General features: G+C 38.8%; 2 protein-coding genes and 1 pseudogene across 2 annotated transcripts; all 3 read left to right on the plus strand.

Moving 5' to 3' along the window:
* The first annotated feature begins 190,436 nt into the window (after window positions 1–190,436).
* LOC104846535 (large ribosomal subunit protein eL21-like) lies at window positions 190,437–235,865 on the plus strand (annotated as a pseudogene).
* A 344-nt stretch (window positions 235,866–236,209) lies between these two features.
* On the plus strand, window positions 236,210–382,603 carry CDH8 (cadherin 8). Its single transcript, XM_064273505.1, has 7 exons — window positions 236,210–236,300; window positions 252,741–252,860; window positions 280,306–280,473; window positions 284,432–284,619; window positions 287,841–288,094; window positions 318,412–318,548; window positions 381,030–382,603. The coding sequence occupies exons 1-7, from the start codon at window positions 236,210–236,212 to the stop codon at window positions 381,212–381,214; spliced, it is 1,143 nt and encodes a 380-aa protein (XP_064129575.1). The 3' UTR covers window positions 381,215–382,603.
* A 13,866-nt stretch (window positions 382,604–396,469) lies between these two features.
* LOC135228338 (cadherin-8) lies at window positions 396,470–463,339 on the plus strand. The gene is made up of 3 exons (XM_064273506.1): window positions 396,470–396,566; window positions 460,244–460,495; window positions 462,081–463,339. Exons 1-3 carry the CDS (start codon window positions 396,470–396,472, stop codon window positions 462,572–462,574), a joined length of 843 nt encoding a protein of 280 aa, XP_064129576.1. The 3' UTR covers window positions 462,575–463,339.
* Window positions 463,340–576,716: the final 113,377 nt, after the last annotated feature.

The following is a 576,716-nucleotide window of genomic DNA, read 5'->3' on the forward strand; positions in this document are numbered from 1 at the left end:
ATTGATTCTCCTTTGTAGGAGACCTTCCTTTTATCCCTGGCTGCTTTTAAAATTTTCTCTTTATCTTTGGTTTTGGCAAGTTTGATGATAATATATCTTAGTGATTTTCTTTTTGGATCAATCTTAAATGGGGTTTGATGGCCATCTTGGATAGATATCCTTTCGTCTTTCATGATGTCAGGGAAGTTTTCTGCCAACAGATCTTCAACTATTCTCTCTGTATTTTCTGCTATCTCTCCCTGTTCTGGAACTCCAATCACACGCAAGTTATTCTTCTTGATAGAGTCCCACATGATTCTTAGGGTTTCTTTATTTCTTAAAATTCTTTTGTCTGATTTTTTTTCAACTTTATTGGTGTCAATTTCTTTATACTCCAGCTCCCCCACTCTGCATTCCAATTGCTCAATTCTGCTCCTCTGAAATCCTATTGAGTTGTCTAATTCTGTAATTTGACTTAATCTTTTGGATTTCTGAATGCTGTCTATCTATGGATTCTTGCAGCTTATTAATTTTTCCACTATGTTCTTGAATAATCTTTTTGATTTCTTCAACTGCTTTATCAGTGTATTCCTTGGCTTTTTCTGCAGATTGCCTTATTTCATTTCTGAGGTCATCCCTGATGTCTTGAAGCATTCTGTAAATTAGTTTTTTATATTCTGCATCTGGCAATTCCAGGATTGTATCTTCATTTGGGAAAGATTTTGATTCTTTAATTTGGGGAGTTGTAGAAGCAATCATGGTTTGCTTCTTTATGTGGTTTGCTATCGACTGCTGTCTCCGCGCCATCTACAAGATATTATAATGATTTATTTTTTATTTGCTCACTGAGTGTTATCTTGTTTTGTTTTCTTTCAATATACATAGATGGGCTACTAGATTAAGCTGTCTTGATTGTTGTAACCTTTGAATCACTTATGTCTTATTACCAGCTGTTTTGGGCTATTAGCAGATATATAAGCCTAAGAGTCTATTCACTATTCTTGAGTAGAATCTGCTTTCGTGTCACCTAGTGTGTGGTGTAGATTGTCACCTATTCACTTAGAGGAGTAGTGGTGATAGTTGTGTGCACCAGATTCTAGTAGCAACAGACTCCGGGGGGGGGGGGTAGGATGCTGACAGGCTTCCCCCAAGTGCCAGTGAGGTAGATGTGTCTCTATTCCTAAAGCACTTTGGTGGGTGGGCTCTGCAGCTGTACCTTAGGCACCCAATGCACGTACCTCTACAGATTGGTAGTTGTCACTATCCTCAGACCCCTATGGCAGGAGGCTAGGTGGTTTGGGTGGAGCTTCAGCCCTCAGCTCTCAGTTGCGGGTCAGTGAGGCCTCTGTTTAATAGGTAGAGACATCAGACCTGGGAAACTTGTCTTTCCGGTAATCTGCTAAAACTTTTACAGTCGGATCACTATCACAATTGCCTTTGCATTATAATAGCCACCTTGTTCCCTGTAGGGATGAAAGCCCAAGACTACGGATCTCATTTGCTTGGCTGGAGCTGGTTCTGTATTTTTAGTTCAATTTCTAAAGTCAGGGAAGGATTTTTGGTCCCTGGGTTTTTTGTAGCTGCTTCTCTCAGGGCAGGAGAATGAGTTAGGAAAAGACAAAAACAAAACAAACAAACAAAAAACGCAGAGTACTTCACTCTCTGCCCCAGGAAATTCCAATGTTAATGAAGCCACCTGGGAAGGGGAGGGGAGGGATCAGATAGACAGGAGAGAGTAGCACCCAGGAATATAGACAAATTTACTTATCTTGCTTGGTGATGACTGTCTTATCTGAGATTCACGAGGGGCGTGTAGCCTCTGTGCATTGGCTGGGTGGAGATTGCCCCCGAGGGTCAGGCCCACGTCCTGTGCTTGTGCTGTCTCTGAAGCCGTGGTCAGTTCCTCCACTCCCAGTCCAAAGCTCCGCACCAAAGTTCCCCGGTTGGGACACCGCATTCCAGGCTCCAAAACCAGTTGCTGCCTCCCGGTGACTTCTCCTCTTGTCAGCCGCGTCGCCGCGCTGCCTGCATGCGCTGGCTGGGCTTCCCCCAAGGTCACTTCAGGGGGCTAGGGCCGCATCCTGTGTTTGCGCCATCTCAGGATGCTGTGCTCAGCTTCCCTGCGCCCATTTCGAAACCCGGCACCAAGGTTTTCTGACTGGGACGCTGGCTCCAGGCTCCGAAAACAGTCGCTGCTTCCCCGTGGTTGCTCATTCTCTCGTTAACCCCATCAGTGTGCAGCCTGCTTGCACTGGGTGAGTCTCTACGGAGGTTACCCCAGGGGGGCTAGGGGTTAGGGCTGTGTCCCGTGCCTGCCCCACCTCAGCAAGCCACAATTAGCTCCACCACTCAGCACCTGGGAACTGCGAGGATTCAAGGGTGTTGCACCGGTCGCTGGTTCCAGAAGCGGTTGCTGCTTCAGGATGCAGCTTTTTGCTCCCCTGTCTCTCAGGTCAACTCTTTAGATCTGTGTTTGATGGTCAGGGTTTGTAGATTGTCATGTATGTGATCGATTCACTTGTTTTTCCAAGTCTTTGTTACAAGAGGGATTGGAGGTAGCTTCTACCTAGTCAGCCATCTTGGCCCCGCCTCTCCACTTTTTCATTTTTTCAATCATGTGTTATTTTTTGTCTGCTGAGCTTCTTATAGCCCCTCTCATTCTTGGTAAGCGAGTATCTAGTACTTCTGTCCCTAATGTGGAACAAAGGAGACACATGTTGACATTTTGGTTCTGGTCAATAACTTACAATAGAAGTCAAGGCATCTCCTCAGAACACTCTATGCCCTAAACATCCCTTAGATAGAAATGCCAACAGAATTGTTTCATTGTTTTGAAGCAAAATTACTCAAAAGATTCAGGGTAACAGAATGGACTAGCTGGGAATGGCTGTGAAAAGACAGTAGGAAATATAGGAGGTCAGCAAAAGCAATGTATTCCCCACTGCCATAACCATCAACATATTCCCCACTCCCCTCACTGGGCTAACCTTTCCTGAGGTTCTGATCCCACTCCACCTGAAGACAGTTTCTGTGCAAATGAGAGATACCTCTGATCCCGGTATAGCAATAGCAATATGTGTTTGGGTAAGATCCAGGAGGTAGTGAAATAAGGAGTCATAAATTCCACAAATGCTTATGCTGCTAACAGAGAAAAATACTGGGGCCTCTGAGTGTTGCAACTGTTTCCATCTGTTCTCTTTATGTGTAACTGATGTAAGAAATCAGTGACTGCCAGAAGTCACTTGGTTTGCAATTACAGTGTTTAATGATATTAGTATAAGCTAGGAAAATGAGCTACTCTATTCTAGAGTGAAAAGTACAAATGAAGGTGAAATCAACTTGGGGGATGCTGTATTTCTTATGGCAGACTTTGTCATTACCTAAAGCAAAGAAATATTCTCACTTCCCTCGCAGAGCAGATGGAAAATCCCTAAGGTCTGCTGATATGAGATGATGGGAACTTTCACAAAAGCTCCTGAGTCCTCAAGGCAGGTCATAGAAGTGGCTTCACATCTCGCATGTGGGTTAAGTGGGCAATGTATATGAGATAAATATTATAAAGATGATCCTATTGCAGATTAAACTTTGACCCCGTAGTGCTTGTTCTGTGTCAAAATGCCTTGCTATAATATTCACCCTTACTTTCAATTTGAGTCTGGGAAGTCAGCCATCCTGAGGTTCTGTCTTTTACTCTGCCTCCCAACCAGCAGTATAACCTTCACATTAACTGAGTGCAACCTTTCACATTAACCAAATGCAAACCTGAGTAAACCATTTCAGGAAAATGAGAGTCAGAAAAATAATCTGTGGGGTTGGTATATTAATCCTTGTGTTGAATAATTCACAAAAATGATGGAATGGTCGAGACACAGACAGGCTATGGCTGATCTTGTAACCAAGCACTACACAAATATACTGTTATTGTTGGGTGCCATTGAGTCAGTTCCTACTCTTAGTGATCCCATGTGACAAAGTAGAACTTCCTCGTAAGGTTTTCTAGGCTGCTATCTTTATGGAAGCAGATCACCAGGTCTTTCTTCTTCAGAACCATTGGATGGGTTCAAACCATCAAACTTTTGGCCAGCAGCTGAGCATTTATCCACTGTGCTACCAGGGTCCTTTATAAACAGTCATAAAATAATCAGTGCATCTCCCAAACACAACTGAAATACACCACTCTCCTTATAGAATATCTTTTAGTGAGTAATGGAAGATGAATAAAGATCTACAAGACAAACAACTGTTTTCAATAAACATTTCATCTGCAGGTGGCAATGGATTTTAGCAAAAAATGTATGCATTCTGGAGAAATACAGATATGAAGTTAAATGTCCACTTTGTCACTCACTAATTGTTTGACTTATTTAAGCCCCTTAAATTCTGAGAGTCTAAAATTCCTAATTGCAAAATGGGAATAATTCCCACTAACTCATTATATCACAGTGAAAAGGATAAAATGAATACCTATAAGAGCCTGGCACACATCAGGTAATTAATAAATGTTATTCTGTCCCTTTGAGCCATCAAACTTTATTCTGCTAGTAGGATATGCTCTTCGGAGGGTCATTGAAAATCTAATGAAAGCTTTCTTATATAATTGTAGACAAATATAACAGTCACACATTTCTAAAAGTTCACAGAGGACTTTAAATCAATGAATGGGTTCATGCATTGTCCAAGGATCCCTGGCTTAGACACAGTTTAGAGACACAGAGCAGTGTAAAAGGCAGGGAGAATATTTGGAAAGTTCTGATAATTCTTCAGACAAATTAAGCAAGAATGGACAGAATATTTCAAGAAAAAAACTCAATAAAGCATATCTCTTCAAGTCTAGAGTACTTTCTTTCTAAAATGAACCACTGGAAAGTTAAGACCATAACTGGGAAACCAAAAGCACATATTTCCACCAAAGCATTTGGCTCTGTTGCACTGAGGTTACTGTTATCAAAGTGATAGTTACTGGCTTCCATTTCTCAAAATTAAATCCCTCCCTGGTTCTGAATCCACAGAGCATCTGGAACTGGTAGAGAACTTCGGGACCATGAAACCAGGCCCTTGGGAAATTATTACTTTTAAATCCCTACACTAAAATGTTTTTTGTTGATTTCTTTACATGTACTCTCCCTTTCAAGCCTCTAAATATTGAAACACATTTTGTTGCAGATTCTTTCTTATCTAGTTCACCCTATTAATGTAAAAATCATCTCAATCATTGTTTCCTTTTGCATTATTAAAACAACAAAATACTGGAGGAAAAAATGAAACTCAGCTCTATATACAACCTAGTTTCATATTTATTCAATGAATGGTTATCTTTTTAATAGCTATCAATCCTGTGGTTTTGCAAACAGTACTAATTGTCAGGCGTAGAGCAAGGTGGCAAAGTGAGTGGATGTTCCTATTTATTTCCCCAACAACTAATCCGTGGAACAATGAACACAAACAAGCACAGACTGAGATCTAAGAGCTCTAGATGGCAGCTGAGATATTGGAGAGTTGGGGTGAATCCAGAAGCAGAGGAGAGAAGGGATAGGAATGGCACAAAAGCTGGGAGAACCTGCCTACTAATATGGGAAGAACTTGCTCATCACAGTCATTATGTGGTTGGGCTGGGCAACACCCCAAAAGGAGAACACAAAAAGGAGCTGATCTGAGGATGCTGTAGCCGAATTTTTTTTTTTTAAGGTGGCACAAACTGGCTGTGGGAGTTCGCTTATGGTAGTGTCTGGGACCAGCTTAACCTGCCCCTGCCCCTCCCCCACTGCACATGTATATTGAATTCCAGATATCAAGCATACAGGACTCCTAAATCAGCCTAAAAGGAAAAAAAAAAAAAAAAACTTAAAGATAATAGTGCCTTCTAGTGGTTCTTAGGAGAAGATAAGAAGCTCACTGCCACTGGATCAATTCTGACTCATAATGACCCTGTGGGGCAGAGTGGAATTGCCCTGAGGGGTTCCCAGTAATGTGAGTCTTTGCAGAGGTGGAATACCACATCTTTCTGCCATAGAGCAACAGGCTCTGGTCTTTCAGTTGGCAAGTTGGCACTTGGCTGCTATGCCACCAGGGTGCCCGGTCAACAAATTTTCCCACAAAAAAACAGAATACAAAATTTAAAGTTAAAAAAAAAGATAACAGAATGCCCCAAGTTGAACAAAAAATAGTGAAACAGACAAAATGACAAGTGAAGAAGGACCAAAAAAAAAGCAAAATATGTAAGAAGAGGAAATTTCTCCTATGGAGACCAGACTAACACAAAGAACTGATAATTTTAAGACTATGGTGCTAAATATGTTTAAAGAAAGCAAAAAACACACAGAAAGCAAACTAATGGAGAACAGGAAACCAATGGAGGAACAAAATGAGTGACTCAGCAAGGAAATTGAAAACATAAAAAAAAGAGAGAGAGAGAAAACTACTGTAACTGAAGAACAAAGCAACTAAATTAGAAAAAGTAAGAGAAACACTGAACAATAAAGTCAAACAGACAGAAGATAGAATAAATGAGCAAGAAGACAAAATAACTGAACTTTTTAAGTCTCAAGAGAAACAAGAGAAAAGAAGAAAGAAAAAACGAACAAACCCAAAAGGAAATATGGGAGTCAATTAAGAAATCTAACATTAGAGTACTCACAACTGGACCAATAAGCAACAACATGATAAATAGAAAAAATATTGAAGTTGTCAATGATTTCACTTTGTTTGGATCCACAATCAACACCCATGGAAGCAGCAGTCAAGAAATCAAACAACATATTGCATTGGGTCAACCTGTTGCAAAAGACCTCTTTAAAGTGTTGAAAAGCAAAGATGTCGCTTTGAGAACTCAGGTGCACCAAACCCAAGTCATGGTATTTTCAATCACCTCATTTGCATGCAAAAGTTGGACAATGAATAAGGAAGACCAAAGAAGAATTGACATGGGGTTGGTGAAGAATGTCGATTATGCAATGGACTGCCAGAGGAACAAATAAATCTGTCTTGAAAGAAGTACAGCCAGAATGCTCCTTAGAAAAAAGCATGGCAAGACTACATCTCACATACTTTGAACATGTTATCTGGAGGGGCAGTCCCTAGAGAAGGACATCATGCTTGGTAAGGTAGAGGTTCAATTTAAAAAAAAGACCCTCAATGAGATGGATTGACCCAATGGTTGCAACAATGGGCTCAAATATAGCAAAGATTGTGAAGATGGTACAGAATTAGGCAGTGTTTTGTTCAGCTGTACCTAGGATTGTTTTGAGTCAGAACCAACTCGAAGGAACCTAACAGCAACAATGTTAGAATTATTGGAATCCCAGAGCACCATGAGAACAACAAAGGCATAGAAACAATTTTTCAAGAGATAATCAGAGAGAATTTCCCAGATCTGAATAGAGAGCTAAGGCTGCAAATACTGTAAGCTACACAAACCCCAATCAGAAGAGGCTCGAAAAGATAATCTCCAGTCCATATCCTAATAAAATTCTTGGAAACCAAAGACAAGGAGAGAATTCTGGAAAAAACAAGAGAAACACCCAACATAACATACCAATGGTCTTTCATAAGAATCAGTGTGGATTTCTCTCCCGAAACTCTAGAGGTCAGCAGACAATAGAGCAGATTATAAAATACTGAACAAAAATAATTGCCAACCAAGAATTATTTACTCAGCATAGTCATTCATAAATGAGGGGAAAATCAAGACATTCCCAAACAAACAAAAGCTCTGGGACTTTGCCAATACTAGACCAGCTTTGAGTTGGAATTGACTCAACGACAGTGGGTTTGGGTAAGTAGACCAGCTTTGCCAGTATTACTCAAGGGTGTACTCCAAATGGAAAGGCAAGAACATTAAATAAATACTTGTATCTATACATGTGGACTAAATAAATAAATAAGAGAGAGAGAGAAAGAGGGGTCTCCAAAAAATGCAACACAGGCAATCATAATGACCAAGTACATCATACTTTCAGGGAATACCAAAAAATCAAACCAAACCCACTGCCGTCAAGTCGATTCCGATTCATAGCGACCGTATAGGACAGAGTAGAACTGCCCCATAGAGATTCCAAGGAGCGCTTGTGGATTTGAACTGCTGACATTTTGGTTAGCAGCTGTAGCTCTTAACCACTAGGTCACCAGGGTTTCCTTCAGGGTATAAACTTAATAATTAAATCCTGCAAACAATACGACATCAAGTTTGTAAGAAATAAGCACAAAGTAAACATCAAATATATTGATGTCAGTAGAGACATACTAACAGAAACAGGGGTGAGAGGAGCGTATCAGGGATAGATTTACTACATTAAAGTTGTGTGTTAACTGTGGATCATATTTTAAACATAGTTGCAATTGTAAGTTGTGTAATATATGTGGTAACCACTAAGAAATCACACACACACACACAAAAATGCAGACGATAAGAAAGAAGAACACAAGACTACCTACAGACCAGTAAAAAGTTTTTTAGCTATGATATTTCTGATCAGTGCCTGATCTCTAAAATCTACATGATACTGCAAAAACTCAACTGCAAAAAGACAAATAACCCAATTCAAAAATGGGCAAAAGATATGAACAGACACTTCACTAAAGAAGACATTCAGGTAGCTAACAGATATATGAGGAAATGTTCACGATCATCAGCCATTAGAGAAATGCAGATCAAAACTACAATGAGATTTCATCTCTCTCCAACAAGGCTGGCATTAATCCAAAAAACACAAAATAATAAATGTTGGAGAGGCTGCGGAGAGATTGGAACACTTCTACACTGCTGGTGGGAATGTCAAATGGTACAACCACTTTGGAAATTGATTTGGCACTTCCTTCAAAAGCTAGAAATAGAACTACCATACGATCCAGCAATCCCACTCCTTGGAATATATCCTAGAGAAATAAGAGCCTTTGCACGAACAGATACATGCCCACCCATGTTGCAGCACCATTTACAATAGCAAAAAGATGGAAGCAACCAAGGTGCCCATTAACAGATGAATGGATAAATTATGGTATATTCACGCAATAGAATACCACCCATCTATAAGAACAGTGAGGAATCTGTGAAACATTTCATAACATGGAGGAACCTGGAACACATTATGCTGAGTGAAATTAGTCAGTTGCAAAAGGACAAATATTGGATAAGACCACTATTATAAGAACTTGAGAAATAGTTTAAACTGAGAAGAAAACATTCTTTTGTGGTTACGAGGGCAGGGAGGGAGGGTGGGAGGGGACATTCACTAGTTAGATAGTAGATAAGAACTACTATGGGTAAAGGGAAAGACAGCACATGATACAAGGGAGGTCAGCACAATTGGACTAAACTAAAATCAAAGAAGTTTCCTGAATAAACTGAATGCTTTGAAGGCCAGCATAGCAGGGCAGGGATCTGGGAACCATGGTTTCAGGGGACATCTAAGTCAATTGGCATAATAAAATCTATTAAGAAAACATTCTGCAACCTACTTTGAAGAGTGGTGTCTGGGGTCTTAAATGCTAGCAAGCAGCCATTTAAGATGCATCAATTGGTCTCAACCAACCTGGATGGAAGGAGAATGAAGAACGCCAAGGACACAAGGCGATTACGAGCCCAAGAGACAGAAAGGGCCACATGAACCAGTGACTACATCATCCTGAGACCAGAAGAACTAGACGGTGCCCGGTTACAACCGATGACTGCCCTGACAAGGAACACAACAGAGAACCCCTGAGGGAGCAGGAGAGCAGTGGGATGCAGATCCCAAATTCTCATAAGACCAGACTTAATGATCTGACTGAGACTGGAAGAACCCCGGTGGTCATGGCCCCCAGACCTTCTGTTGGCCCAGGACAGGAACCATTCCCAAAGCCAACTCTTCAGACATGGATTGGACTGGACAATGGGTTGGAGAGGGATGCTGGTGAAGAGTGAGCTTCTTGGATCAGGTGGACACTTGAGACTACATTGCCGTCTCCTGCCTGGAGGGGAGAAGAGAGGGTGGAGGGAGTTAGAAGCTGGTGAAATGGACACGAAAAGAGAGAGTGGAGGGAGGGAGTGGGCTGTCTCATTAGGGAGAGAGTAACTGGGAGTGTGTAGCAAGGTGTATATGGGTTTTTGTGTGAGATTGACTTGATTCGTAAACTTTCACTTAAAAAGCACAATAAAAATTATTAAAAAAAGAAGGGAGAAAGCAAAAAGGCTCATCACAAGAAAGCAGCCAAATACAAACAAAAACAGAACAATCAGAACTAAACAAAGAAGATACAAAACACTTAAAAAAAACAAATAGCAAAATGAGTGAGGCAGACACTTCATTTTCAGTAATAACCGTAAATGAAAACGGTCTAAATGCCCCCATGCAAAAGGCAGAGAGTGACAGAACAGGTAGAAAACAGCATCCATTCTTTTTGCTCTCTACAAGAAACACGTCTTCGATATAAGGACATAAACAGACTGAAAATAAAAGAATCAAGAAAAATATTCCATGCACCCAGTAAACAAAAAAAAGAGTAGGGGTGGCAATACTAGTAGCAGAGAAATAGACTTTAAACCAAAATATCTTACAAGAGTAAAGAAGGATATTACATAATAATAAAAGGAATGATCCAGAAAGAAGAAATAACAATTATAAGTATTTATGTACTTAACAACAATGCACCAAAATACATAAAACAAATACTAACAGGAAAGGAGAAATAGACAACTCTGCAATAATGGTAGGTGACTTCAACACAACACTTTCAATTATAGACACAACATCTAAAAAGATCACTAAGGACTTTCAGAACTTAAATAAAACCATTAGTCAACTGGACCTAATGGACATATATAGAACACTTCAACCAAAATCAGAACAATACACATTCTTCTCTAGTACACATGGATAGTTTTCCAGTATAGATCAGATGCTAGGACACAAAACGAGTCTCAACAAATTTAAAAACACTGAAATCATACAAAGCATCTTCTCTGACCATAACAGTATGAAGCTGGGAATCAACAACAAGAAAAATAAGGGGAAAAAGAGTACATGGAAACTAAATAATAACTACTAAAAACCATTGGGTCATAGAAGAAGTCAAAAGTGAAATAAAAAAAATTCCTAGAACCAAATAAAAAAACAACATATTAATACCGTTGGGACACAGCAAAAGCAGTACTTAGAGGAAAATTTATCCCATTAAATGCCTACATTAAAAAAGAAGAAAGATCCAAAATCATTAATTTAAACTGACAACTTGAACAAATAGAAAAGAAAGAGCTATAAAAGCCAAAAACTATCATAAAAAACAAAATAATAAAGATCAGGGCAGAAATAAAAGAAATAGAAAAAAAAATAGAAACACTCAACAAAACCAGAAGTTGATTCTTTGAAAGGATCAATAAAATAGACAAACCACTGGCAAGATTGACAAAAGAAAAAAAAAAACACAGAAGAGGAAAATAACCAAATTAAGAAGTAAAATTGATGACATTACAGCCAATCCAACAGAGATAAAGACCATAACTGATTACTACGAAAAACTGTACTCCAACAAATTTGAAAATCTAGATGAAGTGGGCAAATTCCTATAAACACAATACTTACCCAAAATAACACAAACGGGTAGAAAATTCAAATGGACCCATTACAAAAGAAGAGATTGAAAATGTCATAAAAAAGGCTGCCAACAAAAAAAGCCCAGGACCAGATGGATACACTGGAGAACACTACCAAATATTCAGAGAAGAGTTAACACCAATCCTACTTAATCTTTTCAAAAACATAAAAGAGGAAGGAACACTACCAAACTCTGTCTATGAAGCCAGCATAGCCCTGATACCTAAACCAGACAAAGACATCACAAAAAAGAAAATTACAGACCAATATCACTTATGAACATAGATGCAAAAGTTTTCAACAAAATTCTAGCCAACAGACTTCAGCAACGTATCAAAAAAAATCATACATCATTGTCATGGATTGAATTATGTCCCCCCAAAACTGTGTGTATCAACTTGGTTAGACCATGATTCCCAGTATTGTGTGGTTGTCCTCCATGTTGTGATTGTAATTTTATGTTGAGAGGATTAGGGTGGGATTGTAATACCACCCTTACTCAGGTCACCTCCCTGACCGAAGGTAAAGGGAGTTTCCCTGGGTTGTGGCCTGCACAACCTTTTATCTCTCAAGAGATAAAAGGAAATGGAAGCAAGCAGAGAGTTGGGGATCTCATACCATCAAGAAAGCAGCACCGGGAGCAGAGTGCATCCTTTGGACCTGGGCTCCCCGCGTCTGAGAAGCTCTTTGACCATGGAAAGATTGAGGCCAAGGACCTTCCTCCAGAGCGGACGGAGAGTGAAAGCCTTCCCCTGGAGCTGATGCCCTGATCTGGACTTGTAACCTGCTAGGTCATGAGAGAATAGACTTCTCTATGTTAAAGCCGTCCACTTGTGGTATTTCTGTTATGGCAGCACTAGATGACTAACACAATCATGATCAAGTGGGGTTCATACCAGGATTACAAGGGTGGTTTGACATTACAAAACCAATGAATGTAATCCAGCACATAAATAAAGCAAAGGAAAAGAAACATATGATCTTAGCAATTGATATGGAAAAGTCATTCAATAGAAGTCAACACAATTTCCTGATAAAATCTCTCAGCAAAATAGGAATACAGGTGAAATTTCCCAACATAACTGAGGACAAATATGCAACCTCAACAGCCAACATTATACTCAACAGAAGAAGGTGAGTCTTCCCTTTGAAAATGGGAACAAGACAAGGATGCCCATTATCAGCACTCTTTTCAACGCTGTACTGGAAATCCTAGCCAGAGCAATAAACAAAAAAGATAAATAAAAGGCATCCAAATTAGAAAGGAAAAAAGTTAAACTATCTCTATTTTCAGATGACATGATCCTTTATACACAGAAGACCCTAAAGATTCCACAAGGAAAGTGCTGGAACTAATAGGAGAATTTAGCAAAGTTACAGGGTACAAGATCAATGCACAAAAATCAGCTGGATTCCTCTACATAACAAAGACTGCTTCAAAAAAGAAATCAAGAAACAATACCATTTACACTAGCCCTCAAATTGATAAAATACCTAGGAATTAACCTGGGACATGAAAGATTCACCCAATGAAAATTATAACACTACTCCAAGAGAGTAAAAGAGACCTACAAAAATGGAATGATATCGTAAATTGGGAGACTTAATATAGTGAAAATGCCAACTCTACCTAAAGTGATCTACAGACACAATGCAATCTCGATACAAATCCCAACAACATTCTTTACTGAAATGGAAAAACTAATAATCATCAACTTCATATGGAAAGGAAAGAAACCTCGAATAGCCAAAGAAATATTGGGAGAAAAAAAAAAAAAAAAGCAAGAGACCTCACCCTCCCTGATATCAAAACATAATATACAGCCACTGTTATCAAAACAGCCCAGTATTGATTCAAAAATAGACATGTAAAAAAAAAAAAATAGACTGGTGGAATAGAGTTTAGAACTCTGAATTAAACCCAGCCACCTATGGACATTTTTGACAAAGTCCATTTAGTGGGGCAGAAAGTCTCTTTAATAAATGATGCTGGCAAGACTGGATATTCACCTGCCGAAAAATGAAACAGGACCCATACCTCACACCATACACAAAAACTAACTCAAAATGGATCAAAGATCTAAACATTAAACCTAAAACCATAAAATTTCTGGAAGAAAAGTATGTGGCCTCATCTTTTGTAAAAATAGAATAACAAACACTACAACAAATGCACAGATAGAAGATGAAACAGATAAATGGACTTCATAAAAATTAAAAGCCTATGCTCATCGAAAGACTTTATTAAAAGAGTAAATAGACAACCTACAGACTGGTCAAAAATCTTCAAAAACAACTTATCTGATAAGGGTCTAATCTCTCAAAACTACAGAAGACTGCAACAAATCAACAACAAAAAGACAAACAACCCAATCACAAAATGGTAAAGGACATGAACAGAATCTTCACCAATGAGGATATCAAAGCAGCCAATAAACATATGGAAAGATGTTTCTAATCATTAGCCATTAGGCGCCATAGAGTTGGTTCTGATTCATAGCGACCCTACATACCACAGAACAAAACACTGTCCAATTCTGCGCCATCCTTGGAATCGTTGTTATGTTTGAGCCCATTGTTGCAGCCACTGTGTCAATCCATCTCATTCAGGGTCTTCATCTTTTTCACCGACGCTCCCACCGATGCTCCACTTTACCAAGTATTATGTCCTTCTCCAGGGACCAGTCCTTCCTGATAACATGTTCAAAGAACACAAGACGAAGTCTCACCATCCTCACTTCTAAGGAGCATTCTGGCTATACTTCTTCCAAGACAGATTTATTTATTCTTCTGGTACCCCATGGAATATTCGACAATCTTTGCCAACACGTAATTCAAAGGCATTGATTCTTCTTCAGTCTTCCTTATTCATTGTCCAACTTTCACATGCATATGAGGTGATTGAAAATAACATGGCGTGGGTCATTCATACCTTAGTCCTTGAAGTGACTTCATTAGCCATTATAGAGATGCAAATAAAAACCACGATGAGATACCATCTTAGTCTGGCTATAATGGCACTGGATTAAAAAAAAAAAAAGAACAGGTAACAAATGTTAGTGAGGATGTGCAGAAATTGAAACCCTTATCCATTGCTAATGGGACTATAAAATGATACAACCACTATAGAAGACGAGAGGGTGCTTTCTCAAAAAACTAGAAATACAACTACCCTATGATCCAGCAATCCCATTCCTAGATATATACCTTAAACAAAAAACAAACAACAAGTTCACTGCTGTTTAGTTGATTATGACTCATATCGACCCTCTAAGACAGAATAAACTGCCACTGTAAATCTTTATGGAAGCAGGCTGCCACATCTTTTGCCTGCAGATCGGCTGGTGGGTTTGAATCACTGACCTTTTAGTTAGCAGACAAGTGCTTTAACCACTACATAACCAAGACTCCTCGGTATATAACCTAGAGATTTAAAAATAATGACAGGAACAGACATATGCACACCTATAGTTGCTTAGTACAATGGAATACTACTCAACTATAAAGAACAATGATATGTCTGCAAAACAATTTATAATATGGATGAACCTGGAAGGCATAATTCTAGGTGAAATAAGTCAAACATATAAGGACAAATATTGTATGATCTCTCTTTTATAATAAGACAAAAATAGATACATAAAGAGACCAGTGTTCATTGGTGATTATCAGGAAGAGGAGTGGGGAGGGAAAGTGTTCTTTAGTAGTAGAGATTAGCTATTTATTTATTTAGGTAACGGGAAAAATGGCATCAAATGTAGATGTAGTGAGCACAGCACAACCAAAGTAAAAATCAGTCTTTGAGCACATATGGGATGGGTATAGGCATATTGGTATATGGGTAGGTACTGGTATATAAAAACAGGTACATGTAAATAAAAATATATGGGTCCAGGTACATGTATTCACTGAAGACACAAATATGGACACTCCACAGACATAACCAAACACCTTACAAGACTGGTTTTCTGGATTTGAAAGTTTAGGACCATAGTTTCATGGGACAAATCAGTCAACTGGCATAACATAGTTCACAAAAATCATGATCTGCATCCTAATGAAGTGAGTAGGGTCTAGGGTCTTAAAAGCTTGTGAGTAGCCATCTAAGACACAACTATGGATCTCTACTCGCCAGGAGCAAAACCATAAGAAGGTAACCAAAAGCTCAGAGAAGAAACAAGTCTACACGAGCCACAACCTCATCTACCCTGAGACAAAACAACTAGATAATGCCCAGCTACCACCACTGACTGTTCTGACGGAGGTCACAATAGGTGGTCCTGGAAAGGAGAAAAATGTGGAGCAGAACTCAGACTCTTATTTAAAAAAAATAAAAAGCCAGACAAACTGGCACAGCAGAGAACAGAGGACTGCCTCCCTGAGACTATCACCCTAAGACATCTCTATCATAAAGACAATGTGTGAGTCATCTGTAAGTGACAGGATTTTCAGAATGAGTGAATGAGGTAAACTTCCTGGTTCAGCGCCAGGCAACTGGTCAGCTTTTTAATAAAAACATTTCCTTCTTTCCCTCCCCTGCCCCCCAAATCCTATCCTAGACATCCTTTCTCAGTTACTACGACCAGGAGAAGTCATCTATATGTCTGTAAACATCCTGACAAAACATACAAAAACTTTGTCAAAGAAAGATATTCAGTAGAAAAGAAAGATGTTGCTTGGTGTAATTCATCAGTTTCGTTCTACTCATGGCCTTACAAGCTCACTCGTAACAGGCAAGAAAACAGATGAATTTCATCACTCTTGCCTAACTTGCATGTACATGATACATAAATTATGTAAAAGGGTGACTTCTGGGCTGGCTTGCTTTCTCTTCAACTCATTTCCAAGCACCTTTTCAGAATTCTAAGAGCACGGCCATTGTTTTATGAAAAGAAAAGCATGTTTAACTGGGTTTTCAAGATAGATTTAAAAAAAAAAATCTAATCTGTAATAATAGTTAAAGCGCATTAAAAAACTAGTTGCCAATGGGTGGATTCCAACTCACAGTGACCCCATGTGTGGCAGAGTAGAGCTGTGCTCCATAGGATTTTCAAGATTGTGGCCTTTCCTTCTTGCACCAATCTTGAAAGTCTGTGAGATTTAAGACCTAGTTAATTCACCACAGATAAAGATAATTGGCGATCATGGGATTGGAAAATGAATTTTTTTTCATATGTGTGAGGCAAGAAAAAACAGGTTTGTAATGTATTCTGAATACTACTTAGATTATTTCTGGAAGGGCTGCACAGTTTCTATTTAGACAGAGAATGTCTTCTGCATGTCTCTCTATGTAGTTCTAGCTTACTGTTCAATTGTTTTGTCTCTGAGCATGGGCACAAGGGAACATGTGTAACTCACCAATTGAATGTATATTACATATACTCATTTATAATATATCTATACATATACATTTTACAACACTTTATACATATACGTTTTACATATACATTTTACAGTTTCCAAAATTTTACATACATATTTAAATTTTAAAACTTTTTCTCAGTAAGCTCTTATGGTGTAAAGTGAAAATTGGCACAATTGGACAAATTTTATATTGAGCGCTATAATGACAATATTTGGAAGATTTTATAAGGCAGAAAACAGTTTGGTAGAAATCATTTGGTCTTTGTTACTAAACAATATGCCAAACTAAATTCCAGAACTCAGCCTATGTTCCCTGGACAAATCATTTCACCTATTTTATTGTCTTAAAAATGGGGGCCATATAATCCACCTAACAGTTTTTTAAATAGATGATAAAATTGGTACTACACATCAGGTGCCAGGTATCCAGGGCTGGGCAACGTTTTGTTCTGTTACACATAAGGTTGCCATGAGTCAGAGCCAACTAACAACAGCAACAAATATCCAGCAAGAGTTCAGAAAGCGTTGATAGCCAACTCTTTGGAGTAGTTACAACATTAAGTGATGCAATCCACTATATTTTGTTTTCATTTTTTTTTTCCTTCTCAATGAACTACTTAACAGGTGAATTTTCGGGTATATATAAAATAACTGAATTCTGGAATAAAACCAAAAACCTGTTGCTGTCAGGCTGATCCCAACTCATAGCAACCGTATAGGACAGAGTATGATTGCCCCATAGATTTTCCAAGGAGCTGCTGGTGGATTCGAACAGATCTTTTTGGTTAACAGCTGAGCCCTTAACCACCGGGCCACCAGGGCTCCCTAGCTATGGAATGGGAGCCTTATGTGTTAATTTTGCCCCTGAGCTGTTACGATTCCAAGCAAATATCAACTATACTGAATAGAAAACATACAGCGTAAGACCTTTCTGACAAACCCCAGCTAGAACCGATATTTACAGATTTCTTGTGTGATCCTGAACAAGTTACTTGACAACACAGATCTCAGCTTGCACATCTTTAAAATAAACCAGTGACCTAAATCATCTCTAGTGCCCTTCTAGCTCTGAAATGTAATGATTACTAACTCCTGATATATACAAAAGATTTTGTTAAATAAATCCTCACTTTTTTTCCTGAAAATTGATTTTAAAATAGTGCAAAAATTCATAATGTGTATAGCTGGGAGGAAGTATGAGGGAGGACTTATGCTGTGTGCTGTCAAGTTGGTTCTGACTCACAGTGACCCTACAGGACAGAGAAGAACTACCCCATAGGGTTTCCTAGGCTGTAATCTTTATGGGAGCAGATAGTAGAGCCGCTGGTACGTTCAAACTGCTGGCTGATCTTTTCAGTTAGCAGCGAAGTGTTTAACCATTGTTCACCAGGGTTCCTGGTGGGAAGACTTAGGTCTTCAAATTTCAATTGGCACTTAAATCCTTAATCCTTTATCTATTAGAAGGAGTTAACTTGGAAAAGCTTTTGGTATGCATGCATCTTTTAAAAACAGATCTCTCTCTGTCTTCAGTGAAAAGGAACGTATGTCAAGTCGAAAGCTGTCAGCTACCATCAGGCAGTATTGTTCAGGGCTCACTGCCCCTTTCACATTGGTGCCAGGATGCATTTTAATTAGAAGTGCTTACAACCCTGATGCCCCTCTACCTGCCCGGTAGAAATGAATGCTACTATGTGCAGATGACAGTTGTCTTAGGTAAAAACAGCCAAACAGATCTCAGAAAATGGGCAGATACTTGTGAAATGACTCAGAAGCATGAGGAGTGAAGGAACCAATTTCATTGAGCAAATAGAGACATCCCAATGTCAGTGACCCAATTTCCATATGCATTATTCATAAAAGTCATCATTGTTACCCTTTTTGACACTTCCTTTATGCCAATTATATGGTGTACTTGTTATTTTACAGATGTAGAAATACAGATTCAGAAAGCATAAGATAACTTATCCTTGCCCCCAGAGAAAAGGGATTAAAACTCAGATCCTACTGGTATTTTACTTGATAAAATCTTCTGTTCAACCAGTTGTATAGTGCTTGCTGTTCTGGTGACAACACCATCCATTTGGGGAGGAAAATCTGAACAAATGAAAAAAAAAAAAAAACATTAAGGGAAGAAGTGAAAACAAAAGGGTGATTCAAAAAGATATGGAACCCAAAGGAACACAGTCTACATGAAAAGTGGAAAGAAGAAAGGAAGGAGGGAAAGAAAGAGGGAAGGAAGGAAGAAGGGAGGGGAGGAAGGAAGGAGGGAAGAAAGGAAGGAAGTAGGAAGGGAAGGAAAGGAGGGAGGAAGGGAAGGAGGGAGGGAGGGGCAGAGGGAGAGAAGGAAGGAAGGAATGAAGGGAGGGAGAGAGGAACGAAGGAGGGAGGGAAGGAGGGAAGGAAGGCAGGAAGGAAAAAGAGAAGGAAGGAAGGTGGGAGGAAATGAAGGAGGGAAGGAAAGAAGGAAAGAAAGTGGTAAGGAAGGAGGGAAAGAAGAAAGGAAGGAAGGGGGAAAAAAGAGAGAAAGCGATAACACAAGGCATTGAAAACTAATGTAGGAGAAAAGATGTGAGCCAAAAGGAAAGTACCAGAGATGGGCTGTTTTTATGATGATGCACACTGGGAAAGGAGGAGCAAGGGGATTTGCTTGTATGCATGTTAAAATCTAACTGTTTCCCTGAAGGAGTTTGTATTAGTGTCTCTTTTGATCAGTAAGTCAATGTTTCAACTGTGTTATCACTGCCTTCCTTGTGGCTTTTAATAATCATTCTTGAAATAGAAGTGTTTTTGCAAACATACTGGGAGCGCGTCTTCTCACTTGACTGATTATTTAATCCACCCTGAAGCTGTCTGTCTGTCTGCAGGACAAGGAGTTCATGCAGATTGAAAGCCTAGGAAAGCCAAGAATGGGGCTGACATCTTCGAACAAATTAATGTGCATAATGGCCCTGTCAATCTGCCCACTCCTCAGATTCCATTGTGTTAGTTTATACTAAACTCGATCAATCTCTCATTGGAGTTTCTCTCTTCCCCACACATCAATCACTTATCCCAGCTTGCTTGAGCTCCTACTAAGTACTAGGAAAGATGGTAGCCATGAAGAATGTCAGAAGCACTTCTACCACCCACTAGAAGTGTATAAATAATATTAGGCAAAAGGGTAGCTGTGACTTCAACCAACCAGGGAGCCAGGCTGCAAATGGTAAGAACCTTTTGAGGGTTGTAGACATGTGTTGCATTAGGATAGAGGAGGCAACTCCACTTAAGGTGGGGAGATCAAGGAAGCTTCACGGAAGATGTGGACTGGTAGGATTCCTAAAGGTAGGCCTGACGATGTGGGCCATTTCAAGGTGAGGGAAACATGTAACCTTAGTTGGCAAAATAATCTAATGGTCTAATTCTGAATGATTGTTAGCAGCTGTTTTGAGTGCAGCTGTTGCTGTTGTCAGGTGCTGTTGAGTTGTTATCTGACTAATGGTGACCACACGTGACAGAGTAGAACTGCCCCATAGGGTTTTCTTGTCTGTAATCTTTACAGGAGCAGATCCCCCAGTTTTTCTCCTGGGGAGTCACTGGGTACATTCCAACTGCAATCTGCTGGTTAGCAGTTGAACACTTAACTCTTGTGCCACCAGTGGTCCTGTCTTGAGTGCTATTCCAAGGTAAATTCTAAAAATGAGTCCATTCTTAGCCATGATCAATTAGATACGTCTGCCATGGTTACAGGATGAAGAGGTGTCTGTGTTAACTGCTATATTCAAAGAATTTAAAGAATCTAGCAGTCTATAGAGCCACAGTACTAAATTTGGAGTGGGGGGCGGTGATTTCACAGAGGAGGTATAAGAGAACTAGGGGTAGAAATAAAAGGTCTTTGGATGTCAGGTTGAGGGAATTATACACTGTGAGGAAATTATACACCCATATAGTTGGTACCCATTATGTTATGTGTGAAAATCCTATGGGACAAACCTACTTTGACTTAAGACAACGGTTATTTCATCCACATAGCTGTTGTTGCTGTTGTTAGCTGACATCAAGATAGCACGATAGAATGAAGCGTTGCCCTGTTTCTGCACCATCCCCACGATCAGTTGGGGATCTTACATTTGTGATCTACAGGGCTTTCATTGGCTGATTTTTGGAAGTAGATCATCAGGCCTTTCTTCCTACTTCATCTTAGTCTGGAAGCTCTGCTAAACCTGTTCAGCATCATAGCAACACGAAAGCCTTCACTGACAGACAGGTGGTAGCTGTGCATGAGTTGCATCGGCTGGGAATTGAACCTGGGTCTCTCCCATAGAAAGCGAGATTTCTACCACTGAACCACCAAGGCCCCCCTACAATTTAGACCCTCAGTAACTAATCATTGCCCAAATATTAACATCATGTCTTGGGTGCAGTTCATACTCAGTTAAAATAATGTATGTTCTCTGTTTCCCAGGATGTTTTAGTAGAGGCGATAGGATGGATGTCAGATATCCATAAGATATTGCAATGCACTATAAATACAATAGTTGTGGTGGAGAGATTATGAAAGGGCAGAGGTAGCAAAGTTTTCTTACAGGACCTGCCTGGTCAGCAAGCTGGACTTTGGAGATCAGGGAAGATTTCCATACATACACGCTGCAAGGGAAAATGAGAAGCAAATTCTAGGCTCAAGAGATGAGCAACCGTATGGAGAAAGGAAGAGCAGTGGATGCCACCATGTGCCTGCCTGACCACACCTGAGGTCACGTGTTACAATGGACTTGTCCACTTGAAATTGTCCACAGAATGCACTGATGTTTCTGACCCTATCACCGTGATGCATTTGGCCAACAGTTTGGAGCACCTGTCATTTGCCCAGCACTAAAGTAGACTCAGTGAAAATGATAAAGATAATAATATGTATTATTCATGCAATTCAGAGTGCCTGTTCTACAACCACTAACAATATAATAGGCAGGGAGATGTTATTGATGTTGTTTGTGTGTCACTGGGTGGATTCCAACTCATAGCGACCCTATATGACAGATTAGAACTGCCCCATAGGGTTTCCTAGGCTGTAATCTTTACACGAGCAGATCACCAGGTCTTTTCTCCCGTGGAGTAGATAGTCGGTTCATATCACCAACTTTCTGGTTAGCAGCTGAGTGCTTAACCATTGCTCCACTAGGGGTCTTTGGCAGAGTTATAGGGGCCAAATGTTTCAAATAAAAGAAGCATGCTTTCATGATGCTCCAGCTTGGTTCAGAGCTTCTGATTCCCTTGCCTGGACTATTACAGTATTATATAACAGTAGAGGGTAGAATCTCTGAAGTCACACTAGTTATGTGATCATGGGCAAGTTACCTAACCTCTTTCCTATGATGACAATCATAAAAATTCTCACCTCATAGGGATGTTATTGACAGTCAATGAGTTAAATGCCCTTAGAAGAGTGCTATATAAATGTTTGTTGTTGTATTGTAATTACTTAACTGGTATCTCTGCCTCACATAGCCCCCTAGCCAACCCATCCTTTACCCAACTTCCAGGGCTGTCTTTTTAAAAGGCTATCAGGGAAGTAATAGATGTACACCTACTGGATATTTTACACCATGAGAGGGACTTGTTCGACTCATGTTCAAGTTTCTTTGCATGGCAGATAAGGGCCCTCATGAGCTTTAATGTTCTTGGCACACACGATCCACGACCCTCACATTCTACTGTCCCATACATCCTAAGCTCTGGGCACATCTGGCTACTTGTTAGGGACACTAAATGACTTTCTCAAGGTTAGAAGGTTGAGGATATTCAGAGAGGTTAAGTGACACTTCCAAGGATACCATCTGAACTGGAAGCCTTCACCCTTTCCATCAATCCATTCTGCTGCAGCACTGGAGAGCTGTTGTACCAAGATCATGTGTTCACATTGTCTGTCTCTGCCACTTGACTGAGCTTTTGAGGGCACCTTGGCCCATTCATCTCTAAATCATCCACACCTGTTACTGAGTGGGGTACCAGCAGGAGGCTTAATGCGTGCTCAATGGAAGTGGGTAGTCATGTAAATATATTCATACATGCACTTATTTATACATTAATGAGACACTGACTTCTAGCAGGGTAATCAAATAAACTAAACACTATTACTTGTAAGCACCTACAAAACGCCTTAGCTCTTAATCAGGAAAGCTCACTGTGAAACTGGCAGCCATAACAGCAGGCAGACAGGGATGTCTGCTGCTCAGGGAGACTGTGATCCCCATACACCGAATGGTTCCCACCCTCTCTGCTTATCTGTAAGAGCTCTATATAAAATGACAAATTATTAACTTCTTAGGCTTAAAATTTCAGAAAAATAGAAAGGGTTCTGGCATTTTGTTTCTTGGTTTCTTGCTTTGGGCCCCACACATTAGCATAAACGACCATAAGACTATGTGTTGTGTGTGTAAAATTTTGTCTCATATATTTCATTATATTTTAGTACACCCCAATGTTGCGGGAGAAAGATGTGTGGCAATCTGCTTCCATAAAGATTACAGTCTTGGAAACCCTGTGGGGCAGTTCTACTCTAACAATGAGAGGGATAAGGGAAAGGTTATTTTTCCCAAATAACTGATGAAGGGACTGAGATTTAGGGAGATTAATAAAAAACAGTTGCCGTCAACTCCAACTCATGGCAGCCCCAGGTGTGTCAGAGTAGAACTATGCTTCATAGGGTTTTCAATGACTGATTTTGTGGCAGTAGATCACCAGGCCTTTCTTCCAAGGTGCCTCTAGGTAGATTCAAACCTTCAACCTTTTGTTATAGGCTGAGTGCATTAACTGTTCGTACCACTCAGGGACTCCTCAGGGAGGTCAAACATCATCTTTTACCAAGAGGCCGTGGAGGTGGTGAATGGGGGTGAGGGTAAAAACTATGTATGGATATCAAAGTAACATTGACAAAAGACCCCTGCCCTAACTTAGCATTCCATAATTGTGCTCATGAGGAACCTTTACATAGATCAAGAGACAGTTGTTCAGACAGAACAAGGGGATACTGATTGGTTTAAAGTCAGGAAAGGTGTGCATCAGGGTTGTATTCTTTCACCATACCTATTCAAATTGTATGCTGAGCAAGCAATCCGAGAAGCTGGACTATACGAAGAAGAACGGGGCATCAGGATTGGAGGAAGACTCATTAACAACCTGTGTAATGTAGATGACACAACCTTGCTTGCTGAAAGTGAAAAGGACTTGAAGCACTTACTAATGAAGATCAAAGACCACAGCCTTCAGTATGGATTGCACCTCAACATAAAGAAAGCAAAAATCCTCACAACTGGACCAAAGAAAAACATCATGATAAACAGAGAAAAGATTGAAGTTGTTAAGGATTTCATTTTTCTTGGATCCACAATCAACAGCCATGGAAGCAGCAGTCAAGAAATCAAAAGACACATTGCATAGGGCAAATCTGCTGCAAAGGACCTCTTTAAAGTGTTGAAGAGCAAAGATGTCACCTTGAAGACTAGGGTGTGCCTGACCCAAGCCATGGTATTTTCAATCGCATCATATGCATGTGAAAGCTGGACAATGAATAAGGAAGACTGAAGAAGAATTGATGCCTTTGAATTGTGGTGTTGGTGAAGAGTATTGAATATACCTTGGACTGCCAGAAGAATGAATAAATCTGTCTTAGAAGAAGTACAGCCAGAATGCTCTTTAGAGGCAAGGATCATGAGACTGTGTCTTACATACTTTGTACATATTGTCAGAAGGGATCAGTCCCTGGAGAAGGACATCATGCTTGGCAGAGGACAGGGTCAGTGGAAAAGAGGAAGATCCTCAATGAGGTAGATTGACACAGTGGCTGCAACAATGAGCTCAAGCATAACAACGATTGTAAGGATGGTGCAGGACCGGGCAGTGTTTCGTGCATAGGGTCGCTATGAATCAGAACCAACTCGATAGCACCTAACAACAGCAACAATCTTGACTGACTCATTTGGCAGGAACAAATTCACAGGGCAGGTAGAAAAGAGAATGGGGTGAGTGCTGTTACATTTTATCAAATAATAACTACTAGAACCTTATTTTTAAAAAGGCAAATGAATCAAAACAACAAAGAGCCATTGCTAGTTTACTTTTCCAAGGTCCTGTACCAGTAAGTGGCAGGGCATAGAATGTGTGTCAGGTTTTGACCGCAAACTCAAATACATTTCTAAAATGCTTTCCAGACTTGTATACTTCACATTGGGCAGTGACAGGAGATGTGTGTTCTGTACAGTTTTGATAACCCCCATACCAAGAAAGCAAATCAAACCCATTGCCGTCAAGTCGATTCCAATTCACAGCGACCCTATAGCACAGAGTAGAACTCCCCCATAGGATTTCCAAAGCTGCATCTTTTTAGAAGCAGACTGCCACACCTTTCTCCCATGGAGCAGCCGGTGGGTTTGAATCACTGTCCTTTCAGTTGGCAGCCAAGTGCTTAACTACTTAGGCCACCAGGACACCTTGAAAACCCACATAGGATCGCCTAAAACTCCAAGGGCCTGGACACACCACTCACATCAAAGGATCAAAAGGTAGCCAGATTCTGTGTTTAGCAATTTTTTTTCCTTCCTCTCTCCCTCATTTTTTTCTCTTCACTTTTCTTCGTAAAGTGCTTTTTTTTTTTTCTTCCTTACACAGTAGAGTGTTAGTAATTCAAACAAAAGGAAAACATAAATGGTACTTCAGTATTAAGTCCTGGGGGACTTAAGTGATTTATATTCTCTTTCTTCAGCAATATTTGCTGTAAAGCTACTGAAGGTAATATTTAGAGGAAGTGGATATTTTGCCACTATATCACCTCTTAATCCTCAGAGCATTTCCTTGATATCTATCAGCAGTTCATAAAGACTTTAACACTTTACGAGCAATATGTTGGCATCCCTTAGCAATGGCAAGGAAAAAAAATAAAAATAAACTTTCATTGAAGAAGACCACAAAGTCTCCCCAAATGAAATTGGGTGATAAACCAAATAAAAAAGGCACCAAAAAAAAAAAAAAAATGAAGGCAGATTTAAGTTTCCTTGCACACATTCTGCTTCAAATTTATATGCTGGGAAGATTTATTTTGATTTATTTAGTTAAGTCTTCCCCCCCAAAAAAAAGAAACTACAGTCAGATTTTCATCAACCTATGTTGAGGATGTTAACTGAAGTTGATGACTATTGTTTCAAAATATTGGAGGTGGGGAGAGAGATGAAATAGCATAATAATACTTGTACCTGAAGACTAAAAGTATATCTGCAATGTCCACAGGAAGAGGTTATAGCGTCCCAATTCTTTATAACTCCCAGGCCAGACATTTATATTATTAAGAGCTGATTTTATAGGAAATTAAAATAGAGAATTCTGGAACATTTATACTGAGTAAAAATTTAAGCCCAGGAATACTATTTTAAATGTATATACCTCCAAATTTAAGAGAATTTACTTGATGAAGGTGCTTTGAAAAAGGTGTTGATTTAATACATTTTCCCTAAGCAGCAGTCATTTATATAGCATTCTGACTGCTTTTTTTAATGTCTGTACACCACCTGCATGACTAAATATTTTAATCAACTCACTTCTTTAAAAAGAAAGTAAATATTTGTTTTAAAAGAGAACTTTATATCCATACCTAAAAGTAGGAAAATTCATTTGACTTGATGTAAATGCAGGTATTCCTGGGTAGCACAAATGGTTACGTGCTTTACCACTACCCAAAGGGTTGGTGCCTAGGAAGATAGGCCTGGCAATTTGTTCCTTCAGAACCCTATGGAGCACAGTTTTACCCTGCCATACGTGGGGTTGCCAGGAGTTGGAACTGACTCTGTGGCAAGTGTTTTGGTTTTGATTTTGCCATAAATACACAGTAAACTTAAAAATAAGTGAAATGAATGCAAAACAGTGTTCTTAGATTTTAACGAGGCACTTGGAGCCTGCTTAAGGCCCTGAGCCCAAGGCCAGCATTTACTTGCTGGAGAGATTGCACTGCAGGAAACTGAAATTTTTTTCTCTTGACATAACAGAGAGCTGAAAAGAGAACTGGAAAGCGAGTAACTTCCCCAAAATGTGATTCAATGGAATTTACTTCTATGTCTGTGACTGGTCTGAAATCATCACCAGGGGGTGCACTACCTGCTGCATGACAAACTGGAGTTTGAGCAAGTTCGGGCTGGAAAGCCATAGGTGGAAATCACGTTCTTGCCACCTACCAGTTGTGGGATTTTGGAAAGCTAATATCCTTTTCTGTATCTCACACTCTTCATCAGAAAAAAAATAAGTAAATAAAGGATGTAATAACACCTACGTCTGCAAACAGTTGCTAGGGTTAAATGGAATAACATTCCATAAAAAATAAAGCACCAGCAAATAGCGATTACTCAATTCTAGTTACCATCGACGTACGTTGCCCTTTCACTCTATCTATTCTGCAAACACTAAGACTCCATCCATTCCAATCCCCTGTCCTCCTCTTTCTCGTTTCCTTTCTTCACCCTGACATTTTCTTTACATGCCTTATTTCACCCCTCATTCCTTCTAGAACACTGAGACTTCTGCAGTCCTGGAGAAATCCCACTCAATATTTTGACAGCCTCTACAAGTATCTGCCTGTGCTAAGGAGATCTCCACTAGCAAAACAAACAAAAATGCATAAATGACAAAAATGAAAAAGATAAGAATAAAATAAAACCCAGGTGAACCACACCCCACATAGGCTTAAGTGGAAAGATTTTGAGAGCAGTGAGATTCTGTCCAGAAATGAGACCCTGAAATCACATCATCTGAGTGTAAGATCTTGGTTGGGGGGAAGGTCAAGTTCCTTTTCTTAAGGCAAAACAGCTTTAAAAGTCCCATTAGGCTCCCTTAAAAGGGCTGCTTGAACATCAAATATCTTTTGCAAAACACTTCATTGATTTAAGTGTAAATTAATCAGAAATGCATGGATTCCATTTCCCTTAGAATACACGCGGATTTTTTATCCAGGTGCAAATGCCCTTCCTGTTTCCCTCACTTAAAAGTTTGCAAGGGTGCTTTAGGTGCTCAAGACTGACGCAGAAGTGTTAAACCTTGCCCTCGAGCCTTGCAAAGCATGAGAAGGGGTGACTTTGGCATGCGATTTCTTTGGTCCTCTATATGAATACTAAAGGAATATGCTCTTTCTTAGAATTCCTAACAGAAAAGAAGTAATAAGCAATGCACCTTGATAATCTTTCTAGATTATAGCATGGCACAGAAAAAAAAAAAAAAAAGTCAATGCGTTCAAAGATCTCAAATTTGTTTCCCAGCTTCAATTCTGGCTAGAGGTATCCAGTTTTCTCATCTGAAAAATGGGGGTACAGGAAAGGACCTATTTATCTTGCAAACTGCTTGGGATAGAATTAGATGATAAATCAATAAATATTCATTGAGCATCTCTTCTGTGCTACTAAGGATTCCAAGAGAAATGAGTAAGTGCTTCCCTCTTGCCTTCAAGGAAGCTCTAACTCTGAAGAAAGAAAGCACTCAGAGAATCTATTTTAGAATTCCACCTTTCGGTTGGTATGATATGTGTGAGTCACAAGGGAACAGAAATAGTAGTTTCTGCCTGAGGGGTCAGAATAATTCCTAAATGGAAAATTGCCATGTAAACACTCGGGTACAAAATGATCAAGTACTAAGCCTGGTGGCGCAATGGTTAAGAGTTCAGCTGCTAACCAAAGGGTCAGCAGCTCAAATCTACCAGCAGCTCCTTGGAAACCCTCTGGGGAAGTTCTACTTTGTCCTTTAGGGTCTCTATGAGTCGAATTGACTTGATGGCAGAGTTGTTTGTTTTTAAGGGGTGAATGAAGGAGCTCTGGTAGCACAGTGGTTAAAGCACTTGGTTGCTAACAGAAAGGTGGGCAGTTTGAATCCACCAGTCACTCCTTGGGAGAAAGATGTGGCAGTCTGCTTCCATAAAGATTACAGCCTTGGACACCTTATGGGGCAGTTCTACTCTGTCCTACAGGGTTGCTATGAGTCAGAATTGACTTGATGGCAGCAGGTTTTTCTAAAGAGCAGATGAGGTCCTAGGTGGCGCAAATGGTTAATCTACTTGACTGATAACTAGAAGGTTGGAGGTTCAAGTCCACCCAGAGGCTCCTCAGAGGAAAGGCCTGGTGATCTACTTCCAAAAATCAGCCATTGAAAACTCCATGAAGCACAGTTCTACACTGACACACATGGGGTCACCAGGAGTCAGAATTAACTCGATGGCAACTGGTAAGTGGTAGATGCCTACCTACCTACCTACACATTGCCATCCAGTTGATTTCAACTCATAGCAACTCTATAGGACAGAGAACTGTCCCATAGGGTTTCCAAGGAGTGCCTGGTAGATTCGAACTGCCAACCTTTTGATTAGCAGCTGAGCTCTTAACCACTATGTACTTGGTGGCATTAAAATTATCATTACTACTAGTATTACTACTACTATTATGCAAATCACCGTTTGGGATCTGAATTATTTACTGATGCTCACTCCTGATTGTTGCTTCAGTTGCATGAGATTTTAATTTCTTTCAATTGTTCAGTCTTTTATTCTGTTATCCTCATTGTTCTATTTCTCCTCTGGAAGACTAAGTTTCCTGGGTTTTGTTTCTTTTCACTTTGCTTTGTCATTCTCTTTTCCCCCCTCTCTCTTTTCCAGTGAAATCTGTTATCCTCACAAGCTCCCCACACCAATCTGCTTGGCAATCTGATTTTTCTAACTCCAAATCCCGGTCTATTTCTAGCTGACTCTTGACAACAATACCATAGTTATCTTTACAGTCACATTCATTTGTTCATTCTCTTAAAACAAAAATACAATTTCTGAATGTCTATGATGTCTCAGGCTTTGGGCTAGGTTTGGCGTACACAGATGTGAATAAAGCTGTCTCTACTTTCAAGGAGCTCAGAATCAATCTAACGAGTGTGGCAGACAAACGTACAATGGCAGGTCAGAGTGTTAAACCATATGCCGCAGATGTGTGCAAGGAGCAACAGAAGCAGATAAGTGGGCAAGTGGGTGATAATTTAAGAGCAAAAGTCTCATTTGTGATCCATCTGGAAAGAGAAGATGGATACTATCTCATAGGGGCATAGGGTTCCAAGAAGGGACAAAAGGTGACCCTTTCTCTCTGCTCAGGGTGTGTCCCACAAACTGATCCCAATTTATCCCCAGAGTATGGAACCAAACTGCTGCGGTGCCTTTGAGTCAATTCTGATTCATAGCGATCCTATAGGACAGAGTAGAACTGACCCAGAGGGTTTGCAAAGCTGTAAATCTTTATGGAAGCAGACTATCACACCTTTCTTCAGCAGAGCAGCTGGCAGGTTAGAACCGCCAATTTTTCAGTTAGCAGTCAAGTGTTTTAACCACTGTACCACCAAGCTCCAAGCCTGGTGTCAAATTCAAGGAGTGTCTTTGGAACACTCAAGCCTATTTTAATCAACATCAGCACCATAACAAGGTCTCTCCAAATAAACAGTATGCAAAATCTATCTGGGTCACAGTGGTGGTTCAGTGGTAGAATTCTTACTTATTATGTGGGACACCAGGGTTCTATTCCTGGCCAGTGTACCTCATGCACAGCCACCATCTGTCTGCTGCAACGATGCTGAGAAAATTTCATCTGAGCTTCCAGATTAAGACTGACTAGGAAGACAAACCAGGCATCAGGATGGGGAAGGCTCATTAACAACGTGCCTTATGCAGATGACACAGCGTTGCTTGCTGGAAGTGAAGAGAACTTGAAGCACTTACTGATGAAGATCAAAGACCACAGCCTTCAGGATGGATTGCACCTCAACATAAAGAAAACAAAAATCCTCATAACTCGACCAATAAACACCATGATAAATGGAGAAAAGACTGATGTTGTCAAGGATTTCATTTTGCTTGGATCCACAATCAACAGCCATGGAAGCAGCAGTCAAGAAATCAAAAGGTGCATTGCATTTGACAAATCTGCTACAAAAGACCTCTTTAAAGTGTTGAAAAGCAAAGATGTCACCTTGAAGACTAAGGTGCACCTGACCCAAGCCATGTTATTTTCAGTAGCATCATATGCATGCAAAAGCTGACAATGAATAAGAAAGACAGAAGAATTGATGCCTTTGAATCATGGTGTTAGAGAAGAATATTGAATATACGATGGACTGCCAAAAGAACAAACAAATCTGTCTTCGAAAAAGTGCAAACAGAATGCACCTTAGAAGCAAGGATGGCGAGACCATGTCTTACATACTTTGGACACGTTGTCAGGAGAGATCAGTTCCTGGAGAAGGACATCATGCTTTGTAAAGTATAAGGTCAATGAAAAAGAGGAAGACCCACAACGAGGTGGATTGACATAGTGGCTGCAACAATGTACTCAAGCATAACAATCATTGTAAGGATGGCCTGCATCCAAATAAGCAGACGTTCTGGCTTTTTCTGGCTCTAGATCCTGCAGCTGCCTTCTGTTCATCTCACCTCCAGTTCTTGGGACTTAAGTTATCAGCTTTTCTGTAGATCTTGTGACCTGTAGATCTTCACAGCCTATGAGTGGAGCCCTGCTCACCAACCTGCTGATCTTGAGTTCACCAGCCCCTACAGCTACGTAAATCAGGAGAAGCCTAGCAGTCTTGCCTGTCGATCCTGGGATTTGTCAATATTCACAGCCTCTGAGCAAGAGCCCTGCTTTCTGACCTGCTGTTCTTGGGTTTGCCAGCCCCTATGGTTACGTGAATTGGAAGAATCCTCTATTCTAATCCATGGACTTGTGATGTTCCAGCTTCTACAATCATGTGAGCTGTTTCTTTGATATAAATCTCTCTCTATGTATATGTATACACTTTACTGGTTTTGCTTCTCTAGAGAACCCAGCCTGAACATGGAGAAAATATTGAAGTTGTCAAGGATTTCATTTTACTTGGATCCACAACTAATGCCTATGGAAGCAGCAGTTAAGAAAAAAGATGATATATTGCACTGTGCAAATCTGCTGCAAAAGACCTCTTTAAAGTGTTAAAAAGCAAAGATGTCACTTTGAGGACTGAGGTGTGCCTGACTCAAGCCATGGTGTTTTCAACAGCTTCAGAGGCATGCAAAAGCTGGACAATGAATAAGGAATACTGAAGAAGAATTGATGCCTTTGAATTATGGCATTGGCGAAGTGCATTGAATATATCATGACTGCCAGAAGAACGAACAAATCTGTGTTGGAAGAAATAGACAGAAAGTTCTTTAGATGCAAGGATGATGAGACTTTGTCTCACATCCTTTGGACATGTAATCAGAAGGGACCAGTTCCTGGAGAAAGACATCATGCTTGGTAAAGTAGAGGGCCAGCAAAAAAGAGGAAGACCCTCAATGAGATGGAGTGACACAGTGCCTGCAACAATGGGCTCAATCATAGCAATGATTGTGAGGATGGCACAGAACCGGGCAATGTTTCATTCTGCTGTACATAGCATCACTACGAACTGGAACCAACTCAATGCCACCTAACAACAACAACAACGAGAAGAAAAGCCTGGCAATCTACGTCTGAAAATTAGTAAAAATCCTATGCATCGCAATGGTCTGATCTGCAACCAATCATGGGAATGGCAGAGGCCTGTGCAGTATTTTGTTTCACTGTACATGGGGTGGTCATGAGTCAGGAATAACTCAACAGCAGCTAACAACTATATCAACAAAATCTATCCAAAATATAATGTTCTTGCTGTACGAATTCAGATTGCAAGCAATTCCCAGAATAGCCAAATGCTCCTCCTCAGCTTCTTCCCAGCCATTTACATCCAGATGGCTACCCATGAGGCCCTCTCATGTCTAAAACTGGTTAAGCCTCAGTCTCCAAGGTCTCCAGCTCTCAGATAATTAGATAAATAAAAAAATTACCAGAAGAGTCATGGATGGTGTTATGGATTGAATTGTGTCCCCCCAAAATGGATGTCAATTTGGCTAAGCCATGATTCCCAGTATTGTACGTCCACCACTTTATCATCTGATGTGATTTTCCTGTGTTGTAAATCCTACCTCTATGACATTAATGAGACAGGATTAGGGGAAGTTATGTTAATGAGGCAGGACTCAAGCTACAAGATTAGGTTGTATCTTGAGTTAGTCTCTTTTGAGGTATAAAAGAGAGAAGTGAGTAATGAGACAAGGGGAGCCTCACACCTCCAGGAAAGTAGTGCCAGGATCAGAGCAAGTCCTTTGGACCAGGGGTCACTGCACTGAGAAGTTCCTAGACAAGGGAAAGATTGATGAGAAGAACCTTCCCCCAGACCTGACAGAGAGAGAAAGCCTTCCCTGGGTGCTGGCACCCTGAATTCAGACTTCTAGCCCCCTGAACTGTGAAAGAATAAAATTCTCTTCATTAAAGCCATGACTTGTGGTATTTCTGTTATAGCAGCACTAGATAACTAAGACAGATGGGAAAATGAGTATGGGGTTATTTAAACCTACTGTTTTTGCAGGGTACTTCTCTTCTGAAGCCCTGAATTGGCTAAGGGGACACCAACCAAGTGTTCTGAACCCTAGTATGAAGCCTAGTGACCAGTCCTTTTCCCTGTCTGGAGGCCCCAGCTCTCCTGCCTGCAAACTGATCCCCGAGCCTGTTTCACCAGAGGAGGAGGAGAGCTCTCCTTCCATAAGGACCTGGGTCTTGACCCTATCTTTTACTTCCTTTTTTTCTCGGGACCCCATTATTTCTCCTTTAGGTTCTTAAACACAAATTATTGATCCACATTTCTCTAGCAGATAATGACACTGATGCAACCTCCCTTCTAACTTTAGCTGCCTTTGATCTCTTATTAGTGAAGAAAACCAAACCAAACTTGTTGCTGTCAAGTCAACTTAAACTCATAGCCACCCTATAGGACTGCGTAGAACTGCTCCATAGGGTTTCCAAGGCTGTAATCTTTACAGAAGTAGACCCCCACATCTTTCTCCCATGGAGCAGCTGGTGGGTTTGAACAGCTGGCCTTCCGATTAGTAGCCAAATGCCTAACCACTGCATCACCAGGGATCCTTATTAATGAAAACCTCATTGCTGTTGAGTCGATTTCAACTCATAGCGACCCTACAGAAGAGAGTAGAACTGCCCCACAGGGTTTCCAAGGAGCAGCTTTTGGATTCAAACTGCCAACTTTTTGGTTAGCAGCTGAGCTCTTAACCACTTGGCACCAAAGGGGGACAAAATAAGATAATACACAATTTTAAACTCCAAGGCAGTGTCTGGTGTGTGCAATGCACAAACTGTTTAGAACATGATGGCTTTGAAAAAGATGAAAGATGAGCTTGCCCGGAGCTCAGAATGTGTTGAGGAGCAGTGGATAATGCAATGGGAAGGACCGATTGAAGCCCGACCAAAAGTCCTGTGTAGCCACGAGACAAACTATATAATCAAGAGGAGTCTCCTGGCTGGAGGGCTCTTAGAAGGATCTGGTCTCTGCTGCTCATCTCCTCTTTTAAGGCAGTTGCTATTGAGTTGATTCCGACTCACAGCGACCCCATGTGTGTCAGAGTAGAACTGTGCTCCATAGTGATTTCAATGGCTGATTTTTTGGAAGTAGATTGCCAAGCCTTTCTTCTGAGGCACCTCTGGGTGGACTCAAACCTCCATCTTTTTGGTCCGCAGCCCAGCACATTTGCACGGCCCAGGAACTCCTTGATCTTTTTCGAAACCAAAACCAAACTTGTTGCTGTTGAGTTGATTCTGACTCAGCGATCCTGTAGGACAAAGAAGAACTGTCCCATAGTTTCAAAAGCTGTAATCTTTAAGGTAGCAGACAGCCATATCTTTCTGCCACTAAGCAGCTGGTGAGTTTGAACTACCACACTTTCTGTTAGCAACCGAGAGCTTAACCACAGTGCCACTAGGGCTCCTTGATCTTTAGGTAGGTGTTAATGGGCCCACTTGAGAGGGAACTAACATATGTACCAAAAGCTAGATATTTATCTTTCATTGTATCCTTTTCGACAACAACCCTGTGAGGTAAGTATCCTTAAACACAAAGGCAAATGAAATTTAGAGAATTTAATCAATTTACTAGCTTGCCCAATTTACAGTCAGTAATGTGGTCAACCAGCATATGAAACCAGGTCTCTATGACTCCAGATGTCTTTCACTTTCATGCAGCGTTCAGCTCCCACTAAAATAAAGGACTTAACATTTTCAAAGGACTGAAAATGTTTGGCTGTTGCATAGAGCTCAAATAGAATGGGTCACGAAACGGTATTGGAGAGATATGCAGAGGCCTTATTGAGATTTAGAGAAGTCAAATAAACTTCCTTCACTGTTTCTTCATCTGAAAAATTAGGGGGGTGTTGTAGAGATTAAATAAAATAATATATTTTAAACACTGGCAGATTATCTAATAGGCAAGATAAGCACTGTGCTTACCTTGCTTACCAGATCATCTGTAGTGAACAATTTCACATTTTTTCACCACTTGAAAGATTCTGCTTCTAGGTATGGCTGGTATCTATCTCTCTCCCAACCCACAGCATCCTCCTACAGAATCAAAGCTTCTTTTCACATTTATAATCCCTCACAGAGATGGACGACCCAGTAAGCAAGGTAAGTACAGATTTACTTTTGCTAATTTACTAATCTGCAGTGAACTATTTCACGTGTTTTTCACCACATCTTTGATCACCACTTGTGGTGAAAATGTGAAATCATTCACTACAGATTAGTAAGTAAGCACAAGTAAACCCATGCTTGCTTTGCTTACTGGGTAATCCACCCACGATTTTAATCAAATCCCATAGTGCCTGGTGACACATTAAACACTCAATAATAAGAATATCAACTACGACTGCTAGTTCCAGAAAAGTGAATTCATTCCTTATGTAATATCGGGGAGGGAAATAACCAGTGAAAAAATAAGGTCTTTTCTGGTCAGTCATGATGAGATAACTTTGGGGAAGAAAGCCAGAACATCATTACACAAAAAAAAGAATGAATAAAGCTTCACCAGGCTCCTTGATTCTGGCAAGTCGCATAGTTGGTTTATTCTCTGCTTTTGGAGAACCCAGGAGTCAATTTTACATATCTCCCGTTGAAATGGGTCACTGTTTCTGTTTGAGTTTGCCACCAGAAGATACCAGAGAAAGTTTCAGGGCACATCAAAATATATATGCATACTTTTTCCTTCTTCTTCTTAGTTATCTCCCTCTGATTCCCCAATAACCTTTGCTCCAAAAATCTGCAGCACAGAGATCTGCTCAGAAGAAGCCTTTGGGGCTGCATTAGTGAGCTAGACTCAGGGTACTGAAATAATTCAACCAACACAAAGCATAGTAACTATTAGACTGAACAAGGGCTAGGTGAAGGGAGTGAATGTAATCCACCAGAAAATGAAAGTAGATCCTGTCTAGATGGCATTAATTTAGATCTGAGTACCTGAACTATGTTTCCTCAGTCTTCTGACTTCCTCTTTTGAAGTTTATTCAGGTTATTAGCTTAATGTTTTTTCCTTGAACCATATTTGTAGGGATGTGGAATATACCGACATTCTTTACAGACCAATAGCTTGGGATCTTTTTTTTTTAAGAGTTAGCTACGTGACCCTACGCTCAGAAGTCAAAGCCTCACCTCAATTCCTTTCCTAGAAATGAAAAGTTTAAACTAGACAATTTCTAAGGGCCTTGTGGCTCTAAAAGCCTGTAACTACATAAAATCAAGATAGTAATATCTTCTTCTTACCTCAGGAGATTATTTCAAGGATCAAATAAGAGCCTATGTCTTGGAAATACATGAGAAACTATACGAATCTTAAATAATATTATCAGGAATATCACTTAACCTTGGAGTCAAGTACTGAGGAGTTAAACAGGACTTTGGACGCCATTTGGTTTCATTATTCCCAAATGGTCTCCAGAATGGTGCTTGTTATGCTGGATCACAATCACTGTGGTTGCTTAAAAAAAAAAAAAAAAATTCTCCCTGAAAAGTTTGATTTAGTTCCTTAGCCATCGAATTTGGAATGGGTATTTACAAAACCACATTGAATGAAGGATTTTAATTCTGTTTAGGAATACCTAATGTTAGTTCATCTTCTAATGTAACTGAGGAATATTTTCTAGAATGAGGCAACACATTGACTAAAGGTAGGCTATAATAGTTACTTCTTAGTAGTAGTTTAATATTGACAGGTGGAAATAAAAATAATTGATGTTGGTCAACTTGAGTTGAAATTCTACTCTTCAACACTTAGCACCTCTGAGCCTCAGCTTTCTCATGATTTAAAGGCTACCAACAGTACTACCATCCATGGTTCTTTATTGAGTAAAAAGATACCATGTATATAAAGAAACTAAGGGAATGTATAGTGATGTTTAGCTTGCCTCCTCCTTTACTTCTTTAAAATATCATACCTATTAGAGTTCGTAAAACACAATTCTGCATAGTAATTATATTATTAGGAAGTGACCTCCAGGTTATACACCAGGCGTCTAGCTATCCTGCCATCTGAACAGGCCCCAATGCCTAAGTTTGTTTACAGGTATCGCCTGTCTCCTCCTCTCTCGGAGACTTAGTGTTTAGTGGGTGGTGTTCTGGTTAGTAAAATTACCTTCTGCTATTGTTAACTTGTTTTAAAATTTAAATTGGGAGCTATGCCCAAATTTATGTCTTGCAGGAATTTTGTCTTACTATTTAGCTGTATTTATTCGTACACAGACGTTGTTTGCAAAAGCAAGTACATTTTTCTTCTCCAAGTATTCTTTTCCATTTCCTACCATTCCAAGTCTCTTGAGCAAATCCACTGTTTACAAAGGAACTGTTTTGACGACGTGTTTATGAAAAAACAGACCTGGACCATAGTTTCCCTGTGGATTACCAAAGAGAATTGAAACCCTGTTGGGGGATGCAGGATGAAAGACCAGTTCAACTGTATTATCAGATTGTATCCGAGGAGCTGAAATTGTTTTATAAAGCTCAGTTAGGCCTCATACTACCCCCCTGAGGCAAGAAAGACGTATTCTGCATTTTTCTGGAGACACAAACTTAAAACCCATCGAGAGGTTAATCAATTTGCGTCACGCATCTTATAGCTTGTCTGTGATGGAGTTAAGGACAAAATGGAATTTCTTTCTAGGGAGCAACTGACCTTCTTTTATTTGCCTGATTACTAGAGAGTATGAAACTTCTGGAAAATGATGATGAATGTCGAAAAGAAATCCCTGAGAAAGGATTAGCATTTGTTTCCCAGTTTAGTAAATGAGCGATTGGTTTTTCATGCAAAAGCAACAGAATTGTCTTTTGTTTTGCCAAGCACTTTGGTGGAAATGACCCCTTAGAGGGAGAGGAGAAAAGGAGGAGCAGAGTAATACAGGAATTAGGATAGCGATGGGCAGGATATTTCCTTTCTTTCCTCCTTTCACCCTCCTTCCACAGAGCAACCTGTGCAGATATTGCACGCTAGAGGGCACTTGAAGTAGTAGAAAAAAACCTCCACAGCCATTCTAAGCGAGCCAGTTGCCTAGGCAGGCAGGAGAAAGCAACCTAAAAACAGCGCCCGTTTTCCACAGGGCAGCATAACTTTAATAAACGAACAAACAACAAACCCCTTAGACAACATCATCCAGCTTTGACTAATAAAGAAATCCTGTTCACATTCTGAGAATGAGATTTCCTTTCGGCTTCTTGGACCATTTGTCAAACACATCTCTAACAGTATGTTCCCTATGTAACCAACTTGATAGCAACTCATCAGAACTATAAACTCCCTTCTGGGTATAATAAGAGATGACTTTTTTTCTATGTGTCCTGTAATGATACGTTCATATATTTGAAATTGTGGTAAACTTCCAAACCAGACTTAAAAATCAAGGAAATTAAATTAGTATGTTTTCATGTTGACTACAATATGTTATAACTCGTAGTACTTACAGAGGAGGGAAAAAGCTTTCCTTCTCCTCTTTCTTGTTCCTTTTTTTTTTTTTTTTGGTAACACAATAGGAACTGTTTTTATTATTTATTTTTCCTCTTTGTGGCTTCTGAGTTAAACAAGAGGGTCTGGAATTTAAATCTAGTAGCTGCCCTCCTTCAGGAAAAAAAAAAAAAGAAAACTAAAATGCTAAGTGTGTAGTCCACAAAACCTGGGCTGCTTTATTTTGATAGCTTTGTACCAGGCCCCTTCATCTATCTACCCCTCCACCCCGCCTTCCTCAGTTTCTGTTTAAAGGCTGAATTGGAGCTTATCTCTTTTCTAGCACCTGGGAAGATGGGAGATAATGCCATTTTGAAAACCTTCTCCAAAATGCTCTCAGCACAGATGTGGTTTTTCAGAGTGTTTACACCTCTATTTAACTGAAAATATAATGGCCAGCTCAAGATTAGTAATTACAGTCGATATTAAGAGATACAGTCCTAATTTCAGGGACGGCTAAAACCAGCAGCCAAGAAACGTAGAGTATCAAAACTCTAAATTGCAAGCTCAATGATGATCTTATCCCAAGAATTCATAATCACGTCTATAGAAATCAGCATAATTTTTCAAATCATATAGGAGACGTTGGCAAAGTCATCTCATAACACATTTAGTGTGCCTACACTTTTATTTCTTTTATTTTATGAAGTCGTATTGTCTTTTTTTTCTTTTTTTTATTGTCTTAGAACCAAAGGGTCGGCAGTTCGACTCCGCCAAGCGCTCCTTGGAAACTCTATGGGGCAGTTCTACTCTGTCCTATAGGGTCACTATGAGTCAGAATCCACTGGACAGCACTGGGTTTGGTTTTGGGTTTGGACTGTCTTAGAATATTTCAGGATAAAAATAAGTATTAATTCAACGTCACTTTTTTTTTCTTCTTCTTTTTGTCTTTATAAGTATCACCTGAGAAACCAATTGCCTCAGGCTAGTTCTCAAACGTTCGCATGCATCAGAATACCACAGAAGATTTGTTAAAACCCAGATATCTGGACCCCACCCAGCTTCCGGGCCTGAGAATTTGCATTTCTAAAAAGTCTGAAAAACCAAAACCAAACCAGCTGCCTTCAAGTTGATTGTGACTCATAGCAGTCCCATAGGATGGAATAGAACTGCCCCATAGGGCTTCCAAGGAGTGGCTCGTGGATTCCAACTGCTGACCTTTTGGTTAGCAGTTGAGCTGTTAACCACTGCGCCACCAGGGCTCCTACTAAGTCCCAGAAGGATGTTAATACAGAGACTGGCCCAGGGATATCAGTTTGAGAACCACTGGCCTAAAGGCGTCCCTGTAACTGCTCACATTCACTTAAATTGAGGACCATCACAGCTTTTCATGATTTTAGTACAAGACTGGTTTAAAGCCAACTCATAAACTTAAAAAAAAGAAACCATCCTAAACTTATTTACATGCTTCCAAACTTGCCAAAATGCCTCTTAACTTTTTTTTCATTCTTATGAATTATGATCCAATATTATAATTGAAAAAAATATAAAATTAAAAGGACATATTTTTATTTATTTTTCAGGTTTCTTCCTCAGGATTGCATAACACCAAAATGTGTGAAAAGAACTCTGCACCCATGGAAAATATTACATATTAATTTGTGTGCATTTATGGTTTGGCTTTCTTAATATTTCAGATTCTTGAAGTTTTTGCTTTAAATGATAATACATACCTCCAGCAGTCAGCATAGTGTGAAATCCCATCCTTCATGAAATCCTCACTCCTGAACCCCACCTTTAGGAAATATCCCATGAATTCATTTAATTCATCTAAGAGTAGCTCAGAAGTTTTCAGCAATCATACCATAGTAAACATTTTTTATTGTGCTCTTTTTATTGTATTTATTTTTGCTGTTGTTTTGTGCTGAAGAATGAAAACCAGAAAATTGTGTTTTAAAGCTGTAAATAATAGCTATGTTTCATTCTGTCATTACTGGTCTTAGAGTCTTCCTAGCTCCCCCCACCCTTTCCAGAGCTCTTAATTCCTACAAACCAGCTGACTCCCTAAATCTCCAAGTAACCAGCCACCTGGTTGACTGTCTCTCTCCCTTAGTCGAAATTATGACAAAGGTTCCATCCATAGTGAAAAAGAAAAGTGTTTCTTTACTACACGGAGTCTCTCTCCAGCTCATTCACTCACAACCACGGTCGACTCTTCTACCAAACTGTCTGCCTGTCACTAAGATCCAGCTTCATCCCACTTTACATCAGTTGGCCAAGGTTATTCTAAATACAATCCTCCCCCACCCCAACTCCTCCAAAGATACTCCTGCCCTATCAGCTAATTCCTCCCTGCTTCCTCCCTATAAATGCCTCACAACACATGCAATTTCAGTTGCCATTCTACAAACCCTATGTAGCACGGACCTCTTCCTGCAGGGAGCCTGTAACCCTGGAGAGGGTGTTGAAAGGAAAACACATTTCATAAGGAGGTAGGCGCTCACCATCGTGAAATTACACTGCATCCTATTAAGAGTGGGTGGAACTGTGAAAGAGGCAAATGCCTTGTCTTTTAGCATCCCTGATTATTTTAGAAATATCCTCATAGGGCTTTTAAACATTGTCCTATGCCTCTTTGACACTGCTTAATCATCCAGACCTCCACTAAGAATAACCAGGAAATTCCTGCCGCACTGCTCTGAGCAGAGATTAGCAGGTGTAAAGAGGGCTCCCACGAGTTCTGCACGACCAGAATTCAATGAAGACAACCTACAGAACTGCTCTGAGGATAAATGAGTGGCTAGTGGGTTTCTACCTCCGACTTTTTTGGTAAGCAGTAGAGAGCTTAACCACAGCACCACCAGGGCTCCTAAATGTGGATAGGGTGAGTCAAAATAAACTCATTCTTAACCCAAGAGACCCGAAACTACAGAATTCTCACCCTCTTCTTTTGGTCAGCATAGTTGTTTTTCTTTAAGAAAGCGAAATTTAAGAATAGTGTCCCAGCTCTAACACTCTGGCTTCCTTTTGAGACCAGTTTGCTATCTGTGACAGTTCCTAGGCTTCAGAGTAACACATGACGTTACATGTTGGGAGGTACCACAAGGAAAGGTTCAGTCCATTTGTCCAAAGTAAAAATGAATCTCCGAAAATCAAGTACAATCCAAGGTGGGATGTGTTTCCTTGCCCACCTGGTACTGTCTGGTCTAGCCACAGGTATAATTTGATTGAGGTTTGATTGTTCTCCTTTCCCGCAAGAGAGAATTAGCTAATTCCAGAATACCCTGTAACCAGGCATAGTCTGAGAAAAGAACAGAGTTTCTTAGTGACTACCTGGGGGAAAAATACTTCTAGTCCTCTTCACCTCTCCCTTTCTGAAAGGATTCACTAAGTTTTTTGCCCCTAAAAAAAAAAAAAAAATTTTTTTAACAGCTAGCATGTGAAACAGACAAGATATTACACCAGTAGTCAATATTTTTTTTCACCATTTAACAATGGCACAATGGGATGTTAGATGCAGCACACACACACACACAAATGTCAAATTTGCATAAATGTTATAAGCATATTGTGCCTATTTTCTCATTCTGTTCACTCTGTCTCATTAATTCAAGTCAGACGGCAGAACTCTGCAGACTGTGTGTCTGGTCTTCACCACCGTTTCCCCTTTCCCCTTCTGTTTTGGCTTCTGCCCCCAGCTGGTGGGATCTACTCTCAGAGTTCTCTTCTAGGGGGCAGAGAAGGGACTGAATCAGGGTCTTCTGGGGAGAGGAGTTAAAAATAAATATAAAATCGTATATTTTAGTAATTTTTATTAAAAAGTGATCAAAGAGGCTGAATATTACTGTATCTTGTGCCCACTGATGAGAAAAGTCATCGGAACCTCGTGATTCTTATTTCCTTCTCGCGCTGACTCTACACCAGGGTTGGCCATTTCTCAGGATCTAAGTGGAGTCCATCAGAGCACTAAATCGGGCCATGTCTCTTGGTGGGGCAGGGATCTGTAAGGAGGTGCCCCAGAGGAGATCTGGAGGCTAGGATACACTAAGAAGATACAGCAAGCCCTCCTCTTATTACCCAGACAAGTTCTGCTCTTCTCTCCAAACTCATTCACTGTGCGCCCCTCGTGGCTGCCCCTCGGCTCTCCCTCATTCCATTCCCCAAAGGAGTAGAAGTACCGGGATATTAGGAACGGGACCCACCGACAGGACCGCGTCACACAACCTCGTTTACAGAACGTCTGAGTCATAGACAGTTGTCTTACAAACCCCTACTCTGTACGCAAGAGGACCTAGGAATCACGAGGAAGTAAGCTGTCATGCACACTCCCTTGCACTGTGTCGTCCTCTTCCTCCCACGGAAAACAGCTGTGGGTCCCGGAGACGCTTTTCAAGATAACGCTAGCCCCAGAGCTCAGGTGAGACCTGGAGAGAAAAAGCTCGCGGGTACCTCCTCCGCATCCTCTCATCTTCTGCCAGCCCTTTTATCCGGAAGCTTGGCCCCTCGCAGCCTGCGCTTACAGCACCAAGGGGCGCATCTTCACCCGCTGGCTCTGGCGGCGGAGACGCGCGGGGCGTGCTCGGGAGCGAGGAGCGAAAAGTTGTGCGCCCACTTGGTCGCGGAAAGAGAGCAAAAGAGCCAACGCGCGAGAGCGCAGGGGGAAAGCAGGGAGGGGGCGGGGTGGGGGACTGCTTCCATGAATTTCCAAGTGGTAGACCTGCCTCTGCGCTCTGCCCAATGAGATCCGTAAGGGGAGGCACCCGGCTCACTTTTCCACATCACTTCACAGTTACATTTGGCAGGCAGGCGGGCTCGCACGCCGAAGCGCTCAGCCCAGAATTAGTGGATTTATTTGGAATCTCCCTGCCGCCTTGAAGCTAGTCGGCTGCAGCGGGTTCGTGCACAGACGGGAGCGTCCCTCCAGCCGCTGCACTTTCTGCTGCGGACACCCAAAGCTCAGCGCGCTCGCCCCGCTTCTCCGCACCCAGCCCGGCAGCTCCGAGAGGCATGAACGGAATCCGGAGGCGCCTGCCCAGCGCGCGGGGACCGGCCGGCGCTCGCCGCCCGCGGGAGCCGACCCCGAGCCCCTGCAGCCATTTGTGAACCCGGAGGCTTGCCATTAGCCAACGCGGAGCCCCACAGGAGTAAGTCCTTCCTACCCCCTGATTTTTCTCAATGCTTGGAGGACAGTAAAGGGACCCTTTCCTTTAGGAATTCCCGTGCCCCTTCGGACCCCTTGCGCACCTCCTTCTCCCCAAATGATGAATGTGGGTTCCCAGCCCCGGCGTGCGATTGAGCTGCATCTTCTTTCACGATAGCCAGGGCTCCTGGGGACGCCTCAGGGCTTTTTGCCTGACAGTTTTTGCCAACTGCTCTGTCAGCGGGTCCTGTAGAGTAGCATGTTCTAGGCTGTTCCCCTCCAGTTCTCCTACCGGTCTCCTTGGGGTCGCCTGGCGCTTCCGCCGCTTCGCGATGCAGGCAGGCGCCGCTGCAACCGCGCGCCTCCACTGCGGGGTCCGTGCGGGGAATGGGAAGCACCAGACTCTGGTGCGGAGGAGGGCGCAAGCCCGAAAAGAAAGGTGGCAAAGGGGTTGGGGGATGCCATCTCGCTGGGGTTTTGCACCTCCTCCCCGGAGGCAAGGCAGGGCGACCCTCGTGGTGAGGCTGCGGACCACGACTCCGCAGCGAGAGCCCCCAGCGTGAGGCTTTCCCACAAGTGGCTGCCGAGCCTAGGGAGCGCGGAGCCGCAGCAAACTTGCCAGGTTCCTTGCAAACGCCCCTAGCTAAGACGCTGCTCCTGACCCGGGCAGACTCCCCAGGCAGTGCCCTCTCCGAGTCCTCGAGACTGCGGTCACAGAGGCCCCCTGAGCCGGATTTGCGGTACCCCTTCTAGCGCCCGCAGAGCCAGAGGCTGAGCTTTCTGCCATCTCGCCGCGCCTCATCCGCGAACCGCTGGTGGTGTGGGTCGCGCTCCTCGCAGGACAGAAGGAAAAGAGGGCTCTCCCGGGTTCTGCCGGCCCGTAACAGGTTTATAAGGGACCTACTCCCTTAGCTGGAGCTACGGCTAGGAAACAGTGCAAACGTGCGGTCTCCAAAGCTGATGCCAACAGGTATCTACGATTCCCTCCGCTTTTTCCCTCCCCAGGACCAAAGCCTCCCCAACCCTATCCGCCCGAAACCTCAAAGTTTCATCATGGTTGATCCTTCTCCGCAGGCACTGAGCTGGTGGCAAGTCAAGGACTAGCCGTTTGCCTCCGCCAGCGGAGATGGCAGCTGTTTGCTTGGGTTGCTAAATGTAAGAAATCAAACAACATTGTTTATTGTTGCAAGCGCACGGCTTTAGTCCGTAAATGGAAAATCAGGTTGGCAGCTGCTCACTTCAGGTCCAATTAAATGATAGAGCTTACAACCAAGCGAGCAGGAGGGAGAAAAGGTCCTTTCAACTTTACCACCGTTTCCTGAAGATTCCAAAAGAGTTTCCCTCTTGTAGAGGCACAATCAGACAATCCCTTAGGGCACCAGGGCTGCTAATCAGATCCGCCGGCGGCTTCCTCGGGCCGGGCTTCACAGAATTGGTGGGTTGGCAATGGGGGGGGGGGGGGAGGACACTGGGGAAGGTAGAGAAGAGCAGTGCCCTCTCACACCTGGCACCCTCGCGAAGCGCTAGGAGGGACGTGGGATCGGTTGGGGCCATTTGGAAGAGCCTGCCCTCTTTACAACACTCCTGACAGCCATCCCTGTGGTTAAAAACCCTCCCTGGGCTGTCACCTCCGGCTGCATTATAGGAGCTTTTCAACTGGAAAACTGTATGTGGGGAAAAAGATATTTCTGTAAAATTGAAGAGTGGGATTTTCCATCCATTCAACCTCGCTGCTGTACTTCACTGAATGCAAAATGAGCCCTGTCGTTCATGCTAAACACGGCTCAATTTCTCCCCGGCTGGCTGGCTGTTGCCTTTCGTCAGCGGTGTCCAGCTTTGCAGAGATTTCATCTGGAGTGCGTGTGTGAGTGCGTGTGTGTGTGTGTGTGTGTGTGAGAGAGAGAGAGAGAGAGAGATACTGAAAGGAGCCTGATACCTTTGAAAGATGTTCTCTGTGGGTTCCTTTTTTTTTTTTTTCCTTAATCATCATGTCCAGATAGGTTTTTCACTTCCCTGTGCCCTGTGGCAGAATGAACTTCTAGGGCCATCCCTCTTATTTAATAATTATTCCAATAGTACTCTTCTGTAATTCTGCTGTAGCGGATTGGAAGCATGGACGTGTCATGCTGTGACAGTTGCAGGATTTTAAATCACCTTTGATATTTTTGTTTTCTGGGCTCAGAAGAGGGCTTAGAATTGAGGAAAATCCCTTCTGAAAACCAGGAAAGAAGCCCTGCTGGGCACTAGGGGACTGTTTCAATATTTCACTCAAGACTGCCAATGTCAGTTTATCTTCCTCATTCCTGTTCCCCGCACCTCCCAAATAAGTATCCAGATATTCCCTGACTGGCACAAACAGGTCAACTATTTTACAGACGCTGGCTAATGTTCTCTGAGATCTGTGCTGCAATGCTGCCATTCAAACTCTTTAATCTTTCTCCCCTGCCACGTGGATCTTATATGTCTAATTATTATTTAAAAAAAAAGCAAGGATTCTGCTTTATAATTTACAGTCTCTTAAAGCCCTCAAGACTCTAGATGGGTAAATCTTTGCACACAGGACTCTTGGCTTTCTGGTGTCTGGGGTGCATTTCTTAAGCTCTTGAAGGTGTGTTAATTTAGCTGAAGATAACACAGACTATTTCATATAACCCTCTCCAGAATAGCAGCCCTATTTGCCTTGATGTGTACATGACAGCTCTGAAGGGAAGTTCTGACCCTGGAAAATAACTTTATTGTGGCTAGTGTGTAGAACTGTTTGTTGTCAATATAGTATTCAGCTAAAGCACCTCTTGGATGGTTTAGCACTGGACACATTTTTAAGAAGCCAGTGGTACCATGTTGGATGTAAAAAAAAAAAAAAAGGAAAGAAAATAGACCATTTTAAAAGTCATTTGTAAAGGCTATCATATAAATATACTCATAAATGTAACATTTCCTTGTAAACTATGCACAGCTTTTAAGGTCTGATACTCTTGTTAGCAGGGAGCATCCGATTGTTGGAGCAAAGCTTGGGAACTCCAAAGAATGAGAATATAGTGAGTCTATTCAAGAAATTTTACCGCAGGGCTTTGCTTTCCAGGTTCATTTCATTGTTTATTGGTGGGGAAAAAGGAACGCAAACAGAGAAGTTAGAATTCACACTTCATCAACTGTTCAAAAACCTTATCAATATAAGTAACTTGATGATTTGAAGAAAAACTAAATCTTTTTTTTTTTTGCTATTTGAGGTGGCACACCTTATGGCTTTATCAACATTCTATTTTGAGTGAATTTCCATTGCAAAACCAAAAGCTTTTGCCAGTAAAGTGATGTTCACTTGACATTTCCAACCACACTTTCCTGGATCATCAGTAAAGTTTTGTGTTTGACAAATCAGGGAACTAGCATAAACCCATTAGCCTTTCCCTTACAGATATAATTTAAGGTCCCAAGACTTCTTTTTGAAAATACCATGCTCAGTGAACTATTGATATCAGTTTCAATCATTTTATATTTCTTATGAAGTTATTCAGTCCAATGGGGGAAAAGTGCAGTTTGCCCAGTGTTTTCAGCACTGTTGGCATTTGCTATTGCAAGAGACTAACTTTGCTTTTTTTAGAAAAAGCTTTTAGCTTTGGTATGTTACATTCCACTTCTTACAGGGTGTGAAATTAAACCAAGAATGATCCTTGTTGCTCTCTCTGTACTATGTATTGCACACACACACACAAACACACACCCCTTACTTCTTGAAAATGTGCCCAGATGTTTACCAGTTCAAGTCTTACATTTTTATCATGTTCCCTTTGCCATTTTATTTCCTTAGTTGGCTTGATTTATCCTTCAGGAGTCTCAGATTTGCATATTAAGCAATCTTTAAAAAAAAATGTGCTTTGCTTGTGGTGCTGGAAACCCACCCCCACCCTATCTCATAGATGTTTATTTTTGAAATGGAACAATATTTTGATGAACCAAGGCCATTATCTGATTTGTAAGGCTTAATTCACCAACTTAACCAAAGGACCGTTAGCCCTTTCTCATTTCAGTCACAAAGGAAGTTATGATGAGCAATCTCTTTTCTGCTGAACCTGTGGTTCCGGCCTCTGGAACCCGCTTTAGATGTAACCATGAGGAGAGAATTAGTTGAACCTGGCAACTTCAAAAGGTCAAGAAAGAAATAAGTTCAAAGGATGCCATTTAGCTTCTTCTCTCATAGGTTGGCACTAACTAAATCTTCATTGCCACTTCATGGCAAAGTGCTGGGGCCAGTACTGTTTCATTTTCTACCATGTCCCAAGCTTTTACTTCTTGAGTTTTAAATGTCATGTGCTATTCCCTATCATAAACGTCATCCACCTTCTTGCTTTTAGACTTCATTTCTTTCCCCCAAGCTTTTTTAGTAGATAGAAACATACAGATGTAATTTTCCATATCTCTTTGGAAAACATTATAAAAAATAACACTTACGTCTCTAGCCTCCAAAGACTTTCTCTCTCTACCACCCGCTGCCAAAGATAATTGCAAATGCTAGAGCTATGACTGGTTACTAACCACACAGTTAGTGGTTAGTAAACATTCATTTAATGCATTAACAACTTAGCAAAGGCTATGCCCTCCCCCACGCCCTCGCCTGCACTATTTTTAATAGAGGTGGGGGCAGCGATAAATCATATCCATAGCCTCAACTTTCTCTATAAAAATTGCATAAATTGTCCCAAATTTGTTTTTAGACCCAGCTTTTCTCATATTTTACCATCAGTTTTACTTCTGTTTCACAAAGCGCTTTTTTTCTTCCTCATAATCATTTTTTGAATGTTAGGGGAATATCAAAATGACATAATTCAGCTTTGTAAAAAAGGAGAATGCCTCCCAGACTTGACTTGCTTCGAGGAATCCTATGAAACTCTATGTGATGCAAAGTTATAATTTATAGGGAAAAATGCTGTGACTATGGAATGGTTGCATGTGTAACCCAAACAGTGTCTGCACCTTTGCCTTGCTGGGAACCTATAAAAAATCACTGAGGGTGAACCTCCTCCTCCCTTCTTCCCTCCCTCCCTTCTTCCTCTCTTTCCTTTCTTTTTGTGTTTTAATGGATCCACTCAGGTTAACCTCAGGTGAATTGCAAGCCTGGGTGTGTTACAAGACTATACTGTTTTGCAATGATTTTAAGCAACAGGATACCTGTCTGTCACAGGCACAACCAGGAAAATGATTAGAGATGCCGTGATAAAGTGTTTCTGTTGATGTGTTTATTGACGTTTTAAGCATGCTGAATATGTTGCAAAGGAATCCTTCCTAGATATCTCACTAAAATGAAAATAAAATGTTATCGTAGCAATACATGTTCCATCAGCCATTAAAACAATATTTTTCATGGATTGTTTTTTCTAGATAGATTAATATCCAAAATATGATTATTTGATCCCTGATGTGATACATATAATATAAAATAAGTAGCTTTGTAGGGAGAAGGGAGTATAAATATTGTAAGGGAATGCTTTTCTTTCCTATGTGTGCAAACTCATCTCCAAAATCCTAGTAATATTCCAGATTTGATATAACAGTTTACAAGGGCATATCCCATTCTTTATTAGTCTATTGGTGCTTGAACTTGACAAATACAATTTTTTACTTTTCTGAGTCCAATTGGTTTTGGTTTAAGTCCAAGTATTTCCATCTTCAAAATGGGCATGCTCAAAGATATGAAAAAATATATATACCTGTTTTGATTAGGGAGGTAAACCAAACTCATACAAGTATTTAGATTTCATGAAAATAATTATGTAGCAACTGAAGAGAACATACTTTGTTGTATGCGTAAGCACTTCCCTTCGTGTTCATGTTCATCTACATGATATCTCATTATTTTTGTCAAATGGTCACCTACTATCTGTCTCACTGTCTATCCAACTATCATCTGTGTCTGTAGCTCGTGTTGCCAGTGTTGGTGGGTGGCTTTTAAGCTATAAAGCCTTTGAAACATAAAAGAATGACAGTAAGGCACACTTGTAAGGGTGGTTACTACACAGTATAATCTAATTGGCAGAATCTTGACTTATTACACTGAGAGTCTTGGCTGCGTTTCCATTTCAGTATAACTGACTCTGTAACTCTGGTTATGTGATATAGTGGTTATGATTTTAACCATTTCCACGTTTCTTAAGAGAGAAGGTAAAGCTTCTAATCTTTAACTGTCATCAGTAGTACTAATATTCTTTGAAATGACTATAAAAAGTGTTCTGAAATTTTTGGGTAGAAGACACTGCGAGAACTCAAGCTGCAATTAACCATTACCCTCTCTGAGGTCCCTTCTGAGTAGTGTTTAGATATTGCCTTGAACTCATCTCTGAATTACTAGGGATTCTCCACTTGGTTCATCCTCAGATGGATGTAAATGATTAGGAAATGCACTGGAACTTCTCTTGTGGAAGAGCAATACCAAGCTATGTTTTCGATGAGTTATTCTAATTTATTCAAAGTGAATCGCCTTGGCATGGATGTGCAATGCTTACTTACACTTTGCCTTTCAGGAGAAAATCATGGTGGACAATGACATGTTCTCTGAAAATGAGAGGCACAATTGGCTGGGGGGCAAAATAGAACCCTTCAGAGGCCTAATCACATTATGTGAAATTATTAACTGTAATATAAAAAATTATTACCTATGGGTTGGGAAAGCTATTCATAAAATTCCGTTTCATGTAGACCCACCTCGGCTCATGCATTTTTTTTTTTTTTAAATCAAGAGATGGAAAAAATTATTTTATTTCTTACCTGCCTATATATTATAGTGGAGCCGTGGCGGTGCAATGGCTAAGAGCTTGACTGCTAACCAAAAAGACTGGCAGTTCAAATCTACCAGTTGCTCCTTGGAAACCGTGTGGGGCAGTTCTTTTCTGTCCTATGTGGTCGCTGTGAGCTGGAATTGACTCGACAGCAACAAGTTTTTGTATTAGAACATTCAGATTTTCCCCATTGATACACAAAGCAAGAAATGGAAATAAAAATAATTTTAAAAAATTAGTCAATATTTTCTGGTAAGCACGAATACTAGATAAACATTAACTGTTGTTGCTCCAGTGACAAAGCGTTTTATACATAATTTATCTTATTTTATTTTTTTTGCAGTCCTTCAAGTTAAACCAAAAATCTGTTGCTGAGGAGTCAATTTCAACTCATAGTGACCTTTTAGGACAGAGTAGAGGTACCGCATAGGGTTTCCAAGGCTATAATCTTTACAGGAGCAGACTGCTGCTTCTTTCTGCCTCTCCTTCAAGTCAGATAGTATTAAACATAGCTGAGTTTTCTCACTGCCGATATTGAGATTCAAAATTTGCCCAGGTCAGTCATTTTATGAATTCAAACTACTTCTGTTTGAATCCGAAGTCAGTGTTCTTAACCACTAGCCTATGGAACTTCCCCACAATCCAGCTGTATTCAAGATTAATAAGCGTTAAATTGACTCAGATTGGTTGCTTTGATTTCGATGGCCAGCACAAACTGTATTCACTTATTAGGTCTTTGGCTATAATAGACAGTGATTTAAAGACAGCAAGGCATGTGGGTTTTTAATAGAGAAGTGGGGATTTAGATTAGACTTGGGAAAAGGACTTCCTGGTACTACTGTGTCTGTAATTGGCGGGAGAGGTGTGGGGCTTATGTTCATCTTTTGAGGGGGTTCAACGTGTCTCAGTGGCGCCTCAAGGAAGCCCAACAGAATAGATTCAACCTTCAATAACTAACCTTATGATTGAGGGAAGTTTTCTAAATAAAAGTCTGGATCTATATAGCGTTAGAAAGAAGGGGACTTATTTTGACCTTCTTGTTTTTGTCACTGGCTTTGTCACCCCTTTCTATAATTTCCCTAACAGATAAAAAAGCTTCTGTGTGAATAATGAACTTCTGACTCCATCTTGGGAAAGGAGGAGAAGGTTTCATTTTGTTTTTGTTCTATTGCCGAGGTAACCAGTCATTTTAGGACTTATGAAAACAAAAGCTTCAGGAAAAAAAGAGAAGCATGCCAATAAGAGAGCAATGGACCTGGCAAGTGTTGTCTTGGGTGTCAGAACAAGCAAATTTATGCTTTTAGACAGATAGACATCTGGATAAGTATATGGTCTGTTGCCAAAGAACGTTAGATGACCAGAAGGGTTATGGCTAAGGGGGGAAATAAACACACACACACACACAGAGAAATAAATGTTTGTGTGTACATGCCTGTGTGTACATAAATAATTTCAGATTCCTTTTCTATCAAGAGAATCTGGTCCGGAAACTCTGAAGGATTTAGGATAGGCAATTCTCTTGTACTATTTATATTTGAATACCTGCAAATATCATTCTCCTCTAAAATTCAAAGACCTCCCCGGCCTATTCTGCTTCAGCCGTTCTGGGCTTGGTGTGAATTGCACTGGGCCACACACTGAATTGCATCCCTTGTGCTCATGAAACACCACTTTGAATTCCATGTGCATTTACCTGTTTTGAAGCAGCCCGCTAATGGCTCTAAATTCAAGGTCAGAGACATTTTTAATGGAAACTCTCTGGTCCTGGGTGTCATTTTTGCCTCCATGAAATACTGTGGCCACTAAGCCCAGTGGGTAATAAAAGCATAATTTCCTGTCAACCACAATAATCTGTTGGATTGAATCCTGAAGTGCTTGTAAAAGCCTGTTTTTATTTTAGACTTCACGCATCAACGTGAGGCCCATCATTTGGAGCTTTAATCCACGTGGCTTACAGAAATCGATGGTGCAATATGTTTTTGCATAATGACTTAACATATCTGAGAATTGACCGGGTTCACCCTAACAAAATGTTGGGGTCAGCAGAGTAAGATCCAAGCTGTAATTAGAACTATCTCTAAAATGTAAGTATTAATGAAAAGTCGGATTACAAGTCTCTTACTCAGTAAAACATATCTTCTTAAAAAGGAATCCTAAGTACTCTCTTATATGTAAGAATCCGGAGAGACTGTAAAATCTCTTCTTCTCCCTATCTGGGTATAAATCAGTACAGCGGCATTATCATAAAGTGGATTGCTTGGTTAGACAGACATACAGTGGTTGGGAAATCTAAAAATGAATTGATTTTTTACCCCAGCTTTACAACCTTCCTCAATTTCTTCTTTGCGTAGAGGTAAGCAGTTTGTGTATGCAGTTGTTATTCATGTTTATTAATTCGGGTTAACAGTGACATAGCATTCCGCTGCCTCCCAAGAATTTCTGTAAAGCTATTTATTTAGTCTCTGATCATCAAAGAGTATAACGTTAGCTTCGCCCATGGAAGAGGTTGAAGCATACAAATAGTATGGTTGTGATTGTCACACTAGAATCCCAGTACTTTTCAAATGGCAAGATCGCCTTGAAAGCCAGGTCTCAACATCCCAAGATAGCATGCCTGTACATGTGAACACAGCACTTAGCTGGTCAACTGACTCGTGCATGTGAACGCGACAGTTAGCTGGCCAACTCCTAGTGCTACCAGTAAAGGATGAGGATGGAGGATGAGGAGGGGCAGTGCGTTATGAAAGCACCCAAAATCTTATACACCCCCACACACTGGTACAGGGCTTCCCACAGTCTGGTATGTGTGTGCACTCCTGTATGCACAGTGATGGTAAGTCATGCATGGCCATGGCATTAAATGATAGGGGAAGTGACTCCAACACACCACTGAACCCTTCAGGTTTCATCTAGGAGAAGGTCTGAGTTGGGAGCTGGTCTTATTCCTCCTTCAAGTGATCGGATCAGAAGCATCTGCACCACAAGAAAGACTGTTAGAAAGGCAGACTTTCAGGTCTCACTCCGGACTCACTGGATCAGAACCTGCATTTTAAAAAGATTTCCAGGTAATTTATTTGTGTATTAATGTTTCACTGAGGTATGCTGGAGCAGGCTCTTCCAGCCACCAGAGCCAGATTTTGAAATTTGTAGGAACTGTCTGAGACAGTTGACAGTCATGTTGGTAACTTCAGATCATCGCAGCGAGACTATGTATACCATGGAAGTGGAAACATGCTACATATCAGCATTTTTTTTTTTTTCTTTTGGGAAACCACTTGTTAAATGTTCACCAGCACGCCACTGCCTTTCACTGTTGCTCGTCTTCCTTTTTAACAAAGAGAAATGTCCTCAGGCATTGACAGGATCTAGTTCCCTGAAAATAAAACCTTAGTTAGAATATGAACCTTAATCGACTCGACGGCACTGGGTTTGGTTTGGGTTTTTTTGGTGCTTCAGTTTGCTTATTTCTAGATGGGAATGAAGGTAAAGTCAGCAAAACTTACATCACAGGGTTACGAACATACGTGTGTGCGTAGTCCTTCTTGGTGACTTATTTTCCAGGCACTTTCTAAATATGTACTATTAGTATTGTTGTTTTAGAATTACCTTCTATCTATGGCAAATACTATCAGCTTTCTGTTTTTAAGTAAACCAAGCTGGTTTTAAGAAACTATAAAGTAATAGGTGATAGAAGAACATTTTTTGGCACAATTTAAAAGTTAGCTTTTTCAAAGTGTTTTACCAAGGTTATTTCCTTTGATCCTCAAAATAAACCTCTTTGGTAGGTATTATTATTGCTATTATTATTATGAATTGTTCTCCAGTTATACAACTAGTAAGTGGACAAACTGGGGACCAATTAATAATAATAATTTAAACCAAGGCAGGCTGACACTAGATATTACTCACACGACCATCTCGCTATTCTGCCTCCGTAGAACTCAGACATGGATGGCTATTGAGCATTCTGGTATGGACTATAATAAAACAGGGTATGTTCAGAGAGAATAACTCCCTTTTCCTGGGGAAGTGTTAAGGCTGAAGTTCCACAGACAGAACAAAGCTCACCCTCTGTGTAAAATGGTCCAGCTCTTTCCTCATCAGCATGGCCTTCATCCTCCCACTTGCCACCTCTGGCAATATTTTTGAGCTCCTTCCTTTGTGTTGCCCCATTACTTTGCCTACACTCTCACTGCAGAAATCAAGAGTTTCACTCCTTGTTCATTTATTTGTCTCTGTTACCAGACTGCGAACTTCTCCGGGGCAGGGTCTATGTGGTCACCAGCCTCATCATCAGGTTTAGGATAACAGGAGTAACTGGTTCATTGAGTACTTTCCGAAAGCCAGCTGCTTTATATGTGTCTTGTTTCTGAATCACCTTGATGCCATGTATGGCAGGAATTGTTACCATTCTAATTTTGAAGAAGAGAAAACTGAAGCTCAGGGAACTTGAATATCTCGTCCATTGTTACAGAGGTAACTAGTGGGGTAAGCTGGGATTCAAAACAGGTGCTTTCCAAATGACATTATACTACTTCAGCACCCTTACCTGCCCTCATGTCTAGCAGGGAGCATACCATGTTGTATAGTGAATGAGCTATCAATGCTGTTTAAATAAATACATGGATTGGCAATTCAAATAGATGTGAATATTTTTGGGATTTCCTTTTGGGGCATTTTGAATTCCATTTTGCTTTAATTTTGAAGCCTCCAAAGGTCTGCTCTCACTCTGGGATGAGAGAAGGTTTTATCAAAAGTCTGCTTTAAGGGAAGACTTAATTTCCTGCCTGTGTTGCAATTCCCCCCAAATTGCATTTTTCTGGATTGTCTTTTCTTTGAGTTCGTTCCCTATTGAATGCTAGTCTTCCCTTCAGTTCCCAAAACTTGCAGTTTCTCCCCTAGGTACTTATCAGTGTGGGACCTCTTTTGAGGTACAAAGTTCTAGTGACTGAGCTCTGAGCCTGGGCAAAGAGTGACAAGCAGGGCGATTCCACTGGCCATCTCCTTAGAGCAGATACTGCCTGCATTTGTGGCCGAATCTGGGTCTGCCCCTTTCAGCTGGCTTCACTAAGGCCACTCACCAGCTCAGCCAACGTTGATGAGTTTCTCGTTTTCCCATCCTGAGCCAGAATGGAACCAAGGACCTAGAGGTGAAAAGGTTCCCTTCCCCATTATGAATTCCCTCAGCCACACTGTTCCCGATGGTGTCCTGAGGAATTATTTTCCCGTTTAATCTAATTCAGCAAGGCTTCTTTCTGGGAACCACAGTGAACATTATTTCTTTAAAAATAATTTTTTTTGAGAAGAAAGAAACACGTTTTGCACGCTGAAGGTAAGCAAAAAATGTATTTGACACCTCAGGTAATGGGGATTTTTTTGGCCATCCTGTTCTGACTCTTCTCAATTGAAAATTGTATTTTTACCATGTTTCATTCCCAAAGGAGCTTCTCATAATTTAAGTCTTCTGTGCAACTGTAACATTTAGAATGGGAGCCCTGACACTGTCCTGATGATAGTATACATGCTGGACATTACGGAATTTCTCTGTGGGAATATTCTAATTTTATTCACTCACTATTAGCATCCTGACCGAGAATTGCATTCTGCTAGAACTGGGTGATCTTTTGCAATGATTGTGGTAGCTGAGATTGTGAAAATTAGGGATGCTCCCCCTTTTCATTTGTTTTCCCCTTTAAAGGCTAGTCTCTTCATATAGTTAAGTGCAGAGAAAACTGGACTTCCACTTTAAAATGTTTTTTTTTTAAAAAAAATTTTACCTCTAAGAGTAGGTCTTCATTAGGGTCCCCAAAAAGTATACCCCCAAAATGCATTGCAGTTGAGATTCTATTCAAAGAGAAGTGTAGCAATGAACCAATCAGAAAAGAATGCAAGAAAGAAAGAGGGAGAAGGAGGGAAGGAAGGAAGGAAAGAAAGAAGGGAGAATTGGTATTACTTGCAGCAGTTCTTGATAAGTAACATCTATACAATATGAACACTAGAATCTAAATAAAGCTTAAAAGATGAAAGGAACTCTTAGCCTCCTGCTTCTTATGTCTCAGATCCACTCTCTTAACTCAAGAGTTCGGGACATGCCTGGGACTGATCATTCCGGTGCTTTTGAAAAGCAGTGGTTTTGCTTAAAACCTGCTCCAGCGGACCTTCATCTTTCTTCCTCCTTGTTTTTTGCAGGAAATTTCAATGACAAGGAAAGCCGATGGATCGTGGTCTTAGAAAAACTGCTTAGATTATGTCTGCTTCTCCTGCTATAAACACGTGGCAGAGCTGTAAGTAAATGCTCGGCACTGAATGATGAATTGGATGGCTGCAGACCGGAGGCAAAAAAAATAATTGTCTCATTTTCGTGGTGATTTGCTTAACTGGTGGGACCATGCCAGAACGGCTAGCGGAAATGCTCTTGGATCTCTGGACTCCATTAATAATATTATGGATTACTCTTCCCCCTTGCATTTACACGGCGCCGATGAATCAGTCTCAAGTGTTAATGAGTGGATCCCCTTTGGAACTAAACAGGTTGAGTGAAGAACAGCGGATTTTGAACCGTTCCAAAAGAGGCTGGGTTTGGAATCAAATGTTTGTCCTCGAAGAGTTTTCTGGACCGGAACCGATTCTTGTTGGCCGGGTAAGCTGCATTTTTAAGATCACCATTTCAGGGTCTGTTTGTGGTCTTCAGATCTTTAACGTAAAACTCCACACGGTTGTTGCTGTACTTAGCTGTAAATCCTTTAGGCCACAAGGCTGGGTAGTTTACCTATCACTTTCTTTAGGAATATGAATAATCCCAAGGCAACAGTTTTAAGTGTAGACAAACTAGTCTTCCGGGGAAGCTAATCTCCCCACTTCCTCCACCATATCAAAGATGCAGTAATACTCATAAAATACATAAACAAATAAGTTTTGGCTTCTGATTTCAGGAAAAAAATCTGCATGCCAAAGCTTTTCTCTAGCTTTTAGGACTTGAAGAGGTATGTGCTTTTGGTCAGTTTGAATTCTCAGTGCCTCAGGTCCAAAAAAGTTATTTTGAGGCCATGGATCTCCATTTGCAGATAGATTTTTTTTTTTTCTCCCATTTTTTTGTTTGTTTTCATCATTAACTTAGGGTGGAGAAAGGGAAATGCTTAGAATAGAGGTTTAAGAGTGTTTTGTACTGTAACGAGATGAACTCTCACAGGAAATTATCTCGGTCATTGCCAGGTGGAATCAGAAGTATGGAATCAGAATCTGTGTTTAGGCATGTGTGTATGTGTGTGTACGCATGGTGCGTTAGACTGGGTCATGTTTTGTTTCGTTGTTGTTAGCAGGTAGAAAAGTACTCCTTGTGTATACATGTGCTGCCTGCTTTCCAGAATCACGCTGTGAGTTAGTAAAGACTCTACATGTTTATTCCTCAGAACTATTCATAAGCGTCTGTTAATTTTGACACACACCGTCAGCCTAGATAGAATTCAATTACAAGCCTGCCAATGGCTGATTTTCCTGATAAGTTAGATGCAGAGATGAATCATGCAATGTTATTCATTTCCCAAGAGTGATGGTTTAAAAGAAAAAAAAAAAAAATGAGGGGAATTGAATATTGATCTTTAAGACTTGAGTTAACTCCTTGCGGTTTACTAGAAACTTCTGATGTGCATTTCTGCTTCTACCCTATTGTCTTGAAAACAAACTTTAGCGTTCCCCAAGGATTATTTTTTTTTTCGTGTTGCCTATGGCTCCGCTCAGAAGCTCTGGTGGCATAGTGGTCAAGAGCTATGGCTGCAAACCAGAAGGTCACCAGTTCAAGGCTACCAGGCATTCCTTGGAAACCTTATGGAGCAGTTCTACTCTGGCCGTACAGGGTCTCTGTGAGTCGGAATCGACTTGACGGCAATGGGTTTTGGTATGGCTACACTCAGACTAGGGAAGCTTGGATGAGAAAGTATCACAGGAAGCAATTTGTGCTTTCAAGATAGAACAGCCCCCTGGGTACCTAGAACTGACCTTGAGATTTGGAGGGCTGTGGAAAGATTGTGTGTCAACAGTAACAATAGCAAGGCTTATTACATACATAGCAATAAACTATCATGCAAATAGTACTTAGGTAGCATTATAGCTGAACAGACATCTGTGCTTGATGCTATGAGGCGTGGGGTGGGATGGGCGGCATACGGATGGACCCAATAAACACAGAAGACCTTAATTCTGTCTTTAATAGAGAGCTGTGGTTCACAAAAGGAAACATAATAACTAATTCCACTAATATTTATTGAGCCCTTTCCATGAGCCAGACATAGTTTTAGGTGCCTGGGGGCATATCAGTGAAGAAAACAGTGATCTCTTGTCCTTAAGAAACTCACATTCTGACCAATATTGAGTGTTTATTAAGTGTTGAGAACTAATATGAAGGCACTTTGTGGTCACAACTCTATTTGGTCCTAACACAGCCTCTCAACTTCAGCTTCTCTGTCTCCCTCCCTCTCTCTCTATATATGTATGTATAAATACATACACATATTAAAAAATATATATATACGTATGTATAAAACAAGCCTACACTCCTTATTCATAAGTCCAAAATGTAGAAATCTCTGACAGATTTTTTTGTATGCTTGATATAAGTTCAGGTAGCAGAAAAACCTAACCTGAACTGACTTGAAACTATTTATAGTCATAATGTCTCCCATTTGCTGTGACGGTTCATATATTTGGCTGCAGAAATGTTAATTTGCTTGATTACAGGATACTGCCTCAGACCCTGCTGAGGGTGTTACTTATTATACAGTTTATATACCTTAATATGTTTCTAAAATGTGAAAAATTCTGAATTCCAAGACATCTAGCTGAGTGTGTTTTGGATGTGGGCTTCCTGAGCATTATCTTTTTTTATTGGTACAGAGAACAAGGCTTAGATGGGTTAAGTAAACAAACCAAGATCATAGAGCTAGTATATTACTCACTCGGGTTAGAATTCTCTTGCAGATTCTCAAGGCCATAGTTTTACCCACCGTACCCTATTACATTTTAGTAACTAGCTACCCTGAGTTTTAACGTGTAATTTGAACTTAATAGTTACTGAGTATAGAATGCAAAACCCTTGCATTCCTACTTTCTGGATATTTAGAACTTCATTAACAAGCCCTAAGGCAGGTCATTTTTGTATGAAATTCTGGAAATACATACATACATAATAGATGGGTACTTCTTCCCTGTTTCTCTCAGTTAACCCTTTATGGGATAGTCGCCATTATGTTGTCTTATATAATGTAAATAATCAAACACTACGAATTGCCCAAGAGAACTTTCCATTTTTATTGCAATAGAAAAAGTAATTAAAGCCAGGTTTGCTTTGGACTCATAGTCTGATGACTAATTTCACCATCATTCGTTGAGTGAAGTAATAGAGTAGAGGCAAGTGGCCAAGGATTCGGCATCTCCTTTCCTGACTTTAGAATACTTGAGATGTTCATGTTTCTCTCAATGACGGAAATGTCAGTAATGAACCATAGGATTTTTAAGTGGCCAAAATTATCCTCTTGAGTCTCAATGACTGTTTTATAGATCAGCCCTTTCCCTGCTTTCTATTGTACTTCTTGTTAGTTGCCTTTGAGTCTGTTCTGACTCATGGCGACTCCATGTGTGCAGAATAGAACTGCTCCATAGGGTTTTCAAGACTGTGACCTTTCAGATGCAGATCACCAGGCCTGTCTTCTGAGGCAACCTCTAGTTGTGTTCAAACCACTAAGCTTTCAGCTGGTAGTTGAATGCTTAACCACCTAGGGACTCCTTCCCTGCTCCCTACATTGGCCAATTCAAACAATAGTTAAACTAATTTTTTTTTTTAAAGGAATTTTCTGGTAAACATTTCCAATCATACATATTTTCTCTTAAGATAATTACTCCTGAATTCTTTCAGCTTAGTGTTTGAGGATCTTAGGTTATAGCTGAGACAAAAATAGATTTGAGATAGACTGCTTCAGCTCATAAGTCAGGCTGAGTGTGGGGATGATCTGCATCTGCCAGCCCACCCATGCTTTACAGTGTTTTATCTCTGTGCACACTCTTCCACACCCAGTTCTTTAAACTGTTCCACCACCAAGCTTCTCCCCAGGAACTGGCTGAGGAGCGCAAGTTACTTAAGAGCATGCCTGCTCTTTATAAGACCCAGCTGTGAGTAACCACAGTGGGGCCTCGGGCCTGCAGGCTGAGTTCAAGCTCAAGGGCAGAGCCAGTTTTCATGTGATTGGCTCTTCAGAGCTTCCCATACATTCTTACATCATCCACCCTTCATTGTCACTGTATTGCTAGGCAGCTGGATGGAGAGGAAAGAGCATAAGCATAAGAGGTGGACTCTCCAGTGATCGGAATCTCAGTGGTGCCACTTTCTGACTGGGTGACTGGGAAATATACCCAACCTCTCCAAGGGTTTTCCAACTAAAATAAATTAGAGAATATACGAGTAGATAATATGATGTCTGCGTAGTACCTGGTACATAGTAATTGTGGTCATAATTGTATTCTTAATTGTGTATGTTTGTGTGTAGTTGGAGTAGTGGACAAACTAAAAAACTAAATGCAATACTGGGTGAGCACAAGAATCTGGGACCCCAGGAAGGGCACCTTCATCAGTCCCAGTTGGATAGGGCGAAGGTGATGTTAACAGTTGTATCTTGAAGGGTGACTATATTCCACCTGGGTGGGCCAGCTGGGTAGTTTCCACTGGTGGAACGGAAAGCTGGGTGCAATAGCTAGACAGGGAGGCTTATGCAAAGTTATGGACATAAAGCAGAACAACTAAGGATTTCCTCCGTCAGAAGCAACGTAAACCTTTGTAGTTCCTACTGAATTAAAGTTCAAAGTCATATCCTTAGAGAGGCCTTCCCTGTCCATCCTGTCCAGAATATACCTGCCTCTCCTCTCTTATTTCATACCCTTTGTCTATGCTTTATTTTTCTCTTCTTTCTGACAGCCATTCTCTAATATATGCTATACTTTATCTTGTTTATGGTTTATCTTCCACTAGAATGCAAATTCCAAACAGAAAGGGATTTTTGTCTTAGTTATTTACTAAGGAGCCCTGGTGGCACAGTGGTTAAAGGGATTAAGTAATAACCGAAAGGTCAGTGGTTCGAAACCATCAGTAGCTCAATGGGGGAAAGATGTGACAATCTGCTTCTACAGAGGTTTATGGCCTCCGAAACCCTACGGGGTCGCTAGGAGTCAGAATCGACTCAATGGCAGTGGGTTTGGTTGTTCTTTACTGTATAGCCCAAACCTAGAACATTGCCTACATATAGGAAGTACTTAATAAATATTTTGCCTGAATAGATTAGTGAATAATTCCCTTAGATAAGGAAGGTATTTATAGTGGTACAAACTCAATAAGATTTAATACAGTGTTTTTCAATAATGTGATCAGTACATTGCTTCCATGTTCTCTATTTCATATTGGTATTTTATACACCAGTTAGGTATACATATTGGTTCTATGTACTGATTTTTAAGTGTTTGAGGTAGTGATTGCGGAGAAGGTAACTTGTTGAAACCATTTCCTTTGAGGTGGCTGCCAGCATCACATCTATGAAACCTGTCTCCCCTCTACCTCCTTACCGGTGGTACGAAGTACCACAGGGTGGTGATTCTAGTATCTTCCAATCCGTCATCAAATGTGTGGTGCATACTATATCAGAAATCTGCTTTCTGGGTTTATGAAAAAACAACTACAAGCCAAAAGCACCCCACTTTTACCTCCAGTCCTTTGTGGAACAAGGTAGAGAGAGGCTTGTTCATAAATACATTAAGAAAACCCCAAACCCTTTGCAGTGGAGTCAATTCCAACTCATGGTGACCCCATGGTACAGAGTAGAACTGTTCCCTAAGGCTTTCTTGGGTGTAATCTTTAAGGAAGCACATAGCCAGGTCTTTCTTCCATGATGCCACTGGGTGGGTTTGAACCACCAAACTTTAGGAGTGCCAACTACGCCACCCAGAGACCTTCCTAAACATGTAAATATGAACAATCCTGTATCCTCACAGAACCTCTAGCACTGACCTTCTTTAACAATTCTGGCAGAGTACATAGTGGCTCATGGAACCCTTAACCCAAATATACTCTTGGTTTGGATCTTAGAAAAGAGACAGAGAAAACACTTGATGGTTTTAATAAATCTTGCAACCAGGACAAGGAGTATAAGCATTGTTGTAAAATGTGCATGAATGCTTTAAGGTGGACAACTTAATGTCATCATGAGAGCCCCTCACTGTGAGCCAGGAAGGTGCCTGACTGAGTCTTTTCACAAATATTTATTGAGCACCTATTTCTGTTACACATTCTCTTTGCCAATGGAATCTCAGCTCATAGCAAACACAGATCCATGCTCTTTGTCATGGAACTTACAGGCAGCTAGAGGGAGACCCAGGGGCCCTGGTGGCACAATGATTAAGCACTCAGCTCCTAACCAAAAGGTTGGCAGTTTGAGCACACCAGCTGCTCTGTGGGAGAAAGGCCTGGCAGTATCCTCCTGTGAAGATTACAGCCTAGAAAACCCTATGGGACAGTTCTGCTCTCTACCCTCTAGGATAGAGAATTGACTTGACGGCACCTAACAACAATAATGACAGAAGGAGACAGACATTAAAAAAAATCATGTGTACAAATGCCACAATAAACTGAGATAAGTGTTCAGAAGGTAAGGAACACAGTCCTATTGCCGCACACGCAATGGAAGCTGACCTATTCTGTGGGATGATGGAAGCTTTCCTGAGGGACCAACCTGGGAGACATTAATCAGGTAAGCCAGGGTTTGGGATGAAAAGGGAGAACATTCCTGGCCGAGGAACTAACTCTTTCAGGAGCTGAGAGTCAGGATAACTGGAAAACAGAGAACTAGGGTTGGAGCGTTTTGAGTCAAAGTGGAAAGATCTATGGGAATCTCTTGGAGATCTCACTTCTTTCTATTTCAAACTTGCAACAAAGTAGCTGGAAGAGAAAGCCACTCATCACCTCTGGGTCTGTTTCCTCAATTGTAAACGAATGATGGATTACAGAATTATATATTTAAGGTACATATCCCTATGGAAGGGGAAGAGAAAGCAATATAAATTTTTTTATATCTAGATATGAGAAGCCCAGGTGATGCAGTGGTTAAAGCGGTTAACAGCTAACCTAGAAGTCAGCAGTACGAATACACCAATAGCTCCGTGGGACAAAGATGTGACAGTCTGCTTCTGCTGAGACTTACAGCCTTGGAAACCCTATGAGGTCACTATAAGTTGGAATCGACTCCACAGCAGTGGGTTTTTTGCTTTTATATCTATTTTTTTTTTTTTTATACCTCTACCTACACACAAACACACACATACATGTGTGTGTGTAACCAGAAAAGTCAAACCAGTTGCTGTTGAGTGGATTCTAGCTTGTGGCAACCTGGTATGTATGTGTCAGAGTAGAACTCGCTCCATAGAGTTTTCAATGGCTACGATTTTTTGAAAGTAGATCACCTCTGGGCGGATTCGAACTGCCAACTTTTTGGTTAGTAGCTGAGCGCTTAAACATTTTCGCCACCCAGGGTGTGTATCTGTCTAGCTAGCTAGCCAGCTATCGTCTATTGATTCACAGCCCATGTCGCCGTAGCCCTTGTTCTGTGGTTCTGTAATCCTCATTTCTCATATGACTTTATTTCAAGGTGGGCGAGGGGATCCATTTGCTCTCTACCCATTGCCCTCGAGTTGATTCCAACTCATATTGACCCCATAGGACAGGGTAGAACTGGCCCATAGAGTTTCTAAAGAGTGCCTGGTGGATTTGAACTGCCAACCTTTTGGTTACCAGCCGTAGCTCTTAACCACTACACCACCAGGGTTTCCCTTTGCTCCCTTTGCTCTCTAGGTGGTCAGAAATCTTGTATCCTAAATTCTCTTTCTTATGTAAACTCCTCTCCTTGCCTTCCTCCCTTTCCCCCTCATACCTGGGCTTCTGAGCAGTTCCTTATTTGGATATAACTCTCTTGCTGGTGATGCCGCATCTATTTATAATTCTCTCCCTCCAAGGCACTGACTCATTTTCTCTCTTTAAATTTGACCTTCTAACCTTCCCTCTTCCCTGTAACTTGGAAATCGTTTGGGTGGTGCTTAGTATGAAGGACACGAGATGCCAAATAATTACACTATATTACAGTTTACAGTGTCAGCGGCCAGTGAGAAAATTACACTTGACATGCCATTATTTTTGCTGGCCGTTTGCATGTTAAGAGCACCAGGCCATTGGGCTACAGCCAAATTGTATCTTCGGCCTTATGAGAACAATTCGCTGTCAGCTCCTTGAAGCTTCTGCCTACTCAGACAGAGCCTTCTGCACCAATCAGTTGGCAGGAATGCAAGTCAGCATTGTGTGTCTCAATCCAGCCAAACAATGAGCAGTGTCTGCCTTTGCCCATAGTCCCGTCTTAAAATAGCAGGCATCCGAAGGGTACTGGGAATCTTCTGATGGTGATATAAATACATGGTATATTAGTCACGTAAATCATTAGAGACACTAAACACACACGCACACACGCATGCGTGCGATCTAGTAGCTGAGTTTTTGTGCATGGGTTAAATCTTGGGTTATCTCCGAATCTTTTCTTTCTGTAGTTCTGGACTCTCACTCTGTCTGCCTCATTCTTTACCAAGAGACCAGGTGAGGATGTGTAGATAATCTGTGCTAATCTGCGAATGCCCTGCAAGAGAAATCTAACTGGACTTGGTATAAAAGTCTTGCATATTTTATCAGTCCTTAGAGGATCATGTCATTGAGCCAAGTATTTTTCCCATTTGAAACAAAATGACAGCACTTGTGTTTATGGGTGAAATACCTAGATTATACAATTCTATTTTATGAATAAATGACAACAAAAGAGTATGAAAGAAACAAGCAGAGGATTCATTTGTATTAGAAATACGAAGCAGAAGGCAAAGCTCATAAAGAATTGGGCATAACGTAAATGGGCCACAGTGTAAATGGTGCACAACTGGGAAGTGATTTATTCATGTTCATGTGCTGGCATAGTGTGATGTCATTAAGTAATTATTAAGGTTTGTCACATGGGGAAATGATTGCAACATGATAAATACAAGAAGCAGGATATAAAAAGTGTGTATGATACAATTGTAACAATACATGTGTGATATGGTCACAGTTCCTGGAACATAATAGATATATGTCTGCAGGTGAAAAAAAATGTATACCCAAACCACTGACACACACTCATATACACACGCACATGAATATATATGTGTGTGTGTATACATGTATATTTTTCAAACATTTACAAAAACAACGAACCTCTGTGTACCCTGTTCATCTAGATTCAACAGTTTTCAACATTCTGCTGTTAATTTTTCAGTTGCCCCCTCATACACACATACACAGACACACACACACACAAACACACAAAATCATGCCAATACGCAGGGAGAATCCTAATATCTATGTCCATTACTTGCTGTTTTCTATGTAAAATTTTTCCCAATTTGAAACAACGTAAAACCATAAAAAATCCCAAATGGATGATCATATCTAATGAACAAATGATATCTAGATCACCAACATTAAAAACAAAATGAGGATTTAATTCCTGGCATTGATTTGGATTAATTACTATACCACAAATTGGTAAAGGGGAAACTGTAAGAAAATATGCCAATATGTTTGATCTTTGTTTCTAATATGTGTGATTGAATTATTTCCTGCATTTTTTATGATACGCTATTATTACATTTGGAAACGCTGGTGGCATAGTGGTTAAGAGTTTGGCTGCTAACCAGAAGGTTGGCAGTTCGGATCCACCAGACACTCCTTGGAAACCTTATGGGGCAGTTCTGCTCTACCCTGTAGGGTTGCTATGAGTCAGAACCAACTCGATGGCAACAGGTTTGGTTTTGTTATTACATTGTGCAATGTGATAAAATGAGAAAAAGTAAATGAAAATGGTATATCATCCAGTTTGCTTAAAATCAGTGTCATCAATCTGTAGCAAACTCTTGGGGAGCGTTATTAATGTGACACACACTAAAGAAATTCATTTGGTAAATAGAATCTTATTTAAAATCAAAGCCAACTACACCTGTGCTAAACACTTGGAGGGTCAATCTCATCAGTTAATAAATTAAAGTGCTAGAAATGTTTCATCATTTTTATGAAACTGTCAAGAGAAAAAGAACAGCCACAGCCTTGATCAACTGCTAAATGCACTCTCAAATCACCTACATTACTTTGGAATAGACCAAATTTTAACTGAGAATGAAGGTTTCATATTTGGCCTTGAATGAGAAACTACCGTAGGAGCCTACAAGTGATACAGGCAGCCTGCATATTGCTTGTAACCTGTCAATAAATATGAATAACGTAGAAAGGTTATTTATGGGATTATGTTATTTCAGAAAGGTAAAAACCTATAGTGTTTACAGGATTTCATTCACCTTTTAGACTCTGCATGCTTTTTAGACAGTGGTTACTTTACTGTTTCAGCGTTTCCCATCTATACATATCCTTTCCACCTTAAACCAAACAAACTACACCCATTGCCTATGAGTTGATTTCGATTCATAGCCACCCTCCCTATAGGGCAAAGTAGAACGGCCCCATGGGGTTTCCAAGGAGTGGCTGGTGGATTTGAACTGCTGACCTTTTGGTTAGCAGCCAAGCTCTTAACCATTGTGTCACCAGGGCTACAGTAGTTAACTTAAATTCCTCTCCCTTCAGACGGCAGTGTGAGACACACACACGCACACGTATGCACACACATGCGTGCGCGTACACACACACCCTCTTTGGCATACTTTGGTGATGTATTTTATGTCGCTAAGTCTTCAAATATTTTGAAATATGGAAAACCTTGTCAACATTCAAAGATGGGAATATTCAGTTAAGAGGTGGGCATGTTTTTCCATCAGCACTGGGTACCTCACCTCACATTTCAGTACATTTAGGAATTCTTTCAGATGTATCCTGGAGGAGAATACAATGCACTACCTTTTTATTATTCAGAGGGAGGTCTGCGGGCCAGAGGCCTCAGCTGCAAGCAGGAGCAATGGACGAGCAGAACTCCTTCCCCTAACTTACTGAATGGGGATCTGCATTTTACCAAGGTCCCCAGGTAATTTGTATACACATTAAAGCATTGGGATATAAATATATTTTTAAAGAAATCAATCAGTCAGTCCCAGGACGGCTTGAACCATGCTTTCTGCTCTCTGTCTTCAGCCTGAGTTCTGTTTGAATACCATAGTTAGGGAAAAAGGGTCATGGGGACTGGTTTTTGAAAGAGCCCCAAGCAAAGTTTGGGGAACAAGTCTCTGCTAAGTTTGAGGAACTCCTTTGGCCCTCCAGGTGATGGCGGATGCGACAGCCTGTGGCCCCCACAGGCTCCATTAGTGAGTGTGAACAGTTCCCTGCTCAGTTGCGGGGCCGTCTTCGTTTTCTCTATTTGTATTTCCCACAACGCAGCAGATGTGCTCTGAAATCTGCCGAGTTTCAAATGTCACTGGTTCTTCCACGAAGACAATTGTGGAATCCAAATAAGCCTGATCAGAAGTCTGAGGAACATTGGGGAGCAGCAGAGAATAAAACGCTAGACGCATATTTCTGTTTCTACTTAGTCCTAAAAAAGCCTGGCTACGTCTGTAGGGTTGCTATCAGTTGGAATAGACTTGACAGCAATGATTTTATGTCACGCATTGGGTTAGACCTTATTTGGTGGTGCAGTGGTTAAGTGCTCAGTTGCTAACGGAAAGGGCAGAGGTTCGAACCCACCAACTGTTTCATGGAGAAAGATGTGGCAGCCTGCTTCTGTAAATATTTGCGGCCTTGGAAACCCTGTGGGGAAGTTCTACTCTGTCCAACACAGTTTCTGTGAGTCAGAATTGACCCAAAGGCAAGGAGTTTTTCGGCTTTAGACTGTTTTTGCTATGAATATATGGAAATTGATGACCTTGTCTAGGGAAGTTAAAGTGGGAGGAAAAAAAAAGGAAATTTTGAGTAACAACCATAAACTGGTAGTATCTATAGAGTGTCTGCTCTATGGCAGTGACTTTGTAAAGTTTCCCTTGTTAAAACTTTGAATAGTTCAAACCCCTGATGAGTATACCATTATCGCCATGGCTTCAAACAGTTTAAACCCTTGGTAAGGGTACCAGTATATCTCCATTGGCAGATCGGAAGAGTCACACTGAAAAGAAGAGTCCTTCCTGTTGTTACAGGGTAGACAGAGCGAATGTGTGAGGAAACCAGGAGTCAAACCTGGGCATTGTGACCTCAGAGCTTCTGCCTGTAACCATGGCACCACAGTATCTCAATTGAGCCCCATGTGGAAGGTTACTGACATGGTAGGCTGCAACTCCTATCTGCAGATGAGAAAAATGAGACTCTTTAAGGTAAATCAAGGCCTTGTCACTAGAAGTTATAAGATTTAGTAAGGTTGGAACAGATGATTAGAGATGTCAACCTAATTTCAAGTCCCTGGATGGTGCACACAGTTAAGTGCTTGCCTGCTAACTGAGAAGTTGGCAGTTTGAATCCACCCAGAGATGCCTCAGAAGAAAATCCTGGCTATCTACTGCCCAAAAATCAGCCATTGAAAGCCCTATGAAACACAATTCTACTCTGAAACCCATGGGGTCACTATGATTCAGAATTGGCTGGAAGGCGCCTCTTTATTTTGCTGGTCGTCTGTTGCAAAGTTGCGACACACACCTGTTTCGTTGCCTTCACCTCCATACGCTTTGCTAGTAAGGGAAAAGCCTGTGTATAGACTCCTTGGCAGACCATAAATGTCCTTGAGGCTGTGTATGTGGTGTTTCTGTTTCAGTTACTTTATGGGGGATGACACGCCACAGCCTGGGCGTGGGCAGGACTGGTACCATATACACAGGATTTTGTGGTTTATTCTCTACATAGAGAGAGGTTCCAGCACAGAATCTACCTGTCTTTTTTGCTTGATCCTTTTTTTCAAGGTTCGTTTTTTGGCATCTCTTTTTTAGTTGTTGTAAAAATACATATAACATTTACCAATTCAACGTTTTTCAGGTGTACAGTTTGGTGATAGCAATTACATTAATCATGTTTTGCAACCATGATCTATATATTCACCATCAAATTGGGCAATGCTTGATCATTTATAAATATACATTTAAAATACTTGTAAGAATGAAGTATGACAAAAAGGATGTAGAAGGCATAAGAGGAGGAGGAAAACATTTGTGTTGAGCACTTCAGGCACCTTGCTAAGCGCATTAAATATATTTGCATATGTCATTATCCCTATTTCACAGTGGTGAAAACTGAGACTTTTGGACTGCAATAAATTCTCATTGGTCAAGTTAGTTTCTAACTTTGAGTTGAGCAGAGTTCATCACTCTTCCAGAGCTGTAACAGTAAATAAGGGAGATAACATTTGGCCAGAACTGGGCAACTTTCTGGGTTTCTTTTAACGTGAGGACAGCAGAGGAAGAATTGGTGGAGTGGAATGAAAAATAAAATCCTGTACGCATAGACAGGAACTAAAAGAAGACAAAACTCTTGTAACCTCCAGTTGCTTGAACTAATTGCGTTAATGCTGAATAATTTAGTAACAATTCTCAGTACCCTTGGAAACTGAGCTGGTGGACAGTCTTATGGAGGCTCCGGAGATGGAATCTATATTATATTGAGCTCTCTTCAGTGCCTCTTGTAACTCCGTGAAGCTTTTTTTCAAATGGATATTTGCTTCTCTGTTTCATCTCTTCCTTCCCAGCTGTTATCCTGGTGACCTTCCCCTGGGCAGCTCTGTCATGTCTTTTCTACCAGTGCCCCATGGCCACTGAGAATAACCCTCTCTGACTTCAGTGAATTCTCTGAGGAAAAATAATTTGGTGAAATAGGGAACACAGCTGTTAAAGATGACCAAATCCTGTAACTCCTCGGAGCACGTCAGACTCCCTAGCCACTCAAAGGCTTTATTTAGAATGTGGCAGGGTTATTTATAGTGAAATTTTTCTTTGTTTTTATTTTTTGTGCTTTTGGAAACCTTAAAGTATAAATGAATTTCTCATTGCAGTTTGCCTTTGTCATATTCTTGTGTGTGTATGTGTGTTTGTGTGTGTCTTCCTATTATTTTTCTCTTAAAGCAGCATTGCATTGGCACAGCTCATCTTCTGATTACATCCCTGCATTTGCAGGGACATTTATAACCAGCCTTGCGAGGTGTTTTCCAAAATCATTAGACATTTACAATGGCTGGTCCTATTGATCATGGCCACTGTTTCATCATCCCTTCTGCTTTTCCTGCCATTAAGCTCATACTGTAAAGGTCTTAGTTTTTTATAGCTGAAACCAAAATCCACATCCCTACTAGACTATGGGGAATGCATTTAAATGTTTCCAGTTCTTTATTCATCCTGTAAGTTGGATGAAAGACACAGAAAAGAAAGACACAGCAGCAAGAAGTTGGAAGACCCAACAATAAACCTGGAGACCCCTGCTCTGGTACACAAACACACACACACACACACACACACACACAGAGAATGAGGCGGTGAGACAGAGTCCAAGAAATACAAATTATAGAACCGAGTGGCAGTAGAGAATAAGACACAGACACTAAAATACAGAAAGTCTTTCTACAAATGATACAATGTAAGAAAGGAGCCTAAAGGCAGAGAGTGAGATAAAAAGTGAGAGATTTCCAGGGGAGCACAAAATGCAAAAGACCAAAAACAATGGCAGAGGGAAATGAGATAGAATGAAATTAATAAATGAGGAGAGACAGAGACAGAGAGAGACAGGAAGTAAGCAGAGAAAAGCCTTAAAGAGTAGATTCTGGGTCCACTGTGTGGTCATCAGGAGGCCCAGACTAATTTCTTTCAGCCCTGGACAGATGGATTTATGCATGTTTTTGGCATTTCTGATTATACCGTCTTTTTTTTTTTGCGAAGGAGTGCTTTTCGATTCTTAACACATGGCATTTGCTGAATAACTGACTGGCAGGGCTAGGCATGAAGTCAGAGCAATTCGAGTGAACCAACAAACATAATGATCTTTATTCCGTAACTTTTCTGTAGGCAAATTGGGCTTTCAAAGTTGTGCACATTTTAGCAATTGGTTCTTGAAATTCAGTTGTCATCACTTTATCTCATAATGTTTGGAACATAAGAATCTAACAAGGGGTCTTATGATGAAATTATCACATAGTTTATACTTAGAGACCACAACGCCAGAGGAGTGGTGAGGTGGGAAAAGATTATGCATCAGCTCTCTGGTAATTTGGCTCTTTTAAAAAGTTCTAAAATTATGGAATAGACTTCTGAAACATTGGAAAAAGATGAAGCTATTATATTTCTGGTATATTTGGCTATAGAAACTAATTAATGAATTAACTTAAAAAAAAATCTAAAATGGTCATGGAGAAGGCTGACAGTAGTTTTCTATTTCTGCTACTTTATAACAAATATATTTTAATGGCCTAAGAAAGAATAGACAAGGCAAAAGTTGGAGGATACAAGTAGGACCAAGGAACTGACAGTTTGAGTACCCAGTGACTTTGAGGAGCCCTGGTGGCACAGTGATTAAATGCTCAACTGCTAACCGAAAGGTCAGTTGTTCAAATCCATTAGCCACTCCAAGGGAGAAAGATGTGGCAGTCTGCTTCTGTAAAGATTACAGCCTTGGAAACCCCATGGGGCAGTTTTACTAGGTTTTCTATGAGTAGGAATGGACTTCAAGGCAACGGATTTGGTTTGATTTGAATGTCGTTCAGGATATACACAACCTTACTTAGCCCTCACGTGGATCCTATGACACAGAGCTCTTAACATCATCCCCTCTTAATAGATAAACCGAGGTCCAGAGATATTTAGCCACCACTCCAGGACGGCCAAGAAAGTGAGGAATAGGGGTTGGAATGCAGAAATGGCTGATTTTAAAACCTGTGTTTCCTCCTGCCCATAATGCTTTCTTCCCCTCACTTTATTTGATTCTTCCTTATGTTTCCTTGTATACTGACATGCTCTTATGGAATATGAAAAGGTTCTTAATTTTATACAACATATTTTGTTTTTCCAAATATTTCTTTTGGTTGTCCCAGCAACTCAGAGGTCCAGTTGGGGTAACTGAGATGATGTTAGATTCAAACTAGAAACAAGACTTGGTGGCATAATGGTTAAGTGCTCAGCTGCTAACTAAAAGGTTGGTGGTTCAAGCCCACTCAACTGCTGATCTGTTCCCATAAAGTTTACCACCCAAAAAGCAAACTTGTTGCCATAAAGTCAATTTCAACTCATAGCGATCCTATAGGGCAGAGTAGAACTGCCCCATAGAGACCCTAAACTGAAGAAATGAAACCCATTGCAGTCAATTTGATTCTGACTCATAGAGACCCTATATGACAGAGTAGAATTGCCCCATAGGGTTTCCAGAGAGCAACTGGTGGATTAGAACTGCTGGCCTTTTTGTTAGCAGCTGTAGCTCTTAACCACTACGCCACCAGAGTTTCCATAGAGACCCTACAGCTTAAGAAATCTTATGGGACAGTTTTATTCTGTCATATAGGTTCCCCATGAGTCAAAACTAACTTGACGGTACCTAACAACAACAACAGAAAAGAGGTCTTTTGACACCTACCAACCAACTAACCTGTTGCCGTAGAGTCGATTCTGACTCACAGCGACCCTGTAGGACAGTGTAGCACTGTGCCACATGGTTTCCAAGGAGTGCCTGGTGAATTCGAACTGCTGACTCATAGCGACCCTGTAGGACAGAGCAGAACTGTGCCACATGGTTTCCAAGGAGTGCCTGGTGGATTTGAACTGCTGACCTTTTGGTTAACAGCTGTAGCTCTTAACCACTATGCCACCAAGGTTTCCTCTGACACCTAGTCTAGTGTTTTCTTCAGTGACTATACAGCCTGCCCACAGACCTTTGTGACTCACTCAGCATTACAAAAGGTGTTTCTTCTGTGGGAATTCTTCCTCATCAGGAAGTATGTTGAGAACCCAGTAGCTACAGTTTGTATACAGCTGATATCTTAAGCCATCAGCTCCTAAATTTTACAGCAGCTTGTCACAGCTGCAAGCTAGGTAGGAAAGCGCTTTAAGTGCACCCTCTAATCACATGGTTTATGTGGTCTCTCTTAAATCCAGGGACTACTCCACTTACTGGCAAATGCAGACTGAGCACTTGGAGTAAGAATAGACACCCCTCCCATGGGATATCACTGAATGAGCCCTTCAAAAGCCTGAACTGCTTGTGGCCAGTTAGCTTCACATGATCCAGGATTGTGTTCCTTTACACTTCTTTCATACTTCCTCGCACTCAAGTTCTGAGTGATGCATAGGCCAGGCCGGGAAACCATTATATGCCAAATGTTGGGAAATTCTTTCACTAATCATCCAAGGAAGTCTTTGCAGGTTAATCTTTCAATAGTCATATTCACCTGGCTTGGATTTGGATGAAGGGTCTTGGTGGTACAGTGGTTAAGCACTTGGCAGCTAACCGTAGGGTCAGTGGTTCTAAGCCACCAGCCGCTCTGTGGGAGAAAGATGTGGCAGTCAGCATCCATAAAGATTACAGCTTTGGAAACCCTATGGGGCAGCTCTATCCTGTCCTATAGAGTCACTATGAGTCAGAATCAACTCAATGACAATGGGTAATGGTGGATTTGGATGGGAAGTGGTTGCCAAAGTTCTGTGCCACTTGACATTGCAAGCCTCGGGCAAAGAAGCTTTCTGACCTGGTAGAGAAGCTTTGTCACATTGACAAAGCAAACCAGGATGCCTGGGAACTGTTCCCTGAGATGAGATGAGATAGGGAAGTAAAATGTGGATCTGAAGACTCTTCTGTCCTGAGAGAACTTCTGCCATAGCTAAAGAAAGGATTCCTACTTGTGAGTTGGAGTCTTAAGAGTCTTTGCAAATGCAAATTCCTCTGGTTCCGCTACTCTGAAAGCCCCAGAAGGTTCTGGCTTTTTCTTGTACATTTTATTAAAGAGTCAACATAAGGGAAACTTCTCTATCCTATCCAGTCAGGAGTTGACTTAACTTTTCGTCCTTTCCCCTTAAAACTCTAAGGGTTAGAATTGAGGAGCTGAATGCAAATATTCAATATGAATGCTATTCCTGTTAAAGGAACCATGTTTACTATTTTTACAAGTTACTACTTAAGGATGTTAATAACCATAACTCAACAAAATTTGAACATAAGGCTTATTCTAAGTAGTTACCTTATATGTATATAGGGAGACCATTTTGATCCAAGAAAAAGTAAATAGCTTGAAGAAGCTAGGTACAATGAGGCTTATAAAGAGGAGAGAAAGGAGAAATATAGGTCAACCATTGGCAAATCTTAACACGATTGATTGAACCCTGTCCTCCCCTTTTTACTGGGATCAATTGATATGAGGTCACAGGATGGCCTCTGGCCCTCCACCCAGCCATTATCTTTTGAAATTCAAATTCAGCAAGCCAGGCTTCAAACATGAAAGGAAGGATTTGCAAACTTTGGGTGAAAGAAAAGCCACTGGCAGATTAATTTTGGGCAAGAATTTCTTTAAAATGAATGTTTGGTTTCCTGGCTAAGAAAAGCCCACAGTCAAAGCAAGAAACCTGTCATCAATTTATTTCTTTGACAAGGAGTAGTATTTCACCCAAGCCATACTCCTTATGAGCTATAGGCTCAGGTTTGCAGCTCCAGGGAGTGTAAACATTGATGTATATACAGAGACACACACAGGAAATTAGATGATGCTTAGCATCATCTGCACCCGGGGTGGTGCAGATGGTGCAAATGGTTAACACCCTCCACTGCTAACTGAAAGATTGACTGTTCGAACCCACCCGGATGCGTCTCTGAAGACAGGCCTGGCAATCTGCTCCCCAAAACTCTATGGAACACAGTTCTACTCTGACACACGTAGTGTGGCCATAAGTTGAAATTGACTTGACAGCAGCTGGTTAAGCACAAGTTTTCAACACAACTTCTATCCTTATCTGTTACAACTACAATGGCTAGACTATTTGTCTTGCATGTTTCTTCCCTGTGCTGAGTAGGTTGTACAAAACACTCTACCCTGCAACAACTGCACTGACCCCTGTTGGTCAGGAGTGCAGGCTCTGTTTCTTTTTAAATGAGTGGAAAGTCTCACCTCAGAAACAGGGCAATCTTGAGTATTGCGATGAGGAGTCTCTGCTGTGAACTACACAAACCTGGGCATCATATCTTGGCACAGGAGCCACATACTGCAACTTGTGATCTTGTGTGTGATTTAATCTTTTTAAGCCTTAGTTTCCTCGTATAGAAAATTAGCTTGTAAGGTTTTTCCTCTAGGGATGTAAGGATTAAATAAAGCAATAGATGTGGTATTTTAGTTCATTGAGTAGGCACTACATACAATGTTACTTGTTACAATTTTAAGTAGCTCACACCTTGGACTTCTCTGATTATTAATTAAAGCATTTTCTAACTGCCATCACCTAGCATTTTTTAAGTCCCTTCTCTCCATGGCCATATGTTACTCATCTGTGAGATGAGATGGGTGGCTTCAGTTATCTCCAGGACTCTTTGCAATCTAAAATTCTCTTTTTCTATGATTTGGAGCCATCCAAGCTGACCTAAGACTGAGCTTGAAGAAGGCATACATTTCAGGGTAGAAGGAACTTGTTTAACAGCCCTTTGCCTTCCAAAGGCCAAGGTGAAATTTTGTTACTTGCTATTTGATACTTAAAGAGAAGTAGAACGCTCAGAATGAAATGATGGGTATTCACTTTCCATAGGAGAATATTTCTACTAATTCAAACTGACACAGTGTAAACTAAGTTACTTATTTGAAGACCAAGGGGGAAGGTTTGAATATATATGCTCCCCAACCTTCAAGCTCCGCAAGCAGTAGCTCATCTAACGAAAGGGATCTGTGGGACACAGTGATGTTGAGTTCTGCCATTCTGCAGACCACCTTAGACTAATACCGGCTATCAAAAGACCATCTTTCCTTGAGCCGTGTGTGGGTAAAAATGATTCCCTGAAAAAAAGATACATTTCAGGCATTACAAAGTGTTCTTGGCATACAAGTTCAAAATCACCACCATCCCAGTCATAGGAATTACAGTGAAATATTACTTCTATAAAACCTTGTAAGGAGGTTGCATAAAAGAACAACGTTATTAAAACATACTTGATAAAAGCTATTACATTGCAGGAACTTAGTGCTATTCAATTACTATTTTCTTTTGTGTGAAATTTCAAAAAGGCTTGTTCTGCAAACTCCTTGAACAGATTAAAAAAAAAAAATCTATGATTTGTGGTAACTGGAATTAGTTGAAAGAGAAGCTAACCCTCAAAGGTACATTTTATAAATATTAGAGGGAAGGAATCCTTAGTTTCATAATTACTTAAGCATTTTACACCCACTCCACCACAACACGCACCACAAAATCCCCAAACCTACTCAGACGAACAATTATTAACATTGCTACTAATGGATATTTATTGTGCTGAACATTTCTGATAATTTTGTTTGCAGATAGAGTGATGGCTAAATCTGTTCTCTCTGATAATTTACCTTATCTTGTAAATTTGCCCGACATTTTAATGGATTCTTAGTTTTATGAAAATAGGATGTCTGACAAAATGAATTTTATCTCTAAACTATACTGTTACAGGTATTACAACTTTTGCTATGTAGTTGTCTCTTAAGGAAAATAGGAAATTTAGTTATGCTTAATAATAATATGAGCAGTTAAGGTTTTGAACGCTTTTATGCTAGCACTACAATGAACCAATGAACACTTAAGCATATCTCATTTAGTGCTCACAAAATCCATATGAGATATGAACTTCAATATATTCTAGTTTGTATATATAAACAGATTTAATAAGGGTGTATAATTTGTATAAGTTCGGTCAGCTGAAATTTGCTGAATCAAATCTCAAACAAAAATGTATTTGCCATCAAATTTGGTCTTAAGCTTTGATGATATATAGTCTCTCATAAAAGAAGTTCCTTTGGATAAGGTATTCCTATTATATCATGTTACCAAACTCACACACACAGTGGAGAAACTGATATGACCTTCCAATATTTACCTGTTTTTTTTTTTTTTCTCCCCCAAGTCAATTCAGTTGATTAGTAAAGCGTGGACATATTATTGGATAAAAGTGTTGTTTTCGTTGTTAGTTCCCTGTTGAGTTGATTCCGACTCATGGCAGCTCCATGTGTGCGGAGTAGAACTGCTCCATAAAGTTTTCAAAGCTGTGGCCTTTTGGAAACAGATCACCAGGCCTGTCTTCCAAGGTGCCTCTGGGTGGGCTCAAACAACCAACCTTTTGGCTAGTAGTTGAGTACTTTAACATTTGTGCCACCCAGGATAAAAGTAGATTGGTGTATTTGTTCGAAAGTATTTATCTGGGGACTTATCTGTGCCAAGGACTGTGCTAAGATGACTGAAAAAACACACAAGGACTCTGGATGAAATAAACATTTACTTGGAAGAAACAAGGCAGAAATAGTCAATAATGGACTATTTACTCTTTAAAACAACTTCACTCCCTTTTTTAAAAAAATATCCACTCATCTTCTTAGCAACTACAGTTCACCTACGTTATCCAGACCTCACATCACCCCTGGAGAGGAATTAACAATCAAAATCAGCTTGCAAGTGCAAGAGTTTCTCTCCCCACGACTCCTTAACAGAGCACATAGCTTGAAGCTAGTGCAACTTTCCAGACAGGAAGGGAGAGGATCACTATGTAAATCATTATCACTGACAAGTTAAGCCTACAGTCAAAAGCAGAATGTATAGTTTGTGTATTTTCCTCAGGCTATTTGTCTCCATGGGGTAACTTTTTGAAAAGAAATACATTCAGCAGGTTGATATCCACACATATACTCAAACACACACACACCATGTTGGACTGAAGGGCAGGTCTCCTGTCGCCTTGGATTAGCAGAATTCCAAAGCTTAAATTATCCTCCAGACTCCTGATGTCTGTCTCTCCATCCTATTTCAGAAATCCCAAGTAAAGGAGAAGAAGTGAAAATGCCATCTAGAATGGGTTGCTGTTTAACTCTCAGTGTACCTATGAAACTTAGGGTTGGTATCGAGAAATTGTTTGAGTCAATCTTCTCCATATGGGTGGTAAGATCTGCTGTTGTTCCAGACCGACTTTCTCTGTGTCATCAGGATCATTTTTTTAAATTTCAAAAGTGGGCCTATTATTCCCCTGCATGTAAAACCTCTGTGCCATTCATCAGCTATTTAGTTTAGTCTGCAATCTCTCTCCACCGTCAGTGAATAGAATGTACCATTATGTGACCTTAGAGGAGTCACTTAACCTCTGGATTGTTGAAAACATTAAGAAGGAGTAGAAAGGTAGGTAGGTAGGGAGGTATAGATAGATAGATGATAGATAGATAGATAGATAGATAGATAGATAGATAGATAGATAGATAGATAGATAGATAGATAGATAGATAGATAGATAGATGATAGATAAAAACAAACAAAAAATTGTTGCTGTTGAGTCAATAATCCCAACTCATGGTGACCCCAAGTGTGTCGGAGTAGAATTGTGATTCATAGGGTTTTCAATGGCTGGTTTTTCGGATGCAGATTGCCAGGTCTTTCTTCCAGGTTACTCTAAGTGAATTCAAACCTCCAACCTTTCTGTTAGCTGCTGAGTACATTAACTGTTTGCACCACCCAGGGACCCCAAAAAGATAGATAAAACCATTGCTGAAGAGTCAATTCCGATTCATAGCAACCCTGTAGGACAGACTGGAACTGCCCCGTAAAGTTTCCAAGGCTGCAGCCTTTACAGAAGCAGATTGCCACGTCTTTCTTCCACAGAGCAGCTGGCAGGTTTGAACTGCCAACATTTTTGGTTAGCAGCAGAGCGCTTACATATATAGAAAAAAAATAGCCCTTAGCGTAGTGCATCACAATAGTGTACACAATAGTGTAACTATTCACTATAATGATAATAAAAATTATTATGATTCACCAAAAAATAAATGGCACTAGAGCTACTACTAATATTGCTACTACCCCTTTTACTAATACCACCACTGAAATTGTGTCTACAGATATGACATGAGAACAGTTATGTTAAATTTTCTCAGCAACTAACGTGCAGAAACTGCACTCTGAGAAGTTAAATGTCATGCTGCATGTTAAGCGATGGTTTCTGGCAAAGACTTTTGTCTCTTCTTTATACCTTGCTGTCTTTCAGCCACCTCATTGAGCTGTGGGTAGATTGTGGGTAAACAGTAAATTCTGATTAATCGAAATATCTGTGCAACATTTTTATTAGACATATAGAAGCACCTTTAACAGGAAAAAAAAAGAGTCAGTGCTAAATAAATGCATTTTATCCTGTCTTTCTCTCACTGCTTTTGAAAACCAATCTACTCTGAAGAAGTATAATATGAGCTGTCTTAAGCCATGTGTTTCCAAGATACAGAAGGGAGTGGATTAGTTATGACTTTTTTCTGGGGGAAAAACAAAACAAATTTAGTTCATGTCCTTACAGTAATCGAATAAATACACTGTAAACATCAGAGTTACTTAGAAAGCTGTATGTACGTCTGTTACCTTTCCTATGACCCTTTTGAATCATAAGCACTACCAGGCACTTTTTGCACATTATCTTACTTACTTCTAATAATAAACTTAAAGTTACATGTTTTTGTTCTGGTTGCATAATGAGAAAGCTGGTACATTCCAAGAGATTAGGTAGATTTTCTGAGGCAGAGCTACATCTGCTTCCCTCTGCCTGACATTCGTCTGTCTGGCTCCAAAGCCTTGTTTCATTCATCATGCTGCCTCTGTAGAAGTAAGCAGCCTATAATATCCACTTTAAAAATATATATATATATATTTATATTTTGTTATTGTTGAGGAGTCCTGGTGGTGCAGTAGTTAAAGTACTTGGCTGCTAACCGAAAGGTCGACAGTTTGAACCCAGCAGCCACTCCACCTGTTGCTCCGAGGGAGAAAGATGTGGCAGTCTGCTTTTGTAGAGATTTACAGCCTTGGAAACCCTATGGGGCAGTTCTGCTCTGTCCTACAGGGTTGCTATGAGTTGGAATTGACTTGATGACAATGGGTTTTTTTTTCTTTTTTGGTTGTTGAAAATATACACAGCAAAGTGTACACCTATTCAACAGTTTCTACATGTACAATTAAGTGACATTAATTACATTCTTTGAGTTGGGCAGCCATTCTCACCTTCCTTTTCTGAATTGTTCCTCCTCATTAACATAAACTTACTGTCACCTACAAAAAAAAAAAAATTATTTATTTATTAACTACAGTTCCTATTTAATCTTTTGAGTTGCTGTTGCCAATTTGATCCCCTATAGATAGTTCTTACAAGAGCATAATGCTCAAGGCAGACATTTTTTGCTAGTTAAGCTAAACTATTGTTTGGTTTTAAGAAGACTTCAGGGGATATTTGGGTTTCAGGTTTAAGGATTATCTCTGGGTAACAGTTGTGGGGCCCATCTAGCCTCCATGGCTCCAGAAAGTCTGGAGTCCGTGAGAATTTGAAATTCTTTTCCTCATTTTCCCCCCTTTGATCAGAGTTGTTCTATGGAATCTATGATCAAAATGTTCAGTAATGGTAGCTGGGCACCATCCAGTTCTTCCAGTCTCGTGGCAAAGGAGGCAGTTGTTCATGGAGGCAATTAGTTACGCATCCCATATCCTCCTTATCCTGACTCTCCTTCTTCCTCTGTTGTTCCAGGCAAATAGAGACCAATTGTTGTACGCTGGGTGGCTTCTTGCAAGGTTTTAAGATCCCATGCCCTATGCAACAAACTAGGAGGTGGAACAGAAGCACTAAACACAGGATTAGGCCAGTTAACTGGAATATCCCATGAAGCTAGGACCCTAAACCTCCAAATCAAGGAACCAAATCACATGAGGTGTTTGTTTGTGCATAAGTAGCCTCAACAGCTACTCCTTTTTTTTTTTTTTTGGTCGTTGTTATAAAATTGTTTATCACACAACTTTAGCCAGTTCAGCTTTTTACAGGTGTATTACTTATTGACAGTTTTTAATAATTGGCTGTGCAACCCTACCCTTAATCAATGAGATTTTTCCATCACCGTAAACCAAAACTTAGTATCCCATAGGTGTTAACCCCCTTCCCCCCTCCTGCCCCTGGTAACCACTAAGAAACTTTAGTCTGTATACATTTTCCTTTTCTTGTATTTTTATGTAAGTGAGGTCATACAATACTTGTCCTTTTGTGATTGACTTATTTCACTCAGCGTCCAGTTTTCACAATCCTTTTGCTCTGAGAATTTCTGCCTCAAGATCTCAATCTTCCATTTTAATAGCCTCAGTGTTCAAAAGCTGTGATAACTTAGCAAAAGTAAGTGGCAGAGCTGTGTTCCAGACCCAAATCTGTGTGACCTTGAGCAAATTACTTCATCCTCTCTGGGCTCAATTTATTCATCTATAAATTGTTTGGCCATTTGACACATTGGGTTAAATGAGAAACCATATACAAGTACCCACCATGGCACCTTTCATATAGTATGCTCTCAAATAGTAGCTACGATTTTTATTATCCTTACCCTATTGATTATTGTCTCTATGAATCGGAATCGACTCGATGGCAATGCATTTTTTTTTTTTTTTACTGATTATTGTTAATAATCAGATCATGTGAGAAAAAAAAATTTTTTTTCTCATGTGAGGGCACCTTTAATCATTAAGCTTTTCATCCCTCTAAGCCTATTTATTGGTCGTGTTTGCTAATGAGCCTTTTGACCTTAACTGAACTTAACTGCTTTGTCATGGCTCAGTGTTTTCATTTCAGCTTCCATATTCTATTTATCCTTTCTAGTTTTTAGGGCTGCTCCCCACTCTCCTTATTGATTTCATTGAATCTTGTGATTCACTGAGTCACTTGAGTACAGGGTCTGGTCTTGGAGAAATCAGTCTTTGGATCCAGCAACTCAGTCCTCTTCCTAAGATCAAGTAGGTGTCATAAAGAAGAAGAGTCTTGAACTTTTTTTCCCAGCTGACAGATAACTTATTTGTGGGTGGAAACGTTACTACTCATCCCAGAGGTCCTTCGACTCATAAGGGGAAGTTGGGTACTTCAGCATTCTTAGTAATGCTAAACAGATGGTAGACATGAGTCACTCAATTACTAGAGGAGAGCTTAGGCACAGCTCAGAGGAATAAGCAAGAAAGGATGACACTGAAGTCCATACCAGCTTCCTTTTGTGTCTAGGAATGATGGGACCTGATTAGAGACAGCATGGTAGAGTGCAGAGTTTTATACCCATACAGTCCTGGGTTAAAATTCTGATTCGGCTACCAGCTAGCCATGCATTATTGTGCAAAAAACTTGGCTTTTTTGTACTTGCACCTCAGTTTACACATTTGTCAAATAAGAAAAATGACACCTGCAGAAATTTGGTAAACAGGTTTAGTCATCATCTGCCACAAAAGACCATTAGGTCCTCACTGGAAAGCACTCATGACCTTGGTGAGCTTGCTGCGCTCTTTCTGGTTTTTGAAATTGGACATTCAGAAACCTGCTTTTTAGCACATGGAGAGGAGTGGGTGTCTCTGGGGTAGCTTAAATGAATAAAGTCCAGAGAGGCTGAAGTAGGAAGAGCCATCTAAGACTCCAAACCCAGTTGGAACAAGGGGTATTACACCTAACGACGTCAAATGCTTGAAGCATATAACTCCCCAAACCCTTTACCTAGATTGACCAATTGTTCTCAATTTGCCTAGCTTGTTTTATCATTCTCTGTCTAGCTACCTATGCATAATATGATTATTTATTTTTTTTTCTGAATCGTTTGAAAGTAAGTTGGAGGCATTATATCTACTTACCACAAAATACTTTTGTTTATATCTCCTAACCATAGGATAATTATCATAATGAGGAAATATAATGTTGATACAATGCTATCATCTAATTCACAATCCATAGTGAAATTTTGTCAGTTGTCCCAATAATGCTCTTTGTTGATATTTATATTTCTTGGTCCAGGATGAAATCTGTGATTATACATGGTATTTAGCTGTCATGTCTTTTTAGTTTTCTTGGATCTGGAACAATCTCTCAATCTTTCTTGATATTTATATATTTGAAGATTACAGTGCAGTTATTTTGTAGCTTGTTCTACCATTTGCATGTCTGATATTCCCTTGTGAGCACATGTACGTTATGCATTTTGGGCAGAAGAACCAATAGAAATGATGTTGTGTCCTTCTCAATGCATTGTATCATGAGGCATATGATGTTGGACTGTCCCAGTATTGGTGATGCTGATTTTCTCACCTGGTTAAGATGGTATTTGTTAAGTCTCTCCACTGTAAAGTTACTATTTTCCCCTTAGTAGTTAATGAGAAATTAGATATTATGTGCTGATTCTATTCATTATAAAACTTTCATCGAATAGTTTTAGCGTCAGTTGGCTTTTTTCTAGCTCTGTTTTTCCTTCCATATTTGTTAGTATTTTCCACTCTAAGGAAGTCCATGATCATTTGACCACATTTCTCTGATAGGACAAAATCTCAGAAAGAACAAGAGAAAATATTGGCATGTAATAATTAGTGCATAGACTTTAAGTGTTTGGATAAATAACTGGTATATGAGTGCCTGACCAGTCATTTTGATGGCATGTATAATATGATACGGGCAGGGCCTGAAAGAAATATACATTGTGTTCTCATTCCGACAGAATGTTGTACCAGTCAGGTTTCTCCAGAGAAAAGAACCAACAGGGGATGTACATACACAGATTTTAATGAATTGGCTCACATTACTGTGGGGGCTGGCAAGCCTGAAATCTGCAGGGCAAGGCAAGGCAGCAGATGGGAAACTCAGGTAGGGTTTCTATGTTACAGTCTTGAGGCATCATTCCTTCTTTGGGAAACTTCAGTTTTGCTTTTAAGGCCTTCTACTGATTGGATAAGGCCCACCACATTATTTAGAATAATCTCCCTCACTTAAAATCAACTGACTGTAAATGTTAACAACATCTACAAAATACCTGCATAGCATCACCTAGAATAGTGTTTGACTAACCAGCTGGGCACTAGAGTCTAGACAGGTGATACATAAGATTAACCATTACAGATGTCTTAATTTTACTTCAGACAGTGTACCATAGGGCAAGATTGTGGACTAGTGGGAGAACCCATGGTCAATCAGCAAAGTGGCCTCCAGGAGACACTAAGTTGGGGTAGCTTGGATTTGACATTAGTGATATAGGCTATATCTTATAAAATCTAAATCTTGAGAACAAAGAGATTAGAAAATCAGAGAGGGATTATTCTTAAAAAAAAAAAGAAGACAAAACAAAAAGTAACCTATATGGTCATGCAATATTTATTTGAAGAGTATGAACTTCCTATATGAAACCAAGCAAAGTGGGGATTGAAATACCTAAAGTTTCAGGATTGTTTAAATTGTAGACCCTATCAGCAGTATAATAAACTACGCTTGTTACCATAATATAATTCAATTTGTCTTTTGAAAATTATTTCATAAATTTAGTTAGTACCATACTGTGGATTTAGGTAAACATTTTCTTACTTATCTGCAGCCGTCTTGTCTAGATCCTTGTTTGTGGGAAACGTCCACACGTGTAGAATGAAAGCTGCTACAACTTTACAAAATATTAATCTTATATGACTTCGTATATTTCCAAGTAAAATCTACTGAAGTTGAGCATTCTTTAAATGTGCTGTTTTATGTCTCCCAGGAATGCACTGTTCCTCTTTTAAGAAGAGGGAGTGACAGAGCACATCATTGTTCACCTGGGTACAGGTAGAAAAAAAGCTTAAGTGCTATCATTCTCTGTTAAAGGCAGAGTTTGCCCGCATATAAAGTGAGGTTGCTTGCCACTCCCTGCAGTGGTAGTGATAGGACTACGTTGCCCAATTAGAAGGCATGATTCTTCCATTCAGTTTCAACCTCAACCCTGGTGCTGTTATTATTATTTTTTTTAATCTCTGCTTTGGGGGGATTGGATTGGATGATCTGTCAGGTACTTTCTAGCTCAGATATTCTAAGATAAAAAATAGGAAAAAAAATACTAGTAAACATTTCCACAGGCCTTGAGTTTGATGAATTTATCTGCGAGGATGGAATAGGTTTATTTATCTTTGTCTGGAGGCAAAGGAGACATATGTCTTTAAGCTGCATAGCTGGGCTGTCTTTTCAGCATGATTTAAAAATACAGGACACTTTCAGATAGGATTAGGATCAGTAGGAGCCATCTGAAGATTTCATCAATTCTTGTTGTAAGGGTAAGTGGTTGAGAAGACCAAGGGTGGATGGATTATATCTCCTGAGTGGGGCAAGTAAAATGAAAACCATGAGGTTGAAAGCAGTTTGTCCTCCACCTTTCTTTTTAATACATCTGTTAATTTTGATTGAACAGTAATGAGAAAACATGTTATTAAATATGATTGTAGGTTTTTGCCTAGGAGGCAATGTGTTTATGTTAATGGTGGTGGAATAATTTGGAAGAGGATAGTGAATAATGTAATCACCGGCACTGAATTATACATGTAGAGATTTTTGGAATTGGCGGGTGTTTTGTTGTGTATGTTTTTATCACCATAAACATAAAAAAAAAATGATTGTAGGTACTCAGTCTGCCTAGTAGAATTGGCTCTGTTCCAATTTATCTGAGCAAAGAATGAGACATCCAAATGGTACCAGAAGCATCAAACATGCTTTCTCCCAGCATAGGCCCATCTATGTCTTTAGAATCTGAGAATTAGATAATCTTTTATGAGAAAACAGGAGTTCTTTTAAATAATCTCTACATGATTTTTGTTTTGTTTTCTTGTTTTGCTTTTCCTTCCTTCTTTATTATAGCTTGAGGTAGGTTCAATCCTAGGACGTTATCTCATTCGTAATCCTCTGCCACATGAAATACTTCCTATGTCTTACAGGGGAGAATGTTTTCTTTGTAGGTATACTAGGCCTATTCTCTCTTTAATAAAACTTCACCCATGAGTACCTTGGCCAGGAACAAGAGAGCTAGAGTGATTTCACACCAGTAATCACTTGTTTTGAAGCTCTGTGCATTTTTCTAAATCTCCCTGAGACCCAGAGTTAACCTTCAGATGGATCAGTTTGCTGAAGATATTGTGGAACACAATTAGAACTTCAGTAAGATTGTAGAAGGAAAAATGAACAAAAGTGGTGATGTGTTGTTCCTTTTCCCAAGGAGTGGCTGTAATGTGAGGAACAAATTGTTTTTTTTTTTTGTTTGTTTGCAGGGGAATAGCCCTGGTGGTGCAGTGGTTAAGAGCACAGATGCTGGCTAACCAGAAGATCAGGAGTTTGAATCTACCAGCCACTCCTTGGAAACCCTATAGGGCCATTCTACTCTGTCCTACAGGGTTGCTATGAGTCAGAATTGACTTGATGGCAACAGGTTAGCGGAGATGAAAGGAGCCCTGGTGGCGCAGTGGTTAAACTCTTGGATGCTAACCAAAAGGTTGGTGGTTTGAACTCACCAGCCGCTCTGCAGAGAAAACTTGACAGTCTTCTTCTGTAAAGACTACAGCCTTGGAGACCCTATGTGGCAGTTCTATTCTGTCCTATAGGGTCACTATGAGTTGGAATTGGCTCGACAGCAATGGGTTTTATGGGTAGGGGAGGTGAAAAAAAGGTTGAGAAACCTACACTAGCGTAGTGGTTCTGAAAGTTAGAATTGCATGGAGGGAGGGTTGGTTTCTGATTCAGTAGGTCGGAGTTGGGTCCTGAGAATTTACATTTGGGACAAGTTCCCACGTGATGCTGATGGTGCTGGTCCAGGGGCCACACTTTCAGAGCCACTGCCCTAATATACCCTGAAATGAGTAGTATCAGTAGCTTTTGTGTCTGTAATGGAGAGAGCATTGGATTGGGCTCATAAAGTTTTATTTATTTATTTATTTTTAATATTTGATTAGTCATCCAACATACTTTCCTAGGCATATACTAGGTAAGGCATGTGCTGTATGTACTCTCTGCTTTTTGATAGATAAGAGATTAATAAGGCTCAGCTCCTGTCTTCAAGGAATTTATAGTCAACCAGGGAGACAACCAAGGAAATCTACAATCTGAATACAGTATAGTACAAAGTATCATGGAGTTAGTACTGGTTGCTGGAAGGACACATGAGAGGGCTGGGTGACTTAATTTGCACCCGGGGCCTGTAGTGAGAATCAGCCTGTTGGGAGCAGAAATCTAAAATGAATTTGAACACCTTGTAGGACTTATTAAAGGGGGGGGATGTAGGACAGGAGGGTGCAATATTACAAGCAGAAAGGATAAAGGTTACAGTACAAATGAATTGAAACAAACAAAAAAAAAGTGAAATTTTAAAAAAGCAAGCAGTTCACTAAAACATGAGCCTCTTGCTCCCCCCGCCCCCCCAGCTTTATGCCTGAATTCACTTCCCAGCCATGAGAAGTTTTGCTTGAGAAGCTTTGCTTGATATTCTTAGCGGTTTGGGCTTTATTATGTGTGAGGAGAGGGAGGACCTTGCATTGGAGAAGCTTAACAAAGGGATAATGAGACTAGATTTCTATTATGAGTGCTCAGTAAATCATGGTACATAAATTCTGTGGACTACTATGAAGCTGAGAAAAAGAATGAGTTAGCTTTATATTGTATGGACATTTCCCTAAAAGAAGGCACAGCGTAGTGTTCCCAGGATGCTTTCATTTGTGTGCAGTGAAGAAGGGGGGGAGTACCTGCACTCACACATGCTTGTTTATGCATAGTCTATTTTTTTTCTGTGGCTGTGTACACATGTACAGGCACAAACACACACAATACAACTTGCTAACAGTAGTTGTTTGTGGAGAGAGAAACTGGAAGACTAGGGGTTTATGTTGAGGAGGGGAATTTTTTATTTGCATGTTTTTCCTTTCTTCTTCTTTTTTTTTTTTTTTTAAATATTTGGCCTTATTTTTAGATCTGCATGCTTTGTTTTGTTTTTTTAGTATTACTGCATATATTACTGCTATTACTACCAATCACAAAATAACTGCTGCATCCCAGCACTTTCTTGGTAGATGCTCAGTAAATATTGTTAAGTGAATGAGTCCTAGGACTCTAATTTCTTTTTCTTTTTGGCTTTTAAAAGAAAATATTTTTCCTGTGATCAAATGCTTATAACAAAACATTTACCATTCTAACCATTAAAAAAAAAAAATTGCATAGTGCTTTACGTGAAGTCGACAGCTCAAGTTAGTTTCTCAATCAAAAATTTATACACATTGTTTTGTGACATCAGTTGCAATCCCCACAATGTGACCGTACTCTGCCCCTTTCCACTCCAGGCTCCCTGTGTCCCTTTGTCCAGTTTTCCTGCCCCTTCCTGCCTTCTCGTCTTGCTTTTCGGTAGGAGTTGCCTGTTTGACCTCGAATATTTCACTGAGCTAAGGAGCACGTTCTTCACATTTGTTATTGCTTGTTTTATAGGGCTGTCTAATCTTTGTCTGGAAAGGGGGATTTGGGACTGGCTTCAGTTCTGAGTTGGCAGGGATGCCTCTAATTTCTTGCTGCTTTTGATTTTTTATTCTCTGAACTTGTTCTGAAAGGTATTCTTTTTTCTCACCTTGGTGTACAGCCCAAAGTGGGATATAGCCCCTCCTGTTTTATTCCTTGCAAAGATGACACATGAAAAAAGGCTATTGTGCCTAGCATGTTTTTTACTGAAAGGAGACAGTTGCAGGAATATATTCACTATACTGAATGGCCAACAGGTTCAAAAAGCAAAGCATTAGACACCCAGGCTTGCTTAAGAGAATCATGGTTGTCCACACAAAGGTGTAGAGAAGATCTGGGGATTGCCAGTTTTAGGAATCAGATTAAACATGTTGTCCCATTTTTCACAGTCTCCCTCTGGCCTGGCAGGGGGGTGGCAATGTTATTCTTCTCAGTACCATTTGGAATATAGAACAGTTAAACTTTCGAGACCTATATATGTGGGAGAATAGGGAAAGGGGTCAAGGGAAGAGGAGAGAGGCAAGGTTGATCTGGAATATTTCCCAAGTTTTTGCACATGGATAAAAGTACGTGACAGGATTTGAGTACCAGCTGTACCCCTAATTGGTTTGCTTTGAACAGTTCTCTTATTCTCCCAGATATTCTAGTTTTCCACCTGCAAAATAGATGACGAGATATCTTCCATCTGCCTTCAAATGTTGTTTTAAGTACCAAGTAAATTGAAACATGGGAAAGCATATTGTAAGCTTCCCCAGTGCTATAGAAATTTAAAGGGGGGTTAGTGCTTGCCTAAGTTGAATCTTTTACGTGTTAGATGCATTAGGTTTTAAGAGCAATCACAAGGTCCTGGTCACTTATATCCCTGCTACTTTTGGTTTCTATGGAAAAGTGAGAGCAGAAGTTTACAAAGAGGAAAATCTGTAGTACAGACAAGCAAGTGCCTCACACTCCGCCTGACAGATGGTAGTTCCTTAATAGATGTGAGTTTCCTTCTCTTCCGCCCCTGCTTTCCCAAAATGACTTAGAGATGCTAACTAGAGTGCTCTGGAGAAAATTGGATTCCTGAAATGGCTAGGCTAGTTTAGTGTATTTGTATGTGATTTAAATCTGAGTATTCTTAGTGAGGAGTCATTGGTTGGAACAATGTTAATATGCTTTGCTGCTAACCAAAAGGCTGGTGATTTGAGTCCACCCAAAGGCACCTCAGAAGGAATGCCTGGCAATCTATTTCCAAAAATTAGTCATTGAAAGCCCTATGGAGACCAGTTCTTCTCTGACACACATGTGGTCAGCATGAGTCAGAAAAGACACCACCACAACTGGTTTTTGGTTTATTCTTTGTGTGTGTGTGTGTGTGTGTTTTAGGTGAAAGTTTACACAGCAAATTAGGTTCACATTTCACAATTTTTATACAGATTGTTCTGTGACATTGGTTACAATTTTTGCAATGTGTCAGCATTCTCATTATTTTCATTCTGTTTGTTCTGTTTCGATTTGTTTAGCTTCCTTGCCTTCTCATCTTTGCTTTTGGATAAATGTTGACTCTTTGGTCTCATAGAGTTGATTATTTAATGGAATACATTCTTCTGGGGTAATAATGTTTATTTTATAAGCCAATCTATTATTTGGCTGAAAGGTGACCTCCAGGAGTGACTTCAGTTCCAAGTTATAAGGATATCTTAGGGCAATAGTCTCAGGAGTTCCTCTAGTCTCTATCGGTCTAGTGGGTCTGGTCTTTTTTAGGAATTTGAGTTTCGTTCTACATTTTTCTCATATTCTATCCAGGACCTTATTTTGTGACCCTGGTCAGAACAGTTAGTAGTGGAGCTGGGCACCATCTAGTTCTTCTGGTCTCAGGCATAGTTCATGTGGGCTATTAATCTTGTCAACTAGTTTCTTCTTTGAGTCTTTGGTTTCCTTCATTTTCTTTTGCTCCAGACAGGAAGAGATCAATAGCTGTATCTTAGATGGCTGCTCACAAGCTATTATACCAAAGATGCTACTCACCACATGAGGATGTAGAATATTATGTTTTGGGTTTTATTCTCAGTGAGGACATTGGAGTCATAGAGGTGAGGAGTCCAATCCTGCCTTTAAAATTATTCACCTAATGTGCAGCCCTAGACTTGATAATTCTCATCTTCTCTTACACGTAAAATGGGAATACCATCCACTTTAAAGGGATGTTAAGAAGATTTAAGCTAAAATATGTGAATGACTTGTTAGAGGACTAGCTAATAATAGGTCACTTGACAATTGGGATAATTAATCCATTAAAAAAAACCATTGGCATCAAGTTGATTCCAAACGATGGGATAATTAATAGTTATTATTAAAGCCAGGTTTAGTGGCCCTTTTCTAAAGCCGTTACAATAGCTTATGACTGAATCCATTCTGTAAGAACTTAATGATTACTCCCACATTGTACCAGACATTGTGTTAAGCATCAAATCTTTGTTTTCTCATCCGTGAAACAGGAATAACAACAGTACTTTCAGTTAGTCTTCCAATTTAAAGAGGTTGAATAGGCTTCTCATGTAAAAAAATCTAGTAAGTGGAGGAATATGGATTGAGTTTAATCTTGTGACCTACTAGGTTGCTAACTAGCATGCAATTCTTTACTTTTCTAAGGATGTTAGAAGAAGTATGCAGAACCCTGTATTCTGGGTTCTCCCAAAGACAAAATTCATTGCCTGGGACAAATCATATAATATCATAGGGTTGTCAGTTTAACTCAGACTTCAATTAAAGTTACACCCTTGCCACAATCTTGATAGATTATGGGAAAGACTTATTTAATGTTTATAGTGTGCTCTTTGATTGAACAGGAATACAAAAGAAAGCATGGAAACAAGCACACGCTTTTCATTCCCTGGACTCTAATGCAATTCAGTACAGTTAATTTATTTCATCACCTTCCTGATAAATCATGGGCGCTAAGGGTGGCCGTCTGAACACACAGCTGATTTGCAGCTGCAGGAACCGGGCCTTCTGGCTGCACAAGCAAATCTCTGAAAAAGATGTTCCAGGAAATTTGAGACGGGGCCGTTAGCACTGGTTTTATCTCTGGATGTATATTTTGCTCTCATTGGGCCCACATGCCCTGCTTTTTCTAGGGCACCAGATTTGAAGTTGCCATGGTTTTCAATGTCTCCCCACATTTTGGAAGTTCACCATTTTCTCAAACCTGGCTGCCCAAACTCTAACATCAACACCCCTAACCAACCTTCATGTGTGGGGAAACATGTTTCAATCAATCCTGGTATAGATGTTATCTGGAATATGTTGTACCACCCTTTGTCTAAAAATTACAATGCTTTAGAAACATTTAACCACCCTTGCCAAAGAGTACAGATGAGTGAAATTCTGACTTCAGCATCTCTTTGATTTTCCCTCTATTTTCTTTTTCTCCATTGGCCTTTGGCTGTGAGAACTAGTCTGTAAGCCAGTTCTTTTCCAAGAATGTGCAGAAGCGTCCAGGTACTGTCACGCCTCACGTAATCAAAGGGACTTCCCGTCTGTGGCCCAAACACAGACCAAAGAAAAATCACTACAGTGTTTTTAGTCTTTAACCAAGTTTTATCTGTACCCTGACTTGTTTATTCATTTTCTTGCCTCACTCTCAGAAAAAGCCAATTCCTTTTGGAATGACATTGTATTGATGCAGTGATCTCATATGTGAATATGACTGGCCTTGGTAACTTTCTTTATTTCCCCACTCAGCCTGAGATTGGGATTTCCTGGATAACATTTCACAATTTTGGAGGGGTGTGAGCTGCAGAGTTAGAATTTGCCAACAAATGGGTGGCTCACAGCCTTTATTTCTTATGCTGGTTAATAACAAAACAACATTTTCAAAACTTCTCAGCCAAAGGGAAAACATCCCATCCAACTGTGTTACAACAAATAGTAAACTTGTTTTCACCTGTAATTGGGTGTGTTTTGTGTTTATTTATTGGAGGCTTCTCTATCTTCTGAACATGCTGGGTTTTTGATTTTTTGTTTTGTTTTTGTTTTGTTTTTTGGTACTTGTAGCTCATCAAGGTTGGCCCTGGGAAGTGGCTGGCACTGTGACTAACTGCCTGCTTTCGGGGAAGGTTTTATAATGCTATTGCAAGAATATTTACAATTAAAATGCAAGGCTTGGTTTAAAGAGCACCTGTTTAATCAAGGATAGAAAGTTGTATTTTGTATATGCCACTAGGTGAAGAGCTGACTTGCATATCAAATCTGTCCCTGACTATGGCTCTGTTCTGGTAGAGTTTTTTTCTCTTTGGAAAATAATTCCTTGTGGAACTATTCAGTTAAAATTTGAGGGCAGGTCTTTCTGTATGGAGAGTTGCTTGGGCACTGATTAGGTTTTTTGTTTTGTTTCGTTTTTCCATCTAACCTTCTTATGTTTGTTTTCCTTTGCCTATCACAATGATTTCCTCCAGAAGCTTCATCAGATCTTACCTAGTGTATCAAGGGGCAGATAACAGTAATGTTATGAATATCCTGAGTGTTGTGATGATGGGGTGTTTTGTTAATTGAACAGTCTAATTCTCTAAGAATAAACATGGAGTGAATTGATCAGAGCTTGGGCTCTGAATGTATGAAGTCAGAGAGACTTGGACTATTTTCTAGCATTGTAAATTCAGGACCTTCTTCATTTGAAATGTTAGGAAAATGATATTACATACCTCACAGAATTATTGAGATAATTAAATGAGACAATGCATATAAAATCCCTGGGACACAGCTAACACTCAGTAACTGCTAGCTATTAGTATTAATCCAAATAATTTGAGAAGCGGGGCTATATGAAGAATGAGACATCGGGATTGGAGAAAGACTAAGTCATAAGCAGCCTGCAATATGCAGATGACACAACCTTGCTTGTTGAAAGTGAAGAGGACTTGAAGAACTTACTGATGAAGATCAAAAAACACAACATTCAGTATGGATTACACCTCAGCATAAAGAAAACAAAAATCCTCACAACTGGACCAATAAGCAACATCATGAAAAACAGAGAAAACACTGACATTGTCAAGGATTTCATTTTGCTTGGATCCACAATCAACACCCATGGAAGCAGCACTCAAGAAATCAATGTACTGCATTGGGCACATTGGCTGCAAAAGACCTCTTTAAAGTGTTAAAAAACAAAGATGTCACCTTGAGGGCTAAGATGTGCTTGACATGAGCCATGGTATTTTCAATTGCTTCATTTGCATATGAAAGATGGAAAATGAATAAGGAAGACCTAAGAAGAATTGATGCATTTGAATTATGGTGTTGACAAAGAATATTGAATATGCCATGGATTGGCAGAAGAAGGAAGAAATCTGTCTTGGAAGAAGTACAGCCAGAATGCTCATTAGAAACGAGGATGGCAAGACTTAGTTTCATGTACTCTGAACATGCTTCATGAGGGACCAGTCCCTGGAGATCATGCTTGGTAAAGTAGAGGGTCAACAAAAGAGAGGAAGACCGTTGATGAGATGGATCAACTCAGTGGCTGCAACAATGAGCTCAAGCATAACAGACTCAGTGCCTGCAACAATGAGCTCTAGCATAACAATGATTGTAAGGATGGCGCAGTACAGGGCAGTGTTTCATTGTGTTGTACATAGGGTTGCTATGAGTTGGAACCGATTCGACATCACCTAACAACATTAGTATTAACATCCAGTCAAAAACTATGGAAGGCTGAACAATTTTCAGAGACTGTTTTTGCTAATATAGAACACTGCACTGAGTATAATTTCAATAGTAAAGAGATTCATGTTTTTGGCATCCTATATATAACAACTATTGTGAGGATGGCTCAGGACTGGGCAGTGTTTTGTTCTGTTGTACACAGGGTTGCTATGAGTGGGAACAGGCTTGATGGCACCTAACAACAACAACAACATTATAATGAGAGAAATTTGAGACTACGGAATCTGCCAGATCTGTGTTTGAATCTCAGCTCCACTATTTATTAGTTGAGTTTCCTCTTCTTCCAAATGGAGGTAATAATGCTTATCCCTTAAGGTTTATTATAAGAAAAAGGGACATGGCGTCTCCAAATTTCAAAGCTCATGGTGAAAACCCAATACATTCTTACCCCTTTACACATTCCTCTTCAAACTCATTATGATTGCGTACCAGTGAGTGAAATGTATTGGAAAAACCTTCTTTCCTTATGTAGCATATTTTTCTTTACTTTTCTGGGAGTTGGGAGATGAAGGTATTTGTTTGGGAGTTCATTTGTAGGTTGTCATTTCTCATTGCTTTCCCATTTTTGTGAATGGTAGGCAGTCTGGCCTATCTGAGGTTTGTATCTGAAGAGTTAGTTACAGAAATAGGAAGTAGATAAAGTACATTAAGATTTTTAGACAAGTTCCCAGTATTCCATATCCTGATGTTCTTTCATCATCCTTTTAATTACAAATGGCCTTCTTAGACAAAAACACTCAAGGTATGCTTAACAGATCTTTCATAACCAATGGCCCATAGAATCCATGATCAGGCCAGAGTACCTCCTAATTAGGAGCCCCTAGGTGGTGGACAAAAGGAGCACTAGTGATGCAATGGTTAAGCATTGGGCTGCTAACTGAAAGGTCAGTGGATCAAACCCATCACCAGCTCCATGGAGGAAGATGTGGCAGTCTGCTTCCATAAAGATTTACAGCCTTGGAAACCCTATGGGGCAGTGCTACTCTGTCCTATAGAGTTGCTATGAGTCTGAATTTACTCAATGGCAGTGGGTTTGGGTTTTTTTGGGTTTGGATGGTACAAATGGTTTATGTGCTTGACTGCTAACCAAAAGGTTGGCAGTTCTGGTACACCCAGAGGTACATTGAAAGAAAGGCCTTGCTATCTACTTCTGAAAAATTCACCATTTCAAATCCTGTGTAGCACAGTTCTGCTGTAACACCCATGGGGTTGCCATGAGTCAGAATCTACTTGCTGGCAACTAATTTTACTGGTACTTCCTAAATTACATAATTTACCTTCACACTGTCTTGGACTCCCTGCCTCAAGCCCACATAGACACTTTGCCTCTCTTCCAGGCCCTGCTGTTATGATGACTCAGTTTGGATACTTTTCTCCAGTTCTCATTTAGATTTAGTTCTCATAATTTCAGGGATGGCTCAGTACTTTCTTCAAGCCCCAAATAGTACTTGTCCTTCCTTTCATTTGTTTATACATGATAGTCCTCGATGTTTTTTATAGGTGTTTCCAACGTGAAACAGAGAGCCCAGGAAGGTCATGAGTTTCTTATGACTAGGGATCTACTAGCAAAGACCATTTATCTGAGAAGTTACCCAGGATATTCAAACACCAAAAGAGTGAAGGGGGCTAGGGGAGTTGCATAGGGGAACTTAAAAACCTACTCTTGAGGCTGCAATGATTTTTCTTTCAATGCTCCTTTAGTTTTCAGCTCTTCATCTGTTGGAATGATGACAGTAACTATATTCAGCAACAAAGATATTATATGTGAGATTTTCAAGAAATCCAAATATTGGATACTATAGACTTTCAGAAATCTCAATGAAAATCAAATGATGCTTGTTGGGTTTATTACTTTAGCGTTTTCCTCAAAAGCAAATAAACCACCTTCCTTTGATGATTTTGTATGAGTCTAAACCAGTGCTGTTCAATAGAATTTGCTGTGATTATGTAAATGTTCTAGACTGTGCTGTTGAAATATGGTGGCAACTAGCCACTTATAGATACTGAACCTTTGGAACATGGGGAGTGCAACTGTGTAAATTGAATATTTCATTGTGTTTAATTGTAATTAATATAAATTTAAATGGCTACATGTTACTCTCAGCTACCATATTGGTTGGTGCAGGTCTAGAATTACAATAGTGTGTCTCATGGCTCTGTCAGAGAGCTGTTTAATTCTTAAATAGTATTTAAGAGTGATCATCTATGCAAAAGGAGTTCACCCTTGTAATTCACAATGAATACAGCCAGAGAGAATCAAAAGTCTCCACATTTGAGAAGGACTATCTTTTGAGCAAGTAAAACAGGGTGTGGATGCTTGCACTAACATATTTCAAGATTCATTGTGTAGAAAATATACACTGTAGTCCTGGCTCAGCGATAACCGAGTAGACCATAGAACCACATTAAACTCTCCAGAACCAGACCATGCCTACACAGAAAGTTGATAGACAACAGAAATAGCATTATAGGTCAGTCAGGAAAGGATGGACTAGTTGACAAATAGGTAAGGAACAATTAGTTATCTCTATGGGAAAAAAAAGGTTCCCTATTTTATATCATAAGTAAAGATACAATTTCAGATGAATGAAGGACTTCAGTGTCAAAGTTATAAGTTTTGAAACGCATGTGAGTGAACATCTTTATGTCCTTTGCTAGGGAAACGTCTAGTAAGCAACGAACTCAAAGCAAACTTTAAAGGAAAAATAATAAATTTTACTGAATTTAGATTAAGAATTTCTGCTTATCAGAAGGCATCATACAGAAAAAAAAAAAGAAATGGTATGTCCCACACATAATTGACAAAGGTTTTCTTTTTTATCAGAATATATTTTTAAAAAAATGAGTAAGTAGAGAATAAATAACCCAAATTAAAAATGATCAAAAGATACAGAGAAAGAAACATGTATTATCTTTAAACATAGACACACACAAAAAAAATACTTAACTCATTAATTATCATGCAAATGAAAAGTCACACATAGGTAACATTTCCCATTCAATACTATGCAAAAAAGTCAAACAATGCCAAGTGATAATGAGGCTGCAGAGAAAAGTAAACTCTTATAACTGATAGAAAATGTGGAAACTAGTTAAATACTTTTGAAAACAAGTTGATATTATCAAGAAAAATAGGAAAATTGAAGCTATGGCTCTGTGTCTATGATCCAGCAATTCCCCTTTGAGGTAAATATGCTAGAAACTCTTACACCTTTATACTGGAGCACTGGTAAAAGTTAGCTTTGTAAGGTTGAAAAGCAAAGCGAAACAAAACAACAAAAACCTTGGAACAATCTAGATGCTCACCTAATGCAGGCTGGCTAGATTTGGTATTGTCTTAAAATAATTCGATTAAAATAAATAAACTGCAGTTGCAAGCATCAACAGGAGTATATCTCAACAGAGTTGAGAAAAAAACAGGTCACAGAAGTATATGTGCAGTAAAATTTCATTGTATAATATTTACAAATGCAAAAAGAAATAGCATATTCTCTAGGGTTATACCTGTATTACCCTTTATCTGTTGCTGTTGAGTCAATTCTGACTCATAATTGGCCCTTAGGGTTGAAATATAAGGGGGGAAAAAAGCCATGTTAAATACAAAATTCAGGGTACTTGGTGATGCTTTTGGAAACCTGGTGGTATAGTAGTTAAGAGCTACGGCTGCTAACCAAAAGGTTCGCAGTTTGAATCCACCAGGTGCTCCTTGGAAACCTATGGGGGCAGTTCTGCTGTGTCCTGGAGGGTCACTATGAGATGGAATCAACTCAATGGCAATGGGTAATGGGTAACGGTGACACTTTTTCCATTGTCTCTTTCCAAAGATGTAGTCGATTTGATTTCTGTGTGTTCCATCTGGCGAGGTCCATGTATACAGTCACTGTTTATGTTGGTGAAAGAAGGTATTTGCAGTGAAGAAGTCGTTGGTCTTGCAAAATTCTATCATTCGATCTCCAGCATTGTTTCTATCACCAAAGCCATATTTTCCAACTACTGATCTTTCTTCTTTGTTTCCAACTTTTGCATTCCAATCACCAGTAATTATCAATGCATTTTGATTGCATCTTTGATCAATTTCAGACTGCAGCAGCTGATAAAAATCCTCTATTTCTTCATCTTTGGCCCTAGTGGTTGGTGCGTAAATTTGAATAATAGTCATATTAACTGGTTTTCCTTGTAGGCGTATGGATATTATCCTGTCACTGACAGCGTTGTACTTCAGGATAGATCTTGAAACGTTGTTTTTGACGATGAATGCCACACCATTCCTCTTCGAGTTTTCATTCCCAGCATAGTAGACTGTTTGATTGTCTGATTCAAAATGGCCAATACCAGTCCATTTCAGCTCACTAATGCCTAGGATATCGATGTTTGTGTGTTCCATTTCATTTTTGACAATTTCCAATTTTCCTAGATTCATACTTCATACATTCCAGGTTCCGATTATTAATGGATGTTTGCAGCTGTTTCTTCTCATTTTGAGTCATGCCACATAAGCAAATGAAGGTCCCAAAAGCTTTACTCCATCCACGTCATTAAGGTCAACTCTACTTTGAGGAGGCAGCTCTTCCCCAGTCATCTATTGAATGTCTTCCAACCTGGGGGGCTCATCTTCCAGCACTATATCAGACAATGTTCTGCTGCTATTCATAAGGTTTTCACTGGCTAATGCTTTTCAGAAGTAGGCTGCCAGGTCCTTCTTCCTAGTCTGTCTTAGTCTGGAAGCTCAGCTGAAACCTGTCCTCCATGGGTGACCCTGGTGATATCTGAATACTGGTGGCATAGCTTGCAGCATCACAGCAACACACAAGCCCCCACAGTATGACAAACCGACAGACACATAGGAGACTGTGGAACAGTCCATCAATTGCTCATATGCAAGTTCAAGCTGAAACTGATGAAAATCAGAACAAGACCATGAGAGCCAAAATATGACCTTGAGTACATCCCACCTGAATTTAGAGACCACTTCAAGAATAGATTTGACACATTGAACACTAGTGACTGAAGACCAGACCAGTTGTGGAATGACATCAAGGACATCATCCATGAAGAAAGCAAGAGGTCACTGAAAAGACAGGAAAGAAAGAAAAGACCAAGAAGGATGTCAGAGGAGACTCTGAAATTTGCTCTTGAGGGTCAAGCAGCTAAAGCAAAAGAAAGAATTGAGGAAGTAAAAGAGCTGAACAGAAGATTTCAAAGGGCCTCTCGAGAAGAAAAAGTAAAATATAATGACTTGTGCAAAGAGCTGGAGAAGGTAAGCCAAAAGTGAAAAACACGCTCCACATTTCTCAAGCTGAAAGAACTGAAGAAAAAATTCAAGCCTTGAGTTGCAGTAGTGAAGGGTTTCATGGGGAAAATATTAAATGACGCAGGAAGCATCAAAAGAAGATGGAAGGAATACACAGAGTCATTATACCAAAAGGAATTAGTCAATATTCAACCATTTCAAGAGGTGGCATACGATCAGGAACCGATGGTACTGAAGGAAGAAGTCCAAGCTGCTCCTGAAGGCATTGGCGAAAAACAAGGCTCCAGGAATTGATGGAATATCAATTGAGATGTTTCAACAAACAGATGCAGCGCTGGAGGTGCTCACTCCACTCGTCTGTGCCAAGAAATATGGAAGACAGCTTCCTGGCCAACTGACTGGAAGAGATCCATATTTATGCCTATTCCCAGGAAAGGTGATCCAACCGAATGTGGAAATTATAGAATAATATCATTAATATCACACGCAAGTAAAATTTTGCTGAAGATCATTCAAAAATGGCTGCAGCAGTAAGTATATCAACAGGAAACTGCCAGAAATTCAGGCTGGTTTCAGAAGAGGGCATGGAACCAGAGATATCATTGCTAATGTCAGATGGATCCTGGCCGAAAGCAGAGAATACCAGAAGGATGTTTACCTGTGTTTTATTGACCAGGAAAAGGCATTCAACTGTGTGGATCATAACAAACTATGGATAACACTGCAAAGAATGGGATTTCCAGAACACTTAATTGTGCTCATGAGGAACCTTTACACAGATCAAGAGACAGTTGTTCAGACAGAACAAGGGGATACTGATTGGTTTAAAGTCAGGAAAGGTGTACGTCAGGGTTGTATTCTTTCACCACACCTATTCAATCTGTATGCTGGGCAAAAAATCTGAGAAGCTGGACTATATGAAGAAGAACAGGGCATCAGGATTGGAGGAAGACTCATTAAGAACCTGCATTATGCAGATGACACAACCTTGCTTGCTGAAAGTGAAGAAGACTTGAAGCACTTACTAATGAAGATCAAAGACCACAGCCTTCAGTATGGATTACACCTCAACATAAAGAAAACAAAAATCCTCACAACTGCACCAATGAGCAACATCATGATAAACGGAGAAAAGACTGAAGTTGCCAAGATTTCATTTTACCTGGATCCACAATCAACAGCCATGGAAGCAGCAGTCAAGAAATCAAAAGGCACATTGCATTGGGCAAATCTGCTGCAAAGGACCTCTTCAATGTGTTGAAGAGCGAAGATGTCACCTTGAAGACTAAGGTGCACCTGACCCAAGCCATGGTATTTTCAATCACATCATATGCATGTGAAAGCTGGACAATGAATAGGGAAAACCTAAGAAGAGTTGACGCCTTTGAATTGTGGTGCTGGTGAAGAATTTTGAATATACCATGGACTGGCAAAAGAACGAACAAATCTGTCTCGGAAGAAGTGGGGCCAAAATGCTCCTTAGAGGCAAGGATGGTGAGACTGCATCTTACATACTTTGGACAGGTTGTCAGGAGGGATCGGTCCCTGGAGAAGGACATCATGCTTGGCAGAGTACAGGGTCAGCGGAAAACAGGAAGACCCTGAATGAAGTGGATTGACACAATGGCTGCAACAATGAGCTGAAGCATAACAATGATTGTAAAGATGGTGCAGGACCTGGCAGTGTTTTGTTCTGTTGTGCATAGGGTTGCTATGAGTCGGAACCAACTTGATGGCACCTAAGGACAACAATGGTGACCCTTATGGGGAAAGAGACAGATCCTATACTGGAGAGTCATATTGGGTGTTTCAAATATGTTAATATTGTTCTATGTCTTTAATCTGATTGATTAATTCATATTTTCCTTTTAGTATAATTTTTCACCTTTTATATGTTACATTTTTTTTACATGTAAAAGCTTTACTTTGATATAAAAGTGAAAATTGTAAAAATGGATACACTGTTATGACCGGTTATAAATTATAAAAACATACTTGAGCAACTATAGAAAACCTCTGGGCTCACTTAATAAGATAAGGAATATACCACTTTTTTTTCCCCTGCCTCAACCCCAGAGTTCCTATGCCTCACATTCCTACCTTAGTACATTCATGAGTTCTCTTATATCACAAACATTCAAGACCACTTACAAAAAGCTAAAATTTTTAGTGTTATATCTAGAAATAAGGATGGCTTTTGTCTATTGGTGCTCACTATGGACTGGGCCCTTTTTAAATAACGCTAACACATTAACTTACTGAGTTTTCACAACAGCCCTAAGAAAAAAAAAGGGTGCTGTTATTATCCGTCTCTTTTGCTGGTAAAGAAACTGAAACTCAGTTTAAATAACTTGTCTGATGTTCCTCAACTAGTGAGGAGAGGGATGTGTTTCTCACCGAGGGAATATGACTGCAGAGCATGTGCTTCAGCGTTCCCTTGTAATGATCTACACATACACCTGGTGGATTTGCATAAGAATGTAAATATGACCATTTATTTATTCAACAAATATTATTCAGAATTTCGCCTGTACCAGTCATTGTTCTAGAAGTGAATGGGCAGAGTGACGTCACGCTCCAACGAAAAGAAGAAGGAGAGAAGAATGGAGTAAGGCAGGGGAGAAGGAAGGAAGGAAGCATGCATGGTGTAAGGTTGGAAATTAATTTTCAATACTCTTTACTGCCTTGACATTTGATAAATTTGAGAGACCTTTGAATGGCCTAACTGAAAATTCCCCTCTCAACTGTGCTTCTGTGAATATGGTCCACTAGCCAAACAACTCTCCTTGCCATATGGGAGACCAAGCATACTGCTTGCTTATCCCTGAGTAGGCTTCAGTTCCCTGCCAGCCTGTGGATTTATTCAATAAACCAATCAGCTACTCCTGCAGGAACCAAGGGTCACTTTACCCTCTTGTTACTACAAAGCCTGCCTCCCACTGGGTCCACTTGTTCATGCTGCTCCTAAGTGCAGCCCTTGTGTGGTCCTGCATGGCCTGCTGTGCCTTACTCTCCTGGGTTGCCACTGTATGTGATGATTAACTGCTGTCAGTCTAATCTGTCCAGTGTCAGGTGTCATGTGTTTGAACTTCCCCATAATCCTAAAGTGGGAGTCCTCCCTCACCAATGAGGTGAAGAGGAGCTGATCCAAACAGCAAGAAAAGCTGGGAGAGAGAAAGAAAAAGGGAGAGATAAAGCAAAAATGGAAGGAAGGAAGGAGAAAAGAAGTAAAATGAAAGGAGTTATCATAGAATTTTATGTTTCTGTTTCCTACAGAGGAAAATTCACAAACCTCAGTAGCATAGACAAAGCCTTTCCATTTCTGGTTCCAGTTTTCTACATAACCTGAGATTCTTAGTTTATCATTTACTTCCCTGTTCCTGTTTTTTTCCCTGTTCCTGTATACGCAAGTAGTATACCCATTTATGTGGCTTTCTTCATGCTTCCACTTCTGCAAGGAATATCTTCCTCATTCATCTCTCTATCCCCAACACACATACACACACACACATATACACACACACACTCTCACTCACTTACTCACTCACTGTTTTACACACCCTTTTCAAGGCTCAGCTGAAAAGTTATATATTCTTTAAAGACTTTCCTGCCTCCCTCCTCTTAATCTCTAAGAAGAGTGGATGGATAATTCTGTACTCCCGTTGCATTTATAGACAAATAGAATAGACTGGAGGGCAGACTAACTCCACACATTATTTTAGAGGTTCTTTGTGTCCCCTAATTGACAAACAGTTTAGAAACTCAATGATTAGTTTTAGGAGCCCTGGTTGTGCAATAGTTAAGTGCTTGGCTGCTAACCGAAAGATTAGAGGTTAGAAACCACCAGCTGCTCCACGGGAGAAAGATGTGACTGTCTGGTACCATAGAGATTTACAACCTTGGAAACCCTATGGGGCAGTTCTGGTCTGTCCTATAGGATAGCTATTTGTTGGAATCAACTCAATGGTAGTGGGTTTGGTTGGGGGTTTAAAGAACACCAAAATGGAAGGTCATAGAACTGAGAAATATACCCTTGTTGAGAAATACAGGTTGAGGAAATCAAGATTGAATACATTTGTTATAGTATGAGAAAACAATGAGACAACCTAGAAAATAAAGGCAATATCATTGACAAGTGGCCCATGGTAAAACAGTAATGTGGACGCAATGTTATTCTTGACAATTTATTTGCATTCTTTGTTGGATAATGGTCAAGATGTCTTTCACTCTCAAATGATTGTAAATCTGATTAGTTCTGTTGTCAGGAGGCTAAATAAATAAATAAATAAATTATAGTAATAGCTAATATTTCCTAAGTGCTTTCAATGTTTCACTCACTCTACTAAATATTGTAGAAATATTAAAATATTATTTCATATAAACTTTGGCATCAGTGACATGGATCTAACTATTTACCGTATAGATAAGGAAGCTGAGTCACAAAGAGAAGAAGTAACTTGTTCAAAGTAACCCACTTGGTAAATTGCAGAACACTGGGTTTAAACGCAGATCTTCCCAAATCTAGTGTTTTTGTTCTTAGATATTTTACATCTCAGTGGAGAGTACATCTGTATTGTATAATGATTTTCTGATACTTTCTTTTAGCAGAAACTACCGTAATGCTTACTATGGGCTAAGCAGTGTTCTAAGCCATGAGTTGGCAAACATTTTCTACAAAAGGTTAAACAGTGGTTATCATAGACTTTGCAGCCCATACAGGCTTTGTTGCACCCATTTAACTGCCACTCTAGAGCAAAAACAGCCACAGACATAATGTATATGAATGACCACGGCTGTGTTCCAACAAAATTTTCTTTACGAAATCAGGATGTGGCCAGAATTGACCTGAAGATCATTGCTTGCTGACCTTGTTTTAAGTGCCTTATAATATTTCCATAATCCTCAAAACAAATCCCCAAAAAGATATTATTAGGATGGTATCAGTTTTACTTATGAGGAAAATGAGGTGGATAGGGTTAAAGCGGCTGGCCCAATGTTACACAGATGGTAAAGAGCAGAATGAGAGTGTGAAGTCATAGCGCTGTGTCCTAAGCCATTGCGTTGTACTGCCTGTTATGACCCCAAACCAAAAAAAAAAAAAAACCAAGCCCATTGCCATTGAGTTGATTTTGACTCATAGTAACCCTATAGGACAGAATAGAACTGTCCCATAGAGTTTCGAAGGAGCCCCTGGTGGATTCAAACTGCTGACCTTTTGACCATTATGCCATGGCATTAAATCCTAGTTCCAACGTGTCCCGTATTCTGGATCCCTGAATTTGTGCTATAGTATAAGGTACTTACTGCCTGTCTGGTTCCAGGGGCATCCTTGGTTCCCTACATGAAATTTTCATCCCAAGGTACACACTGTGAGCCGCTTTTCTAACCATCTATTTCTGGGCTTCCTCCAGGAGCAAAGTGCTTTCCCTATAATGTTTCTATAACATTGCAGTGCCTCGTTATAAAGTCCCGAATGCCTTTTCTCTTTTTTTTTTTTAATTTTTCTTGTGCTTCAAGTCAAAGTTTACAAATCAAGTCAGTCTCTCATACAAAAATTTATATACACCTTGCTATATGCTCCTAATTGCCTTCCCCCTAATGAGACAGCACACTCCTTCTATCCACTCTCTCTTTTTGTGTCCATTCGGCCAGCTTCTGACCCCCTCTGCCCTCTCATCGCCCCTCCAGACAGGAGATGCCAACATAGTCTCATGTGTCTACTTGATCCAAGAAGCTCATTCTTCACCAGTATCATTTTCTATCTCATTGTTCAGTCCAATCCCTGTCTGAAGAGTTGGCTTTGGGAATGGTTCCTGTCTTGGGCTAACAGAAGGTCTGGGAACCATGACCACCGGGTCCTTCTAGTCTCAGTTAGATCATTAAGTCTCTTCTTTTTACGAGATTGAATGCCTTCTCTTATCTTCTTAATCTCCTCTTTCTACTTCTAATACTCTAGCTTCAAATTTCTGATTGTTTCTGAATGGAGTGGATCGAGGTTTGCGCATTTCCTAAGTAAAATTCTTGTAGGGCTTGAAAGGAAGAGAATCACACATGCTAGAATTTCAACAAGAGGGACCACCCAAAAAAACCCACTGCCGTCAAGTCAATTCCAACTCATAGCGACCCTATAGGACAGAGTAGAACTGCCCCATAGAGTTTCCAAGGAGGTCCTAGCAGATTCTAACTGCCGACCTCCTGGTTAGCAGCTGTAGCACTTAACCACTATGCCACCAGTGTTTCCAGAGGGACTACAGATGAGCTAAATTATTCTGCCTCTACTATTTTATCAGGGTTTCTCCAGCAGGTATTAAAGTTTCTGCCATACTGTAGGTACTTAATAAGTGTTTGTAGAATACATTAGTGGGTGAATGGCATCTTTTTTTGATAGTTTTAAGGCATTTCTGAAATCAGGGGAATATTCACTGATTAGAACAATGGCTAATTATTATAGAAAAACTTGAGAATAATAATAATAAAAAGAAGCATAGTAACCCATGTTCCCCATCTTTTTTATTTTTGTAATAATATTTTGTTTTGGTGAAGGTTTACACAATTTAGATTGTCATTCAGCAATTTCTGTACAAATTGTTCAGTGACATTGGTTATATTCTTCACAATGTGTGAACATTCTCAGTATTTCCATTCTGGTCGTTCTGTTTCCATTAATCTAGTTTCTTTGCCCCTTACATTCTCATCTTTGTTTTAAAGTAATTGTTGACCACTTGGTCTCGTATGGATAACTTGGTAAGCGTATTCCCCATCTTTTATGTTTGGGTTGATACAAAGGCTTTGTTTTTATTGTTTCCCCTCCTCTGTGCCTATTACATTTGGTTGACGGAGGCTGGTTGGAATGTTGTGTTTTGAAGGATGCCTAGGCTACTTTCAGCCCACTGAGGACTTGTATCTTGATCAATTAGTAATGTCTGCCATATGTGCATGATGGTAGAGTTGAGGCACCCATGCAAAGTCTCTGTTGACCTTTGTCTATAATTTATGTTGCCTCATAAATAAAGATTTTTATTTGACTAATCAACTAGAAAAGCTGTAACCTAATGGCATGCTCTGTCTGCAGTGGGGCCGTACCAATGTTTCTCAAGTTCATTGCTCACTATGCTTCTGCCCCTTTATCCGCGGCAGTTGAGAAAGGGGTCTTTTTCCCCAGTTTCAAAAGTCCTGTGTGATGTCTTATCTTTAATGTCTGAAATACGTGTTGCCAGTAGCTGAGATTTATTGCAGTGATACCCTTGCCAAAGATACTTTCACTTCTGGCCCGTCATTCCCGGCTCTGGCTTTGGGCTGGGATTCTTTATTTCTCTTTGCTTTTTTTTTTTTATAAGTCCAGAAGCAAATTGCTTTTCAAAAGTTTGAACAGAAACTAGAGCAGCTTTGGATGGGTTAGAGATGGGGAAAATGGTTCATTTCATGAATAAATATTTGCCTGCGGCTCTCCACTTTGCAGACTCAAACAGGGATTAAAAGGTAAAGATTGGCAGGGGGGAGGTGAGGAGGCTTTTAGGCAAAAGCAGCATGTGTGTTACAGCTCCACACATAGAGAAGGCAATTTCCCCTTTCTTAACAAGTGAAATCAGCTATAAGTAGCCCTTTGTAGGTGCCACTAAAGAGGGGTGGTGTAGTTGAAAAAGCACAGGCTTTGAGCCAAAAATATCTGAATTTGTATCACTTACAAGCTAAAGGTTTCAGAATGCCAGTTTCCTCATCTAGAAAATGAGGACCAGTATGTGTGTAAAATGCCATGTCCAGGGCCTGACATACAGTAGGTGGTTCATAGTAAAGATTCTTAAGTTTGCGGTGAAGAAGGAATGGAATTTACTAATTACAAGGCAATTGTTGTCATCGTTAGTTGCCACCAGGTTGACTCCAGCTCATGGCATTCCCATGTGTGCAGAGGAGAGCTGATCTATAGGGTTTTCAAGGCTGTGACCTTTCAGAAGTAGTTCGCCAGGGTTATCTCCCAAGGGCCCTCTGGGTAGATTCTAGCCACTAACCTTTGGGCTGGTGATCAGACGATTAACCATTCATGCCATCCAGGGACTCCTACAAGCCAATTAAGAATATTCAATTTCAGAAGGCTAGTTTGAAGCATACATGTTGAAACATTTTATTTGGATAGATGTGTTTGCCATGCAAAAACATACCACTAGCACTAACACCCACAAAAATAATAGCAGCGACAACACCAACAGGTAACCATTCTCAGCATTTATAGCCAGGCAGCAAGGTCTTCAGCTTTTTACTAGGTGGGCCAAGGAAAACATGCTTTCCACAGAAAGATATTCACACACACACACACACGTAGACACACAGTGAGAATATGGTGTTTCAACAATACTAGGCTGATATGCTCACTAAAATGGTATATATCTTTTGAAGTAGTATAAAAAATTTAATAGAGGAGCAGAAGAGAATGTTGGAGTGTTCAAAGATGTACAGCTTCCTTGCCAAAAGAGAAAGAGATTGCAAACTATAGATTCTGGACTTAAACTGAGCTTGGAAGTAGGTAGATAGAGATTTGCAATGTACTGTGCTCATTTTCACATGACTGTGATATAATAACAATGAAACCAATACTAATGATAAAATAACAAACCCAACAATCACTAAAGCTAATATGTACTGAGTGCTTACTAGTGCCAGGCTCTTTAGAATCCCTTTAACAATCTATGTCTTGTGGTTGTGAAGGAAAAAAAAATGAATTAGTAAATACAGTTTTCCTACAGACTCACATTTCATACATGGCCAATTTAGTATTGGAATCTAAGAGTTTAAATGCCCTGTGGTGATGGTGTGGGCAGACATGATCTTAACCCCCTTGATTTACACAAGAGGAAACTCGCCATGATCCATTCACTTTACCTCCTAGAAGGTCTCACGGGGATTTGGGGGACATTTTTCTCCCAATCTGTATTATTGAGTTTCAGACTTGGAAAATGCTTCATTATAAGTATCACTTTTGAATTGATTTCAGTTGCCCTTTGCCTCAAACGTGCCTTTTTTTCATAGGTAAGAATTTCTCGTATCGAAAGCTTAGCCATCAAGTTTTCTTTCTTTCTTTTTCTTTTTTTTAAGATACAGGTCTTGGAGAAGAGGCACTTCTCTTTAAAATGTTCAGAACTCTCTGAGGTGAACAGTCTTGAAGAAATGTAAAATAATACCTCCTCATTATGGCACTTTTTTCCTCCACAATATTCAAGATCTGCCCTCCTTGACTTCTTGCCTCCTGCTGTCTGGTGTTATTTCTGCAGATGTTATTGAGCATTTATTATGCTCCAGACACTGTGCTTGGGGCTGGTGAATCAAGGACACATAAAGCATTCTCCCTGCCCTTAAGGAGTTGGCATCCCAATACATCTCAGAAGGTTAACTGCTGCATGAGGTGGGAAAAAAGAGTAGAATCCCTGAAAAGAATTTAAGTGACTTGTCTTAACCTCACAGTGGTGAGAGTTCGACTTTTTTAGACAGACGTTGCCTGGATTGCATGGCTGTGTGTTTTTCGATACAATTCTGCCTTCTTATATTATGGAGTTCAAAGCCCATTGACTGTATATGCTGTTAGGTATTCTGGCAGCCTGTGTTTATACCGGGTGTCTGCATTCCAGATTGCTTTATCAAATGGATTACTGTGCATTTTTTCTTAGATGTATTCGAATTATTTGCTGAGTGAATCCCCCAATGATAAGAGCAGGCTACCACCAGCATGGATAACAAGGCATTGTGCTTGAGAATCATTTAACTGTTTATAACTTTATTTGTAATCAAGATCTCCACCAATATCTCTGTCTTAGTCATCTAGTGCTGCTATAATAGAAATACCATAAGTGGATGGCTTTAACAAAGAGAAATTTATTTCCTCACAGTAAAGTAGGCTAAAAGTCCAAATTCAAGGCCTCAGTTCCAGGGGAAGCCTTTCTCTCTGTCATCTCTGGAAGAAGGTCCTTGTCCTCAATCTTCCCATGGTTGAGGAGCTTCTCAGGCACAGGGACTCCGGGTCCAAAGGATGCGCTCCGCTCCTGGTGCTGCTTTCTTGGTGGTATGAGGTCCCCAAACTCTCTGCTTGCTTCCCTTTCCTTTTATCTCTTGAGAGATAAAAGGTGGTGTAGGCCACATCCCAGGGAAACTCCCTTTACACTGGATCAGGGAGGTGACCTGAGTACGGGTGGCATTACAATTCCACCCTAATCTTTTTAACATGAAATTACAATCACAAAATGGAGGACAACCACACAATACTGGGAATCATGGCCTAACAAAGTTGGCACATATTTTGGGGGGGACACAATTCAATCCATGACAGTCTGTTATATCTTAGTTATATACTGATGTGTTCTTGGTGTAACTACTACCAGATGATAGGAAGTTCTCATCTTCATCATTATTTTGATCTGAATTTTGGTTGCTAACAGAATAAATAAATAGGGTTGCTATGAATTGGTTAACAGAATAAAACACTTTTGGTTGACTTAAGCAGAAATAGTGGGAGAACATCAAGAAACTGGAGTCACTTGACTCTTATTTCAGTAAATGATGTTTACATTCATTCTGATTTGCATTTGTTAAAGAAAACCTACAGCTCTTTGGACCCACACTCCAAATCTCCTTTGGTCTTTATAGCTCAGATATCTGCTGGAGCTCCTTCATTTTACTCAGGCACTCAGTGGAGCAGGGTAGGGAGAGGGAACATGGACATGATGAGCATCAGATGGCATTGGTCAGATGTCCTAATTCTTCCACTTTCTAGCTCTGTGACCTTGAGAAAATCTGTCTTCCAAAGCCTTGCCACTTCCCTTTATAAACAAAGTAATGTCCTTAAAAGAAAGCATTGTTTTAAGTGCAGAGCCAGATACGTCTTTTTCGCCATTGCTGAATACTGAACAAATGGACAAATAATCCATTTATTAAGTCAGCTACTCATCAGGGACAGATTACCGATAAGCAAGGTATGCACAGGCTTACTTGTGCTTGCTTACTAATCTGTAGTGCACAATTTCACTACAGATTGTTAAGTAAACACAAGTAAGCCTGTGCATACCTTGCTTACTGCAAGCTTGTATGTACCTTGCTTACTGCTTGATCCACTCCTGGTTATTAATAATAGCACCACATACCACATCGAGCGTGGATTTTTGTTTTTTTTTTTTTTTAATTTGCAATGATCAGATCTTAGAGACTGTTTCCATGCCATGATATTCATGCTATTCAATCCTTTTCAATATTTTAATCCACTGTTCACTATTACCGCTCTTTACTAATCAGTCATCTGCTCCATGGCTGTCCCTGTATTTGGCCAAATGCATACACTAAAACCTCCCAAGGGAGATGATCTTTGCCAAGATGAAGAGAGAGAAACTGAAGAGCAGAGAGTTCACCAACCTAGGTATTAAGTGGAACTTGAACTTAAGCCCACTCTCTATGTCCAAACCTACTTATTTTTTTCCTACCCCACCAATTCCATATCTGACAATAAATGCCAGAACTGTTCTGTCTTTCTGCTGTGGATTTCCAGTGTCAAAATGGTGATCAACTGTTTTCTTGCTAGAAGGATGTACATCTTTTTTACATTTTTATTTTTTAATCCAATGACAATTTCTACCCAATTCTATAGACTACCATCGTAGAACCTTGATGATCTAAAGGAAGACAAAGAGATTTTATGACTCCTTGAGATTGTCTCCAGCTTCTCCAAGAATAAAATGAAGTTCTTTTTACCATACTTCAATATACTTGACATCTTTTATTATTCTCAGGTCATTCCCATCCTTCTTCCTATAAACAGAGTCATACTACAAGCATTCTTTCATTACTCTTAAGATCATGTCAGAAAGAATCATAGACTTATTGCCAATGCACTCAGTGTAAAAATACAAAACCTTTCTTTTCCCTAAGCCCTCCGTGTATTTGTATCAGGAAATCAATGTGCTAATGGGGCACTGAGGACCGGGAGACTCGGAAGAACGTGGTGCACTTTGCCATCTGCCCAAGCAGATGGAATTGGGATTGAGAGCTCTCACCCTGATCTCAGATCTGCTGGGTATTATCATCTTGGATGTCATAACTCCTAGAATTACTGCCCATGAAAAAGGTACCACTTAAGACATTCAACCAAAACGTGCAGAGACTGTTTTGTGGCGGTATGGCTTCTACATTTTCTATGCTATCTAAGTTCTCGTGAGCTTTGGAAGTTTTAAAAGACTGAGAATATCTAGAATTTTCTTTCCATTGAGTCAGTTTTCAGACTGCCCAAAAGCTGTGATATCAGCGGTAACAGTGCCATGGAATGTTCCGAGTGACTCAAAACTTTCAGAAATGGGAGTCGAGGATTTCATGAAACTTTTTGCACCCTTTTTCGCATTGGTTCTTGATTTATGAGAGCCAGCTGCACCCTGCATGGCCAAGTATAACAGAATGTAGTGAATGCTATTATATATCTGAACGCCTCTTTCCTGCAACAGGCTGGTGTCCACCCCACTCTCATGGTGAGATCAGTCTGGCTCAGAAATGGACACCTGTGTTAACCTAATAAAACCTCCACCAACTAATTCTTAACTATTGTAAACTCAGTATATGTCCTCATCCTTTTCCAAAGCTTTCTTTTATTGCAGGCCAAATATATTTCCTCATTTTACTAATGTGTTTCTTTATGTTTTCGCTATCCAGAGTCTCATGAGTTATTATAAAGAAGTGTCAGCTAGCCCATTACTAGCTGTCTTGGTCAAGTTATTTACCCTCCATAAATCTCATATTGTTTAATTCTAAATGGAACTAATAATGCCTATACCGTAAAACTCCTATGATGGTGGTGGTTGTTAGTTGCCGATAAATCTGTTTTTGACTCGTAGCAATCCCATATGACAGAATAGAACTACCCCATAGGGTTTCTTAGGCTGTAATTTTTACAGGAGCAGATTGCCAAGTATTTCTCCCACAGAGCCACTGGGTGAGTTCAAACTACCAACCTTTTGGTTAGCAGCCAAGCACTTAAGCTTTGTGCCACCAGGGGTCCTTCTGTGGTCTTTAGTACCTGCAGATGGTTTACTATATCCTAGGCAGTGGGCTAGTTACTCAGTGGATGAAGCGTCTGAGAATAAGGCAAAACTGATAGACAAGGCAAAGAAGGGGCATTGAACTAAGGTCCCATTCAAGTATTTGAGATGGTGTCACTGGTTCTTGATGCACCAAGACTTAGAACACTTTCAAGTAAGTGCAGAATGATTAGATATCAGTATCTAAACTATAAATCTGAGGGCACTTTAATCTGCAACTGGAAGCAGACAAATTGTGGGGCTTCTCTCCAGATCAACATTCAGTAAATTATGTCTGTGGGTTTGTCATTTCTCACGACATAGTTTTCATGGACCACACTCCAGATTTCTTACCATTATATGAGTGATTCCTCTCTGTAGGGCACGTGTGGCTTTATTGGACCACGGGCTCTGAAGTGAAGGAGAGGCAGGACGAGCTCTGTGTCTTTTTCAGGCAGGAAGGACCATGTGCGTATTATTCAGGACTCTGAATTGTTTTACGGTTGTTTTCAGCCTAAAAATCACTTTTTCAGCTTAAGCTACTGTGAGTTGCATTTTAATTTACTTGACTCTAGCAGTTTCTGAAGCCAGATCCATTTCTGTTTGCAAAGGCTCATTCAGCCTTGTCTTAGCTCTGCATCCTTCTCCATCTATCTGTTCACCCATCCTCTCTGAGTGGATATCATTATGCAGGCTGCTTCTTCTAAGCTCCTGAGTAAGATGGTAGTAGGTACAGGCTAATCTGCTCTTTCGAACTAAAAAAATAATAGGAAAAGTGAGGCCCTTTATTATGTAGCACTCATGCATCTTTCTATGGAAGGATTCTGATTAGCCTTGGTTGGATGACGTTCTCACCCATAGACCAATCACATTGTCACAGAGAGGGGTAGTCTGAATGCTTGAGGAACTGTTGCTAGGTGCCGTCAAGTTGGCTCTGACTCACAGCAACCCTGTGTACAACATAATGAAACACTGCCTGGTCCTGTGCCATCCTCATATCAGTTGTTATGCCTGAGTCCATTGTTGTAGCCACTGTGTCAATCCATCTCGTTGAGGGTCTTCCTCTTTTTTGATGACGCTCTACTTTACCAAGCATAATGTCCTTCTCCAGGGACTGGTTCCTCCAGATAACTAGGAACTAGGTCCAATTAAGGCACACAAAATGAAACACACACACACACACACACACACACACGCATAGTGTGTGTCAGAGAGCAGAGAAAAGACACTTTTTCTTGCTAACAAAAGGTGGGGTTGGAGCAACACAGAAACTCTAGCAACATAGTCAACCTCGACCTTATTCAATCCATCTTTTCACTGGCCCTACCATTTCCCTTAGGAATAAGACATGATGCTTATGCTATCCCACCAAAAACCATGCGAACTACAAAAATATGAACTACCTGCAAGATGCTTCACAGGGAGGGCAATGAGTTTCCCATGTTTCCTCGTGCATTGAGGCACTTCATTCTTCTTGTTTCTTTCTTGGTTTTGAAGCATCTGCACTTTTCTAATTTTTCTCTCTTTTTTTTGTTTCATTTTCTATGGCTTCGATAACCTCTCTTCAACTTTCACTCGTGAACACAGACATTCTCCAGTATTTCCTGCTTGATTTTTTTTTTTTCCCTCATTTTTCCCTTGAGCTTGGATTTCATTTAGAGCAATATAACACACAAATATACATCTCTGAAGCAGGTCTCTCTTTTGCTTTCCTAAGTCGCATGACCGATGGCTCTACCTAGACATTCACATCAGCACATTAAGCTCAGATTATCTTGGTGTAATTGAAAGTCTATGGGTTATGGCATCCTACAGGCTGAGTGTAAATCCAGAATTCTAAATTTAGTAATGGGGCAATTCTGTAGAGAATAATATGCATTGTACAGCATGCTCAATGTGGAGATAATAATACATACCTTTAAGAAATGTTTGAAGGTCACGAATCTTATGTGTAAAGAGCAGAGCAGGCTGAAGAAAGTTACCATTTTCATTAGCACCTCAAACTAAGAGAATAGGTTTATTTCCCTGTCAGCATTCACATATTAGTTCCGGGAAAGCATCTTAATTGGTGGCCTTAGATTACATCACTATCCCTGAGTCCAAACAATGCTGTCTAGAAGGCAGGGCCATGCCTGATTAGTGTTTCAAATCAAAGGCCAGTAAACTATTTTTGTACACTAGATTTGTGTTTGTGCAGTTGCTCCTAGAGAGAATACAGTGTATGTTAATGGAATTAGGAATGATGTTATATGCATCATTGCACCCCCTCAGACCCCAACAGTGGTTCAGTACACAGTATATCTACTGGAAAGTCAGTAAATCTTTAAGTAATGAATACATTGGCAAATAATATTTTATTATATATTTGGGTTTATATATATACATAAAAATGTATGTTGTTACTTGCTGTCTAGTCAATTTTGACTCACAGCAATGCTATGTGTGCACAGTAGAATTTCACTGCATAGAGTTTTTAAGGAAGCCAATCACCAGGCCTTTTGAAAGCAGATCGCCAGACCTTTCTTCTAAGGTGCTTCTGGGTGAATTTGAACTGCCAACCTTTCGGCTAATAGCCTAGTGCTTAACCATTTGCACCACACAGGGACTCCATATGTGCATACCTAAAAAAAAATATAGTACATAGTATATATTTATGTATATATGTGTGTTTATGCGCTTATAAAAAATATACATGATCAAAATTGATCATGTCTGGTATTCACAGGATTATAGGCTATTAGACTTGATACAGACATAACAGGTTACTGAATGCATTCTACAAAAAAGTCCATATAGAATTTTTCTGCATTCTGGACATTCTTTTATATATTTCAAAATAAAATACAGGCAATATTCAAGGGGACTCACTACATGCCAAGAAACAGGATAGCACCATTATAAAAAAAAAAAAAGAAAAAAGATTACATGTGTCATTTTATCAATAACTCAGAAGAACAGATAATGCAAATAAAAACACACAGCAAACAAGTGGGAGACCCAAGATTTGAACCTGTGTCTTTATGCTTTTAATGAGGTAACACCCTGGGCTATAGAAATCTATCCTGCTGATTCACGATTTGTGTTTCATCCTGTCGTATTACACAGATGGAAATGCATTTGAACATTTAAAGCCTCTAGGGAAGTAGACTCCATCCAATGATGCCTTTGCCCTTGGAGGTGTTTTTTGTAGTGATTGTCTGTTTGTGTCTGGTTATGTTCCTTAAATTCTGAGAACTCCTGATGTTAGATGTCAATCCTCACTTCATACCATTCACTTAGCTAATACCAATTTCTATTTATCTTGACTCATTTTTCATTTAGGGGTAAACCAAAAAAAAAAAGGTTTTAACGTTTATCAACACAATCCCTTTCATTTCTCTTTCTCTTTAAATCAGTAATTCTGCCTGAGAAGGCTTGTTTCACTCTTTTCTTGTTGATCCGAACCTCTGGTCAATGCTTCTTAAGAATCTTGGACTCTTAAACATTGTGCTTTGATCTTTTGCCAGGAAAAATGGTCAATTGATGGTAAGGGAATATGGGTGGGTGGGTATGAGCTTCTCCACACCTTTTTCACAGCGGTGGGAGAGTGTTTCAGATGAGCAGCCTGCACCCTGTCAGGCCTCATGCTGCTTCCTCAAGCAGCACTAAAGGAAATGAACTAATGATAGCTGATGCTTGTGATGGGTAAACTCCCTCCTGCCGCTCCGAACTGGGATGTGAGTGAAAGCTGTAGGGGCCCGGGCCAACCCTGACAGAAACAGGTTTTTAACAGCATGAATTTATGAACCCAGTCAATGCAAATGAGGCTTTATTATGCTTGGAGTCTAAAAACGATGCCTCGTTTATTAAATTAAGCTGCAGAAATTCTATTCAGATAATGTTAAGTGATAGTTTATACTCTATAAGCTAAAGGCTTTTCTGTCTGTGATTCTGTTTGAGAGTGTTCTTTTACACTCTGCTTAAAATAGGAAGGGAATATAAAGATTTGAGAATGGGAAAGTATTGCGATTATAGCCAGGCAAAGCTGGGTTTGAATTGCAGTTATGCTCTTTATCTGCCTTAGGTCTCGCATCTTTTGTGTTAACCTTTAAAACCCACTGCCATCAAGTCTATTCCAACTTATAATGACCCTAGAGGACAGAGTAGGACTGCCCCATAAGGTTCCCAAGACTATAAATCTTTCTCATGTAGAGTGGCTGGTGGGTTTGAATTGCCGGCCTATTAGCAGCCAAGAGCATTAACCACTGTGCTACCAGGGCTCTTTGTGTTAACCTTTACCACCTTTAATTACCTATGTTATAAGAATGTGGTGAATGAGAATAGGAATGACATGTAAATAACTCAAGACCAGTTGCCACTGAATTGATTCTGACTCGTGGCAATCCCATGTGTGCTGAGAACTGCTTCATAGGATTTTCAAAGCTGTGACCTTTGGGAAACAGATTGCCAGGTCTGTCTTCCAAGGTACCCCTGAGTGGATTTGAATCACCATCCCTTCAGCTAGTAGTTGAGCACTTAATTGTTTGAGCCACCCAGGGACTCCTAATAACTCAATAGCCAAGTGTAAATAAAACAGGAAGAGACATTTTCAAATACATACCCTAGGTCAGTGTCTCTTAAATAGCCTTTTCTGTGTCATGTGTAAGAATTCCTATTCATGCATAATCTTTTTGGAGCCGAGTCAAGGAATCTGCATCATACTAACTTCCAAATCACTGTTACTCTAGTTATAAGAAACACTGGTCTTAAAGTCATGGCCTCTATTTAAATTCAACTGGACTGTAAATGGGGCCCTGGTTGCACACTGGTTAAGTGCTACGACTCCTAAACAAAAGGTCAGCAGTTCAAATCCACCAGCTGCTCCTTGGAAATGCTATGTGGCAGTTCTACTCTGTCCTATAGGGTCGCTGTGAGTTGGAATCAAATCCATGGCAAATGGGCTTGGGCTTTTTTTTTTTTTAATGATGTAAACCAAAACCAAACGAAACCCATTGCCATCCAGTTGATTCCGAAACTGCCCCATAGAGTTTCCAAGGAGCTCCTGGTGCATTCGAACTGCCGACCTTTTGGTTGGCAGCCTTAGCACTTAACCACTACGCCACCAGGGTTTAAGTAATGTGGATATCTTAATATCAGCATGAGATTTCTCATTTGGTTAATAATTAACAGCATTTATATGTTGGAAGGCAATGAGGTGGTATTGGAGAGAAAAAAAATTAAACCCAGGCACTATTGAAGTCAACCAGATGTGGGATCTTTCCACATATCTTTGTTTCACTAGCTGTATGATTTAGGCTTGTATTTTACTCCTTCCGAGACTCTTTCTTCCTCTCTAAAATACATCATCACATATTTGCATGTTTGCTTTGATTAAAATGAGATAGTGCATATTAAATGTCTTAGTACTGAGTTTGTGCATGGTGGTGATTATGGACTGAATCATGTCCCCCAAAATATGTGTTGTAAATCCTAACCTCTACGCTTATGGTTATAATCCCATTTGGGAATGGGTTATCTTCATTATGTTCATTATGTTAATGAGACAGGGTTAATCTAGGGTGTGTCTTGAGTCAGTCTCTTACAAAATACAAAAGGAGCAGATTAAGGAAGCAGACATGGAGGAAGAGAGATGCCAAGCTACATGAAGGCCATCCAGGAGCAGAAGCTCAGAAGAAACAAGGACCTTCCTCCAGAGCCGACAGAGAGAAAGCCTTCCCCTAGAGCTGGCACCTTGAATTCAGACTACTGAACTCTTACATTGAGAAAATAAATTTCTGTTTGTTAAAGCCATCCTCTTGTGGTATTTCTGGTTTAGTGGCACTAGATAACTAAGACAGAATACTGGAACTGAGAAATGGGGGTGCTGCTCCAATAGATACCTAAACTGTAGAAGTAATTTTGGGATTGGGTAATGGGTAAAGGCTGGAAGAGTTTTAAGGTTCCTAATGGTAAAAGCCTAGATTTCTCTGAAGACAGTGTTGATAGAATTATGAATGTCAAAGGCATTTCAGGTGAGGGCTCAAAAGGAAGTGAGGAGACCTATAGAGAAAGTCTCTATCATCCTAGAGAATACATATGGCTCCAGCAATAGAATATTGCTAGAAATATGGATGTTAAATGTATTTCTGGTGAGGCTTTAACAGAAAATTGTGAACATGTGATAAGACAATGAAGGAAGGGTGATGCTTTTTATGCAGTGGCAAAGAATTTGTCTGAATTATGTTCAAATGTTTGGTGGAAGGTAGAACTTGTAAGTGGTGAACATGGATATGTGATTGAGGAGATTTCTAAGCAAGATCTTAAAGGGGCTACATAGCTTTTCCTTGCTGTTTATAGTAAAATTTGAGAGGAAAGAGATGGACTTAAAAATGAACTCTACAAAATGAAAACAAAACTTAAAGATTTGGCAAATTCTGTTGTACAAACTAAGGACACATGTCCTAGAATGTTTACCAAGGATGTGGCTACACAATCTTTTGTTAAAGATATTAAGCCTTTGACTGATGGATCTAACCAACAATCACAGCAGAAAATCCATGACCTAAAACTGAAGGGAGCAGAGAAAGAACAAAAGGAAAGAACATTGTCTGCTTCTTGAAATTCTACAGGCAGGAAACATACCAAAGGAGCTGCATCTGTTGTCTTCCAGGAAAGGAAAAGGACTATCCCTGGAGTAGCTCAGAGATCAGCAGAACGGTTGGAAGGAGCATGGGAAGCAGGGTTGTACCGGTTTCAAAGACTAGAGTCACAGCCTCCAAGATTTAAGAGTCAGATATTCACTAACTGGGTTCTGGAGTGTGGGCCCGCTGTTCATGAATGCCAGGGGTGTGGGGCCACTACCCAAAGACGAGGCAGAAGAACATGGCTGCTGCAGCCAAGGGGGTGAGGTCACCACTCAGATGGACTGGGAGAATGGGGCTGCCCAAAGCCAAAGGAGCAGAGTTGCCATCCCAGTGAGCCTGGAAGGCAGAGCTAAAGCCCAGGGTCCAGGGGCCTCCACCCAGAATCCAGGGAGCACTACCAATACTCAGAGTCTGGAGGGTGAGGCCCCTACCTGGATGGTCCCAAAGAACAGAGGATAATTTAGAAGCCTTGAGAGCGAATATAAATTGTTCTGCTGTGTTTTGGATTTGCTGGGTGCCTGTTATTCTGTCTTCCCCTCCAGTTTCTCCTATTTGTGATGAAAATGTCTACCTGTGCCTGTTCCAGCATTGTACTTTGGAAGCAGATAAATTGTAGTCTAGATTTCATAGCTTCACAGATGAAGATGAATTTTCTCCCGGGATGGAATACGCCTAAAATCTCACCCTTATTTGATTTAGATGATTCAGAAGATGAGATTTTGGACTCAGAATAGATTTAAGACTTTTGGGATGATGTCATGGTGTGAATATGTCTTACAAGTGGTAAGGACATTAATTTTGGGGGCGGGAGCAAAGAGTGGAATGTTATATATTGAATTGTGCCACCCCCCCGCCCCAAATAATGTGTTGTAAATCCTAACTTCTATGCCTGTGGTTATAATCCCATTTGAGAATGAGTTGTCTTTGTTATGTTAAGGAGGCAGGATTAGTGTAGAGTGTGTCTAGAGTCTATCTTTTACAAAATATAGAAGGAGCAGATTAAGGAAGCAGAGATGGGGGAAGAGAGATGCCAAGCTACATGAAGTTCGCCCAGAAAAAAACAAGCTCAGAGACAAGGACCTTCCACCAGAGCTGACAGAGAGAGAAAGCCTTCCCCTAGAGCCAGCACTCTAAATTTGGACTTCTAGCCTCCTAAACTGTGAGAAAATAAATTTCTATTTGTTAAAGCCATCCTCTTACGGTATTTCTGTTATAGCAGCACTAGATAGCTAAGACTGTCGTTGCTTTGAAACACAATCCTAGTCTTCTCTCTCTCTAACTTGTAAAAAACTCGTTCTTGTTTGGATACAGATTCTATGATGATAAATTAATTATATAGTTGAGTGTTTAGGTACATATTTTTTTGTGTGTGTGTTGTTGTGCTGTTAGGTGCCATCGAGTCAATTCTGACTCATAGCAACCCTATGGGACTCAGTAGAACTGCCTGTAGGGTTTCCTAGGCTTTAATCTTTATGGGAGTGGATCGCCACGTCTTTCTCCTCTAGAGCTTCAGGGTGAGTTTTGAACTGCCAACCTTTTGGTTAGCAGCTGAGTACTTAACTGTTGCACCACCAGGGCTCCTTTGTATGTGTGTACGTGTTGTCAAATGATTACACTCTTCTCCTTTTTTCTTTATGTAAGTTATTTTGCTCTCAAATTACTACCAACCTCATATCTCCATGGAGACCTGGTGGTACAGTGGTTAAGAGCTATGGCTGCTAATCAAAAGGTTGGCAGTTCAAATCCACCAGACGCTCCTTGAAAACCCTATGAGTGCAGTTCTACTCTGCCCTACTGGATCACTATGAGTTGGAATAGACTTGACGACAGTAGGTTTAGTTTAGTTTTTCATATCTGCATGAAAGAAGCATACAAATCATGCATTGTTTTACACCCTTTTCAAAGCAACATTTTCAGTGAAGAGGTTCAACCTGATAAAATCAGTGAACGTGTGCTTTAATTGATAATTCTACCTGAATCTTGCAGGCACCTTTTTTCATCCCAGGAAGCCAGTTTTGCTAACTCTTTCATAGTACCACATTTCTGATCAAGGCATAAGGTGTTCCCAGAACAATTAGCTGTCAGGATCCAGGTGTAAACAGAAGGATAATTCACAAATATGCATTCTCCATACATGCTATGTTAAAGAGCCACTGAAGATGAAAAGAGTCAGCATATGTTATGGCCCATTTTCATGAAAGCGACTGCTTGCAAATGAGTCTACCTTGTTGAAAATGTACAGACACAATGCTCCCCAAAGTACACTAACACCACCCCTATCCTTGTCAGCATGTTTTACTGGGAAGGCAATCAGGTGTAGGGTGATTGCGTGTATCTGTTTTAGTTCTTTTGCTTTTCTATTTTTTTTTTTGAATTGAGTTCGTTTGGTGGCAGAGGAGTTGCTTTGTGAAGCAGCTGCTTTATGTGAGCTCATATAAGAATTTTGTGTTTAAGTTTCCAAGAGCCATGTCTTCTAGAAAAAGGGGCAGCTAGATACTGGATCTAAGAGAATTTGCTGTTACAAACTTGGGGAGTCAGAAAAGGGTTTTTGGTTTGAAAAATTTAATAAACAAGTACCAACAACAGCCCTGTGCCAGGCACTGTGCTGATCACTGAGGGGTGCAGGAGTTCCCCTATTGGAATGACTCCCACACTCTTAGAAAGGTGATTTGTGTTGAGGCCTGCCTGCGTTCCTAGAATGTGAGCATATTAATACATTAAGCAACAGAGTGGGAAGTTTGCGGAAAATGAAGAAATAAGATGCTGATAGAGAGCAGCAAATGAGTAGGAGGAACCTACTTTCGATGAGGTTTTATAAATGGACTGCTTTAACATTTAATCAGATCTAGTTGGCTACTTGAGGGAATTTGGACTTGCTGTTTCTTAGGTCTTGAACACTCTTGCCCTAACCTCAACCTCAAAGGCCATAGGATGAGCAGCAGCTGTGGGGAAAACCTGTTTCAGACACAGAGACCGGCATGTGGCAACAGTCTTGAGTTAGACCGAGGCGAGAAGGAATGAGGAATACATGAGGAACGAAATGACTTTTGGGGCAGGAGCCAGACAATGCAGGACCAAATATACAACTGTGAGGAATTTGGATTTTATTTGTTTTTGCTCTGGAAAACTGTCACAGGGATGGCAAAGGAAGGATGAGGTCTAATTTATATTTTAAAAAGATGAATTCATCTTCCGCAGAGCCCAGCGGCCATATGTGAGAAGAAAAGTAGCCAATAAACTGTCCAGAAGCCAATACATAATCCAGGAGAGTATTGAAGGTGATTTACAGAAGAGGAGATGGGTAGCTGATGGATTCATTGTAGACTTTGGCACAGACTGAGACTCAGAGAGGGGCAGTGATTTGTCCAAGGCTACAGCCCCAGCCACCACCGCCCATGTGTCAGTCTATTGTGCTGTGATGGCTTTCATGTTGCTCTGATCCTGAAAGCTATACCACTAATATTTCATGTACCACCAGCAAGCAGGGTCACCCTTGGGGGATAGTTCCAACTTCCTAAGTCAGACTAGGAAGAGAGGCCTGGCAATCTACTTCTTAAAATTAGCCAGTGGAAAACCTATGGATCACAACGGAATATTGTTTGATATGGTGCTGGAAGATGAGCCCCCTACATTGGAAGGCACTACATAATAGCCGTAACAGTGGACTTAAACAGTCCAATAATCATGAAGAGTGCACAGGTCAGGGCAAGTTTTATTCTGTTATGTATAAGTCAGCACTGAATCAGCGGTGACTCATGACAACTAAGAACAACAGTAGAATCAGTCAAGAGTTAAGGCAGGGCTACAGCCAAGTTTCTTTGCCCCTAAACCTGTGCTCATTATAAATCGATGAGGTTTTAAGGATTTTCTAGAGAGAGATGCCCATGGCTTTAATTGTATTGCCATTGGCTGCCTCTTGCTTGGTAGAGATTAGCAAAAGAGCCAGGCTTTCCTGGCTAGCTTAAAAGCAGGTTCTGAGCATTCATTTACATCTGATTTACTAGAAAAATTTCAGTTAAAGAAAACGGAAACAAAAATCCATTAACATCATCAGTATATTGTTTTTGTTAGGTGCTGTGGAGTCGGTTTGCGACTCACAGTGACCCTGTGTATGATAGAATGAAACGCTACTTGGTCCTGCGCCATCCTCACAATCATTGCTTTGTTTGAGCCCATTGTTGCAGCCACTGCGTCAGTCCATCTCGTCAAGGGTCTTCCTCTCTTTTGCTGACCCTCTCTACTTTACCAAGCACGATGTCCTTCTCCAGGGACTGGTCCCTCATGATAGTATGTCCAAAGTACATGATATGAAGTCTCACCATCCTTAGTTCTTACTAATATGTTGTTTTGTGACATCGAGTTGATTCTGACTCATAGCTATCCTATAGGACAGAGTAGAACTGCCTCATAGGGTTTCCAAAGAGCAGCTAGAGGATTTCAAACTCTCAACCTTTTGGTTAGCAGCCTGAGCGCTTAACCACTTCACCATAATATATTAGGTTCTTTGGATATTTAGGAACTGTGAGAGCTTGCAAAAAGCTTTAGCGATTGGGTATTTTGCTATTTCCCAAATTATTTCCTCTTCTTTTCTCTTTGAGTCCTTATCACAAGGGAGAAAAAAGTCTCAGTTTATTGTTAGTCTTAGTCGTTTCTGTTAGCTGATGTTGAGTTGCCCCGACTCATGGTGAACCCATGCACAATGGAATGAAATGCTGTCTGATCATGGTCCATCCCTATGATCCTTTGCAGATTGGACTGTTGTGATCCACAGGGTTTTCATTAGCTGATTTTCAAAAGTAGATCACCAGCTATTTCTTCGTAGTCCGTTTTAGTCTGGAAGCTCTACTGAAAGCTGTTCAGCATCATAGCAACATGCAAACCTCCACTGACAAATGGGTGGTGGCTGTAAGTGAGGTGCATTGGCCGAATCAAACCAGGGGCTTCTGCCTGAACCCTAACTGCCACGCCACCAGGACTCCTCCTTAGTGTTTAAAATGTAGTGAGTGTTAAATAGAGAGATTAACACCTCTCTGGGCCTGAGGCACATTCTCTGTTTCTTAGAACCTTTGGCAGGCAACAGCATCTAGACTAGAATTTAGCAACAGTGGTTTGTTCTCAGTGAATTTATTTTTATGATAACATTTATTTATGGCATATGATACAGGTTTTCTGTTAGGGTAGTGATATAGAGTTTTCTTTGGAAATAAATTTGAGTAAAAACTCAATTTAAAGACAAGTTAAAAATATTTTAGATGGTTTATGTATGTAGCACGCATAACAGCATTTAGATCCATTGTGTCGGCTATCTCACCGATGGCAATGGTGAAAAAAGGGGCCTGGAGAGGGCAGGTGCTGTGGACCAGTGTCCTGTGCCCTCTCTCCACCCTCAGGCTGAGAAATATCTCTTCGCACTCCCTGTTTTGCTTTTCACTTGGGGGCGAGAAGCAGTTTCCCAAAGCAAGGTAAGAGTACAAGGCACAAGACAGCCAGCTGTCAGAAAATGTCCTCATAATGGGGGCAGGAGGAACTAATCTAAATGTTGATCAGAAAAAGACTTTGGGGGTAAATTATGCTGTAGCTGTACCAGGCACTGACATATAGCCACTAAAAGACCAAAATGATCTAGGTCCAATATTGTGAACAGGTTTCCAAGATAAATGGAAAAAAAAAAAAAAAGGCGTGAAGATGCTGCATGACTGTGCTTTATTTCTGCCCTTTGTACAAATAAAAGAAATGTGATCTGCATATGTACATGAGTGTGCATGGGAAATGTGCTCGTGAAGAAGTTGCCAAGCATTGCTCAGGCAGAGTGAGGGGGCTGGACATTGACAAAGGCTTCTTGTTTCATTATACACAGTTTTATACTGGTGTTCTATTTTGCCCCATGGTACCACGCTTTTTTCACCAAAAAGAAAAAAGGAAGAGCACACATTCAGTTATGGAAAGAAGGGAGTGAAGCACCCATTTTAAACCAAAATCCATTACAGTAGTAGAAGCCAAGCTGTAGACCAGCAGTTCAAGACTACCCAGGCTTGTGAGAGATGTGTTCTTAATGGCAGATCCACGTGGATTGCATGGCGATATGGAAACTGCTGAGTGCGTCACACTCATGATGGCATCTGTCTTAGTCATCTAGTGCTGCCATATCAGAAACACCACAAGCAGATGGCTTTAACAAAGAGGAATTTACTTCCTCACAGTAAAGTAGGCTAAAAGTCCAAATTCAAGGCGTCAGCTCCAGGGGAAGGCTTTCCCTGTCAGCTCTGGAAGAAAGTCCTTGTTCTCAATCTTTCCGTGGTCTGGGAGCTTCTCAGGCACAGGGACCCTGTCTCCAAACAATATGCTCTGCTCCTGGTGCTGCGTTCTTGGTGGTATGAGGTCCCCTGTCTCTCTGCTTGCTGCTTGTTTCTATCTTTTCTATCTCAAGACACAGTCTAATCCTGTAGGTTGAGTCCTGCCTCACTAACACAACTGCCTCCCATCCTCCCTCATTAACGTCATAGAGGCAGGATTTACAACATGTAGGAAAATCACGCAATACTGGGAATGATTGCCCAGGCCAATTGATACACACATTTTTGGGGGGACATAATTCAATCTATGACAGCATCCTCCTGCCTGCCCCCCCAACCCTGCCCTGCCCACTGCATATCCATCGAGGATTCAAGGCTAAGCGCACTAAGATGAAAACATGTTTCTTTAGTATTCATATTTTTCCCACTTTTAACACATTTAATATTATATTTCTCCTCTTTAGGAGGAGTCCCTGGGGGGTGCACACGGTTAACAGGGCTGCTAACGGAAACTTTGGTGGGTCCAGTCCACCCAGAGGTGTCTCAGAAGAGAGACTTGGTGATCTACTTCTGAAAAATAAGCCATTGAAAACTCTGTGGAGCACAGTTTTACTCTGACACACATAGGGTCACCATGAGTCGGTCCACTCGGCCGCAACTCATTTACCGGGACTCTTTACTAGGCACTCTTCTAGGTATGGGGGCGCAGAGGTGAACAAGACAGATCTTACCAAACTTTATATTTGATGTGAAACAAGCAATTTACATTCTAACAGAAGAGACAGGTATTTATGCAAGTGCTCTGTGCAAGGCAGGGTAAGGAGATAAAGAATAATAAAGAGAGGATTCTTCTGGGAGAAGGTAGCATCAGAGAGAAGACTGGAACGAAAGAGTTAGCTGTAAAAATTTTTTCTGAGGTGAAGAGGAGCTGGGCAGGTCTGAGGAAAAGGGAAAGAACTGGTGTGACATGATCACAGTGAGGCAGAGAAGAGAGAGGGACAGGAGGAAGCAGCAGGAGCAGAACCTCGTAGGGATTTGCCTGGGAAGTGTTGATGAGGATTCACTGCCACTTGAGATTTTGAGTGGGAGAGTGATGTGATTCAATTCATGTTACTTTAAGAGATCATTTTGTCTTCTTTGCAGAGAATGAGCTGTAGGGAGGCAGGGTTTGAAGCAGGGAGCCCGTTGGGATGCTACTCTGATTTTTCTTAGAACTTTCATCTTATGACTTTAAAGAATGCAAATCCCCAGAGAATGTGGATAAGGGAAAGTGAGTGAAGTGAGGTGAAGTATCTGGAACATAGCAGGGAGAGCACTGACAAGATTTTTAAAAAGTGCAAAGAATACTGCTCCGTTTGACCACAGAGATTTAGCCAGTCAAGGCTGTAATTAATGGTGGAAGATGGATGGATGGATGGATGGATGGATGGATGGATGGATGGATGGATGGATGGATGGATGGATGGATGGATGGATGCATGCATGGATGCATGCATGGATGCATGCATGGATGCATGCATGGATGGATGATGGATGCATGCAGGGATGCATACATGGATAGGTGGATGGAAGGAAAAAAGGAAGGAAAGGGGAGCGGGGGAGGAAGAAAAGCAAGCAAGCTGACTGGAAAAAAGGAAACAGCTCTGAATTATCAGTTATTTACCCATTCTTTCATTTACTCACACCATTGTTCTTCAAACGTTAGAGTGAGCACTAGGTTATGGGCTCAATATGCCATGCTGAACTGTTCAGAAAAAAATTCAGTAGACATTTATCGAGTGACTACAGTGTAATAGTTTCTGTGCCAAAGACAAAAAAAAAAAAAAAAAAAAAAGCTGATACGACCATTATCCCCTAAGAGCTCAGATTCTAGAGAGGCAGGACTGATGTCTTGGGTGTGTACTTGTGCGTTCAGATAGGGCCCAGTGCTCAGAAGTGCCCCGTGCTTAGTTTAACGCTCTGCTGTCACTGTCTTGAAATTCTTAATTGTTTTATCTTTGAACTTCTATTTGGTAAGTGAAGTCTGATGGGACAACGGAACATGCATGTAAGCGGAGGGGATATGGGGAAGAAAAGAAAATGCTTTATATTTTATACCTATAATGACATTTTTCTGCCTTTGCATTGGGCCATAGAAATTATGTAGCTGGCCCTGTGGCCAGGCATGTGGACATGCAAACTGGTAATTACAGTAGATCCTGGCCTTTCCCACGTGAGAGATGACCATGTGCGCAGGCACAAAGTGAGGCTCTTAAGTCAGGCAGGGGTTGGTGGTACAGGGGGCCAAAGAAGGGTTTCTGGGACAGGTAAGAATCCAGCTGATTTTTGAAGGAAAACTAGGAGTTGGCCAAATGAGTGAATGGAATTGAAGCAGTGAAAACAAACAGCATGTGTGAATGTGCAAAGTTGTGAAGGAGCTCCATGTGCGTGGGGATCTACAGTTGTCATTAAGCCTACCTTCTAGAGTCTGGCTTGGGGTTATATTGACTGGAGCTGGGGCTGAAAATGAAGGTCAGGGCCAGGTCAGAGAGAGTCCTCTGGGCCATGCTTTTGGGTAGAGCAACAAATTGTTTCTGAAATACTTCTCTTTAGTAGATAATCTCGGATGTACAGACAGTGCTGAAGGTTTTCAGGAGAGTGACAATTATTACTAGTGAGTATTATGTGACACTGTGTAAACCCTTCCATGGGCATTATCTTACTTCATAAGGTTATTGTCAAGATCATTGTTATTCTCTATCAAGGTGAGAGAACAAAGGATTGAGCCTGTTTCTCCCTAGCCAGGTGGCTGTAGAGAGATTAAGTGGGGAACTCAGATTTATGACTAAATATTTCAACTCCTGAGCCCATGCTCCTAATGCCACCATTTGTGCTTCCTCATAGAATGTTAGGTAAATGGCGGTGGTAAGAAAAGGCTTTGACAAATTACCAAGTCTTGACCTACATTATGAAGGGTGGTAGAATTTTAGTGTTTTGGTGTTAGAAATGAATGTGACAGTATTGGTTTATCATATTGATATAAAAATACATATTGATATAAAAAAAATTGATATAGCTCTGCTTTATTTAGCGGTTTTTCAACATACCACCACACATGTAGAGATAATTTCACCTTTCAAGAAGATTCAAAGAACTCTCATAACTTGACAGCTGCGTGCATGCTTTTCCTTTGGCTAAAGGGAACTTCCAAGCATTCTTTTATTTAGCTCAGTCTTTGAGGGGCCAGCCCACATAAACTATCATCAAAAAAAAAAAAAAACTGCAATTGATTCCAACTCATAGCAACCCTATCAACCTTACAGGACAAAGTAGAACTGCCCCATAGGGTTTCCAAGGATGTAATCTTTCTCCAGAGGAACAGCTGGTGGGTTTGACCACCAACCTTTCAGTAAGCAACCAAGTGCTTAACCACTATGCCACGAGGACTCCATGAGCTCCCACCAGCCCCAGAAATTCTCCCTGTCTCTTGCAGGCTGCTGCTTTGACTTCTTTTCTCCAAGGTTCCTTAGTGCTCTGTGCTTCCCTGTCTCTTACAATCCACAGGGTTTGTTTGCTTGGTTTACTTATCCATCTCCCCCACTAGACATGGCTTTCTTGAAGGCAGAAGCTCTTTTATTTCCTTAGGTTTAATATAGTCAGTGCACAATTAATACTCAAATGTGTTACTTTCAGTTATCCAAGTAGAGTTGGTCATTTAATGGAGTATCTAATATTAATATAAAATTGTATTGAGTGCCTACTTTCAGCCAGGCACTGTCCTAGGTTCTGGGAATATAAAGGTGAAGGAAAAACTTGTGATAAATAGAAGAACAGTGGTTAGTGGATGCTGGGTAATATTTAAGCTATCACCTAAAGGATGAGAAACCAGCTGTAAAAAGATGCAAGTTACAAAGTAATTTGCCTTATTCAGGAAGTCCGTGTGGCTGGAACAGAATAAATGTGTGTGTGTGTGTGTAAGTCTGTGTGAGTCTGTGTGTGCTTGTGTTCATATACCTGAATGTAGTTTCTCATATTTAAGTTGGTTCTTTGATTTCTATCCCTAAATCCTATACACTCCACTTTTGTTCCCGAGCCGAATGGCTACTTAAATAGTTTGGAGTCTCTTGAAGTCACATTAACTTGTGTTCTTTTTCACAGAAATGGTGAACCTGACAGATAGGGCGGGTTTCCAATGTGTTCCTTTTAAACTACACTCAGCTGCTGCTCCTGGCTCTTAAATCGACATTCTTTCTGGCTTCCTTGAAGGGAACAATCAGATAGACTGTAGGTGGTCTTGCTTAGACATTTGAAGCTTTATTCTTAGACAAATACTGTCAGGATATGCTTTGATTCCTGAAAGCTGCTAGAATCTTTCAGGGTGTGTGTGTGTGTGTGTGTGTGTGTGTGTGTGTGTGTGTGTGTGTGTGTCTGTGGGAAGGAGAAAGGACTATTAACTTTGATCTCTTGAGTCTCTGATTGTGTAATTAAGAATCAATTGGCCAAAACCTAATTTTGAATATATAACCACTTCCACTAACTTGCTTCTGCTGAAATGATTTGCCAAGCAATATTACATTAACACCTAATCTACTTTGAGAATCAGTTAGAAATACCAAATTACCCAGGTGCACCTAATGTTCTCAATTGAGCATCCTCATTGTGTTAAATGCATGCATGGGGTACAACAAACTTATTAATATGCCCACTGCTCTAGGAACATGGACTGTTTGGACTATGTTGTTGTTGGACTCCAGTTTTGACTGTAAAAACAAGTTGCCATCGAGTTGATACTGACTTATAGCGACCCTATAGAACAGAATAGAACTGCTTCATAGGATTTCCAAGGCTCAGAAGCAGCCTACTACATCTTTCCCCCATGGAGTGGCTGGTGGGTTCAAACTGCAGACCTTTTGGTTAGTAGCCTAACGCTTAACCACTGTGGCACCAGGGCTCACTGTTTTGACTGTAAGATGGATGAAAGTGGACATAATCATGTAATATTCAGCTTTAAGACTCTTCAAACCCCTCCCAGGCTGGACCTCCTGCCTGAAGTACTTCAAGCCCTTCTCTGTGGGTGCAGGGTGAAGAAAATCAATACCCATAAAAACACTGTTGAAACTGGAATGAGTTGCAGAGAATTGAGTGGTTTACTTAGATTTTTATTCTTTTTTTTTTTCTGTTTTGTTTTTGAAAAGTAAAATAACTCCCCTTTGCCAAGGAAGTACAAACTTATTAAACAACATCATAAAAATACTGTTCAGGGACTTGGTATTTTTACTGTAAAAATAGATACTGCTTTGTGCTTATGCAAACTAGGCTTAATTTGCCCTCATAAAATAGAATTTGCATTACCTTGGGTCTGCTGTTTGGCAATTAGATAACTTTAAAGAATATAATAGAATACAGTGTAAATTTACCTCCTTTCCTTCCTTCTCCTAAGATGGCTTTTATTGTAGTCTAGTGATTATTTGAGTCAGTTGTAGACATTTTCTAAGTTTACCTTAAGATTTTGCCTTGTGAGGATTTTGCTTTTCAAAGATTGTCTCTCCGGCTTTAAAACAAAACAAAAAAAAAAACAACATTCATGTTATGTAATGAACACTTTCAAGAAGTAGAACCAAAACGGATCTATCATTTTTAATTTTCAGTATGTAGCTATCTTAGTTAAGGGTGTGTGTGTGTGTGTGTGTGTGTGTGTGCGCATGTGCACATGAGGGCACACACTTGTACTTTTTGGAGGCAACTAATTTACTGAGTTGATGTTCAGTCTAATTACAGGCATGCCTAGGAGATATTCCAGATCACCTTAGTGAAGCAAATAAAGCAATACAGCAAGTCACACAATTTTTTGGTTTCCCAGGGCATATAAAAGCTATATTTACACTATACTGTACGTGGCATAGTGGTTAAGTGCTATGGCTGCTAACCAAAGGGTTGGCAGTTCGAATCCGCCAGGCGCTCCTTGGAAACTCTATGGGGCAGTTCTACTCTGGCCTATAAGGACGCTATGAGTCAGAATCGACTCGACGGCACTGGGCTGGGCTGGGTAGTCTATTACGAAACGCTGGTGGCTTAGTGGTTAAAAGCCACGGCTGCTAACCAAAAAGGTTGGCAGTTCAAATCCAACAGCTGCTCCTTGGAAACTCTATGGGGCAGTTCTACTCTGTCCTATAGGGTCACTATGAGTTGGAATCAACTCTACAGCAATGAGTTGGGTGGGTACTATATTAATGGAGCTCTGGTTGCTCAGTGGTTAAGCCCTAGGCTGCAAACCAAAGGTTGGTAGTTCAAATCCACCATTCGCTCCTTGGAAATCCTGTAGTGTAGTTCTGCTCCGTCCTATAGGATCGTTACGAGTTGAAATCGACTCAATGGCAGCACATTTGGTTTTGCAGGTAGTCTATTAAGTGTGCAAAAGCATGGTGTCGAAAAAAAGCAATGTACATACCTTAATCAAAAAATACGTTATTGTGAAAAAAAAAGCTAATCATCATCTGAGACTTCAGGGAATTGTAACCTTTTTGCTGGAGGAGGGTCTTGCCTTGATGTTGATGGCTACTGACTGATCATGGTGGTGGTTGCTGAAGGCTGGGGTGGTTGTGACAATTTCTTAAAATAAGATAACATCGAAGTTTGCCACGTTGATTAACTCTTCCTATCACAAAAGATTTCTCTGTAGCATGCGATGCTGTTTGGTAGCATTTTACCCACAGTAGAACATCTTTCAGAATTGGAGTTAATCCTCTCAAATCCTGTTTCTGTTTTACCAAAACTAAGTTTATGTAATATTCTAAATCTTTTGCTGTCATTTCAACAATGTTCATTGCATCTTCACCAGGCGTAGCCTTCATCCCAAGAAACCACTTTCTTTGCTCATCTATAAGAAGTAACTCATCATCCTTTAAAGTTTTATCCTGAGATTGCAGCAATTCAGTCACGTCTTCAGGCTCCACTTCTAGTTCTCTTGTTGTTTCCACCACATCTGTTGTTTGGTGCAGTCACCTTCATCACATCTGTTGTCGGTGCAGTCACCTTCATCACATCTGTTGTTTGGTGCAGTCACCTTCATCACATCTGTTGTCGGTGCAGTCACCTTCATCACATCTGTTGTCGGTGCAGTCACCTTCATCACATCTGTTGTCGGTGCAGTCACCTTCATCACATCTGTTGTCGGTGCAGTCACCTTCATCACATCTGTTGTCGGTGCAGTCACCTTCATCACATCTGTTGTCGGTGCAGTCACCTTCATCACATCTGTTGTCGGTGCAGTCACCTTCATCACATCTGTTGTCGGTGCAGTCACCTTCATCACATCTGTTGTTTGGTGCGGTCACCTTCATCACATCTGTTGTCGGTGCGGTCACCTTCATCACATCTGTTGTCGGTGCGGTCACCTTCATCACATCTGTTGTTTGGTGCGGTCACCTTCATCACATCTGTTGTCGGTGCGGTCACCTTCATCACATCTGTTGTTTGGTGCAGTCACCTTCATCACATCTGTTGTCGGTGCGGTCACCTTCATCACATCTGTTGTCGGTGCGGTCACCTTCATCACATCTGTTGTCGGTGCGGTCACCTTCATCACATCTGTTGTCGGTGCGGTCACCTTCATCACATCTGTTGTCGGTGCGGTCACCTTCATCACATCTGTTGTCGGTGCGGTCACCTTCATCACATCTGTTGTCGGTGCGGTCACCTTCATCACATCTGTTGTCGGTGCGGTCACCTTCATCACATCTGTTGTTTGGTGCGGTCACCTTCATCACATCTGTTGTCGGTGCAGTCACCTTCATCACATCTGTTGTTTGGTGCAGTCACCTTCATCACATCTGTTGTCGGTGCAGTCACCTTCATCACATCTGTTGTTTGGTGCAGTCACCTTCATCACATCTGTTGTCGGTGCAGTCACCTTCATCACATCTGTTGTCGGTGCAGTCACCTTCATCACATCTGTTGTCGGTGCAGTCACCTTCATCACATCTGTTGTCGGTGCAGTCACCTTCATCACATCTGTTGTTTGGTGCAGTCACCTTCATCACATCTGTTGTCGGTGCGGTCACCTTCATCACATCTGTTGTCGGTGCGGTCACCTTCATCACATCTGTTGTTTGGTGCGGTCACCTTCATCACATCTGTTGTCGGTGCGGTCACCTTCATCACATCTGTTGTCGGTGCGGTCACCTTCATCACATCTGTTGTCGGTGCGGTCACCTTCATCACATCTGTTGTCGGTGCGGTCACCTTCATCACATCTGTTGTCGGTGCGGTCACCTTCATCACATCTGTTGTCGGTGCGGTCACCTTCATCACATCTGTTGTCGGTGCGGTCACCTTCATCACATCTGTTGTCGGTGCGGTCACCTTCATCACATCTGTTGTTTGGTGCAGTCACCTTCATCACATCTGTTGTCGGTGCAGTCACCTTCATCACATCTGTTGTTTGGTGCAGTCACCTTCATCACATCTGTTGTCGGTGCAGTCACCTTCATCACATCTGTTGTCGGTGCAGTCACCTTCATCACATCTGTTGTTTGGTGCAGTCACCTTCATCACATCTGTTGTTTGGTGCAGTCACCTTCATCACATCTGTTGTTTGGTGCAGTCACCTTCATCACATCTGTTGTTTGGTGCAGTCACCTTCATCACATCTGTTGTTTGGTGCAGTCACCTTCATCACATCTGTTGTTTGGTGCAGTCACCTTCATCACATCTGTTGTTTGGTGCAGTCACCTTCATCACATCTGTTGTCGGTGCAGTCACCTTCATCACATCTGTTGTTTGGTGCAGTCACCTTCATCACATCTGTTGTCGGTGCAGTCACCTTCATCACATCTGTTGTTTGGTGCAGTCACCTTCATCACATCTGTTGTCGGTGCGGTCACCTTCATCACATCTGTTGTCGGTGCGGTCACCTTCATCACATCTGTTGTCGGTGCGGTCACCTTCATCACATCTGTTGTCGGTGCGGTCACCTTCATCACATCTGTTGTCGGTGCGGTCACCTTCATCACATCTGTTGTCGGTGCGGTCACCTTCATCACATCTGTTGTCGGTGCGGTCACCTTCATCACATCTGTTGTCGGTGCGGTCACCTTCATCACATCTGTTGTCGGTGCGGTCACCTTCATCACATCTGTTGTCGGTGCGGTCACCTTCATCACATCTGTTGTCGGTGCGGTCACCTTCATCACATCTGTTGTCGGTGCGGTCACCTTCATCACATCTGTTGTCGGTGCGGTCACCTTCATCACAACTGTTGTCGGTGCAGTCACCTTCATCACATCTGTTGTCGGTGCAGTCACCTTCATCACATCTGTTGTTTGGTGCAGTCACCTTCATCACATCTGCTGTTGGTGCAGTCACCTTCATCACATCTGTTGTCGGTGCAGTCACCTTCATCACATCTGTTATTTGGTGCAGTCACCTTCATCACATCTGTTGTTTGGTGCAGTCACCTTCATCACATCTGCTGTCGGTGCAGTCACCTTCATCACATCTGTTGTCGGTGCAGTCACCTTCATCACATCTGTTGTCGGTGCAGTCACCTTCATCACATCTGTTGTTTGGTGCAGTCACCTTCATCACATCTGTTGTTTGGTGCAGTCACCTTCATCACATCTGTTGTTTGGTGCAATCACCTTCATCAATTCTCTTAACTGGATAACTTGCTGCAACTTCTACATCAGCACTTGCTCTTTCACCTTGCACTTTCTGTCATGGAGATGGCTTCTTTCCTTAAACCTCATGAACCAACTTCTGCTACCTTCAAACTTTTCTTCTGCATCTTCTTGACCTCTCTCAGCCTTCATAGAATTGAAGAGAGTTAGGGCTTAGCTCTGGATTAGGCTTTGGCTAAAGGGAATGTTGTGGTTGGTTTGACCTTCTATTCAGGCCACTAAAACTTTCTCCATATGAGCAATAACGTTGTTTCACTTACCATTCGTGTGTTCACTGGAGGAGCACTTTTAATTTCCTTCAGTAACTTTTCCTTTGTATTTACAACTTGGCTAACTAGCACAAGAGGCTTAGCTTTCAGTCTGTTTTCAGTTTTTGACACGCCTTCATCACTAAGCATAATCATTTCTATCTTTTGATTTCAAGTGAGAGACATATGACTCTTCCTTTCACATGAACACTTAGAGGCTGTTTCAGGGTTATTAAGAGGCCTAATTTTAATATTGTCGTCTCTCAGGAAATAAGGAGACCCGAGGAGAGGGAAAGAGATGGAGGAAGGACCAGTTGGTGGAGCAGCCTGAACGCATACAATATTTATCAATTAAGTTTGCCATCTTGTATGGGTGTGGTTCATGGTGCCCCAAAACAATTACAATAGTAACATCAAAGACCACTGATCACAGATCACCATAACAAGTATGTTAAAAAAGTTTGAAATATTGCGAGAATTACCAAAATGTGACAGAGACATGAAGTGAGCACACGCTGTTGGAAAAATGGCACTGGTAGACTTGATCGACACGGTGTTGCCAGAAACCTTCAATTGGTAAAAAAACCCAACATCTGCAGAGCGCAATAAAGTGAAACGCAATAAAACGAAGTATGCCTGTATTAAATTATACATGGGAATTTATATTAGAGAAAATTAAACACATTTGAATCTTTTCTTCCTTTTATTTGAACACTAATACAGCTAACCTAAGAGGTCAGGTGCAATTATTCTTAAACTTAATGATTTTAGTGTAAAGAAAGAGACTTAAATTCTCTTAATACAGAATAGATCCAGTTCTACCTGTTGACTTAACTGCAGGATAGCTTTTTCTTCTGCTTCCTATTTTACTTATTTCATGTGGCAACTGTGATAACAGGATCATCTGTGTTTGGGCATTTAGTGGTCAAGTAGTGCTGTGAGTGTTTAAGCATTTGCCACATAGAGAACTTAATATTTTTGAGTTCCCCAGGAGCCCTGCTTGATACATCTTTACAGGAAACCAGCCACTGTAATGGAGGTGGCTTAATTTCTTACAGAATATTAAAAAAAAAAAAATGCAGCAACAACAACAAATTCTTTATTCTAGAATTTTTATGTTCAAAGTTATCCACAGTTCTGTGCAACCACTTTTTTTCAATCATTATGGTAACACTTTTCTTATAAGTTCAGTCAAGAAAAACAAGATCAAATGAGAGAGTAGATGAAGGCTATGTCAATGAGGTACTAGGAGATCTGAATCAAATGCAATAATCCGTTTGGTTATATGAATTTTAGTATTCTGCCTGGGGGGATAGCATGGTCATTGTTGGGTGGAATTCCATTTCTTATATTGTGCTTATTATGTCTGGGGCCTTGGCTAAGTCATTTTCTTAACTCTGTTTCACTTCCTCATCAGAGAAATGGGGACAATGCTTACTTTAGAAGGATATTTTTGAAATACAATGAGATAGTGGTAGCTCTTTATGTGTTAGCTTTTGATATTATTACTACTAAGCTGACTTTATAGATGTTAACATTATTGTTTAGAGTTTTCACTTCTTAGGAAGTTTAAGATTGGGACTCAGTTTCTAACAATCAAATAATTATGTGACCTTGAACTAATTTTCAGAAATAAATTTTTCTGTACACTTGTTTTGGGTATTTATCATGAGTCAAGTTTAGTCCTAGCTGTTTCAGATAAAAGATGTATAAAGCCCAGTCCTTGTCCTTCTGAAGAGCATCCTCTTAAAATCACTATTGGCTCTGGAACTGGAGGAGTTGTTTTGACACAAAATTCTGAATAGCGGAGAGGGTGAGGACTGTAACCAAGAGGGAAAAATACCATATCTAGCATCCTATTGCTTCTTTTTCCATAGTTACAGATGAAAGGTAGATAACCACCTTAGAAATGTGTTTTACAAGCCGTGGGAAGGCATGCCATGGGGAGATTTCTGCCTGGTGGACAAGACTACTCATTCATCTCTAAATTTAGGAGTCATATGTTCCAAATGTGGTACATGAGTCGGGATGATTGTGTGAGGTTGATGTGTGTAACATTAAAGAAAACTGAATGCCCTTACTGCAAACGTACTTAGCAGTATTTATTGTTTGAGTAAGAAAAGATTGGTTGCCTTGCCAGAGATTTTGGGAGATAAGAGCTGATACTTATAATTTTTTTTTTTTTTGCTTTTCACTGTACTTATTTTCATATAACTTTTTTTTAATTGTAGATTTTTAATGTTAACTTCTCTATCATAGCACGATACTATCTTTTTCCATTTATGGAGCCCTGGTGGCGTAGTGGTTAAGAGTTTGGCTGCTAACCAAAAGGTTAACAGTTTGAATCCACCAGCCACTCCTTGGAAACCCTAAGGGCAGTTCTACTGTTTCCTATAGGGTCATTATGAGTTGAAATCAGCTGAGTGGCAATGGGTTTGTTTTGTTGGTTTGGATTTTCCATTTATAACATTATACTAAACTTATTTTAAACATATTTAAATAAAGAACAACAAATGCAATTAATAGGAATCTGGTACAGAAAAAAATCAAGTTGATGGGGGGCAGGCGAAGAGCATAAGTTTTGGAAACATCACTCTCCTCTATGGAAATTTTACATTCTAAATATCTCTTTTCTCCATCCACTTTTCTCCCTTACCTCCTCCACTGTTGGTGTCCAAACGACCATCGGCTCTTATGAATTGTTGCAAAGGCCTTCTGAACAATCTTCTTCTATTCATTTGCTTCCCTTCCCTTACTTGATCATAGAGATGATAAGATTCGATTTGCATTTTGGGAAGATCATTCTGGAACACCAATGAGTTTTCATTGCTTACAAGACATAAAATCATAAGAATCCTTAATAGACATTGCACGATTTCACCGCTGCTTTTTTTTTTTTTTTTTTCCAGTTCAAACTTCTGTGGACCATGCACCCTCTCCAATGCTATCTGTCCTACCTCCACTCTGGCCTCCCTTCATTTCTTGGCTTTTCCTGGGTTTGTTTCCTGCAAGTTTTTGCATGGACGTTTCCCTGATCTGAATTCACCTCCTCTGCCATCTCCACTTCCAGCCTGTTAACTGCCAGTCCTTTGGCAAATCTCAGTTCAATATTTATTTGGGATACTTTTCCTGACACCCCTCTGTGAAGCCAAATCCCCTCATGCATTCTCATATGAGACTTCATACCTGTCTTTAACAACACCTAGCAACAAAAATATTTTTAAATCCACCTCCCAAATCAAACTGTACACCATTATTATTATGTTATTGGTATTCACCACTTAGTCCTAAGCACCTAACACAGTGTGGGAGCTCCAAAAATACTTATTTTTTAATTCATTAATGAGTGGAATTCTCCTGTGGTATTATTCTTCAATGCTAGTGCTGGTATATACTTTCTACGTAATAAACTCATGCCAAAATTTTACTATATATGGTTTATTATCCTGATGCATGTAAATATCAGGATAATTATTTTCAAAATTCCCAAAAAAGGTATTTTATTTCAACAGACAATTACTGAACATCAGCTCTAATGAGCTTTGCTCTGGAAGCTACACAGTTGAACAAGAAGTCATGACCACTGTCTTCAGGGTGTCTAATAATGTTCAGTAACTGATTTGGGGTTTATCCTAGTTCTCTTTACATCAAAGGTTTCTACCAGCTTATGCAATGAATGAATTCCAGCTAATCTGGCAAATTCCTGTGAAATGAATCCCATTTTCCCATCGACTTCCATTATTAAATTGCAAATACATTTGTTCTTTGTGAGGGGAATCTGCCATATTCTATTGCTTAGCACAGTGGCTCATTAGGAAATCATATCCCTTTAAATGAGTAAAGAGAAAGGGAGAATGGATAGGCATGATAAGAATTGTTAACATCCTGTGAAAGTCCTGAAGTTAAGGACAGAATAGGTGGCTCAGGAGCTTTTTCAGCCCAATAGCTTCAGTACAGTAAAGTGGGAGGCTCAGTGGAGAAGGAAAACGGCCGCGTTTGATTTGGAGTCCCAGTTTTGCCACAACAGCTGAGTGATCTAGGGGAATTTACTTAACTTCTTTGAGCTCTCTATTTCTCCAATGGAAAAAGAAGATAATAGGGGCTCTCTCATAGGGGTATTGAGAAGATTAAATAAAGTATATGTGTAGCACTCAGCATAATGTCTGGTACAGAGTAAGCACTCTTTCAAATGTATCTCCTGTTATTATTACTGGTATTCTTGTTGTTAGCCAAAGGCTAGACTGTGGAGTGTTTAGTGGCTTAAAGATATAAAGATCAAAAAATAAGAGTTGAACTGGTATTGGGAAGGAAACCAGGAAGTGTAGTGAACATGTTGTAATTCAATTTCTTCTGAAGGAAAGCCAAGAAAAGATGGGCTCACATCCTGAAGCTATATATATCTTTATATTGTCCTTTTTGGCACTAAGCCAATTTGAATCAGAGGCATTAGAGAGCTAGACACCCAGCCACACCTTTGTGATCCTCAGCATTCACTATATTCAATCTTTTCAACATTGATTCACTCAACAAACGTATATTGAACTTCTGTGCACATTTGTTAAATAGAGAAAAATCTAGTACCTGCCAGTGATATTTCCCTAAAGGTGTCTTTCTTAAGAAGAGCTGCTTCTGGGCTAAAAATATCCTACTCCCTGTCTTATCTCTAGCACCTTCTCTCAACAGAGAAGCCAGAGAGGAAAGAAAAAAATCCATTTGGGATCTAAAGGCCTTGCCTCCTGTATTACAACCTGTATCACTTACCGGGAGCGTGCTGTAGTCATCCTTTACAGATAGAAAGTGCTTTATCAATAATTTTGCTGTAAAACCTCATTTACAGGCCCCCAGCTGTCTTGATTTCAAGATCATTCAGGCTATACAAGCTGCAGGAAACCAGGGAGGAGGAAGCAGAAGTGTGATATTGTGGTTCATGGAGTTTAAGCTGTCTTCACTCTAACATTTACTCAAGTACATCCTGTGATAGGAAACCCTGGTGGCCTAGTGGTTAATAGTTACATCTGCTAACCAAAAGGTTAGCAGTTCAAATCCACCAGGTGCTCCTTAGAAACACTATGGGGTAGTGCTACTCTGTCCTTTAGGGTTGCTATGAGTTGGACTTGACTCCACAGCAATGGGTTTGGGCTTTTTTGGTATTTTGTGATATATTAATAGATGTTATATGAAATAGATTCTCCCATTGTCCACAAAACCCATGAGTTAATCATATTTTAACGTATTTCTTTACTATAGGATTACTCAGAAACTTAACATGCTGACATATGTCATGCATCTTTCAATTTAAGAATGCAGGATAAGGTAGACACAGTAGGGAAAGTTTCAAAAATTTATCTAGCTACTTTGGGTACAGGAGATTATTTAAAAATTTTTCACCTCTTGCCCACCACCACTTCCACCTCCGTGGAAGGAGTATGCTTCCCTGCTTCATTGATATGGGGGTTGGCTATGCAATTTTAAAGGAAGAGACTGACAGATCCATTACCCTGATCTCTAGGGAGACTTCAGTTCACCCTTTTATACTTCTTAATATCTTCTCTTTTTTATTATATTTTGTGTTATGGTATCAGCTCTACCCAAACAGGTCAGATCTTCTTTACAATTTGGTGCCATAACGACTGCTCTCACTTTTTAATTACTGCTGATCACTTGAGGTCTTAATGCGTAGCAGACACTAGAGTGAGTGAGTGAGTGAATGAATGATTAAATTCCCTTTGTTGAAGTTGATCTAGGGAAATAACGTCTGCCCTTTTGAGAACCTGTATCGTGGGGACCATGAATATGGGGCACTGTCTTCCTAGATGTATGAATAACTCATATGTGTGTGTGTGTCTGTGTGTGTGTGTGTGTCTGTGTGTGTGTGTGTGTGTGTCTGTGTGTGTAACAGGGGATGAAATAGGACCAAGTTGTGCAAGGTTTCATTTTCCTCCAATCAGGAACTTAGTTCTGTGATTGTGGGAGAGAACAAAGCTCTGAGCTCTTAGAACTTGAATGTCTCAGATCTGGAGATCTGCCTGACCTATTAAATTTACTTATCATGAGTTGAAAGTGACAGTCTTTTGCTCAAAATTTAAGACTTTCAAGGATTAATGCCTCTGCTTTTCTTGTTGAACCTGCCCTTGAATTATTTCCAGTTTCTCCTGGCATCTACTGTTTGGGAGCCACAGCCTTGTAAATTGACTAATATCAAGTCCCTGTTGAAATGTTAATACATCTTTAACATTGTTTGACATTTATTTTAATCATAGACATAACTGAGAATACCCTCGAGTAATGAATGAAGGCTTTTCAAGAATGAGTCGAAACAAACATATAGAAAGAGGGGAAAAAAACCCAAAACAATCAAACTTGAAGTCTGAAAAGGAGTGCAATGCTTTATTTCAAGGAAGAATGCATTACGGTCTCCCTCAGCTTTACACTACCTGAAACTTGAATTCCATTCAATTTTTATTTTCCATTGAATCATATATTCTTGGAGGAGAGAATTCAGCCTAGAATGAAAACTCCTTGAAGGCAGGGACAAAGTATTATTAATCATCCCTTTGTGTGACTCTCCTGGCAAATGATAGGATATAAGTAAACGTTTGTTGGATCTGTATGACTGAAAAGCAGCTGATTCTAACCCTGAATGGTACTGTCACAAAAATATGCACTTGGGGAATAATCAGAATTTTTCTTGACACATTTAATACCACTTTTATTCAAACTGTGTTAATATATAAAAAATAAATAAAACTCAATAGTTTACAGAAAAATTCATATTTGACTTATTTCCCCCTGATCATTATAATAACCCTTCTCAATCCTAAAGTCAAATATGCTTCAATTTGGAAATAATGTCCATAATAGCATTCATGTGTGGGAAATAAATAATGGTTTGATGTTGTTTTGATACTGTTTGGTAATACTATTTTGGAGTTGTCTTGAAATTCTTGGCCTTAGAGAAACAAACAGCTGTTTCAAACCCCTGAGCAAGAAAATACTCGATAAACTGGGGAAACAAACACACTGCTTCAATCTCAATGGAATCTTCTCCCAGTAAAGAGGAGAGCTGAGCACTTACCTGGGAAACAGATCACCAGATGTGGCCAATCTTACTTAGTTAACTGTTAACTTAGTTAACTGTTAACTTAGTTAACAGTCTGAGTCTACCTGGATCATCAATCACGTCTCTTCCTGTCTAAGAATCTTTCACCTAAGATTGTTCTGAACAAGACAAGAGAATACGAAAAGTGTTGACCTTCAGCAAATACCTTTTAAGAGGCAGCGTTGGGAAGATTTGGGGTCTGAGGATAGCTTTATCAGCTGTGCTTCCTTAGGCAAGTTACTCAGTAGCATTAAACTTTACCATCATCCTTGTTTTCCCTAAATTGCACCTTGTCCTGAGGATCAAGGGGACTAATGTCTATGAAGGGAAAATGTGGAAGAAAACTACTATGTATTGAGCACTTGTTGTGCCCTATGGACTGTACCTATCAAACCTGTTTCCTAACCTGTTGCAAAAGTATGGTGATACCTCTCTACTTCAAAGGAGAAAGTAGAGTCTTGAGCAAGCATCCGGTTTTGGAGCTTGAACTCAAGGACTGACATGCTGGACTGCAAAATTCATCCCCCCAATTGCCTATACAGTAATCTTGTTCAAACTTTTTTTTATGGAGTCTTTTGTTATTCAGTCTTTTGAAGAATCTTAGGCAAAAGAAGAAAAAGCACCCCTAGAGAGAACCTCTGCTAGTCTCCTCCAAAACAGTGAGGTGGGATTTTGGACACGAGTATGATTTAGCTTTCTTCACTGTGTGTGGGGGGTGTGTGTGTGTGTGTGTACGTGTGAGGTATTGTGAGTGGGCAGTGGGTGGTTGATGCTTCAAAGTACTAAACCAAGCCAGCTCTTGTCTAGTTGATTCCAACTCATGGAGACACCATATATATCAGAATAGGACTGTGCTCCGAAAGATTTTCAATGGCTGATTTTCAGAAGCAGATCACCAGGCCTTTCTTCCAAGGCACCTCTGGGTGGACTCAAACCTCCAACCTTTCTGTTAGTAGCCAGGTGAATTAACCATTTGCCTCGCCCAGGGTCTCTGAAAGTTGGAAAATGGGCTCAAAAGTTTGAGGCTCCTTTGACAGGCAGTGATTTTGATAATACTGAAATCTGTTCTCTCTGTATCTTATTGAAACGAAGAGAAATCACAAAGCATCCTTTGATTCACCCACATTTCTTTTCACATTTTGCAGCCATTCATTCTACATCCTTCCAAAGGATTTAGAAGAAAAATGGGGGGAAATAATGAAACAAAACAAAAAAATCGCCGTGCCTGAGAAAGCTCTTAGAAATCCTAGTTCTCTATAAACAGCTTGCTCCACCACCTTTTAGCAACATATTTCTCTTGATTCACACCAGCTGGTCGTTTCTAATTTCTCCTCAGTGCCTTGGAATAGCTATTTTCCTTGAAGCTAATCTTTCAGCCTTTGCAGATGACTCCTGGGTTTGTATTTCCTATAGAAGGTGTCAGGCCTCCTTAACTGTCTGCTGTTCTCTGTTCCTCCCGGTCAAGTTCTTAACTCTTAAACAAACTTAGATTTCACAGCTAACCTTTGGGAATGCATGCTCCTGCAGAATCACATAGCCTATGAGTTTAGGTAACCTTTGGGGGTAAGAACTAATGACAAAGAGGTGGATAAACTTGAATCCCTTTCTTTTGCCATGCATCTAGACATGGAATAAAACTGGCTTTCTGGCAGAACTGATTGAGACCTGAGTACCCTGGCACCTACCACTTCTCTCTGAGCAGTGACAACCACTTTGAAGGAGACACTGACTTTGCAACCATTCAGAGGCAAATTCTATTAACAAGTATAAAGCATACTTCTCATGTATTATTGTATTTAATCTTCACAAGGACCCTGTTGGATAGAGATTGGTATGCCCTTTTTAAAAACAATTTAAAAGAGGCTCAGAAAACTGCTAATATCACACAGCTCATAGGAGGAAAATGTCAGTTCAAACCCAGAATTGTCAGACTCAAAAGCCAAATTTTTTCCCCTCTAAGGCGCTAATTGCAAAGATCTGCCTACCATGGTGTCAGTGCCCAATTCTCCATTGAGGTAATTCAGGTGAACTGGCTTTACCTTTGAGCTTGTTGTCTTAGTTTTGGGGTCATGTTTTTTTCTGTCCTTTTATCATGGGTGGTAAATATCAGGAGTCCTGGTGGCGCAGTGGTTAAGCATTCACCTGCTAACCAAAAAGTCAGCAGTTCGAATTCACCAACCACTTCTTGGAAAACGTATGAGGCAGTTCTGCTCTGTCCTAGAGGGTTTCTAAGAGTTGGAATCGACTCGAAGGCAACAGTTTTTTTTTTTTGCGGGGGGGAGTGTTTATCATGGGTATGAGTTTAATGACAATTTTTTTTGTTGTTTTTACTCTTTATTTTTGTATTATTGACAGACATCCTTGAATTGGAGAAACCTCATTTAGAAAATGAGAAAATCCAAGCCATGTTCCTGTTTATTTTGCATTTATAAATATCATTGTTTTTTAAAATGCAAGTGCTTTGTTGTTATGTTTTTGAAGTTTTAACATAGGATTTATTCTTGTTTTATTTTTTGTGTGTGTATGTGTTTTAGGTGAAAGTTTACAGCACAAATTAGTTTTTCATTCAAAAATTTATACCTAAATTGTTTTGTGGCATTGGTTGTAATCCCAGCAATGTGTTAGCACTCCCCCCTTTCCCTTTCTGCCCTGGGTTCCCTGCGCCCATTCATCCGGTTTTCCTATCCAGTCCTGCCTTCTAGGCTTTGCTTTTGGGCAGGTGTTGCTCATTTGGTCTCATATACTTGATTGAACTAAGAAGCATATTCCTCATGTGTGTTATTTGTCTTATATTGCCTATAATCCTGAAAGATGGACTTCGGGAGTGGCTTCAGTTCTGAGTTAGCAGGGCATTAGGGGGCCATAGTCTCAGGGATTCCTCCAGTCTCTGTCAAACCAGTAAGTCCAGTCTTTTTTTGTGAAATTGAATTTTGTTCTACATTTTTCTCCTGCTCTGTCCAGCCCCCTCTATTGTGATCCCTGTCAGAGTGGTCGGTGGTTGTTGCCACGCATCATCTAGTTCTTCTGGACCCAGGTTGGTGGAGGCTGTGGTCAGATGGTCCCTTAGACCTTTGGACTAACATTTTCCTTGTGTCTTTGGTTTTCTTCATTCTCCTTTGCTCCAAATGTGATGTAAGTAGTAGATTCATCTTAGATGGCTGCTCACAAGCTTTTAAGACCCCAGGTGCTACTGACCAAAGTAGGATGTAGAATATTTTCTTTATGAACTATGTTATGTCAATTGACCTAGATGTTCCCCGAGACCATGGTCCCCAGTAATTCAGTCCCTTGAGGTATTTGGATGTGTCCAGAAAGCTTCTATGACTTTGCCTTGGTCAAGTTCTGCTGCCAACCCCCATATTGTGTGTTGTCTTTCCCTTCACCAAAGTTAATACTTGTCTACTATCTAGTTGGTGATATCCCCACCCCACCCCCCTCATAACCTTTTTTCTTCTTTTCTTTCTTTCTGTGTGTAAACATTTTTTCTTCTTTTCTTTCTTTCTGTGTGTAAACATTTTCTTGAGTTTTTATAATACTGGTCTCATACGATATGTGTCCTTTTGTGATTGGCTTATTTCACTCAGCATAATGCGCTCCAGATTCATCCATACTGTGAGGTGGTTTCATTGATTCATCATTGTGTGTAGTGTGAGGTATAGGTTCTGCTTTATTTTTTTACAGATGGACATTGAATTTTTGCCAGCACCGTTTGTTAAAAAGACTGTCTTTTCTTCCATTTAATGGACTTTGGTACTTTGTCAAAGATTGGCTGACCATAGCTGGGCAGATTTACGTCTGGATTCTTGATTCTGTTCCATGGGTCTATGTGTCTGTCATTGCACCAGTACCAGGCTGTTTTGACTAATGTGGCTATTTAGTAGGTTCTGAGAACAGGTAGTTTGAGACTTCCTACTTTGTTCTTTTTTTTTTTTTTTTTAATAATGTTTCCATATAAATTGGGTAATTAGTTTCTCCATCTTGTTAAAGAATGCTGTTGGTATTTTTGAATTGAGATTGTATTACATCTGTAGGTTACTTCAAGTGGGATTGATATTTTCCTATCCATGAGCACAGTATGTTTTTCCGTTTATGTAGGTCTCTTTTAGTTTCTTGCAATAGTGTTTTGTAGTTTTCTTTTTATAGGTCTTTTACATCCCTGGTTAGATTTATTCCTAAGTATTTTATATTTTTAGGGGCTATTATAAATGGTACTGTTTTCCTGATTTCCTTTATGAAGTTCTATTTGTTGATTTACAGGAATCCAACTGATATTTGTGCATTGATCTTATATCTTGCTGCTCTGCTGAATCTTCCTGTTAGTCCTTTTAGTTTTCTTGTGAAATCGTTGGGTTTCTCTATGTACAGTATCATATCATCTGTGTAGAGATAGTGTTACTTTTTCCTTTCCAATTTTTCCTTTATTTCTTTTTCTTGCCTTATTGCTCTTGCTAGGACTCCAGCAATGTTCAATAGGAATGATGATAAATGGCATTCTTGTTTTGTTCCTGTTTCAGGAGAGAAGCTGAAAGCATTCTTTGCTGAGAATGAAATTGGCTGTTGGTTTTGTATCGATGCCCTTTATTTTGTTGAGCAATTTTCCTTCTATTACTGTTTTTTTGAGAGTTTTATCAGGAGTGGGTGTTGGCCTTTATCAAACAACTTTTCTGCATCAATTGAAATGATCATGTGATTCTTTTCTTTAGTTCTATTTATGTGGTGGATTATGTTGCTTGATTTTCTAATGTTGAATAATCCTTGCATACCTGGTATGAATCCCACTTGATTGTGGTGTGTTATTATTATTATGGATATGATGCTGAATTTTATTGGCTAGAATTTTGTTGAGAATTGTTACATCTGTATTCATGAGAGATGTTGGTCTATAAATTTGTTGTTGTGTCTTTGCCAGGCGTTGGTATCGGGCTTATGCTGGCTTCATAGAATGAATTTAGCATTCTTTCCTTTTCATGCCCTGAAATAGTTTGACTAGTACTGGTATGAGCTATTCTCTGAAGGTTTGGTAGAATTCACCAGTGAAGCCCTCTGGGCCAGGGCTTTTTGTTGTCGCTGGAAGTTTTTTGTTTTTGTTTTTTTAATAGCCCCTTCAGTCTCTTCCCTTGTTATCAATCTGTTGAGATTTTCTATCTCAGTTTGTGTTAGTTTAGGTAGGTAACGAGTTTCTAGAAATTTGTCCATTTCCTTTAATTCTCAAATTTGTTGGAGTACAATTTTTTATAGAATTTTTTTTATAATCCTTTTTATTTCACTTGGTTCTGTTGTAATATCATCCATCTCATTTCTTATTTGGGTTATTTGTTTCCTTTCCTGTTTTTCTTTTCTCAATTTGGTCAATGATTTGTCAATTATGTTGATCTTTTCAAAGAACCAACTTTTGGTTTTGTACACTTTTTCTATTCTTTTTCTGTCTTCTATTTTGTTTATTTTGGCTCTAATCTTATTTCCTTTCTTCTCGTGGCTGTGGGCTTCTTTCGCTGTTCTCTTTGTATTTCCTTAAGTTGTAGAGGTAACATTTTGATGCTGGCCCATTCTTCTTTTTTGATGTGTGCATTTATTGCTATAAATTGATCTCTGAGCACTGCCTTTGCTGTGTCCCAGAGGTTTCGGTATGATATATTTTCATTTTCATTAGATCCTAGGAATTTCTTATTCTATCTTTGATTTCTTCTGTTACCCAGTGGTTTTGAGCAAGATGTTACTCAGTTTCCATGTAATTGATTTTTTTTTTCTTGCTCTTCCTGTTCTTGATTTCTACTTTTATGGCCTGTGATCAAAGAGAATGCTTTGTATTATTTCAGTTTTTTTTATTTTATTGAGGGTTGCTTTGTGGCCTAAAATGTGATCTATTCTGGAGAACATTCCATGTGTGTTGGAAAATAATGTATACATTGCTGCTGTTGGGTAGAGTGTTCTGTATATGCCTATGAGGTCAAGTTAGTTGATTTTGGCCTTTAGATCTAGGTTGAGTTTCTTCCCAGATGTCCTGTCCTTCACCGAGAGAGACGTCTTAAAGTCTCTTGCTATTATTGCGAAACCATCTATTTCTCTTTCAATGCTATTAGAGTTTGTTTTATGTATTTTGGAGCTCTGTCGTTGGGTTCATAGATATCTGTTAAGGTTATGTCTTCTTGGTGGATTGTCCCTTTAATCATTATGTAATGTCCTCCCTTGTCTTTTATGGTTGATTTTGCCTTAAAGTCTATTTTATCTGAGGTTAGTATTGCCATACCGTCCCTTTTTTTGTTACTGTTTGCTTAATATATATTTTTCCATCCTTTGATTTTTATTAATATATTTATATCTTTGTGTAGATAGCATATTGATAGGTTTTGCTTTTTTTTTAAATCCATTCAGCCACTCCCTGTCTCTTTACAGATGTGTATTTACCCATTTACATTCAGTGTGATTATCAATAGGTATGAGTTTATTGCTGTTGTATTGTTGTGCTTTTTTGTGTGTGTGTGTGTTGCTGACATTTTCTTTGTACCTCTTACTTTCCCATGCTGAGTTTCTTTTGTTTGTGAATTTTTTTTTTCATTATGATAGATTTTGTGTTTACTGAGACTTTATGTTTTTCTTTTTTATTCTGATAAGTAGGTTTGTTAACTTTCTTTGTGATTACCTTGAAATTTACCCTTAACTTCCTAAGTTTGTACCAGTCTTTTAGTACTTGATATCACCTTGACTTCCTCTCCATTTGAAAGTTCTTTACCTATACCATTTATTTCCCTTTTATTGTTTTGACATTGTTGTCATTTACAGATTAACATCTCTGTTTCCCTGTTTTAAGTCTTTTGGCTTTTTATTTCTTTTCTTTTTTTTTTTTTAATTGAGAGTTCTTTCCCTTAGGTTGGTATGTGGCTACCAGTTGTTGCCTGATGTTGTTTTTCTAACCGGATGACTTTCTTTAGTATTACCTGTAAGTTGGGTTTGGTTTTTATGAATTCCCATAATTTCTGTTTATCTGGAAATATCCTAGTTTTGCCATCATATTTGACAGAGAATTTTGCAGAATATGTTATTCTTGGTTAGCATTTTTTTTTTTCTTTTAAGGTTTTATATGTATCATCCCATTGTCTTCTTGCCTGCATAATTTCTGCCAAGTAATCAGGGTTTAGTCTTATTGCTTCCCCTTTGTAAGTGACTTTTCATTTGTCTCGTGCTGCTCTCAGGATTCTTTATTTGTCTTTGGTTTTAACAAGTGTGATTTTGATATGTCTTGGTGACTTTCTTTTGGTGTCTATTCTATGTGGGGTTCATTGAGTGTCTTGGATGATCAGCTTTTTGTCTTTCATGATATTTGGGAAGTTTCCTGCCAGTAAACCTTCAACTGTCTTCTCTGTGTTTTCCATTTTCTCCCCCTGTTCTGTAAGTCTTATCACATGCAAATTTTTGCTTTTTATTGTTCCTACATAATTCTTAGGTTTTCTTTATTTTTCCTTCATTCTTTGCTCTGATTTTTCTTCAAGGAAAATGTCTTTCATGGATTTCTCTTCAATCTTGCTGATTCTTCTATTGTTTCAAATTTTCTCCTAAAACTATCTATTGAGTTGTCCATTTCTGAAATTTTGTTGTTTATCTTCTGGATTTCTACTTAATGTTTTTGGTGTGATTTCTAATTGCTTATTTATTTTGACGTTTTGCTTTTGTATTATTTTCCTGAATTCTTCTATTGCTTTGTCTGTGTTTTCATTGATTTTGGCTATGTTTTCATTGGTTTTGCCTGTGTTTGCCATGATTTTGTCTGTGTTTTCCTTGATATCTTTCCTAATTTTTTGGAGAGCACTACATATTGGTCTTTTGAATTCTATATCAGGTAGTTCCACTGCCTTTTCTTGTACTAGAAAGTCATCTCATTCTTTATTTTGGTCACTTGCTGGAGCCATCTTGTCCTGCTTTTTTATATGGTTTGATATTGTCTGTTGTCTTCAAGACATTAAGGTATTATTTTCTTTATTTATTAACACGGTCACTATGAGACGGAATAGACTCGACGGCTGTGGGTTTGGTTTGGTATGCTTGTTTTTTTCATCCTTCTTCTTTGTTTTGTTTCGATATGACAGGGCAGGTGGGCCAGGTATGCTTTGATTCTTGCTTGCCTGTGGACACGATAGCTGTCACTACCTTGGGTAGGGAAGCAACAGGCAGGACAAGTCTGCTTTGCTGTATACTGGTTTGGTGAAGTGGCTGTGGGTGGACTACACAGGCACTGTTTGCCTCTTGATGTAGGTTCAATCATGTGGGAGTGTTCACAGTCCCTTGCTAGATAGACGGGGGTGCCAGACAGCAGCTAGTCAAGTGGCAGTAGGGGAGGAACAGTGAGGGCCCAGTGCCATGCCAGGCCTGAGTACCAGCATGCTCTAGCTGTGACTGCATGGTAAGGGCCAGTGGGAATGGGGGGTTGGTGTATGGTGCTAGGTGAGGGGAAGAAAGAAAAGAAAAGACAGGGAAAGAAAAAAAGGGATAATGAAGAAAGGGAAAGAATAATGCCACAGTGAGAGCCAGCAACTCAGGACGGGGTGGACTTGGGATTGCGGTGGGCTGGTGGCTCTCTAACCAAGGCAGTGGAGGTGTTGTACAGAAGAGTGAGTGGTGGGAAAGAGTGTTTCTCTGGTTCCTGGGTGCTCTGTCTCCTGTTGGGAGCTCCATGAAGTTGCTTTCCTATACTCCTTGTCTGAGATCATTGATGGCTCTGCTTCAAGGTGGCAATGCTGTACCATGTTAATTGGCAGGGGACCTCCACTCTGTATCCCTCATTGTTCTCCCTTTTCCTTCAGTTCTTCTTCCATTTGGTATTTGACCTAGTTCTTTATCCCATCATTTGATGTGTAGGGTTCCAGGATTGATGTTTGTGTCTGTTTTACTTAGTTTTTCAGGTCTTTGCTGCAGAGGGACATCATGATATGTCTGTCTAGGGTGCCATTTTGGCTCTGCCCAACTGTTGTTATTGTTAGTTGCTGTCCAGTTGATTAGGACCATGTGTACAGAGTACAGCTGCTCCGTAGAATTTTAAAGGCTGTAACTGTTCAGAAGCAAATCGTTAGGCCTGTCTTCTGAGGCATCTGTGGATGGGTTCAAACTGCCAACTTTTTGGATAGTAGTCGAGTGCTTACCCATTTAATTAATTTAATCCATACAACAACCTAGTGAATTAGACACCATCATTATCCCTGTTTCAAATGAGTGAGAGTGAGGGAGAGAAAGTTTAAATACTTTGGAAAGCAGTAAAACAAAAACAAAAAACAATCAAACCTGTTGCTCCTAAGTAGATTTTGACTCATAGCAACTCTATAGGATAGGGTTTTGAAGGAGCAGCTGGTGGATTTGAACTGCCAAACGTTTGGTTAGCAGCTGAGCTCTTAACCACTGTGCCATCAGGGCACTTACACAGCTAATAATCAATACAGGTGGCATTTAAATTGCTATACTATGTATGAAGTGGACAGTGCCACCTCTTCCAGCAGTGTTTTGTAAGGAACAGATAAGAATTCCTAAAGATGTCTTTTTTCTGTTAAGAATATCTTTATAGAAAACAAGCAAAAATTACAGATCCTCTAACAATCAACATTCAAGTTCTCTAATCTGTCCACTGCCTATGTCTTATATCATCTCTCCTCATTCCTTGCCTTTGAGTTGTGTCACAAATTTTACTGAGCACTCACGGTGCCTGCAACTATAGTAACGTTTGCTTTACACCTGCTATTGTCCCATTCAAAGCTCACAATTTAGAGATAATGAGCAATACTCTCCAAACCTCCATTGTTCTAGTCTGTAGGAAGACACATTAAGCAACTTGCCCAAAAACACACAACTCATATGTGGTAAAGCTGAAATTCAGTTTTGCCTGATCTGAAAGCACATGTTCTTTACCATTAAGATATGCTGTTTATGCCCTCTGTCTATCTTCATATACTTAGAGTTTTCCTGTACAGCCTCTAGTAACTTAACTCCCTGATTTGGTTGACACTATCCCTGAATTTCATCCTTTGGTTTCTCCCCTAACTCTGATGTTGTTTTGAGACCCAGGTCTGACATTAATGCCTCCATGTGAAGCCTTTTCTGATGTTCAGCTGTCCCAGAATATAATTTCACTTACCAAGCTATAGTATTCATTTTCTACTCATTGTTCTACCACTGCTGTTAGATTATGAGATCTGAGAAAAGGGGCTCTGTCTTAATTATACTTATATTTTCCAAACTCAATACAGTACATGGGAGATGGAATAAACATTCATTCAACAAACTTCTACTGAGTACTTTATATATGTCTGAATAAATCCAGCTCTTATCCAGATGTAGTGAGGGATTATTTGATATTCATGTGAACAAACGATACCTGTTGTTCATGGTCCTTTCTGGCTGATGTGAACTTTTCAGAATCTGAGAAATGGGGGTGGGGGTGGTGGAAAGCAGAGATAATAAACATAGAGGTTATTTCTTTGGTCACTGATCTCCCACTTTAAGACTCATAATCACCCAAATGAACTGTATCTTAAGTTAGTCAGTTCAATCTTTTCTAAAACGGGAACCTGAACATTTCTTAGCTCTTGTCCTTCAGTGGTTCCTCTCTGTCTTCAGGAACAAACCCAAAGATCCTTTGTAAGGCACAAAACATGCTGTAAGACATAACTCACTCTTGTTCTTCATCAACATGTCTTTGAGAACTATAGGTCCAGAAAAAGTTTTACAGTTTCATGTGTATAAATACACCAATTAAAAACTCAGATTTCATAGAGACAGTTTACCAGTTACACCTGGCAAAACACTGCTCCACAGAAAAGCAGTATAGCTGTGGATTTCAATGCTGAGTACATATTAGGCTCACCTAGGAGGCTTTAAAAATACTGATTTCTGAGCCCCAGTGCATCCTACTAATTCAGAATATATGGAGGTAGTGCCTGTGCACTGATATTTTACAAAATCATCTAGTGATAAATGATTTCAGTTTCCATCCTTATTTTAGAACTGCTTCAAAATAATGTAATAATATAATTAGATGTAGTATTACCTCCCATTGCTGTCAAGTCGATTCTGACTCATAGTGACCTACAAGACAGAGTAGAACTGCCCCATAGGGTTTCCAAGGAAAGACTGGTAGGTTCTAACTCCAGATCTTTTGGTTAGCACACGAGCTCTTAACCACTGAGCCATCAGGGCTCCAGTATTACCTACTGGGTAAGAAAAAAGAATTAGGTAACCCTGAGATTTTTATTTTTTTCCCAAATTAATTTTTGATTCAATATTTATTTCATGAGCTACAGCAGGGCATTGAAAATGATCAGAAACTAGGATTTCTCATGGCATTCCTCAGTCTTGTCTCTAACCAGTTGCTGTCAAGTTGGTTCTGACTCACAGCAACCCCGTGTGTGTCAGAGTAGAGCTGTGCTCCATAGTTTTCAATGGCCAATTTTTTTTGGAAGTAGATCACCAGGCCTTTCTTTCAAGGCACCTCTGGGTGGACTTGAGCCTCCAACCTGTTGGTTAGCAATTGAGCACGTTGACCATTTGCACCACCCAGGGACTCCCTTTTCTCTTTAGTTCTGAGCATTTCAGCTCTAGACCTCCATACTGGCATACCCACTCAGCAAAACAAAAGGCTTATGATTACTGGGACCTATCTTCCTTAAATATCAGTGTGATGCTGACCCATTAATAATTTGATGTGCCTCTTTGGAAGGTGGGTTGTCTATTCCAGCTCCAAAAGAATTCGTAGGTTATTCTTCTAAATCATATGTGTATCCTTTCCATGATGAGTTGTGATGAAGTGTTTTCTATCTTTTTCAAAAACTAGTTATGTTTTAGAAGTCGTTATCTACTGATGGTACCTTATACTGGCCCTGGTTGTGGGGATTAAATAAGGCAATAGCACAGGAATCTACACAGTGTTTGACAATGTGAAATGTTCAGTAAGCCTTGGCTGTTGTTATCCTTTTTTTTATTGCTGCATAGCCATTTAACTGAATGTGCTGTCACTCCATGCTTCTCCTCTCATTACTCATTATTTCTGAACTGCCATTTTCTTTTTTCCCAGGACAATATGCAAAGTAAAAGCAAATATATACTATAAATTATATATTTATAATGTGTTGGACCTACTTTTAAGTTCTTTGCATGTAATTAGCTCATTTAATTCTCATGCATTTGAGGTGAGTACTACTATCATTCTCATTGTAGAGACAAAGGTACTGAATCACTAAAAGGTTACATACACCCTGAAGGATATGGCTAGTATGTGGTGGGCCTGGAATTTGAATTCATGAAATTTGATTTCAGAGTTTGTGCTCTGAATCGTCGCAACACCTACTGTCTCATCCTCCTAAGATCTAGCTCTCAAATATTATGACTATATCAATCCTTCATAGGCCCGCTCCCCCAAAGAACCATGAAAAAGATCCATTTTCTTCACTGTCTTCTATATAGACTAAAAATATACCTATGGCCCTATACTGCAGCCATTGTTTATTTTCTCTTATCTCAAGGATCTTCCAGTCCTGTGGGCAAGCATACACGTGTCTTATTTACTTGTGTGCCTTTAGTGCATAGCAAAGTATCTGCCACATACTAGATGCTCAACAAATGCTAACAAAGGAAATAAAAGATCAGCAGTGAACTCATAGGAAACAGAAACCAAATTTTATCACTGTCTCAGAATTATGAGGTTACTCCCTTCCTTTTCCATCAAAGCTATGCAAGTATGAATTTCTTATCAGGATGGAGATGGAGGTGAAGAAATTCTGTTGTATATTTTCATTCTTGATACTGTATTACTGAAGTCCAGGAACAGTTCTAAATACATATTTTTAGTTATATGCCACTGTATTCATCACTTCCAAATTCCTCCACTCAGAATTTGTGCCTGCATAAAGCTATATACGTAAAGCCAGGTGCTCCTTGGAAACTCTACCAGGCAGTTCTGCTTTGTTCCCGAGGGTCGCTATGAGTCGGAATCGACTCAACAGCAGTGGTTAAAGCTGTATTTGGGCCTAATGGAAATTTAATGAAAACATATAGGTTAATTCATTTCATATAAAATAATGATTGCATTATTTCTCTAGTTGTGCACCATACATAAACATCTTAAAGCTTACTGATGCATTCAAAATAGGATAACTATATTCTACTTTCAAATTTATCATGGTGGCTTAAAGCACATAGGCTGCTCCACTTCTGATGCCTCTTCCCAAGTGAGCCTGCAGAGTGTTGGAGAATTATCATCAATAATGTTATTTAATCCCTAATAAATACAGAATCATCTTCTCCCTTCTGATGCAAAGCAGCATTCCCCACAAGCCAGGAGTTTTAATGTAAAAGATGAATGGATAGTTAATATTAAACCAAAACCAAACCCATTGCTGTTGAGTTAAATTCCAACTCATAGTGACCCTATAGGATAGAGTAGAACTGCCCCATAGGGTTTTCAAGTCTGTGAATCTTTTATGGAAGCAGACTTTCTCCTGTGGAGTGGCTGGTGGGTTCAAACCACTGACCTCTTGAGTTTAAAAATTAAAAATATTTCCTACAGGAAATCCTCTCAGCACAGTTTTCTCTTGTCTGTTGACTTTGGTCTTTGCGTGGGCTCTAACTTTGGAGTCATGTCCTGCAATTGCAATTATTGGTGTACAAGATGAAGCTTAGTTTTTATTTCTAAAAAAGCTTCAGGTGATGATCAGACCAAGCTTCTCTGGGGATTTTAGTGACTGTGATCATTGGGTAATTTTAGAAGCATGTCTTTAATACCAGCGATACCCTATGCTTTGCATTCAGTGCTAGGGATACAAGATGAATGGGATATGGTCAAAAGTTTCCTTCCAATTCATTTTAGGGAGAGAAAGAGACATGGTACTTTTTTTTTTTTTTTTTGAACTTTTATTGAGCTTCAAGTGAACGCTTACAAATCAAGTCAGACTGTCACATAAAAGTTTATATACACCTTACTCCGTACTCCCACTTGCTCTCCCCCTAATGAGTCAGCCCTTCCAGTCTCTCCTTTCGTGACAATTTTGCCAGCTTCCAACTCTCTCTATCCTCCCATCCCCCCTCCAGACGGGAGATGCCAATACAGTCTCAAGTGTCCACCTGATATAATTAGCTCACTCTTCATCAGCATCTCTCTCCTACCCACTGTCCAGTCCCTTTCATGTCTGATGAGTTGTCTTCGGGAATGGTTCCTGTCCTGTGCCAACAGAAGGTTTGGGGACCATGACCGCCGGGATTCCTCTGGTCTCAGTCAGACCACTAAGTATGGTCTTTTTATGAGAATTTGGGGTCTGCATCCCACTGTTCTCCTGCTCCCTCAGGGGTTCTCTGTTGTGCTCCCTGTCAGGGCAGTCATCGGTTGTGGCCGGGCACCAACTAGTTCTTCTGGTCTCAGGATGATGTAGGTCTCTGGTTCATGTGGCCCTTTCTGTCTCTTGGGCTCTTAGTTATCGTGTAACCTTGGTGTTCTTCATTCTCCTTTGCTCCAGGTGGGTTGAGACTAATTGATGCATCTTAGCTGGCTGCTTGTTAGCATTTAAGACCCCAGATGCCACATTTCAAAGTGGGATGCAGAATGTTTTCATAATAGAATTATTTTGCCAACTGACTTAGAAGTCCCCTTAAACCAAGAGACATAGTACTTTTAAAGAAGTAATAGTAACTGCAGCTTCCATTTATTGAGTTATTGCTATCTACCAGGCATCTATATTATTTCTCAGAGTTCTGTTATTTGGCTTCTCTTTTCCCATCTAAACAACTGTGATGGAGAAAATACATAAATTATTTAAAGTTAAATAAATAGCATATGCATTGAGCTGAAGATTGGTGTTCTACAATCCATTTTCATAAATGTATATGAAACAGTAGTGTGTAGTGTCCTTCAATTCTAATATTAACTTTCCCTTTTATTTCTGTCCATATTTACACTGAATAGTACAGAGTCATCACATTTACTGTGTGGGAAGCCCTTGTGATATAGTGACCTGTGAGTGAGGGCTTGAAGAGTAGGTAGAACTTTGTTCAATTTCCAAGATACATCCCATGTTTCCTGCTTCTTTCTGAAACGGCTTGCTCCCCTACTCTGTTGGACAAGCTGGTTCACCTGAGATCCTGGGTAGACAAGGACTCAGTGTTCTAGTGGTTTAGATTTGTTTTGCTTTGGCTCAATCTGGAAACCACTCATGTGCTTCTGGAAGATGTGGGCTAAAGCAGACTTGTTCAGCTTCATTCATTCAGGTGTTATCTTCTTAGCTTGTGCCAACACCATCCAATCACACTCCTGCCATCGATGCAGTCTGCATATGGTAGATAAGTAATGAGATCAGCCCTGACCTATGCAGTAAGACCACGACAATCATATATTTTGATGTGTTAGTTTTTGGTTCTTCTAATTCAGAGAGGAATAAATGCATAACTTTTTAAATTATCCTCTCTGTACAACTTAAAATTAATTCATATAGAGTGGAACCTGTGAAAGCTGGAACTCAACGAGACTGCCTTGGTTTTCTGGATCTCGCAAGTTTTTTGCCTTTGACAGGGTGCAGTCTTAGCACTTTTCTGTTGCTATCAGTGGAAAATATTTGAGTTTTCCTTCTCTGACAGGTTGTGGCTTTCACAGGTTTTACTGTACATCTATTTGGGAAACACTGAGCTAATACAAAGTACATGAAAACTCATTCTTAAAGGGCGATTGCCCATCATTTTCACCTTCCAAAGATTGAACCCTTGCCTTCTTTCATTCTCAGAATAGCTCCCTGGGTCACAGTATCAGCATCACTTGAGAGTTTCTTAGAAATGCAGACTCTCAGGCTCCATTCCAGACCTGCTGAATCCAAATCTCCATCTTAACAAGATTTCCCAGGTGATGTGGGTACACTTTCAAGTTTAGAAACACTAGACTAGAGGTTGAGACCTTCTCATTTCCTTAGAGCTGGTTACATTTCTTGACTACTGTGTTTTCTTTTGTGAAATTCAAATTGAGTCATCAGGGCCAATAGAATATAAATTCACTGAGGGCAGAAAACCTCTCTGACTTAATGTTATAACCCCAGGGTTTACAACAGTACACTCAGAACTGCTTTTGAGAATTAAAAAAAAATGAATGAGTAGTGGGACTCAAAAAAAAAAAAAAAAAAAAGCCAGGGCACAATTTTTACCGGCTTTAGACTATGTTATGCCTGACAATGAGAACCCTAAGTCGTTACATAGGAGTGGCATGGTGGGGCTGTGGTTAAGAGCTTGGCTGCTAACCAAAAGGTTGGCAGTTAAAATCCACCAGCCACTCCTTGGAAACCTTATGGGGTAGTTCTACTCTGCCCTGTAGGGTCCCTGTGAGTCAGAATCAACTCAATGGCAGCGTGTTTGGTTTTGGGTTTAAGTATTAAAACTCACTTATAACTCCAGTTAATTTTTCTACAGGGCGTGAATGTGCTACTGTTTATAACATGTATTTGGGGAATTATATATACACACACCCAAATGCATTATATCGCATATATCCAAAACCTTTCTATTGCATTTTCGTTCCAAACAAAAAACCAAACTCGTGCTGTGGAGTCGATTCTGACTCATAGGGACCCTATAGGACATAGTAGAACTGCCCCATAGGGTTTCCAAGGAGTGCCTGGTGGATTCGAATTGCCGACCTTTATGGTTAGCAGCTGTAGTTCTTAACCAGTATGCCACCAGGGTTTCCATTTTTGTTCCGGTAATATTTATTTTCTAGTAATGCTTAATTTTTTGTTTTAGAATTATCCCTAATTGTTCTCAAAGTGCTTGCTTCTATACTAATAATATAGTATGTGGTGGTACTATTTTATTCTTTTTCATTATATTTTATTTTTTATAACATCTAATCCAAAGATATTGACTGGGCGTTGATTTTGTGTGTGTGCACTCACACACGTGTGTTTATCACAAATCTCAGGACCAAAAATTTAATAACAGAGGTTTTTGAAAAGCATAGCTTAAAGTGGTAGATTACATTTTTGTGCTTTTTCGTTTAACATTCACTACTCTTAAAAAACACCACCATTCTTACTGTAAGCAAAATCCCTCACAGACTTTCTGATGACCCAAATGACATCGTGGTTCACAATTACAGTGGGAAATGGGTTTTCTAACAATTGCCGTGCAGTCAGTTCCAACTCATGAGGACCCCTGGGCAAAAGTGGCTGAGCAGTGTGAAGAGAGCCTCTTGCCTGCCACTTAGCAGCAATCTTTGAAACCGTGTGATTCCGAATGAATGTTAAGTAAAAGCCTTCATTATTTCAACTTTTCATTTTAAGTGAGAATTTATTAATATATATGTATATCTCAAAATTTCAAATTGGTGTAATCAAATACACAGATAATGCCTCAGTAAGTACTCTTATTTGGTGTGACTATCCTGACAGCTTGTGTAATTCCAGGGTGTAGCTAAACGTGTGTTTAGCTAGTCATACCCACCCAGAAGCAAATCAGACTCTTTTGAAAGCTTACATTTTGTCTCTTAGGCTACTCAAGCCATGTAATAAAGACTAAAGTCAGGAATTTCGTTGGGAGTGACATTTAAGGCCTGCTTTCTTTTTGTTGCAGTCAAATACCTAGAGACCGCTTTTCTTAACTAGACAAAATTGTAGCCAGAAAATCCTTAATGGTCCATGGAGAAAGGAATGATGTAGTGCAAACTCTTAACTTTAGTTGTTACTTTAAATCTGGACATTATTTTACCAGGATCAAGAAGGAGTTCATGGTTTATTTTTATGGAATAAAAAGTCCACACAGTGCTCAGCACATATTCTAAGCCGAAAGCTAGTGTCTCCTAAGGTTTGTGAGTGATGAATTCAGAATTCCAAAGGTCAGTTCAGAGCTGTAAACTCTCAGTCCTTTTGGCATTTAAAAAAAAAAAAAAGGCTAGTTTTGAACTCTTTTCAAGGGTGCATTGAAAAATAAGCCATCTGATTGTAGTGTAAACAAAGGTCAGCCACTTAGTGTTTTAATTACAAATAATTCTTAGTCTTTTGAAAAGCTGAGTGCTTCCTAGCAACAGTTGGTTAACTTGCATCCAAATCTTATGTGCACTTGAATGTAATAAAGTTGCATTTCTCCTTTAAAAAATGTATATGGATATAGGTGCGTGCGTGTGTGTATGTGTCTGTGTGTGTGTTTTCCCCCTTCTAATTTTAGCAGAAATCTCCTGGGCAATTACATTAATACGATTTTTACTTTTACTATTCACACGTTTTATTCCCTTTTAAACATTTCTCTTTGCACTTGGCAGTGCATAATGCAAATTTGAGTTAGCAGTTGTTTTAAAGTAGTCATTTTTAATCACCACTGTGATTACGAAAAGATTAATGACCACCGTTTTGTTTAAATGTTATTCCTGGCACATATGTGTTAATGAAACAGAGTCATAGAAGAAAGGGCTTTACAGATGTGAGCATGACCTATTAAACAAATAATTTCTTTTATAAGGATCAGCACAAAGTTGTTTCCTATGAGGCAGAGGTAAAGATGTCTCAAATGTCCAACTTCCCCAGGCTGCTGTACCACTCCATCGACTCTAACATCAACCACTCCCTCTCCCCTCAGCACTCTCCCTCCCATCTATGGATTCTCTAATTCCCTGGAATGTCTCGAAGAACTCACAAACCATATAAAGACAGTGGCTCACATGGTTGTGGAAGCTGGCAAGTCCCAAATTTGTGGGTCAGGCATAGATTTCGCCCTGGACCTTAGTCCTTGCCCAAAGGCACTCAGTTTTCTCACTCTGTGGGCCAGGAAGCCCACCGTGCCAGCTGCTGCAGGTCTCTGTAGCCGTCTCTGCAGCCGTCTCTGCTTCCTTGGTGGTGGTGGGCTCTTCTCCCTGCTCTGGAATTGGCTTCCTTTTAAGGCAAAGCTGACCAATCGCTTCCGTGGGCCAAAATTATCTTATTTGCACAGCCCCACCCAATCACCTGGGTGGGAGTCACAGGATCATGGCTAGAAAGGCCACACACAAAAGTAATTAATTGCACTGCACCTATGATCACACTTTATTGCATTTTGGTTTTGACTGAGTCATGCAATTGACATAGGTATTGTGTGCATCAATCTACTGATCAGCTAATTGACTGCCCTTCCTTCTTAAAAAAAAAATTAGCCATCCTTTTCAAAAGATTTTCCAATTTGTAGACTTATTGAGAATTCCTACAGATAAACCATGTATAAGAGATTTATTCCCAGAAGTATAAGATCGATGTGGGTGAACAACCAGCCCCTGCTGAGACCTCTGAGAATGAAAGCATCTAGCATAAACTTTTGCAGTCAGAAAGGTTTTGTTGTAATCACATGGTCAAGAGCAGGCATTCTGGAGTTAGGTGGCTTTGTTGAAATAAAGCTACTAGATATGTAACCTTAGTCCCGCTGTACACATTAAGAAATCAAGGCTCGACGTTGATATATGAGTTTATATATCAAAAGTGCATAGTATATAGTACCTGATCACAGTTTAAAAAAAAAGAAATGCAAGCGCTCTTAAAGGGCTTTCTAATGTATATATTTGAACAAACTTTTGCTTCTTCATAGATCCGCTGTTTCTTAATCTGTCATATGCCTTCTTAGGCCCAAATATATAGGCTTCTTGGAACATAAACAGAGAAAACATATTTGACATAATGGCTACTATACCTTGAACACCTTCCAAAAAAGTTCTCATATCATTCACTTTCATAATGTTATTTCCATTTGCTCATTAAAAAGGTTGTTAATTCTCCTCCATTGACTGTTACTAGGTTTATTAATAGAATAGCTGGTAGGGGGTGGGGGTGGTTCAGAAAATCAGGCCACTCATTACTGGGTCTACTGTTTTGGTTCCACTGGAGTTGGACAAGAGCAGAATGTGATGGAGGAGGGATGGAATGCAGGGATGTAATAGATACAATTATCCAGGACAGTCGAGGGGTGTACTATACCAGCTGTTGTTGAGTTGATTGCAACTCATGGTGACCGCATTTACGTGCATCAAAGTAGAACTGTGCTCCATAGAGTTTTCAGTGGCCGGTTTTTCAGAAATAGCTGGCCACACCTTTCTTCTGAAGTGACTCGGGGTGTACCTGAACCACCAACCTCTCAGCAGCGCAGTGTGGTAACTGTTTGCCCCACCCAAGTTTGTACTAGGCACATGCATTCTTATCTCTTGTCTTAGAAGTGCCTACATTCCTTGATAAAAGTAAAATTATAAATACCACATTATGTAATGTATGGTTAGCATATTCATGTGGTGAACATGCATTTTAATACCTCAAAAGCAGGTTTCCCTTATTTACCTCAGCAGACTAAAGCTTACCACAGATGAAAATCTATATTTTTAAAATAAAAGCAATACATAAAAAGAAAGGCAAGAATACACAAATTAGTAATAGTTGAGAAAAAAAGTCATGAAAAAGAAAATCATGAAAGAAGGAAAACAAATGTAGAGGCAAAATGGATAGATAATTTAGCTAAGACACAATGTTCCTGCATTTAATTGAGTCTATTTTGATTCATAACCCACTCCCTTCAAGTTGATTCTGACTCATGAGACCTTATAGGACAGAGTAGAACTACCCATAAGATTTCCTAGCAGGACTTCAAACCATTCATTGTGGTTCGAACCCCTGCTGAGAATTTGCATTTCCACAGCAGATATACTGAATCAGAATCTACAGTTTAACAAGATCCCCAGATGATTCTTATGTATAATAAATTTTGAGAATCATTGCTCTACTAGTGGCTCTCAGAATTTGTCCCCAACTTAGCAATATTAGCATTGCCTGGGATCTTGTTAAAAATCAACAAACTGGTTGGAAGCCCTGTTCAGTAGGCTGTAATCTTTGTGGGAGCAGTTCACCAGGTCTTTTCTCCTGTGGAGCAGCCGGTGGGTTTGAACCTCCAACCTTTCAGTTAGTAGCTGAGAATTTAATCATTGTGCCACCAGGGCTCCTTAATACACAATATTATATAATAAAATTGCTTAAACTTACTACTGGTAGGGCCAACAATTTGACTTTCCTCTTGCTAGTATCCAGTGAGAAGTGGAAAAACAGATTAGTAGTACAAATCAGAATATCCATGAGATAAACAAATTCATCTTGAGAAGTATGAGAATAGTTATTTTCACCGAAGTCTTTTCTCGCTACAGAACACTAAACAAAATAACAAGCAACGTCTTCAACTCCAACCTTGTAATATCACAGTGAGGCATTTCATAGGACTTTTAATCTCCAACATTCCTTAATGTAGGTCACAAAAGTGCAACTATTTTGAGCAAAGTGCAACTCAGTGGAACTAACTCTACTGAGGGGAAGGGCTGGTTACACCTGATATTGCAATGACACTCTCATATGGTCTTAGGTAATTTGCCGTAGGCACTGGGTTTGGTTTTTTGGTTTTTTTAATAAAGTATTCATGGTGAGGTGCTTGGCTTCTTACTGAAATGTTGGTGGTTTGAACCCACCAGCCGTTTTGTGAGGGACAGATGTGGCAGTCTGCTTTTGTAAGGATCACAGCCTTGGGAACGCTATGGGGCAGTTCTACTCTGTCCTGTGGGGTTGCTGTGAGTCGGCATTGAATTGACGGCAATAGGTTAATAGAGTATTCAGAACAATGATTTTCAAATATTTTTAAGTAGCATAACCGTTTGGTCAAAGAAGATCTTCCACAAAAACATGTAAAATTGATAACAGTGAGGCTCTAGCACTATGTTACAGTTAGGTTCACAGGCTGCACATATTCCCAAGTGCTTTCCCGAAGCTTCACCACAGAAACTTGCCCCTCACGCAGAGGTGGGCAGTGCGTGACCTGGAAGAGTTGTCCATCAGGTGCCACTAGATGCCAGACTTGGGCATGATGCCAGCAACACCGAAACCCTAGCTTTGAGGAGCACAACTAATTATAAAACCAGTCACAAGATGTGTGAATGAAGTGATTTGCATGGGATTAACTTTAAGCCTTTCAACATTTGAGTGACTGAAAGGTGTCTATATAACCAAAATTATAATTGTAGTTTTAGCATAATTTTGAATAAAATTTTACATAAGTTTATAAGAAATAATATATAAAGTGCCTATGATTTAAGATTAAAATCTATATATGTGTTACTTATGTATGGATGTATATGTGTGTATGATGAGTTTTATATTGAAAAACATAAAAGTAGAAATAATATTTGGTGAATCAGAGAAAAATATATGTGTAGTCACATTTTTTATACACCTGCTATTGCCAATCAATAGACACACTTCCACTGAATATAAAACTCACACTGAGTTTATCATATAGTTACATAGCTGCTGTCAAGTCGACTGCTACTCATGGAGACCTTATGTACAATAGAATGATCCTGTATCATCCTCACAATTGCCAGCATGTTCCAGTCCATCACCGTAGCTATTGTGCTAATCCGTTTCACTGAGTATCTCCCATACCTTTGGGCCCTCTACTTTACCAAACATGATGTCTTTCTCTAGCAATCGATCCTTCTTGATGATGTCTCCAAAGCAAACAAGTCAGACGGTGTTCTCCTGTGATCCATAAGGTTTTCATTGGCTAGTTTTTGGGAAATAAATTGCCAGGCTTTTCTTCCTAGTTTTTCTTAGCCTGGATGCTCTGCTAAAACCTGTCAACCATGGGTGACCCTGCTGGCATTTGAAATACTAGTGGCATAGCTTCCAGCATCACAGCAACATGCAAGCCACCACAGGACAACAAACTGAAAGATGGATGGTCCTTTATCATATAGTATAATTTTTGTCACAAATTAATTGTATCATTGATGATATATATATATATACATACTTCTGCTTAATATAAAACTCATGCTGAGTTTTATCATATAGATAGATAAATAGCTGCTGTCAAGTCATCTCCTTCTCATGGAAACCATACATACACTAGAACGATACCATAGCAACTGTATATAGATAGATGATAGGTAGATAGATAAATTAGATAGATGATAGATAGATAGATAGATAGATAGATAGATAGATAGATAGATAGATAGATAGATACAGGTATAGGTATAGATATAGATGCATATGTATATAATTTGTATTCTTATTCCCATGAAGATGCTAATTTGTTACTGTAAGTAAACTTATTTGTCTAAGTCATATGATGTTTAAATCATAAACCCAGGGTTGGGGTCCAGAAATGAGTGATTCCAAAACCCATAGTCTTCTACTCTACCGTGATGATGACTTACATGCCAAGTAAATTGAGGCAGAAGTGAAGAGAGGACAGAAATAAATATGAATTATCTCCAAGGCTAACTGGTGGGGCACTCAGATCACAAGTGAAATCTCATGTAGTACCTTCTAATGCTTCTGTTGGTTTTTATTCTTTATCCTGGAAATTACCATGAAAAGTATTAATAGCAAAGTTCAATGGTGTTTGTTAGCTACTTCAAATAAAAAGTGCGTAACATCTTAAATGAGACCTTTTGTAACCTCGTTTTCCACCCAGACCTCAACATTAATTCAGTACACCCTAGATGCCAGTCTGCAGTGTGTGTCTACATATAATTGCCATTGTGCTTAATGAACTTCTGTGGGCCCACAAAGGAAATATTGAATCAAAATTATAAATCCTTTAATAGTTCTTTTTTGTAAATGAGCATGCAGCATCCTGACAATCCCCGTTTCATAGCCAAAAATTGTTTAAATACTCGGTCATTCATGTGCATATGCTCCATCTGTCAGGTGTCACAGAAACCTAAGGACATAAAAAGTCCTTCTACCACCTAATGCTTTTCATCTGTTTGGTGAATTCAAGAGTCAACCCTTTAGAAGAAATAGCTAACAAGGACACAGGGTGTTAATTTGGAAGGTTTCACAAAGACAAGAAGCAAAATTGTCTATAAATGAATCAAGACATTAGAAAAAAATGTGAGAAGTTGGAAATGAGCGAGCTGTTGTCAGGCGTGCTTGGGTTCAAATATCTGTTTTCCCACTTGCTAGCTTGTGATTTAAATGATCTGCCAAAGGATCAATTCTCAACGAAGTGTTTATTCTATTTCCTTCTTCCCCTATTTAGAACATAGATTTCGTTTCCACTCTCATGGAGGTATTAGGAGAGTTCAGGAGAAAAAAATAGAATAATTACATATTTGGAATGGAGGCAAGAATGATTTGTCTTTGGAGTCCAAGGCCAATACTCCGTGGCTGTTAATAGCTTGTTGACCTGGAAGAGGTTAATTAGTTCTTCTGTATCTCAGATTTCTCACTTATAGGATGAGGATAATAAAAACTACCTTGTGGAATGATGTAATATATGTAAAACAGAACAATACATATAGAAACCAGCTGCCACTGAGTCTACCTGACTCTTGGCAGACCCACAATTGTCTGAGTAGAACTGTGCTTCATAGGGTTTTCAGTGGCTGATTTCTCAGTAGATCACCAGATCTTTTCTTTGCAGTGCCTCTGCGTGAACGTGAACCAACAATATTTTGGTTAGCAGCAAAGAGTGTTGATCTTTTGTACCACCCAGGGACTCCCACATAGCACATGTTGTTATTATTAGCTGCCTTCTAGTCGATTCCGACTCATGGCAACCCCATGTGTGCAGAGTAGAACTGCTCCATTGGGTTTTCAATGCTGGGACGTTTCAGAAGCAGGTCGCCATCCCTGTCTTTTAAGGTGCCTCTGGGTGGGTTTGAACCATCAACCTTTCTGCTAGTGGTTGAGCATTTAACCATTTGTGCCACACAGGGACTCCATATGGCACGTACCCAAACCCATTGCTGTCAAGTCAATTCTGATTCATAGCGACCCTATAGGACAGAGTAGAACTTCTCCAGGAATGCTTGGTGGATTCGAACTGCTGACCTTTCAGTTAGCAGCCAAACTCTTAATCACTATGCCACCAGGGTTTCCACGTTGCACATAGTAGGTTCTTAATATATGTTTGCAGTTTTCCTTCACCCCTATTGCTTCCTTTTTCCTCCTTCATGTCATCCTGCCATCTCCCAGACAGACAGTGGTAGGAGTTACCTTTGAAATTATACCTCTATACGTTTTTGTTATTAGATGCTGTCAAGTTGTTTCTGACTCATAACAACCCTGTGTACAACGGAAGGAAACACTCCCTACCTCTGCCCTATCCTAATAATCGTTGCCATGTTTGAGCCCATTGTTGCAGCCAACTGTGTCAATCTATTTCATCAAGGGCCTTCCTCTTTTTCAATTCTTTGGTAGTCTTTGATCTTCATCAGTAAGTGCTTTAAGTCCTCTTCATTTTCAGCAAGCAAAGTTGTGTCATCTGCAGTTGACAGGATTTTGATGAGTCTCCCTTCAATCCTGATGTCCCATTCTTCATATAGCCTAGGTTCTTGGATTATTTGCTCAGGATATGGATAGAATAAGTATGGTGAAAGGATACAACCCCGACACACACCTTTCCTGATTTTTAAACCACACAGCATCCCCTTGTTCTGCTCAAACAACTGCCTGTTGGTCTATGTACAGGCTCTGCATGAGTACAATTAAGTGTTCTGAAAGTTTCATTCTTTACAATGTTATCCAGAAGTTATTATGATCCACACAGTTGAATGCCTATGCATAGTTAGTAAAACGCAGGTAATCTTATTTCTGGTATTCTCTGTTTCAGCCAAGATCCACCTGACCCGAGCAATGATATCCCTCGTTCCATGTCCTCTTCTGAATCCAGCTTGAATTTCTGACAGTTCCCTATTAATGTACTGCTGCAACTAATCTTGAGTTATCTTCAGCAAAATTATGCTTTGTTTTTCCCTGTGACTAAAAAAAGTATAAAGAGTTAAACAGTTAATTTTAACAGTTCTACTTGATTTTAACATGTCATGACATACATTTTCTTTATATAATAATGTATTGTGCTTTTGTAGAAGAATGACCCAAGTTTAAACTCCCTTTGAAAATCATATTCCAAGATGCTTTAAAATAAGTGTGGGGTGATTCCTCTATAAGTACACATGGGTGCACTAATTATTTTCTAATGAGCTCAGAGAAAAAGTAAAAATAAAACAATCTAATGGAGCCTTCTTTCCCTTCTTTAACTAAAGACATCAATAGCCCATGGCTATAAGTAGACAAAATTATCCTCCCCCAAATGTTGGCTTGATTTTGGTGAAAGATGAGCCTTGTGCCCTTGAGCTATTAAATTTGTTCTACAGTAATACATTATTCCATTGAGATCAAGTCTTGACTGGGGTAAGGATAAACAGTGAGCATTCTGATTTCCGTTAGCGTCTTAGAGTTCTATTAAGCCATTACAACAAAAACTTCGATTGCTCTTTTAACTGTATTTTGTGTTGTTATTTAATCAGGCCAGCCATGTCTGATAGTCATTTGACAGTGTTGCCCTCCATGGTCTCACCTGCTTTAATTGGACAGTGGTGGTTTTCAATTAGTGTAAGCACAACTCCTTGGGCTGCATCGGCAATTGCTCTCACACATATATTGTAATTATGTGTGTACCTCAATGTGTGAGACTATAAACATAAGCTATATATTTGAATAAGAGTGCTGTCAACACTTTATTTTAGAAGTGTATTAATTATGACTGAATAATAATGTGAATGGTAATGCAGAGCGATATCCTCTGCCTGGTTGATATTTGCATGGCCAAGTGCATCTCATTCTCAGAACAAGGAATTTTAAACTAAGGGACAATTAGCAACTTTATGGAAATTGTACATTAAGGGTGTCTTACAAATAATCCTCCTCAAGACAACTAACAGCTCTTTATGTTAAATTGTTTCCTTGCCCAAACCGGCAGAGATGTTAAAAATAGATGGTGGGATTTTAATTAGTTGTAGCAAATGAAGATGCTGGCTTGCTTCTAGGAGGCCTTCCATTTTAAGTGTTTATAGCGCTTCTTGTTTTTTAATGGAAACTAATATTCATTTCTCCTGATTATATCTTTCCATCAATCACCAAGGTCCTGTATATTTATGAGTGTATTTTTTTGAGGATGGTGTTCTTTAACCTTCACCTGGGCACGCACTGATGATGTCTGGCAGACTCATTATTTTCAGCGACTTACAGTAGTGAGGGTGGAGATCAGGGGTAGAGAAGTTTACTTTGTTTTTAATAAAAATCTCAGGTGCCTGTGGGATGGGGTAAGCAGGTAACTTTGACCTGCTGTTTCACTCATTAAGAACAGTGTGAACCTGCTTTATCCCATAACAAGAGGATGGGATGAGAACTTGTGCATTGGGCACCCAGTAGAAGCAGCATAAATATTTATCCAATGAATGAATATTGCTACATAACTAAGTGTTTTAGTATTCAGGACATGAATGCTTCCAAGTCCTTAGAAAATATTTGGAACCTAAAATTGATTTTTCCCTAGTAGAAACAGTATGAACCATTCTAAAAAAAAAAAAGTGCATTTGACTTTATTGAATAAATTCATTTCACTTAGTATATTTCAGGATTAGAAAAAAAAGTCATGGGAAGAAAATGCTTTTTGATCTCTAGGTCAGTGGTTCTCAAAGGAAGTCCCTGGACCAACAACATTAGCATTCCCTGGAAACTTTTGCAGAAGTGCAGATTTTGGGCTAGACCCTAAAATTGCTAGGTAGGGCTTACCAATCTGTGTTTTCACTTGTGATGCTGGCTAAAGTATATGCTACTCTAACGAAATGTGTTCGTTCCTATTTCCTGTAGCAATCTAGATTCCCAGGGGTTCATGATAATGTGAGATAATGTTCACTTGTGATTTGAGGTGAGTGTCCAGAGTCTCTGAAGAATTGCTTTTATGTACAGATTATCGCATTTGCTTCAGAGAAGGACATTTTGGGTAGGACAGGAATGTGCTAGCTTTATTGTATGCAGTTCATATAGTATTTCATTTAAAACTCACAAGAGCCCAGAGAGAAAGTTTGTTTCCTCATTTGTAAAAAAATGCATCAGATTGAGACAAGTGTTATATGCGTTTCCAGTAGTCACACAGGAAACCCTGGTGGTGTAGTGGTTAAGTGCATGGCTGTGAACCAAAATGTTGGCAGTTCAAACCCAGCAGGTGCTCCTTGGAAACTCTATGGAACAGTTCTACTCTGTCTTACAGGGTCACTATGAGTCGGAATCGACTCAACAGCAACAGGTTTGGTTTTTGGTTTGCTGGTTATATATTCAATCTTTTAAACCCAGGTTTTGCCATGCCAACACTATCCTTCCCCTCCCTAAGCACTATGCTGCCAATTGTGTTGGTTAAAAAGAGTAAAATTATCACCGATGAACCTGAGAACTAAAGATTGAGTGAGGGCACGAACTATGAACTAGTTTCAATTCAGATAACGTTCTTCAAACAATACAAAGTTGTCAAGTGATTTGCAGTGTGGCAGAGTGAAAACAGCTATGTTTGAAATTAAAAGACCTGGGTTCAAATCTTCAAGACACATTACTTCTTTCATTCTCGGCAGTTAAATAATGGGGTGCATATAATAACTGGAAACTCTGGTGACATAGTGGTTAAGTGCTACGGCTGCTAACCAAAGGGTCGGCAGTTCAAATCTGTCAGGCGCTCCTTGGAAACTCAATGGGGCAGTTCTGCTCAGTCCTATAGGGTCGCTATGAGTCGGAATCGACTCGACAGCACTGGGTTTGGTTTTTTGTTTGGGGTATATAATAACTGTAGTCCCTGGGTGGCAGAAATGCTAAATGTGCTCAGCTACTAACTAACTGAAAGGTTGGAGGTTCTACTCCACCCAGAGGCACCTTGTAAGTAAGGCCTAGTACTGTATGGAGCACAGTTCTACTTTGACGCACACGAGGTTGCCATGACTCAGAGTCGACTAGATGCAACTCTTTGTTTATATGATAAGTAATCTGCCGGAGTTGTGGTACAAACCAAATGAACCTATGTATACAACAGTATTTATAACACTTAAAATAATTTATTTGTTAGACATTAGTGTATCCTAATAGTTATCAATAAGCTTCCCAACTATTGGAAAGTGGGCAAATATGTTTTGCCAAATTGCATAAATTTATGCATGATTTCTGGAAACAGAGTTTTAAAAAAGACATTTATACCCTTGTCTGGAGTTTGGATTTTTTTCGTTGTGAATGATTCCTCATTTTACAGCTTCTGGATCAGCGAAGTTGGTCAGGGAATGAGTCATAAGTGTAAAAAAATAAATATTTGCCCAACATAAAACAGTAGTAGAAAAAATAATGAAAATTTCAGTCCATCTCATCAATGTAGAATGTCAAAAATCACATTTATAAAAATTAGTTTAGCATGTATATTATGTATCAAAAAATTATACATAAAATTTGACATCTTCATTTATATTATAACAAAGTAAATTGAGAAAAGCAGGATGCAAAATTGTATCTACGATGTGATCTTAAGGGTAGCATAACTCTTTTTTTCTTTACATACTGCTGCATACAAATAAGGAGCCCTAGTTTAGTGGTACAGTGGTTGAGTGCTTGCCTGCTAACCGAAAGGTTGGTGGTTCGAACTCACTAGCTGCTCTGCAGGAGAAGGATGTGGCAGTCTGCTTCCGTAAAGCCTTTGAAGCCCTGTCCCATATATAGGGTTGCTACGAATCAGAATCTACTCTACAGCAATGGGTTTGGCTTAAGAAACCCTGATGGCACGATGGTTGAGCACTTGGCTGCTAACATAAAGGCTGGCGGTTCAAACCCACCAGCTGCTGCATGGGAGAAAGGTATGGCAGTTGGCTTCCGTAAAGACTATAGCCCTGGAAACCCTATGGGACAGTTCTACTCTGTCCTATACAGTCACTATGAGTCAGAATTGACTTGAAGGCAACAGATTTTTTATTTTGTTTTGTTTACAAATTATTACCAGGTGTGATGGTAATGTGATGGTGGGTCATGTTTATTTTTCCTTGAATGATGGTTCATTTGCCAATTTTTCAACAATAAACTTGAATTCCTTTTGTAGTACTAACAGTATCATTAAGAAGTGGTAGTTTACACTAAATTTGCATGGAAAATGTATAGAGATGTATGCTATTTATTTTCTTAGAGTCCTCCACGGTATTGATCTTTTGGAAAGCTGTGTTATCAAAGACCTGGCTTCTCTATGTGTTATTATTAAGAAAATCTCTGAAGTTTTTTGAGCTGGGTGAACACACAATAGAAATAAAGACTTTATTCCATTCTGTGGATAGCTCCAGCCACATATTTCATTTGTCTCTGGAGAATTGAGTCAGAATTGATATTATGTCCCATAATTTTACAAATCATGCAGTTACAAAAATTTATACCTAGAAGCAACATTCTTAGATGCTTCAGAGCCCATGTGGGAAGGTGGGGGTCTAAATGAGCTTAATTCCCTGCCCTCCCGATAACCAGCCATCAGACCTTGGGGGAATTATGTATCCTCTCAAATCCTCATCTTCTCATCTGTGGAATGGAAACAATAGGTACATCAGCAATACATTATCATAAACTATGTAATGGGTGGTCCTTGATCATGGAAATGAATTGTGATTCTGCCCTTATTGTCTGTGTAATTTAAGTTAAAGAATTTGATATTGTTATTCCTTAGAAAACTAAAGATAATACAGTGTTCCTCATGCTCAGACTCTGCAAGGTATATAGGTTGGACAGGTGGTTGTTTTCCTATCTGCTCACCCAGTACATAGAAAGAATCCAATTAAGAATAAGAGTTACTGTTGTTTTCCTCACAGGCTACACGAAATGGGATATTTTGTGGGAAAGTTCCCAAGCACAATGTCTGCCATACATTAAATTGTTAATGCATATTGTTTTCATTCATTCATTCATTTTTATTTTCTTTCTTCTTTTCTGTTTTCACCATACAGACCACTCTGCTTCTCTCTCTTTCTCTGTCTCATAATCCAGATATCCCAGACCAATAGCCTATTTCTATACTATTAAATTACATTCAATTTTTAGATCAACTTTATTAAGGTAAAATTGGATTAAATTTATATACGTGGCAGACCCCTTTATACTCTTAAAACTTACTGACAACCCCAGAAAGCTTTTATGTGAATTATATTTATTAATACTAGCCATATTAGAAATGCTGAGACAATTCAGAGAGCTGAATTTTTAAAAGATTTATTTATCATTTCAAAATCGCCTTAGTAAGCCTGTATCATGTTGCATAAATACTATATTTTAATGAAAATAATCACATTTTTTTCAAAGCAAAAAAAAAATGGGAAGAGTGACGTTGTAAATTTTTGAAAATCTCTTTAATGTCTAGCTTAATAGATCACTGCTGGACTCTTAGATCTGCTTCTGCATTGAGTCTGTTGCGATATATTGTTTTCATTCGAGTACCTGAAGAAAATTCAGCCCCACACAAACAGGCAGTTGACCAAAGGATGAATACTTTAATAAACTTTTCAAATAATTGTGGATATCCATCTTTGATATCACACCAGAATTTCCACAATTGGCAGTTTCTTAAAAGCTAGTTATAATGTTGAATCTGACACTATATCGATAAATTTTTATAAATTTGTAAATCCATTGGTCTCTCTTGAACTTTGAATGGATTTTTTTTTAACCAACTTATGATTTTCTAATATCATTTGGAAATATCACTGATCATTTGGAAAGTATTAGTTTATTGTGGTAGATCTTTTAAATTTCATTATATTATATTCAGACAAAAATCACATCCATAATGCTATCAGCAGTCTCATCACAGTGACAGATACAGGCTTCTTAAAATTCTAATTTTTGGTAGAAAGCTCACATTTTGTCATTGGCAACAAAGATTGTTGGCTGTCTTTGAACTGGTAGGGTATTTTATTTTTGATAGCGTATATGCAAAATACTGGAGTCTGAATAGCCATAGTTTGTCTAGGAGTCATTCTTTCAAGAAGTGGTGTTGCTAGTTCAGTTTGCAGCTCATACAATCACATCTTATTTTCCTTAACTACCTTATTCCAGTATGTAACAGAAGTTATTTATGTGTGTTTCATATTTTGTTACACAGACTATTAAAACGTTATATACTCAGCCTTGAGATTACCCATTTACCCAAACCCATTGCCTTCGAGTCAATTCTGACTCATAGCGACCCTATAGGACAGAGTAGAACTGCCCCACAGAGTTTCCAAGAAGCTTGAGATTAAGTAAAATTAATAATTTTTACTGCTTCATCAAAGACATTCTTAAGCGAAACTTTTAAAAAAAATTATCTTGAGAGTGTGTGGTGGTGAAGAGTACTATGACTATTAGTGCAGCTTGGTGCCACTGACTTTATTTGTACTAATATGGTGGCATTGTTTACCCATCATTACGTTTACACCATTTGTACACCATGTCAACACAGTGAAAAAATCAAATAACTGTGACCCCATGGACATTCTGTGGGCAGGGGAGGTCTCGGAACCCTCCACAGGTCTGTTGACCATACTTTGAGAACTTTCCTTTTAGGTGTCCTGTTTATTCCATTGCTTAGGTCCAATGTCCTGAGTGAGGTGGCTCTAATGGAGATGTGGAAATGACATTTTTACCAATCTTGTAGATCTACTTTCTGCCACAATCTCTTAGTGCCATGGAGACAAAGGCTGACTTTTTTTTTCTTTTCTTTCTCCTTTTTACTTAACTACAGGTGACTAAACTCAGCCACAAAGTCCTCAACAGCATTCCATCCTCTCTCTCCCTATTCTTCCCAACTTGCCAGGTTACTTAAACACACACACACACACACAAACACACACACTCACACACGTGAGTATGTTTTATAATGCTGAGCTGTATCAAACTTTTGTGTCATTACAGGGTCACTTTCAAAGAACCCTCAGTCTCTCATCCAAAAATAACTGAAAAACAACTTATTTCTTTAATGCATTCACTCCATACTATGCCAAAGTTGTCTATAGTTATTCTGTTCAAACAAACCTCTTAAAAACTAGGTTCACCTCTTGTATCTCTGACAATCTGTCCCAATCTTGATAAGTGCTCCAAATTTCTTCTCTCTCCTCAAACACACCAAAATTTAATAAATAATATACAAAAATCAAATCTTCTTTTCTAACCCCTCCCCGTGCAATCTCTTTTTTCACTTTCATTCATCTTCCATTCTGTATTTGTTACTTTCTGGGTCTAGCAGATCTCTGAACTTTTCATTTCTAATAAAACTAGCATGTCTAATTAATAGGAAAGAGGTTAAAGGGGCCATCCAACCTGTCTAGTAGTGGCCTCACAGACCACCAGACCAGCTAATACTTTTCTCGTGATCAGAGTGTGTGAAGAAACTGTTGATGCACATATTCACTATATTTTCCTACCACAAAGAAATGGAAACTCTGGGAGAAGGAGCTGAGGTGGAGTAGAATGTTTTCCTATATCCAAAAGTACGTATTGAGTATCTGTTAGAAAAGCTAATCAGTGTTGCTACATTACTGGTGTTGTTGAGTGTTGAAAGGAAGGTTGGATTAGTTTATGTTTTTTGTTTGTTTGTTTTTGCAGGATAAATATGAATACATGATCATTTGAATAGATATTTTCCATTGATAGCTTCTGATTTGCAAAGTATATCTAATAATTCTCTAGCTTGTCATCGTTATCTGCTACTCTCTAAACCTACCCTCCTATCTCCACCTCCTAGGCTTGCTAAATTTTCCAAAGGTCTGCTCTGCTTGCAAGGAAACCTTCTCTTCTTTCTCCAGGGCATGCTTCCTCTCTGCTGGGGAGGGTGGGAACCCTGGACTCTGAAGTGTTAATTGGATATTAGGGATTTCCCGAGGTTATTGTATCTGGGACTCTGTTTCCCCTCTGTGCCACAGTGAGGGTGACTCTTATCTTGACTTGAATTTTTGTAAGACTCCTAAAGAACAAACAGGGAGTACTTGAAATTTATGTTTAAACAAAAACACTGAACTTGTGATAGTTTTGTCAACAATGAAATATTTGGTTCCATGTGCTATGTTTTTTATTCTTCCCCATTCTTGGTTCTGGAAAACAACAATAAAACAACAGAAAGAGCACGAGGACACACCTATTAGAATTGCTAAAATCCAAAACAAGGACCCCACCAAAGGCTGGCAAGGATGTGGAACAACGGGAACTCTCATTCATTGTTGGTGGGAATGCAAAATGGTACGGCTACTTTGGAGAACAGTCTGGTAGTTTCTTACAAAGCTAAACATATGTTTACCATAAGATCGAGCAATCACACTCCTATGTATTTTCCCAAATAAGTTGAAATGAATATCTACGTAAAAACCTGCAAACAAATGCTTATAGCAATGCCATTCATAGTGGTCAAAAATTGGACGTAACTAGACGTCCTTCAAAAGGTGGATGGATAAACGAACTGTGGTATATCCATACAATGGAATATTAATCAGTGCTCAAAATAAACAAGTTATCAAGCTATGAAAAGACATGGAGGAAACGTTAATGCATATTGCTAAGTGAAAGAAGCCAGTCTGGAAAAGCCACACACTGTATAATTCCAGCTATGTGATATTCTGGAAAGGCAAAGCTATAGAGACAGTAAAATGATCAGTGTTTTCCAGGCGGTCAGGGATAAGGGTGAATAAATGAAGCACAAGGAATTTTTAGGGCACTGAAACTATTCTGTATGATACTGTAATGTTGGACACATGATATGACATTATGCACTTGTCAAAACCCATTGAACTGTACAACACAAATCATGAACCCCAATGTGAACTGTGGATTTAATGGTAATGTACTAACATTGGTTCATCAATTGTAACAAATGCAAGATGTTAATAATAGGGCAGAAGGTGTGCTGAGGGATGAAGACTCATATGGGAACTCTCTGTACTTTCTGCAAACCTAAAACTGCCCCCAAAATATACCCTATTAAGAAGTAAAAAAAAAAAAAAAGCATGGGACTGAGAAACAAACTTGAATTTGAATCCTTTCCCCATCATTTCCTAGTTGTAATATTCAACAGTTGCTTAAAGTTTCTAATCTTCAGTTTCCTTAACCTATAAAATAAAAAAAAAAAACTAGTATATGTCTCAAAAGATTGTTGTGATGGTTAAATGAAATAATAGAAAATGGATATTATATATATACACACACACATGATATAAGGATGCTCTGAATTAATGTTCTTGAAGAAAAGGCTGATCACTTGAATGAATAGGTTATCTCATGAGTCTGGGTAGCTTGCTGGTAACAGTATATTTTCTGAAGTAGCAAGAATGGTATATACAGAAAATGTAAAATGTCTATAGAAACACAGAAGATCTTGCTAAATATTCACAGGCTGTTTGAGCTAGAACATATCTGAAGAGTTATTTAGTAACCCTTCCCTCATTTTTATAATTTAATCATAATTTATAATTATAAGGAACACAGGTTTACTCAAGTTCACTAGCTAGTATCAACATCTCAACAATTTTATTACTGCATTGGTCTAACATGGGTATTCCTTTTCTTATTGACACTGTAACAACTTATTGCAAATATATTATTTTATTACAGTTCTATTTGGTGTTTATAGGTCAGAAGTCCAATGGCGGGTCTCTCTAGGCTAAGATCAAGGTGCTTGACTGGGCTGTGTTAATTCTGGAGGCTCAAAGGAAGAATCCGTTTCCATGCCTTTCATCTTTTAGAGGCTGGCCATATTCTTTGGCTAGTGGTCCCCTGCCTCCATCTTCCATGCCAGTGATGTTGCATCTCTTTGATTCTTACTTTTTAGTTACATCTCCCACTGACTACAGCCAGGAAAGTTTCTTCACTGGGACCCATATGATTAGATAGGACCAACCCATATGATCCAGAATAATTTCCCCATCTCAAGATCCTTAACCACATCTGCAAACTCTTTTTTTTTTTTTTTTTTTTTGCCAGGTAAGGTGATGTTTTCACAAGTTTTGGGAGTTAGGACATAGGTGTCTTGGGGGGACCATTATTCTGCCTCCCACACATAGAATCATAACCTATCAGTACTATCATTTCAGGCTGCACTCATGAAACATTAACTAGGACGGTTTTGGAAGACTTAGGAAGAATGTTTTTGTTTCTGATAGAAATAGACAAAAATATCTTACAATTGGTTTATTTACTATTTCAGAAAGGATTAACATTGTTGTTATTAATTCAGGATATTTACATATTTCCACCATATCTATTTGTAGTGCAAAAACGAAGGGGAGCCTGAGTTTTCAGGAGTCTTTTTTGCTGTTTATTTTTTAAGCCAACTTCTAGGTTCTATTGGTGGGGTGGAGGTGTGGGTGGGGAAACAGAACTACAGAAATTTACAGTGTTGCAGGCTCTATTGTTGACATCTACTCCTAATTATTTGATGGTATGCTAGGCTCTATTCCCAAGTCTTCACTATAGGGATGATGATACTTGGGAGAGGAGGAAAAAAATAAATAAAGCTTTCGCATACCAGCTAGTCTCACAAAAATCCAATAGAATTTTGTTTTGTTTTGTATTTTGATGATAGTAGTGTTGAATATATCATGGACTGCCAAAAGAAGCAACAGGTCTGTCTTGAAGAAGCACAGCCAGAATGCTCCTTAGAAGCAAGGATGGAGAGACTTTATCTCATGTTCTTTGGACATGTTATCAGGAGGAGTCAGTCCCTGGAGAAGGAGGACATCATGCTGGGTAAAGTAGAGGGTCAGTGAAAGAGAGCAAGACCTTTCACAAGATGGACTCACACAGTGTCTGCAACAATGGGCTCAGGCATAAAAATGATTGTGAGGATGACATAGGAACAGGCATTGTTTCATTCTTTTGTGCATTGGGTCACTATGTGTTGGAACTGACTTGATGACACCTAATAACAGGTGTTTTTTTAGGAAGAGGAAACTAAAATAGGGAAATTTAAGTGATTTGTCCAAGATCATGGCTACTAGTTACTGGTGTGATTCAAACTCAGGTCTTTGGATTTTCACTTATCTAAATGGAAGGATGCTTAAGAATCTATTCAGTCAGCCATCCTTGCATCTATTCTTCAATAAAACCATCTACCCACCAATCCTCCTCCTCAGAATTCTCTTATCAACCCGTTTACCCATTCATCCATCAGACCAGCCATCTATACTTTCATCCACCCGTTAAGTAGACATGTCTAAAACTTGAGAATGTGATTATTTGTGTTAAATCTGAGTTTTGGGCATGACCATCTATATTTTTACAGTACTTTAAAGGAGACACTTTGCAATGCTCCTAAGTATATCCTCAAGGTGTGGAAGTGGGTAACACAGCAAAGTTGTTATTAGAGATTTGACCATAGGAAAAATGTGATTTCCCCATCTTCACGCTCCTTCTATATGGCCCAAACTAGGTTGGTGGTTTGAGCCTACATAGAGGTACCTTGAAAGACAGGCCTGATAATCTACTTTCAAAAGGTCACAGCTTTGAAAACCTTATGCAGCATTTCTACTCTGCACACGAGTTTGCCATGAATCAGAATGGACTCAACAGCAACTAACAACAACTACAACAAAACTTGGTTTTACATATTTATTTTTTACTTCAATTGCAGTGTTCTTCTAAGTATACAACATTTTGATTGTCCCACAGTAGCTGTATAAATACAGAATTTCGGAGTCAAGAGAATATGTGTTTAAAATCCATCTCATGAAAGGTCTTCCTCTCTTTCGCTGACCCTCTACTTTACCCAGCATGATGTCCTTTCCAGGGACTGGTTCCTCCTGATAACATGTCCAAAGAACATGAGACGAAGTCTCGCCATCTTTGCTTCTAAGGAGCATTCTGGCTGTGCTTCTTCAAGACAGACCTGTTGATTTTTTTGGTAATTGTAATTACCATGTCAGAAATATATCTTGTATTTTCAACACTTTTTAGTACTCTGGCTAATCAAGTTCTTTTGAAACATAAAGAACATTAGCACAACATACTCTGAGCATTTTTCCCTTCTCTTTCTCCACAGCACAACTGAGTGCTCTACTGTGACCTGCCCTGTAGAAAATATCATTAATATGTGTTTAAAATATTCATATCTGTTAAAATCCATTTCTCTTGTTTGATAATTCTGGGTATCTCTTTTCAGTTCTATTTCTGTTTCTTTTCAGTTCATTGTCTACTACTGTATTGGATGTTTATTTGTCCCAAACCCCCACCCTTTCTCCTGGGATATTTATAGATGTTTTGAGGGAGTTTATAAAGAGAAGCTGTTTTATTGAAAATTAACTATACACAAAAAAACATCATAGAAGTTTCTGTTATAATTTACAGCAGAACTGCCAAGGACTGGGTCTGCTTTCGTGTAAGTTGGGGAGAAGTGCTCTGAGCCAGAATAATTAGTTACGATTTCCCCTAAATTGATCTTTTGGCGAGAAACTTTGTCGTCTTTCCAGCCTAACCACTCATCCATATAGCCATCTCTTCACTCACCCACTGACTCACAGCATTTAGTGTATAATGGAACTTAAATGAGAGAGTGCCTTAGAATCTTATTTAGTCAACCATCCCTTCTTCTTTTTACTCCATCCGTGCATTCTCTAGTAAAACCACATATCCACCCACTCTCTTCCTCCTAATTCTCTTATCAACCAAGCTATTCATCCATTCATCCATCCACATTGATCCACTCACTTATATTTCTATCCAGCAATTGGTTCACTATGACTATTCATCCACACTCTTGCCCATTCAGACATCTATTCACTAACCCCACCCACACTGATAAAGTTCCAATTTCTAGGCTTCCAGGTATTCAGTAATAAAAAAAAATAAAAATGTCCAGCAACATTTGTTATCATTACTTATTAAGTGATTAATTGTGAACTATATGATTTAAAGCCAGGAAAGGTGTGCATCAGGGTTGTATCCTTTCACCACACCTATTCGATCTGTATGCTGAGTAAATAACCTGAGAAGCTGTACCATATCAAGAAGAATGGGGCATCAAGATTAGAGGAAGACTCATTAACAACCTGTGTTATGCAGATGACATAACCTTGCTTGCTGAAAGCGAAAAGGACTTGAAGCACTTACTGATGAAGATCACAGACCACAGCCTTCAGTATGGATTACGTCTCCACATAAAGAAAACAAAAATCCTCACAACTGGACCAATAAGCAACATCATGATTAACAGAGAAAAGATTGAGGTTGTCAAGGAGTTCATTTTACTTGGATTCACAATCAACATCCATGGAAGTAGCAGTCGAGAAATCAAAATATGCATTGCATTGGGAAAATGTGCTGCAAAAGAACTCTTTAAAGTGTTGAAAAGCAAAGACGTCACCTGACCCAAGCCATGGTGTTTTCAGTAGTCTCATATACATGTGAAAGCTGGACTATGAATAAAGAAGACCAAAGAAGAATTGATGCCTTTGAATTGTGGTGTTGGTGAAGAACATTGAATATACCATGGACTGCCAACAGAATGAAAAAACTCTGACTTGGAAGAAGTACAACCGGAATGCTCCTTAGAAGTAAGGATGGTGAGATTACCTCTCATATACTTTGGACTTATTATCAGGAGGGATCAGTCCCTGGAGAAGGATATTAAGCTTGGTAAAGTAGAGGGTCAACAAAAAAGAGTAGGGCCTTCAGTGAGACTGACTGACACAGTGGCTACAACAGTGGGCTCAAGCATAGTATCAGTAATGAGGGTGGCCCAGGACTGGCCAGTGTTTCGTTCGGTTGTGCATAGGGTCGCTATGAGTTGGAACCGACTCAATAGCACCTAACAACAGCATAACATATGATTAAATTACTCGCCAAAATTGAGTAAGCCCAGATTTGTACACTGATCGTTTAACTCAGAAGGTTTCATGCTTACTTTTATTACAGATCAATGTTGTGTGTTGTATTCTGACCTAGCATGTGTTACTGAGTGTTTCTTAGAATGCAGTCTTGTTTTTGTTGTTGCTATGTGCTGTTAGGTGCTGTCAAGTCCTTTTCTACTCATAACAACCCAATGTGACAGAATAGAACTGCCCCGCAGGGTTTCCTAGGCTTTAATCTTTAAGGAAGCAGATCACTGAGTCTTTCTCCCATGGAGCAACTGGATGGGTTCAAACTGCTAACCTTTCGGTTAGCAGCTGAGCCCTTAACTGTTTGTGCCACCTGGATTCCTTATTTCTAGTTTGGTAAAACCCATCATTGTAACAATTTTTGAGGTAAAACTCCACAAGAATTCCTCTCCGTATACATTTTCATTTCATTATCTATTTCCTTAGCCTCATAGTCCTTATTTGTAAAATGTTTTAATAACAGTTCCTACCTCTTAGGGTTTTTTTATGATGATTAAAATGTAAAAATAAATTCTCAGTGTCTTAGAATTTGTTCCAATCTAGCTCTATTTCTTATCAGGTTGTTGTTGTTAGGTGCCCTTGAGTCGATTCTGGGACTCATAGTGATTCTATGTACAACAAAATGAAACACTGCCCTGTCCTTGCCATCCTCACAGTTGTTGTTATGCTTGAGCCCATTGTTGCATCTGCTGTGTCAATCCATCTCATTGAAGGTCTTCCTCTTTTTTGCTGACTCTTTACCAAGCATAATGTCCTCCAGGGTCTGGCCCCTCCTGATAACATGTCCAGAGTATGTGGGACTAAGTCCCACCATCTTTGCTTCAGAGGATCACTCTGGGTATACTTCTTCCAAGACAGATTTATTTGTTCTTCTGGCAGCTCATATTATATTCAATATTCTTCATCAACACCATAATTCATAGGTATCAATTCCTCTTCAGTCTTCCTGATTCATTGTCCAGCTTTCACATGCATATAAAAAAAAAATTTTTTTATGCATATAAGGTAATTAAAAAATACCATGGCTTGGGTATGGTGCACCTGAGTCCTCAAAGTGACATCTTTCCCTTTTAACACTTTAACAAGGTCTTTTGCAACAGATTTCCCTAATGCAATACAAAGATTTATAAGTTACTACATTTACTCTATAAATGGAAGCCCTGGTGGCATAGTAGTTAAGTGCTAGAGCTGCTAATCAAAAGGTTGACAGTTTGAATCCACCAGGCACTCCTTGGAAACTCTATGAGGGCAGTTCTTCTCTGTTCTATAGGGTCGCTATGAGTTGGAATCAACATGACAGCAACAGGTTTGGTTTTTGGTTTACTCTATAAATATTTGGTTGCCTTAGAGAAACAGATTTTCTTCTAGGCCTTTAAGACATATATTAACCAGTCTTTTATCAGTGTGCATAAGAAAAGATGGGCCCAGCAGTGTGTGCTTGTGCTCTTTATTTTTTTTTTCTATGATCACTTGATGAAGTATTGGAATGACCTAGTGCTTAAAGTGACAGCGAAAATTTGAGAATACACAATTTGAGCATTGCCTGAGCATTTTAAAGACTGTTCTTGTGAAATAGGCATATTTAAGCTATTTTTCACTGGCATCATTACAGAATTAATCCATCCAACTCCCTTTCCCTGAATCCTATTAACAAGGATGATTTGGCCTCACTTGTATGTAGGTCTTTATATAAACAGATATTTTGCTTATATATTTATTTTTTATTATTTTATAATATTTATTTGTTACTCCTGGAAATTCTCTTTTTCATCAATACATTGTCTTTTTTAAGAAAAGTGAGCCTTGTGAATTGCCTTTACTGGAGTCTGGTGAAGAGCAATGGACTTGCCATAACGCTGACACATCATCTTTCCCAGCCTGTGAAGCTGTGGTCCAGACTGAAGATGGCGGCGAATTCACCAAGGCCGGGAAAGTTGGCTTGGGAAGTCTCTTAGAAAATAGGCTGCCTACCTCTTTTTTTCAGTGTTCTCCCTTTGCATTCCTATTAGCTGAGCATACTGTCTTTCTGTTTCTATTCTATTCGAGACTTTTGCAGAATAAATTGGTTCCCACATTATGCCTGGACCGTATAGCTTTATATACATGGCTTCTGTAGGTACATATTAAATCTCCATTTCCATTAGTGGGCAAACTAGGAAGACTTCTCTCTTTTGTCTCTTCCTCATCCAGAGAAATAGGAAGTTTTAGTTATGCTTTAATGAGAGCCCCTTATTAGAATTACGATTAAATGTGTATGCTCTGTAACCTGACTCACTGGGTTACACATGGTTCTATCCTTTATTAAGTCTGTGGGCTTGAGAAAGTGAATACATTTCCTGAACTTGAGCTCTTCATCCATGAAATGAGAATAATTGTTGTAGTGACTTCATGAGGTTACTGTGAGTACTAAATGAAATAACGTGAGTACAGTGCTTAATAGTACACTGCTGGAGCCACAGTCAGCTCCCCACAAATGTGTCCAAACATTGGCAAGAAGCAGAGTCCAAACAAGAGGAAGAAAGACTTTCAGGTTGATCGTAGCTGAGAACTGGAAGAGTCTGAAATATTATGTCCAATACATAATTAAAATTTCACTCTTTAGAAGAATATTTCCCAGTTAACTTTCCCTTCCCACCCATTGGAAATAAACTTGATACCTCTCTTGAATATTATTTAATAATGAATACAGTAAAGATAAAGAGTACAGTTTTTTTGTTGCTAATTCATGGTAGTATACTTCAGGAGAGGGAATAAAAGTCAATTTTTAGTCAAATATGAAAAAAAAAAGAACAAACCCATTGCCATCAAGTTGATTCCGACTCATACCAGCACTGCATATGTCTGAGTAAGGCAAGTAAAAGGACTCACTCAGTACGTTATTGACTAGACAAAGATGTCCAATAAGATACGTCCTATGCAGACAAATATATACTAGACTTTACTGAGCATTTACTACGTGCCAAGTTCCATGCTTGCCATTGGAGATACAATGATGAATAATATACATCGATGCCCTGCCCCTGTGTAACTTGCCATTCAAAAGAGAAGCTCAACAATGCAAACAATGCATTCCTTTTCCTGATTACATTTTTAGATCCCTATAGCCAAAAACAGCAGTTTATTTGGACTTGCTTGTAATACTGTATTTCTCTGGGCAACAGTCCCCATAGTCAGGTCAAGCTGTTCAATATTCTTACCAGCAGCTGACACAGAATGCAATAAACACATTTCTGAGATATTAGGATGATACAAACTTGCTTGCTGTAAAACACTAGACAGTTTTTTTTTTTTTTCTGCAATGCAGAAATAATTTCCAGTGTAACATGCTGTGTTATATTCATTTAATCAAGGATTGTTCTTTAGCCTTTCACCCCTTAGGATAAATTTAAGAATAACTTGATTCATGTGATAATTACTATGAGTACTGTCATTATTTCATTGCATATTGTTTCCTTAGAGTGTGTGATCACGAGAGTAATTGTATATATCCAACATGATCTTATTAAAAATTTGTAATGATTTTATGCCAATTACATGGTGGTGGTGGTGTTGTTAGGTGCCGTCAAGTCGATTTTGACTCACAGCAACCCTATGCACAACAGAACGAAACACTGCCAGGTCTTGAGCCATCCTTACAATCGTTGTTATGCTTGAGCTCATTGTTGCAGCCACTGTGTCAATCCACCTCATTGATGGTCTTCCTCTTTTCCACTGACCCTGTACTCTGCCAACCATGATGTCCTTCTCCAGGGACTGATCCCTCCTGACAACCTGTCCAAAGTATGTAAGATGCAGTCTCACCATCCTTGCTTCTAAGGAACATTCTGGTTGTACTTCTTCTAAGACAGATTTGTTTGTTCTTTTGGCAGCCCATGGTATATTCAATATTCTTCACCAATACCACAATTCAGAGGCGTCAATTCTTCTTTGGTCTTCCTTATTCATTGTCCAGCTTTCGCATGCATATGATGCAATTGAACATACCATGGATTGGGTCAGGCGCATCTTAGTCTTCAAAGTAACATATTTGCTCTTCAGCACTTTAAAAAGGTCCTTTACAGCAGATTTACCCAGTGTAATGCGTCTTTTGATTTCTTGACTGGTGCTTCCATGGCTGTTGATTGTGGATCCAAGTAAAATGAAATCCTTGACAACTTCCATCTTTTGTCCGTTTATCATGATGTTGCTCATTGGTCCAGTTGTGAGGATTTTTGTTTTCTTTATGTTGAGGTGCAATCCATAATGAAGGCTGTGGTCTTTGATCTTCATTAGTAAGTGCTTCAAGTCTTCTTCACGTTCAGCAAGCAAGGTTGTGTCATCTGCATAACGCAGGTTGTTAATGAGTCTTCCTCCGATCCTGATGCCTTGTTCTTCTTCATATAGTCCAGCTTCTTGGATTATTTGCTCAGCATACAGATTGAATAGGTATAGTGAAAGAATACAACTCTGACGCACACCTTTCCTGACTTTAAATCAATCAGTATCCCCTTGTTCTGTCTGAGCAACTGCCTCTTGATCTATGTAAAGGTTTCTCATGAGCACAACTAAGTGTTCTGGAATTCCCATTCTTTGCAATGTTATCCATAATTTGTTATGATCCACATAGTCGAATGCCTTTGCACAGTCAATAAAACACAGGTAAACATCCTTCTGGTATTCTTTGCTTTCAGCCAGGACCCATCTGACATCAGCAATGATATCTCTGGTTCCACATCCTCTTCTGAAACCAGCCTGGATTCCTGGCAGTCCCCTGTTGATATACTGCTGCAGCCGTTTTTGAATGATCTTCAGCAAAACTTTGCTTGCATGTGATATTAATGATACTGTTCTGTAATTTCCACATTCAGTTGGATCACCTTTCTTGGGAATAGGCATAAATATGGATCTCTTCCAGTCAGTTGGCCAGGAAGCTGTCTTCGATATTTCTTGGCATAGACGAGTGAGCACCTCCAACGCTGCATCTGTTTGTTGAAATATCTCACCTGATATTCCATCAATTCCTGGAGCCTTGTTTTTCACCAATGCCTCCAGAGCAGCTTGGACTTCTTCCTTCAGCACCATTGGTTCCTGATCGTATGCCACCTCTTGAAATGGTTGAACATCGACAAATTCCTTTTGGTATAATGACTCTGTATATTCCTTCGATCTTCTTTTGATGCTTCCTGCCTCGTTTAGTATTTTCCTGATAGAATCCTTCACTATTGCAAATTGAAGCTTGAATTTTTTCTTCAGTTCTTTCAGCTTGAGAAATGCTGAGCGTGTTCTTCCCTTTTGGTTTTCCATCTCCAGCTCTTTGCACATGTCACTATAATACTTTACTTTGTCTTCTTGAGATGCCCTTTGAAATCTTCTGTTCAGTTCTTTTACTTCATCAATTCTTCCTTTTGCTTTAGCTGCTCGACGTTCGAGAACAAGTTTCAGAGTCTCCTCTGACATCCATCTTGGTCTTTTCTTTCTTTCCTGTCTTTTCAATGACCTCTTGCTTTCTTCATGTATGATCTCCTTGATGTCATTCTACAATTCATCTGGTCTTCGGTCACTAGTGTTCAGTGTGTCAAATCTGTATTTCAGATGGTCTCTAAATTCAGGTGGGATGTACTCAACGTCATATTTTGGCTCTTGTGGACTTGCTCTGATTTTCTTCAGTTTCAGCTTGAACTTGCGTATGAGCAATTGACGGTCTGTGCCACAGTCGGCCCCTGGCCTTGTTCTGACTGATGATATTGAGCTTTTCCATCGTCTCTTTCCACAGATGTAGTCAATTACATAGTTTTAGTTTTATGATATAATTTGTTTCTGCAGCTTGTTAAGGATGGAGCAACTGGATAAAAGGTAACTGTATTTGGATTCGATTTTGATTTATGGTAGTAACATAACATTTCAGCATATAAGGCATCTTAAAAATTATATAGTCTGGCAGGATACTCTTTTTCCTCCCATCCCATCTACCACCACTTTTCCATGTTTGATTTAGCTCTAAGCGTCAAGACCAAGTGATTGTGTAGTTCTGCTTGAATACAATGGTGGAGCTCTCTTTATTGAAATAGGCTATTCCATGTTTGGTTAACATCCTTTGTGGGATGTTCTGTACTGCACAAGAAGGATGAACTACAAATTAAAAATAAGGGTATTTTAAGTCTAACACCTGGTCCTTGTGAGGAGGAGTTCAAAAACATGCAAAGAATTCATATGTCCCTCTTGCTCTTTCTTTGTTTCCTTTTTTTTTTTTTTATTGTGCTTTAGGTGAAAGATTACAGCTCAAGTTAGTTTCTCATAAAAAGTTCATACACACATTGTTATGTGACCCTACTTGCTATCTGTATAATGTGACTGTGCATTCCTCATTTCCACTGTGGATTTCCTATGTCCATTCAAACAGCTTCTATTCCTTTCTGCCTGCTCATTTCCTGTTGCTCTTTCTTTTTCCAGCCCCTTCACTGTCCTAGCAACCTACTTATGAACCTGAATTAATTTGAAGTCCTGACTTCCTGTAATTCTCTGGACAGATTCTCTAAAAATTTCTGAACCTTGATCTTCTCATTGGTAAAATGGTGAAACGATCCCTAGCTTGTAGGAATTACATTAGGTTTATACACAATAAGTGTTCACCAGAAAGTAGGTAGGCAATAAATATAATAGTAGCAATAACTATATACTTCCCCTAATTTTTTTTGTTTACTTGTGTTTATCTCCCACTAAACTATGAGGTCCTTGAAGGTAGAGGGCACGTCTGGGTTGTTCACTACTTGATCTTCAGCACCTGGGACAGCGCACCGAAGAGCTTGTGTTGCTCTGCACACTTTTGTTAAATGAAAGGACGAGCTTTTTTGAACCTCAGCCAGGCCAAGGAGTCTCACCATCTCAGGCCAATTTGCACGTGGCTCTTTTGCTGATTTAATTAACACACAGAAGCAGCCTTTGGGAGAGATCGTTCTCACACATCCAGAGGATGCACAATGTGTGAACATCCAGTGCATTTGGGAGAGCATCTTTAGCTCCATAACCCCACACAGAGGCCTCTGCATGGGATAAACTGGCAGGGGCCGTGTTGTTGCAGTTAAGTGAGCAGGTTCTGGTAGACTTATGTGAAGACCAACAGGAAAGCAGCAGCTGATAACTATGCACCCAGAATCCTTCTGGGATCCAAAACTGGGGATTTATTTGCTATCTTTAACCTTCCGTTCTTACACAACCACATGTCTTCTCTTTATAATGTCAGGTTGCTTACTAGCACAAGCCATGTGGAAGTGTGTGTGTGGGAATGTGTAGTATGTAATTAATAGGATGAAATAACAACAATAGAAACACAATAGTTTGTGTTTTGAGTTTATCAGGTTGGACTTTAGTAGGGTTGACTAAAATGAATTTCTAGAAAATGTGTAAGGGCATATTGTGTTTACTAAGTTGTTTTCATTTTTTCAGAGTGCCATGTGTGTAAAAAGAGGGGAAAATGGTGGTTCAGTTATAGAATTCTCACCTCCCATTCAAGAGACTTGGATTCCGTTCCTGGCCAACGTAGCTCATGCATAGCTGCCACACTTCTTCTGTCACTGGAGGCTGGCGTGCTGCTATGATGCTGAACAGGTTTCAGCAGAGCTTCCAGACTTACATGCATTAGGAGGAAAGGCCTGGCAATCTATTTCTGCCAGTGAAAACCCTACAGATCACAATGTAACTGATTGTGCGGATGGTGCAGGACTGGGAAGCATTTCCTCCTGCTGCACACTGCATCACCGTGAGTCAGGGGCCCACTTAAGAGCAGAAAACAATAACAACAATATGTATAAAAGCTATCTTTGAATGGAGACTTGAAAACTTGTTTTCATTGAGATTGAAACTGGGATTATCACAGTGTTTTCAAATGGATAGATACGGTTGAATATGATACAAAATAAAATATTTTTAGTTATCTCACACTTAATATGGCCATTTCCTTTTTTAAATATTTTTCAAATATTCTAAAATCAACCCTAAAGGACAGATATTTTATCCCCATATTATGGACAAAATACTTGAGGCTCGAAAAAACGTGTAATTTCCTCAACTCACGTAATTAGAAAGACATGACTCTTAGCTTTGTTTTTGACTATTTCAAAACCTATGCTTTTTTCTTCCTCTGCTTCAAGTATTTTTTAAAAACAAGGGCCCATCAAGATTTAAGTTAAGATCATAACATAATTTACTAATCGGGAAATACAGAAGCTGTTATAAAATTTAAGAAAAATATAAACAAATAAGTTATTACATAAATAATAATAAAATCAATTTGAATGGCTTATTTTTAATTAGCAATAATGTTTTGGATAAGCCACACATATCAATACTTTCTATGTTTCAGGAATGCCTGGTGTATGAATGGAAACCTCCATGAGTGATATATTATTCAAAAATTTTTTTAATAAAAATGCTAATAGAAATGTTAAAATGCACATAAATTAAAATGATCATAAATTAGGATTAATATCATATTAACGAAGTATAATCCCACATTCATTAAGATAAAGTGACATTTCACTATTTGTTCTTGTTAATAAATTTAATACAATAAATAAAAGGGATACATTTTGAGATTCAACAAATATTGATGTAATTGTATGCATTAACTTTTTTAAATATTCAAAAGTAAAGTAGGTGATATGGATGCATTTGGATCCTTTGTACTATTTTGTGTCTTTTTTACAACCCCTTCTTCTCATTTATTGAAGCGCTAAATACAGTTTAAATTGATGAAGAAAGCCTATTCTGAATAAAAGGGATCCCAAGAGAATACCATGTCTTTTGAATTTCTAGGCGCGTCCCTGTGAGTTGGAATTTACTCAAAGGGAACTTTATTTATTTATTTAGTGTCTTTCCACAAGACAGTTTTTTTTTTTAAAGGAAAAAATATTTGAAATTTCGTGGTGTAATCCCTAGAACTGTATTGGTCTTTAAGCAACTGAGCTAGACTGGTAATATGCACACTTAAGCAGTGTTTTGCACCTATAATTCAATGGAGTTTTCTTTTAAAGGCGCCCTGGGGGCACAGTGGTTAAGAGCTCAGCTGCTGACCAAAAGATCAGCAGTTCCAATCCACCAGGTGCTCCTTGGAAACCCTATGTGGCAGTTCTACTCTGTCCTATAGGGTTGCTATGCATTGGAATTGACTCAACAGTGACAAGTTTGGTTTGGTTTGATTTTTCCTTTTTAAAAATGAAAACTAAAAAATATATATCCTGTTAAATTTTATTATTTTAAGCGTTAGTATAAAGGAGAATCACCATATATCAGAACAGTCTGTTTTCCCTCGTGAGAGCCAACCTTGAGAACTTTGAAATTGGTGTCTGTTTTCCCCAGCACCTATCTAAAAGCTTCAGGCAGATTAGGTCCTCTGTAAATATTTGTTGCCGTGGCCTGAAAAGGATCTGGATTCCTATTGTAAAGTTGTCGCGTCTCAGGTGGGTTCCATTTCTGGAAAATGTGCTCACATTTTCTGGTCTCAGTGTTCTCCTCTGTAAAATGGGAATAATTTTCCTGGACCAGAAAAATTGTAAGAATGAAAGAAAACAAAAACCCTACACAGACAGACGTAAGAATTTCATCTAAGTTTAGGTTATTAGAATTGTTTTTGTTTATTTGTATTTAGCAGACAGATCTGAATTGCATTCTGGGTCCACCACACTTGATTCCATCAAATGTGAAGCTTGGAGAGCTGATTATATACCTTGTCAACCACAATTTCCTTGTATGTCACATGCCACGTCCTAACTTATCAAGTTTTGTAAAAATGAAGGTCATTATCATATGAGAAGTGATTCACATAATTTTTGGCACAAAAATAATGATTTATAAAAGGTAGGTAGTAATAACTTTCAATCCATATCTCCATAAATTGAAAAAAATAAATATATATTTGTGCGTGTGTATTTCTCTCCTTGACTTTTTTAGTGCTCTAAAAACATGTCAGCTTATACTAAAGAGGTCAGAGTATTTTTAAAGTGTTCTAACTTATTTAGATGTATTTCATATATTTTCTCAAATTAAAATGATTAGATGTACATACAGTTGCAGAGATTCTTTTTTACGGCTACTGTCAGCAAGTGTGGAGCCCTGGTGGCACAGTGGTTAAGTGCTATGACAGTGAACCTAAAGGTCTGTGGTTCAAATCCACCAGCTGCTCCTTGGAAACTCTATGGAGCAGTTCTGCTCTGTTCTATAGGGTCCCTATGGAATTGGCTTTGTGAACATTGGCTTTTGGTTTGGGTTAGCAGGTACTGATGATGTTACAATTAATGTAAAAAGATACAACTTGATATTCAAAGAGGAGGTGGCTAAAAAAAATAATTTGAAGATTGCCACTTCGCTAACTAATGCCACTTTTCATTTTAGCTACACACAGACCTGGATCCTGGGAGCAAAAAAATCAAGTATATCCTATCAGGCGATGGAGCTGGGACAATCTTTCAAATAAATGATGTCACAGGAGATATCCATGCTATAAAAAGACTTGACCGAGAGGAAAAGGCTGAGTACACCCTAACAGCCCAGGCAGTGGACTGGGAGACGAACAAACCTCTTGAGCCTCCTTCTGAGTTTATTATTAAAGTTCAAGACATCAACGACAATGCACCAGAATTTCTTAATGGACCCTATCATGCTACCGTGCCAGAGATGTCCATTTTGGGTACGTATGCATCCATTTTCACAAAATTATTAAGAGTCATAGTTAAAATAGCTCCTGGAATCAAAGATGAAGTGTTGCTGAATAAAAGACGTTTATTACCATCTTATCTCTAATTTGCATTTCCAAATCCTCTTTTTTGGCCTGCATTCCACAGCTCAATAGCTTTGGTCCTCTACTAATAGGAACTGACAGAGCAGCTTTATTAAAATAGCTCTCCTTACACAACAATACCTCAATAGGCTGAATTGGTATTCCTCCCGTAGCCTTGTAGTTCGAGTAATGTTACTGAGGCGGATTTATCAAGATTTGTCCCTACATGCCAGGCTAATCCTATTGGTATTTGTTTGATGTTTAATTATTTGTTTGTTTGTATTCACACACAGATACAGCACATAGAGGAAGAGAGAAAAGTCTAGGTGTGTAGTCAGCCAGATATTGGATTGAGCTGCTGAGTCAAGCCTAGAGTGGATTAGACGATCATAGTTGCCAAACAGACAACTGTTTTGCTTCCATCTTACCTTAACTGAACTTTTTTATAGGAGCACGGCTATCACCATTGGCTCACATATATATATATATATATTTTTTTTTCTTGTGAGCCATTGAAGCACCTATTATACTTTATTAAAAACATGAATTCTTCTGAGTCATTGAAGCATCTATTATACTTTACAGAACAAGTTTATATTCCACAATATGATATATATATACATATGTATGTATGTATTTTTTTTTCATCTTAGATCTGTTTATCTACCCTCATACCTTGACCTTGATGAATGACCCCAGACTTTTATAACAGTGGGAATTTTAGAGCTCTTCCTTATCTGATAAACATAGTAGACAGGATCTCAAACTCAAAATATAAGATCTCAAAAGTTATTTACATGTAAGTAATTTTTTGTTTCAGACTGCATTTGAGATAATCTCTAGGGATACACAGAGCCCTGGTGGCATAGTGGTTAAGAGCTTGGCTGCTAGCCAAAATGTTGACAGTTCAAATCCACCAGCTGCTCCTTGGCAAGTCTATGGGGCAGTTTTATTCTGTCTTATGGGGTCACTGTAAGTCAGAATTGACTTGACAGCATTGGGTTTAGTTTGATTTATAGGGATACATGCTATGCATCAAGATCACACAAAGTAAAAGACAATGAACATGACAAGACAAAGACAAAAACACGTGCAAAGATATAATTGAAGACCAGAATGAGGTAAATACAGACGTGTGCGTAAATTGTTCCAAGACCCCAAACGTGGGCAATAAATTAGGTGCCAAAGGAAAACCTGGTCAAGAACCCTATGTATAGGTTCCATAATATAAAATTAAAGTGCTTAGAAAAATTACAAACATTTACAGATATGAAGACCGGAAAGAAATATCTGGATGTATAGTGCCCTCAGCAACGTATTACTACACATACCAACACAGGTGAATTATCGATTGTGGTTTTGAAGGCTAAATTTGGTACCCATTATCAAGTTCAGTGCAGAGCGTCCTTACCTTCCCAATGTTGTTTTACATTTTTATGTGTTTTAGTAATCCAGTGTGATGTGTGTGTGTAAATGTGTGTTTGTATTTATAACATTACTGTTGGGAATTAGTTTGGATATAACTTTTAAATAAAGAAACATTTTTGATAGAATAGGTGCCTTACTGTGCAAGTCAATTCTTCTCATTAATTTTTCTTTTGATGATTTTATCCCTGATCTTTCTCCCCCAGTTGATGTGCTTTTTTCTATGTTTAACTGATTTTCTCTTATTTTGTTCCTTACTCCTTAAAAGTTTCTTCATCATAGCTCCCTTTTCTTTCCCTTTTCCTTCTCTTCCTCTTCCTTTTCCTCCTTCTGTTTCTTCTTCACTTTTTTTCCTTCTTCTCCTTTCTCTTGTCTTCTCTCCATTGTCTCCCTTGGTCAACTCTGTTTTCAGCTATTTACTTAATTGAGATTACTTTAAAAACATATCCTTCATTTTATCTGCCTGATTAAGCTGTTAACCCTCATTTCTAAAGGCTTCTTAAAAATTGTCAACCGAAAGTCCTCAAAACAGCTCAAATTCAATGCTAAAAATCAAATTCATTATTTTTCCTTATGAATTTTTTTTTCCGCTTTGTGACTTCTATGATTTTAAAAATGATCCCAATGTAAAACCACATGTTGAAAACTTAAGAATTATGTACTGTGTATTGAATTTTCTTCTTTAAAGACTCAGCAGCATTTTGCCCATTTAACCACTAATTCTAGTCACTCCTGACTCTGTAATATACCTTAATATATCACATTATTTCACTTTTATTAACACCCTGTGAGATCAGATCTTAATGTCTCCCAGTGGGTTGTCTGGAAAACCTGGTGACATAGTGGTTAAGTGCTATGGCTGTTAACCAAATGATTAGCAGTTCAAATCTACCAGGTACTCCTTGGAAGCTCAGTTGGGCAGTTTTACTCTGTCCTCTAGGGTTGGAATGGACTCGACGGCAATGGGTTGGTTTGCTGGTTGTAATGGTTCTCTCAGCAACCATCTGAAACAGTATGATTAATTCTAATCTTCTGTCTTAAATAATATGTGTATGCCTGAAAAAATATTTCTATATATTCTATAGGTATTCATTTTCTGTGGAATGATTCGCAAGCTTCTTAGACAGTGGACTTCCATAACCTCACTTTATTTGATCTCTTCTTTCCCACCTACTATATAACTTTGGTAAATACATCCACTGCAGCAGCAAATCAGAAGTGATTTCAAGTCTTAATATTTTACCTATATATTTCTCCCGGCCCCCACATGTCTGTCAGTTTGTCATACTGTGGGGGCTTGTGTGTTGCTGTGATGTTGGAAGCTATGCCACCAGTATTCAGACACCAGCAGGGTCACGCGTGGAGGATAGGTTTCAGCTGAGCTGTGTCAGTGATAGGATAATATCCATATGCCTACAAGGAAGACCAGTTAATACAACCATTATTCAAATTTACGCACCAACCATAGGATCAAAGATGAAGAAATAGAAGATTTTTATCAGCTGCTGCAGTCCGAAATTGATTAAACATGCAATCAAGATGCATTGATAATTACTGGCGATTGGAATGCGAAAGTTGGAAACAAAGAAGGAAAATACGGCCTTGGTGATAGAAACAATGCTGGAGATCGAATGATAGAATTTTCAAGACCAATGACTTCTTCATTGCAAATACCTTCTTTCACCAACATAAACAGCGACTATACACATGAACCTTGCCAGATGGAACACACAGAAATAAAATAGACTACATCTGTGGAAAGAGACGATGGAAAAGCTCAATATCATGAGTCAGAACAAGGCCAGGGGACGACTGTGGAACAGACCATCAATTGCTCATATGCAAGTTCAAGCTGAAACTGAAGAAAATCAGAGCAAGTCCACGAGAGCCAAAACATGACCTTGAGCATATCCCACCTGAATTGAGAGCCTATCTGAAGAATAGATTTGATGCATTCAACGCTAGTGATCAAAGACCAGATGAATTGTGGAATGACATCAAGGACATCATACATGAAAAAAAGCAAGAGGTCATTGAAAAGACAGGAAAGAAAGAAAAGACCAAGATGGATGTCAGAGAAGACTCTGAAACTTGCTCTTGAATGTCGAGCAGCTAAAGCAAAAGGAAGAATTGACGAGGTAAAAGAACTGAACAGAAGATTTCAAAGGGCCCCTCGAGAAGACAAAGTAAAGTATTATGATGATGTGTGCAAAGAACGGAAGACAGAAAACCAAAAGGGAAGAACACGCTCGGCGTTTCTCAAGCTGAAAGAACTGAAGAAAAAATTCAAGCCTCGAGTTGCAATAGTGTAGGATTCTATGGGGAAAATATTAAACGAGGCAGGAAGCATCAAAAGAAGATGGAAGGAATACACAGAGCCATTATACCAAAAAGAATTAGTCAATGCTCAACCATTTCAAGAGGAGGCATATGATCAGGAACCGATGGTACTGAAGGAAGAAGCCCAAGCTGCTCTGAAGGCATTGGCAAAAAAAAAAGGCTTCAGGAATTCATGGAATATCAATTGAGATATTTCAACAAACGGATGCAGTGTTGGAGTTACTAACTCATCTATGCCAAGAAATATGGAAGACAGCTTCCTGGCCAACTGACTGGAAGAGATCTATATTTATGCCTATTCCCAAGAAAGGTGATCCAACCGAATGTGGAAATTATGGAACAATATCATTAATATCACACGCAAACAAAATTTCGCTGAAGACCATTCAGAAATGGCTGGAGCGGTATATCGACAGGGACCTACCAGAAATTCAGGCTGGTTCCAGAAGAGGATGTGGAGCCAGGGATGTCACTGCTGATGTCAGATGGATCCTGGCTGAAAGCAGAGAATACCAGAAGGATGTTTACCTGTGATTTATTGACTATGCAAAGGCATTCGACTGTGTGGATCATAACAAATTATGGACAACATAGCGAAGAATGGGAATTCCGGAACACTTAATCGTGCTCATGAGGAGTCTTTACAGAGATCAAGAGGCAGTTGTTCGGACAGAACAAGGGGATACTGATTGGTTTAAAGTCAGGAAAGGTGTGTGTCAGGGTTGTATTCATTCACCATACCTATTTAATCTGCATGCTGAGCAAATAATCTGAGAATCTGGACTATATGAAGAAGAACGGGGCATCAAGATCAGAGGAAGACTCATTAACAACCTGCATTATGCAGATGACACAACCTTGCTTGCTGAAAGTGAAGAGGACTTGAAGCACTTACTAATGAAGATCAAAGACCACAGCTTTCATTATGGATTGCACCTCAACATAAAGAAAACAAAAATCCTCACAACTGGACCAATGAGCAACATCATGATAAATGGAGAAAAGGTTGAAGTCATCAAGGATTTCATTTCACTTGGATCCACAATCAACAGCCATGGAAGCACCAGTCAAGAAATCAAAAGACGCATTGCATTGGGTAAATCTGCTGCAAAGGACCTCTTTAAAGTGTTGAAGAGCAAAGATGTCACCTTGAAGATTGGGGTATGCCTGACCCAAGCCATGGTATTTTTAATCTCATCATATGCATGTGAAAGGTGAGCAATGAATAAGGAAGACTAAAGAAGAATTGACGCCTTTGAATTGTGGTGTTGATGAAGAATATTGAATATACCATGGACTGCCAAAAGAATGAACAAATCTGTCTTACAAGAAGTGCAACCAGAATGCTCCTTTGAAGCAAAGATGGTGAGACTGCATCTTACATACTTTGGACAGGTTGTCAGGAGGGATCAGTCCCTGGAGAAGGATGTCATGCTTGGCAGAGTACTGGGTCAGCGGAAAAGAGGAAGGCCGTCAACGAGGTGGATTGACACAGTGGCTGCAACAATGAGCTCAAGCATAACGATTGTAAGGATGGTTCATGACTGGGCAGTGTTCCGTTCTGTTGTGCATAGGGTCACTATCAGTTGGAACCGACTCGACAGCACCTAACAATAACAACAACAACATTTCTCCTGGCAGAACTCCACTTTATCTCAAGGAATTCTATTTTTATTTTTTTCTCCTCTTATCAAATCTCAATCATTCCTCTCTGGCTACCTGAAATGACACTTTTCTTGGATTTATGACATGCTAGCAGAAAGTTATCTAACAATAGTACCACCACAAAAAAGCAAGCAAACAGAAACACCTCCACATTCGTACTTCATTTAGATTCTTACATACAAATGAGAAATGAGAAACACTTTCTCTTTTTCTGCTTGTTTGGTTTACTAACTGAAAGCAGTAGTCTTAACCTAATTCACATTTTCATTCAGATTAAATAAGATGGTTCTAAGGAACCAGTCCAAAAACCAAACCAAACCCGTTGCTGTTGAGTGGATTCCAATTCACAGTGACTCTATAGGACAGAGTAGAACTGCTGCATAGAGTTTCTAAGAACAGCTGGTGGTTTCGAAGTCCTGCGTTTCGGTTAGCAGCTGAACTCTTAGCCACTGCACCACTAGGGCTCCAAAGAAGCATTGACACCTATGGTGCGTACTGCACCGCATCAGTTGATATCATTTGATAACAAATGATGAACAGGAAGGCTTATTTTTGCCCCGTTCCTTTTTATTCTACATCTTAATAGCATCGTCTCTACCTTCTTAACTGTGAATCTGCCAGAAGCTCCCATTTCTGTGCCACGTCATATGCCTCACAAATATGCTGAGAAAACAAACAGAAACTTCTGCTAACTTCAAGGTCATTTTCAACTCTGAAATGAATTTTTAAGTTTTTTTTATATGCTATACAATGTAATGTATTTGTGTGCCTGTTAATATAGTGTATGCATTTTTTCCTCTAACTTTTTTCATTGCTAAGAAAGTAGAGACTAAAAATAATAATAATAATCTGCACTCACATAGAAACAGTTATTTTAAAACATTGCTTAACCTGTGACATGTCTTCCAACACCACGGCTAATGTGTTGAAGTTGAAAGTATGGATTTCAAAGAGAGATAGATGGAGTTTTTAATCCTGGCTCTATCCCTCATTATCTGGGTGACTTTCAGGTTCATGGAGGTTAAATTATTGTTTATTTTCCATAGCTACAGTGCAAGGATAATAATTTCCACCTTGCTCTCACTGTCTGAGAATTACATGATAAATACAATGTAAAGGTATGCTATAAAATAAGCAAGTCTTCAATATTTGGTTGCCATAGTGGTTTTGAAAATTATTTTTATTAATCTATTTCCTACCTTAGTTTCTGTCCTTTCCTTTTGTATCGATTTTATGCATTGGATCTGGTTTCTGCTTGACTCCAGCCTCTCTGGTTAAAGGAAGCAGAAGCAGCTGCACTATTTTATTGTCAAGTGTGAATTATTCCCTTCATTTCTCATGAAGGTGAATATGGGGATGAAGGTCAGCTGCTATCTCCTTTCTCTCCCCATTAGCACTGTTCTCTCTCAGCCTGTCTCTTCTCTCCCCTACTTTCTTCTTTCATTTTTCTTCTTTTGATACTGCAGAAATGCCAGCACCTGCACCTGTATGCCCTGAGGAATGCCAGCAAGGACTGGGGGATTTCATTGTGCAGAAAGTGAAAAATAAAATTCTAATTGAGAAATTTACCAACATTAAATTGAAATGAATGTGATGTTCAAGAACTGTCTGCCGGTTGACAAGCTGTCAAGACAAAACACACATATATATTTGCCCAAATGGCAGCCAAATTATTTTAGAAATATCTTATTTGGAAGCTGGAGACACAGCTCTTTTATATTCTGCTGTGAATTTCAGAACTTGATGAGAATTCACTTTTATAGCAATACTGTATAAAGGGTAGCATGCAGGCTTGTCTGATTTTAACTGTAGATACCAAACTAAAATTGTTGAACTAGGTTTTTCAATGAAAATTTACCTACATACATTAAGTTCCAGAAACTTAAAATATGTATATACACACACACACATATATGTATATATATGTGTGTGTGTATATATATACATATATATACATATATATACATATATATACATATATATACATATATATACATATATATCAAAGTAAATGCATGTGTGTGTGCGCGTGTGTATATATATGTATGTTTGTATGAAGTTAGAAGTGTTTTAACATGGACTGTGTACCTAAACTTGGGTTTGGGTAAAAGAAACTTTTTATTTGACTTCAATATAGATTCAGCGTCTTTGGATCCACGCCTGCCTTTTAGTTGTACTACTAGTGCCATAACCCATCTAAGCTTCACTTTCTCTGTCTGTATTAAAAAAAAACAAAACTCATTGCCGTCGAGTTGATTCTGACTCACAGCAACCCTACAGGATAGAATAGAACTGTCCCACGGGGTTTCCAAGGCTATAAATTTTTACGGGAGCAGATTGCCACATCTTTCTCCCATGGAGCAGCTGGTGGGTTTGAACTAATGACCTTTTGGTTAGCAGCTGAGTGCTTAACCACTGCAACACCAGGGTTCCTTATCCATCTGTATAGTATACAAAACAATCCCTACCTAAAATATGGCTGGGAAAATCCAATGATTATATTTAAAGTGCTGACTACGTGGCCTCACATAAAGTTTTTCTCCAACAAATGTTAGTTTCTTCCCAGCCCACCCTTTATAAGTTATTTCTACTTACGTAATTCAACAAATTGCCTGTATGCTATGAATACGTTGGTCAGTGAAAAATTGCTGGGCAAGTATTAGCTGTATGTTTCATAAATTCACATATTGGAATGAACCCTTTTTATTCAAAATGACTTACCAGTGAGAATGGGAATAAAAGGACAAGAAAGCAAAGGAGTTTTTATGCTGGTATGCATTGTTACATTGTTGGGTTCTTGCTTATATAAAACATGGCACTGAAGTTTTCTCTGAGATCCAGAGCTTCTCAAGCAATGATCAAGATGTATTAAAAAGTCACTGTATGCCAGGAGCTGTATTTAGCACTTCTAATATCTACCACAATCCTGTGGCGGTGGTACTGATGTTAAAAACTACCCTACTCCTCGTTATTTTTAATCGGAAAATAATAGCTAACCCAAAGCCAGATACTAAGCAGAGGAGCTAGGATTTAAGTCCAGGCATCTGGCTCTGGCTCCCATGGGCTTAACCAGTATGGTCTACTGATCTTTGATAATATCTCTAGAGAATTGTGTTTATATGAGCAGTATAATTCTGTTGCATATTTATAATAGTTAATTTTTCCAAGGTGGAAGAGCTCTTGAGGTCAGCGTACTTTGCAAGTTAAATTGAGGAACTGAGAGGGGATTTGGAAAAGGAGATGTTTGGGTGAAGGATTATACTATTTTCAAGAGAGGAATATTATCGTTTTAAAAATGTAGGAATAATACATCTCATAGAAATTCAGATAACGATAAAAATTAATTAAAAGTCAGGCTGTGAATGACTAGGGCTGAAGTGCTATTAATATATTAAAGATAGAGACTAAAGAGAGTAACTGGAATTGACTCTGGGTTTCCTGGTAGTAAATATAAAAGGAGAATGTACTCTCTATCTGACAACAATAATAATTAAAATCTCAGATGACGGCCAAGGGATGACTCAGCAAAATATTTTAAAAAGGTACATCTCATTGCACCTCAAAGGCTTATCACTGAATAGTTTATGGAGGTTAGTTCCCAATATGGCAAGCGAGTTTACTCTCCTTGAACAACACAAAACTAGTTGCCTTCAAGTCAAGTCAATTCATTTCCGACTTATGGTGACCCCATGTGTATCAGAGTAGAATTATGCTCCACAGAGTTTGCAGTGGCTGACTTTCCAGAAGCATATCACTAGGCCTTTCTTCCGAGGTGCCTCTGGGTGGACCCAAACCTCCAACCTTTCTGTGAGCAACCAAGTGCTTTAACTCTTTGCACCACCCACTGACTCCTCTTGACAATAAGACAGACACCTAAAAGAAATACGTCAGCATTTTCAACTAAATTTAAGTCATGTTCCTTCAATTAGCCTCATCGTTCTACCTTCTGTTAACATTAATGTTATACCTTTTCTTCTCAAATGTGTCTTTTTATTGTAAACGTTCTTACATTCTTTTTTGGAAGGAAGCCTGTATAAAATACACTCTATTTCTTTTGTGTTCTTTATCTTAAATTTGGAATAGTTTTAAACTTAGATAAAATTTGCAAATGTAATCCAAGTCGATTTTCCTGAACCATTTCAGAGTAAGTTGCTGACATGATACTCCATCACCACCAGGTAACTCAGTAATTTCTCTTGACGTGGATGTTTTTCTATGCAACCACAGCACAACCATCAAAAGTTAGGAAATTAACATTGCTTTGTACTCCTTTGCTATTAAGTCCACAGACATCAATTGAATGTCTCCAATTTTTCTAATAATGTAATTTTGTAATAAATGGTCGACTATCGGACTACACTTGTATTAACCATTATGCCTTTTTAGACTCCTTCAAGGTGCCCTAGTGGCACAGTGGTTAAAGCCCTTGGCTGCTAATAGAAGGATCAGTGGTTAGAGCCCACCAGCTGCTCTGTAGGAAGAAGACGTTTCAATCTGCTTCCACAAAGATTTACAGCCTTGGAAACCTGATGGGGCAGTTCTACTCTGTTCTATAGGGTTGTTATGAGTCAAAATTGATGTGACAGCAATGGGTAGACTCCTTCATTACAGAACAGTTCTTCAGCTTTCCCTTCACTATTGTGACTTTACATGTGATGATTACAAACCAATTATTTAATTTTCTTATGATTTGCCATATTTCCTTGGGATTTGACTCAGAGTATGCATTTTTGGCAATATTTCATTGTATCAGGTTGTGCAAAATTTTATTTATTCCATTATGGTGATGATAAAGTTGAAGACTTGATTAAGGTAGTGTTTGCCATGTTTACCTACTCTCAAGTTATTCTTTTTCTCTTTTTACTTAATAAGAACTTTGTGGGCATATACTTTGAGCCTATGTAATACTATGTTCCTCATCAAACTACTGCCCAAATATTTTTAGCATCCATTGAAGTTTCTTGACTGAGTCAGTTATTACAGTGACAGCTACCAAATGATGATTTTCTTAATTCCATCATTCATCTACATTTATTAGTTGGCATTGTTCTATAAGGAAAACTTTCTCTTCTTTCCATTCATTTACTTGTATATTTATTTATATTAGTTTGGACTTCTAGATTCCTATTTTATTATTTATTTATTTGTCATTATTCACTTTGATATTCAGATTTTGACAGACTTAGCCATGACATGCCTCAAAGCTGCAAATTAATCCTATTGACATCCCCCCATAATTTTTTCAGTATATCCTTACTTTCTGGCACAACAAGATGCTCCAAGCTCATTTTGTGTTTTCTGTGACCTATCCCTGGAATCAGACATCTATTCAAAGACATCTGGTTCCATTTAGAAGAGAATGGTATTTAGAAACCAAAGTCTGAGAGCTAGTTGTGCTCATTGCTATTGGGGTGACACTGCATTGAGACATTCTCAGTGGGCAGGACAGAGCTAAGGTGCATATGTGTGTACACACACATACAAAGCATGGATATTATATGTCTCATTTTATCTTATCCTGTCTATCTGTCTATCTATATGTCTGTCTGTCTATCTATCTATCTAAGTTTAGCTCTGTACCGCCAATTCTGAAGCAGTACCCCACAGTTCATTCTTGTTTTTTTCTCCAAGAGATAGAAGTATCTATAACAGCTTTTGGACTGAACTGTTGAGGCAGCAGGCCAAGATGGCATGAATGGAAGCAGGAAATTATGTAACACTTTTTACTTTCAGTCTCCTATGTATCACAATAGTTTCATATTATATTTAAGAAATCTATGGCATCATTTTCCAATCTGTATTAAAAAAAAATTTAAGCTAGGTTTAGTGCAACCGAACAAACACAAACCAGTTGCCATCCAGTCAATTCCAGCTCATGGCAACCTCATGTTTGTAAAAGTAGAACTTCACTCCGTAGAGTTTTCAATGGCTGTTTTTTCAGAAGTAGATCACTAGGCCTTTCTTTTGAGATGCCTCTGTGTGAACTCAAACTTCCAAGCTTTCAGTTAGCAGCTGAAAGCCTTAACCATTTGTACAACCCAGGGACTCTTAACACAATAAAAAGGTCAAATACATTTGATAAATGCTGAATTAAAGAAAGTTAAGCTGTCTTTTTCACATCAGAGTTTTTAAAGTATAAATGTATTGTAATTTGATAAATTCATAATTTATATGACCATTTTGGAGATTCAGACACTTTTATGACCTCAAAACTATTTTTTAGAAGTGTCTTTCAGTCCTATAGAGTTGCTATCAGTCAGAATCGACTCGACGGCACGGTTTTTTGTTTTGTTTTGTTTTGTTTTGTTTTTTTGATCTTTCAGTACAGTGGTTAAGAACTACATCATGCTATGGCTGCTAACCAAAAGGTCGCAGTTTGAATCCACCAGGCGCTCCTTGGAAACCCTATGGAACAGTTCTACTCTGTCCTATAGGGTCACTATGAGTGGGAATAGACTTGACAGAAATGGGTTTTGGTTTATCTTTTAGCATAACAGAATTTTACTCTACAAAAGCTTGAGAAACCCACATTTGATGAGAATGGATTTTTTTGTTGTTGTTCTATGCAAAGCCACATGTTAATTTAGCATGTAGCTAAATGGTGATATTGTGAATTATTATGACTAGAGCTTACTTGGATTAGCTTGCTATTCTTGTCATTGTCCAGTATATATTTTAGTGCCCAAATAAAAAGACTGCCAAAGGAATAATTAAGGAGTTCCATTTTGTATATATTTTTTTATGATTAAGGAAACAGTGCATCTCACATAAGCTTAAAAGATCAAAGAATGTTCATGCTGACAAACTGTCTTAAACTCAACACACTTCTCACAATTTAGAGGTTGTGACTTGCACTCTCTTGGCTAGATTTTAAAAGGATTCAGCAGCACTTCTGTATTTTTAAAGGGAAATACAATTTGAAGAAAGGGAAGAAAACATATCTTGATGGATTTGATTATATTTTTCGTCTTGTTTGATTCAGAGAGACAAGCAAAATTGAAATTCTTTAGGAAAACATAGGTGAGAAATCATGAGGCTTGAAATAAACTCTCTCAAAGAAACTCAGCTGCTCTACCTGATATGAATGCCTGTAACAGCTGTGGTTCCAAACCTCTAAGATGGGGCGAACATTGTGTAGTTGCTATTCTGTATAGAGAAATTAAACGTCTCTTAGGGATATTTTTTTTTAGGGATATTTAGACAGTTGTTGTAATAGCTAAATCTTACCTCGTATCTTATGATGAAAATAAAGCAATAATTTTCGATATGTAGATTTGGATGGTTCCCCAAGTTCTTCTTAAATGGTCAATGAATTAGAGTATCCAAATGGGAAAGTTAGTGACAGGTAACTGTGAGAGGTGCCTAAAATGCTTAAGACTTCTAAAAGACATTAAGTTATATCTACATTGTGGCTTAGAACAAGCTTGGTGAACAGGAGAAAGATGGGAACATAAACAAGGCTTACTTGAACATCTTCTGTGATGAGGAAGCTCCTTTCCATCAAATCTTGCTTTAACTCTTGCTCTTACATTCTCACTAAATTTTAAGTTTTATATTTAATAATAAGTTAATAAATATTATACTAATAGAACTAATCAATTGGTTTGTCTCCACCAGGTTGCTTACTATATTCAGGATTTTACATTGGTGAATTTATATCCCTAATCTCTTTAATTTTAAGGTTATTTGGTCCAAACCTGAACCTATGGAAAAAATGTGTGTGTGTGTGTATATATATATATAATTTTTTTTTTTTCAAATGGGTAGAAGAGCTTGGGGAAGTTTAGTATAAATTATATAGAAACCCAGCTTTTTGTTATTTTGAAAGAAGTTCACATTACAACTGTTCAATACGGGGTTGGTTCAGCAGCCTCAGACCCAATCCTCTTTGGAGTTCCATCACCAACTTGAACTACGTCATTTCAGTTGTCTTTTCTTGAGGTATTGGTCTATGGACTTAGGGACTTTGAATAAGAAGCAGAAAATCTTTGAGCTATTTCTAGAAGATGAATTCACAATCACTAGCCAATAAAAATTATTCAGAATGGTACAAATCACAAGAATATGTGATTTATGAAATAACCTCATTTGATTTTACAAGCTGTGTTATTGACATCAGTATAATAGAATTCTACATTTAAAATATATGTATTTTCGCCAAATTACCTAAATGCCTGAGATGTGAACCTACTGAAAAAAATCTAACAATTTCTGTCCCCAGCTCCACTCTCACAGGTGAAAAATGAGTTGCTCTTGGAGAAATGGGGTTTGCTGCCTTTGGTTTAATTTAGCAACCTAAATCCCTCATTAAAGAACATCTCATAATTTAAGTTCATGTTTCAAAATATTAAAATTAAATTAAAGAATTGGGATATCATAACTATATCTATGGGAAGAGGAACATCAATGCTATACCTCAACCCGAGGCTTTACCAAGTCAGCTCAACTCTGGACCAATTACCCAGTGGTTTCCAGGCCTATTCACAGCAATAGCTAATGCTAAAGTTCTGTTTCATCACTTTTTATTTTTTCCTCTTGTGTAGCCCTGTGCATGCTCGTTAGAATTATCTTAAATTCAATTTAATTATCCTGGCGATGTCTCTTTTTGTTTTTCAAAAATATGTTCTTTCACTCACATTTTGGTTCTTCCTGTTTCTAGATATATTGGTCAACCTCTCTGAGAATTGCACCCCACTTCCCTGTTCTCTGGAAACCCTGGTGGCATAGCAGTTAAGTGCTATGGCTGCTGACCAAAAGGTCGGCAGTTCGGATCCACCAGGCACTCCTTGGAAACTTTATGGGACAGTTCTACTCTGTCCTATAGGGTTACTATGAGTTGGAATCAACTTGATGGCAATGGGTTTGGTTTTTGGTTTTTTTCTCTGTTCTCAGAGCCTTGGTGGCAAAGTAGTTAAGAGCTTGACTGTTAACCAGAGGGTTGGCAGTTCAAATCCATCAGCTGCTTCTTGAAACCCTATGGTGCAGTTCCACTCTGTCCTATCGGGTTTGTATGAGTCAGAATCAACTCAATGGCAATGGGTTTGGTTTTCCCTGTTCTCAGATAAATGCTTTATGGCCAGCACTTCACCCAGGCCTTGCCTGAGCTCTTCTGAGGAAAAAGACTACTACCTTCTATTCAAGTAATCTTCTGGTATTTGAAATACTGAGTAGTATTTTCAAATCTGCACTTATCATCAGGAAAATCGAAACACTTGAGAAAACTCGGTATTATAGATAAACCAAACCAAACCAAACCAAACCCACTGCTGTTGAGTCAATTCTGACTCATAGCGACCCTATAGGACAGAGTAGAACTGCCGCATGGTTTCCAGTATTATAGATAGAAGGTTGAAAAACCAAGATGGGATTCTGCCCAAACAATCCCATGATCCTTTTGTCTTTCTTGTTATTGTGCCCTCTTAGGAATATTAACCTTTTCGGGTTCAATGTACTGATTAATTCAGTTAGCAAAAGAGAAAATCTAGGAGTTATTCAAGAAATGTTTGCCTGGAGCTCTGTGAATTTGCATCAGCACCCACGGTGTTATGAGTATTTTGTTACATAGCCATTCCAGGAAATCTTGAATTAAAGGGTGCTGGAAAGTAAAAGCTTAGAAAGATCAGCCTTTGCCTACATTCACCTGCCAGAGAAATGAGACAACTACATGTCAGGGCAGCTCCCAAACACACATTTGTGAAATTCTGAAGCCATGGCTGAAAATGAATGTGGGACACCTCTGTCAATCTTTTTTTTGGTATGCGGCATGCTCTTCACAGAAACTTGCCTCTCAGAGCCAGTGGGGGTTTCCTAGGGCCTCTATGTGTATATTATCATTTTTCTTTTAACTTTAATGTCTGGGCATCATGGGCTTAGCGATTGTCCTTCCTGGAGTCACTGGACTTTGAAGATTGCTGTTTGATTCTTATAATCAAATGATATTATTCTTGGGTTGATTGGTAATCACTTATGAGGCTAGTGCTATTTTCCCCACGTGTAACATCACAAAGAGAAAAACGTGAAGACATTTGTATAATAAGACATATACGTGCATAGAAAAGCACATAGGTTAATAGAAAGGGAAAGATACACATAGCTGTTAAAAGAACTAAAAGATAAAGATATACATTAGGCCTATGGAGAAGGAATGTGTGTATTTCTGGGTGTCCCCACGTGTGCATTTAACATATAATTGTTGTTGTTAGGTGCTGTTGATTTGGTTCTGACTCATAGCGACCCTGGAGGACAAAGTAGAACTGCCCCATTGGGTTTCCAAGCAGTGGCTAGTAGATTCGAATTGCCGACCTTTTGCTTAGCAGCCAAGTCCTTAACCATTATACCACCGGGGCTCTGATACATAATTAGACACTCCAAAAAAAAGACAAGAGAAAATAATAAAAAATAATTACCTAATGAGATATAGATACACAAAAGCCAGGGAGAACAAAAATATTCACATAGAATATAAATAGTCATATTTATTATGAAGGGGGGTTGGTAAGCAAGGGAAGTATAGATCTGGACTTTTCCACCTTCAGCTCTATGAGTTATGTTTCTCAACTTTTCAATCACATATTCTCCTTGAGAAATATATTTTACAAGATAGACCTTAGCATACAGCAGGTGGGTATGGGTGTTAAAGATTTCACCAAGTTTAGGAAAATGTTTATACCCTTTTTTTTTTTTTTAAGTAAAATAACAAAGCAGCTTTTTAAATACAATGAGTAAAAGCAAAAACCAAACCTGTTGCCGTCAAGTCGATTCCGACTCATAGCAACCCTGTGGGACAGGGTAGAACTGCCCCATAGAGTTTCCAAGGAGTGCCTGGTGGATTCAAACTGCCAACCTTTTGATAAGCAACTGTGACTCTTAACCACTATGCCACCAGGGTTTCCAGTACAATGGATACCAGTGATATTTTAGGATTAGTAAGTAAGCAACTTTTTTTTGAGGACTCCCCTGAAATTTTACTAATGTTTTGCCACTGATGAAGATGACTTTCTTCATTTTTCACTTGGTTGGGATGCATGGCATCAAGGAGTATTCTCCTTATAACCATGTCAGACTTTTTGCATCTTGTCAGCATCTACCAATTATAAATCTTTGCAGGCAAGGAGAATGGTTTGAGTTCAAGAAATGCATGGGATCAGGGTTTGACCAAATGAACCAATACTGACACAGTATCTGTGGCCATGATTATTATATCATATGGGTTTTGTTGTTATTGAGTGCCGCTGAGTCAATTTAGACTCATAGTGACCCCATGTGACAGAGTGAAACTGCCCCATAATCTTTATGGGAACAGATCACCAGGACTTTCTGTCTCACAGCTGCTGGGTGGGTTTCAACCACCAATCTTTCAGTTAGCAGCCGAGCGCTTGTCCCTTGTGCCACAAGGGCTCCTTAAGTCATATAATAAGATCATGTTTATCTTTGCAAAAAAAATCCAAACCATCCTACAAAGTGACTTTAACATTTTACATACCAGTGATGAGAGTTTTTTTTTTCAACCTTTGTTTTATTGTTGTAAAAACATATGTAATTCAACATTTGCCAATTCAACGTTCCCTTTCCCTCCCTCCTGCCCCTGATAACCACTAATAAACTTGGCTCTCTGTACATTTCAAATAAGTGAGACTACACAGCATTTTTCCTCTTGTGATTGACTTATTTCACTCCACAAATGTCTTCACAGTTCCTCCAGGTTGAATGAGAGTTGTTACTGCTCTGCATCCTTATCAACAATTGGTATTATCAGGTTTTTTATTTTTGGGGATTTTAGCCATTTTAATAGGTATGTAAAGAGTACCCACGTGGCACAGGTGGTTAAGTGCTGGACTACTAACTGAGAGGTTGGTGGCTCAAACCCACTCAGAGGCACCTTGAAAGTAAGGCATGGTGATCTGCTCCCAAAAGGGCAAGTCTCGAAAACCCTGTGGAAAACTGCTGTGGATTAGTTCTGCTCTGTGCACATGGGATCACCATGAGTGAGAACTAACAACAGCAATAGGTTTCCTAGTGGTTTATCATTATTATTTTAACTTTTAATTCTCTAATGACAAATGATATTGAGTGTTGTTGCATATGCTTATTTTCCATTTGTATATCTTCTTTGATGAGCTATCTGTTCAGATATTTTAAAAATGTTTTAATTGAGTTGTTTTCTTATTGTTGAGTGTTAAGATTTCTTTGTGTAGTTTAGATACAAGTCCTTTATCAGGTATGTGTTTTACTTATCTTTTGATTCTCTTAGCAGTGCTTTCCAAGAGCAAAAATTTTTAATGTAATAATACTCAACTCCTTCCCTACCCCATATGGGGACCTTGTTTTCAGTGTTTTATTTAAAAACTCATCACCAGATCCAAGATTGTGTCAGTTTTCTCCTACGATTTCTTTTAGAATATCTGTGAATTCCCATTTTACATTTAGGTCTATGATCTCCTTTAAGTTAAATTTTTTGTAGGGTGTCTAAGTTCATTTTTCTGGATATGGACATCCAGTTGTTGCAGCACCATTTGTTGAGAAGACCGTCCTTTCTCAAATGAATTATGTTTATATTTCTGTGGGTCTAATTCTGGACCCTCCATTCTGTTCTGTTGATCTATATGTCTGTTCTTTTGCCAATATCACACTGTCTTATTACTGTAATTTATAATAACACTTGAAATTAGGTAGTGTGAGGCTTCCAAGTTTATTCTTTAGTATTGTGTTGGTTATTATAGGTCCATTGCTTTTAAATACAAATTTTAGAATCAATTTGTCAATATCTACAAAATCAAATCTCTTGCCAGGATTTTTACTGGAATTGTATTGAGTTTATATATCAAGTTTGCAAGAATTGACATCTCTACAATATTGCGTCTTTTAGTCCATGAATATAAAATCTCTCTCTGCATTTATTTAGATCTTGGATTTTTTCATTATTGTTTTGTAGTTTTGTGCATATATGTCCTGTACATATTTTCATTTAATTTTCAAGTGCTGTTGTAAATGTTATTTAAAAAAAATTCAAATTCCAGATATTAATTGTTGGTATCTAGAAAAGCAATGACTCTTGTATATTGGTCTTGTATTCTGTGGCATTATTATACTTACTTATTAGATCTAGGAGTATTTTGTAGATTTTTAGGGTTTTCCACCTAGTAATTCATATCATCAGTGAATAAAAACAGTTTTATTTGTTAACTTCCCAACTTGTATACCCTTTAGTTGCTTTTCTTGCCTTATTGTACTAGCTAGGACTTTCAGGATGATGACAAATAGGAATGATGAGAGAGGAAATCCTTACCTTGTTGTTTATCTTAGGGTGAAAGCGTCAAGTCTTTCACCATTAAGTATGATATTAGCTATAGATATTTTGTAGATTTGGTCTTCCAAGCTGAGGAAGTTCTTCTTAATTTTTAATTTGCTTAGAGTTTTATAATGAATTGGTAATACATTTTGTCAAATGCTTTGGGTATCAATTGATTTGATGGTGTGCTTTTTCTTCTTTAGTCTGCTGATGTGGTAGATTTCATTGACTGATTTTCTAAGGTTGGACAAGCCTTGCATATCTGGAGTAATGTACATGATTACAGTATTTTTAAAGAGATTTTATCTTATTAAAGATACCCACTTCAATTAGTTTAACCAAAATATTGACCCTATCCACAATCTGTGGAACATTGTAAAGATATCCTTCTTTGGTTATCTGGGAAAACAATGGCAGAAAACTTAGAATGGAAAGGAATCAGTCAAGTTAAAGAAGAACAAAAAAATTTGAGTTTCAATCATCAGATTATGAGTGGGAACTGGCTTAAAATATTTGCAGACTGCTGTTTGCAACCAAAAAGATTTTCTATTTGCTTTCTTCTGGTCTAAACGGTTTTCCTGCAGCTCTTTAAAAATGTGCTCATGGACACACTCTTTGTTCACCAAGTTGCCAATACCAGCATTACCCTGCCTGTTCCTGCTCTTTGAAAGTGAATGTGAAAATATAAATGAATACATGAATGAGTATCTTGTAGTCAACAACCACTTATTGAAATCTTCCCTGTTTCAAAGCTGCAGTGAACACATACTAAGTGTCTTCCTAAGTCATGCTGGGTTTATCCTCTAGGAAATGTCCATCTTCCAATTGTCTGTGTGGGAAACAAACATCTTTTTTAGATAGGGCTGGTTTTATTGTGGGAGACAGGTAGACATTTGACCAACTCTCCATCAATGATCAATTAATCTTAACTACAGGTATTTTTCATGAGGATTGAGAGGATGCTGAAATTACACCTCTCTAGGTTGTTCACCGTAAAAATGTGTGAACTTGGGAACCATCGGTTAGACACAATCCTCTCATGATATATATTAGAGAAACAGAGAAATTGAGGATCAGGGAAGAGGGATGGGATGAAATAGGCAGCAAAGAGGAGAAGAAATGAGACGCTGTGGACATCTTGCTGGGTATTTTTTAGTCTCTGTTTCTAGAAACAAACTGAACCTCAGGCACATTTCCATTTCTGGATTCCGTGACACTTCCATCTAGCTATAGATGACAACTCAAAAGAAGGGACATATTATGTTTCTTAAAAACAAAAATTTCAAAAAAAAATTTTTCATAAGGAATATGGTCAGCTGGGTGCTATGGGTGACAGTGAATATTAAGTTATTCCAAAGAATTTTGATCTATTAGAGAGAGGCCATAAAACTGTATTTTTTCCTGGCTACTTTTTATGTAAACAGTATGTAAAGACAGCCAATATCTATGCTCATACAAATTATATGCAGCTTCTCATTACATGGGTTTTGAAAGTAGACTATCACTCTTGTGTCCTCCTTGTGAAAGATTTGGTTCCTCAGGGCAAGGCGTGGGGTGGGCATTAAGAATCTGCAGGACATATCCTGATACTAGACCAAGAGTAGAAGAGTAAGTTATTTTTTTTTCTTCATCTCCCAAAGATAACAGCTATAAGCTGAAATGTTAAATCTGTGGAAAAGCTAGAGTCAGGATTGGGGGTAGGATTTTTCTTTCATCAGTCTTATGAAAGCATCATGCATTTCCTTGAGCTGGGAGAGAAAGAAAGAAAAGAGTTCAGTATGAAAAAAGACCGTTCATGCTGAGCCCAATGTCGCTCCTTCATCCATTTATTTTCACAGATCCTATTAATGGATGTAAGATAACCTACAGTCTGATGTTCTTTGTTCTTTTTTTTTTTTTTAATTATTATTAAAGAAAAAAAAATAGATGATCAAGACTGAAAACAACGGGCAAAATTCATTCCTGTGCGTGTCTTTATTGTCCTTACTTTCACCTTGACAGAATAATCTGAATAATGATAATCACGCCAGAATTATTTTTTTGTATTGCTCTTCCTGTGTAATTATTAGGGCCGCTGATACCATTAGGTGACAATGAAATCATATCAAACAATCCACACACATTTATGTATGTGGAACAAGTTACAATGTCAAAATTAAATGAAAGGAGAAATGCCAATATCCATTTTAAGAGCCACCCTCTGAGTGTCTCAGGATAAACGCTGCAGGAATGCACTGGGAGGCCTCTCAGGGAGGCTGCGCAGTGAGGTGGGGTAAGACCAGGTGATCTGAGTTCAGCTCTGCCTCCACTACTGCATTCAGGATGAAGGGCATTGGGAGCTTCCATCTTTCATTAACACAGACAGCAATTCTTGTTCCTGTTCAGGCTATTTTTTTTTTTTTTTTTTTTTGCATTTTCCCCTGTTCTTGTCTCTCTCAGATGTGTTTTTGAATTCTGCATGGAAGTATAATATCCATATAGTAAACTGCATATATTATAACAGCAGAAGCTGAACCAAACCAAAACCAAACCCAGTGCCATCGAGTCAATTCCGACTCATAGCGACTCTATAGGACAGAGTAGAACTGTCCCATAGAGCTTCCGAGGCGCACCTGGTGGATTCGAACTGCCAACCCTTTGGTTAGCAGCCATAGCACTTAACCACTACACCACCAGGGTTTCGTGTAACCAGCACCCAAAGCAGAATAATGTCAGTGCCCCGCCCCCATGCAGAAATCATCCTCTCACCACAAGGGAAACCATTATCCTCCCTTCTCACAGCATAGATAAGGTTTGCCTGCTTTGTATTTTATACACATAGAATCATACACTACATTCATTCTCTTGATCACCCTTACATTCTTCTTTTTTTTTCCCCTTCTGCCTCTAAAAGGTGACTTTACTAATGTTATTTCGAGTAGTCTTTCTTTATGTACTTCGCCCAAGGCAGCTAAGTGGGAACTTCCATGTTAAGGCCAGGATTGCACCCTGTTTTAGTTCTGCCAATGGTAAATCCACCCCGGTGGGATATTTCAGAGGTCTTCAACCTGCGTCAAACATATTTCACCTTTTTCCTCACAGGAATTCATATAATAAAACATCATTCTTTGCAGAAAAAGAAAAAAGAACAAAAATTCCACTACACCATGACTCACACTTGATTCCATTCTTTAAAATTTCAATCCCCATTCTCTCTTTTTTTAAAATTATCATCAAATACATTTCACAAGTATTTGCTGAGGACCTTCTATTAGAGACAGTAAAGTCACAGGGATAAAAGCTGTATTTAGAGATAGAAAGACTAATGGTTAGGGATCCATTCTTTGGAGCCAGCAGACCTTCTGCAAATCCTTGTTAGTTGCCTTAGGCAGGGCACTGAACCAACCTTGGGTCATTTTGAGATTTACCATTAGGATTTTTGCTGAGTATCAAATATACTATTAACCTACAGAAGACATGTCATATTAAAGAAAACTACTAAAATTTTATTTATATAAATTGTGATTCAAAAAGGAAGCTTTATCTCACCACTAGTATCATTTGCTCTAAATAGAAGATAAATGCCAAATAAATATCATATTAGATAAATACAATAAAATATACACATAGTATTATATATATTAGTATAGTATATATAATTTATAATTACAACATATATGTGTGTGTATATTACATTTGTATAGATATTGTTGCTGCCTGTTGTCACCAAACCTGTTTGTTCTTTGCCTTAATAGGATATTGGCAAGTGTCAGAAAGGTGTTAAATACATACTAGCATAGAACTGAAAGTTCATCTTCATTATAATCTGAAGAGTTAAAATGGAAGTGAAAAGGATGTAAATCTCTCCCAATGGATTTAAAATTAATTAATGATGATTCCTTATAGACCTGGAGTGCTCCTGCTTGTTGGCTTTCCATATATTGGAGAGCAACGTGTTAGGCAAAATACATGTTTATCTCTTGCACAAGCCGAGCGAGGGCACATAGAGGAAATGTTCTTTCTTAACCATACCTGCCTCCAAGGGACAGATCATCTGGCAGGGGGGATAACCTGCTTACTTGAGATGTGAAAGGAATATCATAGCAGTGTCCATGATTATCTAGACCATCCAGGACACCCGGAGATGTCACCTGGAACTTTGCTTGTCTAAGATCAGTATGAACCCACTGTGGTTGACTTGATTCCAACTCATAGTGACCCTATAGGACAGCGTAGAACTGCTCCACAGTGTTTCCAAGGAGCAGCTGGTGGACTCTAACTGCTGACCTTTTGGTTAGCAGCCATAGCTCTTAACTACTGTGCCACCAGGGCTCCAAGATCAGTATAGGAAGGTAGCAGTTAAAATTTCATGTTTCATCATGACTCAGAGAACCTGCAGCCATTTCTTAAGGTCTTCACTGATGCAAAGTAGGTAGATAGTACCTTATGCTCAAAAATCAAGTCATGTGAGGAAGGCAGAGGCTAAGTTAGCAGGACTGTGTAGGCTCTGCTTAATAGTGAAAAGAGTGATTCCTGCAACATAGAAAACATTTCAGCCTCGCTTCTCCATTCTTAGGCCTAAGACATCTAGTACACATAGGCAATTAGTACCATATTCAAATGGGCTAGCAGGTGGATGCATTTAAAGATGTGTGATTGTTTTATATATTGGATAAGAGCTTTTATGTTATATCCATCTAGTAAATCACATTTGATCAGAAGATATTTCAAAGCCTCATGGATAAAGTGAGTGCTGTGCTATCAGAATGGTGAGAAAAGCCATTTTTGAAATTTATTTTGTTTTTTGTTGTTGAGAATATACATGGCAGACCATTCACCAGTTTAACAATTTCTACATGTAAAATTCAGGGACACTGATCACATTTCTCAAGTTGTGCAACCATTTCCACCCTCCTTTTTCAAATTGTTCCTCCCCCGTTAACATAAACTCGCTGCCCCCTAAGTTTCCTATGTAATCTTTTAAATTACTCTTGTCAATTTGATCTCCCGTAGTTAGTTCTTAAAAGAGCACATGTTCAAGGCAGACATTCTTTACTAATTAATGTAAACTGTTGTTTGGCTTTAAGAAGGCTTCGAGGATATTTTTGGTTTAAGGTTTAAAGATTATCTCAATAGCCTTGTGGGTTCATCCAGCTTCCATGGCTCCAGAAAGTATGGATTCCCTGAGAATTTTAAATTCTGTTTTGCATTTTCTCCCTTTTGATAGGGTTCTTCTACAGAATCGAGAAAGGCTATGTTGAAATATCACTACCCCTAGCCTCAGAGACAAGAGCCGTGCTTTGTTTTGAAGGGACATTAGACATGGCAGGCTAGACATGGCATTTTCCTTGCACTGAAAAGATATCCCTGATTAATTCTAAGGTTGTGTGACTTTTTAGATCAGTAGTTCTTTAAGTTCTACAGAGCTTCTATTACCATAGAAGCCAATTTAGGGGGGATGCTTAAAAAAAAAAAAATTTTTTTTTTTTTTAGCTTAGATATGTGGGATCTAAGGTTAGGTTTAAGACAGCTTAAAGAATGTAAAAATGTTCTTCCCAGTGTCTGATTTAATGCTTCCTTGACATGTTCAAAGTTAAAAGCCAGGCTTTGAAGTCAGACCGACTAGTGTTTGAATTGTGGATCTTCCTTTAACTACTGGGTGTCCATGGGAAAGGAATTCAACTCTCTGAATCTGAGTTTCCTCTTTAAAATGGGATTTAAAAAAGAAAACATATATGAAAACATAAAACACTGTACCTGGCATGCAAGATTTCTATAAATGGTAGTTTTGCCCATGTTTCAGGGGCATTACTCTGTGTCATGAATGTTACCTGTAATCTACCTTCTCAGTCAACCTGCAACCTGTTCCTAGATTCTCTAAGCATCAGTGAAGTTTTGCCTTTCTGATTTTATTTAGGATAAATTTTAAGATGTAAGCTAGTCTGTCTAAAAAATATATAAATAAATGATCTATTATCCCGTTATTTCTTATTGCAGGTGATGTTCTTATCTTGAAATACTCTTTCTCTTTGTGTCTGTGATACTACCCTCTTTTTTATTACTTTTAAAAAAATCTTTAATTCACACCTCCAAAATCAACTTCTTATTTTTGATCTTTCCTCTAAGTTCCTGGCCTGAACCTCAAACATGCACATATGAGATCGAGGCACCTTTGTAATAAGCAACACATTCAAAACTGAAGTATCAGCTATTTATTGATGCATAATATCATTACTATAAAATCTTGGTGGTGTAGTTGTTAAGAGCTCAGCTGCTAACCAGAAGGTCAGCAGTTTGAATCCACCAGATGCTCCTTGGAAACCCTATAGGGCAGTTCTGCTCTGTCTTGTAGGGTTGCTATGAATTAGAATCAACTCAACAGCAGTGGGTTTGGTTTTTTGGTTGGAATATCATTACTACAAACTTCAGGGCTTATAAACATATGTTGATTATCTCATAGCTTCTGAAGGTCAGGAGTCCATGTAGGAGGTCTCTAGTTCCTCTGCTTCAGAATCTCACAAGGCTTTAATCAAGGTTTCACCCACAACTGAGGTGACATCTCAGGCTCATCTGGAAAAGGATCCACTTTGAAGGGCATGTGGTTGTTGCCAACCTTAACTTTTTTGCTGGATGTGGACTGTAGGGTCTTGGTTTCTTTGCTGACTATGCCTGGAAGTCATCTTTGGCTCCTTGCAGTGTGCCTCCCTAGATGGCAGATCAGAACTTGACGGGTTGCTCCTTCATAGCCAACAGGGGAGAGAACTTCCGGCATGACAGACATCCCAGTTTTATATGAAGTAATCACATCTACACAGTCACATTCAACCTGTCACCTTTGGTATCTTCCATTGGTTAGAAGCAATTCATAGTTCATGTTATTTCTCAGCCCCCTCCTCTCTGTTTTTACTGTAGTAGTAACGATATTCTCAAAACCTGGTTTTGAACATAGTATCCCCTTGCCTCATACCATTGATAGCCTCTCTTTTGCTCCTAGCAAGTAAATGTTGATGGATTCAAAGGTCCTATAATAAATAAGGGCCGTCTTCTATTTCCCCAGCTGTTCTGTCATCTCCTGCTCTCGTAGTCTAAGGAACTATTATCTTTCACTTGGACCTCTGCTTATCCTCCAAACTGGTCTTCCTCTTACTGTATTGCCCTGTTCTAACGTCTCTGATTGTGACATTCCCTTGTTTAAAGAGTTTCAAGGTTTTCCCATTGTTTTTAGAATATAATTCAAAGTTCATAACCAGGATGATAATGCTCTACATGATTTAGACCTTGCCAAGATGCCCATATCATCTAGCTCTGCACTCTGTTCAGCGTGCAAAGGCTTCAAAGCCTTCATACGTGCCATTACTTTTGCCTAAAAGACTCTAACTCCTACTTAGCCCCTTCCCATCTCAAATTATTATTTACTTCTTTCAGAGCTGTTAAAAACTTCATGTCGTTCCATATTTTCACTCCTGCAGGTTATATTTGACCAATTAGTTACTTGTATAGTTTTCTGTGCTTGACTGTAATTTCCCTGAAGGCGGATCCTGTGCTTTTGTTGTTAGTTGTTGTCTTCCAGCACCTATCACAGGGCCAGACACATAACAGGTATCTCAAGTGGAATAAACAAATGAAAGGAAGATGGGGCTAATATAATTGCAATGCTTTCTCTAAAGAATTTAGTTGCCGTTACGGAAATAGGCAAAAGAAATTGCTACAAAGAGAATGAGGCATGCGGGAGAGTTACTTTCTCAGGGTTTGTGGTCCTGAAGTGTGTAGTGGGGGAGGTTGGGAGAAGTTCAGCACCAGCCAGGGCACAGAGCAGTTCGCAAGGATGATGAGACATAGCTGATGCAGCTGGTAAAAAAAAGAGAAATCCAGGGGTGAAGTAAACTTCAGTTTCTTAGGGAAACATGAAGCATCTTAGTGTTGGAATTTTATCACTATCCGTATTGCCTCTCAGAGTGACAAGCAGTTGATTCTGAAATGTGGCAAATAGTGGATTTCTTTTAGAAAATCATTTTATATCTTCAGTCTTCCTACACTGACCAAACTGATTTAGAGATGAGGAAAGTGGTGAAAAAATGCTCAAGACTTTCCTATAATTTTCTTTTCTATTTTATTCTCAAGTGTCTCCTGTCTATTTAAGAGAAATCTAACTTAAACAGTATTATTTTCTCCCAGTGTGGTTCAATATAACTGACATTGATGTATTTATTTTTATATTTTAATTTTTGGTCATCAGAGGTAGGACACCGCATGGGAAGAAGTGGGAAAATGATTCAGCAGTCTACTTTCGAGGAAGCTATTTATGTAGAATCTAGGCGATAAAATATGAGATACGTTATATTGTCTATTTGTAAGTGGCTTTGGAAATTTAAGCAGGGCATGGGGGTGAGTACATTAATCTTATTCAGATATAAGGGATCGAATCTTCAGGCAGTAACTTAGCCTATTATGAAATGAAATTCAATGCATAGTGCAAGATCGTTAAGTAGAGATTCACAGGGCCCAGCAGAGAAATCCCATGGACTCTGGATAGTGAACCGGGGAGGCCACTCATTAACCATGTGAGTTTGAATATGTTGTTTCTCTTCTCTGCACATATGCTTTCTTATCTTTAAAATGAGTTCCTTTTATTGTTTTTTAGAGAATTATATATATATGTATACACACGCACATAAAAAAAAAAAAACCAAACCCATTGCCGTTGAGTCCATTCTGACTCATAGCGACCCTATAGGATAGAATAAACCCTGTAGGACAGAGTAGATCTGCCCCATAGGGTTTTCATGGAGCAGCTGGTGGATTCGAATGGCCAACCTTTTGGTTAACAGCCTATCTCTTAACCACTGTGCAACCAGGACTCCATATATATATGGGATCTACCAGCTGCTTCTTGGAAACCCTACGGGGCAGTTCGACTTTGTCCTATAGGGTCGCTATGGGTCAGAATTGACTGGACGCCAATGGGTTTGGTATATATATATATATATATAATGGAAACCCTGGTGGCGTCGTTGTTAAGTGCTATGGCTGCTAACCATGAGGTCAGCAGTTTGAATCCACCAGGCACTCTTTGGAAACTCTATGGGGCAGTTCTACTCTGTCCTATAGGGTCGCTATGAGTCGGAATCGACTAGACGCCATTTTTTTAATATTAAATAAATAAATAAATATATACAGCAAATGACACTTAGTAGGTATTCAATAGCTGATACTTTAGAAGTAAAAATCACATACAACATACCTGGGATAGTGTCTTGCATATACTCAGTAAATCTACACCATTATCAGCATTATTATCAATGTCATTATCATTATCACTACTACTAAAAACTGAGCTCTGCACTGGAAACTTTACATACCCCATCTGATTGGATTTCCACAACAAACCTATCAGGCAGATTTTTTTCTAAGAAAATGCAGCTTAGAGAGGTTTAGTAACTGAGTGAAAGTTTCATGGCAAATAATGCATTGAAGCTAGCGTTTGACTCTCACCTGTCTTACAAATCAGCATTTACTGTAACTAGAATATGATACTATAGTCCAAGTGGACCACACGACTGCATATTTAATATCTCTTTAGAGTTATGAAAACAACAATTGCTGTTAAGATGGGTATGGCTTCATTATCCTCAGACCAAAGCCTCTGTGTATTTATGTTGAAATAGCTTAAGCTAGGTGAAGAAGTCCAAAGCCCTTCCCAATTTGGGCATAACTTGTATATTTGTCATTTAATCAAGTCCTCATTGAGCCATCTTCTTCAGAATGGTGTCCCTAGGGATAAAAGATGGAATTCCTTACTCAATCTTCCATCCTCATTAATACCTTACAGCTAACCATAAAATAAGTATTCAAAGAGAAGTTCAGACTTTTTTAATATCTGGCTAGATAGTAAGCTCTTTGAAGGCAGGACCGTATGCTCACATATCTTTCCATTTGGCATTGTGTTTCCATGAATGATTTGCACACAGCAAGCCCTAATGCATGCTTGTGTTTGTGTGTATGTGTGTTTTCAAGTGAAAAATAGAAACTTGTAAGAGCTTCGTTCTAGTCCCCTTTCTTTGTTTTTAACTTGCTTATAAATTGCAGATTACCACAGTTTTCAAAAAATCTTTGTCTTTAATCTTTGAAAGAAGAAATTTTCTCCAGAATTTTTTCTCTTTTGCACCTCTCTGTCTCTTTCTCTCTCTCTCTCACACACACAAATTTTCTTTCCTTCCATTTTCTTGTATTTATACATGCTGCTGTATATGTGTGTACATGTGTTTTTGTGTGGGTTTGTGTGATATATACTGCCTAAGTTGAAGAGAAAATGCTGTTTTCTTTCCAAATCAAAGAGAAAAATGTGTAGAGTCTGGAACGACAACAAAAATAGCTGCTTTGACTCACAATTTCTCTACTCTGGAATATATATTCTATCCTGAAGGGAATTCTCTTTTCTGTCTAGTCTCCTCACCACACATACACATAGTGAAATATGTGAAAATGCAAAAGTCTTCATACCAAACCAAAACCAAACCCAATGCCGTCAAGTTGATTCCAACTCGTAGCGACCCTATAGGACAGAGTAGTACTGCCCCATAGAGTTTCCAAGGAGCACCTTGTGGATTTGAACTGCCGACCTCTTAGTTAGCAGCTATAGCACTTAACCAGTACACCACCAGGGTTTCCAAAGTCTTCATAGGAACATGAAAATAAGCCCAAAAACCCAGTGCTGTCGAGTTGATTCTGACTCATAGTGACATAGGACAGGGTAGAACTGCCTCATAGGGTTTCCAAGGAGCACCTGGTGGATTTGAACTGCCGACCTTTTGATTAGCAGCCATTGCTCTTAACCGCTATGTCATCAGGGTTTCCATAGGAACTTGAGAGATCACTAATCTTGTATTATTTTGGCAAATACAGAAAAAAGAAATTATTTATATTGTGGACTGCTTATTCAAGACAACTCAATTTCCAAAGAATTGAGTTTCAGAAAACACCTAGGCAGCCTCTTTTTTTTTTTTTTCACAATTTCCACATTATGCATTTACTTTTTTATGAATATGTCAGTTCCAACAATAAAATATAGTATTGGGTAGTCTTGTTCTAAGATGATGAAACTATTTCTTTATGGTACTGCTTAAAGTAACTGTGTTTGATTTCAATGAGCTTTATATATGTGATGGTCTCTGTAAAAAGGGACATTATCGTGGTGACAGACATAGAGCTTATGATGCAAAGAAAATGACATTTAATGTGGAACTATAATCATTGCAATTATCTTGGTATATTTCTTAACGTTGTATGAGGTTGTTGTATGTTACAAGTGTTGTATATCTTTCTTACCTCACTGGTTCTCTATGATAATGTAGTAAAGTGGGGTAAAGTAGATAAGTAAATTAGGCTCAGAGTTATAGTCGGTTTGGGCTTGCTTTGAGTCTGTCTGCTCCACTCCTTATTAGCCATAAACCCCACATATGCTGATCCCTACACCAAACGTGCCCTCCACTAAATCTAGGATATAAGAAATAAGGGGGCAGACATATAGCTCAGATTAACTTGATTTTGGTGGTTGTACCGTAAATAGTTATTTAATGAAGAGAAAAGAAAATGTCTTTACTATAAGAATGCATATATATGAGGATTTCTTTTTGCAGTCAACATCTCATGACTCTTGTTTCTTCTTTTGTTCCTTGAACAGGAATACAGAGAGAAATGAGCTAACCCCTAGTAAGAAGAGGCCATTTCCCAGACAATGGCTTAAAACATACTTAGATCTAGTTTCCAAGGTTTATTTGAAAATTGTCATATAAAAAAAAAGGACCAGGCTTCTTGGTATCAGTCAGTCCAAAGCCTTCAATCGTGGGTGCTTTGTATAAGGAATGGACAGCAGAAGTTAATGCAAAAAAAAAAAAAAAAAAAAATGATATATTCTTATCTAATATGGGGCTAGGGAAAACAGCAATTGTCAACTCCTAAGGGATTTGTAAAATCGTGTGTCTAGAAATTTATGCTATTATACCTTGTTCAAACTAGCACAAAGTATATAATTTTAACAACTATGCTTAGATGTATTACAAAATATTTCATTTTGGGGCAAAGATAAAATTATCATGAAAACTGTATTGCATTGTATATTAGTTTACCATCCTTAAAGGACTAGTTAACTGATCATGACACCCTACAGCTTGGTGGTAAGCTACCATAATTACTAGAAAACATCAGGTGAAAACAGAAAAATTTCTAAGTTATGTTCTTACTGACACTAAACTGAAAATAAAATAAGTATTAAAAGATTAAAAAAAAAAAATACTTAGATGTATGTCCGATATCCTCAGCATCAACACTCTCTGTAGGGCCTTGGAACATAAAGAGTATAAGAAACTTATTCAATCTATTTATCTATAAAATTAGAAATTTTGTAAGTGTCTTACCTTACTCAAAGGTTGTAAAGTTATAAAAAGAAGCTAAAGAGGGCATCTATGCAAAGCCAACAGCCAATATCACTCTAAATGGAGAGAACCTGAAAGCATTTCCCTTGAGAACGGGAACCAGACAAGGATGCCCTTTATCACCGCTCTTATTCAACATCGTTTTGGAAGTCTTGGCCAGGACAATTAGGCTAGACAAAGAAATAAAAGGTATCCGGATTGGCAAGGAAGAAGTAAAGTTATCACTATTTGCAGATGACATGATTATATACACAGAAAACCCTAAGGAATCCTCCAGAAAACTACTGAAACTAATAGAAGAGTTTGGCAGAGTCTCAGGTTATAAAATAAACATACAAAAATCACTTGGATTCCTCTACATCAACAAAAAGAACACCGAAGAGGAAATAACCAAATCAATACCATTCACAGTAGCCCCCAAGAAGATAAGATACTTAGGAATAAATCTTACCAAGGACGTAAAAGACCTATACAAAGAAAACTACAAAGCTCTACTACAAGAAATTCAAAAGGACATACTTAAGTGGAAAAACATACCTTGCTCATGGATAGGAAGACTTAACATAGTAAAAATGTCTATTCTACCAAAAGCCATCTATACATTTAACGCACTTCCGATCCAAATTCCAATGTCATATTTTAAGGGGATAGAGAAACAAATCACCAATTTCATATGGAAGGGAAAGAAGCCCCGGATAAGCAAAGCACTACTGAAAAAGAAGAAGAAAGTGGGAGGCCTCACCTTACCTGACTTCAGAACCTATTATACAGCCACAGTAGTCAAAACAGCCTGGTATTGGTACAACAACAGACACATAGACCAATGGAACAGAACTGAGAACCCAGACATAGATCCATCCACGTATGAGCAGCTGATATTTGACAAAGGACCAGTGTCAATTAACTGGGGAAAAGATAGCCTTTTTAACAAATGGTGCTGGCATAACTGGATATCCATTTGCAAAAAAATGAAACAGGACCCATACCTCACACCATGCACAAAAACTAACTCCAAGTGGATCAAAGACCTAAACATAAAGACTAAAATGATAAAGATCATGGAAAAAAAATTGGGACAACCCTAGGAGCCCTAATACAAGGTATAAACAGAATACAAAACATTACCAAAAATGATGAAGAGAAACCCGATAACTGGGAGCTCCTAAAAATCAAACACCTATGCTCATCTAAAGACTTCACCAAAAGAGTAAAAAGACCACCCACAGATTGGGAAAGAATTTTCAGCTATGACATCTCCGACCAGCGCCTGATCTCTAAAATCTACATGATTCTGTCAAAACTCAACCACAAAAAGACAAACAACCCAATCAAGAAGTGGGCAAAGGATATGAACACACATTTCACTAAAGAAGATATTCAGGCAGCCGACAGATACATGAGAAAATGCTCTCGATCATTAGCCATTAGAGAAATGCAAATTAAAACTAAGATGAGATTCCATCTCACACCAGCAAGGCTGGCATTAATCCAAAAAACACAAAATAGTAAATGTTGGAGAGGCTGCGGAGAGATTGGAACTCTCATACACTGCTGGTGGGAATGTAAAATGGTACAACCACTTTGGAAATCTATCTGGCGTTATCTTAAACAGTTAGAAATAGAACTACCATACAACCCAGAAATCCCACTCCTAGGAATATACTCTAGAGATACAAGAGCCTTCATACAAACAGATACATGCACACCCATGTTTATTGCAGCTCTGTTTACAATAGGAAAAAGTTGGAAGCAACCAAGGTGTCCATCAACGGATGAATGGGTAAATAAATTGTGGTATATTCACACAATGGAATACTACCCATCGATAAAGAACAGTGACGAATCTCTGAAACATTTCATAACATGGAGGAACCTGGAAGGCATTATGCTGAGCGAAATTAGTCAGAGGCAAAAGGACAAATATTGTATAAGACCACTATTATAAGATCTTGAGAAATAGTAAACCTGAGAAGAACACATACTTTTGTGGTTATGAGGGGGGGAGGGAGGGAGGGTGGGAGAGGGTTTTTTATTGATTAATCAGTAGATAAGAACTGCTTTAGGTGAAGGGAAAGACAACACTCAATACATGGAAGGTCAGCTCAACTGGACTGGACCAAAAGCAAAGAAGTTTCCGGGATAAAATGAATGCTTCAAAGCTCAGCGGAGCAAGCGCGGGGGTCTGGGGAACATGGTTTGCAGGGACTTCTAAGTCAATTGGCAAAATAATTCTATTATGAAAACATTCTGCATCCCACTTTGAAATGTGGCGTCTGGGGTCTTAAATGCTAACAAGCGGCCATCTAAGATGCAGCAATTGGTCTCAACCCACCTGGAGCAAAGGAAAATGAAGAACACCAAGGCCACACGACAACTAAGAGCCCAAGAGACAGAAAGGGCCACATGAACCAGAGACCTACATCATCCTGAGACCAGAAGAACTAGTTGGTGCCCGGCCACAATCGATGACTGCCCTGACAGGGAGCACAGCAGAGGACCCCTGAGGGAGCAGGAGATCGGTGGGATGCAGACCCCAAATTCTCATAAAAAGACCAAACTTAATGGTCTGACTGAGACTGGAGGAATCCCAGCGGCCATTCTCCCCAGACCTTCTGTTGACACAGGACAGGAACCATCCCCGAAGACAACTCATCAGAAATGAAAGGGACTGGTCAGCGGGTGGGAGAGAGACGCTGATGAAGAGTGATCTAATTATATCAGGTGGACACTTGAGATTGTGTTGGCAACTCTTGTCTGGAGAGGGGATAGGAGGATAGAGAGAGAGGGAAGCAGGCAAAATTGTCAAGAAAGGAGAGACTGAAAGGGCTGACTCAAGAGGGGGAGAGTAAGTGGGAGTAGGGAGTGAGATGTATGTAAACTTATATGTGACAGACTGGATTTGTAAATGTTCACTTGAAGCTTAATAAAAGTTATTAAAAAAAAAAAAAAGCTAAAGCATTACATAACACTTCACATTAGTGGCTTTTTTAGGTCATAGATACCAGCACTAATCTGGTACTGTTGCTTTTCTTTTAGTACATTGATTCTCAAACATAAGCATGTACCATAATCTACCAGGGGACTGGTTAAAATACAGATTTTTGAGTTCTACCCTCAAAGTTTTGTTAAGTCCTCAGCTACCAGCCAAAAGGTTGGCAGTTTGAACCCACCCAGAAGCCCCTTGGAAGAAAGACCTGGCCATCTGCTTCCAAAAGGTCACAGCCATGAAAACTCTATGGAGCACAGTTCTATTCTGCATACATGGAGTTGCCATGAGTCAGAATATTCTAGACAGCAACTTGTTTGGTTACCCTCTGTCTTAGGCTGGGTTCTCTAGAGAAGCAAAACCAATAAAAAGTATAAATATATGGAAAGAGATTTATATCAAGGAAATGGTGCATGCGGTTGTACAGGCTGGAACATCCCAAGTCCTTGGGAAGGCTAGAGACTTCTCTTGATTCATGTAGCCTCAGGGGCTGGCGAATCCAAAATCAGCAGGTTAGGCAACAGGACCCTGACCAGTGAATCCCAAGATGGGTAGGCAAGATGGCAGGTAAGCTGCTAGCTCAGGTCCCAAGCACAGGAGGTCAGATGAACAGGAGCCAGCTGCAGGATCCAGAGAGGGCAAAAGCCCGTGAGACTTGCCAGAAAGTACACCTATATTGGATGCAGGCCACACCCCCAAGGAAACTCCTTTTCAACTGATTGGCTACTCACAGCAGATCCCATCATATAGGTGATCACATTGTATCAAATCTCATCATGGAGGTGATCACATCATTGTATGACTGCCAAACTACATCATGACTGCCAAACCACTGAGAATCATGGCCCAGCCAAGTTGACACACAACCTTAAAGATCACACCCCCAGTTTACTATTTAGTAGGTCTGGGTTGGAGCTCATGAATTTGCATGTCTGATGAGTTGATCTAGGGACCCTACTGAGAACTACTACTTGGTATGTGACTATAATCCTCTATTTCTATACTTGGAGTCCATGGTAGTGTTTCAGGAGATTCTCAAAAATAATAACAACAAAAAACGAAGAGAAATCCCAAACAACAACAAAAACAGCATAAAAGAGCTGTGTTGTGTGCTTCTGAGGTGTCACCAGAATATTTTAACAATACTTTATGTTAAAAAAAATAAACATTGACCAAATGGAGAAATTGCATGACATATTCTGAGAAAGACACAAGACCTCAGAATTGCTCCAGGTTTTTAATTGTCTGCTTCAACCTATAAAGGCAGGCACCATGTATGAGTACACACTTTGCTAGAGCTTATCAAACATTTGCATCAAAAGACTCTAAGATCACGGACTCCACAAAGGCAGGTGCCATGTTTACTTGCCTACTCTTGAATCCCCAGGTTCTAGCACTGGGTCGGCCAAGAACAGTGACTCAACAGTCTGCATGGTTTTAGTCAAGATTTCTTTTTCTTCTATGTTTTAACCTCTCTGCATCTAGTTGCCAAATAAGTAAAATAGAAACAATGATAGAACCATCTCACTGAGTTGAGGTGGAGATTAAATTGAGATATAATTCTAAATCGGGACTGTCATATTGATTTGTTTAGTGATGATATTTGAGAATATTTACCAAATACAGTAAATGTACTGAGAGCTTAACTTGTACCTCACACTTATTTCATTGGAATGAGTAGACATGTTCATAAAGGAGCCCTGACGGCACGATGGTTAAGCACTTGGCTGCTAACAGAAAGGTTAGCAGTCTGAACCCGCCCAGCAGCTCCATGGGAGAAAGACCTGGCAATTTGTTCCTGTAAAGATTATAGCCTAGAAACCTTATGGGGCAGTTCTACTCTGTCACATGGGGTTGCTATGTGTCAAAATCGACCCAATGCCACCTAACAATAACGACAGACATATTTATGCATGTCATCCTACGTTAAATCTCTGTCTGTGGGACCTGGAATCTTCACATGGAACAAGCTCGTGGTTTGCTTCTTTGTTAAGCTCTGTGTGGATCCCAATTCAGAGAGCACTACTTTGGAGGTGTTTTATTACTCTCAGGGACAATGGCAGCCTGGAGTGATAGGCCAAGGAATAAAAAATGGGGTGAAAGTCTAGTCTTTCTCAGGCTTATTTAAGCAAATGAACAGTTGGAGTCTATGGTACTCCCTAAATAGCTAATCTTTCATTAATTATTTAATATTAGCAACTGTATTCATCATATATTCCTATTTAGTAAAAATACTCATATTCACACACAACATGCCCTAACTAGAGAGAAAATAGAAGAATCCGAATACCTGAGTACCACAGAAAAATTACAAAGACATGTTTAAATACTTAACGAAAGTGAAGCTTAAGCTGTTATCTTTTGCAAATCTTCCAGGCTCCCCTCGTGCTTTTCACAGTGTTTGACCCCCCATCTGTCCTAAATTGTACTTGACTGCTCTTTAGAATGCAGGTGCTAATTAACTTCTTAACACTTCTTTGCACCATCCTAAAAGCCCAGTCTTCTCGCTTCTGTGTCTTCTCAGGTGTCTCTTTGAGTTGCCTCCTAAAAGAAGTGTATTTCCCACAGTGAGTATGTATTACTTTTGTAATTAAAAACTTGAAATAACGTATAACTTTTTAAAGGATGTAAGCACCCCTTGCTCTTCCTAACTCACAAAAGGCATTTTACCCCATCAGGAGAAAATTGTCAGGAGCTTGATGTGTTTCAAAATCATAGAGGGCCTTGTTCAGGAGTCCAGTCTCTGTTCCCCCCTCTCAGAATTTGAATCCATTTCTATGGGGTAGGACCTAGGGACCTTTCTTTTAAACACAGATTGTCAGGGGATTCTGGCCTAGGTGGAGGAATCATGTACCCAGTGGGGAGCACTGGGTGGTGCAAACATTTGAGCGCTTGTCTATTAAACGAAAAGTTTGTGGCTCAAATCCACCCAGGGTCACCTCTGAAGGAAGACTTGGCGAGCTGCTTCCAAAAGGTCCAGCCATGAAAGCCTGAAACACATGGGGTTGCTGTGAGTCAGAATTAACTCGGCAGTAACTTTTTTTTTTTAGGGTTCTTTTCAAACCAGACACATTTGTTTTCTGACATAATTGTGCTTTGTTTAATGGTTTCAAATTTGTCCAGCCAGTGTTTTCAGACTCATTCCCAAGTAGCTGCTGATTTGTGTTTCTGCTAGTCATATAGGAGCTATATAGCCAAATGATTAAGTACACGTAACTGTTTGTTGTTGGGACCTGGGCCTAAACATTTTAGTTTTGTTTTTAGTCAATATTTCCTGTTATTTTTCTTTGGTTGTTTTAGTTTTGTGCATCTCATTTTATCTCCAGCTATTTTTTAAAACTATGTTACTTGCTATTATTATAGCTATTTCCAGAGAGCTATTCTAAATGCTTCTTAAATAAATATTTAATTGGTCTATCGTAGTCTAGCACAGAAATGTTTGCCCCTGTATGGGTCCATTATTTAGGATAACTTCTAAAAGTTGGAATTACTAAATCAAATGTTTTGAGATTGTATATATGAATCCCTGGGTGGTACAAACAGTTAATGTGCTCAGCTGCTATCCAAAAGGTTGCAGGTTCAAGTCCACCCAGAGGTGCTTGGGAAGAAAAACCTGGCAATCTACTTCCAAAAACCAGCCATTGAAAACTCCATAGAGCACAGTTTTGCTCTGACACACATAGAGTTGCCATGAGTCAGAATCAAGGCAACTGGTTACTGGTTAATGGTTTTATATATATTTACTTTCCTGAGGCACCTTCTGTTACAATTATGCTACAAATACCCATGTAGAAAACATATCTGTAATTAAGTAGATGAATGGATTAAAAACTAAACATGTATTAAGCACCCCATTTGAGTCTACCTTTTTTTAGGAATCTTAAATTGATATAAATTTAATTTTTAGGGTTTATGTGAAGCCTAAAAGAGATAATTATATCAAGTAACTATGTGGGCCGGGAACATACTTGATCATAATTTTCAGTATCTAATTAAAGAAAAAGCTAACATATGAAAGTAAAACAGACTATTGACAATGGATTAAAAAAAAAAAAATGAAGGGAAAATGATATGGCGCTTTCTGGAATTTTATGGGATTTCCCCTTTGAACAATGGCCATATGTGGTTTGTATTTAATGATCATCCTGATTCCTAATTATTTCCTTGAGAAATCTGGAGAGATACTAAAGGTAGTTTCATTTCCTGTATGAAATACTGTTTTGAAAACAGTTCTCTGGAGAAATTAAAGAAAAGCCCAAATTCCACTGTTTTTAAGATATATCCCAGCGCCCCTCATTTCGCACATTTACACTCAGACATGTACAGAATACTTGCTGCCACATTTTTCTTTCTGCCTGGAGGACAGCTGTAAAGATATTAATTGTGCTTCAGTTCTAGATGGATTGCCAAAAGGGACAGAACTGGTTGTGTATCTCATCAACATGCCCTGTCTCGTATAAATAATGAGACAGGAACTTGGTGAATTGGAAATTTGTGATAAAAACGAGATGGGATATTATAAAGTCCTACCAGTCCCTTCTTCTGGATGCATTGATTTTTAAGGCACTGCAAGACTGCTAAATCAATGATTGTCACAAAATGTTGGTTAAAAGGGCTGTATTACTGGGGTCAACTACAAATTAGCCTAAAGGGTAAACACAAATGTTAAGAGAAAAAAAAATTGTAGATGTTGTAAAATATAGTTGGAAATGCACAACTGTTGGACAATATATAGTCTTTTTTGCCCTCTTTCAACAAAGATTCTTAAATACAATAATCAGGAAGAATTGAAAAAAAGTATTATGTATGTGAACTGAGCGGGGCACTTTAACATTTCAGTTTTTTTTTTTTTTTTAAACAAAGTCCGGCTGTTCTTTGATGTTTCCCCAAATTCTCTGTGTGTCTTTCAATTTTGATCATCTTTGCTTTTACCTTTTGTAAGTACATAGCACAGCTACTATTTCCCAGCAGGCCATCTCAAGTAAAATTTAAGAAAATCTAAGAAAATATTGGTATTTTCAAATGTTAGTACATTTGTACACTTGGAGTTTTTTTCCCCAAATAAAACACTATTTGGGAAGAAGTCTTACTTCAATGTGATCAAAATTAAGAGAGTGGTGGTGCAAATAGCATGTGAACACGCAAATGGGGTTCATTTTTTCTAGCAAGGAAGTCAGTATTCTGGAATGGAACACTACCATTGAAGTTGAGGTATTAACCACGCCATTTCATCAATAAGACTTCATTCACACCTCCCTAACCTGCCCTCCACCCTTCCGCAGCAGCAGTACTTGGAGTCAATCTCTTCTGCAAACCCACCACTACCTGAATACACCTAGTTATAGCTTATATGCTGATTTTTTTTCCACATCTTTCTCCCTGTTGGGCTGTGAGCTCCCGATGGGCCAGGAAGGACCCATACTCCCTTTTGATCCCCCAGAACCAAGTACAGTTTGATGGCATACAGCAATTACCACTTACAGAATGAGAAGAAAGGACTAAGGAAGGGAGAGAAAGAAGGATCAAAACAAAGAAGAATCCAAAGAACAAGATGAAGAGATGAAATATTAATTCAGTTTTCCTGCTAATGTTAAGTGGAACTACTTAAAAGCAGGGACCATTTCAGATTCACCCATACGTCTTCAGGGCTAAAAACATAATCAGCCTGTCACTTCATTCTTTCACTTTACTCTTTCCGTCTTTCCAGTTTGAAAAGCATTCACGATGTTGCTTGATCGTTAATCGTTTTTTGGTAAACCCAATGCCTAACCTTTTATATGTTATTTTATTTTTGCCAAGATTTTAGTTAAGGAGTATCCAATGTGTTTTTTCTAATTATCTCTAGGCACGCAGATGTCATGATCTCACTCTCATCTTCTACTATTTTTATTTCTATGCCATACTCTGCCTGTTTAATATGACACTTAGCTTCTTCATATGCAACTGTAAACTTCCTTTTCCTCTCACACCTGTTTTTAGATGACCTGAGGGAAATAAAACAGGATCTTAAATGAGTACACATGCATCTATAGCTGTGTACTCATTTAAGATAGCACTAGAGAGGCTGAGTACGGGGTTAGGAATAGACTTGGATCAACTTGATTTCAAATCCAATAGTTCATTTTCTTTGGGTGATATCTCTTTGCCAAGGCTAGTTTTCTGATGAAAACCCTCACCGTATTTGTTATTTGTAGGGATTAGATATGTGTGATGTTCTTTGCTCTATTGTTGGGTTTCAGACGTATGGGTGACCTTGACTATTTATGCGTGTATTTTAGAGTCAAACTCTCTGGATATGAGAAAAAAAAAAAATTGGGTTAAAATACTGTCTCTGCCATCTACTGACTGTGATTTAGTAATTTTATTTAGTTTCTTTGAGCCTATTCTTCCATCTAAAAATGAAAACAATGCTTTCTGCTTTATAGAGTTTTTTTTTTAGTATAAAATGAAATAAGGGACAATAAAAGACCTTAGACAGTAGCAAGGAGATAATTAATGGCATCACGCGTCCTGTACCAACTAGAACTTAGAATTAGGACCAGGTGATTTCTCTCTAGACCTTCCACGGTAGAGTCCATACTCCTTTAAAAAAACAAAAACAAAACCAAACCTGTTGCCATGGAGTCGATTCTGACTCATAGTGACCACATAGAACAGAGTAGAACTGCCTGTAATGTTTCCAAGGAGCAGCCAGTGAATTTGAACTGCCAAACCTTTGGTGAGCAGCTGTAGCTCTTAACCACTGTGCTACTCCTGTAATAAGAAGCAAAATTTAATTTAAATATACTAATACCAGAACACAAATACTGTGCCTTCTTTCCCTTTTTTTTTTTTTTTTATTTTAATAGTAGAGAAGACGTGTTGACTTTGGATCAGATGGAGCTAGACTTAAATACCATCTTCTTAAATTATTACCTGGGTTAGCCCTGGAAGTTATGGTTATACTGTTTGTTTACTAGCTTGTTTTTTGTAGGGATTAAGAAGCTATTCTATTAATATTGGTGGAGCATTTGGCAAGAAGTGGATCAGATTCAAGAAACATAACCTTTTTTAATTTTCTCCAGTTTAAGTAGAATATACTCAAGACCATACTAGCAAGACTGACTTGTTACTGTCGAGTGCCATCTAGTTGACTCTGACTCAGAGTGACCCCATGTAACAGAGTATAACTGCCCCATAGGGTTTTTATGAAACCATTTAAAAAATATATATATTTATTTCATTGTTGTTGTTGAGAATATAAACAATAAAACATACCAATTCAACAGTTTCTACATGTACCATATACTGACATTGAGTTGTGCAACCATTCTCATCCTCCTTTTCTGAGTTGTTCCTCCTCTGTTAACATAAAATCACTGCCCCCTAAGATCCTTATCTAATCCTTTGAGTTGCTGTTACCAATTTGGTCCCATATAGATAGTTCTTAAAAGAGCATAACACTCAAGACAGATAGTTTTTACAAGTTAATCGAAGCTATTTGGTTTTAAGAAGACTTCAGGGGATTTTTTTTAGTATAAGTTTAAAGATGATCTCGGGGCAATAGCTTTAGGAATTCATCCAACCTTCATGGGTCCCAGAAGTCTGTAGTCCATGATGATTTGAAATTCTTTTCTGCATTTTCCCCCTTTTAATCAGGATTCTTCTATAAAATCTTTAATAAAAATGTTCAGTAATAGAAACTCTAGCTTTCGGCCAGAACCGCCATTTTGCAGTAATTCGCCAAAATGACAAACAAAGGGAAAGAGAAGAGGCACCCACTATATGTTCTCTAGGCCTTTTAGAAAACATGGCGTTGTTCCTTTGGCCACATATATGCGAATCTACAAGAAGGGTGATATTGTAGACATCAAGGGAAGGGGCACTGTTCAAAAAGGAATGCCCCACAAATGTTACCATGGCAAAACTGGGAGAGTCTACAATGTTACCCAGCATGCTGTTGGCATTATTGTGAACAAACAAGGGCAAGATTCTTGCTAAGAGAATTAACGTGCGTGTTGAGCACATTCAGCACTCTAAGAGCCGAGATAGCTTCTTGAAACGTGTGAAGGAAAATGATCAGAAAAAGAAGGAAGCCAAAGAGAAAGGTACCTGGGTTCAACTGAAGCGCCAGCCTGCTCCACCCCGAGAGGCACACTTTGTGAGAACCTATGGAAAGGAGCCTGAGCTGCTGGAACCTATTCCCTATGAATTCATGGCCTAACAGGTGTACAATAAAGATGCCTGCAATGCCAAAAAAAAAAAAATAGAAACTCTACGGGGCAGTTCTACTCTGTCCTATAGGGTCGCTATGAGTCAGAATCGACTCGATGGCAGTGGGTGGGGTTTTAATAGTAGATGGGCACCATCCAGTTCTGATCTCATGGCAGAGGAGGCAGTTGTTCATGGAGGCAATTAGCCACACATTCCATATCCTCTTCTTATTCCTGACTCTCCTTCTTCCTTTGCTGCTCCAGGTGAATAGAGACCAGTTGTTGTGCCTTGGATGGCAGCTTGCAAGCTTTTAAGATCCCAGGCACTATGCAACGAACTAGGAGGTAGAACAGAAGCACTAAACCTATTATTAGGCCGTTTAACTGAGATGTTCCATGAAACTATGACCTTAATCCTACAAACCCCATATGGTTTTCATGGTAGTAATCTTTATGGGAGAAGATCAGGAGATCTTTCTCCCGCGGAGCCATTGGGTAAGTTCTAACCACCAACCTTTTGGGTAACAGCCAAGCACTCAAGTGTTGTGCCACCACGGCTCCTTGTAGGATTCCTTATTCCTTTACTCTCATGGATCATAGGAATATAGAGGATTTAGTTTTAGCATAGAAAATTCTATTTGACATCCGCTCTCCTAGCAGGGAAGTAGAGTCTAGCCTCTCACCTACCCATCTATGGCCACTGCCACTGTCTTTTACTATTACATGGTGTTGCCATTGCCTGCTGTAATGGAATCTCCTGGTCCAGTTCTGTATCAGTCCAATGCTTACCGAACTCCATGGAAGGTGGCTTTGTACTTACTCCATCCATGATAAACCTGTGCTCAATTCCCAGTTTTCAGACCTGGGTTCTTACCCATCATGGACATGGCTGCAGCCATTCCTGATATAGGGTTGTGAAGCCCAACAGACTCTAGCCTGTTACCTATGGACCCTGCCATCTTTGCCAATTTACTTAGTCCCTGGAAACTCATCCTGGGTAATGACACTTTCCACCTTCGAAGGCTTTTGAAATAAAGTCTTCAGACCTTCAGCTCTTCTACAGGAAATTTTCATCAGCTTCAGTAAGAGTTCCTAACACACTAGTTTATGTTTAGAGCTCAAAAGTAGGCTCATGTTTCGGAAAACAAGATCCTGGCTACCCTCATAAGAGTAGGAGAAAAATCTCTAATATATCTTCTCTAATAGACTGAAAAAAAAAATTTTTTTTTAATAGACTGAAAACATAAAAATAAAACAAAGCCATAGAATTAATACACAATTTAAAAAATCAAGGAAACTACTTGCTGCATTAATATCTGAATCAGTCTTCCTATAGAAAATAGCTATTCACGCATTCATTTACTCATTCACCAGTTACTTATATGCAACTCACTTTCTAAGTTGCTATACAGGAAAAGTAAAATATTAGGTCCCATTCTCTGCACTTGACTATGTGAAATTCATGAACGGTCTGTTTTTTAAAAAATATTTTTTATTGTGCTCTAAGTGAAAGTTTACAAATCAAGTCAGTCTCTCACACAAAAACCCATATACACCTTGCTACAAACTCCCAATTACTCTCCCCCTAATGAGACACCCTGCTCTCTCCCTCCACTCTCTCTTTTTTCCTGTCCATTTCACCAGCTTCTAACTCCCTCCACCCTCTCATCTCCCCTCCAGGAAGGAGATGCCAACATAGTCTCAAGTGTCCACCTGATCCAAGAAGCTTGCTCCTCACCAGCATCCCTCTCCAACCCATTGTCCAGTCCAATCCATGTCTGAAGAGTTGGCTTCAGGAATGGATCCTGTCCTGGGCCAACAGAAGTTCTGGGGGCCATGACCACGGGGGTCCTTCTAGTCTCAGTCAGACCATTAAGTCTGGTCTTTTTATGAGAATTTGGGGTCTGCATCTCACTGCTCTCCTGCTCCCTCAGGGGTTCTCTGTTGTGTTCCCTGTCAGGGCAGTCATGGGTTGTAGCTGGGCACCATCTAGTTCTTCTGGTCTCAGGAAGATGTAGTCTCTGGTTCATGTAGCCCTTTCTGTCTCTTGGGCTCGTAATCACCTTGTGTCCTTGGTGTTCTGCATTCTCCTTTGATCCAGGTGGGTTGAGACCAATTAATGCATCTTAGATGGCTGCTTGCTAGCGTTTAAGACCCCAGACACCACTCTTCAAAGTGGGTTGCAGAATGTTTTCTTAATAGATTTTATTATGCCAATTGACTTAGATGTCCCCTGAAACCATGGTTACCCACCCCTGCCCCTGCTACGCTGGCCTTCGAAGCATTCAGTTTATTCAGGAAACTTCTTTGCTTTTGGTTTAGTCCAATTGTGCTGACTTCCCCTGTATTGTGTGCTGTCTTTCTCTTCACCCAAAGTAGTTCTTATCTACTATCTAATTAGTGAATGCCCCTCTCCCACCCTCCATCCCCCCATCCCGCCTCTCGTAAACACAAAAGAATGTTTTCTTCTCAGTTTAAACTATTTCTCAAGTTCTTATAATAGTGGTCTTATACAATATTTGTCCTTTTGCAACTAATTTCACTCAGCATAATGCGTTCCAGGTTCCTCCATGTTATGAAATGTTTCACAGACTCCTCACTGTTCTTTATTGATGCATAGTATTCTATTGTGTGAATATACCATAATTTATTTATCCATTCATCCATTGATGGGCACCTTGGTTGCTTCCATCTTTTTACTATTGTAAACAGTGCTTCAGTAAACATGGGTGTGCATATATCTGTTTGTGTCAAGGCTCTTGTTTCTCTAGGATATATTCCAAGGAGTGGGATTGCTGGATCGTATGGTAGCTCTATTTCTAGCTTTTAAAGGAAGCACCAAATAGATTTCCAAAGTGGTTGTACCATTTGACATTCCCACCAGCAGTGTAGAAGTGTTCCAATCTCTCCACAGCCTCTCCAACATTTACTGTTCTGTTTTCCGGATTAATGCCAGCCTTGTTGGAGTGAGATAGAATCGCATTGTAGTTTTGATTTGCATTTCTCTAATGGCTAATGATCATGACCATTTCCTCATGCTTCTGTTAGCTACCTGAATGTCTTCTTTAGTGAAGTGTCTGTTCATATATTTTGCCCATTTTTCAATTGGGTTGTCTTTTTGCAGTTGAGTTTTTGCAGTATAATGTAGATTTTAGAGTTCAGGTGCTGATAGGAAATGTCATAACTAAAAACTGTTTCCCAGTCTGTAGGTAATCTTTTTACTGTTTTGGTGAAGTCTTTGGATGAGCTCAGGTGTTTGATTTTTAGGAGCTCCCAGTTATCTAGTTTTTCTTCTACATACTTAATAATGTTTTGTATACTTACTGTTTATGCCATGTATTAGGGCTCCTAATGTTGTCCCTATTTTTTTCTTCCATGATCTTTATCATTTTAGATTTTATATTTAGGTCTTTGATCCATCTTGAGTTAGTTTTTGTGTATGGAGTAAGGTATGGGTCTTGTTTCATTTTTTTGCAGATGGATATCCAGTTATGCCAGCACCATTTGTTAAAAAGACTGTCTTTTCCCCATTTAACTGTTTTGAGGCCTTTGTCAAATATCAACTGCTCATATGTGGATGGATTTATGTCTGGATTCTCAATTCTGGTCCATTGGTCCATGTATCTGTTGTTGTACCAGTACCAGGCTGTTTTGACTGCTGTGGCAGTATAATAGGTTCTAAAATCGGGTAAAGTAAGGTCTCCCACTTTGTTCTTCTTTTTCAGTAATGCCTTATTTATCCAGGGCCTCTTCCCTTCTGCATGAAATTGGTGATTTGTTTCGCCATCTCATTAAAGAATGTCTTTGGGATTTGGATCAGAATTGCGTTAAATGTATAGATCACTTTTGGAAGAATAGACATTTTTATTATGTTAAGTCTTCCTATCCACAAGCGAGGTATGTTCTTCCATTTATGTAAGCCTCTTTTGGTTTCTTGCAGAAGTGTAGTGTAGTTTTCTTTTTATAAGTCTTTTACATCTCTGGTAAGATTTATTCCTAAGTATTTTATCTTCTTGGGGGCTACTGTAAATGGCATTGATTTGGTGATTTCCTCTTCGATGTTCTTTTTGTTGGTGTAAAGGACTCCAACTGATTTTTGTATGTTTATTTTGTATCCCGATACTCTGCTGAACTCTTCTATTAGTTTCAGTAGTTTTCTGGAGGATTCCTTAGGGTTTTCTGTGTATAAGATCATGTCATCTGCAAATAGAGATACTTTTACTTCTTCCTTGCCAATCTGGATGCCCTTTATTTCTTTATCTAGCCTAATTGCTCTGGCTAGGACTTCCAGCACAATGTTGCATAAGAGTGGTGATAAAGGGCATCCTTGTCTGGTTCCTGATCTCAGTGGGGATGTTTTCAGGCTCTCTCCATTTAGGGTGATGTTGGCTGTTGGCTTTGTATAAATGCCCTTTATTATGTTGAGGAATTTTCCTTCTATTCCTATTTTGCTGAGAGTTTTTATCAAGAATGAGTGTTGAACTTTGTCAAATGCCTTTTTCTGCATCAATTGATAAAATCATGTGATTCTTGTCTTTTGTTTTATTTATGTGGTGGATTACATTAATTGTTTTTCTAATGTTGAACCATCCCTGCATACCTGGTATGAATCCCACTTGGTCATGGTGAATTATTTTTTTGATATGTTGTTGAATTCTATTGGCTAGAATTTTGAGGAAGATTCTTGCATCTACATTCATGAGGGATGTAGGTCTATAATTTTGTTTTCCTGTAGTGTTTTCATCTGGTTTTGGTATCAGCGATATGGTGGCTTCATAGAATGAGTTTGGTAGTATTCTGTCCTTTTCTATGCCCCGAAGTACCGTTAGTAGTAGTGGTGTTAACTATTCTCTGAAAGTTTGGTAGAACTCTGCAGTGAAGCCCTCTGGACCAGGGCTTTTATTTTTGCTGGGAGTTTTTTGATTACCTTTTCAATCTCTTCTTTTGTTATGGGTCTATTTAGTTGTTCTACCTCTGTTTGTGTTAGTTTAGGTAGGTAGTGTGTTTCTAGGAATTCATCCATATCTTCTAGATTTTCAAATTTGTTTGAGTATCGTTTTCCATAGTAATCTGATATGATTCTTTTAATTTCAGTTGGGTCTGTTGTAGTATTGCCCCTCTCATTTCTTATTCGGGTCATTTTCTTCCTCTCCTGTTTTTCTTTTGTCAGGTTGGCCAGTGGTTTATCAATTTTGTTGATTTTTTCAAAAAACCAGCTTTTGATCATCTTAATTCTTTCAATTGTTTTTCTGTTTTCTACTTCATTTAGCTCAGCTCTAATTTTTATTATTTTTTTTCTTCTGGTGCCTGTGGGTTTCTTTTCTTGCTCTCTTTCTATTTATTCAAGTTGTAGGGATAATTCTTTGGTTTTGGCCCTTTCTTTTTCAAAGTCTGCATTTATTAATATAAATTGGCCTCTGAGCACTGCTTTTGCTGTGTCCCAAAGGTTCTGATAGGAAGTGTTTTCATTCTCATTGGAGTCGCTGAATTTCTTTATTCCATCCTTAATGTCTTCTATAATCCAGTCTTTTTTCAGCAGGGTTTTGTTCAGTTTCCAAGTGTTTGATTTCTTTTCTCTGCTTTTTCTGTTATTGATTTCCACTTTTATGGCCTTATGGTCAGAGAAGATGCTTTGTAATATTTCAATGTTTTGGAATCTGCTAAGGCTTGCTTTGTGACCTAATATGTGGTCTATTCTAGAGAATGTTCCATGTACACTGGAAAAGAAAGTACACTTGGTTGCTGTTGGGTGGAGTGTTCTATATATGTCTACGAGGTCAAGTTGGTTGATTGTGGCATTTAGATCTTCCGTGTCTTTATTGAGCGTCTTTCTGGATGTCCTGTCCTTCACCAAAAGTGGTGTGTTGAAGTCTATCTCAGTTTTCAATGCTGATAGAGTTTGTTTTATGTATCTTGCAGCCCTGTCATAGGGGGCATAAATATTTCATATGGTTATATCTTCTTGGTATATTGTCCCTTTAATCATTGTATATTGTCCTTCCTTACCCTTTCTTATACATTTAACTTTAAAGTCTATTTGTCAGAAATGAATATTGCCACTCCTGCTCTTTTTTGATTATTGTTTGCTTGATGTATTTTTTTCCATCCTTTGAGTTTTAGTTTGTTTTTGTCTCTAAGTCTAAGGTGTCTCTCCTGTAGGCAGCATATAGATGGATCTTGTTTTTTAATCCATTCTGCCGGTCTCTTTATTGGTGCATTTAGTCCATTTACATTCAAGGTAATTATGAATAGGTATGAATTTAGTGCTATCATTTTGATGTCTTTTTTTGTGTGTTGTTGACAGTTTCTTTTTCCCACTTGATTTTATGTGCTGAGGAGATTTTCTTTATATATTGTCCTTTCCTGATATTTGTTGTTGTTGATTTTGTTTCTGCTGAGTCTGTATTTTTCTCTTGTATTTTATTTTGATGAGTAGAATAGTTTGTCTCCTTTGTAGGTTACCTTATTATTTACCCCTATTTTTCTAAATTTAAAACTATGTTTTACTTCTTTGTATCACCGTATCTTCCCCTCCATATGGAAGGTGTATGATTACATTTCTTAGTCCCTTTTTATTATTTTAATGTTGTCTTCTTTTATATAATAACATTGCTGTTACCCTGCTTTGGGCCTTTTTTTTTTTTTTTTTATCTTGCTTTGCTTTTTTGGATTTCCCTGTCTGGATTCATTTCTGGTTGCTCTGCCCAGTGTTGTAGTCTTGGGTTGATACCTGGTATTATTGATTTTCTAACCAAAGAACTCCCTTTAGTATTTCTTGTAGTTTTGGTTTGGTTTTTATGAATTCCCTCAACTTTTGTTTATTTCGAAATGTCTTAATTTCACCTTCATATTTAAGAGACAGTTTTGCTGGATATATGATTCTTGGCAGGGAATTTTTTTCCTTCAATTTTTTAAATATGTCATCCCATTGCCTCCTTGCCTGCATGGTTTCTGCCGAGTAGTCCAATCTTATTCTTTTTGGCTTTCCTTTGCAGGTGACTTTTCATTTATCCCTTGTTGCTCTTACAATTTACTCTTTATCTTTGGTTTTGGCAAGCTTGATTATAATATGTCTTGGTGACTTTCTTTCAAGATCTATCTTATATGGAGTTGGACGAGCATTTTGGATAGATATCTTCTCATCTTTCACAATATCAGGGAAGTTTTCTGCCAACAAATCTTCAACAATTTTCTCTGTATTTGCTGTTATCCCTCCCTGTTCTGATACTCCAATCACTCATAGGTTATTTCTCTTGATAGAGTCCCTCATGATTCTTAAGGTTTCTTCATTTTTTTAATTTCTTTTATCTGATTTTTCTGCACATATACTACTGCCAAGTGATTTATCTTTGAATTCAGAAATTCTAGCTTCTACTTGCTCAATTCTGTTCCGCTGACTTCCTACTGAGTTATCTAATTCTGTAATTTTATTGTTAATCTTTTGAATTTCTGATTGCTGTCTGTGTATGGATTTTTCCAGCTTATTAAACTTTTCATTATGTTCCTGAATAATCTTTCTAATTTCTTCAGTTTTTTTTTTATCTGTGTGTTCCTTGGCTTGTTCTGTGTATTGCCTTATTTCCGTCCTGATGTCTTGAAGAGTTCTGTATATTAAACTTTTGTATTCTGCATGTGGTATTTCCAGGAATGCAGTTTTATCTAAAAGATCCATGGATTCTTTGTTTTGAGAGCCTGTTGAGGTGATCATGGTCTGTGTCTTTATGTGACTTAATATTGACTCTTGTCTCTGAGCCATCTATAAGTTATTGTATTAGTTTATGCTTGCTTACTGTGTCGTAGCTGTTTGGTCTGTTTTGTTTTGGTATACCTCTATGGGTTGCTTGAGTGAGCTAACTTGATTATTTTCGCCTTTTGAGCTCTGGCATCCTGTGTCCAGCTGGCTAGAGCTGTTATCATGTATATCAGTCTAGGAGTCCATTCAGTTTTCTTGTATGAATTCAGCTCAGGTTTCTAGGTAGCTGATATGAAGTGTGTGGTACAGGCTCTGTCCTACAGTCTTAGAGTGGCAGGGGTGATTGGCGTATATACCTGTATCTGATTGCAGCAGGGGGTCATGCTCTGAACATGGTGGGGGCTGAGTTCCGACCCCCAAGTGTCCCTGAGGAAAATGCATCTCTGTTCCCTAGAGCATGCTGGTGGGTGGGTTCTGCAGAGGGACCATGGTCACCCAATGTTTTTGGTTGTAAGGACTGGGATGTACCAGTTATGTTTGGACCCCTGTCGTGGGTGTCTGGGTGACCTTAGTGGAGCTACCAGTCCTTAGGTCTCTGGTGTGGGTAGGTAAGGACCTTGTTTAATAGACAAAGCAATGCCAAACATCAAACACCCACCTCTCCACCGCACAGCTGAAAGTGTAGGAGCCTGCCAACAAGGGCCTATTCTCCTGAAATAGGCCCACACAGGTCCATGCAGAAGGGAAAGGTGTTCAAGGTGCATGGATGGTTTACGCTTGGACAGGAGCCGTTTCTGTCCTGAGCTCCCCCGGTTAATGGAGCTAGCAAATTATATTCCCCCCTCCCAGTTGCAAATTTTTTCCTTCCCCAAGGCCGGGAGGATGGCTCTAGGTGCTCACCAGGGTCTAACTCAGGGCCTAGGATTCAGCTGCTGAAGTCGGCTTGGGTATGCGGGTGGCACGGTAAAATATACGCAAGTGGTTAGCTTTTGCTGAGAGCACCGTTCTCTTCAGGTTCTGGAGGTGTGATAGGCTGTATGGTTGGCTTTTTGTCTCTGAGGGAACTGCAGCTGAACGCTAGTACAAGCCCTCCGCTGTCACCACCGCTGCTCAGGGAATGGTACCTGAGGGCTCCCCACAATTCAGGTCTGGTAACTCCTCTCTACTTCTGAACGGCCTCTTCCTCCGCCTGCCCCTCAGTTCACTGTCTAAGCTTGCCTTTGGTGCTCAGGTCTCCCACCTTTTCACAAATATACTCATTTCACTTTTTTTAGGTCTTTATTGTAAAGAGGGCTGGACGGAAGCGGCTGTCTTTTCTGCCATCTTGTCTCTGCCTCTCATGAACAGTCTGGTTTTATGTGGTGATTAAGAGAGCAGATTTGGGAGCTCCCTTGCCTGGTTTATAGTCTAGGCTTTATCCCTTCTTATTTACATGGACATAATAATAAATGCATGCTCATTTTTTCATATGCTTGTTGCAACAATTAAATAAATAAATATTTTATACTTGGCTGTGTTGGTAGCAACTTGTATAACAAGGAAAGTGTAGAGCCGTCCTTATGATGAGAAAAATTCGTAAGGACACATTTGTGAAGGAGTGGGTTAATTCTGAAGCGGAGAATTAGAGGGTAAAGTTGAGAAAATAAGAAAGAGCATTGTTCTCAAGAAGCTTTCATTCTAAAAGCAGAACTCTGTATGCACTGCAATTTATATATAAAAGTGAAAGGTGCCCCAGAGACTGTCAAAGTATTTTAAGAGTTCAGAAGAGGTAACAATTTGGCTTAGGAATCAGCTAAATCTTTGATCTGGGTTAGGTGAGTTAGGTAGATATGTTGGGGATATCATTGGAAAGGGTTTGCCTGAGCAAGCGTGTGGGTCAAGAAAATCAATGGGGAGATTAGAAAGGTCTGTGTGATTGGTGTATAAGGGCTACTTAAAGCCTTTTCTAACTCACCATTTTCTTAAGATAAGGTCCCAGCTGATTAATCTAATTCCTGAGGGCTCTTCTTGATTTGCAACTCACTCATGAATCTTGACCTGGGATGATCTTTTTTCTTAAATCAAATACCCGTTCTCTTGCTTTGAGCCTCTATGTGTATGCCACCACATCCCAGAAGTTTTCTTTGGCTGTTTAGCTTCCCCTCTTGTGTTCTTCATTACTTCTGTGTCACTGACAACAGTTTATCACATCATTTGGTAGCTGACTTTAATTTTCTTCTATCCTACACGTCTTCTCATCATAAAAGCCAGGATCTTCTAATTGCACAGTTTCTTAGATGACTAACAGAAGGTTTGGCATGTAGCAGGAACTCAATAAAGAGATACCAAAATAACAAAAGGCCCAGATAAGAGATAAGTTCAACTTAACCTATTTTAGCTATGCCATGAGCACTGCGTATAAGATGGATATTTTGGGTGAGTTAGTAAATATTTATTTTAATTTCCTGGAAACCATAACTATGCAACAATTGCCCAGTTAACCATGTGTTTCATCTAGGACTTTCCCTTGCCAATAATGCAGTGGCTCAGGGGCTTTTCACTTTGTCTTTCACATTTAAAAAGAGAAGGCAGCCACAACCATGCTACTATTATTTTTGAAAGTTCTGGATCTCAACTAGAGAATTAAGCTTATTTTCAAAGAACAAAAAATGAACAGCCACTGTGGTGGGTACATTTTGGTTTTCATGCCTCTTGTCCTCAAATTAACACTTCATCAAACAAAGTCAGCATGCTCTCGAGAGCTCAAGAAAAGATACAGCTCAGCACCATGACCCCTGCCTCACACACCCACACGCCAACAAGAAAAACCAGTTATATATTCTTATGGATCCTCAGAATAAGAATATGAAGCAGGTAGTATCATTCCCATTTTTCAGATGAGAAAACTGAATCTTAAAAATGTAACATATTGCCTTGTATATGAGAGTGGCAAGCCATGGTTATAGAATTTGTTCTCAGTCGTGTAAGTAAAGACAATGGTGACAAAATTTCTGCTATTATAATTGCAATACATGTTTTGTATTATATTGTGCTGCCTTCTTCAAGAAAATAAGTTAAATATTAACATGTTTTTATCACAGTAAAGCTACACCATAGGAAAACTTTGCTAAAATAAACGTCAGCCACCATTAAGAACAGAAACTGTGAGTTTCCTGCACAGTATCATACCCTCTGCATCTAACTTGGTGCCTGGTACATACTACATACGATAGTCATTGTGTGAAGAACAGGATGATTGAATGTAATGAAACAGAATGAATGAAGTTCTCACCAACAGCAATCCTGCCACGCTTTAGAAAGCACCTGCCTGCATTGGTAGCATAACTTTGCAAGGTCAGGTTGCAAATAGCTGCCAGTCTAAAGCATAAACCATGTGAGCTTAGTTCTCAAGCATTTATAGGATTTCATTCCATAGGTAACATAAAGACTTGATTGTTGTGAATAGGCAGCCTACAAAAAAGGCAATATGATTTTTTTCTGTTGTATTAGGAAAAAAGGCATCCCGATTCTGAAAGCGTTTATTTATGCACAGACTGTAAAACAGACAGCTGATTAGTTTTCACCACCAGACCTCCAATCGTCTGCATATCCGTTTGCAAAAGCAATGCGTAGGTCACCAGCCTGGTGTTGTTGGTGAGGGATGCCGTAGGTTTTTTTCTCCTGTGCACAGGAAACTTTGCTGAGGTTTTACAGTTCCACATTTTTGTACAATATTTTCTATTTCATTGTCTCCACATTACAGATGTTCATTGGAATGATACATGGGTGAATAGAAGACATCTGTGTGCTCAGATGCATTTCCTGAAGTGCTTAATTGTTTTGGAAAGTTTCAGGCTCATTTTAAAAACACAGTGTTAAGTGTGCATAGATGTTTCATTAAGTTACAAAACTGTTCATACCTCTAAATGTTGCAGAATAAAATACGGAAACAGAGTTTTATTTCCCCGGTTTATGTCCCCAACTGTGGAGCCAGAGAAATGACAGGATGCATTTTGGTACCGTCCATCCGCCTGCCTGCAGTTAAGAATCTGTCCCGGTTCCCATAATAAATTCAATTTGGAGCATGTAGAATTTGGCAGCGACATTTCACTACAGGCTGAGAGTTGGCGCATGAGAAGAACACCCAGTGAGCAACGGGTAGGCCTTTGTAAAAGAAGACAGAAAAGGGAACAGATCGTTTAGGATTTTCGTGTGTGGTATATGCCTTAAAAGAGAGGTGTCTGAACTGAGATAGCAAGCTCACCGCGCTGCCTCTGCCTCTTATTTAATCGGCTAAATCGCAAGATTGATCACCAACAAAAGAGATGGGTTTAACCTCTTACCAGCCTGACATGACTTTCCTAGTTAAGCAACAGTAGTATGGATTAGCGCTTCCTGAAAGGAACTGGAATCTTGTCCTTCTGCTTACAGTTGACTGGACAGGCAGTACAGCTCACTATTTATTTATCCTGAGCTTGATTGGGGGAGAAATCGCCATACATAGGGTTAAAATAAAGCCTTAATTTTTACTGAGCCATGTTTAATCCTCCTTTTCCTGCAAAGACCCCCTAAGGCATCCCCTGGAGTTTCTGGTATTTGGCATACGCCTTCTAATAGCACAACTGAAAAATACTGGTGGGATTGAGACCATCTTTCCCACTGGGAGAATTTGCTGGAGGCCCAGAGGAGATATGCATGATGAAGACTATGGTATTAGGTGGAGGGAAGGATGAAAAGGCATTGACTAAGGACACTTAGTTTTCAGTTTTTTTCTTACGCGCATGCAGGTTTGTGCTCTGTTGGAACTGAATGGTGGGGTGTGTGTGGGGAGGCAGGGAGTGTCTACCAAAAAACAAAGGAACAAAAATCCTCTAGAAGGCCATGCCAGTCAGGCACAGTGGTATCCCAGAGCATTGCTCCATAAGACTAAAACATGATGTAGCCTGACACATTTTCAACAACAGGGGCCCGATGCTTCAGCTTCTAGTAAGTGATAATTTAAATGTCAACAAGTTATGCAGGTCTTAGGAAATTATTGCTCTGCTATTTAACAACAACCAAAAAAGGTTGTCATGGCAACACCTGTGCCCCATTACCTATCGTACCATAGAGTCCTAGCGGAATTCATAAGGAGGATATAAGGGAAATTGGTTTGAAGGTTTGGTTTTATTAAAATCATGAGGGCAGTTGCATCCTTGCTGTGACCTCTCAGGCCTGCGATCTTTGAAATGTGGGGATGTTTAAGCAAGACATTTGCAGATGATAATGCCAGACCCTCTGGCTGTGGGCTGTGCAGATCCAACCTGCATCAGGGTAGAAGGTCAATTCAAAAGTTTGAAGATGCTAAAAGGAGGCCAGGAATGCATGTCTGTCTGAATTTCAGCTATTGCCAAGGTTCTTCCCCCCACCCCTCACCTGCTATTGGAATGCTTATTCTCTGCAAATGGATTGCAAATGACTCTTTGCAAATGGGGTCTGTGTTCTTCGCATCATAAGAGTTTTAGCTTTTCCAGTGTGCAGGTTTTCGTGCTGCACCAAACCTTTGTTTTCCTGCTGCACCAAACCTTTGTTTTTCTGCTCAGGGCGTCAGCACCAGCATTTTTCTTTCTGAATAATGTGCAGAATTGGTGTGCCGACTTGCTCATAAAAAAGTATAGCCTAGCTAACAGAGCTGAACTACCCAAACCCCAACATCTTATTTTCCCGAAGGCCTTTCATCTTAGTTTGTCAGCAAACTGGAACCTCTTAACCTGACAGTGTAAAATCTTTGATGGTTAATTTGGCCTGTAGTGTGTGCTGTTGTTGTTGGGGGGAATATATGTGGGCCCTGCTGCTAATGCCGTCAAGTCACTGGGTTTGGGTTGCTGCTAATGGGAGGAAACCTTCAGGTGTAGCAAGAGGCAGATGATACTGCGAAGCCCTCCGTTAATTAAATCCAAACAGCACGTTGGCAAATTTCACTTAACCAAGGAATTCAACGCAGAAAAATGGGTTCGTTCAGAGCAGAATTCACCTTGGAATTGACGCGTGCATACTTGACTTGATCCTAGCAGGCTGAATTGTGGTGACAGGGATCATTTTTGTTGACAACAGCTGGAAATACAACAGCTATATTATTATAATTAGGATCAGCATCAAGTTGGATCATAATAGGGGCTTTCTTGAATAAATGGCACAGTGTCAAATTTATAGTCGCTAGCTAAATGAGTCTCTTGTATCCTCGACAAAGGGACAAAAACAGTTGCAGATGAAAACACAAACAGAGAATCCTGGTTGTTATATTTCCTGGGTATTACTCAGGGTCCTATTTATCACACACCGACACTTGCTGCTTAGAAGAAACGTTATCCTGCAAGGTTTTCACTTTTCAATTTGCCTTCGTGGTCTGCATTCTGCATGCATTTCCACGGAGAAGCCTACATCCCAGCTCAACTAGAAATCTTTTCTGCTACAAGATTAACCTCAGAGCATCCATTTTTTTCCCCCGTGGGTAATTGCTTGATAAATGCATCCACAAAACCTCTGCACACATCTATTCCCATGTACAGATCCATCAGCAGTCTTGAATCACTATTGGAGAGGTAGCATCCTTGTTGGAGAGTAGTGCTGTCTTTTCATTTCCAGATGTCTAAAGTTGGAGGATGTGGATTTCCCGGGAAGCCAGACATTAGGCAGAAATATCCTGGATGAGGAAGTGGACAAAGGCTTGTCTTAGTCCTGTTGCGGTCCCCAGCCCAGTAGGTCATCTTGGCTACCACGTGGGATCTGTATAGGCTGAGGGATATGACGTTCATTGAAGTACCATCCATTTACATAATACGGAGAAACTTGTATTGATGATAACGCCCAGTGCCTGGCCTTGTGCTTGTTGGATCAAAAGAGATTTTATTTTTGGGCTTACAAGGATTTTTAAAAATAATTTATTTTTGTTGTTGTTGAGAATATACACAACAGGATATACACCAGTTTAATAATTTCCGCATGTACAATTCAGTGATATTGATTGCATTCTCCAAATTGTCCAACCATTCTCACCCTCCTTTTTCCAAATTGTTCCTCTCCCATTAAGACACTCTCACTGCCCCCTAAGTTTCCTATCTACTCTTTTGAGTTGCTGTTGTCAATTTTATACTACAGAGGGAACTAAGGGGAGGGGCATTAGATGGGAGAATGTGAGATTGTTTGTGTGTATGTGCATATTTGTGTGTATGTATATTTTCCATTGGTCAATTTAAGATAGTTTTACAAAGGAAATAACTTTGTGAAGGAAATCATTGGGATTGTCTCCTTGTGTTTGCCTCCAAACTTGAGGAAACTTGAAACCAAAACCAAACCCATTGCTATAGAGTGGATTCCAACTCATAACGACCTATACAACTACTATGAAAGTCATTATGCCAAACCATACCCAATTATGAATTACAGCGTTTACCACTGCTTAAAAGTGTAGAAGACTTTTATTATTCAGTCACTGATGTACACACACATACTGTATATATGACATTAGTGATCCCACAACCCCATTGCCGTGGAGTCGATTTCGACTCGTAGCAACCTCATAGGACGGCAAAGAACTGCCCTATAGGGTTTCCAAGGTTATAAATCTTTGTGGAAGCAGGCTGCCACATCTTTCTCCCTTGGAGCACACTGGTGAGTTAGTACCACCGACCTTTCGGATAGCAGCAGAGCGCTCAACCACTGTGCCACCAGAGCTCCTTACATTTGTGATAACGCTCAAAAATCAGATGTGTCAGTAACTCTTCTGTATTCTTTGCATAAATTACTATATTTAGTTACCTCAAGCTTATAATGGGATAATTAGTATTGTTCCCTTATTATAGATTAGGGTACTAAAGCTTAATAATGTTTTCTTACTTGTCCACGAACACAGAACTGGTTAAAATTCTACGTCCAATAACTGATTCATGCTGGGGTGTAAAGCTGGCCCCCTTTTATTGATGGCCATCCCAGTCCCAGATCTCCTAGCGGAGTCTATTTAGACCTCTGTAGTGACCCCAATGTTCCTTCTGCCCCATCTTACTTCATGATAGGAGAGTACTCCCCGGTAACAATCCCTCATAAAATCTCTATCTCCGAGTCTGCTTCCCAGGAAATGGACCTGTGATAGCTATATGCCGTTCCTCGTTCATTCAATGGGTAGTTCATTCATCCATCAGCTCAACTCTTAAGTAAGTGTGCAGTCACTGTTATGTGCTGCAGGCTTACTGGATGAGGAAGACATTGGCCCTGTCCTCATAAAACATGATTCCTGTGGCCACACCAGCCTTCGTCAGCGTCTCCCCAGTTTCACAAATTCTCGGAGCTTCCCATGGCCTCTCATCCCACTTTGGTTCTACTTTTGCTTCTCTTTTTGTTTAGAATTTTTTTCTCTGCTCTTTTCCAGCCTGGTTCAACTCTACCTCTTTTTAATAATTCTAGTCAAATGCAGCCTTCTTCAGAAAGCTGTCCCTGAGCACCACAAGTTGCTGTACTAATTGACAGATCCATATTCAGTGCTGTTGCAATCAGTGGGATTTCTACGGAGCTCCAAGGGTTGCCTCCTCACCACACAAACTGCAAGCTTCTGGAGCCCATAGACTTGGTCTTAATACATCTCCCTCATATTAGACAAGCCATATGTGTTCAGTTTTTGAATGAAGGGGTGAATGAATAACAGAAGATTAATCTGAAAAATGGTCTTGATTCTCTTTATCCATAAGGCTTGATTACCTAAACATGCTGATTAATTGTGGTTTCCCATCTAATTTCATATTCTTATGAATTAAATAAGATGGGGCAAAATATTCTTTTGATATTTCTGTACTATCTTCTTCAGCAGCCGAATTTCCCAGGTACATTTAGCTGTGCTATTGCAAAGCTTATTTTTTTTTTTTTGAGCCCTCCGTGTTACATCATGTTATTAACCTTGTGTTTCATGTTCCTTTGATCTATTTCCTCTGCACATTCTTGAAGCCTGGATGAGTCTAACAGATATCTTTAAAATGAAAACTACAAAGGAATATTAAATAATACGGATACTTAAAGGGCTTCTTTTATATAGTACTATAGCCCAGCGGTATCCTTTCCCTTAAAAATGCTTGGATTTTGCTGAAGTTATGAAAGAGTGGTCTCTCTCCATATTTTAAAAGAGATTTCTTTGCCTCCTTGTTCCCATACATGGATTTATGTATGATGTGCTTGGCAAAGAATAGCATGTTAATTATTATCTTCTCTCTCTCTCTCTCTCTCTTTTTTTTAATTAGGTACGTCTGTCACTAATGTAACAGCTACTGATGCTGATGACCCAGTTTATGGAAACAGTGCAAAGTTGGTTTATAGTATCTTGGAAGGGCAGCCTTATTTTTCCATTGAGCCTGAAACAGGTTTGTGGCCTAAATTTTGAATTCTATTCATTGTGTTTTTTTGCTTCAGTGTAACACTTTTCTTGGGATTTGGATTATGAAACATTATGGCTAAGTATTTTACTGCCTATATCAATAAGATTTGAATGTGTTATTCCAGTTCAGTGTGAGGTACGCGGTAAGCACAACAGTCATTTTGATACCAATTAAAACAAATTGCAGCCCTTTTGTAGAAGGTCGTTTGTTTAACAGATGGTGGCACCATTTTTTATCCTGGAATAAAAACGTGTTTACACATCAGACAGACCTAGATTTAAGTATGAACTCAGTTACTTATCGGCCATCTGATCCTTGGAAATGACTTTTGTAAATCTTTGTAAGCTGCAGTTCCCACATCTCTAAAATGGGTATGGTACCTACCTCACGGTGTTATGACAAGGGTCAGGTGGAGCAATAAATATTGAACACACAGCACATGGCATGTGGCAAGCATTCGATGTATGTTAGTATTATTCCATTTGCTATTAGATTACTAACTTTTAAAAATGGGATATTGATAAATTTACCAAGTAGAGCTATGATGGAGATGTTATCTTGTTAAAAAGTAACCTGGTCAATGTCCTGTAATCTGGTAGTAAAGATTTTAGAGACCATGAAGTAAGCTATTAAAACAAAAAACAAAACAAAAAACAGCATCAACAACACCAACTTTTTTACTGAGTTGGAAAATAGCTTCATAAACAAAGTCATTTTGGTACATGAAGGTACGCATAGTTTTGTTTTAACAATGTATTAATACATTAAAGCTGTTTTGTCAAACTCTTTTAAATACAATGAATTTTGTGTGTGTGTGTGTGTGTAGCACTTTAAAAATTATTACTAAAGACAATCTTATTTGCATGTATTTTCCATATCTGATGATTTTAATAACAAATTTCCAGATAAAAAATTCAGTATTTAGGCACATATGCACATAGCATTGTTTTTCTTTGATTCATGGGTTTTCAGTATTATTGAGATACGTTTACATGTCTTACCATTAAAGCAATTATTAATTAAATTAAAATTTGAAAGCCTCCCTCTGCTTTTTTTTTTTTTTTTAATTCCAAGAGTAAAATCCTCATGCATTAAAAAGCGAGAAAAAGCACATTTGTACATAAATAGGTCATGGCTCAAAATTGAATTTAGATTTAGAAACAGGAAGGAACTCATAAAATGCATTAATTGGAGGCATAATTATATATTCTTCCTCAGCCAAGAAGGAAGTCTGTCATTAACCTCACCTCATCCGGGCCCTGTGATGACCCTGAGGAAGAGGCAGAGCAGGTAATCAGCTCTGGGTGTTACGGAAAAAAAAAAAGAAAATCTGGAGATGTCTTATTTCTTGGCCAAAGTCACAGTGACAGACTTGGGACTCACAATGAGGTCCTTAATTTCAAAGCCACTGACAGATTCCTTTGAACTTTACTTTTTTAGGCAATTATTCTGGTACATGGGCTCTGTAAGTCCAAAGTGTGTTAATTGCCTAAGTGGAGTTTTATCATTTTCTCCTTTGCTCCTTGGCCATTGGTTCATTTGAGTCCTTTTGTTCACCATTACCAGTGTAACATAGATACTATGCCAGCAAATATCCATGGAGCTTTCACTGTGTTAGGCCCCAAGACAAATACAGGGAGAAAAAATTACCAAGGCAAGTCACTTGCAAGTATCTCACAATCCACTGTGAGAGACATTTTTTCCCCCAATATAAATACATGGAAGCCTGGTGATATCATTTTAATAAATTGTATCTAAAGAATAAATTTCTATGGGGTGTAGATGATAAAACCCATTAGTATGACAGAAAATTAAAGTGATGTTAAGCCTTTTTGATACATATTGCTCTTGTTTTTGTCAGCAACATTCAAATACTTACATTTGTGCTCAGAAGAATGAGTGTCTATCTCAACGCACACACACCAGTTATGAGTATTATCATTTTAGCTCTCTCATTTCTAATTTGGCGGATACGAAAAATCTCAGTTATATTTTAGAGAGTTGATTCTAGCAGTATTGTGGATAATGTAATGGACATGAGCGACTCTTAAGGAACACACGTAGTAGTTATTCAATAAATATTGGCTGGATGGATGACATTGAGGTTTTTAAGTAAAGCAGACACAATAAGGATGGGAATGGGGGCTAAATCCAATAATGAATAAGGGGTCAGCCTAAGTTCTCTAGCTCAGATGTAAATATGTCTGAGTGAAATGTTTCCATTTTTGTGTAAATGCCTGCATCCTTACGCTGGAATGCATTCAAGTAAAAGCAGAGCGATAGTAGTTCCCATTGTCTAAACTTGACTCTATCTCTGATGCATTTTCTCTCTTTTTAAGTTTATTTTGAGATTGATAGATGTGCCTGAGTGTGTGTGTGTGTTTGCGTAGTAGAGGGAGGGTACAAAAGCTATTCACAATGGGATTAAAGGGACTTTTTTTTTGGTCCTAGAAAAACATAGAAGAAATAACATTTACCTTCATTATATTATTATTATTTTGTAAGCAGTTGGAAAATGGAAACCCTGGTGGTATAGAGGTTAAGAGTTTGGGTGCTAACCAAAAGGTCAGCAGTTTGGATCCACCACATGTTCCTTGGAAACCCTATGGGGCAGTTCTACTCTGTCCTATAGGGTTGCTATGAGTTGGAATCGACTCGAGAGCAAGAAGTTTGTTTTCCTTTTTTTTTTTTTTGGCTTGGTTGACACTAATTTAGACTAAGCAATCCCAATTCTAGAAAAATTAAAAAAATTCCTGGGATGAGCAGGGACTTTTTACATAAGACAAATATGTCTCTGATATGTTGCCTAACAAGATGGCCCTTTACATGGTTGGTATGTCATACCTTCTTGAAGTGAGCCAGCATAATTGAGTCAGAATAAGAGAGAGAAAGACAAAAGCTTTCCACAAGTCATGGAGAAGGAATGTGAAGAACCAGATATGGGATGGAGCCTGGTTTCCACCCTATATTCCTTCCATCTGCTTCTCTGGTGGGAAGAACACAATTTTAACTCTCAGATGTGAATTTTTGGGGTTGAGATTCATTTAGGACTAACATTCGTGCCACTCCCAAGTCTCATACTATGTTTTAAGTGTCTAGGCAACACAATGCTATTCTTGTACTTGCAAAAATGAGCCTTGAGATTTTGTGAGAAACTCTTGGCCAGATTTAGTTCTGGATCACATAGGGAGATTCAAAGGTTCTTAGGCTGCTACCCAAGGAAAGAATGGTTATTAATATAGTGTTCTCTTTCAGAGGTCACCATGATGGGAAAAAATAGAAGGAAAGAATCTCTGTGTTTGCTCAGTACTCTAGATTTGACAGAGCACTAAACCAAACTGTAAAGAGAAGAATTTACATCTCCATTTTTCAGATTAGGAAATGGTGTTTCAGAGACAATAAGGTGAAATGCCTTCCCCACTTTTACATCAAGTTCCCTTTCAAACTGTAACATCAGAAAGAATAAAAACAACAAAAATGTAAACACCAGCCTCATTTATCAAACATTTATTATGTTTTCGGCATTTGCTAATTGAGTTTACATGCATCATCAAATTTAATTTACTCCACACAACATTTTAAGGTAGGTATTAACTTGCTGGTACCTAACAACAATAACCACGTCATCACGATTTTGCTGATGAGAGCATAGAGGGTCAGACTTGATGAATTTCCTGCTTAAGGTATTAAAAGCAAGATTAGAAGTGAGTCTGTATGATCCCAAACTCCAATTTTTCAGTAATCCCCTGTATCATCACTGTCCTCTCAAGTGGCATAGTTCCTGCCAAAGGCTGCCACTGGTTTGGACAAGGGCCTTAGTACTTGGAAATAGGCCCATGTCTCCATTACTTATAGACATAGGAGGCAGAGCGGTGTCAGAGAAAATATGAGACAATAGTGATGGTAAAATAAAGTAATATTTCCATGAACAGCTTTTATTACAATACTTAAAAAGGCTGAAAATAGCTTACTTGTATTCTAAAAATGTTTTCTTTTTTTGTTATTGTCCCTCCCCCCACCACCTCTAGTACCATATGTTTGCTTGTAACATTTTGGGCAGACAGGGGGAAATGTGGCAGTTTTTTAAACAGGATCGCACTGAGAAAACAGTTGCAGTCCATCCTGAGTGACTGAAGATGGAAAGTCAAAATGAAATGCAAGGCATTTGAATAATGAATGCTTAATTACCTAAAGAAATCTGGGTGAAGTTGCAGGACAGTATCGACTTTGCTCCAGGCAAGCAAGAGTATGAAAAATGACCTGCTTAAAAATAAACTAACTTAATTCATTGACCTTTTTTTGAAACGCAGGCTATCTTTCTTCATTGGATACAAATAACATTTGTCTCAGTGGAACCTGTAAAAATGAGCTAAGGAAAAATAATCCTTGGCCAAAAAAAAAAATCTGTGTAATGAATGATTCTCTTTTAGAAAAATCAAGATAATACATGGGGTCTTCATGAAATGCCTTCGTGGCACTGAGTCATTTTCATGCCTTCTGAGCCAAAGTAATAAACAGCAAACACCAGGTTTCTTTTAAATTGGAATTGCAGAGATTATTATTTCAATGCCAAGGGCACTAGCCAATGAATTTGCCTGGTGCAGACTTTCAAGAAGAAATACTAAGATAAAATCAGACTGATGAACAATGGCGGGAAATGCGTGGTGGGGGGAATACCTTCATATTTCACTTTAAATTATATTTAGTGAACATCTATACTCTGATATGTCTTGATGTCGCTCCTCGAGGAGAATGCTGTGAATGAGAAATCCTTAAAGTTATACACACACACACGCATACTCACACATACATGCAGACACACATGCACACACACAATGAAAGTAGTGTGATAACATAGTGCACATCCTCTTGTTCATGACATGGGGGTAGAGAAGAGTGTCAGCTAAGCAAGCCTATATGGAAAGAGGAGAGCAAGGAAGACTTCTAAGGTACTGAAACCAGAGGATGTGTCCTGAAAACTGGTGTCAGTTTAAAAATGAAGGGTGTGGCATTGGGGGAACTGTTAAATAAGGCTGACAGTAAGGGGAAGTCACAGGGGAATATGTGCTTAGAGGCAGGGGAAAAAAAAAAAGGAAAGCAGGGTGATCTTGGGAAATTAAAAAGCTTTTATTCCTCAATGGTATCAAAACATTTTTACTTCAGTGATTTTTCTATTTAAAAATAGAATTGGGCTAGAATTTAGAAATCCAAACTCTTCTACTAATTTTCTGTGTGACCTTGGATAGCCTCTTTTACCTCTCTGGATCTAAGTATTCAATTTTTCAAAATGCTAATAATACTATTATCTAATCATTCTGTGATACCGAAAAAATAACACATACTCTGTCATTTGCTTTTAATCCTCATAAGTTACTGGTATCTTTAAAATTATTAATTTGGCTATTTTGTTTTTGTTGAGTGCAAAAAAATAAATATTTTAAATATGACATTTCCACTTAGGGCTACCTGAAGCTTTTGCGGTAACGTTAAATTCAAGTCATCCAATTTTATTCAAATCCCAGGATTTGGAGTTGAAAGATTGACTGAGAAGGCAGCTGGGAAATGGAGAGCAGAGAAATTGGTTTGACCAGTTGCTGGGAGAGTTACATCCTAGAAGATGAAGAATTTCTTTTCATGGCAGTGTTGGCCAAAAGCCAAGCAATCTCCATGCACCATACAGCTGACTCTTTCTTAGGAATTGCCAACCCCTTACCCCATGTCAGGCCCTCCCGTGAAGTAGGTGAACAGTGGCGGTGAAGTATCTAGGGTGGCTTCTTATGTACCATGTGGAGGATCTTCTAAGCCTGCTGGAAGAAGGACAGGAATTATGCCTGGAGAATTCAGGCATATGGCCAACAGACTGCAAAATTTGAGAGGAAGCCAAAGACTGCTTTTCTCACTTATGAGGATATCCTTCTTATGAACTACTTATACCATTTACATTTTTAACAGAGTAAAGGCATAGATTTCTACAATTTTGGAAGAAAAAAGTCAGCAGAGAGACACTCCTTGTAAAAGTAACACACATATGCACACGCACATTTAGAACAACTAAAGAAGGTCAGCATCTGATTCTATGTTTGTTTTAGGCCAATAGAAATCAAAGCAAAAGATAATTGCCTTTCTCGTTTTCTTTACATTTCAGGAAGAAGAACCACAAGTGAGCACTAAATAAAAAATGTAGGCAGCAACAAACTATGTGCCAGTGGCTTTGCTCTTGCTCTCATTTAGTCCCCACACTATGTAAGGTAAAAAAAAAAAAAAAGTAGTTACTTTTACATCTCTTATTAAAAAGGAGCATTATAAGGCTCCTTGAGGTTACGTGATATGGCCAAAGCTAAACAGCTAATAAGTTTGTGGTACACATAACCAAGAAAACCAAACCTGCTGCCATCAAGTTGATTCCGATTCATGGTGACCCTATAGAACAGAGGAGACCTGCCTCATAGAGTTTCCAGGGAGCACCTGGTGGATTTGAACTGCCAACCTTTTTTGGTTAGTAACCATAACACTTAACCACTATGCCACCAGGGTTTCCTTGGTACTTATAGCTCACAAATATGTTGAATGAATGGATGGATGAATTAATAAGTAATGAGAGTCTCAACCATGATTCTACCCTTATATAAATTCAAAACTCACTGCACTGCTCCAAAATAACTGCAAACTAAATGATTATAGTGATGATGATGGTGATGAACCTGCTGCCGTGGAGTTGATTCTGACTCATAGCGACCCTATAAGGCAGGGTAGAACTGCCTTATAGAGTTTCCAAAGAGAGCCTGGTGGATTTGAACTGCCAACATTTTTTGGTTAGCAGCCATAGCACTTAACTACTACGCCACCAGGGTTTCCATGATGGTGATAACAAAACATAATTTTAAATTTATAAGTGGTCTCTGGGTAGAATTCATAGGTGTGTATCTCCAACAAATTCCATCCCTCTCCAGTTTTGCTGATGATTAAATCCTCATATCCCAGTGAGTGTGACAGCCAGCTGCCTTGACAGTCATTAGTTTTGCTGCTTGCTATCCCCAAGGGGAAGTAAAACAGGTTGAATAAATGTTGTGGTCAGAGTAATTGTTTTATGATTATTAAAAATGACCCCCTCTAACCAAGCACATAGAATAGTCAAAAAAAGCTGAAAGTAGTATGATTGTCATGATACCTCCACCACACCGTCAAACAAATCACTCTTAAATCCAGAGGGAGCTGTCCAGTGCTGACAAAGGCTAGAGTCAAGGAGATGTATGGTTACATGGTATTCTTGATATTCCTGAAGAAGCCAGGGTTTTTGGATATGAATGGTGAACAGAATGAGTAAAAATCACACAGGCATCTCAAAATGTAACACATTCTGTCATTCTGGTGTTTTGGGAAGGGATTAGGTGGAAGCAAAAGCAAATACTGATTGCTCAATGATACTCGTCTAACCAATGAGCCAATCAGCTAGAATCCAGGATTTTCCCCAATTTACTATACATTAAGTCTATGAATTAAGTCATAATTTCTATCTCTACACTGATGCTCTTTTTTCTCCTTTGAAATATGGCCCTGAGTTTCATTTGGAGAAGTTCAAAATGGCTTGGTCAAGAAAGCCAATGTTTTGTTTTTATCACTTTTGAGGATATCCTCATATGACTTGACCTGTCTGAGACTATCAAAAATTAGCCAGTATCTACAGGAATAAATTCGTAGCAATCCCCTATATACATCTCAAAATGTACCCTATCATGTATCATTTTGTGTTTATTTTTAAATGTGGCAGATTTTATTGGTGTAGTCCCTTGTCCCTCTCCACCCACACAGCCTGACTCTGCATCCTCAGCACTCAGAACTATATTAAACATATCACTTGTACTCAATACTTATATTTTGTGGCAAAGGTGATCTGAAATAAAGTTCCCAAAGAGAAGAAATTTCCAACATTCTTGTTTGAAAAATAGACCAATAAACAAGTCATGAAATGCAGTTGAAAGAGGCAAAGATAGAGATATATACCTTATTACTGGAAGCTCAAAGAAGGTCAATTAACACTGTAAATCTTTCTCCTCTAAGCCGAAGGTGATCTCTGAGGTAGGTTCCAATGCACGAATGGGAGTCCACTAAGGAGCTGGAGGTAGAAGGAGTGTGCAAATACCCAGAAACATTTCTGTTAAATTATTCCCTCTGGGCTAAAACCTGAGAGATACTAATCTTTTTCCTTTTAAGGAAGACTGTTAAACAAAGAAAAAAAAAATTGTGCCATGAAGGCGGGAATCCTACCTAGTTTTCCTCACCATGTACTTTAGTGCCTAACATTGTTCTCACCGAGTGTTGCATGTTATAAATGAATCAGTAAATACATTTAATCAAGAATGGGCATGGTTAGAAAACAGGCCTTCTTCAGAAATATTTGGACAGTGTGAATTTCAGATTCCAAGGAATTCTGGGTTTCAAAAATAGATGCTTCCTGAAAGCTAAGAATACATCTTTGGACTCCTGCTGTAGTCAGTATATATTAGCGTCTGATTATTCTGAAACAGTAGTTATGACATCGCTGCCAGCAAACTAGGGACACAAGAATGTACCCATAGTACCACATAAAAATAGCCTACAATACCAGTGCATTCTCTCCAGACTGTTTGTCTCTCCTTCCAGGGGCAGTGCCTTCTCGTTCATAGTGGTGGCACTATCTCTGGTCATCCCAATCAATTATGTCCTGTTCAGAAAATCAAGAGGAAGGATCTACCATTTATTGATGACCCATTCTTTGTCATTTCTTACAGTTTTCTCAATAATTCTATGATGTGGCTGCTGTGGTCCTCACTTTGCTTATAAGGAAAGAAATATACAAGTTAACTTCTCGAACCTACCTAGTAGGAAAAGTCAGAGCTGGATATTCTGACCACATCTGTCAGTCAAACTTTAATGCATTAAGCTCTCTATGTGCAAATGGAGAGTGTTAAGGAAAAAAAAGAAAAAAATAAAGTCAATTAGTCTAGAAATGAAGAAGGACGAGGAAGTGGAGGAGATCTGTAAATGTTTAGATAATTATTGGGCTATTACACTATAGGGGACAAAATGATGTTTAGAAAGGACACAGACCTGTCTTCATGGAACTTACAGGTGAACTGAAGGAACAGTCATTAATCATTGCATCATTTAGGTAGGTTCTTGTTTGTTGTCTAAAGTGCTATGAAGGGAATGTGTAAGGGCCTGAGACAGCTGATTTATTATTATTACTATATTTGAAAGAGTTGGATACCATGAAAGAAAAAGAGAAAAAAAAATAAGAGAACATCCCAGAATAATCAGAATAATTAGATTAGGTGATTTTGGATATGGATAACTCAGGAATGTAGGAGAGGAGGGATCCAAAATAGAGCTACTTGAAAAGAATAATCATTCTCAAGGAAATTAGTCCAATCTTCAAAAACCTGTGAGACATTCCACTTGGAGTGAAACACTGATTTCGAAGAAATTTTTAGTAGAAGTACTGGTCTGAAGATTTATATATTTTTTCCTTACACTTAGAAAATGATGTGGTTCTAATAGGTAAATTAATGAATCTCTCTATAAACAGCTATTTGATAAACATATGTAGAGTAAATGGATTTTTAAACTGCTATTTGCCTGGTCTGGAAACCCTGGTGGTATAGTGGTTAAGAGCTACGGCCGCTAACCAGAAGGTTGGCAGTTCAAATTCACCAGGCGCTCCTTGGAAACTCTTTGGGGCAGTTCTACTCTGTCCCATAGGGTCGCTATGAGTGGAATCGACTCAATCGCAATTGGTTTTTTGATTTTACGTGCCTGGTATTGTGCTAAGCACAGTGGAAAAAGACACAGTCTGGGAATAATTCTCAGCAGGTATTAGGAGCATGTGGCTAAATAAATAAATCAAAGGGAGGAAAAAAAAAAAAAAAACCCTGAAAACAATGATTTAAGGATTTGAAAAAAAAATTGTTGTCTAGTCAATTCTGACTCATAGCAACCCTACAGGACAGAGTGGAACTGCCCCATAGAGTTTCCAAGAAATCCCTGATGGGTTCCAGCTCCCGACCTTTTTTGTTTAGCAGCCGTAGCTCTTAACCACTACGCCACCAGGGGGTTCCATTTAAGGATTATGCTAGAGTAACTTTTTTCAATTTGTGATTGTGTGTATTTTTCCTCTGAAAATCTTAAATGTGATTGTTTTATTACAAGGGGAGCTATTTGAGTGACCATGAGGTTCAGAAATGTGAACGTTAGTAAATTAGCTATTTTAGTGTTCATAAGGTGAAGAGAGTTGAACTGGTTGGTAAAGGTAAACGTAGCCATAATCAGATTTTTTTTTTTTTTTTAATATGTGGAGAGTTTCTTTAAAAGTAGTTCTCGTGAGCGGTAAAATTTTATTGTGTGTGACAGGGCACTGTTGGAGCTTTCCTTTCGATCCCATTCACCTTAATCTTGTTGCTGTGGTATTATCTATCTCATAAGCCACCTTTGTGCTCTGAAACCTGTAGGTCTCTGAAAGACAGGAGCTGAGATTTTTTAATTGGCTATTTAACAACAAATACAATCATGAGCTATACCTGAAAATCATAATAACAGTTATTTTTACATGATGAAAGAAACTTCAGATTTTATCTCCTTGCTCTCATTCTCATCAGAATGTACATTAGCCACCCCAGATATGAAGAATAATGTTAGAATACATCATGTACTGGACCTTGGACAATAAAGCTGGTTAATTATTTAAATATTGAAAAAGTAGGCATTGAACATAACTGGCCTTCAGTTCCTCCTTGGTAAAACAGTCAAAGAAAGAAGAACCCCTGTTTAGGTACCTGTTTGAACAAGGATTTTAAATGACTGAGTATCAAGAAAATGTCTTAAATTTGGTACTCATTGTGTGCTTTTTTATAAATATTTGTATACATTGTTGTAGTTATTCTACAACAGATAGGTGGATAGATAGGTAGGTAGGTAGACGGACAGGCGGATAGATGGATAGACAGGTAGATAGGTAGATAGACGGGGTGGATAGATAGCTACCTTCCAGTTGACTTCAACTCATGGTGACTGCACAACACAAGGAAATGTTGTCCTGTCCTGCACCACCCTCAGAATGGCTGGTGTGTTCAAGTCCATCATTGTGCTATTGGGCCAATCCATCTCACCGAGGGTCTCCCTCACCCTTGCTTGCCCTCTGCTTCACCAAGCACAATGTTCTCCTCTAGTGATCAGTTCCTCCTAATGATGTGTCCAAAGCAAGCAAATTGAATAATGTTCTCTTGTGATCCATTAAGTTTTCATTGGCTAATTCTTAGAAATAGATCAACATGGCTTTCTTCCTAGTCTCTTAGTCTGAAAGCTCCTTTGAAACCTGTCTACCATGAGTGACCCCGTAGCATTCGAAATACCATTGGCATAGCTTCCAGAATCACAGTAACACCCAAGCCACCAGACAAACTGACAGATAGGCGGTAGTATTCAATAATAGTTTGAAATAAATCCACCCCTTCCCCTCCCTCACTCTATTTTCTATCCACCAGGTGTACCAAATTACAGTATTGTCATAATGGAATTTATTCTGTGAGAATATCACTTTCTATCACATTTGAAAATAGAAATGAGGGAAAACACATTTTAAAACAGTATTTGTCTTATTTACATTTCATATGAACTCAAAGTAATGTGCCTCCTACACTCTGGAAATAGTTATTGAAGACTGGCATCTAAAGGAACTGAAAAAATATGCTGAAAGGAAACAAAAAGACAAAAGTTTTTGTGTTACATAAACGTTTATTTTTAACAAAGCTAATCCTCTGAGTGGTCACTGTATCTCAGAGAGCAAGGAGGATTCAAGGCAGTGAGAACATGAGTTAGAATTCCAGGAGAGACAACAGACAACATGGGGTGGTGTTCTGAGCATGGGCTTTGAAGTCAAAGTTCGACACCTGCTGTCCCCAGCATTCTTCAGTTCATGACCTTGACTAAAATACTTCATATCCCTGAAACCTTATTTCTTTACATCTTAAGATTGGATGATCATAGATACTTTGATGTTTAACTGGAGAAATATTTGCCAGGCCTTTCTTCGTAGTCTGTCTTAGGAAGCTACACTGAAACCTGTTCAGCATCATAGTGACACTTTAAGCCTTCACCAACAGACAGGTGGTGGCTGAGCTTGAGGTGCCTAGGAAGAAAAGCCTGGTGATCTACTTCTGAAAACTGTGGATCACAATGGTCCAATCCCATTGTGCATGGTGTCACCATGAGTCAGAGCTGACTCAACAGCAGCTAACAACAACAACAATATCATATTCAGATTACCCAATACGTATTTTCTATCCAACTACAGGAATTCCCTCACCTGCCAAACTCAGAATTTTCATTGAAAGATGTTAATCAAATATCACTACATTGAATCCTCATCTCTCAATACGGGGCCACACCAGAACTGGGAATTGTTGATAGAATAGATAAATGGCTCGAAAATGTATCTGGGTGAAAATAGAGGCTTGTTCACATTTAATACACAAAACAAAAATCACCCTTATTATCTTGGTGGAGTAACCATAGATCTCAGGCATAGACAGCCCAAGGCTGTGTGTTCTGACCCAGGAGCAGCTAAGTGGGAAGTGGCATTTCAAAGCCACCACCCTCCTCCTCTCAGGCCCTGACTTCTGCATTTTTGCATTACCACTTGCAGTTGTTGTGTTGACAAAAAGCTGTCTTTCTCTGTGCCAATGACCACCACCTGTCTCTAACTCAATTTGCCTCATTTTTTCATGCAACCATTTCATCAAATGTCAAGGTGCTGAATTTTTGCATGTGCAAATATTATGTAAGAGTGAGCATAAGCACAACAGTAATTCGATTCTAAAGTGTTCAGAATATTTCACAGCTGTAAATTAATTATGCTACAGAGCTCCCAGTTAAATAGGGCAGTACTGGTCCAACTTTTGTGCATTCTTTGGCCAAAGTTTTCTATCTTAGAGGTAGAGAAAAGTCACCTCTAAATCTCCACTCATTCTTCAGAAGAGGCCTGCACATAGCCATTATTTGTATATTTATTCTATATAGAGGAGCCCTGGTGACACAATGGTTGAACACTCAGCTGCCAACTGAAAAGTAGTGGTTCAAACCCACCTGTGGTTTCTCAGGAGAAAAGTATTGGTGATCTGCTCCCATAAAGACTACAGCTTCAGAAGCCCTATGGCAAAGTTCTACTGTGCCAACATAAGGTTAGTATGAGTAAAATAGGGAGCTCATAATATCATATGATCTCCAGAGTCATTTTTATCACCAAGGCCACATTTTCCAACTACTGATCCTTTGACCTTTGTTTTCAACTTTTGCACTCCAATGACCGGTAATTATTGGTGCACCTTGATTGCAAGTTTGATCAATTTTAGATCGCAGAGGGTGGTAAAAATTTTCAATTTCTTCATCCTTGTCATTAGTAGTTGGTGCATAAAGATGTCACTTTAAGGGCTAAGGTGCCCCTGACTCAAGCCATGATATTTTCCATTGCCTCCTATGCATGTGTAAGCTGGACAATGAATAAGGAAGACTGAAGAAGAATTGATGCATTTGAATTATGGTATTGGCAAAGAATATTAAATATGTCATGGGCTGCCAGAAGAATGAACAAATCTGCCTTGGAAGAAGCACAGCCAGAATGCTGCTTAGAAAGGTAGATGGTGAGACTTTATCTCATGTACTTTGGACATATTAGCAGGTGGGACAAGTCCCTGGAGAAGGACATCATGCTTGGTAAAGTAGAGGTCAGGGGAAAACAGGAAGACCCTCAGCAAAATGTATTGACACAGTGGCTGCTGTGACACAATGGACTCAAACAGAGCAATGATTGTGAAGATGTGGCAGGACCGGGCAGTGTTTCGTTCTGTTGTACTTAGAGTCACTATGAATCGGAACCAACTCCAGGGCACCTAACTACTACTGCTATTGAATTGAATTGATAGAAGTAGAGATACAGAGAATCTGGAACTTCAATATCCATTCACACACCACATATTTATTTCCCTAATATGCATCTTCACTTAGATTGCTTGGAACAAAGGCACCCAAAAGCCTCCACTGACACTGAACAGGGAAAGGAAGAGAACTGGAGTTTGAAAAGAGCTTGGTAAAGAATTAGGAAAAGAAAGAGAAGAGGGAGTCATATATAATTTTAAAAATTCAGAGAAGAAAAGGAAGTTGTATATATTTGTAATTTTTTTAATATAGAGAATAAAAAGCGTAAGCCTTTTAATACCTTTAAAGGAAAACAGCTCTGATATGTTTTGACAACTGTCACTAAGGGGATAATAGACCTATAAAAATCTGCTCTTACTAACCATCTATATGGTAACTCTTTATTAACTAGAATATCTACCTCACTTGCTATTATAACTGGTTTTGCCTCTGGCTTGCCTCCAGCAAGGTCAAACTCTGCCTCTTCTTTACACAAGTCTAATAATCTCTTATCCTGGAGAGGTACGGAGCTCCCTTCCCCTACAATTGCCTCTCTATCATGGAACATAATTGTATCTGGATTTTGAGATCCACCAGTAACCTGGGCTGCTCCTAAGGTAAAAGGTGGCCTATGTGGATGAGAACCACTGGTAATAAATGCTTCCTGCAGCTTACGTATTTTTGTCTCATTCCTGTCTGCAAGGTAAGTAAGTAAGTATCACTCTTCCTTTTTTATAAACGAAGAGGCTGGAGGCCAGAAAGTCAGTGAGTTATACAGCCTGGTTACCTGATCCCAGTAGCTTTGTACATGGCAACATCCCCCCTCCACCCCAGTTTTACACTGAGAAAATATGGTTTGTGAGAACAATCTCCTTATCTGTTTTCCCCACGGTACCTTTAGGACTTGGGACAGTGTTTGATAATAGTAGGTGCTTGATAAACACTCATAGAATGACTGACCACTGCCCGTCAGTCACTTAGCCATACTGCTTCTTCCCCTTGTGATATGCAAAATACAGCCCATAATATTTTTCTGTACCTGCCCTATTGAAAAGCACTGCATGCATGAGTACAAATTAAAATTTTTTGGAAAAAAAAAAATGTTGTTAAGGGCCATTGAGTTGATTTTCAACTCGTAGTGACCCCGGATGACAGAGTAGAAGTGCTACCATAGGGTCTTCTAGGCTGTCATCTTTATGGGGACAGATCACCAGGTCTTTCTCCCATGGAGCCGCTGGGTAGGTTCGAACCACCAAACTATTAGTTAGTGACCTAGCGCTTAACCATCGTGCCACCAGGTCTCCTAGAAAAAGAATTAAAATTTTAAAACCAATGATCTCAAATAAGAATCGAAAAAAAAAGTGTTTTGCTAGTGGGAGGTAGCTGATGATACTTCCGCCCAGATATGGATCCAATGAGGAGGAAATCACGCAGCAGCATTGTCTGAGGAGAGGCATGAGGGGAGGAGGAGGAGGAGAATTCTATTTCGAGAGGTGATGTGAAGGGAAAGAAGAAAGTCGCTGTGCTGTTAAGAAAGAGTGCCTACACCCCAAACCAAGAATGTAGGAGGATTTCAAATGCAGAACTTGTGGAATGCTGCATAGGGGTCAAGGAGGGTGTTTGGTTTGAAGGCACAAAATAAATAGTGAGGAGATTGATCCAGGAATAGCCATGAGATATGTTGTACACCTTGAGTTATTGTGAAGGAATCAAGTTGTCAGAATTTTAAGTGACTCTAGCGTGTAGCTCCTCTTGGTACTTGAACATCTTTCACTTTTGTGTGTCTCAATGTTTTATAATCCTCTTTGGCTGACAAGCAAAAATCAGGGCAGCACGAGGATGGAAGGGAGCCCTAGAATATTGCTTTTTGGCTTAGTCTGGTATAGTGTCATTATGATGAGGAATCAATTTGACAGCAGTGAGACTGGTGTTTTTTTGATTCCTGATTCCCACACTAGGGGGGATTTGGGCCATTTCTCTGCACGTACTTGATGCCCATTTGAGGCAGCTATCATAATTAAAGAAAGTCCCTCCCCTTCCTGGCCAAAGCCCTCTTATTGAAATAGCCATCCATGCCTCCCTTCCCTGTGTTAAAGTAATGGAAACAAATTGTTGGTGGTCTCACATCTCTGCATCCTTTAGGTGTGATTCGAGGAATAGGAACCCTACCCAGGTCACATGTAGAAGTAATACAGTGATCATGTGTTGCTGGACATGCAATGACCAATGGGCCAAAGTCATGATTTATTGGCCAGAAATGCTTCTGAGTTGATGATTTGGTTAATTTAGAAAATTTTATTACCAAGTCAATCCCTTGGCAAGCATGTTACTTATTCTCTGCATTTTATTATTGTTATTGTTAGCTGCCCTCAAGCTGGGCCCCAACTCATGGTGACCCCATTTACAACAGAATTAGACCATTGCAATCCATAGGGTTATCACTGGCTGATTTTTCAGAATCAGATAGCCAGGTCTTTCTTCTGAGCCTGTCTTAGTCTAGAAGCTCTGCTGAAACCTATACAGCATCACAGCAACATGAAGGCCTCCACCGACACATGAGTGGTGGCTGCGCATGAGGGGCACTGTCTGGGAATTGAACCCAGGTCTCCCACATGGAAGGCAAGAATTCTATCGCTGAACCACCACTGTCCCTCTCCCTCCCCTGAATTTTATAGGTACTTCAAATCAGGGCCAGTGAGTCACTGGAAATTCCCTGAGGTAGATCACTGAGATACTTTAGATCCTCTTAGTTATAGGCTGCCAAGAGACCAGCAATGGCTATAATTCAAAGCCAACAGGCAAACCCACCATACAGGAATATTCTGATGTTGACATTTAGTGAGTATCTGCTACCTCTGAGTGTAGGAGACAAATTGGTATAATGGGAGGTACAGAAATGATTGTTGGGTCTATTTCTGTCCCAACCCTGTTGAACATCACAGAATGTAAATAACCAATATTACAAAAGTGCATGCTGCTTTATCCTTTAGTGAGAATTATAGTAGCTACCAAACTGGATGACTGTGAAGAGCAGAGATGAGGTGATGGTAATTATAATAGCACCTACTCTTTGCCAGGCACTGTACCAAGCACCTACATGCGCAAAGACTCTGTACTTGGGTAGTGCCCGGTACAAAAGAAACTCAACAGGTATGGGTCATTATTCTCTTTATTGTGATTGGTCTTCACAGTCATCCAGCAATAATGTAGAAGCAGTGATAGCAGTAGTAGTATTGATCAGCTAGTTATTATCTTATTATTGGCTAACTGCATACACCATTTTTCTTAATATTCATTTCAGAAAAATAAACTATGGGGTAAGCAATCTCCTTAGTTAACAGAAAAGAAAACAGGGGCTTAGAGATGTGAAGAAAATTGTCCAGCCTACTTATACCCTCGGAAGTGGAAGGAGCAGAAATCAAACCCACTGTCTGATAACAAATCATGGACTTTTAAAAAAACATGTTCTACTCATATGTATTGACAGGCTGTGATCAATGTGGCTTGTCGTTTCTGATTGATATCTGGGACCAGAAAGTTTCTTTAAGATATGGGAGGAATCAGTGCCATGAAACCTTTGGAGATAATGCCAATTCAATTAAAATTTCCTCTGAGTATTTTCTATTCTCTGTGACTTATGTTAGGTGCTATTCTGTATAGAGACTCAAACCCATTGCTGTCAAGTCGATTTTGACTTATAGTGACCCTATAGGACAGAGTAGAACTGCCCCATAGGGCTTCCAAGGAACGCCTGGTGGATTTAAACTGCCGATCTTCTGGTTAGCAGCTGTAGCTCTTAACCGCTACGCCACCAGGTTTTCCATAGAGACTCAGATGGGTGCTACTATCTCCATTTTACAGGTGAGATAACTGAAGTTCTGGAAGTTGAAAGTAATCGCTTAGCTTTTCTTCAACTCAGGTTTCAATTCTGGCTCCATTTCTTAGTAGACAACCCCCTGAGCCTGTACTCCATCTACTCTAAAACCCTGCCATTCTCATCTGCTTAGGGTCTGAATTGCTAGAAGAAAGCATCCAATTTTTAAAGCAACTTTTGCTTTGCTTTTTTAAACCACCCGTTCTTATTATAAGTATAATTAGTTATTGGAATTATGGCTTAAGGAAAGAATAATGCCATCATGTTCTCACAGAAATAATTCCACTTGATTGAGGAGTCCCTGGAAGTGTTTTCATTTAGGGGATAAGAAATTTCACCTTAATTCTGAATGGGAATAATTGCAAAAACTCAAAATTGACAACTTAAGTAGCATCAGTTGTTGGCTAGCCATGTGTTGATGCTGGAAACAGTGGCCTGTGCAGAATTATTTAACGAGGGATGCAGGAGCTACTGTGTGACAGTTCCTACACCAAAGTCACTATGCACGTTGCACATAAAATAAGGAGAAAATGGTATTGCCTGTTGGCTTTATAAGACTTTCATATAATATTCTATATGGATGTGAATATAGACATGGTTGCTCTCTACCTAATGGGATAATTAAGGCATTGTAATTATTTAGTCAAAGAACATACTGCCTTGTAACATAGGAAATTCACACAACACAAGTGGGGCAGGGCATGTAGGGATGAAAGAGGTCATCTCTGTCTAATGGGCCCATATAAAGATGTCAGGATGGCATAGAAGAAAATTGTTGGGCAAGTATCTTACTAATCATTCTGTGGAATTTTTGGGCAAAAAGAGAGTATATTTTTGCATTAATATTTCATGAGTAAGATTCTAGAATTCTAGAGACCCTGGTTTGGATTCTTACTTGGCCACTGTCTGCGTTTCCTGGCCCAAGGCTTTTTCTGTTTTCCAGATCACCTTCCAAGTTCCCAAAATTCATGCGATAATACATTTTCAAACCTGGAAAACGAACTCAGGTTTCCTATCGGTTATTGTAGGAAAATTTGGATGTCATGTTTATACATTTGCCAAGAGAAATATATAATCATGAAACTTCAAAAATAACCAGTAAAATTAGAGCATTATTTGTTAGCAAAGCACACATATCATTTTTTTTTTTAATGTATTTGCCCTAAGTAATTAAATTTGTAAACTGTTACTAGGAAACATTGCCTGTCAGCATCACTTCTTTTTGGAGTACTCCCAAGAATATCTGAAATATAGAACATTGCGTCACAAATTTATACTAAGACATTTAATTAATAACTCAAATGTCAATTATAAAGTGGATAAAATACCTAGAGAAACAATGAGAACCTCTGGGTTCTTCAGTCTGTAAAACACAGCCACCTCACTGGCACTCGGTAGGGTAATGCCTTTCTTCTGGAAAACTGGCAGAACCTTAAAATGTGAGCCTTGGGCTAGGATGGAATAGCCCATCAGCCTCGCTTGAGCCTTGAAGTCAGCAAGATGTGGGTTCTAATCGTGACCCTCTAGCTCATGCTTAGTTATTGTGACCTTGTAAAAGTATCCAAAATGGTCTGCTTCCCAGGGACATGGCAGTTATTTACGTTTATCAAATGATTGTATACTGTGGTGCTGGGTCCCTGCAGCAGCTAGAAAAATCTCCAGGTACTTTTTTTTTTTTCCTCTCTCTGTCTTTTCTTTGGCCTTCTTCGCTCCCTCTCACTTTTCTCTTTCCCTTTGTACTGTTTTCTTCCCTCCTACATTTGTTGAATACCCATTGTGTGTTAGGGACTGCTTTAGATTCTGGGCATACAAGGACGAACAGAAGGTGGTTCCTGGGCACAGTAACTGTTAGGACAGATTCAAATAGCAGGCAATGTGGTGAAATGGAAAACAAACAAACAAAACAGAAAGTAAATGGTATAGGGGAGTTAATAACACAGTAGCATGAGGTAAGAAGGAAGAGAGCAACTAGTTCTACCTGGGAGGCTTTATGGCCACGAAAATATCAGAGCGGGGCCTCGAGGGATGAATGGAATTTCAGGGGGTTGAGGAAAGAGGGGGTGCGGTCCAGCCTGAGTTATCCACACAAACACGTGGAGGCATCAAAGTATGTGGTAAGTCTGAAGAAAGATAAATGCCTGGAGAATCAATGAAATATGCTGTGTAGAGTATTGTAGTAAAAAATGTGTTTGGGGGCAAGTCATGCAGATATTAGGATGCAAAAAAAAAAAGAAAGAAGAAATCCAGTTATTACCTGGAAATCATGAGGAGGCATTGTCGTTTGGGAGGGTATGTGTATATCTTATAGTATGACTAAGATTAATATTTCTGTCCTAAAAAAAAGATAGCATTAGTTTATAGTGTTATAAGCATTTTGTGTCACTGCATGGTCATTATAACCATATTAAAAAAAAAAAAAAACCCAGTGCCGTCAAATCGATATATTTTTTAATGCTTGGTAAATATTGTGTAACTTTGACCTATATAACCTTGACCACTAGGTTGATATTCCCTTATTGTTACATATTTAAATTACTTTCCTATAGAAAAGAAAAATTCAAAAAAATAGAACATATAAACCTAAAATTATGGGGAATGAGGGGAAAGCAAAATGTTTGATTTGCTTAGGATTAGTTTGTAGTTTTAAAAATATTAGGTCAAAATGTGTAAACAAGTTTTTGACTACAGATTTTTTGACCAACTGGCTTTCCGTTTATGTTGTTATATTTTATAGAGATACCAGAACTATATAAGAAATTCAGCTTATTCTCATCCTGGCCTATATCTGTCTATCTGCCTATCTATTACCCATCCATCTATCCATCATCATTCTCTATCTGTCCGTCTGTCCTTCATCCATCCATCCATCCATCCATCCATCCATCCATCCATCCATCCATCCATCCATCCATCCATCCAATTCTTAAATTACTAATCACAAATAAAGGGAAATGCATATTTCTTTGAGCCCTATAGAGCTGAACAGTTTTCTAATATGCCTGTCTAAGTGTTGTACTTTGTTCTTTGTGATATATCTGTGCAAGTTCTGTATAGGTGTGATGCTGTTATTCACTTGTAAGATGACTATGTGTTAATTCCTGATTGTATCCTCTCTACCCCTCATAACTGGTAGCATGAAGTTCAAATCATAGTTAGCAGAAAATAGGGGTGTATTATATGAGCCCCCAAAATAACTTGTCCCTAGTGAATTTGCACCAATTAACCTCATGCATGAAAGATCATTTTTTCCCAGATAGTAAGATAATGATTGCACATTGAATTGGCCAGGGTTTTGGGGGGTAACAAAGCTAGTGGTTTCATAACCGTGATAAAGTGTTCAACAAGTCTTATTCAAAAGAGGAGTCTAGCACAGCATTTTATATCAACTGCAATCGTTGAACAGCACAATCTGGGAGACCCTCAAAGAATGAATTACAGTAATCAGCCTTCAGAATGACAAAAGAGTTAATCAGCATCCCCTCGCCTTTCTCGTGGAGCCTCTCAATCTGGTGATATCACAGAAATTATAAAAAGAAGTCTTCGTGACAGATACAAAATACTTCTCAAATGGTAACACCGAAGACAATGGGAAGAAGAAACACACACACACATACACACACACACACAAATTTTAAATTTTTGAAATGACTGCAACTGCATTCTAATCAAAAGTACTCCCTGGGTGATAAACCATAAGGAGCAGCTGTTTAGCACTAGGAAGAACTTAGGCCAGGCTAGGATTAACATTCTTAAACTTCTGTACCAGGGAAATCTCTGTTTGATTGAATAAGGTTAAGATAAAACACTGTCTTTTAAATACAGGTGGACAGAGCAGATCATTCTGTTAACAGCAGGGTAACGATGCCTGTTTCAGTTCAAGATGGTCAGCCCCTTTCCCTGCTCAATCCTCCTACCAGGGTTTACCTTCAGTCTCTTACCTTCCACCCTTACTCCCCAGGGCTAGGTTAAAAATCTCCATTGAATTAAATTCATGGAAAATGGACTATTCTCATTAATTGAATTTTCTGATGAGATTACATTTTCAAAATGGAGTTCCAGGGAAACTCTTCTAAAATGTAATTGTTTGCTTTCTCTCTTCTGTACCTACCATTTAGTTAATGTTATTGAGAATCTAGCAGGCATCTTCTTGAACACCAAAGGTGTTTTGCTTTTTTTGTTTTTTTCTTCTCAGAATTACAAAATGTTTGAACCTCTCATTTTCAAGGAAAAAGCTTGATCTAGGGATGTTCCTTGACTTTTCCAATCTAGCTAGGTAAGGGACCTAAGTCTAAACCCTAGGACCATTACTGAGTTGGAAACGAACAAAAATTAGAGACGGAAACTATAACAAGATAATTTTGATTGTATCTGCTCCAAGTGATATATTGAAATACCCATGGTTAACAACCACAGCAACAAAAGAGTATGTGAGCTGAATTTTCTTCATCCTGAGATTATTCCTCAAATACCACATCAAGGAACTTTACCAACTGACCTAGAAGAAAGCATTTTACCATACTGCTGGTAATAAAATAGAAAAGTGTAATTTCTTTCCAAGTGGATGCAATGGAAGTTTAAACAGTATTTCAACTTATGAACACTTTTGCTGGGCACTGAGAATGTATGAGGGTAAGCACACAGGAAGATGTGAAAATCACTGTGCTCGATCAGTACTGTGAACAAAAAGAGGGACAGGATTCATGTCTTAGGCAATGGGAAACTATTAGCTCCACCAAAGTGTGTTTTAAATTAGTTCATTTTGACACAAAGTAGGTAAAGATTTTCCATGTGCAGTTTTAAAATCAAGTATAAAATAGATAAAAACACCATTTAGTGAGGATTTTAGTCACTCTGTATTATTCATGGGCCCAAATTTTTTATTTCTTAAATCAGAGAGGGAAAAATAAAAAGCCAGTTGCAATCACGTCGATACTGGCTCATGGTGACCCCATGTGTGTCAGGGTAGAACTGTGCTCTGTAGGGTTTTCAATGGCTAATTTTTCGAAGTAGATTGCCAGACCTTTCTTCTGAAATGCCTCTGGCTGGGCTAAAACCTCCAACCTTCCGGTTAGCAGCTGAATGTGTTAATCCTTTACACCACCCAGGACTCTGAGGGAAAAATAGCCTGCCCTAATTACTATATTTATTTACTATATTTTCTGCTCTATGTCAAGTGATATTTAATACCAATGATTTAAAAATACAGAAGTTCTCTCTCATCCACAAATGAAATAACCTAAAGCTACTAATGCTTGGAAGAATCTGTGGGCCAATGTAAATAATGTAGGGGAAAAAAGGAAAAGAGAAGGGACTTCTTAGGAAGTTTTTAACTTTCTATTTTAAGAGTTTATCAATACCATAGGCAAGCAAAATAGTTTCCTTTTTGAATAAGAATAAAATAGGTATGTAATTGTACAGATGTGCCCCAACACAAAGAGAAAAATAGGAGGGTTAAGAGCACTTGAGAGAAATACAAAGAAGTAAAAGAGAAACAGCACCTGCATAAAAATCCGAAAAGAGCAAACCCATTGCTGTGGAGTCAATTCCAACTCATAGCGATCCTTTGGGACAGAGTAGAACTGCCCCATAGGGTTTCCAAGGAGCACTTGGTGGATTCAAAGTGCCAACCTTGTGGTTAGCAGCTGTGGTCCTTAACCACTACACCACTAGGGTTTTTGTACCTGCATAGTGCTGGTGATTTCTTGACATGGTTTCTGCTATCCTGCCTGTGTAGCCACAAGATAGAAGGAAAAAAAAGTTCCAGAAGTTCTGTCTTGAATTTGCTAATGAGACAGTGGTCTCAAGCAAAGTGAGAACGGCTCATTGTACCATTTGCACTGAAGCCAATTAAATTTTCTACATGCTCTATTCCCTAAAGAAACATTGGACAGACTTTCTTAGAATTCAGGGCACCTACTCCCAGTATGTTTTTTTTTTTTTTTACTCCCAGTATGGTAGAAGAAAAGAAGTGTAAAGATGAGTCCTAGCTGTGCAGATTTCCAATTGGGTCATCCTGAACACTTCACTTGACTGAATCAGCATTATTCTCATTTTATAGATAAGGAGACAAATACTTGACCTGCCTTCTCGGCAGCTATCCTTTGGGCCACATTAAATTATACATTGAAGTACTTTTGAATTGCAGATGTCTGTGTAAGAAAACATGCTGGCAATATATTTGCCCTTCGGTTAAGTTACCAGTATGCTAACCATGTCTGTAAAGTCCTTGCAGGAATGGAGCAATTGAGGGAAGTTTAATGAAGGAACTCTTTACGGAGAGTTGCCTGGGTTAAGAAAGATGAAAGAATAGTGGAGCACACTTGGACTAGCAACAGAAGTGCCAACGTCAGCCACAGGCCTGAAGGAGCAAGGGAAGGGACAGCTATTGGACACCAGAGAGTGTTTTGTTCTAGTGATAACCCTAGCTATATGAGAGTGGCCAAACATGAGATTGAGGCCTTTGAGGGGCCTGGAACCTCACCCTGCTCCATTCTCACAATAGACTCAAAACCAAAAAACCAAATCCAGTGCCGTCGAGTCGATTCCGGCTCATAGTGACCCTATAGACTCAAGGTAATGGATATTGGCCAAGCCTAACACAAAGCCAAAAAGTAGTGGGATTTAATGAGGCAATCCATAAAGGCCACTTTCTCATGGCAAGCTTAGGAGAAGGAGGTTGGAAGGTTCATCTAGAGAGGATATTGGAGACTATTCCGCACTTAACCATCACGCAGATTTTGTTTTTGTTAGTTGCCATCAAGTTGGCTCTGACTTATGGTGACACCATGTACAACAGAATGAAACTTTGCGCAGCCCTGTGCCACTTTCAGGAGCCTTGGTGTGTTTGAGTACATCTTTGAGGCTACTGAGTATCTGAAGTGCCTTCCAACCCAGAGGCTTCTTCTTTCAGTACTATATAGGACAATAATCTGTGTGATTGTGGAGGGCATACAAAATTCTGTAACTGATAGAGACTGATGGGGCTCATCTTGCCCCATTTGATAAGTAAGCCCCTCTGCCAAGATGGTTCACTCATATTCTGTTGCAGACACTGTCCCAGGTTTGCTATTTTCAGCTGAAACACAAAAGTATTTTAATTCCAAGTGTTTGAGAGACATCACAGGTTTTTTAAACCTACATGCTGACAGTTTATTAAAAAAAAGATGAGAATAAGACATACCCATCTTCTTAGACTCCAGGGAATTCATCCACTGAAATTAACCGGAGAGGCCTCGTGTGTAGACCTCATCCCATCAACTTCCATGAAAGAAAGTTGCTGCCCTCCTTGGGAAATTATCTTATTTTCTTCTGATTATTAGAAGCATCATGTCAAACTCCAAACTTCAATGGATGTCTTTAATCGGTGATGACCTTAGAATGCAGTGGTACCCAAGCTTTGCAAGAGTTAGTATTATTTCCCAGTAAATGTCACAGGAGTAAAGCAATTTCTAATCCTATTGGAAAATGGATCCCATAATGAAGTATTTCAAGTTATGAAAAGATATATCCATAGTAGAGCGGTCGTCTTGACATCTCAGCATACTAATGGTGGTTTTATTATTGTTGTTTCTGTTGCTTGATTATTTGTCTATTTCCCTCTCAACGATGTCCCACATTGATGCAAACCTGAATGATTATGTTCCCATTTTTATTTTCTTTTTGCTTTGGTTTTTAACCATATAGTATGATCTTATTGAGTTATACTTTGATATTGTCAGTACAATTACGAAACAAACTACTATATTGAAAGCTATTATTATGTTACCACACACATTTAACGATTGCACCACTAGGGTTCCTCTCCAAATAAGCAGGGCTAACCGACTGAGTGTTCTCTGAATGGGAGACCCTGATATAAAAGTGATGTCAAAGTGTAATGACATGCAAAAGAGCTCTCAGCAATTCCCAGATCCTGCCGACTGCCCAGGTAGATTATATTTCCCTTGGCACTGTGGCACCTTGCTGCTACTCAAATGATTCAGGGGCATGGACCCCTCATAAGCCTTTTACAGACATGTGATTTAATTAGAACATATGAGTCTAAAAAATAGGGATCCAACTTCCAAAATGACCAAGAGAGTGGCTTACTCTCAGTCTGAACTGAACATATATGGTGTTCCTTGGGTTAGAAGAGAGGAGAGAAATTCTCTTTAATCTGAAGAAATTTCTTTCACTTGGACCAGAGATATAATACACTATTTAGGATATGCAGAATATTCAGAATGTTCAATGGGAATATTCTAAGATAATAACAATAAATTATAGTAAGGACTTATAGCAATACGGGGGAACACCTTAGGATATAGTTGTTAGCTGCTGTACAGGTGCCCCAACTCATAGCTACCCCATGCACAAAAAGAAAGACTGCCTGATCCTTAGGATATAGAGTTACATAAAATGCAGGACACAAAAAAACTATTGTCATCTTGATAATTTTTCCAAGAAGTAAAACAAATCTGAAATAACTGCAATATCCATCAAAATGGGATGCTTAAGTTACTTAAGGTACATTTTATACAGTGAAAAATTATGTAGCTGTAAGAAGTAAGGAGATGGGCTTCTGTCAGCTGACAAGAAACAATGTCGAAGATACTGTGAGCAAAAAGGAAAGTCCCAGAACAATGCCTATATCATATTCACATCTGTTGTTAAAAGTGCATATGCACACATGCACATATCTGCACATAAATTATACACACCAAAGTGTCAACATGTCTCTCTGAAAGAGAAGTGTGGAGATGGGTCTGGAGAGAAATGAAGGAAGGTTTTCAAAATAACTACAGAAATAGCTTAGCAAATTTTGAATCTTTAAAAAGAATATTGTATTACTAGTGAAACAAATAGAATGACAGACCCATACAAAACCACAAAAATATATCAGAAGAAAAATCACAAATATTGCAGCGCTGTTGAATTTGTTACCCTGAACAATTTTTGCTTTATTTCTTTTCCGTATTTTCCCAGTTTTCGAAAATATTTATTACTCTTACAAGATCTTTTAGAAAAGATGTAACTAAACACTGATAATCTAAATATATCTGAATAGTATTTTTGAACTTAGATGCCTAACCGTATTTATTGTGATGAGTTGGTTCATCTGAGTTAGTTCTAATAATGTATTTATTTCTTTCATCTCTAATATGTCTGTCAGCTTCAGAATAATTTATCTTTGACCTTAGAGCCTTCAAGCTGTTTGTGTATTTACTTCTCTTGTAGGGGAACTGGGATCTGTGATAAATTGTAGGATTCTTTCACTTCCAGGGTTTTCCTGGGTAGATGAGGCTGTGTTATGATTTATACTTTAATTTCATAGGCAAGAATATGGCATTCAGTTTACTTTCTAATGTATGTTTTTGCAACTTTTTTTTTAAATAAATTTTAAATGTTTATAAAATATGCTGTTGCAAAATTTTCACTAATGTCCATTCTATAATCTTTCTCCGTGCTGGCATCACAGATATGCAGCAGTTAAATATTAGACTAAAACAAAACTATCTGGGAACTCCATGTATGTATGTTTGTATATTTTTAAGTGTGTGTGTGTGTTATTCATACATCTGGTACTGAGTGACCTCTTTGTCTGAAATTTATTCTCCCATTTTTCCTCCTCAGCTATTATAAAAACTGCCCTTCCTAACATGGACAGAGAAGCCAAGGAGGAGTACCTGGTTGTTATCCAAGCCAAAGATATGGGTGGGCACTCCGGTGGCCTGTCTGGAACCACAACACTTACAGTTACCCTTACCGATGTTAATGACAATCCTCCGAAATTTGCACAGAGTAAGTGGATTTCCTACACTGGGTGAAAATATAAGTATGATATTTTCATTTGCATTTACATTATAATTTTCAGTGGCATCCAAAATTCTATTAGCAGCCAGTGAGTCCTTACTATGTGCAAGGTATGGTTATACACATATATGCATGCATGTACACACATACACACACACACACACACATACGTAACCAGTTACCGTGGAGTTGACCCTGGCTCATGGAGGCCCCATGTATGTCAGGGTAGAATTTTCAAAGGCTGGTTTTTCAGAAGTAGATCTGTATGCACGCCTTTCTTCTGAGACACTTTTGGGTGGACTCGAACCTCCAAACTTTCAGTTGGCCGAAAGGTTAACCATTTATACCACCCAGGGATATATATGTATATATCTAATTTTTGGTTAATGGGTTATATATAGATATAGATATATAACAACCAACTATCCTGTCATTTTGATGCTTTTAACCCCATTTAGAGATTTCAGAGATATTAAAATCTTTTCCAAAGATCAAAGACCCCATAACCCATTGCTGTAGAGTCTATTTCGACTCACAGTGACCCTATAGGACAGGGTAGAACTTCCCCATGTGGTTTCCAAGGAGTGCCTGGTAGATTCAAACTGTCAACTTTTTCGTTAGCAGCTGTAGCTCTTAACCTCCATGCCACCAGGGTTTCCTCCAAAGATCAAGCAGATAGTAAATAGTGGTGCTGGGAATTGCAACCAGCATGTTTGACTGCCAGATATGTGTTCTTTATTCCGCATTATCTCCCATGAAGACAACATGGGGGGATGAAGAAAATGCACTTGAGCTGTTGCTCCATCACCAGTCCTGTTCACTGTATAAAAGAAACCAGATGTCTAGTGTCTGTGGTAGGGAAGGCCAGCATGTAGTACACCTGCTGCACAACAGATACTCCTCCTTTCTGTCACTGAGTGGGCATCAGTGATCACTCACTCTGTTCTTCTTCCCTGACAAAGCCATACTCTTCCTCAGAATCTAGGAAGCCATCATCAACAAATCAGGGAGGCAATCATTACTCGCCAACGTTTTTGTGCTCTCATAGAAACCATTCTCTTTTCTTCTTCTTCTGAGCATTGATCCAAGTAATCTGGCAGAGAGAGATGATCAGCAAAGGCCTTTGTGGCATAGCGACTCATGAACTGTAATGTGAAAGATAAATTTGCTGAACGAGGTGAAGGCAGGAGTACAGTGGTAGGCATTGCAGAAAGAGAAAAAAGGAAGCCCAAAAGCCCTGTGGAAGAAGGGTGCATGGTCCTGTATGGGAATGGAAAGAACTCCACTGGAGCTGGAGCATAGAAGACAAGGGGAAGACTGTTACAACAAGGGGGTGGGAGAGTTATCATTGGCAGGAAAGGCAGGAGTCAGCCATGCTTGGTTATAGAGGCCATTTTAGGTGCTATATTTTAATCTTTATCCTAAGATCACTGGGAAGCCATGAAAAGATTTTAAATTGTAGGTTTAGTCATTTGGATTTAGTTCCATGGGAGTCAGAGAAAATTAAAGCTGGCCTTCTTCCAGTGTCTTCTCCATATTGCAGTCATTTAAGAGGTGTTTGTAATCATTTATGTTAAATGTGATATCGTTGGCAAGCAGGAATGGTAGCAGTGAGAGTGGAGAAAAGTATATAGATAACAATAGATCCTTCAGAGTTAATAATGACTAAGGATAGATTCCACTTTTGCTTGAGGAAGATAGGGTATGATATTTCTGACGTGTGAGATTTAGATGCATGCTGGTGCTGTTTGCTGGGATAGGAAGTACCATAAGAGACCCAGTTTTTGAAGAAAGAGGATAAAGAGAGAGAGAGAAAGAAAGAGAGAAGGGGTTTGAAAATGATACACTCGAGGTACCCTTTAGAATAGATCTGCAGGAATTCCAAGGTAGAAAGAATAAAGAAGGTGAACTTTCATTAAGAGTATTTAGAATGTTCACATCTAGCCTTTTAAAAATCAGGCGATGATGTGACACTCTTTTACCAAATCACTGAAATGAAGAAAACCTTTTCTCCTATCCTTCCTCTGCTCTTCTTTTATTTCCTTTCCAGTTGCATTATAGTTAATGCTCTAATATGCAACTCTTCTTTCTCAGAAAATAATTGTTTCAATTCAGCAGTGGCAGATAAGTTTCAGAAGCATTCTCTTTCTTAGGGGTAATAACTATTAGCTATGATCACACTGATAGAGATGATGAGAGTGAGCAGAATAGGGCAGAATAGCAGTGGTTCAGAGATGTTCCATTTGGCTGGTCTCCCAAGGCTCCCTGATACAGGACTGGCAGCAAGGTGAAGTCTTTTGCTGGCTTATTTAGGTAATAAGCCTACATAAAGGGATTCTCTCAAAAGTTTGAAGGAAATGGAATCATTAGACCAATTATGAGAGAATGGGGAACCTTGTATTCGACATGGTGATTTTCAGAGCCTTCCTTATGGCAGAGCCACTTGAAAAACATGTTTATTCCCTAACCTCGTTATTTCATGATTCAAAGACACATATTCTTTACTTATTTTTAGCTTCATTTCACCATTAAGTCAAAATGTGTTTATACTAGAAGAAACCTCTCCACCATCTGAACCAATCTTGTTGTATTGAGTAACATGAGCCTTAGTTTATCCAAGGGACTCAGTGATTGATTTCAAACTAGTATTAGGTAATGTTCTCCAGATTTTATTTTTTCTTTTTGAGTGTATCATTCATTAAATGTTTAATTTGTCCCTTGTTATTGTTGTCATGGGACTAAAGCATCCTGGTTATCTGAGTTTAGGTTCCCCAGAAAGAGATGCTGAGAGAAGAAATTGAGTACAAGTAGTGTAGCTTGAAGATGGCCTCAAGGAACGCACCAGCAGGGGAGTGAGGAAGTGAGAAAGGAAAGGACAGAGATAGAATAAAATGTGCAGTACCAAGTCAGCTACTATGGGGGTGACTGGATCTTTATCCCATTGCAGAAATTCTGGAATGTTGGAAAGAAATATAGCTCAAAGCTGCCTTACCAGAGGAGGGAGGGTCTGGGGACTTTATATACCAACACTTGTGAGTCTTTGAGGACTGCTTTCATGTGGACATTAATTCTCTAGCAGTTCTCACCTGACATGCAGTGGATGAAATGGGTGCTAAAGGCCAGTGAAAACCCTCAGGTAAAGAAATGCAGGAGATGGCAGTTGGATGTAGGGCAGGTGGACACTGAAGTGGTAATGGCCAGAGGTTATATTTCTCGAACTAACAGCTTCCCCTACACCAATGAAAGTGAGTGACAGTAATGCATCAACTAAAGTAATTTGAATAAGAATAGCACTAATGCCACTAATTAGGCATGTTTTTCTGCCCTCATAGGAGATTGAATATATACTGTAATTATATTTTTCTTAGAGATATTTGAAGGTAGGGTTTTTGGTCTTGAGAGCAATGAAGACTTTAGTAACAAGAGGAGTGTTTCATGTGTATGAACAGCTTGCTGCAGGGCACAGAAGTTTAGTAATTGGATTTTATCAAAAATGGTCTACAGGTCTGTAAATAAAAAGGTAAGTTCAAAAGTGACTTTCAGTGTGTTAGACATTGCATCTTTCTATGCCAAAATTAGCTTAATATTTTATGTTGGGCAACAATAAATATCCCCAAGGGCAGCAAATTGGAAAGAACATTCACAAACACTTACTAATATCGTGATATAACTGTGCTCCAAATATATACCCGGTAAACATATGGTTGAGTATGTACTATATCGGAAAAGTCTTGAAGGGATATCATTATTTTTTCCTTGGAACTGTTTGTCTCTGCCTCATTTAAAAGACTGTGCATTCCACAAGGGCAAGAAATATTTCTCTTTTTCATAACTTAATTGGCAACATCTACAAGAGTGCCCAGAACAAAGGATGTGCTCAGTAAATACTTGTTAAATGAATGAATGAAATTTGTGCAATGCTTGGTGTTTCTCCTTTTTTTCTAAGGTCTGTATCATTTCTCAGTACCAGAAGATGTAGTTCTTGGCACTGCAATAGGAAGGGTGAAAGCCAATGATCAGGACATTGGTGAAAATGCACAGTCATCCTATGACATCATTGATGGAGATGGAACAGCACTCTTTGAAATCAGTTCTGATGCTCAGGCCCAGGATGGCATTATAAGACTAAGACGGGTAAGCTAAGGAAGATTTTCTTTATCTTCAAAATACCTCGTTGAAACGTGAGTTTGAAGTTTGGGGGTGTTGAGTGGACCTCCTGATGGATAGAATCGTAGCACTGGTAAAGGCTTGGCTTCCTTTGCTATGGAAGATGATGGCTAGGAAAGTGCTTTTCAGGCCTCATACCCTTTCTACTCATCTTGCATTTTTGTTATAGCTCTGATGGACAGTTAGCATGGTTGATGCTAGTCTTCTCTCTGAAGCACCCATTGATTCTTTCTCTATCCAGTGCTTTCCTCTAAGCCACAAGAATTTCCTCAGCCCTACACAGGGTAGTCCGCTATGTGGGGAAGGCAGTGCTCTGAAGGCAAACCTCAGCCAAAGGCAACAAAAATTGGTGGATAGTCTCAGTCCTTTGAAGGAACAATTCTGAGTATATTGTCTACGGTTCCTAGGGGGATTCCCAGTGGGAACAAGCATCAGTTGCCCACGGCAGTGATAAATTCAATTGGTTTTTAATCCTTCCCTATCTAATAATCTTTAAGTCCGCTCTCCTGCTTCCAGGGCCATCTTCCCCAATGCATTACAGGTTTCCATGTCCTTGTTTTAGACTCTGGTGTCAGGGAAATTCAAAGACAGGCAGAGTAGGTAGGCAGAGCAGATAGATTTAGTTATCCTGCCTATTTCTGGGGCAAAAAGGATAGAACCTAACTTGCTACCACTGAGTTCTCCATACCATGGGCCAAATGTCCAAACGTTACCAAAATGAAGCTCATCTGATCTTTGTTCCTAGAAGTGGGGCTACCATTGGAGAAACAAACATCTCTATCAGTAGTAGAGATAATGAATAACAGTCTGTGACTACTTCTGCCAGCAGCCGGTTATTTGTAGTAGATGTAAAAAATTCAGTACAAAAACTTTCATTTCTATTTCTCATCGTGAAATCTGCATTGGTAAGAAAGGAGTAGAACACACTTCATTATTTTATGAGTGCAAGGCATTTGCAAGTAAAAATAAATACTCTTATCTTCATGATTATTTTGTTCAATATCGTTCTTCATATCTTTGCCATAAAGTAGGACAAGCTAATCTTTAAATAGATTTGCTTGTTCGTGAATAGGAGGATAGATGAAGGTTTGCACTATTGGGAGCCAGTAATTTCTACCTCGGTCTTGGTCAGCATTACATTGGCATGACTTCAAGCTTGCTTTCTCATTCTCTCTCGTCTTAACCAGGAATCTACTTCTAACGATCTTGCTTCTAGAATCTCCATTGGGGAGATATTCTCAGTATGAGCCTGGAGTCTCCTATATATAATTTTGTGCACAAAATAAATGTTTAAAATCCATTCAGGAAAAAAAAAAAAAATCTGCCATTTATTTATTTATTGCTTTCTTATTGGGCAACACCATTATCATACCAGGATCCTGGCTTGAGTCTAGGATTAAAGTTTGCAAAGTATTTAAAAATCATAGTTGAAACCATTTATAGTACAATTATATTTGAGTCAATTATTGAATAACCCAGAGTCACATTTTCTTTGGCTAATGATTTCTAATGTCATTTTTATTGTTATTAGCTGCTATCCTTTGATACTATAAGGTGCTTTTATAAACTAAAGCAATTAGCCTTCTGCTGTATTTTTTATTCACTGTTATTTATAAATTTAGAAGCATATACTTTGTTGGTGTGACTATGTGCCTTGACACTGAGAAACACATATGTTTTACTCTAGCAAACAATGTCCAGGGAGTCATATTTGCACAATTGATGGACCCCTATTTTTGTCTGATAAAATTCTAAGGACATCAGAATGTATTGTCTTTATGTTGAGCTAAGAATTAAGCAGAACTTAATCTTTTATATTTAACAGTATTTGCGAAGAATTCCGAATTGCAAAGTTGTTACAGTAGAGATGATTGGCAAATTGTGAATATGCTGATTTTGAATCATCTATTCATGGGTACAAGTGCCTAGTAATTTCAGAATAGACAGGGAAGTGAATGCCTGCCTTATTTACTAGAAAATATTGCAAAAAACAAAAAAAGCCAAGTCTCATTAGAACTGAATTTAAATATAAAAATCAACACAAATTTTCAAAGTAAGAATATATATTTAAAGCTTGCATGGGAGTTCTGAAAGAGTTCACTAATAACAGTTTGTGTTCTAGTTTCTTCTTCCTTTTCTTTTAATCTGCGTTGCAGATTCAAAGTTCTGCTTCTTGGAGGAATTGTAATGCAAACCTAAACTATCTCTTTGAGCCTTGACGAGTTGTGAAGTACAATGAGTTACTGAGAATTGGTCTGTACAAGTTCTGATGCAGATGGGCTTCTGGATATTTAAGGGGACTGCATTCTTCTACCCAGCTCTGTTTGCCTAGGTCATTAACTGAAGTCTATGAGACTGTTAAGGAATGAAGTATTAATATGTCAGCAACCTTGTCATAATGGTGCAATGAGGTAATTTCAGATTGCTTTTAAGTGGTTGGTGGGGATGAGCAGCCAGACCCAGCTATCTCTTTGCACTGTTCTCATTCTTCCTTATTCTAAATATAAACACCAGTAGATATGCATCTGGTACATCTTTCTTTATATGCCCGCCTACGTATAGCACAATACTCAGACGCCTTCCAAGAATGCCCTAAAAAATCATAAGCCTCATTGTAGTCACATGATCAGCAGAGCAGCAATGCCTTGGAAGTGAAATAAGAAAGCACTTGTTAGGATTAGTGCTAAATTATGCTTTGCAATGTCTCCTTGGACTAAACAATGATTATTTCTAGTTCTTTCCGTTGCACACACTGTTGCAGAAATGATCAAATATTCTTCCCCTATAGAGACTGTGTTCTGCGCTGCCTTATCTCCTACCAGCAGAGGCCCGATTAACTGGCTGATTGGTATGCAGGTCATGCCATCACTAGTAAAATTTTATTCTGACTCTGAAGTGAAATTTTGATGGCACAATTCATGACTGTGAATATTTTGTGAATTCCAAGTGAAATGAGCAAAACAAAACAAAACAATAGGAGATTAGATTCACTGAGCTCGTATAATAAACAGATATCAATAAATGCTCATAAAATTTACAGGTTGGATCTGGGGGAATGCAGAGCGATCCCATTAAGGCTCACGAATGGGCTAATGTGCGTATAACTTTCATCCATCAGCATTATACTCATTTGTTCTTGCTGCTGTGGTCATTAGTGAGAAACATTCATCTCCGTCATTTCTTAACAGCCTCTGGACTTTGAGACCAAAAAATCCTATACGCTGAAGGTGGAGGCAGCCAATGTCCATACTGACCCACGTTTCAGCAGCAGGGGGCCTTTTAAAGACACGGCAACAGTCAAGATTGTGGTTGAGGATTCCGATGAACCCCCTGTCTTCTCTTCACCAACTTACCTCCTCGAAGTTCATGAAAATGCTGCTATCAACTCTGTGATTGGCCAAGTGACTGCTCGTGACCCTGATATTACTTCCAGCCCTATAAGGTATTTCTCCTTTTGAAAGGAATACTGGCTAGCTCCGATGACAAGCACATGAGTACAAAATGCAATTATGTATACAGCCCATGTGGCTGCCTTTGGGACTATGCTCACGTGACAAGGAAATTAAGCCAGTGTATAAAACTGTATGTTTGTGTATGTGTGTGTGTGTGTGCATGCACACACACATACACACACAGGTACCTGCTAAGAGCTACATACAATGCTTAACGTAAATAAAACATATACAGGGTCCGTTATTTGACTAAGGCAACTGTTATCTATCAAAGGACCAAGGGTTGAACGCAAAAGGAGGAAGTGTGGAGAAAAATTAACACTTTTCTGAAAGCTAATGAAAACACAAAATTACAAATGTCTTGCAGCATGGGTAGGTCAGTCTCTTATTTTTTATTTTGTGTGTGTGTGTGTTTGTGCCTTTCTCGTCTCTAGCATTGGAAAAGCCTGGCTGGTTCATCCTTTCGACAGTTACAGTGAATTATATGTAAGAATTTAGAGGCATGAGACCACTGTGTCAACACATTAAGAATCTCTGATCTTATTTCTGTGTTTAGTATTTGGTTTTGAAATCATCTTCTTATCACTTCATGGGCATTTCTGATAGATCAGCATCTCAGACTGGTTCCTTTTAGATAGCATTTTTCTTCATTTCAGAAATACCTTTTGTTTATACTTTGCTTGCTGTGTTATTTTTCCCTGACTGAGAAATAATCTTGTACTAAAGTTTTTCTCTTTTTAAGAAATGAGGCTCAATTTTCAAGTTTTTTTTTTTTTGGTCGAACAGTACATGTCTTTTCTCTTATGCCAGTCACCCAAATGACAATACAGTGCTCAAGCTAAATAGCTTTTTTTCCAAAAGAGTGCTGAAAATCTACAACATGCTCACTGGCCTCCAAGGGTGAAGGGTTGGCTGTTGATGTGTTTGAGTGTTAATTTCAAATATCGTCTTGAAATGTTTGTTGAAAAAAAAGAACAAGAACAAGAGGGAGGAATACAGTTTTAAGAAATTGCCCGGTTAATCTATGAGTTAAATTTCAGATCAGAACAACTCATTCAGTGCCCTGGTCACTGGTGTCTAACTCAGACATCTTTCTCATTATTCAGGGAAACAATGGAGAACTAAGCTTGCTCAATTTTAGTTATTCACTTATTTTTTATGTATTAAATTCCAGTTACTCACAAGGGGACTGAGTCCTCGAAGGATTAGTTGGTGCAACAAATAACTTGTGTTTGGCCAAAAAATAATTCTTTTCAGATTCAGAAAAGCTGTTTTCAATAAGCTACTATTTCTGAAGTCAGTGTAATAAATAAGAATTCATGCCATGCAGATGCAAAACGAACTTCCTACGGAAGAGCGCAATCTCTAAGAAGAAAAAAACTCCACCTGGGGATATGAGGGATGGTCAGTTGGCCATTTTTAAAGGAATTCAAAATGCTTGGACATACAGAATGCCCCTTATTTGGCAATGACAACTGTATCTACCAAAGCACCAAACGTTGAATGCAAGGAGAGGAAACATTCAGAAAAATGTATGTGGGCATCCATTTCCTAACCTAATAATGAAATTATCTAATGATTCTATACCAGAAGGCTGAGATAAATAAGCTGCAGCAATATTTGTTGAAGGAATGAATCTGTTCCATTTTTATGTTGCTTGATTTTCTCTGAAAGGATCAGAGAAGGGAGCAATTGTTGCCTTCCTCACATCTCCAAACATAAGAGACAGGATGTGAAAAGATAGGCAGCATTGGTCCAACTGAGAGAGCTGTCATGGAGCCAGTTTAGCATATGATTCGGCAAGGAGCACATAGGGGCTGAGCCAAAGGCCCTTACAGAAACCAAGGGTTCAAATGGCACAGTCACGTATAAACTCCAACAGTGAAGCCATAGAACCAGCGAGAATGGTCTTCTTGTTACAGAGACATGTGCTTCACCAGATAGAGATGAGATATGAGGAATGTTGCATACCATTGTGAAAGTAACCCCGAATTGGCAGTTGTTTTTGTTGTTAGCTGCTGTCTAGTTCACTCCCGACTCACGGTGACCCCATGCACAACAGGATATGACCGGCGTGACCCGTAGGGTTTTCACTGGCTGATTTTCAGAAGTAGACTACCAGGATTTTCTTCCTGGACACCTGTAGTCTGGAAGCTCTGCTGAAACCTGTTCTGCATCATAGCAACACCTAAGCCTCCACTGACAGACAGGCGATGGCTGCCCATGTGGTGCATTGGCCAGGAATCAAATACGAGGCTTCTGCATGGATGGCAAGAATTCTACCACCGAACTACCACTTCCCCCTGAATTGGCAGAGCTGAGTTTTAATTCAGGTCCATCATTCCCCACATTTTATTATCTATCCATTTCACTGATGTAGACCTTGAGATTTAGAGATCATAATTCCAGTTCATAGGGCAATAAATGATGATGATCATTGTGGTTGATTGTTACTGCTGTTGTTATTTGTATTGTTGTCATTGGTATGAAAGGCATGTCTAGAGCAACTTGAGGCTGTCCAGCAACAGCCGCCCAGCTTGGAGGCATGTAGCTTTCAGGTAAGGTAAAGGGATCTGAGGCTGAATGACCAGGCAGAGGTGGACAGATAAAGTACCGTTTGATGACGTGGATATATCTGTGCTCCTGATAAATGTCAAGCAAATGCTACTTCCCAGGCATCTATGATCCTACCCAAAGAAAGGGTGGATGCTGGTACAAAGCATTTATAACAGGGCTTTGATGTGTTAGTTAGAAGGGGCCCAGCACATTTCTAAAGGGAGGTGGATCTGCTGCATACAACGAGAATGTAAGAATCATCAACTGCATTTTTCAGCATCATTTCTGCATTTCTACGCTTTTTTTTTCCTTTTCCGTCTTTCTTCTCTCTTGGGTTATAGACAGCAGCTATGCACATTTGGTTAATTTCAGTATAAAATTAAATTTCCTGACTAGCCAGAGCAATGCATTGTTCCTTATGAGTCTGGCAGACAGATTTAGAGTCATTTAACCTTTTTAAACAGAACTAGGGGGCATGAGTAGTCGGGAATTACTGGTTATCAAACAACTATGCATTATTGTCTCTTTAGGACTGCCATATTTTATATGCTGGCCAGAATGTATCCATCTTTTAAGGGAATGTTTACTTTGCCATCCATCAAGAAATAGACATTTGTTATGGCATCTGCCTTGTTAAAACATGAAGTCATTAACTGGTTGACCAACATTCTCTGAGTCTCAAGTTATTTTTAGAGTGCATTGCCAAGCTGTAACTACTGTGTACTTTTAATATACTTACAAAGAGCTCAGGTTGCTAACCAAAAGGCCGGTAGTTCGAATCCATCAATCACTCCTCAGAAACCCTATGGGGCAGTTCTGCTGTGTCCTGTAGGGTCGCTATGAGTTGGAATCAACTCAATGGGAAAGGGTACGTGTATCTATACCTATATCTATTTCTATATATTCTCTCTAATGGGAAAACAGAGAGTGACATGGGGAAAAATTCATGGACCCCTCTTTTTCCCTGGAACGTTAATTAGGCATTTGCTAGCCCTGGTGGTGCAGTGATTAAGAGTTCAGCTGCTAACCAGAAGGTCCCTAGTTCAAATCCACCAGCTGCTTCTTGGAAACCCTACGGGGCAGTTCTACTCTGTCCTATAGGGTCGCTATAAGTCAGAATCGACTCGATGGCAACAGTTTTGGTTTTTTTTTTGGTTTGGCAATACTATATGCCTCTCAATAATAAAAAATAAAGTTAGGTAAATTATTTAAAAGATCGTGTGTTTTGAATTTAGGCAGACTAGGGTGCAGATCCTGTCACTGCTGCCTCAAGATCAGGAAATCAGTCTCTGGAGTTCACTGAGACTCAGTGTTTTCATCTTTACAAAGAAAAATATTACCTTCCTTACAGGGTTACCAGGATAATTAAATAGGGTTATTAAATAAGATATGTAGTAGCTAATAACTTCACCTATTAACAAGAGGTAGGCCACCATCAATTTTGAACATTAAATGCTAATTAAACACCTGGTACTCATTTTAAACCCATTGCCTTTGAGTCAATTCTGACTCATAGTCATAGAACTGCCCCATAGAGATTCCAAGGAGTGCCTGGTGGATTCAAACTCCAGTGTTTATGGCTAGCAGCTGTAGCACTTAACCACTATGCCACCAGGATTTCCAGTATGGATTGCACCTCAACATAAAGAAAACAAAAATCCTCACAACTGGTCCAATGAGCAACATCATGATAAATGGAGAAAAGATTGAAGTTGACAAGGATTTCCTTTTACTTGGATTCACAACCAACAGCCATGGAAGCAGCAGTCAAGAAATCAACAGACGCATTGCATTGGGTAAATCTGCTACAAAGGACCTCTTTAAAGAATTGAAGAGCAAAGATGTCACCTTGAAGACTAAGGTGCGCCTGATCCAAACCATGGTATTTTCAATTGCATCATATGCATGTAAAAGCTGCACAATGAATAAGGAAGACCGAAGAAGAATTGATGCCTTTGAATTATGATGTTGGTGAAGAATATTGAATATACCATGGACTGCCAAAAGAATGAACAAATCTGTCTTAGAAAAAGTACAACCAGAATGTTCCTTAGAAGCAAGGATGGCGAGACTGGGTCTTACATACTTTGGACATGTTGTCAGGAGGGATCAGTCCCTGGAGAAGGACATCATGCTTGGCAGGGTATAGGGTCAGAGGAAAAGAGGAAAACCCTCAATGAGGTGGATTGACACAGTGGCTGCAACAATGAGCTCAAGCATAACAACTATTGCAAGGATGGCTTAGGACTGGGCAGTGTTTCGTTCTGTTGTACGTAGGGTCGCTATGAGTCGGAACCGACTTGACAGCACCTAACAACAACAACAATAACTCATTTTAAAAGAGTTTTTTCCCTAAAGGTGGCTGGCTGTGTGCAGAATGATTGATTTTTTTTTTTTCTTTACCATTTATACACTAAGTAGTAAGGAGCCTTGGTGGTACAGTTAAGCACTCAGCTGCTAACTGAAAGATTGGTGGTTTGAACCCATCCGAAAGCTCTGTGGGAGAAAGACCTGGCAATCTGCTTCCGTTAAGACTACAACAAAGAAAAACCTGTGGGACAGCTCCCCTATGGGATTACTATAAGTCAAATGACTCAACAGCACACAGCAACAGCAGCAATAGTTTAATTTACACCTACTGCTGCTGCTAACATTGTTCCTTGTGAGTTGTTTAATATGTGCTAACTACACAATCTCAATTCATTTGCTAACATTTTTAGGAAATAATATGTATTCTTATTGTCCCCATTTAACAGATGAGGAAACTGAGGTTAAAAAGACTAACTTGAACAATAATTCACCAACACTACAGACTGGCAATACAGTGTTTACCTAGGAGTTTCTGACAATAAAATATACTCTCTATGCCACATTGCCTTTGTTTCCTTATAAACTCTGGAACTCCAATTGATCCTCTATAAGCTGGGATGGCTTATCAGGGCCAACTCTAATTGAAATAATAAGCTATTCCTTCTGTAAATATCCTTAGCCAATTTAAGATGCAGATGAGGAAAGAAGGAATATGAACCAAGTCTAGAGTAAACTAGAGTATGAATGGTCTGTTCTTCACTCATCCATCCAGCCCTTATGTTGGGGGTTGTTGTTATTGATGTGAACCAAATTGTGATTAAAGAAGAAGGAGAAAAAAATGTGATTTTGATTTAATAAAACAGACTTTATTCTAAGTTTCTTTTGCATATGATTTCACTTTATTCGCACAAAACACACCACGAGGTAGGCAGTATGGTCACACTTTTATGGAGAAGTGAGTGGAGGTTGTAAAAAGTTGAGTTTCTTGTGCATGCTGATACAAGTGGAAGCAGGAACCAGGGTTTAAACCCAAGTCTGTCTGTTCATACTCTGAAAATCAAACTGTTGCCCACTATGTTTGTGCAAGCTCTACTAGGTTACAGCATCTTAAAAGAGGAAGAGGAGAATGGTAGCTATATTTACTGAGCCCGCAGTTTGTAAAAGACACTCTTTAATGGTGTTACATGGAACACATTATATATATTTAAGGTAATATCTCCTAGCACAGAATATTAAGAAAAATAACTCGCTGCTTTCTTGTAAACCTGCTATTGTCAATTTCCGGCCTGGCCCATTGTATCCTCTGAATGAATACCTTTCAAACGCACATTTTGTGTCACTGTTGCTTTAACATGGCATGTGACTGCTTCCTGTTTCTTTCAAAGCAGTCACCTTGAGTAAGTCTACATGAGCTGCTTAAATTAAAAGAGAGAATGATGGCCATTCAGCAGGCAGAGTAGGAGGTTGACACAAGATCACAGTGCACACAGTGCTCTGTTGTCCTCATCCCTCTAGTGAATGTGTGTGCCCACTCAACACAAGAATGTCTCATGATTTTTTCCTACCCTTATTCCTATCCTTATTCAACTCATTTAGTAGGCAGGCTGTTAATGAGCTCTTTTCCTGAAAATCCTCTTTTCAGTCCTGATATCCAGTGATGCAAAAGTGGAAATATTTCACACTGTAGAGAAGCTGGGATTAATTTGGAGGGCCGACTGTGTGTTGATTGACTTCATCCTGGATCTCGCCAATGGCTCCCTTTTTTGTTAAGGGCCTAGTGTTGAAGCTCGGTTCATTTAATGCCTATACACTGTCTGAGCAAGTAAAAGCACGGTTGTCTCCCGGTTCAAAAGTATCAACTCTTCTAAACCACTGTGTAGAAGAACTCACTAGTCATCTGCTACTTCAGCTAGCAGTGCTTGATTCAGTAAGCCATACATTCATTTGCTTATTCACATATATTTTCATTCATTCACTCATTCATATGGTAACTTATTTATTCATCTATATTTTAACTTATGTATTTAGTTGTCCAACAAATAAGGATTTTACCCACACTTTTCCAGGAAAGGTGTATAAAGTGTTGAAAAGACACAGCCTCTGACCCTATGGAGCTTGTTCTGTAGTCAGGAGGCTGGCTGAATTGCTATGAGAAACCCAAGTCCCTCCCATTTATCTAAATGTTATTGTTATTTGCTGTCAAGTCAGCTCTGACTCATGGTTACCTTATTTATAGTAGAACAAAATGTTGCCTGGTCCTGTGTCTTCTTCATGGTCATTGGTGTGCCTGGCCCATTGTCATGGCTGTTGTGTCAATCTATCTCACTGAGGGTTTCCCTTGCTTTCACTGACCCTCCTGTTTTCTAAGCATCACGTCCCTTCATAGGAATTGGTCTTTCCTCTTATGTGTCCAGAGTAAGTGAGTTGAATTCTTGCCATCCTTGCTTCTAAGGAGCATTCTGGTTATATTTCTTCTAAGTAGCATTCTGGTTGTATTTCTTCTAAGTAGCCCTTAATAAATGTTTTCTGAAAATGATAAGTAAAACCACAAAATGGAGCTTTTGGGTCACATTTAGGAAGGGAATTTCTAATGAAATCTCAATAGCGGCAACATAGATGTCCAATGATGATAAGGGAGACATACCTCATGCTACAGTGAACCAGGTATTAATTTGGAGGTTGGACTGTGTGTTTATGGTTTTCTCTCATTTTTTATTCTCTCTCTCTCTGATTGTAAAGAAATGCTAGGGGTAGAAAAAGGCTCTTTTTTCCTCCTTAGAGGAATAATAAATAGTATGCGATGCAGGGACGTTAGAATTCTGGGACTAGCAGAACTCAGATAATATTATTTATTAAAGCAGTTAGCCCAACCAGTGGAGCAATTAGAGGCAAAAAGCTGAAAACTTGTAGATGGAATTTTTGATACTCAAAGTGCATGTGAGAAAATGTTAAAATGGTTTCTTTAGGCATAATAACAAAAGCTAGAATGAAATTAAGCAGTGAGAAAGAAACAGTTGGAGTTCAGTGAAATATAATAACTGATTCATAACTAAGGGGTTTATTTCATTACATGTGACTTGAAATAGCATCTTCACTTGCAGTTGGCTCAAAATTGTATCTTCTTATAAATTTTCCATATAGAGGCTGGAAAACAATGTTTAACAAATCATTTTTTATCATGTAAAAAGTACATTTATACCTGTTAAATTTGAAAAAAAAAAAAAAAAAAGATTCACTGCCTTTTTTCCAAGGGCAATATCTCCTAACTGTGCTCTAAGGAACACTGTTGGGGCTAAAGAGTTTGTGGTCAGATGAGTCTGAACTCGAGTTTCTTAGCCATAGGACAGCACAGGTAAGTGAATTTGCTAAGATGCGCTGGAACCCTAAAAGTGAAAGAGCAAAATCAGCACACTTGATCTTTGACTCCTGCTTTGGTCTGCTGAGTATCTGGAGCACAGATGAGCCACGCTGATGTAAGAGTAGGTACTCAGCTCTCTGGGCTGGTCTATGCCTTAGGTATTGATGGCACAGAATATGGCACCTATCACAGAATTTTTTTCCTAGTAGAATATGTGTGTTTTTATCACTACGTAAACGTTTGTACCCCATTTTTCTTTCCATAGAACCCAGTAACCAGAGAAGAATTCATGGTTTTCGTGAATTCTTTGACTCCCTTTATACTAGGCCAGGGGTTAGCAAACGGCTGCCCAGGGGCTAATATGACCTGCCACCTCTTTTTGCAAATAAAATTTTATTGGAACACAGCCACCCTCATTCTTTTATGCCCTGCAACTGCAGAGTTAAGTAGTCATGACCTCCAACGCTTAAAATATTTGTTGTTGTTGTTAGATGATGTCCAGTTGATTCCAACTCATAGCAACCCCATGTACAACAGAACAAAACACTGCCTGGTCCTGCACCATCCTCACAGTCATTGCTGTGCTAGTTACTTCATTAAAAAGCTTGCTGACCCTTCCACAAGGCTGAGAGGAGTTTGGGTTTTCATCAGTAACTTGAATAGCTGGCTCCCACATTATTCCAGGGTCTTACTCTCTCTCATAAACTCCCTGAAGATAAGATTTTAAAAATAATTTTTAAACCTTTAGCAATTGAAGGCATTCTTTGTCTTTGTATTAGAATTCAGCTACCCATGATAGGAATAGACATCCCTATGCTTGCCTTAGGAGCCCTGATGATTCAACGGTTAAGCACTTGGCTGCTAACTGAAAGGTCTGTGGTTCGAACCCACCAGCCTCTCCCCAGGAGAAAGACCTGGCAATCTGCTTCCATAAAGACTATACTCTAGGGAACCCTATGGGGCAGTTCTACTCTGTCACATGGGGTCACTATGTGTTGGAATCAACTCAGCGGCACACAACAACGACAACATGCTTGCTTTAGTGCTCTGGGAACCTTAATCACATTGAACTCAAATTCAAACTCACATCTGCCTAAAGAAGCTGGCTTCATTTAGTGTGGCTTTTAGGAGATGCCCCAGGTCTGCCAACACAGACTGTGGAGGGCATCCTGACATATACTGTGATCTTACCTGCTTAAAGTGGGGGGGTTATTTGTTTCTTGAATGGATTTATTATGGAATTCTGTTTTGCTACCTCCCTCCTTCCCTTCCTCAGATCTCAGAGATGGCTAGGATGTAGAGTTTTTGGAATTGAGGCTGGTGAGTGTCTCAGGCAAACCCCAGTCTCTGAGTGTCATTGCCTTGGTAAATGCCCTGATTTCAGCAGTGTTGGTTTATTTACAAGCATAAGGTGACATGCAATAGAATTTCTCTTAGAATAGACTGGCTGTAGTATGATCAGTAAACTCTAGCATGTATTCTCCAATATGAAAGTAGGTAAACTCAGTAGATAATGCTGAAAAATTCTGGGGATCATTTTTTATGCGTATTTAGCATTTTAGTACAGTGCCTTTCACATATGTCTCATTTACTCTTCTAATAACAAAGAGGAAATGAGATATATGATTCATAAGAGTGGCCATTGAGTTGACTCCGATTCATGGTGACCCCATGAGTGTCAGAATAGAACTGTGTTCCATAGGGTTTTCAAGGACAGTTTCTTTTGGAAGTAGATCACCAGGCTTTTCTTCCAAGGCACCTCTGGGTGGACTTGAACTTCCAACCTTTCAGTTAGCAGCTGAGTGTGTTAACCATTTGCACCACCCAGGAACTCCCTATGAATTATACATGTTCTTATTCCCATTAAACATATGTGTGGCAGGTTGGGCTTTCTGGAAGTAAATGCTGAGTTACACTTTGAGGTGCAAGGTATTTGTTAGCTACCAACACCTGTGAAAGGAAGAGGGCAGAAGCAGGTTGGGCAGAGGGAGAAATCAAACTGAACGCAGTCTCAGCGAAACCTTGGCCAAACTCAGTGGGGCTCTGTGGAGAGAGTATTGCTCATCAGAGGAGTTCTGCATCATGCCAACACAGTAGGGCCCTTATGCTTGTTTAAACTCTGAATAACCTCTGCTCTCTGCAACTGAGGCAGACCCTAAGGAGTGGACAGTTGTAGATCGTCTACTGGTTGTACGCCTCACGGCTGGGGTATCCTTACTCGAAGGGGGATCTGGGTAGCACATCTCCATGTCTATCACGGATTAGCACACTGAGCTTTTCTACTAGCAAATCTGTTTGACTACATTTTCACAGCTAATGCTCTAGATCCCAAAGCCACACATTGCTACCCTTCCTCTCAGTCCGTGGTGTAAATATATAGAGTAAAGCCTGCGAAAGATGGGATCTGTGTAAGGCGGAAACCTGTCAGAGAAGGAAAACTGAAATATTTTCCAGTGATAGAAAAGTGGTAAGGCTGCACTCTATCAAAGGTGGAAACCTCTAAGACCTGGAAAAGCAAGGCAATCCCACCTAGTTCCAGCTCTTTCAGGCTTCCCTGTGTTTATATGAGGTAAATATATATTTATTAGATATTCTGAGATGCAAAAACACAAAATGGTAAGTTGATTTGATTGAAATGATATCAACGTGGTGTGGTAAAGTTATCAAGCTATCAAACTGTGTGTATCAATAAAATATACATTTTTTTAAAAGTCATCTCTGAAGTGGGGAGTCTTGGCTTAGGAGGCAATGAGTTTTCATTAATGGTGGTGGAATGATTTGGAAAAGGAGAGTGGCAATGGATGCACATAACCAGTGTCACTGCATTGTACATATAATATTTGTTGAGTTGGGAAATAAAAGAAGTTATTTATAATGGTAAAAATAGCATAAGAATACAGAGAGAGGAAAAACATTGGGAAGTGCCAATCTGGGGTTTAAAACCAGCTCTTTTCTGATTGATGAGTCCTCTGTCCCTCCTGGAGACCAAAACGTTATAATGTTTCTATTCTGAAAGAAACAAAGATGCTGTGTAGGCTGAGCAGTGATACCTAATATTATTATACTCATAAGGCAAAATAAATCCCCTATTTTACATCTTGACAAAGAGAGATTGACGTCCTTTTCTGATGTTCAAATACTTATGGGAGTCATTTCAACCAGCCTTTATTTATTTATTTATTTATTTTATACATTCTGGTTTGATACATTGCATTACACAACCTTGCTTTTGATAAAGGACAATAAGATTCAACTTAATGCTGCAGAGGGAAACATAATATTGCATATTTTAGGAGAGAGCATATTAAAAATGGACACATGCTATTTGCATCCATCAAATGTTTATTAGTTCTACCTTGTGTTCATGAAGTCTGCTTGCTGGGGAATGAGATGAGTCTAGTTGAAGTGCCTTTTAGATGGGCCTCAGGATCCAAATCAAGTTTGGGATTATCTACCGGAGTATCTAGCTGTCTGGTGAATAAGAATAAGACTTAAAGTTCTTACCCATTGTCATCAAGTCAATTCTGACTCATAGCGATCCTGTAGGACAGAATAAAACTCCCCCGTAGGGTTTCCAAGGCTGTAGTCTTTATGGAAGCTGACTGCCACATCTTCCTCCCGCTTAGTGGCTGGTGGGTTTGAATCACCTGCCTTTTGATTAGCAGCCGAGTGCTTAACCATTGCCACCAGGGCTCCTAAAAAAGTCCTTAAAAAAAAAAAAAAAAAATTAGGAGGAGTCAAAGTCATGGAAGCTGTATTTAGTATGCAAACACAGGAAAATGCCAAAATATTACTCCAAACCAAAGACTTGAAATTCAACAGAACAGGTAAAAAGGGGAGCAGGACCCAGAGCAATGATGAAGTCCTTAGCATTTCCTTCTGGGAAATGCTAATGTAGGTTAGGGAAATAGTATTCAAGCAAACCTGAATATTTGTTGGGTTTTTTAAAAAATGAGACAGTTTAAATAGTGCTTTTGTGAATATTGGTTATCCAGGATGAAGCAATTACTCAAACATATGTATGACACTCAAAAGGCACTATTTCCCAAACTTTCATCAATACAGTTGAAACCACCATGCCCCGAGGAGCCCGTTTTCTCACATGCCACCTCCCACTGTGTTATTAAGAAGTTCCTTCGTATTGTGGCAGGAAGACGACTCGTGATGACTCATCAATGTGTACACTATTCTTAAAATGAGGGCCCTTGTCTAATGGACCTCAAGTAATTCTGCAAATGAACAGTGAATCAATACAGGCATAGTCTTAAGAAATTGAAATAGAGCTTTCAATACTAGAGATATGAATTCTAGGATTTTTAAGATATAAATTAGAAGGCATTGTACTTTCCAATAGAAATATGGAAATAGTAGTACTCAAATTATTTTTCTTCATTGTTTTCTTCTTTTTCTTCCTTGCATCAACTACTCCTCTTTCTCACATTTCCTTAGCACAGCATTTCAGAATTAATAATTCATGCTCAATATGTTAGTACATCCTTCCAATAAAGAGTTGTTGAGTACCAGCATTAAAAAATTCGACCTATGTGATGTTATGATAAACTACATATGTGCTCTCCTTATGCTTAAAGAGCAAAGATCAGGCAAATGGAATGGTTAACTGGAGAATAATAGGACAAGACATTCTTAAGAATGAGAAGGTTAGCGAAGCTTGGGACTAGGTGTGGAAGAGTCACTGTGGGTAAGCTAGAAAGCCAAGTATAGCCCCTCCTCTCTTCAGCTTGGAGTCAATGCTCTTTGTTAATGTTAGGCCCATCGAGTCAGTTGTCTTAGTCATCTAGTACTGCTGTAACAGAAATACCACAAGTGGATGGCTTTAACAAAGAGAAATTTATTCTCTCACAGTCTAGTAGGTTACAAGTCCAAATTCAGGTTGTCAGCTCCAGGGGAAGGCTTTCTCTCTTTGCCGGCTCTGGAGCGGGGTCATCGTCCTTAATCTTCCCCTGGTCAAGGAGCTTCTCAGGCACTGGGATCCCGGGCCTGAAGGACATGCTCTGCTCCTGGTACTGCTTTTTTAGTGGTATGAGATCTCCAACTCTTTGCTTGCTTCCTTTTATCTCTTGAGAGATAAAAGGTGGTGCGGGCCATACCCCAGAGAAACTCCCTTTACCTTGGATCAGGGAGGTGACCTGAGTAAAGGTGGTGTTTTAATCCCACCCTAATCCTCTCAATATAAAATTACAATCACATGACCATACATGACCTAACTGAGTTGATACACACATTTTTTGGGGGATATATTTCAATCCAATCCATGACATTGGTTCTGACTTATAGTGACCCTATGCACAACAGAAACACTGCCAGGCCCTGTGTCATTTTCAAAATCATTGCTATGTTTGAGCACATTGTTGTAGACACTGTGTCAGACCATCTCTTTGATGGTCTTCCTCTCCTTTGCTAATGCTCTCCTATACCAATCGTGATGTCCTTCTCCAGGGATTGGTCTTTCCTAATAACACTCCAAAGAACATGAGATGCAGAAGAAAATATTTTTTGATGGTTATGAGGGTAGAGAAGGAGAGAGAGGGGTATTCACTAACTAGATAACCCCACCCAAAGATAGTAGACAAGAATTATCCTAGGTGAAGGGAAGGACAATACACAATACAGGGGAAGTCAGCACAACTGGACTAAACCAAAACCTAAGAAGTCTCCTGAATACAACCAAACACTTCAAGGGACAGAGTAGCAGGGGCGGGGCTCTGGGGACCATGGTTTCTGGGGACCATGGTTTCTGGGGACATCTAGGTCAATGGGCATAAAAAAGTTTATTAAGAAAATATTCTGCATCCCACTTTAGTGAGTGGTGTCTGGGGTCTTAAAAGCTAGCAAGTGGCTATCTAAGGTGCATGTATTGGTCCCAACCCACCTCGAGCAAAGGAAAATGAAAATCACTAAAGGCACAAGGAAAATATTAGCCCAAGAGACAGAAAGTGCCACATAAACCAGAGACTCTATCAGTGTGAGACCAGAAGAATTAGATGGTGCCTGGCTACCACTAATGACCCTCGTGACAGGGAACACTACAGAGAGTCTCTGACGGAGCAGGAGAAAAGTGAGGTGCAGAACTCAAATTCTAGTAAAAAAAGCAGACTTAATGGTCTGACTGAGACTGGAGGAACCCCAGAAGACATGGCCCCCGGACTCTCTGTTAACTCAGAAATAAAACCATTCCCAAAGACAACTCTTCAAACAAAGATTAAACTGGACTATAGGACATAAAATGATACTCATGAAGAGTGTGCTTCTCATTTCAAATAGATACATGAGACTAAATGGGCAATTCTGTTCAAAGGTGAGATGAGAAGGCAGAAAGAGACAGGAGCTGGTTGACTAGACATGGGAAATCCTGGGTGGAAAGGAGGAGTGTGCTGACATATTATACGGATAGCAACTAGGCTCACATAACAGTGTGTATATAAATTTTTATATGAGAAACTACCTTGAGCTCTAAACTTTCACTTAAAACACAATTAAAAAAAAAAGTACATGAGATCAAATCTCACCATTATCGCTTCTAAGGAGCATTCTGGCTGTACTTCTAAGATCTGTTCGTTCTTCTGGCACTCCATGATATATTCAAAATTCTTTGCTAACATCGTGATTCAAAGGCATGAGTTCTTCTTTTGACTTCCTTGTTCATTGTCCAGCTTTCACATGCATATGAGGTGATTGAAAATATCATGGCTTGAGTTAGGCTCATGTTTGTCCTCAAAGTAATGTCTTTGCTTTTTAACACTTGGATGAAGTCTTCTGCCACAGATTTGCCCAATACAATAAGTTGTTTGATTTCTTTTTTTTTATAATTTTTAATGTGCTTTAAGTGAAAGTTTACAAATCAAGTCAGTCTCTCACATAAAAACCCATATACACCTTGCTACACACTCCCAATTACTCTCCCCCTAATGAGACAGCCCGCTCTCTCCCTCCACTCTCTCTTTTCGTGTCCATTTTGCCAGCTTCTAGCACCTTCACACTCTCATCTCCCCTCCAGGCAGGAGACGCCAACATAGTCTCAAGTGTCCACCTGATCCAAGTAGCTCACTCCTCACCAGCGTCCCTCTCTAACCCATTGTCCAGTCCAATCCATGTCTGAAGAGTTGGCTTCAGGAATGGTTCCTGTCCTGGGCCAACAGAAGGTCTGGGGGCCATGACCACCAGGGTTCTTCTAGTCTCAATCAGACCGTTAAGTCTGGCCTTTTTACTAGAATTTGGGGTCTGCATCCCACTGCTCTCCTGCTCCCTCAGGGGTTCTCTGTTGTGTTCCCTGTCGGGGCAGTCATCGGTTGTAGCCACCCACCATCTAGTTCTTCTGGTCTCAGGATTATGTAGTCTCTGGTTCATGTGGCCCTTTCAGTCTCTTGGGCTCGTAATCGCCTTGTGTCCTTGGTGTTCTTCATTCTCCTTTAATCCAGGTGGGTTGAGACCAATTAATGCATCTTAGATGGCTGCATGCTAGCGTTTAAGACCCCAGAAGCCACACTTCAAAGTGGGATGCAGAATGTTTTCTTAATAGATTTTATTATGCCAGTTAACCTAGATGTCCCCTGAAACCATGGTCCCCAGACTCCTGCCCCTGCTACGCTGGCCTTCGAGGCATTCAGCTTATTCAGGAAACTTCTTTGCTTTTGGTTTAGTCCAATTGTGCTGACTTCCCCTGTATTGTGTGCTGTCTTTCCCTTCAACTAAAGTAGTTCTTATCTACTATCTAATTAGTGGATGCCCCTCTCCCACCCTCCCTCCCTCCCCCCTCTCTTAACCAGGAAAGAATGTTTTCTTCTCAGTTTAAACTATTTCTCAAGTTCAAATAATAGTGATCTTATACAATATTTGTCATTTTGCAACTGACTAATTTAACTCAGCATAATGCCTTCCAGGTTCCTCCATGTTATGAAATGTTTCACAGATTCCTCACTGTTCTTTATCAATGCGTAATATTCCACTGTGTGAATATACCATCATTTATTTATCCATTCATCTGTTAATAGGCACCTTGGTTGCTTCCATCTTTTTGCTATTGTAAACAGTGCTGCAATAAACATGGGTGTGCATATACCTGTTTGTGTCAAGGCTCTTATTTCTCTAGGATATATTCCAAGGAGTGGGATTGCTGGATCATATGGTAGTTCTATTTCTAGCTTTTTAAGGAAGCGCCAAATGAATTTCCAAAGTGGTTGTACCATTTGACATTCCCACCAGGAGTGTATAATTGTTCCAATCTCTCCACAGCCTCTTCAACATTTATTATTTTGTGTTTTTTGGATTAATGCCAGCCTTGTTGGAATGAGATGAATTCTCATTGTAGTTTTGATCTGCATTTCTCTAATGGCTAATGATCGTGAACATTTCCTCAAGTATCTGTTAGCTACCTGAATGTCTTCTTTAGTGAAGTGTCTATTCATATCTTTTGCCCATTTTTTAATTGGGTTATTTGTCTTTTTGCAGTTGAGTTTTTGCAGTATCATGTAGATTTTAGAGATCAGGTGCTGATTAGAAATGTCATAGCTATAAACTTTTTCCCAGTCTGTAGGTAGTCTTTTTGCTCCTTTGGTGAAGTCTTTGGATGAGCACAGGTGTTCGATTTTTAGGAGCTCCCAGTTATCTAGTTTTTCTCCTACATTATTTATAATGTTTGTTATGTCGTTTATGCCATGTATTAGGACTCCTAACGTTGTCCCTATTTTTTCTTCTGTGATCTTTATGGTTTTAGATATTATATTTAGGTCTTTGATCCATCTTGAGTTAGTTTTTGTGCATGGAGTGAGGTATGGGTCTTGTTTCCTTTTTTTGCAGATGGATATCCAGTTATGCCAGCACCATTTGTTAAAAGGACTGTCTTTTCTCCATTTAACTGTTTTGGGGCCTTTGTCAAATATCAACTGCTCATATATGGATGGATTTACATCTGGATTCTCAATTCTGTTCCATTGGTCCATGTATCTGTTGTTGTACCAATACCAGGCTGTTTTGACTACTGTGGCAGTATAATAGGTTCTAAAATCAGGTAAAAGTAAGGCCTCCCACTTTGTTCTTCTTTTTCAGTAATGCCTTATTTTTCCAGGGCCTCTTTCCCTTCCGTATGAAGTTGGTGATTTGTTTCTCCATCTCATTAAAGAATGTCCTTGGGATTTGGATCAGAATTGCATTAAATGTATAGATCACTTTTGGTAGAATAGACATTTTTTTAACATTAAGTCTTCCTATCCACGAGCAAGGTATGTTCTTCCACTTATGTAAGTCTCTTGGTTTCTTGCAGAAGTGTACTGCAGTTTTCTTTGTATAAGTCTTTTCCATCTCTGGTAAGATTTATTCCTAAGTATTTTATCTTCTTGGAGGCTACTGTAAATGGCACTCATAGGCGATTTCCTCTTTGATGTTCTTTTTGTTGGTGTAGAGGAATCCAACTGATTTTTGTATGTTTATCTTGTATCCCGATACTCTGCTGAACTCTTCTATTAGTTTCAGTAGTTTTCTAGAGGATTCCTTAGGGTTTTCTGTGTATAAGATCATGTCATCTGCAAATAGAGATACTTTTACTTCTTCCTTGCCAGTCTGGATGCCCTTTATTTCTTTATCTAGCCTAATTGCTCTGGCTGGGACTTCCAGCACAATGTTGAATAAGAGTGGTGATAAAGGGCATCCTTGTCTGGTTCCTGATCTCAATGGGGATGTTTTCAGGCTCTCTCCATTTAGGGTGATGTTGGCTGTTGGCTTTGTATAAATGCCCTTTATTATGTTGAGGAATTTTCCTTCTATTCCTATTTTGCTGAGAGTTTTTATCAAGAATGAGTGTTGAACTTTGTCAAATGCCTTTTCTGCATCAATTGATAAAATCATGTGATTCTTGTCTTTTGTTTTATTTATGTGGTGGATTACATTAATCGTTTTTGTAATGTTGAACCATCCCTAAATGCCTGGTATGAATCCCACTTGGTCATGGTAAGTTATTTTTTTGATATGTTGTTGAATTCTATTCCCTAGAATTTTGTTGAGGATTTTTGCATCTACTTTCACGAGGGATATAGGTCTATAATTTTCTTGTGGTGTCTTTACCTGATTTTGGTATCAGAGATGTGGTGGCTTCATAGAATGAGTTTGGGAGTATTCCATCCTTTTCTATGCTCTCAAATACCTTTAGCAGTAGTGGTGTTAACTCTTCTCTGAAAGTTTGGTAGAACTCTGCAGTGAAGCCCTCCAGACCAGGGCTTTTTTTTTGTTGGGAGTTTTTTGATTACCTTTTCAATCTCTTCTTTTGTTATGGATCTTTTTAGTAGTTCTACCTCTGTTTGTGTTAGTTTAGGTAGGTAGTGTGTTTCTAGGAATTCATCCATTTCTTCTAGGTTTTCAAATTTGTTTGAGCATAGTTTTTCATAGTAATCTGATATGATTCTTCTAATTTCAGTTGGGTCTATTGTAATATTGCCCCTCTCATTTCTTATTCAGGTCATTTGCTTCCTCTCCTGTTTTTCTTTTGTCAGTTTGGCCAGTGGTTTATCAATTTTGTTGATTTTTTCAAAAAACCAGCTTTTGGTCATCTTAATTCTTTCAATTGTTTTTCTGTTTTCTACTTCATTTAGCTCAGCTCTAATTTTTATTATTTTCTTTTGGTGCCTGAGGGTTTCTTTTGTTGCTCTCTTTCTATTTGTTCAAGTTGTAGGGATAATTCTTTGATTTTGGCCCTTTCTTCTTTTTGGATGTGTGCATTTATTGATATAAATTGGCCTCTGAGTACCACTTTTGCTGTGTCCCAAAGGTTCTGATAGGAAGTGTTTTCATTCTCATTGGATTCTATGAATTTCTTTATTCCACCCTTAATGTCTTCTGTAATCCAGTCTTTTTTGAGCAGGGTATTGTTCAGTTTCCAAGTGTTTGATTTCTTTTCCCTGCTTTTCCTGTTATTGTTTTCCCCTTTTATGGCCTTATGGTCAGAGAAGATGCTTTGTAATATTTCAATGTTTTGGAATCTGCTAAGGCTTGCTTTGTGACCTAATATGTGGTCTATTCTAGAGAATGTCCCATGTGCACTAGAAAAGAAAGTATACTTGGTTGCTGTTGGGTGGAGTGTTCTGTATATGTCTACAAGGTCAAGTTGGTTGATTGTGGCATTTAGATCTTCCATGTCTTTATTGAGCTTCTTTCTGGATGTCCTGTCCTTCATCGAAAGTGGCGTTTTGAAGTCTCCTACTGTTATTTTGGAGCTATCTCACTTTCAATGCTGATAGAGTTTGTTTTATGTATCTTGCAGCCCTGTCATTGGGTGCATAAATATTTAATATGGTTATATCTTCTTGGTGTATTGTCCCTTTCATCATTATATAGTGTCCTTCCTAATCCTTTCTGATGGATTTAACTTTAAAGTCTATTTTGTCAGAAATTAATATTGCCACTCCTGCTCTTTTTTGATTGTTGTTTGCTTGATATATATTTTTTCCATCCTTTGAGTTTTAGTTTGTTTGTGTCTCTAAGTCTAAGGTGTCTCTCCTGTAGGCAGCATATAGATGGATCTTGTGTTTTAATCCCTTCTGCCAGTCTTTGTCTCTTTATTGGTGCTTTTAGCCTATTTACATTCAGGGTAACTACGGATAGGTATGAATTTAGTGCTATCATTTTGATGTCTTTTTCTGTGTGTTGACGGTTTCTTTTTCTCACTTGATTTTATGTGCTGAGTAGATTTTCTTTATATATTGTCCTTTCCTCATATTTATTGTTGATTTTGTTTCTGCTGAGTCTCTATTTTTCCCTTGTACTTTATTTTGATGAGTAGGGTAGTTCGTCTCCTTTGTGGTTACCTCATTATTTACCCCTATTTTTCTAAATTTAAAACTAACTTTTATTTCTTTGTATCGGTGTATCTTCCTCTCCATATGGAAGGTGTATGATTACATTTCTTAGTCCCTCTTTATTTTTTTAATGTTCTCTTATATAATAACATCGCTGTTACCCTGTTTTGGGTTTTTTTTTTTTTTTTTAATATAATCTTGCTATATTAGTTTGGGTTTCCCTGTCTGGGTTGACTTCTGGTTGCTCTGCCCTGTGTTCTAGTCTTGGTTTGATACCTGATATTATTGATTTTCTAACCAAAGTCCTCCCTTTAGTATTTCTTGTAGTGTTCGTTTGGTTTTTACAAATTCCCTAGGCTTGTATTTATCTGGAAATGCCTTAATTTCACATTCGTATTTAAGAGACAGTTTTGCTGGATGTATGATTCTTGGCAGGCAATTTTTTTCCTTCAATTTTTTAAATATGTCATCCCATTGCCTTCTTGCCTGCATGGTTTCTGCCGAGTCGTCTGAGATTATTCTTTTTGGCTCTCCTTTGTAGGTGACTTTTCGTTTATCCCTTGTTGCCCTTACGATTCTCTCTTTATCTTTGGTTTTGGCAAGTTTGATTATAATATGTCTTGGTGACTTTCTTTTAACATCTACCTTATGTGGAGTTCAATGAGCATCTTAGATAGATATCTTCTCATCTATTACAATATCAGAGAAGTTTTCTGCCAACAAATCTTCAACAATTGTCTCTGTATTTTCTGTTATCCCTCCCTGTTCTGATACTCCAGTCACTCATAGGTTATTTCTCTTGATAGATTCCCACATGATTCTTAAGGTTTCTTCATCGTTTTAAATTCTTTTATCTGATTTTGCTGCACATATACTAGTGCCAAGTGATTTATCTTTGAATTCAGAAATTCTAGTTTCTACTTGCTCAATTCTGTTCCTCTGACTTTCTATGAGTTGTCTAATTCTGTAATTTTTTTGTTAATCTTCTGAATTTCTGATTGCTGTCTGTCTATGGATTTTTCCAGCTTATTAAACTTTTCATTATGTTACTGAGTAATCTTTCTAATTTCTTCAGTTTTTTTTTTTATCTGTGTGTTCCTTGGCTTGCTCTGTGTATTGCCTCATTTCCTTACTGATGTCTTGAGGGATTCTGTATGTTAAACTTTTGTATTCTGTCTCTGGTAATTCCAGGAATCTACTTTTGTCTAGAAGATCCCTGGATTCTTTGTTTTGAGAGCCTGTTGAGATGATCATGGTCTGTTTCTTTATGTGACTTGATATTGACTGTTGTCTCCGAGCCATCTATAAGTTATTGCATTAGTTTATGCTAGCTTACTGTGTCGTAGCTGCTTGGTCTGTTTTGTTTTGGTATACCCCTATGGGTTGCTTGAGTGAGCTAGCTTGATTATTTTCACCTTTGGAGCTTTGGTGTCCTGTCCCCAGCTGGCTAAGTTGTTATCAGGTATATCTGTCTAGGAGTCCATTCAGTTTTCTTGTATGAATTCAGCTCAGGTTTCCAGGTAGCTGATCATCAAGTGTATGTTACAGACTCTGTCCTACAGTCTTAGAGTGGCAGGGGTGATTGGCGTATATACCTGTATCTGGTTGCATCAGGGGGTCATGCTCTGAACAAGGCAGGGGGCTGAGAACTGACCCCCCAAGTGTCCCTGAGGAAAATGTGTCTCTGTTCCCTAGAGCGTGCTGGTGGGTGGGTTCTGCAGAGGGACCACGGGCACCAAAAGTTTTTGGCTGTAATGACTGGGAGACACCAGTTATCTTTGGACCCCTGTCGCTGGTGCCTGGGTGACCTTAGTGGGGCTACCAGTCCTTAGGTCTCTGATGTGGGTAGGTGAGGACCTTGTTTAATAGGCAAAGAAATGTCAAATATCAAACACCCACCTCTCCACCGCACAGCTGAAATGGTTGGAGTCTGCCAACAAGGGCCTATTCTCCTGAAATAGGTGCACACACGTCCATGAAGAAGGGAAAGATGCTTAAAGTGGATGGACGGTTTATGCTTGGACAGGAGCCGCACCTGTCCTGAGCTCCCCTGGTTAATGGAGATAGCAAATTATCTTTTCCCCCCAGTTGCCAATTTTTTCCCTCCCCAAGGCTGGGAGGATGGCTCTAGGTGCTCACCAGGGTCTATGTGGGGCCCAGGGATTCAGCCGCTGAAGCCATGCTTATGGGTAGTGGCACGGTAAAATATATGCAAGTACTTAGCTTTTGCCAAGACCGCCATTCTCCTCAGGTCCCTTAGGTGTGAGTAGGCTGTGTGGCTGGCTGCTTCTCCCTGAGGAAACTACGGGCAAACACTAGTACCAGCCCACCGCCGCCACCACCGCCACTTCAGGAATGGTCCTGAGGGCTCCCCGTGATTCAGGTCCAGTAACTCCTCTCCACTTCTGAACGGTCTCTTCCTCCCCCTGCCACTCAGTTTGTTGTCTAAGTTTGCCTTTGATGCTCAGGGCTCCCAGCTTGTCACAGATATACTTGTTTCACTTGTTTTTTGGGGTCTTTGTTGTAAAGAGGGCTCGCCGGAAGTGCCTGTCTGTTCCTCCATCTTAGCTCCACCTCTTGTTTGATTTCTTGACTGCTACTTCCACCACTTCCATGGGCATTGATTGTGAAACTTAGTAAAATGAAATCCTTGACAACATCAATATTTTCTCTGTTTAACCTGAGGTTGATTTTTGGTCCAGCTGTGAGTATTTTTGTTTTCTTTATGTTGAGGTATAATCCATACAGATGGCTGTGTTCTTTGATCTTCATCAGTAAGTACTTCAAGTTCTCTTCGCTTTCAGCAAGGAAGGTTATATCACCTGTGTATCACAGGTTGTTAATGAGTCTTCCTGCAATCCAGATCCCACGTTCCTCTTCATAGAGTCCAGCTCCTTGGATTATTTGCTCAGCATACAGACTGAATAAATACGGTGAAAGGATACAACCCTGACTCACACCTTTCCTGATTTTAAACTACACAGTATCCCCTTGTTTTGTTCAAACCACAGCTTCTTGGTCTGTGTACATGTTTAGCATAAGTACAATTAAGTGTTCTGCAATTCCCATTCTTTGCAATGTTGTCTGTAATTTGTTAGATCTACAAAGTTGAATGCCTTTGCATAGTCAATAAAACACAGGCAAACATCTTTCTGGTATTCTCTGCTTTCAGCCAAGATTCATCTGACATCAGCAATGATATCCCTCATTCCATGTCATTTTCTGAATCCGGCTTGACTTTTTGGCAGTTCCCTGTCTATGTACCGCTGCAACCGTTTTTGAATTCAGCAAAATTTTACTTGTGTGTGACATTAATGATGTTGTCTGATAATTCTGCAAATTGTTGGATCACCTTTCTTTGGAGTGGGCACAAATATGAATCCTTTCCAGTCTATTGGCCAGGAAGCTGCCTTCCAAATTTCTTGGTATAGACGAGTGAGCTCTTCCAGCGTTGCATCCATTTGTTGTAACATCTCAGTTGGTATTCCGTCAGTTCCTGGAGCCTTGTTTTTCATCAATGCTTTCAGGGCAACTTGGACTTCTTCCTTCAGTACCATCGGTTCGTAATCATATGCTATCTCCTGAAATGGTTGAACATGGACCAATTGTTTTTGGTATAGTGACTGTGTATTCCTTCCATCTTCTTTTGATGTTTCCTGCGTCATTCAATATTTTTCCTGTGTAATTCTTCAGTATTGCAACTCGAGGCCTGAATTTTTTCTTCAATTCTTGAGAAATGCTGAGTGTGTTCTTTGCTTTTGGTTTTCTAACTCCAAATCTTTGCACATTTCATTATAATTCTTTGTCTTCTTGAGCCACCCTTTGAAATCTTCTGTTCAGCTCTTTTACTTCCATTCACTTTAGCAGCTCTATGTTCAAAAGCAAGTTTCAGAGTCTTTTCTGACATCCATTTTGGTAGCTACCTATATCCATTGCTGCCAAGTCTATTGCAACTCAAAGAGACTATAGGACAGAGTAGAACTGCCTCATAAGGTTTCCAAGGAGTAGCTGGTGGATTTGAACTGCCAACCTTTTGGTTAGCAGCCAGACACTTAATCCCTAAGCCAGTAGCAGATGTTTTAAAGTTTTGAACACCGGTATAGACAAATACTACAAAGAATTTTGGAATATTTTTCTAGTGGAAAATTCTGTCCTTCCCAAATTTACTGTAAGATATGAAGTGTAGTTTTTTTTTCTTTCTATTGAATGTATCAGCTCATCATTTTTATTTATTTATTATTGATAGCTAATATGAGTTATGTATGAATTCATTGTCTGCAGAGCACCACTCTGTTAAGCAGATATTTCCTCCTAGTTGTAGATGAGTACATGAGATTAAGAGTAGTTTTATATCTCTAGTGAGATTTAACTGAGATTCTCTTTTTTTGCCAGATTCGGCTTATTTCCCCTTGCATGCTGCTATTCAGAAGAAAACTGGAAACCCCATGAATGAAAAGTGGTTTTAGGGTCTACCTCTGAGACACCTACCCCAAATCATGACTCCCTGAAAACTTACATGGCATGTCAGATCCTAAAATTTAAGTCGTTACTCTAAATTTGTTATTTTTAATCTACTGAATCTTTGAAAGTATTTTCTGTTAATTGGCTTAAGATCCTGCATTTGAGTGTTGTAATTAAATTTTACCCTTTATTGTTACTGATGTATCTGTATCCCAAAGTGGGATGAGTAGAAGGAGAAGGGAGGGATTGAGATGATGAAGTTGATGGTGGCAGCTTTGAGAGCCAAAGGAAAACAGGCAGGGTCTTTACAGTTAGGGATGGGTTGGCATAGCTTTGGTGGAGTTGTTTGTGAGGGATGGGGAAGCTTCTTCTGAGCAAGTTTCTAAAAATGGCATGCTTTCCATTTTTTTAATGTGATTAATGTTATGACTTTGATATTGTGCTTATTGAGTACTCAATATGAATACAAAATTTAACCTGTTTAATAAATCTTTGAACCTGTAATGATCAGTTCACAGGACAGAGATCTTGGTCAGAATAGTTGGTCAGAAAATAATGACTTTAAATGGTGCTAGAGGGCAGGGTGTCAGGTCCCCAATTACTCCCCATTCCCAGCTTTTTCTTTAACCATTTAAACTGGTGTCTTCTATGTTCTTGCTTCCATTTGTTTGAGAACTTGATGCATTTCTTTAGGGACAGAGAACAAAGGAGTTTTAGCTTGGACATGAGAAGAGGCTCAAAGATGAGAAGTATGAAACTTGTCTTTCCTAGATAAGTAATGATAGTATTAAACCTAAAATCCCATTGCTGTCGAGTCTATTCTGACTCATAAAAAAAATGAAACCAAACCCATTGCCATCGAGTTGATTCCAACTAATAGCAAACCTATAAGACAGAGTAGAATAACTGCCCCAAAGTGTTTCCAAGGAGTGGCTAGTGGTTTTGAACTGCTAACCTTTTGGTTAGCAGCTGAGCTCTTAACCACTGCACCACCAGGACGCCAATGATAACATTAGGGATTTTTAAGTATGTATTTATTGAACACTTACTGTGGTTCAGGTACTATAATAAGTACTTTGTATGTATTACCTCATAAATTCTAATATAATTCCCATTTTACAGATGAGAAAATTAAGGCACAGAGAACCTAATGATATGCCTAAGTCACATATCTATAATCAATGCAGCCAAGATGTGAACCCAGGAACTCAGACTCTAGACCCATGTTCTTCATTATGATATTACGAATACATGAGAAGCCTGAGGTCTAGGACTCTTCCAGGAGCCTAAGAACAAACAGTCAGAAACCTAGGCTATGTCTTCAAACAATAGAGTCAAGGAGAGTTCATGAAAAAATGAAGGTGGATTAAAAGTTTATCCAGATGTTTTCAAAGAAAATGGGAGTTGGAGGCTTTTATTCTGTGACTTTCAGGAAAGATCTCATTTCTTATCATCTTATTCAATAAATCATATTTACTTCAATATCTATTTCAATATGTGATATTTATTATTTAGATCTATATAAGATGGTCAAGGTGAAAACTCTGGTAGCATAGTGGTTGAGTGCTACAGCTGCTAGCCAAAAGGTTGGCAGTTTGAATCCACCAGGTGCTCCTTGGAAACTCTATGGGGCAGTTCTACTCTGTTCTACAGAGCCACTATGAGTCAGAATCAACTTGAGAGCAATGGGCTTTAAGATGGTCAAATAGCATATTCCAAAATCAGAAAAGAAAAAAAAAAAAAAAACTTGCTTATTAGACTCTGTGTCCCAGTTTTTGGTTTGGAAGATTGCGTTCATGAGTAGTCCTATTCAATGAGCTGTCACTGTATTATGTGGGATTTGAAAGCCCTTCGAACAATACCCGATGCATAATAATCAGCACCTATACTTGTTGGTGAAGCATGCCACACATATCATTTCATCCAATCCTCACAGAAATCCTATTAGTCAAGTGTGCTAACATCCCCATTTTATGGATGAATAAGCGGAACCCTTTCTGGGGTTGGGTTAAGCATGGACTTTAAAGCCAATCAATAGACACTCATTCTGGTTTGCCATTTACCAGTTATGTTACTTTGAATGTTGTAGTCTCTAAGATATGTCTTCTTCTTTTATTCATTCTATAGGAACCCAAGGGAGGAAGGACTGGAAATAGGAAAAAGCACCTAGTACAGTGCTTGGTACTCATTTGGTGCTTAATGTATGCTTGTTGACTACAAATTTGAGTCAGAGTTTTATGACTGTTTAGTCATTTTGGGGAGTCTTGATTATAAAGTCTACACAAGGCGATGAAATATGTGAAATTTCTGTAGAGGCAGCAAAGGTTTCTCAAAATAGCTGAGCTAGACTTTAAGCTGAATTTTAAATTAAACTATTTTTTTCCCCATCAAGTTCCTTCCATTGTGTAATCTAGTAATATTATGACATCCTTACCTCTGATCTTATAAAAAGACTGTATTTATAGTGTGTTTTATAAATTCTTATGACTCACCCCATAAAGTCTGTCATGAACTGGAACTTTAAAAAATGAGAAAAGTATCTCTGCTTCTCTTAGACGTATGGAAGTTAAATAACCCCCAAATGTTTTTCCAGTTTTCTCCCATTTGTAAATCATTAAGAAAGGGGTTTTCTCCACTATACCTCAAATAGCAAAGCTTATAAAAGCTTCACCTAATGGGAAATGATGATGATGACCACAGTGACAATGATAACCGTGGCAAGGGTGACGACAGTAGTGCACAAACAAAAATCCTCACCACTGGACCAATAAGTAACATCATGATAAACGGAGGACAGATTGAAGTTGTCAAGGATTTCATTTTACTTGCATCCACAATCAACACCCATGGGAGGAGCAGTGAAGAAATCAAAAGACTTATTGCATTGGGCAAATCTGCTGCAAAGGACCTCTTTAAAGTGTTGAAGAGCAAGGATGTCACCTTGAAGGCTAAGGTGCACCTGACCCAAGCCATGGTATTTTCAGTTGCATCATATGCATGTGAAAGCTGGACAATGAATAAGGAATACCGAAGAAGAATTGACACCTTCGAACCGTGGTGTTGGCAAAGAATATTGAATAAACCATGGACTGCCAAAAGAACAAACAAATCTGTCTTGGAAGAAGTACAACCAGAATGCTTCTTAGAAGCAAAGATGGTGAGACTGCATCTTACATACTTTGGACATGTTGTCAGGAGGGATCGGTCCCTGGAGAAGTATGTCATGCTTGGCAAAGTACAGGGTCGGCAGAAAAGAGGAAGACCCTCAGTGAGGTGGATTGACACAGTGACTATGACAATGGGCTCAAGCATAACAATGATTGTGAGGGTGGTGCAGGACCGGCCAGCGTTTCATTCTGTTGTGCATAGGGTCACTATGAGTTGGAATTGGCTCGACAGCACCTAACAAAAAGTCCCAAAGACTGACGTATGTTTCATTTTTAAACATCATAACCACTCCTGGGATATAGATACTTCACATTTTACCGGTGAAGAAATTGAGGTTCAGTGAATTTTTGAATTACCACGGAAATAGCAGTGCAGAAATGGTAGAGACAGAATTTGCTCCCACTCTGAGATCTGCATGACACTGATTTGAGTAAGGGATTAAATATACAACATCTTTTTTTTTTTTTTTTTAAGTGCTTATTTCCAAATCTTTGTCATTATTCTCATTGCTTCTTCTAGGTCAGAAGTTCTGGGCAATTACTGGAGAGTAACCAGTAGCCATGGTACATGTTTCCAACTTGGGATTCATAGATATCAGTGATTAGAATGACTCATTTATTGTGGCCTCTGGGAAATTGGTTCGATGTGTGAAATATCAACAGTGAGATAATAAAATTACTGGAACCCATCGTTTCCTGCAAAGTTTATTTATGAATATGGTTCAGAAAGTGATAACTAATCCTTTGGACATTTCTTGACACTGTTAAGAGTCAGAGCGTACACAATATCTGAAGCAAAGCACATATCTGCTCAGTTTTTTTAGAGTTAATCTTGGAGTCTCATTGGTCTAATCAACCATCATTGCTCCCCTACGAAAATGGCTTTCAGTTTTCTTTTCATAATACAAAACAATGAAATGTTCTGCAGTAAACATTTGGTTATGCTCAGGATGTTGTTTAGAGCACTGTTAATACGTATCACCTCCCCGTTCTTAATTCCTTTCTGAATTTCTCCAGTCATTGTGGGAAGAGGGATGTTATAAATGCATGGGTATAGATGTGACTAAATGTCTAAGTTTTCTTTGTAACTAAGTCATTACAAATCAGGAGTTATCATTTGATATTACTAGTCCCCCCCTCCCCGAGGAATTTAGTAATAAACGATTGTCAATAAAAAAGAGTAATTTTTAATATTATTGCAAATTGTTTAATGATGCTTGCCATCGTGGGGATGATTTAACAGGGATGCCTTTTTCCTGTGGTCTTTGGATCTGAATGTGCGTATCATTTCTAAAGAGAAAGAAATAGCTAAAAAGAGAGAACATCAATAGATAATGCTCTTGCTCTAGCTCTGTCTATATCTCCATGGGTAGATATACATAGAAATGAGTTCGGGTACATTCATGTGCATATATACGTACATAATGTTCAGGATGAAATCTGCTAAAATATTAACAATATAAAACTACAGGCAGCAGATTATAGGCAATTTTTTTTTAATGATAACATAGTCTTATTTTTTGATTATATAATGTTTATAAAAAACATGTATAGAAAAGGAAATATGCTAACACCAAATAGCCATGGACTGCGTTTCATTTTTGGAGTTAATGAGTATCGATGAATAGAGAGGTTTTAATGTGCATTTCCTAGGAGGTCACCTCAGCCATCAAGGCTTTCTTCAGTCCTTCCTTTGGGAATGGGATTGCACTTGCCCTTTTTTGGGCACACATTGTATCCTGTCTTAGTTTATTTCACTGCTTACTTATGGAGTAGCCTTTCTCATTATGCCTCGTGCTCCTTAAGACATCGACTTTATTGGATTTAGATTTCAATAGCCAAAACACAACTCTTGGTGTGTGAAAAGGCTACTAAGAAATGTGGTTGAAAAGACTTTCTGTATTATCCCAGTACTTAGTATTTCCAAGTAGCCATTGACTCCAGATCCCAAACACCTTGCTTTTTGGCTTATCTAAAAGAGTTTTCTCAATAGAGGAACTAATTACTCATCCAATTAAATCTCTAAGTTTGGTAGAATCTAGTGTTGTACATTTGTTAAAATATGCATTCCAGCTTTTAAAAACCATGTACTAGAGAATTATCAACTGCTCCTTTCTAGGGACAGATACTAACAGGGAATCTAATTGTATGATTTACTTAAATGAAAACAAAACAACCCAACAGCAACAAGAAGAAAGTCATAAATGTTGCTGAGTCAAATTAAGTTTAACCAAACACACGTATGCCTTGAGCTGCTGTGAGTAACATGCTGCCCGGCACCATCCTGTTTTGGGTTTGAGTTCATTGTTTTATATATTTTGTGGCTACTGCTAATTATCATAAGCTGTCCAATAAAAGTGATGGATTGTCCAATTAACTCTTCATCAGGATTTGTTTTTGAAGATGCTACCTATTGAAACTGAAGGCAGTTTATGACCTCCATGTAGCTTCTGTAGGTAATTACTCCTTGGACAGTAATTATTAAGTTTCTTGTGCCCCATTCAGTCATTTTGTTTTACAAATTATGATGCCACTGCATTCCCTACCTCATTTGACTTCGAAACTATGGCTCTCCAAGGATTACTAAAGGTCTGCTGTGGAACGGATAGATCATGTAAACATTGATGGAGATTACAAATGTATCTCTTTTGTAGGTTCTCCATCGACCGGCATACGGACCTGGAGAGACAATTCAACATCAATGCAGATGATGGGAAGATAACTCTGGCAACACCACTTGACAGAGAATTAAGTGTATGGCACAACATAACAATCATTGCTACTGAAATTAGTAAGTACCTGGGTTGTTCATTTCTTCCTGGTGTGACTGGATTTAATTTCTGACAAGTGATCACCTGGTAAATGGTCCCTGTTTCTGTTAGATATCTTGGCACTTGGTATTTATTTTATTGTTCCCAAGGAGCCTTTCAATGAATCATCTATACATGAAATAACTATGTTAAATTACAAAAAGGTTTCAAGAGATGTGGGAAGGAAACATCCTTATATCCAAAAAGAAAGGTCTGGCTAAATGAGTCAAAGCACAGACAGAAAATGGACCAATATAAGCCATGCAAAACAATATTTTCAATATTTAAGCTATGGGGAAAGATGTAGTAGAAAAGGACAGGCTAAAAAAAAGGCAAATTCAAGAACTTCACACTCTAAATAAATGGAAAAGTAACATATATAGTACTCAAAATGTATAAACTGTTTCTCACTTATTTAAGCTACACACATATGCGTCCACATATACACACAAAAAATATTGAAGGAAACTTCACACTATCAGTATGTACTATTTTGGGAAGGTGAGATTATAGATGATTTTTTTGTTTTATTTTGTAGAGTTTAGGTTTTACACAGTAATCATGGGCTATTTAAAATGATGTCTTCAATATGAAAACTTCTCATTGATTACCTGTAAAAAATGTAAGGTTATTTTTTGTTTGTTTGTTTGCTTTCCAGGGAGGAGGTTTCAGGATTGTGAAATAGCATGTGTTTGTCTTTCTGCCAATTTTTAATGAGCATGGCTCCTTTGATTGCACTTAATGACGTTACTATTGAGTCATTAACAATTAGGTGTATGATAAACTTTAGTGCTATGCGATCTTTGAAAGTTTGCACTTTGCTTTACCAATTTTTTTATCATACAAAAACTTGGAGAAGGGAAATGGTGTTTGTTTTATTTCTAATTAAAATACGTTTTGCATGTTACATGAATATTTTCTTTTCATAAAGGACCTGATGAGGCCTTCAAGTTATCCACGAATTCAAAAAAGACAATAAATTGTTGAGGAAGATAGGGCAAAGAGAATCTGAATAAGAAAATAAAAACCAACATTAAGAAAAGTTCACAGGCACACATAACACAGAGTAGTTATAGAATGTAGTCCCCAAAGTTGGTTTATGTTCTCTGGCCACTAATACATAACCAGGGGAACAATCTCTGAAATACACAATAGATTCTCTTTGTGAGAAGAGTAATTTAGGAGTGTTCAGGAGAAGCACAGTTTTTCCTTGTTCTGAGATGTAAGGAAAATACCCTTCATGGAGCCTCATAGAAAGAATGCAATGTGAAAGAGTGAAGATACAGGAGTGAAGAATGTCTGTTTCTTATGGCAATCTCTAGTGCAAGCAATGAGCACAGTCAAGTTGATTGTAGTGTCAACCCTACCAAACTCTGTTTCTGGGTAGAGACAAGCCTTGAAAACTTTGGTGTTTCTTCTGGCTGAGGAGTGCTATTTTCCTCCCTAGTTTGTTATTCTGGCAGTAGCTTCCCCTTGAAAAATGAAGGAAAAAAGCAAACAAAACATATCACTTCTTGGGTTGGCTTTTTAGAAGTGTTAACCCCATCTAGAGTGTTAAATAATAAAATCCATTGCTGTCGAGTCTATTGTAACTCATAGCAACCGTATAATGACAGAGTAAAACTGCCCCATAGGGTTTCCAAGGCTGTAATATTAATGAAGGCAGACTGACACATCTTTCTCCCACAGAGTGGCTGGTGGGTTAGAACCGCTGACCTTTTGGTTAGCAGCTGAGTGCTTACCCATAAGTTAAATAATAAAGACATGAAATTCTTATTTACAATGTTGAAGCTGCATTATCTTCTTAGACTTCTGAAATAAACCATATTTAGATTTGTTTAAGGCTTTATATATAAAAGGCCACAAAGGACCACCACAAATTTTCTTAAAAGTATATTGGCAGTAAAAAAAAAAAAAAAAAAAAAAAAAAGTAATTACTTTCTAAAAGAATTTTCTCATATATTGAAGAAAACCTAGTTGACTTAGCCTTTATCTATGTCACTTTATGGGTTGGATGCCTGTGCCTCAGAGCCATGTATTGGTTCTAAAGAATGAAAAGAGATGAATACACATAGTAGGTGCTTAAGAAACACTTCTAGAGATTTCTGGTGGTGGGGGGAGAAAGACTTGTATGCAAGGGAAATCACAAATAGGGGAGACAGAAACAAAAATGGATGCTTTAGGGCAATGAGTTGTTAATTCCAGAGTGACAAGGACACCAAACCCAATCAGGGAAGACAATCATTTGTTCATTCACTCAATAATTATTTATTGAGTCTCTGCTATTTGCCAAGCTTTCTTCTAGTGACTAAGAATATATCAGTGAGCAAAACAGGCAAAAATCTTTGTCCTCTTTGAGTTTCCCTTCTGGGGGCATTTGGAAGGACCTGTGTATGAAAAGGTAAATTGGAGTCCACTGAGATATCCATAACAAAAGACACAGAGGTAAATAAGCAGAAGATGAATGTTGGGAATTATAAGCAGTTCCATGTCCATGGTGTAAAAAAAAAAAAAGCAATTATGAAACTCCCTCAATGAGTATATGATTATATAAAAAGTTGGTTGCATAATAAAGACGAAAAAATCAAGCCTTTCTACGTACCAGAAAAACAACTAGTTAAGATTAGTTTTAAAATGCTGTTGATATTATTATTATAATAAAAACAGTATAAACAAAATATTAAAAATATAAAAAAATAGGTATGATAAAATTTTCTTCATGGCTTTAGAGAAATTACTCAAATATGTTCCAGATTCAGGTTTACAGTTGACTCTATAAAGGAAACAATTAATAAATGGCACCGTCCACATGACTACCATAAGTTGGCCCATGAAAGTTATACAATTTTAAAATATGTAACCTAAACTTAAATTCCCCCTTACAATTGAGTCAATTTTGACTCACAGTGACCTGATGAGACAGAGCAGGACTCCCCTATAGGGTCTCCAAGGCTGTAATCTTTACAGAACCAGATTGTCACATCTTTCTCCCATGGAATGCCTGGTGGGATTGAACCATTGACCGTTTGGTTAGCAGCTGAGCACTTAGCCATTGTGATATCAGGACTCCCCTAAACTCAAATTACTCAAATAAAATTAATGGGGCTTGTCTCACTGCTTATTGTTTGTTTTTGTTTCTTAATGATTGAAAACTAAGCAAATGACATGTGCGTGTTTAAGCCAGGAAACAACTTATTACAGGTTAAACAGTTCAAGAAGTGTGGAACGATAAACTCAGACATCAAGCTGATTTTTTGAATTAGCGAATATAACTTTCTCAGAACAAATAAAAATGAGAGTTCAAAAAAGAATGTTAACTTTTAGCTGTCAAACATAAGCTGGGGTGTGCAAAAATTTAAAAACATCAAAAGTACAATTAAGCCATCTTTGTTGTAAGTCATGAAATGAAGTAGAAATAGTAAGATCACGGAGAATGTAAGGAAAATTGGAATTACTATGAAAATGGCTTAAAAACTTGTTTGGACTTGGTTTGATTATTTAGCCCATCATGTAATGTTTATCTTCCAAAGCCACAGCCAGGGTCTTGGGAAAAAATATTAAAGGGAGATTTATTGTATTTGGACAAAATGAGTATTTAAATCCACTTAGGACAACGGAACCCCATAGGTGGAGCATCTAATACAGAAATATTCATTCCAGGGAGAACAATTTAAAATTACTCTCAGAACACATCTCATATGAAAAAAGATTTAAACAAATGAAATCAAGCTAAAAAATGGATTTTAAGGAATCCCATCTGTTATTTCTTAATGAGAATGGAGATGTCCTCCTTTATCCTCTTGTCTCAAATTCACTTAACCAAGGCAGAGATGCTTCATGGTGTGTAGTACGCAGGTCCTCCCGTAACAGATCTCGCTTGCCATCACAATCAATGAGCACATCTCATTCCTTGAGCGGGCAGTTAGATGTCCACGTGCTAACAAGAGATTCGACTTGTATTGCGTATCTCTGATAAAGGAACAACCCATCCTCTAAAACTACTGTGCGTGGCTCTGTGTACCATGAGGGCAAAGACTTATGGGAAATTTAACTGGCCAATCATCATAAACATTGAAAAAAGTACTATGCAAACCATATAATTTATTTAATCCTCACAACATTCTTTGAATATAAATGATATTATCATATGCATTTGTCAAACTAGGAAACTCTGATACAGGTTAAGTAACTTGCCCAAAGTTTCGTAGAGAGCAAGGGTTGGGGGTGGAATAGGGCAGGATGGGCACTTCTATATTTTTCCTGTAAAAATGCATGTTCTTAAACTTCTACAGAAGAAATCTCACTGAGATTTTTTCTCCTCTTTATCTTCCTGCTTGCTTCTAGTGTCTGAAAGTGTCACATCATTTCCTAAAGCAAGTGAATGAAATCATTCTACTGTGCAAAGCAGAAACCTTGGACAGGGGAGAGGATGGGGTGGGGGACAGAACAAACATGCATTAGATCAGGCTCTTGCATTCTAATGTTTATAACCTAGGGTAGGAATATCGCCAGATGGGCAAAGCAGAGCCCTGGAGCTGTTCAGGCTGGAATTCTATTCCCATTTTAGAAATCAGAAAAGAGAAAACTGAGGAAAAGAGAACAGAGAGTACAAAACAGTACATTTTAGAGAACTGTGTTTTTCAGAGAGGACCACCTGATCAGAATCACTTGGCTAATTGTTTAAAAACAAAACAAAACAAACATGATTCCTGAGCTTCACCCAAGATCTACTCAGTCAGAAGATCAAGGAAGTGTCTCAGGAGTCCACTTGTTATAAGTTCCCCCACCTCTACTCCCCTCTGCCAAGGAGTTAGATGAGCATTAAAATTTGACAGTGCTGAGAAGGAAGGGAGTTTTATTTTGTTGTTTTGTTGCATTGATTAGGTGAAATTTCACCGAGCTGAGATTTGAGCTAAGGCTTGTCAGATGATGCACAGAATTCCTTTAGGTTGAGAAGGATGGTAGGACCTTTTTATCCAAGAAAAAACACGAGCAATAAGCACAGCTATAGAACAGATAAAAGATACTGGGGGACATGAGGGAATTAATTTGCCCAGTATACATTCTCTCCACTGGCATTCTAGACACACTGAATAGAAATTTCGCAGTTAAGGTTTTCTCCTAGGAATACTGAAGACATGATTACATCTCTACCACCCCCACCTCTAGCACTCTTACCACCTCAACCATCTGCCCTTTCTCATCATCACCATTATCAGCATCCTCAGCATAACCCGCCCCCGCCAAAAAACTCATCGAGCATGTCCAACGCGCCTTCTATTTTAGCATACATCCATTGCTTATCTCCTACCTCTTAAGGTTGTATGAGGATTAACTACCATCATTCCCATTTTACAGATACAGAAATGCAGACTCATACTCTAACGAGTATGCTTAATTGATCAATCCCATACACTCTTTAAGTGTTATAATCAGAATTCTAACCCATGGTTCTCCCGATGCCAAAATCAAGACACTTAACCTTGAGACAAATAATAACTGCTCTTGATAAATTATTTCCTGCACTGGGTGAGAAACAAATAAAATTGTAACCATAATTGGCATAGCAGAACCTATGCATATAAATGTTCCATACATTTTATCAAATTAAGAACAAAAAACTAGACTTAGTAGCCAAAGGCTTTATTCAGAAAGAAAAGAGAAGTAAACCAGACTAAGGGGGAAAAAAAATAGGTGTGAAAAATATTTTACACTGAGGTCAGTCTATCCTCCAGGAGGAGCCCTTAAAAAGAGATTGTAGTTTGGCTCAGGCTGAGGGGCAAGTCCAGGGACTTAGAAAGAGAGAAGTTTTCAAAGTTTGATTAACAAGTGTTTTGTTTCTAATTTATCAGTGGGGAAGAAAAGTTCAGTTAATCATTTATGACACAAAGAAGGGAAGTTTGGAGGGTGTGTCTGGTTTTGGCATAGGTAAATAAGGAGACATTTATGAGTCTTACCTATGTCATATTTTGAAGGATAGGTAGTTATTTGTGCTAAATCTTTTTCCTGACCACAAAGAGTGGGAGTGGGGGGATTTCTTTAACCACTGATACTTTCCAGAATCAGAGGGTTTGCGTAAAATTCAACATTGTCAACATGTATACTTACTTTATTTCATCCTGCATTCTTCCCTTGAACTCTTCTCCCTTTTCTTTTCTCTCGCAGTTCTTCAAGCAGTATTCATGAATATTAATATATGAGGCATAGTCAGCTAGATGATGTTGTTGTTGTTATTGTGTGCCGTTGAGTCAGTTTTTAACTCAAAGAAGCCACCCCACGTGACAGAGTAGAGCTGCCCATAGGGTTTCCTAGACTGTACTCTCTATGGGAGCAGATGGCTAGATATTTTCTCACACACAGCCCCTGGGTGGGCTCGAACCACCAACCTTTCAGTTAGCAGTCAAGCACTTAACCATAGGTGTCACCAGGACTCTATTAGATGATATTAAAAAAAAAAAAATTAGATGATATTACTTGCCTATAATTTTGCCCACTGCCAATTGAGAAGGCAACCTCTGGATTGAGTTAACTGAGTTACTAAGGGCTTAGAATAAGATGTGGCAAAGGAGGGGTGGGTGCAGGGAATATTGTGAGGGACAAATTAAAGAGAACTTGGTGATGTGGGGAGGAAAGTAGGGAAATCCTCTGATGCAGTGTAACTGAAGCAAGCACTGGCATTTACAGAGAGCATGCTACTATTGGTTACCTGAAAGAATTTCAAAGCAGGAAGCGTATAATTGCCCATTAAAGTAATCTCTCTGAGTTAGTGATAATGCATTGCTCTGGCCCACTAGAGTGGGCTACACATAATATTGCAAATGAAGCTTTCTGCTAATGATGGTTAAATCTCCCAGGGAACACACTAGTTTGATAGTGCTTAAGGAATGTTTCTTCCTGGCACAGGGCCCAGTTGCTAGAATAATTGCATTGTCCAACTCAGGCTACTTAGAAAAAACATATCTTTATAGATGGCTCATTGTTTAGGAGAATCTTGGGGTCTGGAGTTGCACAGAAAACCCAACTCTTGGCCATGTTTTGGCCATGTAACCTTGAGCCCATTGTTTGTTTTGTTCTCTGGTTTCTTAAACTCCTGGGTGTAGTGAGAATTAGATGCGATAGAACCATATCTCTTAGCACAGAGCCCATCTATAACCTTTAGGAAAAAAAACCTAAACTTGTTGCTATTGAGTCAATTCCAACTCATAGCAAGCTTGTAGGGCAGAGTAGAACGGCCCCATAGGGTTTCTAAAGCTGTAGTCTTTATGGAAACAGACTGCCACATCTACTGTGGAGCGGGTGGTGGGTTCTAACTGCACCGCCAGGGATCCTCAACTTCTAGAAATTGTTGAATAAATTGCTTGTGTTCTTGTTAATTCAACCAATCTATTCCCATAACTTCTCCATTGCTTTCATCTTTGGCCTCGTATTCTCTCCTAGTCTTCTTGAAACAGTGACCCACATTCAGATTGAAGATATAGATTTTAACCAGGCACTCCTTTAGGATATTATTATGAGCAACAACCCCTTAGTCCTAACCTAGAAAAGAAGGGAAGGTAAGAAGAAGAGGACCTTGTCCCTATGTTTTTCTCTTTATAAACCAATGTCCCCAAAGCCTCAACAATAACTCTTATTTGTGGAGGGAACTTAAAGAAATATAGAAAGGAGGCGAGCAGCAAGAACCAAACCCATCCATTTCAGGTACAAGATTTAGCAAACTAGCCACTCTTAGCAAATGGTCATCTCTAGGTTTTAGAGTACCCCACAAAAGGGGGTTAGGGAAGGTCCCCAATATTTGAGCAAATATGAAGATAAGATGGAATGGAGTTGATTTTTCCTCCAGCTTTGTTATCTTTATGGGGGCTGAGAAACAGCAAGGACTTGGGGAGAACGTGCAAACATTAGTCTGGAAGTCCAATGGAATAGAGTATGAGTTAAGAGCTCAGATTGTAAGTCAGTTTGCTTGAATGGAATCATTATTTTTTTCTTATCCAAGCCCATTACTTCATCTCTCTTTGTGGCTCATCTGTAAAATGGGGAATGTATCATATACCTTTAGAAGTGATGAGGTGTGAATAGAAGTGTTATCATTTTGCCTAGCATATAATAAACCCTTGGTAATAATGCTAATATTAATGATTGCATTAAACAATATAAGGTAAATGTTACTTTTATCATTATGATGTAATCAAAAAGGGTATATCAAGAAATGGTCTTTTTTTTTTTTTAATCAAGCAAAACACCTAACTTTATTCTGAACATCTGTCAAATTGTGAGCTTGTTTAGGACATATCACCTTGAGATTACTTGGAGCATATTTTTTCTGATGATATGTATCCAGGAGGAGAGTCATTATTTTTCATCTGTCAGTCCTAACCGTCTTAGCCAGCCTGTCAACTTGAAAAGTTCCCTTCTCACCCAAAACCAAGGTTGCAGGCACTTTCTCAGCAAGTGTTAGAGATTATTAGTTAATGGACACGGACTATGGAATCCAACTGTCCCAGCCAAAATATCGGGTCCAACATATATTAGCTGTGAGATTTGAACAAGCTGCATAACTTCTTTAAGCGTCAGTTGCTCTGTTTGAATTTTATTAAGAGGGTTAAATGAGATAATACAGGTAAAGTGCATAAAACTGAGCCTGACATGTAGTAAGGACTTAATAACATTTATTCTCCTGCCTCTCATCTTCCTCTCCTTGCTGTTTCCTCGTCCTACTCTCTGTCCATTTCCAGCCCAAACCTGGTACCTACTACCTCGAAAATTCCGTCTTATCACATCAATTCTATATCTGAATGTTCTATTTGTGACTCATTTCCCTTTTCTTTCTGCCTCTTGGGCTTAGGGAGAAAAGAGTGCAAAATAGTCATATGGATACTCTTAAACCAAAACCAAACCTGTAGCTGTTGAGTCGATTCTGACTCATAGCAACCCTATAGGACAGAGTAGAACTGCCCCATGGAGTTTCCAAGGAGCGGCTGGTGAATTCAAACTGCTAACCTTTTGGTTGGGAGCCAAGCTCTTAAACACTGCGCTGCCAGGAATCCACAGATACTCTTAAAAACCAAAAATTAGCTGCTTAAAATAATAAACATGTATTTCTCTTGATTCTGTGGGTCAGCTGGGCAGTTCTTTTGGTCTAAGATGGCTTGGCTGATCTTTCCAGTGAGCTGATAGCTTGTTTGGGGCTGGATAATCTGTGTTGGTCTCACGTGTGTGCATGGGAGGCTGGTTAGGCTATGATGTCTTAGCTGGGACAACTTGTCTCTATTCCACATGCTCTCTCATCTTCTAGTAGGCTAGCTTGACTTCTTTCATGATGTTCTCTTAGTGCCAAGGAACAGCAAAAGACAAGCCCAGGTAAGCAAGCACTGTTCAAGCCTCTATTTGATATCCAATAGGCCAATGTCTCATTGGCCAAATGTATCCTGTTGGCCAAAGCAATAACCAAAATCATGTTACATTGTCAAGAGCAAGTTCAAGGAGTGGAAAAAAAACCTTTGCCTCTTGATGGGAGGAGTTTGAAATGCTGCAGCTGGTTTGTTTGTTTGTTATTTTATCACAGACTGTGATGCTGAATCTCATCATAATGGATAATGGTCTCTAGCCTATACATAAGTACTTCTCTAACTTCTTTCTGAAATCCTCTTCTCAGAATATTGCATATGAGTAAATCATTTGCTTCAACAGCTTACCTATTTGGGAGAAATGACTGGGCACAATATTTCTAACCAGCCAACAACTGATTAACTGTGAATTCTTCAAATCTCAGCTTAATAGCAATCCATGCTAACTCATATTAAATCTATTAACCTTTAACATTCTTGGAACAAAGTTGGCCACATCAGTTCTAATGTAAGTGTTAGCTATTATTATTTATTATTTCCTAATACCTCAGCCTGGATCAGGTTCCGTTGTTATAACTTCTCACAGATCTATGCTCTTTTCCTTCAAAAGATAGGTTGCAGCTCTTAATAAAACCTTATTTGCTTGTGTCTTTGAAAATACATTTCTAGGGAAGAAATAGATGATCCCTCTTCTCATGAAACATTCTATTATTGCTTTATTATTGATCAACATTTTCTCCTGAGGGTCTCTACAGTGCTTGGAGGACCCAATAATTATTTGTAAATGAATGAATGAATAAATGAAATAATGAATGAATACCACTAGAGAATACCCTGATGAATTCTGAATGCAAACAGACACTATTAATTGATCGGCAGAAAGAATCTTTGCTTTAATACACCCCCCTCAGCTCTTTGTTAAAAGTCTCAGGCAGACAGGGATGCACACACTAGGGCCTTCTGGACTTTTTAGTTATCCTTTCCTAAGTTTTTTTTTTAAGTGTCTGAAGCTGAGACAGAAAGGGCAGGTACGACTGTGCTCTCCTTGTATGAAAATTATGGGGTGTTGATTGTGCTCAAGGGAAGGATTCCCATAGAATATTAACCAATTTAGGGAGCCAGAGACCATGAGAAAGGTGCTGGCACAGAGGAGCATGAGGTCCCATCTTCTTTTCCCCAAGGAGCCAGGCTTCTGATCTAGGAACCCTTGTTTCTCTTACCTTCTGAGAGCCTTGAGGCAAGCCTTGAATAATGCCAGCCCACACTTCATTACCCAACAAGCCCATTTATCATTTAATCTGATCTGTATTGAACAAGTGGAAGTAGGTTACAAAGCAGCAAAGCCAAAAGAATGAAAATGCGGCACGTTTTCTGATTATAGGAATCCCTAATCCAAAGCTTAGAGACTAGAGCTAAAAATAGACACCAATTTCATCTTTATCCACCCCCATACGCCTAGATTTCAGTACTGGGTTAGACGGCCCTTTAGGCAGATTAAAAAAAAAAAAAAGCTAATAAACTTTATGGTCAAGTCAGCTCCAATTCATGGTGACCCCATGTGTGTCAGAGTCCAATTTTTCAGAAGTCGATTGCCAAGACTTTATTTTGAATTGCCTCTGAGTGGATCAAACCTCGAACTTTTTGGTTAGCAGCCAAATGTGCTAATCATTTGAAAAAACTAGGGATTCCTTAAGCAAATGGTGAATATTTAAACTATGATAACCCTTGGTTTCCATTTTATTTGGGGTGGTGGGCTGTAAGTTACTGCATACCCTCACTTAAGATGCTGATAGTCTCTTATCCCTGGAGTCTCTATCAGACAAGGATCCACCTCACATGTTGCCCAAATTCAAGATTTATGCTGTTTGTCACAAGCATATGTCACGACTGCTCCTTTTATGTCTGCCATTCTATCTACTTAGGGATTAAAATTAACTAAGAGGGGCCCTGGTTGCACAGTGGTTAAAAGCTCAGCTGCTAACCAGAATGTTGGCAGTTCATATCCACCAGCCTGCCCTTGGAAACCTTATGGGGCAGTTCCACTCTGTCCTACAGGGCTGCTAGTAGTCAGAATAGATTCAGAGGCAATGGGTTTTTTGGTTTATGAACAAAGAAATGAACATCTTTTGAAAACCAACGTTGGGCCAAGCACTGTGTTGCACACTTGGCAAGTATTGTTTTATATGAGCCTCTAATCAGATCTAGTGAAGAACAATGAGGAAACAGACTTTGAGATGTAGAATGATGGCCCAGGTCCACATAGACAAAATAAACAAGAGTAAATCTCACCAGAACATAATACTTCCATCTCTAACATTAATATTATTGTTCGGAATTGACTCGACAGCACTGGGTTTAAAGTTCCGTAAATAAACAAATGCCCAGAGCAGATAGATTTAGGCCCATTTCAGCAATGTTTAATGTGTACCTATAATGTGCTAGAACCCTGGTGGCATAGTGATTAAGTGCTACAGCTGCTGACCAAAGGGTCGGCAGTTCGAATCCGCCAGGTGCTCCTTGGAAACTCTATGGGGCAGTTCTACTCTGTTCTATAGGGTCACTATGAGTTGGAATCGACTCGATGGCACTGGGTTTGGTTTTTTTTATAATGTGCTAAGAGTTTAGCATTCAGAAAACAGTAAGACATATTTCCTTCCTCTTTGAGCATTAAGAGTAGAACAAAGAAGTAGAAGTATAGTCAGCGTGCTCTTAAAAGCGAGGATGGTGATACTTCATCTTGCTTACTTTGGGATCGTCATCAGCAAAGACCAATTGCTAGAAAAGAACATCCTTGGTAAAGTAGAGGGTCAACAAAAATGAGGGAAACCCTCCATGAGATGAATTGACACAATAGCTGCAACAATGGGTTCAAACATACCAACAATTTTGAGGATGGCGTAGGACCAGGCAATATTTTGTTCTGTTACACATAATGTTGCCATGAGTCAGCTAACTTGACAGCACCTAAAAACAATAACAACAAAGAAATAGAGCCATAGAGAACTTTATTCTAAGGCATGTATTGAAATTCTAGAATATTGTTTACCAAAAAAGCACGTAATTTTGAATAGGTTGAAATATCTCTGTTTGTCAGAAGAGATAGTGTTCTCTGGGAGATCTCCTTGGTGAAGGTGATTTTCATCAGGATCATGAAGCAGCAAGAGACTTTTATCAGAGATCCATTTAAAAATTAGAGGATATCTTCTGGATCAAGAAGGGAAGAGCTCAAAATCTCTCCTGAAGATACGGACAGTCAAGGGTGAAGGGGAGAAGATATGGTCAGAGAGTTAGGTCATGCAAATTATGGTTGCTTTTGGATGTCATGGAAACCCTGGTGTGGTAGTGGTTAAGTGCTATGGCTGCTAACCAAGAGATCAGTAGTTTGAATCCACCAGCTACCCCTTGGAAACTCTATGGTGCAGTTCTACTCTGTCCTATAGAGTTGCTGTGAGTTGGAATAGACTCAATGGCAGTGGGTTTGGTTTTTGGTATTTGGATGTCATATGAAGGACCTTATCTTTTATTCCCTGTATCAGTAGGGTCCATAAAATGCAATGAAATAAGGGAGATATAGGGCTCAAATGTTAATATACAGATTTACAAACAGCATATGCATGGAGTAGAGAGACCCAAGTAATGGAGAACAGGAAGGAGAAGACTATGCTTACGATCAGGTTGTTCTTAAAATTTATGGTGGATCAGAATTACCTGGAGGGCTTGTTAAAACACAGATTACTAGGATAAGAATTTTAATTTCTAGCAAGTCCACATGGAAGTCTGACTCTGCTGGTTTAGGGACTAAAATCACTTTGTAATCCACTGCTATAATCCACGACATCCTAATTCAGAATAAAACTAAAGTTGTTGTATTGGTAATGGAGTTCGAATGGACAGAAACTGGCAGCTGGTTAAAACTGAGGAAAGAAGAAAAGTAAATACTACTGGAGATGGCAAGCCTTCCTAATCAGGACACAATTAATTATACAATTAACAGTGTTGCTAAATACTGAGTGCGAGGCAGTGTTCTAGCCCTTTCTGTGCCATTTTTCGTGTTTAACTCTCACAACAACTCCACGAGTCAGTGCAATACATTCTCTCATCTAATTAAGCAAAGATTTCAGAGTTTCATTTTGACCTGAGATTCATCTGACCCTTCAACCCAGCCTGAGCATTTAGCCTCTGTCCTCTCCTACTGGTAGCCTAGATGGTGTTGAGAAGTACCATGCCTCTGTTAACAAGTGAAATTACAGAGAAGTTGGCCAGTAACTTCTCCAGTTTGAGAGTTCAGTCTTCCTTTAACTAGCTCTTCATAAAAGCATTTTGCAAAAATAGAATATTATTGGTAGTCTCTCATCCCCATCAAAGTACCAGAATTAAGGGATACAGTACAGATGAGGGTAAAGAATTTTACATTTGCTTCTCTGAACCCTCTTTTGGAGGAATTTGGAGTTTTATGAACTCACAGGTTCCTAAAATTTAAAATAAATTCAGTTTAAATGAGTGGGTGACATTGCAATATGACTACTCCTGCTACCCACTGAGATAAGCCTTCAATGATGCTGAAGCTAGCTCCACACACCTGCTGTTATAATTTGACAATCAGTGCCTAACTATAGTCTGCAGAAGGGAGACAAGGAATAAAGCAATGCATGACAAGGACAGGGGGAGAAACCTTGGACTTCAGAGTCAAGCAAATATGAATTCCAGTTGATAGTCCATTAACCTACTTGAACATAATTTCTTTGACCTTCAACTAATTTATTTATTCACTTAAAAGGAAAATATAATACTCAATAGAAAACTAAATCGATTGGTTGATTTTGTATACAAAAATCTCAGTTGATTTTACATCTATATATAGATAGATAGAAATATGATATTCTTGTTGTTATTAGGTATGTCCAGTTGGTTCTGACTCATAGCTACCCTATAGCACAGAATAGAACTGCCCCACGGTGTTTCCAAGGAGCAGCTAGTGGATTTGAACTGCTGACCTTTTGGTTAGCAGCTGAACTCTTAACCATTATTCCACAGGGCTCCAGATTTAGATATCAAAAAACAAGCAAACAAAACCCGTTGCTGTCTAGTTGATTTGGACTCATGGTGAGCCTATAGGATGTAGTACAGCTGCCCCATAAGGTTTCCAAGGAGCAGCTGGTAGGTTTGAACTGCTGACCTTATGGTTAGCAGCTGAGCTCTTAACCACTGTACCTGTAGATATAGATATATAGATAAAGGTATCCGTTATTGTTGTTAAGTGCCGTCCAGTAGGTTCCGACTCTTACCAACCCTATGTACAACAGAACAAACCACTGCCCGGTCCTGCACTATCATAAAAATTGATGTTATTCTTGACCCCATTGTTGCAGCCACTGTGTCAGTCCATCTCTTTGGAGATCTTCCTCTTTTTTGCTGATCCTGTACATTATGAAGCATAATGCCCTTCTCTAGGGACTGGTCCCTCCTGATAACATGTCCAAAGTATGTGAGACGTAGTCTCATCGTCCTTGCTTCTAAGGAGCATTCTGGCTGTACTTCTTCCAAGACAGATTTGTTCATTCTTTTTTTTTTTTTTTTTTAATGTGCTTTAAGTGAAAGTTTACAAATCAAGTCAGTCTCTCATACCAAAATTTGTATACACCTTGCTATGTACTCCTAGTTACCCTCCCACAATGAGAGAGCACACTCCTTCTCTCCACCCGTGTCCATTCAGCCAGCTTCTGACCCCCTCTGCCTTCTCATCTCCCTTCCAGACAGGAGCTGCCCACATAGTCTCCTGTGTCTACTTGAGCCAAGAAGCTCACTACACACCAGTATCATTTTCTATCTTATAGTCCAGTCCAATCCCTGCCTGAAAAGTTGGCTTTGGGAATTGTTCCAGTTTTGGACTAACAGAAAGTCTGGGAACCATGACCTCCAGGGTCCTTCTAGTGTCAGTTAGACCATTAAGTCTGGTCTTTTAGCGAGAATCTGAGGTCCGCATCCCACTTCTTTCCTGTCCCTTCAGGGATTCTCTGTTGTGTTCCCTGTTAGGGCAGTCATCAGTTGTAGCAGGGCACCATCTAGTTCTTCTGATCTCAGACTGATGTAGTCTCTGATTTATGTGGCCCTTTCTGTCTCTTGGGCTCATAATTACCTCGTGTCTTTGGTATTCTTCATTCTCCTTTGCTCCAGGTGGGTTGAGACCAACTGATGCATCTTAGATGGCCGCTTGCTAGTGTTTAAAGCAGATTTGTTCTTTTGGCAGTATATGGTATATAGTCAATATTCGTCGCCAACACCATAATTCAAAAGCATCAATTCTTAATTCTTCCTTAATCATTATCCAGCTTCCACATGCATATAAGGTGATTGAAAACATCATGGCTTGGGTCAGGAGCACCTTAGTCTTCAAGCCAACATGTTTGCTTTTTAACACTTTAAAGAGGTCTTTTGCAGCACATTTGCCCAACGCAGTATGTCTTTTGATTTCTTGACTGCTGCTTCCATGGATGCTTGTTGCGAGTCCAAGTAAAACAAAATCCTTGACAACTTCAGTCTTTTCTCTGTTTATCATGATGTCGCTCATTTGTCCAGTTGTGAGGATTTTATTTTTTAGGTTGAGGTGTAGTCCATACTGAAGCCTGTGGTTTTTTATCTTCATCAGTAAGTGCATTAAGTCCTCTTCACTTTTAGCAAGCAAGGTTGTGTCACCTGCATAACACAGACTGTGAATGAGTTTTCCTCCAATCCTGATGCCAGCTTCTCAGATTATTTGCTCAGTATACAGAGTGAATAAATACGATGAAAGGATATACCATGATGCGTACCTTTCCTGCTTTAAACCACACAGTATCCCCTTGATCTATTTGAATGACCGCCTCTCGTTCTATGTACAGGCTCCTCATGATCACGATTAAGTGTTCTCAAATTCCCATTCTTCTCAATGTTATCCATAATTTGTTATGATCCATACAGTCGAATTCCTCTGCATAGTCAATAAAACACAGGTAAACATCTATCAGCCAGGATCCACCTGACATCAACAATGATATCCCTGGTTCTACAATCTCTTCTGAATTGAGCTTGAGTTTCCAGCAGTTACCTGTCAATGTACTACTACAACTGATTTTGAATGGTCTTCAGCAAAATTTTACTCGCATGTGATATTAATGATATTTCTCAATAATTTCCTTATTCTGCTGGATAGGCATAAATATGCATCTCTTTTAGTCGGTTGGTCAGGTAGCTGTCTTCTAAATTTCTTGGCATATATGAGTGAGCACTTCCAGTGCTGCATCCATTTATTGAAACATCTCATTGATGTTCCATCAATTCCTGGGGCCTTGTTTTTGGTCAGTGCCTTTAGTGCAGCTTTGACCTCTTCCTTCAGTACCATCAGTTCCTGATCTTATGCTACCTCCTGAAATGATTGAATGTCAACCAACTCTTTTTGGTATAGTGATTCTTTATATTCCTTCAATCTTTTTTTGATGTTTCCTGTGTCACTTAATATTTTTCCCATAGAATCCTTCAGTTTTGCCAACTCGAGGCTTGAATTTTTTTCTTCAGTTCTTTCAGTTTTACAAATGCCAAGCGTGTTTTTTCTTCTTGGTTTTCTAACTCCAGTCTTTGCACATATCATTATAATGCTTTGCTTTGTCTTCTCAGGCTGCCCTTTGAAATTCTTTGAAATCTTCTATTCAGCACTTTTACTTTATCATTTCTGCTTTTCACTTTAGCTACTCTATGTTCAAGAACAAGCTTCAGAGTCTCTTCTGACATCCACTTTGGTCTTTTTTTTCCTTTTTTCTCCTGTCTTTTTAATGACCTCTTGCTTTCTCCATTTATAATGTCCTTGATGTCATTCCACAACTCATCTGGTCTTCAGTCATTAGTGTTCAATGTGTCAAATCTATTCTTGAGATGGCCACTAAATTCAAGTGGGGTATGCTCAAGGCTGTACTTTGGCTCTCATGAACTTGTTCTAATTTTTTTCACTTTCAACTGGAACTTTCATATGAGCAATTGACTGCCTGTTCTGCAGTTGTCAGCCCCTGGCCTTGTTCTGACTGATGATATTGAGCTTTTCCACCATCTCTTTCCACAGATATAGTTGATTTGATTCCTGTGTATTCCACCTGGTGAGGTCCACATGTATGGCTGCCATTTATGTTGGTGAAAAAAAGCATTTGCAATGAAGAACTCATGGGTCTTGCAAAATTCTATAATGTGATCTCCGGCATCATTTCTATCACCAAGCATAAATCGATTCTTCTTTGTTTCCAACTTTTGCATTCAAACCATTGATAATTATCAGTGCATTCTGACTGCATGTCCCATCGATTTCAGACTGCAGAAGCTGGTAAAAATCTTCAATTTCTTCATCTTTGGCCTTAGTGGTTGGTACATAAACTTGAATAATAGTCGTGTTCACAGGTTTTCCTTGTACACATATGGATATTATCCTATCACTGATAGCATTATACTTCAGGGTAGATCTTGAAATGTTCTTTTTGACAATGAATGCAATGCCATTCCTCTTCAAGTTGTCATATCCATCATAGTAAACCACATGATTGTCTGATTCAAAATGGCCAGTACCAGCCCATTCCAGCTCACCAATGTCTAGGATTTTGATGTTCTTGTGTTCCATTTCATTTTTGACCTTTTCCAATTTTCCTAGATTCATACTTCATACATTCCATGTTCTGATTATTCATGCATGTTTGCAGCTATTTCTTCTCCTTTTGAGTCATGCCACATCAGCAAATGAAGGTCCCAAAAGCTTTACTCCATCCACATCATTAAGGTGGACTCTACTTTGAAGAGGCAGCTCTTCCCCAGTTGTCTTTTGGGCGCCTTACAACCTGAGGGGCTCGTCTTCCGGCACTATATCAGACAATGTTCCCCTACTATTCCTAAGGTTTTCACTGGCTAATTCTTTTCAGAAGTAGACCACCAGGTCATTCTTTCCAGTCTGGAAGCTCAACTGAAACCACCAGAGAGTACACCATGGGTCACTCTGCTGGTATTTGAATACCAGCGGCATAGCTTCCAGCATCACAGCAGTACCCATGCCCCCATAGTACGACAAACTAACAGACATGTGGGGGATAGGTATATAGACACAGTAAAACCTGTAAGAGCCGGAACTCAACAGGACTGCCTTGTTTTTCCAGGTCTCACAAGTTTTCCATCTTTGACAGTGTACAGTCTTATCACTTTTCTATTGCTGGTTTTAGTGGAAAATATTTGAGTTTTCCTTCTCTGACTGATTTCCACTTTCACAAGTTCCGGCTTTCACAGATTTTACTGTATACGTTCTGTGGCACTTCACCTGATATGTAAACATGTCTTCAACTAATGGTCACTATTTTAACAATGATAAAAGTCTTGCCTGGCTATTCTTTCAGGTGTTCTCTTTTGGGCTTGTTGTCGAAGAGACACTAATTTTTAGAGCCTTTTCACCATTGGCTTTATTTAACTGGTTTGTTTAGCAAAAACAGATAAAAAAGTTCTAATGCACTATTAAAAAAAAAAATCTGTGTTAAGGAAATTGTTCTATTCGAGCATTTATTTTTGTTGGCTTTTAAATAAGCCGTGCCTTTAGATTGTATGTTAGGCACAGCTTCCAAATCTTATTGCTGGTTCATATTTGAGTGTCTCTAGATATAAAAATACCCATACTGAGCAAGCATTTGATTTCCTGCTGAACTGTTTTTCACATTTCCAATGTAATTATGTAGCAGTTACAAAGAAACAAAGACCAAACTCCTCAGAATACCATAGAATATTTGTTTATTTAGGAAAAGATATGAAAAGCTTCTAAGCCTGAAACTGATCTGTCAGGTGACTTCTCAGGGAATCAGATACCTAAAATAAATCCGAAAGTATCTGGATATTTATTAGACGTGATTGGTTAGATTTAAAATGGCAGTTACATGTTTTACAAATGGGCTCTGGCAGAGAAATAGGAGCCAGTAGTGAAAATGGAAAACTAAATATTAAAGAATTAATACCTTTATTTGACCTTTTTTCTATGAATGAATATTTTTGACTCTTCCAGTGCCTCGTGGGTTGCTGTGATGCTGAACAGATTTCAGTGGCACCTCCAGACTTAGGCTAGGAAGAAAGGCCTGGCTATTTATTTCAGAAAAACAAGCGAATGAAAACTCTGTGGATCACAAATATTCTATCCTGTTGTGCATGGGGTCACCATGAGTTAGGAGCCAACTCAAAGGCAGCTAACAATAACAGCATCTGTCGTAAAGAGGTTTATAATCAAATAACCAAGAAACACAGTGGTAGTTAAGTTGACTCCAACTTGTGGTGACCCTACCTGTCAGAGTGAACAATGTCCATAAGATTTGCATGGCTGATTTTTAGAAGGAGATTGCCAGGCCTTTCTTCCAAGGTGCCTCTGGGTGGACTTGAACTTTCAACCTTTTGGTTAGCAGCCAAACATTTTAACCATTTGCACCATGTAGGGACTTCAAGATCAAATAAACCAGTCTCTACATGTACCAAATCATTGCTGAGTGTACAAAACATTAATGAGTCAAACACATTTCTGTACACCTCTACTGGAGACTATGCACACAAGATTGTTGAAGACCTATTCCTGGCCTTGAGGCGGAACTTCTGTAGTTCAGGAGGACTATTGGACTACAGTCAAGTTGTCTAAAGAAGGAGACAGAAAGTATCCAAACAATATATACAAGTTCTTTATGAAGCCTTTTCCAACCCCTTCTATAGTTCACCTCCACTCTATCTTGTGACAAATGAAGAAAAAAAAGCAAAAATGTTATAACCAAAGGGAATAGCATGAAGCCATCCAGGGGATTTTAGTAATTTGTAATGAAAAGAATGGACTGGTTATCTTGGCCAGCTTCAGCCATGGTTATAGCAGCCTGTTTTGGAAACAGATCTCATTTCCATGTGGACCTTTCCATTAAGACTTTAGGACTGAGTAGTAGACCAAAGCCAGGCCCAGTGTGAATGGATGCCCAGCGTCCATCTTCTGGTCCCGGGAGGGTCTGGAAAGCTCACAGTTCTTTTGACATAATAAGAATCATGATTTAGGGAAGTGGCATGGAGGCAAAAAGAACTGTGGGTATTCCACTAGCTCTTTCATGATCTTTATTGGCTCAATTTCTGAATCTGTAAAATTGAATAATAATCTAGATGTGACAATCAAGGAAAAAAAATAAAAAGTTATTTGAGAAGTTTCTTTTTTCAGGTAGAATACTTGTGTTCACTGTGTGCAAACACACCTTGCTCCATTCACTCCTCTTAAGAACCTTGACATGAATGTTTCTGAAGCTCTGTTGTAGAGCTGTGTCAGGCAGAACTCAGGGAAGTCAGGGCACATGTATGGACAAAGAGCTAATAAAGTGAGGTTTGACTCCACCAGGTTTGATCTTACAGCCTGTATTCTTTCTACTTTAGGGTGTTATTAAATGTGATAGATGATAAAAGTGCACTATTACTTGGTAGGCCTTGTGCTAGATACTATACATAGTACCGTCGTTGGGTGCCATTGAGTCAATTCTGACTCATAGCAACCCTATGTAACACAGTAGAACTGCTCCATAGGGTTTCCTTGGCTGTAATCTTTACAGAAGCATTTTTCACAAGGTTTTTCTCCTGCAGAGTTGCTGAATGGGTTGAATCACCAGCGTTTTGGTGATCAGCCTAGTGCTTAATCATTGTGCCACCATATGTACACAGGAAGAAATAATACCTGGTAATTAATCATATTGCGTATAGTCTACTCAGGACAAGAATCATGAAAGTAAATAGCCGTACTATTATTTTTATTTTTTTATGGAGCCCTGGTGGCACAGTGGTTATGAGCTCAGCTGCTAACCGAAAGGTCTGCAGTTCGAATCCACCAGCCACATCGGGAAATCCTATGGGGCAGTTCTTATCTGTCCTTTAGGATTGCTATGAATTGGAATCGACTCAATAGTAACAATTTTTTTTTTAAATATTATTTTTATATTATCCAAATATATCTTGCATGTTTATTTTATTTAGTATAGTTTTGCCATGAAATCTGGCTCAGTGTTGCCTTCACATGACTACTTTGGTCTTTCTTTTTAATGTACAGGTATTCTAATTAAGAAGCCCTGGTGGCACACACGGTTTAGCACTAAGCTGCTAACTGGAAGCTCTGCAGATAAAAGACCTGGCAATCTGCTCCCATAAAGATTACAGCCTGGAAAACCTGATGGGGCAGTTTTACTTTATCACAACAAAACAACAACATACTATAATTAGTTTTAAGTGGCAGAGATGTGGGTATGAGAAATCAATTCAGGAAATATAGGTTCAAGTCCTAGGCCTGTCATCACAGTAACTCTGGACTTGAGGGTTCTCTTCAGTATGTGGGTGAAATGAGACCATCTTGATTTGATGACACATTAGTGGCTGTAGTATGGCATGTTATTAAAGATTTAGTCAGAAATATAAGGGTTTGTAAAATGACTACAACATCTATAAGTCATGTGACCATAGACAAAGTACTTATTCTTTCTATCCTCAGTCTCATCATTTGTAAAGTAAGAATAAGAATAAGTCTTTTTATGTCATGGTACAGAATCCCTGGGTGGTGCAAATAGTTAACATGCTCAACTACTACCCAGAAAATTGGAGGTTCCACTCCAACCAGAGGCCTAGCCCTTTTCTCTCCTCTCATGGAATCAGCCTGTAGTATCTTAAAGAAATGCAACTAACTTAAAAAGAAATTTTTATACATCCATTACTGAATTACTAGGTCAAAAAAAAGGTCAAAGGAGGTAGAAATTTCAGACCCTACTTCATATTTTAAAACATTGAAATTGCTTACTTTCTTATTGTAATTAAAACCTAGAAGGGAGAGAACACGAGAACTGTTGCATTAATCTCAGGGCATTTTTAGATGTAATTATATGTCTGTAACTATGCGAAAAGTTAAATCAACAGGCAATTTACCCATTCACAGCCAAGCAACAGTGTGGGGAAAGGCTAGAGCAATATCTCAACTAATTCCAGGAGGAAAACAAGTCCAATTGTCCATATATTAAATATTTGAAATCTTGTATCTAATGACAATAATCTCATCTTGGAGATTTGTGGCAAAAAGAAGTGTCAGCCTGCAATATTTGGGTGTCATTTCTTTCTTGGTTTCCCAGTCCTCAGATGTGGTCATTCTTCTTTTTTTTTCCTGAAAAATTGTTTAGTTTTTCTGATCTATTCGAGAATTAGACATTTAATTTAAGCCTTGATTTAGACAGAAAAGGCCTCTTTGGAAATGACATTATAACTGCATTCTCATGGCTTTATTTACTAAGGGTGAGGATGGTTACAGTTGTTCTGGCAATTTTACTTGAAGAATCCAATAGAATAATGATGATGATCTCTTAATTTATCCAGCTTACAGCTCTTTACACGTATTTCATTAATCCTTCTTCCATTTCTCTCAGGCAAGTAAAGGGCAGGTATTATTAGACCCATTTTTCAAGTGTAGAAAACAAGATAAAATCAGATAGAAAATCATTTTCCAAATACAGCAACGAGAGCCTTGACCAGTTGACTCTGGGTTTGTAGTTGTGCTGTTGCTTCAAAAGCAGTACACATACTAGCTTATTTATTCTCAAAACATTACATAGAAAAAATTTTTTTAACTTTACTATTATGGAATATTTATATATCTATAATCTAGATGGAAAACCTGGTGGTGTAGTGGTTAAGAGCTACAGCTAGTAACCAAAAGGACAGCAGTTTGAATTCATCAGGTGCTCCTTGGAAACTGTGTGGGGGCAGTTCTACTCTTTCCTAGAGGGTCGCTATGAGTCAGAATCCACTCGACCACAACAGGCTTGGTTTATAAGCTATCCATCTGTATTTACGTCCTGAGGGGGAGAGAGAGAGAGCAAGGAAACTGTTTCTACAAATTAAAATGAGTGTTAGAGAATAGTACTAATTTAAATTAGTCAATCTCTTTGTCTTCATTATACTACCCATCACCTTTACCCTAAACATGCCAGTTTCCTTTCCCTTTTCCTGCAGTGGCTTGTGACACAATGAACTATAAAGATAGAGAATTTCTGATATTGTTCAGTGTTTGACAAAATGAAATCTACAACAACGTTAATCTGACATGTTTACTGACATGGTTAATGGTTATTATGCCTCATCAGTAATTGGATGTGAGTGGTTAGTAGTTCAAAAAAAAAAAAAAAAGAAGTTCATATAGATGGTAGTAATCAGTCTTACTTTTCCAAAGATAAACTGAGTACATTCGGAGTCACCCACAGGAGACAGAAAGGAAAAGTGTTGAAGTTAGGAAGCTTTCTTTGATTTGTGTCTCAAGTGAGCTCCTTTCTCAGCTAACTTCTCCTGTCCTCCATCTGCCTCTTTTCTGTGCCTCTTTCTCTGTCATCGGAGAAAGGAGTTTTGGGCAGATATCCCTTGGTTTGAATTCTTTGGGCCACATACTTGCTGTGTGCCTATGGAAAGGTCACTTCACATTGCTGAACTTCAGTTTCCTTCTTGGTAAAATGTGAATGACAAAATCAATATCATAAGAATGTTGTGTAACCTAGAGACACCATGTATCGTACCTTGCACCATGCCTGGCACACTGAAATTGCTAATTAATTATAGTACACATAAAAATTTCTTTGGTTATTAGGTATTGCTTCCCCTAAATTATGCATCTTTGAATGTCCAGAGCCTACCAGAGAAACTAGGACATCACGCTCCGTAATTAGTTGCTATTATTAACTATTGTTAATGAAGGTCTACCTTGCTCCACTAGCCATTTGTTTTGCTGTTACGGATAAAACCTTATTTTTATCATTTCACCTGTATGATTTTATAAAATGTACACAGTCCTACATTGTTTTCTAACAGTTTTCAAACATTTTCCAGCCTTGCCTACTTATTCAGCAAAGAGATTAAGAACAACTATTGCTCCCCCTCAAATCCCTAAACCATTGACTCAATGTGACTTTGCTATTTTCTTGAAGTTAAACCCTAGACATAAAAATAGTAAGTGATTTTTTTACGCTGTCAGTTGTGCTTTTAGATAACACCTGGTTCTGCCTGCACACTTCCCAGAATTGAAGTTGGGAAGATAAATATGCAGAAAATCCAGTGGGGAACAATCAGAGAGTTCCCTTTTAACTGTAGCTCCCAACAGTCTTATTTTACAGTTAACTCACACTCTGTCGACTTGGAGTCTGTGCCCTGTGATGCACATGGAAGGATCAATGGAGGGCCGTGGAGAGGACAAGGAGAATATGCAGACACTCTGCCGGCCTGCAGCCAAACAGTCCTGGGGTGGTAGATCCAAGGTTCCTCTTAGGAGCTTAGTGCACCAGGAGTGATAAGGTTAGAGCTGCCTGGGTGAATGATATCTATTCCAAATCTGGCACGCGTGTATGCAGTTCATAATATTCGCTGTTGTAAATGGATGGAAATCAGAACTGGCCCACAGGAGCTGGATTAACAGATGTGCAAAGACAGGGCACTTTAGCACAATACTTAGGAACATGGGCACTGGAGGGAGCATTCCTGTTGTCCTTTTATATCCTGGGCAAACTGAAATCCTATGTTGGCTACTTATTAGGTGCGTGACCTAGGACTCCTTGCTTAACATCCCTGTCCTGTCAGAAAGTTAGTGACCAAATGCATTCACTGTCACTGGGAGCAGAGCTGCATTTTGATAGAATGCACATAATAGGTGTTCAGCAAATACTCTCAGGCAGTGCTTCACAAGCTTTGCGGAACATGTGAATTACCTTGGGATCTTGATAAAACACAGACTTGGATTCTGTAAGTCTGAGATACAGCTTCTGCATTTCTAATAAGCTTCCAGGTAATGCCGATTTTGGTGGTCAGTGGACTCTGAGTAGCAAGACTATTTAGTACATAGTTAATAGTTATCCCTAAATAAAATGCTTGACTAGTGTTTCTCAATGTTCGCATGCATCCTGCTCATCTGGAGGCTTATAAAACACAGATCACTGAGCCAGACGCCAGAGTGCCTGATTTAGTGGGTCTGGGTTAGGGCCCAAGAATTTTTATTTTTAATAAATTTCCAGCTGGTGATCATATTTTCATATGGGCTGTGCCTTGAAAACCATTGACCGACTTAGGCCATTTTCTCTCCTCTCTGAAACTACTGTTAATAGTTTTGAAAATGGATAATAGTTTTGAAAACCATACTAGGCTTTTCAATCTTGGGTTCTTCTTGTTGTTAGTTGCTGTTGAGTCGATTCTGACTCTTGTTATTGTTAGGTGCCGCCAAGTTGGTTCCAACTCATAAAGACCCTGTGCACAACAAGAACAAAACACTGCTCAGCCCTGCACCATCCTCCAAATTATTGCTATGCTTGAGCTCATTGTTCCAGCCACTGTGTCAATCAGTCTCATTGAGGGTCTTCTTTTTTGCTGATGCTCTAATTTACCAAGCATTATGTCCTTTTCCAGGGAACAATCCCTCATGATAAAATGTCCAAAGTATGCAAGATGTAGTCTCATCATCCTTGCTTTTAAGGAGCATTCTGGTTGTACAACTTCTAAGACAGATTTGTTCATTCTTTTGGCAGTCCATGGTATATTCAGTATTCTTTGCCAACACCACAATTCAAAAGTGTCAATTCTTCTTCAGTCGTCTTATTCATTGTCCAGCTTTTGCATGTGTCTGAGGCGATTGAAAACGCCATGACTTGGATTAGGTGCACCTTAGTCCTCAAGGTGATATCTTTGCTTTTCAACACTTTAATGAGGTCTTTTGCAGCCAATTTGCCCAATGCAATACATCTCTAGATTTTTTGACTGCTGCTTCCATGGGTGCTGATTTTGGACCAAGTAAAATGAAATCCTTGACAATCTCAATCTTTTCTCCGTTTATCCTGATGTTGCTTATTGGTCCAGTTGTGAGGATTTTTGTTTTCTTTATGTTAAGCTGCAATCCATACTGAAGGCTGTGGTCTTCATCAGTAAGCGCTTCAAGCTCTCTTCATTTTCAGCAGGTAAGGTTGTGTCATTTGCATAACACAGGTTGTTAATGAGCCTTCCTCCAATCCTGTTGCCCCGTTCTTCTTCATATAGTCCAGCTTCTCGGATTATTTGCTCAGCGTACAGATTGAATAGTTATGGTGAAAAGATATAACCCTGACACACACTTTTCCTGACTTTAAACCATGCAGTATCCCCTTGCTCTGCCTGAAAGACTGCCTCTTGATCCATGAACAGATTTTTCATGAGCATAGTTAGGTGTTCCAGAAATCCCATATTTTGCAATGTTATCCGTAATTTTTTATGATCCACACAGTTGAATGCCTTAGCATAGTCAGTAAAACACAGGTAAACATCTTTCTGATATTCTCTGCTTTCACCCAGGATCCGTCTGACATTAGCAATGATATCCCTGGTTCCACATCCTTTTCTAAATATGACTCGAATTTCTGGCAATTCCTTGTCTATATACTGCTGCAGCTGCTTTTGAATGATCTTCAGAAAATTTTGCTTGCATGTGATATTAATGATATTATTCGATAATTTCTATATTCAGTTGGATCACCTTTCTTGGGAATAGTCATAAATATGGATCTCTTCCAGTCAGTTGGCCAGGTAGCTGTCTTCCAAATTTCTTGGCATAGATTAGTGAGCACTTCCAGTGCTGCCTGTTTTTGTTGAAACATCTCAACTGGTATTCTGTCAGTTCCTAGAGCCTTGTTTTTCACCAAAGCCTTCAGAGCAGCTTGGACTTCTTCCTTCAGTGCCATCGTTTCCTGATCATATCTTACCACCTGAAATGGTTGAACATCAACTAGTTCTTTTTGGTGTAGTGACTCTGTGTATTCCTTCCATCTTCTTTTGATGCTTCCTGTGTTGTTTAATATTTTCCCCATAGAATCCTTCAGTATTGCAACCCGAGGCTTCAGTTTTTTCTTAAGTTCTTTGAGCTTGAAAAATGCTGAGCATGTTCTTCCCTTTTGGTTTTCTACCTCCAGGTCTTTGCACAAGTCATCAAAATACTTGACTTTGTCTTCTTGAGCAGCCCTTTCATCTTCTGTTCTGCTCTTTTACTTCCTCATTTTTTTGTTTTGCTTCGGCTGCTTGGTGTTCAAGAGCAAGTTTCAGCGTCTCTTCTGACATCCATCTTGCCCTTTTCTTTCTCCCCTGTCTTTTTAATGACTTCTTGCTTTCTTCATGTATGATGTCCTTGATGTCATTCCACAGTTTGTCTGGTCTTCAGTCATTAGTGTTCAACCCATCAAATCTATTCTTGAGATAGTCTCTAAATTCAGGTGGGATATACTCAAAGGTCGTACTTTGGCTCTTGTGGACTTGTTCTAATTTTCTTCGGTTTCAACTTGAACTTGCATATGAGTAATTGATGGCTTGATCTGCAGTCAGACCCTGGCCTTGTTCTGACTGATGATATAGAGCTTTTCCATCACCTCTTTCCATATATGTAGTCAGTTTGATTTCTGTGTATTCCATCTGGTGAGGTTCATGTGTATAGTTGCCGTTTATGTTGGTGAAAAAAGGTATTTGCAGTGAAGAAGTCACTGGTCTTGCAAAATTCAATCATGGAATCTCTGGCATCATTTCCATCACCAAGGCCATATTTTGCAACTACTGGTCTTTCTTTGTTTCCAACTTTCACATTCTAATTACAGCAATTATCAGTGCATCCTGATTGCATGGTCGATCAATTTCAGACTGCAAAAGTTGGTAAAAATCTTCAATTTCTTCATCTTTGGCCTCAGTGATTGGTACATAAATTTGAATGATAGTAGTAGTAACTGGTCTTCTGTGTAGGCATATGGGTATTATCCTATCACTGACATCATTGTACTTCAGGATAGATCTTGAAATATTCTTTTTGACAATGAATGCTCTTCAAGTTATCATTCCCGGCACAGTAGACCATATGATTGTCTGATTCAAAATGACCAATACCAGTCCATTTCAGCTCATTTATGCCTAGGCTATTGATGTTTATGCATTCCATTTCATTTTTGAAGATTTCCAGTTTTTCTAGAGTCATCCTTTGTACATTCCAGGTTCCAATTACTAATGGATGTTTGCAGCTGTTTCTTCCCATTTTGAGTCAAGCCACATCAGCAAATGAAGGTCTTGAAAGCTTGACTCCATCCACATCATTAAGGTCGACTCTACTTTGAGGAGGCGGTTCTTCCCCAGTAGTCTTTTGAGTGCCTTCCAACCTGAGAGGCTCCTCTTCCAGCACTATGTCAGACAATGTTCCCCTGCTATTCATAAGGTATTCACTGGTTAACCCTTGTCAGACTCATAGTGACCCTATAGGACAGAGTAGAACTGCCTCATATGGTTTCCAAGGAGCGCCTGGTAGATTCAAACTGCAGACCTTTTGGTTATGAGTCGGAATCGACTCGACAGCTGCGGGTTTCAGGGTTTAACCCTTTTCAGAAGTAGATCACCAGGTCCTCTTCCTAGCCAGTCTTAGCCTGGAAGCTCAGCTGGAAACTGTCCGCCACGGTATTTGAATACTGGTGACACAACTTCCGGCATCAAAGCAACACACAGCCTCCACAGTATGACAAACTGACAGGCGCTTGGGGGTCCTACTCTTGGGTAGGTGCTTCACCAGAAATTCTTTTTTTAAATTCAACTTTTAGTTTTTGGATAATTATAGATTCACATACAGTTGTAAGAAATAATAAAAAGAGATCCTGTGTACACTTTAAACAGTTTTCTTACAATCAAAATATTGACATTTATAAAATCTACTAATCTTATTCAGGTATATCCACTTTTGCTTACACTCATTGTGTGTGTGTGTGTGGTTAGTTCTATGCAGTTTTATCACGTGTAGGTTCATGTATCTACCACCATAGTCAAGACACAGAACAGTTCCACCATTGCAAGGATCCCTACTGTAGTACTTTTTATAACCTCACCCACCACCCTCCCAAGACACAGCCACCATCCCTAATCCCTGAGAACCACTGATCTAGTCTTCATTTCTGTAGTTTCAGCATTTCAAGAATGGTATATAAATGGAGTCATTCAGTATGCAACCAGCAGGAAGTCTTTAAAGCTTAGTAGTGCCTGGGTCTCACCATTGCATTCTTATTTATTATAAAGGCAGTCTCCAAGTTACAAATGAGATCCATTCCTGTGCCTTTAAGTCTGTAAGTCTAATTTGTAGGTGAGTTGGAACAGATGCATACTGTTCTTGTGTTAGTGCAAGAAAAGCTGGAAGCCTTTTCAATGATTTAGAAGCTGCACATGCAGCAAGTGAAGGTGATTGGGATGAAGAATTTGTTGCAAGTAGGCATTGGTTCAGTTGTTTCAAAGTGCGGGCAAATTTACATACCATTAAAGGGCAAGTACCAGCTGTCCATAAGTCAGATGTTCATAACCCAGCTACTGCCTGTCGTGCTGGATCCATATACCCATAATTTCAAAAGATTCCCAGGTGATTGTAATATTCAGACAGGGTTGACGGTCTCTGCCTCCCAGTAAGGGGGGTCCTTAGCTTCAGAAGGTGTTTACCAACTGAGTAGCTCATCTGAATCAATTCCTCTTCTCGGCTTACTTCTTAACATCAAATGAAAACTTTTAAAATTATAAATCTCCTTGGAAATGTTTTCTCAGTATATTTCTAAATCTTCAGTTCACTCGAGCTAAATCCAAGAGTAGAATCTTCCACGCTTTAAGAATGGGCTCTATTTATAACCTGGACCAAAGTTATTTTGAAATACCAGTGCAGCATTAGTGTTTGGGATACAGATATTGACAATTATTCCTTCCATGGACACCCATGTTCTCCTTTTTCTAATCAAATATTGTCTAAAATGGATCAGTGAGATAAGCATTGATATTTCAAAAATATCATAATTAATTTTAAAGCATATATGCATATATGGAAACCCTGGTGGCATAGTGGATACCCTCATATGTATTAAAAAAAATTTATATTAAAATGGGTGCTGTTTCATATAACCTTTATTTTCTTCAGGAAAAGAAATATGGGTGAATTATGAACTTACGTTGTTGTCATTAGGTGCTGTCGAGCCGGTTCCAACTCCTAGCTACTCCATGTGACAGAGTAGAACTACCCAATAGTGTTTTCTAGGCAGTAATCTTTATGGGAGCAGATAGCCAAGTCTTTCCACCATGGAGCTACTAGGTGGGTTTGAACTGCTGACCTTTCGGTTAGCAGCCGAGCACTTAACCAGTGCCTTACCAGTACTCCATATTATGGACTTATGAACTGAGGTTTTTTTTCATTGAAAACATAATAACCTCTAATTTTCATTCTTTGTGTCATTATTTCTCCATCTTCCTTTTTTTCCATCTTGCAGGTAAAGCTTATTAACAAAATAAAATTATTACTATTTTTTACATTAATAAAAAAAATTAACCTCCATTTTGAGTGTTTTTATTTAATAATATTAGTAGATCAAGTGCTTTGCTAAATGTTTCCTACGTTACCTCATGTAATTATGCTTATACTACCCAGAAAAAAAACCCATGACTAATATGGCAAATAATCAATGTTATCTACTAAACATAAAAGAGAGACCCTACTGAAATGTTTTTATAAAGTTTCAATTCAGAAGAGATGTCATTAATATTCTCTTTCAAATATCTGTTACTGCATAACAAATCATACCCAAAGTTAGTTTTAAAAAAAAAAGCCATTTAATTTGTTTTCAAATCTGTAATTTAGGTAAGGTAAAATGGGCACAGCTCATTTCTGCTCTACACAGCATCAATTGGGGTGACAGCTGGAAGACCCACTGACTCACACAAATACCTGGTAAATTGATAATTGTTTTGGTTCTTCTCCACCCTGGTCTCTTCATCAGATCGCTTGGGCTTCCTCACAGCATGGTGATGGGGTTCCAAGAACAGCCATCCCAACAGATTGCACACCAAAAGCTGCCCATTTCTTATGACACAGACGTCCATGGTATGGACACAAAGTTACTTCTGTCATCTGTTGGTTAAGCAGTAACAGAGCCCAGGTCCATGGGAGGGGATTTAGTGAAAAGATTGCTCTAGACCTTCATGCCATATGTTAAAACCACCAAAATCCATCTTTGTCCACAAGTTGTTTACATTCCTCCAAAGACTGTTCCCAGATTTTAACTCACTACAGTATTAGCCTCAGGCTTGAGATCCAGGATTTCATTATCTAAACTAAGTCTAGATATACTTCCTTAGGTCTTCTACATTGAAAAGGCCACTGAGCTAAAGAGATGAGTTGCTTGCCCTCCAATATCCAATATATACCCTGGTGGGACAAGGAAAGAGTAACTGTTATAGGCATTCTTTTTCAAAAAGCAGGAAGGTGGGAGTCACACAGCAGTTGCTGGTAAAGAGTAATTCTTGAGTCCAGTTGGGTACATGTTGCTGGTCCCTTGGTTAGTACCCAGTACCGTTTGCTAGAGATGATTTTCTACACTCTTGGCTATGTCCTCATAGCTCTTAGTTCTGATCTCTGAAATCTTCTTTTTTCACATACAAGTTATTTGTGTTAACAGCTGAGATGCATCTCAATCTGCCTCCTACCTATAATGTTTGAGAGTTTAGCAGCCACTCTTCCTTTTTTACTGTGTTTTTTGGTCCAAGCTCATACATTTCCTTTTAAAAATGTGTAGGTTTTTTTTTTTTTTTTTAGATAAATCCATTTATAATCCACTTTGTTAGACAAAAATCATACTCACAAATCTCTTCATCGTGAATCCTTCTCTACCTTGGATACCTAGTGAAGTTACTGTAATGAATGCCCTTAAGATTCTTAGCAATGAGGATCTGTGAGACACATCCTGACCTTAAGATCCTCAGAGGGGCTTTTATGTCTCTGAGGAATCCTTGGGTGGTACAAGACATTAACATACTTGGCTGCTAACAAAGGGTTGGAGGACCGAGAGGCACCTTGGAAGAAAGACCTGGTGAGATACTTCCAGAAAATCAGCCATTGAATCTTATGGAGTTCTACTCTGACATACATGTGGTCACCAGAGTCAGAATTGACTGGATGACAACTGGTTTACTGGTTTTCTCTCTGAAGTTTCCATGAGGGACTTTAGATTTTATAGCCTCATTCTATATTTGTGGCCTGAGATTTTTCTTATTTTGAAAATTATACATACTGTGGGGAAACTGAGAGTGAAAAGAAACAAACAAAAAACAGTTTTATTTTTAAACCCAACCAGTCCTGTTTCCTGAGAAGTTCTTTCTTTACCTCATCTGTCTCCACTTACATTTTATTCAGGCATTGAGAAGAAGCCATGTGGCACTTATACTATTCTTCCGGGAATCTCCTAATCAGATCATCAGATTTAGTAGGTACAGTTTGGGCTTCCTCATTGCCTGGGGTTCCAAGAGTAGGTACTCCAAGAAAAATATAAAATGGAAGCTGCAAGCTTCTTAATACTTGATCCTAGAAACTGCACAATGTCACTTTTGTCATACACTATGGATTAAGCAGTCTCAGAGCTTGCTCTCAAGGGAATGAAACATATATCCCACTTTTTAAAGAGAAGCATGTCCAAAAATTTGAGGGCCTTATTTCAAGGTTGTGACATTAATATGAATCATATGAAAACATTATGCTACAAAGGAAGCTTAATAGAGTCCCAACTTACTTCTTAAATATTAATAATACTCATAATGTTTAATAGTTATAAGTCCTAAAGCCTTAGAGCATTCTAAAAGCTTCTTCTTCCCCGGTTGCTTTGTAAACGCCTTTAGATATGGTCTCTGTTGCTTAAGAGTCCTTGTTTTAAGGCTTGTCTTTGCAATATAACCAGCTATATGATGTGACTCTGAGAATTTTTCTTTTTATGTCAGTTAAACCTTTTCTTCTTCTTCTGTAAACCAAGAGTATTAATTATGTTTGTCCTACTTAACTCAGAGGAATCTATGATGATAAGTAGAGACCATGTATTGGAAATGAAAAAAATAGAACGTAGATAATAATGCGATGTCTACATATCCTTACGGAAAAGAAATTTTAATGAAGAACTTTGAGGATCTAAGAAGGAAGCCTGGGGCATTAAACCGCAAGGATCTACATGTCTTGCTTATTGGCAGTATGATGGGGTGAAGGTTTATGCACCATGAAGTGAATATGTGTAGACAGGAAGTTGAAACCGTGCTTGTCAAACTTCCAAGAGACTTAGAATCCTATTTCCCAAGCCCAGAGATTCTTATTCACTGGGACTTGGGTGGAGTTCAACAATATGTTTTTTGCAGACACCTAACGGTCGCTATGAGTAGGAATCGACTCGACAGCACTCGTTTTGGTTTAATTTCAATGTAGGTGAGTTGTGGAGCACACTTAGAAAATAGTGGAGAGAGAGGAATGAAGAGACACTAGAGATTCAGATGAAATATGTTCTTCATTTCATTTGATGGTATAGTACATAATGTTAAATATGATACGCCCACACAATTGCTATCTTTAGGTGAGAAATTTGATCCTGATATGATATACATGATAGAAAATTGCAATATTTTTGCATCAGATAATTATACAATTATTTGTGTGTGTGTGTGTGTGTGTGTGTGTGAACTTGAGTGTTTTCCTCTTGTAAAGTCTAGAAAAGGAAATGGTCCTTTCGTACTTATACCTTGAGGTTCTCTTACTTTTCAAGTGATTTTCTATGTAATGTTTTTATGTTGGGAATTTCTTCTAAGGGCTTTCAATTGCTTTGAATAATGAGTTTGCTATTGGAGATGATGACAAATAAACTCAGTTTTACCTTAAATGGTTGGCAGTAGGAAAGTCTTGCTGTTTATTGGGAAGAGAGAGAAGAGGCAACTGGGACAGAAAAAGTACAAGAAATTCTTGCTTGTACACTATACTTTTTGGACAGAGAATGTACAGTGTCAGTGTTTTGAAAGAATGGAAATAATGCTTTGGGTTAAAAAAAATCTAGGAGAAAAATAAAAGAAAATTCAGTTTTTTTTTAAATTGAAAATATGATACATATATAATGCAGATTATATGAAGAAAAATGAAAGAGCAAATCTTTAAGGAACAAAGTCAAAATCATCCATAAGCTCACAACCCAGAGGCAACCGCTGTTAGCATTTTAATATACTTCTGTTCAATATTTTTCTTTGCTTTTAAATCAATCTATATGCAATTTAAGGAGCCCTGGTGGTACAGTGGAAACCCTGGTGATGTAGTGGTCAAGTGCTACAACTGTTAACCAAAAGGTTGTCAGTTCACATCCACCAGGCACTCCTTGGAAACTGTATGGGGCAGTTCTACCCTGTCCTACAGGGTTGCTATGAGTCGGAATCGACTCGATAGCAATGGCTTTGGCTTTTGGTAGTACAGTGGTTAAGTGCTTGGCTCCTAACTGAAAGGTCAGCAGTTCTAACCCAGTCAGCTTCTCCATGGGAGAAGGATGTGGCAGTCTGCTTCTGCAAAGATTTACAGTGTTGCAAACATTAAGGGGCAGTTCTGCTTTGTCGTATAGGGTCGCTGTGAGTCGGAATCGATTCTATGGCAATGGGTTTTAGATTTGGAGGTATGCAATTTATATTACCTTTTTCCCACTGTTATGCAACAAAAATTTATATAGAAATCATATTACTGGCTACATAATATTCTGAAGCCTAGGTTATAATTAATGTAAATTTTTCTTTATGCTGAGAATTTAAAGTATTTAATTTACCCCATTATTTCTGCTATTTTAAAAAGCTTAACTGGGAGAAACAGTGTAAAATCATGTCACTATTAATAGCTACATATAAATACATATTTAATATATAAAGGTATATAACCCTGGTGGCATAATGGTTAAAAGCTACAGCTGCTAACCAAAAGGTCGGCAGTTCGAATCCACCAGGCGCTGCTTGGAAACCCAATGAGGGCAGTTCTACTCCGTCCTACAGGGTCACTATGAGTCAGAATCGACTTGATGGCAATGGGTTTGGTGTTTTTGGCTTATATATATACATATCAAATAAATACAATATTTGTATACATATAAATAAATACTAATAGCAGAGTCACATGATTCAATATATTCACTTTTTTTCTGATTCTTTCAGATAAATTAATTATGATTATATGATTAATATAAAAATTTTTAAGATGAATATTCACCACTGACAGGTAGTACCCATTCACCCAATACTTTGCACTTCTTTACTGGGCCTGAGTTTATCTGAAACCCATAACTTTTGAGAACTGAGTTCGCCTTGAAGCTTTTCTTCTACACAGAGTGCTTGTTTGCCTTACATCTTTATCTTGACTTGAGCTTCTGAATTATTATATTTTCCATTAAGCAAGATATATTGCTCCTGGCACATATTTTTTCCGTGACTCCTGAGTTCATCCATTCATCCACCCATCTATTCATTGAACCATTTATTCATCTATTAATTACATTTGCATTCATTTATTGATCTAATAGACATTTTTTTCACTAACCATTGTGTAGAAAATGCAGGGGTAGGTTTAGGTGAGATGTGAAGGGAATTAGAAAAGATTCTGTCTTTGCGAATCTGGAGATTTTTCCAGGAAAGGGAAAGGTTTTGCTATTTGAACAGACCTTAGTTTGAGACCTTACCCTGGAATCCAGAAAAGTAGAGAGTGGGGCCTTTGTGACTTATAACTAAGAGTTGTAATTTCTTCAACTTGAGTAGTCATACTGATTTAGATTTCACAAATTACAGAACATGAAAAATAATGTGTAATAATATTCTATATAACACCTGGTAAGTGATGAAGTCATGAAAGGTTCTGCTATTGTCGATACCATTATTAGTATTAATTATTAATAAATTTCCTAAACCTACTCAAACAAGGAAGTACCCCATGAGATCTGTTTCTGACATCATACCTGTCCACCATTTTGCTCACTTTTGTCTTCACTGGCTAGCTTTGAATCATAAAATATACAATTTATTTGTTGATCATAATTTAAAGATCCAAAATGGATTTATCTAATGGAGTCTTGAGTTGTAATTTCTAAGTTCTAGTTTTTATAATCTTTATGAACCAATCATCTAAAGGTCCCATTATGAATTGTCTTTGGAAGAGTTAACTTCTATTAGAAATGTGGATTATCAATAATAACATTTAAAAATTTTTTCTTTTTTTTGTGATTTTACACTTAAGAAAACGTGTTTTAAGATGACGAATATATATAACAAAATATACAAAAATTTCCCAACCCAAACCTACAAAGAGAGCTTGTTTCTAAAACCCTTGTGGCTCATCACATGGCCCTCAGAAATGGTGTGCAGTGCCCTACCTCTGAACATTTGTTAAGACATTTTTTTCCCACCTTGTATATCCTGTGATATCTCTGCATATCCAAGTACTATTCTTCCTTTAAGGTCCAGATGAAATGCCACTTCTTTTTGGAAGCTTTCTCTGTTGCTGGAACTGCACGAGAGTGAGTTCACAAGATGCAGTGATGATCTAATTTATAATTATAGTTATTTGTATATGTGTCTTGTGTTCCCTCCCAGACTAATGTCATCGAGGGCAAAGCCTGTATCTTGTACTTCTCTATAATCTTCATAGTTCATATCACACAAAGTATCACATTATACATGATTGACAAATATTTGTTGAATGAGTAAATAATGAATGAGAATAAATATAATGCTTTTTTTATGATATAATCACAGGTTTTGTTTTTGTTTTTGTTTTTTACCACTTCCTATTGTAACTACTAAGAAGGGGAAATTACTTCAGGTCGTCAAAACATGAGAAAAGAAAATGGCACAGAATGCTTACAAATATACTGAAGTGGGAATGTGTCTGAAGAGAGGTTGCCTACAGAAATAAAATATTCCCCAAGAACACAGCAATTGGTTGTATCTGTATTCAGCCCAAGCTGAATTCTTTGTTAAAACCTAGTTTTGTCTTATGTTATCTTAACTTGGTAATCAAGAAAAGCATGTCTCTTAATTTTCTTTTCAGTCTGTCAGTGTTACATGCAGGTCTATTATCACCCCTAAGAAAATAATTTTGATTACTAATCATCCAGAAATCTCTGGCTGAATACTTCCAAACATTAGCCGTGCTCTCTCTTTAGGATCTTTGCAATAACTGTTTCCTCTGCTTGGAATGTGCATCCCTGGGTTATAGTCATAGCTAACTCCTCCCTCTTCAAGTATTTACACAAATAAGGCCTACTCTGACTGCCAGTAGTTTAACTTACACCAGTACCAGATCTTCCTTGCCCAGGTTTATTTGCTTTAGTTATCACTTAATCCTTTCTAACATACAACATGATTTACTTGTTTACCATGTTTATTGTTTATCGGTTATTCCTTCTGGGTAAAATTTCTTATTTTGTAAACTGGTATGTCCCTAATATTTAAAAGAGAATCTGGCAATAGTAAGCCTTCAGTAAATATATGTTGAATGAAGAAATGCTTAAATGAATGAATGAATGGAGGGAGAACATATAAACCAGGACTGTTGTTACTGTTGTTGTGTGCCATCTAGTTGATTCGGACTCATAGTGACTGTCATGGATCGAATCGTGTCCCCCAAAAATATGGTTTTAACTTGGCTAGGTCATGATTCCCAGTTTTGTGTGATTGTCCACCATTTTGTCATCTGATGTGATTTTCCTGTGTGTTGTAAATCTTATCTCTATGAGGCAGGATTACAGTCAGTTATGTTAATGAGGCAGGACTCAATCGAAAAGATTAGGTTGAGTCTTAAGGCAATCTCTTTTAAGATACAAAAGAGAGAAGTGAACAGAGAGACATGGGGACTTCATACCACCAAGAAACAAGAGGCAGGATCCCAGCACTGAGTTGCTCCTAGACCAGGGGAAGGTTAATGACAAGAACCTTCCCCCAGAGCCCACAGAGAGGGAAAGACTTCCCCTGGAGTTGGCACCCTGAATTTTCAGACTTCTAGCCTCCTAGGCTGTGAGAGAACAAATTTCTCTGTTAAAGTCATCCACTTGAGGTATTTCTGTTACAGCAGCACTAGATAACTAAGACAGTGATCCTATATGATAGAGTAGAACTGCCCTATGGGGTTTCCTAGGCTGTAATCTTCATGGCAGCAGATCTCCAGGTCTTTTCTTCTGTGGAGCCTCTGGGTGGGTTTGAACTGCTGACCTTTTGATTAGCAACCAAGCACTTAACCATTATGCCAGCAGGGCTTCTTAAACCAGGAATAGAATGTGTTATACTTTCATTTATCATTTGACTAAATTGTCATTGATTAATTGTTAATTTCTTTGGATCATCATAGCATGACGATTTTCACAGGCATCTCAAATATTTGAACTGGAAAGCATACTACAATTTAATATCACTATTTTGTTTTCAGAAGTATAGTGTGAAACACAGAAAGGGGAAATGTTTTTCCTGCTACACACAAACATGTAAAAACCTTATTGTTAATCAATTCTGTCTTTATGCAGTCACCCTATCAACCAACTTTTTACTCTTTTTATTCACTATGTTATTGTCATCTGCCCATTTGGGCCTTTCAGCATATCAAGATGGTACAAAAATAGGATTCAAAAGGTATCTCAGAGATACGAATGTCTTGTTCCCCATAATCTAATGATTTTACCTCTCAGATTGCCTCTCTCTCTTTTTTTTTTTTTTTTCTTTTAATGGAGAGAAGATGGAAGGGTATTTGTGCTGTACTTTTCACTCCAGGTACACTTCTGGAGGAAAATTCTCTCTACTAATGTATATCTTTGCAGCTCTACTTCTATGGCATCCATATCAACCAACTTTTTACTCTTTTTATTCACTATGTTATCGTCATCTGCCCATTTGGGCCTTTCAGCATATCAAGATGGTACAAAAATGGGATTCAAAAGGTATCTCAGAGATACGAATCTCTTGGTCCCCATAATCTAATGATTTTACCTCTCAGATTGCCTCTCTTTTTTTTTTTTTTCTTTTAATGGAGAGAAGATGGAAGGGTATTTGTGCTGTACTTTTCACTCCAGGTACACTTCTGGAGGAAAATTCTCTCTACTAATGTATATCTTTGCAGCTCTACTTCTATGGCATCCATATTAGCTGAAGTTCAAGGCAAATATTGTATAATTGCAAATGATTTGGATATGATTTGGAGCCAGGACACATGAATTCCAAACCCTGTGTTTTTATTTACAAGTTGTTTGACTTTAGGAAAGTGAGAAAGTTCCTCTGAACCCTTGTTTTGCCATCTGTATAATAAACACTCCCATTTAATAAACATGAAGCACCTATCATTATTAACTTCTTTTTTTCTTTTTTGCCTTCATTTTCTGTTATCTTGAAACTATACTCATTGTTATTCATATGATGAAATGATGTGTTTAATTGCTTTAATACATTAGCAATTAATTCTTTTTAGTGTTGAACAAATTCCAATGATTTCTTGAGAAGAAAGTATAATGAAGGTTTATGTGCGAGAAATTAAAAATTATGGAATCTTTTTGTTCTCATATAGTTATGAAAAATCACCTGGATAGGCAGCATTTGAAATTATAAAATTCTGCATTGTTCTTTTGCAGTTAATTAGAAATAAATATGGATGTTGGGATGAGAAATTACACAGTGGAACTCCCAAATAGAGCTTTTAAGCAGGGGGGTCATTTTTGATAGAGGATTCTGGGGACAACATCACCACCAGTGAAAAGATTAAGAAGTTGGCGGGGGGGGGGCAGGGGGGACAGTATCCTGAAAGGATGCACAATATACTAAAGTCACCTTGCTTACAGGAAAAACAGTAATTTGTGGTTCTGTGAATTCATGACCTATAATTTCCATGTAGGAACAAGATGTTGATGTTGATGTTGCTGTTAGGTGCCATCCAATCAGTTCCGACTCAAAGTGACCCTATAGGACAGAGTAGAGCTGCCCCATGAGGTTTCCAAGGAGTGGCTTATGAATTTGAACTACTGACATTTTGATTAGTAGCCAAGCTCTTGACCACTATGCCACCAGGGCTCCAGGAACAATATCAGATGGAATATTATAATAATTCCCAAGTCAGTTTCATTGAGTCAATTATGAGGTACAACTTTTCCAATATAAATCTGGGAGTTAAAACATGAGTCAAAAACCAATATATGTTTTGATTTAATGATTTATAGAGCAGATATTAAAACCTATTCCACTGGCACCATCTGGTACTCCACGTGACTCTACCACAGTCTCATTCCATAGTTGCACACTCTCTGCTTGCATACTTGCAGTAGTCAGAAACTCACTACCTTGAGACACTGATTAGTTTTTCTCTTAGGGTAGCTGTATTAGAAAGTGCTTCCTTAGAAGAAGCCGAAACATCCCTCAAAGTAGAAACAAATCTCATTCTTTCCCTTTTTAGCTGGTAAAATATGAAGTTCTTTAAAATATCATTTACATGACAGGTTTTCAGTTCCCTGAAATGATGGTAAGGAGAAAAGTATGTTTATTAAATTAAACACTGAGGTGTCTGGACCACAGTTGAAGTTGATTCAGTAAGGAGGCAACGTAAAAGTTTGGAACAAAACGCAGCAGGGAAGAGAAACAAGAACTATCTCGTTCAGCATCCTGCAATTTTCTTGGTGATTTATTATTTCATCCAAGCCTGTCTGTAACTCCCTGAGGTAGGTATTATCTTGACTTTAGGATGATATGGTGAGGCTCATTCATTCAGTCCACAAATATATCTTGGCTATTACTGTGTCCCAGGTACTGTTCTAGATGCTGAATACATGAACAAAAAAGATGCAAAATTATTCTCCAGCTGGAATAAGCTTTCTGTTAATGGTAACCTGGGTTTGTCCATCCATAATGCTGTTTACCAATCTGATTACTGTCTAATTTTCTGCAGTCAGAGGGGATGTTGGGTCAGATTTTTTTCCTTCCTAGAGTCAAAGCTTCACAGGGATTGAATAAGAATACCATACCCTTTGCCGTGGAGTCAATTCCTATTCATAGCGACCCAATAGGAAAGAGAACTGCCCCATAAGATTTCCAAGGCTGACAATATTTATGGGAGCAGACTGCCACATCTTTCTCCCACCAAGCAGCTGGTGCTTTCAAACTGCTGAACTTTCAGTTAGCAGCTGAGTGCTTAACCACTGCACCTCCAGGGCTCCTTGGATAAGAATATAGCAAGCATTAATGCCATCTTCCAAACCTTGACAAGATTCATGGTTTAGATGGAGGAAGATCCTAAATGAGAAGGGGAATTTCCCACCAAGATTCTCATCATAATGAGCCTGCTCGAAGCATTTGGGGTCTTTTTTTTTAATCCCCGTACTCTAAACCAGACCACTTGAGTCACGTTTCACCAAATGTTCTGCTACCCACAAGAATTCAGGAAAAACTGCCTAAGCTTTTATAGTAGATGGTCCAAATAAAACGAAAATACTACCCAACCCGTCCTCAATATTGTAGGCTCTGCTTTGAATAGTCAGCATTTAGTAGCTTCATTTCTTCCACCCATGAAAGGGAATTAGAAAGAAAGCTGCATTTCCTCCCCAAGATAGACTATGCCCTCTTCCCAGCATCAGGTAACAGAAATACTTGAGGGCAGATTTGACCTTTTGCTTTTATGAGTCTTTACACCGTGATCATGCTGGGTGCCAACAGACTTGCCTCTAAGGGTAGGAAAAGTTTCCCAGCCATCACCAAGAAAGAGGAGATGGTTTCAGTTCATTTCCATGCTAGAGATGAATGATCAGGGTCTAATTCCCAGTATTAAGTAAAAAAAAAAAAAAAAAGGAGAGAATTTGGGGGAGAATAGAGAATGAAGACCAACATACCTATAAATTGATAATGCATTCCTAAATGTGTGTGTATATTTATATGCTATTTGTAAGATGAGAGAAAGAAAGCTGGGTAAAGAAATGAGACTTACTTAGAAGTGCTATTCGCTCCCAACATATATTTCCTTTACTTTGTCTGTTTTTTTTTTTTTAAGTTTCATCTATACCTGAGAGCTATGCTCATTTATGGGTGAGTATTATAGAACATGTTTTGTCTATTTCTTTTTGATGTCTGGTATTGCCAGGGCCAAGGAGAATATCTGGTACACAAAACCAAAACCCCAAACCATTTGCTATTGAGTCAGTCTCAACTCATGGAGAACTCGAGTATGTCAGAGTAGAACTCGGTGCTCCTTCATGTTTTCTAGAGCTTTTGGGGGGAGGAAGTAGATCACCAGGACTTTCTTCTGAGGTGCCTCTGGGTGAACTCAAGCCTCCAACCTTTTGGTTAGCAACAGAGTGCATTAACAGTGTTTTTACCATCGACGCAGGGTATCAGTCTGGTATCCAGTAGGTGTAAATTAAATGCAGCTTGCATGAATGCAGGTTGGAATAATTACTTTGAAAATTAAAGTTATTGTATATTAAATGTGTATGAAAGGATAAAAATGTCACTTTCGTCATAAAGCTTCCTAGCTAACATCAAGAAAGAGGAGCCCATCTCAGTTTATATCCTCTTTGGGGGTGACTGCTCACGGTAAAATTGCCAGTATTAAGTAGAAAAATGAGGAAGTTGATTATGTGAATGAAAGCATGATGTCTGAGAGTAAGTGTCCAATAAATAGCAAATGGTCACTTAAAATTATGATGATGATTATAATAATGATATTCTGATATGGCAGGCATGGATTATTCATGCAATAAGATTTGAGTTTGTTGTTGTTGTTGTTAGGTGCCATCGAGTCAGTTCTGACTCATAGCAACACTACGCACAACAGAACGAAACACTGCCCGGTCCTGCGCCATCCTTACAATCACTATAATGCTTGAGCTCATTGTTGCAGCTACTGTGTCAATCCATCTCGTTGAGGGTCTTCCTCTTTTCCGCTGACCCTGTACTCTGCCAAGCATGATGTCCTTCTCCAGGGACTGATCCCTCCTGACAACATGTCCAAAGTATGTAAGACACAGCCTCGCCATCCTTGCTTGTAAGGAGCATTCTGGTTGTACTTCTTCTAATAGAGATTTGTTCATTCTTTTGGCAGTCCATGGTATAATCAATATTCTTCGCCAACACCACAATTCAAAGGCATCAATTCTTCTTCGGTCTTCCTTATTCATTGTCCAGCTTTCACATGCATATGATGCGATTGAAAATACCATGGTTTGGGTCAGGCGCATCTTAGTCTTCAAGGTGACATCTCTGCTCTTCACACTCTAAGGAGGTCCTTTGCAGCAGATTTACCCAATGCAATGCGTCTTGATTTCTTGACTGCTGCTTCCATGGCTGTTGATTGTGGATCCAAGTAAAAGGAAATCCTTGACAATTTCAATCTTTTCTCCATCATGATGTTGCTCGTTGGTCCAGTTGTGAGGATTTTTATTTTCTTTATGTAGAGATGTAATCCATACTGAAGGCTGTGGTCTTTGATCTACATTAGTAAGTGCTTCAAGTCCTTTTACTTTCAGCAAGCAAGATTGTGTCATCTGCATAAAACAAATAAGATTTGCGTTAGCAAATACAATTTCATCATAAGTTTGATTGCACTAAAACTCACATAAAGTATACATATTTTAGAAGGCAGTGAGTTTATGTTAATGAAGGAACAACCAACTCAGAAAAGGAGGGTGAGAATGGTTGCACAACTCAGAATGTAATCGGTGTCACTGAGTTGTACATGTAGAAACAGTTGAATTGGTATATGTTTTGCTGTGTATATTCTCGACAATGAAATAGAAAAAATAAAATAAAAAGAATACTCAGAGCTGAGACTTCAAGCATCCAACTTTCAATACCATCTAGAAGAAGCCAATCAAAGTGACTTATTGTCCACTGATTGGTTCTAGCATCTTGACTAATAAAATTGCCATCAAAATGATAACTTGAGAAATGTGACAATATACGTGGATCAATTAGGTTATTTTTTTAACTCAAAGAACGTTGTTTAAAGACCTGCCCCAGCCACGCCATACTCTGTCAGGAAGGAGACTCCCACAAACACCTGGATTATTGTCAACAACAAAAAAGGCAGATGCCTACAATACAACCTTATATTTGCTTGCAGTGCATTTCTGCCTTTTTTTCCCCCCCCTCCTCTGGTGTGTTAAGGAAAATCACATTTCATCTCTATATATTTCTGGTAGCATACAGGGCTTTTTCCCATCCTCCATAAATTCAGGAAAAAATACACCTCTAGCAGTTTTTAGTTTTCATCATTATTTGGCATTATTTTGTGAACAATATTGAAGACTCTGATATTGGCCTATGTTCTCTCTCTTTCTCATAATGTTTTGAAGTAAGCTTGACACTCTGTGCCCCTGTCAGCATCTCTGATACTCCACAATGCAAATTCACATGACAGATTTACTGACTCCAGATGTTTACTAGCCTTCCTTTGATGGCGTAGGTATTTTCAAAGTGAGTTTTGTGCAGCTAATACCTAATTTTTAGCTATAACCACCACCACTACAAAAGACTTAAAGACATTCAAAGTATCACTGTGCCATTTTTATATACTGGTCCTCTGCATTGCCTCTATAAATACAATAAATACTAAAAAAAAAAAAAAAGATCACTTCCTACTATTCATAGGTTTGCATATTTTACCCAATATATCTTTTTAAATCTTTTTACAAGAATGTGTAACATACTGTCTCTAGATACCTTCCTCATATACATGGACGGACAGGAGGTTTTGTGGATAAAATACAACTGGAGGAAGTAGTGATGTATAGATATTACTATGCGTATCTACGTTCACATTCATATACATTCAAAGCATTTACTATTAACAGTTGGGAATAAATCAACATCATCCATTTTATTGTTGTGTACTTGACACTGAGGTAGTGGGTTACACTGTGATCATTTCCACCAGCCCTGCTAATCATTTATCTTGAATTATGCATTTGTTTATTTAACTCAATATGGTACATATATCTTGGTTTACTGTCACCAAAAATACACATTTCACTGTGGCCAAAGCAGAGGCTGAAGAAAGGCAGTGTTAAGAGATTGGTCTGGCCTTGCAGTCAGACCATTGACTAAAGATAGCACAATCTTAATTACCCTCTACAGATTCTGCTGGCCACTGTCCACAGTGCTCCTTCAGCTCACAGAGGTTTAGTTATTATACAGAAACATTTTGTCCATTGTTCAACAAGTCCAGTGTGATTCACATTTTAATTTTGTTGGGGAAATAATGAACATAGTATATCACAGTGTGATGGAAAGAGGAGTTAAGTGCTTTGTTTACGTTTCAGTATGTTCTGCTGCTAACCGAAAGATTGAGGTTAGAGCCCACCCTGAGGTGCCCTTGGAAAAAAGGCCTGGCAATCTACTTTGAAAAAATAATTCAGTGAAAACCCTACAAAGCACAGCTCTACTTTGACAACCTGTCAGAATCGACAGGATGGCAACTGGTTTTTACCATGGTGACTCATATCAGATTAACTTTTCCAGTGAGAACAACTGTATAATTGTGTGGGGAAGGAGGCATTATTTGAAGGCAGCCAGTAATTAAGGAACCAAGATTCCATAGAGAAATGAAACAAATCGAGGTGACACCTAAATTTAGCACAACTTACTACCTTCAGAGCATTAAGTGATTCCACTCACAGAGCATGAAGACCAAACAGAAATCGGTGACCTGGAATATGTGCGATAGGGCTCATGGGACAAACACTGGAGATCACAGCTACTGAGGTGTCCAGCCAGAAATTGAGAGGACAAGATTAAAGTGAAAAGATAATTTGAAGAAAACAGGTCAGGTCATTATGGGTGACTTTTTTCCTTGGTTTGCTTACCAAATCCTAAGATGTGCAGAAGAAGCTTTGAAACCTGTAGAAAGCATGTGCTAAGAGGCTAAAAATCTAAACAGAGAGTTTAGTAGTTTAACAGAAAGGATCGACCCGAGAAGTAAGGAAACATATAGAACTACCCCATAGGGTTTCCAAGGCTGCCACCCTTTTGGTTAGCAGCCAAACTCTTAACCACTGCACCACCAGAGCTCCAGAAATTAAAAAAAAAAAAAAAAAACCAAGCCCACTGCCGTTGAGTCAATTTCAACTCATAGCAACCCTATAGGACAGAGTAGAGCTGCCCCACAGAGTTTTCGAGGAGCGCCTGGAGGATTCAAACTGCCAACTTCTTGGTTAGTAGCCGTAGCACTTAACCACTACACCACATTGGACCCCAAATCTTGAAATCCAGTCTTGATGGGATCCAAGTGATCTGTCTATCTATATATATGGCTCTGTGGGAAGAAAATTAAATTGTCTCTAAAGGAAGACAGCATCTTATAGAGGTGCTCTAACTTTTCATTCTCAGTGTCCAAAATTCAATTAAAAAAACCATCGAGCACTCCAAGAAAGATGACCAGATCACCAGCAATCAGAAAACAGATTGAGTAAAAAGACTCAGGCGATCCAGATATTGGAGTTATCACACACCTAAAAATAATATAGTTAATATGTTCAAGAAAATAGGTAAATGATGATATGAATACTTTGACCAAAGAACTGGAATCTATAAAAATAATCAAAGAAGTCAAGACCTGAATTCAATCAGTAAAATTAATAACTCAATGGAGAGCTTAAAAAGAGGTTTAGATACAGCTAATACATGGATTAGTGAACCATAATTAGAAAAAAATTCAGGAAGAATTACTGAAAGAAAAATGAAATCACAGAGAGATGAACATAAGACACTTAAAAGTCTTAGAGAAAAGGTCTAATATGTTTGTAATTAATATTCCAGAGCAGAAGAGGGCTAGGAAAGAAGTAATGTTTAAGTCATAATGGTCACAAATTTCCAAATCTGAATGGAGACATTAAGCCATGGATTCAAGAAGCTCGCCAAACCTCAAGCAGTATAAATAGAAAGAAAACCACATCTGGGGGCTTCATAGTAACACTACTTAAAAATAAAGACAAAACCTTAAAAGAAGCCAGAAAACTTCCAAGACTGATAGCTGATATAATAGAATTTATGAAATTCAGATGAAAAATTATGACGTCTTTAAAGCTACTAGGAAAATAACTGCCAAACAAGAATTTTATATCAAGAAAAAGAAATTTTTTAATATAAATATGAAAGAAAGTCATTTTTATCCAAATAATAATTGATAAAATTCATCACTACCAGTTCCTCACTAAAGGAAGTAATAAACTTTTTCAGGCAAAAGGAAAACCAGGCTAAATGGTAATATAGTAATGCAAAAAGGAGAAAAGAGCACCAAAAATATTAAATATGGGCCAATCAATATTTACAATTTAATATGGTTAGATTGACTTAGGTGTGTAAATTAGATGTTGAGTTAAAATAGATTAACAACAATAACAAAGAAGCCGGAAAGGTGGAAGTGGAATTGATGCACTGTGCACTGTGAACGTCCTTACGTTGTACATAAACTATTTGAAGCATTACTTTAAGGTATACTCTAATACTTCAGGGACACATAAAAATATTACAATACTTTAGGTTTCCACTAAAACAATATTAATAGAATAATACATACATAATAGGCTAATTAGTAGAGTGGAGTAATTAAAACTAATTAACACAAAACAAGATAGGAGGAAAATGGAGAAAGAATAAAGACTATAGAAAAAATAGTACAATAATAGATCATGCCCCAAAATATAAGCAACTATGTTAAATGTAAATAGGCTATATACGTCAATTAGTATATATAAAGTTTCAGACTAGAAAAAAAAGCAACTCAGATACTTGAATCATGTTGCTTTCTAGAGATATAACTTAAATATAAGGACACAAAGATTGAAAGAATTTAATAGGGGTGTATAAAGTAAATTCAAACCAAAAGAAAGAACTTCAGCTGTAGAATGAGGAGAAAGAAATATTACCAAAAATAAAAGGGAAATTTTCATAATGATAAAAGATTAAATTCAGTAGGAAGATATAACAATCCTAAATACGCTTGTACCTAATGATATTGTTGTAAAGTACATAAAGTTAAAAAAAAAAAATTGACAGAGGCAAAGGGAGAAATAGCCAGATCAACAGTTGTAAAAGAAGATTTTAACACTTAACTCTATAATACAGAATAAGAAGACCACACAATTAGAAAGGATGGGTAAAATATGAACATATTCATTAATAAACTTACCCAATTTACATAATGTTCCGCTGCTATTCATAAGGTTTTCACTGGCTAATTCTTTTCAAAAGTAGACTGCTGGGTCCTTCTTCCTAGTCTGTCTTAGTCTGGAAGCTCAGCTGAAACCTGTCCTCCATGGGTGACCCTGGTAGTATCTGAATACTGGTGGCATAGCTTCCAGAATCACAGCAACATGCAAGCCTCCACAGCATGACAAACTGACAGACGCATCTTAAAAGAAGATGGAAGGAATACAAGGAGTCACTGTACCAAAAAGAATTAGTTGACTTTCAGCCATTTCAGGAGGTAGCATATGATCAAGAATCCATGGAACTGAAGGAAGAAGTCCAAGCTGCACTGAAGACATTGGCAAAAAAGCAAGTCTCCAGGAATTGACAGAACACCAATTGAGATGTTTCAACAAACACATGCAGCGCTGAAAGTGCTCACTCGTCTATGCCAAGAAATCTGGAAGACAGCTACTTGGCCAACTGACTGGAAGAGATCCATATTTATGCCTGTTCCAAAGAAAGGTGATCCAACCGAATGTAGAAATCATTGAATAATATTAATTTCACATGCAAGTAAAATTTTGCTGAAAATCATTCAAAAGCTGTTGTAGCAGTACATCAACAGTGAACTGTCAGAAATTCAAGCCATATTCAGAACAGGATGTGGAATGAGAGATATCATTGCTGATGTAAAATGGATCCTGGATAAAGGCAGAGAATACCAGAAAGATGTTTTATTGAATGTGCAAAAGCATTCTACTGTGTGGATCATACAAATCATGGATAACATCCTGAAGAATGGGAATTCTGGGACACTTAATTGTGCTCATAAGGAACCTGTACATAGATCAAGAGGTAGCCGTTCGACCTGAACAAGGGATACTGTGTGGTTTAAAGTCAGGAAAGGTGTTTGTCAGGGTTGTATCCTTTCACCATACTTATGCAACCTGTATGCTGAGCAGATAATCTGAGAAGCTAGACTATATGAAGAAGAATGGGTCATCAGGTTTGGAGTAAGACTGATTAACAACCTGTGATATGCAGATGTCACGACCTTGCTTGCTGAAAGGGAAGAGGACTTGAAGCTAACACTGAGGAAAATCAAAGACCACAGTCTTCACTATGGATTACACCTCACCATAAAGAAAACAAAAATCCTCACAACTGGAGCAATAAGCAACATCATGATAAATGGAGAAAAGATTATAGTTGTCAAGGACTGGATCCACAGTCAAAACTAATGGAAGCAACAGTCAAGAAATCAAAAGACGCATTGCATCAGGCAAATCTGCTGCAAAAGACCTCTATAAAGTGTTAAAAAGCAAAGATGTCACACTAATTAGATAGTAGATAAGAACTACTTTGGGTGAAGGGAAAGACAGCACACATTACAGGGGAGATCAGCACAATTGGACTAAACAAAAAGCAAAGAAGGTTCCTGAATAAACTGAATGCTTCGAAGGCCAGCGTAGCAGGGGCAGGGGTCTGGGGGCCGTGGTTTCAGGGGACATCTAAGTCAATTGGCATAATAAAATCTATTAAGAAAACATTTTGCATCCCACTTTGAAGAGCAGCGTCTGGGGTCTTAAACGCTAGCAAGCAGCCATCTAAGATGCATCAATTGGTCTCAACCCACCCGGATCAAAGGAGAATGCAGAACACCAAGGACACAAGGTGATTACGAGCCCAGGAGACAGAAAGGGCCACATGAACCAGAGACTACATCATCCTGAGACCAGAAGAACTAGATGGTGCCTGGCTACAACCGATGACTGTCCTGACAAGGAACACAACAGAGAACCCCTGAGGGAGCAGGAGAGCAGTGGGATGCAGACCCCAAATTCTCATTAGACCAGACTTAATGGTCTGACTGAGACTGGAAGGACCCCGGTGGTCATGGCCCCCAGACCTTCTGTTGGCCCAAGACAGGAACCATTCCCGAAGCCAACTCTTCAGACATGGATTAGACTGGACAATGGGTTGGAGAGGGATGCTGGTGAGGAGTGAGCTTCTTGGATCAGGTGGACAGTTGAGACTATTTTGGGATCTCCTCCCTGGAGGGGAGATGAGAGGGTGGAGGGGGCTAGAAGCTGACAAAAAGGACACGAAAAGAGAGAGTGGAGGGAGAGAGCGGGCTGTTTCATTAGGGGGAGAGTAATTGGGAGTGTGTAGCAAGGTGTATATGGGTTTTTGTGTGAGAGACTGACTTGATTTGTAAACTTTCACTTAAAGCACAATAAAAATTATTAAAAAAAAAAAAAAAAAGCAAAAAGATGTCACCTTGAAGACTAAGGTGTGCCTGACCCAAGCCATGGTGTTTTCAGTTGCCTCATATACATGTGAAAGCTGCACAATGAATAAGGAAGAGTGAAGAAGAATTGATGCCTTTGAATTATGGTGCTGGTAAAGAATATTGTATGCCATGGACTGCCAAAAGAACTCACAAGTCTGTCTTGGAAGAAGTACAGCCAGAATGTTCCTTAGAAGTGAGGATGGTGAGACATCATCACATGTATTTTGGACATGTTATCAGGAGGGATTGGTCACTAGAGAAGGACGCCATGCTTGGTAAAGTAGAGGGCCAGTGAAAAAGAGGAAGACCCTCAACAGGATGGGCTGACACAGTGCCTGCAACAGCGGGCTCGAGCATAACAACCATCAGGAGAATGGCACAGGACAGGACAATGTTTTGTTCTGTTGTACATAGGGTCGCTATGAGTCAGAACTGACGTGGCAGCACCTAACAACAACAACATTCTACATAGAAAACTCTATACTCAACAGTTACAGGAACATTCTTATCAAACACCCTTGAAACATTTACCAAAATGGCCAAAAAACCGATCATAAAACACATCTTGATACATCACACAGAATACGCCATCTTAGCGCAATGGAATTAAGCTAGAAATCAGTAATAAAAAGACAACTAAAATAATTCTTAATTATTGAAAATTTAACCATATACTCCTAAATAACCCATGAAAAATGGAATAAAATCTCAAAAGAAATTAGAACATTAAAAAAAAAAAAAAAAAGGCTGATACTAAAGTAAGGACATGACAAAACCTGTGATGTGGAGCTCACACAGTGCCTAGAGAGATAACAGCCTTAATGGCTATAGTGGGCAAGAAGAAGTGATGAAAACAAATACTTATCTAAGCACCTACTTTAAAAAGGGCTGAAAATGAAAAGAAAATTAAAGTTAAAAAATGTAATTTAGAAAGGTGAAAATAAATATGACAGAAAATAACGAAATTGAAAACAAATGCAGAATAGTGAAATTCAACAAAGCCAAAAAGTTGTTTACTTATCAGGCTAAAGTTCAAATTCCCACCATTAGAAATGAAAAAGAGGACATCATTAGAGACTGTATAGATACTAAAAGGATAATAATTGGACACTGGACATACTTATACCAATACGTTTTAAAATTTACATGAATGACACTAAACAAGGGAAAGAAAAGTAACCATGTACTATTTTCTATATTGAGTAAATTGAATCCATTTTTTTAAACTTCTAACACATGCCCAAATGAACTCACTCACACAAACTTTATCAGAGAAAAGTAAAAAAGGGAGAATTGTCCATCCCATGTCATGAAGCAAACATTATCTTGATACTAAAACCTGATAAGAACAATATAACAAAGGAGAATTTAAAACCAGCTTCTCATATACAAAATCCTAGCTAACATAATAGCAAACTGTAACTAGTAATATACAAAAATAATATTGCATTCAGGAGATACCAAGGGTAGATTATAACTTTGGAAAAGCAATCAATGTAAATTGAAATATTGAGAAACTAAAGAAAAAAAATGATCAATTTCAATAGATGCAAAAAAAGTTATACAGTCATCACTTGTTCATGAAAAAAACTGCACACTAGAAATGAAAGGGAATTTGATAAAGGGTAGGCACAAAAAATTTATATCAAATATTATACCTAACAGTGAAATATTGAAACCTTTCTCCCTGAAATTGGAAATGAGATAAGGTTGTCTACTCTTGCTGCTTTTATTCAATTTTAATGGAGACTTTAACCAGTAGAATAAGATACAAGTAAGAAATAAAGATCTAAATATTGGAAAGGGAGAAATAAAATTGTCACTCTTTGCAGACAGCATAAATGTATACATAAAAATTAGAAACAATCTTCAGTTAAACTATTGTAAATAACAAGTAAAGTATGCAAGGTGGTTAGATAGCTATAATACTCAGCAAATAAAAGTAAAAGTACTATTTATAATAGTAAAAATTAAATTATGCAGCAAGATATCTAATAAATGGTGTGCAAGTTCTCTAAACAGAAAACTACAAAACACTATTAAAAAAAATTAGACAAGATCTAAGTAAAAGAGAGGGCATGTTAGACTCAAAATGGATAAGATGTTAATTCTCTTTAAATTGATATGTGGATTCCATGCAGTATCAGTCAGAATTCCAGCAGCTCTGTGTATGTATGTTTCTCTGTGTTTGTGTGTGCACTTGTATGTATAATTTGACAAATGAAACCGATATGTACATGGAAAATGCAAGGACTACCAGAATGAAGAAAATCATTAAAAAGAAAAAAAAAATTGGACATGTCATGTTTGTAATATCAATATATAAACTGTATTATAAAGGCAGCAATTATGAGGAGATTATACGATCATAAATTTTGGAAAATGGACCAATGGAACAGAAGACTCCAAACACAGGCCTGCATAAAAGGCATACCTGATTTATGACCAAGATGCCATGGATAGACTTTGCAGTAATGTTGACTGTATAACTGAATATCCATGAAGGGAGAAAAAAAAAAAAAAAAACCTTGACCTTTAACTCAAACTACAAACAAAAGTCATCTCTAGATAGCTTCAAGATGTAAATGTGAGGGGTAAAACAAGACAGCTTCCAAATGATAACAAAATTTTTTAATGCTGGATTAAGCAAATACATAAATGCATAGGACTAAGAAAGCACTAAAATTAATAATAACAAACCTGATGAATTCACCTTTACTGAGTTAAGAATACGTGTTCATCAGGACACCACTAAGCCAGTGAAAAATCAGGCCCTAGACCTGGAGAAGGTATACCCCAGTGCCGTCGAGTAGATTCCGACTCATAGCGACCCTATAGGACAGAGTAGAACTGCCTCATAGAGTTTCCAAGGAGTGCCTGGCGGATTCGAACTGCCGACCCTTTGGCTAGCAGCGGTAGCACTTAACCACTACGCCCCCAGGGTTTCCCGGAGAAGGTATTATGATACATATATCTGGCAAAGGACTCATATCTGTAATATATAATATGGATATCAATACAGTAAACATGAACAACCCAATTTTAAAAAAATGGCAAAAGCTGGAATAGCCACTTTACAAAAAAAGACGTCAAAGTGACAAATAAGTATAATGACAGGTCCTCAACGTCATAAATCATCAGTATATTGCAATTTAAGAACTAACTGGAATACAACTACTCACTTCCACAAGACCATGATGAGAAGTGAATAAATAAATGTTGTTAAAGGTGTGGAGCAACTTGAACTTTTAGCCATTGGTGGTCAGAGTGTAAATTGTTACATCCACACTGGAAAAATGTTTGGAAGCGTACACTGAAGCTGATTATGTGCATATTCTATAAACTTGCACTCTGCTCTTAAGTATAGAACCAACAGAAATTAATGCAAAAGTATTTATAGTGGCACTATGCTTAATAGCCTCAAACCAAAACAACCCAAATGTCCACCAAAAAAAAAAAAAAACGCATTGCCGTCAAGTTATTTCTGACTCATAGTGACCCTATAGGACAGAGTAGGACTACCTTATAGGGTTTCCAGAGAGCAGCTGGTGGACTGGAACTGCCGACCTTTTGGTTAGCAGCCAAGCTCTTAAGCCACTGTGCCACCAGGGCTCCACCAATAAGAGGATAAATAAATAAATTGTGGTGTTTCCATAGACTGGGATTTTTTATTATACAGAAGGAGAAGAAGAATCTACGGTTACATGCAATGATATGAATGGCTCAGCAGCCGTAGCACTTAACCACTGAGCCACCAGGGCTCCTTCATAAATATTACATTGAGCGAAAGACTCCAAATACAAAAGCGTGTAGACTATATAAATTCCATTTTTTATAAAATGCTGAAGAAGGCAAGTAATACGGTGTTATAAAACAGTAGAGGTTACCTTGAAGTTGTGGTGACATGCGATGTTTATTTTGTAAAAATCCACTGAGATAAATAATTCATAATACTTACATACTTTTTTGTTTGCATGCCTTACTTCAATTTAAAAAAGTTAACCCCATGCAAGAAGTTACGACAGTGACCATAGAAATTTTTAAAAGTGTTGTATTTATGAATATGAACTGAGTAGAATCATAAAAGTCTTTCTTTTGATGTATATGAATTTCTTATTGTTTTGTATTGTGTGGGAAGTGATATCTATTAAAATATTATGATATTTAAGGTTATGATTCATGAGTGCATACTAAAAAGAGACTGTGGGGAGTAATTAGTTTTGTTTGTGTTTGTTTACCTGTTGGTCAGACTGCCCTGGATTCATATTTAAAATTTACCACTTCCTGGCTTTAAGTAAATATGGGTAAACTGCCTAGAATCCAGATACCAACCTTCTTAATACTCACTGGGTGTTCAAAAATTGATACTTCTTTTACCACATACTATAGTGTATAACTCATATCTGATTCATATCAGCCCTATTGAACAGAGTAGAACTGCCCCATAGGGTTTCCAGGGAGTGGCTGGTGGACTTGAACTGCCAAACTTTTGGTTAGCATCTGAGCTCTTAATCACTATGGCACCAGGGTTCCGATTTCAATCATTGTGTACCCTGAAATCATAACTCCCTTTGAAGAAGATATCTTCACAGTAACTCAACATAGCTCAAAGAAATAGCGCATAACAGATCACTCAACACGTGCTGGATAGCACATGATATTAATTTTCTTCCCTACTAAAGTGTGTGTATATGTGTGTATGTGTTGTGTATCAGAGGTACAGTTGTTTTTGCAAGCTGTGAATGATGATATTGAATAAACACTGAAATTGAACAGTAAATAAGCCTATACATTAATCCCTCCCAAACTGCAAGCCCCATTTGTTATAAAATTCTCATATATAAGGAACTTAGATGAAATGGTGTTATAAAGTCACTTCAAGGAATTCAGTTCCGATAATCTCAAATCAATCCCATTTGAAATAACTGGGAAACAAAAACACTGAAGATGTGGTAATAGAAACATAATGCAATTTGGATGACAGTAGAATTAAAGGTTTTTTTGTGAGGTAGACTTAGGTTATCAAAAGGGACAGAGGGAATAACTCATTATAGAATGTTACTTGCTTACCTGTTTCAGGAGAGAGACAAGTGAGACGGGTAAGAAGGGTAAAAGTATGTATGTAGGGCTGTGAAAGGAAGAAGTACATATTTTTGAGTCACAATTTCAGGGAAAACATGTACAATAAGAGGGAGAAGCAAAACAAAACAAAACAAAGTCATGTGTATGCACAGGATAGAAAATACAGGAAAACAAACTTGTAAGTATGCTTAAAGATAAAAGCTAAAAGTAGGTAGTAGTACATAATACATATTAAAAGAATAATGGAAAACATGATAATTCCGTGCCCAGTAGTACTAAGTTTTGGTTTAAAAATTGCCATTCTTTCTATCCCAACTCATAGCAACTTTACAGGACAAAGTAGAATTGCCCCATAGGGTATCCAAGAGGTGGCTGGTGGATTTGAACTGCCTTTTGGTTAGCAGCTGAGCTCTTAACCACTGCATCACCAGGGCTCCTCTTATCTTTATATAGGATGTGATATATTTAAGAACTGTAAAGTATCTAACAAGTTCATAAAGTCAGTCCTCACCTTAAGGGCTCTAAATCTTTTTCCAATAGTATCAGAATTTTTACAGCCATCATTTTTTATTAACCTTAGGTTTCAATAACTTAGCTCTTATGATTTTTTTTTTTTTTTTTTATGATTTGGAGAAAGAATACTGAGGGCTCTTTGTAGAAACGCGGAAAAAAGATAGAATGAAGGACTTGCCAGGTGGTTATGTAGTACTCCACAATTTCCAAGTTTGCTTAACATGAATGTAATAAATGAGAGGCCTGCACATTTAGAGAGCAACTGAAAATGGCAGAGCTAGATAGTATGCTCTTTAGCAGTCAATGGGGACAACAGACAGGGGTCAGTGAGGTCTTGAACCGAAGTCACCATTTAAGAGTCATTTTCTCTAGGGAGTTTAAAGCATTTTCAAGCATATCTCAGTCCACAACTTTCTAAGAGAAAGCATTTTTCCTTCTCTTGAGAGAGCTACTTCTTGGTTAACAGAAAAGCTATGACTTACAAGCTTTTTCATTAGATCCTAAAATCCCCGTACGATTAAAGTTCTAATTTAATTCTAAACTACTTTGTAGATATGTCTGAGTTTCTAAGGAGTGAATTTTCACAATCTTATAAAAACTTCTTAAAATTCTGATGGTCAGAATTTTTTACTGTAAGCTTACTGGTGTCCGTTGGTTACTTATCTTCTACCGTGGCTCTGTGCTATGTAATAATCTGTGGATTGGTAAACCATCACTAGTGATTTAGAAATAATCCCAACATTAATGGGCAAAACATATCTCAGAAAGTTTTATCTTTAGTCACTAGGGAACTTAAACGTACTGCTGAAATCTTTTTCCGGCATCCTCTTTCTAATTCCCATCAGTTTTATTTTAAATTTCCTAAGCAGCTATCTTTTTTTTTCTATCATATGTTCAGCTCACATCTCCCTATTTTATAAACCTCACTGTTCTTCTCATCCTGTATTCAATTATGAATTCTCTGATTTTGCATTTCCCCATTGACTGGAATTTATTGCTCATGGAGTCCATCCCTCTGCTTGTAGAAGGCTCAAGAATTATTTATTGAGCCTCAGCAGTATATCTAAATTTGTTAAATCATTTTTTCTTTTCCCTCTTATAGTATGAAAGGGCAAGGCTGTTTATAGCAATCGATGTCTGCAAAAACAGCAGCTCATGAAAACCAGTTAGAAGCAAATTCCCAAGCAACACAGACTTGGCAGCACTCCATTACCTTTGATTATAAAAGGGCAAAATTAATGGGCAATTCATGAAGCTCTGTGACAGAGAGGTGACAGGAAGTCACTACAACTCAGTTGGTGGGACCCGAGGAGTTGCTCATACTGGGTGCCATTTGTGCATTTACCTCCATCATATGTGAAAATAGCCTGACTTTGGTGACCATTTGAAATGGGCTTTTCCTTCCGGAACACTTTGTCACATCTCTTATGTTTAGAAAGTTAATCTTTAGTGAATGCTAATCAAGTTTCTAATTATATCTTTATATTTAGTATTTGTGTTCGACCACACTGGGTGGGTTTTTTTGGGGTATTAGATGAAAGGCAAACATTTTGGGGCCCGTCACAAAGGACACAAATAATTTCCTTAGAAGTTTATCTAATTATTTTTATTCCTGTATAATATCCCTAAATTTTGAACTGCTATCATTTCATTAATTTAGATAAAAGCAAATCTTCAGTATTTAAATACGACACTTGTGTTAAGAATTATAATAGGTTGCAGTAATTTCAATTGTGTGTGGCCAATTAGTATAAATACAGATAAGATGTTTTTGAAGGGGTTGTTTTGGGGACGTGGAACATTAGTTTCTTGTTTGTTTTGTTTTGCTTTATTGTTTTTCTATCAGTTATAGCAGTTTCAAGGAATATTCACAGTAAATTCCTGGGACATTCGTATACTTAGGATAAACATTAATGCACATGGGGAAAAACAAATAGAAACAAAATGTTAACTTCTTTTGCCAATCTGCTTTATATCAACTTTTAAAATTATCAATCTGATCAAGAAATCTTTCAATGAATCTCCTTGATCAAATGCTATAACCCATACTCATTAGCGTAAAAACAGAAGTCCTTCCTGATCTGGCCTCAACTTTCTCTCCTGGCATCTCCACCAGCCTTATCTCTGCATATTCTCCACCACCTGGAGCTACTGAGCTTTTGGTGATGGCATGGTCTTTGGGCCTCTGGGACTTCTCACCAATTTTTTATTCTAACTGGATGGATTTTCCACCTTACTTTACATAGAGTACCTCTGTTGTTGTTGTGTGTTGTCAGTTGATTCCCACTCATAGCAACCCTGTGAGACAGAGTCAAACTGTCTCATAGGGTTTCCTAGGCTGAAATCTTTTACTGGAGTAAATCACCAGGTCTTTTCTCTCGCATAGCAGCTGATGTGTTTGAACCACTGACCTTTCAGTTAGCAGACACCAGGGTACCTTAGAGTACCTCTAGTCTCTATTTAATTCTTTATTTGGAGCTTGCCCCCTCTTTTAAGCTCTTCCTATGATTACAGGAAGATTTCTGTACTTCCTATATTTTTCCACAGCACGTTAATAGGAAATAATTTGTAGACTAGATGAGGGTATAAATAGTCCACTATAATTTTTTTTTATATATATATAATGTTGTCTCCAGAATGCTTTATGGTAGGAAGAATGTCTTATTTATTGGGAATACAGTTGGAAATATTAAACGAATGATTAAGGAAAGAATGATGAAAGAACAAATGAATGGGTTAAAAAAAGGATATTATCAAAATTGAAGGGTGAATACAAAGCAGCATGTATGTACAATAATTTTTAAAAAATTAACTTAAATTTCATTTATCTTGGTTTTGTAGGACAAGAGCAGGTTTATAATAGTATTCTAATCAATCACAAATATACAAGTTTTGGGGAAGAAGAAGTTAGGAAAAAAAGAAAATGCTATATGATCCTTTTCCAAAATAGATTTCAGAGTCAGTTAAAGAAGACAAGAAAAAAACCCCAAATACCGGATAGATACAGCATTTACTATACAGCTTAACAACCTTTGTGAAGTTCTATAGATACGAGAGACAGGCAGACAGACAGAGACAGAGAGAGGAGGGAGAATGACCAGTGCTGAGTAGTAGAGCATTTGCGGCTTCAAATATTATTATCTTCTCCCTTCTTTTCTATCATGTTGTGCTTTGTATTTTTTGGTGCTCTGTTGTTGTATGCATGTATGTTTTTGATTATTATGTCTTCCTGATGGATTGACACGTTTATCATTATAAAACATTCCTCCTTTTCTCCAGTAACATTTTTTTGGCTTTGTTTTGTTTTAAAGTCTTTCTTCCCTGATATTTTTATAGCCAATTAATCTTTTTTGTGGCTGCTGTTCGCATATATCTTTTCCTATTCTTTTACTATCAATTTATTTGTAACTTTAAAGTATGTCTCCTGTAGGCATCATAGAGTTGGACCTTGCTTATATATGCAGTCTAACAATCTCTGTCTTATCATTTTGTTTAATCAATTCACACTTTATATTAATATTATCTTGATATAGTTGGATTTTTTTTTTTTATATAGTTGGATTCAGGTCCGCCACTTTCCTTTTTTGTTTTCTATATGTCTTGTGTCTTTTGTTCCTCTATTCATTTCTTATTGCTTTCTTTTTCATTAAATGAATATTTTAAAATAGTAAATATAACAAAATATAAGCAATTATTTTTAATATATTTTGTAGTTGTTTTCTTTGTGATTGCTCTGGGTTTTTTAGATGAAATTAAAAAAAAGAAACAAGGAAAAATTAAACAATTAAAAGGATAGTACTTGGGTGAAATAGGACCATGAGCAAAAATATGGAAGTTAAATTGTTCAATTTCTCAGGGAGGATTGTAGATTATTGGTACCATTCTGTGAATACTGGTGGTGCTACAACTCCTTAGAAATATCCACCCTGGTATTTGAAATTTGGACTTGAGTATCAAAAAGAAGTCAACCTTAAAAATAATATATATATGTATATATATATATATATATATATATATATAATATGAAACCTACAAACATTCTTGAGATTATGACATTAGTTAGTTAACTTATGTGGAAAAAATCAAATATGTATATATACATAATATAAAAAAGAAAAAATATGACATTAGTTAACTTATGTGAAAAAAATCAAATATGTATATATTTTCTATATAATGCTGATTGTGTTTTGAAGTCCAAAGCTGCACCATGGATTTAATTATTTAACTAAGTAATATAACCTTCTGAGTGTTAGTCTCCACGTCTAAAATGTGGGGATTACATTACCTACTTCATAGCTCTTTACTGATAACTGAATGATATATGTCTATATGAAACATCACATGTTAGATAGAGTAAATAATCAATATGCACAGAGCAGTTGATGTTGACAGTGATAAATGCAAATACTAAAATGCCTTGGCTCTGTGCCCAGTACAATGTAAGCACTTTTAATTTTTTCCTAATTATTATTTATAGTAATTCTGTAAATAAAGTATTAATCTCTTGTGTTCCAGTATCCTCAGCAGTAAAATGAGGTCAAATAACTTGCCCAGTATCACATAGGTAGCAAGTGACAAAATTGGGATTCAGCAAACTATGTGTGTTTAGCTCAAACAATACTCTTTTCTTTCTCCAGAAGCTGCTGTTTAGCTCGTGGTCAGGCTAGAGAAGAGATGTAAATCTTTAAGGGCATACTAATACTTCATTTAAAATATAAACTTTGCAGTTTTATTGAGAAGATAAAGCATAAAATATAAGTTGTGGAAGGATCAAATGTTAATACTTTTTTTTTTAACTTTTTATCTTAATATTAGGGGTTTGTATGCTTCCTCTGTAAATGGAGAATGAACCAATGCATCAGAGATAAGATAATGAAAGAAAAAGGGTTTATCAGGTGATACATTCGAGGCCATTGGTTTGACTTACAGGAAGTGAGGTTAAAGTGTTCCATTACTGGGGTGGTGAGCACTACCCAGGATAGTATTTATCCATCTGTAGTTAAACAAATTAGAATACTGCAAAGTGTCCATGGTAGTTAACTAAATGCAAATCCTGTAGCATATCTATGGGGGTTAACCGAGTCTGAATTTTTGGCAGGGCTCTGATTACTTGATGTGTATTTTAGAAGTACTTTCATATTTAAAGAACAAAAAAGTGTTTGAACGTTTTAGAGGTCTGAATGCGATCAGTTGAGAAATAGAGGAATTTGATATATCAAATGCAAGTCTGTTTGTTTACATTCAGAAACCAAACATTTTTCTCCTCTTGGCTTCCTTGTAAATATTCAGTGTCACAGGAACACAAATAAATAATTGGCCATCTCCAATGCATTCTGTATAATTTACAAGAGATCGAAAGTTTATTACATGGTACAGTCAGAGTTGAACTCTATTTATTACAAATGAGCAATCTTAAAATGGCCCCAATTAGTTTTCAGAAATGTACTAATGGACCAGACCTTGTATTTTTAACTATATATATGTGTATATATATATATATATGTTCAAGGATTAAGGATTATGTATTGAGTTCTATGCTATTTGAATTATCCTGGAAAGATTAGAAGATTATCTTCTGTTTACGCTGATGAAAACCTCTATGAAAAATTACAATATTAAAATGAGCTAGGTTTATTCTATCCAAAAAGATCCCAAGGTCAATTTTTGATGAAAGATAGAAATAAAAAATGATATGATGCCCCATTTTTAATCTTATCCCATTTAACACCGTTAAGGGCCCCTTCTCAACAACTGATTCTGCTCTGGCCTTTTGCTGGGTTTTCAGTGTTCATCTCTAATATGTAGTCAGTTCAAATAACTAATAGTGAGAAATGGGTTGAGTTCACCCAAGATAAACAAAGAGATATACAAAATATATGCTTATATAATGAATTCAATAAAATAAAACCTGCTTCATCAAGAAAACATCTTTTAATTTATCCAGAGATGGTCTTCCACAAGCTAAGCTCCAGCAAAGTGTCTTTGGAATAAGAATTGATATCTTTTTTTTTTTTAAGCTGTCAAATGCTTGTTATTTTTTCCTTATTGAGTGGTCAGATTCCATAATCGCCATGTTGAAAATACCCAAATTAGGGGAAATCTTAAACAGACACACATGCTTTCAGGAAGAAAATTGAGTTGCACGTTCAAACTGAAATACCCTAAATGCTGATGTTATTTTTTCCTTCCCATAGGGAACCACAGTCAGATATCTCGAGTACCTGTTGCTATTAAAGTGCTGGATGTCAATGACAACGCCCCTGAATTCGCATCCGAATATGAGGCATTTTTATGTGAAAATGGAAAACCCGGCCAAGTAAATATCTCCATGTTGTTAATGCTGAATATGTTTGTATACAATTGTCTCATATTTGATTAACCTGCATTATAATGTGGATTTGCATCATTTACAATCTGCAAAGTCACAGGCAAGGCACACATCCAAATGGGAGCAGAGAAGGAATATTCTCTTTCCTTAGATGTTAACTCTTTTCCTACTTATGACCAAATTGGCTCCTGAAGTGGAACAACCATGAACTAAGAGCAAAATAACTGTCTTAAAACATCTGGGTATATGGATGATAGCAGGGAGGTCTTACAGAGATGGGGCCTGAATTGTGACTTTCAAATTTCAGGGAGCAAGGGAACAACTCACAGGAAGGGAACATTTGTTTTATATCAAATGTATGAAGTAACACATACTAGTGGAACCCAAGACAACAAGTGGTGTATAGGAAGTTGTAGGAAGTGAATATTGAAATCTGTAGTAATGTAGTTATATTTAGATAAACATAAGATAGAAACACTTTTTAGGCAGGCAGGTAGATCACTTAATAATTGTGTATTGATGCAGGGTGTTTTATGCTTATGTGTCCTCATAGTATGGACAGGGGTAATATGGACAAAGAGAAGAAAGAAAGTCAATAGAAAGAAAGAAAGAAGGAAGGAAGTGTAGGTGGAAAGGAAGGAGGCAGGAAGGAAAGAAAAGAAGGAATGGAGGGAAGGAGACAGAGGGAGGGAGAAAGGAAAGGAAGGAAGGCATGGAGGAAGGGGAAGAGGGAGGGAGGGAGAGAGGGAGGGAAGGGAAGATAAAACAAGCAAGAAAAAAGAAACCAGAAACCTGCTATACTCTGAATGTCAAAATGGAAATAGCCTCTGTAAAGTTCTACAAAAACACAAATGTAATAGATTTATTTTAACAAGGTGCCGAAGTACTGTATGTTTAAGAAATTTATCGTTTTTCAACTTCCTAATTTATTTCTGGATGGTGACATTTTAATTTAAATAAACAGCAGCTGACAGCATGACACTGGAGTTGTTAATCCAACTATTCTTGTGCCTCATGTGGGTGTTAGGAATTAAACTTACTATTTGCCAAGCAGCTTACCTGACAAGAGTCAGATTTTTTTTTTCCCTTCAAGAAGGAAATAGCACTGTAGTTCTATGCTTTTATTTAATCATTACAAAAGATCAATGTGTTACCTCCCAGAAAACGATGGGTATTTTCCCCTAGACTACTCTCATATATCTGAAGGATTAATATTGTCTTCATGTACCAGAATAAGACATACACACACATACAAACACAAACCAAAAACCAAACTCATTGCTGTCAAGTTGATTCTGACTCATAGCAACCCTCTAGGACCGAGTAGAACTGCCCCATAGGATTTCTAAGGCTGTAAATCTTTACGGAAGCAGACTGCCACATCTTTCAAACCACAGACCTTTCGGTTAACAGCTGAGCACTTAATCACTGTGCCACCAGGGCTCCTTCACATGCACATAAATCAAGTTAAAATTATACTAATAAAACCTACTAAGTTTTAACAGGAGCCCTGATGGTGCAGTGGTTAAGCACTCAGCTACTAACCAATAGGCCGGCAGTTCAAACCCACCAAGTGTTATTCACTTCAGAACGTTCACTGTTAGTAGAGATACACTTTTTCCAGCATTCTAACATTAGCTAAGATATTTCTTAATCTTATCCTTTGTAATTGCCCTCCATTAGATTTTTCATTATCTTCACTTGTGACCCTTTCAGTATGGATTAGATTTAATATTTATATGTTTGGCATTTATTGTCATTTGGTTTTGTGGGTGGATTGAGTGGGCAGAGAGTTTGATGGAAATACGGCAGGTCAGGTTCAAGGATATGGCTCTGTAGGCCAGGTCATTGTAGGTGTAATGTAGCCAATCACGGATTTATCAGTCAGACTTTTTAGGTCACACAGAATCTTGCAAATGCTCTAGAATTAAAATACAACTTGGTTGTTTGTGCCAAATTCATCACACAAGTTTAGAGAGTCAGCAACATGGATATTTTAAAACTTCAGCATTGGCTTCACTTTTGACATTGACATGCATGCACCTTGAGCCTCCAGGAATCTGGAGGTTTACCCTGTGGATTTTGACTGTTCTCAAGGTTTTAATGATTTCTCAGCAGTTCTTATCTTTTAAAAAAAAAAAATGTGTTTGTTTCTTCCCTTTTTCTATGCAAGATCAAAATAAAAAGGAAAGTTGATTCTTTGTTTCATAATTTTTACAAATGAAAATGAATGACTCAATCTGTGAAGTAATGTTTATATTGTAAGTGTGTCTACTGAACCATCTTATCTCCACATGAATCTGCTTAGGCGTGCTATTTAGAGTTCATCATTTCCATGAAGGGATCAAATCTTTGGCTTCTCAGCATCCTTGTAGACATAGGGCCGACTAACAGATGCACACACCCTTGTTCAAACAACTTTTTTCAATGCTTTAAATCCTTTGTGGTAGTCAGGACTCTTGCTTCGTTCATTACTTCATTCCTAGGTCATTGTTAATAACTAAATGATCTCATTTTTACATTTTTTTTCAAAATTCATATTTGTTACCTACTCTAATTAGTGGTCACTTGTGTAAGTTCAACATAGCTACACTTTCCATCATCTCTGGGATTAGTTGCCTTACAGATGACTGACTCAATTTGAAACTAGAGTATTCATTATCAGGTGATTACATGCTCATGAAAAATAAATGTCAAAAACTGAATTAGCAGTCAAGCCATAGTTATGTGAACATTTTTCACCAATTGCTGTCTGCTTTACAACATCCTCAGAGAAAGAAGTGCATGAGACTTTAAATTCTCTGGTTTGCCTGGAAGGTAGGGATTTAAGGCTAAACTCAAGGGGATCAGCTTGTTGGGAAATGGTGCAGCTGGAAATCATTAGCAATAATCAAGGGCAAGCTATTATAAAACCCTGTTAGTGTAAACCGTCCGGACAGAGAGGGCTTCTGCAAAGATATTTTTAAAACATCTCGCAAAATAAAAACTCATATCAACATGGACATAGAGAATTCTATTGTACTTGACTCGATTTCACTACAAAAGACTCTAAGCACAGTCAGAATCAAAGGAAAGGAAAGAAAGGAGACTGCTTCCCTCTTGTCCAGGCGTGTATCTCCAATGCATGGCACAATTGTGCTAAAATAGGCATGGGTTCGCTTTGAACGTAGAATTGGAAATCATATCTCCTTCTACCATCTTCTCGTGATTCTTAAGTTGAAAGGTGATGATTCCCTTGAATTTGTTCCCTCAAGGGAGTAACAACCCTACCACCGGAGAAATAACTAGCTCACAGTTCTTATTACTTGAAAATCAACATGAATTCCTTTTGACCAGAAAAAAATTTTCATCAACTCTTCTTTTTGATAAATGAATTTTAATATAGTTTTTTCTGATAGCTACTTTTTTTTTTTTTTCAAACAGTAATGTACTTTAGGTCAAAAGATAAAAGTTGGTGTACATATGTAGACCCTGGTTCAATATTGGCATGATATGGTCACTAAAGAGTACTTGGCCCTCAATTTAACAGTATGTATAAAGAAGAAACTCTCCACTTGTTCCTCCCAAATGGCCAAGGTAGAAATGGGAATATATGCTGGGAATTCCAAAATTAGAAGGCACATATATGCCTGGCAGCTCATGTCTTCAGTGGGATGGTAGATTTTGGTCAGTCAGCGATTATTAATTGAACACCAACTATGTGCCAAGACTTGGCTAAAGACTGGGAATTCATAGACAATCAACACCCTAAATATTGATTGTTTACCCCCTTAGAGCTTACTCCCTGGAAAACGTGTCTTTAGGAGAATTAGAAATGATAGAATCATAAGAAAATCCTCATATGCTCCAGACATGAAGGAGACTGAAGAGATGGAGAGAAATAGAGTTGTCTCAATTAAAAGGCCCTTTAATACAGGACACATTACACTAGAGAGGGAATACCTATTAAGTGCTGAAAAGGAGTCAGCTGAAGATAAAGCATATTCTGTCTGAAGAGAATTATAGTCTGACCAGGTGGTTGAAGGAACAGGTAACAGATGCAGAGAAGCCAGTATGTTCCTTCAGTATCCCTGATGCCACCACACTCAGAACCAAACATGAAAGAAAAACATAGACCTTCAATGACCAGTGCTGGCCAAAGGACTTCCATAGTTACATGCTATCTGAAGAGGATCTTCCTTAGATTTTATTTCAGATGCTAACCTCTTGCTTACAATATATTCAGAATTAGGGTGATTTGCTTCAGATAGTGCATTGATGCAAAGTTAGAACTGAAAATACTGTCTTCCTAGGTATGAGCCAAGGTCCCCTGTTGAGTCTCAGAGGTTGTTTATTGTTTGAGAGTCAGTTAAGTGAAAGACTCTTTCAGCTCTTGCTCCTTCAGGAAAGAGCCTCCACTGTTACTATAATTAAATCTAAGAGAGTATAATTTAAAACTTTTCACCATCTATACAAGTTAACATGTGCTACTTGGAGTCAAGTTTTATATGTCTGCATTAAAAATTCTTTTGTTTATCTCTTTCAATCTCATATTTCTCTCTTTGAGCAACATGGCAGCAATGTAGAAATTTACTTATCATGGGAATATCACAGTTAAAAAAAAAAAAGAAGAAGAAGAAAATATTCGCCAGTACTTCTGGATGAGGTACTAAATCAAGGCTTGGCATGTAATGGATATTCACAAAATTTAAGAAGCATGTTTCAGTTCATTCCATTCAGCAATGACTAATTTCAAAAATTAGTTTCCCAGATATTACCATGGAAACACCCACAGGCATACACACAGTGCACGATCAAACCTCTTCAGGTAAAAAATTATTCATTCATGATTGATCATATTTATTGTGCATCTTCAAGGTGCTAAAGTTGTAATACAATCTGGGGAACAATGTGAAAAGAGCAAAAAAAAAAAAAAAAGTCCTTTCTTTTGGAGCTTTATGAGGAGGAAAACCAAAAACCAAACCCACTGCCATCGAGTCGATTCCGACTCATAGGAACCCTATTGGGCAGAGTAGAACTGCCCCATAGAGTTTCCAAGGAGTGCCTGGTGGACTTGAACTGCCAACCTTTTGGTTAGCAACCATAGCACTTAACCACTATGCTACCAGGATTTCCAATGAGGACAAGGAATTGTTAAAAAATATAGAGAGAGAAAAGAAAATGAACAAATATTTTAATTTAAAATTTTGAAAAGGTCACTGAACAAAATATTGAAGCAACTAGACAGGAACAAAGAAAGTGGGGATCTACTTTACAAAGGTTGTCAGAGAAAGTTACTTTTGATGCAGGTGTTATTTAAGCTGAATCTATAAAAATAAGAGACTAGGCATGCAAAGAATGGCAGCAGGAGACTTGTAGCCAGCAGAATGAGCATGTGCAAGGACCCTGAAGGGAGAAAGACCTTGGTATGTTTGAGGAATTGAAGACATCTGTGAATAGAGCATAATGAGCAAGAATGATACTAGAACAAAATGAGATTTATATTTGAATAAAATCTACACACACACATACACACCGATATTCACTCTTGTGCACACGCGGTTGAGCAGGAAGACCATTTAAGAGTCTGTAACTGCAAAAGAAAATGGTCCCTGGTCTAAGATGGTGGCAGTGGAGATGGAGAGGAGGGATTGATAAACCTGCCCACCTACCTAAATGCCATAATATGTACAAGCATCTACCATATAATCAACACCACAACTCCAAGAGTTTGGTGTTAGCAACCACAACTTACAGCTCTGGAAGCTGAGCCCGAAAAAGCATAAGGGTCTAACCAAGGTGATGAAACATGGTAAAGATGGATTTCAAAGTTTGCTCCAAAGCCCCTGCACTTTCTAGGATCTCCCAATGATTCCCAGATGAGCAGAACTTTGCAAATCCATCACTTGTGTGATATACTTCTTAGAAAGATGGTCTTGAGAATCAGATTCTGATGAAGAATGAGCATTTAAAAAAAGAAAAAGTCAACCCCTGTGATCAATAAGGCATAATTTACTCAAAAGAATTCCATGAGGTTTCAAATGAAAAGAAGCACAGCTTAATGATACAAATGAAAATAATTATCCCTTGATAAAAAAAATTGATACACACCACCAATGAATGGGTATGCCACTTTATTTAGGTATTTATTTTCTAGGTTCTGTTGATCTTTTTCTAATAAACGTGAAATAATAAAATGAAATTAGCATGTTTTATAACACTCATGAAAACAATAAATATGGGAGATTTAATTTTAACTTTCCTGCCAGCAGGCATCTTTCAGGACCTATCTGCATATACAAGAGGGAGACAGGATTGATTTTAAAACTGAGATGAAATTGATGGCTTCAACGAAATGCATAAAACATTATTTTCATTTCATTTTGGGTGGAGTAAAGAGGTGGTAAATTATTGAAAGGCATAAAACAATATTTGAGGAAATTGTATGTTAAAAAAAATTTCTGGAGTCATGAACAGAAGTATGAATTTTTAGAGCACAACTTCACAGGTGGAGGAAGCATAAATAAAAAAATGTAATTGAAGGGTTTGAAGCTAGAACAACCAAAATTTGAGTACCAGCTCTGCAGTACTAGTTTTGAAGCCTTGGACCTTAGCCATTCACAGGTTATTCTCTCATACCTTAGAAAGAGAAAGACAAATAGCTATGGATATATTGAAGTTCTTAGTACTTGTAATTATTAGTCATTGATATTTTAATCAGTCTCAAAAGTAAAATGTTCTTTATTAGTATTGTCTTCGTTGGTTTTATTGTTGTTTGTTAGTGTTATATCTTTATGAGCTTTATGGTTCAAAGCAACACACTATAAATAATTTCTAAATGTGTCAACTTAAGAGAGGACTATTGCCCTGTATTGGAATAACTCTTCCTAATAATTTGTTAGAGTTTTATTTATTAGGGTGAAGGCCATACATCATTCCTCTCTACATGAATTTGTGGGTCAATATAATCATTTTGGAAACCCTAGTGGCATAGTGGTTAAGTGCTATGGCTGCTAATCAAATGGTCGGCAGTTCAAGTCCGCCAGGTGCTCCTTGGAAACTCTGTGGGGCAGTTCTACTCTGTCTTATAGGGTCACTATCAGTCGGAATTGACTCGATGGCACTGGGTTTGTTTGTTTGTTTTTATAATTATTTTTTTCAAATTCCCTGCAATCAATTTACAGGAAAGTATTCTTTCTAAATCTTTTCCCAAGCCATGTTTGCAGACTGTATATGCAATGGCTGAAAGTCTTGTGTGGTTCCAAATTCTGTATGTTTTATTCTAGCCCCCAATCTCATTGATACTGATGATCCATGGAGAAAATTCTGTGAAAGACTGTATAAAAAACTTGGGCTATTTCATAGACTGGTGTATTCTTTTATTTCCAGCCTGAACAAGAAGTTAGGATGGAAGAAAAATGGGCACATGTGTATACTTGTTTCCATGTGTTCATGGAAGCCATGTTGACGGGCATCGCTTTTGGAAGAAAGTAAAATTGATTCTAGGTAGTAGGAAGTTTTAGGCCTAGGCATTGTTTTAGTGACATGAATCAAGTAAGGCCTGGTACCAAGCAGAGCTGACACATAATTGGAAGGCCAGAAAAGAAAATGATGAAAGAGCTGTAACTGCTAAGATATGTGGGTATAGCACCTTCACACAGGGTTGATAAAGCCTTTTAGGACTATGAGACTCGGATGGAGTTCTTGAGGGTGGCATTTCTCAAAGTGAGTGTCTGAGAAAAAACTTATGCTGTAACATGTCAATATATGGGAGTGGGGGTGTGGGTGTTTAGTAATGTTGGGAAGCACCAAGCTAAACAAAATTAAACAGCATTGTCTTCTGTTGGTTTCATTTAACTGTACAATTCCTTATCATTTATAAATGCATATGAATCTTCAAGAGGGTTATATGGGTTTTGACATTTACTGGTGGTGCAGTGATTAAGAGCTCAGCTGCTAATCAAAAGGTTGGCAGTTTGAATCTGCCAGCCGCTCCTTAAAAACCCTATGGGGCAGTTCCATTCTGTCCTATAGGGTCACTATGATTCAGAATTGACTCGAAGGCAATGGGTCTGGTCTGATCTGGTCAGTTGATTATAAAATGTTTTAAATTTGCCTCAGAGAAAATTATGGAACTGGCGGTAATGGAGCAGTTGGTGAAATCTTGCTCCAGGAGGAAAAAGCAATAGGATGTATTCTCAGCCCAGGAAACCAAGTTTAAATGTTAAGGGGGCATCAGGAAATACTCCTATGAAGTGATAAAGTAGAGGGTTAATATGGGGGGCGGGAAGGAACATGATTTAAAAGGAAGTTGAGACTTCCTAGTTGTGCTGAGAAATGTAGATTTCCCTCTATTAATGGGAGGTATGGAAACCCTGGTAGGGTAGTGGTTAAGAGCTATGGTTGCTAACCAAAAGGTTGACAGTTCGAATCTACCAGGTGCTCCTTGGCAACCCTATGGGGTAGTTCTACTCTGTCCTATAGGGTTGCTATGAGTCGGAACTGACTTGACGGCAACAGGTTTAGTTGTTTTGGTTTGGTTTAATGAGAGATATTACCCCATTGAGTCAATTTTGGTGATCCCATGTGTTACAGAGAAGAGCTGAGCTCCATATGCTTTTCTTGGCTGTAATCTTTACAGAGGCAGATTGCCAGGGCTTTCTTCCATGGTACTACTGTGTGGGCTTGAATCACAGACCTTTCTGCTAGCAGCCAAGTGCAAACCATTTTCACCACCCAGGGAGCCTTGGTTTTGTGTGAACAGTTAAGCACTCAACTACCGAATGAAGGATTGGCAGCTTGAACCCACCCAGATGCACCTCAGAAGACAGGCCACACAATCTGCTTCCAAAAGGTCACAGCGTTGAAAACACCATAAAACTCAATTCTACTCTGACACACCTGGGGTCACCATGGGTCTGAATCTAGATGGCCACTAACAGCAATGACAAGGAGAGGTAACTATTGAAGAATTTTTAAAGCAGGACAAGATATGGGGTAGGTTTTTTTGTTTTTTAATATTGATTATATGAGCTTAGTACAAAATACACACGAGACACGCAGGATCCAGCAAAAGAAAATAAAAGCCAGGAGGAACAGGAAAATCTAAACATTATATAAACATATTCTTCAGGATCCCTTGCTTTGTATCACTTTTCTTCAAGTTAGGCTCAGTAAGTGTAGGACAAGTGAAAAGGAGTGACACAGAGGAAAATGTCAAAAGCTCTAGGTGGTTTAAAAAGGCACAAGTCCCAAATACCTGCCCAGAGGACTGAGGAGCTCACTTAGGGTTTAAAATAGACACACGGAATCTTATCTACAACCTCTCATTGGAGTTTCTGTAGTTCAGAACTCTGGTACGTGTTCTGAATAACTACCTAATACTTTTTAAAGAAGAATATATTCATGTGAAAAACAGTGACATGGTAAAATGTTTTCAATGGGTAGGAAAAGAAAAATGTATCAAGTTATCCAAAATATATAGGCAACGCCCATTAAATATATACAAACATGTTTTTATTTGAACTACATTATGCAGTCTTTGAAATAATCGGGGATGTGGGATAACTGTGTGGATTTGGAAACAATTTCAGGCATATCTATATTTCCCCCTTTCTCAGTTAAGCATCGTTGTTATAATTTGGTTTATCTTGTATGCGTAATTCTCATTTCAAGAACCTCTCTTTTAGGAAAATATTCTTATCCTCCTTTGTTTTGTTTCATTTGGCTATGCATACCATTTATAATCTAATAAGGGCTATGGACTGTCCCCTCATAAATACGCATATGTAAAGAATTCCATACTACTTTACATTCAAGTTGGGCCAATTTGGGCCAGCTAATCCCATTAATGGATCATTTTTTTCCTCCATCAAGTTGAAAACTCTTGCTCTAAGATAAAGAAGTTAGTATTTCAGGGAAGTTAGTATTGGTAATTGGAAATAAGCTGGTAGTAACAGGCAGAGGATTGGGTAGAAAACCAAAAAATATGTTATCTATTCTGCACTTCCTTTGACTTAACCTTTCTGTCATCTCTCCCCTTCCCATTGCCTTCTAACACACATCGCTAGAGTAGGATTTGCCATAAAAGGGAAAATTAAGTTTTACCTGAGAAAGTGACTGTGCTGTGATTGCAGATATCATTTTGGCTCTCATTTCTGAGTCTTCCTAGAAAATAAATGTAGCTTCCAGAAGCCTTGGGAAACATTCCAAGAGTTAAAATGGATGGCTCCACTCTCACCTTGTCCACACTCAGATAAAGCTATGGCGCCCGCCTGTTCATTTTGCTGTACGTAGCAGCCAGAATCAAAAGGGAATCTTTATAATCATAAAGAAAAGCACAGGGGCAGCAAGGATGGATGGACTGATCCTTATGCACTCTGCAAAATATTGAAGCTCTAAGCCCCAACGTAACTGATATACACACACAGAATGTACGTGTGCCAACGAGGTTTTGAGGGAGACTGATATATGGGGGATAGAGAGAGGAGACAAGGAGTTTGGAATCGAATATATCTGATATATCACGTCTTTGATGCACTCGGGTGCAACAGGTTTCTTATATCTACCTCTCAAGGTTATGTGAGGATTACTGATGATGCGAAAAAACGGCCTGACATCATTTTTTTCATTCATGTAGTCATTTATGGCTATCATGTGCAAGATATTGTTCTAATAGTAATGAGGGGAGGAAAAAAATTAAAAAACTCTCATTAGGTATCGCCATGCCTGGCACCTATGAACCAATCAATGAATACTATCTATAGGAGCTCACAGGGGATTTTCTAATAGATCCAATAATATTCCAATGCCTTTTAACAATTCACGTAATGAGAAATATATTTTTTCGCTGGCTGCTTGCATTTTCTGAAGTTAATAATGCGGCCATACCCACTGCTGTTAAATACTCTTGAGTTAATGTTAAATAGTCCAGAATAAGGGGTTCTGATGGTTCAGTGGTTAAGCACTCAGCTGCTAATTAAAAGTTTGGCAGTTTGAACCCACCAGCCGCTCTGTGGGAGAAAGATGTGGCAGTCTGTTCCCATAAAGATTTACCCTATGTAGCAGTTCTACTCTGTCCTATAAAGTCACTGTGAGTCGAAATTGACACAACAGCAATGGGTTTGATTTTTTTTGGTTAGTCCAAAATAAAGCATAATAAGCTCTCTTAACAAAAACAACCTCTTATAGGTTTAGCATTATTTATCACTGATTGATAGGTTTAAAAAATAGAAATAGAGTTATGATTTGTTTTTGGGTGCTATTAAGTTCACTCATACTCATGCTATATAGGAGAGATTAGAACTGCCCGTAGGATTTCCAAGGCTGTATATCTTTACGGAAGCAGACTGCCACACCTTTCTCCTGTGAAGCAGCTGGTGTGTTCTAACCTCTGACCTTTCGGTTAGCAGGGGAGTGCTTAACCATTGTGCCACTAGGGCTGGTTAGAACTATGATAATGCTTTAAAAATTTTTTCAGTTTCATATGTTGGGAAGGTTCTTGGATTTCAAACCAGTAGTCTCAAGGAATAGAACAGAGTCTGCTTCCATAGAAATCCAAGCATGACCCTGGAATACATTCCCTCATCCCAACATCCTAAACATGCTTCATCTGTCTGATAAAATATATCTATTTTGCTTTCAGCTTTCCTTGAAATTGATCCACATTGAATTATCAAACATTGGATTTTTCAATTGCATCCTAATTTTGTCAGTAGAAAGGAAAATATATAAACTACATACATTTAAATATGTGTGACCTCTCCAGAAATTTTTATATCATTTCCATAGAACAGTTGTCCAATTATTTTTTTAAAAAATCAACTGAGATCATAATTGCTCACAGTGGGAAATGTGTCCAGTTTACATCTGTCATGTGCTCAGAGTGTCTCTATAATCAGCTCTGTGGAGAGGCACTTTCTTGGGTAAACCTGTTACTCTTTTTCTTCTCCTGTTTAAAGCTGAGTGTACTCAGATGTTATTACATCAATGAAAATTTCAGCCTTTCCAATATGGGCATCTTAATGCATTCTAATGGCACAAAGTCCTTCAAGTGATCTACTGGGCATCTTCTTTTAGATAAAATTCCCAGGTTGTGGCCATCTGCATTAAAGTAAAAAGAAGCATCAATCATGGCTGAAACCAAAGTTTTAACCATAGCTAGTTTATGGAATATTTGGAAGATGATTTAGAGATTCACCATTTCAGTCACTTTCTCCCCAATACATCACTCACTGAACTTGACTTGAACTTGACAATGCAAACTCTCCTAATGAATAATAAGTGAGTTGTGAACACCAATACTTTCCCTTGGTTAAAGCAGTGGTTCTGAGACTTGAGCGTGCATTGGAATCACCCAGAAATGGGCTGTTTGTAAATGGCTAGGTCCCACCCCCAGATATTCTGATTCAGTAGTTTTGGGGTGGGGCTTGATAATTTCCATGTCAAAAGGGTTACTGGCTTAAATAAATTGTGGGAAAAATGCATGTCTGTTGCAGGTATGGTGTATAAACCAAACTTCTCAGATGTGGTATGGCAGGTAGTATTGCTCCTTTACTTCATGTGAACTAAATGATTGCTTCTCTGTTTTGAAGGTGATGGCTTAGCTAATCAAATACCTCTTAAGTCTATCCACTAGCCAGCATCATGAGCCTTTTTAGTGCAAATTACTTAGAAACATTATGAGTGATGTTATTTATAGCAATTCTACCCATTAAGTATATCACAGGAATGCATTTAATTTTAAGGCTGATTTCTACCCCAGGATACCAACAAATCCTTCCTTCATTTGCACTCCTTCTTTGAAAGTATTCACACTTCAGAACTTACTTCAACAGCTGCACCTGGGAACAGAAGTCCCATTGAGACCAGATTGGGTAGAGGGGGGAGGGGTTGTTACACTTGCCCACAAGTAGTTTTTTCCCCTCTAGTCCATATAACTGGTCAAAAACAATCATCCCTTTAATTTTCTAAAATGAACATCTAGAATGATTCCAGGTGAAGCCGTCAACTTGTAGTCTCCCGTTAAATATTTGACATGTAGGCTGTTCACAAAACAAATATCAGTGTTTCAAGTTTTTCCCTTCATGCTTTCATATGTGCTTATTTCTGCAAAACTGGAATGCCTGGGCCTCTTCTGCACTTAAAAGTTAAGGTAAATATGCTAGGTATATTAGATATACTAAATATAATTGAAGCCCTTTCTAATCTGAAAAGGCTGGGCTTCTGTGTGGGTAACATCAGTTATTGAAGCACTAGGTCATGAATAGATGAAAGTCACCCTTTATAAAAATAACAGTAATAATAGTTACAACTAGTACTTATTGGAGGAGCCCTTGTTGCCCATGGTTAAGGACTCTGCTGCTAAATGAACGGTCAGTAGTTCAAACTGTCCAGCTACTCCACTCCACCAGCCGCTACATGGGAGAAAGATATGGCAGTCTACTTCCATAAAGACGTAGAGCCATAGAAATCCTATGGGCAATTCTACTCTGTTCTATAGGGTCGCTATGAGTTGGAATGACTAGATGGCAATGGTTTTTTAGTGGTAACACTTATCGGGCATTAATTAGGAACTAGAACTCTGTTAAGAGATTTACATGAATTACCTCATCAATAACCAAAACAACCTTATGAGAAAAGGTGCTGTTTTTGTTTGTATTTTAGGCACATGTGGAAACGGAGTTTCAGAAATAACTAACTCCCTCAAAGTCACACAATGAGTGAAGAGTGAACCTGTGACTTCTATCAATGTAGCTTGATTCCAGAATCCTATCTCTTAATAACTACTACACTATCTCCCCAGAAGATGTATTTTGTACTCTTTCATGTGATGTTGTCACTCCAGCTAAGTACAATTGTAACTAGTTATAAGGCATTGAACAAGGGCCTCAAGAGATGTAGAACATCTATAAAAACAAGGAAGAAAATGAATTTGAAAGAGGTTTATGCCTGAAAATAACCTAAATGCATTTCCTGTCACGTAGCATGTTCTTGACACGTTGCAAAGCTCCATAACTGCTGAAAGTTTTCTGAAATTGTGATTCTCACACTCACTGAGGTGATAAGTTACAAATTAATGATATTCCTTTCTCAAGAAGAAGTGATCCCTTTTTTTCTTTTTTAATGAAACTGGCAAAGTTGATTGGGACATAATAAACTAGTCATTGTCATAACACCATCTAAATTCCATAAACCTCAGAGCAATTCCCTGTTAGTATTTTTTTTTAAGGAATCCCGTGCCTCATAGGCATTTTTTGTAGAAATCATGCTGTAGTTGTTTACAATAGAAATATAAGCCTAATTTGCTACATTACATCTTGTCCAGTGTTTCACATTGAAGCAATTAATATCACAGAATCATAAGTATGAATTGTTAACATACTTCTCTGACATCCCAAGAAGAAGCTTAGCACTAAGATAATGCAGCTTTGCCAACGCAGCAAGTACATTCAACTGGCACCAATTCCCAGTATCTATGTATCCAAACAGCTCTCCGCACAGTGGTAATTCTTCTAATCCCTATAATTTATTCATCTCAGGGTACGCTCCAAAGCATTGCTTGCGTGTCTTATCCAATAGATTTCAAAACAGTATTCATTCTGGGAAGGGAACTGGTGTAGCTCATCAGAGAGGTTCCTTGCAGTGCTGTTGGTGCCCAAGAACACTCTGATTGGCAAACACATGTAACAATGGAGCCTTGGTGGCGTAGTGGTTAAGAGTTCAGGCTGCTAACCAAAAAGGTCGGCAGTTCGAATCCACCAGCAGCTCCTTGGCAACCTTAGGAGGCAGTTCTGCTCTGTCCAGTAGGGTCATTATGAGTCGGAATTAGCTCAATAGCACACAACAACAACAACATGCAACCTGATGAGTAAAATGAAAGAAGAGCTACGAGGATTGAAGTTTTACATCCCTTCCCTCTGACATTTCTTCCTGGAGCCACACTGTAATCACTGTAACAGTTCCAAATCTTATTCTAAATGCTCCTATATAATCAGCTTGGAAAGGAATCTGTAATTTCTCAGTGGAATTTTCAAATACACTTAACTTTGCTATCTCAAGCCACAGACACTAAATGGACAGAAAGATAATGATTTTAATTTTCACCAATTTATTGAGGCTGAGGTTTGAAAATGATGAATGTTTCTCTCCTTGTCCTTGGCACAAACCATCCAAGATAATTTAAAAAGCTGTAAAAGTGTCCTTAGGCCAAAATATCAGACCTCAAAAGGAGCATCACCCAGCTTTTAAAGACAGCATAGCTCTTTAATGTCCTCGGAAATGCTAATGTCAAGTTTTATTTTACAGGTCATCCAAACAGTGAGTGCCATGGACAAAGATGACCCTAAAAATGGACATTATTTCTTATACAGTCTTCTTCCAGAAATGGTCAATAATCCGAATTTCACCATCAAGAAAAATGAAGGTAAATATATTAGCTTTGTGAAACAGAGTTTAGCATCAATTGGAAAATACAATATGAATGTATAACATGACTGAAAATAGAATTAAAATAAGTTTTGTTCACCCATAAGCAGTTGAAATCCAGCTTATCAGCCTAATAGCATAGTAATTATATCAATTCCACCTTTCCAATACTGAAAAAATAGATAAGAAAATTATTAATGGGAAAATTAATTTTATCCCAGGGAATACTTCCAACACCTTACTTTTACAAAATGAAGAAGAGGAATTAACCCCCGTGAAAGCTCCAAGAATTTTGAGATACTGAGATATTTGATAGAGGAGAAGCTGGCTTACACTTTGCAATTGTGAAGTTTTAATTGAATGTTTACCAAGTCTTTAGGGAAAGCCTATTCTAATTTTGCCTGGTTTGTGGGTACATATTAGAGTTATTTGTTTTAAGCCTGTACCAACTTTGACAACAGTAATTAGATCAGAAAATCCTTTTTGAAGGACACTCTTTATCAGTGTTATTTTGGCACTAATATGGACTGATTTTATTGTCAAGTCTTTTCACTCACAGAAAACATTCAATCCATTTTATTATTTCTTGAGGACCAAGCTTGGATTCACTGTTTCCCTTAACTATTGCCTATTACATATGAAGGTCATAGAGCATTATGAAATAAAACTCTATTATCATCGGTATATCTTTGTTTCCAAAGCTTTTTTTTTTAAGCTGCTATGTATTTAACAAAGATTTTTAAACATTTATTTTGGCTCAGCTGTATTTAAATCTTAGTTTCAGCTGATTTAGAATGACTAGGAAAATTAAAGTATTGTCTCAGCCTCTCTACTGGCATTACTCTAGGAATGTGGTTAGATTTCTGATTGTCTATGTAAAAGCTATACTCAGTTAGATGATTCAAATTCTTTTCCTCACATCTGTTGGGATTATTTACTATCTTTTGTTTAAAGGTGGTCTTAAACTTTAATAAACCTTTCTTTAGAAAATAAAATGACATTTGATGGCTCTTTTTCAATATAGTATGGCCTCACCATTTGACATAATGCTACTTAGTTCTTCGCAGATACTCTGATAAATGTGGGTGTATCACAGAAAAGGAAATGAGGAGTTTACTATCTAGATATTATTCATTAACGTGGCTTCCTTTATTAAAAACACTAAGGAGACACAAATATGTCCTTTCTCCTCAGTAATGGAGTGTTCATTTATTAGCCACCCCTAACTGAGAGCTCTAATCCAAATATATTATCTTTGTTCCTCAGTTAACACTGCCAATAATTCTTTTTAATGGAAGTCACATGAATATATCAAAGACAGCTGAAAGTCTATATGTAAGTGATGGTCCAGGCTTTTGAATGTGAGCTAATAGTTATCAGTCATTATTTTTTCATATGAAACACTCCTATCTTTTAAAATACCCTGTGAAGAAATGTTTTCCCACACCAAAAGTTCTGAGCTCCTTGGTGATTCTTGTACATTCCACAATTTCAAGATATGCCTGTTATAAGCATGGCCCACGGAGGCATACATAAATGTTTGTTTGATGAATGAAAAGGTGCTATTGGGTGTCAGGGGACATATGATTTTGTACTATATTTATAATGCTTCTAAAGAGGAGACTTTAGTCCTCCAGTATATTAATTTCATACTCAATTGCATATGTTTTCTCTAATTTTTAGAATTAGTAGAAAGTAACAAGTTGTACACTTCGGAAACCTTCTGTACCATTGATCTCCTCACGTTTCAATAGACCCTGAAATAGAATATCTCTTTTGAAACTAGAAAATGAAAATTACAGTTTTGATTTACCTCATAGATTTGTGTGTGTGGGTGTGTGTGTGTAATAATTGAAAAACAAGGTGTTAGGGGTTGTAAAATGATTTGGGATAGAAAGAGCACTCTCTGAATCACAACGGTTTATTTTAAATTATTACTTATTTATTTTTCAAAGAGTGACCATATAATTTATTGTTCCTACTGGGATATTTTTAAAGTAAAAGGGATCACTATTTATATTTATGCCTGGAAACAGCCATAAACCAAGACCGTATTGAGAAAACTCAGACATATGTTCACTGTAATTTTGAATTTAAGATCCAAATATTCATCATCTCCTCCACAGAATAAATCATGAACCCCTAGGTCTTTGGAAGAGATATGTAAAGTTGGTACTCTGGCTCTCTTTTCCTACATGAGAAATTTATGAGTTTTTCTCCATAGACTGCCACTATTTTGACATCTTGGTTTTGATAGTTACTATGAAACCAGACAAAACAATCCGTCTCTTCTTAAACATAGAAACAATTAAGGTAATGGAAAAAAAAAATGTTAAATTTAAAATGTGATAGATAGTTTGATTCTTTATGTCTTTTGCCAATTTTTTGTAAATGATGAGAACACACATAAGCAACAACAAAAAAATCTAAACATAGACATTATTTACTTAAAAAAATAGTATGTATTTTATGTTTGAAACATGGAGAGAGTCAGATGGTATAATCATATTTAGAATTGGTTCTTTCTTATTAGCATAAACTTTAAAATGGTCAATAGCTGATTTTTCCCCACTGAGAGTACTATAATTTATAGGTCCCAGCCTACCAGACAAGGCTGAGATTTTGAGATGGCCAATATATTCAAATCTGTAATTGATGGATGGATGAACCTCCTATTTAATTAGATATTTATGAGAGATGGTTTCAGTATTTGGCACTTTCTAAGTAACTTGCAGTCATGTTTTCAATTTGAAGTTAGCAGGATCTTTCTCTTCTCTCATAGAGGATGGACGTAATGCAATTTTCAGCTGACTAATTCATAATCAAGGGCAAAATGAGATAGAAATTAGCTGTCTCTTGTCTCCTACACAGTTGAATGATTTCACAAATAATTCTCTTTCTTAATATATGAGAATTATCTGTCTGCCAGAATAAGAAAGCAACCTTCAATACTGATAAAGTTGGAATCAAAGGTCAAACATATGATGAGTCATTCATAACACATGTCCATGTAAAAAATCATAGCACCTTGAATTTTCTAAGTGATAAGGCACAGACATTGGTTTCTCCATATTCCAATTGGGTGCATTTCCAGAAAGGGTTTTGCCGATCACATTTGAACATCTTCTTCCATTCCATTCCATGAAAATGGAAGATATCCAACAATTCAATATAACAAGAGAAGGAAAGATAAATGGACCTTTTACAAATACTGAAATGTCTTGCTTACAGAAAATTTGAAGGCTGCAGAAATCTGCTCTTAACAGCCTGCACATTATAGGTCAAAGATGTGATTATAATTGCCAGAAAGTAGTGTGGCGAAATGGGAGTCTTCATGTTTTATACTGAAATATTGGAATCATGTGTATAAAGATATGGGGGAAATAAAAAATCTTGCTCTGTATGGAGAGTCTGTGGGATGGAGAGAGGTAGGCAGTGAACTTGGTCTTAGTTGCTGAAGGGCAGCTTGTTACTATTTATAATAGCTTGATTGTGCTTAAGAAAAGACAGTGGAGAACCACACTACCTGATGACCCTGAACTCTTTTTCCTCTTCTTGGTGTCTTTTCTTTGACCAAAACCTTATTGATAAAACTTCACTCTAAAGGCATAACTTTGTAATTGATTTAAACAATATAGATGCTGACTAGAGCATTGGAATCAATGCGTCTTGTGTAATCTCAACAGTTTACCTGTTATTTTGTACATTAACCTTTTTACAGTATAATTCATACATCTTCTTAGGAGTTTCAGAAACCCTGGTGGCATAGTGGTTAAGTGCTACAGCTGCTAACCAAAAGGTCAGCAGTTCAAATCCTCCAGGCACTCCTTGGAAACTGTATGGGGCAGTTCTACTTTGTCCTATAGGGTCGCTATGAGTTGGAATTGACTCGACGGCAGTGGGTTTGGTTTTTTGGTTTTTTTCTTAGGAGTTTCCATCTCAACTGATTTGCGTACTTCATGTGGTATATTTTCTTATCCCCCTTCTTTTCCCCCTCTAGAAGCATCTGTTGTAAGCACACTGTTACTATAGGCAAGTTATTTAAAGCCTCAGTTTCCTCATCTGTAATACCTCGTAGGGAAGGCCTTGGCTGAAATCTGTACCCTAGGGCCTAGGCAGCTCTTAGCACAATGTCTGGCATATAGAAAAGACTCCCTAGTAAATGAGAACACAATCCTCTTTATGTGAACTCCTTATTCCCTAACTATATTACCTCTCCTCTGGCTTATCATTCTTAACCAGATCTCTTTGCAGCTTTAACTCTGAAGATTTATTTACCTGTAAAATATTGTACAGTGATCTGAATGCAGTCTCATCAGCAATTGGAAAACCCTTTCCCTCACTAAAATGCATTGCAAGAAACCTGCTCAGCAATGTGTTACAATCTAAAGGGTATTATAATAGAAAGACAAAAAAAATTTTTTCTTTTTTTTTTTTTGTGCAATAAAGGGAAAAGGAGGAGAAGGGGAGAATGAAAATATTTACCAGCCACTGAAATAGCTGCAGGATACCTGGATCTGGATTTGAATAGGAAGACATGCTTTTCTATTTCTCCTTTGCCAAAATGGAGCTCAGCTTTCTTCACAGAATGGCTAGCTCCAGCTTCCAACTTGTGAGAATCACTTTTAATTCTACCATATCAAGTAATTTTAATTCACCACTGAACCCCTAAAGCACATACTCTGTAGGAATCTTGGTACCTAGGCTGGAAAATTAAAGAAAAGACAGACTATCTTCCTTTGCATTTTTGACTACCTTAAACTTACCTCAGGCTCCTCCCATCAGAAAACCAAAAGTGATTGCCTAAGAGTGCAAGTGGGTTTCCCTGACCTCAGGCTAGCCCGAGCTGACCCTTTGTCCTCCCTCTTCTCCCCAGCTGAGTCCTCATGCACTCCTCTCCTGTATTCAGGATGTAGGCATCAAGGGAGAAATAGTCCTTTTCTCCTCCACCTTAAGTCAGCTGTGACCCATCCAGGCTGAACCGGACCGGAAACGCCTTCCCGATGATCCACAGAGCAGAGGGCCACCTTGGTAAGCCAATTGTCCTCTTCCAGGCCACCTCGGGCCTCCTTAAGTTCTTCCATTACACAGGCTGCTTTAAGCTGGCGAAGAACTTTCTGAAATAGCATCTCTTTCCTCAAGTGGTCTTTAAAAATGCCTCCAGGTCTCAGCTACCCCGGATCCATTATTAATGGGTTTCCCAGGCAACCACACCTCAGCAACAAGTGAAACCTGTGTTACTTAACTCAGATAGTGGATGTTCCCACAGTACCACACTCAACACCAAACACTGACCGAAGGCCTTTTCCATAAAAGTCATCAGCTCTTACCCTCGTAAAGCACAAGGTGTTTCCTCAGTGTTGAATCTTAAAAGGTAGCGCTCAATTTGCATGAAACACTAGGTCCAACTGGGATCCCGAATATGTAGAACAGCATTATGCATACATGATCCAAAAAGGCTTCTGCTTCAGTAATTCATAATTTATTGTTTATGCTTCCAGCAACGTTCGGTTGATAAAAAGCCATTTATGTTTCATTTTGTCCCCTAAACTGTAATTAAGGACGGTGTGCAAGCTTAGAAAAATAGATAACAGATCTGCATTTCTACTTTCTGTGTTGCAAATGCCTATTTGGTTTGGCTCAAAAGACATGGAGATTTTCTTTGCTTGTATAGATTTCTTGAATCTCTGTTATCATGTCCAGTCTTCATATCTTCCCTTCTATTTCTTTCTTAAATCATAAGTCAAAGGTGCCTTCACAAAGAATTTCCTTTGCAAATACTGAAAATCCTAAAATTATTGCTCTGGTCAAACACAGCACTGCCCTTAGTATCTATTTTTCAGTGTTTGCTGTGAGAGGTAATTTAGTCTCGAGATTACCGACTAGTAGAGATATAACTTAGATACCCGGTGTAGAGTTCCATATGTGGCTATCCGTAATGCTATTCACAGCTGTGATTTACACTGAAGCTTCTCTACCAATTTGCTAGCAGTCATTTCTGAACCTTACAGAGCATTCAAATTCTGAAGCTTTTTGAAAGAGGATAAACCAAAAGATAAATAGGTACCGGCTTAGTTATCCTGTTGCTGTTGTGTACTATGGAGTAGTACAACGGAGTAGGATTACCCCATAGGGTTTCCTAGGCTGTTATCTTCATGGGAGGCAGATCGCCAGGTATGTTCTCCCACAGAGCTGCTGGTGGGTTCACATCGCTGAATTTTCAGTTAGGAGCAGAGCACTTAACCACTGTGTAACCAGGCACCTTTTTGTTATCTTAGAGATGTTTTAAGACATAGAAAATTTTCTTTTAGAACTTTCCTCTCTGGGAACTTTGCTTCAAGTTCTGATTTAGAAAAGTAATCTCTTGAATATCTGGGGGAGTGTATAAAATGACACTGAGAAGTGTTTTTCATTTATCCAGACTTGTTTGGACCACTTTGTTATTGGCATCATTAAAAAATAATGTTATTTACTGATTTATCATCTATTTGCAAGCTTCAAAACAGGCCTTGGGGTTTTGTGGGTGTCAAACCAACACGGCTGTCCTTGGGTAAGTACAACCAAATATTAAAATTAAATGTGGAAACAAAGTGAGCTGTCAGTCTATGCAAATTCTCATTTCTTTAAAAAAAAAAAAAAGTATTGAATGCAGTTGACAATCGTTTCATCTCCTTTTAGCACAGAAGTTTGCATTTTGAATTAATGTGAACAGTTTATAGACACAACATTAGGCATACGTGACATTCCTTCTGGAGATGTGACCTGAATAACACACACCATGTGGTTTGGATTCCTTCGTTTATTGAAGAAGCTGCTAGAGAAGGCAGGGGAATAATTTGGAAACGTTAAAGGAGGCACACCACATAGCTAAGCCTTAAAAAAGTTGACTTGGAATGAATTCGAATGAAGGATGAAAGAGAGGCCTGCAATATGTCGAACAGCACAAACTTCATAGTTAAGAATATTTAGGTTTGGATCCTAGCTCTTCTGCTGTGATCTGTGAGAGCTTGCAAAAACGACTGAATAATCTGGAATCTTTCTGTAGAGTGGAAATAATCATCAGCTCTATGTTGTTTTGAATAACAGCAATAGTAATCTAAATAAAAGTAGGAAAAAGATAAAATGCTCAGGGTCTGGGTGGCACAAATGGTTTGCGCTGGACTACTAGCCCTGGTGGCGCAGTGGTTAAGAGCTATGGCTGCTAACCAAAAGGTTGGCAGTTCAAATCCACCAGCCACTTTTTGGAAACCCTATGGGGCAGTTATACTCTGTCCTATAGGGTCTCTACGAGTTGATTTCAACAGCAATGAGCTTGTTATTTTATTTTTTTTTATTTGGGTATGTTATTCAATTATCCCTTACTTGAGGGCCTGGAGCCCTGGTGGCTCAGTGGTTGTGTTCGGCTGCTGAACAAAAAGTCAGCAGCTCGAATCCACCAACTGCTCGATGAAAACCCTTTGGGGGCAGTTCTACTCTGTCCTATAGGGTCGCTATGAGTCAAAATCGACTCAAAGGCAGTAGGTTGGTTACCTGAGGGCCAGTGAATAAATGTGTCTGCAAACATTGCCCATGACTAAAGCAGAGGAAAAGAAAATGGGAATGAGGAGCATTTGTAGGACTTAAATTCTTGTTTGAATAGAACCCTCATCACAGCGACATAATGGAAGAATAAAAGTGAAGAGTACCTAACATGTGTAAGTTTCCATAGATACAGTTTTTCTAGCCCTGTAGACCTAAATATATACAGCTATCTACATATTGGCAAAAGGAGTATTTCAGAGTTTAGTTGATAGAATAATAGAATTCTTGAGTTAGAAACACCTTAGCAAGTAGCCAGAATGGGAAGGACTTGGATGCTACGTACAAAATTTCAAATTTATTAAAGCAAGACAAAACAGCTGAGACTATGAGGCTAGATGTTTATCTCATTGATTTTATTTTCTATCACTCTTCTTCCAGCTCTTTCTTATAAACCAAAGCCAAACCTACTGCCGTTGAATTGATTCCAACTCATAGCAACGTTATGGGACACAGTAGCACTGCCCCATAGGGTTTTCAAGCCTGTAAAACTTTATGGAAGCAGACTGCCACATCTTTCTCCCATTGAGTGGCTGGTGAGTTCTAACTGCCAAGCTTGTGGTTAGCAGCCATGCACTTTAACCGCTGTGCAACCAGGACTCCTTATTTTATATACTCCTTATACATCCTTGGGAAAGCCTGGTGGGATAACCAAAGGATCGGCAGTTCAAATCCACCAGGCACTTCTTGGAAATTCTATGGGCAGTTCTACCCTGTCCTGTGGGGTCGCTATGAGTTGAAATCGACTCAACAGCAACCGGTTTGGTTTGGTTTCTTTTTTACACATCCTTGGGCTTGAACATGCCCTACCAGTCATGCTTTTTAAATTTCCCTTCCTTCCCTTTTCTGGAATATACATCCTCTGCTTCCTCCCTTTACGATCTAGCTAATCTCCAGCCATATATCAGAACTCAGGTCAAAGTTCCTCCCATGCCTGAGTGGAGCCAGATGGTGCTGAATAAGTGGTGCTGTGAAGTTAGTTCTCCTCTGTGCTTTTCTTTGAGAGACAGAGTGATAAGTGCTAAGGGAGACACGTGAATGGCGGGGGGGATGTCTCTTCCATTATCCTGTGAGCTTATTAGTAACAGATTATATGTTTATTCACTTATTCAACCCCTGAATTAATGTGAACATTTTATAGATACAACATTAGCTGGAAGGAGCTCTGGTGGCACGAATGTTTAAGCACTGGGCTGCTAACCAAAAGGTTGGCAGTTCGAACCTACCCAGCAGCTCTGCAGAAGAAAGACCTGGAGATTTACTTCCATAAGGATTACAGCTAAGAAAACACTATGGGGCAGTTCTACTCTGTCATATGGAGTTGCTATGAGTAAAAACAAAAAGTAGAAAAGCTATTTGACAGCATCCAACAATAATAATATAATTTTTGGTTCAAAAATTAAACCAAACTTGTTGCCATCAAGATGATTCCAACTCACAGTGACCCTATAGGACAGAGTAGTTTCCAAAGGGCACCTCGTGGATTCGAACTGCTGACCTTTTGGTTAGCAGCTGTAGCTCTTAACCACCACACCACCAGGGTTTTCAATAATAATATAGTAACTGGCAAAGGCGTGAATTATACATCATATGATTTGGACCAAAACTATAATGGATTTTAATAAACCAGCTAAAAGGAGTCACGAACATGTCATAGTAGTCATGCTTTTTAATTTCGACTCCTATTTATTTAGTGTCTCCCATGTGCCAGGCACAACCCTGGAAATTGGGAATAACATGGTGAATAAAATAGACATGGTCTCTCTCTTGCCCCATGTGTTTTTGTTCTCCTTAGGGGTCAGTATCATACTGATTTGAATTATTAGAGAAGAGGGCTATGATTTGACATGGATTTTTATCACCCAAAAGATAAATTCCCAGGCCAGTATCCAAAATACTTTGCTTTTTGGAGGAATAATCATACATTCTAACTTCAATATCATCATAAACAAAGTTCCCTCTTAGGGCCCACTCAGTTAGTGAAGCTAGCCTTACAGAAAGAAGACTTTGCTTTTCTTGGATTCCATCACTGAAAGCATTTGGCCATTCAGAGTGGTGATGTACATTTGTCGTCAATTCTAATTCTCCTTATGAGTTTTAGATCGTTGTCCTCTTTACCCTGAGTTCAGACGAGCTATGTTGAACCTGCTACTCAATATGTTTGTGATTGGAGGATAGAGGCATATTGGTGAGTCCTTTCCAAAAAGACGATGACCCAGAGACAGAGCTACAATTTGTGGCACAGCACTGCTAGTAATGATTCCTATTTGCAGGTTCGTTAGAATCCATTACAGTTTTGATCTGGCTCACAAGATTTATAATTCATGCCTCTCCTATGCTGTTGTTGTTGGGTGCTGTTGAGTCACTTTTCTACTCATAGCAACTCCATGTGACAGAGTAGAACTCACCCATAGGGTTTTCTTGGCTGTAATCTTTGCAAGAGTGGATTGTCATGTCTTCCTCCCGCAGAGCCTCTGGGTGGTTTCAAACTGTCAACCTTTTTTTTTTTTTTTAATTTTTATTGTGCTTTAAGTGAAAGTTTACAAATCAAGTCAGTCTCTCTCTCTCACAAAAACTTATATACACCTTGCTACATACTCCCAATTGCTCTACCCCTAATGAGAAAGCCGGCTCCCTACCTCCACTCTTTCTTTTGCTGTCCATTTTGCCAGCTTCTAACTCCCTCTACCCTCTCATCTCCCCTCCAGGGAGGAGATCCCAACATAGTCTCAAGTGTCCACCTGATCCAAGAAGCTCACTCCTCACCAGCATCCCTCTCCAACCGATTGTCTAGTCCAATCCCTCTCTGAAGAGTTGGCTTTGGGAATGGTTCCTGTCCTGGGCCAAAAGAAGGTCTGGGAGCCATGACCACCCCAGTCCTTCTAGTCTCAGTCAGACCATTATGTCTAGTCTTTTTACAAGAATTTGGCATCTGCATCCTACTGCTCTCCTGCTCCCTCAGGGGTTCTCTGTTGTGTTCCCTGTCAGGGCAGTCATCAGGTGTAGCTGGGCACCGTCTAGTTCTTCTGGTCTCAGGCTGATGTAATCTCTGGTTTATGTGGCCCTTTCTGTCTATCGAGCTCGTATTTACCTTGTGTCCTTGATGTTCTTCATTCTCCTTTGATCCAGGTGGGTTGAGACCAATTGATGCATCTTAGATGGCCACTTGCTAACGTTTAAGACACCAGACACCTCTCTCTAAGGTGGGACACAGAATGTTTTCTTAATAGATTTTATTATGCCACTTGATTTAGATGTTCCCTGAAATCATGGTCCCCAAAGCCCCGCCCCTGCTACACTGGCCTTCAAAGCATTCAGTTTATTCAGGAAAGTTCTTTGCTTTTGGCTTAGTTCATTTGTGCTGACCTTGCCTGTATTTTGCGTTGTCTTTCCTGTCACCTAAAGTAGTTATTATCTACTATCTAAGTAGTTAGTGAATACCCTCTCTCACCCTGCCTTCCTCCCACTCCCCTCTTGTAACCATCAAAGAATATTTTCTTCTCTGTTTAAACTATTTCTTAAGTTTTATAACAGTGGTCTTATACAATATTTCTCCTTTTACATCTGACTAATTTCACTCAGCATAATGCCTTCCAGATTCCGCCATGTTATGAAATATTTCACAGATTCATCACTGTTCTTTATCAATGCGTAGTATTTCATTGTGTGAATATACCATAATTGATTTATCCATTTATCTGTGGATGGGCACCTGGGTTGCTTCTATCTTTTTGCTACAGTGAACAGTGCTGCAATGAACATGACTATGCATATATCTGTTCTTATAAAGGCTCTTATTTCTCTAGGATATATTCCAAGGAGTGGGATTGCTGGATCATATGGTAGTTCTATTTCTAGCTTATTAAGGAAGTGCCAAATTGATTTCCAAAGTGGTTGTACCATTTTGCATTCCCACCAGCAGTGTATAAGTGTTCCAATCTCTCCACAGCCTCTCCAACACTTACTGTTTTGTGTTTTTCAGATTAATGCCAGCTTTGTTGGAGTGAGATGGAATCTCACTGAAGTTTTGATTTGCATTTCTCTAATGGCTAATGATTGTGAGCATTTCCTCATGTATCTGTTAGCTACCTGAATGTCTTCTTTAGTGAAGTGTCTGTTCATATATTTTGCCCATTTTTTAATTGGGTTATTTGTCTTTTTGCAGTTGAGTTTTTGCAGTATTACGTAGATTTTAGAGATCAGGTGCTAATAGGAAATGTCATAGCTAAAAGCTTTTTTCCCAGTCTGTAGGTAATCTTTTTACTCTTTTGGTGAAGTCCTTGGATGAGCATAGGTGTTTGATTTTTAGGAGCTCCCAGTTATCTAGTTTCTTTTCTGCATTTTTAGTAATGTTTTGTATACTGTTTATGCCATGTATTAGGGCTCCTAATGTTGTCCCTATTTTTTCTTGCATGATCTTTATTGTTTTAGATTTTATATTTAGATGTTTGATCATTTTTTAGCTCATTTTTGTGCATGGAGTGAGGTATGGGTCTTGTTTCATTTTTTTGCAGGTGGATATCCAGTTACACCAGCACCACTTGTTAAAAAGACTGTCTTTTCCCCATTTAATTGTTTTGGGGCCTTTGTCAAACATGAGCTGCTCATTTGTGGATGGTTTTACATCTGGATTCTCAATTCTGTTCCATTGGTCTATATATCTGTTATTGTACCATTTCCAGGCTCTTTTGACTACTGTGGCGGTATAATAGGTTCTAAAATGAGGTAGAGTAAGGCCTCCCATTTTTTTTTTACTTATCCAGGGCCTCTTTCCCTTCCATATGAAGTTGGGGATTTGTTTCTCCATCTCATTAAAGAAAGTCGTTGGAATTTGGATCAGAATTGCAAAAAATGTATAGATTGCTTTTGGTAGAAGAGACATTTTTATAATGTTAAGTCTTCCTATCCATGAGCAAGGTATGTTTTTCCACTTATGTAAGTGTCTTTTGATTTCTTGCAGAAGTGTATTGTAGTTTACTTTGTATAAGTCTTTTACATCTCTGGTAAGATTTATTCCTAAGTATTTTATTTTCTTGGGAGCTACTGTAAATGGTATAGATTTGGTGATTTCCTCTTTGATGTTCTTTTTGTTGATGTAGAGGAATCCAACTGATTTTTGTATGTTCATCTTGTATCCCGATACTCTGCTGAACTAGTCCATTAGTTTCAGTAGTTTTCTTGGGGATTCCTTAGGGTTTTCTGTGTATAAGGCCATGTCATCTGCAAATAGAGATAATTTTACTTCCTCCTTGCCAGTCTGGATGCCCTTTATTTCTTTATCTAGCCTAATTGCTTTGTCTAGGACCCCCATCACAGTATTGAATAAGAGCAGTGATAAAGGCCACCCTTGTCTGTCGGGTTGCTGATCTCAAGGCAAATGCTTTCAGGTTCTCTCCGTTTAAGATGATGTTGGCTATCAGCTTTGTATAAATGCCATTTATTATATTGAGGAATTTTCCTTCTATTCTTATTTTGCTGAGAGTTTTTATCCTGAATGGAGGTTGAACTTTGTCAAATGCCTTTTCTGCATCAATTGATAAAATCATGTGATTCTTGTCTTTTGTTTTATTTATGAGACCGATTACGTTAATTGTTTTTCTAATATTGAACCATCGCTGCGTACTGGGTATGAATCCCAGTTGGTTAAGGTGAGTTATTTTCTTGAGATGTTGTTGAATTCTGTTGGCTAGAATTTTGTTAAGGATTTTTGCATCAAAGTTCACAAGGGATATAGGTCTGTAATTTTCTTTTTTGGTGGTGTCTTTACTGGTTTTGGTATCAGCTATATAGTGGTTTCATAGAATGAGTTTGGTTGTATTCTGTCCTTTTCTATGCTCTGAAATACCTTTAGTAACAGTGGTGTTAACTCTTCTCTGAAAATTTGGTAGAACTCTGCAGTGAAGCTGTCCAGGCCAGGGCTTTTTTTTGTTGGGAGTTTTTTGATTACCTTTTCAATCTCTTGTTTTGGGTCTATTCAGTTGTTCTACCTCTGTTTGTGTTAATTTAGGTAGGTAGTGTGTTTCTAGGAATTCATCCATTTCTTCTAGGTTTTCAAATTTGTTAGAGTACAGTTTTTCATAATAATCTGATATGATTCTTTAATTTCACTTGGGCCTGTTGTAATATCGCCCATCTCATTTCTTATTTGGGTTATTTGCTTCCTCTCCTGTTTTTCTTTTGTCAGTTTGGCCAGTGGTTTATCAATTTTGTTGATTTTTTCAAAGAACCAACTTTTGGTCTTGTTAATTCTTTCAATTGTTTTTCTGTTTTCTATTTCATTTAGTTCTGCTCTAATTTTTATTATTTGCTTTCTTCTGGTGCCTGTGGGTTTCTTTTGTTGCTCTCTTTCTATTTGTTCAAGTCGTAGGGATAATTCTTTGATTTGGCCCTCTCTTATTTATCAATGTGTGCATTTATTGATATAAATTGACCTCTGAGCACCGCTTTCGCTCTGTCCCAAAGGTTCTGATAGGAAGTGTTTTCATTCTCATTGGATTCTATGAATTTCTTTATTCCGTCCTTAATGTCTTCTATAATGCTGTCTTTTTTGAGCAGGGTATTGCTAATTTTCCAAGTGTTTGATTTCTTTTCCCTGCTTTTTCTGTTATTGATTTCCACTTTTATGGCCTTATGGTCAGAAAACATGCTTTGTAATATTTCAATGTTTTGTATTCTGCCAAAAGGGTTGCTTTATGACCTAATATGTGGTCTATTCTAGAGAATGGTCCATGTGGACTATAAAAAAGTATACTTGGTTGCTGTTGGGTGGAGTGGTCTGTATATGCCTATGAGGTCAAGTTGGTTGATTGTGGCATTTAGCTCTTCTGTGTCTTTATTGAGCTTCTTTCTGGATGTCCTGTCCTTCACCTAGTGGTGTGTTGAAGTCTCCTACTATTATTGTGGAGCTCTATTTCACTTTTCATTGCTGATAGAGTTTGTTTTGTGTATCTTGCAGCCCTGTCATTGGGTGCATAAATATATAATATGGTTATATTTTCTTGGTATATTGTCCCTTTAATCATCATATAGTGTTCTTCTTTATCCTTTCTGATGGATTTAACTTTAAAGTCTATTTTGTCAGAAATTAATATTGCCACTCCTGCTCTTTTTTGACTGTTGTTTGCTTGATATGTTTTTTCCCATCCTTTGAGCTGTAATTTGTTTGTGTCTCTAAGTCTAAGGTGTGTCTCTTGTAGGCAGCATATAGGCAGATCTTGTTTTTTAATCCATTCTGCCACTGTCTCTCTTTATTGGTGCATTTAGTCCATTTACATTCAGTGTAATTATGGATAGATATGAATTTAGTGCTATCATTGTCTTTTTTTGTCTTTTTTTTTGTGTGTGTTGTTGACAGTTTCTTTTTCCCACTTGATTTTATGTGCTGAGTAGATTATCTTTATATATTGTCCTTTCCTCATATTCATTGTTGATTTTGTTTCTGCTGTGTCTCTATTTTTTCCTTGTATTTTATTTTGATGAGTAGAATTGTTCGTCTCCTTTGTGGTTGCCTTATTATTTATGCCTATTTTTCTAAATTTAAACCTAACTTTTATTTCTTTGTATCACCATATCTTCCTCTCCATATCAAAGATCTATGATTACATTTCTAAATAATCCATCTTTATTGTTTTAATGGTGTCTTCTTTTATATAATAACATCACTGTTACCCTGTTTTGAGCTTTTTTTTTTTAACCTTGCTTTGTTTTTTTGGATTTCCCTGTCTGGTTTCATTTCTGGTTGCTCTGCCCAATGTTCTAGTCTTGGGTGGATACCTGATATTATTGATTTTCTAACCAAAGAACTCCCTCTAGTATTTATTTTAATTTTGGTTTGATTTTTATGAATTCCCTAAACTTCTATTTATCTGGAAATGTCCTAATTTCACCTTCATATTTCAGAGACAGTTTTTCTGGATATATGATTCTTGGCAGGCAATTTCTTTCCTTCAACTTTTTAAATAAGTCATCCCATTGTATTCTTGCCTGCATGGTTTCTGCCGAGTGGTCCGAGCTTATTCTTAATGGCTCTCCTTTGTAGGTGACGTTTCTTTTATCCCTAGCTGCTCTTAAAATTCTCTCTTTATCTTTGGTTTGAGCAAGTTTGATTATAATATGTCTTGGTGACTTTCTTTTCAGATCTACCTTATGTGGAGTTCGATGAGCGTCTTGGATAGATATATTCTCATCTTTCACGATATCAGGGAAGTTTTCTGCCAACAAATCTCTCTGTAGTTTCTGTTATCTCTCCCTGTTCTGGTACTCCAATCACTTGTAGGTTATTTCTCTTGATAGAGTCCCACATGATCCTTAAGCTTTCTTCATTTTTTTTTTAAATTCTTTTATCTGATTTTTCTTCAAATATATTAGTGCAATTGATTTATCTCCAAGTGCAGAAATTCTGGTTTCTACTTGCTCAATTCTGCTCCTCTGACTTTCTATTGAGTTGTCTACTTCTGTAATTTTATTGTTAATCTTCTGAATTTCTGATTGCTGTCTGTCTATGGATTTTTCCAGCTTATTAAACTTTTCATTATGTTCCTGAATAATCTTTCTAATTTCTTCAGTGCTTTATCTGTGTATTCTTTGGCTAGTTCCGAGTATTTCCTCATTTCCTTCCTGATGTCTCGAAGGGTTCTGTACATTAATCTTTTGTATTCTGCCTCTGGTAATTCCAGGAATGCACTTTCATCTAGAAGATCCCTGGATTCTTTGTTTTGAGAGCTTGTTCAGGTGATCATGGTCTGTTTCTTTATGTGACTTCATATTAGCTGCTGTCTCCAAGCTATCTATAAGTTATTGTATTAGTTTTTGCTTGCTTACTGTGTCGTAGTTTCTTGCTTTGTTTTGTTTTGATATGCCCAAATGGGTTGCTTGAGTGAGCTAACTTGATTATTTTCACCTTTGGAGCTCTGACGCCCTGTCCCCATAGAGCTAGAGGTGTTATCAGGGATATCAGTCTAGGAGTCCATTCACTTTTCTTGTATGAATTCAGCTCAGGTTTCCAGGTAGCTGATCATCAAGTGTGTGGTACAGGCTCTGTCCTACAGTCTTAGAGGGGCAGGGGTGATTGGTGTATGTTCTGGTATCTGATTGTACCAGGAGGTCACTCTCTGAACAAGGCAGGAGGCTGAGAACTGACCCCCAAATGTCTCTGAGGAAAGCGCATCCCTGTTCCCTAGAGTGTGCAGGTGGGTGGGTTCTGCAGACGGACCAGGGGCACCCAATGTTTTTGGTTGTAAGGACTGGGAGTTATCAGTTATCCTTAGACCCCTGTCACAGGTGACTGGGTGGCCTGAGTGGAGCTACCAGTCTCTAGGCCACTTATGTGGGTAGGTGAGGACGCTGTTTAACAGGCAAAGCAATGTCAAACATCAAACACCCACCTCTCCACCGCACGGCTGATACGGTTGGATTCTGCCAACAAGGGCCTATTCTCCTGAAATAGGCCCATACAGGTCCATGCAGAAGGGAAAGGTGCTCAAAGTCCATAGACTGTTTATGCCTGGATAGGAGCCACTTCTGTCCTGAGCTCCCCCTGTTAGTGGAGCTGGCAAATTATCTTTTCCCCTAACTGCAAATTTTTTCCTTCTCTAAGGCCGGGAGAATGGCTCTAGGCACCCAACAGGGCCTATCTGAGGCCCAGGGAATTCAGCAGCTAAAGCCAGCTTGGGGTGGGGGATGTGGTAAAATATATGCAAGTACTTAGCTTTTGCCAAGAGCACCGTTCTTCTCAGGTTCCGGAGGTGTGAGTAGGTTGTGTGGCTGGCTGCTTCTCCCTGAGGAAACTGCAGCTGAATGCTAGTACCAGCCTGCTGCTGCTGCTCCAGGAATGGTGCCTGAGGCCTCCCCATGATTCAGGTCTGGTAACTCCTCTCCACTTCTGAACTGTCTCTTCCTCCCCCGCCCCTCTGTTCATTTTCTAAGCTTGTCTTTGATGCTCAGGCCTCTTAAATTTTCATAAATATGCTCATTTCACTTGTTTTTTCGGGTCTTTGTTGTAAAGAGGGCTCTCCGGAAGCTTCTGTCTATTCCGCCATCTTGGCTCCACCTCCTGAAACTGTCAACCTTTTGGTTAGCAGCGCAGTGTTTAACCATTAATGCCATCAGGGCTCCTTCCAACTCCCATGGGTGGTTGGTTTTAATACCTGATGGATAACCAAAGCTTTAGCTGACTTTCTGTATATAATGCTTACTGAGGACCCCTGGTGACTAGACAATGATGTTGTGCTGATTTCTGGGAATGACATTGGGTTCATGTTTTATCTGTTCCTTATTCTTGCTATTTCCTAAGGTGACACTAGAATGAATGTGTTGATGCATTTTGTAGGGGAAGATAGTAATTGTTATCCTTGGATTTTTCTGGGTTACTCATTGCCTTGGCTTTCATCCTGGTCAATTGCCTACTGGAATTTCCTCCCTCTGTTGCTTGAGCACATTTTTCTCAGCCTTTTGAAGACTGTTTGTCTTAGGGCTGTCTGGAAAAAAAAAAGAAAAAAAGTGATATTGTACCTGCTATGCTGAGCACAATCATCCTTCTCTAAATTTTCATTCTTTCACTTGGGCAGGCCGTCATCACTAGTTCTATCAAGGTCACACTGTAAATTAGTTCTCTTCCCTGGGCTTCAGTTTCCTCTCACACAAAACGAATGGGTCAGCACTGGGGAGCTAAGGGCTCATCTATTCTAGCCTTCTGAGTGTGAAAACATGTGGAAATATTACAGACTTTGAAATCAGACAAGTCCTGGCTTTCCCAATTAAAGATGATATGACTTTGTACAAGATTTTTTTTTTTTTCAAAAACAGGGTATAAGTAATTGAAAATATTAACCCCAGATCACTATGATGATCAAATGAAAGAATGTAAGATAAATGCCATGGACAGTGCCTAGAATATATTTGATACTCTTTGTACTTTGGGTTCTTTATCAACCTTCAAAAGAAATGATGAATATGGAAGTCACCTCTACACTAGAAATTACTGTAAAAGTCTAGTTCATATTAAAATATTGGGTATTATTATTAAAATATATGTTTTTACAACATCACAGCTTGTTCTTTCTTAGTATGTTTGGGTAAATTTTTATAAATATTAATAGATTAAATAATGTCCATGTACCAAAATAACTCAATAAATACATGAGTAATTATTCTTGTAGTTCAAAAATTAGTACCATTGCATATCTTCGAAGGCCAGAGACAAGAAATGATGAAAGTTTTCTGGAGGTATTTAATTATTGCATTCAGTTTTGATTCATCAGGAAGAGTTCTCTGGAAACCGTAGAGTTTGAGTAAACATTTACAGAAATAAGAACATGGGTGTATAGAGATGCCTGCAAAGTTAAGGGAGAATTACCCTGATATACATGTCATTTACTTAAAGGAGGAATAAGGAGTAACCAGAAACACTGAAAAAGACAAGTGCTATGAAACATTTTGTGGAGATCTATAAACTCTGAGATCATAGGACTTAGATTCCCTAAACAAAATTAAAGAGATGAGTTTCAGTATATTGAACATATTCGCATCCAACCTTGATGTTTCTAGCAGAAAAACAAACGTGCTTTACACATTTAGGAGAATGTTACACACACACTTTGTTTATTACTGAGACTGGGAAGTAAATTGATATTTGTTGTTGTTAGGTGCTGTTGAGCCAGTTCTGACTCATAGCAACCCTGTGGACAACAGAACGAAACACTGCCCAGTCTTGGGTCATCCTCACAATCATTGTTATGCTTGAGCCCTTTGTTGCAGCTGCTGTGTCAATCCGTCTAGCTGAGGGTCTTCTCTTTTTCACCAGCCCTCTACCGAGCATGGTGTCCTTCTCCAGGGACTGATCCCTCCTGATAACAGGTCCAAAGTATGTGAGACGAAGTTGATATAGACACACATTATACATATCAGTAAGATATATATGAAAAAGGTACTCTCAATGCATAGCTAAAAATCTCTAAAAATAAAAATAATAACTTTGGCCATGTTCCGAAACCTACATTATGAGTAGACACAAAACTTGCCTTGATTATAATTGTTGGTAGACTAAAGTTCAGCAAAGAAAGTTGTAGAATGGCCAAGAGACAATTATCTAAAGTTCATTATCTTTTTCTCCCAAGTTAAGAAAACTAAAACGCATGCAGGCAATTATAAAATGTTCACATTTGGAGTGAACAAGGGAGCAAAAAGAAGAAAAAAATCCCCCATATTAATTCTGTTATAACTTTTGTCTTCCTAAAATAAGTACGTATTCTAAAATGGATGTTTAATTTTGCAAGTACGTTTCTCCCCCAAGGAACAATCTATCTAATGTTGCGTACCGTAGAAATATAATTGCTTTTAAAATAACTTTTATTGAGAAACATAAAAGTGATTATAAAGTATGTTTACTCCTCAAGTAAGGATTTTATTTGGGAGTCTTGAGATTGTTCAAAGCCAGTTATGTTCTCTACTGCTTTTTATGGGCCAATTTAACACATGCATTTAATACATATATACCAAATTGCTTAGAGCTATAGCTGCTAACCAAAATGTTAGCAGTTCAAATCCACCAACCTTCCCTTGGAACCCCTAAAGGGCAATTCTCTACTCTGTCCTGTAGGGTCAGTAGGAGTCAGAATTGATTGGACAGCAACGGGTTATTGCAAGAAAGAAACAGTAGTTAGAATTTACTAAGCACTTACTATTTCAGGCAATTTATATATCTGTCATCTACCTATATAAATATTCATGGTGAGTTTTACTATTGGCATTTTACAAATGAGGAAATTGCAGCCCAGATATAGAATAGAACGTGGCTAAAGCTGCAGTCTTACCAGTAGCATACACTACCTTTCAAAGCCTTGCACTTTGACTAAAGCAGAGGAAAAGGAAATATGGGAACATTTTGCTCAAAAAAGCTGTTGATTTTCTTATTTTGTTTTATAGTTTTTACATGCATATGATTCTCTTTTCAAACTATATTGCTGTTTTTGCTATTCATTGCTATCCAATCAGCTCCAACTCACAGCCACCCCGTGTACAACAGAATGAAACATTACTTGGTCCTTTGCCACCTTCACTATGTTGGTATGCTGGGGTTCATTGTTGCAGTCACTATGTATTTTGAATGCCTTCAGGGGGCTAATATTCTAGCACTATTAAAAAAAGAGCCCTTGCTGTCGAGTCGATTCTGACTCATAGCAACCCTATAGGACAGAGTAGAACTGCCTCATAGGGTTTCCAAGTAGCACCTGGTGGATTTGAACTGCCAACCTTTTGGTTAGCAGCCGAGCTCTTAGCCACTATGCCACCAGGGTTTCCTCTAGCACTATACAGGACAATATTCTATGATGATCCACAGGATTTTTAATGGCTAATTTTCAGAAGTAGATCACCAGGCCTTTCCTCCCAGTCTGTCTGAGTTCGAAAGCTCTGTTGAAGACTTTACACCATGGGTGACCTTGCTGATATTTGAACTAAGAGTGACTAGCATATAGTCTAGCATCATAGCAACACACAAGCCACCAGAGTATGACAGACTGACAGGCAGGTGGTGGTTTCAAATTATAACAGGTAAGAAACTATCAGCTAATCATTAGAAAAGACCATCACGATATTAGTTGAGGTAAAACCTGGCAACATCAAAAAAGAAGACGAAAACAGCCATAATGATCTAGTGCAAGCCTAGAACCCAAAATAGTTATTATAAAAAAGAAAACCTACCATTTATTGGGTATCTACTATATATCAAACATTATCTTCACAATGGTCCTCATGATTCATTATAACAATGCTGAGTTATTAAAAAGCAAATAAAGCATTCCTTAGTTTTCCTTGGTCAGGAAGACAATAATGGCTTCTGTACTGGCTATTAGCCCCAATCCTGCCTTGCACAACTTTTCAGTTGGAATTTAATGATGATAAAGGAAGTCACAGAAACTCAGATTGAGAGTATTGCTAAAATCTGGAAGGACTGCAAATTAATGAAAACATCAAAATGTCTGGATTAAAAAATACTAACAAAAATAAGCACATCAACAACAACAGTGCACCAACCATCATTCATCAGTAATGGAGGTAATCTACCTGCCGGAGATTTATTAGAAGGCCTCTAGTGGCCCTTTGGTGATGAAATAAACTGTGCGTCAATCATAAAAAATAAGTAACCAATCTATACAAGTGCTGCTTCTGTTCTTTCTATATCTTCTCAAAGATTACACCTCACAGAAACCAACTGGGCAGAAGGTAACCAGTGAACGGCAATGGAAACTTGCTAAAAAAAAAATCTCTATTTAATCTTAATTATTCGTATTTTATTATTCTGCATTATCCTATTTTAGTGATCATGTGTATGCACTCAAATACACGCAAGGTACTAGGACAAGAGAAAACAGGTAAATTGTTTAGCCTTGTAAAATAAAAAGTGTCTAAAATGCACTAAGTGGAAAGAGAAAGCATTTAGAAATATATATTCTTCTCAGGAAATGGGACATTTGTAGCACTGTGACTCCACGTTAACATACTTTTTTAACAGCATGTGAAAATAACGTTAGAAACACAGAAATACTAGAAGCTTACCCAGTGTTCTTCTCTTCTGCATACGTCTAGGAAAATTATGTTCAAGTAGAACAAAGTAGAGACTCTAGCTTGGTCCTTGGGTCTATACATCAATGTAGTCCAGTGAACCATTTGTCACTGGGATAAGTCAGCATTAGTGGTCTGAAATCACATCAGATCAACATATTATTTTTGCCTTTTCCTGCTTCAAAGCCCAAAGTCTAACCTCACATCTTAAAACTGTAATTTCATCAAATATCAAAAAAAAGAAATAAAGTTAAATTTACTGTCAAGTCCATTCCAACTCACAGCAACCCATGTGTTGCAGAGTAGAACTGTGCTCCATAGGATTCTCAATGGCTGAGTTTGTAGAAGTAGATTACCAGGCATTTCTTCTGAGGTGCCTCTGGGTGGACTCAAACCTCCATCCTCAGAGAACTTCTCTTACCAAGACCCCTCCTCCTCAGAAGGCTGATGACAATGTATAAGTTGTAGAGAACAGGAGGAAAGTGGCAGGACTTTCAGTATCTTACTTTTTTAGGTAGACCCAGAAAGTTGGTGAGACCTCATGAGAGGAAAGAAGGAAGCTGGCATCAGATAAGGTGGGATTTGAGAAATTAAGCTAGCTATGTAAACCTGTGTCAATGTGTAGCCTAAGTCTCAATATGATGATTCCAGAGAAGCATAAGGAGGTCCACATTAGTGAGGATGATTTGGCAGCAGTAATTTCCAGGGAGTGAAATAACTCTCACCACATGTGACATAGATGTTCCCAGTCTCCTTCATAAGAGTAACATCCAACCAAGGTAGTGGGTTACATGTGCCATACATATCCTTCTTAGAAGGGCAAGGATGAAAGGGGCAAATTAAATTGTCAGGGCACTCAGCAAAAGTACATGAGTCATAGAAATCTTTAGTTCTACTGGGAAATCCAATGTAGCTTAGGACACCAAGGACAAAACCTGAGAGAGTGACCCAGAGGTACAAATCATGGAAATTAAGCAAATAGAGCCCATAATTTACTGGTTAATTCCTGGGTCTCTGCCAGCCCCACTCTTTTACATCCGTTAGATGTTGGGCTCACAGAAGCAAGGTCATTCACATTAGAGTGAGGTTGAGCCTCTTGATACACCCACCCACCCAGTCTTGATACACGGTATACACTAAAGTGTTCTCTTAAAGACCTAAGGGAAAAAAAAAAAGTTATGATGCAGAGAAAAATAGGAGGAACTGGAGAAGGCAAAGACTGCCAGAGCTGTGATTCTATTATCCTAAATCCCACACAATACTGTGGCTTGTCAAGGCCTTTCATACTTAAAGGATAACCAGCGTCAACAACGATGAAAGTGAGCAATGACAGAGATGATTGCACAGGGCAAAGCTCATTGCCCTCAAGCCTATGCTGACTCCTAGCAACCCTATGGGACAAAGTAGAACTGCCCATAGGGTTTCCAAGGCTGTAATCTTTATGGAAGCCAACTGCCACATCTTTTTCCTGCATTGCACAGGGCAAGGAGTCTATTTCTCAAGGACCAGGTTCCATCTCTGGGCTGCATCACTTGCTAGCTGGTCTCTGATAAGCCATTGTTTCTCTCTCCCTCTTTTTCCTCCTCTTAAAAAGCATACATCACGTACAGCGTTGTCAGAAATTAAAGAACAATTTATACAAAACTCTGAGTATAACAACACTTGGGCTCAAAAGGTAGATGAATAAATGGTAGCTGAGATTAAAGAATGTAAGAGACAATTAAAAGAATGACTGCATTTAATGTAACTTCACACAAAAGAGTGTGGGAAGAGCTTATCTTCCTCTTAGAGAAATCTAGGTAGAGAGTACATGTATTCATTAAAACTTACTTCTTATTCATGACAGAAAACCTTACTCAAACTACCTGTGCTATAAAGGGGATCTAAGACCCCTAATACAACAAAACAAGAACATCCACAAAACAAAAAACTCCAGAGTGCAAATGGCTTCTCTAATAGCCAGATTCAGGGGCACCAAGGACATTATGAGTCAGAATTGACTTGATGGCAACTAACTACAACAAAAAGGATGTTGTAGGGCCCTGTCTTTTCCTATCACCGGATCTGTACTAAGGAGCCCTGGTGGCACACTGGTTAAGCTCTTCACAGCTAACTCAAAGGTTGGTGATTTGAACCCACCAGCCGCTCCATGGAAGAAAGATGTGGCAGCCTGCTTCCATAAAGATTGCATCCTTGGAAACTTTATGAGTCAGTTCTACTCTGTCCTGTAGGGTTGCTATGAGTCAGATTTGATTCGATGACAATGAATTAGTCATCTACTTGCCTTCTCTGTGCTGGCTTGCCTTCTCTACATATTGTCTCTACTGGGTGGGAAAGAAAGCCTCCAGAAGCACTAGGCCTAACTGAACCTCACAGGTTGGCTTTTTTGGATGAGAGGTTTTTCTCTATCCCAGATTTCATATCAATTTCTATAAAAAAAGTTTCAAGTTTGGCCTATGAGGTGATCATGTGACCCAACTGAGCCATTCTTTGTATTTACGGAAATGAAATGTTCTCAGGGCTGCTCTGTACAGTGGTATGAGTTGTTTGCTATACAAGACCCCCATCCCTAGAAAGAGCAGAGGACTAAAAACTAGCCCAAGTTACCCTTGAAAAACTGTGATCCCAGTGAAGTCTCCCTTATCTCCTTTTTAGAAAGACATTATCTGATCACTAAGCCCCTAATCCCAAGAGGCTGTAACTTATCAAGGTGAATCTATCTTTTAGTAACACAAATGTATGTATCATTTAGCCCTTTGTTGTTGTTAGCTGCCCTTAAGATGATTCCAACTCATGGTGACCTCGTGTGTGTAGAGTAGACTTGTGCTCCATAGGGTTTTCAAGGCTGTAACCTTTCCAAAGCAGATCACCAGGCCTGCTTTTTGAGGCACCTCTGGGTGTGTTCAAACCACCAAACTTTCAGCTAGTAGTTGACTGCTTAACTGTTTGCACCACCCAGGGATCTAAGACCCATAATAAGTCAGCCTGGATTTGTACCCGGCTACCTTTTTGAGACAAACCAGTTGATTGACAGCCAATCACAATCATGAGAAATGGAGGAAGATCAGTTTTTAAAGGAAGGCAGGTTGGTAAACATGGAGTCTGAGTAGGATGGGAAGATAAGAGCCTCAAAAGGGGCAGTTGTAGCCACACTGTCAATGACCTCAGCAAAGGGATTCCTTAATTCCCCTGGGAAGCGTCTCAGTAAAGAATGACTCTCCCTGTTCAGAAAGTTATGAATTGCAGTTGTCTATTATGTGACTTACACCACATTACATTGCAATATGTCATTGTGAGATGTGACATAATATAATGTAGTGACAGGCAGCTAAAATTTTACAGCAAGAAAACTTTCTTTATATCCAGGATCTGCTATCAAATTTAATAATGGCTATCAATTCATTTTTTTTCTGCAGATAGATCAAAAATTTGATGTTCATGAAAAGCAGATCATTTCGAAACACGTCCACAAACACTTCAGTGCCTGCGCAACTCGGTTTTCGTAAATCAGTTTAAAAAAAAAAAAAAAACTCTACTAGCTGCATCAGTCTTTAACTCAAGTTGTGTTTGTAAGATCTTGGTTGAAAGTTTTTTTTTTTTTTTGCTTTCTAAGACTTTCAGAACGTTGTTTTGGGTTGTGCCTTTAGTTTTCTTTTAGATATTGTTAAGTGATGATCACATAAATTATTCTAGTGCCTAGACCAAATCAATGATTCTCAAATGGGGGTGACATCTGGCAGTGTCTGCAGATGTTTTTGATTGCCACAACTGAGAGGGGAAGGATGTTACTGGCATCTAGTGGGTAAAGGCCATGGATGCTGCTAAACATCCTAAGGTGCACAGGAGAGCACCTTCAGGGCCATTTTTTCCAACATCTTGGCAATGCCTTGCATTCAAGAGGTCATTGTTTGAGCTGAGTGGTCCAAATGTGGTCAAGACCTGGTCTAGAGGTGACCTAAGTAAAATTTTGGATGAATCAAAAACTGATTTCTTCCATTGACCCCATACTCAAACAAGTCATGACAATAGGCTAATTAAATATTCAGCAAAATCTTTCAGGCTTAAAGGACCCTTAACAGAATCTCTGAGCATCAAAATTGATTGGAGATTTCACCCCCAAATACCTCAGAGCAGGGTCTGTAGTGAGAAGAAAGCAGGAGTGCAGGAGCGTAATTCCATTTCCACCACAAACCTACTTCTGAGGGCCCTTGGGAAATAGCTTCTCACTCTGGCCATGGCCACAGTGCTCCTGTCTATACTGTGGGAATTTGCATAAAGAAGAGGTAATTCTAGTTTTTTTTTTTTTTTTTTTTTAGTGCAATCTGTTTATTAAGCTAAACCTTCAAGGTAAACTTAATATATAGAACACATAGAAGTACACCTTTTCTACTAAAATAAGGGTCCTGAGGGACAGGGCCAGAGGCCCCGTGTTTTCCCCATCTCTTCATCTCCCCCACTATGGCAGCATCTAACATATAGCTTGAAAATTTCTGGTCAAACGATGTGAAACACCCCCTCCAGGTGTAAATTCTTTTGACCCTATGAATCAGGCTGGGGAAAGAAGCAGGGGAGTCAACAATACTCACAGTAGAACTCTATGGAGTGTGGAAGGCTTCTCCAGCCTCCCCCTTGGCTCCCGGAAAGACACTTCTGAAGAAAAAGCAGATAATAATGCATTGCTGGTATTTGCATTACCTGACCGAGAACTCTGAATACCTAGGATTTCCCTCCACTAAGATGCAGGACAGTATCTAGGCAAACAAGATAATTTAGATACAAATAAGTATGCTTGCCCTCCCACTGACTGGTTCTGAGTACTTGGCTATGTTATTTCAGGACTGGGTGCCTCTGGTGCTTTATTTATGAAATTGGGTTAATAAGGCCTGTCATAAAAGTGATTTTAAGGATGACATTTGATAGCGATGCAAAGCATTTACTACAAAGTCTGATGTATAATAATAGCTATCATTTATTGCCTGCTTACTATTATAATTTTAAGAATTTGAGATGATGTTTGTAAAGTGCCTGACATGTAGAAGGTGCTCCATATATAGTAACTGTTGTTATTATTCAGTTTAAACTCACAACCAGAAAGAGTCCCAGAAACATTTCTAAAACATAGGAGGTTTAACTTCCCTTCCTTCCGTCATACCTCACTTACCTCTTTCTCTTCTTCATGGCTGAGAATCTCCAAGTTGCCCTTGGAATCTCAAGGCCCTACTTTGGCACTTAGTGAAGACTAACTTACACATAACTCATATAACAACAGCAACCACAAAAACATCTAAGTGCTTAACATGCTGTATCTCACTCAATCAACCCATTCCCTTATGGGGGCTTACTATGAGTGTCTCCATTTTGCAAATGAAGAGAGAGGCACGCACACACACACACACACACACACACACTGTTGTCATCAAGTTGATTCAGACTCATTAGCAACTCTATAGGACGGACTAGAACTGCCCCATAGGGTTTCCAAGGAGCAGCTGGTAGATTTGAACTGCTGACCTTTTGGTTAGCAGCCATAGCACTTAACAGCTACACCACCAGGGTTTTCAGAGAGAGGCAGGAAGAGGTTAAGTATCTTACAGAAGGTCAATTAAATACTGTGTGGTGAACCCATGATTCAGGTTAAGGTAGTGTGCTCTAGAACTTAGGGTGTGACTTATGCAATTGAGTTTTGCCAAACTGAATGCCTCCCAAAAAAGGACTCTGTAATAGCTTAATACAATAGCCTTTCAAGTTAGTCATAATTCTGTGCATCAAGAAGTTGGACTGTACTTAACTTGATGGTTCTTTTGCTGTGGGCCAGGCTCAGCTATTCTCCCCACAGGCCTTGGCTAGGATAGCTGAGATCTCATTCCTCGCGATCCCTCTTCCTCCAGAGTACTAGCCTCAGTGCAGGTAGTAGAGAAATTCCCAGATTGAGAGGAGAATCTTTAACTTCTCTTTAGACTCACTTTTTAGTAAAGGCAAGTCACAAGTCCAGCCTGGATTCAGGGGGTGGGAAAACAGACTCTACTTTCTAAAGAAAGAACTGTATAGACTCCATGGCCATTTTCTGCAGTTGGCCACAGCCTTCCTTCTAGCCATGAATTTTTCCCATGTAATATATGCTCATCTGTATCACAAGACTCCCCCCAAATTATCATCCAATTATGGCAACAGGCTTGTCGTGCTCTGCAACAAATCTTGAGGAACTTGAGATTCCTGGGTCACAGCTCCTTCCAGTCAGACTATGAACTAAAAAGAGATGTTATCTGCACCCTATATGCCTAACATATAAGGCAAAGATCAAACAGGATAACTGCAATAGAGACTCCCATTTAGAAATGGGAGGATTGTGAGATATATAGCAGATCCCGGTCCAATGCTATTCTAAAATCCATCTGGACATTTGTTTCTATGTCTCCATACTCCAGGGCGGGGAATGAGCCAGTTTCTGTTCAGTTTGCTGAGCATTGGCCTAGGTAAAGATCAAATCAAGGGTTTGGTTCGTTGTTCTCTGCAGCTCTTGACTCTGACCTCCAGACTCTTGAATCCACCCTCCAAGAAGCTCTTCGTTTCTACAAGAAATGCTCTGCGTTTTCAGCTGAGTATCTTTCTCTGTCTGCTATGTTCTTGAGACTTTTTATATAGAACTTCTCTAGTCCCTTTCAGTTCATCCTGATGGTACACTTGTTCTATCATACAATTGTTGTAAGTATTTTGTAGGTTCTCTAAACCCAAGTCAGGTCTGTCCCATGCTTCCAAAAGCCACCTCGACAGTTCTCTGTCAGCGAGACCTCTCTCTGCTTGGTGTATGTCGGCCTGCCTTAGGCAATGCCCTGACAATGTATTTTTCTAGTCAAGAGGCTTTATGAGGCACCATGTTAAATATTTCAGATGTCCTAAAGAAAGTTCTTACAACCACACCCTTGATTAGATCTTTACTCTAGGCCAGTGGTCAGCAAACTTTTCCTACAAAGGGCCAGAAAAGGCTCTGTGGACCATATGTTCTCGGCCGCAACTACTCAACTCTGCCTTTCTAGCAAGAGAGAAGCCAACAAACATTATGGAAACAAAAAGCATGGCAGTGTTCTGATAAAACTTTATTTACAAAACAACTGACAGGCTGAATTTGGTCCAGGGGCTGTAGCTTGCCAACTTCTGCTCTACGGTGCTTCTTATTTTGAGGATCATCTCTTATATTGAGAGACAAGAATTGAGAAACAGTTTTATTTTCAAACCTAGCAAGTCCTGTATCCAAAATTCCATTAAATTTTGCGTATAAAATAGCTTTTTGTTGTTGCTGTTGTTTTGTTTTAGTTCATCTCTCTCTCCCTGTACTTTGTCATAGGTAACTCAAAGAAGTCAATTGACACTTTCACCATTTTGCCTACAAAGTGTCTTGCCATGGTCCACAAATTCACTGCATGCTTTTTCTATTTATCATGTGGCCATAGACATTTTGCCAACTCTTTTGCTAGCATATAACACAACTGAACATCTCAGCAGCTTGCCATAGCAGTTTCCTCGGCACTTCTCTAGCCTCCCAAACCCACACCCATTGCGGTTGAGTGGATTCTGTCTCATAGCCTCCATGAAGAAGTTAACAGTTTCCTTGCTGCTTTTCCAGCATTTGCTAAAAGTTTCCTGACCTCTCTCTAGCCTCTGCCATCCACCTGATGGTAATACTACACATTTTAGGTGTTGTTACAAAAATCCCGTGTAATGGTATTAATTTCTTTATTAGTTAACTTTTGGTGCAGAACAAATAGTCCTAAAGTTTAGTGGATTAAAACCATAAGCATCAATAAGTTCTCAGGATTCTACAGGTTGTCTGGGTAGTTCTTCTTTTCTGGGCTGACTCAGCCAATGTTGGATGATCTAACATGGGCTCCTAACATACATGATGATTTCTTTAATGTTGTTTGACCAATTTGAATGATTTCACTATGTGTCTCTTATCATCTAGTGGCCAACCCAGGTTTGTGCCAGGCTTCAAGCCAGTTCATTCTGGTTCGACCGCCTCCTAGGAATTTGCACTTCCACTCCAGATATACTGAATCAGACTCTACATTTTAACAAGAGTACCAGGTGAGAAGGGGGCTGAACCAGAATGAACCAGTTAGAAGCCCTGATTTGTTTACATGGTGCTGCTCACAAGGTTCCTAAGTGCAGGAAAAAAGGGCAAGCACAAATGCTGGTGCCACATTTCTACTGACCCATTGCACAAAGTAAGACACATGGTTATTTATGCTCTCAGTGTAAGAGGGGGCTGCCTAGGAGCATGGTTATAGGGAAAGAAATTACTGCAGTCATTTTTTCAAAACTTTCTGTCGCCAACTCACGTATTTTTTAGCACCAAATTTATTCAGAGAAGAACATTCTACATTGCAATACAGGTTTACTGATTCCTCTGTTTGTTTGTTTGTTTTTGAAGGGAGGAAGCTTTTTTCTTTTTACTATTGTTTATACTGTAAATAGGAGGAAGTGGTGGTTCAGTTCCTGCGTTCCATGCAGGAGACGTGAGTTTGATTCCCAGCCAGTTCACCTAGGGTACGGCCACCACTTATCTGTTAGTGGAAATTTGTGTGTAGCTACGATGCTGAATAGGTTTCAGCAGCGCTTTCAGACTAAGTCGGACCAGGAAGAATGGCCAATGAAAACCCTCTAGATCGCAATGGTCCTATTCCAGTGCATGGGGTTGCCATGCATCAGAAGCCAACTTTAACTATATGGCAGCAAAAATAACATCCTGTGAATATGGACATAATTTTAGAGACAGAAGAACCTATTCTTCTTCAGCTGAGAAATAAAAGTCATCTTAGCTGACAACATCAGGATGAAACTCTATACACACATTCATGCATGCACATACACACACACGCACATACTCACACATACATGTGTGCTTTTGTGGGAAAGTTCCAGAGTTCTCTACAATGTATATTCATGCTCCTTTCATACTTTGAGTGGGAAATGTTGAGGATGGTCTTTTGAACAGATAGGTCTGCAGGAAGGAATCCATCAAGTTGCAGCAATGATGAAGAGCAGCAGTGAGTGATTAAGGGAACCATCTAATGGTGAGGCTCACAGGCAACCACAGACATGTAAATGGAAAATCTCAAGTGGGGAGAACCTTCAGAGAGCAGGCCATCACACTTGCCCTTGGACATTGAAATTCATGTCAGGAGAGTGATTGCCATAATAGCATTGCCTTTTTCTCTCTAGGAGGGTTACTTTCCTCACAATTGGCCTGAGTGGGTTCAGGTTTACCTCGTTGTTCTAGATGATAGTTGTTAATAATGACCTCTTTTATTCCCAAAGGATTGGGATGATGAATTATATCGTCACAAAACTTCTAGGCTACATCTGTATCCTGTGATAGCAAACCACTGATTTTGCTACATATAAATAATTTTCAAATGAGCAGCAGTGTGCTTCCTCTGCTTCTCACTTTGTTACACCTACAGAGCAAAAATATCTAGTGACTATCTGTGTCTGGCATGCAGCAGGTGGTCAATGAATGTTGGTTTAATGGTTAAGTGCGTATATGTGTTGTGCATTCTTACTCTTGTACAATATGTCTTCAAAGAGTGTTATAGTCAAGTACTGTGGAAGTTATCTTTTGTATACCTTTTCCTTTTATTTATTTATTCATATGCATTTTAAAAAATTGACTGGGTTCCATAGATTATCCAGAACAGTTACTGTGCATACTGTGGGTGATGCAGAGACTGATAAGTTATGGTGTATGTTTTCAACAATGCCATTATTGAAGATATTATTCTATCCTATAGTCATTGGTTTACTTGTATAAAGCCTGATGGTTTCAGAGGCACAATAAGGTCACAGACAATGACATCTCAATATGATCTGGGAGAGAAAAGTGGAACAACAGGATTTATCAGAGAAGGAGCACCTAAGTTGAATCTTAGAGGAACAGTGGTCAAAAAATGGAAAACTTAAGGTCTTAGTGGCATTATAAGCCAAGAGAACAAAACTGAGTGTGTAAGAGTGTATCAGCCACAGTACTTGATAATGCAGTTAGAGAATTTTAGTTCAGCAATGCCCTAGCCGTACCAGAAAATGAATATGAGGGCTTGTGTTTTATTAGAGGCCTTATGAGTAGAAAATTGATAACTAAAGCAATCAGAGGAATAAACTCAGGGTGTGATTAGAACACAGAGAAGGAATACTGATACTCAACTCTAAAGGAAGTAAATCCAGGCTGATTCTTCAAGATGAATGTGATTTTCAAAGGTGTATGGTTTACCCAGGTAAGGGAAAATGGGACTCATCCAAGACAAAGGAAACAACTTGGCTAGATAGCTTGGTATATAAGGGTACTGATCTTGTTGGTCCTACCAGACTGTAAAATCAGGCAGTCATCAATGCCTAAAAAATAAGGCTGGGGAGAGACCCAGGAAGAAGTAAAGGAGTTGCAGAGGCCAAGGATACAAAATAAGAAAGAAAAGAAAAGGAGGTAAACCTTAGAAAGATTTCATATACTACAATCAGCTTTGAAGGGAAAGTCACCCACATATCATAAACTAGATAGAAAAAAAAAAGAGAGATTCCAAGTATGATTTTTAAAGATATATTCATTCAATCACTGAGTTTCTTAGACTGGGCAATGATCTAATGATCTTAGAGTCAACATATGGTCCTGCTAATGAACATATTACTTGGGACAGGAAAAAAATAAGCCAAATAAAAAGACCAGAAAGCTGAGAGATTTATTACAAACGTTTAATCAATAGCAGCTGTAAAGGTATGTGTGCTGATCGAAGGAGCATAAATATTTCACAATTCCCATTCCTGCAAACACTGACCAAACTTTTCATATTGATGGAAACAGTTCTCTTTCAAACCTCATTTTGTGCATGTGAAATAGGAGAGCTTATATAGATGGGAGAGACCATTTTAGGATCATTCATGTGCAAGAAAACTTATTTTGCAGGGAAGTTTATGATTTGCCACCATTGTGTCAAATTATTTCAGGGTTTCAGAAAGCCAGTAGTGACAGAATTACATAACCCAACAAAGGAACAAATCTATAAGAGCCACAGCCTCATCTACCCTGAAACTAGAAGAACTAGATGGTGCCCACTACCACCACTGACCATTCTGATGGAGGCCAAAGTATTTGTTCCCAGATAGAATGAGAGAAAAAATGGAGCAGAACTCAAATTATTATTAAAAAAAAAAAGCCAGACAAACTGGAACAGTAAAGACAGAAAATCCCCTGAGACTATTGCCCTGAGACACTCTTTAAATCTAGAGTGAAGCCTATTTCCTGAGATCACCTTTTAGTGAAATAGCAGAGTGGCAAACAAAATAAAAGATATTACCCATAAGATTGGTGCCCTTCTTAAAACCATCAGTATGAGGCCAAAAGGCCAACAATTTCTTAAATGCAAAGACTAGAAGATAAGGGGAGAGGGAAACTAGAGTACTGGAAACGGAACAGAGCACAATTAAAGAAATGTTGACGAGTTGTGTTAAATGTAACTAATGTCAATGAAAAATTTGTACAGAAGTTGTTAAATGGGAACCTAGCTTGCTGGGTAGACATTCACCAAAAACTCAATAAAATATTTTAAAAATAAAGAAAAATAAAGAACTCAACGTTCAGGACAAGAGGGCGATGTATTATTAACCTTTAGAATCCATGTTTTTACAGCCTTCTGAACAAGGTGTCCAAGAACAAGAAGGTTACTTCAGAGACTCTTTTGACCAAAACAACTTGATAATCTTTAAAATATGAATATAGAACTGCTAAAACACTGGTAAAAATCCTTTAAGACTGTGGTGCAGTTAATAACTTCTGTGTGTGGTCTTTCTAGCCATGGGCTTGTAACTCCTACCCAGGTGATTGTGTGATAGGGTAATTGTGGCCTATCAAGGGGATTGGTCAGTTTTGCCTTCAAAGAGAGCCAATTCAAGAGCAGAGAAGGAGGAGCCCACCACCATCAAGGAAAAAGAGACCCGACAGCAGGAGATGGCATGGTGGTCTTCCTGGCCCATGAAGAGAGAAAGCTGAGTGCCTTTGGTCAGAGACTGAGGGCCAGGGAGAGGTGTGCCTGTACGCACAGCTGGGAAGAGGCTATCTTGGTGGAAGAACTGTATCTTGAGTGTTCCTGAGCCTGAATTGTAACTGTTACTTCCCTAATAAACCCCATAATTTTATGGTCTGTGGGTTCTGTGTGGCCATTGCAATGAATTATTGAATGCAGTAGTACTATGTGAGAGGCAGGTGGTGTCAGAGTTGGTGGAGAGAGGAGGTCGTCTGACCTCTGTCTCATAGGAAGCAGTCTTGGGCTGTTGATCTTGGTTCACCTTCCCCCTTGTAGGGTTGAAGGAGGTCAGGCACTGCCTCCATACCATTTTTACAAAGACCTACTATCCAACACCTGTCTAACACACTTCCTTGCTGTTGTACATCTGAAGAATGTCAACTTTAATGGAATGGCACTAAGAATACATACGTAGATGGCCATTGTGTAACTGGATCATTAACATTGAATTAAAGTTTTTAGAATGTGGAAGGCAGTCTGCAGCAGTGGCTTTCAGAGTGTAGTCAGATTGGTTTTTCCCAGTTTTGTGACCTTGGGCAAGTTACTTAAACTCCCTGAAATGTGTGTTTATCTGGAAAAAAATATTAGGAAGACTGTCTTTATAATGTTGTTGAGACATATTTGGAAAAAAAAATAACAGCTTAGTTAATGTTTTTAGTTAAATGTTTTTTTCTCTACCAAGCAGCTAGCTATTATTGTCATCATTGAAAGATAAAAAAAAAAAAAAAAACTTTTACACAATAATAATAAACATATAACGAGTAGTGCTTCCTGGCTTCTCTCTCTTGCCTTGTTTGTCCCCCACAAAGATCCATGAGAGAGATATTATTGTATCCCCATTTTAGAACTGTAGAACCTGAGTCTCATCAAGGTTGAGGTTAAGTGATTGCCCTATGTCACAAAGCTGTTGTTGTTTTTGCTGGGTGCCACTGAGTTGATTCTGACTCATAGTGACCCTATAGGACAGAGTAGAATTGTCCATAGGGCTCCCAAGGCTTCAATCTTTATGGAAGCAGACTACCACATATTTCTCCCATGGAGCAGCTAGTGGAGTTTGAACCACCAACCTTAAAGTTAGCAGCCAGGCACTTAACCACTGTGCCACAAAACTCATCAATGGTAATTAGTGGCAGAGGGAGGGTTCACAGTATAGGGATATCAGGTGGACGTGGAGACAGGGGGATTGGAGTAGGGTTTGACTCACATTAAATGAGTGCCTCCTACGGTCTAGATACTTCATATATCTTGCCCCCTTTTACATATGTAAAAGCACAAGTTGAATGAGGTAAAGGGATTTGTCCAAGGTCCTGGAAGAGCTAAGATTCAAACGCCAATCACTATGACTTAGTTTGTTATAAAATGCTGTTTTGAGTGACACAGAGGACACAAGTTTTGTAAACTGTGAAATGAAGTGGAGGACCATACCTCTCTATTCATGATAGCCTGCAAGTCTGTGTTTAACTGAAACCCCCTGTTGTGTCTGTATATAGGACCTAGCAGATCCTATACTTTAGGTTGTTACTTATTGTACACGTTTGATATGTGTGGGTTGTAGGTGAAAGTGATAGGCAATGCCTGAAATTAAAAGTAAACAGATACTCAGAAGGTAATCCCCTGCCTGCTCAAACCCCCAAGCCTACTGCAGGGCTTTGGCTGAAAATATACAGGTATAGAATGGGTTTGGGACTTCTTATACCATTGAAAACTTCACTTTGAAGATGATAAGGATCATTAGGGTTAATGTTGAGGGTGGCTTATCCATTAAAGGCAGAAAGAGGAAAAAATGCTCTTTTTAAATGGGTTACTTTTTCTCTGTCAATCAACCTGAGGTCCCTCAGTACAGACTATTCCCTCAATGGGGAGAGAGTTGAAGGGAACTCACATTGTTCCAATCTTCATATCCCCACTGTCATCTCAGTAGGATAATTCTGCAAAAATTCAAACCTTGTGAGAATCTACAGAGTTACCTTCAGACCTCAGGACTGCTGTGTTTGGGGTTATCCCAGACAGTAAGTGACTACTTTTCCACTAACTTCTCAATCAACCTCCAATAACATGAAAAAAGAAGCACTTGTAAAGGAGCGAAACTCTTCCTTCTTGAGCTCCTTTGAAAATAAAGTGCTTTGCAGACAAGTCTGGGCCCTGTGGGAGATTGGGACTTAGAGAGAACTGATGCTGTACATGTCTAGAGTCCTTATTCAGAGGTAAAGAAAGTTGAGGTCTTTCATTAGTTTCCAAGGGCACGTATGCAGTAGTTACATCCGTGGCTTACATCAGACCTGAATAAACATATGTAAGCCAGTCTTCCAGAAAGGTTGGAATGACAGACATTGGCACATGCAGAATGAAGGGAATGAGTAGAAACTAAATAGGTTTTGTCCCCTTCCTCTCTCTCTAGTCAAGCATTGTTTGGAGGTGTCTTCTGTTAATAGAGCTTTCAAAATATTTACAGCATGATTTCTAGGGACAGAAAGACATGGATATAGATTCCCTATAGGGTCACTATGAGTCAGAATCGACTCCATGGCAACATTCTGATTACAAAAAGCCCTGGGGGAGCAATGGCTAAGTGGTCAGCTGTTAACAGAGAGAGCGGATCTTTGAACCCACCAGCCACTTTGTGGGAGAAAAGGTCTGGCAATCTCCTCCTGTAAAGATTACAGCCTAGGAAACCCTACAGGGGCAGTTACTCTGTCATGTAATGTCTTTATGAGTAGGAATTGACTGTAAAGCACCCAACAACAACAACAACATGCCAGTTACAGGAGCCCCTGGGTGGTGCAAATAGTTAAGCATTCATCTCCTAACTGAAAGTTTGGTCGTTCAAACTCACCCAGAGGCACCTTGGAAGAAAAGCCTAACCATTTGCTTTCAAAGCTCATAGCCATGAAAACCCTACGGACCAGTTCTGCTCTGCACACATGGGGTCTCCATGAGTTGGAATCGCCTTAGCAGCAATTGGTTTGGTTGTGGTTTTATACTATTTATGTGGGAGAGTTCTTTAACTATTTTCACTTCCAGTTTTCTCATTTGCCAAAGAAGGCTTATGATTTTTGTCACCCTAAGACATGGGAACCTGTTAAAATAGTGTATGAGAAAAAAATAATATAATGATAACTTAAATGGCAGGAAGTTAGAAAGCATTTGCTACAATTCCTAGCAGATAGAAAACACACATTCAATATAAATCATTAAAATTCACTCAGGCTAGCACTTTTATTTCCTCCAGTTTACAGATGGCAAAACTAAAACTGATAAGGTTTAAACAACTTGCCCAACACAATTAGTTAATTAATGGAAAAGCCAGATTTTAATACAAGCAGTTTGACTCCAAACAATCAAAAACACTATGTTTGTAGGTGTTTCTTATACTGTAAGATTGGATTACTAATTTCTGGCAAGTAGGGTTTGTGTGAGGACTGGTGGAGTTCTAAGTAAGAAATCATATTGTAAGGTGTTTAAGGAGGTAGTATCTTCTTCATGATAATCGTCAAGACCTTTGTAATATTCTCTAACTTCATAAGAATAATCTTTGGAGTAAGGAGCCCCAGATGAATGATTCTTCGAAAACCCTAGAGTCTTGATCTAAAATGGGTCTATGATTACTATACTTCCATATGTGTATATATATATATATATATATATAAAATGAAGATTATTGGATAAAATACTTAAATGTATTAGTGCATACTAAGTGTTTAATAGATGGCCTTTATGACTCTAAATTTGCCAGCTAAAAATGGAGTCAGGACTAAGAATTCCCATATTTCTTTCACCATCATATTTCATCACTTTTCCATTGAGGTAGTAAAGGAAGAGGGAAGATAAGGCAGGATAAATTTTATCCATTATAAACCAGGTATAGCCCCTAGGTGAAACACATAGTTAAGACTTGCACTACTAACCAAAAGGTTGGCAGTTCAAGTCCACCCAGAGGCGCCTTGGAATTAAGGCGATCTGCTTTTGAAAGGACACAGCAATGAAAACCATGTGCAGCAGTTCTACCCTGAATACATGCAGTCTCCATGAGTTGGCATCGATTCTATTGCAACTAATAATAACATGATGCTCAATGGTTCATTTAATGCACCACAACCTTTAGGGAAGGTATTGTCTTCATTTTAAAGTTACAGTACTGAGATTAAAGGAAATTATGTAATTCTTACTTAATTTCATACTTAGGAAACTGGGGAGTTGGTCTAGAGGACCCTTCATAAAACTAACCGTCTCTGTCCTCTTCAAAAAATATCGGTCACTGTTAAGAAATTTTTTAAATCCCTATTGTTTCAAAGGGCATTTGGTCCAGCGTAGATTCTGCTTTCACATCTCAAAAGGACGCATGCAAGATAAAGAAATGTCCTGGCAATTTCCAAACTCCCACTGCCTAACCTAAAATACGTTAACTCTAACAAATATAAAGAAACACAAAATCGCAACCCTGTCGAGGTTTCCAGTGGCAAGGCTTCCAATTAAAAACCTCTTCTTTTTCTACCCAAGTAACATTTGCAGCACAGATAACAAATTTCACTGCGACATCTTTAATACCATTAATGATTTGATCTTTCTGCAGAGAGCTTAAAAGCTTGCAGAATACAGCATCAGACCCGAGGTAGGTAGGGGGAAGGTTACACAGCGGGGATATCTAGTGATCTGAACATATTAAAGAGAATGTACCAGAATTAAAGGAATCAAATGAGGGGCTCTGAAAAAGGAACACTTGAACACAAATCAACTGCTTTTTAAAATAAGACCTTAGAAATGAGAAAGTAGATTTTCAATGTCTCTTTGGCTTTATTTTCACGGTCCAAATCAAATGGATAGCTCAACACACAGTACTGAGAACAGTGCCTTGTACAGAGTAGGTGACTAATAAATTTGAAAGAAGTATAATTGGAGCAAAAAATAAAATAAAATAATCCTGCTGTTCATGAAAATGGAGCTGAAAGAATGGAAACATTTCTGGATAACTCATGATCATGATTTGAATAATTGTCTGAATATTCAGTTCGACTTGGTGCCTCTGCACATGGCTTTACTTTGATTTGGAGAAATCACATTCACCGATAGAGAAATGTCCCCACACGGGCAAGGCTTTTTGTTTTCAGTTATGTTTAGGTAAAGACTGGTGACTCCATATTTATTTAAATTCCCCAAATTAGATAACTTGTGTGAACCAAAACATTCATTTTTCGTTCAGAAAGCATTAAAACTTCATTCTAGTTTCTGTCTACATTCTTGAGATGTAAAGTCGTAGGACCTGAGCCCTGCCCTCAGAGGGCTTTGCCACTTAACTCTGATGAACTCAGTAGTTAATTAGTTTAATTCTCTGGTGAGCAAGCAGGTTGTGCTTTGACTTAGAGCTGCTGTTTCTGCCTTAAAACTTGTAATCTTCTTCCCAGGGAAGTATGGGCTAAGCATGAAAGCTCATTGTTTCCACTGGCAGGAACAGCATTACAGAAAAAGCAAACAGAAAAAGCAATAGTAGTAATAAAGAAGAACTACAACAGGAAGCTGCTACCACCTGTAAGCGCGAAGGACAATGGGAAGATGCAGAATCACTGTAGCCTAGGGGTTGGGGCTCCCTGAACTTGTTGCCATGGAGTAGACTCCAACTCATGGAAACTCCGTGTGTCAGAGTAAAACTATGCTCCACAGGGTTTTCAATGGCTAATTTTTCAGAAGCAGATCACCAGGCCTTTTCTTCTAGGTGATGCTGGGTGAACTAGAACGTCCAACCTTTCAGTTAGCTCTGTTGCTGTTAGGTGCCATTGGATCAGTTTCAACTTACAGCAACCTTATCTATGTACAACAGAAGGAAATGCTGCCCTCTCCTGCATCATCCTCACAATCTTCGCTATGCTTGAGTCCATTGTTGCAGCCACTGTGTCAAGCCGTCTCATTGAAGGTCATCTTCTTTTCCATTGATCTTCTACTTTACCAAGCATCATGTCCTTCTCCAGGGACTGATCTCTCCTGATAACATGTCCAAAGTAGGTGAGACAAGTCTCGCAGTCCTCACATCTAAGGAACATTCCTAGAAGAGTTAAAATGATGGCATGCCAAATGAGCAGAGGGAGAGCTGAGCCACTGAAGAGGTTCAGCTGCTAACAGATAGGCCACCTGAGGGACAGAAGAAGGGAGATGAATAAATTGGCACTCCCTTTTTCTCTAGCCCCTTTAATCTCCAACCATTGCCTTCTCTGAGCTGAGCCCAGCCCAGCCAGGTAGGAGATGACTCCAGAACTGTTAGGTCAGAACTCTCTGCCATACAGAATAGAGCAGTGGATAGTCAGGAAATCAACCTGAGGACAAGCAGTCAAATAACAGGCACAGTCACAGTGATGCATTAGATTTCAGGCTGGTTCTAGAGCTCATTCATCTAAGACTTCACCGTACCTGAAATTTTCTCACATCGCACATACAACAATTATAATTAACCAAATATGCTGTGATTTCTGTTTTTGTTAGTATTTTTATTATTGTTGTTGAACTTTTGTCTCCCAGTAGATTATAAACTCCACAAAAGCATCAATTATGCTCAACCTGTTTATTGCTATCTCTATAATGCCTAGTCTATTGAGAGTTTTTCTCAATAAATATCTGGTGAATGAATCAAGGAGAACGAATAGCCCAGGATTCCACAACACAGTGATTTACATCTGCTTTATAATCATGTTGCAATTATTATTTGTATATAGCTTTAGTTCTACTTCCCAGCCTAGTCTTCTAGCACCAGAAGGGCCAAATCAAAAAACCAAACCCACGGCCGTAGAGACGATTCCGACTCATAGCAAACCTATAGGACAGAGTAAAACTGCCCCATAAGGTTCCCAAGCCTGTAATCTTTACAGAAGCAGACTGCCACATCTTTCTCCTGCAGAGCAGCTGGTAGGTTAGAACAGCCTACATTTTGGTTAGCAGCTGAGTGCTTTAACCACTGTGCTAGAAGGGCAAGAGAGTGTAATTGAGCTCAAATTCTGTTTGTGGAAGGTTTTATTGTCGACCCTCATAGCAGAGTGACTCACACTGTATCTACAAAATCCCATGTATTTGTGAAGAGTGAGAGAGACATGGGGTCACCGTGAGTTGAACCGACTCAACAGTAACTAACAAGAGAGACAGGAAGTCACTGGGTGATATAAACGGCTAAGGCGCTCCACTGCTAACCTAAAGGTTGGAGCTTCAAGTCCACCCAGAGGCACCTTAGAAGAAAGGCCTGGCTATCTATTTCTAAAAAATCAGCCATTGAAAACCCTAAGGAGCACAGTTTTACCCTGACACACATGGGATCACTGTGAGTTGGAACTGACTCAATGACAATAGGTTGTTGTAAGAGAGGTAGACAATTAAAAAGACACAACTCAGCAATGACAAGACCCATCTCTGCTGAACACCATGAGTGCAGTGATGAACTAATGCTGGAAGAAAGGAAGGTAAAAGGGAGGGAGGGAGAAAATGAATGAAGAGAAAAGGAAGAGAGGATACAATATAGCTCAGACATAGGTAGAACAAAGACTGAAACACTAGGTTGTCTGATATCTTTTTTTTTTTTTTTCACTATGCTAAATTTGCTTCTCAAAATCTTAGGGAAAATTATAAGACCCTCGCTGGGAAATGACCAGGGCCTTGCAAAGATTTTAGTGAACACAGTGTATTATGGAATGAATAGTCTGTTTGGGTGAATCCCGTCAGAGAAATACTGAATGATACTCAACGTTTTAATACCTCAGCCAGTGCAGAAGCGAGTTTAGATGGATATTATCTTGTTTGATCTTTACCTGTCACATATGATTATATTGATGAGTATCAGCTTGAGACAGCTAGGCAACTGCTTCTTCTCCATATGGTGTCATTGTTTTTTTAAATGTAGCAAAAATGCATGGCAGGGAAGGTGGGCTAATAAATGGTCAGTTGGTTGATTGATGTGGTGGAAGGAGAGTGTGTCTCCTGTACCAAAAAGCACATTCGTTTGTTTATTTCTGTAGCAGCCCTGGACACTTATGAAGTCCTAGTTAAAAAGACTAAAAGGCAGTGATCTGCAGGAAGAGAGAACAAATGATCGTAACTGCATGTGTGTGTAATCAGTTGTTATGAAGTTGTGTTTATGGGTTCCAAAGTTCATGAATGAATGACAAAAGTGAGTTGGATCTTCCTTAGCATGGCCACCCAGTTCTCCCAGGAGAAGGATAGCATTGGCTGTCACTCTTCCAAAGGGCATTTACTATGTGATGGCAGCCCCGATGCCTAGCACAAAAGCCAGAAAACCAAATGAACAAAAACAAAAAAGCCTTGATGTACCAGTTGCTCAAATTTACTAATTATATGGCTGACTTAGACGACTTACTCAACACCGAGACCTAAAGGAAATTATTGTCCATGAAATGGTATAAAGCATACTTGCCTCATACCTGGGATGGTTGCAGAATATATGAAAAATACCTGTATAGGGCATCACACAAAATAGAAGCACAGTAAATTTTCATTGATAAGTGATGTTTTCTTGAAAACATTATTTTCTGCTCTCTCCCAATGCCCATTTAAAAAATAAAAATAAAAACACCATTGCTGTTAAGCCGATTCCAACTCACAGCAACCCGATTCCAACTCATAGCAACCCTGTGGGACAGAGTACAACTGCCCCATAGGGTTTCCAAGGAGCTTCTGGTGGATTTGAACTGCTGACCTTTTGGTTAACATCCCTAGCCCTTAACCACTACGTCCCCCAACCCCCATGGCTGTCATCAATTTCCATTTCTCTATGCTTATAGATCTCTTTGTTCTGAGCTCTGTTGGCTTTTCTAGAATTACCTGATATAAACCCTGTCCTTCCTCATTGTTCATGAGAGTGATTAAAATAAAGCCTTTCACAGAGAAATTCCATCTGAGTTCCAAGAATCTCAAATGGATTTCAGGACATTCCCAGCTATGAGACCCTTGATGGAAGGACGGTCAGTAATTTATAACCGTAAGTGCCAAAAGATATTACTTAATGCAGTGCATGATGAAACTAGTAATATCTACTTGGATCAGCCTCTTCAAAGAAGCATTTAACAATGCTCGTAAACCAAAAACCAAACCCATTGCTGTCGAGTCAATTCCAGCTCATAGCGACCCCATAGGACAGAATAGAACTGCCCCATAGAGTTTCCAAGGAGCGCCTGGTGAACTCAAACTGCCAACCTTTTGGTTAGCAGTAGTAGCACTTAACACTACGCCACCAGGGCTCCCAATAATACTCATACGTCCTTTAATAGTTCTAGAAAGCTCAAGTAGTATAGTTTCTAAGGGCCCTACCACTTTCAGCACAGTCACCAGACAATCCTTGACTTTGGCTGCTTAGAGCATCCCAGAGAGAGAAGAAAATGCAAAATTATGGTTTAGTGGCTACTATGAGCACCATACTGTGTTATGGGATCTATATATATTATGTCATGTGGAGTGTGGTTTTCATTATAAAGTACAAATGCCTCGTTTTAAAGGTCCGTTAATTAAATCATGGGTAACATTGACAAACTTTAGGTTTTTTCTGTGCTGTATTGTTTATGGAAACCCTGGTGGTGTAGTGGTTAAGAGCTACGGCTGCTAACCAAAAAGTCGACAGTTCAAATCGACCAGGTGCTTTTTGGAAACACTATGGGGCAGTTTTACTCTGTCAAATAAGGTCACTATGAGTCAAAACTAACGACAGCAATGAGTTTGGGCTTTGATTGGATATTGTTTATATATACAGTAAATTTCAAACCATTCCAGTAGTCCTACATGGAGTAACTTATTCCACTATTCAGTTACGGGAATAAAGATTCTAGTGGGTAGAGCATCTTGCCCAAATTTACACTTATAAAGCAGAGAGGCAATTAGAATGTATCTATCTAGGTTATTTATTTTTTAACCTTGCGTTATGAAAAATATCAAGAATATATAAAAATGGACGGCACATTTTAATGAACTTCCATGTACCCATATGTCAAATTTCAACAACTGTCAACTCACGGCCAAGCTTACTTGTTTTTTGTTTGTCTGTTTTGCTTTTTTTTTTTACCCTCAATCATTTCTCTCACTTGTCTTTCTTTAAATCAAGTCCCAAGTATCAAATTATGTATCTATAAATAATATATTCTATTCTGAGTTCTTTTTTTATGTAACTGCAACTTTTGTTTAATGCAGAACTAGTTATTATTGGTAGATAGTAAGACCTGCTGCTTACTTCTGCTTTTAATTGTCACCAGCAAAGCAACCATTTTAGTCTATCCATGAGGAAGTAATCACAGTTCCGTGAGTCAAGCAAGATCATTACAAATGCTTCGTTGGCTACTTGGGCAGAATTTCACAATGATGAAACCTTGTACGATAAGAATTTAAGCCAAAAACTCAAGTATTTTAGCTCTCTTTAAATGTCTTTGCCATTAAAACTAGGGCTGGTGGGGGAGGAGGAGGGTATTCGAGGAAAAACGTCATGGCTACAATGCATTAGAGGATTTAATTGGAAAGATATTGTGAGAGGAAACATATTTTCAAAGACCTCAAAAGCATTCCTGTAAAAACATGGTAACAAATGCAAAGCAAGCATTTAGATATCACCTCCACATTCCTTACTACTGTGAGTACTGAGATCTCAGCAAGTGAATGTTTCAAAGCAGAAATATAGAGCAATTAGCAGAAAATCCACATAGCACATCTGTTGGGAGTCTTTTGGAACCACTTTCAGTTCTACTTAGATTTATATTATTTTCCATTTCAAGTAAAAAATAAAATAAAATCACTATGTTCCCTAATAAATAAACTCCCATTGCTTCTGATAGCTTAGAACTGATGAGCTGTTAAAAGTCCAGAGAAACTGTTTTCAGTCTTATAACGTGAAGATGCTGTAACTCTTTTCAGAAGATTGGCTTAGGTTTCACTTTCTCAGTGAAAAAATAAAGATTGAATAAGCTCTTTTCTATTATAGAAGGGCAAGTGAAACAACAGGAAGTACTTACTGAGTTGTGTGAATATTTTTAAAAATGTGAAATATCTTCAGAGCTTATCCTTCTTTACTCAGAGAGATTATCTTTCCAAAGGTTCAATTACGTTTTTTACAGTTTCTACATAGCATTATATGTACTGGTAAAAAGGACCATACAAATTACCATACAGGACTCTTCTAAGATGTCGGATACTATCATCAGTCAATCCATGTACAATATTGCCCAAAGGAATTTTCCGTGAATAGCCTTGGGGTCGTGATTTTAACTTTGCAACTACTCCTTCAGTCTTCAAACGGTTAGAATATGAAGCTTTCCTGTGTGAATGCTAATACAAACTTGGCAATATCCTTTTGCTTCCCAAAAAAGTTAAAGCAGCTTTTGTGAGATATAATTTATATTCCATTGAATTCACCCATTTTATGGTGCAATTCACCATGAATTCTCTTAGTAGATTTACAGAGTTGTGTAACCATCATCACAGTTTATTTTTAGAACATTTGCATCACCTCAAAAAGACGCCTCTGGGTCATTTGCAGTCACTCCTTGTTTACATACCCAGCTATAGGTAACCACTAATCTACAATCCATCTATACAGATTTGACTTTTCTGGGCATTTTACCTAAATAAAAGTATGCAATATGTGATCTTCTATGTCTGAGTTGTTTAATTTAGCATAGTGTTTTTGAGATTAATCCAAGTTGTAGCTTGTAACAGAACTTTGTTCCTTTGTATTGTCAAATAGTATTCTGTTCTATGGACGTAGCACATTTTGTTTCTCCATGCAGCAGATGATAGTAATCTGGGTTGTTTCCACTTTTCAGTCATCAAGCATAGTGCCGCTATGATCATTTGTGCACCCATCTTTGTTGAGCATGTTTTCATTCTTCTTGGGTTATTTGGGAAATCTTTGTTTAACATCTTAAGAAACTGATAAAATGTTTTCCAGTTCCATTTAATCCACATCCTTGCTGAAAGTTTTTATTGTTTGTCTTAAAAAAAAAAAAATTATAGCCATTCTAGTGGGTATGAAGTAAAAAAAAAAAAAAATGAAGTAGTATGTTTATAATTTGTATTGTGATACATTTCTAATACTCTTTACATTGTACTGTTTTAGACCAAAATGGCTTATTCATTTGTTCATTCAGTTAACAAATATTTCCTGTCTTGGGTACTGTTTTAGGTGCAGGAGCTACAAAGGATAACAAATGGTCTTAGGCTCATGGAATTTGTGATCATTGAATTTATAGTGGAAGAATGCAGATATGAATTGACAAACAAAATTAAAAAAATGTAAAAAGCATACAGGATAGGTGCCAATTTTGTGTTAGAATGGGCGTGCACGGGTGTGTGTGTAGAGAAAGAGAGACAGGAAAAGAGAGAGAAAGGCAGAAGAGAGAGAAGCAAGTGATGCTGTGCAAGTTTATAAATAGGAGACGTTGCTTGTTCTCATCCACAAGGTCATATTCTCCTGAGTAAAGGATGACTGAACTAAAATCTAAAGGATGAAAAGGAATTTTCCTAGGGGAGGAGCATAAGAGAGAGCATATCATGTGGAGTTTATTGCATTTTCAAAGGACGTATATACAGGAGGATAGTATAGATCAGTCTCAGTGTTGGTAGGGCATTCCAAGTTATCATGAGTGACACCCCTGAAATGCCCACTACTGTCATCAGTCAATAAGTACATTCCTCAAATGTAAGGATTGATCTGGTTATGCATGAAAATGAAGGCAGACAGGAAAGAACTAGATATATTGAGAACTTTTGTTCTTTATTAGAGCAATGGACAACCATTAAAGACATTTGAACATGTATGTTTGATCATGATAAAAACAGATCTCACAATGCAGTGGGGAGAATAGACTTGTATTGGGCAAGAAAGGAGCAGGGTAATAGTCAAGACTATTATTAGAAACAGTACATGCTTTGCTTTATAAAAGAAGACATGGAAAGACCACGATAATTATTTTCTTCCTGTCATGGACTGAATTGTTTTCCCTCAAAGTATGTGTTAATTTCACTAGGCTGTGATTCCCAGTATTGTCCACCATTTTTTCATCTGATGTGATTTCCCTATCACTATGATGTTAATGACATGGATTAGCAGCAGTTATGTTGATGAGATCTGCAAGGTTAGATTGTCTCTTAAACCAATCTCTTTTGAGATATAAAAGAGAGAAGCAAGCAGAAAGACATGGAGACCTCATATCACAAAGAAATAAGAGCCAGGAGAGTATTGTGTCCTTTGGACCTGGGGTCCCTGCCCGGAGAAGCTCCCCAGCTAGGGGAAGATTGATGACCTTCCTCCAGAGCAGACAAAGAGAGAAAGCATTCCCCTGGAGGTGACGCCCTGAATTTGGACTTATAGCTTACCAGCCTGTGAGAGAATGAATTTCTCTTTGTTAAAGCTATTCACTTGTGGTCTTTCTGTTATAGCAACAAGAGAAGACTAAGACACTTCCATTTAAATCCTTTTGCATATATGAGTAATTATATTCATTCACAGAACCTAGGTTTAGGAAGAACAACAGATGATTTAGGGAGAGGGAGGTCAATAAAATATAGTGAGGAATGTTCTAATGGTTTTTGTTGTTTAGTTATGCATAGACTACAATGAAGTAGTGATCCTCTTATTCTTGGACCTATTCAGGCAGATACTGAAGAGTCATTTAGGTAGTCTTACAATAATTCAGAAATGGAAGGAAGTGGAGTCATCATCTAGCGAGGCATGACATCAAAAACTAAATGATTTAGAATTCATTTAGGATTTTGATCTCTTCTTTACTGTGGTTACAAAAGATATTGGAAGCCAATGACAAAAATGTGTATGATTTGAAAATAAAACTATCAATTATATACTTTTGATAAGTATAGATTATACTGAATGAAATACATGTCCCTGTTAGTCATTTTGTGATTTTGAACGCATAACTTAGTCTCTTCCAAAATCTCAATTTTTCAGTTTAGTAAAATGGTCATGAAAAATTGTCTTTTGCATAACACAGTAACTGGTGCATGGCTGACAGATGTTAATTTCATGGCCTCTCCGGAAATGCTTGCAAATGGATTGTTCCATTGGTATAACGACAACAACTTAACAAAAATGGTGATGATAATAATAGTAACCCTGGAATTTCAAAGGTAGATTTTCCCGATAATGTCTCATCTCAGAGACTTGGCAGAGGCCAAAAAAGATGATTCGTATTTGGAAATCATCCACTAGGTTTTGCGAGTATGACAACAAACCCAACATGTCACACAACAAGAAGTTAATTCTTGTTCTTTCTGAATTCCCAAGTCAACAGGGGCTGGTGAAAATCCTGAGGCCACAAGACAAAAAGTAAAAGATAGAAATCTACCAAATGATTTCAATGCTTTTGAACTAAAAAGACTTAAACAATAAGGTGATAAAGGAACATCTAAGCGTTTAACACTACCTACTACATGTCCAGTGTAATGCAAGACCTGGGAGATGTAAAGAGGTAAGGATGCATTTGATAGGCTTCTCTCCAGGATTCATCATTTCTGAAGAGTTTCTGGAACTAGTTGAGAACGGTAGCACCTTGCAACTGAACCTTGGCTTTTTCTTAGTTGACTTAAGAAGATGTGAGTTCATCTAGGCTTGCCTTTGATTAAAATATATTTTAAAATCAAGATTGGGATGACCAAAACCGTTGACTGCTAGACTTACACTGTGTTAGGTGGAACATTTCCTTGGAAATCACTTTATAATAATGCATTTGGGTACTATAACGAACTTCATATCCCATTCTGGAATCTTTCTCTCAATATGCATCTTGAAGAGTCTGGCTCTATTTCTTAAACCGTATTTTCCTAGTTCCTTACAATTTACTTTATATTTGAACACAGGCTTCCAAATGGAAATTGATTTTTTAAAAAGTATGAAACTCAAGTATTCTTAAAAGATTACAACTCTCTATTTAAAATCTTAGCTAACTAATAATCTTATGTATATTAATAATAAATACTATTATTATAAGTTTTATTAAATACTTTGTGCATGACAGATCCTGTTAAAATCACTTCAGTGGATCAACACACTTATCCCTCAAAGACTTTCTAACCCTCAGTTCTTTAATTAATAATTTGGGTACAATAAGAGTACCTGCTGTGACCTTGGGGAAATTATTTTAAAAATTCAGAAAGGTAAGTAATGAAATCAGAATCCAAACACAATTCTGAATGATTCCAGGGCCTGAGCACTATCCATTGTGGCATTTTTAAGGAATCTGAAACACACACCTAAAGAAATTACATCTGATGTAAGCTCTTTAAGAATCAGAATGTTCAAATGGGGGCAAATTCCCTAAACTTCTATTTGTTAAGCATACCTCTGCAATTCCAAAATGTGGAGAATTTGATGGTTGTGGTATTTGTATCACTGCCCAGTGCCAGCAAGTACGACACATCTATTGCCAACTCGGAATGAAAAGATTGGAAAATCAAATATCATCCTGAGAATATTTCATAACCCATCCAAAAGCGTTCCTTTTATTTTAAAAGAAAGTATTAAAAGGAATTCATGCATGACTTCAAAATGTATTCAGATTCCTCTATAGTGTATAACAATGGGGAATTTTATCAGATTACATTTTCAATAAAAAGAGTTTGAATGAGTTTGATGTGATTTCTGTTTCAATCATAAGGGTGACCTACACAGGTATCCTTTTTTTTTTTTTTTTTCATTCATTTTATTTCTACTCTTGCCATCTGAATTTTAACCTGTTAATATGTGGGTGAATTTGAGGAAAAGAATATCTGTTTGACCTTTAATGTAAAGTCATTTTTGTCTGATCAAAACAGTACTACTATTTCCAATACTATAAAGAATGTGGATTATAAGATTCAAAATCACATGCCATTCTCAGCAGCCTGGAAGGAATGATAATGTGACCACTGCTTGAATGATAATTTTATTGACATAACTGCCTTCCATCCTCTTGCTTTCACTATATATTAAGACTTCTGCCTAGAGATGTAAGTTTAGTTAGGTGGTACTCTTACACTTTAGCTGGTGAGAAAGAAAAGCAGTATGGCCCTTTGCATTGCAACAAGCTCGGTGGGACACGTGTGGAGGAAGACTTTCCTCTCACAGTGATACATCTCCTCTGCCAGTGGTGTTGGTAGAGACTGAATAACTGATTTGAATGTGTAGCTATGGATTTGAAAGAAGTTGAGTTGGAAGCATGGATGATGGCAAGGGGAAATGGATTTGTACCATTTTGGTGACTTGCCTACTGAGGCATTTTATGTCTTATTTTCATATGTGCAAATCCCAAATCTTCAAGGAGATCCAGTGATGTAATGAAGTGATAATTTCCATGGATCCTTGACCCTCTTCAAGTCAAAGCAGAATCTAAGTGTTATTTAGATTAAAAACTACTTTTGGTACTTCCTTCTTTTATAGCATCAGTTCTATATTCACTATAGTTAATGATTTTAATATTTTCTGCACAACGTGTACTTCATTTAAACAGTTGGGCCAGACAGTGAGATTTCTTCCAATCCATTGTTATCAAGTGTGCTAATGAGCACAAATTTATCAGTTCCAGTGTGAAATGAATTAGTCCCTGACTCTGGGTTCCTTAAATATTTAAAGACCTTTAGTAAATCTATAAGGCTGTGGTGGAAAAGTTATTCTCCTGACTCCACTTGCATTCTAATGTCAGGATTTGTAACCACAACTAGTTGATTTCTGGAATTTTCATAGTAAACTCAATTCCATTAAGAGTCTTGATTTTTATTTGTTTTGCTTTCTTTTGATCCTAAGTAGCATGCATGATAAATAATAATAATAATGCATTTGTTTGCACTTCTGCACAAGTCCAAATGGATAAAAAAATTCTTTTCAAAATCTGTTCATATGAATAAAAGCTTTAAAGATTTAAAATCAAATGAATTAGAACTTGGATCTTGGTACAGTTTTCACTTTCCAGTGAGTTAGCCAACACAGGTATTGCTCAGGTAAAATAAAGGTCATATTGATCTTCATTCCTCATTGCATGGAATAAGGTAAATCTGACTTTCCTATGAGGATTAAGGGATCTTTAAGAAGTACATGTAGGATTTTGAGTAAGAGCGAGTAAGCAAATTAAGTTCAGTGGAAATATCATCAGACTTAGAAACCTTGGACAGCGTGATTGAATTTAGCATGGAACATGGACTCTGTGATGCCTGCAGTTCTCTCGGGCACCAGAAATGATCACTTTTGCATAAATTATTTATAGTTATATAATGTTAAGTGGGTCTCACGGTATGAGATTTAGATCTATAATGTGTTCTAGTGGATATCTTTTGACCCCTCTAAAAGATTATACTCTAGTCCACCTGTGGCCATGGTTACTTATTTCTTCCTTGTTTCCGTTGAAGGTGCCATGGCATGGGACATACAATTTGGTAATGTCCTCTGATACTTCCTTTTACATACTTTCTCTTTTTTCTGTTAATCTTGTATTCTAATAAAACTATTTTACAGCCCATTATTGGTTGGATTTCTGAAGTGATTTTAGTTAAGGTGACAGCAAGAGATTGTATAAGTTCATTAGATTGTACTTTATTGACTGTAATTCTTAGCTCCCAGCTGAGAAATCTTGAGAAAGCCAATTTATCGTTCAAAAACCCAATTCTTCATACGTAAGAAGAACCAGGGAAGAAAAACCTCCAGTCCTGCTTCTGTAAATCATAAATATATTTAGTCAGATTTACTAATATCCTACTATCTCCCCTAATACACATATAAACAACAATACTAACAAAAGGGTAGATATAGCAAGCATCATTTCTTTCCTAGGAAAAGTTCCACTTAACACCCTTGCCATATTATCTTTAAAAATAGCACTTCCTTTTATCTTAACAAATTGAGTACATACAGCTTCACAAAGAAATGTAGAAGCTGCTTTAAGTTTTCACAGGCCACTTAATGAGTTCTGAGTTTTGCAAAGTTAAAAGCACAGTCCATCATTTATACACTTCATCTTAAAAATAACAACCATGCAGATATTTATAAAACTCTGAGAGTTGGATGCCTATATGCATAAAGACTCTGTGGAATAAGTTTCCTATGTTAAAAAAAAAAAAAAAAAAAAGCTAATTCCTTCTATATGTAATTTTAAGTTGTTGACTAATCATTAGGTTTGGTGTTAGTATAGGAGTTTCCGAAAGAATCCATAAGTGTGTTTTTTTCTAAAGCTAAAGTAAACCTTAGTTAATATTTAAAAGCTAGGTGTACTTATGAAGTCTTGGTGATGCGGTGGCTAAAGTGTTTGGCTGTTAACCCAAAGGTCAGTGGTTCGAACCCACCAGCCACTCTGTGGCAGACAGATGTGGTAGCCTGCTTCCATAAAGATTACAGCCTTGGAAACACTATGGGAAAGTTCTCTGTCCTATGAGTCAGAATAGATCAACAGTGATGACCTTTTTTTTTTTTTTTTTTTTTTGGTTAGATGCATTTTATTATTAAATATTAGCAGATTTAGTAATGAGTCGGTATTCAGATAGACATTGCGATTATTGACATCAGGTGGCAGGGTAAACAAACGAATGAGTGACAAAAAAGGAAAACAATGACAAATAAACCAATGATCTAATTAGGTAGCTCAGCATATCCAGCTGCTGGTGGCAGATTTAGTATGTTGGTGCACTTTCAATGTATTATATAGGAAATTATAATGGTACTGGAGGAGCCTGGCTTCACACAGTCTTAGTTTTTACTAATTCATTGTAGCCTGATTGTTTCCAACAAGACTCAATGTTTAGAGTAAAAAAGGTATAAATGAAAGGTAGATGCAATAATCTTTGCTTCATATTCCTAAATATTGAATGCTATATAGATATGCATCAAATGTGCTGAACGCTTTTGGATTTCATGTCTTTATTGCTTTGCTAGGTCTTTATAAATAAACAATAGACAGGGCACAAAGATAAGAACTTAATTAAGTCACTTGTCCATACCTTCTAAGCAGAGTGGCACTTTTCCTTTGTTTTGACCTTCTTGGCATTTTCATTCCATTTGACTTAACCAAGAAAATTTGAATTAAATTTGCAAGTCAAATGTTAGAGAGACTTTTCAAAAAGGCATAATATCTACTGATCTTCTCTTTCTCCATTCATTTTGTCATAAACATTTGTCTGGCAACGGCCTTCATTAACTGTGCCTCCTTGTTGTTCTTGCTTGTATCGAAAAAGACAAACAAAAGCCATAGCTCTATGGTTTCACATAAAGAGACCTAGAGCAATGCATAAATTCTGTATTACAACAACAACAACAGATAAACTACATTGAACCAAATAAAGAATTAGGATTTTCCTCCTGTATTTAATTTGAAAAATAATGGATGATGTGGAAGAATATGGGATATTTAAATAATAACAGGAATAATGATGGCCATTATTGTTTTATTAAAAATACAAAAAAAATGAGTGGAAGGAAGGGAGGAAGGAAACAAGAGAGGGAGGAAGTTAAGGACTGTGGGAGACATTACACAAAAAAAGTTGAAGAGTTAAGTTATTCGTGTAGGCACAGTCTATCTCTTCAGATAGACTTTTTATTTTGCATGGAGGATGCAAATAGGACTGATTAGTGATTACAATACTTTCTGCCTTATTTACTAAAGGAAACTTTTCTTACAAGGATATTAATGTTGTGTGAAAGAAGGGCCTTTGATTTCCAACTTTAGATGATTCAAATAACTGATATCCATAATCGGAAAAGAAATTTCTCCTAGTCATAGGAGATTTGCAAATTTAATTCAGTCTGTATGTTTCACTATAAAAATGGAACTAAGGCATCAAGTTCAACTCAGTAAAGAGAATTCTGGGTGCTCCCCTTTTATATGGTGGTGTTTCTGTTATTTTAGGACAAGTTCCTTCCCTCTGGGTGTTCTATATTTGAATCTAAACATCCTCAATTTATTCCTTATGTTACATGGTATGAAGCACACTCAGAGGAAGGCTTGGAAACCATCTATTTTTCTCTTAAATATTTGTAAATGGCCCCAAGCTACATATGCTTCTATGCTTCCCAAAACCCTGAAATTGAACTCTCTCTCTGTGATTTATTTTGAGCCACTTCTAATCCTCATGACAAAATAACATGAAGAGAAATAAATATGAGCCCCACAAAATATGGCTTAAGATTACTTAGTCATTCATTTATTCAGCAAATATTTGTTGAACACTTATTATGCATCTTAAATTGGTAATTTGTTACTTGGAATTTTCCCAGTTTATTTCTGTATCCCTACTGTCTTTTCGATCCTCATTACAACATAATTGTTTTGTAGTAAGTGTTTTGATGAAAATACAAAGGTTGTTATAGATCATATAACTAATTTAGTTGAAGAGATGAGGGGATGCTGGTAAGAGAAATTATCCACAAAGAAGTGACATTTAAGCATAGACATAAAGAATACATAAGTGTTAACTAGGCAAATCAGAGCTAAAGAGGGATAGAGAGATGCAGGCATAAGATATAGCAGATGTGAAAGTGCTGAGGAGGAAAGATACTTTACTTAAAAAAGGTCAAGGTGGTTGTAACACAGAGAAAAAGGATGAGAGTGGTGGGAAATGAGGCTGGAGAACCAGGCAGAGGCTAGACCATGAGGCATTATTATAAGTCACGGGAAGAAAAAGAAATCTCTACTCTCTAATAGAAATACCAAATATCCTTAAAAACTCGTATGTATATATATTTGTGTTTCTTTTTAAATTTATATTCATATTTATTTATAAATATATGTATATATAGTCCAATGACATTACCAAAAACCCAAAAAACAAGGATGGTGAGACTTTGTTTCACTTACTTTGGACATGTTATCAGGAGGGTCCAGTCCTTGGAGAAGGGCATCATGCTTGGTAAAGTAGAGGGTCAGCAAAAAAGAGGGAGCCCCTCAACGAGATGGACTGACAAAGTGGCTACAACAATGGACATAGCAATGATTGTGAGGATGGTGCAAGAATGGGCAATGTTTTGTTCGACTGTACATAAGGTTGCTATGAATCAGAACCTACATGATGGCACCTAACAGCAACAACAAGACCATTACATTTCTATTACGATAATAATACCAGTATGGTACTTTTACCAGATGTTGTCTTATTCAATAATAGAAATTAGGTTAAGAAATATGATAGGTAGATAGATAGGCAGGTAGATAGATGATAGATAGACAGACAGATAGATGGATAGATGTTGTCGTTGTTAGTTGCTATTGAGTTGATTGCAACTCTTGATGACCCCATGTGCGCAGAATAGAACTGCTCTATTTAATTTCATGACTGATTTTAATCATCTCTCAGTTCTAATGAATCAGTTATGTGTTCAGTTCCTTGAAAGCGAATCTATTCCAAGTAAAGCAGCTTAAACAAGGGGACCAAGGTGGTTAAGACACTCTTTCTCTGTGTCAAGTCCTGTCCTGGAGCCTGGGAATAGAATTATGTCTGAGACTATTATCCCTCCAGGGATTAGAGCTCAGTGAAAAAAATACAAATATTTTATTGGGTATTAACTATTTGTTTCTATAAGTTCAAAAGGCCAATTGAATAAAATTTCTAAGACTTTAATTTTAAGATGGCTTACTGACACAAACACGAACAACTTTGAATAAAATTCTAACAAGTGCTTCAGAGAAACAAAAACACAAAAACTCGGGTTAAGATTAATATTTTTATTCAGAATCAATTTGTTGTCAGAATCTGAAAGAAATTTCCTACCAAATGGCATACCTCTACTATTCTGTCTGAAACAGAACAAGTCTATAAAAATGAAAATAGTTCTTGTTTATCTGGTCTCTTCTTTACTGTTTATTTAGTGTATACCTTGTATTTCTTAGTCTAGGTGTAAAGAATCACCAAGTACACCGCTACTTCAGGAATATTGTCATTTGAGGCATGCCTGGTGATATTAATTCACTTCACCTCCCTATCAGTCATAAATAGAATCAAATGGGTGTGGTGGATGAAGCAACATTGTGAAAATGAAATCCTTCATCTTCCGTGGTATAATGCTTATAAATAAAATAGTCCAGAAGTCAGGCAAGAGGGAAAATTTCTAACTGGGGGAAATAACGAAAACTATAGATGTTTGAGTACTTCATTTATTGAGAGTATCAGAGAGCCAGTGGTAAGGTTAAGATATGTTTCTATCTCAATGCAACACACCTGCACAAGATGGGCACTTACTGTGTATTAGTCAACTCATCCAAATATCAGCCCTTTCTAGGGAACGCCAAGTGCTTTTGGCTCCACCCACTTCTAAAATATCTCTCGGCAAAACGTCCTTCTATCTTTTGGCAAAATCTTGTTTTTGTATACTCAACTTCAAAAGATTTAAATTAAAAAAACCATGAGGTATATGTCTATGGGCCGTTAACAGATTTTTCCATTTTTCTATATATTTTCATGTTTTATAAAATGTCTGTTTTGTCTAACAAATCATTATCAGGGCATGCTCTTCTACTTTCTATGCTCAAAAAGATACTAGAATCCATGCGGTAAACAGAATCAAAATCTATAAGGGGAGAACAGACTAATATGCAAAGACAAGGAGACATAAAATACAAATGCATGATTTTAAGAAGACTTCTGGGAATATTTTTGGTTTAAGTTTTAAAGATTATCTCAGGGCAATAGTTTCAGGGGTTTATCCAGACTACATGGCTCTAGAAAGTTTAGATTCCACAAGAATTTGAAAAATGTCTGTCTTGGGCATTATACTCTTTGAAACAAACAAACAAAATACCCAAGCCATTGCCATTGAGTCAACTCATAGCAACCGTATAGGACAGAGTAGAACTGCCCCATAGGATTTCCAAGGAGTGGCTGGTGGATTTGAACTGCCAAACTTTTGGTTAGCAACCAAACTCTTAACAATTATGCCATCAGGGTTCCCATTAGGGAGCAGTGTGGAACAACTCAGAAAAGGAAGGTGAATATGGCGTGTGTTTTGTTTTTTTGTGTCTATTCTCAATAACAACAACAAAATAAGTAATTAAATAAAATACAAATGCATGAAAATATGAAGGACTGGAAAAATAGTTTTTAAATAACTAAGTAGAATTGAAGCCAGGTTTAGAGGCAGTAAACAGCTGCGTTACTGCCCCTTATATCACTGCCCTTACCCCTGTGCATTATTGGAAAGCAAAAAAAGGAAAAGACATCTAAACAAACGGCAAAGAAAACCACCAATCTTCATACCTAATAGAAACCCCCCAAATGTCCACAGCTAGTGTTGTTGTTGTTGGATGCTGTCAAATGGATTCCAACTCATAGCAACCTATAGGATAGCGTAGAACTGCCCCATAGGTTTTCCTAGGCTGTAATCTTCATAGAACCAGATCGCCAGGTCTTTTCTTCCATGGAGCCACTGGTGGGTTTGAACCACTGACCTTTGGATTAGCAGCCAAGTGCTTAACCACTTTGCCACAGGGCTCTCTCCAGAAATAGTACAAGAGTATGAGTATACAATGGAATTCTACAGAGCAGCAAAAATGGATGAACTACAGTTTCTTAAATCCTCATGAAAGAAGCTAAAAAATGTAAGGTTTAGTAAGAGATACCCGTCATAAAATTACACATAAAATATCCTTTAACTTTGTAGATATTTTTTCTGTAGTTTATATAAAACTATATATATATATATAGTTGTTTTTCCTTTGCTCCAGGCAGCCCCTATCAGTCACTAAATTTGGCTTACTGGATGAATGAGTTGTCCTTCTTTATCTGAATTTTCTAATCCCTTGCTTAAAACTGAGACTCATTTCCCCCACCATTTGATGCCCAGCTTAAGCCCTACTTTTTTTTGTTGTGTGCCATAGAGTCAATTTCAACTTTTAACAAACTGATAGGACAGAAGAGAACTGCCCCATAGGATTTCCAAGGAGCAGCTGGTAGATTTGAACTATCAAACTTTTGGTTAGCAGCCTGAGCTCTTAACTACTCTGTGACCAGGGCTCCCCAATAGGGCTACCCCCAACTTAACACTGTATTTTCCAGCTAAATTGGAACTTCCAGGGGTAAAGAGATTAGAGGGAAGATACTGTTCACTTAGAACCCTTAATGATGGGAGAGGAGACATAAGGTATATAATTTTCTATACTCATATTTTCTTGGCATAATATTTCAATCATAGAAAGATATATCATGACAAATTTTGAGATTTGTATTAATGGGTTGTTTTCGACAATGAATGCAACACCATTCTTTTTCAAGTTGTCATTCCCAGCATAGTAGACTATATGATTGTCTGATTCAAAATGGCCAATACCAGTCCATTTCAGCTCACAAATGCCTAGGATATTGATCTTTATGTGTTCCATTTCATTTTTGACGATTTCCAATTTTCCTAGATTCATAGTTCGTACATTCCAGGTTCCAATAATTAATGGATGTTTGCAGCTGTTTCTTCTCATTTTGGATCACGCCACATCAGCAAATGAAGGTCCCAAAAGCTTTATTCCATCCACACATTGAGGCCGACTCTACTTTGAGGAAGCAGCTCTTCCCCAGCCATCTTTTGAGTGCTCTCCACCCCGGGAGGGCTCATCTTCCAGCACTATATCAGACAATGTTCCGCTGCTATTCATAAGGTTTTCACTGGCTAATGCTTTTCAGAAGTAGACTGCCGGGTCCTTCTTCCTAGTCTGTCTTAGTCTGAAAGCTCAGCTGAAACCTGTCCTCCAAGGGTGATCCTGCTGGTATCTGAATACCGGTGGTGTAGCTTCCAGCATCACAGCAACACGCAAGCCCCCACAGTACGAAAAATTGGCAGACATGTGGGGATAATATCTATACACCTACAAGGAAGACCAGTTAATACGAGTATTATTCAAATTTACACACCAACTACTAGGGCCAAAGATCAAGAAATAGAAGACTTTTATCAGCTGCTGCAGTCTGAAATTGATCAAACATGCAATCAAGATGCATTGATAATTACTGCGATTGGAACACGAAAGTTGGAAACGAAGAAGGAACAGTAGTTGGAAAACATGGCTTTGGTGATAGAAATGATGCCAGAGATCGAATGATAGAATCTTTCAAGACCAATAACTTCGTCATTGTAAATATCTTCTTTCACCAACATAAACGGTGACTATACACAAATTTTTTTTTTATACACATGGACCTCACCAGAAGAAACACACAGAAATCAAATTGACTACGTCTATGGAAAAAAAAAAAAAATTTTTTTTTTTTTTTTATGGAAAGAGACAATGGAAAAGCTCAATATCATCAGTCAGAACAAGGCCAGGGGCCAACTGTGTAACAGACCATCAATTGTTCATATGCAAGTTCAAGCTGAAACTGAAGAAAATCAGAGCAAGTCCACGAGAGCCAAAATATGACCTTGAGTATATCCCACCTGAATTTAAAGACCATCTGAAGAATAGGTTTGACTCATTGAACACCAGTGATCAAAGACCAGACAAGTTGTGGAATGACATAAAGGACATTATACATGAAGAAAGTAAGAGGTCATTGAAAAGACGGGAAAGAAAGAAAAGACCAAGACGGATGTCAGAGGAGACTCTGAAACTTGCTCTTGAACGTCGAGCAGCTAAAGCAAAAGGAAGAATTGATGAAGTAAAAGAACTGAACAGAAGATTTCAAAGGGCGTCTTGAGAAGACAAAGTAAAATATTGTAATGACACGTGCAAAGAGCTGGAGATGGAAAACCAAAAGGGAAGAACATTCTCGACATTTCTCAAGCTGAAAGAACTGAAGAAAAAATTCAAGCTTCAAGTTGCAATAGTGAAGGATTCTATGGGGAAAATGTTAAACGAGGCAGGAGGCATCAAAAGAAGAGAGAAGAAATTCACAGAGTCATTATACCAAAAAGAATTAGTCAATGTTCAACCATTTCAAGAGGTGGCATATAATCAGGAACCAATGGTACTGAAGGAAGAAGTTCAAGCTGCTCTGAAGGCACTGGCGAAAAACAAGGCTCCAGGAATTGACGGAGTATCGTTTGAGATGTTTCAACAAACAGGTACAGCTCTGGAGGTGCTTACTCGTCTATGCCAAGAAATATGGAAGACAGCTTCCAGGCCAACCGACTGGAAGAGATCCATATTTATGCCTATTCCCAAGAAGGGTGATCCAACCAAATGTGGAAATTATAGAACAATATCATTATTATCAAGGCGGCTGCAGCAGTATATGAACAGGGAACTTCCAGAAATTCAGGCCAGTTTCAGAAGAGGACGTGGAACCAGGGATATCATTGCTGGTGTCAGATGGATCCTGGCTGAAAACAGAGAATATCAGAAGGATGTTTACCTATGCTTTATTGACTATTCAAAGACATTCAACTCTGTGGGCCATAAAAAACTATGGATAACATTGCGAAGAATGGGAATTCCAGAACACTTAATTGTGCTCATGAAGAACCTTTACATAGATCAAGAGGCAGTTGTTCAAACAGAACAAGGGGATACTGATTGGTTTTAAGTCACGAAAGGTGTGCATCAGGGTTGTATTCTTTCACCATACCTATTCAACCTGTATCCTGAGCATATAATACAAGAAGCTGGACTATATGAAGAAGAACGGGGCATCAGGATTGGAGGAAGACTCATGAACAACCTGTGTTATGCAGATGACACAACCTTGCTTGCTGAAAGTGAAGAGGACTCGAAGACCACAGCCTTCAGTATGGATTGCACCTCAACATAAAGAAAACAAAAATCCTCACAAATGGACCAATGAGCAACATCATAGTAAATGGAGAGAAGGTTGAAGTTGTGGAAGATTTCCGGAATCGACAGCCATGGAAGCAGCAGTCAAGAAATCAAAAGATGCATTGCATTTGGTAAATCTGCTGCAAAGGACCTCTTTAACGTATTGAAGAGCAAAGATGTCATTCTGAAGACTAAACTGTGCCTGACCCAAGCCATGGTATTTTCAATCACATCATATGCATGTGAAAGCTGGACAATGAATAAGGAAGACTGAAGAAGAATTGATGCCTTTGAATTGTGGTGTTGGTGAAGAATATTGAATATACCATAGACTGCCAAAAGAATGAACAAATCTGTGTTAGAGGAAGTACAGCCAGAATGCTCCTTAGAGGCAAGGATGGTGAGACTGCATCCTACATACTTTGGACATGTTGTCAGAAGGGATCAGTCCCTAGAGAAGGACATCATGGTTGGCAGAGTACAGGGTCAGCAGAAAAGAGGAAGGTCCTCAGTGAGGTGGATTGACACAGTGGCTGCAACAATGAGCTCAAGCATAACAACGATTGTAAGGATGGCTCAGGACTGGGCAATGTTTCTTTCTGTTGCACATAGGGTCACTATGGGTTGGAACCCACTTGACAGCACCTAAGAACAACATATTAATGGGTATTGGAAATATTTTTCTTCATTATACTAGAGTGTGTTATCTAAACTTCTTATCATAGACATGCATTACATTCCTAAAAATAAGCTAACGAACATTTAATTTAAAACTAACAAAAAAATGTATTCAATTGGAGGTGCTCATCAAAATAGGGAATTACATTGCCTGGAGGTGGCAGGTAAAGCCCCATCAGTGACTCATAAACTTCCTTTAGCCAGTGAAGAATTTTCTGTACGTAGAAAGAGGAATGACATGCAAAAATGCCAGAAGTAGTAAAAAATACGCGTTTTGTCTTAGACTCACCAATGCTTTCCTAAATAGTAAAAGAGGTAGCTTTGTTTTGCAACAAGGAATATTCTTGTGCAGTTTCTAAATTATCATTATAGATCATTTTAAAGAGAGAGGATATGAAAAGATAGTTTCTCATAAATAATGTCAACCACAAAAAGACAACGCCTCTTTGTAATTTTATTAATTGCATCTTGAAGAACAATTCTTATCTTATGTTCTAAACTACGGTATGTGAAATCATCAACAAATGTTCCTTGTACTAATTAACTGTACTCAAACTTGCCACCCACGTTCCCAAAATATAACCTGGCTGTACATTACGTATGTGCTTTTAGGGAACGTTCCCCTGACTTTACTTTATTGGTATTCCCTTCTAGATTACTGGATTATTGGATCATTTGTATATATCACCACTAAACACCACTACTAGAAACATATTTTCCCTCCTCAAATTACTGTATAATAAGGCACAACCATAACTAATTGAGGAAAAAAAAAAGTTAACTCCATCAGAGTGTTTTGTTGTTGTTGTTGTTGTTTGACTGTTTTAAGGCCTATTTATATGTTAAACAAAGCAAAAATAATGTATGTACCTATTTTGGGAAAAGGCTATCATTTTTTGAAATCCTGGTATAATATTACTTGGTACTATTTAATGCATCTATTTAATTCAAATGAATAGAATATTTGCCCATGTATATGATTATTCTTGAAACCAGTAGCAACCACTGATAATCAGAAATTGGACGACAGTTGGAAATTACTGGTTTAAAATTCACCAAGGAGGTAGCCAAGTGTTCTGGAGTCTGCAAACTTACCAATATTTGAGAAAAATTCCAGTGAAAATAACCAATTCACCCTAATAACACTGGCTGGAATATTATTTTTTTATGAGATAAAGTGCTCCTATTTAAAAAAAATAAAATAAAAAAATTTTAAATCGATGTAGTCTTTCATTAATCAAAATAAGAAAATATATTACTAATTACTGTATCCAGTGTGATTGTAGTTCATAAGAAGGCAATGATGGACAACAAAAAATTTATCTTGGAGTGGAATATTTGAGGAACACAGGACTAATATATGCTGACCAATTTGATTCCAACTGAAGTATATCTATGTCCTTAATATTGCTTAAGTACCCCTAGGTATTGCTCCAAATAACCAAATGCATCTCTGTATAGTTAACTGACATGTGGAAAATGGAACACTCGCTCCTATGACTTCTCGTTTTGTACTTATTGTGTAACCGTTATTGGTTTTCTCTATCTTCAGAAACTTAACATGCATGGCTTATCCCCTCCACTTGGGAGTTCAACAGGACTTTAGTTGTATCATAATGTTAATGCTCCTGGGAATGTCTGACTCTCTTTTATAGGTTCCTGTAGGAGTAAAAAAAAATGCATTATTCTATATGTCACATTGTCACATAGACTATCTTTTAGTACAAATCTTATGTCTTAAAATATGGTGAAACTCTGTCCATTCGATTTTGCACAATTTGTTAACAGAGTAAATGAAAAAAATTGAGTTATTTATGGAGACTTAGGATAATGTGGACATCAGACAATTATTTTTATTAAAACATAATTTGTTGTGACTCCAAAGTAATGGTACAACTCCATGTAGTTCATCACGGGGCCCCAATCATGCATCCCATTAGAGTGTGGATGTTTTGATCCATACCAACTGGAAAACTGGAAAGAGGGGAGAAGCAGAGAGCCTGAGTGGTCCAGCGGAGTTGGGATTGTTATGAGGTTTGCAGAGGATTTATGAACTAGAAAAACAAGTGTTGTTTGGGCATCCATTTTGAAATGATGCAAACCATTGTAATTTTCACTTTTTCCAGATAATTCCCTCAGCATTTTGGCAAAGCATAATGGATTCAACCGCCAGAAGCAAGAAGTCTATCTTTTACCAATCATAATCAGTGATAGTGGGAATCCGCCGCTGAGCAGCACCAGCACCCTGACCATCCGGGTCTGTGGCTGTAGCAGTGATGGTGTTGTCCAGTCTTGTAATGTTGAAGCTTATGTCCTACCCATTGGACTCAGTATGGGCGCCTTAATTGCCATATTAGCATGCATCATTTTGCTGCTAGGTACGTATTTCCCTCATAGTCTAATGTTCACCATTTTTCTGGTTCATAAATGGCTGTAAATAAGGACAGCAAACACTGACCTACCCAGATATTAGCACTCTCTTGAGTGAGAGGAACTTTTGTATTTCTCCAAGCTTTGAGATCATGTAGGGGAGATGACTAGAAGTAGGGTAGTGATGGTGGAGGCCCAGTTGGAGAAGACTTTTCAGTGCCTTTTTAAATCCCATTCCCAGGGAAAAGACAGACAAAGCCTAAGTGTGGTTGAAGTAGGGTGAGCCTTTATGTGGTTACGACAGCATCTATAAGATAAAACCCGTTGCTGTCAGGTCGATTTTGACTCATAGCAACCCTATAGAACAGAGTGGAACTTCCGCATAGGGTTTCCAAGGAGCGGCTGAATTTGAAATGCTATTCTTTTGGTTAGCAGTTGAGGTCATAACCACTACACCATCAGGGCTCCATCTCTAAGATAAGAATACCTCAAGGATCTCCAGATCCTCTGAAGTGCCATAGTTTACTAGATTAGGGGGCTCTCATATACCCATAATACTGTTTTATGTAAGCATTTTATAGATTGGGATACTGAGTCCATCAGATCACAAAGTTTGGTGAAATTAAAAAGAAAACAAACAAAAATATATATATGATTTATTCAAAATTGCATTGTGTTCCTCATATATTTTTCTTGATATTAACATCAGATTAAAAGGAAGTTTGCAAATTAAGGGAAGACTTCTGTAACCTTTTCATTAAAAATAGAATAAAATCAAAATGAAGCTCAGGCACAAGAAATATACACAAAAGGAAATTTATATCTTATTCTGTCCTTAAGGAATAAAATACCGTGGAGTAAATGTTACTGCCTTCCAAATTACATCTGCCCAACTCACTCAGTGGCCTGGATATGAGCATCATTATGCTGTGATATTTTGGTAATTTGTCAGAAATTTGATTTAGCTTATCTGGCTAGTAGTATATGTCTTGCTTTCCATTTCCCCACCTTGGAACCTACCTTCCTAGATAGAGAAGTTCCAGGATTCCTGAAAATACAGACAAGAAGATGCCCAGGCAACTCTGACATTTATCTTGATATATCACTTCTTCCGTGAATGAATATTTGATTGAGGAGAGGCTTGAAGAATTGTTAAAGCACAAAGTACACTAGATATGATCTAGTCTGTTCCTTTCTTGTTATAGATGAGGGACCTGGGACCAAAGGATATTAAATGACTTCCCCAAGATACACAGCAAATTGGAATCCTGCTATTTTTTCTATTTTCCATTCTGCGTCATTCGGCTTAGAGCTCATTCCAGTATTAGACACAGCCTGCATCAGGGAGAAATGCAAATTTATTCTTTTAACCCAGTTCCATCACCATTTAATAAACAGAAGCACCTTCCAATCTGGAATGGTACCCACTCAAAATCCAATACTAAATACTAGTGCAATTCCCTAGTAAATGTTATTAAGGCTATATGCTCATAAGTTTTTTAAAATGCCCCTCCAGCCCTTAATATATATGGTGTGCTGCTTGTGAAATTGTGTGCTAGTTTAACTAATCGCTATTTCATATTTTTCTCACAGTCATTGTGGTGCTGTTTGTAACTCTGCGACGACATAAAAACGAGCCATTAATTATCAAAGACGATGAAGATGTTCGGGAAAACATCATTCGCTATGATGATGAAGGAGGAGGAGAGGAGGACACAGAGGCTTTTGACATTGCAACTTTGCAGAATCCAGATGGAATTAATGGATTTTTGCCCCGTAAGGATATTAAACCAGATCTACAGTTTATGCCAAGGCAAGGACTTGCTCCAGTTCCAAATGGTGTGGATGTCGATGAATTTATTAATGTGCGGCTACATGAGGCAGATAATGACCCCACGGCCCCACCATATGACTCCATTCAGATTTATGGCTATGAAGGCCGAGGGTCGGTGGCTGGCTCCCTCAGCTCCTTGGAGTCCACCACCTCAGACTCAGACCAGAATTTTGACTACCTCAGTGACTGGGGTCCCCGCTTTAAGAGACTGGGTGAACTCTACTCTGTTGGTGAAAGTGACAAAGAGACTTGACAGTGGATTATAAATAAATCAGCGGAACTGAGCATTCTGTAATATTCTAGGGTCACCCCTCTTAGATACAACCAATGTGGCTATTTGTTTTAGAGGCAAGTTTAGCACCAATCATCTATAAACTCAACTACATTTTAATGTTGAACCAAAAAAATATATAATAATAAAAATAAAATTATGTGTTAGGAGGTTATAAATCTTGTGGAGTGTGAATTAAAGTAAGTGGCGTGTCTAGAAGTTTTTGGATATTTGATATTTACTTGACCACCACAGACAAAGATTGGGATCCTGGCTACTCCTTAGAGAAATGGTTGAAAAAGAGGAAAAAATCAAAATTAAAAGGTGCTTTCTTAGAAAAATGGACCTATACGGAATTTACTGCTGATATGTGTCTTCTGCAAGGATTTAAAAAAAAAAAAATGCAAGTGGTTTTTTCCCCTTTACCAACAAGGATCCCGCCACAAATGTTAAAGCAATACTTGGTCTGCTGTACATTATGACTTTTTGGAATTTTGGGAGGCCTCCTAGATTATACGGTACAGTGACCACACATTGTACATAATTGTTGGCCCCACTAACCAGAGACTGAATAGCATCTTTAAATATTGTGTCGAGCCTTAAAATATTCACATGTTCGTAATCCATTCCAGGGTGGGGAATGCCAACTCAGTTGTGGGAGGAGAGAAATCCCATTCAAACAGACTTGTTTCTAGAAGCAGGATTACTCGTTCCCTCCACTCCATCTTCTTCCACAAGGACACAAAGAAAAACTGTATCACACAGTGGACTATATAAGAGACGGATGGTTTTATTGCTAGCGCGTGAATTTATTTGTTTAATCCTCAAAATAAATATTTTATTGATGTCCATTAATGCTTTTATTTATTAAGGGTGGTAATCTGTAGATTAAGGGACTATATGGGGAAGAAAAAGCTAAATTATATCCATTAATTCTTTAGATTGTTTTATATATATATACAAAACGAATGTTTAATACATGCACATTTTGATGAGATGAGTATGGCAGGCAATATAATCAAGAGGGGAGCTAACAATCTCTTTAGAGTAGAAGTGTTATTGTGACTGGTGATGGCAGGAACATTTTCCCAGAGAAACTTTTGGACTGTTTTCTATTTTGTTCATAATTCTAGTATTTGGTGTTTTTACTACAAGCACAAACATCTGAAAGTATATTGGTTCATGTGAATATTTAAACTCTAGACTTTTAGATACCCACACAATGCCCAGCCCAGTAAATATGCTTCAAGTTGCCCCCACTGTATTAGAGCAGGAACTGATTTGTATATAATTTGACTGCTTATGTTTTTTAGCGTTTATCTCCCTGATACTCATGGTGATGCGCAGAACGTATTAGACCTCAAAAAAGAACAGCACTAGAAGATGTGAGCATATTCAATTTGTAATGCAAACCTGCCATTTAGGAGTAGATAATGTATGATAAAACTCAAGTATTACATGCAGATCATTTTAATTTTCTACTTTGCTTTAATGCAATATTGTTTATTTACTCCATGTATTGTATTCAGAGAAACTCCTGTATTGTTTCCTACTTTGTGAAATATATTTTTATAAATACCTCTGTTGTCATCACTTTTTTTTTTCCAGTCAGTTAAGACCTATTAACAAAGAGTCATCAACTTTGATCAGAATTCTAGAATGTTCAACTGAGTCATCTCCAGGATTCTTCCATTTGTAGGTGTATTTCTTATGAAGTCGCAGAGAAGAGAAATGCCCTGCCAATTATCACAGAGCAAGATGCCAGCAGGAACATAAAATAACAGAGTATCTGAAATACCTAAAGTGTGTGCCACACTTGAAGTCCAGGCGTATCAGTCAGGTCCTCCAGGAAGCAGATGACAAGGCAGAATTAATTGTAAATGGTACAAGAGAGAGAAAGCAGGATTGACTAGGGAAAGCTGTCAGTAAGGGATGCGTATCTTAAACCTGTGAAAGGAAAGGGATGAGAAAGCAGGGTTTGGCACGAAAGCCTCAGACCCGAAAGCAGAACTGGCAAAGTTTCTGCCAGGCCGACAGAGAGCTCTGGAGCAAAGATTGCATTATAGAGGAGTACTTCATTGGGCAAAAATGGCCAAGCCCTAGGACCTCTGCCGTGTTTAGTCACTGGCTTGAGACTTCTGAGAAGAGCATGGCTTTGACTCAAAAATTGAAGGCTCCAATTCTGGAGGCTGTTTGTGAGCTGCACTCCTTGTAGGTGAATAGCAAATTCTTTTCTGAAAGGATATCTGAGTGGAAACCCTCCACGGATGCCACATCAGAGTTCTATGCAAAGATATGATGCATCCGAGTCATGAAATTCTTTTTCATCTCCAGTTTCCCAATAACATTCAAAAAGTCTTACTGCTTAGGTCTGTATAGACCACATTTCTTTATAAACAAAAGTTGAGGCGAATAACTGATCTTTTGATAAAGCAGATTCCAATAGGGAATTATTTGCCTCCACTGTGATAGAAACAAAAGGCTTAAATTCTATACTTCAAATTTACAACTATCCAGTGATTTAAACGGTTCCTTATTGAGGTCCTTTTTCCTGAGAACAGTTCCTTTTTCATACTTAGGATTATGGCTACTAGGCACTTTTTCTTAAGTTCAAAGGGAGGGTCCAAAATGATTTTCGACTGAAGTCGTTAAGTGAACGAACTGCTGAATCAGACTGACTAGACTTAACACAATGATTTTGTTTCATTGGATGCCATCAACTCAATTCCGACTCATGGCGACCCCCTGTGACAGAGTACAACTGCCCCATAGGTTTTCCTACTCTGTCCTATAGGGTCACTATGGGTTGAAATCAACTCAATGGCAACTTTTTTTTTTTTTTAATCTTTAGGGGAGCAGATCATCAGGCCTTTCTCCCACGGAACCACCAGGTGGATTTGAACCCCCAACCTTTCAGTTATCACCCAAGTGATTAACCACTGGGCTACCAGGGCTTTTTAAGACAATGACAACAACTAAATAATAGAGTTATTTTGAACATGATATACGAACCAGCGTTTGGCACACTGCCTGCCTCAAACAAGTACTTGGTGAATTCAAATTACTAATAGTAGTTGTAGTAGTAATTTATGGTAATATTCCAACTACTTTATGTTTTCTAAACCAAGGTGAGGTGATTTTTGTTTTTATATATCTCTTGGACATCAGTCTCATTTTTAGTGTACTTCTCATTGAAAAAGTATCATGGATCAGATAGACACAAATGCCATTTATATAAAAATTATGCTCTTTTTTATGAGCATAAAAGCCTTATCCTCCAACGTTTGAAATCAATGATATAATTTTCTTATAGTGATGCCAGCAAGCAAGAGATGATGTCTGGTCTACCACTTTCCCAAATCTTGCCTCAAAACTCACTTTGCCCAGGAAGAGAGTAGGAAAATGTGGCTCTCTTTCTGATTTTTTTTTTTTTTTTGCCACACAATGCTAGCATTTTTTGCTTAAATTTCATGTCAGGTTGTGTAAAAAGGAATAAAGTAATAATGCTATATTCATGTTGTTGTTGTTGTTAGGTGCCATCGAGTTGGTTCTGACTCCATAGTGACCCTATGTACCACAGAACAAAAGACTGTCCGGTCCTGTGCTATCCTCACAATCATTGTTATGCTTAAGCCCATTGTTGGAGCCACTGTGTCAATCCATCTCATTGAGGGTCTTCCTCCTTTTTGCTGACACTCTACTTTACCAAGCATGATGTCCTTCTCCAGGGACTGATCCCTCCTGACAACATGTCCAAAGTATGTAAGACGCAGTCTCGCCATCCTTGCTACTAAGGAGCATTCTGGCTGTACTTCTTCCAAGACAGATTTGTTCACTCTTTTGGCAGTCCATGGTATCTTCAATATTTGTCTCCAATGCCACAATTCAAAGGCATCAATTTTCTTTGGTCTTCTTTATTCATTGTCCAGCTTTCAAATGCATAGGAGGCCATTGAAAACACCGTGGCTTGAGTCGGGTGCACCTTAGCCTTCGAGGTGATGCCCTTGCTTTTCAACACTTCAAAGAGATTCTTTGCAGCAGATTTACCCAAAGCAATGCATCTTTTGATATCTTGACTGCTACTTCCGTGGGTGTTGATTATGGATCCAAGTAAAATGAAATCCTTGACAACTTCAATCATTTCCCTGTTTATCGTGATGTTTCTTACTCGTCCAGTTATGAGAATTTTTGTTTTCTTTATGTTGAGGTGTAATCCATACTGAAGGCTGTGGTCTTTGATCTTCATCAGGAATTGCTTCAAGTCCTCTTCACTTTCACCATGCAACGTTGTGTCATCTACATAAGGTACTCCCCTTTCACAGTTTCTGGACAGTGATTAAATTTTGAGTGACAATGATTAAATTTTTCATATTGTGTCAATATTTTCACTGTTTTTGTTCTAATTTTCACTTCCATTAATTAATCTCTTTGCCCCCCAGACTTCTTATCCTATGATTTAAAATAACTTTAGTCTTTTATAATTTTTTTTTTTTTTAAGTAACACAGTACTCAAGGGTGACAATCATTACTCTTTGGGCTAAAGTGTTACTTAGTTTATAGGTGACTTCAGGGACTATTTTCAATTTAAAGTTTAAAGAGCAACTCAGGGCCGTAGTATCAGGGACTCATCCAACCTCAATAGGTCCAGTAAGTCTGAGTTCTACTTCTCTACTTTTTGACTGCCCTGAATTTAAATGAAGATTTGAAAAACACATGTGCATACACACACACACACACACACACACACACACAGAAGTAACTTGGCTTAAGTGCTTTTACTTTAGCAATAGACATTCTAGCACTTCTCCAACCAGAAGAGATCAAAGAGGTTCCCAGTCTTTTTAGGATTTGAGGCACACCATGCTCAACTAGTTACATATTACATATTTTAACTAGGAAAGTTCTATTTTTGTCTCTATGCATTGTTTCTGTCACATCAGTACTGGCATATGTCTTACATACATACATGTGTGGTCATTTTTCAAGTCAAATGCTTATTCAGTCCACAGGCATCTTAATGTGTCTGTGGATCATTACTTTCTCCAAACATTAGTTCTTTTCTACCTTTTCAAACTTGACCCTGCCCGTGGGTTCTCTGCCTAATGAAGAAGAACCGTTGAGTTGGAGCCAAGGAAAACAAAATGACCTCTCTCACAATTCAAGTTTCTTGGATGGGGAACTAATGTGTTAGTGGGTAATTGGACACCACATAGGATCAATTCACCATCACCTCTGTCCACTATTTGACCAAAAAAAAAAAAAAAAAACTCTTCAACATCCATTTATATACACCGTAGATGATTCTGAGTCCATTATTTATAATATTTTAAGACTACAATAATTATAAGTTTAAACATAATTTGTAATAAAAAAAATTGTAATAGGACTGATTAAATATGCTAGAAAATAAGCCCCAGTGTTAACCCTGCCACGGAGAGTAGTTACTTCTAAGAAGTGAAGTTTACAATGAAAATGTTGTTGAAAAGATGTACGGGCGAGGGGTGTATGTGTATATGTGAGTATTGAAATAAAAGAAAACCTAGACTCACTGGCATCACCAGCAAAACAAGAAAGTCGAATGCGTCTTTGGAAGAGTTTGCTTAATCAGATGCTTAAAGTAAGACAAGTCTCTGCATGAAACTTGGAAATCTCCTAGGAGCAGCCAGATTCCACACTGAGACTCGACAGAGTTCTGGACTAGGCTGTATTTTGGAGAAGGAAAAGCGGGTGCTGAGAGCTAAGTAGCCAATTACTCTTTATAGCCACATAAGGACTGAAGGCAAGTAGGTTCTTCCAACAAGTTATAATACGCGATCATTGGCTTTGCAGGGAATCTCACAAATGTATAACCTTCTGATTGCCTTTTTGATTGAAAGTTCCATCTGAGATCAGGACAGTGCAACCAGTAATAAGATTTCAAAAAATCCCATCACTGGCACTGTCGGAAAAGCTGAGCATGACTGAAATCCCATCATTGTCAGTCAAAAAGATAAGGTAAAAGTAGGCATCACAAAAAAGCTATATAAAAGCACAATTTAAGCATGAATATCAACATTGAGAAGAATGTGTGTGTGTGTCAATTAAGTTACTGGGGATCATTTATAGTTGCAATTTTTAATCTCTGGAATAGTGGCTCTTTGTTTTTTCTGAATCTAATACTGAATTTGAAGGCATTGGTTTCAGGGTAAAGGGTTTTAAATGCAGTATTTTCTTTGTGAAGAAAATAGTGGCTCATGGTACCTGATATTAGAATTAAATGCATCCCATTGTGGAGCTGGAATTAGATGTCTTTATATCATTGCCTCTTTCTATGGAGGAAATAATAGCTGATTTTGTTTTGCAGGAGGTACTTCACTACATATATTTAAGATTTTTGTTTCAATCCCAGCATACTTACATTTACTATGCAAAGTGTCTTTGAAAAAAGTTACCTATTTGGCCAAACAGTGTTGCATATATTGTTGTCATTGTTCTAGTTATTGCTTTTTATGTTGATTATAGAAGATAGATAATTCAATCATTAAAGTAGGCATATATTTTTATCAGTTTCTTTTCAGTCAGTACACATTTACAGATCACATGATATATTCTAGATAGTGAAGATTTTCTAGTTCTATTTTTTTTACCTAGTATTAAAGGAAGGCCATGTAATAAAAAAAAAAAGAAAGAAAGAAAGAAAAAGAAAATATATATATATATCCCCCGCCTTGATGGATTATCAAAGAACATGAAAGATGTTTACTACATTTATTGGGTGTAGGCCACCGTAGGCATTAGGTAACATAATTGGTATTGAAAGGTTAAATAAAATGACATCTCCAAATTGAGTCCCCTTATTTATAAAATGGAGCCAATGAATGTTACCTATAATAATTGTTAAAGCATTCTTTGCCTATGGTCATTTAACTAGTATTTAATTCTGGGTTCAAACTTAGGTTGGTCTGACATTAACCAGTAGCCATCAAGTCAATTTTTACTCATGGCAACCCCATGTGTTTCAGAGTAGAACTGTGCTCCGTAGGGTTTCTAATGACTGACTTTTTCAGAAGTAAATCACCAGATTTTTCTTCCAAGGTACCTCTGGGTGCACTCAAACATCCAACCTTTCCGTTAACAGCTGAGCATGTTAACCATTTACACCACACAGAGACCCTGGCCTGACATTAACTACCCTTTATTTTCCACTAAACAATACTCTATAATTACAATCCAAGGCTTGTAATGACAAGAACTATACAGTGATATGGAAGATCTGAGGAGGAATAAGTGACTTCATCTGGGATGACTCATGGAGAATTCATGAAAAAGCTTACCAAAGGCAGAGGCAGTTCAAGATGATGGTGTAGTCAGACTCCTTATAACATCCCTCTTAAAGCAAAAACTAGAGAAAACAAGTGAATTGGATATAGATGACAACTTTGGAAATGTGAGCATCAAAGGCAAGGCTGAAGAATTGGACTGAGTGCCAAGTGGAAGAAGAAACTGTAAAAATGGAAGGTGCAGAGAATTATAGATCACTGGCACCCTGCCAGCCGAACCTGCACAGCATGGTCATATTGAGACAAAGCATGCAGTGTTCCCAGCCAAAACCCACACCACCTGGTGCAGCCAAGCAGGAGTGACTCTTCAACCATGCCCAGAGCCAGGCAGAAGTGTGCTTCCTGCCCTGCAAAGTTTAAGTGCACTCACCTCACCCACCGTGCCTCCCCAAGCTGCTCTGCTGGAAGCCCACAGACCTGTGCTGCCCTCTCCACATGATCACGGTCCAGCAGCACCCATCACCACCCCACCCCCGGATCCAGGGGTCCACAGACTGACAGTGCTCACCCCTTCACTCAGCTATTCATGCTGGGGACCTGCAGACTAGCAGCACCTGTCTCTCCACACAGCTACCAATACCAGAGGCCCACAGAATGGCAATACCTGCTTCAATCTCCTCCCACCCATGCTGGTGGTCTACAGACCAGTGATGCTCACTGCTAAGCCTAGCAGCCCGAGCTGGGGCCTGCAGAGTGCCAGTGCCAGGGCTCACTTCTATTCCTGGCCACAAAAACTGACAGCATCCCATCTTCTGCCCAACCATCTGTACAAGGTGCCCAAAGACCTGCAGTACTTGCTCCTACACCCAGTCGTGCACCTCAGGGTGATGTCTGCTACTCTGTTCGGCCACTGGCACCAGAAGCCTGTGAACTGGAGATGCCTGCTCCAATGTCCAGCCACCCACACTGGAGGCCTGCAGACGAGCAGCACCCCCTACTCCTTCCAGCCTCCTGTGCCAGGAGCCTGAGGACCAGCAGCACAGCCTCCCTTGCATAGAGCTCTACTGGGTTGGGCAAGCCCTTCTAATAGGCACCTGAGGACTGATGGCATTCCCCCTGCCTCACTGTCCACATAGCCTCCCCTGAAACTAGAGGCAGTGTCTGCTCCAACCACTCATGTGCAGCACTGTCTGTCCGGGACCATTGGTGAGAGTTACTGTACCATCCACTTGGTAACCAAATGACACAGGCATGCTTGTTCCAACCACCTGGCAACCAGCAGTGTGCGCACACAACATGAAACCTAGCAGCCAGTGAGAACACTCCATGAAGCCATGACCAGGTGGCAGACCAGACAGACACATCACTTCACTAGCAATACTAGCTACATCCTCAGCTGCAGTACAAGACTAGTGAATGGAAACCCATACTCACGCACCCAGCCGCTGCCCCACCCCCCCAGGGGCAGGTGATGAAAGTGTCACTGCAGCTAGACTCATGACCGGAGTAGCACACACAATCCTCCTATTCAGATACATCAAAACAAACAATTAGGATGCAGAAAACAAACATACAATAATTACATAAATAAATACAATAACACCTTAATGCCTCGGACACAACAGACAATATCCAATCATATAAAGAAACAGGACAAGATGGCTCCAGCAAGTGACCAAAATGAAGAATCAGAAAACCATCCGGAGGAAGAAATGGCAATGGAACTACAAGACTAATATTTAGGGTTCTCCAAGAGATCAAGGAAAACACAGACAAAACCAAGGAAAAAAACAGACAAAATCAAAGAAAACATAGAAAAAGCAATAGAAGAATTGAGGAAAACAGTGCAAGAACAAAACAGACAATTAGAAAACATGCAAAAATAGCAACTAGAAATCCAAAAGGTTAACAATAAAATATCAGAAATAGACAACTAATTAGAAGGACATAAGAGCAGAATTGAATCAATGGAAGACAGGATCTGCAAAATAGAGGACAAATCCCTTGACACCAATAGAGGACAAATCAGTAAAAAGAATGAAGGAAAATGAAGAAAGTCTAAGAAATACATGGGACTCTATCAAAAGCAAAATTTAACGTGATCAGAATTCCAGAACTGAAGGAGAGAAAATTAAAGAAAACAGAGAGAATTGTTGAAATTTTGCTGGCAGAAAACTTCCTTACATCCTGACATACAAGAAAATATCTATCCAAGGAGTTTGATGAACTCCGTACAGCATAGGCCCCAAAAGAAAGTCACCAAGATACATCATAAAGTTACCAAAACCAAACACAATGAACGAATCCCTGGAGCAGCTTGGGAAAAACAAGAAGTCACCTACAAAGGAGAACCAGTAAGGTTACGCTCTGATTACTTGGCAGAAACCATGCAGGCAAGAGGGTAAAGGGATGGCATATATAAAACTTTGAAAGAAAGAAAAAAAAATGAATTGACAGCCAAGAATCGTATACTCAGCAAAAATGTCTCTCAAGTACAGTGGTGAAGTTAGGACATTTCCAGACAAACAAAAATTAAGGGAATTTGTAAAAACCACACCAACCTTACAAGAAACATTAAAGGGAGTCATTCAGACGAGAACTAATAATATCAAACAATAACCTGAGATTAGGACACTGGACAACATCAGCCAGATATCAACTCTGAAAAAGAATTCGCAAAAATAAAACAAAGCTAAAAGACTGAATACAGGGACCTGGACACCTCAATCTGCAAATGATGAAAAAGTCAAAACAAAAGAGGGGAACAAACAGAGTAGTTATAGAACTTTCATACAAAGAGGAAGTCAAGGAGATATCAAGAAATAAAAGACTACTTTAAACTTAGGGAGATAAGGGTAGATTGCAAGATAATCACAAAGAAAGTTAACGAAACTAATCATCAAAATAAAAAAGAAGGAAAACATAAAGACTCAGTAAGCACAAAATCAACAACAACAAAATGAAAAGAAAATCCACAAAAAGAACTCAGCACAGAAAATAAGCAAAAGAAACTATCAACACCACATAAAAAAGCACCACAAAATGGCAGCAGTAAACTCATACCTATCGATAATCACAGAAAATGTAAATGACTTAAATGTACTAGTAAAGAGAAAGAAAGTGGCAGAATGGATAAAAAAACACAACCCATCAAAATGCTGTCTATAAGAGACACACCTTACACACAAAGTCATATATAAACTAAAACAAAGAGAATGGAAAAAAAATATATCAAGCAAACAATAACCAAAAAAGAATACGAGTGGCAATATTAATCTCTGGTAAAATAGACTTTAAGGCACAATACACCATAAAAGATAATGACGAACGTAAAGGATCAATCCACCAAGAGAACATAAGCATAGTAAATATATAGGCACCCAATGACAGGGCTCCAAAATACATAAAACAAATTCTAACATCATTAAAAAGAGAAATAGACAGTTCCACAACAGTAGAAGACTTTAACACACTACTTTTGGTGAAGGACAGAAAAAACAGAAAGAAAGCCAACAATAATACAGAAGATCAAAATGCCACAATCAGTCAACTGAACCTCATAAACATATACAGAACCCTCTACCCAACAGCAGCAAAGTATACATTCCTTCCAACACACATGGATTATTCTCCAGAATAGACCACATTTTAGGCCACAAAGCAAGCCTCAATAAAATCCAAAATACCAAAGTAAAACAAAGCATTTTCTCTGATCACAATGCTATAAAAGTAGAAATCGATAACAGGAAAAGAAAGGAAAAAAATCAAATACATAGAAACTGAATAACGTCTTGCTTAAAAACCACTCTGTAATAGAAGAAATTAGAGAGAAAAAAAATTCCTAGAATAAAATGAGCAAAACCTTTGGAACACAGCAAAAGCAGTGCTCAGAGGTCAATTTATAGCAATAAACACAAACACCAAAAAGAAGAAAGGGCCAAAATTAAAACATTAACCCTACAACTCAAACAAATAGAAAAAGAGCCACAAAAGAAGCCCGTGGTCACCAGAAGAAAGGGAATAATAAAGATTAAAAAAAAAAAATTAGAACAGAAAAAAAGTGAAATAGAGAACAGAAAAACAATAGAAAGAATCAATAAGACCAGAAGTTTGTTCTTTGAAAGAATCAATAAAATCTACAAACCCCTGGCCAAATTAACGAAAGAAAAGCAGGAGAAGAAGCAAATAACCCAAATAAGAAATGAGATGGATGACATTACGACAGAACCAACTGAAGTTAAAGTCATAACAAAATACTATGAAACATTGTATTCCAACAAACTTGAAAACCCAGAAGAAATGGATAAATTTCTGGAAACATAGTGTCTACCTAGACTAACACAAACTGAGGTAGAAAGACTAAACAGACCCATAATAAAAGAAGAAACTGAAGAGGTAATAAGAAAAAAGAAATCCCAATAACAACAACAAATACCCTGGCCTGGACAATTTCACTGGAGAATTCTACCAAACATTCAGAGAAGAGTTCACGGCAATGCTACTCAAACTACTTCAGGGCACGGAAAAGGAAAGAATAGCCCCAAATTCATTCTATGAAGCCAACATAACCCTGATACCAAAGCCAGGCAAAGGAACCACAAAGAAACAAAATTACAGATTAATATCCCTCATGAATATAGACTCAAAAATTCTTAACAAAATTCTAGCTAATATAATAATAATAAAAATAATAATACCACAAAAAAATAATATACCACAACCAAGTGGGATTCATACCAGGTATGCAAGGATTGTTCAACATTAGGAAATTGATCAACATAAGCTACCACATAAATAAAACACAGGAAAAGAATCACATGGTCATCTCAATCAATGAAGAAAAGGCAGAAAACACCCATTCCTGATAAAAGCTGTCAGCAAAATAGAATTATAAAGGAAAGTCTCCCACATAATCAAAGGCATCTATACAAAACCAACAGGCAGCATTATTCCCAATGGAGAGAGACTGAAAGTATTACCCTTGAGAAGGGGAATCAGACAGGGCTGTCGTTTATTACCACTCTTAATCAACATTGTACTGGAATTTCTAGCTAGAGCAATAAAGCAAGAAAAGGAAATAAAGGGCACACAAATTGGTAAGGAAGAAGTAAAACTATCCCTATTTATAGATGATATGATCCTATATATAGAAAACCCCAAGGACGCAACAAGAAAAACACTGAAAGTAATAGAAGGATTCAGCAAAATCGCAAGATACTATCTTAACTTTACAGCTGCTAACCAAAGAGTTGGCAGTTTGAATCCGCCAGGCGCTCCTTGGAAACCCTAGGAGGCAGTCCTACTCTGTCCTATAGGGTTGCTATGAGTCGGAATCGACTCGACGGCACTGGGTTTTCTGGGTATCTTAACTTTAAAAAAATCAGTTGAATTCCTCTACACCAACAAAGAGAGCTTTGAAAAGGAAATCAGGAAAACAATACCATCCACAACAGCCTTCAAAAAGATAAAATACTTAGGAATAAATCTAACAAGGGTTGTAAAAGACTTATTCAAAGAAAACTACAAAACACTATTGCAAGAAATCAAAAAAGACTTTTATAAATGGATAAACAAACCATGCTCATGGATATGAACACTTGACATTGTGAAAATGTCAATACTACCCCAAGCAATCTATAGATATAATGCAATCCTGATTCAAATTCCAACAGCAGTCTTTAAACAGCTGGACAAACTAATCACCAACTCTATATGGAAGGGAAAAAGTCCCCAGATAAGTAAAACATTATTGAAGAGTAGGAGGCCTCACACTACCTGATCCCAGGATCTACTATATAGCATTGGTAGTAAAAACAGACTAGTCCTGGTACAACAGCAGACACATAGACCAGTGGAACAGAATTGAGAACCCAAACTTAAATCCATCCACCTACGGACAGTGATCTTCATCAAAATGCTAAAGTCCATTAAATGCAGAAGAGACAGTCTTTTAACAAATGGTACCGACAAAACTGGATGTCTATCTGTAGAAAAATGGAACAGAAATCATATTTCACACCATACACAAAAGCTTACTAAAAAAAGATCAAAGACCTGAATATAAAACCTAAAACTATAAACAGCATGAAAGAAAAAATAGGGACAATATTAGGGGCCCAAATATATTGCATAAATAGAATACCAAACATAGCTAAAAAATGCACAAGCAGCAGATGAACTAGACAAATGGATCTCCTAAAAATTAAACACTTAGGCTCATCAAAAGACTTCTCCAAAAGAATAAAAAAAAAACCTACAAACTGGGGGAAAAAAATTGGCTACAACATATCTGACAAGAGTCTAATCTCTAAAATTCATAGATAACTTCAACACTTCAACAACAAAAAGACAAAAAATCTAATTAAAAAACGGGCAAATGATACGAACAGACACCTCACCAAAGAAGATATTCAGGTGACTAACAAACATACGAAGAAATGGTCATGATCGTTAGCCATTAAAAACCAAACCCAGTGCCGTCGAGTCGATTCCGACTCATAGCGACCCTATAGGACAGAGTAGAACTACCCAGTAGAGTTTCCAAGGAGTGCCTGGCGGATTCAAACTGCCGACCCTTTGGTTAGCAGCCGTAGCACTTAACCACTATGCCACCAGGGTTTCCCGTTAGCCGTTAGAGAGATGCAAATCAAAACTACAAAGAGATACCATCTCACGCTGAAAATAACGGTGCTAATTAAAAAAATAAGAAAATAACAAATGCTGGTGAGGTTGTGGAGAGACTGGAAGTTTTATACACTGCTGGTAATAATGTAAAATGGTACAATCACTATGTAAAATGGTATGGTGCGTCCTTAAAAGGCTAGAAATAGAAATACCATATGATCCAGCAGTCCCATTCTTAAGTATATACTCTAAAGAAATAAGAGCAGTGACACTAATAGACATGCACACCCATGTTCACTGCAGCATTATTCACAACAGCAAAAAGATGGAAACAGCTTAAGTGCCCATCAAGGAGAGAATGGATAAACAAACTGTGGTTCTTAAAAAAAAAAAGAAATTTTTTTTTTTACACACCTTGAAATACTACACAAAGATAAAGAATAATAATGAATTTGCAAAACATCTCACAACATGGATGAATTTGAAATAAGTCAATCACAAAAGGACAAATATTATATAAGACCACTATTATAAAAAAAATAAGAAAAATTTTACATGCAGAAAAAAGAAACTTTCTTTGATGGTTACAAGGGATGGAATGGGAGGGAGGGAAAATTACTAAATAGATAGAAGACGTGTTAATACTGGTGAAGGGAAAGGCAATACACAATATGGGGGAAGTCAGCACAACAGGACCAAGGCAAGAGAAGACACTGGGAAAGGAATGCAAGAACAAAGGACAACTACGGTAATTACTATGTTCTGCAACCAGTAGTATTAGCAAACAAGCTAACAATCTACACATGGATACGTAGGTAGATAGGTATGCTAAAAATGTGTGGGTGGGTGTAAGAGAGTACACCTACCTGCAGATACAGATTTGGTTGTGGATAGTTCTACACACATAATTGTAGGTACCGCATGTATATTAGTATAGACAATAGAACAAACAGGGGGCACAGTCATGGAAACTTCTTAGACATAAACACCTCACAGGACAAAGTTCCTAGGCTCAAAGGTGAAGGACCATAGACACTGGGACATCTATGTCAATTAGCACAACATAGTTCACAAAGAGGAAACTTTGGTGGCATAGTGGTTAAGAGCTAACCAAAAGGTTGGCAGTTCAAATCCACCAGGTGCTCCTTGCAAACCCTATGGGGCAGTTCTACTCTGTCCTTTAGAGTTGCTATGAGTCAGAATCGACTCGATGGCAACAGGCTTGGTTTTTCAAAATTTTTAGTTCATAAAGACAGTGTTCTGCATCCTACTTTGGTGAGTAGCATCTGGGGTTCTAAAAGCTTGCAAGCAACCATCTAAGATACAACTACTCATCTCTTCCAGTCCAGAGTAAAGGAGAGTGAAAAAAAAAAAAATTCAAGTAAGCAGGTAGTCCAAAGGGCTAACGGACCACAAGAACCACAGCCTACAAACACCGAGACCAGAAGAACTAGATGAAGCCCAGCTACCACTACCAACCGCTCTAACTTGTACAACAACCGATGGCTCCTAGAGAGCAGGAGAAAAATATCTATCAAAAAATCAAATTCACAAAAAAGACCAGACTTACTGGTTTGACAGAGACTGGAGGAACCTCGCGAGACTATGTCCCTAAGTCACAACTGCTGACCTGGAACAGAAGCCATTCCCGGAGACTGCCTTTCAGACAAATGATAGACAGGCCCATAAAATAAACAATAATACCTGAGAGAAATGAGTTCCTTAGAACAATCAATTGTACAAGATCAAAAGGACAACATTTGCCCAACAGCAAAGATGAGAAGGCAGGAAGGGGTAGAAAATCCAGATGAAAGGAAATGGGGAGCCCAGGGCAGAAATGGGAAGAGTGCTGACACATTGTGGGGAGTAAAACCAATGTTACGGAACACTTGATGTATAAGCTATCCAATGGAAAACTAATTTGCTCTGTAAATTTTCACCTAAAACACAATTAAAAAAAAAAAGTCTCACTAAAAAAATGAGACCTGAAGAATGGGTGCAAAAGAAATAACAACTTGTGAAACACCCAAAACTAAGAGGGAAAATTATGAAAAACATCGCACTTAGAATTAATGGCATACATTTCTGCATATTCAAAAACTTCCAGAAAGTGTGTGTTTGTAAGATACTCTGGGTTTGCTTAAACTGTGGCATACTTTCTTCATGAGGAAAATGAAGCTGGCAAACATTTTAAGGAATTTTCCAGGGTTCCATTATACATTTAATAAGTGAAAGAGGCAGGGCTTAAACACTGGTCTTCTAGTTCATAACTTGGGTTGTGAAGTTGTAAGTTACATCAATGTATGCTCATCCCAAGGAGCCCTGGTTGTACAATGGTTAGCTCCGCTGCTAACCAACGGTGGTTCAAACTCGCCAGCGTCTCCGCCAGAGAGAGGACGTGGCAATCTACTCCCATAAATGTTTACAGGCGAGGAAACACTAAGGGGCAATTCTACTCTGTCACCATGGTATCACTTTGAGTCAGAATAGACTCAAAGGTACACAACAACAACAGTAATAAGCTCTTCCTTCCCTTGCTATTTTTGAAAGCTTCATCTGGGTCTCATGGCCAGTTGACATTTACTGGAGCAATCAGTCCCTTTGAACACTATTCCCTCAACTTGAGATTTCTGCTATCATCTGGCTCACATCTTGAATGCAAGTATTACCTCATGCAGACCTCTATTATCATCCACGGATGACAGAAGAGAAGTTGGGAAAAGGGGAGCACAGGGGACTATCTGAGGTGAAAGCCTGTGGAAAACAAGGGCTTTGATAAACTGTGAGGGCAGGAAAAAGGAAATGAGAGATCACTGAAAGCAAATATTGCTTCCTTCAGATCGCCTCTGTGCATGCAAAGATCTCCAGAGGTCGTCCTATGACTCCTCATAAGTATGATCAAGAGTTGAACAAATGTTGTCTAAGATTGGACACAACAACTAAGGAGTCATTGGGATCATTCCACTTCCTAATGAATACATTCCCTTGACCACAGCTTGACTCATGGTTTTCTAGCTGTTCTTTAACTCAGCCTCTAAAGATAGAGAGCTATTTCGTATTTGTCAAGTCTAATAATTGTTGAATAAGTGGATGGAGGAACCAAGCTTAATAGAGCTATGTATAAGCATACTGTAATCGGCAAAAATATTTTCTAACAAAAATCATCTCAATGAATATGTGCTAAAAAACTAGATAACTATTAAATAGTAACAGGAAAAATATATGCTCAACATACTTTTTTTTTTGCCTTTCAAAGATATGGAGTTTAGTGGACAAATTATGAAAGCAAATAAATGATAAAACAATAGATTTTGATATACTTTGGAGGAGGTGAGAAGACAGTGTTTGTGAGGACGCAGAGAAAGAATATTTAACCCTGCCAAAGCACAATATACAGCAAGAAGCTACGATTAGCGAGTCTTGGTTACTGGTGTACCAGTAAACAGGGAATATGAGAATGCAACGTCAGGCTAGTTTCCAGTGCCAGAAAATGAATGATGAGGCTAGAGGTGGGAGATTTCCCAGTGTGATTTATTGCTAGTGCCTCTCACCTTAAGAAATCATCATGTGACAAAACTTTCATGATCTTTATTTATCTAAGAAACACGTATTCAGAATTTCCAGTAATCCAGATACTGGGGATACATCAGTGAATAGAGCAGGAAAGATCTATTTCCTCAAAGATCTGGTGACATGGGAGAGAAGTAGATTAGTAGAAATAAGGAAATAAAGAAGGTGTTATGATAAAACATAAGACAGAAGTGTCAGAAGCTGAGTGTTTTACATAGAGTAGACAAGACGCTATCTATATGAGTTGCCATGTGAAGTTGCTCTGACAAGACCAAACCAAAGCAAAAGACCTGGAAAATTTTGCCTTATGTGTTCACCTGTCTTAAATCAATAGGTGAAAAACAAGGCAGGCAATGCTGGACATTTTCAAGAAATGTTAAGGAAGCCTAGATCTCCGTAGATAAGGTGGGAAGTCATGCAATGTGATATGGAGAGTTGGGCATATCCTTGTCCTCCTTAGGCAGACTAAAGGACTCAGTTTTACCTTAAGTGGAAAAGAATTCAAATGAAGGAACTTAACCCTTTCATGGATGAATTATCATTATTACTATTATTGCAATTTTTTGGTGATACCATGTTTATTCACTAATGGAATGGCTGCTGAATTATCATTTGTTGGTAATTTTTTATTATTTGAAAAATTGTGGTGCCAATAGCAAGCAGTCCATATCAGTACCACGTTCCATAAAGTACATCACAAATGCGGTACATATCAGTACCATGGGCCAGGAAGTGCATCACACTTCCTGGTTACATTTGAGTCATAAAATGTTTTACTCAACTTTCCAGCGAGTGCTTTATAAGAGATGTCATCAGGGAGGAGACTAATGTAAGAGGACCATATCTGTCCCATGTTCTCTGAAGCATACCACACACGCAATACATATTGATGCCATGTTCCATGAAGCATATCACACACACAGTACATATTGGTGTCATGTTCCATGAAGCACGTCACACACATGGTGCATTACACATCAGTACGATGGCCCAGGAAGGGCATCACAAACTGTTTTTACAAAAAAAAAAAAAAACTAATTTACTTCAATATTTTGAATGCCGGTAATCCTACCTTCCCGGTAACACAAAGGAAAGAGTAAACATACTTGCAAGCATTAACTCTCTGTACAGAAGCCAAAAGACACAAAATTTGTGCACAATCACTCCTCTGGGAAGCATCTCCTCATGTGAATGGCTCTCCACACTCAAACGTGGAGCAGATCAACCTCCTTGTTTTTTAGGCAGTTATACCAGTATCTACCACGATGCCAGAATGTACTAAAATGACTCAGACGCCTGCCGATAAATCTCCAGGGGCAGAAAATGTAGCTGGAACATACATGTGCCATGAAAGGGAAATGGCATTGTCTGACTTATATTCGTAAAAAGATCACCGATCCTGTGTAGAAATGGTATTATAGGAGGCAAGAACGAAAGGAGGAAAGTCAGGAGAAATTGCACTGGCTCAAGTAAAAGATTATCCTGGATTTGACTACTGTGGTGGTAGTGGAGATGGAAGAAATAGAATCCAGATATATTTCAGATATAAAGCTGGCAGTGATGGTGGTTGCATTGCACATGTTGGACAAGGAAAGACAGGATTTAAAGACGACGCCTAGAGTTTTTGGCTTGTACAACTATGTGCTCTGTGGAGCCATTTACAGAGATTGAGAAGACTGGGAGAAGATTATGCAATCAAAGCCAGACTTCCTGACTCCTCTAATGATTCACAACAGAAAGGGTAACAGAAATCAGACAGCTGTGGATATTCCTACATAGGTTTGTAGAGGCCCATCTAGAAAATATGATAGTACACTTTGATTCTTCTATATATCAATACCTGAGTCAATAAAGGTCACAAGAGAAATGATCAGTCTCAGGTAGAAAAGGGTCCAGCCAGACTGATTATTTTTTAGCTTTCTAGAATTGGGGGGTAAAAAACTGAGGATCTATTTTAGTGAGTTCATTCTTGGCTGAGGTATGATGGATTTACTTACTGGAAACGTTTCTTAACGGCAATGAGGAAATGGTGCCCTGAAACATTTGTCTATACTTACCTTAAAGCAGGGAAAAAGACATATGAAGCTTTTTGTATAAGCATACTGTGTTACCCAGGAAGCAGCCCACACCATGTCAGCTCTCCTTGGACTGAATACTAATTTCAAGGGAAGAGACAGTTCCATCTTTGTGGTTTAGCTATGATAAAAATATCAGGAAAGCACCCTCAGACAAATCTTTTTTTTTTTTTTTTTTGCCACTTACTGATAAAGTTCATCTGGTTCTCTGGAAGTTGAAGAGCTTGGCATTTAATAAATTCTAGATGCATAGAATTGAAGTGATATCAGGCTAGAGGGAAAATTCTTATACAAAATAAGCATAAGACATTCTTGTTTGAAAAGCAAATGCACAAGAATGCACCTGATTTGAAACACACTTATCATGTTATAAGCTCTGTACTAGATGTTGCCGGGTTTGGCCAAGGTGATAAGGTTCAACCTCTGTCCTTGAGGAGCCTCTAGTCTTCTGTGATAGCTAGGCACAGAATGTTTTTATTAATCATAGCATTGTGTATTTATATGTATGTCTTAGCACCAATTGCTATAGGAACAATGAGAGTGATAGTTAATGTTATGTGTCAGCTTGCCATGATTCTCAGTATTATGAACTTGTCCTCATTTTTTGATATAATGTAATTGCCTCCACGATATGATCTAATGTAATTAGCCAATCAGTTGGACGGAGAGTTTCACTGGGGTTGTGACCTGCGCCCAATGTATATATGGACCTTCTGGCAAAGCTCCTACACTTGCTCTGGATCCTGTTTTGGCTTATCATCATCTGACCTCCAGTTCTTGGGACTTGAGCCAGCAGCCTGTCATCTGACCTGCCAAATTTGAGATTCGCCAGCTCCACAGCCCTGTGAGCCAGCAGCCTGCCATCTGACCTGCCAATTCTGGGTTCCTCAGTCTCTGCAGCTAAGTGAGTAAGGAGAAGCCTCCAGCTAAAGCCTTTGGGACTTGCCAGCCTCCGCCACAGTGTGAGAGCCATTTCCTTGAGGTAAATCTCTCTGTCTCTGTCTCTTTGTCTCTCTGTCTGCATCTATCTATGCTTCACTGGCTTTACTTCTTTAGAGAACCCTGCTGAAGACGGTGAGTCAAAAATAATTAATGCATCATAAGGAATTCAGAGAAAGTTACAAAAAATAATTATCGAGCTATATATAAAACGTAAGAATTCAATCGGCCAATATTGTGAGGGATGGAGTCTATGAAGATACTATCACAAATAAAAAGCAGGAGGGTCTAACAAATCCAAATAGTCTACCGAGGAAGTAAAAGTACGAAGGTAGTTATACTCCTCTTCTGCCTAAATTTTGAGACTATTGTTAGTTACTATTGAGTCAGCTCCGACTCATGTTGACCCCCTGTACAACAGAACAAAACCTGGCCAGTCCTGCACCATCTTTACAACCACTGGTATGCTTGAGTCCATTGTTGTGGCCCCTGCATATTCTGAGGGCCTTCCAACATAAGAAGCTCATCTTCCAGCACTATATTGGACAGTATTCTATTGTAATCCTTAAGATTTTCATTGGCTAATTTTCAGAAGTAGATATCCAGGTCATTCTTCCTAGTCTGTCTTAGTCTGGAAGCTCTTCTGTAACCTGTCCACCATGGGTGACCCTGTTGGTATTTGAAATACTTGTGGCATAGCTTCCAGCATCATAGCAAAATGCAAGCCTCCATAGTATGACAAACAGACAGATGCATCATGGGATTTTTTTTAAACTGATATAAGTTTTATTTAAAAACTTGACAGAGATAAAATAAGAAAGGGAAATTAGAGACCCATTTGTTTTTCCTATGAAAATATCAATGGAATCTAATAGTCTATTAATAACTAATATCTCTTGTTCTAATAATGTTCATCATAGAGTACAAAGATAATTTTGTATTATAGCTAATTGACTATCAAAAAATATCACATGAGCATTTCAATATATGCACCAAAAAAAAAAAAAAAGGCCAATAGAATTCACAACTTAAGATAAAACTGTCAGAAAACTATGCACTAAGCATAGATGGGAACTTCCTTAAGTTGATAAATGGTAATCTACCCAAACTCTATAGCAAATAAAATAGTTAATAGAATATTATAAGGCATATCCTTTAATATAGTGATATGAAGTTATTAATGACTGTCCTCACTGCAGGGAACCCTGGTGGTGCAGTGGTTAAAGCGCTCAGATGCTAACTGAAAGGTCTTCAGTCCAAACCCACCAGCTGCTCTGCAGGAGGAAGATGTGGCCGTCTGTTTCTGTAAAGATTTAGAGCCTTGGGAACTCTATGGGGAAGTTCTGCTCTGCCCTACAGGGGTGCTGTGAGTCAGAATCGACTCAATGGCAGTGGGTTTGGTTTTGGTAGGTCCTCACTGCTTTGCTTCAGTAAAATATGGGAAATCCCGGCCACCACCATCTACAAATAAAAGCAAAATCAAAGCTTTAATAATTTATGGAGAAAAGGGAAAAAGTATTATTCTTTGTAGATGATATTGCCATAAACCTAGAAAAGTTAAACTATGAATGCTAAGTAGAGAGTGCAGCAGTATGGTTGGAATCGACTCGACTGCAACTGGTTTGAGTTTGGTTTTTGTTTTTTATCATTGACAAAATCGCTTAAAATACTAAAAATGTCAAGTCTCCTAAAAATTTCCATTCAGTCACACACAAAAAAACTTCTAGCAACATGTTGTGACCAAACCAACATTTGTTTTCAATTTGAATTTAATATTCACTGATCTCCATTCTACCACATACATTTTAAGTAAAAGAGTAAAGGGTAGAGGAGGAAGGAGTATTCCTCACATCACCAGATATGAAAGACTTACTAGTTAGCTGTAAGATTAAAACAGGGAAACAAACAAAAAAATAATAACAATTTTAAAAACCTATGACATTACTATACCTGGTGCAGAAGAGACCCCATTACCTGAACTGGCAATCAAACTCAGTATGATCAAAAATGCACGTAAAAAACAGCAAGCTATTACATGAAACCCATGAGACACATACAAAAAAGTGAATACTGCCAAGTTTGGTGAAAATGTTAAAAATGAAAGCTTCACACATTGGATCTATCCTATATTCCAGCAATGCCATATTGGGATGTAAACCCCTGAGAAACCCTTGTACAGATTCATAAGTGGGTATGTCCAATATTTCTCATTCATTGCTGATTTTTTTAAGTGAAATGCTGGAGGAACTCTACCCACCTGTACTAAGGGAATAGGTATTAATTATGGTCACATAATAAATACTAAGGGGCCCTTGTAGTGCAGTGGTTGAGAGTTCAGCTGCTAACCGAAAGGTCGGTAGTTCAAATGCACCAACCACTTCTTGGAAACCCTATGGGGCAGTTCCACTCTGCCCTATAGGGTCACTATAAGTTGGAATCAATTTGGTGGAAATTTTTTTTTTTTTAATTCAACAAATACTAAGAACTACTATGCGGTATTTAGAAGAAATAAATGCACATAAATAAACATGTGCCCATTCTGAAAATAGTGTCAAGTAAAAAAGTGAAAAACAGAAGGACACTTACAACACAATAAAATCAATGTCCGTCCACCACCACAACCCCATCACTTGATTTTAATCCCAAAAGCTTTTTGTTTTATGTATTGAGGTTCAAAGTAAACTATACTCACTTGAAGGAAACATTTTTTTGGCTGAAAAAATCTTTGTGAACACTTAGCACAACATTTTTCGAAAAATCCCTTCCAATATTTTATAAGCTTGTATATTTCTCTCAAAATGTTGTGCATTGAGATAAGGCCCATGGAACTCTATAAAAAAAAAGAGAAAGGGGGGAAATGATTCTGAAGGTTGCTAAATAGGGTAAAGACAATACCAGAAGAATTACTTCCTGGTAGAAGGCATTTACAGTTTATGCTTTATAAAATTTTATATCAGGAAGAACATTTAGAGGAATGCAGGCATTTTGTACTAAGTGGTCATGGACGCCATGGATGCCATATGACTAACCGGAAAACCTGCAGTAATTAATTGTCAATCCTATCAATGTTTGCAGTGGGAAGAGAGGTATCCATCCATGTCATTGTATGTCCCACTATTTGGGATGTTCCTGAAAAGCCCATGTTGAGTTGAGTGATGCAGCAAGTATTAAAAGTCTTGGACAGCCTACTATTCATGTAAACTGGGCTTATATTATTCCTGCATTTGTACACACAACAATATTCTGGCTTTGCAGAAGATAGAAACCAATGTGTTTTTTAGGCAGCCTGCAAAATGATCCCTCACTGCTCTTTTTTTCAATGTTGACAGTGCAGAAGGATGGTACACACTCAGAACCAAGATTCTGAATGAGAAATTACTAACAGTCTTACAAATGTGTTTGTGGGGCAGTGACGAAGATATTTCCAGAACAATTCCACGAGATGAGTTAAGAGTACTCCATATTTCAGAACTCAAATAAGATCATTATCACTCCACACTGCTCGCTACCGATTCATCACTAAAAAACTAACCAGGAGAAATCCCTCTGACAGTTTGGGGAAGAATGTGGTAATATATACAAAAATCAGCAAATTTGGAATTGTCTCTTCTAACCATCCGTTTCAGCGGAAACAAATATTAACTCTCTGGCCATGCTCTAAAAGATTAAGAGCCTGCTTCTGGCCTACACAGAAGAGCCTAATAAAGAGTAATGGTAATTTATGTGTTCTCACTCTGAAATTGCTCCATATTCGCTTTTCCTGATTATTTCCTTTCTGTGTGAGTTTGTTGAGTGATTCTGTCATGGCCCACATTCTCTGATGTTGCTCTTTAACCCTTGCCTTTGATCAGATCCCTACAGTTTATGCTTTATAAAATTTTATCTACATCATGAAGAGCATTTAGAGGAATGCAGGCATTTTGTGCTGTTGTCATGAACGCCATGTGACAGATCTGAAAATTAATTGTCAATCCTATCAATGTTTACAATCGGAAGAGAGATCTCCATGTCAGTGTATTAGATGGCTCCGTTGATTGGGTGATTCATTCCTTTGGAAAAAAAATAATAATTTAATGGTATGTCATGTAAGCTAACATTTAAAGGACAAGAAGAATTTAACCAGACCAGCAGAGATCCTTGGGTGGAAGGTCCCCAAGTTGAGAAAGTACTTGACTAATTTGAAGAAATGAAAGGAGACTGGGAATGAATGTGGAGCTGTAGGAGGAAACGCAAAGGAAAGTGGTGTCCTGGGGGCCAAAAAAAAGAGAGGTTTCAAGACTGATCTACTCTACTAAAAGAGTTGAGCAACCTAGTGAGATTCAGGTGGAAAGCATTTATTCAATTTGACCGTGGTGACTGTAATGGGTTGAATGGTGGTCTCTAAAAGACATGTTCAGATTCTAGTTCCAGAACGTGTGAATATTACCTTACACGATAAAAGACTGAATGTTACTTATGCAAAAAGAATCTTTGCAGATGCAATTAGGTTAATTATCTTGAGATGAGGAGATCATATTGGATTATCCAGGTGGGCCATAAATCTAATGACAAGAGAAACCAGAGGGGCATTTGCCAGGGGCAGAAGAGCATGAAGGGGAGAAGGCCATGTGAAGATGGTGACAGCAACTGGAGTGATGTAATCAACACACTAAGGAACTCCTGGAGGCAGCAGAGCTGGAAGAAGCAAGGAAAACTTCTAGAACTTTTGAAGGGAATGCACCCACACCTTGATTTCAGATTTCTGGCCTCCAGAACTATGAGATAATAAATTTCTGTTGTTGTAAGCCACCATGTTTGTGGTAGCTTGTTACAAAATCCCTAGGAAATGAATACAGTGACCCTTGCAAGCAGAGTAGTGAGGATGAACAAAATGAACTGAACCAAACCAAGTGGAATTGAAGAAAGAATGGTAGTTTACGAAATAAGGGTAGTGGGTATAAACATCTTTTAGCTTACCTTCAGAGGCAAATTTTTTCAGAGAACTAATTATGTGAGTATGAGGGATTAGAGGAATATTTTTAAAATTGTATTTGTTTATATTTTTTTTATTTAAATATTGATGACACTAGATCTATAGATTATAAAAATAATGTACCTTGAGAAAATAAAAGGCAGGTTAAGTGAAGTGAGAGCAATGAGGGAGGAGTAGCTTGAACAGTGTGGTCAGGGGAGGCCTCTCTGAGGAGGTGACATTTGTACAGACCTGAATGAGGTGAGGTCTTGAGATGTTCCAATGTTTGAAGAAATAGCACTAGTGGAACAACAGTTAAGTGCTCAGCTGCTAACCAAAAGATCAGCGGTTTGAACATAACCAGAGGCTCCATGAGAGAAAGACCTGGCGATCTGCTCTCATGAAGATTATAGCCTAGAAAACCCTGTGAGGCAGTTCTATTCTGTCATTTGGGGTTGCTATGAGTGGAAATTTGACTGGATGACACCTCACAACTAGGTCTGAAGGAGGAGTTTTGTGTTCCAGGCAGAGCAATTAGAAGGGGAGGTCAGGGAGAGGTAAGCCCACCAGCTCATTTTTATTTTTTTAAACTCTGATGTCAGCTCATTCAAGGAAGGAGTCTATTGGCAACTCACCCTGAGATATTTGACCTTAGGTTGCCCCATCATGCTTTTTTCTTCCCCCAGAGTATTTTGAGGTAAATTCTGCATGATGCGTTGTCTTATGTTCCTGTTTCCATGCTGTCTGTAATCTTAAAAACAAAACAAGACAACAACAAAAAAACGTACAAAACCTGTTCTCAAATGTATTACAAGCACTATTCCAGGCTCCAATAACTGGTGAAATGCTGTAACCCGGTGTTTCAGCTGCTACAGAGCTCCTAGTGGCTTCGGGAATGTTTTACATTTCATTAGTATAATGATAGAGTTTACAGTTATCTACAGTATATAATTACATCCATTAATAGTAACGCTGAATTTTTACATTAATTATAATGAAAATTAATGGGTGGTTATATGGGTTTTTGGCTACAAGGCAAAATTTTGGTACCAATTACTCTTGTATAGCCGTAGATAAATTTATGCACAAATTTATTTTGGTAGTTCTCTTTTGAAATTATGGAAATTCAAGGTCTAGTAACCATGAATTATGACATTTAGAAAAAATATAAGGCAGAAAATTAGGGTCTGGAACTCTACAGAGAAGGAAATCATTGTAAGAGAGAGGTAGTTTGGCATGGAGGTGAAGGGGGTGGAGACAGATAGATTGGATTAAAATCCAGTAACTGCCACTTTATCTGCAGATAGATTCCAGTATCTACCATTTACCAGCTCTTATTTAAATTCTTCCACCCTTGGTTTTGTCCCATTTGTAAGCTAGGGTTCAAGATAATGACAGCATTGTGCTATACCAATTTATAGCAACAATTTTGTGCATTTTCAGCATGCTGCCTGGCACATTGTAAGTATTCAATAAATGGTAGTTGCATATAAAGCAAATAGGGAGGCAGGGCTTATACAATAATGACTGCTTTTTTTTTTTTTTTCAAGATCCAACAGAAGTAAACTCATGTCTTAAAAATGTACTGTCCAGTGTTCCCAGGAGAGTGTGGACCAGGGGTTTAGGTGAGGCTGACACAGGCAGGGAGTGGCTGTGGGAACTATATTTTGTGGTCCATAAAATCAGAAAGGCATCACAATTTTGGATGGAACACCAAACACAGTTAAAAAATAAATTCCCTCCTGCCACGCATATTATCCACAATAAGGCAAAATGAATTTATAGGCATCTCACTGAAACACAGGGGAGTAAGATACTAAAATTCTTCTAGATGCCTAGGGCTGGTTAAAGGGAAATTAATGTGTAATATAAATTATTTCCAATTTAGGATTTGCAAAATATCTGCACAGGTTGACATGCCACCTAACTCCCCAAATCTCTCTCTCTCTCTTATAAACTGGCTATTCTTGCCCTGAAGGTTTGCAGGATATTCTCCTCTGTTACGGGAAGAGATGGGAGCTTATTGGACATTTTGTTGGACTCTGTATCTTAATTATCTCCATTTATTTATTAAGTCATACAATCCTCATAGCAATGGTTGTGGTAGTTAGAGCAGGGGCTATTATTCCCATTTCTGTGTCTGGTAAATATTTGCCTTGGACGCAATTAAGCTATGCTCTCCTCCCCTCAGCCAATTAATCACAAAGGTCTCTCCATTCTTCCAGACCATAAAAACAAAAGGCAAAAACACCTGAACAATCAGTGTGGTCGATAAAAATTCTCAGTGTGAATCTATCTTTCTCTTATCCACCGCTTCGATTAAGAGCACATCAGCATTATGAAGGAGAGAAAATGCCTTGGCATTTCCAAATCCAAATGGAATGGCATGAACCATTCAATAATGAGCTTTCCATTCCCTCCTGTATTTCCAACTGCAGGGCCTGTATGTGTCCCATACAGATGGCTGTCAAGCAAGCCTGGAAACAACACCACAGCAAAAGCACCCTGATGGGGACAGAAGAGGAACCCTCTGCCCTCCACCTGCAGACCAGAAATGACCTCTGCTTAAAGCTTTTGCCTTCATTAGTGGAAAAGTCTTTTCTTCACATTTGGAGACCTGGGCTCAAGGAATGTGGGCTAATGTTCTCTAAATTGGGTTTAAGATTAGACCTTCGTCCTAATATTCTGCCACTTTTAGAGTCTTAAAGAACCCTAATGTCCTCCAAAGGGAGCCTAATTTAATCTCCCTTCTATGTGGGCTCTTGGAAACGTGTTGACAATACAGAGAAGACTGAGACTTCTTCCACTTTGAATAACATCACTTAGTGATATCCAAATTGCCTTTCTCTGTGTATCAGTAAGCTGGATGTTTCTGGGAAAATTCATTGGGGCATCATATGCTGGAAGCCACGTGTCTTGGAAGTATGAGCCAACAAAAAATCTGGGCCCATTCAAGGAATAACTCTTTTGAATTCATGAGAGAAGGTGCTGTCTTGCTGAATCTCCTCCCCAGCTGTAGAAAGACAGTGTGTTCAATAACAAGAAAGGGTGACAATCTAGCCCTTAAGAAAAGCCCAAATCACAGGTTAGAGGGCAATTGAGAATCAAGATTCACCTGGAATTGCAATCAATCTCAAGATGTAGTTGCAGTACTTTTCTCGACCAACCCCTTTCTGATAATTTATTTTGAGTATCTTAAAGCAAGTTTTCTGACCTGAGGAATTGAATTATAAGCACAAAATATACCTGTATATCCATACCATCTTCAGTTTTTTTAGATTTCATCTATAAAATTTTTTCTGAAAGACTATGTGGGCGTAGGAAAGTGAGATAAGAAGGTTTGAGGTTTGGGGTACTTTATCACTCAGGGTCCTAAGAAAACTACACTCTCAAAACAGAGTAATTTCAGGAGGGTTTATTTTCAAGGGATTATGCAAAAATAAGTTACAGAAATAAACTTTCTGATTTTAATCTCCCTAGGGGTCACTATGAGTCAGAATCCATGGCAACAGGTTTATTTATTTTTTAATCTGTTCATAAGGAGCCCTGGTGGTGCAGTAAATTAAGTGCTCGGCTGCTAATCCAAAGGTGGGAGGTTTGAACCCACCAGCTGCTTCTTGGGAAGAAGTTGTGGCAGTCTTCTTCCAGAGTTTTCAGCCTTGGAAACCCTATGATAACCCTTTGGAAACCCTATGTCCTATTGACTCTGAGGCAATGAGTTTGGGTTTGGTTTTGGTTTGGGTAACCTGTTCATGCTTGGTAAAGTAGAGGGTCAGCAAAAAAGTGCAAGATCCTCAAGGAAATGGACTGACACAGTGCTGCAACAATGGGCTCAAACACAGCAAGGAATGTGAGGATGGCACCAGAACAGGCAGCGTTCCATTCTGTTGTATGTAGGGTCATTATGAATTTTAACTGACTTGATAGTACTAAATAAGAGCAACAACAACAATCTGTTCTCCTGCTGGAGGTCCCTCTGTCCTATTACAACTTGAAGCTCAAGGACAGAGAAGCCCATTGGTATACACACAGGTGATTCTTTAGACATTAAGAGAACTGGGAAGAAGGGTGGGAACAGACCTGGGGAGAAAAGATAAAGTTATTACCATAGGGGCCCTTTTCTTACTGGCTACTCATTTACATTTATCACTTACCAGCTTACAAAATGTTTTCACATGAAATATTTCATCAGGCCATTAGATCTTTAGGCAATCTTAAGCTATGTTTTTAGAAATCTTGTGAAAGATGTATTAACTAATAGGTTATGCTTGGGGGGTAAATCCAATAAAGTTAATGACCAATTAAAATCCAATGAGTCTCCTCAAAAAAAAAAAAATCATATTTTCCCTCTTCCTTTGTTTATTTATGTATTCATTTACTCCTACATTCATTTAACAAAACCCCACTAGTACATTTACTGAGTAGCTACTATACATTAGAAACTGACGATTCAATGAAACTGGACATAACCTGTATGCTTTGCAAATTAATGGGAAACATTAGGTTGGAAAAAATGAAGCATGGTTTACTGAGAGCTTGAAAACGTGTTAAATCAATAAGTTGCATTGTGAAACATCTAAGCAAGCATTCTTTTGTTCAAAATGTTTACTTTGCTGGTTTTGAAATGACTACATGGTGCATATTCCATAAAGCAGAATCTAGAACTGAAAGTCCCTGATTCCAAGGGCCTCAATTTTCTAAACACAGTTTCTGACTCCAGAATGAGTTTTACCATTAAGATTGCTCATCTTCACCTGTTTACGCCTCTTTTCCTCCTTGCTCTAAAAAGATGACTCAGCCTTGACTTAGCAAACATGCACAATACTTATTTCTCTTAAGACCTGGAATATCACTTTTTAAGGGAAAAATCAGGAATAGAATATCCCCTACTTTCTAGCCAAACTATAGTATGCACGAAGTTCAGTATGAATTCCTGAGATTTTGGATAACCATATAAACCAAACAAAAAATTGTGAATCCATTCAACCACACAAGTTAATTCTTTAAAAATTGTTCTGAACTCTATATTTTGTTTGGAAAAAATTGATCTAATTTAAATAAATAAAAAATGTCTACAAATTGTGCAGAGAGAGATTTCCTCTTTTGAAGAATAAAATTATTTAATGAAGCTCTGAGGACATAGATCTCCATAATGCACTTTCTAAATACATAATTTTTCCATTATTGATGCTGCCCTCATTTTAATTAATATCCTGGGTATAGAAATAGGAACTTGAGAGCCTATGCCTTGGCTTTGCACTCAGAAGCTGATTGGGACATTATTGTTTAGATGTGAAGAGTATTTTCCCACAGTTACACATCAGAATCTTAAATCAGACAACAGGCTAATATAAGCCAGGTGGGAAAACAATCAAGTGTATTAATAAACTGCCTGATTATCTGACAGGGAAACCCAATCACTGGACAGAAGCTTCTAGAACTAGGAGTGAGCATTCAGACAAAGGCTGAAGATGAGAAGTGTGAGTCACATATGGTGTCCCATCTACCATGTCAACGGAAGACATCATTCAATCCCTTAATACAACCAACCAGATCACTACTTGCCCTTTGAACACCTTTTCAGTGCTAACTCCTGCCCATCTTCATTTGTGCTCTGCAGCCACATCGTCCCTCTCTTTGTTCCAGGAGCAGGCAAAGCTTGTTCGTGCCTCAAGGTCTTTGTGCCTGCTGCTCCCTCTGTCTGGAATGCTCTTTTTCCAAAGAGCTAACTCCAACTCATCCCTCTCAGAAGATTGGTCCCTAGTCATCATTCAGGTCTCTATTCACACATCATTTTCTTGAAGAAACTTTTCTTATCATTACTCAATTTTATTTCTTCTATTGATTTTGTCTGAAATTTTATTTGAATCAATGCCTGTCTCTCCACCGCTGGAATGAAATACCTTGAAAGCAGGAACTTTGAGTGGTTCCCGTTGTTCCCATAGTGCCAAGAAGAGAGCCTGGCTTAAAGCATGTGCTCAATAAACATTTTATCAAAGATTGAATTATACCATGAGAACCAGAACAATAAAAGAAAAAAACCCAAATCCATTGTCACCACATTGATTCTGACTAATAGCAATCCTATAGGATAGGGTAGAACAGCCCCCATAGGGTTTCCAAGGCTGTAAATCTTTACTGGAGAAGACTGCCACATCCTTCTCCCACGGAGCAGATGGTGAGTTGGAACCACTGACCACTGGCCTTTTGGTTAGCAGCCGAGCACTTAACCACTGTACCACCAGGGCCCCTCGTATAATGAGATACTTAATACATAGATCAACAGTGTAGAAGCCAGAACCAGATTTCCTGGATTCAGAAACCGGCTGTGCTACTTCCTAGCTATTGTAGCATTGGGTGCCTCAGTTTCCACATCTCTAAAATGGTTACACTACTACCTGCCTCACAAATTGAGGATTGAATAGGCTTATATTTCTGAAGTGCTTAGACTTGTGCCAGGCATATAGCAAGTGTTATCTATATTAAGTGTTGCTAAATGTCTGTGTGTTTGTGCATTTGTACATGAGTGTTAATCGTTGCTAAACGACTGTGTGTGTGTATGAGCTGTGTTGTGTGTGTTTTCTTCATTAATTTAAAAAATATTTATTTGATTTATTATGTAGTTACAGATTTTAAAAAGCAGACAGATGGCGTTAAGTAAATATTTGTGAAACAAACTTTTCCCAGAAGCGAGTGCTACAGGTAAGAACCTTGACACTTCTACAACTTCAGATAGAAGGGTTTGTGTTTCCCCCTTCTTGACCATCCACCCCGCAGATAACAAACATCACCTCTCTGACTTCAGTTATTTCCTATTTCCCTTTGCCAGAGCTCTTAATTCCCATACCCACCGCCAGCCTGTAGTCATGGTGAACCTCAACTGCGTTTCCCCTGCTCTTTGACCCACCTGCCCAGGGCTGTTGTCAGTAGTAGCCCCCTCCTCTGCTTCCCCCAGCACATAGCAGAGGCCTCCCGTCCAAGCTCCCGAAGCCTTGCTCAGCTTGCTTAGCTGCCAGTAAGCTGGTCTCCTGTAACACTGTTGCTTGAACTCCCACACCAGGGGGTTCAGATAAGTAGGAAATACAAAAGAACAATTTGTAAACACATGTTTCTATAGCTCTGAACAGGATGTGGGGAACAAAGGAGAGCCAGAACTCCCTGATCTAATCTTTGAAATTGTAAAGAACTCCTGACTATTCTGACTTATTAATTTTGTGGAAATGCCATTCTTGCCTTAATGCGGCTGAGGTTTTGGTTTCCATGTGGTAATTGTTTTAAAATTCTCTTTGTTTAATCATGCACAAATTAAGTGATGGAAATAAACTTAATTTGTATTTGTTTTAGATATTTTCCTCCAAACATATACAACATGAAATATCAATTGACTCATAAGCAGGGGCTCAAAGAACAAATGGATGTGAAACTATAGTAAAAACAGCCCTGGACAAGGAGCCAGGTTACAGGTTTTGTTGTGTTTTTTTTTTTTTTTCCAACAAGATGTAAGATGCTTGGCACCTTGCACTAAGTAATCTACTCCCTGTTGAGGAGATAAAGATCTTTAAAACACAACCCCTGCTTTCTAGTAACTCAATCTCTTGGGGAGATTAAACAAATAATATATGAGGCAGGACGTGAAAAATGATAGAGAAAAAGGTGCTTACAATAACCTGAGACTGGAACAAACTGGCCTCAAGTTTCCACATTACAGTTAGATACCATGTTGCCAGATGAAAGCTTATTCCAAAACCTAGGCTGGTGTCCTGAGAGTTGGAACTGGAGATAGAAAACCACAAATAGAAATTAGCAACTTTGAAATCCTGCCTATGTAGCATGCCAGACAGGGAATGAATTTTCTATTTGAATTTCTGTGTTACCATAAACCAAAAAACCAAACCATTGCCATTGAGTCTGTTCCAACTCATGATGACCCCCATGTGTTACAGAGTAGGACTGAGCTCCATAGGATTTTCTTGGCTGTAATCTTTACAAAAGCAGATTGCCAGGCCATCCTGTGTTACCACAGGCAGTATGATTTCCCTTTTTGGCCCTAAAGAAATTTCTCTTTAAAATAATGGACTTGGGTAAGAAATGCCTAAGGTGTCTTTCAGGTCTAACGATGTATGTTGCTAAAACCTACTCTGCCATTCCAGCCCTGTATTTCTTCAGCACGATTTTCAAGTTTTTTAACTTCCTATCTAATCCAAGGCATAAGAATATTTTTCAGGCTTTAATATACAGTGAATGGACAAAATGCTATTACAAAAAGGAGAAAATCAGATGTACTGAGGGAGACAACATAGGAATAGCTAATTCTCAGAGTTTTACATGAATTGTTTTCTTCTAGGAAAGCATTGTAAATCAACTGCATGGTAAGAGTCTATAATTTACTTTTTGGAGCTATTTTGTGAGAGTGGTGAAATAAATTAGCATAAGGTTGTAGAAGAGGAAAGAAAAAAAAAAAGATAAACAACTGAAGATGTAGAGTTGTCTTGAGAACTAATTAAGTTAACTTTCAACTGAAGGGACCACACATCTGAGGAGCTTGGCTATGATGCTTCTCCCACCAGCATAACTGGTTCAAATTCATCTCATGCTGCTAGTAATCAAAACCTACTCTAGCAGATCACAGTTTAGGTGTTTGTGGAAACTAAATTGATGGGCATATTTAACCTCTTAAACCATCGCCTGTCACCAACGCAAACTGATCTTGCATTAAAAAAAAAAAATCAGGAGCTGAAATTTGCTTCCTTCTAAGTCATCAGCAAGTCAACGGACATTTATCGATTGTCTACACTATGGCAATAGTCCTGGGGTGGTGCAAACAGTTAATGTGCTCATTGCTAACTTAAAGACTGGTGTTTGGAGTCTACCTACAGGCATGCTGGAAGAAAGGCCTGGCTATCTGCTTCTGAAAAATCTAACATTGAAAACCCTGTGGATTATAGTTCTGTTCTGACACAAATCGAGTTGCCATGAGTTGGAATTAACTCAACAGCAAAAGGTTTTTTACACCACGGCAGGCATTTACTTACTGCCAGCTATAAAACCCATTGTTGTCAAGGGGATTCCAACTCATAATGACCTTAAAGGGTGGACTAGAACTGCCCCAAAGGGTTCCCAAGGCTGTAATGTTTACAGAAGCAGACTGCCACATCTTTCTTCCGCGAAGCGCCTGGTCGGTTCAAACCTCCAACCTTTTGGTTAACAGCTGAGCATTTCACTACTGCACCACCAGGGTTCCTTTGCAGGATATAGCACATAACAAAATGGACACATTGCTCTTACTTTCTAAAGTGGAAGGTACACAGTAAATGAATTTGGTGGAAGCCTACTTGTCCATCATGAGAGGGCATAGTACTTGGGCAGTGAGTTTGTTATTCTATTTGGTGCCCGTCTACCACCCACATCCATTTTCACAGTTTTCTGCTTTTTCTATGGACTCTGGGGCACTGACATCTGTGGACCTCATTATTCAGGCTCCTTTGGATACCCATTGGGTTTGGGCCAATGGGAGGCCCCCGCAGGGACAGGAGAGTCAGAGGAAAGAGAAGTCAAAGTACCTCAGGATGTTTCTTCATCATCTGTCTCCTTGCCTGGCTCTGGTTCTGGCAAGCATGCATTTCTTCACTCACTGCCACTGCTTTTGTTAGGCAGCTTCCCTTTCAAGGCTCCAGCGCTTGCTGGGTTCCAGTGATGCCGTTCTGTCCTCTTTCCTCTTTAAATCTAGGGATGAAAATGGCATCCTGTTAATGCAAGAAGTTATGTGTCTCATTATTCATTCTTGCTTCCTCTAAAATGGCTCCTACCATTGCAAATCACTCCTTCCTTAAACTCGCTTCATTTAATTCTCCCAATGTTCCATTTGTTTCCTGCAAGAATCCTGACTGATAAGGTTAGCGACACAAAAACATGGTCAAACTGGAAATCAAAAGAATACGTATTTAAAACTAAAACAAAATTTTTAATTTAAACATATAAATGCACACTCCTTATCAGTCTTTTGAAGTAAGGAAAATAAATTTTCTTGGAATATGTGCCTATTGATTAGAGTTCAAACTTGCGTTTGTTGGGTAATTCTCATACATAATGCATTCTGTCCAATTTCCAGGTTCGGTTTCAGCAAATTGGAATGAGAACTTAAACTTGCAAAATAAGTACAGAATTCACGTAGACTTTCTCCCAATCTTTTCTGTTGCTTCATGCTCACTTAAAGTGGGAACAGGTTTTTTTTTTTTTTTTTTGGCAATTCTCTGTATTACTTCTTTACAAAACATTCCATTTTGTTTTCATGAATGTAGCACCTCTTCCTTTCTGCACTCTAATTATTATATAAACACAATGAAATACAATAAATAATTGCAATGAAAGGTACAAATGGAATAAATAAGGTTGGAAGCAAACACAACTAATATGAATAAACAAACAACTCAAATGGCAGCAACAGAGTGTCCAGGCATCACAGAGGAGCCTAGGGGCACTATGTCTATGTTTTTACCCAGGAAATGTACACTTTTGGTTAAGGCAATATTTTGGTTAAGTAGAAAAATGACAATAAGGGTTTCCCTGTATTATCTGAACATTTACAAATAAAATGGCCAACAATATGAATGCATAAAAAGTGGGCACCTAACAGCCTGGGAGAGAAGAAGTTTGGTAGTTTTGCCCTCCAAAAATTAATACCCAAAGGATAAGCAGTAGCTATTCACTTCATTATTAAATCTGTCATGAATGATTATTTTTTAAATGGAGAAAAAAAATGCTATTGTTCTTGTTCTAAGGTGTCCTTGAGTTGGTTCAGACTTATAGCAACTCTATGTAAAACAGAAGGAAACACTGCCCGGTCCTGTGGCATTCTCACTATCGTTGCTGTTTGAGCCCATTGTTGCAGCCACTGTGACAATTCATCTCACTGAGGGTCTTCCTCTTTTTCTTTGACCCTCTACCGAGCATGATGTCCTTCTCCAGGGACTGGTTCCTCCTGATGACATGTCCAAAGTATGTGAAATGAAGTCTTACCATTCTCACTTCTAAGAAACATTCTGGCTGTGCTTCTTCCAAGGCAGATTTGTTCATTCTGACAGTTCATGGTATATTCAATATTCTTTGCCAACACCATGATTCAAAGGCATCAATTTTTTTTTGGTATTCCTTATTCATTTTCCAGCTTTCGTATGCATGTGAGGCAATTGACAATGCCATGGCTAAGAAGCAATTTCCTCACATGTGCCATTTTTTTGTTTTGTAGGCCTGTCTAAACTTTGTCTGAAAAGTGCGTTTCAGGGGTGTTTTCAGTTCTGGGTTAGCAGAGAATCCGGGGGCCAAAGGTTTGGGGGTTCCTTCATTCTCTGTCAGACTAGTAAGTCTAATCTTATTATGTGAATTTGATTTCTGTTCTATAATTTTTTTCTCCTGTTCTGTCGGGACTTTCTCTTGTGGTCCCTATCAGGGCAGTCATTAGTGGTAACCAGGCACCATTTAGTTCTTCTAGTCTCAGGTTGATAGAATCTCTCTCTGGTTAATGTCTTCTAGTCCTTTGGGCTAGTATTTTCCTTGCATCTTTGGTTTTCTTCATTCTCCTTTCTCCAGGTGGGATGCAACCAAAGATGTATCTTAGATGGTGGTTTGCAGGTTTTTAAGACCCCAGATACAACTCACCAAACTGGAATGTAGAACATTTTCTTTATAAAATTTGTTATGCCAACTGACCTAGAAGTCCCCAAGACTATGGTCCCCATGCCTCAGCCCCAGCTACTTGGTCCCTCAAAGTATTACAAAGTGCCTAGGAAACTGCTTTGCTTTTGCTTTGGTCCAGATGAGCTGACATTCTTTCTATTGTGTTGTTCTTCCTTTCACCAAAGTTGACACTTGTCTACTATCTAATTGGTGATTTCCCCTTCTCTCCCTCCCCACACTTGTAACCATCAGAGAATGCTTTTTTCTGTGTGTAAACCTTTTCTTGAATTCTTATAATAGTGGTCTCATACAATATTTGTCCTTTTGTAACTGACTTACAGCACTCAGAATAATGCACTCCAGATTCATCCATGTTGTGAGATGCTTTACAGACTCATCATAGTTCTTTATTGTTGCATAGTATTTCATTGTGTGAGACCAAATGGGCAGCTTCTGTCCAAAAGCAGGACGAGAAGGAAGGATGGGACCAGAACTGGATAAATGGACACAGGGAATCCAGGTGGAAAGAAGGAGTGTGCTGTTACATTGTGGTGATTGCAACCAATGTCACAAAACAATATGTGTATAATTTTGTGAATGAGAATTTAACTTGAGCTATAAACTTCCACCTAAAGCACAATTTAAAAAAAAAAAAAAGAGAATGAATAGAGCCAAATACATAAAATAGGGCCAGTATATATAAGCATATTTTACAAAAGAGGAAACAACAAACAAAATATTCTATTTGATCCTCATTAGTAATTAAAGAATCATAAATTAAAAATAAGACTATTATTACACAGGAGAATATTAAAAATTTAAAAAATAGCTGACAGTTAAAGCTAATGAATATATAGTAAGATGGACTCATATGTTGGTGATGGAAAGCAATCTAGAGATACGTTTTGAAAACCTAAATGCTATTTAGATCCTTTAACACAAACCTCCTCCTTTCCAAAATCTTGCCTAAAGAAATAACGACATAACAGACAAAGATTTAGCAACAAAAATGTTCTTTGTTGTGTTATTTAATAAAAAAGAAAAAATTTCTAAACAGGACTGTGGCTGAGTAAAATACATACACCATTATAATGAAATATCATGCTGGCCATTAAAATTATATTTATTAAGAATTTTTATGACATGATAAAATGACAATATTATAATAGCTTATAAAACAACAGCATGCAAAATTGTATATTTAGACTTATCAGCTGTGTGAAAATATTCATACTGGAAGTATGCCTGTTAAAAAAAAATTACCAGAGGTTACTTCTGAGTGGCACCGTTATTGCCTGACTTTTTAATTGATGCTGCTTTCTACTCATTACATTTGTGTTTCCTCCAAAACTTCAGTGGCAAAATAATAAACATTATCTTTTTAAAAAGAAAATGTCATGGCTTGGATCGGGCACACTTTAATCCTCAAGGCAACATCTATGCTTTTTAACACTTTAAAGAGGGCCCTTGCAGCAGATTTACCCAATGCAATATGCTGTTGGATTTCTTGACTGTGGCTTCCATGGATGTTGATTGTGGACTTGAGAAAAATGAAATCCTTGACAACTTCAGCCTTTTCTTCATTTATTATGATGTTGCTTATTGGTCCAGTTGTGAGGATTTTTGTTTCCTTTATGTTGAGGTGTAATCCATACTGAAGACAGTAGTCTTTTATCTTCCTCAGTAAGTGTTTTAAGCCCTTTTCGCTTCAGCAAGCAAGTTTTTGTCATCTGCATATTGCAGTTTGTTGAGTCTTCCTTCAATCCTGATGCCATATTCTTTCTCATATAGTTTAGTTTCTGTGATTATTGCTCAGAGTACAGATTGAATAATATGGTGAAATGACACAACCCTGGAGGCATAGCTTTCTTGATTTTGAACTTCACAGTATCCCCGTGTTCTATTCAAACAACTCCCTTTTTGTCTATGTGCAGGCTCATCATGAGCACACTTAAGTGTTCTGGAATTCCCATTCTTTGCACTGTTATCCATAATTTGTTATGGTACACACAGTCAAATGCTTTTGCATAGTCAATAAAACACTGGTAAACATCCTTCTGGTATTCTCTGCTTTCAGCCAGGATCCACCTGACATCAGCAATGTTATCGCACGTTCCACCTCCTCTTCTGAATAAGGCTTGAATTTCTGGCAGTTCCCTGTCAATGTACTGCTGCAACTGTTTTTGAATTATCTTTGCAAAATTTCACTTGCGTCTGATACTAATGATACTGTTCAATAATTTCCGCTTTCTGTTGGATCACCTTTCTTTGGACTGGGCATAAATATGGATCTCTTCCAATTGGTTGGCCAGGAAGCTGTCTTCCAAATATTTTGGCATAGACATGTGAGCACTTCCAGTATTACATCTGTTTCTTGAAATATAGCAATTGGTATTCTGTCAGTTCCTGGAGCCTTGTTTCTCACCAGTGCCTTCAGTGCAGCTTGGGCTTCTACCTTCAATACCATCAGTTCTTGATCATATGCTACCTTCTGAAATGGTTGAATGTCAACCAATTCTTTTTGGCATAAAGACTCTGTGTATTCCTTCCATCTTCTTTTGATGCTTCCTGCCTTATTCAATATTTTTCCCATAGAATCCTTTAGTATTGCAACTTGAGGTTTGAATTTTTTTCTTTAGTTCTTTCAGCTTGAGAACTCCTGGACGTGTTCTTCCCTTTTCGTTTTCTAACTCCAAGTCCTTGCACACTTCATCACTTGACTTCTTGAGCTGCCCTTTGAAACCTTATGTTCAGCTCTTTTACTTCATCATTTCTTCCATTTTCTTTAGCTACTCTACCTTCAATAGCAAGTTTCAGAGTTTCTTCTGACATCCATTTTGTCCTTTTCTTTCTCTCCAGTTTTTTTAATGACTTTTTGCTTTCTTTTTGTATTATGTCCTTGATGTCATCCCACAAGTTGTCTGTTCTTTGATCATTAGTGTTCAAAGCACTGAATCTTGAGATGGTCTCTAAATTCAGATGGGATATACTCAAGATCACACTTTGGCTTTCCTGGACTTGCTTAAGGGCCTTCAGCTTCAATTTGAACCTACACATGAGCAATTGATATTTGATAATATGCATAAAATGCTATAGTGTGCAACAAATCTTTGGAAAGTTTTAATATTATCCCCGTAATAATGAGTACAGTGATGCCTAACATAATTTGTATTATTTCTCAGAATGGCTTCAGTTGTTCATAAGTAGACCGGTCGTAGGTGTACGAAACAATTACATTTGTTCAGTGTGACTTGGGGTTGCCTTCTGCCTAAATTGGTCCCCTGGGTCAATAAAATCAGAGCTAAAAGGCTGATATTCTCCCACTCTATATTGTACTTCTTCCTTGCGGTCTCCTCACTGACCCTCCCCATCTACTTCAATTCTTTAGCTGTAGGAAAGGCAATATCCTGCTTGTGATATTGGGCTGAAGAAAATCAAACAGATGTGTGAACTGAAATTTGTTTTGTTTTGTTTTGAATATCAGGCAATATATTGTGGTTAATTTTTCATTTCTGAAAAATATTGCTATGTAAATCTCTATAAATTATTCTTTTAAAAAATTATTATGTAAATCCCTGTGTTCCTTTTTTTTTTTTTTTTTTTTTGCAGCATAACAATTTGCATGTGAGACTTGGATGCTGATTTAAAATTCCTTAAGATGAAGCTGAAGCAACAAGCCTCAGGTATAGTGTGTTCCAGGCATCCTGTGTGTGCACAGGTAGAGGGAAGGAAAAAGTTACAACCATATCCACTGTCTTAGCTGGCGCTGCTATAACAGAACTACCACAAGTGGGTGGCTTTAATTAACAGAAATTTATTTGTCTCAAAGTTAGGAGGCTAGAAGCCTGAATTCAGGGTGCTGGCTCTAGGAGAGGACTCTCTCCCTGTCCTCTCTGGGGGAAGGTCTTTGTCTCTTTGTAGCTTCTATTTCTAAGTTCCTTGTCGATCATGTGGCATGTATCTTCCCCTCAGTTTGAGCTTGCTTGCTTAATTTGCTTTTTTATATCCAAAAGGAGATTGATTTAGGCACACTGTACACTAATATTGTCTCATTTATATAACAAAGGACACTCATTCCCAAATGGGGTAATAACCACATACATAACAAACAACAACTCATTGCCTTCCTGTCAATTCTGACTCATAACAACCATAAAGGACAGAGTAGAACTGCCTCATGGGGTTTCCAAGGAGAGCTTAGCAGATTCTAACTGCAGACCTTTTGGTTAGCAGCCGTATCTCTTAACCACTACACCAGGCTTTCCAGCCATATACATAAGGGTTAGGATTTCTAGTGCATTTTGGGGGGGACACAACTGAGTCCATACCAACCATCCTTGGCCACAAAGAAGGGCTGACTAATCTGACTGGATCGTAATTCCAAGAAAATGAAGATTCACTAAGGAAGAGGAGATTTATCTCTTGGATATACATATTGAAAAACTTCGATACTTTGATTAGATGTCTAGGATCTCCATTAAAGTAATTGGGGCTTGGTGTATACAAACAAACAAACAAACAAAAAGCAGTTATTTTTGAGTCAGGCAATTTGTGCAGAGTAGAACTGCACCATAGGTTTTCAAGGCTGTGACCCTTTCAGAAGCAGCTCTCCGGGCCTTTCTTTTGAGTTTCCCCTGAGCGGGTTTAAACCGCCAACTTTTCAGTTAGTCGTTGAGTGCTTAACTGTTTGTGCCACTCAGCAACTCCTGCTTGGAACGTAGATGAAATATTAGTGGCCTAATTAATGGCCTAATAATAATAATTGTTGATACTGGGTGATAAGTAAACTGGGTTCATTATACTATCTTCTCTGAGTTTATGTCTGTTTTCAATTTTCCATGATAAAAAGTTTTATTGTTTTTGTTTTGCTTTGTTTTGTTTTCAAGTTTATTCAGTGTGACTTTATCTCTGTCCCACCATGTACTGTCTCAGGTCAGACACAGTCATCAAATCTCCATCTTCTCTCTTCCTGCCCGCACTCTTCCTCTCACCTGGGCACTGGTTCTGCACTGCCCTCAAGTTCTACAGAGGCTAGTGGATAAGTTTGGCTTTAAACTGAAGGAAAGGGGAACTTACTTTCAACCTCAGCCCAAACTACATCGCCCACCACCATTTGCCAGATCTCTACAATGAGCATTTTCTCAGTGAATAATTAGGAAGAAAAACCATCTGTCCCACTTAGCATGAGTCCCTGTGATATCTCCCCCTTGGGGATCTCAGAGGAAGGAAGAATGGCTGGATTGGTCCCCTGGCCTGATACCAACTCAATCTTGCCAAATGCTACCAAAAAAAAACAAAAAATATTGCCGTCGATTTTGACTCATAGTTATCCTATCGGACAGAGTAGAACTGACCTGTAATGTTTCCAAGGAGAGGCTGGTGGATTCAAACTGCTGACATTTTGATTAGCAGCTATAGCTCTTAACCACTGTACCACCGGGACTCCAAATGCTACAATAAACCCTAAATATCCAAACAACTTGACTAATTTGGAGGGTCCTGCCCATGTGTTCTTCATCTTGATAAGTGAGAAGTCCAGCTCCTGGCTAAAAACCTTTGTGTGGTTTTTCAGGCCTGACCATAAACAATTACAAAGGCTTTACCTGGCAGGCCTCAGGTGCACTTTCCCCAACCAGACTGGGTGCATAGCCAATGCATTATGGTCTCTAAAGGGAGTTCTGAAGGATCCCTGGTGGTGCAGTGGTTAAAGAGTCAGCTTCTAGTCAAAAGGATGGTGGTTCAAAACCAACAGCAGCTCTGCAAGAGAAAGATGCAGCAGTCTGCACCTGTAAAGATTTATAGCCTTGGTACTATTACTGAACCTTTTGATAAAAGATTTTATAGAAGAATCCTGATCAAAGGGGGGAAAATGCAGAACAGAATTTAAAATCCACATGGACTCCAGAATTCCTGGAGCCATGAAGATTGGAACCCCTGAAGCTACTGCCCTGAGTTAATCTTTAAACCTTAAACCAAAAAATTCCCTGAAGTCTTCTTGAAACCAAACAACAGTTTAGCTTAACTAGTAAAAAATGTCTGCCTTGAGCATCAGGCTCTTTTAAGAACTATCTGTATGGAATCATATTGAAAACAGCAACTGGAAAGATTAGATAGGAACCTTAGGGGACAGTGAATTTATGTTAATGGGGGAGGAACAACTCAGAAAAGGAGGGTGAGAATGGTTGCACAACTCGAAGAATGTAATCAATGTCACTAGATGGTAAATGTGGAAACTGTTGATTTGGTGTAAGTTTTGTTGTGTACATTCTCAACAACAACAACAAGGTTTACAGCCTTGGAAATTCTATGGGGAAGTTCTACTTACTGGGTCTCTATGAGTAGGAATTTGACAGCAATGGGTCAAGGGAGTTGTAATCAAGATCTTGGCCTCCCCAACCAGCCATGCTCTTTGAATACCTACATTCCTGGTCCAGGTACTCCATACGGAGGGCGGCTTCTTTACAGAGGTCTTGGCAGGGGCCTTCTTCTGGTGCCTCTGCTGAAAGCTGCTCATCAGCTGGAAAGGGGGAACCCTAAAGGCACCCTTCCTCACTTAACACAGTACTCAGGACTTTTCCAAAAATGACCCTTCTCCCTCACCTTTCCCCAGCTTCAGGGTCCATAAAACTAAAGAAGTCTTTTGTTAAGTGTCAGAATACCCCATAAGCAAGGTAAGCACAGGCTTACTTGTGCTTACTTACTAATGTGTATTGAACAGTTTGACATTTTTTCACCACATCAAAGATTCTGCTAGGTACAGCTGGTATCTGTCTCTCTCCCAACCCCAGGGCACCTTCCTACAGAATCAAAGCCTCTTTTCAAATTTACAACCCCTGACAGGGATGGAGTACCCAGTAAACAAGGTAAGCATGGGCTTACCTGTGCTTACTTACTAATCTGCAGTGAACAATTTCCAAGATCTTTGATGAGGTGAAACTCATGTGAAATTGAACTAAGCTCAATTTCAAAACCATAGGATTTTCAAGGAGCACCTGGTGGATTTGAACTGCCAACTTTCTGGCAGCCAAACTCTTAACCACTATACTACCAGGGTTTCTTCTATGCCTGTAGTCCTTACAAAACCATCCATTCTCCACATTGCTGGGTGTCTTATTAAAATTCAAGCCTGAACTTATTTTATTACTCTTCTATTTAAACTGCTAAATACTTCTGCTCCCCTACCCCTGACACACATCCTCCTTCAAGAAAGTGGTAACATTTTTTATCATGAAGACGCTGTCCCATCTCCTGCGTTCCAGACACAGCACAACTTTGGCAAGACATCAAAAACGGCTCAGCCTTCATATCTCTCCACCTTTGCACACCCTGTTCTCCCTCATATTTCTGTGAATTCCCAAAACAATTATATTCTGCACCCTTTTGAATTACGCCATATTTTGCATTATCCCAAATTCTTTTGCATGTCTATTAAACTTTCTCATTTTCCTTTGAGAAATGAGTAAATATTTTAATGATTTCTCTTCAATAAGACTAGAAAATCATGTATGTATTTGAGGGAATGTGTGTGTGTATTTATGAAGGGGTACATTGACCTTTCGATGCCCACCGTAACTACAGGCATTCTTCAGCAAGTTGTTTGGAATTATGGTTATTGAGAACCATGCTTCCACTCCCACCTCAAGATAAATTCCTAGTTCTTTAGCATGGTGTGCAAACCCTGCTGGGCCTTGCCTTTAACAGTCCCTCCAGGCTCGACATAGGTCACAACTCATCTTCCTCATTTAACCTTTATTAATAATGAATACTTGCTCTTCCCTCAGCCCTTTTCATCTTTGCTCACCAGCAAACTTCTACTTTTTAGACTGAGCTCAGTCTTTATCACCTTTTAAAGGCTCCCCAGTATTTTAGGTCAGGCAGTTCCCTCTTGCAAGGAAAACTTACACACCTCTCTTACCCTCTGACAGTTACTAAATTTTTAAGACTCTGCTTAGATTGGGAGAATACGAAATGCCTTTTGGATATGTGATACTGAAATACCCACCACTCCTATTTATTTATATAGTCTTTGTTCATATGTTAATATCATATCATAGTATTTCATAGTACTTATCACATTTTAGTAAAGTTATTTATATATATTTTTTCACTTTTATCTTAGAATATATTCTCCTTGAGGAAAGAGCTTGTGCCTAAGTCAACTTTGTGCCAACCACCCTGTTAAAGAGTTGTAACAGATAGTAGATAACCTATTATAAGGAGCCCTGGTAGCCCAAATGGTTAAGTACTTGTCTGCTAACTGAAAGGTTAGTGGTTCAAACCCAACCATTGGCTCCATGGAGAAAGTTCTGGCAATCTGCTCCCGTAAAGATTACAGTTTAGGAAACCCTATGGGGAAGTTTTACTCTGTCACATAGTGTCGCAGTGAGTTTGAATGGACAATGGCACCCAGCAACAACAATGCATTATTATACATGTAATGGGCTTGAGCCTTATGCTGTGCCGGGCTGAGAGGTAGCCATTCCTATCACAGATGACCACATCCTTTTGCTGCTGTTTTTCTTTCTAACTCCAGATACTACCGCTGTCAGTATGAAGAAAGGCGAATAAAAAATACCTATTGTGAAAGCTTCTCAACAATGCACTTGCTTCCTCTCACTTTGAGTCATGTGGAGGATTGCTAACGAAAGGAAAATGAAGCCCTCATGAAACAACAGAAGGTGACTTTTGGAAGTGACACTTGGAGTGCAAGACTAATCATCTGAGGCAATGTAGTGTTAGAAATAAAGGGATGAATGAGAACTAGTGTTTATTGACCTGTGTACCTGATTCTACTGCTTCATTCAACAGCAACTTCCTAGGGAACGCCTACTCTGTGTCTGTCACAGTGCTGGGAATTGGGGTTTCAACAGTTAACGAAACACACCTGTTCAGAACCTTGTAATCATAGAGCTTACCAACCAACAGGAATACAGACAATTGTTCATCAACATACCAAAGCCAGACAAATGTTTTGAAAAAGCAATTACTGGGCACATGGCAGAATGTACAGAGTCTGAGATTGAGTCTGTTTTCTTAGATCTATCCCACTGGCCCACAGAAGTCCCTCAGTGGTACAAATAGTTAACATGCTTGGCTACTTACTGAAAGTTTGGTCGTTTGAGTTCCCCTAGAGGTGCCTCAGAAGAAAGGCCTGATCTACTTCTCAGAAATCAGCCACCAAAAACCCTATGGGCCACAGTTCTCCTATGAACCACATGGAGTCACCATGGCTTGGAATCAACTCAGAGGCTACTGGTTTGGATCCCACCAGCCCATAGGGACCAGAACTCAGAGCTGAAACAACTGCTGTAGTAAATGTAAAGTTTTGTTTATGGACACCTAAGTTTCTGAACTGAAGTCCATCCCTGCTGACATACGATAAGAAAGAAGAATAGATTTGAAGGGAAAAATGATAAGGCCCAGTTCTTCCACTTTACTATTGTGTGATCTTCAATAAATCACTTCACCTCTCTGAATTTGATTCCCTGACGGGAAAATGTAACCACTAATACCTGACCTGTCAGACTCTTAGAGCTGTGAGAAGCACTCTTAGGATAACAAAGGGGACAGAACTGTGGCATCACTAGAATTGGTGTCACCCAGTGCGGTAACTCATGGTGTCACCCCCAGCATAGACCTCCACCTGTATGAAACCATACAGAAGCCTTAGTAATGCTTATTATGAATTTTAATCATAAAATAACATGTGATAAATACAGCTGAAAATTTCTTAAATGTAATATTTCTTAGATTGCATGAATACGAACAACAAAAATGCTTTTTAAGTCTTTCTACACTGGATTACATTATAAGTTACAACATTATTAGTAACTGAGCGGAAGCCTTTTTTGATTTTTCTCCTTCTTTTCCTTTAATTACTACTTCATTTTCAAAAAAGTTATTGATACAGATTCTTAAATACTAATCACTGCAAAATTGTTGCTAAAACACCAGAAAATTTGACCAAATCAGCAACTATAAAAACACTGGCAGCAACAAAAACAACAGCATGTAGGGTGTGCAGATGATACCGCGGGATTCGAAGTGTCATTGTAATTGGATAATAATGTCGACATAGAGTTTTAGCCTTGTAGGTATACTGATACATGTAAGCTGGGTTTACAGAAAATGTTTTTGTTGCTGTAACTAGCTACAGGGTTGTTTTTACTAAAAAATAATAAATTCCCTTTGAAACACTGCACAAAATTTTTATGGACAGCCATTTTGGCGTCACCTCCTCTGACAGTGTCACCCGGTGCAGTTTGCATACTCTGCACCTCTCTAGTGACACTACCGGGACAGTATACTTTTTAAACCACCAAGAGCTGTGCAGATTTTGTTATTAGTATTATTTCTATGTAAGCCAGTGCTGGAAGAATGGGACAGAGTGGGTTAAGGTCTTACCCTAAACCTATGTATTTAAACATATGGACATTCTGATCTACTAAGTTTCAAAAACTCCATATATTTTCATTCCAAATTTTCCCTTTGTTTTTCAGGTTTCATTTTCTCTTCCCTGAAAGGAAGAGTTGTAGCAAAAAAAAAAAAAAAAAGAAATCAGTTATTGTTAGACTTTTTCTAGGACTCTGGTTTTTGAATTTCCATAAATAAATATGGGATTAAACATGGTATATTTGGGGGCCAAGGAGCCTTGGTGGGACAATAATTAAGCATTTAGATGCTATCTGAAAGAGTGGTTCAAACCCACCCAGCGGCACTATGGAAGAAAGACCTGGCTATATGTGCCCGTGGAGATTACAGCCTAGAAAACGCTATGGACAGTGCTGCCCTGTCACATGAGGTCGTTATGAGTTGAAATCGACTCGATGGCACCCAACAACGCCAACAACAATTTTGGGGCCAGTAGTGGATATTGTCAGTGTTCTCTCCAAATCCCCCTTGTCCTTCTTGCCTGTTCTGCACGCCCATTTGCAGGCTAGGTATCTTCTAATACCTTGAGCTGCACCTTTCTTATAGGGTAGCCTTTTGGCTATTGGACCTGTTTTTGCCTACATGTCCAGAAAGTGAATGCCTTAGTTATCTGGTGCTGCTATAATAGAAATACCACAAGTGGATGGCTTTAAAAAAGATAAATTCATTTCCTCACAGTGAAGTAGGCTAAATGTCCAAATTCAGGGTGTGGGCTCCAGGAGAAGACTTTCTCTGTCCACTCTGGAGGAAGGTTCTTGTCCTCAATCTACCCCTGGTTAAGGAGCTTCTCAGTGGCAGGACCCCAGGTCCAAAGGAACTGCTGTGATCCCAGTGCTGCTTTCTTGGTGTATGAGGTTCCCAACTTTCTGCCTGCTTCACTTTCCTTTTTACCTCTTGAGAGATAAAAAGTGTTGCAGGCCACACCGCAGGGAAACTCCCTTTACATTGGATCAGAAATGTGACCTGGGTGAGGGTGTTACAATCCCACCCCAATCCTCTTTAACATAAAATTACAATCACAAAATGGAGGACAACCACACAATACTGGAAATCATGGCCAAGTCAAATTGATACACACATTTTTGGGGGGACATAATTCAATCCATGAGAGTGAAATTGTCTGGTTGTTTACAATAGCCCTACCCCAGACAAGGGGCAGCTCATAAATAGTAACGGGCTATGAAAGCCCAGCTGCCCCCTCCAGAGTTTGGACAAATTCTCACCTAGGTATTGAGATGAGGCTAGGATTGTGCTTAAAATGGCACTGTTGCTTGGGCTCTTCTGCCCTGCCCTGTCTGCCCCACTCTTTTACTTGTGTCTCCTTGGAAAACTTCATTAATAAATGACCCTCGTGTCAGGGTCTGCTTCTGGGGAATCTGACCTAAGGCAAAACCAGTTACCGTGGAGTCGATTCCAACTCATGGTGACCCCTTTGTGTCAGAGTAGAACTGTGTTGCTCCAGAGGGTTTTCAGTGGCTGATTTTTCAGAAGTAGATCTACCTGGCCTTTCTTCTGAGGAGCTTCTGGTTAGACTTGAACCGCCAATCTTTTGGTTAGCAGCATAGCACATTAACCATTTGTACCACCCAGGGACTCCATGGTAGCTGTGGGCACTTTCTAATACACCAAGCAGCTATTACACAGAAGGTTCGCCAAACGAGTTGAGCATTCTTTGACAACGGGCAGTTACCCATTTTATTGAGCAGTAGAAACACACAGGATCTACAAGCACATTCACAAAAACTTTTTCAGAGATTTAAAATTTAAATAGCTATTTTAGATAAAGTTTAACACTCAAAAAAAAAAAAACTCTTCTTTGTCCACCGAACAAAGGCCACATGCAACAAAGAGGCGAAGGACATTTTTTTAACTCCCTTGAAGTAAAATCCTTTTGTGTATTTTCCAAATTTATTCAGAAAAAAAAAAAAAAACTGAACTGAGGTAAGAGATGAACCGAGTTTGTTTACTTGGAGGCCTGTGATGTGTTGGTGGCACCTCTCATTTAACAATATGTATAGAGAAAAAAAATTTTTTTAGTTATAGAGAAATAGTTGCTCTTTGTTCTCATCTCCCTCCCGCCAAAGAGCCTCAGACCATGCCCTAAGGAGAATATTACCAGACCTTGCCTTTGATTCATTTCAGAAGCTGTTATTGGGCAGCTCCAAACCCCATTCAAAACCTTTCTGTGGTACTTGAAGGCACACTTCTGTACAAAGGTTTGTCAGCTCTTTCCTAAGAGAGGATCTCATCAGCACAACCTAATGATGAGCTCGACACAATTGGGTTTCTGGAAAAAAACAAAAACTGGGAACACTTTACGCTTTTGAACCCCACCTCCAAGATTTAATTTTCTTTGCAAAACAACACTAAGAGTGAGTCAGAGCGAGTCTTTTGATCCCTGTGTGTCATCAGATTCAGGACTGTTGTCCTTTGCTGTAGAGTCGGTTCCAACTCATGGCCACCTTGTGTGTGCAGAGTAGAACTGCGTTTCATAGGGTTTTCCAGGCTGTGACCTTTCAGAAGCAGATTGCCAGGACTGTCTTCTGAAACTCTTTTGGGTGAATTCGAATCTCCAAACTTTTCGCTAGTAGTTAAGCGGTTAATTGTCTGTGCCATGTAGGAACTCTACAGAATAGGCTAGAATTTAGGAATCCTATGTTTAACACAGGATTCTAACCTTGCCTCTACCCTTGTTTCAACATGTACCCTCACTCCAAAAACAAAAATCTCGTTAACCACGAAGTTGTTGCTTTTCTTGTTAGCTACTGTTGAGGTAGCCCCCAGCTCATGGTAATCCCATACATAAGGGAACAATATTGAACTGACACCATGCACAATGGGATAAAAAACTGCCAGTCCTATACCATCCCCATGATGAGTTTCAGATGGGACTGTTGTGATTCATAGGGTTTTCACTGGCTGATTTTTAGAAGTAGATTGCCAGGCCTTTCTTCCTAGTCCATCTTAATCTGGAAGCTCCATTTAAACCTGTGCAGTATCATAGCAACATGCAAGCTTCCACTAACAGATGATGGCTGCACCTAAGGTGAATTGTCCAGGAATGGAACCTGGGTTGGGTCTCCTGCATGTTAGGAGAGAATCCTGTCACTGAACCACCACTGCCCTCAACCATGAAGTTGGTCAAGGATGAATAAGAATATTTTTCCCTTAAAATTCCCCATATCTTGATTGAGAATTGTTATGGATGGAATTGTGTCCCCCCAAAATATATGTCAACTTGGCTAGGCCATGATTCCCAGTATTGTGTGGTTGTCCACCATTTTGTAATCTGATGTGATTTTCCTATGTGTTGTAAATCCTACCTCTACGATGTTAACGAGGCAGGATTGAGGCAGTCATGTTAATGAGACAGGAACCAATCTAGAGATTAGGTTGTGTCTTAAGCCAATCTCTTTCGAAATATAAAAGAGAGAATCCGGCAGAGAGAAGAGGGGCTTTGTACCACCAAAAACAAGATCCTAGAAGGAGCATATCCTTTGGACTCAGGGTCCCTGCACTGAGAAACTCCTAGACCAGGAGAAGATTGATGACAAGGACCTTCCCCCAGAGCTGACTGAGACAGCATTCCCCTGGAGCTGGTGGCCTGAATTCGGACTTCTAGCCTCCTAGACTGTGAGAGAACAAATTTCTGTCAAAGCCACGTGCTCGTGCTTTTTCTGTTACAACAGCACAACATCACTAAGAATGGAAAAAGGAACGGTCATCAGGTTCTCTCTGGCAGCATCTCTTGTGCTGTGTTCACTTTTCCCCACTCCACACAGTCCTTTATTGTTCATTTTCCTAAACGCTTTTTTCTCTTCATTTTAGAAGATAACAAATAAGATCAATCACCCAACACTTTGCTGATGCTCTCCTGGCAGTTAGTAATTAGATTTGTTTACTCAGAGTTCAACCAAGTCCAGTACCTTTTTTTACAATTCTCTCACCAGACTCACTCTCCCCTTATTTTTGTTTCATAGATTGCATTATTTTTTCTTCATGGTAACAAAGATGCAAATTTTATAAGTTTTAAAATACAGAAGGGAAATAAAAAAGAGATGACTCAATCTCAACATCCTGAGGTAATCAAATCTGTGTTTTAGATCTACATTTAGCATTTAGCTTTATGCATAGTTCCAATATGGAGATACATACATACATACATATATATATATATATATAGTTTTACCACAATTTTTACTGCAATGTTGGAACTGTGAATTGATGAGTCTCAGAACCAATGGGTTTGCATACATTGTGAGAAATACAGCTGTCCACACCGATGCCTTCAAATGTCATTCTCTGTAAATCAGCAAGTACATAGAAATTTCTACTCTCCGTGTGATTGCCCCCGAAAAAGAAGATGGTATAGGAGCAAATTCTCCCTTGAATTAGGTTAGTGCTTACTTAGACTCCTGAGACTAGGTGACCTTTTCAGGTCCCAATAAAATGGCTATTATTGTACCCAGTTTCCAATGCTTTACTCCTTAAAAGAGAATCAGACTATGAGCACTTAATTTGCAAGGAAACTAAACAAACTGAACACTTTTCAAAGTATGGCTTACAGTTTGGTGTCTAAAGCTACACGGATTCAACTTCAAGTATTCAGTATTTCTCTTCTATTATACCGTTAACAGTGTCTAGATCCTTAATACCACGTAGGGCTGCATGGTTCTTCTCATCTTCCTCGGTCTTCTCTAAAAAAGTCATCTCAGTGACTTTAAACTTTCCTCATGGTAACTCTATATTATCTTCAGTCATCATGGTTACTCTCTGAGAAATCTCCCATATTCTGTTCACCTCTTAAATACTGAAAGTAAAATTTGGTATACGCCTTTTTATTTAAAAAAAAGAAAAAACAAAATATTTTTAGAACTCAGTGTGCATGTATAAAACAAAGATAATCATTCTACGTACTAACAGAGTAGGGCACTCCATAAAAATGCATAGAGCAACCCCTAAGAATAAAGCATTCTTTTGGGTCCTGGGGATACAAAGATAAAGTATCTAGTGTCATTGGCCAGTGAGAATAAATGCTATGACATAGTGAACGTGCTTAGTAAATGACTACCTGCTCTAAAAGTTTAAAGATTATATATTCAATAAACCAAAAACCAAACCCAGTGCCGTCGAGTTGATTCCGACTTATAGCGACACTATAGGACAGAGTAGAACTGCCCCATAGAGTTTCCAAGGAGTGCCTGGCAGATTCAAACTGCCAACCCTTTGGTTAGCAGCTGTAGCACTTAACTACTATGCCACGAGGGTTTCCACTTATATTCAATAGTATATTCAATAGTATTCCTTTATAAGGAATGATAATTATATGGTATGCAGTGTATGTGGAATAATCATAACCACAATAAGATACCATTACACGCCTTCTAGAATAACTAGCATTAAAAAGAAAACAAACTGACAAGACCAAGTGCTAGCAAGGATGCAGAGCAACTGGAAATATCACACATTGCTGATGGGAATTCAAAGTGATACAGTCACTCTCTTACATATGACCCAGCAATTTCACTCTTACGCATTTACCCAAGTGAAATGAAAACTTATGTTTACACAGAAACTTGTACGTAAATGTTTATAGCCATTTTATTCATAATTGCCCCAACCTGGACTCAATCCAAATATTCTTTGGCTGATGGAATACTGTGTGCCCCCAGAAAATGAAAAAAAAAAAAACCTACTGATACAAGCAACAAAGTGAATGAATAGCAAATGCATTAGGCTAAGTAGGCAATACAAGGCAGATTAAAAAGGCTACATACTGCACAATATCATATGCATTACATTGTGAAAAAATAAAAGTAGAAGAGCAGGAAACTGACCAGTGATTAACAGTGGCTTGGTTAGGAAAGGGTGATAACCTCGAAAGAAAGCAAAAGGAAATTTATGGGGGGATGGAGAAATAGTTCTATATTTTGATGTTACGTGAATTATACATTTGTCAAAACCCAAACAGTGAATTTTACTGTATTTCTATTATACTTCAATCAAGGTGATTCTACAAAAAGAAAAAAAGTAGTTAATACATATTTAACATATGACAGCACATACATTATATGATATTATCTAAACAGGATCTCATATGTGTATTTGTACTAGAACTAGGTAAAATCATTGAAACCAGGATCTCAGGATGAAAATGTATCGTCAGTTCTCCTACTTTCAAATTCATTTTACTGAGTGGAGATAGTTTTACTATATATATATATATATATATAGTTATTCAACATATTAGAAGGTAATTATTAGAAGATTTCAAAGGGTAGCTTGAGAAGACAAAATAACGTATTATAATAAAGTGTGCAAAGACCTGAAGTTAGAAAACCAAAAGGGAAGAACCCGCTCTAGGAATTGACTGAATACCAATTGAGGTGTTTCAACAAATGAATGCAGTGCTGGAAGTGCTCACTAGTCTATGCCAAGAAATTTGAAAGACAGCTACCTAGCCAACTGACTGGAAAAGGTCCATATTTGTGCCCATTCCAAAGAAAGGTGATCCAACAATGGGATAGAAAATGATACTGATGAAGAATGAGCTTCTTGGATCAAGTAGACACATGAGTCTATGTTGGCATCTCCTGTCTGGAGGGGAGATGAGAGGGCAGAAGGGGTCAGAAGCGGGCCGAATGGACATTAAAAGAGAGAGTGGAGGGAAGGAGTGTGCTGTGTCATTAGGGTGAGAGCAATTTGGAGTATATAGCAAGGTGTATATAAATTTTTGTATGAAAGACTGACTTGATTTGTAAAGTTTCACTTAAAGCACAATAAAAAACAATGTTCAAAGAAAGGTGACCCAATAGGATGCAGAAATTATTGAACATCATATGCAAGTAAAATTTTGCTGAAGATCTCTCAGAAGTGGTTATAGTACATCGACAAAGAATTGCCAGAAATTCAGCCAGATTCAGAAAAGAATGTGGAATGATGGATATACCACTGCTGGCGTCAGATGAATCTTGGCTGAAAGCAGAGAATACCAGAAAGATGTTTACTTGTGTTTTATTTACTATGCAAAAGCATTGACTTGTATGGACCACAACAAATTATGGATAACATTGCAAAGAATGGGAATTCCAGAACACTTAATTGTTCTTATGAAGAACGGCTACATAGACCAAGAGACAGTTCTTTGAATAGAATAAGAAGATATTGCATGGTTTAAAATCAGGAAAGATGGGTGTCAGGGTTATATTCTTTCATCATACTTATTCAATCTGTATGCTGAACAAATATTCTGAAAACCTGGATCATATGAAGAGCAACGTGGCATCAGGATTGGAGAAAGGCTCATTAACAACCTGCAATATGCAGATGACACAACCTTGCTTGCTGAAAATGAAGAGGAGTTGAAGCACTTACTGATGAAAATAAAAGACCATAGCCTTCAGTATAGATTATACCTCAACATAAAGAAAATGAAAACCTTCACAACTGGACCAATAAACATCATGATAAACAGAAAATATTGACATTGTCAAGGATTTCATTTTACCTGATCTAAAATCAATGCCCACGGAAGCAGCAGTCAAGAAATCAAATGATGTAGTGCATTGGGCAAAATCTGCTGCCAAAGACCTCTTTAAAGTGTTAAAAAACAAAGATGTCATCTTAAGGACTAAGGAGAGCCTGATCCAAGCCATCATAATGCATGTAAAAGCTACACAATGAATAAGGGCAACTGAATACTTGATGTCTTTGAATTATGGTGTTGGCAAAGGATATTGAATATACCATGGACTGCTAGAAGAATGAACACATGTGTCTTGAAAGAAGTACAGCCAGAATGGACCTTAGAAGTGAGGATGACAAGACTCCATCTCATGTACTTTAGACATGTTCGCAGGAGGGACCAGTCCCTGAGAAAGGACATCATGCTTGGTAAAGTAGAGGATCAGTGAAGAGGAAGACCCTCTACAAGATGGATTGAAATGATAGCTGCAACAATGAGCTCACTCATAGCAATGATTGTAAGGATGGTGCAGGGCCAGGTGGTATTTCGTTCTGTTGTATACAGGGTAATTATAAGTTGGAACCAACTGGATGGTACCTAATGATGCATGTATGTATTTTTACTATTTCTTTTATCATTATTGCCCTTATGACTTCTAGACTAGAAAGACATTGCCCATAAATACCTTCTTCTCATTAATTTATTCCAAGAAAATACCCAGTCTTCCAAGACCTTTTGACTTAAACTTAGGGGCTAACTTCATCTTGAACTGTCTTTTATACCTGACATGTCTTGAATGCCCACTATTTGCTATGAGGCTAAATAGCTTTTATTTCTAACAGCAAATCTGAGAATGGTTACAGTTCTCATCTGGAATATAGGGGTAGTAATACTTGAAATTCTGAGATTTGCTAATAAACTGATAAGGATTTTACCCAAATAAGTCTTTCTACAGATCCTAAAATATTTTACTTTCATGTTTTCCAAGAAAATGTTCATAGCTGGAGTCACAAGATACTTGGATTCCTAAATATCTCAGTTGATCATGGAGGATAAAACAAACTCCCTCAAAATGTTCTCAAGGAAAGACAAAAAAAGATAGAAACACTGTATCCAAATTTAGGATTAAGACACAGTTGAATACTGGAGACCATTCTCTTCAGGACATTTTTTCTGACACTTTATATCAGAATTCTTAAACTTCCTCCAACAGAAAACACTGAGGAAATGTGGCCTGTAAAATGTTTTGTCAGCCGTAAATCAGTGCTTATGTTATTTTCAAGGCCATTTTTACCAATCTAGAGTCTCATCAGTTAAGTTCATCAACCCCCCAAAAATGGGGAATGGAGTAGTAGTTAAACTATTTGCTCGCATAATTATACACAAAGGGCCAAAGAAGTAACAACAGTGTTTTGTTGCTTTAGATGTAGGCAAATTCTGTTCATTGTGGCTTTGTTTGAGCAATGTTGTGACATATCTAGTACTTTGAAACACAGCTGAAATTTCTGTATTCAAAGTTAGTGGAGTAAATTATTAACAAAATAGGCTCCCAAACAAGAGGGCTCTTGTTTTGGGAAAATAACTGTGGTCCATCTTCTGGATTAGACATCCAACTCCAATAATTGTGTGAAGCCAATAAATAGAACTTAGCATGCCTCTACTCACAGCAATGAGTTGGAATCGAGTGGACAGCAATGGGATTTTTGACTCAAAACAAAGCAGTAAGTGTTGACCTTGGCTAGTCATGTCACCAGAAGGCTGAAGAGCAAATTGCTGAGAGAGACTGGAAATCACAGTGAATCTACCAGCCTTCCAGCCATGCCAGGTATCTATGTCAAGATATTCTAAAGAATGCCATTAGTGGAACAACAGGGGAAGGGAAGTCAACAGCCAGGCAAAAGGGGTCATGCATGAAAGAAGGGAAGAGGACAAGTGAAAATTACAGTTCTGACGTTAGTAAGTGGGAATAAATGGAGACACTCTCAGAGTGGTGTTTGTAAGCAGGAAACAGGTAATTGAGTATAATAAATGTCCTGAAATTTTCATTCTTTTTGTGCCAATGTGCCCTTTCTCTTTCTCACTGCCTCCTTTGAAGATTTTATGTGGTTTGTTTTATTTCTTCTCTATATTGCACTCTATATTGTTATTGAAGCCTCACAGTTAATAAAGAGTGGATCTCGAAAACTGAAGTCCCCCTTTCCATGGCAGGAAAAAGTAAAACTCCTTTATAATATATATTTGATTTCTGATGCCTCTGCAATACAAATCCCCAGGCCAATTATTCAAGCATTCAGTTTGGGATATTTTTGGATAGTTCAAGGTATTACATCAGGTCCATTAATTATACGCCCCGGACTTTAAGTTGCCCAATGTTCAGTTGGGAAAGAAAACAGAGAAGGGAAACACCACTTAATGAAAAACCATCCTGCATCAGGCATTGTATCAGGTGTTTTTTCATGGTATCATTTATTACCATATCAGCCACAACCAAGAGAAAATTCCAAATCCATGAAGTTATCATAATTGACTTCAACTAATAAGGATTCACCTCTTTAGAGAAAGGATGAACTGCTTGGAATAGGGAGGATACCTGAAAAGAATTGGTATTTCATAAGATGAGGAAGGGGGCTGGGAACCTATGTATCTTTTGATGCTCATGGCACAGAGCCTCTAGTAATTTGATTGGGATTTGGAAGCTGGTAGCAAGCAGAGATGGAAGTTGCACTCATTTAATTTAGTCTCTTGATCTATTCTGATATCCCTTCAATGACTTTTCTCTATTTCACATGCAGAACGCAAGTAAGGCTTGGGTATGATTACAAGATTCTAAGTCACCACCTGGACCCACTGGACATTTGAAAATCTGTATGCAAAAACCTCATGCCTCCATCTCAGGGTGTGGGAATTGACTTTATTGTTTTATGTGTTGCCGAGAACAAACATAACAAGCCCATGGCTTGGTCACTAAAAATAAAAGCTTTATTGGATTCAACAAAAAAGGGTACAGAAGAGCACAAATACAATATGTGGTTAGCCACAGAGAAAGCAGTTCCCACTACCAAGCTCTACTGACCTCTGTAACTCATTTCTGCCTCACTGCTGTTTTGCTGGTTTAGATTCAGAAGATGACCATTTGAATGCAGAGAAGCAGTGTGAGGCTAGCACATTTTTAATAAGGTAATATAAACATGAAGCTTCCCATCCCTGCAACGTGTTTATATTTTTCTTTCTTCTTTTCCGGGGTGGAGGGAATGGGTAGTGATGAGGGGGGTGAGTCTTGTTATATCTATCTGGAATATCCAGGTGTGCCATTCAAGACTAAATGTCGGTCAGAGCATGGCACATAATCACTTCACCTATCAGGGAGGGAAGTGATAAAATCAACTCCTAGGAGGATTTCAGACACTGTCCAGTGACAAAATGTAGATTTCGTTTACTGAGTTAGAATTAAGAGCTTTAAGATAATATGAAATTCCTCTCATTTTGTCAGTGAAGAAATTAAGTATCCAGGAATTGATGTTACTTGCCCAATGTTGGTTACAGTTATTTAAAAAGTTATGTATTTAGCATGATCTGTGGAGCCCTGGTGGCACAATGGCTAAGAGCCTGGCTGCTAAACACAAGGTCAGCAGTTGAAACCCACCAGCTCTTCAACAGGAGAAAAATGTGGCAGTCTGTATCCATAAGATTCACAGCCTTGGAAACCCTATGGGGCAGTTTCACTCTGCCCTATAGGGTCACTATGAGTTGGAATAGACTCAAAAAATGGTAAATGGACCTTTACCGAAAGGTTTGTAGTTCAAATCCACCCAGAGGTGCTTTGTTACAAAGGCCTGGCAATCTATTTCTGAAAGATCACAGCCATTGGAAAACCCCATGAAGCACAGTTCTCTGATACACATGAGATTGCAATGAGTCAGAATCAACTTGACACCAATTTTTTTTTTTTTTCTGGTTTATGGACTTCTGTTTCTTACATAAACATATAAGGAACAACTATGTCAATTTCCAAACTTTCACGTACCAAGGAGAAAATGACAAATAGACTTGTGCTTAAATCCTGGCTATTGCTTATTGTTTCTTAGTAGGTCTGTGATCTGAGGACAGTAATGGCTACCTTTCAAAGCCTTTGTGAGGATAAATAGTAACACAAATGTGGCTTTTAATGTAGTGAACGAACACAGTAGATCTAGAAATTGTGAATAAAAAGAGAAGGTTTCACCTGGTGTGCTGATCTTGGCCCTGTTTATCTTCAGACCTTTGACTTACTCTCTTTTGCAGGTGAACTAACCTTACATGCTGGTTTCTGGCTAAGTCCAGCCTTTGGGAGGATCTATCAGAACTGAAGACAAGAATAAGTGAAAACTAAACACAGTGTGGGATCCTACATTTAGCCTTAGGACAGTAAAGGAACAGTAGTGGGAAAAATGGTGAAATCCTAATAAAGTCTGGAGTTTAGTTAACAGTAATAGACTAACAGTCATTTTTCAGGTTTGATAAATACACCATGGTTATATTTGTTAACATTAGGGGAAACCGAATGAAGGGCATATGGAAACTCTCTGTACTTGGAAATTTTTCTGTAAATCTAAAATTATTCATCTCCAAAATTTAAAAAATAGTAAATAAAAATCCGGAGTCTTTATCTCCCTTCTTCTCTGCATCAAACAGCTTCTCTAGCAGTGGCATATTTCCTGGAAGACCCCGGTTCCTGTGGAATGAACCACCTGGCTCCATCTTCCCCATGGTGTGTTAACACTGCCTTCGTTGTTTTCCTTTAAGCTTGTGACACTAGACGGCTCCTCTGTCTTTAGTATGCGGCATACCTCACGGCAGCTTTTTGGCTTTGCAGCTGTTCATCAAAGAACTAAGTAATTCCCTGCATTACCTTACTGATGACAAGAGTCCACATATAAGTGTTAACTCATTATCCTCCAGCGGATAAACTATAGGATGGTAATCTCAGAGACTAGGAGTCTTTACTATCCCAGGGTCAATAGGATTTGTGAATATGGATTCAAGACAACCACAATTCTTGGGGAAGATTATAAACCATACACCAATACCCTCCTTAGCATTCTGGAAAGTTCATTTACACTAACATGCATATTGTCTTCCTGTTAATCTACTATGTTTAATTCAAAATGTAATAAAATGGTTTCTTGGTTTGCCTGGGATAAAAACCATAGGAGTTAGTTACAGAATTTTTATTATTCAAGGACATCAGGAAAAGACACTTCACACATTCTTCTACATAAGGAACGAGGAGTAACAGTGTTCTGAAGAGAAGTAGTACCAATAGGAGTGTGTTTGTGTGTTCATGTGTGTGTAAAATTATTTATTTTAAGGAATTCACTTACGAGATTATGAGGGTGGCAAGTTCAAAATCTGTAGGGCAGGCAGGAAACTCAGACAGGGTTGATGTTGCAGTCTTGAGACAGAATTTCTTCTTTTCTGGGAAACACCAGTTTTTGCTCTGGAGACCTTCAACTCATTGGATGAGTTCTACCCAATTATGAAGGGTAGTTTCCTTTATTTAGAGTCACCTGATTACAGATATTAGCCACATCTACAGTATACCTTGACAGAAACAACTAGATGAGTGCTTGATTAAAAACTGGGTATGATAGCCCAGCCACCAACCTCACCAACTGACTGGAAGAGATCCATATTTGTGTCTATTCCAAAGAAAGATGATCCAACAAAATGAAGAAGTCATTAAAATCACATGTAAATTAAATTTTGGTGAAGATAATTCAAAAACGGTTGCAGCAATACATCGACGAAGAACTGCCAGGAATTCAAGCCTGACTCAGTAGAGGGTGTGGAATGAGGGATGTCATTGCTGATGTCAGATGGATCTTGGTTGAAAGCAGAGAATACCAGAAAGATGTTTACCTGTGTTTTACTGGCTGTTCAAAGGCATCCAATTGTGTGGATCATAACAAATTACGGATAACATTGCAAAGAATGGGAATTCCAGAACACTTAATTGTGTCCATGCGAAATGTGTACATAGACCAAGAGGCAGTCCTTTGAACAGAACAAAGGGATACTGCATGGTTTAAAATCAGGAAAAGTATGTGTCAGAGTTTTATCCTTTCACCGTATTTACTCGATCTGTATGCTGAGCAAATAATCTGAGAAGCCAGACTATATGAAGAAGAATAAGGCATCAGGATTGAAGGAAAACTCATTAACAACCTGCAATGTATAGATGATACAACCTTACTTACTGAAAGTGAAGAGGATTTGAAGCACTTACTGATAAAGATCAAAGCCTTCAGTATAAATTACACTTCAACATAAAGAAAACAAAATTCCTCAGAATTAGACCAATAAGCAACATAATGAAAAATGGAGAAAAGATTGAAGTTCTCAAGGATTTCATTTTGAATCCACAATCACTACCCATGGAAGCAGCAATCAAGAAATCAAATGATGTATTTCATTGGGATCATTTGCCACAAAAGTCCTTCTTAAAGTGTTAAAAAGCAAAGATGTCACTTTGAAAACTAAGGTGCACCTGACTGAAGCCATGGTATTTTCAATCACTTCATATGCACACAAAAGCTGGACAATGAATATCTGGTATGTGGAATGACATCAAGGACATCATCCATGAAGAAAGCAAGAGGTCACCGAAAAGACAGGAAAGAAAGAAAAGACCAAGATGGGTGTCAGAGGAGACTCTGAAACTTGCTCTTGAGCGTCAAGCAGCTAAAGCAAAAGGAAGAATTGATAAAGTAAAAGAACTGAACAGAAGATTTCAAAGGGCCTCTCGAGAAGAAAAAGTAAAGTATTATAACGACATGTGCAAAGAGCTGGAGATGGAAAACCAACAGGGAAGAACACGCTCGGAGTTTCCCAAGCTGAAAGAACTGAAGAAAAAATTCAAGCCTCGAGTTGCAATAGTGAAGGATTCTATGGGGAAAATATTAAACGATGCAGGAAGCATCCAAAGAAGATGGAAGGAATACACAGAGTCATTATACCAAAAAGAATTAGTCGATATTCAACCATTTCAAGAGGTGGCATATGATCAGGAACCGATGGTACTGAAGGAAGAAGTACGAGCTGCTCTGAAGGCACTGGCGAAAAACAAAGGCTCCAGGAATTGAGATGTTTCAACAAACAGATGCAGTGCTGGAGGTGCTCACTTCTCTATGCCAAGAAATATGGAAGACAGCTTCCTGGCCAACCAACTGGAAGAGATCCATATTTATGCTTATTCCCAAGAAAGGTGATCCAACTGAACGTGGAAATCATAGAACAATATCATTAATATCACACGCAAGCAAAAGTTTGCTGAAGATCATTCAAAAATGGTTACAGTAGTATATCACAGGGAACTGCCAGAAATTCAGGCCAGTTTCAGAAGAGGACGTGGAACCAGGGATGTCATTGCTGATGTCGGATGGATCCTGGCTGGAAGCAGAGAATACCAGAAGGATGTTTACCTGTGTTTTATTGACTATGCAAAGGTATTCGACTGTGTGGATCGTAACAAACTATGAATAACACTGCGCAGAATGGGAATTCCAGAACACTTAAATGTGCTCATGACGAACCTTTACGTAGATCAAGAGGCAGTTGTTCAGACAGAACAAGGGGATACCGACTGGTTGAAAGTTAGGAAAGATGTGCATCAGAGTTGTATTCTTTCACCATACCTATTCAATCTGTATGCTGAGCAAATAATCCGAGAAGCTGGACTATATGAAGAAGAAAGGGGCATCAGGACTGGAGGAAGACTCATGAACAACCTGCGTTATGCAGATGACACAACCTTGCTTGCTGAAAGTGAAGAGGACTTGAAGCACTTACTAATGAAGATCAAAGACCACAGTCTTCAGTATGGGTTGCACCTCAACATAAAGAAAACAAAAATCCTCACAACTGGACCAATGAGCAACATCATGATAAACAGAGAAAAGATTGAAGTTGTCAAAGATTTCATTTTACTTGGATCCACAATCAACAGGCATGGAAGCAGCCGTCAAGAAATCAAAAGATGCATTGCATTGGGTAAATCTGCCGCAAAGGACCTCTTCAAAGTGTTGAAGAGTAAAGATGTCACCCTGAAGATAAAGGTGTGCCTTACCCAAGCCATGGTGTTTTCAAGTTGTAGGGACAGTTCTCTGTCCTTTCTTGGCTCTTTCTTCTTTTTGTATGTGTGCATTTATCGATATAATTTGACCTCTGAGCACTGCTTTTGCTGTGTCCCAGAGGTTTTGATAGGAAGTATTTTCATTCTCATTGCATTCTATGAATTTCCTTATTCCCTCCTTGATGTCTTCTATAACCCAGTCTTTTTTCAGGAGCGTATTGTTCAGTTTCCGAGTATTTGATTTCTTTTCCCTAGTTTTTCTGTTATTGATTTCTACTTTTATTGCCTTGTGGTCTGAGAAGATGCTTTGTAATATTTCGATGTTTTGGATTCTGCAAAGGTTTGTTTTATGACCTAATATGTGATCTATTCTAGAGAATGTTCCATGTGCGCTAGAAAAAAAAGTATACTTTGCAGCAGTTGGGTGGAGAGTTCTGTATAAGTCAATGAGGTCAAGTTGGTTGATTGTTGTAATTAGGTCTTCTGTGTCTGTATGGAGCTTCTTACTGGATGTCCTGTCCTTCTCCGAAAGTGGTGTGTTGAAGTCTCCTACTATAATTGTGGAGATGTCTATCTCACTTTTCAGTTCTGTTAAAATTTGTTTTACGTATCTTACAGCCCTGTCATTGGGTGCATAAATATTTAATATGGTTATATCTTCCTGATCAATTGTCCCTGTTATCATTATGTAGTGTCCTTCTTTATCCTTTGTGGTGGATTTAAGTCTAAAGTCTATTTTGTCAGAAATTAATGTTGCTGCTACTCTTCTTTTTTGCTTATTGTTTGCTTCCTATATTTTTTTCCATCCTTTGAGTTTTAGTTTGTTTGCATCTCTAAGTCTAAGGTGTGTCTCTCGTAGGCAGCATACAGACGGATCGTGTTTCTTTATCCAGCCCGAGACTCTCTGTCTCTTTATTGGTGCATTTAGTCCATTTACATTCAGCGTAATTATAGATAAATAAGTGTTTAGTGTTGTCATTTTGATGCCTTTTTATGTGTGTTGTTGACAATTTCATTTTTCCACATACTTTTTTGTGCTGAGACGTTTTTCTTAGTAAATTGTGAGATCCTCATTTTCATAGTGTTTGACTTTATGTTAGTTGAGTCGTTACATTTTTCTTGGCTTTTATCTTGAGTTATGGAGTTGTTATACCTCTTTGTGGTTACCTTAATATTTACCCCTATTTTTCTTGGTAAAAACCTAACTTGTATTGCCCTATATCGCCTTGTATCACTCTCCATATGGCAGTTCTATGCCACCTGTATTTAGTCCCTCTTTTTGATTATTGTGATCTTTTACGTATTGACTTCAATGATTTCCTGTTATGAGCATTTTTTTTTAATTAATCTTAATTTGTTTTTGTGATTTCCCTATTTGAGTCGATATCAGGATGTTCTGTTTTGTGACCTTGTGTTGTGCTGGTATCTGATATTATTGGTTTTCTGACCAAACAAATTCCTTTAGTATTTCTTGTAGCTTTGGTTTGGTTTTTGCAAATTCTCTAAGCTTGTGTTTATCTGTAAATATCTTAATTTCACCTTCATATTTCAGAGAGAGTTTTGCTGGATATATGATCCTTGGCTGGCAGTTCTTCTCTTTCAGTGTTCTGTATATGTCATCCCATTGCCTTCTTGCCTGCATGGTTTCTGCTGAGTACTCTGAACTTATTCTTATTGATTCTCCCTTGAAGGAGACCTTTCTTTTATCCCTGGCTTCTTTTAAAATGTTCTCTTTATCTTTGGTTTTGGCAAGTTTGATGATAATATGTCTTGGTGTTTTTCTTTTTGGATCAATCTTAAATGGGGCTCGATGAGCATCTTGGATAGATATCCTTTCATCTTTCATGATGTCAGGGAAGTTTTCTGTCAGCAGATCTTCAACTATTTTCTCTGTGTTTTCTGTCCTCCCTCCCTGCTCTGGGACTCCAATCACATGCAAGTTATCCTTCTTGATAGAGTCCCACATGATTCTTAGGGTTTCTTCATTTTTTTTTAATTCTTTTATCTGATTTTTTTTCAGCTATATTGGTGTTAATTCCCTGGTCCTCCAGATTTCCCACTCTGTATTCTAATTGCTCGAGTCTGCTCCTCTGACTTCCTATTGCATTGTCTAATTCTGTAATTTTATTGTTAATCTTTTGGATTTCTACATGCTGTCTCTATATGGATTCTTGCAACTTATTAATTTTTCCACTCTGTTCTTGAATAATCTTTTTGAGTTCTTCAACAGTTTTATCAGTGTGTTCCTTGGCTTTTTCTGCAGTTTGCCTTATTTCATTTCTGAGGTCATCCCTGATGTCTTGAAGCATTCTGTAAATTCATTTTTTACATTCTGTATCTGATAATTCCAGGATTGTATCTTCATTTGGGAAAGATTTTGATTCTTTTGTTTGGGGGGTTGTAGAAGCTGTCATGGTCTGCTTCTTTATGTGGTTTGATATTGACTGCTGTCTCTGAGCCATCACTAAGATATAAAAAGTAGTTGTTTATTCTGTAATTGCTCACTGAGTCTTATCTTGTTTTGTCTTCTTTCAATATATGTGGATGAGCTACTAGATTGTGCTATCTTTTTTGTTGTAGCCCTTGACTTACTTATGACCTATAGCCAGCTGGTTTGGGCTGTTGCCAGATATATATGCCTGAGTCTATTCACTATTCTTGAGTAGAATCTGATTTTGGGTCATCAAGTGTGTGCTGCACCCTAACACCTATCCACCTTGAGAAGTAGTGGTGATAGTTGTGTGCACCAGATTCTATTAGCAGCTGGGGTTCACCCTCCAGGGGGGACAGGATGCTGACAGGCTTCCCCCAAGTGTCAGTGAGGTAGGTGTGTCTCTATTCCTATAGCACCTTGGTGGGAGGGCTCTGCAGCTGTTCCTTAGGCCCCCAGTGCAAGTACCTCTACTGATTGGTAGGTGTCACCCTCCTTAGACCCCTAAGGCAAGAGGCTAGGTGGTCTGCAGGGAGCTTCAACCCTCAGTTCCCTGTTGTGGGTCAGTTAGGGCTCTGTCAAATAAGCAGAGATATCAGACCTGGGAAACTTGTTTTTCCCAAAAATCTGCTAAAAAAAAAAAAATGCAGTCAGATCCCTATCAGAACTGCCTTTGGATTATAACCGCCACCTTGTTCCCTGTAAGGATGAAAGTCCGAGATTTGGATCATATATGCTTGGCTGTAGCTATTTCTGTGTTTTTAGTCCAATTAGGGATGGATTTTTGGTCCCTGGGTTTTTTGTGGTTCCTTCTCTCAGGCTGGAAGAATGGGTTAGGAAAAGACCAAAAAAAAAAAAAAAAGGGAAGAGCAAAGCCGCCATGGAGCCAGAGCCGTTCTCCCTCTGGCTCAGGAAACTCCAATGTTAATGAAGCCGCCTGGGAAGGGTGGGGGAGGTTTCAGAGAAACAGGAGAGTAGCACCTTGGAATATAGCCAAAGTTGCTTATCTTGCTTGGAATGACTATTTTATCTGAGATTCCCGAGGGGCGTGTTGCCTATGTGTGCTGGCTGTGTGGAGATTACCCCTGAGGGTCTGGCCCGCTGAAGCCACGGTCAGATCCTCCGCTGCCAGTCCAAAGCCCAGCGTCAAGGTTCCCCTGCTGGGACGCTGCACTCCTGGCTCCAAAACCAGTCACTGCCTCCCGGGGGCTTCCCATCCCACCAGCCACGTCACCGTGCCACCCCCGCAGACAGGCTGAGTCCCCTCCCGGGGTTAGTTCAGGGGAGTAGGGCTATGCCCCATGCTTGCACCGTGACAGCGCCCAGTCAAAAGCCCGGTGCCAAGGTTCCCTGGCTGGGAAGCTGCACTCCCAGCTCCAAAACCAGTCACTGCCTCCCAGGGACTTCTCCCACCTGCCGTGTCGCCACGCCGCCTGCATGGACCAGCTGGGCCCCCTCCAGGGGTCAGTTCACAAGATTTTGTGTTCAGCTCCCCTGGGCCCAGACCTAAGCCTGGTGCCAAGGTTACCTGACTGGGACGCTGGCTTCAGGCTCCGAAAACAGTCGCTACTTCCCTGTATTTGTTCGTTCTCCGTCTCTAAATCTGTGTTTGTTGTTCAGGGTTCGTAGATTGTTATGTATGTGATCGATTCACTTGTTTTTCCGAGTCTTTGTGGCAAGAGGGATCCGAGGTAGCGTCTACCTAGTCCGCCATCTTGGCCCCGCCCACCATGGTGTTTTCAATCACATCATATGCATGTGAAAGTTGGACAATGAATAAGGAAGACCGAAGAAGAGTTGACACCTTTGAATTGTGGTGCTGGTGAAGAATATTGAATATACCACAGACTGCCAAAAGAAGGAACAAATCTGTCTTGGGAGAAGTGCAGCCAGAATGCTTCTTAGAGGCAAGGATGGCGAGACTGTATCTTACATACTTTGGACATGTTGTCAGGAGGGATCAGTCCCTGGAGAAGGACATCATGCTTGGCAGAGTACATGGTCAGCGGAAAACAGGAAGACCCTGAATGAGGTGGATTGACACAGTGGCTGCAACAATGAGCTCAAGCATAACAACGATTGTAAGGACAGTGCAGGACTGGGCAGTGTTTTGTTCTGTTGTGCATAGGGTCGCTGTGAGTTGGAACCAACTCAACGGCACCTAACAACAACAACATATGCATGCAAAAGCTGGACAATGAATAAGGAAGACCAGAGAAGAATTGTTGTCATTAGGTATCTCTGAGCCAGTTCTGACTAATAGTGACCTTATGAACAACAGAAGGAACTGCCCCGTCCTGTCCCATCCTTACAATCACTGCTATGTTTGAGCCCATTGTTGCAGCCACTGGGTGGCTAAGGTGCATTTCCCCTCTCCTCTGGAGTCCACAAATGATTTCTAATGGCTGCCACACTAGCAACAGGGAGGCAGTGCAATGACTCAGCCATCAGCATAGCTCTCTGCTCTCCCTGTCCTTATCTTAGCTAATGAACACCCAGGTTTAGAAAGAGCTTAGGCTTGGAAATCAGAATGTCCTTGTTTTTATGGCATTAAATGTATAACTTTTTGCAAGTCTCTCTGACCCTTAGTTTTTTCATCTGTGAAATGGGGATGGAATATTATAGCTCCTTGTGTATTAAAAAGAAGTAATTCCGTAGCAAGTGCTTTATGCAGTGCTTGGGGTATGGTATTTACCGGGCAGTGTTTCGTTCTGTTGCACATAGGCTCACTATGACTCAGTAGCAACTCAATGGCACCTAACCACAACAACAATTCCCCACTACCCATTTGCAGAGTACTCCAACGTCTTCCCAATTTCCTTTCCCTAAATCCAATGAGTGAATGGCAGAGGAGCATGAAAATAATTATAAAAAATAATCCGCAAGCAGTATTATAGCTGGTTTACCTAAATACCCCATAATTTTCCATCCTGACAACTGTAACCACGTCTCTTGTGTTTCAAGAATGCTGATTCGTGTGGAGAAGTTTGAAGTCAAACCTAAGTTCAGTTATATGCAAAATGTTTCGTTTTCTTTTTGGGGAATGAAAGTGAACATCAGTGTTATAATGGAAAAAGATGTGGAGTCATTCAGATGTGGGTTTAAATTCTGCTTCTGCCTTTTTTTTATCTGAGCAACTCTGATGAAAGGTTGTTCATCTATAAATTAAGAATAGTACTTAACACTTCATAGGGTAATTACATACATGAAGGAAGCATGAGAAAGACTGAAAGCATTCCTCAACTTAATAATGTAAAGGTAAATTTAGTAATAGGAGACTCAACGCATATTATTTATTTTTATTATTGTAATGCTCTTTTCTTGGTCCCTCATCTTGTAGGTCCTTGAAATTAGGTGGGTAAATGATGAGGTGGATCCTAAATCTATCTGGTTTTCCTCCTGATACTGTTCTCCTATACCTAGTTATGTCTTCTCATTGTGTCATTCGTTCTTAGCCACCGACATTGTTGCTTCCTTGGGTCAGAAGACCATGGCTTCATAAGTTTTGGCCTGATCAAGAATTGCATTTTCTATGTCTTTGTTCCCCCAATCCATCTGCCACTTTGTCGTACTGTGGGGGCATTGCATTGGGCAAATCTGTTGCACAAGAGCTCTTTAAAGTGTTGAAAAGCAAAGATGTGACCTTGAGGACTAGGGGTTCCTGACCCAAGCCATGGTGTTTTCAATCATCTCATATGCATGCGAAAGCTGGACAATGAATAAGGAAGACCGAAGAGGAATTGATGCCTTTGAATTGTGGTGTTGGCAAAGAATATTGAATATATCATGGACTGCCAAAGAACGAACAAATCTGTCTTGGAAGAAGTACAACCAGAACACTCCTTAGAAGCAAGGATGGTGAGACTATGTCTTATGTACTTTGGACATGTTATCAGGAGGGATCAGTCCCTAGAAAAGGACATCATGCTGGGTAAAGCAGAAAAGGTCAGCAAAAAAAAAAAAAAGGAAGGCCCTCAACAAGATGGATTGGCACAGAGACTGCAACAATGGGCTCAAGCATAACAACAATTGTTATGATGGTGCAGGACTGGGCAGTGTTTCATTCTGTTGTGCATAGGGTAGCTGCGAGTCAGAACTGACTTAACAGCACCTAACAACAACAACATGTCTTTGTTAATTTTTTCTTATTTTTTAATATTGTGACCCTATTTCTCTTAAGTCCTGATTCCCAATGATTTCCTTTACTTTTAGCCTTTTTTTTTAGCCTATCTCCATTTAATTCCAAGCATGCCCTACAAATAGGGTCAAGCAACATTCGTAAGAACCAGTCTATTGCTGAGAGCGAATCTAAACAAGTCTGAATCTCTAAACAAGTCTAGTTGGTCTTATAACTTACCCTCCTGCTTCTGCCCCAAAGAATGGGTTTACAATTTCAACCTGGTTGTTTATATTACTAACCCCTTTCTCTCAGGAATTGTCTTTATCTCTGCTCCTTCATACATCCAATTACGGCATGTATTCTTACAGTGTCTCTGACATTGATCAGTCATTGTCTCTGTTACCAAGAAAAGTTACAGCATATAGCTGGCCTGATGAAACTGATGGCTTATAAAGTATATTCTATGGAATTTCAGGGGCCAAACTTCAGGCTAAATTATAATTAAGTAATTCAAAGAATTGATGCCTTTGAATTATAGTGTTGGCAAAGAATGTTGAATATACCATGGACTGTCAGAAGAATAAACAAATCTGTCTTGGAAGAAGTACTGCCAGAATGCTCATTAGAAGCAAGGATGGTGAGACTTTTTCTGCCATACTTTGAGCATGTTATCAGGAGGGACCAGTCCCTGGAGAGGGACATCATGCTTGGTAAAGTAGAGGGTCGGCAAAAAAGAGGAAGAGCTTCAAGGAGATGGATTGACAGTGGCTACAACAACAGGCTCAAGCATAACAATGGTTGTGAGGATGGCACAGGACCAGGCAGTGTTTTGTTCTGTTGTACACAGGGTCACTATAAGTTGAACCGACTCGAAAGCACCTAACAACAATTCATTCACTTATATCTTTATTTAACAAATATTTTGGACTCTTCCAATATAAGAAATAACCTATATGACTCCAGAGGAGAAAATGCATTACTTGGAATATACCCAGTGCCGTCGAGTCGATTCTGACTCATAGCGACCCTATAGGACAGAGTAGAACTGCCCCATAGATTTTCCAAGGAGTGCCTGGCGGATTTGAACTGCCGACCTCTTGGTCAGCAGCCGTAGCACTTAACCAGTGTGCTACCAGGGTTTCCAATTCAATTCAGATTTTGCTTTGACCTCAGGCAGTTGACTCAGTTCCTCAGCCTCAGTTTCCTTGACTAAGGGATAAAAACTCTAGATATTGTATAAAAAAAACAAACCTGTTGTTATCGAGTCCATTCTGACTCATAGTGACCCTATAGGACAGAGTAGAACTGCCCCATAGGGTTTCCAAGGAGTGGCTAGTGGATTTGTACTGCCGACTTTTTGGTTAGCCTCCAAATGCTTAACCACTGCACCCCCAGATATTGTATAAAACATGTCTAACAGCATTTGGCACATTGTAAGAGATTAATAAATGCAGTTTCTCTTTTTGTTGTTATTTTCAGGCTAATGTAGAATAGATGGGCCACATTTAGAATGACTTAAAAGGCTCTTTACCATTATTAAAATAAGAGGAAAATGCTACTCATTTTGTACTCTGTAATTATTATGATTAATCTCCTCTACATATTAAAAAGAGGCCATGGCTCTAATAACCTTGACTACTGCATCCAGGGAGGTCTGTGCCCCCCCATTTAGCAGGTGTATATTTGTATGTATGTAATGGGATGATGAAGGAGTTGCTGAATATTATTTCTGAGTGAAACTGTACACATCTAGAAAAACAAAAACAAAACTGGAGTTGAAATTTGGCAGATGTATCACTTTTGAGACCTTGGTGCTCACAGAGGAAGGATCAGAGATTCAACGAGAAGAGGAAAGCTGGACACATTTCTCCCATTACCATGGAGAGTCAAAATCATGGGTACAGTAGTAGTCTACTAATGTCCATGGAATAGCTGTGTACTCTACAAAAAAATTAAATCTCTGGTGAAAAACGTAGACAGGCAGAACTACTGATGAGGTCTTACCAGTCTGCCTACACTATAATTTTCTAATTGTTCAATCTGGAGATGTTATAGTCAACGTCAAGAGCTAACAATCTGAGGAAATGTTAGATTTTTTTTATCCATTATACCCACATTTGAGGACTCCGCACTGCATTTGTATATACTCCACTTCAACTGGTGGAAGGGATGATGAGGGGTAAGAACGCACCTAGTTGAGAGCTAAACCCAACTGATGGAAGAGAATACACATGGTTGAGAACGACACCTTTGTGATAATTACTCTGAGTTCAACCAAAGAAGCATTTAAAATGCCTTATTTTCTTGGAAGAGTGGGTTGGGAGGGAAAGGTTGAAATCACCATTCCCCATTTTTTTGGTTTTCAATACCTATTTGAGAAGAATTAAGAGAGGGACTAGTAAGATCTTGGGTAGAATAGACCGGAGAATACACAGACAGTTGATTGTCACACTTGCCAGTCCATCCCACAGAAGGATGACACAGTCATTATGATGTCAATTAAATTTGATCTTGATGTTCTCCTGTCAAAATTTCAGTGGTTTCCATTTTCAAAGTTATTCAATGTTTTGCGTGGTCTTATCTCCTTCTTCTCTCCGTCTTGCAAATTATATTCCATCAATACTCATGTACTTGCTTTTTACTATTTTGAAACCTTAATATATGCCTGTTTTACTTCTCAGTGAGGCAAGAGAAAGATATCAAAGACAAAGGATTACTTTCACTTTAAATGTCAGCTCAAATGCCTCTCTCTGTGTTTAATACACAATATTAATTTTTTTTATTAATTATTATTAATTGATATTATGTATTAAATTAATATTAATACCGCTGCAGATAGATACAAGGGCAGTTGCAGAAAAAACCATGTTTTCTGTTAACATACTCTATGGTCAGTTTTTTGAGGCTCACATCCCTGAAAGGCAGTTACTATTCCTTTTCATCCCTATATATTCAGTACCTAATTGTATATGTAATGTGTGGCAAAAGTGCAATATATATATGTGGAAAGAATAACTAAATGATCAAGTCAAAATGAATATGTTTGAAAGTTCTAAGAATATTCTTTTCAAAATCTTGTACTTTTCTTCTTTTTCTACAACTCCATGTTATGTATTCTAATTATAATACAGTATGTGAACTCCTAGTGGTTGATGTTTTCTGAAGAAAAACTGTTAAAGTGTATTATCAGGATTCAGTATGTTATTTAAAATTGTCCCTTATTATTAATATTATTATTATCTATCCACCTGACAACTGTTGGCCTTTGTTGTCAACCAGTCAGCCTTCCAGCTCATGGCAATCCTATGCACAACTGAACAAAACATTGACCGGTCCTGCACCACCCCCATGATCAGTTGCACATTGAACCCTTGTGCTCCATAGAATTTTCATTGGCTGATTTTCAGAAGTAGATGCCCAGGCTTTTCTTTCTAGTTTGTCTTAGTCTGGAAGCTCCACTGAAACCTGTTCAGCCAGATCTTTTTGCTTCTGTGGGAGGCATTCCTCCTGGGTAGATAGACAAATATACAAAACTACTAAGTATTTGAAATATTTGATTTCTTTTGTTCTAAGTCCAGGCTCATGGAGCAAGCCTCCACTGACAAAGAGCGGGCTGTGCAGGAGGTACATTGACTGGACATTAAACTTGGATCTCACCGGATATCAATTCAATAAGGATAGCAACTCAATATGGGTGGCAGCCCCACTTGGCATTGTACTTCCATGGAAACCAGTACCATATAGAAAATTGGATGGCACATATCCACATTCACAACCCCACTTGGAATTTCTGCCAACGTAGCATGTAGAATTTCAATTTACAGACAAATGAAATATCTCATAAAATCATACATTTAAGCAAATATTAGGCAGTAGTTGAGTTGACATTTAAGTCAAACACCTCATTAGCAGTCAGTTTTTACAATAGCATGATATTTATACAGAAAATACTTACAAGCTGTTAGATTAAACATCAGATTAGATCATTTAGGGGCCTTTGCTTCTGGAAGAATTTCCCTCAGGGGATAAGCCAGAGTTTTCCACTGGAAAGTATAAAACAAGTTAATAATCATAGTTGTTTTATGTGAGTGTATGTGTGTGTTTGTGTCTCTTTTACTTCTCCCTTTTGCTTTTGCAGGCTTACCTTTCTAGGAAAAAAAAAATTGCTGACATTGAAAGCATATTTCTACATTAAGAATAAATAACTCAAGGTAAATCTTGAGAATTTCACAATTCAAATTTACAAGCTTCGTTTTAATGTATGCAATTTACTAACTGTTTCTATTTTGTTTTCCAATGCCCCCATGATTGAAGATTCAAATCCAGTATGTAATATGTGCCTTAGGCAACATTTTCTTGCCTTTCTCTAAGGTATTTGAAAAAAAGCCATTTATTCTTCTTCCACACACCTCTTCTTTCTTCTTCAGAAGAGGAGAAGAAAAAGAAAGCATTGAACAAAGTGATAGCAACCTGGAGTGCCTTACTTCAAGTTTTTCTTACCTGCTCTCATTTGTTCTAAGGCTTTTAGAATCAAAGACGCCTTAGAAAAGTGAAACAGCACACAGGCCCAAAGGAATAAATTAACCATACCCTAATAAATGTTGTATTTGTGTCTAAAAGAAGAATTTAGCAATGAAAGTGAAGGCGTCGTTGTTAAACCTGCCTCCTCTCTCTTTCCCTTCCTCCCTCCTGCCCTCCCACCCTCTCTCCTTCGTTTCTTCACTCCTTCCTTCCTCATTCCCTCCCCTCCTTCCTTTTTCTTGTTTTTTTTTTTTTTACTCCCAGACTTGGGAAGCATATGTTGCCCAAGCCAGTGCAATATTTCAAGGGGATGAATATGGAAATGCCCTCATCTAGAAACCCAGATCTTTTTGCTTCTGTGGGAGGCATTCCTCCTGGGTAGATAGACAAATATACAAAACTACTAAGTATTTGAAATATTTGATTTCTTTTGTTCTAAGTCCAGGCTCATGGAGCAAACAGCAGTTCATTTTCTTCCATTCATTAAATCATTCATTTTAAGTGAATATTTATTCAATGGCTGTGTAATGCTAATCGTAGCATCTGGCATATAAATGAGCTATGGATGAGACCCAGTAGACTGAATGCTTTCTGAGGACAGAAATGACATGTAACATCTTCTCTTGTTAATTAAGGAGAGAATACACAATTCACATGCAAATATTCTGGTCTCTGGGACAGCTAGCGTTCTCATTATAAACTAGAATTCCGGTATATACATCCTTCATGAGTTTCCGTAAGTGAGAGCTTACCTTGACAAAATGACCCCACTCAATGTGGAAGTCATCTAAAATAATTTCCTAAGTGGCATATACTTTTTGAGGAGAGAGAGCAAGAGTGAAGTAGAGAATGAGAAGGAGAGACAGATCCAGACTGAGCTAAATGAAGACAAAAGAAGCACCTTTCACAGTAATGGAGCACAAATTAAAACGCTGGTTCATATTCTTTGATGATGAGGGTCAAAAGTGGAAACAGACTGAATGAGGCATTAACCATCCAGTCTTCTGCTGCGAAAAACAAACCAACCACAGTAATGAAAACAAAAATGGCAACAACAATTTATTTTTTTACATTGCCCAAAACCCCACAGTTAAAATGATTCCTACCAACATGATAGGATTATATTCAATAGATTATCTTAAATGGAATGCAATATCTGATGTGTAATTTTGCTATCTGTTTCAGATGAAAAAACAGAAACAAAAAACAGAGAAATTGTTAGTTTCCTCAAATTCCTTACGATGTAGTGATGTACCTCCCTCACTTTTTGTTGGATGAACGATATGATCCAGCCTCTGTATTTGTATCGGTAAAGTCCACCTGGCTCTGAAGGCAAAAAATAGTGTGATTAAGCCCATAGTTTGTTTTAGACAGACACAGCTGAAGTCATAATTAAAACCCTCTAGCTTTAAACAGGATAACAAGCCTTGAAAAATATGGAGCATTATCTCCTGGGCTAGCAACAAGTAATTCCCCTAATTTGTTTCCTATTAAGTCTAACTGACTCTATTATTTAACAGCCTTGAGGGGAAAGGGGCGGTGGTGGAGGGTTGGTAGAAAGCATGTTTTGGATTTTTTCCCTTTAAACATTTTACAGATGAAGGTAGCATTTTGAGCAGAGATGGACTCGGTTTTTCTGAATAACCCTCTCACCCGGAACAACTAGAAGAGCTAAACTGAAAATAAATAAATAAAGTTATTGAGCAAATATCAAATCTGACAGGTAAGTAATTAAGAGGCCAAGTTTCAAGTGGGATAGGAAAACTGGGACATGAGACCCACATTTTGTACTCTTTTCATTGAAATACTTGCTGATTTCCAAATGCCAGCTAAGAGGCAGAACTGAGCCAAGCTTTGGACAACCACATCTGACTAAGGGGACATGGTATTCTGTGTGTTTAAAGAGGAGAGGCCCTGGCAACAAACTGTCATGATTTGCGTTGGGACAATAAGGAATAGTCAGCATTAGAAACATGTGAACCCTAGGTTTAAATTACCTAAAATCCTAAGTGAAGTAAAATAATATGAAATTACTAGGACCCAGTTATCAGCCATGGAGCTCTGGTCGTACAAATGATTAAGCACTTGGCTGCTAACCTAAAAGTTGACAGTTTGAACCCAGCCAGCAGCTCTGTGTGAGAAAGACCTGGCGGTCTGCTTCCATAAAGATTACAGCCAAAAAAAACCCTACGGGGCAGTTCTCCCTGTCACCTGAAGTCCCTATGGGTCAGAATCAACTCAACAGCACCCAACAACAGTTGCCAGCCAGAAACAAACTCAAAATCCCTCTAGAGAAAAATGCTTTCATCCATAATTGTGAAATTATTTCTACATTTCATCAATAAGATTCAGTGTTTAATTGAAAACTGTTAGTCACATGAGAATATAGGATCACATGAACAGAATACAAACAAATAGAAACAAAAACCAAAAACAAATTAAGAAAAAAAACTAATAGAGACTCAGAAGATAAAGAGAAATGTAATAGTGGATATAATAGCAAAAGAGAGAATTAGCATATTTAAAGGAAAGCCGGAAGAAGTTATATGGAAAGAGGGATTCAAAGTATAGAAAAGTAAACTAAATAAAAGATATATGAGATATTATAAAAGGGTTTTCAAATGGTTAACACACTTGGCTGCTAATAGAAAGGTTGGAATTTTGAATCTGCCCAGGGGCACCTGGGAAGAAAGGCTTGGTGGATTTCAGACCTGAAACAACAAAGCTTCTACCAGATAACATGGCGAAACAATGACCATAACCTTGAGGTAAGTAAAGTTGTATATCCAGCAGTACCTCCCAAAAATATCAACCATAAAGGAAAACATTTATAAATCATATCACACTGAAATTAATTTTTATTCATTCAAAGAGGCCATTCAGGGAGTGGAAAGACAAACCACAGATTGAGAAAAATGTTTGTTAGAAATATCTTCAAGAAACGAGCTCTATTTCAAAATACGCACAAAATTTTTTTTTACAAAGTAATGTAAAAAGAGAACCTGATTTTAAAACGAGCCAGATACACTGTGCTCCATTAAAACAATCTATATGAGACCAAGCAGTCAACTATTATTTTAAAACAAAGATAAGAAGGCAAAGGGGCAGGAGCAGGGAAACTAAATTGATAGAAACAGAACAACCAGAAAGGGAACGTGGAGACCGCACATGCATTGTAGGGAATATAGCCAACGTTATTGAACAATTTGTGTAGAAATTGTTCAATGGGAACCGAAACTGCTATGTAAACCTTCATTCAAAACACAATAACGTATTATTAAAAAAATAAAATAAAAATAGACCATTCAGGCCATAAAGAAAGAAATTCTGAAGGAACAACAACAAAAAAAAAAAAGAGTAAGATAATTGAACAGCTCTTCATTAAAAAGACCCACAATAGGCATTGAATAAATATATGTTGAATTGATAAATAAAAAACTTAGCTAAAGGACATGTAAATAAATAAAGAACCGTCAGGGATCTCAATAACCTGTCTCTCAAATTGTGGCCTATTAGGAAAACAGGTCCTATACCATCTTATCTAGGACAGGGTTTTTACCTGAAAGCTTCTTGCCAAGCTTCCCACTTGCTTCTATGTAATGTGAACCTTACCTTAGCACCCTGATCATGCCCCCTCTGTGAGGGGAGCATGGTTATTATGGATGGTGATTCAAGCATAAGGTAAGGAGTCTGGCAAGTTGATGTCCAGATTACCTTTATGTTGTGAGTGCAAGTTCTTATTAAGAACCTACCTCACACTAGTCATGTGTGTATGCGTTTCCCATCATTTCGAAAGGCAGGTGAATGTGTAATAAATCTAGAAATATTCCTGAAGAAGCTTACTTTTTCCCCCAAATTGTCCAGTGATATATAGCTCTGTTGCATGAACAATTCTATTATAGGGAATTCTGTCCTCTTAACTGACATGAAGGAATCAGACATCTCTTTGGATTATTTTATATAAATTTACTTGCATAAATATGTGATATGTAATGTACAAGGCTCACCCTCACAATCTAGACTCTGAAGATTCTAATAAAGCATTACAACAGTGCCCTCTTACCTGAGAAATACTAAAAGGTGAGCAGTATGGTAAATCAGGGAAAGGACAGAAAGCTAAAGAGGGTGGTCAAGGTTGAGAGTCAGTCATTGGAAGTGTGATAGATAGGATTTTTGTCCCCAGTTCTTCACCCCTCTCTTTATCCATGCCCTTGGTCTTAACAATTTTGCAGTCCTTTCCTCTGAAGCTAGATTGTACTTCCCTGCATGGCTTTGGGCTTGGCCATCTGACTTGTTTTAGCAAAGGAAGTGTTAGTAAACATGACACAAGGAGGGACTCAAAATGTGCTTGGGCCCCACTAGTCTTTGGTCTCTTGACATCTGCTGTCATCACAAGAAGAACTTCCCTTGTCCAGGCCACAGAAAGACCACACAGGGACTGGAGCCACCCAGCTGGACTCTGCCTAGATGGGCTGCCCCAGCCACTATCGGAGATTCACGATAGTGCATGACAGCTCTTTTAAGCGACTGAGTTTTGGAGTGCTTTTTTAGGCATTAATATTGTGTCTCTACATGACTGACATACTGATTAATTCAGTATGTATTTTATGAGTTGAGATAACAATATGCTTTTATGCCTATATCATAAAGCATTTAAATCAGTAAGGCCATTGTAATCCCACAATTTTTCTTTGACATAGGCAGGAAGTCATGGTATTCATTGGTTGTAAATGAAACCGAGGCTCAGAGATCTGGCTAAGACCACAACTATTACTTGTCAGAGCTAGGATTTCAGCCAGATCTGAGTCCCAGGTTACTGCAATTCCCCATTTCACTATGTTGTTTCTTTAGAAATTAAAGTAAAAGAGATGGAAGGAATAACAGAAGAAAAGGCAATGAACAGATAATTCATTCATTCCAGAACGAATTGCTTTGACCTCCCCCCAGTTGTTGAGCAGACTTACTGTCAACGTTCTAAAGCCTAGCTTTCTTTTTTAACTTTCCACTGCCCGTGCTTCTGGCTGTGACAAAAGCCCATGAAACACTGAGTTAGAAAAGGAGAGTTGGAGAGAAATGCATGGGGACAAACAAAAACAGAAACAAAAACCAGTAGCCAGATAATCCATAAACGGAAACAATCACCCCTTAATTGAATGCACATGTGTAGGCTGAGATGGCTCCCTAACAGTGAGACAGTAGGCAGTGATTAATGACTGGAAGAAATCAGTAAAGAATTCTCCCTAAGCTCTGAATTGTGCCTGGAATATAAAAATCTGTTGGAACAGGTGACACATTGCCAAGGGTTCTGAGGAGCAGACAGAAGAAACTGCAAATCTGCCAACAATTTATTTCCAAAGACAGAGAGAAATGGTGACGTAGCGGTGTTACAAATAATACAGAAAGCTTTTTTTTTTTTCCCCCTTGTGTCTGAAGAATGGTAATCCAGGCTATAGCATTATTATCTGAGCTACAGGGAGAGACAAAATGCAATAATTAAGAAATCCAAAGACTCTGCCATAAAAGACAATATGAAGCAGGAAGCCAAGCAATTAAAGTGCTCAAAAATCTCAGCCCAGAACTTCACTGTTCTAAGTACTTTGGGGGAAAAGAAGAGTTATCACAGAAAGGGAAAAAAGATTATGTTCCCAGGAGGAAGAAAACACATGAAAACATAAGAATATTTATCCAGTCGTCCATCAAATATTTATTGAAAGCCTACAATGCCCTGAACATAAATTTTGCAAAGAATGAAACATGAAGATATTATTCACTGTTCCATCCCCATACACTAGAATAGAGTCCAGTACGTAGGATATGTTTTAAAAATACCTAATCAGAGAATGAATTGATGAGTGTCACTGCCCTCATAGAGATTACAAGGGAGTATGAAAGGGAAATATTTGCCATGTTTCCAGATTATTCTTATGATTTGTATAATTATAAAGGAGAGTCATATGCACATGAGATAAAGATAATATATAGAGCAATTATGCTCAACCCTGTCCACATATTAGCATCACCTTGTTGTTGTTGTTAGGTGTCATTGAGTCCACTCATAGTGTCCCCAAGGGACAGAGTAGAACTGCCCCATAGGATTTGCCAGGCTGTAATTTTTATGGGAGCAAATCACCAGGTCTTTGTCCTGCAGAGGCACTGGCTGTTGGGTTCAAAGTCAACCTTTTAACTAGCAGCTGAGTGCTTAACAACTGCACCACCAGGGCTCTTTTGAATCACCTGGAAAGCTTAGTAATAAATAGTGTTGCCTGCTGCTCTACCCCAATGAATCTGATTTAATTTGTGTAAGATGGGGCCTAGGCATTGGTATTTTAGAATTCTAATGTATAGTCAGGGCTGAGAAACATAGATATAAAGGAAGACTTGACCTATACCTGATCCGAAGGAAGAGGAAGCAATAAAGGGGGTAATTGTGGCATATGAGGGGTCTGGCCCCCCACACTCAGGAAAGAGCAGAGGAAGCATGACGCTATGAACACACTCATAGGGCAGCATTGCTGGTGCACAGAGCAGAGTGGTAAGGCATGAGCTGGTAAAGTAGGCAGGGACCAGGTCACACAACTCAGAAAGTCTGTCTCTTGCAAATCTTTAATGGCTTCTCTTTATTCTTAGGATAACGAAGGTATGGGATTTGATGGGATGGTTTTTGCATTTCAAAGACATCAGTTTGTCAGCAGGTGTAAATATAGAATAGTGACAGGGAACAAATATTTGTGGAGAGGACAGTTAGGAAACCATTGTAATCTGCCACATAAGAGATAATAGTACGTTGGACTATTATTAAGAGATAATAGGAGTTGGATGTGAACAGTACAGCCTGCTGTTAGACACAAGCAACTGGTGTTCTGAGATCCTGAATCTGGCCCTCCTCCAATTTTGCTCTTTCCCACAGGAACTTGAGTCTTATTCTAGGGCCTGTGCAGACAAACCTCTTTCTCCAAACCACCCCAAGGAAGGCCCACATGGCTGGTTCAAAGGCTTGCTAAGGGGCTGCTGTTAGGGGTCAAGGGGTAAATAGTGCAATGCAAGTGGGGTATTCACACAGATGTGCACTTGAGGGATGGTAGAGGTAAGGGTGGTAAGAGAAGTATATTGGGTTAGGGGTCAAGCTTGCAGCCAGTATGTTCCATGTGTAATTTTGTCAGAGACCTGCAGAGGCAGGCCCCATCATCACTAACATCACTAGGAGAGACAAAAATGACAGACAACTGCAAGATTCGTGATCTTATAATTAACAAGTGGAAAGGACAATGATACCCTATCAGCTTCATTCTTTGAATTAATATTTTTTATATTTTCAGCATTTTTAATATTCCAAAGTATTTTCTTCTTATTTTTCCCCCAAATTTATTGTCCCAATACTTCAATGAGTTGGGCAAAAGAGGTAAATTTTCTCCATTTTACGAATGAAGAAATTGAACTTCATATAGATTAGGGATTGAACTGACAGTTCCCCCCCACCCCATATAAAAAAAAAAAAAACTACCACCCCATATAGGGCCCCGTAAAAACAAACAAAAATATTGCCATCGAGTCGATTCCAACTCATAGTGACCGTGTAGGACAGAATAGAACTGCCCTATAGAGTTTCCAAGGAGCACCTGGTAGATTTCAACTGCCCACCTTTTGGTTAGCAGCTGTAGTACTTAACCACTATTGCAAGCTATATGGTTTCTGTCACAATTATTCATCTCTGCCATTATAGCTCAAAAGCACCATAGACTATTCACAAACAAATGGAGGTGGCTGTGTCCCAATAAAACTTTATTTACAGAAAGAGGTAGCCAGCCATATCTGGCCCATGGTTAGTGGTTTTCAGACAGCTGAGGCAAATTGTTATTAGTCAATTGCAAATAAACAGCATATGTGAGACGAGAAGTCAGATCGTTTGATTCCTGGCTCTGTGCTGTCTACTGCAAACAGATTAAATAATAGAGGTACAGAACGATAGTGTCCAAGGCACTCAGAAAACACATTCTTTAGACTCGTTCTACAGATGAGAAAACTGAAGACCACAGTGGTCAAGTGTCCAAAGTCACAGGGCTCTTTAGAGCTAGGGCAGTAGCTAGAACTTAAACCAAACCCATTGCCATAGAGTCGATTCTGACTCACAGCAACCCTGTAGAACAGAGTAGAATTGCCCCATAAAGTTTTAAGGAGCACCTGGTGGATTTGAACTGCTGACCTTTTGGTTAGCAGCTGTAGCACTTAATTACTATGCCACCAGGGTTTCCAACTAGAACTTAAAAAAAAAAAAAAAAAGAACTTAGTACTCTTTAATTCAGTCTTTAAGGAGTCCTGGTGGCTCAATGGTTAAGAGCTCAGCTGCTAACTGAAAGGATAGCGGTTCAAACCCATCAGCCAGCCCACAAGAGAAAAGACCTGGCGATCTGCTCCTGTAAAGGTTTTAGCCTAGGAAACCCCATGGGGGTAGTTTTACTCTGTCCTATACAGTCTCTGTGAGTCAGAATAGACTTGATGACACACAACAACAATCCAGTCTGTGCTCGTTCTGTTATCCACTGCAAAACTGAATCACTGAGCAAATTACCTCAGATTTCTACTTCATGTACATCAGCATTTTACACCAAATTAGGTATCATTGGTGTGGTTGCATTTGTTGTTGTGTTTGTGTGTGTGTATTTGTGCATGCTTTTATTGAATGAAGCATAAAGGCACTCATGTAACTTCCCTGAAGCTGTAGATCACTTGATCCAATCTCAGGGCAGTTTCATATTTTAGGAAACACAATCAGGAAGCACAAAATAATTTCAGACTAGTTAACCTGTTTTACTTTCATGTCTTGAGCATGCTGTAGGAGATATTCTTTAATATTCCTCGTTCTTTCCTGATCAGTTTTCCCTACACCATACATCTACATCTCCCAAACTCTTCTGAACTCAAAGAAAATTGCTTCTAACTAATTGTTCCCCCACCCAAACTCTACACTTCTTCTCGTCTACCTCTGCTCTGTTTCTATATTCTGTACCAAAACATCATAAGTCACAACTGGCACAATAGCCTAGCTTAACTACTGAAGAATGTCAGCCTTGACCACTGAGTTCTTTTATGATCTATCTATATGGGATCAAATTGACAACAGGAACCAGAATGATTAGATAGAAACCACAGAGCGGACAGTGAGTTTATATTAATGAGGGAGGAACGACTCAGAAAAGGAGGATGAGAATGGTTGTACAACTCAAAATCACTTAACTGTTCATATAGAAACTGTTGAACTGGCGTATGTTTTTCCGTGTATATTCTCAACAACAACAAATAAGATAAATTATTGAAAAAAAAAGACAACTGGCAAAATACTTCTCAGAGAATGGGGATAGGTACAAACCAAGTAGATATTCAAAGGATAAAGCCAGAATCTTCTTCATAGGAGGAAAAGATAAAGGCTAGTATTACTCGTTTCTGAATAATCTTTGTCCACACACATTAAACAAAAGAAGCCTTCTACTAATGAGCCATCCGCATTAATATTCATTTTAGAGATTGTACCAAAGGCTTCTTTTTGGAGACAAAGTGTCTGCTGGCTGACATACACTATCTGATAATAAAACTCAAGCATGTCAGGCACAACTGATAGCCTTCTTTGACTCTTGTTATACAACTGATAGCCTTCTTTGACTCTTGTTATACTTGGAAACCAATTCAGAAGACTTAATTTATTTAGAGTTTAGTAAACTATTCAAGAAAGTTCTATTGGGAAATCTAATAGAGAAAATAGAAAGCATGCTGCCTGATTAAAAGTACTAGAGTCCTTCTACATAAAACTGACTGACAGACAATAAAAAGGGCAATTACCATCAGTACAACATCAAATGGAGGGTAAGATTAGAGGATTAGATTAGAACAGCCACCTGTAAAGGTAGAAGTTTGAATTTAAAGTGCAACTGTTGCAAGACAAGTAACCCTTTAAGATGGCACTTTTATGTTCTTCACTTGTATTAGGAAATGAAACACAATGAAATACCAAATAAATTTCTTTATATTCAAGGTTTGTCTTAAGAAAAAAAATACCCTCCAGAACAATGTCCACACAAAAAAACTGCATGTGGATGTTTATAGCAGTTTCATTCATAATCACCAAAAACTGGAAGCAATCAAGAAGCCATTTGGTACGGTGGTACATTTATACAAAGGATTACCAAAAACTTAACTCAGCGATGATGTCCTTCAACACGTGAAGGGATAAACAAACTGTGGTAAATCCCTGGAATGGGATATTATTCAGTAAGGAAATGAGCTACAAAGCCACACAAAGACAGGGATGAGTCTTAAATGCATATTGCTATCATGAAAGAATCCAGTATACAAAGGCTACAGACTGTACGATTCCATTTACATGGCGTTCTGGAAAAGACAATCTGTTTTGCCATATGGGTGGTAAAATGATCAGTAGCTGGCAGTGACTGGTAGAGAGAGGGAAGGTTAAACAGGTGAAGCATGAACAGGAGATTTTTTGGAATGGTGAAATTATCCCGTACGCTACTGTAATATTAAAATCAGAACTCTATGTTGGTAAAAACCCATGTAACTTTATAGCAAAAGGACTGAATCTTGATGTAAACAAATTAAAACAAAAATTATTTAGTAGGTTGGGGCATTCCACAATGGAAAGTAGAATGTGACAAAGGAATCCAACTATAGTAGAAATGCATGGGACATTCTTACTGAAGTGGGTGGGAGAAAAGGGTGCTGAGCCTTCGGATATGAGCGGAGTCTGTCAGCTGAAATGCAAAGGGAATTATGAATAACCACTGTCCTCTAGTTGATGTTTGTTTCCTCGCCCAAGGTGCTATGGGTTAACAGTTTTGAAACCACTATACATGTATTTTGTTGTTGTTAGGTGCCATCGAGTCGGTTCCAACTCACAGCGACCCTATGTACAACAGAACGAAATACTGCCCAGTCCTGCGCCATCCCCATGATCATTGTTATGCTTGAGCCCAACTGTTGCAGCCACTGTGTCAATCCATCTCATTGAGAGTCTTCCTCTTTTTCAATGACCCTCCACTTTACCAAGCATGATTTCATTCTCCAGAGACCAGTACCTGCTAAGAACACGTACACAGTATGTAAGATGAAGTCTCGCCATCTTCACTTCTAAGGAATGCTCTGGCTGTACTTCTTTCAAGACAGATTTGTTTGTTCTTTTGGGAGTCCATGGTATATTCAATATTCTTTGCCAACCCGCTATGAGACAGAACCCACTTGATGACTTGATGGCACCTAACAACAACAACAACCCCATAATCAAAGGCATCTATTCTTTGGTCTTCCTTATTCATTGTCTAGCTTTCACATGCATATGAGGTGACTGAAAACACCATGGCTTGGGTCAGGTGCACCTTAGTCCTCAGGTGACATCTTTGCTTTTTAACACTTTAAAGAAGTCTTCGGCAGCAGATTTTCCCAATGAAATGTGTCTTTTAGTTTCTTGACTGCTGCTTCCATGGATGCTGATTATGGACCCAAGAAAAATGAAATTTTTGACAACTTCAATCTTTTTTCCGTTTATCATGATGTTGCTCGTTGGTCCAGTTGTGAAGATTTTTATTTTCTTTATATTGAGGTGTAATCCATACTGAAGGCTGTAGAATTTGATTTTCGTCATTGAGTGCTTCAAGTCCTCTTCAGTTTCAGCAAGTAAGTTTCTGCCATCTGCATAACACATGTTGTTAATGAGTCTTTCTCCAATCCTGATGCCCAGTTCTTCATTCAGTCCAGCTTCTCAGATTATTTGCTCAGCATATATATTGAATAAATATGGTGAAAGGATACAACTCTGGTATGTACCTTTCCTGATTTTAAACTATCATTAATATCACACACAAGTAAAATTTTGCTGAAGATCATTCAAAAATGGTTGCAGCAGTACACCGACAGAGAACTGCCAGAAAGTCAAGCTGGATTCAGAAGAGGACGTGGAATGGGGAATATCATTGCTGATGTCAGATGGATCCTGGCTGAAAGCAGAGAATACCAGAAAGATGTTTACCTGTGTTTTATTGGCTATGCAAAGGCATTCAATTGTGTGGCTCATAACAAATAATGGCTAAAGTTGTAAAGAATGGGAATTTCAAACCACTTAATTATGCTGATGAGGAACATGTATGTAGACCAAGAGGCAGTCATTTGGACAGAACAAGGGGATACTGTATGATTTAAGTCAGGAAGGCTGTGTGTCAGAGTTGCATTCTTTCACCATACATGTATATTGTTGTTGTTGCTGTTAGGTGCCATCCAATCGGTTCCAACTCCTAGCGACCCTATGCACAACAGAATGAAACACTGCCCTGTCCTGAGCCATCCTTACAATCGTTGTTATGCTTGAGCTCATTGTTGCAGCCACTGTGTCAATCCACCTCTCTGAGGGTCTTCCTCTTTTCCGCTGACCCCGTACTCTGCCAAGCATGATGTCCTTCTCCAGGGACTGATCCCTCCTGACAACATGTCCAAGGTATGTAACACAGTCTTGCCATCCTTGCCTCTAAGGGGCATCCTGGGTGTACTTCTTCTAAGACAGATTTGTTCGTTCTTTTGGAAGTCCATGGTATATTCAATATTCTTCACCAACACCACAATTCAAAGGTGGCAATTCTTCGGTCTTCCTTATTCTTTGTCCAGCTTTCACATGCATATGATGCGATTGAAAATACCATGGCTTGGGTCAGGCGCACAATAGTCTTCATGGTGAAATCTTTGCTCTTCAACACTGTAAAGAGGTCTTTTGCAGCAGATTTACCTAATGCAATGCATCTTTTGATTTCCTGACTGCTGCTTCCATGGCTGTTGACTGTGGATCCAGGCAAAATGAAATCCTTGACAACTTCAATCTTCTCTCCGTTTATCATGATGTTGCTCCTTGGTCCATTTGTGAGGATTTCTGTTTTCTTCATGTTGAGGTGCAATTCATACTGAAGGCTGTGTTTCTGATCTTCGTTAGTAAGTACTTCAAGTCCTCTTCACTTTCAGCAAGCAAGATTGTGTCGTCTGCATAACGCAGGTTGTTAATGAGTCTTCCTCCAATCCTGATGCCCCGTTCTTCTTCATATAGTCCAGCTTCTCGGATTATTTGCTCAGCATACAGATTGAATAGATAAGGTGAAAGAATACAACTCTGACGCACAACTTTCCTGACTTTAAACCAATCAGTATCCCCTTGTTCTGTACAAAAAACTGACTCTTGATCTATGTAAAGGTTCCTCATGACCACAATTATGTGTTCTGGAATTCCCATTCTTACCAGTGTTATCCGTAATTTGTTATGATCTACACAGTCGAATGCCTTTACATAGTCCATAAAACACAGGTAAACACCCTTCTGGTATTCTCTGATTTCAGACAGGATCCATCTGACATCAGCAATGATATCCCTGGTTCCACATCCTCTTCTGAAACTGGCCTGAATTTCTGGCAGCTCCCTGTCGATACACTGCCGCAGCCGTTTTTGAATGATCTTCAAAAAAATTTTACTTGCGTGTGATATTAATGATATTATTCTATAATTTCCACATTTGGTTGGATCACCTTTCTTGGGAATAGGCATAAATATGGATCTTTTCCAGTCGGTTGGCCAGGAAGTTGTCTTCCATATTTCTTGGCATAGACGAGTGAGTACCTCCAGTGCTGCATCTGCTTGTTGAAACATCTCAATTGATATTCAAATAATTTCTGGAGCCTTGTTTTTTGCCAATGCCTTCAGAGCAGCTTGGACTTCTTCCTTCAGTACCATCGGATCCTGATCATATACCACCTCTTGAAATGGTTGAACATCGACTAATTCTTTTTGGTATAATGACTCTGTGTATTCTTTCCATCTTCTTTTGATGTTTTCTGCATCGTTTAATATTTTCCCCATTGAATCCTTCACTATTGCAACTCAAAGCTTGAGTTTTTTCTTCAGCTCTTTCAGCTTGAGAAATGCTGAGTGTGTTCTTCCCTTTTGGTTTTCCATTTCTAGCTCTTTGCACATGTCATTATAATACTTTTTACTTTGTCTTCTTGAGATACCCCTTGAAATCTTCTGTTCAGTTCTTTTATTTCATCAATTCTTCCTTTTGCTTTAGCTGCTCGACTTTTGAGATCAAGTTTCAGGGTCTCCTCTGACATCCACCTTGGTCTTTTCTTTCTTTCTTGTCTTTTCAGTGACCCCTTGCTTTCTTCACGTATGATGTCCTTGATGTCATTCTGCAACTGGTCTGGTCTTTGGTCGCTAGTGTTCAATGCATCAAATCTATTCTTCAGATGGTCTCTAAATTCAGGTGGGATATACTCAAGGTCATATTTTGGCTCTTGTGGACTTGCTCTGATTTTCTTCAGTTTCAGCTTGAACTTGCATATGAGCAATTGATGGTCTGTTCCATAGTCGGCCCCTGGCCTTGTTCTGACTGATGATATTGAGCTTTTCCATCTTCTCTTTCCACAGATGTAGTAAATTTGATTTCTGCCTGTTCCTTCTGGCTAGGTCCATGTGTACAGTCACCGTTTATGTTGGTGAAAGAAGGTATTTGCAATGAAGAAGTGTTTGGTCCTGCAAAATTCTATCATTTGATCTCTGGCATTGTTTCTATCACCAAGGCCATATTTTCCAACTACAGATCCCTCTCCTTTGTTTCTAACTTTTGCATTTCAATTGCCAGTAATTATTAATGCATCTTGATCGCATGTTTCATCAATTTCAGACTGTAGCAGCTGATAAAAATCTTCTATTTCTTCATCTTTGGCCCCAGTGGTTGGTGTGTAAATTTGAATAATAATCCTATTAACTGGTCTTCCTTGTAGGCGTATAGATATTATCCTATCACTGACAGCATTGTGCTTCAGAATAGATCTTGAAATGTTCTTTTTGATGATGCATGCAACACCGTTCCTCTTCAAGTTGTCTCCCCAGCGTAGTAGACTATATCATTGTCCAATTCAAAATGGCCAATGCCAGTCCATTTCAGCTCACTAATGCCTAGGATATCGATGTTTATGCATTCCATTTCATTTTTGATGATTTCCAGTTTTCCTAGATTCATACTTCGTACATTCCAGGTTCCAATTATTAATAGATGTTTGCAGCTGTTTCTTCTCATTTTGAGTTGTGTATACTAGAATTGGGCAATTAAGTAAATGGATGGTGGATGTTGGGAGCCAAGTTTGTGACACTTGAAGCAAAAGGTCACAGATAAGCAAGGGAAAGAAATCTAGATGAATCCAGGTGCCAACAGACTCAAGTTGCCAATATCATATATGAGTTCATGTTTAGTTTAATGTAGGTACAGAAATAATTATTGATATGTGTATGCATATTAAAAAATGCATATATGTGGGTTAATATATACAGACAGACATTTTCTTGCTTGGTCAACTGAGTGGTGCTAGAAGCAACAACAACCATGTGTCAGTGCACCAGATCTAAGTTTCTAATACAATTCTCTAAAAAGAGGAGCCAGGGCTCCTTGGAGTAATGGTTGATTCTAGAACCGGGCGAGAAATACACCAGATAAGCCTGAAGTATCTTGCAGTGACAGAAGGTAAGGAAGTGCTCAAAACACAGACACACACGCATACACACAGGATAATGGAGATATGTCTAAGGCATACAAGATCCAGCTGAAAGAGTGCCCATTGGCCAAAGATGAAACAAGTAAATATGTAGCATTGGATTATAACCCAAAGTATAAAATACATATTGAATACATATTAACATGGAAGTGATAGAATAAACAAATAAATGAGGAAGAAGAGAAAAATCTCCTATGCAGAAAAAGTCCAAGTAATTTACATAGATATTTCACCCTCAAGGAGAAGGAGCCTAACTCCCCCTCCTTAAGTGTTGAGTGTGTATACTTCTTTCCAAGTGTTCAACATGGAGAAGGAGAAAAAAGAGTAACTTTATAGAGAAACCTGACAAACATTGCATTGGCCAGGTGATCAATGTTAACATTAATAGTGATGAGCCATGTTGATAGTAGGCACCCTTGATATGATGTGAGGAGAATGACATTTTCCCTTTATGGTCTACCTGCAAAAAAATAAAAATAACCCTAGGGTAGTCATGAGACAAACATCAGACAAATCCCAATTGAAGGGAATTCTACAAACTACCCGACCATTCCGCCTCAGCACTGTCAAGGTCATAAAGAAACAAAGTCTGGGAATCTGTCACAACCAAGAGAACCCTAAGGAGACATAATAATTAATTATAATATGATATCCTGGATGGGATTCTGGAAGAGAGTGAATGAATATAAGGTAAAAACTATTGAAGTCTGAATAAAGTATGGACTTTAGTTGATAATAATGTACTGACAGTGAATTAATTATGATAAATATACCATACTAACATAACACCAAAATCAAACCAAACCTATGGCCTTCGAGTCGATTCCAACTCATAGGGACGCTATAGGACAGAGTAAAACTGCCCCATAAACTTTCAAAGGGTGGCTAGTGGATTAGAACTGCCAACCTTTTGTTTACCTACTGTAGCTTGCTGTAGCTCTTAATCACTGGGCCACCATGGTAATAATAGTTAACAATAATAGGGGAAACTGGTATGGGATATATGGGAACTCTCTCTTCTATCTTCACAATTTTTCTAGAAATCTAAAATATTTATAAAATGAAAAGTTCATTTGGAAACTGTAGAATATCTCAGCTAGGGAATGTTTTTATTCAATAAGCATGACCTGATGCTAGGTCTAAAGGAAAATTGCAGTAAGTAGCCTTTGGATTCTCTCTACAGCTTCTGACAATTTGATTTTATAATCTATCATATCCCCTTCATACTAGACATAAATTTCATAATAGTACAAGGTATTTTATTTATCTTTATAGTCTCATTAGTATCTATCACGTTAGCTTGTAAAAGTAAGTTCTTAAAGGGTATTGGTGGAGTCAAACTAACATATATTAATGGAATGTTAAATTACAGCACTGGGTAATGAATGGATTGGGGCTAAAATGAATATGAGCAATCAAAACTACTGCAAACATTTAGACAGATCATTTACTCCAGAAGCATTTGTTGAGCACATAGCAGGGGTTTAGTGGCCAGTAGTTGTAATCAATGTTCTTGACAGACTCAAGGGAGGAAGTTAAACTTCAACTGTTACCTGAAGGTTAGTCATAGTATGCAGGAGTCCTGGTGGCAAAGTGGTTAAGAGCTTGGCTGCTAAGCAAAAGGTTAACGGCTCGAACCTACCAGCCTCTGGAGGGAGAAATATGTGGCAGTCTGCTTCCATAAAGATTACAGCCTTGGAAACCTCATGAGGCAGATCTACTCTGTCCTATAGGGTCTCTATAAGTCAGAATTGACTTTACAGCAACAAGTTTTTAGTCATTGTATGAGTGGCATTTGAATAGCCCCTCAAGAGGAACCTTGCCCTTGGACACAAAATTGCCAAGTTATTGATAATAGAAATACATAAGTACACTGTGAAGTACACTGTATACCTACAGTGCCTCCATAAATGTTTGCTCAAATGAAAAGATAGTAATCTTTAACGGTCATTTATTTAACAACCACTATTGCTACTTTGGAAACCCTGGTGATACAGTGGTTAAGAGCTTGGCTGCTAACCAAAATGCCGGCAGTTTGAATCCACCAGCTGCTCCTTGGCAACCCTATGGGGCAGTTCTACCCTGTCCTATAGGGTCTCCATGAGTTGGAATTGACTCCGTGGCAATGGCTTTGGTTTTTTGGTTTATTTCTACTTCTGGGAGTGACTCCAAAGATACACGATACAAAGTCAGTTTTAGTTAATTTTGTACATCTATTAAAAAAAAAATAATTGTGTAGTGGTTGCTAATCACTGAGCCTAGCTAAACACCTAGCATTTCATTTCAAACTAGTTTTTTTCTTTGTATTTAATAGTATACTGCACACTATAACTGTTATAAATTGTTGCCTAGTTTATTTTAGTGGATTTAAAAAGCTTTTAAATATGGCAAAAGTACAACATGCACAAAATAAACACTCAAAGGGTACAAAAGTGTGTTCAATAAAAAGTAAGTCTATTTCCCAAAACAGAACTGCAATATTTCTATGTAGACACAACCACTACTTTTCAGTCTTCTGAATTATTTCTTAGATATTCCGTGCATAGAAAAGTTGATGTGTTTGTCCCCTTTTACACAAAATGGGTACATTTCATTATATTCTCATAAGTGGAATGCATTCTATTTTATGGACTTTTTCTAATTTACTTAATCATGTTTGTAGTATTGAATACTCAGCTAGTTTTTAGTCATTTGTTCTTACTAACAATATTTTAAAGACATATTTTTACTTGATGTAAAGGCCTGTAACACATGCATACACATCTGCAGGATTAATGCTTTAAAACATTTTTGATGACAAAATTTATGTGTATTTTTATGTGTATACGCATAAGTATGTGCAGAAGTATGTCTGCATGCAGTTGTATATGTATTTATTTACTATGTTATAACTCAATAACAAAAAAGATCATATTATAAAGCAGAATAAAAATATGTACATTCTTAAAAATGGGAAGAAGCAAATAGAATTTGATGTGGATTTGCTTCCTTGGATCAATATTGCCAGCTGGATATGAAAAATAAACCAAAGGATTCTTGGAGCTGGAAGATCACTTTAAAATCATCCCTCCTTCCACCATTTTACTCATGAATAAATTTGGAAATTGGGTTAGCAAAAACTGATTCTCAGATCTGAAAATTAAAACTAAACTTTACACAGATTTTCCCAGGGTTAGAGCCTAAAATATATTAAAAAAGAAAAAAAAATGTTGAAATAGCCCAAAGAATGTTTGCTCCATTGAGCCACATGGTGGAGAATGTAGACAAACAGATATCAGCTCGGCAGTGAGAGAGGAGTACACTGTATAAGAGCAGAGAGTCCAATATGAGAAAAACCACATCACAGACAATGCTGGAAATAGAGAGGTAGAGAAAGTGCTTAACAACTTTCTATTAAAAATGAAAAAACCAAAGCCAGTGCCGTCGAGTCGATTAGGACGGAGTAGAACTGCTCCGTAGAGTTTCCAAGGAGCTCCTGGTGGATTTGAACTGCCGACCCTTGGGTTAGCAGCTGTAGCACTTAACCACTACACCACCAGTGTTTCCCCCACTTTCTATTAAGGTCCTCATAAAGCCTGGTTGTACTTCTGCTCCTAAAGGTAAAGGATGTTATCAAAGCTGTACTCTCACATATATAATTGAGAAAGGTGCCCCTTAAAACCCATTGCCATGCAGTTGATTTGGACTCATAGTGACCCTATAGGACAGGATAGAACTGCTCCATAGAGTTTCCAGGGAGTGGCTGGTGGATTTGAACTGTCAACCTTTTGGTTAGCAGCCAAGCTTTTAACCACTGCGCTACCAGGATTCCAAAAAATGTACACTGGGTTTATATTCTTACTATTAAATAAACTTCACTGATACAGAAATTTTCTGTGGCCCATCTGGCATTTTTCCCAAGTCCAAGTTTACACTAAATTTAGTATTCTTCTTAGAAAGATGACTAGGTTTAGCTCTACATCATGCTGAGAAAAACCTCCGAAAAATCTATGAATTGCCGTACAAGTTCAAATTTCTAAGCGCCATCTTCAATTTCTTTCTCTCCCAAGTTAGAGCATGAGTTTTGATATGCTGTCAATTATCCTCTTAAAATGTCTCTTGAAGCTGTCTCCTCTCCATTTCCACTGCCATAGCCTGGGCCTGGTCTTTCATTGCCTCTCACTGAGGCAGGAGCTTGAGCTTCCTAACAATTTCCTGCCTCAAGACCCCTTCAGGTGATTCTACACAAATTAATTTTCCAGGTGCAAAGGTTAAATTCTTCTTTTGAGACCCTCCACTGCATTTCCATTTCCAATACAATCATTATCCAATTAGTCTGGTACTCAAAGCCTTCCATGATCTGTCTGAAATTCATACTTACAGCTTTGTCTTCCCTAACTGCCCTTGAGTGTTGAGTGTACTCATAGTTTCTGGACTCCATTTCCTCAAAATGATTCCTATTTTTTTTCCTCTTTGCTTGCTTTTGCCATGTGTCATGCTTCACCTGTCCATTTCCACATTTAAGGTACATAACCATCCTTCTCTTGTCAACCCATCTAAAAAGGATCCCCTGAAAGGTTAGCCATTTGAACCCACCTAGCCACTCTGTTGGAGAAAAGACCAGTGATAAGCTCCCATAAAGATTACAGCTTAGAAATCCCCAGGGCCAATTCTACTCTGACACATGGGGATCACTATGGGTGAGAATGGACTCAACGGAACACAATAACTCACAACAAACATAAAGTACCTCAAGTGCTTACATTACTAAGAACCATATTTTCATTGAATTTATCTAGTGCCCTGTGTGTGTTTCCTCGTAAAGATACATATAGGTAGTCATTATAACTAGTGGTGTGTGGATCATTTAACTTAAAAGGAAGAGGGTCTCTGCCAAAAGGAATAGTCTAGGTGTTAGCAGGTAGGCTTGAGCATCTACTGTGTTCATACCTACATTTCTGAGCACCGGGTGGAAGAGATCCATATACATGCCCATTCTAAAGAAAGATGATTCAATAGAATGTGGAAATTACCAAACAATATTATTAATATCAAACACAAGAAAAATTTTGCTGAAGATAATTAAAAAACGGTCACAACAGTACATAAACAGGGAACTGCCAGGAATCCAAGCAGGATTCAGAAGAGGACATGGAACAAGGAATATCATCGCTGATATCAGATGAATCTTGTCTGAAAGCAGAGAATACCAGAAAGATATTTACCTCTGTTTTATTGACTATGCAAAGGCATTCAACTGTATGGATCATAATAAATTATTGATAACATTGCAAAGAATGGGAATTCTCGAACACTTGTACTCACGCAGAACCTGTACATAGACAAAGAGGCAATCTTTTGAACAGAACCAAGGAATACTGCATGATTAAAGTCAGGAAAGGTATGCATCAGGATTATATGCTTTCACCATGCTTATTCAATCTGTGTGTTGAGCAAATAATCTGAGAAAATGGACTATATGAAGAAGAACAGGGCATCGGGATTGGAGGAAGACTCATTAACAATCTGTTATATGCAGATTTGGAGCCCTGGTGGGGCAGTGGTTAAGAGCTCGGCAGCAGAACCAAAAGGTCTGCAGTTTCAATCCACCAGTTGCTCCTTGGAAACCCTATGAGACAGTTCTACACTGTCCTATAAGGTCACTATGAGTAGGAATTGATTTGACAGCAACTTTTTTTTTTAATGCAGATGACACAGCCTTGCTTCTTGAAAGTGAAGACTTGAAGTAATCACTGATGAAGATCAAAGACTACAGCCTTCAGTACGGATTACATCTCAACATAAAGAAAAAAAAATCCTCACATCTGGATCAATGAGGAACATCATGATAAATAGAGAAAATATTGAAGTTGTAAAAGATTTCATTTTACTTGGATGCATAATCAGCACCCAGGTAAGCAGCAGACAAGAAATCAAACACAGGCAGGGCCAAGATGGCAAACTAGTCAGACGCTTCCGCTTATCCCTGTTACAACAAAGACCTGAAAAAACAAGTGAATTGATTATATATATGACAAGCTAGGAACCCTGAGCATCAAAGGCAAAGTTAAGGAATTGGACTGAATGACAGAAACGGAGAAATGGTGCAGAAGCAGCAACAAGTTGCCGAGCCCTCACAGTGCCTCAGCTCCAATTCCTTGGGGCGTTTCTTGGTGTGACTGCAGTGGGGCTGAGGTTAGATTCCTGAGACACAGCAGCTTCAGCAAAAGAAGGCAATCAGAGTGGTGCACCCCCGGCCCTGTGGAGTGTCTACGGCAGGGCTGGCCATGGTGTTTAGGAAGCGGCTACCTTAGGGAAAGAAGACAAGCATGGGACACAGACCTAACCCCCTGGTACAATCTTAGCGGGGACCCAGCCAGTCACACAGATTACACACGCCTCTGGAGTCTGAAATAAAACAGTGCTCTCAGCACAAAATATGTGATTTTGTCTACTTTACCGCACACGGATATAATAGCTCCTTCTTTTGAAAGAACTTTCTCTTATCTATCTGATCTCTCCTCCCTCTGCCCCAGCTGGCTTCATTAACAGTTGATTTCCCTGGGTCTGAGATAGAACCTGCTGTGCTACCTGAGCCATTCTCCTGGCTTGGGAGAAGGAACAAATTAACAAACGAGGAAAAATACTCTGCCAATTCCCCTAATCTGGAAACTCAGAACAAAAGCAGCTCTAACCCATGCACAAGCAATCCACAGACTTTGTCTTTCACCCCTGCATGGATTCAGGTGGCTATTATTTAGCAAGGAAGAATCCATTTGACGTCTGACTGTAATTGTTTCAGCTGTATGGTGGAGACGCAGATTTTGGACATCTGATACCACTCTGCCTATTGAATAGGGCCTTTACCTACACACAGCAGGGGGCTGAGGACTGGAGCCTCCATCCATGCCACCTAGCCACCAGCAAAAGGGGTCCAATGATAGTGATGCCTAACAGTCCTTACAGGTATAAGCATTGGGTGCCTAAGTTACAGCTGCAGAGCCCACCCACCATAGTGCTCTAGAGAAGAGATATTGTCCTTCCTCACTGACACTTGGGAGAAAGCTATCAGCCCCTTGCCTTCCTCAGAGTGTGACCCCCTGCTGCTACCAGAAACCAGTGCATATGCCCATCACCACTGCTCCTCTAAGATAGTAGGTGAGAGCCTACTGCACACTAGGTGACTGACTATCAGGACACCTGAGCTGAATGTATACAAAAATAGAGAATGGACTCCTAGGCTCATATACCTGGTAACAGCTCTAGCCATCTGGTAACAGGATATTAGTGCTTCAAAGTCTCCAATAAACAAGTTAGCTCACATTAGTAGCCTATTTGAGTATATCAAAACAAGACAAAGCAAAACACCAGAACAAAGTGAGGAAACAAAATAAATTAATGCAATAACTTATAGATGGCTCAGAGACAACAGTCGATACCAAATCACAACAAAGAAACAGACCATGATTGCTTCAACAAACTCCCAAAACAAAGAATAAGGACTGTCCTGGATGAAGATGTATTCCTGGAATTGCCAGATGCAGAACACAAAAGATTAATGAACAGAACTCTTCAAGACATCAGGGACGAGATCAGGCAACACACAGAAAAAGCCAAGGAACACACAGATAAAGCAGTTGAAGAAATTAAAAAGATTATTCAAGAACATAATGAAAAATTTAATAAACTGCAAGAATCCATAGAGAGACAGCATTCAGAAATTTGGAAGATTAACAATAAAATTACAGAATTAGACAACTCAATAGAAAGTCAGAGGAGCAGAATTGAGTAAAAGGAATGCAGAATTAGTGAGAATGAAGATAAAACAGTTGGCAACAATATATTCAAAGAAAAATCAGATAAAAGAATTAAAAAAAAATGAAGAAACCCTAAGAATCATGTGGAACTCTATCAAGAAGAATAACTTGCAAGTGATTGGAGTACTAGAACAGGGAGAGATAGCAGAAAATACAGAGAGAATTGTTGAAAATTTGTTGGCAGAAAATTCCCCTGACATTGTGAAAGATGAAAGGATTTCCATCCAAGATGCTCATCGAACCCTATAAGGTAGATCCCAAAAGAAAGTCACCAAGACAAATTATCATGAAACTTGCCAAAACCAAAGATAAAGGGAAAATTTTAAGAGCGGCCAGGGATAAGTGAAAAGTCACCTACAAAGGAGAATCAATAAGAATGAGTTCGGACTACTCAGCAGAAACCATGCAGGCAAGAAGGCAATGAGATGACATATATAAAGCATTGAAGGAGAAAAATTGGCAGCCAAGAATCAAATATCCAGCAAAACTGTTTCCCAAATATGAAGGCAAAATTAAGACATTCACAGATAAACAGAAGCTTTGGGAACTTCAAAAACCAAACCAAAACTACAAGAAATACTAAAGGGAATTCTCTAATTAGAAACTCAATAATATCAGATATCAACCTAACACTAGAACACAGAACAGAGCAGAAAGATATTAACCCAAAGGAAATCAAAAAAATAAATAGAGATAAAAAAAATGCTCAAAACAGGGAATCAGTGATATCATTATGTAAAAGGTGACATTAAATTAATAAAAAGGGACTAAATAAAGTAGGCATAGATCTTCCATATGGAGAGGGAATCAACGTGATATAGGGAGATGAAAGTTAGATTTAAACTTAGAAAAATAGGGGTAAATATAAAGGTAACCACAAAGAAGACTAAGAATCCTATACTTCAAAATAAAAAACAAGATAAACATAAAGACTCTGCAAAAAAAAAATTCAAATACAATGAAAAAGAGGAATACACAGTTTATAAAGAAAAGCTCAGCACAAAAAAGCAAGTGGAAAAATGTAACAGTCAACAACACATAAAAAAGACATAAAATGACAGCACTAAACTCATACCTATCTATAATCACACTGAACTTAAATAGATTAAATGCACCAATAAAGAGACAGAGAGTTGCAGAATGGATAAAAAAACACGATCCAGCTATATGCTGCCTACAAGAGACACAGCTTAGACTTAAAAGACACAAACAAACTAAAATTCCAAGGATGCAAAAAAATATATCAAGCAAACAACAAGACAGAGCAGGAGTGGCTATACTAATTCCTGACAAAATAGACTTCAAACTTAAATCTACCTTAAAGGATAAGGAGGGACACTACATAATGATTAAAGAGACAATATATCAGGAGGACATTACCACATTAGATATTTATGCACCCAATGATAGGGCTTCAAGATACATAAAGCAAACTCTGACAGCATTGAAAAGTGAAATAGATAGCTCCACAATTATAGTAGGAGATTTCAACACACCACTTTCAGTGAAGGACAGAACATCCAGAAACAAGCTCAATAAAGACACTGAAGAGCTAAATGCCACTATTAACCAACTTGACCTCATCGACTTGTACAGAACACTCCACCCAACAGCATATAAGTATACTTTCTTTTCCAATGCACATAGAACATTCTCTACAATAGACCACATATTAGGCCATAAAGCAAGCCTTAACAGAATCTAAAACATCAAAATATTATAAAGCATCTTCTCTGACCATAAAGCCATAAAACTAGAAGTCAATAACAGAAATATCAGGGAAAAGAAATCAAACACATGGAAACTGAACAACACTTTGCTTGAAAACAACTGGATTAGAGAACAAATTAAGGGCAGAATAAAGAAATCCATAGAATCCAACGAGAATGAAAACACTTCCTGTCAGAACCTTTGAGACACTGTGAAAGCAGTGCTCAGAGGTCAATTTATATCAATAAATACACACATACAAAAAAAAGAAAGGGCCAAAATCAAAGAATTATCCCTACAACTTGAACAAATAGAAAGAGAACAACAAAAGAAACCTTCAGGCACCAGAAGAAAGCAAATAATAAAAATTAGAGTAGAATTAAATGAAATAGAAAACAGAAAAACAACTGAAAAAGTTAACAAGACCAAAAGTTGGCCAGAATGACAAAAGAAAAACAAGAGACAAAGCAAATAACCTGAATAAGAAATAAGATGAACGATATCACAACAGACTGAAATTAAAATGATATCACAGCTGAAATTAAAAGAATCATAACAGAGTACTATGAAAAGCTGTACTCTAATAAATTTGAAAACTTAGACGAAATAGTCAAATTTCTAGAAACACACTACCTACCTAAACCAACCCAAACAGGGACAGAACAACTAAATAAACCTATAACAAACGAAGAGAATGAAAAAGTAGTCAAAAAACTCCCAACAAAGAAAAGCCCTGGCCTTGATGGCTTTACTGGAGAATTCTACCAAACTTTCAGAGAAGAGTTAACACCACTACTACTAAAGGTATTTCAGAGTGTAGAAAAGGATAGAATACTCCCAAACTCATTCTATGAAGCCAGCATAACCCTGATACCAAACCGGGTAAAGACTCCAAGAAAATTACAGACCAATATCCCTCATGAACTTAGATGCAAAAATGTTCAACAAAACTCTAGCCAATAGAATTCAACAACATATCAAAAAATTAATTCACAATGACCAAGTGGGATTCATACCAGGTATGCAGGGATAGATAGTTCAACATTAGAAAAACAATCAATGCAATCCATCGCATAAATAAAACAAAAGACAAGCACATGATGTTAGCAATTGATGCAGAAAAGGCACTTGACAAAGTCCAAAACTCATTTACAATAAAAACTCTCAGCAAAATAGGAATACAAGGAAACTTCCTAAACATTATAAAGGGCGCTTATACAAATCCAACAGTCAACATTATCCTAAACAGAGAGAGACTGAAACCATTCCCACTGAGAGCAGGAACCAGGCAAGGATATCCTTTACCATCACTCTTATTCAGCACTGTGCTGGAGGTCCTAGCGAGAGCTATTAGGCATTCACATTGGCAAAGAAGAAATAAAAGTATCTCTATTCGCAGATGACATGATCTTATACACAGAAAAAAACTTAAGAAAACTACTGAAACTAATAGAAGAGTTCAGCAGAGTATCAGGATACAAGATAAACATACATAAATCAGTTGGATTCCTCTACATCAACAAAGAGAGGGAGGAAGAGGAAATCACCAAATCAATACCATTTACAATAGCCCCTAAGAAGACAAAGTACTTAGGAATAAACCTAACCAGAGATGTAAAAGACCTATACAAAGAAAAGCGCAAGACACTGGTGCAAGAAACCAAAAGAGACCTACATAAGTGGAAAAACATACCTTGCTCATGGTTAGGAAGACTCAACATTGTAAAAATATCTATCCTGCCCAGAGCAATTTATAGATACAATGCAATTCCAATCCAAATACCAGTGACGTTTTTTAGCGAGATGGAGAAACAAATCACCAGCTTCATATGGAAGGGAAACAGGCCCTGGATAAGTAAAGTATTACTGAAAAAGAAGAACAAAGTGGGAGGCCTCACACTACCTGATTTTAGAACCTATTATACAGCCACAGTAGTCAAAACAGCCTGGTACTAGTACTGGTACAACAACAGATACATAGACCAACGGAACAGAATTGAGAATCCAGACATAAATCCATCCACATATGAGCGGTTGATATTTGACAAAGGCCCCAAAACAGTTAAATGCAGGAAAACACAGTCTTTTTAACAAATGGTGCTGGCATAACTGGATATCCGTCTACATTTAAGATACAATTGATCTCAACCCACATGGAGCAAAGGAAAATGAAGAACACCAAAACAAAAGGTAAGTATGAACCCAAGAGTCAGAATGGGCCACATAAGTCAGAGATTACATCAGCCTGAGACCAGAAGAACTAGGTGGTACCCAGCTACAACCAATAACTGCCATGACAGGGAGCACAACAGAGAATCCCTGAAGGAACTGGAGAGCAGTGGGGTGCAGACCCCAAATTCTCATAAAAAAGACCAGACTTAATGGTCTGAGACTAATTGGACCCTGGAGGTCATGGTGCCCAGGCCTTCTGTTAGCCCAAGACAGGAACCATTCCCAAGCCAACTCTTCAGACAGGGATTGGACTGGACTATAAGACAGAAAATGATACTAGTGAGGAGCGGGCATCTTGGATCAAGTAGACACATGAGACTATGTGTGCTGCTTCTGTCTGGAGGGGAGATGTAAAGGCTGAAGGGGACAGAAGCTGGCTGAATGGACATGGAAACACAGGGTAGAGAGAACGAATGTGTTGTCTCATTAGGGGGAGAGCAACTAGGAGTATATAGGAAGGTGTATATAAGGTTTTGTATAAGAGACTGATTTGATATGTAAACTTTCAGTTAAAGCACAATAAAAATATAAAAAAGAGGAAAAAAAAAGAAATCAAACAACATATTGCACTGGGCAAATCTGTTGCAAAAAAAACCCTCTTTAAAGTGTTATAAAGCAAAGATGTCACTGTGAGGATTAAGGTGCGCCTGACCCAAACCATGGTATTCTCAATCCCCTAACATGCATGCAAAAAAGTAGACAATGAATAAGGAAGACTGAAGAATTGATGCCTCTGAATTATGATATTGATGAAAAATACTGCACATACCATGGGCTGCCAGACAATGAACAAATCTGTCTTGGAAGAAGTATAGCCAGAGTGCTCCTTAGAAGAGAGGATGGTGAGACTTGTCTTTCATATTTTGGACATGTTATCAGGAAGAACCAGTCCCTAGAGAAGGATATCATACTTCGAAAAGTAGAGGTCAGCAAAAAAGAGGAAGATCATCAAAGAGATGGATTGACACTGTGGCTGGAACAATGGACTGAAACATAGCAATGATGGTGAGGATGGCACACGACTAGGCAGTATTTCTTTCCATTGTGCATAAGGTCACTATGAGCAGGAACCAACCCGAAGGCACCTAAGAACAACAGTAATATATGTGCTACAATTTCAGGCTTTTAGCACGCTACAGGATGGAGGCAGGGAAACATGAACAGATGAAAGATAAACTAATTTCTTATGGAAACTGGTGGCAATTCTTATCAAATATGACATGGAGAAAAAAATGAAGACTTCTGACTGAAAGGAATTTTACCCACTGCCAGTAAATTGCAGTTATTCGGTTTCTGACACTTCTCAGAACAAAGATGCAATTAAATTTAATCGAATAAATCATGAAGTTATTTTAGCCTAATTAGATATATTTTCTTTTTATCCTTAAATTTTTCTTTATTTAATTTTTGTTTTTGAGTAAATGTTTACCTCAACATGATGGCAGTAAGAAGGGCTAACATGAAATCATTACTGGAACTAGCATTTCTACAATTGGCTCAGGAGAGCAAGCAGCTTCTAGTCTTCACTTCAAATTTATGAGGGCAAACGCTTATCGCTTTCCATCACTCATTTTTCCTGCTGTTCCTCCAGTTTAATTTAAAGTGGGGCAACCGATAAAAATCATAGATCAAAAGGTCATAAGAGAAAAAGAAACAATCAATAGCTTGTAAATTCTGGGATAACCTTCAATGACCGCCTTTCAGCCTTTAGTTTTAATATGACAATAAATTGTGCAAATGAGAAATTGTTTTCAGTTAGCAATTAAAAAAAAATCTCTTTTCTCAATATTATGTTCCCCCCCAAGCCATTTTGACATTTACATGTAAATGGCATAGATGGAGTTTAAGGGCACTCCTCAGTAACTGTAAAGAGGTAATAAAATTATGTTTCTCTAAATCTGAAGGTGGTTGATCAAATAGGAAAGTATCTGGACTTGGAGTTGGAAGACTGTATTTTAGCTCAGGTACTTCTTGGCTAAGGAATGCTATGGAAGGACTGGAATGTCAGACAAGTTCTTAAAGCAGAGACCTAGTTACTGGAAACAATATAAAAAGTAGTATCTGGGACAGAGAACAAGGAGGAAGTGTATTTACTCAACTTGGAGTACAAGACACAGAAGTGCAGTGAGTCAGAAAGTCCTTAGTGTCACTACATTGCTAGGTACTTGGGGGCGCAGGCACACATGCTTACCACACCCTCCTATGCCTGGCAACTTCCATAATACGTACATTTTGATGACAATTTGACCACACAGCAGCAGCCATCACATTTTTTTCTATGATTTCCTTGACTTCCGTTCCTCTGAATTTTTTTTTTTTTACTTTCAAAAAGGAAAATATGAGAACGCAATGCATATTGGTTTGGAATTCTGCGTTCAACGGACACAGCAGAAAATATACACAAATTAGAATGTTAACAAAACTGACACAGTCACCATATACATGATATCAAAACGAGTAGAAGGAAAAAGCCAAACTGGTTTGTTATCCATAATCAGAAAAAGCCCAGATAACGTGTATGCAACAATAACGACAAACCTGTTCTAAATTCCTATACATTTTTGTAAGATAACTTTGTAATTGACTTTGGATTCTCAGGTATTATACTTAACAGGTAGTTCATGCAAAAAAATTTCAATTTGATAGCGACACTGATTAATTTTATCAAACAGAGTTGGACTCTCGAGTCATCAAAATGTCAAGGCATCACCTGGAGTAGATAAGAGGTTCACCATCCTAGGGAATATATTCCCATTCTGGTGAACTCAGAGAGGCAATCACGAAAGTGCCGCTGTCTGGGAGTTATATCATCTACAATATGCAAGGCTTGGAAAAACAGCATCGAACTGTTCATTTCAGTGGTGACCCGTGACTGACAAAACTCCTAACTTGCCAGATTCTGGTGATCTGTTTCCTTCTCATGCCTTATAGTTTTTTGGTTCATCATAAGTTTATGATATCCATTTAGCTAGTCTTGCTGCAAATCAGACACTACAGATGGCATTTGAACATTGTCACTGCCTAGTACTTAAAATGTTAATTCGACTTGCCCAGGAGCAACTGGAACATCTGGTCCGACTTCCAAGTGAAGCCGCTGGTGCAGTCTGCCCTCGGAATGGGAATGTGATGGTGAGCTGCAGCGTACGGCACTGGCATGTGTGATAGAAACCAGGCACAGTGGAAAAAGGAAGCAAGGATTTCAGTAACACCCTTTCTGTCACAATGGCCAGAACATGTAATAGATGCCAATGATCCTCATCCACTTTAGGTTACTTTTTGAAACATTGGCCTATGAATATAGAATAAATCAAATCATTTCTTTTGAAGAATTTATCAAAAGTACCAGGGGTGGCAATTTGCATTTTTCTCACACATTGTGGCTTGTCACAATACCCAAAGTTGAGCACTTGAGTTCAAATCCACTGGGAAAGCCTCAGGTATTAATGATTGGGTTTATGGAGAAATGAAAATAAAAAAAGATGTTCGTACAAAAGTATAAAAAGTTATGTTGTTGTCAGGTTCCATCCAATAGACTCCGACTCACAGCGACCCTATGTACCACAGAATGAAACACTGCCCAGTCCTGTGTCATCTTCACAATGGTTGCTATGTTTGAACCCATTGTTGCAGCCACGATGTCAATCCATCTCATTGAGGGTCTTCCTATTTTCACTGGACCCTCTACTTTACCAAGCATGATGTCCTTCTCCAGGGCCTAGTCCCTTTTGATAACTTGTCCAAAATATGGGAGATGAAGTCTCGCCATGCTGGCTTCTAAGGAACATTCTGACTGTAATTATTCTATGACAGATTTGTTTATTCTTCTGGTAGTCCATGGTATTTTCAATATTTTTCACCAACACTATAATTCAATGACATCAATTCTTCTTCAGTCTTTCTTATTCATTGTCCAGCCCTTGCATCCATATGAGGCAGTGGAAAATAGCATGGCTTGGTCAGGAGCACTTTAGTCCTCCAAGTGACATCTTTGCTTTTTAATACTTTAAAGAGGTCTTTTTCAGCAGTTTTACCCAATGCAATATGTTGTTTGATTTCTTGACTGCTGCTCCCATGGACGTTAATTTTGAATTCATGTAAAATGAAATCCCTGGCAACTAAGAAGTTATAAAAAACCCAAACCAGACCCACTGCTGTAGGATGGAGAACAGCTACCCCATAGGGTTTCCAAGGAGTTGCTGGTAGATTCGAACTGCTGACCTTTTGGTTAGCAGCTGAGCTCTTAACCACTGTACAACTAGGGCTTCAAGAAGTTGCAGGTAATAGTTAAAAAATAAGGAGTATATTTTGCTAACTATTCACAAATAAACAATTTTAATTAAAAGGGAATATAGCTATCTGCAGGAAACCCTTGTGGTGTAGTGGTTAAGAGTTAAAACTGCTAACCAAAAGGTCGGCAGTTCAAATCCACCATGTGCTTCTTGGAAACTCTATGGGGCAGTTCTACTCTGTGCTGTAGTGTTGCTATGAGTTGGAGTCAACTCAATGGCAAAGGCAACATGTATAGCCATCTGCTAGTTTGTCATATTTTATGGGCTTGCATGTTGCTACGATGCTGGAAGCTATGCCCAGGTTTTCAAATACCAGCAGGGTCACCTGTAGTAGATAGCTTTCAGCAGGGGTTCCAGATAAAGACAGACTAGGAAGAATTTTTTTTTTTTAGGAAGAAAGGCCAGTCAATCTACGTCTGAAAATTATCCAGTAAAACCTTATGGATTACAAGAGAATATTTTCTAATACATTGTTCGAAGATGAGCCTCCTAAGTTGGAAGGTACTACACAGTAGTGGCAAAAAATGGACTCCAGCATACCAACAATCATGAAGATGGTGTAGGACCAGCAACATTTTGTTCTGTTATACATAAGGTCACTGTGAGTCAGTGCTGACTTGATGACAACTAACAACAATAACTACACAACCAATAAGAGGCACAAATGTTCATGCAACACGTATCAGAACTGGTGGGACTCTGACTCTGAAATTTCTGTAAAAAGGTATTATTAAAACAACACTCTATAGCTTAGAAATAGAAGACAGTCCGAGGCAAGAAGTGAATTTGTGCAAGTCCCTGGAGTTAAGGTGGCCTGGAGGAAGAGGATTGTCCTTGTGCAGCTCTCTTGCTGTCATATTCAGGACTGAAAACTGGAGCTAAGATTCTGAAATGCCCAGGAAATGGGCTCCTGCCACCAAGATGGAAATCACAGCTTTGTCAAACACAAAACACCAAACCTGCTGCCATCAAGTTGATTCTGACTCACGGTGACCCCATAGGGGAGAGTAGGCTTGCTCTGCAGGGTTTCCAAGGGTGTACTCTTTAGAGAGGCAGACTGCCACATCTTTCTCCTGTGGAGCCACTGATGGGTTTGAACTGCTGACACTTTGGTTAGCAGCTGAGCACTTAACCACTGTGTCATCAGGGCTCTTCATCAATCATTAGCATTTCTGTATTTTCCTTTTCAAGATTTTTATGAAAAAGAGGTGTCCTAGTCAGGATTCTCTACAAAAACAGAACCAGTAAGGTATATCTAGAGAGAGAGATTGGTTTTGAGGAATTAGCTTTCATAGTCATGGAATCTGGAAATTGCACAATCTGTAGGTCAGGAGACAGTCTGGAAATTCTGGCAATCTTGAGTCCCAAAATTGGTAGTAAAGTAACCATGGAAATTAAAAACACAGATTTGGAATCTAAGTTCTGGTACTTATTGATTTTGTCACCTTAGTTAAATTAATTATCCTCTTTTAAGCCTTACATTCTTCTTCTGCATATCTCAGGAAAATAGTTTTTAGATATTCTATAAAGGACAAAAAAGAAAACACTTGTTATTTCCTCCTTTCTTTCCTGTTGGAGCAGAAGGATCTTTCTCTGTTTATTGCCTCTGGGAAGAATGCAACAGGAAGGAAAGCAGTAATGTCTCCTAGTCAGCTGTCTTTGGTTTTCAAAAGCTTAAGCCCATTAAGGAGATCATGCTTTGTGGTTCTGAGATTAAATAGGAGAGAGTGATTTTAAGTAGGAAAAAAAAAACTATGGTTAACAAGAACTATACCTATCTACCCTGAATACTACGGATTCCCCTCCCATGGCCTCTCCCCCAGGCTGCGGACATAGAAAAAGTGGGGTGGGGAGCTAGGGAGAGAAAAGAAGATTAGAGAGAGAAATATTTAAAAATCCCTAGAGATTAAGAGATCTGAATCTACCATGTGTGTAGGATCACCAAGGGAAATCTAGCAAAGGCTGATGAGGAATTAGAGCCGAACTGAATTCTACAGATGGTTCAACCTTAGTTAAATGATACAGTAAGCTAGCCTTCATAACACTGACCAGTGACCTCAAAAGCTAGCACTTTGCCTGTGATACCCAGCAGAAGTGTCCTATCTTAGCACTTTGGAAAGAAAGGAATGTCCATGAAGATTTAGTCATCTGAAGATTAAGTAATGTCCCAGTGTACAAATAAACTTAAGAAAATGTGTTGGTGGGACCATGGATATTGAATTGAGGTAGAGGAACAAGGAGAGCCTTCCATCTGTAAGTGGATTAGTGATCTGAAACTAGAGCTGAATCAGTTTGATTTAAGATCTCCACTGAATTGGTCTACTATTTAAGCATCACTTCTCCAACACCATCACCATCAACATGCATGTGTAAATGGAAATGAGAATACCAGTCTAATTAGGATTGACATTATTATTATATGTATTGAGAGATAGACAAATATTGCTATAGACACTGGCCAACTTTAGTATGTAGAGGGTAGCACAGTCTTGGCAGGGTGTATATGTTGAACACACGGTATTTGCTTTTTTTTTTTTTTTAAATAATAATCAGCAGCAGCACCATCATCAACATCATCATCACCACCACAACCATCATCATCATCATCCTTAGAGATAAGAACACTGAGGACCCCAAAAAAGAAAAAAAAAAATCACTTTCCAATAGAACAGAGGACTTTAGAGTATATTTGAGGTAGTGATGAGTGGTGAGGTAGAGGAGCCCTGAGATGGGATATCCTGATACCTAAGTTCTAATATGCTGTGGTTGATTGCCTAAGATATTACAACATCCAGCTAACATTTGTACAGGCTTCCACACTGCAAAATGAGACACACCCCTCAAAATATAATCATTAGTTTGCCTTTATTTTTTTATTTATGTTTTTTCTGATTGCCAGAACATTTAGCTATTTTATCTGATGAACGTCAACATCTGTCACTCTGCATTTAATTCTCCTAAAAGAAAAAGCTTGTCTGTGTGCCAGAGTGTCAGAAATAAGAGTACCAGGTATCTGCCTTTAGAAGGCAAAGACGAACTCTGTCTCTCTGGCCAAGAGAGCCTCCTTGATTTTATATTCAGCCTGTGATGTCATCAGGACCAGCTTGAAGCTCTGGGACAGCAAGCCTCTCATGTATTTAATAAACTGGAAGGTACCAATTCTCACAAAGAGACTAAGATAATAAATATCAAAGTGCTCTTCGTGCAACTCTAAATTATCTATATTGGAGGCAATATAGCTACAGTGGTTATTGATCGTTCATGTTTGCCCAGATACTTTTGAGCATATGCTGTACATTTCGGTGATACCTACAGGTGAACCCTGGCTTCCAGTGTAGAGAAAATAAAATTCCTAGCCTCCCTTGCAGCTAAAGTATGGACATGTAATTTAGGCACTGCAACCAGTCACACTGGCATGAAGCCTTGATTTGAAGTCAGTAAACAGGCATAGCAATAGGGGTGGCAGAGGCAACTTGGTTCTCTGGTCTGCAGTATTGTTGGAAGCTTCCGCACTGCTGTAGAAGCACAGGTTATTAGTGATGATAGTAGCTCTGTGACAAGTTAAATCTGAAGTGTGGTCTGGAGTTTGTTCCTGTTAACTCAGCTGATAGCAAAAATCTGCAGCCTTCCCAAAGATGCTGAATGATACGCAGTAATTGTATTAAATCCCTCTCTGCTTACATCTGCTACAACAGATTCTCCTGTCTACAAAAAAGGGTCCTGAAATATAAAAGTAGTGAAAAACAGCACTATCAACTAGGACTTTTGAGTTGAATCCCTTGCATTTGCAAGAGGGGGAGGGGCTGAATATGGGCTTCTGAATTAACAAAGAAGAAAGACACAATGAAAGGTAGACAAAATAATTACATCTGTTATAAAAACCAAACCCTTTGTCTAGTCAATTTCGACTCATATCTATCCTATAGGACAGAGTAAGGCTGCCCCATAGGGTTTCCGAGGCAGTAATTTTTATGGAAGCAGATTGTAACATCTTTCTCCTGCAGAGCTGCTGGTGGGTTTGAACCACTGACCTTTTCGTTAGCAGTTGAGTGGTTAACTATTGCACTACCAGAGCTCCTATGCACATGATACCAAGATAATACATAGAGCAATTACGATCACACCTATCCAAGTATTAGAATCACTTGGTTGCTGTTGTTAGGTGCCATGGAGTCCATTCCAACTCTGAGAGACCCCATGTGACAAAGTAGAATTGCCCCATAGGGTTTTCTAGGCTACAGTCTTTATGGAAGGAGATCATAAGGTGTTTCTCCTGGGGAGATGCTGGGAGGGTTCAAACCATCAACCTTTTGCTTAGCAACCAAGTGCTTTAACCACTGCGCACCAGGGCTCCTTGTTATAAAAATAGCAAAGATAAATTTAACTCTAATCTTTACTGCATCTAGAGACTCAAACTATGTCACAGGAATTAATATGTTTCCATCTTTCAGCTGAACTTACCCTCAAACCCTGAAGTTAAGAGATTCCCCTCTTGGAGAGACCCTACTAATGTTGTCATAGTTTAGAAACCTCAGCAGAAAAGAATATAGCCTCTCCAGAAGTTCCAACAATGGTTCCTTTGGTCTCACCAATTTCACATGCCAACCTATGAACCAATTCAGTGGGATCAAGAGGTGGAAAGACCTGACTGGCCATACCCAAGGCACAATTTCACACAAACCTCATAGATTAAGGGTGGAGAAATTGTGGTTTCCCAAGGAAAATTAGGGTTCTATAACTAGAAAGTAAACCCAGGTGGCGTAGTGGTTAAGTGCTACAGCTGGTAACCAAGGGGTCGGCAGTTAGAATCCACCAGGTGCTCCTTGGAAACTCAGTGGGGCAGTTCTACTTTGTCCTATAGGGTCGCTATGAGTTGGAATTGACTTGACGGCACTGGGTTTGGTTTTTTTGGTTTTATAACTAGGAAGGGAAACCCTGGAGGCATAGTGGCTAAGTGCTATGGCTGCTAACCAAGAGGTCACCAGTTCAAATCTGCCAGGTGCTCCTTGGAACTCTATCGGGCAGTTCTGCTCTGTCCTATAGGGTCTCTATGAGTCGGAATTGACTTGACAGCGGTGGGCGGGTTGGGTTATAACTGGAAAGAGGCTATGGGAAATCCAAAGGCTTGGGTCAGGTGCACCTTAGTCCTCAAAGTGACATCTTCGCTTTTTAATACTTTAAAGAGGTCCTTTGGAGCAGATTTGCCCAATGCTATACATTGTTTGATTTCTTTTTTTACTGCTGCTTCCATGGGCATTGATTGTGGATCCTAGTAAAATGAAATCTTTGACAACATGAATCTTTTCTCCATTTATCACGATATTGCTTATTGGTCCAGTTGTGAGGATTTTTGTTCTCTTCATGTTAAGGTACAATCCATACTGAAGAAAGACCAAAGAAGAATTGATGCCTTTGAATTATGGTTTTGGGGAAGATTGTTGAGTATATCATGGACTGCCAGAAAAAAAAAAAATCTGTCTTGGAAGAAGCACAACCAGAATGCTCCTTAGAAGTAAGGATGGCAATGTTTCATCTCACACACTTTGGAAATATTATCAGGAGGGATCAGTACCTGGAGAAGGACATCATGCTTGGTAAAGTAGAGGGTCACTGAAAGAGAGGAAAACCCTCAACTGGATGGATTGACACAGTGACTTCAACGATGAGCAAAGATTGTGAGAATGGTGCAGGACTATGCAGTGTTTTGTTCTGTTGTGCATAGGGTCACTATGACTCGCAACAGACTTGATGCAGGTATGGATTATCCAATAGACAAAGTAAGCACAGGCTTACTCATGCTTACTTATTAATCTCTAATGAACCATTTCACATGAATTGCACATAACTAGTGTGAAATGGTTCACTACACATAGTAAGTAAACATGAGTAAGCCCGTGTTTATTTTTGTCTTAGTCATCTAGTACTGCTATAACTGAAATATCACAAGTGGATGGCTTTAACAGAGTTTATTTTCCCTCAGTATTCAGGGCCTTGGCTCCAAGGGAGGTTTTCTCTCTCTGTCGACCTTCTCATCAATCTTCCCCCAGACTAGGACTTTCTCTCTGCAGGGACCTCGGGTCCAAAGGATGAACTCTGATTCCAGAGCTACTTTCTTGCTCTTTTCTCTCTTTTATATCTCAAGAGATTACCTCAAGACACAATCCAGTCTTGTAGACTGAGTCCTGCATCACTAACACAACTGCCGCCCCTCCTCCCTCATTAACGTCGTAGAGTCAAGATTTACAACATAGGGTAAAATCACACAATACCAGGAATCATGACCCAGCCAAACTGACACACACATTTTTTTTGGGGGGGGGGGACATAATTCAATACACAACAACATTGATTAACAGTTGCCTTAGTTATCTAGTGCTGCTATAACAGAAATACCACAAATGCATGGCTTTAATGAAGAAAAATTTATTCTCTCACAGTCTAGTAGGCTAGAAGCCTGAGTTCAGGGCACCAGCTCCAGGTGAAGGCTTTCTCTCTATGTTGTCTCTGGAGGAAGGTCTTTGTCATAGATCTTCCCCTGGTCTAGGAGCTTTTCAACACACGGACCCGGGGTCCAAAGTACACACTCTGCTTCTGGCACTACTTTCTTGGTGACATGAAGTCCCTCTGTCTCTCTGTGGGTTCTCTCTTTTATATCTCAAAAGAGATTGACTCAAGATACAACCTAATTTTGTAGATTCAGTCCTGCCTCACTAACATAACTACCTGTAACCCAGCCTCATTAACATCGTAGAGGTAGGATTTACAACACATACGATAATCACATCAGATAACAAAATGGTGGACAATTACACAATACTGGGAATCATGGTCTAGACAAGTTGACACACACTTTGGGGGATGCAATTCAATCCATGATACTGGGTCATCCATCCTGTCAGGGATTGTAAATTTAAAAAGAGGCTTTGATTCTGCAGGAAGGTGCTGTGGGGTTGGGAGAGAGACAGATGACAACCATACCCAGAAGCAGAGTCTTAGGTGTGGTGAAAAAATGTGAAATTATTCACTACAGATGATCTGGTAAGCAAAATAAGCACTGTGCTTACCTTACCTATTAGATAATCTGCTCCCAATTCAATGGCACCTGACAATAGCAACAATTACCAGAGTAAGGGGAATGGGATGCTGAGCATATCCAAATACCTAATGGATTGCAGAGCCTTTGCTCTGCATATAGTAATGAGGCAGGTTTTGTCTATTAATATTCCAAATGATTTAGAGAGTCTGAAAGATTATTCTATTATTCATGTGAGGAATGGAAGTTTGAAGATTCACCAACTGTTTTGGGGCTGTCGGGACCCTTTACTCTGGGAGAAGTAGCTGGAGCCATGGGATATTAAACCATTTTTACAATGGTACAATTGTTTGCTGCTCCCATCTTGATATAAAAATAGCTATGATATATTCAGGAGATAGTGCTTTGGTGGCTTGGTGGAAATTCTCACCTTCCTTGCGGAGACCCTGTTCAATTCCCAGCCAATACACTTTATTTGCAGCCACCACTTGTCTGTCAGTGTTGCTATGATGCTGAACAGGTTTCAGCAGAGCTGCCAAGTTAAGGTTTCTACTTCTGAAAATCTGCCAGTGGAAGCCCTATGGATTATAATGGGTCAATCCACTACCAACCATGGGGATGGTGCAGTACCAGGAGTATTTTGTTCTATTGTGCATGGAATCACCATGAGTCGGGGCCAACCAAATGGCAGCTAATAACAACAATGACATAATCAGGACAGGACCTGTTATCCCTGAGCACATTCTCCAAAACAGTGCCTTCTCAGCAATTATTAAGATAGTATGTTAGCCAGATGCTTTTTAATCTTTGATAAAAGGACATTAGAGAAAGCCTTTTGAAAGCAAGACCATGATGGGCATAGAGAAGTTGGTCAAAGGTGGCACTGTTCCCAGGACAGCTTTCCCAGTAATCAGCAATCCAGGCCCCACCCACCAGTGCCGTCCCCAAGCTGCCAGGTGTTGGTATAAGAATCAAGCCACTCCCTCCCTTCACTTTTCTTCTCTGAGCACCTTAAATGTATTCCTCTGCACCTTCAAAATAAGCACCTATGGAAACAATGCTGATTAGTAGGAACAGATCTACTTAAAAATAAGTGTAATTATTAGAGCTAATTACTCTCCCCTAGTCTCACAAGGTTAGAGGGGTTTCTTTTTAAGTCATAAACAGACAAGGCAGAGAGATCACACGTACTCACAGAGGCCTTAATGTCTCTAAGCTGAGGCTTGAATTTATTAATTATGTACATTTATATACATACAAAGGAGTCCTGCTGGAGCAACTGTTAAGGGCTAGGCTGCTAACTGAAAGATTGG

Source organism: Loxodonta africana, chromosome 21, assembly GCF_030014295.1.
Source record: "Loxodonta africana isolate mLoxAfr1 chromosome 21, mLoxAfr1.hap2, whole genome shotgun sequence".
NCBI lineage: Eukaryota > Metazoa > Chordata > Mammalia > Proboscidea > Elephantidae > Loxodonta > Loxodonta africana.

Excerpts from the sequence above, each read along its gene's own strand:
- CDH8 (XM_064273505.1), top strand. The coding sequence starts at position 236,210 with ATGACCTTAATCCTACAAACCCCATATGGTTTTCATGGTAGTAATCTT. Across the intron at positions 284,620-287,840 it reads GCATTATAAGACTAAGACGG|CCTCTGGACTTTGAGACCAA; the intron begins GTAAGCTAAGGA and ends ATTTCTTAACAG. Across the intron at positions 318,549-381,029 it reads AATCATTGCTACTGAAATTA|GGAACCACAGTCAGATATCT; the intron begins GTAAGTACCTGG and ends TCCTTCCCATAG.
- LOC135228338 (XM_064273506.1), top strand. The coding sequence starts at position 396,470 with ATGGACAAAGATGACCCTAAAAATGGACATTATTTCTTATACAGTCTT. Across the intron at positions 396,567-460,243 it reads CACCATCAAGAAAAATGAAG|ATAATTCCCTCAGCATTTTG; the intron begins GTAAATATATTA and ends CACTTTTTCCAG. Across the intron at positions 460,496-462,080 it reads ATGCATCATTTTGCTGCTAG|TCATTGTGGTGCTGTTTGTA; the intron begins GTACGTATTTCC and ends TTTTTCTCACAG.